Raw genomic sequence first — 576,716 nt, 5'->3', positions numbered from 1 at the left:
TGGCAACATAGGAGAAAGTAATTTAAAAAGTATGATGGGAGTAAGGTTTTATTATAGCAATTTTAATTCAAGCAGCATTTTAAGGTAGATGCTGAGCTGATATAATTTAGTCCACCTTCCGGTGATGTCAGGGGGCGTGTGGCACATGCAATTGAGTTATGCAAAGGAGTTGTGCTAATGAGCTCCGGCACCTCCTTTTCTACAAAATGACCCCTGCCCCCACCTTCAGGAGACTCTGCCCTCCAAGTGGATCTGGGATGCTTCTTGATCCAAAGACCGGTTCTTGGGCTAAGTGCCCCCAAAAGTGGGTGCCCCCAGTTCAAATCTACATGTGGAAGCTGAGGCCAAGACTGATTCCCCACTAGCCTTACCCTTCTGTCACTCTTTTCTTCTCCGCGAGGCTTCTGGCGGATTTTGCACAAGCTGCCCCAGGGCCGCAACTCGCTTTGCCTCTTTTGCGCGGCAAACAGAAACCGGTTTTTAGAGGATCTTGTTTGCTGCGCAAAAGAGGCGGAGGGAGTTGCAACCTCGGGGCACCTTGTGCGAAATCTGACAGAAGCCCCGCGGAGAAGAGGAGAGTGAGAGCAAGGTACGGCTAGCGGGAAATCGGTCCACGTTTCGCCCCAAAACACAATCTTTGGAATACCCCCAAATCACACCTTTCCACACTTTGGAGACCGTCCCCTGCAAGAATGCGTGGACTCGTGCCCAGTGGAAGAACATCAGGGCTCTGCCCTTCAGACCAACAACAATTTAATGAGATTGCTATAAATTAGTTTGCAAGTGTTTTATTTGATGAAACATTGCCCTCCCCCAATGGGATTTACACTGGTCGCTGTGTCAGCAACACCCTCTTGCCATTCGGCTTGGAATAAAATGGTATTACTCTGCTCTGATAAATATCTTAATGGGTATTTAAAAACCAACAAGGTTTAATTCTGGGAATAAGTTGTCACGTGCACACACACTTCTTTGGTCTTAAAGGCGCCGCTGGACTCAAGCTTTGTTCTGTGGTTTCAGAACAACACAGCTATTCACCTGAATCTACCTTAATGGGCATTTGACATCCCCCAAAATGGCAACATTCAGAAAACTTATCAAAATGTGCAAATCTAAGGGATCCCTCAGTTGTTCTCTGGAGAGCTGCCACTCTACAGCAAAAGGCACTTCAAAGAGAAAGTCCAAATTGCTGGATTAGAGTTCACCCCTAGGCTTGATTGTATCAAACAGGAGTTAAACAGAGACAGCACCTCTCTGAGCCAGGACAGGTGTTAAATTGCTTAACATAACTTAGTTATCGCCCGCTACAGCTATTGTGGAGAGGTCACTGCCGCTTATCTTGTATACTTTTTGCGTTTCACATACAAATGTCAAGGACTGGCTCTATTGGGTGCTGTGGCCATTTAACCCATTTTTTGCATTTTTGATTATGTTTTAGCCCTTCCTTCAGAGGAGTTCAGGACAGCAACACACATAGTTCTCACCTACTCCTCTTTATCCTGGCAGGAACAATCCTGTGAGGTAGGTTTTGCTGACAGAAGAGCTGGCCTAAAGTCACCTATAAATTTTATAGCCTGGTAAGTGGGAATCTGACCCTGTGCCTTCCCAGTTCTAATTCACCTCTCTATCCCTCATTGGATCTTCTTTGCTGTTATGTATTGCATCTCAAAGGGTTCTTGTTGCCTGAGCTTGTGACAGGCACTTCTTGCAAACCAGGATCCTGAAGCCTGCAAGAACTGTCCATTCAGGATGCTAGGCATATAACGACTTGCAACAAAGAGATGCAAATGAAGGATTCTGGAGTGAGCCAATAGGAGTAACTGTTGCCTGCTAGAGGGGCGTGGTTAACCATGGCCAGAGTGTATATAGTTGCAGTTTTGCCTGTGTTCCTCTGTGACTATTTCTTCTTGCAATATAGTGTTCTTGGTTGATTCGGAACTGGTTGAACACTTTATTTCATTTCCCTGTGCGATATGTTTCGCTAACATTTCACTTCATACTTTTAACAAAGTGGCCTGTGAAAGCAAATGCCTCAATAAATCTGCTATACTTTTAAATGTCATGACTTCTTTTACTGCCCGGTTTCCATATCTTAGAACTGTCTTGAATATTATTATTATTGATATCATTATTGTTGTTTATATGTGATTTGAACCTTCAGAACCACAAAGAAACATTTTTTAAAAAGAACAGACACTGCTTATTTTCATATCCCATTGAAAAAAGGAGATAACACCAAGGAAAGCCTTTCACAAGTAGAAATTCAGTCAGAATCATGGAAAACAGTGCTCAAATCTTAGAATAATAGAATCATAGAGTTGGAAGGGACCTCCAGAGTCATCTAGTTCAGCCCCCTGCACAATGCAGGAAACTCACAAATACTTCCCCCTAAATACACAGGATCCTCATTGATGCCAGATGGCCATCAGTGTTCCCTCTAAGCTGAGTCAGTGTGAACTAGCTTACAGATTTTTAGCCTCCAGCTCACACATTTTTGTCTTAGCTCAGGAAGGAGGACCCCAGAGCACAATAATTTATGTAGTAGCTCAGAACTTTAATGCCAGTAGCTCACAAAATACAATTTTTGCTCACAAGACTCTGCAGCTTAGAGGGAACTGATGGCCATCTAGCCTCTGCATACAAATCTCCAAGGAAGGAGAGCCCACCACCTCCTGAGGAAGCCTGTTCCACTGAGGAACCGCTTTAAAGGTCAGGAAGTTCTTCCTAACGTTGAGCCGGAAACTCTTTTGATTTAATTTCAACCCATCGGTTCTGGTCCTACCTTCTGGGGCAGAAAAAAATTCCACACCATCCTCTGTCTTTCCAGGTGCTTTCAAATATACTGTGCAAATAAACTTGCTGATTTCAAGGGAATGTTACATTTACACTACGGTTGAATAACTTATCGTTTACCATCATCCATCTGTCTGCTGTCTAGGTGCTATGCTCTGTGCTCCAGCCATTTTGCCATCAAGTAGTCATAGCTTGTGGGATCCCAAAAACTATGAGCCAGTGTGGTGTAGTGCTCAGAATATCGGACTAGGATCTGGGAGACCCAGGTTCGAATCCTCGCATTGCCATGGACATTGGCTTGGTGACTTTGGGTGAGTCACACGCTCTCAGCCTCACCTTCCTTACAGGGTTGTTGTGAGGATAAAACAGAGGAAAGGAGAAAGACGCAAGCCACTTTGGAGTCCCATTGAGGAGACAGTCAGGATATAAATGAACAAATAAGTCATGGGCAGAGTTTTTTGGCCCACTTTCTTTTCCCCTGGAAAAGCACCTTGTAGAAGAAATCAGGGTGGTATAGCAGTGACATGTGATATGTATGGTGGGGCAGGGTTTAAAAGAAATTGGAAATGCTATGAATATTATTTTCATCCATGCCAAATGTCTTGGGCCGTGGTAGGTTCCAAGTTTTGGTTTTCAGGATGGCACGGAAGCACCCAGGGCTGGTCCTAGACTGGCAAGGCTATCTTCTGGTGCCATACAGAGGAGGGTGCCCCCCTCCCCTGCACTGATAACATCACCAAGTCACATGGAGGTCACCCAATTTGGCACCCCCAGAAGGCCAGCACCTTAGGCAATTGCCTAATTTGTCTAATGGCAGAACCGGCCCTAGAAATACTGTATCCATTTAGGGGTGCATTTTTCGCCATTTAGAGGAAGAAACTCTGAATATCTCCTTTCAGCCTGGGGTGTGGGTTTGGCGTTACAGAAGCCGAGCATAAAACTCTGGACAGGTCAGCTAATGAACTAATGGTTGTGTTGCCAATGTCTAGGTGGTGACTGGAGAGCCCCTAATATTATAACTGATCTCCAGGCAATAGAGATCAGTACACCTGCAGAAAATAGCCACTTTGGGTGGTGGACTCTATGGCATTATACTTTATTGGACTCACTCCTGTCCCCACATCCTGCCTCAGGCCCATAGCCAGAAAAATTTAGATGGGGAGGCCCAGGGGATAAAAATTTAGGTGAGGGGCCACGGGGCAGGTGAGTGAGAAAGGTGGTGGGCAACCGAAGAAGGCAGGTGAGGAAGGTGGCTGAGGCGAGGAAGGCGGCGGGCAGGCAAGGAAGGTGGCGGGCAGGTAAGGAAGGCGGCGGGCAGGCGAGAAAGGCGGCAGGCAACTGAAAAGGCGGTGGGCGGGCAAGGAAGGCAGCAGGAAGGAGAGAAAGGCAGGCGGGAAAGATGGCTGGAGACTGAGAAAGGTAATGGGCAGTAGAGAAGGGCAGCAGGCAGGAGAGAAAGGCTGTGGATGAGCGAGGAAGGCAGCAGGTGAGCAGTGGAGTGGCCAGAAAGGTAAAATAAGGGGAAGATTAATGGGGTCTGGCCCCTCCCGGCCCCCCTCCCTGTAGCTACGGGCTTGTCCTGCCCTCCTCAGGCTCCACCCCCAAAATCTCCGGGTACTTCCCAACCCTGAGTGGCAAGTTCAGCTAATCGACCTCCTTTCTTGAGTGTAAAAAGTCTAAATTGTAACAAGCCTTCCATTTATGCACTTGGACTGCTAGTAAGGAAAAAGCCAAACACAGGTTTTTTGGTAGGTTTATTTGCTATATTTATAGTCTGCTGTTCTCACACAGACTCAAAAACCTTTGCCAAAGGTGCCGCTGTTGCATATTTTAAAACCAACAAAATACTGCAGGGGTTAGAAAACATCTGGGTTCAAAAGCTTGCTCTGCCATAGAAACTTGCCAGATGGAGTTGCCAGTCTCAGGGGTGGGGGTGGGAGTGGAATTACACCTCATCACTAGTCTACAGAGATCAGTTCCCCTGGAGAAAATGGCTGCTTTGGAGGGTGGACTCTGTGGCATTGTCTTATGCTGAGGCCCCTCCCCAAACCCCGCCCTCTCCCAGATCCACCCCTAAAATCTCCAAGTGTTTTCCAACACAGACCTGGCAAACCTAGCTTCCAAATCTCCAGGAATTTCCTTGCCCAGAGCTAGGTGACTTTAGGCCAGCCACATTCTCTCAGCCTATGCTATAGGGTCGCCAATTCCCCCGCAGCTGCCATGGTGCCATAGAGTTTTCCTCAAAATTGCTTGAGCATCCCTGCGTGAAACCATAGAGTTTCCAGGGAATTCCTAGAGCATCCTGCTCAACGTGCCTGGAGTGATACATCACTTCTGGGTGACATCATCATGCCATGCGGCAACAGACTTTTCGGGGGGGGGGGGAATCCCCTGGTGGCCTCCTCCCTGCTGGCTGGTTGAGGCCCGTCAAACTGGGGGATCCCCTGCCCCCGGTGGGAACTTGGGAGCCCTGCTATGCTACCTCCTAGGATTGTTGTGAGGATAAAAGTCAGGGGAGAGGAGAATTATGGCGGCTGCCCTGAGGTCTTCGAATCAAGGTTAAAAAAAAAGGTCTGATCCAGACCCCTGTGGTATAATTTTTGCAGCTTTATTAAGCAAGGCCCATTCATTGATGAAAATATATATGTAGAAAGGTCTGCAAAGTCTCACACAACAGTTGAGAGACCAACATTCATTTTAGCTGACTTGGGAAAGGAAAGAGGGATAGACACTGAAGGGGTTTTAAAAATAAATAAATAAATAGAGCCAGTTGGCATTGACTAAAAGCAGCTGTGATTTCAGGAGAGAATTAATTAAGTAAAAAAAAACCCCACCATTCTTAATAGGATTTGTGCTATCAGATGACTTAATTAGTTCTGGCTTTTAGTCATTAGTAATAAGCATCTGTGAGGGAAGGCAGAGGAATGATTGTTTATTCAAATGGTAATAATTTTTCGTTTCTTTAATTGACTCCTAGGGAGACGGAGAGAGAAACGAATTTTTGCTGTTTTTTTTTAAAAGGCGAGACCCAAAGTTCTAGCAACAGGGCAGATAACAGGATCGCTCCCTCTCCCACCGGCAACAGGCTTCTGTGAGGAGCTGGTTTCCGTTCTGGGTCAATTTTCAAGGTCTGGTGTGCGGATCTGACAGTGCTACGTGAGGGCTCAGAAATTTTTCGGGTGCCGGAGGGTTTATTAATTACAATGCAGAATTAATGAGAGTCTTATAAATTATGCTGGTTGGGTTCTGAAAAGGCATAGAGATGTTATTCTACAGTACAGGGAGAGTGAACAAATTGGACTTGGGAACTGGAGGCAGTTTTTAAACAAGAAAAATGGAGCTACTGCGTGGTCTCCAGAGACAAGGAAATCTGTGGGGCTCTGAAGGTTTGGTTTGTGAGTGGGAAGGAGGCAACTTTCAACACACCTGAAAGTACATCTCCATTTTTCAGTTGGCTCAGGGCGGGCAAAGGGCAATTAATTCTCTTTCTCCACAAGGGCTATGGCTTGTTTGAAAGTCAGGCAAGAATGGAAGAAGAAGAAGAAGAAATTGGATTTATATCCCACCCTTTTCTCTTTTGCATCTGTTGTAATTCTAGGAGATCTTCAGGCCCGACCTGGAGTCTGGCAACAGGGCTTTTTTTTGGTAGCAGGAACTCCTTTGCATATTAGGTCACACTCCCCTTGATGTAGCCAATCCTCCAAGAGCTTTCAGGGCTCTTAGTACAGGGCCTACTATAAGCTCCAGGAGGGTTGGCTACAGTAGGGGTGTGTGGCCTAATATGCAAAGGAGTTCCAGTACAAGAGGTCTCCAACACGTTTTTGGTTAAACAGTTTTGTGGTTATGTGTACCTTCACTTAAAAGGATGCTTCTGAGAGTTCACTCCAAAGGCAGATTTGAGTTTGAAAGTGTAAAGGGTATAGAATCATAGAGTTGAAAGGGACTTCCAGAGTCAACTAGTCCAACCCCTGCATTATGAAGGAAATTCACCTTCTACACACCCACACCCAGTAACCTGTATTTCATGCTCAGAAGACGGCAAAAGTGTGGAACAAGAGAAGCTGAACACTGACTTTATAAGCTTGCACTTAGAACAGAACTGCCAACTCCAGCTTGAGAAACTGCTTTTGAGGCCTGTTGAGGATATGGAATTTGGGGAGAGATTTCATCCCTAGAATCTATCTCATACTATAGAATTGACCCTCCAAAGCAGCCATTTCCTCTGGGGGAAATGATATCTGTGGAGATCAGTTACGGTTGCCAGGTCTCTGTTGGAAAATACGTGGAGACTTTGGGGGTGGATCTGGGAGAGAGTGGGATTTGGGGAGGGGAGGGGCTTCAGCATGGTGCAATGCCATAGAGTCCACCCTTCCAAGCAGCCATTTTCTCCAGGGGAGCTGATCTCTGCCAGCTGGAGATCAGTTGTCAAAGCGGGAGAGCTCCAGGCCTCACCTTGAGGCTGGCAACCCTAAGATTGGTTGTAATTCCGCCTTACAGTGGCTGACCTTTCTCCAAGATCGGGGACAAAGGGTGGTGATAGCGACAGGGGAAGAATCATCCCAAAGGCACCCACTTATATGTGGTGTGCCACAGGGAGCGGTTCTGTCCCCGATGTTATTTAACATCTATATGCACCCCCTTGCCCAGATTGTCAGGAGGTATGGGCTGGGTTGTCACCAATATGCAGACGACACCCAGCTCTATCTACTGATGGGTGGCCAATTCGACTGTACCCCGGAAAATCTAGACCTGGCTCTGCAAGCCATAGCATCTTGGCTCAGGCTGAGTCGGCTGATACTGAATCCGGCGAAGACGGAGGTTCTGTACCTGAGCCAGGGTGGTCCAGGGGGGGAGATCCTTCTGCCAGCTCTTGACGGGGTGTCACTAATACCGGCCCCTAAGTTCAAGAGCTTGGGCGTGCTCCTTGAGTACTCTCTTACAATGGAGGCCCAGGTAGCAGCCACTATCAGATCCACCTTTTTTCATCTTCGGCGGGTGCGGCAGTTGGCCCCTTTCCTGGAGCACAATGACTTAGCAATGGTGATCCATTGGCAATGGTGATCTATTGTAATGCTCTCTACATGGGGCTATCCTTGACACTGACTCGGAAACTACAGCTAGTGCAGAACGCTGTGGCACGGCTGTTAATGGGGCTCCCTCGATGGGAGCATATTCGGCCAGTGCTGAAAGAGCTGCAATGGCTACCTATTATCTTCCAAGTCCGTTTCAAGGTGTTGGTATTGACCTTTAAAGTCCTTTTTGGTCAGGGACCTATCTAGGGTTGCCAATCCCCAGGTGGGGGCAGGGGATCCCCCGGTTTGGAGACCCTCCCCCCGCTTCAGGGTCGTCAGAAAGCGGGGGGAAGGGAGGGAAATGTCTGCTGGGAACTCTGTTATTCTCTATGGAGATTTATTCCCATAGAAAATCATGGAGAATTGATCCACGGGTATCTGAGCTCTGGGGGGCCTGCTTTTTGGGATAGAGGTGCCAAATTTTCAGTATAGCATCTAGTGCCTCTCCTCAAAATACCCCCCACATTTCAAAAAGTTTGGACCAGGGGGTCCAATTTTATGAGCCCCAAAAGAAGGTGCCCCTATTATTCATTATTTCCTATAGAAGGAAGGAATTGAAAAGGTGTGCTGTCCCTTTAAATGTGATGGCCAGAACTCCCTTTGGAGTTCAATTATGCTTGTCACAGCCTTGATCTTGGCTCCACCCCAATGTCTCCTGGCTCCACCCCCAAAGTCTTCTGGCTCCACCCCCAAAGTCCCCAGATATTTCTTGAATTGGATTTGGCAACCCTAGACCTATCTGCGGGACCACCTTTCTCCACATATTCCCCAGAGAGCACTGCGTTCAGGGACAAAAAATCTATTGTCCATCCCTGGACCAAAGGAGGCTAGGTTGCGTTCGACGCGAGCTAGGGCCTTCTCGGTGGCAGCACCAGAATTGTGGAATGTTCTCCCGGAGGCCATAAGAGCCCTGCGGGATCTCTTCACTTTTCACAGGACCTGTAAGATCGAATTGTTTCGACAGGCCTTTGATATCTAACTGGGAGAGAGCTGCCACCGACATTATATAGAATACCAGGTGATCACCGTCTGAAAAGAAGAACTCACCTACATTGTATATTGTATATTATAGCAATGCAGCACCATGAAATGGTTTTTTAGAAAATTTAAAAATTGTAATTATATTTTATTGGGTTTTATTGGTTTTAACTTGTGAAAATGAATGTTGTTAGCTGCCCTGAGTCCGCTTGTGGTAAGGGCAGGATAGAAACTTAATGTGATAAATAATAAATAAATAATAGAAGATCCCCCGGTGCCACCTGGAGGTTGGCACCCCCACTTTGACACAGATTCTGTCGACAATTCAGTTTCCTTCCACCCCTGACAATGAGCCACGTTGCCAAAAGACCTGAAGGTGCCTCTTCGCTAGCTGGGATCGAATGTAGTAGAAACTCAGAATCACATCCTCTAGCAGGAAGTTTCCACACCGAGCCGCCCCGTCCTTGGCTCCTGATCCCCCCCTCCTTCCCTCGCACCCCGGGGTTGCCTCACTCATCTGGAATGTGCTGGGCTTTTTAGCGTCACATAAGTTGAGGCCAAGTGGTTAGCCTGCTCCCACCCAGTGGAAAAATAAAATGAAACCAGGGCCTATCACTTCAAAAAGCCAGGCCGACTGATGTGTGCAAAGGGAGCATTGAATTACCATGTTTATTAATGGGGGCTCTCTTTTAGACATAATACAGGAGGGATCTTTTTTAGGGCCTGCAGGCCAGAGGGCGGGGGTGGGGGGAGAAGAGCTCTTTCCCCTCAAATTCCCTGTCAACTTCTTCAAGATCTGCAAAGGCCCGGCCTTCTCTTTGTAAGCACGCCCTTGAAGTGGCTGAACAGCGAACCCTTTACTCCCATTGTTCTCTGATTCATATGTGAGGAGATTCCTCCCTCCCCCCTACCCCTTTCCCCGCTTTCCTCTTGTCAGGGGACAAGACTTCGACAATATGGATTTTATTGTACACCCCACAAGCCTCCCGCCACCCCAGACCCTCACGAGCACCAGAGAGGTTTTCTCCGCCACCCTGGCCAGAAACAGGAAATTACTATTCAGGGAAACACAAAAGGCGCATGGATTTGCACGCCACTAAAGATCATTTCTGAAGAGAATTTCTCTTTTTTTGGTTTGTTTTTTCTTCCCTCTGGGGCCCAAACATCTGCCCCCAGGAGGCCGAGACCCCCGTTTCCCAACCTGCCCCGTGCAACCAGTACGAGTGCGCGAAAGACAGCCAGGCCAGGTGCGCGACATACGATACAGGCCGAGGCCTTCCAGCTCGGCTCGCATTATTTTTCATACCAGCTGCATCTTAAACACTCGGTTAAGATGGTGATTAGGGGTGGTGGTGGGGTGTCACAGCGGGGGCCTTCTGAAGAAGAAAAGACTTTGAATGAGCCTATGAAAGCTGTTGCCAGGGAACCAGATGCTATGAACACGCCACTCCGGGAGCATAAGAATACAAACCATGGGAGTGCTTGCACAGAGCATTACATGCATGGGGGGGCAAAGGGGGGGAGATAAGACTGAGCCTGGAAACATTAACCCTCGCGGTGCCTGAGAGAAACTCCTGAGTGCATAGCCACAGGGCTTTTTTTGTAGCAGGAACTCCTTTGCATATTAGGCCACACCCTGATGTAGCCAATCCTTCAAGAGTTTACAGGGCTCTTCTTACAGGGCCTACTGTAAGCTCCAGAAGAATTGGCTACAGCAGGGCTGTATGGCCTAATATGCAAAGGAGTTCCTGCTACAAAAAAAGCCCTGCATAGCCACAACATGAAGCTGGAGTCCAAATACGGAACTGGTCTGAAATCCAAGAACCCAACAAACCATGCGTGCCTCTGTGCTCCTTACTGAATTGCATTCACACAGAGACACCCGAGATGCATACAAAACCCCCCGAATTAGCTTTGTTAATATCTGCACTCCCCGTCGCCTGATCTAGCATGGTTTTGTCCCACACTAATGCACTTCTCCAGGAGCAAGGCCAAATAGTTTGATTTCACACTAAGGCAGGAGAGGAAATTTAGCCTTCTGTTCGCAGTCATTCACGGTGAAAGGAGGAGGTCTTGAAAATCAAAGGAGCCCCCTCTGCTTGGTTTGAAGACAGTTTCTAGCTGATTTGCCGAACTCTGGCTTGGGAAATTCTTGGAAATTTGGGGGCAGTGCCTGAAGGGGGCCCGGGGGATGGATTTCATCTAGATCTTTGGGATGCCATAGAGCAAGGGTGTGAAACATGCGGCCTGGGGGATGAATTAGGCCCCCAGAAGGCTCCTATCAGGCCCCCAAGCAACTGGCTGTCATCTTCTCCCTCTCTCTTGCTTCCTTCTGCATCACAGCTTGTTTTGCAAAGCTTGCTCAGTCGCACAGCAACTACAGAGCAATGTCTCTATTTTTTCCATTGGCTGGAGCTTATTTATTTATTATTTATTTATTACTTTGCATTTATATCCCGCCCTCTCCGCAAGCTTCTTCCTTGGGGAGGAAGGAGGGAGGGAGAGCTTTCTTTGCCAGGCTCTCTCAATCGCACAGCAGAGCTACTGAGCCAAGCCCCTCTCTGTTCTATTTGCTGAGGCTCCTCCCCCTCCTGGTTCCCCGGGGAAGGAAAGAAAGAGCCAGGACTTCCTTTGCCCAGTTCCCTGGATCCCATAGGAGAGATACACAGAAAGCACTTCTAAGACCAACGAGTGCTAATGTTTTAAGCATGTTTTATTTTAAGTTTTTTTTAAAGAATCTTTAATTGTGTTTATCTGTGTCCTTTATAAAGTTTATATATCTCTGCTACCTAATCTTAAATTAGGGTTGCCAAATTCAATTCAAGAAATATTTGGGGACTTTGGGGGTGGAGCCAGGAGCAAGGTTATGACAAGCACAATGGAACTCCATCACATTTAAAGGGACAGCACGCCTTTTAAATGCCTTCCCTCCATTAGAAATAATGAAGGATAGGGGCATCTTCTTTTGGGGGTCATAAAATTGGATCCCCTGGTCCAATCCTTTTGAAACCTGGAGAGTGTTTTGAGGAGAGGTACCAGATGCTATGCGGCAAATTTGGTGCCTCTACCTCAAAAAACAGGGGCCCCCCCGGAGCCCCACATACCCGTGGATCAATTCTCCATTATTCCCTATGGGAATCGGTCTGCGTAATGGGAGTGCCCTGCAGACATTTCCCCCCTCCCCGCTTTCTGATGACCCTGAAGCGGGGGGGAGGGCCTCCAAACCGGGGGATCCCCTGCCCCCACCTGGGGATTGGCAACCCTATCTTAAATAGGTACACAGATGGCCTGGTCTGACACAGCTCAGCCCAACAAGGTCTCATTTATGTCAGATCCAGCCCTCATAAAAATGAGTTTGACACCTCTGCCATAGAGTCTGCTGATGAAGCTGCCATTTTCTCCAGGGGGAGTAATCTCTGTAGCCTGGAGGTGGTTGTAATTCTGGCCCCATCTGGAAGTTGGGAAGCCTAGTTTTCTAGCCTTCTTGCTGTGTAACAAAATTGCTGTCCTGGACGGGTAGAAGAGTTTCAGGTCCTTTCCTCAAGCCTTCATTTGCTGGGGTTGCCAACTTCTAGGTAGTAGCTGGAGATCTTCTGGGATTACAACTGATTTCCAGGTGACGGAGGAGGAGGAGGTGGAAGCAAAGAAGGAGGAAAAGATTAGATTTATACCCCGCAGAGTGTTAAAGCTGCAGTACAGCAGTCCTAAGCTCTGCTCACGACCTGAGTTCAATCCCCGGCGGAAGCTGGGTTTTCAGGTAGACGGCTCGAGGTTGACTCAGCCTTCCATCCTTCCGAGGTTGCTAAAATGAGTCCCCAGCTTGCTGGGGGGAAAGCGTAGATGACTGGGGAAGGCAATGGCAAACCACCCCGTAAAAAGTCTGCCATGAAAATGTTGTGAAAGCAGCATCACCCCAGAGTCGGGAACGACAGGAGACCTTTTCTTTTCCTTCACTCAGAGTCTCAGAGTGACTTACAATCTCTTTCCATTCCCCTCCTCACAACAAACACTCTATGAGGCATGTGGGGCTGAAAGAGCTCTGAGATAACTGCTCTTGGGAGAACAGCTTTGAGAGAACCAGTGTTCCCTCTAAGCTGAGTTAGTGTGAGCTAGCTCACAGTTCTTTAGCCTCCAGCTCACACTTTTTGTCTTCGCTCAGGAAAAATGGCCCCAGAGCAAACTAATTTATGCAATAGCTCACAGCTTTAATGCCAGTAGCTCACCAATTAGAATTTTGGCTCACAAAACTCCACAGCTTAGAGGGAGTATTGTTTGTGACTGACCCAAGGTCACGCCAGCAGCTGCATGTGGAGGAGTGGGGAGTCAAACTCGGCTCTCCAGATTACAGTCCGTTACTCTTAACCACTACAGCAACCTGGTTCTCAGTTCACCTGAAGAAAATAGTCATTTTGAATTGTCTATGACATTAGACTCCACTAAATTCTTTCCCTCCCAAAACCCCACCCTCCTCAAATCTCCAGGTCTTTCCTAACCCAAACCAGTCACAACCCAACATCCTCTGGCTGACCGCTCCTTTGCCCTCATTTACAATTACTTCAAGCCCTTTACCGAAAAAGCTGAGTCACTGCTGCTTTTCTTAAGAAAGAAGAGTCTCCCTTTTAAAACTGAAGCCAGGCAGACTGGTCAGCTCAAAAGACAGAGCAGCCAAAGTTGACTCTTTTTTTAAAGGCAAAAAGCCAGCAAGAAAAACTGGATACTTTTTTTTTTGGGGGGGGGGGAGTCTGAGACAGGAAGGGCAGTGTCACTTTCAGCATGAATATCGTTACCACCAGGGCTTTTGGGGTAGAAAAAGCCCAGCAGGAATTCATTTGCATATTAGGCCACACACCCCTGATGTCACCATTGTTTCACATAGGGCTTTTTATAGAAAAAGCCGAGCAGGAATTTATTTGCATATTAGACCACACACCCTGACACCAAGCCAGCCGGAACTGCGTTCCTGTGCATTCCTGCTTTGAAAAAAGAAAATAAAAAGCCCTGATTACCACTGTCATGGAACTGCAGAGAGCTTTTTTTAGGGGGGGGGGGGTAGGAAAACCCAGCAGGAACTCATTTGCAAATTAGGCCACACGCCCCTGACATGACCATTGTTTCACACAGGGCTTTTTTGTAGGAAAAACCCAGCAGGAACTCATTTGTATATTAGGTCACACACCCTGACACCACCAATGCTTCACACAGGGCTTTTTGGTAGAAAAAGCCTAGCAGGAATGCATTTGCATATTAGGCCACACCCCCTGACACGAAGCCATCTGGAACTGCATTCCTTTGCATTCCTGCTAAAAGAAAAAAGCCCTGATACTGCAGCAATCTCACTTATAGGTTACTTACCACATGGCAGGAAGGTGATTCCTCATTTTGCAAAAGGGAATGAGTATTTGCAGAGTAAACAGAGTCACACAGAGATCTTCATGTTTTCCCCTAGTCTGGGGGGTCCTCAACGTGGCGGTCGTCGGTGCCATGGCATCTGCTGATACCTTTTCTGGCATCTGCCAAGTGGGTGGGGCCAGGGAGGGCTTTTGCCCAACAAGGCTCCTGATTGGCTATTGGAGATTTGATTGGCTGTGAGCAGATTTGTTATATATTGTTTTGGCAGCTGCTGTCACTACAGCACAAGGATCTACACTGCTATTGAAGTTAAGCTGTGGCAATCATTTTGTGGCTGGCTCCACCCCCTGTGGCAGCTATTTTGTTGCTGTGCCCATCATGCCGTGTCAGAATTCCAAATATACCCACAGGCTCAAAAAGGTTGGGGACCCCTATTCTCCTGCTTGCCATTTCCTCAGATGGACTTTTTTGCTAAATCAGTAATAGAAATATCACTATAGTACAGGGGTGGCCAAACTTGCTTAACTAGGGTTGTCAAGTCCAATTCAAGAAATATCTGGGGACTTTGGGGCTGGAGCCAGGAGACTTTGGGGTGGAGCCAGGAGACATTGGGGGCAGAGCCAGGAACAAGGGTGTGACAAGCATGATTGAACTCCAAGAGAGTTCTGGCCATCACATTTAAAGGGACAGCACACCTTTTTAAATGTCTTCCTTCCATAGGAAATAATGAAGGATAGGGGCACTTTCTTTTGGGGCTCATAGAATTGGACCCCCTGCTATAGTATTTCAACAGTATAGCATTAAACCAAGAATTGACAATGAAAAAAAAACCTGACAAAAAGTCTGCCAAGCAGTATGTGGGGAGAGGGGGGAACGGTGGTGGGGGGGGGGTGGAATAGGTGCCTGATTGGATGTGGGCGGGGAGGTGTGGAAATCTGCACCTTCTAGCCTCACTTTCTGCAAACCAGCTTTGGGTAGGATAGGCCTGGAAAGAGTATCTACCAAAGCAGTTTTGGGGAAACCTCTAAAGGTGTGGACAAAAACTCAGAAAGCGAGTCAATGGCTCAATGCCCAACAATATCGTAATAATAAAAGCTGTAATAAAAACTGCTGCTGTTTGGGGTGGGGATGGGGAGGGAGGGAAAAGGGGCAAAGTGACCTCAGGCTAAATCCTGTGCATATTTACTTGGAAACAAATACCACTGATTTTCCTTGTGATGAAAAAGCTGGGAGACTGTGGACACTGCTCCAAAAAAGGCACAACTTTTAATTATTTTACAAATATCTGTATCAGAACTGTTACCTTGGTCTAACCATCTGGGACATCAAAATAATCTGGTCTTCCTCATCTGTCCTGAACTCCTCCCCGCACCCCGAAATTAAAAACTGTGACATGATTTTAGAGGCTCTGAATCAGTTCCCAAAATTTTACTAGTTTATTTTGATAAGATATATTGGATTTAGATATTGGGTTTATATCCCACCCTATACTCTGAATCTCAGAGTCTCAGAACAGTCAATCTCCTTTGCCTCCTCCCCCCCACCCACAACAGACACCCTTTGAGGTAGGTGGGGCTGAGAGAGCTCTTACAGCAGCTGACCTTTCAAGGACAACTCTGCCAGAGCTATGGCTGACCCAAGGCCATTCCAGCAGCTGCAAGAGGAGGAGTGGGGAATCAAACCAGGTTCTCCCAGATAAGAGTCCATGCACTTAACCTCTACACCAGAGGTTCCCAAACTTATTTGGCCTAACGGCCCCTTTTCAGAAAAAAAAATTACTCAGTGCCCCCCTGGAAATCTACCTTCAAGAAGTGGACTAAAAGATGCAGTGACATATTTGCACACAGGGTAAACAAAAATGTTGTAAAGAAGACACTTTGAAACTTGAAATTCTTAAATTATTTTATAAAATCAACCGTAGTAACATTTGCATACACAAAGAATTTTTGAAATTTCTTTATAATTATTATCCCACCCTCCCTGCAACTTGGCTCAGGGAAGGAAACAGCAGTTGAAATATAGTATACAACGCATCACTTCCATCATACAGAACAATGCAACAAAACCAATCAAGATAAAATATGCATGTAGCAGTAAACAGGAAAAGCAACAGGCTGTCTGAATTCAATTCACCAATTAGTTCTGGCTTGCAAAATGTTGTGTTCAGTTAAGTCCTACTTCTCAGTCTTGCTCATCCATTTCTCTTTCAAATAAATTCAGTTCCAACAAACTGGCAGCCCTGCAGTCTCCAAATTGAAAAGATATATACACAGAGAATTAAGATAACGAAGGATAATATTAAAATAAAAATACGGTATAATGGAGAATTGATCCATGGATATCTGGGGCTCTGGGAGGGCTGTTTTTTGAGGTAGATGCACCAAATGTTCAGCATAGCATCTGGTGCCTCTCCTCCAAACATCCTCCAAGTTTCAAAATGATTGGACCAGGGGATTCATTTCTATGAGACCCCAAAGAAGGAGCCCCTATCCTTCATTGTTTCAAATAGAAGGAAGGCATTGAAACAATGTGCAGTCACTTTAAATGTGATTGCCAGAACTCCCTTCAGAGTTCAATTGTGCTTGTCACAACCTTGCTCCTGGCTCCATCCCAAGGTCTCCTGGCTCTACCCCCAAAATTACCAGAAATTTCTTGAGTCAGATTTGGGAACCCTACCCCCACATGAATAGTTGGGAAAAGGCCACCTTTGCAATTTCTTTAATTTTGAAATCATTAATTACCATCAGCAGCGCAGAGATTAGAGTAATATCTGAAGCAGCAGTTGTTTATCTCTGTTTATCTCAGTCAGCTCCATGGGAAGTAAGGTCAGAGCATGGGAAACATAAAGTAATGAATGAAGCAGGCAGCTAGCAGGGGGCTCCTGGCTTCAGGGAATTCAGGAAACACTTAACTGCTTCCGGAATGACATGAAAGAATAAGGAAGTTTCTTTGAAGAGGCTTTACTACTATGGAGATAGAGAAAGAGAGGCTTCTTTGATGTAACGCCAGTTGGGCATTGCTTAGGTTTTTTATGACTGTGTCATAGCTACAGGATTGGGTTGGGAGGGCAGACTAGACTGCCATGGTACCCCATCCACAAGTCGCAGAAGCCTCCTGTCAAGAAATTGAGCTTTTCCTTAACCATGTGTGCATGATTACCTTGAAAATGACAATACGCAAGTTCTAGGTGTTTGTGTGGGTTGCTATCAGCTTAAGTAAGCCTAGAGACCATGTTCTTAATGTAAACACTTGTAAAATAGTAAACACATGTGAACTGTCAATTCCAACTGACAGGAGGCCATCTAGTTTAACAGGTATTTGATGGGAGAAGATCTAGATGGGCCCAGCTAAATTGGTTGTTTTGTACCAATGATTGGTTGCACAATTCTAGCACTTTGACAGCAAGTCAGGGATATAAGTGGATTAGTAAAATATCAAAACTCAAGAAGTGGAGCAGAAGATCAGTGCTGGTGCTAGGGGTTCTGCCATCCTAGGCACACTCCTCCCAGTGTGCTCCTAACTGGGGATATTCTTCACACACCGGTGATGACATCATTGTGCCAGCCAGCAGGCAAGCCAAGAGCTCCAACAGCGCACACAAATACTGCTGCACTGCCACTTTTCTTCACAGGGCAAATATTGTCTGTGCTTGTTAGAGTGTCTGAAGAGTGCCCCATTTTACTGCTGCCCACTGCTTTTGGGTTGAAAGCGGCTGGGCGGGTAGCACCTTCCCATTGCGCTCATCAGCTCTGACTAGTGCAATGGGAAGGTGCCGCCGCCCAGCCACTTTAGACCTGAAAGCAGCAGACAGCGGTAAAATGAGGCTCTCTTTGGAGGCTTCCTTGGAAGCCTCCAACAAGCACAGGCAATGTTTGCCTTGCGAAGAAAAGTGCCATATGTGAAGGCAGAGTAAGGGGGCACCCAGGAGCTACCCTGGCAGGATGGGCCCTAGGCGGTCGCCTACCCTGCCTACTCCCACACGCTGCCCCTGCAGAAGACACTCTTGCGTCTGGGGCATTGCAGTCGGCTAAAATCAACAGAAGCAACCACCTGGTAACCAGAGGACTGTAAGAAGCTTGACACTCTGCAAAAAACCTTGCGAGGAGAAAGCTGCATGTTGGAACTCTTCAGAGAAGTTTGTGCAATTGCCTCAGTGCTTCCACTGTCCTGACTTGAACTATATTGCTGAGAGAGAAACAGCAAGCAACCTTGAGAAGCTGCTAGCTGTAGCGAGTATTGGCTAGGATAGCTAGTAAGATTTTTTGTTTCTGTGTTTCTTGTTTGTCTGTAAACATCTATTTTTTATTTTCTCTTGTAAATAAACTGCATCCTTCTTATATTTTAAGTGGAAGGAGTTCTGGTTCTCATTACTAGCCTAATTGGGTGAATTTGCACTCAGTAGCAGACAAGAGAACTCTCTATTTTTGTTAATGGGAATTTTTCTCTAAATTAGAAATTCTGGATACCTCCCAAAAATGTGATATTTTTACACCTACCACCCTCTTCTCTTCTCTTCTCTTCTCTTCTCTTCTCTTCTCTTCTCTTCTCTTCTCTTCTCTTCTCTTCTCTTCTCTTCTCTTCTCTTCTCTTCTCTTCTTCCTTTATGCTTCCACCACTCCCTTATTTTTATTCATCGCCCCCCCCCCCAATTGCACCCAAGGCTACTACCGCCCCCCTGGATCGTTCCAGCGCCCCCCAGGGGGCGATATTGTCCACTTTGGGAAACACTGCTCTGCACTAAACTGGCTCTCAAGGTCTCATTGGCATAGAGTTGCCAACTTCCAGGTGATGGCTGAAAATCTCCTGCTATTACAACTGATCTCCCAGTGACAAAGATCAGTTCCCCTGGAGAAAATGGCCACTTTAGAAGATGGACTCTATGGCATTGTTCCCTGCTGAGGTCCCTCCCCTTCCCAAACCCCACCCTCCCTAGGCTCCACCCCCTCCAAATCACCAAGTGTTTCCCAGAGCTGACATATTACTTCATGTCACAAACAAGTGACCATGGAGGGGTTCTACAGGCTGCCACCACTCTGTCTGGGAGGGCCCAGAGCACCCACCCAACATCTCCGTCTTTCTTCTCAGCAAATACCTTCCTTCATGACCAAAGAGGTGGGAAGACCAGTGTTCCCTCCAAGCTACAGAGTCTTGTGAGTAAAAATTCTACTTTGTGAGCTACTGGTATTAAAGTTGTGAGCTACTGCATAAATTATTGTGCTCTGGGGTCATCCTTCCTGAGCTAAGACTAAAATGTGTGAGGTGCAGGCTTAAAATCTGTGAGCTAGCTCATGCTAACTCAGCTTAGAGGGAACACTGGTGAGGAATCAGGCAGTATAATAAGTTTATTGTGAGTGCTCAAGGACAAACAAGTGGATTTTAATGTAATTTAAACAGTGAAAAAGAGGAAACAGTAAAGGTGGTACAAAGAAAATAAAAGCCCTGACGCAATTAACTACACAGTCCCTTCTGATTTCCAACCAACTCACCCCTTTTTGGATGAGGGATCCCTCCTGCTGCAGCCTCTCTCCAACTCAGCCTTTAGAGAACACACTTCCCTCTCTAGCTAGTCCTTTTCCTTCCTGAGCCCGTTAGGGAAGGGCGGGATATAAATTTGATAAAATAATAAATAAATAAATTATTGTTTCCTCCCAGGTCTCACCCCTTTTTTCTTCACTGGGCAAATTTTCCTTACACAACATCTGCCCACCCAATCAGAGAGGAGACAGAAGGGATCCTGGGAGATATAGGCCTGGTTGCTACTCTAATACTGGCTTTCCTGGAGCCTGTATGCTGCACTAGGCCTAGGATCATGACGCCTCATATGGACAACACAGAATTCATTCATATATGTGACTGTTCACAATAGACTGCTCTAGTATTACACCCACATTACAACCTTTGGCGCATGTTAGTGCTCACATGAGGACACTGAGAATGAACACCACAAAAGACCCACATCTCTGGAAACCCTCGCCAGGGCAATTTGAAAGCCTTATATGTCTTCCAGTAATCAAAGATTAATTTTGGGATTGTCCCACAATCTCTCCACAACTGCTTCACAGTGAAGTCATTTATTCCGCCCTCAAATTTATGTGAACAAGCTGTATGCTGTGTCTCCGACCCCTTAACGGCCCCACTTAAATAAATACACTTGGTACCCATTTAGCAAGCTGCCTGGTTTATGATCTTTATCTCATTGGTAATTAATGTAATTACCCTATAAAAAAAAGAGAGCATGATTGTCCCACCCGGAATAATTTCTCCTTGATAATCGTGCCACGAGGTTCAGCCGCTTCCACAGCAAGCCACGTAAAACCACAAATCATACACATGCCTACTCACAAATAATCCCCACAGAGGACACTGAGGCTTAAAAAGTAATCAAACATCACCTCACAGCCTAAAGCGGGAATATTTTGCCTGCCGCCTCTGAAATCAGGAACAAGGATATTATTATTCATCATTTTTATAGCTCCAGTTCAGAACTCTTTCCAGTTCTTATCTCATTCATAACTTGTGTCATTATGCTTTTTAAGGGATTTTTTTTTAAGAGACAAGGAAGCTTTATAGTCGCTGTAAATCAGTTCACAGCAGCAGGGGTGACAGTGACCTGATAAATCAGCTACTTTTGGCGATATTTGTACCATTCACATTTCCCTGAAACGCACTCCAAAAGAAAGGCTGGAGCTCACCACATGCTCTGTGAAGAGAAAGTTCAGGGATAGCTGAAGTGATTTTACAAATCTGGAAAGTGGCAACACTATTTGTAAAAGATTCTGGGAACTGGAGCTCTGTAAAAGCATTTGAGGCAACAGTTGTAAGTAAGTATAAAAACAAGAAAGAAGCCATATTGGATCAAGCCAATGGCCCATCCAGTCCAATACTCTGTGTCACACAGTGGCCAAAACCCAGGTGCCATCAGGAGGTCCATCAGCAGGGCCAGAAACTCTCCCACTCTTGCCCCCCAAGCACCAAGAATACAGAGCATCACTGCTCCAGACATAAGAGCTTAAGAGAAGAAGACCGCAGATTTATATCCTGCCCTTCTCTCTGAATCAGACTCTCAGAGTGGTTTACAATCTGCTTTATATTCTTCCCCCATAACAGACACCCTGTGAGGTAGGTGGGGCTGAGAGAGCTCTCACAAAAGCTGTCCTTTTAAAAAAAACAAAACCATATGATAAGTTTATTAGAAATTCCAAGTTATACAGAACTTTGTTGGGTGAAGTAGTATCAAGTAGATTAATTCCATATATAACAAAATTTTCTTTCCCTTCCTCCCCCACAACAGACACCCTGTGATGTGGGTGGTGCTGAGAGAGCTCTCCCAGAAGCTGCCTTTTCAAGGACAACTCCCGTGAGAGCTATGGCTGACCCAAGGCCATCCCAGCAGCTGCAGGTGGAGGAGTGGAGAATCAAACCCGGTTCTCTCAGACAAGAGTCCACACACTTAACCACTACACCAAACTGGTCATGGAAAGGGTTGTTGTTGTTTTTAAAAAGTCCCCTGGTGTGTGTGCTCAAGCAGAGAAGTGCGCAAGCGCTCCTCAGAGTGGAGTTTGGGGGGGAGGACCCCGAACGGGCCCAGGTGTTCAGATGGCCAGCGAATATGTGACCTAAATGCGATTTGGGGGGAATTACCAGGAAGATCCAAATGGCTTTTTAATTCGGATCGGCGGTGTCTGGAGACTGGGTGAAAACAGGTGCGGCTTGGAGGGCAAATATACTCATGCGATCCTGCACATTTAATCCGAATGGGAGATGTGGCTAGGTCGGGGCAAGTCTCTTGTGTGGAAGCACCCTCTGTGTCACACAGTGACCAATACCCAGGTGCCATCAGGGTGTCAACCAGCAGGGCCAGAACAATTCTCATCATAACTTGTCCCACGACTACATTTCCCAGGAGGCCTTTTTGGTCAAAATCTGTCTAAAACTGGAATCTCACATAGATATGAATTCTTGGTTCAGTTCCAAGCTGGGCCATATTTGTGTGTGTTTGTGTGAGTGTGTGGCAGATCACCACCTCCGGCAATTAGGGAAAGGATGAGCCAGCTATCCGTAACTGTTTCACTGGGTAAGGAGGCGTCGCGCATCAGACACCGTGTGATGTGTCCACAGCATTAAAAACAAATGCCCCGCTTGCCCAGACTGGCGCTAATTGGTTCCCACATTGACAGCCTCAGAAGAAACATTTTTGATGTAAGCCAAAGCGATTCATCTGCCTTCTTTACCCTCGCAACAAATGCAGTTCAGAGGCAGCGTCTGGGAACACTGCTGCGCCCCGACTGCATTTTGCTAAAACTAATTTGTGTACCAAGCCAGAGCCTCCGAGGATATCCACTCAGCAACTTTCACAAGAACTAATATTCACTTGAAAGCGGAGAACTGTTGAAAGAGAAACAATTTGTGCTGCTGCGGCTCCAGGCACCGAGCCTGGAAGTTTAGAGGCGGAGTGCAGAGGCACCTTGGAAGTATTTATTTGATTGCCGCGGGGAACCATGGGTTCTCTTTTGACCTTTCACATTTGCATATGGGGTGGAAGCCATGCTGGCGTAGAGCAGCCTGCAACGGCTGCCAAGAGGAACACAGTTGCTGTTGAGACTGCTTCTCGATGTGGCACGGCCTCAGTTCGTACGCCGTGAGAACGCAGCTTCTAAAATGTGTTGGGTGGGCCTTTTGAAAAAGAAAAGCAAACCTACAGGGACAAGACCCTACTTGCTGTGGCAATTTTGGCAGTGAAATCTACCCTCAAGTCCTCAGGAGCGCACATTGTAGGGCCAGGACACCAGTCAGAGAGCTACGTTGAAATGCTCTGAAGGGATTCTGTGTGCCCAGAAGAATATTTTACTTCAGCTTTGGGGAGATTCTTAGAGATTTTGGGGCAGTGCCTGGAGTATAGTTGCCAATCTTCAGTTGGGGACAGGGGGCCCCCCAGTTTGGAGACTTTCCCCTGCTTCAGGGTCATCAGAAAGCGAGGGAGGAGGTGGGTCGACAAGAAAAGTTAATTTCTAAATAATATGCATTTCTGCTTCAAATGAAGACGCAAGATGAAGATGTAAAGGACTGTATGATTCAATGGGCAAAAAATATTGCATTAGAAGATTGGGAGAGACTTTGGAAACTTAATGTGAAATTAACTAGGTCAGCGACCTTCAAAGAAAACTTATACAAGATGTTCTATAGATGGTATCTGACACCACAGAAATTATGTAAGATTTATCCTAATATGTCCAACAAATGCTGGAAATGTACCAAACAGACCGGTTCCTTTTTCCATGTGTGGTGGACATGTGAGACAGTGAAAGGTTATTGGAATATGATCCATGAAATGTTACAGAAGATCACAAAAGCACAGATTCATTTTAAACCAGAACTATTTTTATTGAACATTTTTTCCGGGGAACTATTCCAAAGAGATGAGACATTTGTTGGCACATTTTAACACAGCAGCCAGGATTCTTCTGGAGCAAAGATGGAAGTCTCAGGAGATTCCCACAAAAAATGGATGTAGTGAGAAAGGTTTTGGAAACAGCAGAGTTGGACTTTTTATCCCAGCTGTTAACTGGGAAATCTAAAGAAGAAGCAAGAAAATATTGGATTAAATTCTATGCCTGGTTAGATAATCAAGACTTTTAAGATTCTCTGATGTGAACTTAATTTTTCTTTTTCCCCTGTACTTTATAGTATAAAATCTGTTTTTATTGCTATTGTCAAAATTATTGGTAAATTTTAACAAAAAGAATATATTATAAAATGTGAAATGGAGTTGGTGTAGTTGAGACAAAATAGTAGAGGACAAATTATGATAAGAAATTAATGTAGAATTATAAGTTTTGAAAGAATTTTTAGATAAAATAATAACGGAATGTATGGTGTTTTCTATTCCTCAATTCACAATCCCCTACCCTTATCTTTTTTTTCTTCTGAAAACTAATAAAACTTTTTGAAAATTGCAGAAAGCGAGGGGGGGAGGGAAATGTCTCCTGGGCACTCCATTATACCCTATGGAGACCAGTTCCCATAGGGTATAATGGAGAATTGATCTATGGGTATAGGGAGCTCAGGAGGGGGTTGTTTTTTGAGGTAGAGGCACAAAATTTGCAGCATAGCATCCGGTGCCTCTCCTCAAAGCACTCTCCAAGTTTCAAAAAGATTGGACCAGGGGGTCACAGCCTTGATCTTGGCTCCACCCCTAATGTCTCCTGGCTCCACCCCCAAAGTCCCCAGATATTTCTTGAATTGGACTTGGCAACCCTAATGATGTCACTCGGAAGTGATGTCATCGCACCAGTGACGTTGCGTGCCGGCTGCTCTAGGAATGTCCGAGGAAACTCTATGGTACTATAGAGTGATATTATCATGCTGCGTGCACAAAAACAGTCCGCTGCTGCAGGCTGTGGGGGACTTGGCAACTCTAGATGTAGCCAATCCCTGAATGCTCCTAGAGCAGCTGGTGTGCGACGTCACCGGTATGGTGACATCACTTCTGAGTGACATTATCGATGCGCATGCGAAAACAATCCCCTGTCGGAGGCTGCGGTGGACTTGACAACCCTAGATGTAGCCAATCCTCCAAGAGCTTACAGGGCACTCAGTACAGGGCCTACTATAAGCTCCAGGAGGATTGGCTACATCAGGGGTGTGTGGCCTAATATGCAAAGGAGCTCCTGCTACAAAAAAAGCCCTGTGATGGTGATCAATGGTTATTATTATTTTTTTCTATCAAGTCACAGCTGTTTTATGAGAACCCTTTGGCAGGGGGTGGAGTTTCAAGGCAAGATACTTCAGAAGTGGTTTATCATTGCCTGGCTCTGTGTCACGACCCGGTATTCCTTGGAGGTCACCCTTCCAAGTACCAACCAGGGCTGACTCTATCTGGGCTATCCAGGTCAGGAGATCAATAAATATAAACACTACAAAATTGTCCCTGGGTAACCCCAGATTATGCAGAAACACATGAACACACATGAATCAGACCCAGGGGTAGAATTCTAGCAGGAACTCCTTTGCATATTAGACTACACCCTCTTATGTAGCCAATCCTCCAAGAGCTTACAAAAAAGAGCCTTTTGAGCTCTTGGAGGATTGGCTACATCAGGGGTATGTGGCCTAATATGCAAAGGAGCTCCTGCTAGAATTCCACCCCTGAAGATCTTTGGCCCATCAAAGTCAGTTTTGTCTGCTCAAACTGGCAGCAGCTCTCCGGGGGTTTTAGGCTGAAGTTTTTCAAATCACCTCCTACTAGGGTTGCCGGAGCCTGACTTCTCACTGACAGGGAGTGGGAGCCTTCTGGGAGGAGATCCACCCTCAAACAGCAGCGTCACGTTGGGGATGTCATGCGGGGCATTCTGGTTTGAGGGCAAAACTCTGTGTAAAAACTGCCCTCAAGCCATAGAGTTTTGCCCTCAAACCAGACTGTCCCTGCTTGACATACCCAACGTCATCACACTGGGGACATTATGGGGGACATGGCTGCTTGTGGGCGGAGTTTGGGGTAGGATCCTCCACTTGGATCTGTGGGCTAGCAACCTGTTCTCTTACTTGATCCTTTTAAGAGAGAGCCAGTTTAGTGTGGTGGTTAAGTGCACAGACTCTTATTTGGGAGAACCGGGTTTGATTCCCCACTCCTCCACTTGCACCTGCTGGAATGGCTTGAGCCAGATACAGGCAGCTTCTGGGAGAGCTCTCTCAGCCCCACCTACCTCACAGGGGGGGAGGAAGGTAAAGGAGATTGTGAGATTCAGATTGAAGGACCGGGTATAAATCCAATATCATCATCATCATCATCATTATTTTCTTCTTCTTCTTCTTCTTCTTCTTCTTCTTCTTCTTCTTCTTCTTCTTCTTCTTCTTCTTCTTCTTCTTCTTCTTCTTCTTCTTCTTCTTCTTCATCATCATCATCATTTCCTGTGGAGCTGCCCGGAATTGAACCTGGGACCTTCTGCAAGCCAAGCAGATGCTCTACCACTGAGCCACAACCCCTCCCCAATGCAAAACCACATTAGTTACTTTTCAATTCTTACGGGTAAGAAAGCAGAGCCGTTTCGGGTCCAAACGTTTCCCACCCAGCTGGGAGTTCTAATCCGTTTCTAACGCCTGGTTTGTTCTGTCTTTTTCAAAAAGAGTCTTTTCTGCCTGCTCAGGAAAGCCCCGTCTTCTGTTCGAAGGCTTATTTGTTTCCTACCTTCTCTAGCGCTGTTTGTATTTTGTCAAGCACGTTGAGCCCATGTTGTGTGAAAGGCATGCTACAAAATCCAGCGGAAGGCAGCCTGCTGTATAACTTTGTACAAGACAGCAGGGGGGCACTTTGAGAAGATTGATAATGAAGCGCGCTTGACGTATTAGACTGGTTTCTGGAGCGAAGACACTCTCTTAGTACAAGCCCAACGATTCTTCCCCCCACAAAGCAAGATAGAACTTCTTTTCCCTACCTGCTGAATTATCAAAAGAAATTAGGTATTTTGGGGCTGTTTTTTTTTTCTATTTGAAAGTTCAGAAAGAGATCCAGTCCAAAACAAGAATTTTGAATTCTGTTGCTTTTCAGCAAGGGGGAGAGATATTAAAAACTGCATTATTACAAAGTAAAAGCAACACTTTCATTTTGTTATGTATTTCCTCGAGATTCTGAGAAGACAAAGAAGACGATGAAGATGATGATGATACTGGATTTATATCCCGCCGTATACTCTGAATCTCAGAGTCTCAGAGTGGTCACAATCTCATTTACCTCCCACCCCCCCACCCCACAACAGACACCCTGTGAGGTGGGTGGGGCTGAGAGGGCTCTCACAGCAGCTGAACATATGAACATATGAAGCTGCCTTATACTGAGCCAGACCCTTGGTCCATCAAAGTCAGTATTGTCTTCTCAGACTGGCAGCGGCTCTCCAGGGTCTCAAGGTGAGGTTTTTCACACCTATTTGCCTGGACCCTTTTTTGGAGATGCCAGGGGTTTAACCTGGCACCTTCTGCTTCCCAAGCAGATGCTCTACCACTGAGCCACTGTCCCTCCTTTCAAGGACAGCTCCTGCAAGAGCTATGACTGACCCAAGGCCATTCTGACCCAAGGCCATTCCAGCACCTGCAAGTGGAGGAGTGGGAAATCAAACCCGGTTCTCCCAGATAAGAGTCTGTGCACTTAACCACTACACCAAACTGGCTCTCCTCTCCTCCAAGGAAGGAAGGAAGGAAAATAGATGAGAGGAAGGAAGGAGTGAGGGGAGGGAAAAATAAAGCAACCTTAAGTTTAAATGTGTTCTCCAAGTTGGCTGGCTTGGCTTGGCGAAGTGATTTAAGGAGACAAATGCCTTCTCTAAGGTTGCGGGGGCTTTGAGAGCCACACGATATCTGTGAAAGAGCCACATGTGGTTCCTGAGCCACAATTTGGCCACCTCTGGCCTAGCACCTGCCCATCACCTTTGCGAGACAGGCAGGCTGAAGGGAAGAGATATTACACAGATTTCATTCTGGTTTTTGGATTTTCCATAGACAAAATCCTGCAGGACAAAGCAGGTATGCAGCCTCATCTCCCAGTTCACCTTAAGGGGGTTCTGCGTAAATGGTGGATCCACAAGCACAATTGCATGCATAAATGCAGGGTCTTAGTACTAGACGCATGGATCTCTGGCCTGCGTAGCCCTGCATATAGTTTCTATTTCTAGATGCCAAGATTTGCACACCCTTTACCAACTGCTGTTCTTACAGGCAGGAATTTGCATGCAGAAACCAGTTTCCATGCATGCATTTCCCCTTCCAGATTTGCACGGGCTCCAGTTCCTCTTACTCGGAAAAACTTGCTAGCTTCTGCTGCCTTCTAGAGTTGCCAATCCCCAGGTGGGGGAAGGGGATCCCCAGCTTGGAGGTTTTCTCCCTGCTTCAGGGTTCTCAGAAAGCAGGGTGGGGGAGGGAAATGTCTGCTGGGCACTCCATTATTCACTGTGGAGACCGGTTCTCAGAGGGTATAATGGAAAATTGATCCATGGGTATCTGGGGCTTGGGGGGGCCTATTTTTTGAGGTAGAGGCACCAAATTCTCAGCATAGCATCTGGCGCATCTCCTAAAAGAAACCCCTGATGTTTCAAAAAGATTGGACGAGGGGGTCCAATTCTATGAGCTCCCAAAGAAGGTGTCCCTATCCTCCATTATTTCCAATGAAAGGAGGGCATTTAAAAGGAGTGATGGCCAGAACTCCCTTTGGAGTTCAATTATGCTTGTCACAACCTTGCTCCTGGCTCCACCCCCAAAGTCTCCTGGCTCCACCCCCAAAGTTCCCAGATATTTCCTGAGTCAGACCTGGCAACTTTATGCCTGCCCCTGGTTAGTCTTTGACTTCTTAAAAAGCTTGTTAATGTAAGTTATTAGTGTCATTATCAGAGGTGGAATTCTAGCAGGAGCTCCTCTGCATATTAGGCCACACACCCCTGAAGTAGCCAATCCTCCAAGAGCTTACAAAAAAGAGCTACATCGGAGGGGTGTGTATGTGACCTAATATGCAAAAGAGCTCCTGCTAGAATTCCACCCCCGGTCATTATCCATGGTCTCTCCACCTCCCCAGGGCTTGGGAGTGGCTGTGGCTGAGTGGTAAAGCATCTGCTTTGCATGCAGAAGGTCCTGAGTTCAAGCCCTGGTATCGCCTGCTAAAAGGATGAGGCAGTAGGTGATGTGAAAGACCTCTGCCTGGGACCCTGGAGAGCTGCTGCCAGTCTGAGAGGGAAAAAAGGGGGAGGGGAGGTCTTTGCATAGGAGCATCAGAAGGCCTTACTGCTGATACTCCACTGCAAATGCCTCATATAATTTAGGGTTGCCAACTCTAGGTTGGGAAATTCCAGGAGATTTGGGTTGGGAAATTCCTGGAGATTTGGGGAAGGCAAGATTAAAGAAGGAGAGAGGGGTCTCAAGCAGGTTCTTAGGTCCTAGAGCGCCCCCCCCCCCACCCCTGCACCTCCAAAGCAGCCATTTTCTCCAGGGGAAATGATTCTCTGTCATCTGAAGATTAGCTAGGGCTGCCAAGTCCAATTCAAGGAATATCTAGGGACTTGGGGGGTGGAGACAGGAGACATTGAGAGTGGAACCGGGAGAAAGGATGTGGCAAGCGTAATTGAACTCCAAGCCATCACATTTAAAGGGACCGGACACTTTTCAAATGCTTTTCCTATATTGGAAATAATGAAGGATAGGGGCACCTTCTTTGGGGGCTCATAGAATTGGACCCCCTGGTCCAATCCTTTTGAAACTTGGAAGGTATTTTGGGGAGAGGCACAGGATGCTATATTGAAAATGTGGTGCCTCTAACTAAAAACACACACACACACCCAGAGTCCCAGATTCACACTGATCAATTCTCCGTTATACCCTATGGGAATTGATCTCCAGAAGGAATAATGGAGTGCCCAGCAGACATTTCTTTCCTACCCACCCACTCTGCTTGGTGACCCTTAATCGGGGGGAGGGCCTCCAAACCAGGGGATTCCCTGCCCCCACCTGGGGATTGGCAACCCTACAATTAGCTATAATTCTGAGAGATTTCCAGGCTCTCCCTTGAAGTTGTGCAAGACCTTAGAGACTGTGACTTAATTGTGTGCAAAAATGTTGGAATCAAGCTTGCCATGCTCTGATATATTGTTGAAAGCCGGTCAATGCTTCTAGGGAAACAAGGGAATATAGAAGTACTACCTCGTTGCTGTGTTTCTAGACTGCTGTGTACAAGAAACATTGGACAGAGTGGATCTTCCACCATCACGTGGATTCCTCAGGAAATCTGGATCAAGGTTTCCTTTGAAATGGAAGGACTTTTGGAAATAACTCAGGATTTTGCCTTTAAATTATTTGTGTCCTTCTGTTGCACTTGATATTGGTGCTTTGTATGTCAGGGTATGATATTGGAAATATTTGTTATGAGAGTGTCATTTAGCATTAATAACTATTTTCTATTCTTTGTTTCTGTGTGTCCTTCTTTGTGAGTCAGGTTATCACAGAACCTTTCGGTTTTCTCCAGTCTCTCTCCCTGGAAGTTGGCAGCTTTTGTTTGTGTGATCAGGGCTCAAGAAAAGCAAGACAACCAGCTTGGTGTGGTGGTTAAGTGCATGAATTCTTATCTGGGAGAACCAGGTTTGATTCCCCACTCCTCCACATGCAGCTGCTGATGTGACCTTGAATCAGTCACAAGTTTTCACAGAGGTGTTCCTCTCAAGAGCAGTTTCTGCAAGAGCTTTTTCAGCCCCACCTACCTCACAGGGTGTTTGTTGTGAGGAGGGGAAGGGAAAGGAGTCGGTAAACTGCTCTGAGGCTCCTTAGGGTAGTGGAGGGCGGGGTATAAATCCAATCTCCTCCTTCTTCTTCAACATTAGGAACAAGGATAGAACAATAGCTCAGCCCAGACACCCCTCTATGGTTGCCAGTTCTGGGTTGGGATCTGGAGATTTTGGGGCGGAGTCCGGGCAGGGCAGAGTTTGGGGAGAGACCTCAGTGGGGTCAAATACCAGAGAGTCCACCTTCCAAAGTAATCATTTTTCTCCAGGAGAACTGATCTCTGTCATCTGGGGACCAGTTGTAATTCCAGGTCTCCAGCCACCACCTGGAGACTGGCAACCATAGAATGCAAGGAATGCTGAACCCTGGGATAGGAAGTGGAAACCGCCCTTTGGACAAGAGTTCAGCTGCATTGTTGCTCTGAGCTCCTTGCGACGGAGAGAAACAGAAATGCCACGTTTGGTGTTTTCTGGGAAACGAGAGAAATAATGAGCCAAAGTTACTGCATGAAACACTCTTTTTTGGGGGTGGGGGGAGGGTGTCTTCTGGCATGATAAACCATCTTTGAAATCTGATCCTGATCCTTTTAAAATCTGGGCAGTCTCTCTCTCTCTCTCCCCCTACCTTCCCTCTCCCTGGTTTAAACAGCTTAATTCCCTTCCCGCTGCCATAGCAACGCAGAAACAACCTCAGAGACAGAGTGCAACAAAAAGGATGGCCAAACTGCACAGACGCTTGGAGCAACCGCCACAGAAGCCAGGGCCGCCCGAACAGGCGACAGAAAACTTCACTCACAGGAATGCAGCAGGCTGTTTGGTGTTTTCCCACCTAGGGCAGTTTTAGGGTTCGCTCAACAGACCCACCTTTGGCCTACATTTGTCTAGCTTTTAGGGGTCAGTTGAGGAGATCCTAAAAGGCTGGGACGCACCATGCTCTCCCAGGGCTGCTGAAGTCACCTGGGCCTTTGTTTCAAACATGCCCAAGCTGTCTCTTTTAAGTCGGGGTGCCGGGCAGGTGGTCCGGAAAACTCAAGAGAAGTTGGAGGTGCATTTGGAACCAGAGGTGAGTCCTTCTTCCCAGGATAGAACAAACAGTTGTTTTTAGGGTTGCCAAGTCCAAGAAATATCTGGGGACTTTGGGGGGTGGAGCCAGGAGACATTGGGGGTGGAGCCAGGAACAAGGTTGTGACAGGTATCATTGAACTCTAAAGGGAGTTCTGGCCATCACATTTAAAGGGGCAGAACATCTTTTAAATGCCTTTCCTTCAATTGAAGTAATGAAGGATCGGGGCACCTTCTTTGGGGGGCTCATAGAATTGGACCCCACAGTCCAATCTTTTTGAAACTTGGAGGATATTTTGAGGAGAGGCACTGGATGTTATGCTGAAAATTTGGTGCCATTACCTCAAAAAAACCCCGCCTCTCCAAAGCCCCAGATACCCACAGATCAATTATCCATTATACCCTATGGGAATCAGTCTCCACAGGGAATAATGGAGTGCCCAGCAGACATTTCCCTCCCCCACTCTGCTTTCTGATGACCCTGAAGCGGGGGGAGGGCCTCCAGACCAGGGCATCCCCTGCCCCCACCTGGGGATTGACAACCCTAAATCGACAGCCCTGCAATCTCAGTAATTTCCTAACCATTCCTATGACCCAGACCATGAGGGAGCAATCCTAAGCAGATCTACTTAGAATCCTACTCAGGTTTGTCCTATGGAGCTTACTCCTAGGAAAGTGTTCTTAGCACTACTCTGGAAATAGCCTGGTTTTGCAGAGCACTGTGGGGGTAGTTCCCTCAGTTTATGCCTTAGTTCAAAGACTTTTTTCCTTCAGCAAGTCAGTCGTTTTATTTGCCTGTTCATACAAACCTGCTTGCATTGGGTTAGCAAAGTGTGGTTGAGCCACTTTTGACGGAAACTGCTTTTTTTGCATTTTCAACCCCTTTGTTGTACTTCTGGATGTCTGTGGTGTGCTGTTCGAAGCATAGTGCTTCATACAGTGCAGCTTTTTCCGCTGCCCTTTTTTGCTGTACAATCTTCCTTGGATTTTTAAAAAAATATGCTAAGGTGAGCGCTAACTGCTAATCCGCTACAGCACTGAAGTGCTATAGCAGCACCATCGAGATGCATTGACTCTAGCAGTTTAGTGCTATAGCGCTCACCAGGGCTTTTTTGTAGCAGGAACTCCTTTGCATATTAGGCTACACACTCCTGATGTAGCCAATCTTCCAAGAGCTTACAAGGCTCTTATTACAGGGCCTACTCTAAGGTCTTGGAGGATTGGCTACATCAGTGGCGTGTGGCCTAATATGCAAAGGAGTTCTGCTACAAAAAAAAATCTGGGGCTCACCTTAGAATGTTAAAAGAAAAAGTCAGAGGAAGATTGTGTGGTGAAAACGGGTTGGGGAAAAGAGGCACTGCTTGAAATGACCATGGCGCTTCCAAGACGGCTCATTAATGGAAGGAAATTCACTGTATGAAACCCCTATCCCTGTATTGCTTTATTTGAAACTGGGCCAACAACAAATAACATCCGGTTTAGATAAGGCTGCCAACCCCCCCCCCCCCAATCCGGGTGGGGAATCTCCCGGCCTGAGGTTCTCAACCCGCCGGCCCACATTGGGCTGGTGGGGGAACCTCCCACTGCGATGATGTCACCCAGAAGTGATGTCATCTAAATGGCGGCGACTGTGCGGGGGCCGCACTAGGCGTTTCTGGGAAAACTCTATGGTTTTCCCAGAGAGTTTTAACCTCCCAAATGGCTAGATCATCCGGGAAAACCATAGAGTTTTCCTGGAAATGCCTAGAGCAGCCCCCCTGCATGGGTGCTGCCATTTTGATGACATCACTTCCAGGTGATGTCATTCATCTCGCGCACGGTGCATTGCGTGCACGAAAGTCCCCCGCCAGGGGATGAAGAGGACTTGGCAACCCTAGGTTAGATGGGTAATGTGAAAAGGGCCAGTGTGTTTGCTGTACATCTACAGTACTCAGTACCTGCACCTGCAGGTGGGAGCTTGGCAGCCCTATCCCTGCCTCGGAAGAAATGGCAGCTTCAGTGGTTGTACTTCAGTGGTTGTACTTTACAGTGGTTCAGTGGTTGTACTTCTCTGCTGAGCTTCCACCCCTGCCTGCACTCCTCCCCCTCCAAGCACTGCCTCCAAATCTCCAGCAATTTCCCAAGATAGAATCAGCAGCCCTCCAATACAGGCCTGGGGGGGAGGCACTTACTTCTTGAGAGCTCACTTCGAGCTGTGCACACATGCCTCTACCACAGGGTGAGTTGACAAAGGCAAATTCACAAAGCGGGGAAAGAGAAGTTTCAGAGGCCCCACCTGTCACGTTCTGAGGGTGCAGGCAGGCAGGAGTCCAAAGCCAGTCCAAGGTCAAAGTCCAGGAAGTCAAGCAGGAGTCAAGTCACCAATGGAGAATCACAAACCGGAATCAGAAGTCAATGTCCAAAAGCCAAAAGGTCAGGGTGCCAAAGAAATCAAACAGGTCAGGATCAGGAAGGAGCGTGGATGCAAGCCAGAGAATAGACTTGTTGCTTTCACAAGGTTACCAGGTCCTGGGTGGTAGCTATATGGGAGTCTCAATCAGCCTGCTCCCTGGGTGGCAGTGACTCTGCTAGAATTCAGGGCTGAGAGATCTGAAGCATCGGTGTGCCTCACGTCTTTGCTCTGAAAGTTCTTTCCGGAGCCTGCTTCGAACTCTTGAGATGGGAGGAGGAGAGCTTGGAGGAGATTGATCGTCAACAGCTGACACTGGTGCCTGGAGAGAGATAGATGGGCCAGCTGCTGTTTATTCAGCTGAGGAACTGGCTGGCAACTCTTCCAGGTCTGTTAACCCTTCCAGCTCCCCCTCGTCAGAGCTCATGATACCAGCAATCGCACAACTGTGCCTCAAGATTTTATCTCCTCTTCGTGTCAGTGACCAGGGAGGAGCACAGAGTCCCCTGCAGATGATGCCAAACTGAAATGCTGCTGCCGGTATGCCCGGAGGCTAGTCTTGTGACCGTCATGCAGAATTCACAAGAAGTGCTGGGTCTGGCTGGCTTCCATGAGGCCACAGCAACGGTTGCTCTCGCAGCTGCTGCCAGGTCTTTTCTGCTGCACAGTCTATTTGGCTGCAGCAAAAGGCTCTCAGTCAGACATGTGTATCAGTGTGCGCATGTATTCTTTTAAAACATCACGTGCAATGATCAAGCACCTTAGAGCAGGGGTGTCGAACTCATTTGTTATGAGGGCCGAATCTGACATAAATGAGACCTTGTCGGACTGAGCCATGTCGGCCATGTATGTACCTATTTATGATTAGGTAGCAGAGCCCTGTGGCACAGAGTGGTAAAGATGCATTACTGTAGTCCTAAACTCTGCTCATGACCTGAGTTTGATCCCGGTGAAAGCTGGGTTCAAGTAGCTGGCTCGAGGTTGACTCAGCCTTCCATCCTTCTGAGATCGGTAAAATGAGTACCCAGCTTGCTGGGGGGGAAGTGTAGATGACTGGGGAAGGCAATGGCAAACCACAACATAAATAGTCTGCCGTGAAAACGTTGAGAAAGCAACGTCACCCCAGAGTCGGAAACGACTGGTGCTTGCACAGGGGACTGCCTTTACCTTTAGCAGAGATATAAACTTTATAAAGGACACAGACAAACACAATTTTTTTAAAAAAATCTTAAAACATCCTTAAAAGATTAGCCGTCATTGGTCTTAAAGGTCCTTTCATTGTATTTCTCCCATGAGATCCAGGGAACTGGACAAAGGAAGCACTGCCTCTCTTTTTCCTTCCTCAGGGGACCAGAAGGGGGAGGAGCCTCAGCCAGTAGAAGGAAGAGAGGCTTGGCTCAGTAGCTTTGCTGTGGGATTGAGAGAGCCTGGCAAAGCAAGCTACCCCTCCTCCTCTTCCTCCCCAAGGGAGGAGCCTCAGACAATGGAGAAAAAAGAGACTTTGCTGTGTAGCTCCTGCGAGATTGAGCAAGCCTTGCAAAGCAAGCTGTGGTGCAGAAGGAAGCAAGAGAGAGGGAGAAGGAAGCAGCTGACAGCCAGTTGCTTGGGGGTCTGATAGGAGCCTTCCAGGGGCCTGATTCAGCCCGCAAACTGCATGTTTGACACCCCTGGATTAGTGCCTGTAGACAAAATGGCTGCTTTGGAGAATGGATTCTCTGGCATTGTGCCCTGCTGAGGACCCTGTCCTCTCTGGGCTCCATCCCCAAATCTCCAGGAGTTTCCCAACCTGGCAATCCTTCTCCCCTCCCCCATCCCCTGCTGGCAACCTTAGATAGGCTGCTTGATAAACTGGAAGAGAGTTGCTTCTTCTTTGTTCCCTTTCAGTCCCTGGAGATAGGACAGAATTTCCTTGTACGACTATATGCTAAACGGGGCAGATCAGTTTGTTGCGTTTCCATTCCTCTTGAGTACCGGATCCGTTTCAAGGTGTTGGTTCTCACCTTTAAGGCCCCTTACGGCCAGGGGCCTGCATATCTACGGGACTGCTTTTCCCCAGATGAGCCTCCCTGGGCTCTGAGGTCTGTCTCACAACATCTTGCAGTCCCTGGGCCTAAGGACGCCTGACTGGTTCCAACAAGGGCCAGGGCCTTTTTGTTCTACTTGGTGGAATGAGTTCCCCTTAGAGATTCGAGCCCTGCGGGACTTGTCAAAGTTCCGTAGGGCTTGCAAGATAGAGCTCTTCCACCAGGCTTTTAATTTGATCTTTGAATGTCATCACATCTCCCCACCATTTTACACCCATGGTGCTTATATAGAGCTGACAGTCGTTGGCCATAGCTGCTGTTATATGTTTGCCGCTTGTGCTTGAAATAGCGTCTGTCTCTTCTGGATATGCTGTTTTGACTATTTAAACTTTTTGTTAATTATGTTTTATGATGTTTTAATTCCGATGTTTGTTTTTACTGCTGTAAGCCTCCCTGAGCCCGCTTGCAGGATAAAGCGGGGTATAAATAAAAAATATCTTTTTCTAGCAGACGCGCCTCTGTATATTAGGCCATGCTCCCTGATGTAGCCAATCCTCCAAGAGCTTACAGTAGACCCTGTAGAAAGAGCCCTCTAAGCTCTTGGAGGATTGGCTACATCAGGGGGGCGTGGCCTAATATACAGAGGAGCTCCTGCTAGAAAAAGAGCCCTGAAATTAATGTTATTGTATTTCCCGTTCCATGTTAGGATTATTTGAACTGGAGGTCCCCCGAACGCCACTGCTATGTTACCAGGTCACTGGATGACCGTGAAGTCCTGGAGGGATCTTGGGGGCTGGACCTTCCGAAAACCTACAGCACAAAAACAGGCGCGCTCATTCTGTATTCAGAAGATCTAGCCCAACCTTCTAGGAAGCTGAGCAAGTCCTCCCAGGCCAGGTGGAGAAGCAGAAGTAGGACGCTACATGTAGAACTTCGTACCCTTCAAGATCTGGTGCGAGCCATCTTGGCATATGGAGGCAAACAGGTAAAAGGATACAGCTGATTCGTATTGAGGAATAAATAATTTACTCATTTCTAGTCACAGGGTTTCTTTGCAGTTGTTCAGTAATTCTTGTATTGTCACTAATCCATCTTCATATCTAACCATGTGAAGAGCATCTTTCGTATAGTTGCCAGCCTTCAGGTGGGCATGTTTAGCCTGGAGAGGAGTGCCTGAGAAGTGATATGATCACCATTTTCAAGTACTTGAAGGGCTGTCATATAGAGGATGGTGTGGAATTGTTTTCTGTGGCCCCAGAAGGTAGGACCAGAACCAATGGGTTGAAATTAAATCAAAAGAGTTTCCGGCTCAACATTAGGAAGAACTTCCTGACCGTTAGAGCGATTCTTTCTTGGAGGTTTTTTAAACAGAGGCTAGATGGCCATCTGACAGCAATAAATATTTGTATTTGTGAGTTTCCTGCATTGTGCAGAGGTTTGGACTAGATGACCCTGGAGATCCATTCCAACTCTTTGATTCTGTGATTCTATAACAAGCTGGGGGGGGTTGTAGCAGGAACTCCTTTGCATATTAGGCCACACACCCTTGATGTAGCCAATCCTCCTGGAGCTTGCAGAAAGCCCTGTATGAAGAGCCATGTAAGCTCTTGGAGGATTGGCTACATCAGGGGTGTTTGGCTTAATATGTAAAGGAGTTCCTGCTACAAAAAAAAGCCCTGATAACAATTATATAATTTTTAACAACTCCCAAAGAATCTTGCTAATGACAATTAGGCAAAATGTTGTGAGAGTTCTTGGCTAAAGATATCGAGCACCTTTGCATAGAACTTGAGTTCCCAGGAAAACTAAGCATGTGTCTATAGTAGAGAGAAACCCATTTATCTGATTGTTTTAATATTGCTTTTGTTTACTGTCTATTTTATGCTGTTAGCCACCTTGATATAAATATAGCATAAATAGATAAAATAAAAAGAAATGCCTTTCAGACCCTTCTAAATGAGGTCAAGTGATTGAGAAATATCGGTATGTGTTTAAAATTGCTGCTGGGAGAATCGAGTGTATAGGAAGAGTGTACCAATTGCAATAGTCTACAGAGAAATTCTATGTCACAAGCCCTGGGAAGAGAACCCGTTAATAAATCCTGGCTGACCCAACAAGAAGTCGACTCTGCACAACAGAAGATGGAACACACCTTTAAAACAACTCTCTGTGATATGAGCAACCCCCGTGTATCCAAGCATGACATCCATCAAAGATTAAAGGCACGGAAAGAAAGGCACTGCTGTGACCAAACATGTGAACTCATGTGCCGACTGCCACAGACAATTAGAATCCAGCAGAGATGTTCTCAGCTACTTACAAATCACATTGTCCGCTGAAGGAGCCGGCAGAAAATGAAGCTGGAATTAACCCATCATGTTGTCCTATCAAGCACAATGATGCATTGCTGATTTTTTGTTTTAATTTCACTTTTAAAACCACCACACAAAACATAAGAAGTCCAATTCCAATTCCAAAAACCTTTATTGGAAAATAACATAAGAAGTATTTAAATCACTTTATTTATACAGTATTAGGCCCCAGTTCCATTATGCGTAATGCTTGAAGAAGTCTATGACAATATATGTGGACTTCAGTCCAGTGAGACCAATTCCTCACTAGCAGTCGCTCCGCCCTTGGGCCTCTGGTAGGGCTGCCAAGTTCCCAGGCCGGGTGGGGTTTCCGCATCAATCCGCCGACCCACATTGGGCCGGTGGGGGGGATCCTCCCCCGACATCACCAGCACGATGATATCACTTGCAGTGATGACATCACGCTGGCAATGTCACATGCCGGCTGGTCTAGGAGCTTCTAGGAAAACTCTATGGTTTCCCCAGATGTTCTAGCAATTTGGGAGGGAAAACTCTATGGTACCTAGAGGTACCTACCTCTATGGTACCAAATTGCTAGAGCATCCTAGAGCGGCCGGCGCGCAACATCACCAGTGCGATGACGTCACTTGTGGGTGATGTCATCATGCCACACACACTCTATGCGCGTGAAAACAGTCCCCTGCCAGAGGCTGCAGGGGACGTGGCAACCCAATTTCTGCTTTCCTCACATCAAGGGGACAGTTTCTGCACGGGCACATTTTGATTCATGACTCCCTCCAATTTCCCTCACAACTTCCTGCTCTGATTTTTTGGAGATTTGGAACCTACGAGAGAAATTGGAGGGAGCTGCGAGTCAGAATGCGGCTACGCAGTGACTAGTGGGGAATCGGTCGCTTGATCCAAGGAAAGCAGAAGCCCAGAGGCAGAGCAGCTGCTAGTGTGGAATCGGTGTTGATCTTTATGAAGAAGCATAAAAGCCAGGGTATGTGGAAAATCAGTGGGGATAGAGGAGGCAAAGGCTGAAACTGCAGTTTTTGTCTTGTGTGGGCATGTATGTGCATTAAGTGCCTTCGGGTTGCTTCCAACTTATGGTGATCCTAGAATTAATGCTCACCAAAACATCCTATCATTAACAGCCTTGCTCAGGACTGGCAAAATGAGGGCCCTTGTGGCTTCCTTGACGGAGTCCATCCATCTCATGTCGGGTCTTCTTTTCCTGCTGCCTTCAACTTTTCCTAGCATGATTGTCTTTTCCAGTGACTCTTGTCTTCTCATAATGTGTCATCTCGGGTCATTATTTGGCCCTCATGCTTCCTGGTAGAACCCATAACTCACTACTCAGTCACGAGCAGGGGACTAGGGAGGGCCTTCTACTGGCTGCTACCACTCTGGTAAGGGCCTGCCTGGGAGGGCCCAGAGCACCCACCCAACCCCTGTCTTCCTTCTCAGCAAGCACCTTTTGTCTGTGACTGAAAATGCATGAAGACCCAGGCAGTATGACAACAAGTTTATTGTAAGTGCTCAAGAACAAGATGCATCTAACTATTTGTTCCCTTCCTCTAATTCCAACTGACTCACAACTCTTTGGATGAGGGAGCTCTCATGACTGCAGCCTTCCTCCAGCCCAGCCTTTTCTGAAAGAACCCTGCTTCCTCTCCAGCTAGACCTTTTATTTCCTTCCTTCCAGGTCCCACCCCTCTGGACTCCACTGGGCAAGTTTTCCCTCCAAAACTGCTGCCTACCCAATCAGAGGGACAGAAGGAATCCTGGGAAATGTAGGTCCTGTAGCTACTTTAATACAGGCTTGTCTGGAGCCTGTAGGTCTCACTAGGCCCAGGATCATGACAGGACCCCAGACCCAACCTGTATACTCTGTAATTGTGTGAACTGGTAAATCACAGTGCCAGGGTCTCCTTCCCAGTAAACCAAACCAACACTAGTTGTGCTTATTGAATACTAGCTAGTGAAATAAAAATGCTGTAATGAGGAATGCCTACACAAATAGCGTTGAGCTGAAGTGTGTAAATTGGAACCTGGGAAGAGAGTGATTAGAGAGAGTTAACTGGCTGCGGTATGACAGAAAATCGACACGTCTCAGCATGCTTTTTATTACTCAGTGCACTTCCAATGGTTTTCATAACAGGGCCCCAGAACATGTTAATAACACAATTCAACGGCACTCCGCTCAGCTAGAAACCAAGTCCAATTTAGATTCTGTCACTTCGCCTAAATTTCAATTCTTGCTTCAGTTGGAAAGTGGGGAGAGAGACTTTTCCCCGTCAGCCTCAGTAAAGTCTTTAATGAGGTGTTTTCACCATAGACTTAATCGAACATCACTCTCCTAGATAGATCTGTTTTAAAATTATGTCTTCATTTCAGTTTTGATTTCACCGTACCTTTTGCCTGACGCAGGAGGACTATTTTGGTATGCATCCATAATCAACAAAATGGAAATGCAAAAAAGGTCACAAATTTAAACCAGTGACTGTTATTTTAAATGTTTGCTCTCTGGCGATCGATTCTGAGGATACTGTTTCAAATTTTTGGACATTTAATATCAATATCTTTACCACGGCTTAGGTGTTTATATTTCAGTAAATGGCAGATTGTTTAGGGATTGTTCACTATTTTTCCTGTTCTCCTAATAGTGTTTCCTAATAGTGGGATGATTCCGATAATGGGAGGGTCTTTTCACTCCTCCGCATCACCTCAGTTTCCGGCGCACAGGGGACAAGCAAAGAAGGGAAAGATGACAGTGGCAACTAAATGGACTGAGAAATCTTCACCAACCATTGAAGGATGGTATCATAGGTTATGGGAGATATTTGCGTTAAATAAAATAGTGAATAATGTATATGACAGATTGTTAGATCAGTACGAAAAACATATTGTCTCAGTTTGGTATCCATTAGTCAGGGCTGGCGCGTGGGAGTGGGTGAAGAAGGTGGCTGCCTGGGGCGCCACCTCACTGCAGGGGTGCAAGGTGGGCGCTCACGCCAACCCTGTGAAGCCGGAGAGGGTTGGGCACGGGGCAGCCTGAGCTGCATGTTCTCGAAGTCTACTTGTGCGCACTTCGCGTGAACGCTCAGCCTGGCCCTCTCCTGCTTCAAGGGCAGCTGGGAAGAGGCCGCTTCTTTCTTTCTCGCAAAGAAAGAAGGAGGCAGCCTCTTCCCAGCTGCCTTGGAAGTGGAAGAGGGCCAGGCCGAGCGTTCACACGAAGTGGCTGCAACAAGGCTCCTGGGGGGTGGGTTCGGCCTGGGGCACCAGAACTCCTAGTGCCGGGCCTACCATTAGTAACATACCAGATAGAAAAAGATATTTTTCAAAAAAAACCCTCATTATAGAAAGTTAATATATTTTTAAATTTAATGGTCTCAAGTTGTTTTACGCAACAGCATATTGTACAAACTTTTTGTAGGTGTCTGAAAATGTATTGGTTTGTGAATGAATAATTTAAAAAAAGGAAAAGATCCGCCCCTGCCACCATAAGGTTTTTAAAGCAAGAGACATTTTCAGAGGTGGTTTTGCCTGAACTTCTGTGGTAGTCTCCCATCCGAGTAGTTAAACAGGGCCAACCCTGCTTAGCTTCTGAGATCTGATGAGATCTGGCTAGCCTGGGTTAGGCAGAGTTGGAATGGGCATGAACAGAACCACAAAGCAAAATTCATAACGAATTTTGCCCTGTTTGCGATTCACAAACAAAAGTTCGTGACGGATCTGCCATTGTGAACTTTCCACAAACTTTCAAAGCAATTCATGGTGGTTTGCAACTGTTTGCAGATAGAGCAGAAAGCAAGGGTTTAATCCCTACTTTCTGTCCCCCCCACGATAGACGCGAAAACAGCTGAGTGGTGGGGGAGTAGCTTGCTTCAGGCTATCTTGTGTAGTCCCTTTAAACTGCTGGAGTTCTAGGGGTGGGGAGAAGGCAGAGTTAAGGGAGGAGAGGGAGCTCAGTGGGGATATGCTACAATAGAGTTCACATCCCAAAGATACGGCTTCTCCCAGGAGAACTGATTTCTGTGGTATAGAGATCATTTGTAGTTCTGGGAGAACCCCAGGCCTTACATTAAGATTGATAACTGTGACTCTGTCTTTAACCGCTCTGAGTACCTCTTAATCTCAGTTAGGGTTGGCAGGTCCAATTCAGAAAATGTCTAGGGACTTCGAGTGTAGAGCCAGGAGACTTTCCCATTCCCTAAAACAAATAAATAAAAATACAGCAGTGCAGTTCTCCTGAATACAGTCTTCATTTCCTTCTCCCCCAGCAGCTACACTTCCACTAAATGAAAGTGAGCACCCCCCCACACACACACTCTCTTACAAAGCAGCCAAAATAAACAGTTAGCACACACACTTTTGTGATCTCACTAGGGTGATTTACTCAGGTTGCTGAATGGAACTATCTGCTGAATTTCAACCAGGAAATTGAGGAAAATGAAAGCACAGCCTAGGGGGTAGAGTTTTCTCCAAACAAACAGAGGGACTAAGAGCCATGTGGTTCTGTCTGCTCACCCCGCCCCCCCCGCAGCATTCCTCTGGCCAGATTTAACATTCTGAAACAAAAACAGTTGCAAGCCTCTTCTAAACCTGGTGAAGTTTAAAGGCACATGGTGGCTGTTGGTCCAGGGCTTACCCCTGCCAGCCAGCTGGCTGGCGGTGGAAAGGAACCAGGGGATACCCCTCTGGGACATGGGGACTGGCAAGCCTAACCCCAGTGATCCTGTCCTAGCTGGGTGGGCTCTGGGTCAGGGTATACCCTTGTGCTGGACCCCTTGCCAGATTTCTGCCTTCCAAGAGTGGGCAGTTCAGTTCAGCAGCCTGGTGATTCTACCCTCTTTGCCCAGTTTTTTAGAAATGCAGCTTCTGCCAATTTTGGCATATTTTTATGTTTGTTTGTATGAACTTTCCAGCTACAGACACAATTGCCACAGTTGTCATATAAAACCAACAGAGCCTTAAGGCTCATCCGTCAACTGTGCATACCATTATCTAGATCAGCGATCCCCAGCCTGTTTGGCACCAGGGACCGGTTTTGTGGAAGACAATTTTTCCACAGACCGGGGTGGGGGTATGGTTTCTGGATGATACAATTATGCACTTTATTTTGGTGCAGTGGTTAAGTGTGAGGACTCCTATCTGGGGGAATCAGGTTTGATTCCCCACTCCTCCACTTGCAGCTGCTGGAATGGCTTTGGGTCAGCCATAGCTCTCACAGAGTTGTCCTTGAAAGGGCAGCTTCTGGGGAGAGCTCTCTCAGCCACACCCACCTCACAGGGTGTCTGTTGTGGGGAGAAGAAGATAAAGGAGATTGTGAGCCACTGTGAGATTCAGAGTGGCGAGCAGGATATAAATCCAATGTTGTCTTATTATTATTACTACATTGTAATATATAATGAAATAATTATATAACTCACGACCCGGTTGCTAACAGGCCATGGACCAGTACTGGGCCATGGACCGGGGGTTGGGGACCCCTGATCTAGATAATGAAGTATATATAATAATTTTTTCCTCATTGTAGTGAAGCAATCGCACAAGCCTGATGGTGCTGGCAGTCAAGTGACAACAGTTTTGTTTTTCTGCACCAGGGTAGAAGTCATTTCATCTGTAGGGATGGTTTATATGCAATACCTATTTTGAATGACACCTTCAAACATGGTCTGAGGAGAATTGATTAGGATGTCTCTGAGATGCATCTTGCTGTATCTGTAGGCACGGAAAGATCGGAAGGCGGCGTCAGGGCAGCCGTATCTTCACTTCCGAAGGGACCCGCCTATCCAGCCCGACAGACAAATGAGACCAGGTTATTCAGCCAAGAGATACCTCCGCAAGCTCCTCACATTCGCTCAGGTCTGGGATCCAGACATTTTACAAAAACTTCAGCGCGCAGGTCAGTGTTGGTAGCGATTAAGCCAGGGCTAGTGCACATACTTCTAAATGTTGGTGCTTTGAGACCTAGAGAAGAAAATCACTGTAAATATTTACTGGAGGGGCTGTTACTTAGCTGTTCTCAACTAGGTTTACCAGGTTGCCTCCTGCGTTGCTCACCATGTCAGGCAAACTCCTCCCCTAATGGATTCCCCCCTGCTCTTGTTCACTCTTGCACCAGGACAGGGGTGGCCAAACTGCAGCTCAGGAGCCACATGTGGCTCTTTCACACGTATTGTGTGGCTCTTGAAGCCCCCACCACCCCGTCAGCCAGCTTGGAGAAGGCATTTATCTCTTTAAATCACTTATCCAAGTGAGCTGGTGGCTTGGAGAATGTATTTAAAGTTAAAGTTGCTTTCTTTCCACCTCTCTCTCCCACTCCCTTCATCTGGTTTTCTTCCATCCCTCCTTCCCTCCTTCCTTCCGGCTTTCAAACATCTGATGTTTATTCTATGTGGCAAATTTGACCACCCCTGAACCAGGAGAAAAGGAGGGGTGACTGAGACACAGCAATGTGCGACACAGTCACATGATCTGCAACACTCTGGGTATTGCCCCGTGGTCTTTATCATAGAGACTGAGGTAATTTCTGGAGCAGGAGCCTCCAATCTTTTTGAGCCAACTGGCACCTTTGGAATTCTAACACAGTGTGGTGGACACAGCCACAAAATGGCTGCCACAGGAGGTGGAGCCAGCCACAAAATGGCTGCCTTGGCTCTTTAGCCACACAGTGAAGATCTTTGTGTTGTGGTACAGCTACTGCCAAAGCAACATTCTTGAAAATCTGCACGGTCAATCAAATCTCCAATGACCAATTCGAAACCTTTATGGACTGCAGCTTCACCTGACCCCACACTTGCGACTTGCCCCTTCCCACACTGAAAGCACTTGGGGGCCACCAGGAAAGGTTGGTGGGCCTCATGGTGCCCACAGGCACCATACTGGGCTGGAGACCCCTGTACTAGAGAGTAGTGTGATGCTGCCCCTCCCTGTGCTACACTTCCCCAAAGCTCTAGGGATCACGAGGTACAGGCCTGCCTAATCTATCCTTACCTGATGAGAGAGAGAAGAATGTTGCAGGAATGTTTTCAGCATAATTAATTATATGTTGGCACCAATGTTCCCTCTAAGGTGTGGAGACCTGTGAGCAAAAATTCTGCTACGTGAGTTACTGGCATTAAAGTTGTGAGCGACTGCATCCATTAGTTTGTTCTGGGGCCATTTTTCCTGAGCTAAGACAAAAGTGTGTGAGATGGAGGCTGATAAACTGTGAGCTAGCTCACAGTAACTCAGCTTAAAGGGAACACTGTTTGGCACAATGGTAAGTTAAAATCTCTAGGATGATTTCCACCATTTTCAAGATAACTAGGTTAAGACAAATAGCCACATTTCTGGGGTGAGCTTACATACCCTTTTTTCCAACATGCCATGGCCAATTGCATCTGCTTAATATTCCCTTTGCTTAATACGACATTTGTATGGTGAGTTGTAGCTTACAATACAACCCTATTCTTGATGTAACATCTTATACTTTTCTTAAAACGCTCCTTGGGACTCTTCTTTTTTGGGTTCCCTGTACGTATGCCATATACATTCCAGGATACATCAAGGATTCTTTCGTGCTGGAGGAAAATGTCCCATACCGCAGAAGGAAGCAAGATCTGTCAGCCATTCCTCCAAAATATAAGCGCCTGCCTATTTTCTGTTTGCCTGGCTCGTATCGGTGGAATCAGATGGAGAGGGCAAATCCAGGTATGGTATGGAACGAATGCATTTTAATACGACATGCAAATATTTATTATTTGGCTTCAGTGTCTGCACAGGGAATGAGCATTATTAGAATGGGGTCCTCAAGTACTAGGGTTGCCAGCTCCAGGTTGGGAAATTCTCGAGATTTCAGGGTGGAGACGAGAGGGAAGCAGCCTTGTGGAGGTGAAGCACCCCAGCAGGGGATAATGCCATGGAGTAAGGGGGTTTTTTGTAGCAGAAACTGCTTTGCATATTGGGCCACACACCTCTGATGTACCCAATCCTCAAAGAGATTTACAGTAGGCCCTGTAAGAAGAGCCCTGTAAGCTTTTGGACGATTGGCTACATCAGGGGGATGTAGGGTTGCCAAGTCCCTCTGCCACTGCAGCAGGGGACTTGTTCCATAGAGTTTTACCATGATTCCTAGAGCTTCACACAGGAAACACTCTAGGATTCACAGCAAAACTCTATGGTATCAGTTTTAAGTGCGAGTCCTAGAGTGTCCCCAGCATGACAACCCCAGTGCAATGATGTCAGTTCTGGGTGATGTCATTGCGCCAAAGACGGCGCGCGCTGACAAGGCTCTTTGAGGGCAGAGATCCCCCTCATTGGCCTGCTCCCTGCCTGCGGGTTGGGGCCCTCCTGGGTGGGGGATCCCCCGCCCGCAGTGGGAGCTTGGCAGCCCTAGGGAGGTGTAGCCTAATACGCAAAGGAGCTCGTGCTACAAAAAAAAAGCCCTACATGGAGTCCACCCACCAAAACAGTCATTTTCTCCAGAAGAACTGACCTCTGTCGTCTGGAGATCAGTTGTAATTCCTGAAGGAATTACAGGAAGTTGGCAACCCTGTCCAGTACTGTTTAGCGCCATGGTTGGGACACAAAAGGGGGCTTTGATTCTCTCAGAAGTGAGTTGTGAGTCTCGGAGGGAGGAGGTGGAAGAGGGTGTGCTGCGAGAGGAGTAGCTGGGCGACTCGATGACACATTTGGGTTCGCTTTTGCATAATGAGTTCCATTGTCATTTCTCACCGCTTGTTACTCTGTCGTGCTGTATCGTGATAAGCTTTTTTTTAAAAAAGAAAATACTGATATTGGGATTTGGGAAATCTGGGAAAAACAGATATTTTTCAGGTTTGTTACACCTGAACCCAGAAAAATACCATGGTTTTTTTTCCGCACACCCCTAGCCATTTATCTTACACCAGCCGGGGGATGTATGGAAGAAGTGGAGGCAACTGATACCACCAACTGCAGAATAAGAGTTTGTTATATTGTTTTATTAGATGAATCTGTTTTTAACTCAGTGTTATTGATTCTTGTTAGCCGTTCAGATCCCATTTGGGAAAGGGTGGGGTATAAATCGACTATAACAAACAACCAAACATTTCCTTAAGTTTCATTGTCACTGCTTCTGCACAATGGCATGAAAATATACTTCTGATCAGGGGTGGACTTCTAGCAGGAGCTCCTTTGCATATTAGGCCACACACCCCCTGATGTAGCCAATCCAAGAAAGAGCCTTGTAAGCTCTTGGAGGATTGGCTACACCAGGGGAGTGTGGCCTAATATGCAAAGGAGCTCCTGCTAGAATTCCACCCCTGCTTCCAATGTAAGCTTCCCAATCCCTAGGTCCCAGCGGGGGGGCCTCCTGGTTTTACAGGCTTCCCCCCGCCCCCAGCCAGCTGACCGGGGGGGAAGCCCCACCCCCACAGCCACCATACAGCTCTAGATCTTTGGCAGGTTTAGAAACCTGCAAACAGGTCCGTTTCAAAATGTGTGTGTGTCTGTGTGCCTTTAAAGTTGAGCAGGAAGTACTTCATGGGAAGGGTCAGCAACACAGTCCCCCGGTTTGTTTTGCTTTCCTTTCAGAGCAACTAAATGTGTTTGTGTGTGTGTTAGGATGGCCAGACCATCCCGGGCACCCGGGAATGTCCCCGTTCTGGCCCCCTATTCCCGCCTCCCGGGCTGGCTATACCGGGACCATTAGAGGTCCCGGTTTAGCCAGCCCCGGAGGCAGTGGGCCGCGGGCGCCGGCGGGGAAGGCGGCGAGTGAGGGAGGGAGCATCCCTGCGCGTGCAGCCTGTCGGTCACTTCCGGGTTCCTGTCCTGCATCTCGACCTGTGTTATTAGTGACAGGCTGCTTCGGCATGCCACTGCGCCGGCCCCCTGGGTCCCACAATGATGGGACCGATGCCACAGGGACGAGCTCGAAACACTCTATAACTCCTCAAAAGAACAGCAGTCTAGCTCGCTTCCCCCGAGCCCTGCCGCCATAAGCCTCAAGGGGGCTCATTTTGCGGCATCTCCCGGCGGGAGGGTGGCACCCGCACGGGACACATATCAAATGAAAGAGGGGGCGCAGGGCTATCAGAAACAGCCGGCGGAGGGAGTCGGGAGACCACCCCACTGGGGGATCCACACCCCGAAAGTGATGAAGGTGGCACAGATAGAGCCAACAGAGCAAACAGGACAAAATAAATAGGCTGCATTATGCAGCACAGTCTCACTGGAATCTCACTGGAATCTGACTGGCTTCTCAGCATGGAACCCGTTCTCTCTAGTCTTCTCACTTTGAAAAAAGTAAAAAAAGAGTTTCATTTAACTTTGCTTCCCCCTTTCCCTCTCTATAAATAATCTTGGTGTTTCCGGCGGTGATATTTGGGGGATTTTTGGGGACGTCACAGGAAGTGCTGTGAAGTCACTTCCTGTTTCCGGCAGTGGCATTTGGGGGAAATGATGTCATTTGGGGGAAATGATGTCACAGGAAGTGATGTCACTTCCTGTTTCCGGCAGGTGGTGCGGGGGGGGGGGAATGATGTCACAGGAAGTGATGTCACTTCCTGTTCCGGCAGGTGGCCTGGGGGAAATGATGTCACAGGAAGTGATGTCACTTCCTGTTTCCGGCGGCGGCACGCCGTCACCGGAAGTGACGTCACTTCGTTTCCGGCGGCGCGCGCGCACCCCTGCATTCCCCCCCCCCCAAAGGTGTCCCTGGCTGACCTTCAGACATTATGGCCACCCTAGACTGTGTGTGTGTGTGTGTGTGAGAGAGAGAGAGAGAGAGAGGGAGCAGTGTAGCCCCTGTTCTTTCAAGATATCCTTGTGGAGGAAACAGATCCAGTAAGTGTTTGTGTGTGTGAGAGAGAAGGTTGCCAATCCCCAGGCTTGGAGCCCTCCCCCCCGCTTTAGGGTCATCAGAAAGCAGCGGTGGGGGGGAGGGAAATGTCTACTGGGCAATTATTCCCTATGGAGAACAATTCCCATAGGGAATAATGGGAAATTGAACTGCGGGTATCGGGGGCTCGGCGGGGGGGGGGCTGTTTTTTGAGGTAGAGGCCTCTGCCCAAAATACCCCGCAAGTTTCAAAACGATTGGACCAGGGGGTCCAATTCTATGCGCCCCAAAAGAAGGTGTCCCTATCCTTCATTATTTCCTATAGAATAAAGGCATTTAAAAAGGTGTGCTGTCCCTTTAAATGTGATGGCCAGAACTCCCTTGGAGTTCAATTATGCTTGTCACACCCTTGCTCTGGCTCTGCCCCAATGTCTCCTGGCTCCACCCCCAAATTCTCCTAGCTCCACCCCCAAAGTCCCCAGATATTTATTGAATTGGACTTGGCAACCCTATTCCAATGCAGTGGCAGCAGCAATTGGTGTGGAAGAGGTCAGCTATGGCATCCACTTCTGCTGTCATTGCTGGAACCCCTTCTGCCACCCCTCATCTTCCCTGATCTCCCTTTCCGTCCACTTCATCTTTGTGAAAGTGCCAACACCACAACAGCGGTACTGCCCCCCACATCATCTGCCAACCCGCTTTCTGATACTGGCATGTTCTCCTCTCCTGCAGGCCTCGGTCCTTCATCATCCATGGAACCTGAAAACAAATCCTGGTTGGTGGAAGGCGACCAAAGAGACAAACATGTCAAAAGGAAAACTCAGATGCTGTTCAGGTCTTCCATAAGAAAGCAGAGCTTTCACCTGAGTCCTCAGCGTTCAAAGGAGAGTGCATGGGGACAGAAGGCCAAATACAGAGGCACTGCAGAGGTATGACCATTTTTTAAATATTTCCTTGCAACCCTGCCTGTCTCAATAGCATGCAGGTCATGGGCGTTTTTTGTAGCAGGAGCTCCTTTGCATATTAGGCCACACACCCCTGGTGTAGCCAATCCTCCTGGAGCTTACAGGGCTCTTAGTACAGGGCCTGCTGTAAGCTCCAGGAGGATTGGCTACATCAGGGGGGCATGGCCAAATATGCAAAGGAGTTCCTGCTACCAAAAAAAGCCCTGTGCCTCACCTCTGCTGGGCAAATGGCAGCCAGAATTTGGCATTTGTGCTTGTGTGTAAGTTTGGGGAAAGGGCTATAGGAAAGCCCCTTGCCAGCGTTTTCCAGTGGGCCTATGAAGCCATCTTAGCCCCACACCCTTGTTGCTGCTCTCTGGCAACTGAGTGGTGCCAGGAATTCTTGAATCAGCAGGGCCTCTTCCATTTCATCTCCTGTTAGCATTTGAGCTTTGCACCCCCTGGTGAACTGGAACTGAACTGCTGGTGAGTACAGCAGATTAGGGTTGTTTTTTTTACTTTGGTTTCACCCCAGTAGCAATGTGTAGTCTCCCTGGCAGCCCAAGGTGACACACCAGAGGTGGAAATCCAGCAAGCACCTTCTTCCTCTCAATAAATATATAGGGTTGAATCCAGACTAAAGTTCCTGTTTATGGAAGGCACTTCTGCTAGCAGACCAAAACTTTGCTGGCCCTTCGTCTCCCTGAAAGGCTTCTCCTAAGGCCATGATGGCGAACCTATGACACGCGTGTCACTGGTGACATTGCGAGGTTCGCAATGCAGGAGCAAGGCAGGCGTGTTTTTTTCCGTTTGTTTGCACGGAGCGGCTGGGGGGGCGGGAGGCAGAGATGGCATTGCAGCAGTGTGTGTGGGGTGCAATGCCCGAGGGGGCGTCGCTCTTGGGCCTGTTGTGGGGCTGCCCCCCCCATCCTCCTCCTCCACCCGGTCCTGGTTTTTTTTTTTTTGCAACCAACATGATCTTTCTCACTTTGCATTTCGCTCTTTCTCATGGCCGCCTGCCGGAGGCGGGGTTTCAGATTTAAAGGACAAGCTGCCCTTTTCAGCTTGGAAGAGGAGGAAGGGGGTGGGCGATGGGGGCTGTGTGTGGGTTGCAAAAGAGCAAGGGGAGGGGAGCATTGGGTCGCCCCCCCTTGGCTTCCCTTGGCAAGCGCTGGAGGAGAAAAGGCGGGAAGAAAAAAAGATACACCCTTTCCCGCAGGGTTACAATCCCCAGGTGGGGGCAGGGGATCCCCCTCTCCCCAAAATACCCCCCCAAGTTTCAAAACGATTGGACCAGGGGGTCCAATTCTATGAGCCCCAAAAGATGGTGCCCCTATCCTTCATTATTTCCTATGGAAGAAAGGCATTTTAAAAGGTGTGCTGTCCCTTTAAATGTGATGGCCAGAACTCCCTTGGAGTTCAATTATGCTTGTCACACCCTTGTTCCTGGCTCCACCCCAATGTCTCCTGGCTCCACCCCCAAAGTCTCCTGGCTTCGCCCCCAAAGCCCCCAGATATTTCTTGAATTGGACTTGGCAACCCTCTTTCTTTATTGGGGCTGCAAATATCATCAAATTATTGATATTTCTTGAAGTGACACGGTGAAGTGACACGCGACCCGAGGAAGACTACACTTTTTCCCGATTTTCGACACACTAAGCTGAAAAGGTTAGCCATCACTGTCCTAAGGGGACAGGCAGCCATTTTGAAGAACTTATTAGGCTATGGTGGGAGGGAGGAGGCCAAAAAAATTTATTCCTCTGGTAGAAAGTGCCTTCTATCCATGGGAAATTGAGCCTGGTTCGGGGTTACCACATTTTGAAAAGCTTAAAAAGAGGACATATTTCCTGACTGACTAGTTCAAACAAGTGATCACTACTATGACAAACCTCATTTTAAATACCCCTCCTATTTATGCTAAGTCTAGAGGCACTTTTAAGCAGGGCCGGCCCTAGACCGTCTGGCACCCAAGGCAAGGCTAACTTCTGGTGCCCTTCTCCTGCGCTGATGATGTCACATGGGAGTGCCCGATTCGCTGCCCCCAGAAGGCTGGCCCCCTAGGCAATCGCCTAGTTTGCTTTCAACCAGCTTTGCTTTTAAGAGCAATCAAGTTTTATTCATGGTATAAGCTTTTCCGTGCATGAAGAAGTGGGCATGCACACAAAAGCTTGTACCTTGAATAAAAATGGTACAAAATAGTTAGAGATAAGTATATCATACCCTTTGTAGGAGATATTGTAGGCAGGTCAGATCTGGAATACTGTAATCGATTATTGGCTGATGAAAATCGGTATACTACGGAATCCATGGCAAAATTTTGGGTAGCTTGTTACAGCATCAGGAGAAGTCAGTTAATTCTTTAAAAATAACTTGGGTTATGGTTTTATCTTCTCTCTCCTATTCAATTGGATTTTTAATATAGTTTTATGTCATTGAAATCCTTACAAGAGACCTCTCTCTCTGTGTGTATAAACTTTGTACTTCATATGCTCCCAGTATTTTATATTCCTGTAAATGGCTTGATGCCACAATAAATTTTGACTATGACTATGCGTTGGTCTTGAAGGTGCCACTGGACTCAAACTTCGTTCTACTGCTTCAGACCAACATGGCTGCCCACCTGACTCTATTTAAGCTCAGCTGTGGTAATTACCACTATCAATATTTTTAAACTTCCAACCCTAAAAGAGAACATTTACATAGTTGTTGCTTTTTTTAAAAAAAGCCCAAAACAGAACAGACACCACAAAAAGAGGACATGTCCTCTAAAAAGAGGACATCTGATAACCCTCGTCTGAATCCAGCCTTCTGATGCTACCTGGCCAGGTGGGAAAAAAATGTCCCATCCCTTTAAATAGAGGCTTAATGCATAGGTATGGGCAAACGAAGGTTTTGAAGGCCCTGAGGTAAATGACGTCCCATTCAGCCTCTGAGAGACAGGACCTTTTTCCTCCTGGCTTTCAGCAGTCACAGTTAACAGAAAGGGCTCTTTAGGTTCCTTCAACCCATAATGTTTAATTAGCTAACTGAAAACATTACTGACTTTGAAAGGTCACCAGAACCGTTGTCAGAAACAGCACATCTCTTTGTTTGTAATGGTAGCGCAGGGCCTTTTTTTTAGCAGGAATTCCTTTGCATGTTAGGCCACACACCCCTGATGTAGCCAGTCCTCCTGGAGCTTACAGTAGACCCTGTACGAAGAGCCCTGTAAGCGCTTGGAGGATTGGCTACATCAGGGGGTGTGGCCTAATATGCAAAGGAGTGCCTGCTCCAAAAAAAGCCCTGATGGTAAGTTTGGCCTTTGCGGAACTTTCATAACACTGTGGGCTGTGAGACTGCTTGAATGTCCCAGCCACCAAGGGTGTTGTTAAATTCACACTGCTTTGTGTAGGATAGGGTTGCCAATCCCCAGGTGGGGGCAGGGGATCCCCCGGTTTGGAGACCCTCCCCCTGCTTCAGGGTCGCCAGAAAGTGGGGGGAGGAGAGGGAAATGTCTGCTGGGAACTCTGTTATTCCCTATGGAGATTTATTCCCATAGAAAATCATGGAGAATTGATCCGCGAGTATCTGGGGCTCCGGGGGGGGCTGTTTTTTGGGGTAGAGGCACCAAATTTTCAGTATAGCATTTAGTGCCACTCCCCAAAATACCCACCAAGTTTCAAAAAGATTGGACCAGGGGGTCCAATTCTATGAGCCCCAAAAGAAGGTGCCCCTAGCCTTCATTATTTCCTATGGAAGGAAGGAATTGAAAAGGTGTGCCGTCCCTTTAAATGTGATGGCCAGAACTCCTTTGGAGTTCAATTATGCTTGTCAAACCCTTGCTCCTGGCTCTGCCCCTAATGTCTCCTGGCTCCACCCCCAAAGTCCCCAGATATTTCTTGAATTGGAATTGGCAACCCTAGTGTAGGAAGTAGCTGTGTAAAAGAGGTAGGGTTGCCAGCTCCAGTTTAGAAAATACCTGGAGATTTGGGGGATGGGGTCTGAGGAGGGCAGGGTCTGGAGAGGGAGGGACTTCAAGGGGGCATAATGCCATAATGTCCACTTTCCAAAGCAGCCATTTTCTCTGTCATCTAGACATCAGTGTAATCCCAGGAGATCTCCAGTTACCACCTGGAGGCTGGCAACCTAAAAAGAGACATGTGACCATCTTCCGTAAGGACAAACCAAAATGTTCATAAATACAGCTTTTGAACAACTTCTCTCCTACCGTCTTCCAGCACCCAAATGTGGGAATCCACCAAAACCAGGATCTCACCAAGGAGAATCAAGGCCAAATTGAAACGGCAAACCAGTCCACCGACTGCCCAACTTTGGAGAAGGCCCTTCATGATACTTCTGAGCTTTGGTGCGAGAAATCTCATGTGACTTTCTACGGTGGTTTTTTCCGGGGAAGAAAGCTCTCAGACATTGGTAAGAAACTAAGGTTGAGAGCCGCTTAAAAGACATCAGCCGGTTATTTCCACATGTTAGATATGGTGAGATTTCTTAAATGAAATCAATAGGCCCCTCCTTCCAAACACAAGCTAACCATTTGCTGTTCAGAATGTTCTTAGAATGCATTGTCTTAAAATAGGGTTGCCAATCTCCAGGTGGGGGCAGAGGAGCCCCTGGTTTGGAGGCCCTCCCCCCACTTCAGGGTCATCAGAAAACGGGGGGAGGGGAAATGTCTGCTGGGAACTCTATTCCCATAGGAAATATAGGATAATTGATCCGCGGGTATCTGGGGCTCTAGGGGGAAGCCTGGGTTTTGAGGTAGAGGCACCAAATTTTCAGCATAGCATCCAGTGCCTCTCCCCAAAATACTCTCCAAGTTTCAAAAAGATTAGAAAATAAGAACATAAGAGAAGCAATGTTGAATCAGGCCAATGGCCCATCCAGTCCAACACTCTGTGTCACACAGTGGCCAGTGTGTGTGTGTGTGTACATATATATACACACTGTGGCTAATAGCCACTGATGGACCTCTGCTCCATATTTTTATCCAATCCCCTCTTGAGGCTGGCTATGCTTGTAGCCGCCGCCACCTCCTGTGGCAATGAATTTCACATGTTAATCACCCTTTGGTTGTAGAAGTACTTCCTTTTATCCGTTTTAACCTGACTGCTCAGCAATTTCATTGCATGCCCACGAGTTCTTGTATTGTGAGAAAGGGAGAAAAGTACTTTACCCTCTCCATCTCATGCATAATCTTGTAAACCTCTATCATGTCACCCCGCAGTCAACGTTTCTCCAAGCTAAAGAGCCCCAAGAGTTTTAACCTTTCTTCATAGGGAAAGTGTTCCAAACCTTTAATCATTCTAGTTTCCCTTTTCTGCACTTTTTCCAATGCTGTAATATCCTTTTTGAGGTGCAGTGACCAGAATTGTACACAGTATTCCAAATGAGACCACACCATCGATTTATACAGGGCATTATGATACTGGCTGATTTGTTTTCAGTTCCCTTCCTAATAATTCCCAGCAATGGTGTTGGCCTTTTTTTATTGCAATCGCATACTGTCTTGACATTTTCAGTGAGTTATCTACCACGACCCCAGGGGGTCCAATTCTATGAGCCCCAAAAGAAGGTGCCTCTATCCTTCATTATTTCCAGTGGAGGGAAAGCACTTAGAAGGTGTGCTGTCCCTTTAAATGTGATGGCCAGAACTCCCTTTGGAGTTCAATCGTGCTTGTCACACCCTTGCTCCTGACTCCACCCCCAATGTCTCCTGGCCCCACCCCCAATGTCTCTTGGCTCCACCCCCAAAGTCCCCAGATATTTCTTGAATTGGACTTGGCAACCCTAAATGTCAACCACATCTCAATGTCTCTTGTAGGGTTTCCAGGTGCCCCCTGGCCACAAGTGGGGGCTGGGGCTGCTACATTTTGCCAGCTTTGTGTTGGGAAACACTTGGGAGATTTGGGGATAAGGGGATTTGGGGATATTTAATTATTTAAAACATTTGTATGCCACTTTTCCACCTGACCAGGGTCCATATAGTGGCAAACCTAAAAAGATTAAAACCCTGGAGCAATTACAATACATTTCAAATAATAAAACAAGTCCATTAAAAATATATAAAGAGCGAAAGGAGGGCCAGAAACTGTAGTTACTTCCTTACGCAGTTGCATATTATCTGCCTTGGCACCAGGGCCCTTCTAAAACCGAAAAATGTGAAAGGATAATCTGCCAATGTGATAGACCTATGGGGTGGAGCAGGAGAAGAAATCATAGCAAGGTGCCGAAGAAGAACTTGCTCTCATCCAGAAATCCCACAGCTATGTAAAAACAAATTGGCTTCACACCTTCTGTGTCAAGGCAACTCCTAAAAAACATCAGTTTATCTGTGGGAGCTGGGATTAACCAAGTTTCCCTTGCATATTAGGCCACACACCCTTGATGTGGCCAATCCTCCAAGAGTTTACAAGGCTCTTTTTTGTAAGCTCTTGGAGGATTGGCTGCATCAAGGGGGTGTGGCCTAATATGCAAAGGAGCTCCTGCTAAAATTGCACCCCTGAAATACATACCTCCCCCTCCCCGATTTTTGGACACAGTACTTTGGATGTTTTACCAGTTTGATTTCAGTATGATGGTAAGCTGCCTCAAAGTGGTGGCGAATTCTTTTAAAAGAAATGTTTAAATGACTTTTTTAAAAAATAAGAAATGGTGAAATAAAACATACATTCCATATCTGGGAATCTCTGTCCAGATAAAATTAGCTGTGGTGAAATCCAGTTGAAATAAATGAGCTTTAAGCTATTTACCACTGGTGTGGGGCTGCTGCGGTTGAACTCACTTTTTCTCTGGCCTCCCACAGTCAACCAGAGGCATCCCAAGAACCGCAGCGACAGAGGAGGAGGGCCCTTCACCGTCTTGCCCCTTATCCAGCCTGGCGCAAGCTCGGAGCAGCAGAGCGGAGTCAGGATGCCACAGGGAAAGGCGGTGAGTTAGGGTTGCCAAGTCTAATTCAAGAAATAGCTGGGGACTTTGGGGTTGGAGCCAGGAAACTTTGGGGGTGGAGCCAGGATCAAGGGTGTGACAAGCATAATTGAACTCCAAAGGGAGTTCTGGCCATCACGTTTAAAGAGACAGCACACCTTTTTTTATTTTTTATTTATTTTATTTTATTTATTTATGATTTATATCCCGCCCTTCCTACCAAGGTGGCTCAGGGCGGCTCACAACACACGGAATCCAACATAACAAAATTAAGTTTAGGCATTTACACAATTAAGACATTTAAAATATAAAAACATTAAAACAAGGCAAAGCAAAGCATTAAAACAAAGCAGAAATCTAATAGAGCTACACTTAGTTTCCTATGCCAGATTAGTTGTAGGCCAGCCGGAAGAGGGTTGTCTTACAGGCCCTGAGGAACTGAGCAAGGTCCCGCAGGGCCCTTTTAAATGCTTTTCCTCCAGAGGAAATAATGAAGGATAGGGGCATCTTCTCTTGGGGCTCATAGAAATGGACCCCCCGCTCCAGTCTTTTTGAAACGTGGAGGTTATTTTGGGGAGAGGCAGCACCGGATGCTATGCTGAAAATGTGGCCTTTACCTCAAAAAACAGCCCCACCCCCAGAACCCCAGATAATCCTGAATCAATTCTCCATTATAACCAATGGGAATCGGTCTCCATAGGGAATAATGGAGTGCCCAGCAGACATTTCTCTCCCCCCACCGTGCTTTCTGATGACCCTGAAGCAGGGGGAGGGCCTCCAAACCGGGGGATCCCCTGCCCCCACCTGGGGACGGGCAATCCTATGGTGAGTTCGGATACATTTCAACAGAGCTGAAGCTTCATCCATAAATAAGAGTTGCCAGCCTCCAGGTGGTCAAACAGAAACACAGGGGAGAAGGCTACTTACAGAGCATGCAAAGAAATACCAAATTGGTATCGTAACCCCAAATTACTATGATAATTTGAACTACTACTGATAAATCTTTCATTATAGTTTCAGTGTTCCAAAAGTTCATTATATTTTGAAGGTTCATAGTAATTTGGGGTTACAATACTCATTTGGTATTTCTTTGTAACCTCCAGGTAGCGGCTGGCAATCTCCCACTGTTACAACCAATCTCCACGTGACAGAGGTCAGTTCCCCTGGAGAAAATGGCCACTTTGGAAGACAACATAAGAGAAGCCATGTTGGATCAGGCCAGTGGCCCATCCAGTCCAACACAGTGTCACACAGTGGCCAAAAAAACCAAGTGCCATCAGGAGGTCCACCAGTGAGTGGGGCCAGGACACTATAAGCCCTCTGATACTCCATGGAAGTCCCTCCCCTCCACAAACCCCACCCTCCACCTCCAAAATCTCTAGGTGTTTCACAGTTCAGAGGTGTCAGCCCAACCAATGAAGGAACTGAACATCATCCTCGGAGGGTGACAACTGTAGGAATGGTTCTCATGGATCAGAGCAGTAGAGTTTGCCAGTGCAGTAGAAGTTGCCAGCTTTTCAGAGGTTGCCAGCTTTACAGACAGCCTGTGGCCCAGTGGTAGAGCATCTAGGTCCTGGGTTCAATTCCCAGCATCTTCAGTTCAAAAAGTCAATTAACAGGTGATGTGAAAGACCTCTGCCTGGGGCTGGAACTCTAGAAGTCCTCCCACTGTTGCTCCCCTCAAGCACCAAGAACACAGAGCATCACTGCCCCAGACAGAGTGTTCCATTTATACCTTGTGGTTAGTAGCCACTGATGGACCTTTGTCTTCAGAACATAAGAGAAGCCATGTTGGATCAAGCCAATGGCCCATCCAGTCCAACACTCTGTATCACACAGTGTCTCAAACCCAGGTGCCATCAGGAGGTCCACCAGTGGGGCCAGAATTTCAAAAGCCCTCTCACTGTTGCCCCCCATGCACCAAGAAGACAGAGCATCACTGCCCCAGACAGAGTGTTCCATCTATATCTTGAGGCTAGTAGCCACTGATGAACCCATGCTCCATATGTTTATCCAGCCTCCTCTTATGAGCATTCCTTGCTTTGCGTTTGTAATCAGTTGTCATCTAGAGGTAATGCTACATGTGCAAACAATAGTGCTCCCCAGAATTATTTCAAAACAGGCACGATACCATGGACGAAAGTCAGTTCTGAAGCCTGATTTTAATCAGCAATCCAACTGCAGAACCAATCCCCAGCAGGGCAAAGTTTTTTTAAAAATAGGAATACATTTCTGGGAGATGAGCTATAATCCTCTTGGAGACATTTGAAATGGGTGGTGTCATAGATGTCAAAGATGGGTGTTGTCAAAATAACTCTGGTGTCCAAGATGACAAAAACAACGAAGTTTTGTTTTCCTGCAGATGCCGGAGATTTTCAGATTACCCATGATAGCTGAAGAACAACTTGGAGCTCACAGGGGAAAACTTAAATCCAGAGAGCTCCCAAAAGAACTTATGATCTTTCCTTTGCTGGTTCGGTTGGAAAGGGAGCCCCATGCCAAAAGGAAGAACCCAAGAGGTACAGCAACACACTCTGGACAAGTAATACCCACATGCTCTATAGTACTATTGCTACTAATTGTTTGCTATCAGGTTGCAGCCAATTTATGGTGACCCTATAGGGAGGGGTGAAATTCTAGCAGGAGCTCCTTTGCAGGGCCACACACCCTTGATGTAGCCAATCCTCCAAGAGATTACAAAAAACAGCCTTGTAAGCTCTTGGAGGATTGGCTACATCAGAGGGTATGTGGCCTAACATGCAAAGGAGCTCCTGCTAGAATTCCACCCCTTCCTATAGGATTTTCAAGACAAAAGTTAAAGGGAGGTGGCTCATCATCCAGCTGGTCTCCCATCCAGCTCCCATCCAGGTCTCCCATCCAGCTGCTTCCAAGGTATGACAAGATCAGACCAGGCTGGGCCATCAGGTGACAGTAGTGCGCTATAGGCAGCTATACATGCCCGATAGGGGTTTAGTAAAAGAAATTCCCTCTTCAGGATAGTAAAACATTTGCTCTCATGTCTCACTGTCCACTTGAAGCAACTTGCTTTGAGAGGAGAACCGTTTCGGCCCTTACGTGGCCCTCTTGTTCCACAGATGCATCAAAAAGCAATCTTTGTACTACTGAATTCAAACAACTGTGCTGCTACTCCATGAACTCAAACTAAGTTCTAGCACCTGACATAGGACAAAAGCAGACTTCATGTGACTGGGTTGCCAGTTTGGTGTAGTGGTTAAGTGTGCAGACTCCTATCTAGGAGAACCAGGTTTGATTCCCCGCTCCTCCACTTGCACCTGCTGGAAAGGCCTTGGGTCAGCCATAGCTCTGGCAGAAGTTATCCTTGAAAGGGCAGCTGCTGTGAGAGTTCTCTCAGCCCCACCCACCTCACAAGGTGTCTGTTGTGGTGGGGGAAGATATTGTGACCACTCTGAGATTCAGAATATAGGGCAGGATATAAATCCAATATCTTCTTTCAGTATCTTCTTGCCAATCTCCAGGTGGTGGCTGGAGATCTCTTGGGATTATAACTAATCTCCAGGAGACAGAGATGAGGGAGATCAGTTCCCCTGAAGAAGATGACCACTGTGGAAGGTGGCATTATACCACACTGAAATCCTTCCCCTCTGCAGACCCTGCCACCCTCTGACTCCACACCCAAAATCTCCAGATCTTTCCTAACTTGGAGCTAGTAACCATAAATTGCTAAATAGGGACAATGTTTGCCGTAGTCTGAATAATTGCCTTTCTTTGTCTTCTGGTTTTGACATGATTATATTCCACAGGGTTTCCCACACTCTGAATGGAGGCATGACATAAATATATAACCTCCCTCGTCCTGTCACTGCTTGCTAGGTATTCCTCTTGTGAAAGGTCTTTAAGTGAACGATTGCAGCGATTTGAGGCAGACAAGCCTCTTGTTACCTTCCTTGAATGTTTGGGGTTTCTGTTACCCCATCAGTGTGGTTCTTGTCAGCAGGGGTGGAATTCTAGCAGGAGCTCCTTTGCATATTAGGCCACACACCCCTGATGTAGCCAGTCTTCCAAGAGCTTACAAAAAAGAGCCTTGTAAGCTCTTGGAGGATTGACTACATCAGAGGGTGTGTGGCTTAATATGCAAAGGAGCTCCTTTCCACCCCTGCTTATCAGCAATAAAGCCAACACTGGTCGGGGAGGGGAGAAGGTGCAAGTACTTCTGCTAGAACAGGGGTCCTTAACCTTTTTACCTTTGGAAATTGGACACAGGGTGGTGGGTGTAACCACAAAGTGGCTGCTGCAGGAGGCGGAGCCAACCACGAAATATCAGGAAGTGAAGTTATATGTAACTCCTCAACATCTTCAGGCAGTAGCTCTGTGCTTCATAGAACCATGGAAGGGATCTCCAGGGTCATCTAGTCCAACCTCCTGCTCAATGTGGGAAATTCACAAATACTCCCACCACACACACACAACCAGTGACCCCTGCTGCATGCCCAGAAGATGGCAAAAAACAACAACAACAGGATCCTTTATTCTCATGTTAAGCAAGTTTGGCCACCCCTATAACATGAAACAAGACAATGTAGAAGTAAAGGTATTTGTTCTGGTTACACAGCAAGAAGCTCTTAATCATGTATTTGTTACATGTGGACCCCACCTTTCTTGCTTTAGGGAACGAGGGTTTTGCAGAGGATTTCTCTCCAGGTACCAACCTGACCTGTATATTTGTTTAACTTCAGCAAGGTTGCGAATTCGGTGCCCTCTGGTCACACCTTGGGACCCAGGTCTCAGATTCAGGGGGAGCTCACAACAGCACAGCTCCTGAACCTTTCTGAGAGCGCCACCTCCTCCTTCTGAGAGTTCCACCTCCTTGTCCTTTGAATAGTAGGTGCAGCTGCATAACAATCCCTGGATGAGCTCCACCACCTATTTTTCTACAAAGTGACCACCAATGTTACCATTTCCTTTTCCATTTTAACTTTGAGTGCCATCTGAAAGCCCAGAGAATGCCATAGGGAACTGACATCACTAGGATAGGAGAAACCCACCTGCAGACAGGTGACAACAGCCTCCACTCAATCATTCTAGTTCATGGGGTGTCAAACATGTGGCCCAGGGGCCGAATCAGGTCCCCGGAGGGCTCCTATCAGGCCCTTGAGCAACTGGCTGTTGTCTGCTTCCTTTTCCCTCTCTCGTGCTTCCTTCTGCATCACAGCTTGCTTTGCAAGGCTTGCTTGGTTGGGGCGCCTCCCCCTTCTGGTCCTCTGGGGAGGGAAGGAAAGAGCCAGGGCTTCCTAGTTCCCTGGATCCCACGGGAGAAATACAAAGAAAGCACCTTTAAAACCAGGTGCTAATGTTTTAAGCATGTTTTGTTTTACTTTAAAAAGAATCTTTATTCATGTTTGTCTGTGTCCTTTAAAAAGTGTATATCTCTGTTACCTAATCTTAAATGTCCTGGCCCGACAAGGTCTCCAGCCCTCATAACGAATGAGTTTGACACCCCTGATCTAGTTATTTTCTCTCTTGCTTCTCAGGAGTCATTTGTTACGCCTCCTGTTCTGAGGGCTATGTCTGCAGTAAGCTGTTGGCTCCTTTGATGCAGGATCACATTCCTGAGCCAGAGCATAGAAGTGAGATGCGCCATGTGGACAGCAGTGAAATCCTAGAGCCCCATCAGTGTAGTTTTTCCTTACCTCCGATAAGTAATGGAGAGTTTGCTGTCAGCAGGACAAAGACAAGGAAGAGAGAGGGAGGTGCTGAAATGGACGATCGGCATCGAAGAGGTTGGTTGCCTCGTGTTCTAAGACCAACAAAGTTTTATTCAAGGCATAAGCGCTTGTGTGCACTTCTTCAGCTACAGTAAAATCGAGGAAAACCAAATTTATAGACAGGGCCAAGTATTCTTTCTTCAGCTACATTGAAATGGAAGTTACCACCCCCTACATGTAGAAGAGACACAAGGACCAAACAGGAAGACTAGCTTAGTTTACAGGGTAACCATTTGTTTGGATTTAATTCTTGTGGTGGGAGGGAACATAGAAAAATAAATCAAAATTGGAGATGCATGTGTGGTGGAATGCTGAGAGTAATTAACTGAGACCCTCGTGTTCTAACCACGTAAGGGGTCACCCATGACATTCAGTAGCAACGATCGGGGCTTTTTTTTCCTGGGGGAACATGTTGGAACGGAGTTCGGGAACCTCTTTGTTGAAACAAACGTCTCAAAAAATATTTTAAAGTTCATGAGGGGCACCCGTGTGTTTCTCCTTCAATTCAGGGTCACCAGAAAGCGGGGGGAGGGGAGGGAAATGTCTGCTGGGAACTCTATTACTCCCTATGGAGACTTATTCCCATAGGGAATAATGGAGAATTGATCTGCAGGTATCTTGGGCTTGGGGGGGGGGTTGCTTTTTGAGGTAGAGGCACCAAATTTTCAGTATAGCATCCAGTGCCTCTCCCCAAAATACCCCCCTAGTTTCAAAAAGATTGGACCAGGGGGTCCAATTCTATGAACCCCAAAAGAAGGTGCCCCTATCCTTCATTATTTCCTATGGAAGGAAGGCATTTAAAAAGGTGTGTGGTCCCTTTCAATCTGATGGCCAGAACTCCCTTTGGAGTTAAATGAGGCTTGTCACACCCTTGCTCCTGGCTCCACCCCTGAAGTCCCCAGATATTTCTTGGACTTGGGAACCCTAAAAGTACTGGCAGTTCTTTTTCTCAAAAAAGGCCCTGGCAACAGTGCAGTTGAAGAATCACGGACCTGAAACCCAAGCCAGTATGCCTATGCAGTAGGAATGTGTGCTTAGTCATCAGCATAGAAAATATCTTTATTTTCCTGTGGCATTAGCCAGGAAAGCATTTGGTTCTGGAAAAAGCCCCCCCATAAATCTGGATGACGCAATAAAGCTCTCCCAAAACTTAATACCTTAGGAAAATTAAGATTCATCTGAAAAGGAGGTTGCTTTAGGGATCTCTTTTCATGATGACAGTTTCATAGTTGGGCTGTGTTGCTGTGCAGGAGAACGGCTAGATTCGGGTCCAGTGTGGTGCCGGATTAAACCCTATGGAGGCCCCTAGGCAGCCGAAATCTCAAGGGGCCCCTTGCAAATTATCTCAGAGTTGGAGCGCCCACCTCAGCCCCCGCTGCATCCTGCAGGCACCTGCTCAAAAGTCTCTTTGACAAAGCTGCAAGAGAGAGGCAGAGAGGGGCGTCGACGCCAGCAGCAGCCGCACCAGACAAATCGGGCAAAGAGCGACTCAGTTGCTGGCTGTGCATGCAGGCTGGGAGGGCTGCAAACAAGGAGAAAACGGGGGGGGGGGGGGGGGAAGCCAGCCTGGGATGGGGGGGACCTATAGGTAGGGGGACCTATAGGCCAGTGCCTACTTGGCCTAATTGTTAATCCAGCCCTGGTGCAGTAGTACTTTTAAGACCGAAAAAGTTCTGTTCTGAGTGTTGTGTATTGGTTGTTTTGATAGCTGGTTTGTTATGTCTGTTAGTTGACCTTGAAGCCTACTTCATTGCCCTGAGGATCCTGATGCCTACATTCCGATTGGCTGTTCTTTTAGAACCAGCCAATCAGGATGTGAGGCATTTCTCTCAGGAAATGCAAATGAAGGATCCTGGAGAGACCAATAGGGTGGATTGCCGCCCACATAAGGGGGTGTGGTTAACTCAGGTCAAATGGATATAAGGGAGTGGTGTGGCTTGTTTGTGTTCAGTTCAGCTCTTGTTCAATGAATGCTCTTGCTTATCTCAAGCTGGCTGAACTCTCTATATGAGGAGTGGCCAAACTTGCTTAACTTAAGAGCCACATAGAATAAAGTCAGGTGTCTGACAGCCACAATACATGAACATCAGATGGGAGGGAGGGAAGTAGGGAGGAAGGAAGGAAGACAAATAGATGGTGAAGGGACGGCGAGTTGGAAAGAAAGCATCTTGAAAGAAGGAAGGAAGGAAAACAAATAGATAGTGAAGGGAGGGAGAGGTGGAAAGAAAGCAATTTTAACCTTAAATGCATTCTCCAAGCCACTGGCTGGCTTGGAATGGAGAAGTGATTTAAAGAGACAAATGCCTTATCCAAGCTGGGTGGTGGGGCAGTGGAGGCTTCAAGATCCGCACAGTATGTGTGAAAGAGCCACAGTTTGTCCACCCCTGCTCTATATAATACTGGGTATTCCCCAAATAAAGCTTTGTTGATCTTCAAGGTGACACTGGACTCCAACTTTGTTCTGTTGCTTCAGACCAACATGGCTGCCCCACCTGAATGTAGCTAGATTGGATTTCAGTAGCACCTTAGAGACCAGCAAGATATCCAGGGTATGAGTTTCCAAGGGTCAAAACTTTCTTGGTTGAAGACTTGTTAAGTGACATCTCAGCACTTACTTGGCCATTAATAGTGTGTGCAGATGTACCTTAGCAACAGCTTGTTGCCAACAAGACTTACCATGATTTTTTCCTAAAGGTAAAGGTAGTCCCCTGTGCAAGCACCAGTCATTTCCGATTCTGGGGTGACGTTGCTTTCACGTTTTCACGGCAGACTTTTTACGGGGTGGTTTGCTATTGCCTTCCCCAGTCTTTTACACTTTCTCCTCAGTAAGCCAGGGACTCATTTGACCGACTGTGGAAAGATGGAAGGCTGAGTCAACCTGGAACCGACTACCTGAACCCAGCTTCAGCTGGGATCGAACTCAGGTCATGAGCAGAGCTTTGGACTGCAGTACTGCAGCTTTACCACTCTGCACCACGGGGCACTAATTTAATTTAATTTTGGAATTTAGGCTCAGGGCAGGCAACAACATAAAACGATGATGTCACCTGATTTCCCAGGTGACATCATCGTGCCGGCCACACTTTGCGCGCACGAGGAACAAGTCTCTCGCCGCAGTGGCGGAGCGACTTGGCAGCCCTAGCCACAGACTATTAACTTCATTCATCCCGTGCTACTTGGGTTAACTTATTTTGTAGTTAGTATCTTTTCTGTCTTTCATTTCTGTTCCCTTGCCTCCTTTTTTAGAGAGTACCCAAGATGGTGTCCCAACATTGGGTCCATTGCCAGCGATCAGCAGAAAGAAGGATCTAAGCGATCAGGATGAAAGGGTTAACTTTGAAACCTCCCCCAGAGCCAGCCCTGGGATAAATGGGGCTTGTAAAGCTCTGCCTGTTGGAATCACCAAGAGGGTTCTGCAAGAAAAATCGGGAGGTAATCACTAGTTTTGTGCTTGGAAGATCACTGAACTGCATCATATATGGAGACCAACTAGACTTCTGAAGGGCTATAAAGGTCTTCAGAATAATACACTGGTGGGGACTTGGTGACCCTATGCAGTAGCAACTGGCCAGCTTCTGGTAGCGTTTTTTAATTGGCAATGTAATATTTATTGGGTTGAATGTAAATATGTCTGCCTGTCTGCCTGCCTGCCTCTCCATCCATCCATTCATCCATCTATCTATCATATATCCATCCATCCATCATCTATCAATCTATCTGTCTATCAATCTATCATCTATCTATCCATCCATCCATCATCTATCAGTCTATCCATCTGTCCGTCCATCCATCCATCCATCCATCCATCCATCCATCCATCCATCCATCATCTATCAATTAGTCTATCAAGCTATCCATCCATCCATCATCTATCTATCTGTCCATCCATCTATCCATCTCTCTCTCTGGGTCATCAAAAAGCGGGGGGGGGGGGAATGTCTGCTAGGCACTCCATTATTCCCTATGAAGATCAATTCCCATAGGCAGGGGTGGCCAACGGTAGCTCTCCAGATGTTTTTTTGCCTACAGCTCCCATGGGGCTGATGGGAGTTGTAGGCAAAAAACATCTGGAGAGCTACCATTGGCCACCCCTGCCATAGGAGATAATGGAGAATTGATCTACGGATATCTGGGGCTCTTGGGGGCTGTTTTTTGAGGTAGAGGCACCAAATTTGCAGCATAGCATCCAGTGCCTCTCCCCAAAATAACCTCCAGATGATCTCAAAAAGATTGGACCAGGGGGTCCACTTCTGTGAACCCCAAAATAAAGTTCCCCTATCCTTCATTGTTTCTAATGGAGGGAAGGCATTTAAAAAGACCTTTAAATGTGATGGCCAGAACTCCCTGTGGAGTTCAATTATGCTTGTCCCAACCTGGCTCCACCCCCAACATCTCCTGCCTCCACCCCCAAAGCCCCCATATATTTCTTGAATTGGACTTGGCAACCCTACTTAACTTCCCCCCCTTGTTTTTTAGAGCATTATAGGGGCATTCCAGTCAGCAGCCTCCCTAAGGGTCCTCCTGATGGAGAAACAGTTTGTCCGCTGCCTTTGGGACCCACCCAAGCCCCAGGAGATTCAGAACATCTTGAATTCGCTCCAGTTGGAGAAGGTAAGAGCACAAAAGCTACAGTAGCCTCTTGTTGATAGAACACCAACTGCACGTAGACTGGAGATGCCAGATAAACGGGTTGATCTGATCGGTGTCTTCTTCAGACAATGCAGCTTGTGCTAGTTCAGACACACCGGCAAATATTTGTGTAGCCAGTTTATTTGTGTGGTGATTTGCAGAGAACAGGTGAAACGGTAACGTCCCGATCAAAAGCGAGAAGCCATACATTTAAACATTTAGAAAATGCATTAAAATATACTTCATGTGAATTTGTGTGTGCATGCTCGTCTATATAAAAAAGTCAAGGTAGCCCCCTGTGCAAGCACCAGTCGTTTCGGACTCTGGGGTGACGTCGCATCACCACCTTTTCACAGCAGACTTTTTACGGGGTGGTTTGCCGTTGCCTTTCGCAGTCAGCTACACTTGTCTATATAGACAGATATGTTTGAACATGTGTGTATGCATAAACATCAGGAGTGGCCAAACTGCGGCTCGGGAGCCACATGTGGCTCTTTCACACATATTGTGATACTCTCAAAGCTTCCACTGCCCCATCAACCAGCTTGGAGAAGGCATTTGTCTCTTTAAAACACTTCTCCAAGCCAAGCCAGCTGGTGGCTTGGAGAATGCATTTAAAGTTAAAGTTGCTTTCTTTCCACCTCTCCCTTCCCTCAGCTTCCTTCCTGCTCTCAAACATCTGATGTTCATGTTTTGCGGCTGTCAAACATCTAATGTTTATTCTATGTGGCTCTTACGTTAAGCAAGTTTGGCCACCTCTGAACATAACTGACAGTTGCATCTTGGAAGAGCAAGATTGCTACCTGTATTAGCCTGCTTGCAGCAGTAGAAAAGAGCAAAGCTCCAGGAGCATCCGAAAGATTAATAAAATTTGTGGTGGAGGATGAGCTTTCGTGAGTCACTGATATCTGAAGAAGTGAGCAGTGACTCACAAGAGCTCCTACCCAGCCACAGATGTTGTTAGTCTTTCAGATGCTCCTGGGCTCTGGCTCTTTTCTACTGTTACTTTTGTTGGAGTTGGCCAAATTCAAGCTGTGCCTTTATTAAAGCCAAGAAGGCAGCTAATTTATAATCTGCTCAGGTATTTGTACTGTGCTTCAGCCAGCTCCTGTGAATCACCAGGCTCCTGAAAAGCACGCTGAGGTAATCTTCAGAAACTGACTGGCATGTTGTTGATTTGCAATGAAAAAGACCACATGTTGTGTAATCTCTCTCTCTCTGATAAACATATGAAGCAGAGGTCCATCAGTGGCTATTAGCCACAGCCAGGGCTTTTTTTGAGTCAGAACGCACCGGAACACCGTTCCGGCTGGCCCTGGCAGCATTCCGGCTTGGTCTCATTGACTTCCCCCACTGCCTGGCGAGGCTCCGGGAGGCCAGCTGCGCTTATGCGGGGGCCTTCCAACGTCTGGGTGTCTGGCGGGGCTCGGAGATGCCATGCTATCCAGCGGGGCTCAGGAAGGCCTGCCGCGCTTGCGTGGGGGCCTCCCGATGTCATGCTGTCCGGCGGGGCTTGGAGAGGCCTGCCACGCTCGCACTGGGGCCTCCCGACGTCCAGCTGACTGGCAGGGCTCAAGGGGACAAGCTGCAGAGCCGGGGCTTTGTGGGAGTCAGCACTTTTACAGGTGAGTTGCTTGCATCCCCTTTCTTTCAGTCTCTTTATTTTTTCATTTCTTTCTTGTTTTTTCCCCTTTTCTTTCACTCCTTCCCTCCCTTTTCCTTCCTTCCTTCCTTCCTTCCTTCCTTCCTTCCTTCCTTCCTTCCTTCCTTCCTTTCTTTCTTTCTTTCTTTCTTTCTTTCTTTCTTTCCCTTTCAATCATTCATTATTTCTTTCTTTTTGGCAGTTCTTTCTCCCCCCTTTCATGCATTTTTTCTTTCTGTCAGTCTTTCTTTTTCTCTATTTGCTTTATTTTCCACTCTTTCACTCTTTCTTTCTGTCAACATTTCTTTTTCCCTGTTTGCCTTATTTCCCACTACCCCCTCCCCCTCTCTCTCCCCTTCTCTCTTTGCAACTCTCTCTCCCCCTTTCATTCATTCATTCAGTTTTTTCTCCTGTCTGTTTGCTTTATTTCTCTTTCTTTCTTTAAGGACTACATCATGCTGGCTCTATAGTAGTGTGTTGGAAATTGATTTTTTCCCCTGGGATTGCTATATATTTATGGCTTTGTATATATGTGTGGCTATATATTTCTGGACCTTTTCCAATGCTAGAATATCTTTTTTGAGGTGTGATGACCAGAATTGTTACCACACACCCCAAAAGACATTATACACATTTGGTGATGTCAGAGGTGTGGCCTAGTATGCAAATGAAGGTGATGTCAGAGGTGTAGCCTAGTATGCAAATGACAATGATGTCAGAGGTGTGGCCTAGTTTGCAAATGACAGTGATGTCAGAGGTGTGGCCTAGTATGGAAATGACAGTGATGTCAGAGGTGTGGCCTAGTGTGCAAATGATGGTGGTGTCAGAGGTGTGGCCTCACATACTAATGAGCTCCTGCTGGGCTTTTTCTACAAAAAAAAGCCCTGGCCACAGCATATTGTTGCAACTCTCTGTCTGGGGCAGTGATGCTCTGTATTCTTGGTGCTGGGGGGGACAGTGGGAGGGCTTCTAACCCCACTGATGGACCTCCTGATGGCACCTAGGTTTTGGGCCGCTGTGTGACACAGAGTGTTGGACTGGATGAGCCATTGGCCTGATCCAACATGGCTTCTCTTATGTTCTTAGGTTCTCCTGCTCTCTCTCTGTTTTTCTCCATTATGTTGCCAAACCCTAGGTGGGGCCTGGATACTTCACAGGATTGTAATCGATCTCCCAACAACAGAGATCAGTTCCCCTGTAGAAAATGGCGGTTTCTGAGGGCGGGCTCTATTGAATGACATCGCTGCTGAGTTCCCATCCCTACCCAATCCCTGCCCGCCTCAGGCTCTGGCCCAAATTTCTAGAGGTACAGCAACACACTCTGGACAAGTAATACCATGTGCTCTATAATACTACTAATCGGGTGGAATTCTAGCAGGAGCTCCTTTGCATATTAGGCCACACACCTCTGATGCAGCCAATCCAAGAGCCTACAGGGCTCATATTACAAGGCCTACTATAAACTCTTGGAGGATTGGCTACATCAGGGGGTGTGGCCTAATATGCAGAGGAGCTTCTGCTACAAAAAAGCCCTGGGAGCAGGTGCCACTGGGGGTGTGGGGGGAGGTATTTGTGACTCCAAAGCATTCATTTTCTCCAGGGGAACTGCTCTCTGTAGTCGGAAGTTGAGCTGTAATTCCAGGGGATCCCCAGGTCCCATCCCTACCTCCAAAGCAGCTGTTTTCTCCAGGGGAACTAGTGTCCGCGGCCTAGAGACCAGCTGTAATCCCAGATCTCTGGGCCCACCAGGAAGATGGCAACCCTGGTTGTGTCCAAAATGTGCCACGGAACAATTTTGAATGAAGATCTTTGCCACGGGCTGCTTCGTCCTCTCATCGTCTTTGCAGGGGCATTCCCTGTTGATCTTTCACTCGGGGGTTTTCGTTAGGGTTGCCAGGTTCAGTTCAAGAAATGTCTGGGGACTTTGGAGGTGGAGCCAGGAGACTTTGAGGGGTGGAGCCAGGAGACTTTGAGGGGTGGAGCCAGAAGACTTTGAGGGGTGGAGCCAGAAGACTGAGGGGTGGAGCCAGGAGACTTTGAGGGTGGAGCCAGGATACTTCGAGGGTTGAGCCAGGGGACTTTGGGGGTGGAGCCAGGAGCAAGATTGTAACAAGCATAATTGAACCCCAAAGGGAATTCTGGCTGGCCATCAAATTTAAAGGGACTTTGCCCATTTTAAATGCCTTCCCTCCCTTGGAAATAATGAAGGATAGGGGCACCTTCTTTTGGGGGCTCCTAGAATTGGGCCCCAGTCCAATCTTTTTGAAACTTGGAGGGTGTTTTGAGGAAAGGCACCAGCTGCTATGTTGCAAATTTGGTGCCTCTACCTCAAAAAACAGCTCTTCAGAGCTCCAGATACCCACAGACCAATTACCTCCATTATACCCTATGGGAATCGGTCTCCATAGGGAATAATGAAGTATGCAGCAAGCATCCCCCCCCCCTTCTGATGACCTTGAAGCAGGGGGGGGGAGGGCTTCCAAACCAGGAGATCCCCTGCTCCCCTGATAGTTTTTGCTCAGCTTTCTGCCTGCTATCTCACCCCATCAGCCGTGGTCTTGCTGGAGGGGACATTATCGGCAACAGGGATATCGCTAAAGTGCTAGGAACCTTTATCTTACCCCATTAAACCTGCAAAAAAAGCACTTAGGCTGAGTCACTGGAGAATGGACAGTGCCAGGCCTTTGATCGGCTGTGGCCTTAGATCTCTCCCCCTGCCTGGCTGAGTCAGAGAGATAGGCCCGGCCTGAGCAATTAACTCTAAAGAGTTTGGCTCCCTTGGATGGATTATAGGAATGGCCCGCTTCATTAACACATGCTTTGCCCTCCGACAGCTCCTTTAGATAAAGGGGGTCTCTGTCTCCACAGCTTGGCTCTTTTGCTCCCCCCCCAATAGCCCCAGCAGGGGGTGGGGTCTAGATGCCTCAGGGGGGCCTCACTCTCTAATCCCATGCTGGGCTGTAGAAACAGTTGGGTACAAATTAATATAAATGTAAAGGTAGCCCCATGGCTAGTAAAGCTACAGTACTGCAGTCTGCGCTCTCTGCTCACGACCCGAGTTCGATCCCAGCAGGTAGGAGAGCTGGTAGCAGAGACTTGAGCATGTACGCGTTGATCCGTGATTGAATTCTTTGTACTGTGGCTCCAGTTAAAACAGCATTGAGAGAAGACTGACGAAGGGTGAAACCAACGAAACCATAGGAAATCCAGGAAACGCGGTCTCTTGAACTCTTTGTGAAAAGTTGTGCAGAACGACACCCCTGTCTCCACCCAGATTCTGAACTGCAAGAAGCGGCTGAAGGCAGTGCCTCTGAGACTTTAGAAAACAGACTGGGGGAGCATCGTGTGGGTGTTCGTTCTATTCTTTTGCTGTATGGACTTATTATAAATTGTGCACTAAATGTTTGTTTGCACACTTTTTGTGTGGGAGTGATAATTCAACCGGTGAGGTTTTGAAGGCTATATTGGGTTCAGATAGCCGGCCCAAGGTTGATTCAGCCTCCCATCCTTCCGAGGTCGGTAAAATGAGCACCCAGCTTGCTGAGGGGAAAGTGGAAATGACTGGGGAAGGCAATGGCAAACCGCCCTGTAAAAAGTGCTGTGAAAATGTTGTGATGTGACGTCACCCCAGAGTCGGAAATGAGTGGTGCTTGCACAGGGGGCTACCTTTTTAAAGGCATTGCACAGTGGGCAAAGGACAGAAGCTGTGAAAACAGAGAGCTCCCCATTCAAATCCTGCCTCGGCCATGAGCTTATTAGGGAACTTTAGAGTAAGCACCATGCATCGGTAACCCATCTGTACTATAGATTCAGGTGGGTAGAAGCAATTGAACAAAGTTTGAATCCAGTGGCACTTTTAAGACCAATGAAGTTTAATTCTGGGCAAAAGCTTTTGCGTTCATGCGCACTTCTTCAGATACAGTGAAACTCACTTTGCCAACCATTGCATATTGGTAGAGAGTTAGTTAGTTGTAGGGTTGCCAAATCCAATTCAAGAAATATCTGCGGAGTTTGGGGATAGAGCCAGGAGACTTTGGGGATGGAGCCAGGAGACATTGGGGGTGGAGCCAGGAGAAAGGTTGTGACAAGCATGATTGAACTGCAAAGGAAGTTCTGGCCTTCACATTTAAATGGAACGCACACCTTTTAAATGCCTTCCCTCCATTGGAAATAATGAAGGATGGGGCACCTTCTTCGGGGGCTCACAGAATTGGACCCAGGAGTCCAATCTTTTTTTAGATTTGGAGGTTATTTTAGGGAGAGGCACTGGATGCTATGCTGTGAATTTGATGCCTCTACCTCAAAAAACAGCCCCTTCCCAGAGCCCCAGATACCCATGGATCACTTCTCCAGTATTCCCTATGGAAATCAGTCCTCATAGGGAATGGAGTGCCCAGTAGATATTTCCCTCCCCCCCTTCCACTTTCTGATGATCCTGAAGCGGAGAGAGGGCCTCCAAACCAGGGGATCTCCTGCCCCCACCTGGGGATTGGCAACCCTAGCTGAGTTGCCAGGAAGGGCTGATTAGAGTCAAGATGCGAAAGTAACAGCGATGAGTATAGCTAAGATTTGGATTAAAGCAGTTGGTAAGATGTGTGTGTAGCAGCAAATTAGCATATAAATACAAGACTGCAGCCTTTTATCGAAAGTTTTTTCTACTTGGCTATGTGGATGAAATGAGACAACCCTTACAGGAAACCCAGAATTTCTACATCACGATGCTGGTATGTCTGTGTGAAACAATGGTGATGTCAGGGGGTGTGACCTAATATTCAAATGAGTTCCCGTTGGGCTTTTTCTACAAAAAAGCCCTGCCTACCCCCTTCTAAGTTCATTAAAAGGACAACATGCCTATGACATCCCTGCAAAGTTGTTCAGTACTATTATCACTTCCATAGTACAGAGCCCACCAATGGTGTTTAAATCCAGTCTTAGCTATAACAAAACTCTGTTTAAGACTGTCCTGTTTGGTGTAGAGCCAGTTCGATGTTGTGGTTAAGTGTGCGGACTCTGGGAGAACTGGGTTTGATTCCCCACTCCTCTCCATTTATAGTTGCTGGAGTGGCCTTGGGTCAGCCATAGTTCTCTCAGGAGTTGTTCTTGAAAGGGCAGCTGCTGTGAGAGCCCTCTCAGCCCCACCCACCTCACGGGGTGTCTGTTGTGGGGGGAGAAGATACAGGAGACTGTAAGCCGCTCTGAGTCTCTGATTCAGAGAGAAGGGCGGGTATAAAGCTTCTGTCTTCTTCTTCATCAGTTTTTGATTTTATAAAAAGCCAGTTTCTTACTGAAACCATGAGACAAACATTTCCAAAAAGACTTGACTTAACTGCTTATGTGCTGGGCTTGCCATAATTCTAATAGTACTTTCTGATTGCCAGGTTGAGAAATACCTGGGGATTTGGGGGCTGGAGCCGAGGAGGGCAAGGTTCAGAGCAGGGAGAGATTTCAGTGGGATAGATTACCACAGAGTCCCTCCTCCAAAGCAGCCATTTTCTCTGTCACCTGGAGATCAGTTGTAATCTCAGGAGATCTCCAGCCACCACCTGGAGGATGGCAACCCTAATTTTCATATGGAAAATGCTCACCCTAATCTGCCGTTAGCCTGCGTTCAATTTTCATTCTCACTTCTATCAGGTTTCCTCCCCCCCTTGGCAATTGTGTAAGAATAAAAGTATAAAATAGCTGCGTTCACCACCACTAACACGTCTGTGACCGTTCGCTTTCCCATTTCCACGGTCTCTTCAGAAGGGCTGCTCTCTGTGAAAACAAAATTTCGTTATGCTTTTCCGTTCCCTCTCTCTGAGGAGACTTCAAGCGTCACATTCATGATTTTTCATGCTCCAGAGAGCCTACCTTTGAACTCCTTGACAAACAATTAACATTTAATTAAGCCGTCACAGCATGGCATTTGTTCCCCCAAATCCAGTAGTAACACGTTTCCACCAAATCCTCTTTTTCTCCGTGCTTCCTTTTGTTAAAGCATGGCTGTCTCTAGCCCCATTCCATTCAATAGGCTGAGGTGGCCAAACAATATAATCTGGAGACAGATAACAGGAACACCAAGGGGTCATTAAGGGCTTTGTTTCTCAGAGAACTTATTTGCCAGCTACGGAGACAAACGGTCGGCACTTCACAAAGAGCTGGTGTGTGTCTCTTTAATCATAACAAAATTTGAGATACGCTGTCTCTTTTTCGATAACGGTGCACCCATCGCAGGGAAGAATTTCCTCCATTCTCTGTTCAGGGAGTCACATCCTTTTCCAACTAAATCGTTTTCAGTTTTATGCTTTGCTCTGTAGCAGCAGTGAGCAGACTTGGGTGGCCAACCCCCAGGTGCGGTCTGGAGATCTCCTAGAATCACAGCTGACCTCCAGAGGATAGAGGTCAGATCCCCTGGAGAAAATGGCCATTTCAGAGGGTGGGCTGTATGGCAACACCCTACGGAGGTCCCTCCCCTCCTCAAAACCGCCCTCCCCAGGCTCCACCCCCCAAATCTCCAGGTATTTCTCACCCCGAATCTGGCAACCCTAGCTATACAGAAGAAGAAGAAGACCATAGATGTATACCCCGCCTTTCTCTATGAATCAGAGTCTCAGAGTATTTCACAATCTACTTTATCTCCTTCCCACACAACAGGCACCCTGTGAGGTAGGTGGGGCTGAGAGAGCTCTCCCCGAAGCTGCCCTTTCAAGGACAACTCTGTGAGAGCCAGATCATGGCCAACCATCTTTGAACGTCTCTTACCTTGAAAACCCTATAGGCTTAAGAAGAAGAAGATGATGATATTGGATTTATAGCCCACCTGCCCTATACTCTGAATCTCAGGCTGATAACAGACGGCCGTTTTGGGGTGGCTTACAGCTGCCCTGAATAAAGCCAGCCGGAAATAGAGCACCCCTGAACTTCTGGGTAGTGCTCGAAAAAGGGGCGGGCCATGGATGCCCGGGGAGCTCTTCAGGCGCTCCCCAGCCTTCCAGACGGCCGGGAACCGCCTCGGATTCGCCCCAGGGAAAAGGCACCACTTCTGCCGTGGTGCCTTTTTGCGGCGGATGGAGCAGCCTCGTGGACGGGATGAGTATGAGATCGGGATGGCCACCGGATGTCTGGAAGGGGTTTTTTGGGCTGACTTCAGAGGCGTCTCTGAGTCGACCCAAAGTGCTGGTCTGTAAACAGCCCCAGAGTCTCAGGGCAGTCACAATCTCCTTTACCTTCCCTTCCCCCCAACAGCTACCCTGTGAGGTAGGTGGGGCTGAGAGAGCTCTTTCAAGGACAACTCTCTCTCTCTCGGCTTGGCTTCGCGAACGAAGATTTAAGAAGGACAACTCCTAGGAGAGTTATGGCTGACGCAAAGCCATCTCAGCAGGTCCAAGTGGAGAAGTGGGGAATCAAACCCAGTTCTCCCAGATAAGAGTCTGCACACTTAACCACTACACCAAACTGGCTCTTTACCAGAAGTCACTTGTGACATGATGGCACAGGAGAAAGAAAAAGAATGCGCTGCTTAAACAATCTCTTTTTTTGCACATGAGACCACAGATTTGTAGATCTGGTTAATTGCTAAAACAAGGAAAACGTTACCTCATCTGAGTGCTCAGTGTTGTCTCTGTAATTCCTGGCACTGAAATATGATTGCCTGTCTCTGCCTAATGCCTGAAAGGTTTTGCTTATCTGACGGTTTAGGTGTTGTCAGTTTAAAGCATTAGATAGAGAGACTGCAATTTGAGGAATTAGACAGAGGATTTACTTGTTCCGTGAATACATTAAGGAGCAGCTTTTTGGGGATTTCTTGAATTAAGCAATAGTTCCTTCCTTTTATTAATCCGGCAGGTTTTAATTATTTCCATTTGGGTTTTGCATTACAGAGAATGGCACAGAAGTCCTTGCAACAAAAACCAGTGCTTTCAGAAGCCAGACAGAGACCATTTTTTCTGCTCCACAACTGGACGAGAAGGTGCCACTGATAATACTGTGTTTTAAGTTTCATGCAGAGATGTGGGTGGGAGGAAGGTATTCATATATAAAATATACTGAAAGTGGATGCTCAAATTAACAGTGACACAGGGATCTACTGTAGCACATTTGTTCCTGTTCGCATATAAAAAGTATGTGTGAGTAAAATGTATTACCATTCCCATTTTACTTCCCTGTCCTGGTGTAACGGTTTGGTGTAGTGGTGAAGTGTGCGGACTCTTATCTGGGAGAACCGGGTTTTGATTCCCCACTCCTCCACTTGCAGCTGCTGGAATGGCCTTGGGTCAGCCGTAGCTCTTGCAGTTGTCCTTGAAAGGGCAGCATCTGTGAGAGCTCTCTCAGCCCCGCCCATCTCACAGGGTGTCTGTTGTGGGGAGAAGATAAAGGAGATTGTGAACTGTTCTGAGACGCTGAGACTCAGAGTGTAGGGCGGGGTATAAATCCAATATCTTCTTCTCTATCATCTCCGGCACTTTTCTTCCTCCCTAGGGCTGTCAAATCTCTCTCTAGTGGCCCCCCAGCCCCATGCTGGTACACACCAGGAGGGAAAAAATGCAGGAAAAAACAATGTTGAATTGAAGCTGCTATGTATTATCTGGGAGAACTGGATTTGATTCTCCACTCCTCCATTTGCAGCTGCTGGAATGTCCTTGGGTCAGCCATAGCTCTCTCAGGAATTGTCCTTGAAAGGGCAGCTTCTGTGAGTGTTGGACTGGATGGGCCATTGGCCTGATCCAATATGGCTTCTCTTATGTTCTTATGTCATTTTCAGGAATGGACCTAGAAGTGACATCGTCATGCCAGGATGACACTAAAATTTATCCTACATTGTCGCCCCAACATCATGATGTCACTTCCAGCTTCACACCAGAAGTGATGTAATGGCATTAGTGTAGTACTGTCCCCAAACTCTCCCAGTTCACAGTCCTATCTGGCTGAGATGCAGGTTGTGAGGTGACAGATGCCCACTAGGAGTGGAGCAATCCCCACTCATGCTCCCAATCCCCCATCAGTGCTCAGTGGAGTGGGGGGAGGACCAGTGCCTGTGATGCTGCCATCTTACTTCCAGTGAGGAACTCAATAGTGACATCACCGCATCGCATGACAATCTGGGAATTTTCTCAATCTAAGGGGGAAATCGGAGAGTGTTGTGCAACAAGATGACATCACTTCCAGTTAGGCAGCCAGAAGTGATGTTGCAGCATCATGTGACCACATTTCATTAGGTCTCTGCCCCTTCTCAGCCTTTTGTCAGCTTCCAACACTGGGCTGGCAACCCTAATTAGTGAGGCAAGGTGATGGAACATGGCAGGAGGGTTGAAATTACCTCACCCATATACCTCTTTAACTGCAAAATTAAATATCACCCCACTGCTGGAGACACATGAACAAAGGAACATGGCAGCATCACCTGCTAAGCTTGATCTGACTCTCGGGAAATTTAATCCTGAAGTGTGGGACTATACCTTTTTTTCAGCAAGACATAAAACTTTTTCCAGAATTGACATGTTGTGGGGGACTAAAGACTTAGGCCTTATAACAAAGAAAATAGAGATTTTACCTAAAATTGGGGCTGACCATAACCCAATAATGTGGATTACAAAACTGTTTAAGAAGTTGAGAAGTTGGAGATTGAATGAAGATTTACTACAGAATAAAGAAACAGTGACATCTCTAGAAAATGAAACTAAAGCTTTCTTCCAAATAAACGATAAAGAGGATATAGAATTTCAGATGGTCTGGGATGCTTATAAAGCAGTAATGAGAGGAATACTGATTACATTGAATAACAAAGATAAGAGGGCAAAAGAAAAACAGATGTTGGACATTCAAAATGAAATAAAGAAAAAAGAAGGGGAACTGAGAAAAAGGCCAGGGAAAAAGAAAATTATAAGGGAGATTACAATATTACAAACACAAATGAGACATTTGTTAAATAAAGAACTGGAATGGAATCTGAAAAGATTGCAGCACAAATCTTTCGAGGGAGCCAACAAACCTGGAAAATATTTGGCTTGGCAACTGAAGAAAAAGAGAGAAAGTAAAATTATTAATAAAACTGAAAACTGCTAAAGAGCTGAATAATAAATATGATTGGTTTCAAATGCAACAAATAAAGAGCTTGGTGGAGAATGACATTAAAACTGAAGGACTAAGAAAAGAGCAAACAGAAATGGGAAAAGTTCTGCTTGGAGACAACAAAAATTAATTTCAAAGTTATATAAATTACTTTTAAAATGGTCTAAGGAAGATGAAGTAATGAAATCTCAAATGATTAAGTGGGCAATTAATGTAAATAAAGAAATACAGATGGAAACTTGGAAATATTTGTGGAAGAACTCTATGAAGCTTTCGACTTGTCATAGTATTAAAGAGAACTGTTTTAAAATGATGTATAGATGGTATATGACTCCTAAGAAATTGGCAAAAATGAATAATAAGATGCCAGACAGATGTTGGAAATGTTAAAAACATGAAGGATCTTTCTACCATATGTGGTGGACTTGTGAAAGAGCAAAAAAGTATTGGCAGATGATTCAACAAGTAATTTCTAGGATCTTGGGATATGAATTTAAGAAAGTTGTAGAGACTTTTCTGTTGGGATTGCAAATGGAAAAATTTTCAAAAGAAGATAGAACTATAATTTGGTACTTACTTTCAGCTGCTATGACATTATATGCGCAGTTGTGGAAGCAAGAAATAATACCAGAGAAATGGGATTGGATTGTAAAAGTTATGACATGGAGTGAAATGGACAAATTAACAAGAATTTTAAGAGACTATGATTTAGAAGTTTTTAAGATGGAGTGGAAAAAGTTCAGAAGATATGTAGAAAAAGAGTGGAAAATAAAAGGACACTGGACAATTTTTGATAATGATTAAGTCTTAGAAGAAAGAAGAATATTAATTTTTGTTTTTATTAGTTAAGGGTACCTTTAAACATTAGTACTTTAAGTAAATAACACCGGCGGGGGTCAAGTAACGGGGGGAGGGGTGGGTAGAAAGTAATATATGGGATAGATAAAAGAAGTTATTAATGATGCAAGAAATATAATTTGTTACCATACGTTACCAAATAAAATTGTTTTAACCAAGAAACTTGAAACGATTTACATTTTTAATTTATGGGGTTTTTATTTTATTTTTTTTAATGTGAGATTAAGCAATAAAAACTGTGAGAATACTACTTGATCCTTTTAGCTGGAGGTGCAAGGGACAAGACCTTCACGCGACCATTTCTACTTGATCCTTTTAGCTGGAGGTGCCAGGGATAAGACCTTCACGTGACCATTTCTACTTGATCCTTTTAGCTGGAGGTGCCAGGGACAAGACCTTTACGCAACCATTTCTACTTGATCCTTTTAGCTGGAAGTGCCAGGGACAAGACCTTCATGCAACCATTTCTACTTGATCCTTTTAGCTGGAGGTGCCAGGGACAAGACCTTCACACAACTATTTCTGCTTGATCCTTTTAGTTGGAGGTGCCAGGGACAAGACCTTGCGCGTGCGAGAAAGATGCTCTACCACTGAGCTATGGCTCTGACCCCATGGCTCTGTTAAAGTAAAGCAGGAAGGATGAGGAAGCATACAACTTCAACAGGAACCAGTTTTTAGAAACTGTAATTGGCTCTATTTCAGCTTTTACAATTGGTTAATTTATCCCTAAAGGTAAAGTCCCCTGTGCAAGCACCAGTCATTTCCAACTCTGGGGTGACGTTGCTTTCACAACCTTTTTGTGGCAGACTTTATACGGGGTGGTTTGCCATTGCCTTCCCCAGTCTACTACAACCCCATGGCGCAGAGCCCCATGGTGCAGAGTGGTATAGCTGCAGTACTTCAGTCAGAGCACTCTGCTCATGACCTGGGTTCAATCCCGGCGGAAGCTGGTTCAGGTAGCTGGCTCCAGGTTGACTCAGCCTTCCATCCTTCCGAGGTCGGTAAAATGAGTCCCCAGCTTGCTGAGGGGAAAGTGCAGATGACTGGGGAAGGCAATGGCAAACCACCCTGTAAAAAGTCTACCATGAAAATGTTGTGAAAGCAACGTCACCCCAGAGTCGGAAACGACTGGTGCTTGCACAGGGGACTACCTTTACCTTTAATTTATCCCAGCCGGGCTCCGAGGAGTGCACTATGCAGGCACTGTCGGCTTTCAGACCCAGGTAACACAAAACCGGCCGGGCAGCATCTGCGCTCCATGAAGCCTGCTTTCCATTGGGGAAGGCAGGCTCCAAGGAGCACCCACACTGCGCGTGGGGAGAGGGGGCACCTGGCAGCGAACCCTAGACCAGGCGACGCCCTAGACAGCCACCTACTTGGCCTACTCCCACGCATCGGCCCCCCCTGCTGAGTCAGGGCCCTGAACCTCCGCCCCAAAGCCTGACTTTGGCAGAACCGCTGCCCCCAGTACTGGAATCTAACGCTTTTCACATCTACCGCAGTGGAAGCACTTTCCCTTCTATTTCCATGCTGGAGATTTCCTCTGAGCGATGCTTTTTAATCTCGGCATGAAGGAGAGCACTTCTGCTCACTCCTGCTGCCAGAGATACACAGAGCCGGCGAGATGCTGTAGTCTGAAGTTATGTAGACATATTAAGATCATACCCTTCGCGGCGGTGTCTCCGTTATCCTGCTTTCCGCTGCTTGTTATATAATTGGCTGTTGAGGGGAAGGCGCATTCCTACAGCGGTGGAGGCAGAAGGAACATTTGAGAGCAGCGGGAGCTGTTGGAAAAGATATTCACCGCTTCGAGTGCAATGGTATCCTTTTCTGTCCGGGATATAGTGCAGATGTGGCCAAACTGTGGCTCTTGAAGCCCTCACCGCCCCATTGGCTGGCTTGGAGAATACATTTAAAGTTGCTTTCTTTCTATCTCTCTCTTCCCCATCTACCTACCTTCCTTCCTTCCTTTCCCTGTTTTGCGGCTCTCAAACATCTGACATTTATTCTATGTAGCTCTTACATTAAGCAAGTTTAGCCACCCCTGATGTAGTGCTTTTGAAACCCTGATTCTACAGGCTGGCCCAAAAGCTAACAACGGACAGGACAGACTGCCTAGTACCTGTTGGGTTGGATCCAAACTCAACAGACAACCGATGCCTCTCATCCTGTGGCAGATCCCGCCCCCTGTCATTCTTAGGGGTTCCCTATCCCACCCCACCCCCAAGCAACATTTTGTGGAAATCAGTGGACTGCAAAGGGGAGAAAGAAGCAGGAAAGTTCCATTCTGCCACTGGATAATTTAGTTGGGATCTACGAGGGCACACCTCATCCACCAGGCATTTGAAGACGAGTGGTGAATTAGGGTTGCCAACCCCCAGGTTTGGAGGCCCTCCCCCACTTCAGAGTCATCAGAAAGCGGGGGGGGGGGAGGGAAATGTCTGCTGGGCACTCCATTATTCCCTATGGAGACAGATTCAGATAGGGTATAATGGAGAATTGATCTGTGGGTATCTAGGGCTCTGGAGTGGGCTGGGTTTTTTTAGGTAGAGGCACCAAATTTGCAGCATAGCATCCAGTGCCTCTTCCCAAAACACTCTCCAAGTTTCGAAAAAATTCGACCAGGGGGTCCAATTCTATGAGCTCTCAAAGAAGGTGCCCCTATCCTTCATTATTTCCAGTGGAGGGAAGGCATTTAAAAGGTTTGTGGACCCTTTAAATGTGATGGCCAGAACTCCCTTTGGAGTTCAATTATGCTGGTCATAACCTTGCTCCTGGCCCCACCCCCAATGTCTCCTGGCTCCACCTCCAAAGTCCCCAGATATTTCTTGAATTGGACTTGGCGACCCTATGGACAGAATGTAGAGAAGTGTGTTTGTGCCACTGTTGTGTTTTGGAATCATGGTTTTACAAAAAGGGGTTGAGGATTTTTGTTGAGAATGTATTTTAAAAAGACAAAGACTGTCCAGGCTTTCGAAGAGAGGGGCTTCCATCGCCTCTTGTGAAGTTTGGTTTCAGTGTTTAGCAGTGATTCATAGGGGGGGGGAGGGGAGAGGGTGCAAGATTTAAAGCTGAAAAGAAAAGGAGCAAAGATAAAGGAAAAGGCTTTTTAAAAGGATGAGACAGGCAAGAAGATAAGCTCCAATATTGAATTTTTTTCTCACTCTTTTGAATGAACCAACTCCCCACTGTGAGCATTATTAATATTTATCGTTTCATTTTTTTGCATAATGATAAAAGCACAGAATATCTGCAGTTCAGGAATCTTGATATTCCAGTGGTTTTGACACTGTGGTGCTATACTGTGAGACTGGAGGACGGAGTTCAAATCCCACTTCAGCCGCCAACTCACTATGCGGTCTTAAACAAGCCGCTGTTCTCTCCACGTGCTATATGAACGACAAGATTATTATTCTCAGTATGCCTTGGATCATAGAAAAAAAGCAAGAGTCCAGCAGCACCTACAAAACTAAAAGAAAAGAAATTGTGGCCGGAAGACCAAGTGGTGCCTACTTTAGGCAGTCTGAAATGTTCTTCTTAAACCGTCTCTGTCTAATCCCATCTAAATAAATGCATCTTTTTTTAAGCTGAGAGGCTCCATTCAGATGGGCATTTTGCGCCAACACAGCCACCTCTCACCCCTGGATTTAAAAGGCATGTTTAGATGTGCACATCTGGCCCCCTAGCTGTAAGCATATGAACATATGCCTTCTACTGAATCAGACCCTCAGTGCATCAACGTCAGTATTGTCTAAGACTGGCAGCGGCTCTCCAGGGTCTCAAACTGAGGTTTTTCATGCCTATTTGCCTGGACCCCTTTTTAGTTGGAGATGCCAGGGATTGAACCTGGGGCCTTCTGCTTACCAAGCAGATGCTCTACCACTGAGCCACCGTCCCTCCCCAAAGTCAGTATTGTCTACTCAGACTGGCAGCGGCTCTCCAGGGTCTCAAGCTGAGGTTTTTCACGCCTATTTGCCTGGACCCTTTTTAGTTGGAGATGCCGGGGATTGAACCTGGGACCTTCTACTTACCAAGCAGCTGCTCTACCACTGAGCCACCATCCCTCCCCAAAACACACCCACCTCATTGTCCAATGGTTCTACTACCCCCCAACCCTGTTGAAGTGCTTCTGTGGCACATTTCTGGGCTGTCTGAACTGCTGGGGCACACCATGGAAGCGCATTGTGTGCACATGAGCAGTGTGAATGCTCCTCCAGGGCGTGAACAGCCCGTGCCTCTCTCAGCAGCCAGGCATGTGCCATCTGCTCACAGCAAGGCACCTCAAACTGGGCTGGCTGTGTGTCCAGCAGTGTGGCGGACTGTCCAGGGGTTCATCTTGCCCGATGGCAAGTCAGCCCCTGATGAAGTGGGCCCCCCTTAAACTTTAGACAATATGCTAAAAATGCTAACGACCCTTTTAGTAGCTTGAAAATATAATCGACATTGCAATATTATTACTGTAACGCAACTGAAATTTATGTTGTGTTTTAGGGTTGCCAGACTCCAGGGGGGGCCTGGGGATCTCCCGCTTTCCCAACTGATCTCCAGCTGGCAGAGATCAGCTCCCCTGGAGAAAATGGCAATCTGTATTTACATTGAGGATCTACTGTATTCTGCCAGTAATATGTACCAGATATGTACACTGTGATTGCTAAAATATATATACGTTTATTTCGCAAAAGTTTCAATCGCACCTTTTTTCCACTTAATGTATTTTTGAAATTTTTATTTATTTCTTATAAAAACCACACGATAGACTTCTAGTTGTGGGTGGGCCCCCTTGGTCTGCTGGCAACCAATGTTTTCAGACCCAGTCCGCCACTGGGGTCCAGTACAGATCTTGGAAGCTAAGCAGGGTCACCCCTGGTGAATACTTGGATGGGAACCCACCAAGGAAGTCCTGGGTTGCTACGCAGAGGCAGGCAAAGGGCAAACCACCCCCAAAGCCTCTTGCCTCAAAACCCCTACAGGGTCGCCATCGATTGGCTTCAGCTTGACGACCTTTTCCACTGCCAGCTTTAGGCGTTTTCTGCTCTTGAGTCCTGAATGTAGGAACATCCAGGGCATTTTTTGTAGCAGGAACTCCTGTGCATATTAGGCCACACATCCCTGATGTAGCCAGTCCTCCTGGAGCTTTCAGTAGGCCCTGTAAGCTCTTGGAGGATTGGCTACATCAGGGGTGCATGGCCTAATATGCAAAGGAGTTCCTGCTACAAAAAAGCCCTGGAAACATTCCCCCAGTGGCAGCCACTCCCAATCGTTCCTGTCATCACTTCTCTATGTGCCTAATCTGTCACTACCTCCCTTTCCCTCCTGCGCTTTATTACCTGAGGGAGGAAGCGTTCTGAAAGAACAAGACGGCAGAGAGAAGGAGACACTAGGGACTTGCACAGGATTGGAATCTGACAGCTCTTAAAATCTAATCTGAGACAGATCTCTCTGGGAGCAAATTTTCTTTCTTCCCAGTGGCCAAGTGTGCTTTGCAGGAGGGGGAATTTCCCTCCAGGGGAATAGTTTCTTCCACTTGCTGCAGAGCAAGGAAAATGATCGTAGGAGGTCTTCTGAAATCCCAGCAGGGTGGCCGTGTTTGCCTGTTGTAGCACAACAGAACCCCATTGGCACCATAAAAACGAGCAATGGTTATTCCAGAACAAAGTTTGAGTATGGTGGCACCTTTAAAACCAACAAAGATATAGTCTGGGTATAAACTTTTGTGTGAATGCACACTTCCTCATGCACGCAAACGCTTATACCAGGGGTGTTAAACTTGTGGCCCAGGGGCCAAATTAGGCCCCCAAAGGGCTCCTATCAGGCCCCTGAGCAACTGGCTGCCATCTGCTGCCTTCTCCCTCTCTCTTGCTTCCTTCTGCATCACAGCTTGCTTTGCCAGGCTTGCTCAATTGCAGAGGAGCTAGAGAGCAAAGCCTCTATTTTCTCCATTGGCTGAGGCTCCACCCTTGGAAAGGAAGGGGGGGAGGCAGAGCTTGCTTTACCAGGCTCTCTCAATCACACAGCAGAGCTACTGAGCCAAGTCTCTCTTCCTTCTATTCTCCTGGTCCCCTGAGGAAGGAAGGTAAGAGCCAGAACTTCCTTTGCCCATTTCCCTTGATCCAGTGGAAGAAATACAAAGAAAGTACCTTTAAGACCGAGTGCTAATGTTTTAAGTGTTTTTTTAAATCTTTGTGTTTGTCTGTGTCCTTTATAAAGTTTATATCTCTGCTGTCTAATCATAAGTAGGTACACACTTGGCCTGGCCCAACCTGACACGGCTCGGCCCGACAAGATCTCATTTATGTCAGATTCTGCCCTCATAACAAATGAGTTCGACACTCCTGGCTTATACCTTGAATAAAATTTCTTTGGTCTTAAATAGGGTTGCCAAGTCCCTTGCAGTTTTCCCTCCCAAATGGCTAGAGCATCCAGGAGAATCATAGAGTTTTCCTGGAAATACCTAGAGTGGTTGCCGGCGTGATGGCATCACTTCCGGGTGACGTCAATGCACCGGTGATGTTGGGGGGGGGGGTTCCCCTCACCGGCCCAATGTGAACCTCGTGGACGGGTGAACCCCCACCTGGACTGGGGGCTTGGTAGTCCTAGTCCTAAAGATACCACTGGACTCCAACTTTGTTCTGCTGCTTCAGACCAACATGGCTGCCCACCTGAACCAACATTTCTTCCAGTATGAGCATTCATGAGTCATAACTTGGAAGTGAGCACTGGCTCTTCAAGGTGCCACTGGGCCTCTGTTTTATTCTGCGAGAAAACCTTGTGACTTAGAAGTTTCTGGGTATGGAAATAAGGGAAGAGCAATCTTTTAACGGAGTGCTAGACACTGGAACAATCAGTCGTGATCAAGAAATCCAAGTTATACATGTCCAATGGCTTAAGTTTACTTGGCTCTGTTTTGTATTTTGACTTCTGCATATGTACCCATTTGCATTAGCATAGCTTTGTGGGTTTAAGACATTCTAAACTGCCCCTTCTGTTCAGCTTCTATCACCTGATCTATTAGTAGCTGCCAAATCCTTAAGTTGTGGTTCTGACCAGCTCTAAAATATTAAAGAAGATATTGGATTTTTATCCCACCCTCCACTCCGAATCTCAGAGTCTCAGAGCGGCTCACAATCTCCTTTGTCTTCCTCTGCCACAACAAACACCCTTTGAGAGGCAGGTGGAGGCTGAGAAAGCTCTCCCAGAAGTTGCCCTTTCAAGGACAATTCTGCAAGAGCTATGGCTGACCCAAGGCCATTCTAGCAGCTGCAATTGGAGGAGTGGGGAATAAAACTCGGTTCTCTCAGATAAGAGTCTGCACACTTAACCACTACACCAAACTGGCACTACCACAATAATAAAAAAGTCAATCTTGCTTGTTTCAATAGCAATTACAATGTTTTTTTCTAATCACTTTTATAACCCATCACTGATTAAAACAATATTTCCCTGACACAGAACCCCTTGCCTCAATGTCAACAGATAAATGGCTGTTTCACAGGGTGATCTCTGTGGGATTGCGTAGTCAGTGATTCCCAGAGAGGACTGATGTTACTTCCAGGAGAAAAGCTTTAAGTGATGTCAGGGCTCTCTAGGAATTGCCAGAGGCTCCATGGTTTTTACCATAGAGTTTCTATTGATTTTTAAAGATGGAGTCATGCCACTTCTGGATTTTTCCCTGACATGAAGTGCCACCATAGGCCTGATAACCATTTTATATTTTTCTCCAACCACCACTGTGAGCAGGGATCCCTTGCCCCTACCAAGGGACTCACAACCTTAAATCCAACTGTTGTAGGGTTGCCAAGTCCAATTAAAGAAATATCTGAGGATTTTGGGGGTGGAGCCAGAAGCAAGGTTGTGACAAGCACAATTGAACTCCAAAGGGAGTTCTGGCCATCACATTTAAAGGGACCGCACACCTTTTAAATGCCTTCCCTCCACTGGGAATAATGAAGGATAGGGGCACCTTCTTTGGTGAGTGAAACCTAAAGTCCCACAGAACAGAAATGTAATATAAAGCTACAAAAAAGCTGTGGAAAAAAATAGCTCTTCTCCAGAACTAGTGCTACGTGTAGTGCTTTCGTTGTGTATTGTGTGCTGATGAGTGGGAAACGTCTCTTAGATGAAGGAAAGTGAAACAGTATTACAGGCAGCTTTACTGTTAGATTATCACTGTGATTACCCACTGAATAAAAAATCATTCTAAAAAGATGGAAGTCCATCTAAAAAGATGGAACACCTGCAACAGAAGAAACATTTTTGAGAAACAAAATTCACCTGCACTCAAAATCCGGCCAGCCCTGGCACTCTATTCTTCCCGCGGAGCCGGGTGAATCGTCATTAAGCGCTTGAAGTCTAAAATTGACATGATGAACCAAAAGGACGGTGTAAACTTGTTCTTTTGCACATTTACCTTGTATTTTGGAATTCGTAGAGATATATTAATGAATTGTATTGCTTAATAGTTTGCTAAATAATCACATACATTTTTGAAATAATTTTCAGTTTTTTTCGTTATTTTTCCACAGCTTTTTTGCGGCTTTATATTACCCACCTGGGGATTGGCAACCCTAAACTGTTCCTAAAGAAGCTGAAGCGTGCCATAATCCATACTTGTAAAAAAGACAGATGTATCAACTAAAACTTGCTTCTTCTCATTTTTTAAAAAAAGGTAACTCCTCAAACACAGGAAGCTGAAAGAGTACCAGAAACTGAGAACAGCCTACCAAAGGAACAAAGCATCATGGGTAAATGTACAGGAGTTTTTATCAGGCAGCATCAACATTCGTTCTGTGAGCAGGAAGCTCTGTGAACAGTAACGCCTCTTTCATTTTGAGGTACTAGGAACTGGGAGCCTAGGTGTTGAATCCAGAGACGACATTCAGCAAATTCAAGATGGCTTCCAGGGAAACGACCTCCTGCTGCAAAGGAAACAGAAGGAGCACTCTGGCCTGCCAAAAACACGAGGCCTGAAGCAGAAAGGAGGTAGTGACTTTTTCTATCATGATGCAAGTTGTCTGTGGATGATTGCTTAAATTATTAGTACAGCAGAAAACCTGCTACGGCGTTGTGGATCAAATCCAAACCCACCCTCCACAAAGTGATGACATGTAGCTCCTTAGAAAGAAGTGCTAGTGTCCACACAAGGGATACCTGACACCCTGGTGCAGGTGCGGGGTCCCCCAGTTTCAGGTGCTCCTCTCTGCCCTCCTCCAATTACCCCCCAAACAGGCAAGAACATGGAAATAAACATGTGCCTATGTGATCCGGAAGTGATGTAGGCATGTCGATGATGTCGGAAGGGCGACTCTCTGTTTTTTAGGCAAAACTCTATGGTAGAAGCTAATTCTACCATAGAGTTTTGCCCAAAAACCAGAGCATCACACACACCCCGATGTCCCTGACATACCTCCATTACTTCCAGGTCATGTAAGCTAGCTCACAGTTTTTTAGCCTCCGGCTCCCACATTTTTGTCTTAGCTCAGGAAGAATGGCCCCAGAACAAACTAATGTAGGTAGTAGCCAAATCACTTGCTCACAACTTTAATGCCAGTAGCTCACAAAATAGATTTTTTTGCTCATGAGACTCCACAGCTTAGAGCAGAGGGGGCCAAACTTTCTTAACGTAAGAGCCACATAGAATAAATATCAGTTGTTTGAGGCCCAAGAAAGGAAGAAAGGCAAATAGAGGGAGGGACAGGTGGAAAGAAAGCAACTTTAAATGCATTCCCCAAGCTGCAGCTGGCTTGGCTGGGAGAAGTGATTTAAAGAGACAAATACCTTCTCTAAGCTGGCCAATAGGGCAGTGAGGGCTTCAAGAGCCACACAATATGTGCGAAAGAGCTACATGTGGCTCCCAAGCCATAGTTTGGCCAACTCTGGCTTAGAGTGAGCATTGGATGTAACCTCACTATATCACGTCAATTGGTTTGTCCTATCCGAGTTCTTGTTGCTAAGCGGGTGAAGCAGAAATACGGTGTACATTTTCTGTTATTCATTTCTAGCATGCTGCTTACATTTTTGGCCACCCAGACTGGAATTCTTTTGGCAAAGGCTGCCAAAATGAAGGACATTGCAGAGTGGGGGGTGGGGGGTTGAGCTAATGAAGGAGCGAATACTAAGGAAGCATAGGAAAATGCCTTGCATCCATAAGAGGAGAAATTTCCCTTCTGCTCTTGTAAAGATCTTTCTCCTTCCGCTGAATAGTGCTCGCAGGTCCCCAGAGATTAGAGCTACAGTGCTGGAAATCTCCCTCCCTCGTCTGGTTTTCAGATCTCGAATAGTAACACAGTAAAAAAAAAATTCTCTTTGCCGATGACCTTTGCAGGGCAGCGCCCTCTAATTCTTTACCGTATTTTCTCTCCGAGGTGTTACACTTCGCACAATCAAAATGAAAACACGGGCAGGCATCAACTAACGCAGAGCGGCTGAAGGCAGCCTTGCTCTAATTAGATTTGCTCTAATTCAGGGGTCCCCAACTTCTGGGCTGTGGACCCGTACCGGTCTGTGGCCTGTTAGCAATCGGGCCAAGTTGTATAATTATTTCACTACGTATTATAATGTAGTAGTAATAATAATAATAATATGACATTGGATTTATATCCTGCCCTCGGCTCTGAATTTCAGAATCTCAGAGCAGCTCACAGTCTCCTTTACCTTCCTCCCCCAAAACAGATACCCTGTGAGGTGGGTGGGGCTGAGAGAGCTCTCCCAGAAGCTGCCCTTTCAAGGACAGATCTGCAAGAGCTATGGCTGGCCCAGGGCTATTCCAGCAGCTGCAAAAGGAGGTGTGGGGACTCAAACTTGGTTCTCCCAGATAAGAGTCTGCACACTTAACCACCACACCAAACACTTTAGAAATAAAGGCCACAATTGTATCATCCTGAAACCATGGCCCCCACCCCACCCTGGTCCATGGAAAAATTGTCTTTCACAAAACCGGTCCCTGGTGCCAAAAAGGTTGGGGACAACTGCTCTAATTTATCTGTCCTGGATCTCTCTCCCCCACCTCCCATTTCCTCATGGTGAGATGCTTCATACTTTAATAAATTTAACACAAATGCAAAAAACAAAAGGACACAAAAACACCTGCTAACCCCACATAAAGGAGCAGCAAGTGTCAACCAGCCACAATGACAGTGGCTTAGTGGTTTATGATGCATGCGTGATGTCAGGGCTTTTTTGTGGCAAGAACTCCTTTGCATATTAGGCCACATGCCACTGATGTAGCCAATCCTCCAAGACCTTAGAGTAGGCGCTATAATAAGAGCCTTGTAAGCTCTTGGAGCATTGGCTGCATCAGGGGTGTGTGCCCTAATATGCAAAGGAGTTCCTGCTACCAAAAAAGCCCTGTGTGGTGTAAAATGTGCATTATTATGCCTGTCACGTGCAACCTGGGGAGGGGGAGAATTGGAGATGGGGAAATGGGAGGTGGAACATCAGCTGCATGATTATGTCATTGCTGGAGGAAATCAGGTAAAACCATAGGGTTTCCAGTGATTCCTTGAGCTACTGATGTCACTTCTGGGTTTCCCCAGGAAGTGATGTAGTAACATAGCCAACATCACTGTCTTTCTTCCTGCGGCTGCTCCACTCTCGGCAGCCCAATGTTCTTCATGTTTATTCTCATGAAAAAGCCAGAGAATGATACCTCTAACCAGGGATGGAATTCTAGCAGGAGCTCCTTTGCATATTACGCCACACACCCTGATGTAGCCAATCCTCCAAGAGCTTACAAGGGTCTTTTTTTGTAAGCTCTTGGAGGATTGGCTATATCAGGGGTATGTGGCCTAATAACCTTCAAATGTATGAGGTATCTGAAGAAGTGGGCAGTAACTCACAAAAGCTCCTCCCCTTCCACAAATTCTGTTAGGCTTTAATGTACTACTGGACTCTTCTTTTTTTCTTCTGCTACAGACAGACTAACACGGCCACCCATCTTGATCTGTCTTCAAATGTAGATCCAAGTGGGCAGCCGTGTTGATCTGAAGCAACAGAACAAAGTTGGAGTCCAGTACCACCTTAAAGACCAACAAAGTTTTGTTCAGAATGTCAGCTTTCGTGTGCTTGCACACTTCATCAGACAATGAAACGGGGTACAATGAGCAGTGCTACATATAGCTGGTGGGCAGTGGTTAAGTATGCAAAGTTGCACAAAGTTATCATCCCTGTACGAAGAGTTCTGTAAGCTCCAGGAGGATTGGCTACATCAGGGGTGTGTTGCCTAATATGCAAAGGAGTTCCTGCTACAAAAAAGAAGCCCTGATAGTAAGAATGTCAAAGGCAATAAATGCAGAGACTATTAATTGCTCGATGGCTTCTCGAGCCTGGGTTAAACTGAGAACATATTTTAGTGTCAGCATCCACTGAAAATCATATAGTGCCAAAAAGGATCCTCCCAAAATTAAATAAAGGAGGGATTTATTTCCCACCCTCCTCTGCTTGCATAGAGAGATTCCATTAGCTTTAAGGAAGTGCTTCTTTAAAGACCTAGCCATACGCCCTTGCTTGACAAAATTGTTAAACAGTCTGTGCAAAAGGATTGGGAGACTCATCTGTCGAAGCAGCAAATATTAACACCAGCTGTTAACACAGTCGTCTCAAGCAGAATTATCCCTCCTCTCAAGTCAATGGACGCCAATGGGCTGAGAAGAGTGGGGTTTGCTTGGGACCAGGGGTGGCCAAACTTGCTTAGCGTAAGAGCCACACAGAATAAACATCAGATGTTTGAGAGCCACAAGACACAAACATCAGATGTTTGAGAGCCGCAAGGAAGGCAGGAAGGCCAATAAGTGGGGGAGAGGGAGGCAGAAGGAAAGAAAGCAACTTTAACTTCAAATGCCTTCTCTAAGCCACCAGCTGGCTCGGCTTGGAGAATGCATTCAAAGAGACAAATGCCTTCTTCAAGCCAGCTAATGGGCAGTGGGGGCTACAAGAGTCACATGTGGCTCCTGAGCCAAATTTGGACTGTACTGTAAAATGCTTAAATATATAACATCTCATGAATATAGCCATGTGAACAAGACCCTGGAGTGATGGTTCTTGGGTACAGTTCAGTTTTTCAGTCTTTCGTGGCAATTTTATTTAGGAAATGGGGGGGGGGAGCCCAGACAAGAGGAGGCAATTGTTTCTCTGCACAGCTGTATGAATGACTGGAAGACTATGACCTCCTCTAAAAACTACAGTTCCCAGAGTAAAGTCTGTGTCCTGTGGCATTTTTAAGACTTACAAAGTTAATTCTGGGTATAAGTTTTTGGTGTGCATTCACAAGCGTGCATGCACACTTAAGCTTATACCCAGGGCTTTTTTTTGTAGAAAAAGCACAACAGGAACCTATTTGCATATTAGGCCACACATCCCTGACATCGCCATTATTTCACACAAGGTACAAGGCCTCCTGTAAGCTCCAGGAGGATTGGTTACATCAGGGGTGTGTGGCCTAATAGGCAAAGGAGTTCCTGCTACAAAAAGTGCCCTGGTTCCTGCTTTTAAAAAGCCCTGCTTATACTCAGAATTAAATTCAGCTCTCAGAGTAACATGGGACAAACCCATAGCAGTTGAATGATTCTCAGGCTCATTTGCATCACTCGAATGATGGTGTATACGACTTTGCAGTGATAGCCTTCATCTTCTGTAGCATATGAACCAGAGCATTTTTTGTAGCAGGAACTCCTTTGCTTATTAGGCCACACACCCCTGATGTAGCTAGTCCTCCTGGAGCTTCCAGTAGGTCCTGTACTAAGAACCCTGGAAGCTCTTGAAGGATTGGCTACATCAGGGGGTGTGGCCTAATATGCAAAGGAGTTCCTGCTACAAAAAAGCCCTGGTTTGAACTGATCTTACAGGATCTGAATGCCTTGACTGTGGCGTTGAATGATGAAAAAGACAATGGCAACACAATATACAAAATACAAATATGCCAAAAATATTGTGCAAATCACACTCTTAGATAGTACAAATTAAATATATTATGAAGAACATACAAAGGTTATCATAAATTCAGAACATTTTAGCCAAACAAAAGTCTCAAATGTAATATTTCAGGGAGGACCCCTCAAAGTCTCTTAATTTCACAAAGAGAGTACTAAGACTCAACAACAAAGTTCCAAAGGAGTCTGACTGTGGTGTTGGCTTGGTGACGGTTGCTGCAGATGTGCAAAGGATCATGCAGTGGGGCTGTCAGTAACTGAGGATTGTGCCTACGGGGACTTAACTGAGTCTGCAGTATATACTGTATTGCTACACATGCCCCAGCTCATTAAAATACATATCCAGGGAGAGACTGTGTGTGTTGCAAAGCTGATCATGATGGTCTGGCAACTGTGGGAATTTGGAGCAAAGCGCAGGGATTAGGAGCTTTTAGCTGCAACCAACTCCTCCCTGCCCACTTTCTCATCCTGCTTCTCTCTGTTTCAAGCCGTCATCACCTGTTATCAAAAAACTGTCAGTCACCACGATTTATTATTTTGTTTGGCAAACCAAGTCAAGAACTCTTAAGAATAGTAAAAAAAAAAAAAAGACAAAATTCAGGGCTGAGTGACGTGTTACGAAGTCTGTGTGGCAGGCACCTGGCCATCACAAAGACTTTGGATAAGAAGTTCTGTACTGGAGAATCAACTTCCAGGCAAGCAGAGTCTGCTTAGTGTTGGGACCGTGCCATGTGGAAAGAAGAGGCTTTTGCCTTCCTCCCCTCGGACCTTTTCTTTTATATCTGAAATGGCCTCCAGGTGGTGCTATTTAACCTGCTGGGGAAACACATGTACTGATGACTGCATAACAAGGCAAATTAGCGGTTCCCGGGTTCGTTTCACGTTGGGGAAGTGGTGCAACGGAGGGAAGTTCTAGGGCTGGCCCTTCATATGCTGTGGTCTCAATCCAGATTGGGTCTCTGTACACCTGGCACTTGAGTTTCCAGCATGGAACTCCAAGAGTTCATCTGATGACAGCTCACGTGTCCACTGCATCGATATTGTAACGTGTGGATTGGCTTTCAGGTGGTCAGTAGCTGCCTACCAGCAAGCAAGTGGATTTGTGATGTTGACTCTCCTGACTCAAGGAACATTCACAAAGCGACCTGAAGTCTCTGTTGAGCTGTCTGTGGTATTATGGATCACTAGTTTTCGTTCAGGGAAGAGAAATTGGATAGGTTTTCTTGCCAATGTGTGCTTTAACTTTGTGTGGTTTAAGCTTGGGTGTGAAAACATCACTTGTCAGGGCCTTTTTTGTATCAGGAGCTCCTTTGCATATTAGGCCGCACCCCCCTGATGTAGCCAATCCTCCTGGAGCTTACAGCAGGCTCTGTACTGAAAGCCATGTAAGCTCCAGGGGGGTTGGCTACATCGGGGTGTGTGGCCTAACATGCAATGGAGTTCCTGCTGCAAAAAAAGCCCTCCCTCTTGTCTTGTAAGAAGCTGGGATTAAATGGACTTTGTGGTCTGCTAAGATGTCACTTTACATCTGTGCAAAAGAGGTGAGAGAAATTGCCCCATGTGCAAATTAGACCTGAGAATGGACTGTCATTGAATGGATCAAGGGTGACCTATGTGGAGGCATTTGCTTGCATACTGTCATCGTTGTCATTGTCATTATCGTCATCATCATCATATGGCATTGTGTATAGTATCGCCAGGAGATCCTAAGACTGTCTGGCAGCCAGAAGTTCAAGCTCTTTTAGCATTATGCAACACTAAGTGGCGAGCTAGACCTTTTTTTTTAGGCAAGAGACATTTCAGAGGTGGTTTGCCATTGCCTGCCTCTGTGTCACAAGCCTGGTATTCTTGGAGGTCACCCTTCCAAATACTAGCCAAGGCTGACCCTGCTTAGCTTCTGAGATCTGGCATGAGATTAAGCTCGCCTGGGCTGTCGAAGTCAGGGCATTTGCACAGGTTGTTAACAATGGGTATTTGTTTATTTGTTTGGCGGTTGAATTGCAATATATTTGTATTGAATTAGAATATTTGTCTTCTGCTTGCCTACCAGCTGTTTTCATAAGAACATAACAGAAGCCATGTTGGATCAGGCCAAAGGCCCATCTAGTCCAACTCTCTGTGTCACACAGTGGCCAAAAAAACCAGGTGTCATCAGGAGGTCCATCAGTGGGGCCAGGACACCAGAAGCCCTCCCACTGTGCCCCCCACCCCAAGCATCAAGAATACAGAGCATCACTTGTCCCAGACAGAGAGTTCCAACAATAAGGGCCCAGATGCACCTCTGCTCCATATGCTTATCCAGTCCCCTCTTGAAGCTGTCTATGCTTGTAGCCGCCACCACCTCCTGTGGCAGTGAATTCCACGTGTTAATCACCCTTTGGGTGAAGAAGTACTTCCTTTTATCCGTTCTAACCCGACTGCTCAGCAATTTCATTGAATATCCATGAGTTCTCGTATTGTGAGAAAGGGGGAAAAACACTTCTTTCTCTCAAGGCCACTTAGAACAATACAATGTGAAGTGACATGACTCAAAATAAACTCATAACAGAATCTCCAGCAGTGATAAATCAGTGGGTGGAAATCTCCAACATTAGTAAATGCCTATGTAATTTTTTTTTTAAAAAAAAACAGCCCAGGTACCGAGTGAACGGCTGCAGGAAAGACGTTCCAAAGGCAAGGCACAGCTGGATTCCACACCACTGGCAAAAAGTTCCAGAGGTAGGATGTAACGTGGGAACTTGGTGGTCACAAAGGCAGGGTATAAAGTTTGCTAGCTACATAAAATAAACGAATAAAACTTCATTGGGAGGGGCACTTTCTAGAGCAGGGGTGTCAAATATGCAGCCCGGGGGCCAGATCAGGCCCCAGAGGGATCCTATCAGGCCCATGAGCAAGTCTGCTTTCTTCTCTCTGTCTCTCTCTCTTGCTTCCTCCTCTATCACAGCTTGCTTTGCCAGGCTTGTTTAATTGCACAGAAGCTATAGAGCCAAGCCTCTACTTTCTCCATTAGCTGAGGCTCCTCCCTTGGGGAGGAAGGGGGGGATGGGGAGCTTGCTTTGCCAGGCTCTCTCGATTGCACAGCAGAGCTACTGAGCTAAGTCTCTTTTTCTTCTGTTGGCTGAGGCTCCATTCCCTCCTCATCCCCTGGGGAGGGAGGGAAAGAGCCAGAGATTCTTTGCCCATTTCCCTCGATCACATGGGAGAGATACAATATCTTTGTGTTTCTGTGTCCTTTAGAAATTTTATATCTCCCCTACCTGGTGTTACGTTTTATATCACGTATGGCCCGACCCGGCAAGGTGTCATTTTTGTCAGATCCGACCCTCATAACAAATCAGTTCGACACCCTTGTTCTAGAGTCTGTTGTATCCCCTGTGTTGCAGACTTGTGAAATGAATACAGGGAAATTATCTTCCATTCCAAAGAAGCCACACCAAACCTCCATTGCAGCTATTCCAGGAGCTGATAAAATCTCCCAACAGCTGTTAAGGTCTCCGAGGCGGATGGGGGTGGCCAACGGAGCCAACGGCCAACGGAGCTTTCCTTTCCCTTTCTGTGCAGAGAGAAAGCCAGTGCCAGATTAAACCTTGGGGAGGCCTCTAGACAGTCAAAATTGGGGGGGGGGGGGGGCTTGCAAATCATCTCAGAGTCTGAGTTCATGCCGCACAGCCCCTGCTGCAACCTGCAGGCGCCTGCTTAAAAGCCCCTTTTACTAAGCTGTGGGGGAAAGGCAGAGCGAGGTAAACTTGGCGACAACGCCAGCAGCAGCCACACCAGGCAAGTCGGGCAAAGAAGGGCTCAGTTGCTGGCTGCTCGTGCAGGCTGGGAGGGCTACAAGTGGGGGGGGGGGAACTAGGGGGGACAGCCGCCCGGGGCCCCTAAAGGCATGGGGCCCCCTAGGCCAGTGCCTATTTGGCCTAATTGTTAATCCGGCTCTGGAGAAAGCTCAAAGCATCCTGCCCATGCACAGACAGAGGGGCTCTGAATTAGAAGCACAAGGGCAGCAGGTGGTAAAGGAAGCTGGAAAAGCAAGGCATGGCTGATGCAGACACCTGGGCAGGCTGAAAGAGCTGAGAAGAGACGCCAAGTAGTTTCCGAAGGGTCATATGACTGAAGAAAGCCCGGAAGCCTCTTCCTGAGGAAGCTCCATCATCCTCAATGCCGTCATCATCAATCCTCAATGGCGTTGCTGCAGAAGCTGAGGAACACGTCTCACTTCCGGCTGTTGTCTGTGATTGCGTTTGCCCGTAGTTAGCAGTCCATGCACTCTGTAGAGGTTCCCCACTTCTCGGGAAATGTGGGGTCGAACTCTGCCATGTGGCCTGCCGCATGGCCCCTTGGGTAGCCATGGTGGTGGCGGCAGCAGCCTCTGCCCCTCTGGACTGGGTGGCCTCTTCCCCAGCCAGGTCGACAGTTACCTGGCAGTGCAAATCTTCAGCTGGCCAGAATCCCATCCTTGTCGCCAGTGTTAAGTAGGGAGTTCAGGCAGCATGGTGATTCAGCATCTTTATTAAGTGACTACATCCTACAGCCCAGCACTCAGAACACGCAGAAATATTATAATATAGTGGGTTCAGTGCAATGAAGAGGCGAGGTGGTAGTAAATATCAGCTCTTTATTAAGTACAGCATAGCAGAGGGTTGCACTCAAAGACTGAAGAACTGGGCCAAGGAGGCCAACTATATACAACTCAGAGTTCCCGCGCTAGCATGTTATTGGATCATTCAAACCAACAGGGGGCCCGTGATTGGTGCAGGACAGCAGGGATTTGGATCCTGCTTCCCATTGTTCCCAAGTCCCCAAACTCCATTCATATGGCTCCAATAGGCCAGGCAGGAACACCCATATAAGTCTTCACTTGAGTCCTCATACACAACAAATATATACAGTTGGGGGAGGGGGAACCCAGCCCCCAGGAGGCAGAAAACACCCTGTGATTGCACCCTTTTTGGATCCTTCATTAGAATATGCATACCCATTGGCAGATCCTAGGATCCTCTGATACTGCCTCCCGATTGGCCAGTTTGAATTGTGCAGTCAATCGGGGTGCAGATCTTTGGATCCTCTCAGTCTATTGTGTTGCGCCTCAAGCTCAGGATGTAACACTCAAGTCTGAAGGCCAAATGAGGTTCAGATCCTCTACCTTGCTTTCCCAAGTTCTTCTGGCCTTTGAGCTCACTGGAAGACACTGGGCTTAGATAGCCAGAAGGTCCTAGTGCTAGAAGGATGTATTCCATGGCAAAAGACCATCCCCACAATGGAAAAGAAGAAGAGTGAAGAGTTGTTTTTTATACCCTGCTTTTCTCTACCTGAAGGAGTCTCAAAGAAGCTTAACATCAGCTTCCTTTCTTCTCCCCACAATGGGGACTTCATGAGATGGGTAGGGCTGAGAGAGTCCTGAGAGAACTGTGACTGATCAAAGGTCACCCAGCTGGCTGCACGTGGAGGAGTGGGGAATCAAACCGGTTCTCCAGATCAGTGCTCCCACTAAGCTGCAGGGTCTTGTGAGCAAAAATTCTACTTTGTGAGCTACTGGCATTAAAGTTGTGAGCTGCTGCATCAATTAGTGTGCTCTGGGGCCATTTTTTCTGAGCTAAGACAAAAATGTGTAACCCGGAGGCTACAAATCTGTGAGCTAGCTCACACTCACTCAGCTTAGAGGGAACACAGCTCCCGATTAGTCTGCCACTCTTAACCACTGCCCTAAACTGGCTCTCGGGCACTGCACATGCAGAAGGCGCATTATCCAAGCTTTTATCTAGGCATGAATGCGCACGCACAGTTGTGAACGGATACCCACTCAGCTTGTCTCCACAAACTATGTAGTAAAAGGAGGGGGGGTGTTCCTGATTCTTTCCCAATCACTGCTTCTGTGTTTACGGTAGAGAAGAGCAGCCATCTTAAAACGCACTTGTGCTTTCCACAACAGATACGCCATGTGTGCGTTTGCACAGGATATGAACTGGCCCCAAGAGAACCCGGGAGTAAAACTGAAGGGCTAGTTCTTTGGAATTGCTCATTAAAACTAGGGATGTACTTTTAAAGAGGAAAAAAAATTAGGTCTGCAATTATCGATTTCCAGCTCTCCCTAGCTATATTGAGCGGAGACATCAGACTACAGCTAAGCAAAGGCAGTTTTCTGGAGCTGCTGGCAGTGCTGAAGAAAACAGTGCGGAGCATTAGCAGGGGAGTTCCCTTCCCTTCATCTGTGATTCTCTGGCATTTGTTAGCTAAACCTCTTAACTCCCTCGGCTGCCGATTAGGCGCACCGGGGAAGTTCTTAAAGCGCACCTTTTCACACAGCGTGGGTTTTTCTCTTCCAGTTGATTTCTCTTTCTGAAGTCTGCATGCCGAGAAACTCTTACGAGCAAGTCCATAACGGCGAGACCATTTCAGCTCTGAAAACTCCCTCCAGGGTCATATCCAAAGAGCTCGTTTATGTGTTCCCTCCCCACTTGGCTTTCGCTTTTTTTCTTCCTACAACAGTTTTGCCAAAAGAAGCACAGGCAGCGTGGGAGGGGGAAATCCCAGAGCTTTACACAGTAAATTGGCCTTCCTAGTGTCATAGATGTGAAAGCAAGGGTTGAGTTTGCCAGAGGCAAGGTGAAGTTCTACGTTGGCTTGGGTCACTGTGGTAATTCACAGGAAGGGAGATAAAGATCAGTGCTTTATTAAGGACGTACAAAAAGTCCTGTCGGATCATACCAATAGTCCGTCTATTCCAGCATCCTGTCTCACACAGTGGCCAACCAGTCCCTCTGGATGGCCAACAACTGGGCAGAGAGGCCAAGGCCTTCCTAAGGACATAAGAAGAACCCTGCTGGATCAGACCAGTGATCCATCTAGTCCAGCCTCCTGTCTCACACAGTGGCCAACCAGTTCCTCTGGAAGGCAGACAACAGGGCAGAGAGGCCAAGGCCTTCCTAAGAACATAAGAAAAGTCCTACTGGATCAGACCAACAGTCTGTCTAGTCCAGTATCCTGTCTCACACAGTGGCCAATCAGTTCCTTTTGAGGTTCAACAATGGGGACCAGAGCTGCTGATTCCCCACTCCTCCACTTGCTGGAATGGCCTTGGGCCAGCAACAACTCTTGCAGAGTTGTCCTTGAAAGGGCAGCTTCTGTGAGAGCTCTCTCAGCCCCACCTACCTCTATTGTAGGGGAGGAAGGTAAAGGAGATTGTAAGCCACTCTGAGACTCTTTCAGAGTGATGGATGGGGTATGTCCAATATCTTCTGATAATGATGATGAGATTGGGCTAGTCTGGGCCATCCAGGTAAGGAGACAATGAGTTAGAAATTCTGCGGCAGCATGGATGCTTTCAGATCAGGGCTGTTTTTACACTTGATGGAAGATCCTCTCTCCGCTTGCATTTAAAATGTTCATCTACATTGCATAGATGAGAGCCAGTTTGGTGTAGTGGTTAAGTGTGCAGACTCTTATCTGGGAGAACCGGGTTTGATTCCCCACTCCCCCACTTGCAGCTGCTGGAATGGCCTTGGGTTGGCCATAGCTATTGGAGGAGTTGTCCTTGAAAAAGCAACTGCTGTGGGAGCCCTCTCAGCCCCACCCACCTCACAGGGTGTCTGTTGTGGGGGGAGAAGATATAGGAGATTGTAAACTGCTCTGAGTCTCTGATTCAGAGAGAAGGGCAGAGTATAAATCTGCAGCCTTCTTCTTCTGTCACTTCTGTCTTGCTTTGCATTATCTTAAGCCATCTACACTCGTTTTCTTGAATTGAACGTCACCTGTGTCCAAATTGTTGGACCACACAAGCGTGCAATGCTCCTGATACGAAGCCAAGCCCAACAGGCTGGGTTTATTTCTATAGACAGGTTTCAGTGCGGAATTTTTGTACTTTCTTTCCATTGTGAAACTCCAGACCATGAGTGGCCAAATCTGCTTAATGTAAGAGCCACATAGAATAAACGTCAGATGTCTGGGAGCAGCAAGGGAGGGAGGGAAGGAAGGAAGGAAGGAAGGAAAATAGATGAGCAAGAGAGAGATGGAAAGAAAGAAACTTTAACTTTAAATGCATTCTCCAAGCCACTGGCTGGCTTGGCTTAACGAATTGATTTAAAGAGAGAAATGCTTTAAATTGATTTAAAGAGAGCCAGTTTGGTGTAGTGGTTAAGTATGCAGACTCTTATCTGGGAGAACCGGGTTTGATTCCCCACTCCTCCACTTACAGCTGCTGGAATGGCCTTGCCTAGCTCTGGCGGAGGTTGTCCTTGAAAGGGCAGCTGCTGTGAGAGCCCTCTCAGCCCCACCCACCTCACAGGGTGTCTGTTGTGGGGGAGGAAGGTAAAGGAGATTGTAAGACACTCTGAGACTCTTCAGAGTGGAGGGCGGGATATAAATCCAATATCTTCTTCTTCTTCTTCTCCAAGCTGGCTGACAGGGCAGTGAGGGCTTCAAGAGCCACACTATATGTGTGAAAGAGCCACATGTGGCTCCCAAGTCACAGTCCGGCCACTCCTGCTCCAGACTATCCATCCGCCCCAAGATCACAGCATTTTATTTCTTAACAATTCTCGAGACGGTTTTGTGCCAATAAGCGCTCTTTCACTTCTGTAATGGCTCCAAAGTTGCACACCCCCATTCCCAAGGTAGAGAAGGTGCGAGAATTGAATCCTGCATTGTTAGAAGAAGAGAAGAGAGAGACGACAGGTTGAGTGTAAAGCATCTCGGAGCAAGCGGGTGAAACTGCCTTTGGAACTGGGTGTCGGAATAATGTGGGAGGTTGAGTCTGAGGTGCAAATTGATTTCCAGACCATTGAAATAAGTGTAAAATAAACTTTAAAAAGAGAGGAGCGGGGAAGCAAAGCAATGCTCGCAGGGCTTTGGTGCTTAGCGGGAGGTCAAAATGGATGAGTGCCGTGCTGAGAAGGTGGTGAGGAGATGTGTGAAGGGAAGCCAAGTGTCAGGATGTTATAAAGAGGCCAGCTTCCTTGCTTTGATTAATGACTTTCTCGTCTGTGCCATTCCTGGGAAATAATCGGCCATAGCATCGCATTTCTTTATGTGCAATGCATGTATGATGTACAGGGTAGGATGTTCTCTTTACAGCAGCAGTCCCCAACCTTTTTGGCACCAAGGACCAGTTTTGTGGAAAACAATTTTTCCACGGACCAGGGGGAGGGGGGGGTGGTTTGGGGATGATGCAATTGTGCAGTTTATTTTGGTGTGGCGGTTAAGTGTGCGGACTCTTATCTGGGAGAAACGGGTTTGATTTCCTGCTCCTCCACTTGTAACTGCTGGACAGCCATAGCTATCGCAGCAGTTGTCCTTGAAAGGGCAGCTGCTGTAAGAGCTCTCTCAGCCTCACCCGCCTCAAAGGGTGTCTGTTGTGGGGGCGGAGGATAAAAGAGATTGTGAGCCACTCTGAGATTTGAAGCGGAGGGCAGGATATAAATGCAATGTCTTCTTCTTATGATGATTATTATTATTACTACATTGTAATATATAATGAAATAATTATAGAACTCACGGACCAGTTGCTAACAGGCCACGGACCGGTACCGGTCCACGGACTGGGGATTGGGGACCCCTGTTTTACAGGGCTCTGGGGTAATGTCAGGTATGCACAGCACTTCTCCTTCGAATCCTGAGTCAGTAGACATCTAAGCTGCTGTCCATACGATCCTCAAGCTAGTGAAAACTAAGCAAGGACTCAGGCAGTTTATAGTTGGTTCACAAAACGTCTTTGGTTGACTGGGACATTCAATGGCTCCAGGCTGATTTGTACACATCATTGTGGTTGTGGTCTCTATGTGGCAGCTTCCCATGTAACCCCTGCAGTGTAGGACCACGTGGGGCAACCCTGTGACATGTAGTTACTCCCTGCAGCGGTATCGCCCTTCCCTCAGGAGTTGGTGATGCTACCAAAGGAAGTAACGTATCACATCATCACCTATCATCACCCCCATTCCCTACATTACTAGCCGTGGCTTTTTTTGTAGAAAAAGCCCAGCAGGAACCGTTTTCATATTAGGCCACATCCCCTGACGCCAAGCCAGCTGGAGCCAAGTTCCGGTGTGTTCTGGCTCAAAAAAATCCCTGTTAACAACACATCTTGGGGAACAGCCTAAACAAAGCAGAAGTCAGCCACAGCAATGAGATAACCAGCTCTCAGCAGCACTGGAAGTGACATCATCGCCACCAGGAACATCATGCAGGGACACTCTAGGACTCATGCTAAAAACTCTATGGTACCACTGCTCCCTACATCTACAATTTTAAGAACTTTTCTCTGGAAACCTTGTCAATAAAATGAGGGAGGGGGCTTGTTTCTGAGTATCTATTTAGGAATGCTCTATTAAGGTGCCAAGTTAGAACATTCACCAGTTACCATCTAGCACACTGTTAGGTTTATGCTCATTGAAATTAAAATGTGGGATTGGGGCCAGCACCCACTTGCTGCCTTGTGAAATTTTATCCAGCTGTTTCTACATAAGATACCGGAAGGCCAGTGACAACTAAGAGACAACTGGGAGGCATGATAGAGGTTTATAAAATTTTGCATGGGGTGGAGAGAGTTGACAACCTCCACGTTCAGAGGTTAAATCCCAGAGCCAGGAGGCAACATCAAGGGAAGGGAAGGCCTCGGCCTCTGTGCCCTGTTGTTGGCCCTCCAGAGGAACCAGCTGACCACTGTGTGAGACGGGATGCTGGACTAGATGGACCCCTCTGGTCTGATCCAGCAGGGCCCTTGTTACGTTCTTAGGAAGGCCTCGGCCTCTACGCTGTGTTGCTGGCTGTCCAGAAGAACTGATGACCACTGTGTGAGACGGGATGCTGGACTAGATGGCCCCTCACTGTTCTGATCCAGCAGGGTTCCTCTTTTTATTTATTGATGGGATTTATACCCTGCACATCCTGCCTAGGCAGACTCAGGGTGGGTAAATTAATTTCCTTAATTTATGGCCTAGAAACACTTCTCTTGTTCTGCTTTATTCAAAAGCTAAAGCAGAGGCTTTTGAATCTGCCTCCCCCGCCCCCCAAAAAACCCAACAACCAGTGACATAAATTGATGGATGTTGTTGGTATTGTCTGGCTAAGATTTCTCATCCAAATTTGGGACAAGAGCACCCTCCACTGGCAATGAGAAACTACTAGCATTTCAAAACTGAGGGATGTTAATTGTTGGAAATGTTTGTTTTAATCTAACTAGAAGGCTTAAAGATGGCTCTATCCTTTGTTTGCTGGATTTGAAGACATTTTTCAAAGATTTCAGGCTGGTGTACAACAATGTTGGAACAGCAGAAACATCAATAAACAGTATGGGGGGGAATCACACTAGAATAATATTAGCATTAAAATGTTTTACAGGCCGAGAGACAGGCGGGTTTGCCCATCGTTTAAGAAATTCATAGCTACCGATTAGGAGAAAATCAGGTCATGCCAGGCAATCAAGAAGCATTTGATATAAATAGAAAGGTTTTCACGCAAAGCTGAAACTGGCACCTTGAGCAGCCTAGAAACAGACAGGGCTGCTGTTTTAATGTTCGTGTCACGTTCTGCCTGCCTGCTCATATCAGATGAGATTTTGGCTACAGCATTTTGGATCGGATGAAGTCTTCCCTCTGCCTTCTTTGCAGATACAGGGAAAGCAACGGAGAACGTACCTCAGTCAGCTCGCCTCTCCCATTTGGAGCCCAGCCTAAGCCAGTGGGTGGTTCCCGAATCAGAGATGTAAGTATACAAAATAAACAGCCACTAGTTCATACGTTTCATTTTGCAGATAGAGGATGGCGGGGGGGTGTTTTGTAGAAAAAGCCCAGCAGGAACTCATAGGCCACACCCCCTGACACCAAGCCAGCCGGAACTGTGTCCCTGTGCGTTCCTGCTCAAAAAAAGCCCTGGGGGATGGTAACGTGCACATGGCAGTTAGGTACAAATCAGCAGATCAGTCAAAAGATTTTCAAATTTTGCATCTCTTGGATTTCTGTGTATTTTACTTTCTTCCCAAGGAGGCCCAACGTGGCTTACATTATACTCCTCTCCTCCATTTATTCTCACAACAACCTTGCTAGGTAGGTTAGGCTGAGATTGTGCAACTGGTGCTAAAGTCAGCCAACAAGAGGTTTGCCAGGTCCCCTCACTGTAACAGCAGCGGAGTTAGGGGGGCACTCCAGGGGTGACCACGATGTTGCACATGATGTCCCCAACACAATGTTGTCACCCAGAAGTGACATCATCACATTGGCTATGTTGTGCACAACGCTCTGGATTGGGGGCAAAACTCTATGGTTGTTTACCCTTCAAAGTCATAGAGTTTGCCCCATAAATAGAGCGTCACTTTGCGACATCCCTGGCATGATGACATCACCTGGACGTGATGTCATCACGTCGGGGACGTCGCAACCCGAAGTCCCTGTTTGAAGGTGGGGTTTCCCTCGCCGACCAGCTGGCCAGTGGCAGATCAAAGCCCCCAAAAGCGGGGGAACCCCCACTAGCATCTGGGGACTGGCGACCCTAGCCAACAAGATGCCAAGGATTTGAACCTGGGTGACACATCCTTGTCTGAAGCTGTAAAAACTATACCGCACCGGCTTTCGTAAAGTGGCTGCTATTAAATAGTAGCATCAGAAATGATCGGGACCACGGAGGTACAGAAACGTACAAACTGCATTCACCAAAACACCTTGAATAAGCAATACACTAATGCAGTTACGCAACTGAATGCTGATGGATACAAATTGGTAGAGGCATTCCATGAATAAAAATAAAAAATAAATAAGAACTTAAGGAAGCCAGGAAATTTTGTCACTTTCAAGTCTACTGTTCCAATACATAATAATAATAACAACAACAACAACTTTTTATTTGTATCCCGCCCTCCCCGCAAGCAGGCTCAGGGCGGCTCACAACATGTAAATACAGTATACAATAAAACCATGTGCAATCAATTATAAATTCATATACAATTCAATTATAAAATCATCCTTAAAATCATTAAAATTACATTAGACTTAAGATTATGGTGCTATAATTGGGAAGACAGTCTCTTGAGGAAGGATATCCCATCTGAAATGAAATTGGACCGGTTCTGTTTTTCCGTTGGATTCATCTTAAATCATTATGAATTTTGGACAGTAGCTACATGGTGCGTGGGATGGTTTTGTAACTGCATTAGTGTATTGCTTATTCAAGGTGTTTTGGTGAATGTAGTTTGTATTACACATTGCTGCTATTTTGTAAACAGAGAGAGTGTGTTTCTTTCTAAATTAAATAGCAGAAAGCAGCTAAGGCTGAGTGAGTCTTCCAAGTCACGTGGTAAACTGGTGGTTGCAAGCAGTGTTCCCTCTAAGCTGAGGTAGTGTGAGCCGGCTCATGTTTTTTTACCTCTGGCTCATACATTTCTGTCTTAGCTCAGGAAAAATGGCCTCAGAGCACACTAAATGCATGCAGTAGCTCACAACTTGAATGCCAGTAGCTCACAAAGTAGAATTTTTGCTCATAAAACACCACAGCTTAGACAGAGCATTGGTTGCAAGTGAGCCTGAATCTGATGAGTCCTCTCTCAAAGCCCAAAAAGAGCCCCAGCTTTACAGAAACAAACAAACAAACCTACCTCACAGTGTGTCTGTTGTGGGGAAATGGAAGGAAAGCAGATTATAAGCTGTTCTGAGACTCTGAGTGAAGGGCGGGGTATAAATCCAATCTTTTCTTCTCTTCTTCTAAGTCTAAACTGTAGGTATCTTATTTTGTTGTTCAGTCTCCTAAATAATCATGAAACAAGACAAATCAAACCATGAGGAATCAAAACTTGTTTTTTTCGGTCCACCCTCATTGCTGTTGGTGTCCCTTGCTCGGCACTGTCTCCCCCACACCCCAGGTGTTAGTTCCTATTTTCCCTCTTCCCCTGGCTCCAGTTTTCCTCCACACCTCATTCTGGCTTCTCTCCCCTCTCGTCCCCTGGCTCCATTGTTCTTTCTTCCTTATAAAGGTACATATTATCAGACTTTATTTTGTTGCTGTTGTTGACTTCAGTGGAAGTTGTTGGTGTCGCAGATTTTTCTAAAGTACCATAAACATTTTTTGTCAAAGACCTTGGGGCATCATGAGATGAAAGATGCTAAGAGTATTTTGGTAACTGGCCTTTTATTATTTACTACGTAGTATTGTCTTGGAATCATCATTAATACTACAGGAGAATAATCCTCACTTTTCTTGGTAATGCAGCAAGAGAAAGGCAGTTACCCGCTGGGGTCATTACAATTGCATGAGGGAGGGACGGTGGCTCAGTGGTAGATTATCTGCTTGGTAAGCAGAAGGTCCCAGGTTCAATCCCCAGAATCTCCAACTAAAAAGCGTCCAGGCAAATAGGCGTGAAAAACCTCAGCTTTAAACCTTGGAGAGCCGCTGCCAGGCTGAGTAGACAATACTGACTTTGATGGACCGAGGGTCTGATTCAGTAGAAGGCAGCTTCATATGTTCATATTAATTGTACATCTGGGGATTTCATAGCTTGCAAACAAAATCAGACATAATTAGAGGTGGGTGTCCAAAGTCTGGATTTCTTGTTGTCTTGTGCTCCTTTTCCAGCACAAACCAAAAAATGAACTAAGAGTTGTTCTTTCTTCCTTTTTTCGAAGGGACCCTGACTCAGCAATCTTGGAGTTTTCTGGCCTCAGCAAGGAGCTGAGCATGGGATTGGACTCACATTCTTCTGAAAGCCAAGTTGAAGCAGAAGAGACCGATGATGCAACTTTGTCAGAGAAACGCAGCTTACAAACTAAGGCCACGAAACACATCTCAGTAAGTTTCACAATGTGCAGTCTTGCAGCTCAGTCTTCTCGAAAGCTCGTGGGATCTGAGTCCAGAAGATCTGGGGGAGCTGGGTTCAACCCAGGGATGGAATTCTAGCAGGAGCTCCTTTGCATATTAGGCCACACACCCCTGATGTAGCCAATCCTCCAAGAGCTTACAAGGCTCTTTTTTGTAAGCTCTTGGAGGATTGGCTACATCTGCTGGAACCTACCGGAGCAGAGCTCTGTCTGGGCTGGCCAGGGCTCCAGCTGGCCTGACCTGCCATGTGGCAGCCTCATGCTCCCAGGCCAGGTGGTGTGGCCTAATATGCAAATGAGCTCCTGCAGTTTGGTGTAGTGGTTAAGTGAGCGGACTCTTATCTGGGAGAACCGGGTTTGATTCCCCACTCCTCCATTTGCACCTGCTGGAATGGCCTTGGGTCAGCCATAGCTCTGGCAGAAGTTGTCCTTGAAAGGGCAGCTGCTATGAGAGCCCTCTCAGCGCCACCCACCTCACAGGGGAGTAGGGGAGTAGATATAGGAGATTTTAAGCCGCTCTGAGTCTCTGATTCAGAGAGAAGGGCAGGGTATAAATCCGCAATTCTTCTTCCTCTACCAAAAAAAGCACTGGGGAGAACCAGTTCTGAGGTGACCAGAGGGGGCTCTCCAAGACTGTCCAAGACCACTTTTAGTCCTTTGGGGAAAAGAAATCCATCAATATGCCACGCTGATATAATTACTGAGGCGCTAACATTGCAATTTGTTTATTTACTTATTTCTAGGCTGTCGATGGTACAGAGAACAAACTGATAACCAGGCAGAAGAAACCTGAGTTGAAGAAAGCTGGGCCTGGCTCAAAAGCACAGAAAAAGAGCCTGAAGAAAGATACACGCCAAAGCCGAGCAGAGTTTGTTGTAGGTATGAACACAGCGATATTTTTATACCAATTAATGCCCCAGACAGTCTTCCTGACAACAGCTGTCAGAAGGTAAAGTTTTAAAAAGTGAAATTCAAAGATTTAGGAGGGATATTAAATAAATGGCAGAAAAAGGGCTTTTTCCTGTGTGATTCTTTTCAGTTTAGAAAAAAAAAGACAGAGGATATGATAGAAGTTTATGAAATAATAGATGAGATGGAGGAAGGGGGTTGAGCTTTTTCTCTCTCTCAGAACTAGAGCTATTCTCCACTGAAAGGCAATTCACTTTATTGCATCTCTGCAATGGGAATGATTAAAATATTCCCACGCAGAGATACAGCGTGCAACCCCACTGGGGGTACGCTGAGCTTGCAGGAGCCTTTATTTTTTTTGCTGCACCCTGGAAGTTCTGTAACAATACTCCAGGAACTATTGCTGTAGACCAGGGGCATCGAACTCATTTGTTATGAGGGTCAGATCCAAAATAAATAAGTCTTTGTCGAGCCGGGCCATGTGTGTCATAAAATGTAATTCCAGGTAGCAGACATATAAACTTTATAAAGGACACAGACAAACACAGTTAAAGGTTTTTAAAAACTTAAATAAAACATGCTTAAAACATTAGCAGTCGTCGGTCTGAAGGTGCTTTCTTTGTATCCCTCCCATGCGATCCGGGGAACTGGGCAAAGGAAGCTCTGGCTCTTTCCTTCCTTCCCCAGGGGACCAGGAGGGGGAGCAGCCACAGTCAGTAGAAGAAAGAGAGGCTTGGCTCAGTAGCTCTGCTGTGCGACTGAGAGAGCCTGGCAAAGCAAGCTCTCGCCCTCCCCTTCCTCCCCAAGGGAGGAGCCTCAGCCAATGGAGAAAATGGAGGCTTTGTTCTGTAGCTCCTGGCAAAGCAAGCTGTGATGCAGAAGGAAGCAAGATATGGAGAGAAGAAACCCGACAACAGCCAGTTGCTTGAGGGCCTCATAGGAGCCCTCTGGGGGCCGGATTCAGCCCCCTGGCATCATGTTTGACACCCCTGCTGTAGACTGTTGGTTCAATTGCATCTATAGCCCACTGGCACTGTTTAGAATGAAAAACTGGCTTGGGAGGAGAAAGTCAAGTGCAGAGAGGCAACAGAGGATGCTTAAAGCTTTCCCTACAGTTTCTCTACTTCAAATTGCCACCCCTAGGGGCTCCCTCCCCCCCCCCAGCCAGGGTTTCAAGTGCTTGTTTCTTAGATGAATCACATGTCTTAAACCTTGTGCATGGGTGTGGAAGCGGCTAGGAGAGGCTATTTGAACCTGGGAGTCAGCAAACGGGGAAAAGATTACACTATCATATTTCTATTCTTTTAATCATCCCCTGCTAGGGCCACTTTTCTTCAGCAAAAGTTTGCTAAAATTATTTATGCAAGGTTCGAGGGGGAGGGATGTTTACATCGGGGTCCCCAACACGGTGCCCATAGGAGCCATGGTGCCTGCCCACACCTTTCCTCATGCCTGCCAAGAATAATCGGAAAGTGGGTTGGGCCAGCCAGGGCTTTTGCCCAGCATGGCTTCTGATTGGCCACTGGAGATCTGATTGATTGTACCGAAGTTTTTAACAAAGTAGAGATGGTTAATAATGCCGTTTTTAAGGTTTAACATGGGTGGAATTTGAATGTGAGAATACTTTTATGCAGTCAGAAATTCTGGTCTGTGTCTGTGAGATTTTGTATATTGTTATTGCTGGTCAATTGACCGTAATAAATTGTACCGAGTTTTTGAAAATGTTGTTTTGGCAGCAGCTGCCACCATACCACAATGGTCTCCACTGTGGCTGAAGGTAAGCTGCGGCAACCATTTTGTGGCTGGCTCCACCTCCTGTGGTAGCCATTTTATAGCTGCGTCCACCCTGCTATGTCAGAATTCCAAAGGTGGCCACAGGTTGAAAAAGGTTGGAGACCTCTAGTTTAAATGCATAAAGGAATCTTGTATTTATGGTTTTGATACAGATATATGGGAGCTTTCTAATACCTGGTCAAAGGTTGTATATTATTAGAACAGAGTATATGGACAAATTCCACAACCTGTTCTCAATATTCTGTGATTAATACGTATCCGGTGTTTGTGATGCAATTATTTAAATATCGCAATAAAACCTTTTGTAAAGGTTTTTAAGAGGCTTTTAGGCTGCTGGTACAGACATTTGCATGTAATGCATAATTTGGCCCTGACAGAACAAACAAACTTACAACACCCAGAAAACTTTGAGCCACAATTGCTTGACATATTGCTGGTGTTATATTTGAAATGCATCTTTTTATAGGGAAACCTAAACAGAAAAAGGCTGTTGGAAAAGCATCTTCTTTCTCCAAGGAGAAGACTGGGGGTGCTAAAAACCCAGAGATGCCTGAGCAAACCAAGGAAGAGGAAGAGGAGGAGGAAGAGCAGAGGGAAGCAGAGGCTGAAGTTGAGGGCTTTGTTTCTGATGCTGAAGAGGACACTTTGGGAAGGACTTTGGACCAAAGTACTTCTTCCCTCAGTCTTACAGAAGAGGACCCCTTGCCTCCTGAATACGAACAGCCTTTTCCTGCAGATGTTGAGTGTCCGCCTGGGTCTCATACAAATGGGGCTCAAGAGACCCCCACTGCAACGCCCCCAGCAGTTGGTTCCCAGACCAGTGGAGTACCAGGTGGTGAGCTGCACAAGGTAAGAATTATCCTCTCCGCTTTCAGACAGAGATATGGTAAGAGAAATCAGGGCTTTTTTTTTTAAGTAGGAACGCACAGGAACGCAGTTTTGGCTGGCTCTGGCATCAGGGGGTGTGACCTAATATGCAAATGAGTTCCTGCTGGGCTTATTCTACAAAAACCCATGTGGGACAATGGTGATGTCAGGGGGTGTGGCCTAATACACAAATGAGTTCCTGCTGGACTTTTTTCAGGGTGGTGAGAACCAGAGAGGATTGCGAGGCACTCTAAAGGGATCTGTTGAGGCTGAGTGAGTGGACGTCAACGTGGCAGATGAGGTTTAATGTGGCCAAGTTGCAAAGTAATGCACATTGGGACCAAAAATCCCAGCTACAAATACAAGTTGATGGGGTGTGAACTGGCAGAGCCTGACCAAGAGAGAGATCTTGGGGTCGTGGTAGATAACCCACTGAAAATGTCAAGACTATGCAGTTGCAATGAAAAAGGCCAACGCCATGCTGGGAATTATTAGGAAGGGAATTGAAAACAAATCAGCCAGTATCATAACGCCCCTGTATAAATCGATGGTGTGGTCTCATTTGGAATACTGTGTACAATTTTGGTCACCACACCTCAAAAAGGATATTATAGCACTGGAAAAAGTCCAGAAAAGAGCAACTAGAATGATTAAAGGTTTGGAATACTTTCCCTATGAAGAAAAGTTAAAACGCTTGGGGCTCTTTAGCTTGAAGAAATGTCAACTGCGGGGTGACATGATAGAAGTTTACAAGATTATGCATGGGATGGAGAAAGTAGAGAAAGAAGTCCTTTTCTCCCTTTCTCACAATACAAGAACTCATGGGCATTCAATGAAATTGCTGAGCAGTCAGGTTAGAACGGATAAAAGGAAGTACTTCTGCACCCAAAAGGTGGTTAAGATGTGGAATTCACTGCCACAGGAGGTGGTGGCGGCTACAAGCATAGCCAGCTTCAAGAGGGGATTGGATAAACATATGGAGCAGAGGTCCATCAGTGGCTACTAGCCACAGTATATTATTGGAACTGTCCAGGGCAGTTATGCTCTGTATTCTTGGTGCTTTGGCGGGGGGGGGGGGCAAAGTGGAAGGGCTTCTAGCCCCACTTGTGGACCTCCTGATGGCACTTGGGTTTGTTTGTTTTTTGCCACTGTGTGACACAGAGTGTTGGACTGGATGGGCCATTGGCCTTTCTTCTCTTATGTTCTTATGTACCAAAAAAGCCCTGGAAGAAATGATTTGTTGCTCAGTATTTTCAGCAGACCGGAGCTGGTTCATGTTCACCTCTTCACCAGAGCTCTCTTAGCTGCTGCTAACTTCAAAGGAAGCTTCACATGCCAGAAGCAAACAAACAAAAAATGTGCTCAGGCAGGTCTTGATGGTGATATTTTCCCTCTCTCATGCCTTTGGTGAGGATACAGTTAATTAATTACCATCTTAAGTGAAGAGGGTTGATTTTCTCTCCCCATTCTCTCCTACCTGCCCAGTGTTCTTAAGTGTTTTTGTTTCGTATGTATTTTAACTCTGGTTTTAATAGTTTTAATGATGTGCTTGGGTTGGTTTTATTACCTATGTTTTCATTTCTTAGCCACCTTGGTTAAAACAGATATATAATAAGCACAAAATCTCACAGAGAAAGTGTGACAACACAATCTGAACCCTCCTAGTTGACATAAATATGGAAAATACTGGGTGGAAAATACTAATAGGGTTGCCAAGCCCCTCTACCATTCCAGCAGGGGACTCTTGCCTCCTTGCATGGCAAGACGACTTCACCTGGAAGTGACATCATCACTTTGGGCATCCCATGCTGCAGATGCTCTAGGATTCGCAGTATACCACAAATCCTAGAGTGTCCCCAAAGCGACTCTCTAGGATTCACGATAAAAACTCTATGGTACCACAGAGTTTTACCACAATCCCTCGAGTGTCTGCGGCATGGCGTGCCCAGCGCAGTGATGTCACCCAGAAGTGACATCATTGTGCAGGGCATGTCACATGGCAATGTGACATGTCACAAGTTGGGCCTCCCCCAACTGGGGGATCCTGCACCCCCGGCAGAAGGTTGGCAGCCCTAGCTACAAACTCAGCCTACCTTACCTCACAGGGTTGTTGTGAGGATAAAATCAAGGAGAGAAGAATGATGTCAGCAGCTTTGGGTCCCCACCGGGGAGAAAGGCAGGGTATCAACACATTAATTAAATAAACTAATCCTTGTTAACTGGCAATCTACAGTGATGCTTAGACATCCTTCCTGTCCAGTAGAAACCACTGTTAGCAGCTTCCTCATGGCCAAAACAATGTATAAACTAACTGGACTTCTATGTGGAAACCAATCGCTTGGGACTTTCTGGTGGAATCGGAATTGGCAGTGCTGCAAAAGATGTTTTCCTGGGCCAAAATGGCTGCCAGGGAATAGAGCTGCCAGACCCTTGCTGGGGGCGGGGGAACCCCTACCCGCAACTATCCTGAAAGGCGATGTAATGACATTGGCCGGAAGTGATATCATCACATCACGGACATTGTGCAGCAATACCCTAGTTTTTGGACAAAACTCTATGGTAAAATCAGCTATAACCATAGAGTTTTGCCCAAAAAGTAGAGCATCATCCCCCTGACGTTGGCAGCATGATGAAGTCACTTTCGTGCAATCTCATCGCACTGCACATGCAGCAGATAATCCTGGAATGGACCCAGGATCCCCCCCCCCCCTCCTGTAGCTAGGTAGGACCTGGCAACCCTACTAGGCAGGGGTGGAATTCTAGCAGGAGCTCCTTTGCATATTAGGCCACACACCCCTGATGTAGCCAATCCTCCTGGAGCTTACAAGGCTCCTTTTTGTAAGTTCTTGGAGGATTGGCTACATCAGGAGTTTGTAGCCTAATATGTAAAGAAGCTTCAGCTAGAATTCCACCCCTGCTACCAGGGAATCTGTTGGCTCCACTGTGAGGTGCCATGTGCTGTCGTGTATCCCACACATCATCTAGTTGAGTCCCAGTATCTCGAAAGTTAACAATGCCAGGGCAGACTTGTTCTGTGTTCAGTTTATACTCTGTCTCTTTTTACTATACAGGTTCTCCCTGAGACCAAGGGAGAGGAGAAATTATCACGGGACAGGATAATAGCCGAGAGGGCAGAGAAGCGGCGGCTGGCGGTAGAGAGAAAGCGAAGGGAGCAGGAGGAGTTGAAACAGAAGCAGCGGGAGGAGCAGGAACGAATGGAGAGAATGAAGGAAGAAATGGAAGCGGAAAAGCAATGGAGGATAGAGGAGATACGGTCAGTAGGAACAATAATCCTGTCAGACAAGGGAGAGAGCTCTACCTGAGGCATCAGTTTATTGGGGACTTGAACACCCATCTTCAGAAAGGGCCAAGGAAGGAAAGGTCCCCTCTGCAAGCACCAGTGGTTTCCAACTCTGGGGTGATGCTGCTTTCACAACGTTTTCACAGCAGAGCTTTTTACGGGGTGGTTTGCCATTGCCTTCCTCGGTCTTTACACTTTTCCCCCAGCAGGCTGGGTACTCATTTGACCAATCTCGGAAGGATGGAAGGCTGATCGAGCCAGCTACCTGATCCAGCTTCCGCTGAAATCGAACTCAGGTCATGAGCAGAGGGCTCCTACTGCAGTTTTACCACTCTGCACCACGGGGCTGCTAGAAAGGGCCAAACTAGATGATAAATCTGCAACAAATAGGTATGAAAAACCTCAGCTTGAGACCCTGGAGAGCCGCTGCCAGTCTGGCCGTTTTCCCACTTACCTTACCCCGGAGCGACGTCCGTCTTCACCGCGCTGCGTCTGCGCGGATTTCACACAAACTGCTGCGGAGCACCAGGAAGAGCCGCGTAGTCCCGGGGCTTTTGCGTCGCAAATGTAAACCGCCAAAAAGCAGGTTTACATTTGCGACGCAAAAGCCCCGGGACTATGCGGCTCTTCCTGGTGCTGCGCAGCAGTTTGTGCGAAATCCGCGCAGACGCAGCGCGGTGAAGAGGGACATCGCTCCAGGGTAAGGTAAGTGGGAAAACGGCCTCTGAGTAGACAATACTGACTTTGATGGACCAAGATTCAGTATAGGGCAGCTTCATATGTTCATGTTCAACAAGCTGGGTTGGAGTTTCCAGACAAATGTTCCCTGGCTCCACTGATTGACGTGATGGCACCTGGGTGGGGGGGGCGGGGTTGGCCACTGTGTGACACAGGGTGTTCGACTGGATGGGCCACTGGCCTGATCCAACATGGCTTCTCTTATATTCTTATGTTACATTGGAAAAATAACATTCCCACAAGGTATGGGGCCCAGTTTGGCATGGAAGAACAGTACAAGGGGAGGAGGGGGCTCAGCTTTCCCTTCAGTGCCATTTTTGGCACATGGAGCTCCACAATGGGGCAAGTAGGGGTTACTCCATGGTCATTTCAGCTCAGCACGGAAGGGAAAACTGAAGCTTCTCTTCCTCCTGCGCTGTGCTCCCAAGCGGAATCAGGCTCGCCACGTTGGGGGACGTTAGTTCCCTGACACATTGCTTGTCTGCATGTTGGATTCAGAAAGTTTGACCCAACTCGTGGCAGGTGTATCATCCTGTTTGGTCCTGATCTCAATGTTTATAGGAAGGCGCAGGGGTCATTTTGTAGAACAATAGGTGGTGGAGCTCATTAGCATAATTCATTAGCATATGTCCCCACAGCCAAAAGCAACCCAATGCAAGAAAGGAGAGCCCCGGGCAAGCAAGGCCTGCATGGGCTGGCTAGAGATCCAGCCAGCCCATGCAGGCTTTGCTCGCCTGGGACTCTCTTGGGCTGCCCCCCCCATCAAAAGGCCAGCAAGCCACCCGCCACCCAAAATCACATAAGAAATGGAGAAAGGGTGACACGGACTTCTCCGGGGGTTAATGAGGGCTGCTGGGGGGGTGGCAAAGCTTCTGGTGGCTGGCTGGCTGCCCGCTCTCCTAATCCAGGGATTGTTATGCAGCTGCACCTACTATTCAATGGAGAAGGTAAGTGGGGAGGAGGAGGGGAAACCCTCATAAAGGTTCAGGAGCTGTGCTCCTGTGAGCTCCTGCTGAATCTGAGGTCTGGGAAGGCAACTGTATAGATTACAGGGGTGCCCAACGGTAGCTCTCCAGATGTTTTTTGCCTACAACTCCCATCAGCCCCAGCCAGCATGGCCAATGGCTGGGGCTGATGGGAGTTGAAGGCAAAAAAACATCTGGAGAGCTACCATTTGCCACCCCTGGTATAGAAGGTTTTCTATCGCTGCTTTCAGTGAAGCCATGGAGGAGAAACAGGCATGATTGTGTGGAGTGCTTTCAAGATTCATTCTACTTAAGTGGGAAAGTGGATATGGAATTCATTAAGCCAGGTTTGTCCCTGTTTCACAGACAAGGCCTGTCAAGAAAGCTGCTTTAAATATTAGCTCACTGTGTATACACAAGGAACTTCAACAGAGGGGCATTTTTCACTGTGAAAAGCCTCAGATTATGTGTTTACGAGACGCCACATGGTAACGTCAGACTAAATCAGTCAAATTTGCATTAAGCAACTAGAAACATTACCGGCAACTAGTTCTGAAGCAGAAGAAGAAACTGTCTCTGGTACAAAGAATGCAAAATTTGTCCTTACATTTGGTAGATCAGAGAGCAGCTTCAATGTAAACAATGAGACAAATACACCAGTTGAAGGCAGGGCTGGCGCTACGGGTTCTGCTGCTCGAGGCAGACCCCTGCACCTTGCCCCCCCTCCACTGCAAGCTCCCTTAGTTTTTTTTTTGGGGGGGGGGCGCCATAATGATATCACTAGAAGTGACATCATTGCAAGGGGGACGAGAGCGCAACGGGTGGCGCACAAGAGCACAGTGTTGTAGCAGTGCCCGGCTGCTTTCAGATTGAAAGTGGCCAAGCAGACCTTCCCAGGTGCCACTAAAACACTGCTCTTTGGAGGCAACGGAGTGAGCTGCACACTGGGCAAGAGCGCCCCCAGGCGGCATAGCGCCCCAGACAGCTGCCTACCCCACCTACTCTCACGCGCCAGCCCTGCTTCAAGGGTGAGGGATTTTTGTTCCTAGTGTTATTGTGCTTAAATGTGCACCAAATTGCTTTTGAAACTTTGGAGGAGGAACGTTCAGTTGCCAACGGTCCTGGCTCCTGATGAGGCTTCTCTGCCAAAATACCAACAGTAGATCTCCGTAAAAGATTCCAGCAACCAAGGGAGCAGGGTCTCTGGGCCAAACTACTTGTTACACACGTGACCACCACAAGGACTTGGAACAATGTGACAGCTGTGTGTGCGAGCAACCCAGGAGACGTCAATTTTGCAAGGGCCTGAATGTGGTTAGAACCCTGGGCGTGTGGGCAGGAGCCTTCTACCAGACTGGAAATGGCGCAAGAGGGTGCCACCTGCCCTGTGGGACAAATAATGCCTCCCTCCGCCATTTGGAGTTCGGAAAATGGCACAGGAAAAAGCAAAAGCTCTTCTCACTCAAACTGTGTTCCCAGTCAGAACTGGGCCTCTATGGCACTTCTAAATTGAGTTCTCATAAGGAACTTTTAGCTGGCATCCTGCTGCAAGTCCTTATGGCAATCTGTGAGCAAAGAGATGTGACGACCCAGATAGATAACAACTAGGGGTGCCAAGTCTAGTTCAAGAAATATCTGGGGACTTTGGGGGTGGAGCCAGGAGACATGAGGGTGGAGCCAGGAGCAAGGTTGTGACAAGCATCAAAGAACTCCGAAGGGAGTTCTGGCCATCACATTTAAAGGGACAGCACACCTTTAAAATGCCATCTCTCCATTTGGAAATAATGAAAGATAGAGGCATCTTGTTTTGGGGCTCATAGAATTGGACCCCCTGGTCCAATCTTTTTGAAACTTGGAGAGTGTTTTGAGTAGAGGCACCAGGTGCTATGCTGCACATATGGTGCCTCTACCTCAAAAAACAGCCCCCCCCAGAGCCCCAGATACCCACATATTATTTTTCTATTATACCCTATGGGAATTGATCTCGATAGGATATAATGGTGTGTACAGCAGACATTTCCCACTCACCCCCCGCTTTCTGATGACCCTGAAGCAGGGGGGGCCCTCCAAACCAGAGGATGCCCTGCCCCCACCTGGGGATTGGCAACCCTAATAGCAACAGGTTATTATAAGTGCTCAAGAACAAGTGAATTGTAAAAACTTTTAGAACAACAGTGATTATGAAAACAACAGCAGGAAAGGTGGTGTAAAGAAATAAAGCCTTGGCGTGACTAGCAACATGTTCCCTTCTGCTTTCAACTCACTCACCCTTTCCTGGATGCGGGGACCCTCCTGCTGCAGCCTCTCTCCAGCTCAGCCTTTCCAGAGAGAACACACTTCCCTCTCTAGCTAGTCCTGTTATTGTTTCCTCCTAGGTCCCACCCCTCTGGGCTCTAAAACTGCTGCCCACCCAATCAGAGGGACAGAAGGGATTCTGGGAAAATGTAGGCCTTGTTACTACTCTAACTCAGGCTTGCCTGGAGCCTGTAGGCCTCACTAGGCCTAAGATCATGACAATAGGATCATGATATTTATATCCTATATTTTTATCCTTCTTTTCTCCCCAATGGTCCCCCAAAATGGCTTACACCTCAGTGTCCTCTTGTTTTATCCTCACAACAATCCTGTGAGGTGGGCTAGGCTGAGAGTGAGGTCACCCAGCAGGTTTCGATGGCTGAGTTCTTCCAGATTCCAACATTCCAGCCCTCCCTGGTCAGGGTCTGAGATTGTAGAAGGGCTTTTCACAGCAGCTAATAGAAAGCAACTTTTCCCTGTCTTCGATCTTTGATCTGCAGAACTGCTCTTATGGAACTTGTACCGCTTGTCCTGAGACAGGATGTTTTGTATCTGGTTATCTATTAAAACAAACAGACTCTGAGCTACACGGTACATACGGTACTCCCTTCATCTCTGCAATTCCCTTCTTTCATCATCTAGAATACCCTCTCTGGCAATTTTGGGCATTTCCCTTGTGCTCCCTTTATAACAGAAGGGTATGCAAAGTGCAAATGAAAAGCCTCCCTGTGGACATGCGGTCCCCCATTTCTTCTCTTCTGCTTGTGAATGATCTGGACATACCTGTCTGATACACCCCTTCTGAGAGCCAGTTTGGTGTAGTGGCTAAGTGTGCAGACTCTTATCTGGGAGAACCAGGTTTGATTCCCCACTCCTCCACTTGCACTTGCTGGAATGGCCTCGGGTCAGCCATAGCTCTGGGAGTTGTCCTTGAAAGGGCAGCTGCTGTGAGAGCCCTCTCAGCCCCACCCACCTCACAGGGTGTCTGTTGTGGGGGGAGAAGATAAAAGAGATTGTGACTGCTCTGAGACTTTGAGATTCAGAGAATAGGACGCAATATAAATCCAATATCATCATCATCTTCTTCTTCCTGTTTTAGTTTAAGAAAGCAGCAGCTCCAAGAAGAGCGCCAGCGCCAGGAGCAGGAAGCAGCCAGGAAGCTCCAAGCGGAAAAGGCAGCTCAAGAACGCTTCCGGCAGCAGCAGGAGGACCTCCGCAGGAAGCTTCTAGAAGCTCAGAAGAAAAAGGAAGAGGAGGAACGAGACCGCACAGGTACGCAAAGGAAGGCCTTGATGCCAGGGCCAGCCCTAGACTGTCTGGCACCCTAGGTAAGGCTAACTTCTGGGAGGCCCCCCTTAGGGTTGCCAATCCCCAGGTGGGGGCAGGGGATCCCTCGGTTTGGACACCCTCCCCCCGCTTCAGGGTCGTCAGAAAGCAGGGGGAGGGGAGGGAAATGGCTGCTGGGAACTCTATTATTCCCTATGGAGATTTATTCCCATAGAAAATCATGGAGAATTGATCCGTGGGTATCTGGGGCTCTGGGGGGCTGTTTTATGGGGTAGATGCACCAAATTTTCAGTATAGCATCTAGTGCCTCTCCCCAAAATACCCCCCAAGTTTCAAAAAGATTGGACCAGGGGGTCCAATTCTATGAGCCCCAAAAGAAGGTGCCCCTATCCTTCATTATTTCCTATGGAAAGAAGGCATTGAAAAGGTGTGCTGTCCCTTTAAATGTGATGGCCAGAACTCCCTTTGGAGTTCAATTATGCTTGTCACAGCCTTGATCTTGGCTCCACCCCTAATGTCTCCTGGCTCCACCCTCAAAGTCCCCAGATATTTCTTGAATTGAACTTGGCAACCCTAGCCCCCCTGCACTGATAACGTCACTGAGTCATATGGGGGGCACTGAATTCAGCGCTCCCGGAAAGCCAGCACCCAAGGTAATCGTCTAGTTTGCCTAATGGCAGAGCTGGAGCGGCTTGATGCTAAGGAAGAGGCTGGAGACTGTAGATCAGGACCAGCAGGATACCTCTAGGAACAAGGGGCAGATTCTTACGCATCAAGCTGGAAAAAATAATCCATTCTACATCTTGTAATTCTGGTGCTCACCTTTACTGTGAGTCTTACTGTTGCCAGGTATCTTCTGGCAATAGGGTTGCTGGTCGTCTCAGGCCCTACTCCCAGCCACTGATCAGCTGACTGATGGGGGGGGGGACTTATCAGGAGAAAGGAGAAAGTCAAGGCCTTGTGGTTGGCATCGCACAGGAAGTGACATCATCATGCCAGTGACGTTCTGGTGATGGTCTAGTAGTTGGGCAAAACTCTATGGTAGAGGTTGGTTTTACCCTTAGAGTTTTTGCCCAAATAATAAAGCATCGCTGAGATGTCACTGAGTGATGACATCACTTCCTGTGCGACACTGGCCACGAGGCATAGCCTTTCTTTTTCTCCTCGTAAGTTTCATGCACATGAAAACTTACATTCTGAATAAATCTTTGTTGGTCTTGAAGATATTACTGGACTCCAACTTTGTTCTAAGACAATTCCATGTGTCTTTTAACAATCTCTGAGCTTTAAAGTAGATAACATCAGTTAACAATTCTGTGACCATCTTCAGAAGCAGAGAAACGCAGACAGAGAGAGAGGGAAATGTGGCTAGAGGAGGAACAGCGCCGCTTAGCCGAGATGGCCGAAGAACAACGGGTGGAATATGAGAAACGGAAACGAGAGGAAGAAGAGAGAGCAAGACGGGAGGCTGAGGAGAGGAGAAAGAAAGCGGAAGAAGCGGCCAGACTTGCCTTGGAGGAAGCAAGGAGGCAAGCATTGTTACTGGCAAGGTATGCAGCCTGGTGAACAAAAATTCTTTGTGTTGGTAAATAAACCTGGCTTGTATAGATCCCCAGTTCCTCACACAGATAAAACTGAAACTCTGCCCTGGCCAGGAATACATCAAAGATTGTTTTCTCAGGGCAGCATTCTGCACCACAGTGAGCAGGCCGTGAATTCAGCAGGAGCTCACAGGACCACAGCTCCTGACCCTTTCTGAGGGTTCCCCTTCCTCCTACCCACCTACCTTGTCCATTGCAGCTGCATAACAATCCCTGGATTAGGAGAGCAGGCAGCCAGCCAGCCACCAGGAGCTTTGCCACACCCCCAGCAGCCTTCATTAACCCCTAGAGAAGCCCACACCACCCTTTCTCCACATGTGATTTTTGGTGGCAGGTAGCTTGCTGGCCTTTCGACTGTGTGGGAGAGCCCCAGGTGAGCGAAGCCTGCTTGGACTGGCTGGATTTCTAGCCAGTCCAAGCAGGCCTCGCTCACCCAGGGCTCTCCTTTCTTGTGTCAGGTTACTCTTGGCTAGGGGGGCGGTATGCTAATGAGTTATGCTAATGAACTCCACCACCTATTTTTCTACAAAACCCCTGCTTGTAAGAATTGCATTTTTACTTGCAACTCTTGATTAGCAAGGGTGGTTAAAGCAGCAGTTCCTTCACAATGGGAGTGTTCCGTTGAGTGGGTCAGAACATGGTTCTTTTGAGAAGAAGCGCCGGTCTGAAAAGGCCTGAAGCCGATGAGGCTCGGATCGGATCCCTGAGTGTCTTTTAAATGAGATTGAAAGACCTCTTGCTGGTGCTTCAAAATGAACGTTAGTTTTATCTGTTCTGCATTCTCCAAACGCCGTCGCTGTGCAAACCAGTCCCCCAGATGAGGCTGAGCATCTACACGTGTTCAGTGCAGTGCATTCACACAGAGTACAGAAAAGCGCATTGAAACTTTGCAGCGTGGCTCGAGCAGTGTTCTCTCTAAGCTGAGTTAGCATGAGCTGGCTCACAGATTTTTTTGTTTCCAGCTCACACCTTTTTGTCTTAGCTCAGGAAAAATGGCCCCAAAGCACAATAATTTATGCAGTAGCTCACAAAGTAGAATTTTTGCTCACAAGACTCTGCAGCTTAGAGGGAACACTGAGCTCGAGTCAGAGATGAATTTCAGCATTAGGACACAACATGATAATTTTGCAATGCAAGGAGCGCCAGAGCTTAATTCAAGAGGCACAATTATCTCATGGCTGTCGGTTAATCCATCTGCTTTCAGACAACAGGCAGAGCAAGAGCAGAAGCGGCAGTTCCAACACACGCTTTCTCTGGAAGCCGGCGGGCTTGAATGGCGGCAGGACATCTCGCGCCCCTGGGTTTATTCCTACTTCCAGCATCCTTTTCTAAAAGTGGGAGATGAAGATTCCTGACATCGTTTTTTTTTATTTTAAAAGTCCTTGGTGCAGAGTTCATCAGTTTGGTCTTCGCATCCAGAATGCCAGTACCGTCCCAATTGCTCTCCGTGTGGCTGTCGGGAACTGCGCTCCCACTGGACAACTCAAAAATCAAATTTCAGTGACTTCCAAGCCGTTCTGGAAATAAGCAGAAGCAGCAGCCTTACCTGGAGCTGAAAACTGTGCATATTCCAGACTAATTGTTAGAGAAATGAAACTTGCAGAAGTGTAGAGATTCCCCGTAACCTTTGCAGAAGCAATCATTTAATGAAGAAAGATGTGATTCAACTGTACTCCTTTGTTCTAGAACAGAGATAAAAGTGTGGCCCCCAGGCAAATGTGGGCTATGAATCAATTGTGTGTGACCTACCCAGCCCCTAAGGGGACGTTTTGCTAAAATTCTGTACTCAGACCAATTGTGTGACTGTGCATCAGGAATAATAGAGACACTAAAGGTAAAGGTAGTCCCCCTATGCAAGCACCAGTCGTTTCCGACTCTGGGGTGACGTTGCTTTCACAACGTTTTCACGGCAGACTTTTTACAGGGTGGTTTGCCATTGCCTTCCCCAGTCATCTACATTTCCCCCCCAGCAAGCTGGGTACTCATTTGACCAACCTTGGAAGGATGGAAGGCTGAGTCAACCTGGAGCCAGCTACCTGAACCCGGCTTCCGCTGAAATCGAACTCAGGTCGTGAGCAGAGCTTAGAACTGCAGTACTGCAGCTTTACCACTCTGTGCCACAGGGCTAATAGAGACACTAGATCACCTTATGTTATTCTGCCATCAGTGGATTGTGCCCAGATCCTTTTAGATTACTCCTCTCTCACATAAACATCAACTTCCTGTGGAATCTTGGGTGACAACCTTACTGCTGGCAGATGTGGGCCCCGAAATAACTCGGTGGCAAAACATTTGTCAATAGTGCTCTCTCTAAAACGAAGGCCTAGTTGTGCTATTAGGTACTATAATGTGGCTCTTCCACACATATTATGTGGCTCTCGAAGCTCCCACTGCCTGGCTTGGAGAATGCATTTAAAGTTGCTTTCTTTCCACCTCTACCATCTATTTTCCTTCCTGTCTTGTGGCTCTCAAACATCTGATGTTTATTCTACGTGGCTCTTACGTTAAGCAAGTTTGATCACCTCGGCATAAAGAAATAAAAACCCTGACGCATCTAACTAGACGTTCCCTTACTATAATTCCAATTGGACTCACCCTTCCTTGGTGAGGGAACCCTCCGGTTGCAGGCTTCTCTCCAGACTTTGCAGCCTCTCCAGAGAGAACCCTGTCCGTAGCTTGGACTATTTTTACGCTTTCCTTCCAGGTCCCACCCCTCTGGGCCAGTTTTCCCTCCAAAACCGCTTTCACCCAACCAGAGGGACAGAAGGGATCCTGGGAGATGTAGGCCCACTAGCAACTCCTACATAGGCTTCTCTGGAGCATGTGGGCTGCACTAGGCAAAGGATCATTACAAATGCATTTCAGGCTGTTCTAGTCCCTAAATTCCTGAACATCCAGGAACTGGAATCTTATTTATTTACTGCACATTTATCCTGCCCTTCTTTTGAGGAGTTAAAAGGTGGCATGTATGTTCACTCTCCCTTTTAACTTCACACCCCCAAGCCCTGTCCAGTTACATCTGTTTTCATAAGGGGCATTCGCTTGACAAATGAAACTAGTGCTTGGACAAATGTAGGGTTTAAAATTGCACAGCGAGACCTACTAGGGTTGCCAATCCCCGGGTGGGGCCAGGAGATCCCCCGGTTTGGAGCTCCTCCCCCTGCTTCAGGGTCATCAGAAAGCGAGGGGTGGGAGGGAAATGTCTGCTGGGCGCTCCATTATTCCCTATGGAGACTTATTCTCATAGGAAATGGAGAATTGATCTGTGGGTATCGGGGGGCAGCTGTTCTTTGTGGCAGAAGCACCAAATTTTCTGCATAGCATCCAGTACCTCTCCCCAAAAGACCCTCCAAATTTCAAAAGGATTGGGCCATGGTCAAATTCTATGAGCCCCAAAAGGTGCCCCTATCTTTCATTATTTCCAATGGAGGTTCTTTCATTATTTCCAATGGAGGGAAGGCATTTAAATGTGTGTGATCCCTTTAAATGTGATGGCCAGAACTCCCTTCGGAATTCAATGATGCTTGTTACAACCTTGCTCCTGGCTCCACCCCCAAAGTCCCCAGATATTTCTTGAATTGGCCTTGGCAACCCTAAGTCCTACATGTGTTGAATGTAGCCTAGGACTCAACAGAAGTCTAAAGAAAATCCAAGAGTTCATTGCACAAAGACGGTGTTCGACGTAACTCTTGAACTCAGTTCCTGTGAGCGGAAGCACACCAAGAATAGCTGTCCCAAGGGTGTGTCTAGGAAGGCACTTTGCAATGGATTCAAACTGGGATTTCCCAGCTTGCAGCTGGACATATTAAACTCTACAACCCTCAAAAGTTCGAGTGCATCAAGATCCCTTATCCTGTCTGTGGGTGGCTTAGCGTTTCTGCTTTCCTTGTCAACATCGGGGAGACCAAGAGATAGTTTACTATGAGATACAGCAATGGTTGTTTCAGGGTGTAGAAAGAAGGAGAGGGGGAGAGAGAGAGATGGTTTGGGAAAATGCTGGGGTGAAACGCAAGCCCCATCATCCATTTGACACACTCATTCTTACAGGTGTAGACTGCCTGGCGAACATAACAATTCACCCCGTACTTAAGATTTTTGAAAACAAATTTTAATTTTTAAAAAAAGTTTTAGCATGTGTACAAAAAGGCATCAGAAGTGGGACACGGAAGGTACAAGCGTTGCAGAAGATCCATTTAAACACCTTACAATTAAGTGCCAGCTTCAGAGGAGATTTCGGGGGGGGGGGGGACTACTCACAATTAACCGGTTTGCTATATCATGCGTAAGAACATTGTGGTTTTGCGGGGTTCCCCCCATTTCCCTGGCAAGAAAAAAAGAGAGAGAGGTAGAGCAACGTGTTTCCGTCTTGTCCTCGTTGCACGCTAAACCCGAGCGAAAGGGCTCCTCCTCGCGTGGACAGCTTCCTTCAACATCCTACAGTAGACGTCAAAGGTGCTAACACAACTCATGAGGAAAGGTTACTTTTCAAGGGAACAGTCCTCCTTTTAGGATGCTAATTCACAGAACAGATGCCACACGACTGCTGAATTTCTTACTTCAGAATGCTGCTCATCTGCTATTTACATAGAACTAGAAAGTGGTTTCAGAAGAACCTACATGCTAGCACATTTAGGTGGATGTGAACTTCCCGGAAACCAACTGGGCTTGTTTCCAGCTATACAGTTTTTTGAACCAGGAACTCCTTTGCATATGAGGCCACACCTCCCTGATGTAGCCAATCCTCCAAGAGCTTACAGGGCTCTTCTTACAAGACCTACTGCAAGTTCCAGGAGGATTGGCTACATCAGGGGTGTGTGGCCTCATATGCAAAGGAGTTCCTGCTACAAAAAAAAGCCCTGGCTATACAGCAGTGTCACCTGCTCCATTCCTGATGCAGTTCAAATCAAATGACCAACATGGCCAATGATCTTCGACCTGTGCTTTTACAAGAGCCTCTGGACTTTGTTAACGTGAACATCTGTTAAGTATAAAGTACAATTCACACAGACAGTTCCTTCTCACTTCCATCCAATACAGCATTGGTTGAACCAAACTCAAAGGTGTCCCCAGATTTTTGGGGCAACGGCAGGCATTTGGGCTGCAATTCAAAGGAAAGCTACGCTTATGTTACATTGAGACTCGATATGACAAGCTAGTAATGGCAACCACGTTTATTTGCTGCCTCTGGATCTAGGTCCTAGTTCAGCGGGAGGGGGGAATGATGTAAATCTTACAAATAAGTGGTTGACAGATTCCTTGGCATTTCCATGTCTTACAACTTGACTTTATTTTTTTCAACATTATGTTAGCATGAAGTTTCAGGATTCAAGCAGCACACACTGCATGTACAAAATACAACACAGAGTTTTAAAGGTGGACACGGATTGCTATTTAAAATTTTGGAGCAAAAGATCGTTAAGACGAACCCCATTTCTATACATTAAAGTAGCTCTGGCCAGTATACGAAACCGACGGTCCTTCATAATTTCCCCCCTGTGGTTCTGTCGAATCGTCCCTCAGCTTGGGTTATGCCAAAAGAAAATGCAGCTGTTTACATATTGGTTTGTTTTATTTATGAGAAACAGGTACAGTTGGCATCCATTAAAAACCCACATCCCAGGCCAAAAAATTATAACATACAAACAGTTACCAATTCTGATTGCATAAAAGTCACATATTAACTACTATAAATTTCAACCCCGTGTAGGCTCTTCCATCGATGAAAAATCAGCAGACTCTTTCCACATAGTTTTTAACAAAAGCATCTTGAATTTCTATTACTGGGGGGACAGGGGTGGCCTACACTTTCCCGTCAACATTTGGATACTTCTCTGTTCTAGGCTATCGGCAAAAGCTACAGAAAACAGTTCTGAATCTGAGGACACGATCTTCCTACTGTGTAGACTTCAGAAGAACTTCCATCTCCTTTAAAACCTTACTTGTGGACTTGAAATCCCCAAGTAAACAGTCGTATCGAATCTTCGGGGCAAATATGGAAGTTATGGGGAACCTTTCTGCCCATCTAGCAGCTCTGTCCACGTGCTTGAAAAACACACAAATGCCTGTGTGGGCTGGGTGCATTTCTAAAGAGGAAACGGGGAGGAACGGGGGAAGTACAACCGTGACAGGGTCACAAGAGTTCGGCACTACGAAAACAAATGACAGGTGTGTAAATGAGTACAAGGATTCAGAACAGACACTTGGAAAGAAAGCCCCAGTTAGGGGAGTGGGGGGGGGAGGGGTGTCGCTTTCAATTCAGTGTTATATACCACATTACAAAAAGAACTATTATTTAAAAATAAAAAAGGATCAAAGGGGGAAAAAAGGGGGGAGGGCGAGAGAGGAAGCAAACAGCCTAAATTGTTGAATGGCCCCCCGTCTGTTCCTGATAAACCTCGATCACGTCCTCTTCTTCCATCCCGAGCTGTGAATGAAGAAACACATTTGTTTTCTTTTTAAAAGTTCTATTTTCTGAATTCTTCGTTCATTTGGTTCTCTTCTGTGTGGCTATAGACCATTCAGCTGAGAGAGTATACTACCAGTAACAAACCAGTTATGTAACATAAATGCTAGTTATCCGGTAAACTATTCAAATCATCACTGTATAAACCTTTATATCCTGCACACTAGATCTTTATAAAGAGTAAAAATGTTAATTTATAACTATGTAAAGCTCAAATGCCACCCAGGAGAGAATACTTAAATAGTCCTTACTTAAATATATTTCTCTAGACATTTTTACTACTCTAGAAACAGTATGCAACAGCACCATTTGACAGGTACTCTTTTTCTACTGAAAAACTGAAGTTAACTAGCCATTTGTAACACCACATAAATTTTATATCAAAAAATGGACTTCCATTCTCCTCTACATCTCAAAGCATGAGCAAGAATAGTGGCCAAGACAATTACTTGCTTAGACTCACAGAGATGGAAGGGACCTCCAGGCTCATCTAGTCCAAACCCCTTGCACAATGCAAGAAAGTCACAAATACCTCCCCCCCTCGGCCACACACACACACACATCCGTGACCCCTCCTCCATGCCCAGAAGATGGCAAAAACACCTCCAGGATCCTTGGCCAAACTGCCTGGAGACAAATTGCTTCCTAACCAAAGCAGAGAACAGCATTGCCCTGGGCATGCAAGAAAACACCTGGGGGGTTTTGGCCACTGGGTGACATAGAGTGTTGGGACTGGATGGGCCATTGGCCTGATCCAACATGGCTTCTCTTATGTTCTTAAAGGGCCACAAGAACTAAGCACTGATGCAGCCCTTCCTGCCCTCCCTCTCATGATCTGCCTGAGTTCACAGAATCAGCATATTGCTGTCAGATGGCTTCTCTGTTCCTCAAGATTTTCAAAAGGCTAAAACCGGTACAGGTTAAGTGGGCAATTCTGTGTAGACACAGGATGGCATCATAATCGGAAGTCTCGCCAATTCCCTTGTTTCATAATAAGACATACAGTCCACGATTTGACATGTCCTCTGGTGGTGGTGGTGGTAAGTGCCATCTGGTCACAGCTGACTTATGGCAACTCTGCAGGGGTGTCGAACTCATTTGTTATGAGGGCTAGATCTTCACCTTGTCGGGCCGGGCCGTGTGTATCATAAAATGTAATGCCAGGCAGGGGAGATATAAACTTTATAAAAGAACACAGACAAGCACACACACACTCAGCCTAATCTACCTCACTGGCTTATTGGCTCACTCATCCAATGTAAGAAAGAGAGCCTTGGCTCAGTAGCTGTGCTGTGTGATTGAGAGAGCCTGGCAACACTAGCTCTCCTTCCCCCACTTCCTCCCCAAGAGAGGAGCTTTGCTCTGTTGCTCCTCTGCGATTGAGCAAGCCTGGCAAAGCAAGTTGTGATGCAGAAGGAAGCAAGAGAGAGAGAAGGAAGCAGACAACAGTGAGTTGCTCCTGGGCCTGATAGAAGAAGAAGACCGCAGATTTATACCCCGCCCTTCTCTCTGAATCAGAGTCTCAGAGCGACTCCTATATCTTCTCCCCCAACAACAGACACCCTGTGATTTGGGTGCGGCTGAGAGGGCTCTCCCAGCAGCTGCCCTTTCAAGGGCAACCTCTGCCAGAGCTAAGGCTGACCCAAGGCCATTCCAGCAGTTGCAAGTGGAGGAGTGGGGAATCAAACCCGGTTCTCCCAGATAAGTCCACACACTTAACCACTACACCAAACTGGCTGATAGGAGCCCTTCGGGGGCCTGATTTGGTCCCTGGGCCGCATGTTTGACACCCCTGTGTACAGTCTTCAAGAAAAGAAATGCACAGTTGTGATTTGCCATTGTCTGCTCCTCTGGAGTGACCTTGGACTTCCTTGGTGGTCTCTCATCCAAGTTCTAACCAGATCTGACATGGTAGGGCTAGCATCATCGGCCATCCAGGTCAGGGATCAGTATATGTCCGGCACTTGACCTTATTAGGAGGATATTTTTATTCCCAATTTGTTCTGTATGCAGGAACACAGTGGAAAAGAGCAAGAGTCCAGCGGCACCTTAAAGACTAACACAATTTTGTGGCAAGGGATGAGGATATAAAGGAGCGAGCGGTGACTCTGTGGCAGGGGAGGAGCTTTAGTCCTTAAGGTGCTACTAGACTCTTGCTCTTTCCTACTGCTACAGACAAACTAGCACGGCTACCCAACTTGATATCTATTTACAGGAATGCAGTTCTTAACCCCACTGTGCTCTATAGGAAATCATGGAATCCGCTCTCTTCTCTTAGTGCGTATACTAATAAACAGGGCTCTTATATCAGAAGCTCCTCTGCATATTAGGCCACTCCCCCCTGATGTAGCCAATCCTCCTGGAGCTTACAGTAGAACCTGTACTAACAGCCCTCTAAGCTCTTGGAGGATTGGCTACATCAGGGGGGAGTGGCCTAATATGCAGAGGAGCTCCTGCTAGAAAAACAGCCTTGCTAGTAAACGTAAGATGTCTTCCCTGTGCTTGTATTAAAGCAGAACAGATCTAGGCCCGATCTCCTTGCATCCACTGTCAGTACTGTCTCACACCTCTTGCCGATGACCTTTTTTTGTTGAGAACATCTCTGCAGATCTTCAAGACTACAACACCTAGCTTTATAAAAATGGTCGTATCCAGGGGTGGAATTATAGCAGGAGTTCCTTTGCATATTAGGCTACACGCCCCTGATGCAACCAATCCTCCAAGAGCTTACAAGGCTCTTTCTTGTAAGCTCTTGGAGGATTGGCTACATCAGGGATGTGTGGCCTAATATGCAAAGGAGCTCTGCTAGAATTCCACCCCAGGTCATATCCTTGCATCTTCCTTAACAGACTGTGGTCTCAGCTGACAAAGAAAAGCAGATCTTTCTGATGCCCAGACTGTCAGTTCATTAACTTATTTAAAACGTTCTTATGCCACCTTTCCATGCAAAGTTCTCAAGACGGCGGACAAGCAAAAACATCGAAACAAAACTTTTTAGAATATGTATTTATATTAAGAGAGAACAGTTAAACAAAAGGGGGGGTGGCTCAGCAGAAGAGCCTTTGCTTGGCATGCAAAAGGTCCCAATTACAATCCCTGGCATTCAAGGTGAGAACATCAGAAGAGTCCTGATGGATCAGAGCAGTAGTCCATCTAATCCAGCATCCTGTCTCACACAAGGGCCGACCAGTTCCTCTCTATAGCCATCAGGCAACAATGAGGCCTTCCTGAGAACATCAGAAGAGCCCTGCTGGATCAGACCAAAGGTCCATCTAGTCCAGCATCCTGTCTCACACACCGGCCAACCAGTTCCTTCAGAAGGCCAACAACAGCCAACAATGAGGCCTTCCTGTGGCTTCAGTCGCCATACAACAGAAAAATCACTTATTAGTTGAAGCACCAGCCCTTTCCATTTTTAAGACAAAACCGTGGAACAACGTTGACTGAAGAAGAGGAGCTTTCACTACAGCCTGCCAATAACCTAAGATATTTTGCAATTTGGATACTCTGCATTTTAAGGATTTGTGGACTTAGTATCACTTTGCAGTAATAATTCTGTATAGGAATTTCTACTGTGGAAATACTGGTAGAATGTTTAAATAACAATATAGGAATACACACACATATACAGAGAGAGAGAGAGAGAGAGAGAGAACTGCATAGTTTTCTTTGGGTTTCCTGCTAGGAACCCAGCAAGGGCACTTGGACGTTCTGGGCCTTCTTGGAGACAGCCTCCTACATTCAAAACTCTCTTCCTATCTTCCCTCTATCCACGAACAACTTGCTTTACATAGCAAGGATGCCTGTGGCTTGGACGCAGTGGCAATTTTCACCAATGTAAGGGGACTTTGTGGCAGGGAGGCTTCACAGCACAGCCCGATCTCATCAGCTCTCAGAAGCTAAGCAGGGTTAGAAGGCTCTGCAGAGGAAGGCAAGGGCCAACCACCTCTACTTCTCACTTGCCTTGAAAGCCCCTTGCTGGGGTCCCCTTAAGTCTTGGATGGGAGACCACCAAGGAAGGCTCTGTAGAGGAAGGCAATGGCCAACCACCTCTACTTCTCACTTGCCTTGAAACCCCTTGCTGGGGTCCCCTTAAGTCTTGGATGGGAGACCACCAAGGAAGGCTCTGTAGAGGAGGGCAATGGCCAACCACCTCTACTTCTCACTTGCCTTGAAAGCCCCTTGCTGGGGTCCCCTTAAGCCTTGGATGGGAGACCACCAAGGAAGGCTCTGCAGAGGAGGGCAATAGCCAACCACCTCTACTTCTCACTTGCCTTGAAGCCCTTGCTGGGGTGCCCTTAAGCCTTGGATGGGAGACCACCAAGGAAGGCTCTGCAGAGGAGGGCAATGGCCAACCACCTCACTTGCCTTGAAAGCCCCTTTCTGGGATGGCCATAAGTCAGCCGTAACTTGACCACACTTCACACGCACACACAGGGCTTTCATCAGAGGAATGGGACTTTCTTGCTTCACCACTGAACCCCCCAACACCTCCCCTGCAAAGGCCGCTCCACAGGATCGGGATGGGGGAAAAACTGGAGGACAGTGGCCAGAGGAGGAATCAGCAGAAACCATCTTCCCCGGCCACTAAGCAGAAATCTAAGCAGAGCTCTTTCACACCACACAGAAGTTGCTTCTGAAACTGTAATAAAAAGTCTAAGATTCCCATCCTATTTCCAGAAGTGTTAGCTGCCGCTTAGAATTATTAATTTAAAGACTTACCTCCTTTGGAGTATGATTATCAGTAATTCTCTGACCCTCAAAGAGGAACCTGAGTGAATTCATTGGAACTCCCTAAAAGACAGCAGGCACACACATGCACATTATAATTTACTGAGACATACAAGAGGAAACAAAAAGTATCTACAGAAAACTCTCTACTATCTAATCTTACTCCGCTGTAAAATTTATATGTATAATGTCTCTTTCATACCTAAGGGGGGGAAATAAGTGAATATTTAGTGTGGAGATATTTACCAAGATTTTGGTATTAGTGTTCCAGAGTCAGTGCTTTCTTCCATTAGATTTCTATTTTTGTTTCAAAACAATTTATTGTAATATATTGTAATAGCGTATTTTCGTTTGTCATGAAATGTTAATACCCATATATCACATTTTCGCCACCCCACTCCCCACCCTTTTGTGACCCCCAACACTGCATGTTCTCCCTTATCAAACGTCCCCATATTATTATTTAATCTAATTTGTTATAAGGTAAAAAGCTTTGTCTGTTAGCAAATCTCTCTTCCATTAGATTTCTAACGAAGGGAGGTTTGACTTTTGGAAAGTGAAACCCCTAAAATTTTGCTGGTCTTTTAAAATGCTACTGCATTAGAACAGGTGTGTCCAAACTGCAGCTCGGGAGCCACAATCAATTCCACACATATTGCGTGGCTCCCAAAGCCACCTCCCCCCCTGCAACTAGTCAGCTTGGAGAAGGCATTTGTCAGAGGCTTGGAGAAGGCATTTAAAGTTGCTTTCTTTCCACCTCTTGCTCCCTCTCCCATCTTCCTTCCTTCCTGTCCTGCAGCACTCAAACATCTGATGTTCACGTCTTGCAGCTCTCAAACATCTGACATTTATTCTATGTGGCTCTTATGTTAAGCAAGTTTGGCCACCCCTGAATTAGAATCTGTATCTTTTCCCGCAAACCAACAGGGGCTACCCTCTGAAAACATCTCCAAGGAAGCTGGATTGTTTGCAAAAAAAAAAAAACTCTCGTAGGAAATTTCACTTCCTCAGTAATGAGAATACACAGGGGTGGAATTCTAGCAGGAGCTCCTTTGCATATTGGGCCACACACCCGATGTAGCCAATCCTCCAAGAGCTTACAAAAAAGAGCCTTGTCAGCTCTTGGGAGGACTGGCTACATCAGGGGTGTGTGGCATAATATGCAAATGAGCTCCTGCTAGAATTCCACCCCTGAGAATACATAACAGCTAAGTTCACCCCTACCGGCGGCACATCCCATAGCATATTCAAACCCTATTAATCTGATGTACTGTGTTGTTCTATTTATACCGCTTCAGTCCCTTCAGCTTTTGCAGAAGAAAAAAAAAAGAATTCACATGCATTTTAGGAAAAAAGGTCAAAGTTTCCACTATTTATGACTGTAAACAACACACTACCAGAGAACCCATTATATAAAACTATGATTTATTTTTAAATACGACTGTTGGCAACTTCTGTGCTTTACAATTGAATATTACTACATAGTAATCTTAATTATTGTATTACCTATGCTCGAAACATAGCAATAATGGATGTATAATAAGCAACTGTATATCATTTATTATTTGTAATTGAACTTTAAATTCCAATAAAGTATTTTAAAAAGGGGGGTGGGGAAAGTTTCCACAATTTCACAAACCTGTCTCTGACAGTATGATTCTTTAAGTTTTTTTAGATGCGTTGTCATTTTCACCTTGAAGTGGATTTCACTGCTGTCCTACAAAGGAAAATACAAAAATATATGACCGTACAATTAAGGAGTCACTTGTTGTGTATCTGAAACAACTGTTTCACAATGGAAGATTATACATACTTATGACCATGGCTCTCTTCTCCTTTCAGTACCACAGTGAAGGCTGATTTGACACCAATCAAGCCAAACTAATTTTCACTCTTTTAAACCAGATTATATTATTATCTTTGCATTGTTGAAGTTTTAGCTTTAATTTTCAGAAGTCTGCCCCGAATACGTATCTTTGAACACACAAAGCTGCCTTGGAGAGTCAGTTTGGTGTAGTGGCTATGTTTGTAGACTCTTATCTGGGAGAATGACGTTTGATTCTCCACTCCTCCACCTGCACCTGCAGACGTAACCTTAAGTCTGTTCACAAGTTCTCACAGAGCTGTAGCTGTTTCTGTCAGAGCTCTCTCAGCCTCACCTGCCTCATAAGGTGTCTGTTGCGAGGAGGGGAGGGGAAAGGAGATTGTAAGCCACTCTGAGACTCCTTGAGGTAAAGGCATGATATAAATCCGATCTCTTCTTCTTAAAACTGAATCAGACCATTGGGCCATCAAGACAGCACTGTCTACTCAAACAAACAGCAGTTCTCCAGGATCTGTATCTTTTCCCTACTGCCTGATCCTTCTACGTGAAGATGCTGGGGATTGAACCTGGGACCTTCTACATGCCAAGCAGATGCTCTACCACTCAGCCATGGTATCTCCCCCAAATGCCATCTTTATGGAAATCTGTCATATGCTCACCAATTTTTGGTTAGTAAAAATAAAACCTTAATCCCAACAATTTAAGAGAGATGTAAACATATCCCCCAAGCCAGAATCAATATGTTCATACGCAAATAGTGCTGGGCTGTCCAATGAAGCTGTATTACATTAAGGCATGCTATCTGCTGTAAACTCCAGGACGATTGGCTACATCAGTGGGGGCATGGCCTAATATGCAAAGGAGTTCCTCTCCTGCTACAAAAAAGCCCTGCAGAACAGGCCTATCTACCCTGAATGCCAGCAGCTATCCAGTGTCTTGGTCACAAGTCTTACCCATGCCTGCATTCAAAGGAAAGTTAAGTCAAGGTGGCAAGGATTTAACTCAGGACATCCTGCATGCTCTCCTGACCGAGATGTATCCGAGGAAGCATGTGTGCGCGTGAAAGTACACAGGGGTGGAATTCTAGCGGGAGCTCCTTTGCATATTAGGCCACATCACCCTGATGTAGCCAATCCTCCCAACAGCTTACAAAAAAAGAGCCTTGTGAGCTCTTGGAGGACTGGCTGCATCAGGGGTGTGTGGCCTAATATGCAAAGGAGCTCCTGCTAGAATTCAACCCCTGAAAGTACATGCTTTGAAAAAAAACTTGGCTGGCCCTGGGTGCGCCTGGACTCTAACTTCGTCCTGCTGCTTCAGATCAACGCGGCGGCCCGCCTGGATCTACTTCCATTCCCATGTCATCCCAAAGCCTCCTGCAGGGCTCCAAAATCTTTGGGGCAATCTCCCAGGCCCTTTTTTGTAGCAGAAGCTCCTCTGCATATTAGACCACACCTCCTTGATATAGCCAATCATCCTAGAGCTTATAGTAGGCCTATAAGAAGAGCCCTGTAAGCTCTTGGAGGATTGGCTACATCAGGGTTGCCACTAAAAATTTATTTTTCATTTCCCTGACTTTTCCTGACCAACATTTGTCAGTTTCCCTAACCACCATTCCAATATAACCACAAGTTAAAAAATGAATAGGTCGTGTTGCATTAATGCACGGCTTAATGAAATGTTCCGCTTGGCAACTACACAAGCCTCAACTGCAAAAATATTTGTTAAAGTAAGAGATTTAATATCAGCTTCTTTCAACGTTAGCTGCAGCAACATCTGTTTTGCAAATGCACCAAAAATCACACCAAGATGCAAACTTCAAGTAAATGCTCTGAATGCTAACGAGCAGGAACTTTCCAAAACTGGGAAAGTTTCACTTTCACTTTCTGGTCCCAAAAAGTAGCAAGAAAGGAGATGGAGTTTCTGCAAAGAAAGTAGAGAAAGAAATACTTTTCTCCCTTTCTCACAATACAGGAACTCATGGGCATTCAATGAAATTGCTGAGCAATCGGGTTAGAAAGGATAAAAGTACTTCTTCACCCAAAGGGTGATTAACATGTGAAATTCACTGCCACAGGAGGTGGTAGCAGCTACAAGCATAGCCAGCTTCAGGAGGGGGTTAGATAAAAATATGGAGCAGAGGTCCATCAGTGGCTATTAGCCACAGTGTGTGTGTGTGTGTGTATAAATTTTTGGCCACTGTGTAACACAGAGTGTTGGACTGGATGGGCCATTGGCCTGATCCAACATGGCTTCTCTTATATTCTTATGTTCAACCTAGAGAAGCAGACAACCCTCACTTGCAACCTTTATGCATGGGAGAAGTCAGGAAAGAGGGTGAGAAAGCTGGTACTCTGTCAACTCCAGCAGGAACAAGCAATCACATTTGCAAAATTTACTTTGCATGATGCAGAGTAGAAAGCGCTAGTTGTCTGTGAAATCCAACAGCAACAAAACTCATTTGCAACTCTGTGCAGGGTTTAGCAGGAGACAAAACGTTCATTGCATGCACAAGCATGACCCAAAAACATGCTTATCTTTATATGTAAGTTAAATGCTAGTTAAACTAGCAGGTAGGGATGAAAACAATTAGATGTTTAAAGTTTGTATACCGATAAACATTTAAACTAGCCTTGCTTTGCAAATGCTACAGACAGACCTTGGAAATCATGGAGAGACAGAGCTCAACACACATATTAGACTGCTTGCTGGGGGTGGAGCTGGGAAAGGGCATCGTTAAGTTTTATTTGTATTCTGCTACTTCTCTATTTCAGTTGCCACAAGAAAAAGATCATGCTCTAGCAGCAGGTCAAAAATCCACTGTGTGAATATATTTTAATCACAATTTCCCTGACTTTCCTTGACCAATTTCCATTTCCCTGACTTTCCAGAAAGTAGCAACCCTGTGTAGCAGGAACTCCTTTGCACATTAGGCCACACCCTCCTGATGTAGTCTCCAGCTCATTTTTGTCTTAACTCAGGAAGGATGGCCCAAGAGTGCAATAATTTATGCAGTAGCTCACAACTTTAAAACCAGTAGCTCACAACTGTAATGCCAGTAGCTCACAAAGTAGAATGTTTGCTCACAAGACTCTGCAGCTTAGAGGGAACATTGGTAATAACATCATGCCAGTTCTGGATGGAATGCAGGCGATCGAAGACCTTCATTCCTTTCTCACATTTAAATGAGGATCTGCAAGGTGGAACGTTTCCAATAGCAGCCAGGGAGAAGGCATCCTCCCTTAATAAATACATGTCCATTTATTGTCGATGCCTATGCCCCCATGGGAATGCTGTTTTCGGATGTCACCTGCGCAGACGTGGCTCCTGTCTGGGGGTGCTCTTGGACCCAGGCTGAGAATGCCTTTTACCAGCTTTGATTGGTTAGCCAGCTACGGCCTCTCTGGGGCGGAAAAGATCTGGCCACTGTGGTGCGCGCCCAGGTTAGATTACTGCAATGTGTTCTATGTAGGGCTGCCCTTGAAAAGTGTTCGGAAGCTGCAACTGGTACCGAATACGCTGCAGTCGGGATGCTGACTGGAGGGGGTCATAGGGACCGGTCTTGGCCCAGCTACACTGGTTTCCAATTCATTTCTGGGCACAGTTCAAAATGCTGGCTTTGACCTTCAAAGCTCTTTATGGTTTTGGGCCAACAGATCTGAAAGACTGCCTGCTCTCTCGTGAATCTGCCCAACCATTTTGGTAATTTTGGAGGGATGTGCTTCAGGTGCCTCCACTTTCTGAGATTCGGGGACAACCCAGGACCGGGCCTTCTTGGTCCAGCCCCAAAGCTCTGGAACTCTCTTCTCCAAGGACGCTCATCTGTCCCTGTCATGATCTGTGCTGTGTTGTGAGACAGAGGCCTAGTGGGCCTAGGGAGCCTGCGAAGTCCATGTCTCAGTAGAAAGAGACAGCCTACAATCCCCAGAGTGCTTGGTGCTGGTTTCAGCCAATCAGCGTCCAAGTAGGCTCTGAGAAGAATTGTTTAATAGCTCTTTCAGGAGACAAGACACTGTTCTTTCCTCCTGAGAGGTCAAACAGGAAGGAGTGCTGCTTTTTAGGAGGAAGACCCTCACTCTGAAGGAGAGAGTGATCAGGCCGAGGCCTGGGGCCTAACAGACTAGGACAGTTAAATTTAGTCGCGTTAGGGACTTTATGTTTATATTCCTTCACCCACATTACTTATATGGTTTAAAGCACCTTACCTGTTCACTTGCCCTTTATAGATTTTCCTGTTTAAAATAAACCTTTTTGTTGTTCTTTGTTACTCTGCCTGGTCTACACGCCTAATTCCTTGGTCAAAGGAAGGAATTGGAAGGGCTTGGGAGGGGACTCTGGGCCTTCCCAGGGGACCCTCATTCCAGAGTGGTGGCAGCGTCAGGTGGCCCCCCCCCCAATCTGGGTCATGACAGTTCCTTTCTGTTGCAGCCTTCCGCCAGCAGCTGAAGGTATTAATCCTTCCTTCCTAACCAGGGATTTATGGTTTGCATGTTTATTTTAGCTATGGCCGTTTTCGCACTTAGCGTTTGCTCCCCTTATTCCGCGGCGCAATTATGTCCGGATCATTTTTCTCGTTTTCCCACTAGTGACTCTTTGCGGAGTCGCCTTCCCTGAAGCCCCGGCTCAAATCGTTTTCCCACTGGCATCGACTTGAGTTCGATGCCCTGTCAATCATTTTTTTTTTAAGCGCAAGTCTGGTTGCGTAATGACGTACTAACGTACTAACGTAACATCGAGCTGTTCCCTCCCCTTCTTTTCTTGGACAAACCGCATCACGTGTGCTGCTGCTGCTTATGGATTGGCTGCAGCTGTAGAATCCTCCACAGCCCTTTAAGTATTAACGGAAGCATTCACAGTGGAGAATCCTAGCACTAGATTCCCCCCCCAAATTCTGAAGCACTAGATCCCCCCCCCAAATTTCCTCCGCTCTCTTTCCCCTCCCCGGCTGGCGCTTGCAACGGGGACCTGACTGATTCCTGCTGCCAGAGCTCCCCCCCCCCGCTCCATTCTCTCCTTCCCCTTCTGTGCCGCGTGTGAAGAGCGAGCTCGCGTCTATTTTCTAACCGAGCGGAATGTAGCCAGGGAGAAGAATGCAGGACTCCAACTTCCCATTTTGTACATGGCGATTTTGTGCAGGTCCAGAAATCCTGGTGGCACAGCTGAGGGAGGCATTCCCTTTTTAAAACACACACACGAACGCTTTGGCCCGCACTGGCACTAGATTCCCCCCCCAACAATGGTCGTTTTCGCATTATCGAGATAACGCAACAGCGAAATAACGCAACTAAAGTCAATAATAATAAAAAAAAATACTAACGAAACCAATTGAAGTGGCAATTGAGGCTATTCCAGGAGGGTTTTTTTTTTCTATTTGTTAATTTCGAAATATCGCTATTACGCAAAACTGTGAAGTTTTTAAAAAAAAAATGGCCGTGCCGGCACTTTGGGGAAGCGCCGCGAAAGGCTGATGATTGGCCAAGCGGGTGGATGGGGTGGGAGGACGGAAAGGGAGAGGGTGACGCCCACAAAGCAGTCGATCCGGCGTGGATGGATTTCGCACAGCAAACTCCGCTGAGTGGATCCGGAGTGGATCCGGAGGTTTTCGGAAACTCCGGCAGCATGCTGAAAAACATACTCCGGCGTAAAATCCCTGAAGCGCCGGAGCAAACCGCAGCGCCGGAGCAACATGTGCGAAATCCAAGAGAAGATCCGGAGGTAAATGGGGCGCTACACCGGAGCAAACGCTAGTGTGAAAACGGCCTATGTTTTTTTTTCAAGCAGAGTTGCTTTAATGAGGAAATGTCTGTGAGGAAGATTTCTTCTAATGGTTTCTAACATATTTTATGTGTGTTTTAAATCGTTTGCACCTTGACAGCTCTTGTAAAGGGCAGAAAGGTGAGGTATAAACATTGTAAATTAACATGCGCCTGCAAGATTGCGCCCCCCCTGGACAACTGACCATAAGAGCTCACCTGTCCAATGACTTTGAGTTTAATGTATTCTCCTTCTTTCTTATCTCCCAGGTCCTCTGCTGAAGGTTTGGCTTCCTGCAAAGCAAGCAAAACAAGGATCAGAAAGAGGGATGAACTGCAACCACAGTCTCTTTTGACTGGACAGTTCTTTAGCATCTTTTTGTGCTAAAGTTGGTACCCGAGGGGACAGCTCAGTTTTCATGAGACAGAAAGCCATGAAAGACTGAGGGTGGAAGGACTGAATCGGATGTACATAAGAACATGTTAGATCAGGCCAATGGCCCATCCAGTCCAACACTCCGTGTCACACAGTGGCCAAATATATATACACACACACATATACGCACTGTGGCTAATAGCCACTGATGGACCTCTGCTCCATATTTTTATCTAACCCCCTCTTAAAGGTGGCTATGCTTGTGGCCACCACCACCTCCTGTGGCAACGAATTCCACATGTTAATCACCCTTTGGGTGAAGAAGTACTTCCTTTTATCCGTTTTAACCTGTCTGCTCAGCAATTTCATCGAATGCCCACGAGTTCTTGTATTGTGAGAAAGGGAGAAAAGTACTTCTTTCTCTACTTTCTCCATCCCATGCATTATCTTGTAAACCTCTATCATGTCACCCCGCAGTCGACGTTTCTTCAAGCTAAAGAGCCCCAAGCGTTTCAACCTTTCTTTATAGGGAAAGTGTTCCAGCCCTTTAATCGTTCTAGTTGCCCTTTTCTGGACTTTCTCCAATGCTATAATATCCTTTTTGAGGTGCGGCGACCAGAACTGCACACAGTACTCCAAATGAGACCACACCATCGATTTATACAGGGGCATTACGATACTGGCTGATTTGTTTTCACTTCCCTTCCTAATAATTCCCAGCATGGCGTTGGCCTTTTTTATTGCAATTGCACACTGTCTTGACATTTTCAGTGAGTTATCTACCACGACCCCAAGATCTCTCTCTTGGTCAGTCTCTGCCAGTTCATACCCCCATCAACTTGTATTTGTAGCTGGGATTCTTGGCCCCAATGTGCATTACTTTGCACTTGGCCACATTGAACCGCATCTGCCACATTGACACCCACTCACCCAGCCTCAACAGATCCCTTTGGAGTTCCTCACAATCCTCTCTGGTTCTCACCACCCTGAACAATTTAGTGTCATCCGCAAACTTGGCCACTTCATTGCTCACTCCCAACTCTAAATAATTTATGAACAAGTTAAAGAGCATGGGACCCAGTACCGAGCCCTGCGGCACCCCACTGCTTACCGTCCTCCACTGCGAAGACTGCCCATTTATACTCACTCTCTGCTTCCTATTACTCAGCCAGTTTTTGATCCACAAGAGGACTACCAAACAAAACAAGGACTACCAAACAAAACTCTGCTTAGGTTTGGTCTCATAAGACAAGCAATCTCTGCACGAGTTCCCAAGTGGTACAGGCTCATATGCAAGACGTACCAGAGCAACAAGTTTGGAACAGCAAACTACTAATGGAAACTGCTGCAAAAGTCCCCTGGATGTTGTCTCCTCAACCAGGAAAGTTTGCTTTCCCTTTGTTACCTGCTGAATGAAGGCCCTCCCCAAGCTGACTGTTTTCAATAGCAGTAAATACAACATCGAAACTGAAGCTCAAATACTTTGGCCACCAAATGAGAAGGGAGCACTCACTGGAGAAGACCATGATGCTGGGAAAGACTGAAGGTAAAAGAAGAAGGGGGCGGCAAGGGAGGAGATGGTTATACAGTGTTGTTGATGCAACGGACATGAATTTGAGCGGACTTAGGAAGACAGAAGGGCCTGGTGTGATGTGGTCCATTGGGTTGTGAAGAGTCGGACTCGACTGTGCGACTGAACAGCATACAACTTCACATTACTAAGGGTTACCCGGGGCTTTATTTGTAGCAGGAACTCCTTTGCATCTTAGGCCACACACCCCTGATGTAGCCAATCCTCCTGGAGTTTTCAGGGCTCTTCTTACAGGGCCTACTGTAAGCTCCAGGAGGATTGGCTACATCAGGGGTGTGTGGCCTAAGATGCAAAGGAGTTCCTGCTACAAAAAAAGCCCTGGGCTTACCTATATTAAAGATAAATAAAATTAAAAGGCAACCCCTTATTCCCAAGTTTATATTTCGCATTGCAGTCTGTTAACATCTTAATAAAGAAAGCAGGAGTCAAGTTGCACCTTTAGGACCAACCAAGTTTTATTCAGAATGTAAGCTTTCGTGTGCTCTAAGCACACTTCATCAGACAATAGTATGGAATGGCAAGCAGTCCTAAATATAGAGAAAGTGGCCAGTGAGTTAGTGTGCAGAGTCATGGAAATTTTTTTTAGCAGATTAAAAGAATCACAAGTTGGGGTCTGGTGTTTGTTAGTTAGTGTTAACTGGGCTGAAACAACAATGGAAGGTAATGTAAAGCCAACTGATGTCTATGTACTAAACCCAGAAAAAGAAATAGTCCGCTGTGAAAACGTTGTGAAAGCAACGATACCCCAGAGTCAAAAACGACTGGTGCTTGCACAGGGGACTACCTTTTATATGCTGAATCTCAGAGCAGTCACAATCTTCTTTACCTCCACCCCACCCCCCCACAGACACCCTGTGAGGTAGGTGGGGCTGAGAGAGCTCTGACAGAAGCTGCCCTTTCAAGGACAACTCCTGCAAGAGCTATAGCTGACCCAAGGACATTCCAGCAGCTGCAAGTGGAGGAGTGGGAAATCAAACCCGGCTCTCCCAGATAGGAGTCCGCACACTTCACCGCTACACCAAACTGGCTCTCTCAGTTGGGAAAAGCTGTTGAAGTGAAGTTGCTGCCTGGATTACGCTTTCTACCTGTGCTACTGATCCCACCTGGAAATCACAGTGACCCAGTGGGCCTATCTAGGTAAGGGAAAGCCCCTATAGCCCGCCATTAAACTTGTACTGAAAATTTTAACAATGAAGTACCAATGGAAAATTCTCAGCAGGTGTCAAAAAGACAAACATCTGTTTTATTTAATCAAGACAATAACGCTGTTACCCACAGAAACAGCCATGTGTTTATCTTTGGGATGAAGAGTACCTAGAAGACTGCAACATCTTCTGGAGAATTCCCAGACAATGTAACCCTCACAGAGAATTCCCTTGCAAGATGCACTTATGAAAATGTTTTGCACAACGGACAGCTTCCTCAGCATTTAATAAAACATTAAGCTTCCTGCTGAGAAGGCTTTTTTTTTTTGCTTAAACCTAAAATTCATCAATACTTCTATAAACCTGAGGCAAACCCCAGCTGTACAAAAAAAATTCTATTCACCATGCAATAGAAGTTTACAATACCTCTGAGAGGAGTCTGGCAACCAAAGACTTTAATTTAATTTTTCAATTTATACCCCGCCACCCCCCACCCCCCATCCTGCAAGCAGGCTCTGGGTGGCTTACATTAAAACCTTACAGAAACATTAAACCAGGGGTGTCGAACTCATTTGTTATGAGGGCCGGATCTAATATACATGAGACCTTGCTGCGCAGGGCCTCGTGTGTAACTATTTAAGATTAGATAGCAGAGAGATAAATTGTATAAAGAACACAAACACACACACATATATTTATGTATGTAAACTTAAAACATGCTTAAAATGTTAGCACTCATTGGTCTTAAAGATGCTTTCCTTTGTATTTCTCCCGTGGGATCCAGGGAACTGGGCAAAGGAAGGTCTGGCTCTTTCCTTCCTTCCCCAGGGGACTGGGGGGAGGGGGAGGAGGGGGAGCCTCAGCCAATAGAAGGAAGAGGCTTGGCTCAGTATGCATGTTTGACACCCCTGCATTAAACAAACCACATCCAGATCATACAATGTCATAATTACAAAATCTGTACAATTACAGCATTAGCAAAACAGTATCCAACATAACTTAAGCACCTAGATGGTAAGGTGCTGATAAGGTGCTGGGGGAAGCGATTACTTCAGGGGACACACACTGGATCAATTAAAAGCCTGGCGTAAGAGCTTTATCTTACAGGCCCTGCGAAACTTGGATAAGTCCCACAAGGCCCGGATCTCATTCCACCAGGTGGAGGTCCTGGTCCAAAAGGCCCTGGACCTTGTTGAAACCTGTCAGGCATCCATAGGACCAAGGATCACAAGAAGATGCTGTGCAGCTGACCACAGTGCCCGGGGGGGGGGGGGGGCTGTGTGGGGAGAGGCGGTCCTGGAGATATGCCCATAAAGGGCCTTAATGGTAAGAACCAACACTTTGAAACTTATGCTTTAAAAAAAAATGTTGTGGCCTGGTTTATATTATTTCAAAAAACAGAGCCTAGGGAACCTGTGAGAGTGCCCAATAAATGCAAAGATCAAGGGAATTAAGAGCAATAAAAAGGGGCATTGAAAAAAAAAAGTTAGAACTACTGCTACAGCAACGTTAAAAGAGAAGGTAGAATTTTGAACTGTTTGAAAAGCAGCACATCAGTTATAGCAGAATCAGGCCTCAGATTCAGCGAAAGCTCACAGGAGCACAGCTCCTGAACCTTTCTGAGAGTTCCCCCTCCTCCTTCCCACCTTGTCCACTGAATAGCAGGTGCAGCTGCATATCAATCTCTGGATGAGCTCCACCACCTATTTTTCTACAAAATGACCCCTGAGCAGAATCATATCATCAGTTGGGGGAAGCTGTTGAATTCCTGCCTGGATTATGCTTTCTACCTGTGCTACTGATCCCACCTGGAAATCATAGTGCAAAAGACAGCCAAAAAAAGAGAGACAGACAGACAACAGCCCTAAGAACAGAAAGCCTGTTGTGCATTAATTCTAGCACGTAGCACCAATTCCAAAGTAGAAGAAAACCCAGTTAATGCCACTTATTTTGAGAAAGCATTCAGCATTTCCTGGGGATTGTTTCCATTACACCAATGCCATTCCTTGCACAGTTTGTAGACTCAGTTCTGCCGCTGAAGATATTTTAGAAATTCTTACAGTCAGCCCAGTTATTAGATTTAACAATTATTTAGATATAACAATAACAATGTTACAGCAAATTACAACAGAACTTTTAAAAAAAAATTATCAAGTCTTCCGCACAATGTGAATTTACCAAGATTGAGCTGGTTGGTCATTTAAAAAAAAATACATCATTTAGAATTTTATATAAAGCTGAAGTGGAAAACAACAAAGTTTTGAACAAGATGACAATCAGGTATGCAATTTTACTAAAAGCGATGAGTTACCTATACTAACAGCGTAATCCTAAGGAAAGTTACACCAGCCTAAGCCCATTCACATTTCAATAGATTTAGACTGGAGTAACTCTCCTTAGGATTGCACTGTAACTATGTTATAGATTTCGCTCATCGTTTTTAAAATTTGTATTTTGAATTGTTAATCCTATTTTCATAATGCTGTGGTTGTTGTCTATATATTTTAATCTAACTGGGTCACTGAAATATCAATTTAAAAAAAAAAAAAGATGACAATCGCAGAAGAAAGGAACAGTTAACGGTTATGGGGGTAACTGAAAGACACAACGAAGGGAAAGCTGTTCTATTGAACCCCCGCCCCCCTTTTCCCTGCCCACAGGATCTCTGAGAATCGAAACAACAATACCCCCCCCCCTTCCTTATTTCTTTGGTATTCAACAGCTCTGCAGAAAAGGGTTCCCGCTTCCTGCTCCACCAAGGAGCGCAAGGGGCAACGACGCGTGTCACCAAAAGGTCGTGAGGACGCACCAAAAGAGGGCATCATCCCCCCCCCCCCCCAATGGAAAGTGGTTTCACACCCGGCCAAGCAGAAAGCCCACCTTGTGGGGACAGAAAGAGAAATCTCATCTCACCGCATAGAGACAAAAACAGGAAACCGCCCCCCCCCCAAAAAAAAGACCCACACCACCCCCCTCTCCAAAAAGCCCCTCTCTGCCGGGGCGCCTCCAGATGCGCAATGGTGCCTTTTGGGGGAGAAACTTGGGCCTTTTGTTCCCGGCCTCCTCCTCCGTGCCCGGCCGCCCATTGTGTCCCCCACGGCCAGAGCCCTCCTCGCCCCAGGCGGCCCCCAAAGCAGCCCCTGCGCGGGTCCCGAGCGAGGCCTCTCGGGGCGGGGAGGCCGGTGTGGGCAAGGCCTTCCTTCTCCTGACCTGGTCCGACATGGCTCCTTCCGTCGGCGCCGCCGAAGCGCCCAGCAAGCCCACCTCGGCCTCCCGCCGCTCGCCTAGCCGGAGCGCACCAGCCGCAGGCCCCGGAGCTCCTCGGCGCGGCCCTTGCGCACTTCCCGCGGCGACTCGCCCTCCCTGCCGCCGCTTCTCCGCCTGCCTTCCTTCCTTCCTCGGCGCGGAGCCGGGCTCCCTCCCCAGCCCTGCCCGGCCTCGCAAGCCCGGCGGAGCGTTGTCTCCTCCGCCCCGGAACGTGCGCTCTGCGCGCCCACAACGCGGAAAGATGGCTCCTGCCGCCGCCGCTGCCGGAGGGGCTGTGCTGGGCGTGAAGCGGCGCCGCTTGGAGCTGGAGCGAGTGCGGAGGGAAAACGGAGCTTGGCGCCCCCCTCTAGAGTGGCCGGGTGGGCACCGGGGGCTGCCAGATGGCAGGTGGGAAATCCCTGGAGGTTTGGGGATGCAGCCTGGGGGGGACCTCAGCGGGGTATAATACCCTAGAGTCCGCCCAACAAAACATCCATTTTTCTCCAGGGGGATCGGAGACTGTAGTCTGGAGCAATGTTCCTTCTAAGCTGAGTTGGTGTGAGCTAGCTCACATACTTTTAGCCTCCAGCTCACGCATTTTTTGTCTTAGCTGCGGAAGGGTGACCCCAGAGCACACTCATTGCAGGAGCTCACCACTTGAATGCCAGTAGCTCACAAACAGTGTTCCCTCTAAGCTGAGTTGGTGTGAGCTAGCTCACAGATTTTTAGCCTCCAGCTCACACATCTTTGTCTCAGCTCCGGAAGGAGGACCCCAGAGCACACTTATGGATGCAGGAGCTCACCGCTTGAATGCCACTAGCTCACAAAATAGAATTTTTGCTCACCAGACTCTGCAGCTTAAAGTGAACATTGGTCTGGACCTCTGATCCCACCTGGAGGCTGGCATCCTGAAGCCCCCCTCCCCAAATTAGTTGGGAGCAATGCTCCCTCTAAGCTGTGGAGTCTCGTGAACAGAAATTCTCCTTTTGCAAGCCGCTGGTTGTGAGCCACTGCATCCATTCATTTGCTCAGGGACTCTTTTCCCTGAGCTGAGACAAAAATGTGTGAGCTGGAAGCTAAAAAAACTGTGAGCCAGCTCACACTAACTCAGCTTAGAGGGAACACTGCTTGGACGGGGGAGCCCAAATGGTGCCCACCCCCTGTGATAGGGAGGGCTGTCCAACACAAAGCTTTGGTTTTGCTTAAGGTGCTGTGGAGCATCATTCTATGGACCCAGGAATGAGAGCCTGGGTGCTTCTGCACTGCCCCCCTCTCCCGCACCTTGTTTTGATGGAATCAATAACCCCCTCCAGGATGATGCATTTACTGCAATCATTGCTCACAAACAAGGGCACCCACCAGTGTTCCCTCTAAGCTGAGTTAGTGTGAGCTAGCTCCCAATTTTTTACCTTCCAACTCACACATTTTTGTCTCAGCTCAGGGAAAATGGTCCCAGAGCAAGCTAATTGATGCAGTAGCTTACCACTTGAATGCCAGTAGCTCACAAAGTAGAATTTTTGCTCACAAGACTCCACAGCTTAGAGGGAATATTGGTACCCACCATGCCATGCTAAGAGGGAGGTTGATTCAGGTGAGTAGCTGTGTTGATCTGAAGCAACAGAACAAAAGTTTGAGTCCAGTGGCACCTTGAAGACCAACTACCGGTAAGTTTTATTCAAGGTACAAGTTTTTGTGTGCACGCACATTTCTTTGTATGCACACAAAACCCTATGCCCAGAATCAGGGCTTTTTGGGAGCAGGAACGCAGTCCCGGGTGGCTTGTGTCAGGGGGTGTGGCCTAACATGCAAATTAGTTCCTGCTGGGCCTTTGAAACAATGGCACTGTCAGGGGGTGTGGCCTAATATGCACATGAGCTCCTGCTGGGCTTTTCCTACACAAATAGCCTTGCCCAGAATTAAACTGCGTTGGTCTTCAAAGTGCCACTGGACTCAAAACTTTGTTCTAAGAGCGAGTTCATCAAAATGTTTCTGTATGCCATAATATTTAGTAGTAGAGCGATTCAGGGACATCCTGACATCTGGGTGGCAGAAAACCACAGTCTTGGCCCAGCCCAGAAACCATGGAAAGAGCGAGTCAAAAGGCCACAGTGTCTGTGTTTCCTTGTGTGTGTGTCGAGTGTCACCAAGTCACTTCTGATTTATGGCGACCCTATGAATTAATGTCCACCAAAATATCATCTTTTTAAAAAAATCTTTTAAGCATGTTTTATTTTAAGTGTAAAATAATCTTTAATTGTGTTTGTCTGTGTCCTTTATAAAGTTTGTCTCAGCTACCTGGCATTACATTTTATGACACACATGGCCCAGCCCAAAAAGGTCTTGTTTACGTCAGATCCAGCCTGCAAAACAAATGAGTTTGACACTACTGCGCATTTGCTAATGAGGTTTATGTGGTCAACATATGCCTGCAATTGGGTCTACTTTGGATGCTTTATTTGGGGAGGAGGGTCTTTTTCCCCCAATAGTTTTTTATTGGTCATTTTGTTATGTAGCAATACAAACTTTTGTATTATTTAACAGTATTAATAAACAAATACTTTTCCATGACACTGTTGTCAAATAAGAACATAACATAAGAACATAAGAGAAGCCATGTTGGATCAGGCCAATGGCCCATCCAGTCCAACACTCTGTGTCACACACTGGCCAAAAAAAAATTATATATATATAAGCAGAAGGTCCCAGATTCAATCCCTGGCCTCTCCAAAAAAGGGTCCAGGCAAATAGGTGTGAAAAACCTCAGCTGGAGAGCCACGGCCAGTCTGAGTAGACAGGACTGACTTTGATGGACCAAGGGTCTGATTCAGTATAAGGCAGCGTCATATATTCTATAACAGTAGGTGTCACAGATCTTTCTTGTAGGAATTCTAAAATTGGAAACCAGACAGTCACTATATCAGAATGGTAGTTAGAGTCCCTTAATGGTTTCAGTTTGTCATTAAGTTTTCAAAATATCTTGTCTTGAACAGCCTTGCTCAGGTCTTGTGAACAGAGCCCTTGTGGCTTCTTTGAGCAACTCAATCCACCTCATGTCGGGTCTTTCCCTTTTCTTGCTGCCTCCAACTTTTCCTAGCATGATTGTCTTTGGAAAAGGCACAACCTCACTTTATTTTTAGTTTCTAGGGAGAGCTCAGGCTTGATTTGATCTAGAACTCACCTGTCTTCATCAGTCCATGTTATCAGTAAAACTCCCCTCCAACACCCCGGGTTGCTTCCACATATGCTAAATAATACAGTTTTAATCCATTCCAGCACCCACCATTTGCAAGCCGATTTTGCCATTTCATACCATGAAATCCAGTTGCAAAGCGCACTGGAAGTGGATTGTAAGTGTGTTAGTGCAGGGATGGCCAACGGTAGCTCTCCAGATGTTTTTTTTTGCCTACAACTCCCATCAGCCCCAGCCAGCATGGCCAATGGCTGAGGCTGATGGGAGTTGTAGGCAAAAAACATCTGGAGAACTACCATTGGCTACCCCTGTAGTTAGTGTGTGAGAAAGCACCCCACACTCCAAATGAATCAGCTTTCTTCCCAGCAGCTTTCTTCATTGCCCGACTTTCATGACCATACAAAGTAATGGGGAATACTATGGCATGAATTAACTTGATTCTTAGTTGTTGCAGTTTTTCTGGGCTGTGTGGCTGTGGTCTTGGCATTTCACCAGCAGCTGTGACTGGCATCCTCAGAGGTATAACGCAGAAGGCTAGAGTTCTCTTTGTGCCTTCCTTCCTTCCTACCTACTTTGACACAGAGAGAAGTCTAGCCTTCTGCGTTATACCTCTGAGGATGCCAGTTACAGCTGCTGGCGAAACGTCAGGTTCTACAATGCCAAGACCAGGGCCATAAAGCCCGGAAAATCTGCAACCACTAATAAACTCTGGCTGTGAAAGCCTTTAACAGCATATTTAACTTGATTCTGGTCACCAGCACCAGTATCACCTAGTCATCACCAACAAAGGGTGATGGGACACCACAACCCTTGTGCAACTGAAGGTTCACACCTTCTGAAGGGGAAAAACAAACCACACCTGGATCATTGCTGAGTCACCCACACTAGAAGAGGCCAGAATGCTATGGAACCATAGAGCTGGAGGGGGCCATACGAGCCATCTAGTCCAGCCCCCTGCTCAATGCAGGAACAGCCTAGAGCAGGGGTGGTTAAACTGCTGCCCGGGAGCCACATGTGGCACTTTCACACATATTGTGTGGCTCTTGAAGCCCCCACCATCCCATTGACTGACTTAGCATTTGTCTCTTTAAACCACTTCTGCAAGTGAAGCCAGCTGGTAGCTTGGAGAGTGCATTTGAAGTTAAAGATGCTTTCTTTCCACCTCTCCCTCCCCCAACTAACTCCCTCGCTCCCTTCCTTCAGTGTTCCTTCTAAGCTGCAGTCTTGTGAGCAAAAAAATCTACTTTGTGAGCTACTGATATTAAAGTTGTGAGCTGCTGCATAAATTAGTGTGCTCTGGGGTTATTTTTCCTGAGCTAAGACAAAAATGGGTGAGTTGGAGGCTTCAAATCTGTGAGCTAGCTCACACTAACTTAGCTTAGAGGGAACACTCCTTCCTTCCTTCCCTTCCTTCCTCCCTCCTGTCTTGCGGCTCTCAAACATGTGACATTTATTCTATGTGGCTCTTATGTTAAGCAAGTTTGGCCACTTGTGGTCTAGAGCATTTCTGACAAGCGTTTGTCCAGCTGTTGCTTCAAGACTGCCAGTGAGCGGGAACTCGCTACCTTCCTAGGTAGCTGACTACACTGTTGAACAACTCTGTCAAAAAAATTCTTCCTAATATCCAGCCGATACCTTCCCACCCTTAATTTAAACCTATTATTTTTTTATCCGCTGTCAAATTAAAATGCTTCATTGTATCAAAAGTTGGGGAGGTGGTGTTTATTATGTACTGAAACTTTAAATTCCAAAATGGAGTTTTACTCGTACATATTTTAACAGGCTATCTGAAATGGTTCTGAAATATTTCCGTGAATAGTTCTCTAATATTCTTATTCTGGTGGTTTCATAAAAAGGAAAAGAAAGGGTTTTCCCCCTTCATGATTATACTACACCAGTTCCCCCTCAAAAATGTAAAATCTAAAACATCTGTTTGGCTCAGGAGCTACTATGGCTGACGGGAAAGAAAAGCTTCACTGTGCGTGGAATTCCCTCCCGTCCGTGCATTCAGCTCCTTTGGACTGCAGCCAGCACCAGGAGAGACTGGGTTCACCTTATAAATCAGTGTTAGTTCCCCTAAAGTTAGGGGAGTATAAACTCAGTCAGAAGACTGCTACACATGGTGAAATCTGCTATGTAGTTCATCTCTGTCTGGACTCCTATCTTCTGACAAGGCAGCCCTTCTACCATGATAGATCTTGTGCTAGTTACTCATTGTGTTAGCTGCCCATTAGAAGGGAGTAAGTCGCATTGAAATAAGTCACGTTTTGTTCCAAATATCCATAAGACTGGGCTGGAGGGAGGACTTTCTGAGAGCCAGTATGGTGTAGTGATTAAGAGTGGCAGACTCTTATCTGAAGAACTGGGTTTGATGCTCCACATGAAGCTTCCTCATGAAGCCAGCTGGGTGACCTTGGGCCGGTCACCATTCTTCAGAGCTGTTCTGCTGAAGAGCAGTTCTTGAAAGAGCTCTCTCAGCCCCACCTAACTCACAGGGTTGTGGGGAGAGGAAGGGAAGGTGACTGCAAGCCACTCTGAGACACTTTTGGGTTATAAAAGCCAAGTCATCATCTTTGTTAAATAGTGAGTCCGTTGCAGCGGCGTTCAACACAGAACATGCTTTATTGCAGCTACATACTAAAAGACCAAATGGCGGGGCCGAGACCCCACTTATAAGCACGCAAACTAAACATATACCCCCCCAGAGTCCCATACCAAATCACAGTGGTCAAGTTTCGCGCCAAGACCGCTCATTGGCTTCTGTTCAAAGTTCAAATCCGTCCAGGTTACCCGCGGTTTCCTGAAGGTCAGAGGAAACACTTGAAGCCGCACGAAGCAATAAATTCAGTACTGTTATGTACGTGGACTCAAGAGAAGACTTTGTGTGTTCCTGCCTGGCTCACTGGAGCCACACAAACTGAGCTTGGGGACTTGGGAACAATGGACTATAGGATCCAAATATCTGCAGCCCTAAACCAATCACTAGCCCCCACTGGTTTAAATGAGCCAATAACGTGCTTGCGCGAGAACCCAGAGATGTATATAAGATGCCCCTGTGGGCCCAGTTACCAGTCTTGTAGGGTAGCCATTGACTATGTTACTTGTAATAAAGAGCTCGTTATCACTACTCCTGAGACTCATCAATGCGTAGAACCCACTATATAATAAGTACATAACAATCTTCCTCCTCCTCCTCCTCCTCCTGAGAGCATTTAGAAGGACGTTCCTGCACTATGAAGAGCCCTGTGGTGCAGAGTGGTAGAGCTGCAGTACTGCAGTTGCAGCCCTCTGCTCATGACCTGAGTTCGATCATAGTGGAAACTGACTCAGCCTTCCATCCTTCCCAGGTTGGTGAAATAAGTACCCAGCTTGCTGGGGCAGGGAAGTGTAGATGACTGGGGAAGGCAATGGCGCAACCCCCCCCCCCCCCCCAGTAAAAAGTCTGCTGTAAAAGCGTTGTGAAAGCAACGTCAGCCCAGAGTGTGATCAGATGGTAAAAAAGTGTGGCTTGACCATTTGGTCTGGATAGCCATAAAAGGTAATAAAGTTTCCTGCCAGCTGGTGTGGTAGGAACTGGCATCTTTGTTAAATAGTGAGTCTGATGCAGTGGAGTTCAGCGCTGGACATGCTTTATTGCCGCTACATACTAAAAGACAAAAACTGGCTATCCTTTTATGGCTATCCAGACCAAATGGCCAAGCCACACATATGATCGCAGTCAGTTTGCCCTCTTAATCAACAAACTGCATGTATTTCAGCCCACGATACCTGATCCCCTCGTCTGGTGAAGTGTGCTTAGAGAGCACACGAAAGCTTACGTTCTGAATAAAACTTGGTTGGTCTTAAAGGTACAACTTGACTCCTGCTTTGTTCAACTGCTTCAGACCAACACGGCTGCCTGCTTGGATCCCTCTATTGCTGTCTTCCACCAGTGAGTGAAAAACTTTTCATTCTGTTTGGTATATGCTTATGTTCTGAATAAAACTAAGTTGGTCTTAAAGGTGCTATTGACTCCTATTTTGTTCTACTACTTCAGGCCAACACGGCTGACTACTTGGATCTGTCTTGTGCAGTAATTTGAAACCTTCACAATTTCCTCCCTTAAAAGAAAAATGTGTGAGCTGGAGGCTAAAAATCTGTGCGCTAGCTCACACCAACACAGCTTAGAGGGAACACTGTTTGTGAGCTGTCTTTGTTGTGTTGCCTGCATGAGCAGGTTTTGAGGGGAAACAGGAACTCATAATTTACATAATTGTGTAAATTATGACAGGGGAGCTCATAATTTACACCGGTGGGGGGGGGGGGGGGTATTTTTTCTTCAATGTTCCTGAACAAAACCACGAAAGGCTCTTGGGAACAACAGTAGAACAGACCTCCCAACTAGCAGGGAGAGAGAGAGGCGTTTTCCTAGAGCGGCAAATCGGAAGTCCGCCTGGAGCACGCCGGAGACGGCGGCGCCCTCCTTCCTTGCCCTGTTTCCCAGCATGCCGTTCGACCTCCTGCCGGTGTGGCGCCGCGAGGTGCCTAACTTCCGGCCGCGTGGGGCCCGCGCGCGCTGCTCTTGCTTTCTCGTGTCGTCCTGCCGACGGAGGCCCCTCTTTTCCCGCCGCAGGTCCCCGCGCTGCCGCCGCCATGCTGGTCCTCTTCGAGACGGCGGCTGGATACGCCATTTTCAAGGTAGGGCAGCCGCCCGGGCTGGGCTCCCCACGTGCTTAGGCGGGCGGGCTGGGGGTTGGGACGGCGCTCCTTCTAAGCTGAGTTGGTGTGAGCTAGCTCACAGATTTTTGTCCTAGTTCAGGAAGGAGGACCACAGAGCACACTCATTGATGCAGGAGCTCGCCACTTGAATGCCAGTAGCTCACAAACAGTGTTCCCTCTAAGCTGAGTTGGTGTGAGCTAGCGCACAGATTTTTAGCCTCCAGCTCACACATTTTTGTTTTAGCTCAGGAAGGATGACCCCAGAGCATACTCATTGATGCAGGAGCTCACCACTTGAATGCCGGAAGCTCACAGTGTTCCCTCTAAGCTGAGTTGGTGTGAGCTAGCTCACAGATTTTTAGCCTCCACCTCACACATTTTTTACTTAGCTCTGGAAGGAGGACCTTAGAGCACACTCATTGATGCAGGAGCTCACATACATGATGCGAGTAGCTCACAACTTGAATGCCAGCAGCTCACAAAATAGAATTTTTGCTCACCGGACTCTGCAGCTTCGAGGGAACATTGCTTTCAGTCCACGGGCACTTTCACCCAGTCTAAATAACGCCGTTGCAATCCACTTCCGCGACGCTTTGCAAGTGGATTTTGCCATTTAGTGCAGCTAAACCCCATTGCAAAGTGCATTGTGACGTTGATTGAAAGTGCACTCTTTAAGAGTGCCTTGACAGTGCACTATTGTGTGTGTGAAAGGGTCCGATGAGATGATTGGGACCAATGTTCCCTCTAAGTTGCAGAGTCCTGTGAGCAAAAAATCTACTTTGTGAGCTCCTGGCATTAAAGTTGTGAGCTACTGCATCAATGATTGCGTTCTGGTGTCATCCTTCCTGAGCTAAGACAAAATTGTGTGAGCTGGAGGGTAAAAATCACACTAACTCAACTTAGAGGGAACGCTGGTTGTGAGCTACTGGTCATTTTTCCTGAACTAAGACAAAATATGTGAGCTGGAGGCTAAAAATCTGTGAGCCAGCTCACGCTAACTCCACTTAGGGGGAACACTGGTTGGGACCCATCTCGGGGGTCTCTCACTCCGGTCACCTAGACTGCGGGGGGGGGGGGGCGGCTTCTCTAAGGGAGGGGAGGAAGAGGGCTGCTCCAGTGCTTCAAGGCACTAATCGATTTTAGTTGCTGCATTCAATTAATTCCTTGAAGCCTTCCTGCCATGCTCTAATTGCAACTGGAAGTAGTTTTTGAAGATCAGTCTCTACTTTCCTTAGACAGGAGGATTTGGATTTGCATCCACCATTGGACTTTAACGGACTTTACTGAGAGGTGGTTTTATCCCACTTAGCTAAGTTCCCTCCCTTGTTATTGTATGAGACTTTATTTTGATGTGGTTTAATTTTCATGATCGGTGGCTTGATTCCCAATATTAATCTGTGGCTTTAGTTCTCATTATATGTGGCTTAATTTTCTACTTGGTTTAATTATATAAATTTCTATAGTTTCGGTTCTTTATTGAGGCTGGTTACACGGAACCTTTGGTTTTCCTGCTTCCACCTTTCCATGATTTCTCTTTAGTTGCCTAATCCCCAGGTGGGGGCAGGGGGTCCCCCAGTTTGGAGGCCCCACTTCAGGGTCATCAAAAGGGGGGGGGATGTCTGCTAGGCACTCCATTATTCCCTATAGAGACTGATTCCCATAGGATATAATGGAGAATTGATCTGTGGGTATCTGGGGCTCATAGCATCCAGTGCCTCTCCTCAAAACACCCTCCAAGTTTCAAAAAGATTGGACCAGGGGGTCCAATGCTGTGAGCCCCAAAAGAAGGTGCCCCTATCCTTTATTTCCAGTGGAGGGACGGCATTTAAAAGGTGTGTGGTCCCTTTAAATGTGATGGCCAGAACTCCCTTTGGAGTTCAATTGTGCTTGTCACAAGCTTTTTCCTGACTCCTCCCCCAGTGTCTCTTGGCTCCACCTACAAAGTCCCCAGATATTTCTTGAATTGGAATTGGCAAGCCTAGTTTGGACCCATCTTGGGGTCTCCCACTCTGGTCACCTAGACTGGAGGGGGGGGGCTTCTCTAGGGGAGGGGGGGAGGAAGAGGGCTGCTCAAATGCAGTAAAAAATGTAAGCATGGTGTAAAGTTAGAAATTGCTCACCCGGGCTGTGGTGCTTCCTAATGTAAAACAACCTTGCAGGGTTGGCCAAGGCTGATCTGCCCCGTTGCCGTTTTCCAACACAGCAAATGGTATCTAAACCAAACTGGTGGTTCTTTCAATTTGTTAAGTGTACTATTTTGCCATAGATTCTAACTTGGTACTATTTTGCACGCTTAACCGCTGCCCACTAACTATATGTAACTCTGCTCACTATACTCCATTTCATTGTCTGATGAAGTGTGCATGTCTGTTTCTCCAGACCAACACGGCTGCCCACCTGGACCTATCTGCCCCGTTGCAGGATCGCATGGAGGGAGGAGGCTCATAGGCAGGGCCTGGCCAGCATTGGGCACAGGGGCAGTGCCCCCTGTAGAATCTGCAAAAACCTGACACATTTCCCCCTTAATTTTTCCTTTCAGTCATAGAGATAGAGAGCAGCTTGGTTGTGAGCCATAGGGGTAGAGAGCGGCTTGGCTTAAGTCACCAAATTGAGTTAATTGGCTTGGTTCCTGTGCCACAAGAGTGGAGTGGCACTGCATAATTGGCAACTTTCCTGCTTTTAGGGTTAGAATAAAGCAGGGGTGGCCAAGCTTGCTTAACATAAGAGTCACATAGAATAAACATCAGATGTTTGAGAGCCACAAGACATGAATGTCAGATGTTTGAGAGCTACAAATAGATGGGAGAGGGAGAGGTGGAAAGAAAGCAACTTTAACTTTAAATGCATTCTCTAAGCTGCTGGCTGGCTTGGTTTGGAGAAGTGATTTAAAGAGACAAGTGCATCTTTGATTGTGGGGGCCTCAAGAGCCACACAACATGTGTGAAAGAGCCACAGTTTGGCCACCCCTGGAATAAAGTTTGAGTCCAGTGGCACCTTTAAGACCAACTAAGTTTTAGTCAGGGTATGAGCTTTCTGAACAAGAGTTCCTGCACATGAAAGCTTGTACCCAGAATTAAACTTTGTTGCTTCCCATTTCACTTAGCAACAAATTAATCTGCAGCCGTATCTTGTGTCTGTTTCTTTGCCCTAGGTTCTGAATGAGAAGAAGCTGCTTGAAGTTGATAGTTTATGGAAAGAGTTTGAAACGCCTGAAAAAGCAAATAAAATGTAAGTACAGACCTCTTAATTTTTTCTGAAATGTACAAGACACAATCAATACCCTGATCTGGCACTGCCTAAACCAACTCAGTAGAAGCCTTCATGTGTCTGTTTCTGCCTGAGTGCTGTGTTCCGCACCTTCTTTCTCGATTGGACTGGCAAGACTAAACAGCATTTTGGGTGTCTAATGCAAACCAGGAACTAGGCTGGTATACACAATACTGGAACATGGCTTGGCATTACACTTAAACCTCTGTGGCCCAGTCTTAAGAACTTAAGAAGAGCCCTGCTGGATCAGATCTGTGGTTCTATCTAGTCCAGCATCCTGTCTCACACAGTGACCAACCAGTTCCTCTGTAGGGACAACAACAGGGCATAGAGGCTGAGGCCTTCCTAAGAACACAAGAACAGCCTTGCTGGGTCAGACCAGTGGTCCATCTAGTTCAGCCTCCTGTCTCATGTAGTGGCCAACCAGTTTCTCTATAGGGACAACAACAGGGCATAGAGGCCAAGGCCTTCCTAAGAACACAAGAACAGCCTTGCTGGATCAGACCAGTGGTCCATCTAGTTCAGCCTCCTGTCTCACGTAGTGGCCAACCAGTTCCTCTGGAAGGCCAGCAACAGGGCATAGAGCCCTGAGGTCACCTCCTGGCTCCGGGATTCAGAGGATTAGTGCCTCTGAAAGTGGAGGCTACCATCAGTCACCATGGCTAGTAGTCACCTAGCTTATAAATCCAAAGGTAAGGTTCCGTTTGGCTGCAGAAGACAGCTGGAGTCTGCATAGAAAATAGGGAAGATTCAGTGAGAAATGGGACCCTGTCGCAGTTGCAAAAGGCCATATCAAATCTGCATCGGCCATAATGGAATGATAAGGAAGGAAAATACTGATTCAGGTGGGTTGCCATGTTGGTCTAAATCAGCAGAGCAAAGTTCAAGTCCAGCGGCGCTTTAAAAACCAACATAGTTTTATTCTGAGCATAAGCTTTAATGTGGAGGCGCACTTCTTCAGATACAGTGCATGTCAAACTTCATTGATCTTAAAAGGTGCCACTGGGCTCTAAGGAAAATATCGGCTATTTATAGACCACTTTAGTTGCATTCTGAAAGCAGGTCGTGTTAATCTTGAAAATCACTGCCACCAACCTGTAAAGTGGACCATTATTACACCTTTGCAGGGCTTTTTTTGTGGCAGGAACTCCTTTGCATATTAGGTCACGCACCCCTAATGTAGCCAATCCGCCAAGAGTTTACAGTAGACCCTGCAAGAAGAGCCCTGTAAACTCTTGAAGGATTGGCTACATCGAGGGTATGGCCTAATATGCAAAGGAGCTCCTAGAATTCCACCCCTTACAAGGCTCTTTTTTGTAAGCTCTTGGAGGATTGGCTACATCAGAGGGGTGTGGCCTAATATGCAAAGAAATTCCTGCTACAAAAAAAGCCCTGCACCTTCGTCATAGATGGGCTGCTGGGCATTGAGAAGGAGGTTGCCAAAGACTACGCAGCAAAGCCTGTAATTGGAAGAAGACTGCAGATTTACACCCCACCCTTCTCTCTGAATCAGAGACTCAGAGCAGTTTACAATCTCCTATATCTTCTCCCCCCACAACAGACACCCTGTGTGGTGGATGGGGCTGAGAGAGTTCTCCCAGCAGCTGCCCTTTCAAGAACAACTCCTGTGAGAGCGATGGCTAACTCAGCAGCAAGTGGAGGAGTGGGGAATCAAACCCGGTTCTCCCAGATAAAGGAACTGGTTGGCCACTGTTCTCTATACTGCTTTATCGCATTTGGATAAAAAGGGGACGTATGTTAGAAAGTTGTTTGTAGATTTTAGTTCTGCTTTTAATACGATATCACCCCATAGATTGTTGTTTAAGCTTAAAGATTTGAAGCTGTCGGACTCTATATGTGAGTGGATTTTGAATTTTTTGTCAGGTCGTTCACAAAGGGTTAAAATGGATGGATATATTTCCCCCGTGAAGATCTTAAATACTGGCACCCCTCAGGGATGTGTCTTGAGTCCACTTCTTTTCACTATTTACACGTCTGATTGTGTTTCTAGCAGTCTGAGTAACAAAATCATTAAGTACGCAGATGATACAACGTTGGTAGGGCTCATCTCTGAGGATGATGAGTCTGCGTATAGGAGGGAAGTTCAACAGCTGTCCCTTTGGTGTAAAGTAAATAATCTTATTTTTAATATAAATAAGACGAAGGAAATTATAGTGGATTACAGGAAGAGTAGTTTGGATATCCAGCCGTTGTTTATTGATGGTGTTATGGTAGAACAGGTGACAGAATGGAAGTTTCTGGGAATTACCATGAAACAAGATCTAGCATGGGGGGCAAATACTTTAGCTCTAGAGAAAAAGGCCCAGCAACGACTATACTACTTAAGACTCTTAAGATCACTACAACTGTCAGGGAGTCTGCTGGTTGCCTTTTATCGTAGTTCCATTGAGAGCATTTTATCTTATTGCCTCTGCGCGTGGTTTGGGAGCTGCACGGAAGCAGAGAGAAGGGTGCTCCAAAGAGTGACGAGAAGAGCACAAAAGATTTGCGGATGTTCTCTCCCCTCATTGGTGGATCTGTATAATATGAGATGTAAAAGGAAGATACAAATGATCCTAAGGGACCCTTCACATCTGGGCCATTTGCTATTTGAGATCTTACCGTCAGGTAGACGATATAGAGTGTTGAAGGCTAGGACAAACAGATTTAAGGACAGTTTCTATCCAAGTGCTGTGGTTAGGTTAAATGCAGGGTTATGAAGGATTATCTGTTTTAGATGTATTTAAATGGTTTTAATGGTTTTATGAATGTTTATCTGTTTTAGATGTATTTAAATGGTTTTAATGGTTTTAATGGTTTTAGATGTATGAATATGAATATGTGTGTTTGATGTGTTGGTATGTTTGTGGAAGAGCACCTCATTTCGTTGCTCTCTTTTTGTGGAGAACAATGACAATAAATTTATCTATCTATCTATCTATCTATCTATCTATCTATCTATCTATCTATCTATCTATCTATCTATCTATCTATCTATCTATCTATCTAAAGAGTCTGCTCACTTAATCACTATACCAAACTGGCACAGGAAGGCATTCCAAAGAAATCGGCTTCCTGGTTCATGTTCTTGCCTGCTGGAGCACACTAACTTGTCTTTGAATGCTCAAATCCTTGTGATTTGATAGTGAGAGGCCAAAGTCCTAAACAAACCACCCATTCACGCAGGGAGGGAGAGCTGGTTCTCCCTCCAGTGGCGTTGCCAAGTCATCGGCATGGTGCACACTTGTTGAGGGAGTGCCCACCTGGGTGCCCCCTACCCATAATCAGTGCTCCTTCCTGAACGTTGCAGATTGCAGAGCAGAGGAGGTGTGCACATGGACACTTCACGTGCACATTCGCAGGATGAGCACATGGCAGTCATGCAGAAGTGGGGACAACATGTTGTGCTCACTCTCCCCACGTGGTGAATCTGTGGATGGACAGGTCATCTTCACAGGGCTGATTTTCCCACCCAATAATAGGTACTGCCCCCTTTTCCTGTAGCAGGGCTCTTTTTGTAGCAGGAACTCCTTTGCATATTAGACCACACAACCCTGATGTAGCCAATCCTCCGAGAGCTTACAGGGGTCTAAGACAGGGGTGGCCAGCAGTAGCTCTCCAGATGTTTTTTGCCTACAACTCCCATCAGCCTCAGCCAGCATGGCCAATGGCTGGGGCTGACGGGAGTTGTAGGCAAAAAACATCTGGAGAGCTACTGTTGGCCACCCCTGCTCTAGGAGGACTGGCTACATCAGGGGTGTGTGGCTTAATATGCAAAGGAGTTCCTGCTACAAAAAAAGCCCTGCCCTGAAGCAGGCACTTTCTGCAGCTTCCTTCTGTTTCCATCACTGCGGGAGAATTGTTTTCAAGCTCTTAACTTTTTTTGCAGTCCGTAACGGGTGCTCAGACCCTCCTGACCTTTATCAAACCGTTTCTCCCTTGTTTAGAGTGAAACTGAAACACTTTGAGAAGTTTCAAGACACAACAGAAGCTCTTGCAGGTAAAATAAGAATTGGAATGGTGGTGGTGTTTTCTTAGTAGCCGTGTTGCAGGTGTTTGGAGTCCAGGACTCTGATAGGCACAGATCCTCACTCAGGTTTGTGAACAATACCACAAAAAAATAGGTGTTCAGGTTGGCAAGGCATAGCAGTGTAAGCTGATTGTGGCACATCCTGTAGGGGGATGAACTGGTTCTGAGGCCTTAATAAGAACATAAGAAGAGCCCTACTGGATCAGACCAGTGGTCCCTCTAGTCCAGCATCCTGTCTCACACAGTGGCCAACCAGTTCCTTTGGACAGCCAACAATAGGGCACAGAGGCTGAGGCCTTCCCCTGATGTTGCCTCCTGGCTCTGGGATACAGAGGATTCGTGTGTCTGTGTATGGAGGTTCCCCTGAGTCACCACAGCTAGTAGGCACTGATAGACCTCCATGAATCTTAACTAGTCCCCTTTTAAAGCTGTTTATTCCTGAGGCCATCATGACATCCTTTGGCAGCAAATTCCACTTTTTTATCACTCTCTAAAGAAGTATTTCCTGAATTTACTGGTAATCGGCTTCATTGGATGCCCTCAAGTTTTAGTATTTTGGGAAAGGGAGAAAAATTTCTGTTTCCTGCAGGTGTGCATCAGAGAAGCTTAGAACGGGACTTCAGTGATGCAGAGTGGAACTGTATCTCTGTAGCCGTAGATAGCGTTTGATCGCTGCCATTCAGAGAACAGATTGGGAAAAGAAGTCTTGGATTCCATATTTTGTTTATTTATTTGTTTCATTTATTATTGTGATGATAATAAATTGCAATATTGTGATGATGTGGAAAATTTTTCTGAGTGCTGTTGAGCTGTCTGTTTATAAAATGTTTTGTTGTATTTTATTGTTTTATCATATGTTGCACTGCACCCTAAGCCCTACGGGGAATGGGCGGAATAGAAGTATACTAAAATAAAATAAAAATAAATTTTGTTGGAACATATTTTGTTCTACAATAACCTTTCCTGACTTCAGCACGTTAGGAAAACCCTACACTTCCTCAACTTCTGCTTTCTTTTCTAAAGCATCCACAGCTCTGGTGGAAGGCAAGATCAGCAAAAATTTGAAGAAGATTTTAAAGAAGATTGTGGCTAAAGATGCCCATGAACAGTTAGCTGTAGCAGACGCCAAACTGGGAGGTGTAATAAAGGTAAAAACTGATTGCTCTGTGTCTGGGGTCTATAGGATTCTGTTGAAGCCTTTTAACACTACGTCATGCTGAAAGTCTTATTTTTTGAGCTATTTTTCCCCACTTTTCTTCCCTGTGGGTTCTCAAAGCAACTTGTGTTGTCTCCCCCCCCCCCCCCAAGCAACCCTGTGAGGTAGATAGGCCAAAGTCACCCTACAAACTTCCCAGATCCTAATCTAACACTCTAATCAGGGGTGGCCAAACTCGCTTAACGTAAGAGCCGCATAAAATAAACATCAGATGTTTGAGAGCCACAAGACGTGAACATCGGATGTTTGAGAGCCACAAGACGTGAACATCGGATGTTTGAGAGCTGGAAGGAAGGAAAATAGATTGAGGGGGAGGGAGTGGTGAAAAGAAAGCAGCTTTAAATGCATTCTCTAAATTGCCAGCTGGCTTGGAGAAGTGATTAAAGAGACAAATGCTGTCTCCAAACTGCACAACGAGGTGATGGGGGCTTTGAGAGCCACAGTATATGTGCGAAATAGCCACATCTAACCAGTAACAAGTGGATTGAAAATCTAGATATTAGTATTTTGGGAGATTAGCCAGTTGATCTGGAGACCCATTGTATCCACTTGGTTACGTATTTTATATTATATATTTCCTGCATGTAACTCTGCTATAGGATAAATCTATCCACCAGGCCACGCTGGTTCTTATCCTTCAATTGTTGCCATATTCGGGGTGTTTCTCAGGGCATTTTTATATTTCAATTTCTGTAGTCCGATAGTCAGTATCACTCTGACCTGGGCAGTCCTGGCTGGCCCAATCTGGTCCAATCTCAGAAGATAAATGGGTCAGCCCTGGTTAGTACTTGGATGGGAGACCTCCAAGGAAGTCCAGGGTCACTGCACAGAGGTGGGCAACAGCAAACCTTGCTGTCTCTTGCCTTGGAAACCCAGCGTGATCGCATTAAGACTGTGACTTGACGGTGCTTTCTGCCATTTTCAAGGGCAATTTTGCGCTCCATATCAACATGTACCTTGCAAAAAATCTTGCACCGTTTCTGTCTAAAAAGCTGAAGAGGAAGGGCGTGGTCAGAGTCCAAGAGTATCACTGTTGGGCAGTGTTAGGTTTCTGTTCAGAATCTGTTGGTGCAGAGCGGGGAGGATGTTGAATACCGTTTGTGATAATTCCACAAGCACATTGCGCCAGAACGGTTGCAGGTTTATTGGAACAAAGCAGGGCCTTTCCCGGCCTCTGCTGCACATGCTTTTCTTGGCCCTAAGGGACCAGGGGAAAATAACCATGCAGGTCAATAAGGGAATGTCACCAAATTCACAACTTCCTGTGCTGTAATGCCGTTTCCTTACCCTGGATCTTTCCAACGCCTTTTCCAGGACAAGCTGAACCTAAGTTGCATTCACAGTCCAATGGTCACCGAGCTGATGAGAGGCATCCGGTCTCAGGTGGAAGGGCTGATCACAGGCCTTCCGTCGCGGGAGATGGCAGCCATGTGCTTAGGGCTGGCACACAGGTAACGTGTTCCTTCTTCACCCATCAAGAAGAAGACCGTAGATTTATACCCCACCCTTCTCTCTGAATCAGAGTCTCAGCGCTTACAATCTCCTTTCTCCCCCCACAACAGACACCCTGTGAGGTGGGTGAGGCCGAGAGAGCTCTCCCAGAAGCTGCCCCCTCAAGGACAGCTCTGCGAGAGCTATGGCTGACCCAAGGCCGTTCCAGCAGGTGCAAGTGGAGGAGTGGGGAATCAAACCCAGTTCTCCCAGATAAGAGTCCACGCAAGGACAGCTCTGTGAGAGCTATGGCTGACTCAAGGCCAATCCAGCAGGTGCAAGTGGAGGAGTGGGGAATCAAATTCAGTTCTCCCAGATAAGAGTCCATGCAAAGACAGCTCTGCGAGAGCTGTGGCTGACCCAAGGCCATTCCAGCAGGTGCAAGTGGAGGAGTGGGGAATCAAACCCAGTTCTCCCAGATAAAGAGTCCACGCAAGGACAGCTCTGTGAGAGCTATGGCTGACTCAAGGCCATTCCAGCAGGTGCAAGTGGAGGAGTGGGGAATCAAATTCAGTTCTCCAAGATAAAGAGTCCACGCAAGGACAGCTCTGCGAGAGCTATGGCCATTCCAGCAGGTGCAAGTGGAGGAATGGGGAGTCAAACCCTGTTCTCCCAGATAAGAGTCTGTACATTTCACCACTACACCAAACTGGCTCTCCTACTTAGCTGCCAGAATCTGCCAAGACAGCTAGGAACCACGGAGGAAGTGCAGCAAAAAGACAGAAAACACCATGCACAAAAAATTATAAATCAATAAATATATTCACTCTTAAATTCTATATGTGTTTGATTCACTATAATAAATGCATAAGACACAACAAAACACCAACCATCCAGTACAAAATATACAAATCTCAAATTTTCACAGCGCCACCAATAGCGGAGGACATAAAGGATGAGACCCATAATTTCATAATTGCAATTTCATAACTCCTGACGGATAAAATTTGTTCTATATAGGCTGTTTCTGACCAATAGTCTTTTTTCAAGGGAAAATCCCCAAAGTTCTCACGATCCAGCCTCTCTCCACGTTGCTGGCTCACAAGGAACTGCGAACTCCGCCGCTTGGTTCTTTAAATGTTTTTTGTACGATGATTCAGCAACACTCTCACCAAGAAAAAATATATATTTGGCTGAATTTTAAATAACAAAATGCCAATTAGCTGGCCGGGGTTCATTTACCTGGTGGCAGAATTAAATATATTTTAACAGCAGTCTGTTTCTCTGCCGCATAGCAGAGTGCTCCCAACCATCCCATTGCTCGTTCACAAATTGCGACTGTATATTTTGTACTGGGTGGTTGGTGTTTTGTTGTGCCTTACACATTTATTATCGTGAATCAAACAAATGGAATCTAAGAGTGAATATATTTATTGGCTTAAGGACGGTTAGCTTGGGCAGTCCCAGGTCAGAGCACCATTTTTGGTTAACAGGAAGCCATTTTTGCTTAACGAGGAGACACGTGCAAGTCAGAAACAGCCTCTTGATACCGTGCTAAAGATATGTCATCCACAAAAGGAAAAGCCTGTTTGTTGCATTTCGCTCTATATGGAATCAGGCACTGTGTGCAGTATTTTTTTAATAGGAACCCCCAGTAGTCCAGTCGCTAGTGCGATGGGCTCGGATCGGGACCATTTGAGTCTCGATTCTTTTCTCTCCCCGTATTTTAACCCAGGACTCTTATCTTCCCTCACCGCGTCAGAATAGCAGTCATAATCGCCTCTCTTGTGGGCTCATGATGAAGATAGGCGGCCCTAGCGTTATTGCAAGTGTCAGCAGATAAAACAGCTATTAAGGATTGGTGTGCCGGAAGAGTTAATATCCTTTGGTTGTGTATAGAACTGCCTGCCAGCATCCCAGTAGATGAGGCGATTGTGTGCGTCTCAGAACACACATTCAGGAGGCAGCCTCTGGAAAAAGGTGTTATCTCTGTAGCTTACCCTCTAGCTGCAGCCAGAGCCTGCAACGAGCATTGAAATGCATACTAATGGGCACGCAGCTCACTAATGCATGACAAATCAATCAATGGGGCTGAGAGCCAGTTTGGTGTAGTGGTGAATTGAGCAAACTCTTATCTGGGAGAGCCGGGTTTGATTCCCCACTCCTCCACTTGCACCTGCTGGCATGGCCTTGGGTCAGCCATAGCTCTGGCAGAGGTTGTCCTTGAAAGGGCAGCTGCTGTGAGAGCCCTCTCAGCCCCACCCACCTTACAGGGTGTCTGTTGTGGGGCAGGATGGTAAAGGAGATTGTGAGCCGCTCTGAGACTCTGTCCTTGAAAGGGCAGCTGCTGTGAGAGCCCTCTCAGCCCCACCCACCTCACAGGGTGTCTGTTGTCGGGGAGGAAGTTAAAGGAGATTGTGAGCCGCTCTGAGACTCTGAGTAGAGGGTGAAATATAAATCCAATGTCATCGTCATCGTCTTCTTCTGTTGCCATCAGCAGCTGTGCCCTTGTTGATGCTGAGGAGGATACGGGAAGATAGTCTTGCTGCGTCGGTTAACCACGTCTGACAAAAGGTGTGTTTTTTTCCTACTTGTGACCTCTTTGCCTGTGTCTTTTGCTTTCAGCCTCTCGCGGTACAAGCTGAAGTTCAGCCCCGACAAAGTCGACACGATGATTGTCCAAGCGATTTGTGAGTACAACCTCCGCTGTGAGCTCTTTTCCACAGGTCTCTCATGAGCGGCGTGAGTCGTGCTCGCCCCTGCGGTTAGGAAGGGTTTCAGAGGGGTTTGGAGATCCATCCAAGACCCAGGCGATGGGGCAACGAAGCGCTTCCTCCCCTTTCCCTGGGGGCAAGGTCATTGATGCAGGTTGTGGACTTAACAGGGTGGTCACGGAAGGGTTGCAGCCCATTTATGGCAACCCCATAGGGCAGGGGTGGCCAGCGGTAGCTCTCCAGATGCTTTTTGCCTACAACTCCCACCAGCCCCTGCCAGCATGTCCAGTGGCTGGGGCTGTTGGGAGTTGTAGGCAAAAAACATCTGGAGAGCTACCGTTGGCCACCCCTGCCATAGGGTTTTCAAGGCAAGAGACCTTCAGAGGTGGTTTGCCGTGGCCTGCCTCTGTATTGCGACCCTGGACTTCTTTGGGGGCCCCGCTCAGCAGCAGTCTGGAGCCACACAGGGCTTTGTGCTGCCCGTGGCCCATTTTAAGACTAGAGCAGTGCTGTTCTGCTCAGGATGCGAACTGCTCCACTCCACTGCTTGGTGGCCTCCCATCCGCATGCTGACCAGGCCCAACTTTGCTTAGCTTTCAAGATCTGGCGAGATTGAGCTACTCCGGGCTGTCCGGGTCAGAGTGAAGCCCTGGTGCCCTGCATAATAACTTCCCCAAATGTTCAGATGCTCAGCCTGGGTGGGAGGAGCCATTGTTACTTTGCTGCATGTGATAGTTTGGTTCCTTGTAAAGCAAAAATACGCTCGGCTTTATCTGGGAGAACCAGGTTCGATTCCCTATTCTTCCCCCCCCCCACCCACCTTTAAACTTTTATTGAAAAATACTTCAAATCATACACTTTATACAACTACATCATGTACAGCATTAAAAATAGATTAAAAAAGAATAAGTAGGATTTAGCGGCAACATATTTTCCTTAGTCGGGTAAGTAATGACAGGGAACCAAGGTACAATCACCTTTTTCTCATAAGTTTAAGACTGTTGAGAAGAGTAAGCAGCTGGAATGGTCTTGGGTTAGCCATAGCTCTCGTAGGAGTTGTCCTTGAAAGGGCAGCTTCTGTGAGAGCTCTCTCAGCCCCACCCACTTCACAGGGTGTCTGTTGTGGGGAAGGAAGATAAAGGAGATTGTGAGCCACTCTGAGATTCTAAAATTTAGAGAGGAGGGCGGAATATAAATCCAATATATGATCATCTTTATCATCTCAGCTGAAAAAGCCTGGAAGATGTTTAGCCGCTCAGTGGCGACGCTAAATTGCTGCTGCTTTCATCTGGGAGGGGGGGGGGGCTGTCTTTTCAGTCACCAGAAATTCACCAAGGTGATTGAGACGCCATGATATGCTATCAGTGGAGACTTACCCGACGTTGTCAATGATGGAAATATGTTGACCTGAAAATGATGATTTGATTCAACGTTTCGTCACTACCACTGAGACAGCGTCGGGAGGAGGGGCTTGTCAGTTCATAAGACTTTAGATCAGAATCTGGTCGCAAATGGCACATCCGTTATACAAGCAATAGTATTTTGCTTAAATGGCTCTTTGTTTCTGTAAAGGCTCATCGTGGTCGTTTTCTAAGGAGAGTATATCCCAACAGATTTTTTTTGGGTGGGAGGGGAGGGGGAACGGTTGTCCTGTGGCTCCCTTAATAATTAAACTGTTCGCTAGGAAATCTGACCAGAGCAACTGCTTAAATCAAAGGTCCCCAGCATGGCACCCATTGGCATTGCGTTCGGGCTCCCACACAGTGTATTTAGAATGTGGGTGGGGCTTTTGCACAGCAGGGCTTCTGATTGGCCATTGGAGTTCTGATTGGCTGTGCAGATTCAAACAGAACTGACGTTTGAACTTGGGCCTCGTGAGCTTAACATATTCTGTGACACTGCTCTGAAGGCTTCTGTTTGTGTGTCACCTTGGTGTTACTTCTGTTCTGGTTTTAGTATGAATTTGAATTTTGATTGCCTGAATTTCAAACCTTGTCAGCTTCCCTGAGCCCGCTTCGTGGGAAGGGCAGAGTATAGATAAAATTAATTAATGTTGAGTTAGCATCCTGTTCAAGTTGTGCGTAATCTTGCTCTGCCTCTTGTGGCAACCATTTTGTGGTTGTGCTCACCACACTGACAAAACCATAAGGGTTTGCTGAGGAGCCAGGGTATATCAGTAGAGAAGGCTTTGTTGTTTGATTTCTTCTATCACAACCCGCGGTATCTGAGGTCGGGGTGAGTGGTGGGGCAGCCCCAGGAACCGCTTTCAAAGAGAAAGTACTTTAGCTCCCAGGAAAAGGCAGGACTGGGCCTCGAGGGTACCTAAAAATGCACAAAGGGCCACCAACTGCCAGTATTAGCCTTCTGGGGAATAAAGGGCTGCTCATGCATAGGCCAAGAGAGGCAGGGAGTTGGTGTGTGTCGGGAGGAAAGGGAATTAAAAGGCTAGAAAAGAAGGGAGGAAAATATAAAGCATTATGGGAGAATTCCCATAATTTTGGTTTTTGATGCTGTTTTGAATGAGGTATAATTTCGCAAGGAATACTTGGTGTGTATACCAAAGACAAATTATGTTTCCCACAGCCCTCCTTGACGACCTGGACAAAGAACTAAATAACTACATCATGCGCTGTAGAGAATGGTACGGTTGGCATTTTCCTGAACTGGGCAAAATTATCACCGATAACTTAACGTACTGTAAATGCGTAAAACAAATTGGTGAGTGAAGCTGAGTTCCTCTTGATCAACTGGAAAGTAATGGATGCCTTTCACTGTTTCTGAAATTATCCAGCCCATTCTTTTCTGGGCTGAGGTAAAAATCTGCAGGCTGCCAGAAACATCTGTTGAGGCAGTCAGCAAATCAGTTCAGCTGAGAGCCGCTGTGGTGTAGGGGTTAGAACAGGGTCCCCAACACAGGCCACTGTGTTGCCTGGTGAAACCTTTTCTGGCACCTGCCAAATGTTGCAGTTGGGGCCAGGTAAGGCTTTTCCCCAACAAGGCTTCTAATAGACTGTCAAAGAAGAGATTGTCTGCAGATTTTTAAAATGTTGCTTTGGCAATAGGTGCGGTTAGAATAACTGCTTTAGCAACCCTTTGACACCCTCATGAGAGCCAAAGCACACTCCAGGCCTTATTTATTATTTATTTACTTGTTCCTTGCTCTGCCTCTTGTGGCAGCCATTTTGTGGTTGTACCCAACACACTGACGTAAAACCATAAGAATTTGCTGAGGAGCCAGGGTTCATCGGTAGGTAAGGTCTTGCTGTTTGAACCCTTCCTGCCTTTCTTCTCAGTGGCTTACATTGTTCTCCTCATCTCTGTTTGATTCGCACAACAACCTTGTGGTAAATTAGGTTGAGAGTATGTGAGCAGCCTATTGTCACCCAGCAAACTTCCATGGCAGAGTGGGGATTCAAAACTGGGTCTCCCAGCACTTGTCTGGCATTATTGATATTACTGGAGTTACTACTGAAGTTAAGCTGTGTTCTCACAGGAGTTGTCCTTGAAAGGGCAGCTGCTGTGAGAGCCCTCTCAGCCCCACCCACCTCACAGGGTGTCTGTTATGGGGAAGGAAGGTAAAGGAGATTGTAAGCCACTCTGAGTCTCTGATTCAGAGAAGGGTGGGGTATAAATCTGCAGTCTTCTTTCTGCTCTGCACAAACCACATTGAATCGTGAAAGCTTCTGGGGGGTTTTCAGTTTGCGAACCACAAACTGGACAAAATTTGTGATGACCTTTAGTTCGTCGGGCGGTTCGTGCCCATCCCTAGTGCCAGACGAGTGCTGAGAGACCCATTTTGAACCCCCATTTTGCCATGGAAGTTTGCTGGGTGACCGTAGGCTTCTCACACACTCTCAGCCTAACCTACCTCAATGGGTTGTTCGAATCAAACAGAGGTAAGGAGAACAATGCAAGCCACTGGAGAGGAAGGCAGGGTAGAAAGGAAGTAAATAAATAATAATAAGGTTCGGGGTGTGCCATGGCTCTCATGAAGGTGCCCAAGGGTTGATCGGGGGGTGTTTCAAACACAGCTGAGGAGTGGATACGTCAAGTAAATGTCACAAGGGAGAGAAACTGTCCCAAAACTGCAGCTGGTTCTGGTTGTTCTTAGGCTTAAGTGGGTTTGATCTGCCAAAATGAGCCTACCTGTAACTTTGTGACCAAAGGGATGTTTCACTTAAAGAGAAATTTTGTTTACTTATTTAGGTAATTTATATGCCACCTCTCTAGAGATCTACTTACGACGGCTTATGGCTAGCAAAACGAAACCTTTAAAAAACAGTTGGTTAAAAACAAAAAACAGGCCAACGCCATTAAGAAGCCAGGATATAATGTGTCATCTTTAAAAAAATAATAAAATTCATGCCTTTTGCTACTTCCTACTTCTCGTTTTCCTTTCCAGGAGACCGGCGAAACTTCTCCAGTTCTGATCTGTCGGAGGTCCTTCCTGAAGACATCGAAGAGGAGGTGAAAGCTGCTGCTGAAATCTCCATGGGGACCGAAGTTTCGGAAGAAGATATAAGCAACATACAGCACCTCTGTGACCAGGTGATGACGACGTCGTGATGGGAGGCAGTTTGGACCTTTGCAGCCCCCATCAGAGGTTACAAATCCGTGTTTCGTTAAAAAAAAAGAGTAGTGTTTCCTCCTTGTTTCTACCAGCAGGCAGCCTACAACCCCTTCAGACCATTATAGTACCGTTCCTTTGCTGGAAATTAAAATCATTTTATGCCAAAAGTATTTAAAGTACCATTTTTTGAGACTGTTTCCAGTCAGCAGTTTTTGATGGCTGTGATGAACCTGCCATGTTGGCTCTCCTGACGTATAAGCCATGAAGCTGGCAAAGTCACTACCTCTTCTGATGCCATCTTGAATAACTCCTGTTTAGAAAATATTTAGGAAACGAATCTGGCTTAACTATCCACTTTATTTTTGTATCTATTTTTCCTGGGGTTCAGAGACATCTGGCTATTGCTTACGTGCAAGTCACAGTAGAGTATATTTCTTTTTATGTCTCTAAACTTTATGGAAAGGAAATGAATCTCATTTTTAGGTTCTGGAGGGAGATTCTCTCCAGAATGATTAAAAGGTCCTCATTTGTTGCTGTTTGGGTCATTAATTTTGTGAGGTCAGTTAACAGTGTTCTCCTTAGGATCTGGAAAACGCTGTCACGACTCAGGGGGGTCTTATCAAGTGCTGCCACCACTCTGGGTTAAAGGTTCTCCTTGAAAAGGCCCAGAGTTCCCTCCCAAGCCCTTCAGGCCTCCTTTAGCTTAGGCCAAATAATAGGCGTTGAGGGCGAGGCAGAGTGAACAACGGGGTGGGGGAGAGGTGTATTTAAAAGATCAGTCAGTGCAATACAACAAACAAGGTGCATTAAACAGTAAAAGGGGTGAAGGGAAAATGAACAATTGCCCTAACGCGTCTGGACTTACTGTCCCTAGACTGTCTCAGTCAGCCCTGGGCCTACTCACCCTTCCTCTAAGGGCGAGGGTCTCTTCCTTGCAGCAGCTCTTCCTCAGCTCTGCCTCCTAGGAAAAAAATACCCCCTGCCTGGGCTTGGCCTTTTTATGTTCTCCTCCAAGGCCCCATTCCTTCCCAGTTTCCCTCTAAAACTTTGCCACCCAATCAGAGGGACGGAAGGGATCCTGGGAAATGTAGGCTCTTTTATAACTCCTAGGCAGGCTTCTCTGGCCTCACTAGGCCCAGGATCATGACACACTGCTTAAACCCATACAGTTCTGTTGTGGTCCAGGGATTGTATGTTCTTATTGAGGCCTGATTCTTATCTGTGAAATTGGGGTAAATTCTTACAGGAAAACTTTGTGTTCTTAATCTTTTTCTATATAAGCTTTATTCTTGTATGTATAAGGTCTTTGATATGCTGGGAAAAGTCTTACGTTGAACTAAATGTACAGCATAGAGAGATAGATGGATGGGAATGTGAGGTTGTTTCATAAGGGAACCCAAAGGTGGTAGAAAAACCTGCCCTTCTGCTTCTTCATAATTCTTATTTCGTGTTCATTCTTGCTCAACCACCTAACTATGTATTCCCTTTAAGGGTTAACAAAACTTAAAACACTGAACTTGTACATCTGCCGTCCGGCATTTTCTTTTCACACATTCCTTTGGCAGTGTTTCCTTTGTGTGAGGACTGACCAGCCTTGTTATATCTTCTAGGTGATTGAGATCTCGGACTACCGAGCACAGCTTTACGATTATCTCAAGAACAGAATGATGGCTATCGCGCCAAACCTCACGGTCATGGTGGGAGAACTCGTTGGAGCAAGGCTTATTGCTCATGCAGGTACGATGGACCTGGAACTGCCATGTTGTGTGCTTACAGCTACCAAATTGTATCTCAGTTATGAGCTTGTGTGTGTTTACAACAGCAAAAGGCTTTTCTTCAAAGGCTAAGAGTAGCCTTCAGGCATGTTAAAATGGGGAGCTCATTGTCCTGAGTACTCACAGGAGCCCGGAAGTAGTCAGTGATGATTCCATTTTACAGTTTGCCTGATTTCGTCATAGAACATGAAGGCAACCTTTAAGTCACTACCTCTTCTGAGACACTTCTGATGCTTCACCTCATGCTCCCCTTTTTGTGTTACGGGCTTATGTTGAGGGGAGGTAACGTGGCAATTAACACTATTCTTGTAAGGGACTTATTCCGTAACTGGTAACTCTCGGACACTGATGTTCAATCTGTTTGGGCCACAGGTTCTCTATTAAATCTGGCTAAGCATCCAGCTTCAACCGTTCAGATTTTGGGAGCAGAGAAAGCGCTCTTCAGAGCACTAAAGACAAAACGCGATACCCCCAAGTTCGGTCTGATCTATCACGCTTCCATTGTGGGGCAAACGACAGCCAAGAACAAAGGAAAGGTGAGTTGCTGATGGTTTTATTACCAGTAAGTTTTCTTTTCCTCCGAGATTGCTTGAAGCTTCGTACAGCAATGTGTGTGTGAGAGACTGGTTTAATTGGCCTTGAGACCAGAAGAAAGAGTAGCTGAGGAACCATGTTCTGAAAATTCGGTGACTCCGTTTGTAAGAATAACTCATGGATCTGCTCTACTACTTTTGAACATCAGCATTTATTTACCTCATGACCTTCCAAACCAACAATCTGTTCTGCAAGTGAGCATGTAAAGCAGGGTTCCCCAATCTAGTGCCTGTGCATGCTGTGGTGTCCACCGACATATTTTTTTTTTTGCACCTGCCAAGAGTTTTTAAAAAGTGCGCAGGGCCAGGTAGAGATTTGGCCACTGAAGATTTGATTGGCTGTGGAGATTTTTAAGAATGTTGCTGTGGCGGCCATTTTGTGGCTTCCTTCACCCTGCTGTGTTGTGCTTCCAAAGGTGCCCACAGACTCAAAAAGGTTGGGGATCCCAGCACAGAGAGTCTCACACAACCTGTTATTGTCTACGAGGATCCACAGCTAGAATGTCAATCCAATATCCAATTAGGAGAATGTTTCTGATCAAGCTTTCAGTGCCACCTTAATCAGAGTTCGGATTTTTTAAAGCCCATTACAACTCTGGCTAAAGAGCAGCTGCTATTGTGTGCTCCTCGTATCAGGTTGAGGATGATGAGAGTGTGAGGCCATGGCCAGTTTGAGTTAACCATGGCCCACTCTCAGTGGGTGTTCAATCCATTTGTATGGGGAAGGTGGGAGGCCTTAATCTGACTTAGGGTCATGTCCTTCTCTAGGACTTAAAATTACAAGTGCACACTGGGTGAAGTAGTAGTAGCGTGGGTTTTTATCCTGCATTTTCTTCTACCCTAAGGATTCTCAAATTGGCATTCCCTTCCTCTCCCCACAACAGGCTCCTTGTGAGATTAGGTAGGGCTGAGAGAATTCCATGGCTGAGTAACTCACATTCCACAAGGGAAACCCTTATGGACCCGTCTTCAGAAAAGCAAATTCCACTTGCAAGGAGTAACAGGAGACGCTTGTGAAGAGTAATAGGAAAAGTGGGCCTATTTGCATTTTCAGCAGCAAAGCTACATCTTGTGTGTCACACCCACAGTCCATACAGTAAAGTGCTGCTATGGTAACTACATAACTTTTGACACTTTTTAATTTTGTTATGTAATGTAGCCAGGGTCTTCTTTTGTAGAAAAAGCCTACCAGGAATTCATTTGCATATTAGGCCACACCCCTGACATCACCATCATTTCACACAGGACTTTTTGTGGGAAAAGCCTATATTAGACCACACACCCCTGATGCCAAGCCTGCTGGAACTGTGTTCCTGCTAAAAAAACCCAACCCTGTATATAGCTTATATGATGGGATCCTGGGAATTGTGAATGCAGTCAGTTTGGGGGTGAGGCAGGGGTGGAATTCTAGTAGGAGCTCCTTTGCATAATAGACCACACCCCTGGATGTAGCCTATCCTCCCAGAGCTTACAAAAAAGAGCCTTGTAAGCTCTTGGAGGATTGGCTACATCAAGGATGTGTGACCTAATATGCAAAGGAGCTCCTGCTAGAATTCCACCCCTGGGGTGAGGACTTTACCTATGTCTCTTCTCCCTCCCACCCCCCACAGTTTCCTAGCACCTCTGAGACCAGAATGCACTGGGAGAGGTAGCTGCAAGCAACTGCCTTTTCTCATCCTGTTGCGGGAGAGTTTCAGCTGACACACAAAGCTCTGTCCGCAGAGTGCCAAACTTCCTATAACTATTTTTGAAATCGCCCAAGTTGTCGTAGCCAGAAACTCCCTTTGTTCCTCCTTCCGAGCCACGTGACCCACAACCCCGTGCCCGGAGCGAGTTCCCACTGTGGTCTCACCGCGGGCACCTCTAACCTTCTCTTCTTTAGATCTCACGGATGTTGGCTGCCAAAACCGCCTTGACCATTCGCTACGACGCCCTGGGAGAGAGCAGCAGCGCTGAGATGGGGGCCGAGAACAGGCTGAAGGTGGAGACGAGGCTGAGGCACCTGGAGGAGAAGGGGGTGAGAAGGGGATTGGGGGGCTGTCGTAATGAATGCGTGTAAAATATGCAAAGGTACAACACAAATGATCATCGTCAGCTTGATCCAAGCCACGCAGCTGCCCTCTGATCACATGCAGTGTGCCTTTTCCCAGTCTGAACTTAAGCCGGTTCTGAGGCGAGAAGGGCTGTGCTGTTTGAACCAAATTGTTGCTGATTTGTTCTTCATAGCTGTGGCTTTTTCTTCCCCCAGATAAGACGAATAAGCGGCACAGGAAAAGCCTTGGCCCGGGCGGACAAATATCAGCATAAGAGGTGAGTGGCTCAACCACTTCACTTACACCCCTGACCTGTGTTCAGAAGCTGTATGGCTCTCGTGGCTGTATGCTGAGGACAGATGGAGGTCCGGAAACATATCAAATTCGGGGCCTTCTTTCTCCCTCCATTCTAATAAGAAGAACATAAGAGAAGCCATGTTGGATCTGGCCAGTGGCCCATCCAGTCCAACACTCTGTGTCACACAGTGGCCAAAATACACACACACACACACACACTGTGGCTAATAGCCACTGATGGACATCTGCTCCGTATTTTTATCCAATCCCCTCTTGAAGCTGGCTATGCTTATAGCCGCCGCCACCTCCTGTGGCAGTGAATTCCACATGTTAATCACCCTTTGGGTGAAGAAGTACTTCCTTTTCATTCATTCTCTTCATTCTTTTCTGTAAACCTGAGGAATACCTCAAGTTTGCTGAAAAACCTGTTTAGCCTCCGAACGGCCCCCGTATGCAGATTTAGCTATCCGCAGACAGGGGCCACAGATGGCTTTTAGAATAATTTATGTTCTCATTCTCTCTCTCTCTCTCTCTCTCTCTCCCCATTTATTCCTGGACAGAAGCGTTAGTCCTTGTCTCCTATCCTCCTTCTGGCCAACACAGATTGATTTACGTGCAGGGTTTTTTTCCCCTGTTGTATTCCATGTCCTTTCCTGTCATAGGCACTGTAGATTTGTTCAATGATGGATATTGCCACGTACAAAATAAAAATAGCAGTTGTAATCTCCATTTCCACCTCTGTGTATGAGATACACAGCATCCTTCCCTCAATTTTTCTTCTTTCATCCGTCCCAGTGAGGTGAAGATGTATGACCCTTCTGGGGAATCCACACTTCCTTTGGTCCCAAAGAAGCGCAAAATTGAGGTGGGCGAGGAGGAGGAGGAGACGGAGACTCCAGTGAAAGCAAAGAAGGTTAAAGTAGTGGAAATCAAAGGTTAGTTGCTTTGGAGCTTTCATTGCCTACAAGAATTGATGGGCTCCCGGCTCCTTTGCAGTTTGTTGAATCTACAAAACTACTTTCGCTCTCTTCTGTTTGATGAGCTTTGTGTACTTGCCTGTTCGTTGCCTGTAATAACCGAAATCTGTTTCAGTTGAGTAGTTAGGTAGCTCACTCTTCTTAAGTGACAATTCTAGAAGCTGTGTAGCTGGCTGGAAATAAAGTGGAATGATGCGTGCAGAGTGGAGTCTTCCCCCTCCAGATTGGAGAACAAGTAACCCTTGGGGGGGGGCGACAAAATGGGGAGTCTGCAGTGGAAAGGAGGAATCATCAGAAATCACTGCCCCCTCTTCTGCTATTACGATGGTGTAGAGCATCTTTGGATCCAGCCCCCTGTTGTAATTCTGGTGTCCCAAGAGCCGGTTTGGTGTAGTGGATAAGTGGCAGAGTCTTATCTGGGAGAACCAGGTTTGATTCCCCACTCCTCCACTTGCAGCTGCTGGAATGGCCTTGGGTCAGCCATAGCTCTGGCAGAGGTTGTCCTTGAAACGGCAGCTTCTGGGAGAGCTCTCTCAGCCCCACCTACCTCACAGGGCGTCTGTTGTGGGGGAAGAAGATAAAGGAGATTGTGAGCTGCTCTGAGACTCTGATTCAGAGAGAAGGGTGGGGTATAAATCTATGGTCCTCATCTTCTTAAGTGGCCTCAGACCAGGGGTTCCTCTATGGCTTGACCAGCAGGGGTCGCCCTCCCGTGTTCCTCTCTGGGCACTGTTACGTGTTTCTTTTTTACACCGTTCATTTAGCCCCCGTAAGTAGACCTTCAAACCTCTGTGCTCATAGTCCCTTCCCATAATACCACTCCCTCTGGACCAGGGGTGGCCAGACTTGTTTAACGTAAGGGCCGCATAGAATAAATGTCAGACGTTTGAGAGCCTCAAGGAAGGGAGGGACGCATATAGATCAGGGGAGGGAGGGAGGGAGAGGTGGAAAGAAAGCAATTTCAACTTTAAATTTGTTTTCCAAGCTGCCGGCTGGCTTGGCTTGGCGAGGTGATTTAGAGAGAGAACTGCCTCCTCCAAGCTGGCTGACAGGGCAGTGGGGGCTGGAAGAGCCAGATGTGGCTCCTGAGCCTCAGTTTGCCCACCCCTGCGCTGGGCCATTAAGGTCCCTTGAAGTCAGCCTTGCCGTTCCCTGCTGATGACTCCTTCACCAGTCTTCAGCAATGTTCCCGCAAAGCTGCAGAGTCTTGCGAGCAAAAATTCCACTTTGTGAGGTACTGGCATTCAAGTTGCGAGCTCCTGCATCAGTCCTGGGGTCCTCCTTTCTGAGCTAAGACAAAAATCTGTGAGCTGGAGGCTGAAAATCTGTGAGCTAGCTCACGCTGACTCAGCTTAGAGGGAGCTCTGGTGCTCAGGGCAGCTCCTCATCCCCCACTGCTCCAGCCACCGTCTCCCTGGCCCTGCGGCCTTCTTGGCTGCCTCCCCCTTTGGTAAGCACCCTCTTGCTTCTGTGCTGGCCTCAGGACATGCAGGGCTTCTGCTGCCAACCCCCGTTGCCACCTCTGGCCTTGTCAGCACTGAGCTCACTTGAGGGTGTGCTGCCGTCTCCTCTGCCTTGTCTTCCCACTTCGCCGCCACTCCTTTCTCTCCTGCCTTTTCCAGCAAGCAGGGCCCCAATCCGTCAATATTTGTAATTTATCCCAGTCGAAAAACGTGTTATGAGTTTCCGGCTCAACATTAGGAAGAACTTCCTGACAGTTAGAGCGGTTCCTCAGTGGAACAGGCTCCCTCGGGAGGTGGTGGGCTCTCCTTCCTTGGAGGTTTTTCAACAGAGGCTAGATGGCTATCTGACAGCGATGAAGATCCTGTGAATTTGGGGGGAGGTGTTTGTGAGTTTTCTGCATTGTGCAGGGGGTTGGACTAGATGGCCCTGGAGGTCCTTTCCAACTCTATAATTCTATGTAGCTGTAAAATCTGGGTGTAACCTGGGGTGTACATTTTGTGGAATGCCTTCTTTGATCCGGTTGTATGCTGTGGTTCTTGCCAGCGTGGTGAAGGGAACAGAACAGAGCACTCTCAGTTGAACCATTAAATTAATCAAGGATGGTTCTTGGCTCAGTACCTTGATATGGAACACGGAATGATAGCACGTCCTTTGCATGTACCAAATACAGATGCTTGTTGATGTCACTTGTCAACGACAGTTTTTTTTGGAAGGAGAGCCTATCAAAGTGGCATGCTTGTTGGTTTCCAGATGTCGCCAAAAGAAACCGGTTTAAATTGTCACAAAGACCTTCTGTTGCCAGCTGTAGAGTGTCTGTGTGGGTGAGCTTGGATAATAACACACCGTGTAATTTGTGCCACAGATTCCTGTGTTCGGTGTCGCGATTGACTCATTCTAGAATTGTGTAGCAGTGATCCCACTGATGTGTGCAATCGGCTTTTTTTTGTAGCAGGAACTCCTTTGCATATTAGGCCACACACCCCGATTTAGCCAATCCTTCTGGAGCTTGCAGTAGGCCCTGTACTTAGAACCCTGTAAGCTCCTGGAGGATTGGCTACATCAGGGGTGTGTGGCCTAATAGGCCAAGGAGCTCCTGCTAGAATTCTACCCCTGCTTCCATATATGGCTTGCACAGAAACAGCTTTTTTTGTAGCAGGAGCTCCTTGGCCTATTAGGCCACTCCTCCCTGATGTAGCCAATCCTCCTGGAGTTTACAGTAGGCCCTGGACTAAGAATCCTGTAAGCTCCTGAAGGATTGGCTGCATCAGTGGCCTAATATGCAAAGGAGCTCCTTCTACAAAAACTCTGTGTGTGCAAGCCATATATGGAAGCAGGGATAGAATTCTAACTTGCTTGCCCCCTAGTGGATGGGGGGGGTACCATTGGAGGTAGAAAGCGTCCAATCACAACCAACTTGCCATTGCCTGCCTCTGCATAGCAAACCTGGACTTCCTTGGTGGTCTCCCATTCAAGTACTCAACAGGGCTGACGCTGCTTAGCCTCCAAGATCTGGTTCGCCTGGGTCATCTGGATCGGGGCAGTGATGAGCAGAGGTGGTTTGCCATTGCCTGCCTCTGCGTGGCAACCTTAGACTTCCTTGGTGGTCTCCCATCCAAGTGCTAACAAGGGTTGACCCTGCTTAGGTCTGCTGAGGCTGGGCGAGCCTGGTCCATCTCGGTCAGAGGTGGAGTGCCATTAAAGACTGAATCATTTACTGTCAGATTCTGGGCACTACGTACAGTTCAGAACCAGGAGTAGTATTGCGGCTCCAGGATATGATCATCTGTTTGGCTTGCAGATGGTCCCAGGCTCAGTCCCCAGCATCTCCAGTTAAAAGGACCAGGCTGAATCAGGCCCCCAAAGGGCTCCTATCAGGCCCCCGAGCAACTGACTGTTGTCTGCTTCCTTCTCCCTCTCTCTTGCTCTCTGCATCACAGCTGGCTTTGCAAGGCTTGTTCAGTTGCACAAGAGCTACAGAGCAAAGCCTCTGTCTTCTTCATCGGCTGAGGCTCCTTCCTTGGGGAGGAAGTGGGGGAGGAGGAAGAACTTGCTTTGCCAGGCTCTCAGTCATACAGCGGAGCTACTGAGCCAAGCCTCTTTTCCTTCCATTGGCTAAGACTCCTCCCCCTCCTAGTCCCCTGGGGAAGGAAGGAAAGAGCCAGAGCTTCTTTGCCCAGTTTTCTGGATCCCATGGGAGAAATGTAGAGAAAGCACCCTTAAGACCAACGAGTGCTAATGTTCTATGTTGTTTTTTAAAACATCTTTAATTTTGTTTGTATGTGTCCTTTGTAAAGTTTGTATCTCTGCTACCTAATCTTAAATAGGTACAAACATGACCCGGCCCAACATGGCCCAGCCCAACAAGGTCCCATTTATGTCTGATCTGGCTCTCGTAACAAATGAGTTTGAAACCCTGTAGAGCTTGCTGAAACCGTGATCCTACTATAGAATTTTGCACTGTTTAGGGCAGGGTGTTAATAGTTATGCTTTGCTTCAGTTCTGTTTTTAGACGTCTGGTTGGTTCTGTGACCCGAATTCTGCTGCACTGTTTATTGAACGTCCCATCTGTCAGTTGTCTTGACACGCACTCTGTACATATGAACATGTGAAGCTGCCTTCTTCTGAATCAGACCCTCAGTCCATCAAAGTCAGTATTGTCTACTCAGACTGGCAGCAGCTCTCCAGGGTCTCAAGCTGAGGTTTTTCACGCCTACTTGCCTGGACCCCTTTCAGTTGGAGATGTCTGGGATTGAACCTGGGACCTTCTGCTTACCAAGCAGATCCTCTACCACTGTCCCTCCCCTATAATCCGTTTTGAGTCCAAGTGAGAAAGGTGGACTGTAGATAACATGAATAAATAAATAAATATTTATAGCTGACCTTCCTTGCTGAGACTTCAGAAAGGCTACCGCATAAAACCAGCATACTCAGGGAGCATAAGACATCCCGAGCAAAATACAGCAGTGCAGAATGAAAAGACGATGTTGGGGAACAAACTGCCCAAGGCAAGACTTGTCAGCTCCTAGACACCAGCTGTTCCTAATCATTCACCCAGGGTGACGTTGCATCACGTTTTCACGGCAGACTTTTTACAGGATGGTTGGCCATTGCCTTCCCCAGTCATCTACACTTCCCCCCAGCAAGCTGGGTACTCATTTTACCCACCTTGGAAGGATGGAAGGCTGAGTCAATCTTGAGCCAGCTACCTGAACCCAGCTTTCACCGGGATCGAACTCAGGTCATGAGCAGAGAGCTCAGACTGCAGTACTGCAGCTTTACCGCTCTGTAGCACGAGGCTCCTCAGGGGCACACTACTTTGTGCCTAGAAACCGAAAGCAGGAAGCCACAGATGCTATGCACTGCAGCTCTCACCCCCTCACACCTCAGTTGCACTTTCTGCTAATTATTCATACTTAAGAATTCCTCACTAGTGCCTTTGCTACATTCTGCTCAGTTTTGGAGCGGAGCTCTGGGTTGCTCCTGCCATGTCTATTTTCCCCCATATGCTGTTTTATGGTGGTTGGCTTGCTTGGGACGTCTTTGTTTGATGGCCACCTAAGGCTTCATTTCTGATTATTCTCCCCCCCCCCCCCCCCCCGGTATGTAGAAGAGCCAGAAGAGTTGCCAGAAGAGGAGGAGGAACCTGTCAAGAAGAAGAAAAAGAAGAAACAAAAGGAGGTGGTGGTTTTCGTAGAAGAGGTGGAAGAAGAGGAGGAAGAACAGCCAACGACCAGCACAGCAGTGGAGGTGAGGGACCTATAGAATGGTCAGATCTTTTCGGCAGCCTCAGCTCTTCAGAGGATACCCGTTGCTGACGATCTGTTAACTGTTTGGTGGTGCATGTTTTTCTTTTTCCATTCTTGGACTCTTTTCCATCCTTTGTCTTGTTGAGTACTGCTGGAAGGCCAAGCAAGTGGTAGGGGAGTCACTAGAAATCCATAGCCATGTTGAATGGCAGGAGCTTGGACCAACCAAGCCAAAGCAGACATCACAGACAAGATCTTCACTGCTTTTCTGGTACCACCAGGGCCGGCCCTGCCACTAGGCGAACTAGGCAGTTGCCTAGGGGGCCAGCCTTTTGGGGGGGTGAAAGTGGGCACCCCCCATCATGTGACGGGGATGTTATCAGTGCAGGGGGGGGCACCAGAAGTTAGCCGTGCCTAGGGTGCCAGACAGTCTAGGGCCAGACCTGGTTGCCACCATAGGTCACTTAGTGCCCCATCTTCTTAAGCTTTTCCTATGGGTTTTGGGGGGGAGGCCTCGTGAGACCCAGAGACCCATGAACCTCTGAGAATGAGGAGGGAGGGAGGGCTGCAATAAGAAGGGGAACGCAAACATGCATAGGGCTGGATCCAAGCCTAGAATCTTACTAAATGCCCAATTTTAGAGGTCAATGCAAGAGTGACCTCTAAAAGGTGACTTTCTGCCCATTTTTTTAAAGGATCCCCCAAACCCTTGAAGACAGGAACAGTAGAAAGAAATGGCTGTGCTCTTCTATCGCTTGATGTATTTGCAAAAATTTAACTGATACTTTTTCAAAAATGCATCTTGGGTAGGTCCAGATTCAGTGAGCTGCCCCCCCTTTGGCTGTGAGCCAAGAGCCCTTCAGCTCACTTGTCTGCCCCCCCCCCCGGGCGAAATACCCGCAAGCAGACGAGAATATACTCTCAGCTCAGAGGCTGCTAACAAGCTTCTGGAACAGTAACAGTTTAGCATGATATTTTACAGGGATCGTTTTATAGAAAAATAGGTGGTGGAGCTCATCCAGGGATTGTTATGCAGCTGCACCTACTATTCGGTGGACAAGGAGGTGGAACTCTCAGGTTCAGGAGCTGCGCTCCTGTGAGCTCCCACTGAATCTGAGGCCTGATGTTTTATAATTGAGAACTCAATTTTCAAAAGGCCTTCTGAGCTGGGGGGTTTTAAAGGTGTCTTCAGCGGCTGTTGTTTCCAACCTACGAGGTGACACATAGATCTGGGGTTACATTCAGGGGTGGAATTCAGCAGGAACTCCTTTGCATATTAGGACACACCCCCTGATGTAGCTGAGGTTACAAAGGTCCTTTTTGTACGCTCTTGGAGGATTGGCTACATCAGGGGTGTGTGGTCCAATATGCAAAGGAGCTCCTGCTAGAATTCCACCCCTGGGTCACACACACCTGATGTAGCCAATCCACTAAGAGCTTACAGGGGTCTTATTACAGGGCCTACTGTAAGCTCCAGTAGGATTGGCTACATCAGAAGGGTGTGGCCTAATATGCAAAGGAGCTCCTGCTAGAATTCCACCCCTGGTTACGTTGTTATGAAAATGACCTGGAGGACTGTGCAAACAGATGGTGGGGGTCTTTCCAGTGTTTCAGCAGTGAGCCTCTCCTCACCATCTCAAGCTTCGCGTTTCACAACCCCGAGAAACCACCCTCACCTGAAGCAGATGGCCCTTCCCCAAACAGGAGGAAGGACGACTGCTCGGTTGAGGTACTCAGAGATGGGAGCTGGTCTTGTTGCCTAGTGCCGAAGACTCACTCCATTAGGGCTATGCCGGTGGTAACCATGGATTCCTGCTGTTCTTTGTGCGTCTCTTCTAAAGAGGGTTAGCTGCTAAATGCAGGTCGAACACGACTTTGCTTCTGCCATTCATTTTCCCCTACAGTAAATGAATGTTTTGCTTGCTTGCTTTTTCTTTCTTTCTTTCTTTCTTTTTTGCAAAGAGTAGCCACTAACTGTTATTTCAGGTGTAACCATAAGTCAAGCGCAGCAACACACTGCATTGTTTGTTCTTTCTAGAACACAGAGAAGAAGAAGAAGAAGAAAAAGAAGAAAATTAAAGAGGAGCCTGAAGACGACTAAAAAGAGAGAAGCCGCAATTTTTCCAAGACGGCTTTTGTCATATTTTTGTTGTTCCCCAGGACACGCGCTTACGAAGTCACTTTCTTTTAAAACATGCAATTTCCCCCATGGCTAGGCAAAGCTGATAAATTCTGTATACTTAACTCAGTGCAGTCCATCCCCCCCATCCCAGTTCTAAGTCTAATCTGCGCTGGGGAAAATTACTTTTCTACAGTAGATCCCTTCATAAGGATTCTGAATAAAAATGCTGGTTTTGCATAGCTTTTTAACGTTTCTTCTTCACCACCGAAATTGTAACTGTGTCCATTTAATTTTGTGGAATTGTGACGAGTACTTCTTAAATTGGGGGAGGGGGGATGTGGAAGAGCTTTACTCAAGATACTTTGCAAACGTGCTATGCCCAAATTAGAATCGTAGAGTTGGAAGGGACCTCCAGGGTCATCTAGTCTAACCCCTTGCACAATGCAGGAAACTCACAAACACCTCCCCCTAAATTCACGGATCTTCATTGCTGTCAGATGGCCATCTAGCCTCTGTTTAAAAACCTCCACGGAAGAAGAGCCCACCACCTCCCGAGGAAGCCTGTTCCACTGAGGAACCACTCTAACGGTCAAGAAGTTCTTCCTAATGTTGAGCTGGAAACTCTTCATTTAATTTCAACCCGTTGGTTCTGGTCCTACCTTCTGGGACCACAGAACACAATTCCACACCATCCTCTATCTGACGGCCCTTCAAGTACTTGAAGATGGTGATCATATCACCTCTCAGCCACCTCCTCTCCAGGCTAAACATGCCCAGCTTCTTCAACCTTTCCTCATAGGACTTGGTCTCTAAACCCCCCACCATCCTCATGCATAAGCTTTGATTGTTACTAGTAGAAGCAAGCAGAGGAACACAGCTGAGTTCTGTGAGTTGCCTTAAAGATCTCAAAAACTTTGTGGAGGCAAATAGGCTTTTGTTGAGAGTTGACCAGCTTGTACAGCTAGATTTTGAGTCCAGTAGCACCTCAGAGACCAAGATTTTCAGAGAACGAACTTTCAGGATTCAAAGTTCCCTTTGTCAAGATTTCTCTCAAAAGCTCATCCCCCAAGAATGTTTGTTTGTTTCATCATATTTTAGACTGCCCTCCCACTGCCAAGACAGGGCAGTGTATAACAGTAATCTCATAACACATGTAATTAAAAATACTTGGTGGGTGCCAGAAAAGGTGGTGGTGGGTGCCATGGATGGGAGAACCCCTGCAGTGCCCAAGTAACATTAGAGTGCAGATTTATACCCCGCCCTTCTCCCTGAATCAGAGTCTTAGAGCAGCTTACAATCTCCTATATTTCCCCCCCCTACAACAGACACCCTGTGAGGTAATTGGCAGTCAAAAAATGGGCAAACGTCATGCATTTCGGGTAAAGAAATTATACACTCTCAGTGCAGAAAAGGGTCATTATACGGACCTATTCGTAAAAGACTATAGCAGGGATGGCCAACGGTAGCGCTCCAGTTTTTTTTTTTTTTTTTGCCTACAACTCCCATCAGCCCCAGCCAGCATGGCCAATGTCTGGGGCTGATGGGAGTTGTAGGCAAAAACATCTGGAGAGCTACTGTTGGCCACCCCTGCTAATGTAGTATTTGCATAACAAAATAGCTACTAGTAGCTGTGACCTGGATAGCCCAGGCAAGCCGGATCTCAGAAGCTAAGCAGGGTGGATTCTGACAAGTACTTGGTTGGGAAGAAGACTGCAGATTTATACCCCGCCCTTAGAATCAGAGACTCGGAGCGGCTTACAATCTCCTATATCTTCTCCCCCCACAACAGATACCCTGTGAGGTGGGTGGGGCTGAGAGGGCTCGGACAGAAGCTGCCCTTTCAAGGACAACTACAAAAGCTATGGTTGACCCAAGGCCATTCCAGCAAGTGCAAGTGGCGGAGGGGGGAATCAAACCTGGTTCTCCCAGATAAGAGTCCACCCACTTAACCACTACACCAAACTGGTTCACCAAACTGATGATGATATTGGATTTATATCCCTCCCTCCACTCCGAATCTCAGAGCAGCTCACAATCTCCTTGACCTTCCACGCCCACAACTAACACCCTGTGAGGTGGGTGGGGCTGAGAGAGCTCTTACAGCAGCTGCCCTTTCAAGGACAACTCCTGCAAGTGCTATGACTGACCCAAGGCCATTCCAGCAGGTGCAAGTGGAGGAGTGGGGAATCAAACCTGGTTCTCCCAGATAAAAGTCTAAGTCCACAGTCTGGCCAAGTGATAAGATGTTCCTTTGTTAAGCAACTCTTTGTTAAGTCCACACACTTTGTTAAGTCCGCACACTTAACCACTACACCAAACTAGCTGGTGACTGGATCTAGATTGTGGCTAATTTAGGCATGTGTTGTATTCAGCTCACATGTTAAAGCCTAGCAGGAAAGGCTGGGTTGTACACACTAACACATTTTTAAAAGGTCATACACCACTCTGGGGAACAATAGGATATCTGTATTTTACTGAAAAGACCTGCACGGATGCATATAAGAGCTACACAGTCTGGCCAAGTGATAAGAAGTTCCTTTGTTAAGCGACCACATGACTTTATCTTGCGGCATTTCTGTTTATCGGGACATCTTTCATTTATTCCTGATGACTTGGAGCGTCAGAATTTTATTTCCTTTGGATTGTTCAGTGGAAGTGTTTTCTAGGTCACCGTTTCCTGAACTTAAAACAATTCCAAGTCACAAAAAAAGATACTTAAAACAGACTATTGAAAACAGGGCACAGCTCGATGCCAGTTACCGAAAGCCAGCAGAAGTTGCCTAGCAACAACGGTGGGCACTTGTGGATAGGGGAGAAGGAAGAGTTCTGTGGGGAACAGTTGTATGGATGCAGGGCTTTTTTTGTAGCAGGAACTCCTTCGCATATTAAGGGTGCATGCACACTTCAGATTGCAAACTGATCTCCAGATAACAGATAATTTTGCCTGGAGAAAATGGCTGCTTTGGAAGGTGGACTCTATGGCATTATGTCCCATTGAAGTCTCTCCCATCTCCAAGCCTGCCCTCCTCAAGAAAGGAAAGGTGCCCTGTGGCTGAGTTAAATACGCCTCCTTTAGCAGGCAACAGTTACTCCTATTGGCTTACTCTAGAATCCTCCATTTGCATCTCTTTTTTATAAGTTGTTACATGCCTAGCATCCTGATTGGCTCACTCCAGAATTCTTAATTTGCATCTCTTTGTCACAAGTTGTTACATGTCTAGCATCCTGATTGGCCAGTTCTTCCAGGCTTCAGGATCCTGGTTTGCAAGGAGTGCCTGTCTCAAGCTTAGGCAATAATAATTCAGTGAGTTTCAATACGTAACACAGCAAATACATAACATAGTCCTAGAAAGCACTGTGAAGACTTCACTCTTATAAGTCTGCGCTCATAGCAGTGGTCTTGGATTCCTTATGAGGCTCTGGCATCAATTATGCTAAAGTCTAGACATTGGGTACAGAGCAGCTCTGCTTAAGCAATTTTAGCTCACATTGACAAATGCGAGGCTTTTATGCCAATATTTAACTCTTCTTGTAGTCGATGAGACTTCATAAGACCATTTGCTCTCAGGTTTTGCCTCTTGTGCAATTTCAGCAATTCCTACTTAGTCAACACACATTCTCTCTCTTTTTAGTTATCAAAAAATGCACATCTTTGTGCTTAATCAGCCTGCATCGGGCAGGGCCCTGGATTATTGTGGAATAGTTTTATGACAGATCTCGAGGCGCCTGATAGCGTGAAACCTCAGAGGTTAGACCGGCAGCCTGCTTTTTATTTATACAACTCTGAGAGCGCATCACCAAAACTCAGGCAAAAGATAAGGCGGGGAAAAAGTCACCTTTGAGTCAGTCGGGGCCTTGCAACACAATACGAAGCAACCGTGGAATGTTGTGAGGCAGCTGAAACGTTTCCCTGGCTTGGTCCACCCGGTTCTGTGGTGGGTTTGGTAGCCTCTTGTGGCACCTGGAGATCTTCCACAATTAACAAGGGGAGTATACTTTGTTTACTAAGCTTACGATGTTATTTCTGATGACTCTAACTGTAAACTTCTCAGTTTTATATGGATTGTAAGCTATTTTTATGTCTTAATAAAATTGTTTAAAATTTAAAAAAAAAAACTGAGTGGACCTTGATGGCTCACCTGGATCTTGAACATGGCTGTAGATGTGCATTAATGACCTCTTCAGTCTGACAATTGTCATGTTCCAGAATTACATTATATGACATTATATGGACATTATATGGCAAAGGATTATAGAATAGAATAAAATAATTCACACAGAATATTAAAAAAAAAAAACAAGGGGAGGGACGGTGGCTCAGTGGTAGAGCATCTGCTTGGGAAGCAGAAGGTCCCAGGTTCAATCCCCGGCATCTCCAAAAAAGGGTCCAGGCAAATAGGTGTGAAAAACCTCAGCTTGAGACCCTGGAGAGCCGCTGCCAGTCTGAGAAGACAATACTGACTTTGATGGACCAAGGATCTGATTCAGTATAAGGCAGCTTCATATGTTCATAACAGCTGGTCTCTGGATGACAGAGATCAGTTCCCCTGGAGAAAATGGCTGCTTTGGAGGGTGGACTTTAAGGCATTCTACCCTGCTGAGGCCCCTCCCCTCCCCAAACCTTCAGAAATCTTCAGATATTTCCCAACTCTATTGTGGGGAGAGAGAATTGGGAAGGAAGATTCTTTGGGAGGAGGAGGAGAAGAAGAAGAAGAAGATGATGATGATGGATTTATATCCCGCCCTCCACTTCAAATGCCAGGGTCTCAGAGCGGCGATTTCCCACTCCTCCACTTGCAGCTGCTGGAATGGCCTTGGGTCAGCCACAGTTCTCACAGAGCTGTTCTTGAAAGGGGCAGCTTCTGGGAGAGGCCTCTCAGCCCCATCTACCTCTCAGGGTGTCTGTTGTGGGGGAGGAAGGTAAAGGAGATCGTAAGCTGCTCTGATACTCTGAGATTCAGAGTGAAGGGCTATGGTATAAATCTAACTACTTCTTCTCCCGGTGAACTTCCATGCAGAGAGTGGGAATAGGAAACCTTGGTCTCCCTTCTCCTATTGGGCCCTAGTTTAATCGCTTTTGTTGTTGTTGTTCAGTCCCACAGTCGAATCCGACTCTTTGCGACCCCCTGGACCAAGTCACGCCAGGCCCTCCTGTCTTCCACCATCCTCCAAAGTCTGCTCAAATTAGTGTTTGTTACATCAGTAACACTGTCCAGCCATCTCATCTTTTGCCGTCCCCTTCTTCTTTTGCCTTCTGTCTTTCCCAGCATCAGGATCTTCTCCAGTGAGTGCTCCCTTCTCATTTGGTGGCCAAAGTATTTGAGCTTCAGCTTCAGCAACAGTAACACGTTGCTGTTGCTATTGCAGTTCCATCCCTCCTGTCTGAAAAAGAAAGCAATCAAGAGGCAAACAGATATGATTGCAGGTCAAGGATTTCATAAGGTTTTAATGGTTAAAAACCAAACCAAACCTGGCTTGCAATGACCTGTACACTCTTGTGGTTAAGTTAACCAGTAGAGGGAGCCAGTTCAGAGAGTAATAGTAATAGTCTTTTAAAAAGCATTTTGAAAAATTTGAGACCAGTAATGCTGAAGAATAGCATGTTGCTTGGCAGAGAGATGTTCTTTGTGCTGGTATGTATGGCAACCATAGAGGAAAATGTAGAATTAACACCTAGGATTGCCAGATCCCCTGTGGATGCAAGTAGGGCATGCCAGATTTGGGGTGGATGTAAGAGAGGGCGGGGTTTGGGGAGGGGAGGAGCCTCCGTGTGGTACAATGCCACAGATGCCACCCTTCCAAGTAGCCATTTTCTTCAGGGGAGTTGTCCTCTGCTATCTGGAGATCAGTTGTAAAAATGGGAGATCTCCAGGCCCCACCTGGAGGATATATCAAACAACACAAAAATTGTGGCTAAATAATGAACAAAAATTTACACTATTTTTAAACAATAATTCTCAATACTTGAAAAAACACTTTATTGAAAATTATATTTAACAACAATTCATATTAAACAATAGACTAAATATTTTGTTGTTCAGTTGCACAGTTGAGTCCGACTCTTTGCGACCCCATGGACCAAGTCATGCCAGGCCCTCCTGTTTTTCACCATCCTCCAAAGTCTGCTCAAATTCATGCTAGTTACATCAGTGATGCTGTCCAGCCATCTCATCTTTTGCCGTCCCCTTCTTCTTGTGTCTTCTGTCTTTCCCAGCATCAGGATCTTCTCCAGGGAGTGCTCCCTTCTCATTTGGTGGCCAAAGTATTTGAGCTTCAGCTTCAGCATCTGACCTTCCAGGGAACAGTCACGGTTGATTTCCCTTGGGACTGACTGATTGGATCATCTTGCAGTCCAAGGGACTCTCAAGAGTCTTCTCCAGCACCACAGCTCAAAAGCATCTATTCTTCTGTGCTCGGCCTTCCTTATGGTCCAGCTCTCACAGCCATACATTACTACTGGGAATACCATCGCTTTGACTATACATACTTTTGTTGTCTCTACTTTTTATTATACTGCCCAGGTTCACCATAGCTGTCCTCTCAAGGAACAAACTTAAATATAGAAAATCCCAAAATCCATTTTCCAGTAATGTGAGATCAACGGTTGAATTTTAAAGTCTCTTTTAAACATGCACGTCAATTTCCGACTTTAGACGCTAAAGAACAATTCTGCCGCTCCCGCAGACATATTGAAGTGCCAGTGCATGCAAAAATGCTGTGTGGAGAAACTTCCTTTTTTCTTTCCATTACTGAAAAATGGATTTTGGGATTTTCTATATTTAGTGTATTGTTTCATACAAATTGTTGTTAAATATAATTTCCAATTAAGTGTTTCTTCAAGTACTGAGTTGTTGTTTAAAAATAGAGTGTGAATTTTTGTTCGTTTTTTAGCCACGATTTTTGTGGTGTTTGATATACCCCTCATTGTGGTACTCTAGGGTTTCTAACCCACCTGGAGGATGGCAACCCTCAATCTGAGGCTGAAACCTGAGGAAGACAGTGGGGTACAATGTCATAGAGTCTACCCTCTGAAGCATCCATTTTCTGCAGGAGAAGCCAGGGTTTGGAGAGGGGAGGGACTTCACTGGGGTATAAAGCCATAGAGCAACCTTCGAAAGCAGCCATTTTTATCCAGGTGAGGTGATCTCTGTCAACTGGAGATCAGTTGTAAACTCAGGAGATCTCAAACCATCACATGGAGACTGGCAACCCCATTTTAGGGGAATCTGTTTCTCTTTCATAGTTCTCCTGCTTTTACAACTGATCTGCAGCGAGCAGAGATCAGCTCCCCTGGACAAAATAGCTGCTCGGAAAGGTGGAGTCTATGGCATTGGACCATGCCGAGGCCCCTCCCCTCCCCAATCCCCTCCCTCTCCTGGATCCACCCCCAAAGTCTCCAGGTATTTTCCAATGCAGACCTGGCAACCAATGTTCCCTCTAAGCTGCAAGGTCTTGTGAGCAAAAATTCTACTTTGTGAGCTACTGGCATTAAAGTTGTGAGCTGCTGGTATTAATGTGAGCTACTGCATCAGTTATTGTGCTCTGGGGCCATCCTTCCTGAGCTAAGACAAAAATCTGTGAGTTGGAGGCTAAAAATCTGTGAGCTAGCTCACGCTAACTCAGCTTAGAGGGAACACTGCTGGCAATCCTATATTTCAGTGTCACTTCAACAAGAATACAAAATCAATAGTTATCTATTTTTCCTCTCCCCTACCAGAAGTAGCAAGAGCCCCGTGGCGCAGAGTGGTAAAGGTGCAGTACTGCAGTGGGAGCCCTCTGCTCACGACCTGAGTTCGATCCCAGCAGAAGCTGGTTCAGGTAACCAACTCCAGGTTGACTCAGTCTTCCATCCTTCCGAGGTCGGTAAAATGAGTCCCCAGCTTGCTGGGGGGAAGTGTAGTGATGACTGGGGAAGACAATGGACACCACCCTGTAAAAAGTCTGCCATGAAAACATTGTGAAAGTAACGTCACCCCAGAGTCAAAAACAACTGGTGCTTGCACAGGGGACTACCTTTACCTTAGGTTTGCCAATCCCCAGGTCCCAGCGGGGGTTCTTCTGCTTTCCCAGGCTCCTTCCCGCCCCCCGTCAGCTGGCCGGTGGGGGGAAGCCCCGCCCCCAGAGGACCATGTGCCTTTCCACCTCCAGAGGCTTCAGTCTCCGATTGAAAGGCTTCCTCTTGGGATGATGTGTCTGTGTTACTTTGAAGAAGCTGGCAACAACTCGTGAGTAGAGAGGCCAATCCCTCACTTCAGAGTTGCCAGAAACGGGGGAAGGGGGGAACGTCTGCTGAGCACTTCATTATTCCCTATGTGGAGATCGATTCTCATAGGGTATAATGGGGAATTGAGCTGGAGGTTTCGGGGGCTCTGGGGGAGCTGTTTTTTGAGGTAGAGGCACCAAAGTTTCAGTATAGTATCTAGTGCCTCTCCCCAAAGTACTCTCCAAGTTTCAGAATGGTTGGACCAGGGGGTCCAATTCTATGAGCCCCAAAAGAAGGTGCCACTATCCTTCATTATTTCCTATGGAAGGAAGACATTTTAAAAAGTGTGCTGTCCCTTTAAATGTGATGGCCATAGTGACAAGATTTATTTGGCAAAATAAAAAGCCCAGGATCAAGTTAAAAGTTCTGCAAGACAGCAAGGTAAGGGGGAATTTGCTCTACCAGATTGGCAGACTTATCATAAAGCTTGTATTCTGACCTGGGCCAAAGATTGGCTGTTATTGAAAAATAAAAGACTTTTAACATTGGAAGGTGCCAACTTGGTAAGAGGATGGCACTCGTACATATGGTACGAAGCGCCAACAAAAGGAAGTGTTTTTCTTAGACATGAAGTAAGGAAATCATTGTTTAAGACATGGTCGGAAATTAAAAGTCAAGTGTATAGATATACACCTAGATGGCTTTCCCCCGTAGAAGCATCTGTACAACCAAACCTTTTTTGTTGGGAAGATGACCATACGTATGAGTGTTTACTAGATACTAAGTATGATCTGAATATTGATGAAAATCCTAAAATAGACTGGTGGCTTAAAATGCAAATTAAGTCAAGGTATAAAGTCGATAAGGGAGTAGGCTTCTCTAAAAAATTAAATGAATTTGACCTCATTATGTTGGAATCAGATCGAAAACTGATTTCCAGAATTTATAATTGGTTACTAGAATTGAAGATGCAAGACGAAAGTGTAAAAGAAAGTTGGGTTAAATGGATGCAAGAATTTGGCTACACTATTAAATTAACCGTATGGGAAAAAATATGGAAGGATAACTTGAAATTGACAAAGTCCTCTCTTTTTAAAGAGAACTTATACAAAATGGTATACCGTTGGTATTATACCCCTGTAAAGCTTTCCAGAGCCTTTCCAAATACTTCTGATAAATGTTGGAAATGCTGCAAAGTTAAAGGCTCGTTATATCATATGTGGTGGAAATGTGATTTGGCAAAAATATTGGGTGCAAATATCGCTATGGAGCCAGAAGATATTAAAAATGCAAATCCCTCATATACCAGAGTTATACTTATTAAATATATGTAAAATGTCGATATCTAAAACAGTGAAAAAGTTACTGCTTCATATTGTTACAGGGGCATGAATTTTATACGCTAAATATTGGAAAACGTCTCAAATACCAAATAGAGAGGAATTTATGTTTAAATTGCTAGAAGCATCAGAAATGGACTTATTAACTAATAGATTGAGAGGAGGGAATATAGAGGAATGTGAGAAAACTTGGAATCCTATATATGAGTGGGCAAAACAATTGGGTTTTGAATTGACAGGATAATATATATATGTATTAGTTTTAGTTCATACGCTTCATTAGATGATATGTATTGGTTAAGTATATACGCTTTTTTATGTTTGTTGTGTATTTTGTATGTATGCTTATGTTGAAGTGTTGTCAATAAAAATTTAAAATCTTAAAAATAAATAAATAAATAAATGTGATGGCCAGAACTCTCTTGGAGTTCAATTATGCTTGTCACATTCTTGTTCCTGGCTCCGCCCCCAGTGTCTCCTGGCTCCACCCTCAAAGTCTCCAGATATTTCTTGAATTGGACTTGGCAACCCTACTTTCCCTTTTTACCAGCAGTAGCACTGGGGCTGGTGCTTTAGACTGCATCTTGAAGGGAAGTGGGAAATTACCACCGGATACAAACTGGATTTACGTTGTCTTACTATTTTAATGAAAAAAAAAATTGATAAAATTTATTTTGCAGAAGTTTTAATTGTACCCTTTTCCCACATGTATTTTTTGGAATATATTATTTATTTCTTACAAAAAATTAATTGATAGCCTCATTGTGGGTGGGCCCTCTGTTTCCTGGCAACCAATATTTTCAGACCCAGTCTGCCAGTGCCTGTTGCAGAGGGAACTTGAAGAGAGGCGGGGCAACTTGCTGGTCTGGGGCAGCTTGTGCGAAATCCAGCAGCAGCCGCGTGGAGAAGAGGAGAGTGCGAGCAGCATAAGGCTAGTGGGAAATCGGTCCTGGTTTCACACTTATCTTCTCCACGGCGCTTCCTTCTGATTGCTCACAAGCTTCCCTGGGGCAGTGGCTTGTTCCGCTTGCCGTGGGAAGCAGAAACCAATTTTTAGAGGAGCAAGTTGCAGCCCCTGGGGCAGCTTGTGTGAAATCGGAAGGAAGCCCCGTGGAGAAGAGGAGCTTGACGGGGACAAGGCTAGGTGGGAATCCGTCTCAGAGCAGCATACAGTCTCCTTTTCTTTCCTCTCCGCACAACCAGGTTTGGTGGGGCTGAGAGAGCCCTGAAAGAACTGCTCTTGAGAGAACAGCTCCAAGAAAACTGTGAATGACCCAAGGCCACCCAGGAACTGCATGTGGAAGAGTGGGGAATCAAACCCGGCTCTCGAGATTAGAATCCACGGTATTTAACCACTACACCAAACTGGCTATCTGAACAGGTACACAATGTACCTGGCACCCTCTATCAGAAAATTATTTTCCAGTGTGGTTCATTCTAGACATCACACTGCCACAGTGGACGCAGAGGCCTCTTCACTTTCTGGCCATGAATGAAACATTTATCCAGGGCTTTTTTTTTAGCAGGAACACACAGGAACACAGTTCCGGCTGGCTTGGTGTCAGGGGCTGTGGCCTAATGTGTAAATGAATTCCTGCTGGGCTTTTTCTACAAAAAGCCCTATGTGAAACAGTGGTGACATCAGGGGGTGTGGCCTAATATACAAATTAGTTCCTGCTGGGCTTTTTCTACCAAAACCTCCCTGTATTTGTCTATCTTCAGTCATTTCTGTTTCCGGTTATTTCCCAGCTATCCACATCCCATTTTCTAGCTGAAAAAGGTTTTAACTTTTTATATCATATATTTGACGGTGTATTTTTTCTTTAGCTCAGTCATTAGAGCCAGGCAATATAGGTTATTTCAGATGTACACGTCCCTTTAAAAACTGCCGATGGACCGTGTATTGCTTATAAAGCACTAGCTGGGAATGCTAATGGATGTAATAGCCCTCAAAGCAGGAACAAAAAGCATTCTCCTTGGGGGGATGGAAAAGCAATGTCAAAGCACAGTGGTGTTTCATTTGCAGGCAAAATGCTGAGTCCTGCCTGGAACCGAGTCATTTCTGTAAATGTACAGGCCTTAATTGGAAAGGAACGTGGTCTTGCAACCATGCTGTTTGCAAAGGGAGCATTGGGCAGAAGCGCATGAAAATAGGATGAAATTCTTGGGTACAATCTTGGGCAGGAAATGAAGGAACAAAACGCTTGGCCGTCTCCACACTCTGTTTCCTCAAAACAGTCTGATCCAGCCAACGCCCAAGACGTCATTTTGCATGCCACCGAAGCCAGTGACCCAGTCAAAGGTCACGAAGGAATTCAGGTGGAACTGTTTACAGCACCAGAACTTCTGGTTCTAGTGCGCAGAGTTCTGCTTTGTGGATTGTTTGGTAGACTAAGTTGTTTTGTGTGCTGGCCAGATTTTGTCAGCTATAACGATGCTGAGTTTTGTTAGGATTGGCTAATACTCTAGTAGCGAGAGATGAGGGCTGTGGGAGAGAGATCACTTCTGTTTAAAAAAAAAAAAAAACCAGAAGTGACACAGGTAGTTCTAAGGAACCACAACGTTTCCATGAGGTGATCCTGGAGCTGGTATCACAATTTTTTTAAAATCTCCCCCTGCCACTCAGAGCAGCAGGGGCAATAGGAAGTGGGGGGGGGGAGTGCAGGGGATTCCCCCACTCCCACCGGGAGAATGGGACTTCTGCTAGTGACAGTTACATTCTCACATCATGGACACAGAAGTAGTATGACTACAAGGCAGGGCATTCTTTGTAGCAGGAACTCCTCTGCATATTAGGCCACACAGCCCTGATGTAGCCAATCCTCCAATAGATTACAGGGCTTTTAGCACAGGGCCTACTGTAAGCTCTTGGAAGATTGGCCACATCAGGGCTGTGTGGCCTAATATGCAAAGGAGTTCCTTCTGGGTTCCCTGCATGAAACAATGGTGCTGTCAGGGGCTGTGACCTAATATGCAAATAAGTTCCTGCTGGGCTTTTTCTACCTAAAAAGCACTGATAACAACTATTTCCATGGTACAAGGGTCATATTAAGGAGAGGGACTGAGTGAAACAGGTGGCTGGATCCTACCCATTGCACACAAATGCATACAGGCACATGTGCACCCACAAGCACACACACACAAAAACATACACAGATATCGGGGTGGACTTCTAGCAGGAGCTCCTTTGCATATTAGGCCACACACCCCTGATGTAGCCAATCCTCCAAGAGCTCACAAGGCTCTTTTTTGTAAGCTCTTGGAAGACTGGCTACATCAGGGGGCGTGGCCTAATATGCAAAGGAGCTTCTGCTAGAATTCCACCCCTGCATAATCATTTTAATTCCCTTCTCTCTCTCTTGTTCTTCCCTATCTTTAAAAATGAAGCACATAAAACAGTTTCTTCATTTTTATTTTGTAGCCCTTCCCAGATAGGGTTGCCAAGTCCAATTTAAGAAATATCTGGGGACTTCAGGGGTGGAGCCAGGAGACTTTGGGGTGGAGCCAGGAGACATTAGGGGTGGAGCCAAGATCAAGGCTGTGACAAGCATAATTGAACTCCAAAGGGAGTTCTGGCCATCACATTTAAAGGGATGGCACACCTTTTCAATGCCTTCCTTCCATAGGAAATAATAAAGGATAGGGGCACCTTCTTTTGGGGCTCATAGAATTGGACCCCCTGGTCCAATCTTTTTGAAACTTGGGGGGTATTTTGGGGAGAGGCACTAGATGCTATACTGAAATACTGAAAATGTGGTGCCTCTGCCTCAAAAAACAGCCCCCCAGAGCCCCAGATACCCATGGATCAATTCTCCATTATTTTCTATGGGAATAAATCTCCATAGGGAATAATGGGAGTACCTAGCAGACATTCCCCTCCCCCCCCCGCTTTCTGACAACCCTAAAGCGGGGGGGGGGCCCTCCAAACTGGGGGATCCCCTGCCCCCACCTGGGGATTGGCAACCCTATTCCCAGAAGAGGAAAGCCACTGAGTTTGTGATGAACAGGGACTTTTTGGCTGGTAACAGACAACCAGTTGGGGGCGGATGGAAGACATCCCAAATCGGGCCGCCTCAAAAAGAAATGTCCCAAAGCGTTCAAATGCTCCCATACAAGCCGTTCCCATCCTGACTGCAGGGCAACTGGTGTGATCAGACGGCTGTTGCACACCGTCCTCTGTAGTATGGTTTGGGCTTCTTTAAAATAAAATTTAAAAGCCAGAAGCGGCTTGGGGTGACTTGCACATTTCTGCGTCCAGACACTGAAGAGGCGACTGGCATGCAGCTCAGAAATTTGCTACCACTTTGAATGAGACTGGGTTATTATTTGTTTATGTATTTGGGGGGGGGGGGGGGTGGAATTATGAGAAGATGGCCAGCAGCCAGATTGAGGTTGCGTTTCGATTTCCAACCTTCAGGTGGGGCCTGGAGACCTCCTGGAATCACACCCAGTCTCCAGATGACATTCTGCTTACCTGGAGAAAATGGCTGCTTGGAAGGGTGGCTTCTATTGTATTATAGTGTCACGTTCTGAGGGTGCAGGCAGGCAGGAGTCCAAAGCCAGTCCAAGGTCAAAGTCCAGGAAGTCAAGCAGGAGCCAAGTCACCAATGCAGAATCGCAAACCGGAATCAGAAGTCAATGTCCAAAAGCCAAAAGGTCAGGGTGCCAAGGAAATCAAGCAGGTCAGCATCAGGAAGGAGCGTGGATGCAAGCCAGAGAATAGACTTGTTGCTTCCACAAGGTTACCAGATCTTGGGTGGGAGCTATAAGGAAGCCTCAATTAGCCTGCTCCTTGGGTGGCAGTGACTCTGCTAGAACTCAGGGCAGAGAGATCTGAAACATTGGCGTGCTTCATGTCTTTGCTCTGAAAGTTCTTTCCAAAGCCTGCTTTGAACTCTTGAGGTGGAAGGAGGAGAGCTTGGAGGAGATTGATTGTCAACAGCTGACACTGGTGCCTAGGAGTGATTGATGGGCCAGCTGCTGTTTGTTCAGTTGAGGAACTGGCTGGCAACTCTTCGAGGTCTGTTAACCCTTCCAGCTCCTCCTCATCAGGGCTCATGACATATAGCCTGCTGAGGCTTCTCCCCTCCCCAAACCCCGCCCTCTCCTGGCTCCACCCCCAAAGTCTCCAGGTATTTCCCAACACAGATCCAGCAACCCTCAGCAACCCTGAGCCTGAGAAATGGCTGACAGCGTGCTCTGCTACCTCTCACCCTCTTCAGAGCCGTTTCTTGTGGTGAATGTTATCTCTTGCCGGCCAACCTGCCGGCTCCTCCTCATCTATAAGCCCGACATCCTTTTACCGTCCTGCTTCCAGCCTTTCATGAGGTGATTATACTACATGATTAGAGCGCCCATGCTGTGCAGGAGATAGAGGGTTGAATGCAGACTGGGGAAACCTGGATTCAAATGTACGTTCTGCTGTGAACGCTCAAACTGTTCGAGCTAATCATGCGTGAAACCCTTCTGAGGTATTTCCAGAAAACAGCATAGCAAATTATGGACCTGTGAACTGAAAGCCAATTTACAGTTCCTTTCTCCGGGTCAAGTTGTACACGCTTTGGGTGTACAACTGGTATTAACTAGATTAATACCACTTCTCCCTCCCCCCATCTACTTGTCTCCCTCCCTCCCTCTCTCCATCCCTCCCTTCCTTTCCTTTCCCCTCCCTCCCTTCCTTCCTTCCTCCCTCCCTCTCCCTCCCTTCCCCTCCTCCCTCCCTCCCTCTCCCTCCATCCCTTCCCTTCATCCTTCCCTCCTTCCTTCCTTCCTCCCTCCCTTCCTTCCCTTGTGGCTTTCAAACATCTGATGTTTATTCTATGCAACTCTTACGTTAAGCAAGTTTGACCACCCCTGCTATAGAGTCTACCTTCCAGAGCAGCCCTGTTCCCCCCCAGAAATCGATCTCTGTAGTTCAGTTGTAATTCTGGGAGATCTCTTACGTAGCAGCCTCAGGGCTTTTTTTTGAGCAGGAACGCACAAGAACGCAGTTCTAGCTGGCTTAGTGTCAGAGGGTGTGTCCTTGCATGCAAATAAGTCCATGCCTGGCCTTTTCTACAAAAAACCCCATGTGAAACATTGGTGATGTCATAGGGTGTGGCCTAACACGCAAATGAGTTCCTGCTGGGCCTTTTCCACCAAAAAAGCCCTGAGTAGTCCTATCCTAGCAGCTCAGTTGAAACATTGTTCAGTGCTTGAGAAAGAGGGGTGAGCTTCATCCGATCAAGTCTTCCTCCCACCTCCCATCAGTCCCTGCGTAGTTTATCTCCCCAAGGACGCCATTTCACAATGAATCATGAAACAATGTGAGAAATCAGCCTGGAAATAGTTCATGGAAATCTGTAGCGCCTCTGGAAAAAAGACATCAGCACGACTGGTCAGCTTCTGTCCCTGTTTAGCATATACATGGCTGCAGGGGTGGAATTCTAGCAGGAGCTCCTTTGCATATTAGGCCACACACCCCTGATGTAGCCAATCCTCCAAGAGCTTAAAAGGCGCTTTTTTTTTTGTAAGCTCTTGGAGGATTGGCTACATCAGGGGTGTGTGGCCTAATATGCAAAGGAGCTCCTGCTGGAATTCCACTCCTGTGTGGCGAGATACCATTTCCATGGCATTTGTTCATGACTAGAACCACTAATGTCATCCTCCAAAAAGTCGGTGTGCGCTAGTGGTTACAGAGCCAGACTGATGAGATCAGGGAAAACCAGGTTTCAAGTTTCCATGTGGTTGCCAATCCCCAGGTGAGGGCAGGGGATCCCTAGTTTGAGGGCTCTCCCCCCGCCTCAGGGTCATCAGAAAATGGGAGGGAAGTCTGCTTGGCACTCCATTATACCCTATGGAGACCAATTCCCATAGGCTACAATGGAGAATTGATCCATGGGTATCTGAGGTTCTAGGGGGGCTATTTTCTGAGGTAGAGGCACCAAATTTTCAACATAGCATCCAGTGCCTTTCCTCAAAACACCCTTTCAAAAAGATTGGATGAGGGGGTCCAGTACTATGAGCCCCCAAAGAAGGTGCCCCTATCCTTCTTTATTTCCTATGGAAGGCAGGCATTTAAAAGGATTGGAGTCCCTTTAAATGTGATGGCCAGAACTCCCTTTGGAATCCAATTGTGCTTTACAACCTTGCTTCTGGCTCCACCCCCCCCCCCCCAAATTCTCCTGACTCAACCCCAAAAATCCCCAGATATTTCCTGAGTCAGACCTGGCAACCCTATTACAATCTCCTTTCCCTTTCTCTTCCCGCAACAGGCATCTTGTGAGACAAGTGGGGCTGAAAGAGTCCAGAGAGAACTGCTCCGGTGAGAACAGCTCCAAGAGAACTGTGACTGGCTCAAGGTCACCCAGCAGGCTTCATGAGGAGGAGTCTGGGAATCAGCCCTGGTTGTCCAGATTAGAGTCCGCTGCTCTTAACCACTAGCTAGAGAAAAGACAGAGAGAAATCAAAGTCTTTCTCCTACAGAAGGGAGAAGCCAGGTTTTGTCCCTCTAGTAATTTAGCACAGTATCAGTGAAGCTAGGGTTGCCAAGCCCAATTCAAAAAATATCTGGGGACTTTGGGGGTGGAGCCAGGCGCAAAGGTGTGACAAGCAGAATTGAACTCCAAAGGGAGTTCCGGCCATCACATTTAAAGGGACTGCACCCCTTTTTAATACCTTCCTTCCATAGGAAATAATGAAGAATAGGGGCATTTTCTTTTGAGGCTCATAGAATTGGACCCCCTGGTTCAATCTTTTTGCATCTTGTGGGGTATTTTTGGAAGAGTCACTGGATACTATACTGAGAATTTGGTGCCTCTACCTCAAAATACAGCCCACCCCCGAGCCCTAGATACCTACGGATCAATTCTCTATTATACCCTATAGGAATCAGTCTCCATAGGGAACAATGGAGTGCCCAGCAGACATTTCCCTCCCCTCCCCCCGCTTTTTGATAGGGTTGCCAAGTCCAATTCAAGAAATATCTGGGGACTTTGGGGGTGGAGCCAGGAGACATTAGGGGTGGAGCCAAGATCAAGGCTGTGACAAGCATAATTGAACTCCAAAGAGAGTTCTGGCCATCACATTTAAAGGGACGGCACACCTTTCAATTCCTTCCTTCCATAGGAAATAATAAAGTATAGGGGCACCTTCTTTTGGGGCTCATAGAATTGGACCCCCTGATCCAATCTTTTTGAAACTTGGGGGGTATTTTGGGAAGAGGCACTAGATGCTATACTGAAAATTTGGTGCCTCTACCCCAAAAAACAGCCCCTCCAGAGCCCCAGATACCCGCGGATCAATTCTCCATGATTTTCTATGGGAATAAATCTCCATAGGGAATAATAGAGTTCCCAGCAGACATTTCCCTCCCCTCCCCCCGCTTTCTGACGACCCTGAAGCGGGGGGAGGGTCTCCAAACCGGGGGATCCCCTGCCCCCACCTGGGGATTGGCAACCCTACTTTTTGATGACCTGAAGTGGGGGGAGGGCCTCCAAACCGGGGATCCCCTGCCCCCACCTGGGGATTGGCAACCCTAAATGAAGCAGCAGGGGAGGAGGAACTCTGGCCTACAGAAATAATCCTGGGAACACAGACCAAGGAAGCGGCTCATTCCAATAACCGCTCGTATCTGTGGGAAAATACAGTAGCTGATTATTTCAACACATCTGACTTCTGAGATTCCATTGCAGCTGCCTCGGAGGTCAGGAAGACCCGATAAGAACTTGCCGCATATCGAGAAAGAGACCAAGGTTACGAGGCCTTCTGGCCGAAGACTCCAGCTGGCTTCCCCGCCCAGCCAGCTGCATGCTCTCTCCGCAGGCAGGCTGCTTTTATGGGCACTGCCAGAGGTGTGGTGGCCGTTGTTCTGTATGGTGCGGCCCAGGTTGAAAGACCCGGCGTTCTTGTGAAAATATCAAAAGACCAGAAGATTCCCCTGAAGAAGCTGCATTGCGAAACAAGGGGGGGAGGAATTTTAAAAAACCTGAATGGCAAAAGATTCTTCTTCGTTTGCATGATTGGCCTTTTGCATATCTTGTTTTTATCATTTGAGAAACTTGTTTGTTATAAAGGTTCTTTTAGGGGCTTTTGGTTTAAAGCATGATAAAACATCCAATCGGTGGGAAAGGCTTTCTTGTGAGCAGGCACTGCTGGTCTATTTAGTTTTTGTAAATTAACATTTTATTGTGTTTTAAAGGAAAAAGAAAAGAAAATGACAACACAAATCAAGACGCCATGTATCAACAGCACTTAAAGCTCCAAAGCTGAGAAATCAAATTCAATACCCATATAAATCCACAAAAGTTAGTAGAATATATTCGATCAAGTATTACAACCTGATTACCAAAGACCTAAATCATTAATATGTTTGGGTATTGATTGGGTCTCACATAAATACGTTTCTGCAACAATCGAAAGAATCTCCTTACTGCTGTATGCTGCAAAGATGTGCATTGAGTCCTATGAGGAAAGGTTGAAGGAGCTGGGGATGTTTAGCCTGGAGAGGAGACAGCTGAGAGGTGATATGATCACCATCTTCAAGTACTTGAAGGGCTGTCGTATAGAGGATGGTGTGGAATTATTTTCTGTGGCCCCAGAAGGTAGGACCAGAACCAATGGGTTGAAATTAAATCAAAAGAGTTTTCGACTCAACATCAGGAAGAACTTCCTGACTGTTAGAGCGATTCCTCAGTGGAACAGGCTTCCTCGGGAGGTGGTGGGCTCTCCTTCCTTGGAGGTTTTTAAACAGAGGCTATACGGCCACCTGACAGCAATGAAGATCCTGGGAATTTAGGGGGGAAGTGTTTGTGAGTTTCCTGCATTGTGCAGGGGGTCCCTTCCAGCTCTATGTTTTTATGATTCTATGATTGCTAAGAACTGGAAAACTGCCATCATTCCTTCAATTCAGCAATGGTCTATTTAGTTTTTTTAAAACATAGACAGGATAGATAGATTTATCCCCATTACTCTTCATGTTTAGAATGACTTACATGTTTAGAATGATTAAAATAACTATTTCTTTAAAAAAATTGGGATGCCATCTTCCAGGTGGGACCTGGGGATTCCTGGAATTACACCTCATCTTCAGACTACAGAGATCAGCTCCCCTGGAGAAAAGGGGTGCATTGGAGGGGGGACTCTAGGGCATTGTATCCCACTGAGGTCCCTGTTTCCCCAAATCTCCAGGAGTTTCCCAACCTGGATCTGGCAACTCCGTTTAAAAACCCAGACTTTACTTCAACAGGTTTAGAAGCGTGTCACCCTGTTTAGGATTGCAGTGTTAGGGATTCAAATTCCTTCATTCTAAATGGAGGTTTATTTAGGATACTATTTGACTAATTTAATTATTCTATCTATTTGGCTGTCCTGAACTGTGACCTTAAATCACAGTCTTTTATGTATCTTGATGGTGGTTCCTTATTTACATTGTAAGCCACCTTGAGTTCCGTAAGGCAGAAGGATGGCAAAAAATAATAATAATAAAGGAGACAATTTTAGGGTTGCCAATCTCCAGTTTGGAGACCCTCGCTCCGCTTCAGGGTAATCAGAAAGTGGAGGTAGGGAAGTCTGCTAGGCACTCCATTATTCCCTATAGAGACCACATTGGGCCGGCCAATTCCTATAGGGTACGATGGAGAATTTATCTGTGGGTACCTGGGGCTCTGAGGGGGCTGTTTTTTGAGGTAGAAGCACCAAATTCTCAGCATACCATCAGATGCCTCTTCTCAAAACGCCCTCCAGGTTTCAATGAGCCACAAAAGTAGGTGCCCCTATCCTTCATTACTTCCAATGGAGGGAAGGCATGGAGAAAAGGTGTGCGGTCCCTTTCAATGTGATGGCCAGAACTCCCTTTGAAGTTTAATTACGCTTGTCACAACCTTGCTCCTGGCTCCAACCGCAAAGTCCCCAGATATTTCTTGAACTGGACTTGGCAACCCTATTAGGCAGAAAGGCAGCAAAAAAAATTAATAAATGAGACAACTTCGTCGCTCAGCACAGATGCATGCTCCGCTCTCGTTTCCTGCCGTCTGCTTCCTTCCCCTATTGCTTCAGTTTCTCCTCACCAGTCCTGGTCTGTCCCCAAATGTCCCTTGCCAGTCTGCTCTTTGACTCAGATCTAAAAACGAGGAGAGATTCAGATGAAATTCAAGCATGTTGGTACAACAATAGCTCATCTGCAGTTGTTATTGAACTTGGGTGCACTGGGCTCGATTGCAACACTTGGGTTTTGGCACAGCAGCGAGATACTGCTATGTCTAAAAGTGTCTGCTCCAGACTCATCACGCGCTAGGCAATCATTCCGGAGAATATGGTAAGAATTCAACCCTTGTGCTTTGTGGCAGATTAGCCAGGGAGCTGAAGCTGCCATATCGTCTGCTCTTCCTTGGGAGAAAACCCCACAGAGTACAATGGAACTCAACTCCAAAGAAATGTGCCTAGACTCAGAGGATACGTTGCATGTGCAGGAATATTGCATATTACCAGGGGTGGAATTCTATCAGGAGCTCCTTTGCATATGAGGCCACACCCCCTGATGTAGCCAGTCCTCCAAGAGCTTACAAAAAAGAGCCTTGGATAAGGTTGTCAAGTCCCCCGCAGCCTCTGGCCATAAAGTTTTTCCTCCCAAATTGCTAGAGCCATTACAATCATAATTAAATTTGCAATATAGCACCAGAAATGTTAATTTTAAATAGAAATGTTTAAATGTTGGTTTTATAGTGTAATAACTATTGAATTGTATGATTTTATTGTATATTGGATTAATGTGTTGTGAGCCGCCCTGAGCCTGCTCCGGTGGGGAGGGAGGGATATAAATAAAATGTATTATTATTATTATTATTATTATAGCATCCGGGAAAACCATGGAGTTTCCCGGAAACGCCTAGAGCGGCTGGCACACGGCATTGCCAGTGTGATGATGTCACTTCTGGGTGACGTCACTGCAGCAGTGACGTCGGGGAAGGTTCCTCCCACCGGTTCAGTGTGGGCTGGCGGGTTGGGAACCTTAAGAGCGGGGGAACTCCCACCTGGCCTGGGGTCTTGGCAGCCCTACTTGGAGGATTGGCTACTTCAGAGGGGTGTGGCCTCATATGCAAAGGAGCTCCTGCTAGAATTCCACCCCTGCATATCACTCATTTGTTTGTCAGGGTATAATGAAAACCACAGCGTGATGATAACGCAGTGGGCTATCACAATGTATGGAGGCAGAATTGAAGAACTTCCCTCCACCCACAGTTCTTTCCAACTCTGGGAAAGCTGATTCCAGGCTCTCAGGATTGGCATGGCGTCATAGCCACATGGGCTTGGGAGGCTGGGATGAAATCTTCACTGATAGAAGAAGCAGAAAGTCTCCTTTCCTTTGCCCCATGGAACCGCTCTCCTCAATGGACCCACAAATCAGGGAATAAACTTTCCTAGGGTCAGAAAGACCCTGGTCCAGGGGTGGCCAGACTGCGTCTTGGGAGTCACATGTGGCTCTTTCACACATATTGTGTGGCTCTTGAAGTCCCCAACACCCTGTCGGCCAACTTGGAAAATGCATTTCTCTCTTTAAATCGCTTCGCCAAGCCAGCTGGCAGTCAGGAGAATGCATTAAAGTTGCTTTTTGCTCACCTCCCTCCCCCATCTTCCTTCCTTCCTTCCTTCCTTCTTCCTTCCTTCCTTCCTTCCTTCCTTCCTTCCTTCCTTCCTTCCTTCCTTCCTTCCTTCCTTCCTTCCTTCCTCTCTTCACTCCTTCCCTCCCTCCCTCCTTCCTTCCCTCCCTCCTTCTTCCTCCATCTCTCCCTTCCTCCTTCCCTCAAACATCTGATGGCCATATCTTGAGGCTCTCAGACATCTGACATTTATTCTATGCGGTTGTTACATGAAGCAAGGTTAGCCACCCCTAGGATTGCCAAGTCCCCCACAGCTGGGACTGTTTTTGCATGCGTGGCAACATGGGAGTTTTCCCTCCAGAATTGCTAGAGCATCTGGGAAAACCATAGAGTTTTCCTGGAAGCTCCTAGAAACAGCCCGGCACGCAACGTCGCTGGTGCGATGATGTCACTGTGAGTGATATCATTGCAGCGGCAACATCAGGAGAGGCTCCCCCCTGCCAGCCCAATGTGGCCTGGTGGATTGGGAACCTCTGGGGGCGGCTGAATCCCCACGCGGCCCGGAAACTTGGCAGCCCTAGCCACTTCTGCTCTGGTCCATATCCATAATGCTTTAAGTCTTTCTCTCAGACAAATTTAATTTTCCAAGGTAGTTTTGGTCCCGTTGGGGAACGCAAAGGTCTTTAAAGCACCTTGCGTACCTGTGTGCTCCTGCTAACCTGTACTGTAAACCTATGTGCACCTACTTAAGAGTAACACTCATTATGAAGACTAGCTTTTTAGAAAATGAGCAGAGGATCAGGCTATGTGGGTAACGCCTGTCAAACTCTTTCATTTCACCTTTGTCTTGGGGAGGTCTTCTACACGGTGGGAAAGTGAACCTGCTGAATTTAAGACTGTTTTTCCTTCCCCCTGGAAGGTTACATTCCACAGGTACCCTGGCACGGAGATGGAAGGGATAGAGAAAGTAGGCTCAGGTTCCCAGCCGGCAAAAGGTGGCAGCAGCCAATCCAGCTCAGTATCCTTCATACGTTGTTCAGACTAGCATCTGCACAACACAGTCACTGCAGTCTTGGAATTGTCCTCTAGATCAAGAGTGTCCAACCTTTTTGAGCCAGTGGGCACTTTTGGAAGCTGGCAGACGCGTCGGTGGTGGCGCAACTACGAAATGGCTGTTGCAGGAGGCAAAGCCAAACAGACAGAGGAAGCCTGAGTGTAGAGCAGAAAAGGGGTAACATGAAAAATACAGCGAGAAAGAGTGAGGGAGACTAAAACCAACACTGATGGCCAGGGGTCATTCTGTAGAAAAAGAGGTGCTGGAGCTCATTAGTACAACTTATTTGCATATGCCACACCCCCCCCCAACATCACTGGAAGGTGCACTAAATTATATCAGCTCAGCATCTACCTGAAAATGCTCCTGGAATCATAATTGTCATAATAAAACCTTGCTCCCATCAAACTTTAAAATTACTTTCTCCTATGTGGCCACAGTGGCATGATGAAGATTTCCATCTGTCTGCTTTGTATGTTTTGTTATTTCTCCATTTTAATCCCAAATTAAAAAGTATACGATCTGTGAACTGAAATAAAAGGGGCACAAGGGGTTAAAAAAATTAGAAGAATTTGATGTGAAACAAACGAACAATGGAATCTCCTCTCTGTAACAAAGGCTGAGATAAGGGAATTCTGTTGGGGGCAAGAATGTCTCCAGCGTGGGTAGATGAAATAAACAAGATATGCAGATGCCAGCTGCTAACCAGCTGTGCAAAACCAATGACACTAGTTAACAGATATGATAAGAAACATCAAAGATGCACAAAGGTTGGCTTCAAAGAGTATGCAGTGAAGCAAGGCTAATCTGTGGGAAGGATCTACCTCAATGGACAGGTTTCTCCGCCTGGATCAGAACAATGTGCATACGAAGGCTGATTCCAACAATCATTAATGTCACAGGGCTCCTTTGTAGACAAGAGCAGTGTTTCCATCCTTGTGAGACGTGACCCCAAAGTGGACTGGGAAACCTTTGGGAGCGGTCACAGGCCAGACTTCCCTAATGGCTACCTGCGGCTTTTGCATCATTCTCTCTCTCTCTTCATCCTCCATGCTGGCATCTCACGTACTTGCCTCCAAGTCTGTTTTCAACACTGGAGGGATAAAATCTGCCTGGCAACTAGTAACTTTACCGTAAGAGCTGGAAGGTGAGGGTGACGAAGGCTGAAGCACTGGTAAGAGCTACTCAGGGCATGGAAAAGTAAGGAGGAAGGAAAGAATTGTGAGCCAATGGGTTGGGAAACATTGGCCAAAGGTTCCAAAAACCTTGGGCTGGCCCTGAGCGAATCCACGGCTTTTTTTGTAGCAGGACCTATTTGCATATTAGGCCACAACAGGGGTCATTTAGTAGACGAGGTGCCGGAGCTCATTAGCACAACACATTTGCATATGCCACACACCCCTGATATCACTGGAAGGTGGACTAAGTTATATCAGCGCAGCACCTACCTGAAAATGCTTCTTGAATTATAAATGTCGTAATAAAACCTGACTCTCATCAAATTTTTTAGATTACTTTCTCCTACGTGGCCACAGTGGCATGAGGAAGATTTCCATCTGTCTGCTTTAGATGTTTTGATTATTTCACAATTTTAGATGGGGGGAAATATTAGAGAGTTTGTCAAACCTTAGAGTTCAGCAAACTTCTCACAGGGGTTTGAACAATGGAGCCCAAAAGCAATTATTTTTGGAGGGGGGTGGGGTTGCCAATCCCCAGGTGGGGGCAGGGGATCTCCTGGTTTGGAGGCCCTCCCCCCACTTTAATGTCATCAGAGAGGGGGAGGGGGAAGGGAAACGTTTGCTGGGCACTCCATTATTCCCTATGGAGACCAATTCCCATAGGGCAGGGGTGCCAATGGTAGCTCTCCAGATGTTTTTTGCCTACAACTCCCATCAGCCCCAGCCATTGGCCATACTGGCTGAGGCTGATGGAAGTTGTAGGCAAAAAACATCTGGAGAGCTACCATTGGCCACCCCTGCCATAGGGTATAATGGTGAATTGATCTGTAGGTATCTGGGGCTCTGGGGGGGGGGCTATTTTTTTAGGCAGAGGTACCACATTTTCAACATAGTATCTGCTGCCAGGCCCGTAGCTAACCAGGGGCCCATGGGGCCTGGCCCCCTGACAGTTTTGGGTGGCCCCTCACCTTCAGGCTGCTGCCTCTCTCCTGCGTGATTTAAATCACATGGGAGGGGCATCCGGAAGCAGCTGCTGCCCCTCCCATGCCGTTTATAGGGCCCAGAAATCAGCTGATCAGTGGGGTCTAACTTATGCAGGAGGGTTGGCAGGAGCAGTCACCAGCCTCCTGCACAATTTAAAGGGCCCCTCCTGCATGGCCCCAATGCCCCCTCCCCCTGCAGCCCCTAGCTATGGGGCTGTCTGCTGCCTCTCTTCAAATCACCTTCCAAGCCCAGCAGGAACTCATTTGCATATTAGGCCACACCCCCTGACACCAAGCCAACTGGAACTGCTTTCCTGTGCATTCCTGCTCAAAGAAAGCCCTGAAGTTGGGGGAGATCTCCAAATAACAACAAATAAGAGATTGGACAGCGCCAATTGGAGAGCCAGTTTGGTGTGGTGGACTCTTATCTGGGAGAACCGGGTTTCATTCCCCACTCCTCCACTTGCAGCTGCTGGAATGGCCTTGGGTCAGCCATAGCTCTCTTGCAGGAGTTGTCCTTGAAAGGGCAGCTGCTGTGAGAACTCTCTCAGGGAAGGAAGGTAAAGGCGATTGTAAGCTGCTTTGAGGCTCTGATTCAGAGAGAAGGGCGGGGTATAAATCTGCAATTCTTCTCCTCCTCCTCTTCCTCCTCCTCCATCATCTCTTTCCCTCCCTCCCACGTCACTTTCCTTGCACGCCACCATCCGGCAAACGCGGAATCCTCCCCAACACATCGGTGCGGCCGGCCGACCGACATTCCCTCTCCTCCCCACGCCCGCGAGTGGGCGTCGCTGGGACGGCGAGTCCGCTCTCTCCCCCTCTGCCTCTATGGTCGGAGGGCGGCCGCCCGGAGCCAGGGGGCGGGGCAGCGCTGAGGCTGGCAGTTGAACGGCAACTCCCCTTTGTTTCGGTGGTCGGAGAGCGGCTGCCCGGAGCCAGGGGGCGGGGCAGGGGGCGGGGCAGGGGCGTGGCGGCGCCCAGGGGCCGGGCGCTGAGGCTGGCAGTTGAGCGGCGACTCCCCTTTGTGTCTGGTCTGAGGGAGGAAAGGGGGCGCCGCCGCTGCTGCCGCTTCCAGCCAGCCCAGCCGCCGCCGGGGACGGGAGAGGCGGCGTGAGAGAACTCCTCGCCCTCCTTCCCGCCTCACACTTCGCCCTGAGGGCGGCGGCGGCGGCGGCGACGACGGGCCCCACCAGGCGTGTGGAGAAGCTGGGCATGACAGGCCGCCCCGCCGACGAGGCGCCGTGAGGGGAGGAGAGGCCGCGTCCCCCCTCGTTCCCGGCCCGCGAGAGAGGCTCAGGGAAGCCAAGGCCCCGCCGGGGGATGCCGAGAAGCGCCGGAGACGCCGCCGAGAAGCAGCCGCAGCAGCAGCCCTTGGCCGCCTCCTCTTCCCCCTGCTAGGTCGGGGCGGCTTTTCGGGCTCTTCAAGGGGTCCTTCACGTCCCAGTTATGGGGCAACAGGCGCTGGACATTCCTTGTCCGGGAGGCGACGCCGCCTTGTTGTTTTTAAATGTGAAGTGACTTGACTGGCGGGGGAGCCTCTCCTCTTCCCACAGGGGGAGAGATCTTTAAAAAAAAAAATATATATATATATATTTGGAGGGGTGTTTCCTCCAAACCCCACCCCCTTCCTTGGAAGCCTGGGCCTTTAAAACCCGCAATCCGGATTTGCCTTCCTTGGAAGTTTGGGCCTTTAAAACCCCAATCCGGATTTGCCTTCCTTGGAAACCTGGGCCTTTAAAACCCGCAATCCGGATTTGCCTTTTGGTGTTCTTTTTTTTTTTCAAGGGAGGGGGGAGATTTTGGAATTAGCTGCTCCTAAGTGACAATCGATTTTTTCCCCCCACTTCTCTCTTTCCCCTCTTTGGAAAAAGGATGCTTTTCAAATCGGGTTGTTTTGATAGGCCTGAGAAGTAAATCTGGGGATTTAGGGGTGTTTATGTGCAGGCCTTGAATTCAGTAGGAGCTCACAGGAGCACAGCTCCTGAACCTTTCTGACGGTTCCCTCTCCTCCCCATCTATCTTGTCCATTGAATAGGAGGTGCAGCTGCATAACAATCCCTGGATGAGTTCCACCACCTATTTTTGTACAAAACGACCTCTGTTCGTGTGTATAAGTGCTCTGTTTTTCTTTTTTCCTCAATGGTGACTTGCCCGTTTTGGGGCAACACGCTTTCCCCCCGAAGCTCCTTTTGTAGAAGAAAAGCCAAGAAGGGAAGCGAAGACGTGAAACATGAAGACGGATTGGCGTAATGGAGTGAGACCACGGGCAGCTCCGCTCCTCTGCTGTTTGCCCTTTCAGACTGGATTGTTGTAAGGCAAGAGTGGTTTTATATATAAAAAAGGACGCTTTGGAGACGGGAGGTTTCCTTCTCCTGTCTGGATCGTGGCTTTTTGAGAAATTACACTGCCTTTCTCACCCGGCTGCACCCCCCACACCTCCCAGATATGACTGCCTCGCTGCACCTTTTGCTGGCGCTGCTCTTCTCCAATGCCACCTTGCTGCTCAGCATTGCGGCTGGTAAGTAGCTAGTGGGTGTAACGTTGAAAAGTGGTCTGCGGACGAATTGAGAGGCTGGCTGACTTTGATTTTGAACCGATTTTTAAAACTTCGATTTAGCACTGTGGAAACCTGTGGGTATTAATCAGGGTCGATTCAAACGCTTTGGCTTAAGCATTCAATGGATTGCGTCCGCATTGAGCGTTTTAATGTGGCAAAAGGGGTGCGGCCGGCCAGCGTTTGGGTTTCTGGCTGAGAAAGACACCTTTTGGTTTGGGGACCTCAGTCAGGTCTCAGATGCTGAATTAAAGGAGCGGCTCTCCTTTCAAATGTTTTATTGGACATATCATCAGTTTTTGCTTAGGTTTAATTTTTTTTGTTTCGGTTATGTGATCATATTGTTCACCATTCACTTTTTAAAAAAACCCCAGCTGTGTATAAAATCAAAATGGAATACAAGTTAATGTGTGCATTGAAAACATTTTTCTTAGCACCTTGTGTAAGAGATCTTTGTTCACTGCCATCCATATGGTCAGGGTACTTCATAACTACTAAGTATGTTTTGAATGGGGATGAAACAATGTCTGATTGGGGGGATTTAAACAAATAAACTGTCAATATTTGCAGTGAAATAAGAAAACCAAGCTTGAAACAAACAAATATTGATGCATGGTTGTGCAACACATCTTCTATAAAATATATATCTTCTCTAAAAATGTGTTTCACTATTTTCGTAATGCCTTTTTTGAACTGCTGGCAGTATATTGGTCATCTTATTAAAGAATAGGAACAGTGTTCATTGGTCACTGTGTCGAAATTTGATGCTGTCAGAAACTGCCTTGGAAGATTCAGGTGCAAGAACACTGTGAAGTGTTAAGGCTTTATTATGCATTAACATTTTTTCCTGTGTATGTTTTTGTCACAACTTTCGGAAACCTAAAAGTAGTTCTGTCTTCTCTTAGATGCCAATGAGGGAGAAAATTACCTGTCTTTACATCTAATTATTCATGAATGGGGAAGAATGCTTGAGAGAGATTTTGTAGGAATTATATTGAAAGGGACTGTTTAATTACATGGATCCTTTAATGAATGCTTTGGCATACATCAGCACAATTCTGGAGATTTAAGGGAACTTCCGCCTTCCGAAGAAGAGGGTGGTGGTTTTGGTTGATTCCCCTCTCCAGATGTTGGGTGTAAGCCAATGTCTACCCACCATTTTAAATTTGAAATGCAGGTGATCCTGAAGCACCATAGGCTACGGCTTGCTGTATGCAGGATCAAAACCAATGATGAGAAGTCTAATCTATGAAGTAAGATTTCAGGATAACACAAAAATTAAAGTGAGCAATTCTTTGAAGTAAAAATGCTGCTTAGGAGTAATTGCACAGTCTGTTTCCTGGGTATGATGTAAAGACTAGTTGATTGTTTATTCATACTTAGTAATTTCTCTTGAGTAATATTGGACAGGAGTGGTTGATGAGCAGGCTGACCTTTTGGGCTGTGTCATTGATGCTTGATGGATGCCCACCATCCCTTCTTTTGATAGTTTTATGAGCTATAACTTTGAATAAAAATGAGTCTTTGAAACTCCCAAATATTCTGTGCTAAAACTGAATGAGCATAATAAAATCTTCCACACGGTAATGTAGGCTCCCAAGAATTTAGATTTCTCCCCCCCCCCCCCCCCAAATGGCCACTCGGCAAAATGTCAAATGGTTTATTTTGTGTGCACTCGAATGAACAAAAACTGTGATAGCCTTGATTATAAATAAAATGAACGTGCCTGGTAAGGGGGAGCAGAGACCAGGCCTGTTGAATTGCTGTTGCCAGTTCTTTAGTTCTTGCCATTAATCATGCCCTTTGGAGGTTCCCATGTCTACCTTTTGGACTGGAAAAATCTCTTAAAATCTTCTGGAATCTTAGACTATTTGACAGCTTTACTGAACTGACAGTCTTTGCCATTTTTCCTTTGCAAGTGCGATATCCCTTTATTGCTTCAGACCTATTACGCTGTGCATGCATTTGCTTTATCTCTAATATTTTATTAGCAGTAAAGGTCTTCAGTACATAATAAGTGAAAATAATCATGAGACAAATAGGCTCTATTTACAGTCAGCAGAATCTTTTGCTAGATGTATTGGAAAACAGTGAAAATGTTATAAGGGAAATCATTCTCAACAGAACTGAATAACTGTCATAGGAAAGCCCTCTGTGTTTCTTGTATGACTTTCCAGTTATACATACTAGCGTCTATGTGGACAAAACTATATCCAAAGCAGGAGTCAAGGTGCACCTTTAAGACCAATCAAGTTTTATTGAGAACGTGAGCTTAGTGTGCTTAGAGAGCACAAGAAAGGTTACGTTCTCAATAAAACTTGGTTGGTCTTAAAGGTGCACCTAGACTCCTGCTTTGTTCAACTGCTTCAGACCAACACGGCTGCCCTCTTGGATCTAAAACAATATCCAGTAATGCTCAAGTGGATTTTGTGGCATACCTTTTTTTGTAACATCATGGTCTTTTAAATTAATGTGTACTAAAGCAATAACCAGTAGTCTGTACTTTCTCAAAAGTGTGCTTAGGAGTGTCACTAAAGTCTTCTGAGATATTGGAGGAAGTTGAATGACCTGATCCAAGCACTCAGAATGTGGTTTGTGTGGGATCTTGCATTCAAGGACGTTTCCTGGCAGACCTCCTGAGTGTGATGGTTCTTTTCTCATCACCTCTCTCCTAGGTAACTACTAAGTAGGGGGAGGGGGGTGCTGGGTAGCCCAGATTTCTCTGAGCATGCGAATCTGCGACAAGTCAGAGTTTTAACTTTGTTTCTCAATCTCCTGTTTTATAAAGGTGAGATAAATAAAGGATTCTATTTATTTATGTCCTGCTATTCTTTCTTGGACTCAAGGTGGATGTTGTTGTCTTGTCAGTCTCATTTTTGCTTGTTTCAGTTCACTTCCATTTTCAGATCAGAAGTTTTATGTTGGTCATAGTTACGTGAATTTTGGGTTAGGTACACTAAGGAATGATTTGCCTTGATAAGAATAGAGGATGGGTGGGACTTTTGTACTCCTTTTGTACTCCTGCAGGAAAAGAATAAAGATGATGAAGGCTGTTACTGAAAGGAAATGCAAAAAAAATGGTCAGATATTGACCTTATTGATGAGATTTTTAGCCACTTTGAACTATGCAAGGTTTCATGACTAGATCATTTGTCAAGTATAGTGTTACAAAGCTGAAATATGATTATCTTGTTTATTCAGAAATGGGTTCTAGGCACAGAGGTGTTCAGGTTTTTCTCTCTTGGTCTCTGAGCGTCTAGTTGAAAACATACGATGTATGTCATATGATGATGTAATTGTCTTGAACAGCTGGAAGCAAGTTTTTGCTTTAAAGAATTTTTCATGCAAGTTTGATTTATTGCATAGTTAATCTTCAGGGGCACTATAGCTATAACGCCCTGTGATAAACTTGCTGTCTTGGGTGCTGGTAGGGATCTGCTCTAGTCCTCACAGGACTCGGGTAGGGGGAAGTCTTAAGGCAGGAGTGGGGAACAGTGGCTCTCCAGATGTTTTTTTGCCTACAACTCCCATCAGCCCCAGCCATTGGCCATGCTGGCTGGGGCTGATGGGAGCTGTAGGCAAAAAACATCTGGAGAGCCACTGTTCCCCACCCTGTCTTAAGGTGCTGTATGTTGTGGGGATAAAATGAAGGAGAGGCCAACTGTTTATTGCTGTGCTTGTGGACTTCTTAACTGACTTGGTTTCTTGAGATCTTGTAGAGTTGAAATTCTCTGTCTGTTCTTTCCGCCAGCAAAGCCCTGTAAGATCTCTGGGGACAGCCTGCTTCCTTGTTGCAGCCAAAAGGATGCTGGGGGAATCAATAGGGAGAGCTTTTCTCTATCAGCAAATGGCTTTAATGAGCCTTGCCTTCCTGTCCTTAGAGCCAGGGTCTCTGAGTCTTGATGCCCATGAGACCAAAGCAGTTAGGCTAAAGTACGATCTGGAAGTACCTGTAGTCACATCTCTGCCCCCTTATTCCAAGAAATAGTGCTGCAGAATGCTTCTCCCACCCTTCAACTTGTCTTTGCAACCTCCCTGTGAAGTAAATAAGGCTGAGAGAGTAGCTACTCCAACTCCTTAACCACGACGCACTGGTAAGTAGGGCTGGAACAGGGTGAGTTGTATCAGATGCCAAGAGAACACCCTCATTCTTCCACGGAGCCAACTCAGGGAAGGACCTTGGAAGACAGGGCAACAGAGGGGATGCAGAAAATGTCCATCACCTTTCCTCTTCCACTTTGAATCATGACAGGTCCTCGTTTGTATGTATACCAGATTGTTCTGTCTTAATTAACTGCCCAGCATTCTATACTAATTTTGTGGAATAGCAGCTTTTAAAATTTTGCGGCATCATTGGTATTTATTACTGTTTTGCCATATTAACAAATTTTGTCGGATGTTAATGGGCAGTTGATGTAAACCTGGTTCACAGAAGCTTTAGTTGTAATAGTAATTGAATTTTTGGTTGCTGACTTTCTGCAGAGCTGGGCAGAATCTTGGCTCAGCCAGCTGTAAGAGCTTGGAGTAGACACTATGAACGTTTCTTTTGCATAAAAATGACATCTTATCAAGCCAGAGGACTAAAATGAAAACAATAGCAGCCTCTTTTAAAAATGTTTCTGTATAGCATATTGGTAAGATCAGATTGTTGTTAATAAAATATAGTGTATTCTTCAGCAGAGCAATAATTTCAAACACAAATATTATGCTCTTATAATCAAAAGGAAGGGTCAGGATTTTTTCCTCAGTTGTTTAAGATTGAGTTCAGTGACATTAACAGACTGGAAAACATTAAATTAACTTATCCTGGGACCTTAAATATACTTTAATTCCTTACTGGATTCACAGCATTGTGAAAACCCACTTCTGTATCCTCTATTAGTCTCTAGGAAAGCAGGGCAGGGTCTGGAGTTCCTTTAGCTTTTGACCATATTTACATACATTTCTTTATGAAATAACCTTAATGTCAAGATGGCTATTTTGACCTGCCATCTGGAATATGTGCGCAAATTGGCTTCCTGTCATCATCCCAGCTGTTGGATAAGGTCCTGTTTGGTCAGAACCTCAGAGGGCCACCCTCCCAACCCAGATTCTTCTAGGCCCCTTCAGAAAGCCTGAAATACCTTGCCTAATCACTGGCTTTTTTTGTATCAGGTTACCATTCTGGCAATAAGGAGCCCTGTGGCACAGAGCAGTAAGCTGCAGTACTACAGTCCAAGCTCTGCTCATGACCTGAGTTCGATCCTGGCAGAAGCTGAGTTCAGGTAACTGGCTCAAGGTTGACTCAGCCTTCCATCCTTATGAGGTCGGTAAAATGAGTACCCAGCTTGCTGGGGGGAAAGTGTAGATGACTGGGGAAGGCAATGGCAAACCACCCCGTAAAAAGTCTGCCATGAAAACATTGTGATGCGACGTCACCCCAGAGTCGGAAACTACTAGTGCTTGCACAGGGGACTGCCTTTACCTTGTTACCATGTGGGCAAGAGGGGGGAAAACATCAGCCCAGCCGTTGGGAAGTTAGTATTCCAGTTACCATTTCTTAAACATTTCTTAAGCCTGCTGTGACAAGCAACTTTCCCCCTTCCTTCCATTGGAAGGTTTCAGCCTGACCACACTTGGAAACTTGGACAGAGGAGTTCTTGGCTCTGGTAGGTAAGGAAGAGGGTGCTTTCAGCGCTGCAGCCAGACTTCCTTGAGTTTTCAACATGAATTTGTTTTGTGTTGGACAAATGAATAAATCCCCCAGACCTTACAAACTGATTAACATTGTGCCCTATTCTTAGGGCTCAGAGTAGTTTGTAATCAATAATGTAGCTTTGACTTCGGCCACTTGTATAGGTGCACTTTTCTTGCAGAATCTCAAAAGTTAATTCCTTGATCACTTTGCTCTTGTAGGAAAATGGTTGCTAGTACTGTGGTGAGTGACATCCCTGACGGAAAATTACTTAGAATTCATCCTTTCCTTCCTATAAGTTAAAACAAAGTATCCAGAGTATAAATTTACATCAGAAACAATTGGATTTTCTCATTGGGGTAAGTTTGTAATTTGGCCCATGTTAAGTACTGGGGTATAAAGTTACACCAGCTAAGTTTCAGTAGCTTACCCTGGCTAAATTTCTCATTTTCTAAAACCTTAGTTGATGATTCTGTTCTTTACAACCTCTACAACTTCTTTTTGCTAGAATTGCAGTATATTTCTTCCAAGGGTGAGGTAGATGCCCAAACTATTTGGAGGGCTTATGAACCATAGATGGTCAGTGGCACTACTTCAGACATGCTAGGCATTTGTGCAGTTGTAATTTTCATAGTCTGGCTTTCCCACAATCAAATTGGGGTGAGAAAAAGTGTGTAAAAGGAGGCATTTTCTCCTGGTCCAGTCATGGTCAAGAGCTGATAGAGGGGGAAATTAGGGGGGCGGTGCCAGAGAAGTATGTCTCTTAACCCTCAAATAATCGATATCTCCTCTCAGCCACAAGCTACCATGTCTCCTCAAGCAATCCACAAACACAGACTGAGCATTGTGTAATTTGTCCATGTTCAGAGGATTGCAAATGCTGCAGGCAGTGCAAGTCTTGTTATTGATTCATTTGCCATGAGCTCCTCTGTTGTCTTATGCAGTAGCTACCCTTAGGTGCTGAAAACAGGAAAGCCCTGAAAATCCGTGGCAGTGTTTTGGACTGGTTTGTCATCTGTAAACAAGAGGGCAAAGAATTGCTTTGTGCTGCTGGAGGGGCAAAGGTGGCGTTGAATGGACTTTTTACGGGAGAGTAAATTTCAGTTGAACATTAGGAGAACCTTTTAAAGCAAAGAGCCAGTGTGACCCCGTTTCCAGGGTCAGAAGCTCTTCATCCTTCAAGGTTTTCAAGTAGAGGCTAGAATAGCCAACTGGCAAGAATGTTCTAGCTGTGAATTTCCTGAACCGAGCAGGGAGTTGGACTAGATAGTCTTAAGAAACCCTCCCAACTACAATTCCGTGTTTAGAAATACTAAAGCCTGTCTAGGAATCTTTACGAGCCATTACAAATTTTAGCCCAATTCTGTATTCAGTAGAATGTCTGCTTTTCTGAAAGCAACATGGTTGTTAGTTGCTTAATGTGCACAACATACAATCATAGGTGCATATTTTCAGGACACGGTGTGCAGCAATAACATCCTGACGTCTGTTGTCAAAACAAAACTTTGTTGGGCTTTGTTTGTAAGCACCAGTAAATTGATGGTGTCCGTGTGCAGTTTTGTAATTTTAGAGCCTGGACTGAATTGTCTTCTGCTCATGCTCCTTTAGAGGGTAAAGGGTTCTTCAGATGTAAAGCTGGCAGCCTGGTTTTTGTAGGTCTCCTGCTGGGGCAGTGAACCAAGCCCTGGTGTCTGGCCCTGTGACAGCATCACTGCCTGGAGTAGCTGATTACTTAACAAAGCCATGAACGTTTGAGTCAAGGTAAAGCAGTGGTTAGCGAATAAAAACACATCTGACAATATATTGTAATTGTCTAAAGGTAATAATGCTTTCCCCAAGCAGGAGAGTAATGCAAACACGTTTCAAACAAATTCACACACACACACAAAAGCCCTAAGCAGAATTTCTTTCAGTGTGTGTAGAAACTTTGTGAAACTGAATTGTAGGAGGATATTTCATGGGACACTGAAAACATTTCATAGTGTACACCACCAGGTCTTTGTAAAGAATTTCCAGCTGACATTGAGAATGCTGAGTATTCATGGGGGAGGTGTTCAATGTTCCCTGTAATTTCCCCCCCTACTGAGTGGAGCAGTTCACATCCTGAGCAGAATATAATTCCTGTAATCTTAAAATGACCAATGGGCATGCAAGACCCTGTGCAGCTCCAGATTGCTGTTGAATGGGGCTTCCTGTGTTAGAGAGCCAGTTTGATGTAGTGGTTAAGTGCGCAGACTCTTATCAGGGAGAACCGGGTTTGATTCCCCACTCCTCCACTTACAGCTGCTGGAGTGACCTTGGGTCAGCCATAGCTCTGGCAGAGGTTGTCCTTGAAAGGGCAGCTGCTCTGAGAGCCCTCTCAGCCCCACCCACCTCACAGGGTGTCTGTTGTCGGGGAGGAAGATAAAGGAGATTGTGAGCCGCTCTGAGACTGAAATTCAGAGTGGAGGGCGGGATATAAATCCAATATCATCATCATCTTCTTAATGAGCATCCATTCATGTGCGCAGCTTAGAGGGAACACTTGAAGTATTAACAGAAGGCCTTACCTGGATAGTCCAGGCAAGGCCAGTCTCATCAGATCTTGGAAGCTAAGCAGGGTTGACTCTGGCGAGTACTTGGAGAGGAGACCTCCTTGGAATGCCAGGAGTTGGGAGGTGGGGGCAGGCTTTATTCAGTCACCTCCATAAAAATTGTGCAGGCTCCCAGTAGCGGTCAGTCACCACAGGTTCCCATGGCTTCCAGGTACACTCACACATGCACATATAAATACCCCCCTCCCCATTTTTTAAAAAAGGCCCAGCCTCTTTTGGTTGACCTTAATCCGGATAGGCAAGGGTGCAGGTCACGCATGGTTATTTGGATCTCCAAATATGATTCAAGCAGGAGATTTCAAGTTCTGACTTGGCTCTCATCTGTGTGTCCACATGTCTCTAGGTCAGGTTAAATTTGAAAAAGTACTTTGCAAATATATATACGAGCAAGGCTGTAGATCTCTCAGACTCCAGATGGAAGTGTTGAAGGCCCAGACAGTTGATGCATGCTTGAACAGCTTTTCTGCATTCTGTTGTATTGATAAGCTTACATTTATTTTCTCTGTACAGTCCTTGAGATGCAATTAATGTTGTGATTTGTCAGATTCTGCAAGAATACAACTGCATTTGCTCAGTTTCTAAATAGTCTGAACAGGCCAACAGTACATCAAGCCAGGATTGCATCATAGTTAATCGTGTTAACTATGCTACAGCCAGTGTGGCGTAATAATCAAGACTCTAATTTGGGGAACTGGGTTTGATTCCCCACTCTTCTTCCACATGAAGCCTGCTGAGTGACCTTGGGCCAGTCCTACTTCTCTTGGAACTCTTTCCGCCCCACCTACCAACCAAAGTGCTTGCTGTGGGGAGAAAGGGTAGAGAAAAGTGGGGTAGAAAAACCTGCTCTTCTTCTTCGTTATGAATGTTAAAATGGTCCAATATTATGGTATCTCACATTGTGATCTGGCTTCACCACCATATCACACTTTGAGAAAAGACTTCAGGGTTGTTGTTGAACAAAAAAAATGAAATACAGCTCAGAAAAATGGCAGATGAATTGGAGGTTGCTGTCCTGTGTGGGAATAAGCCCTATTTATTTAATTTATATCCATTAATTTATATAACATTGAATTTAGGATGGCCTACTTCTGAATAAACTTGCATGGGATCAAGCTGCATCTAGCTGACTGCACTGTGCTCAGTAAATGTTGCTTGGACTAGATTCTTTATACAGCATACTAATGCTTCTTCTTTCAACTGAAATAAAATTATATCTAATCCAAGTTAAATTTTATTTTTCAGAGCAGCCTTGAAAATTAAAAACAGTGGTTTGCTTAATCTTTTCCAATGTCATACTGAACTCATCATGTTCACAAGTTGTCTTAGTATAAATTCTTGATCTAGGGTACCCCAGACCATTTCTACCGATGTCATGGAACCTGCTGGCAAGGAAGGGACAGTGTCCTTTCCCCTACCGTTTATGGACTGAAGGTGTGTTGAGTCAGCAGGGGGAAAGATAGCTGAGCCCAGATCTCTCATCATTTGGACCGCCAAGTGATGCAGCTTTTCTGATTTGGCTAATGGGATTTAATATATTTGGTCAAAAAGACGTGGCTTGATGAAGGGTAATTGAAACTTAGCTGCTGTACTACAGAAAATATCCATAAAATGGCACAGGCTATTTTCAGACAGCAAAGGCCCAATTGATGTTGAATTCTTCATGCCCTTCCATCTTGATAGTCCAAGGGCAATATATTTAGTGTCAGGATTTAGTATTCTCCCTCTGAGGCCGGAGAACTCCTTGTGGGTGATTCCCAACCTATCAGTAGGGAATGCACGACTAAATTTTAACTTCCTGTTTCCGTTGGGAGTCACCCTCAACTCAGTTCTTTTCCTTTCTCTGTAGGGAGAGCATCGAGTATAGGCTTTGCCCAACCTAACTCCTTTTAATTCTAACGTTCACCTACTGCTTTAAAATCTTCAGTCTATTCTAATTGTTTGTATCTTTTCTTCATCTCTTAAACCTATATTCTGCTTTTCATTCTGTCCCTTCACTGGGACTCACCTCAAGGTGTACCCTGTGCCATTTTAAGGCCCCTTAAAGGCATTCTCTGGGGCTGAAGACAGGCACTGACTCAATCGGATGAGGCACTCAGACGACGACTTCTTTTCAGGAGGAGAGTGCAAGCCTTTAAGTGCCCAACAAGAAAGCTGAGCCAGCAAGACCCAAGGGCGGCTTGCTCGGAACTCCCCATTGACGCCATCTCGTGGCTCTGAAAAAGCGCGCCAAAACAGGTCGTTTGAGTAATGACGCGCCGGCAAGGAGCAAAATGCAGCCTGCGAGCTGCAGTTCTGATTCCTGTAACAGCGGAGGTGGTGAGATATGTGAGCAGGGCGTCTTTTCGGGGGGTGGGTGGGTGGAGATCAGAGGTTGCGGGGCCCTGATCCACAGCAGATTATAGTGCCGCCTTTACACGCTCCTCACGAATAGGCCACCTAGAGGCTGCTCAAGAGAATAATCAGGGAGATCTGGTCCCTATGCTGTTTCCCAGCAATTTATTTTCTGTTACGAGAGACCAAATGAGGGAACAAATAAAACAATTTTGTAAGAAAGGTGGCAAGAGAAGGCAAAGATCCACTTCTCCCTCCCCCTCTCCAATAAGGAGGCCAAAAGGGAAAGGAAAATGGTCCACAAAAGCTGCACAAAAGCAAGTGCCAGCTGTAAATCGGGAAAGAGATTCATCTTCCTCTAGAGGGGATGGTCACTCTGAAAGGCTCAGTGATAAGGAAGAAGGGGAATTTCTGTCAGATGAGGAAGACCTAGATATAGAGATTCAGGAGCCTGCTCAGAGGTTTTTTAGAATAGAAGACCATCAATATCTGCTGGTTAGAACCCTTACTGCTCTAGACCTCCACGATGACCCTGATATCAAGGAGGAGGAGAAGGAGGAGAAATCCATAGTGAAGCACAAGGAAGGAGACACGGAATTTTTTCCTCAAAAAGCAATTTATGCAAAGGCATTCCCATTTCCAAAAGTTTTTGAGAGACAAATGCAAGCAGAGTAGAGGAAGCCATTTGCTAACAAACAGTCCCCAGGCTTCCTTAAAAAGCTTTCTCAATTATATTCTTTTACTAACAGCTTTTTACAAATCCCACTAGTTGACGCTCCTGTTGCAGCTCTTCAGAGGTATGGTCTGGTCTCAGAGGACAGACAAGGCACACTGAAGGACCACATAGATAAGAAGGCTGAATTTGCACTGAGAAAGGTTCATGAAGCATCTTCTGTGGCACTTAAGGCATCTGCAGTAGGCTCCATGGTAGCCAGAGCGTCAATAGTGTGGATGAGAAAGCTAATCTCTAAGATTCCAGAGGAAGACCACTGCACAGTGGAAGGAGCAAATCGCGTTCTGAAGGAGGTTTCCTTCTTGGCAGACTCTGCCCTGGATTCCATAGTCTTCACCTCCAGAGCCATAGCATCTACAGCAGCGGCCAGACATTCCATTTGGTTGAGAGCATGGTCGGCAGACACACACTCCCAAGAACATCGTGATGTCTTACCCATTCAATGGAGGTCAACTTTTTGGTCAAGCAGTAGACAAAATTTTAGTAGACACCAAAGATAAGAAAAAAGCGATGCCAGAATTCATACGTCGCCAGGACAGCAGACAAACATATCAGTCTTCCTTTCGTGCACAACATACATTGCCACAATATCGTTAAGAAAGCAGAAGAAGCTTGTGGAACTCCAACAAGCAATCCTTTCGTCACAACAACAATGGCAGATTCAACAAATTTGGAAGCAAGCAATCTGAAAAGCCAGAGAGAGACAATAAAGCAAACAAAGCATGACTATGCAACGCTACCAGTCGGCGGACGTCTCCTACACTTTCAATACCAATGGCAAACCTCCTCAGCAGATGCTTGGTGCAAGGAAATAGTCACCGACAGATACAAACTAGAGTTTCAAAAGCTACCACCAAATCACTTCGTTTGCTCCCCAAGTCACACAAATCCAGAGAGATCGCACACTTCAAGTCTTTCAACGTCTCTTAGAAATAAAGGCAATAGAACCCGTACCACCAGAGGAACAGAAGAGGGGAGTATACTCAATATTTTTCACAGTACCAAAACGATCCGGAGATTGGAGAGCAGAATTAGATCTAAAATTTCTGAATACCTTTATTCTTGCCAAAAAGCTCCGAATGGAAACTTTGCTCAATAACAGAAGCTCTCCAACCAAGAGAACTGCTCACTTCAGTAGACTTTACAGAAGCATATCTGCACATACCAATATTTGCAGGGCACAGAAAATACCTTTGATTCTGCTATCTCAATCAACACCTACGGTTCAGAGCACTACCATTTGGTCTTTCATTGGCCCCGAGAGTATTCACCAAGGTGTTAGTCAACAGTAGTTCTGAGAGAACAGTGAGTCCACATTCATCCCTACTTAGACGACATTCTTTTACGAGCACCTTCAGTGGAGAGAGCCCAGTTAGATACCAACAGAACCATTCAGACTTCAGAACCACGGCTTCGTGGTGAACAGACAAAGGAGTTTGTTGGAACCAACTCGTCTCCTGGAACATCTAGGGGTCATTATAGACACAATGCAGAACTGCCTTTACCTTCCACTTCAGAAAGCACAGAAGATAAAGGAACTAAGTGCATCAGTGATTCAGAGCAAGATGTCATCCCTGATGACCCTGGCAATGCTGCAAGGTTTGCTGATTGCCACGATAAATGTAATCCAATGGGGCAGATTCCATTCCAGACCACTTCAAAACTTTCTTCATCCATATCGTTTCCGCATTTCGAAGAAAATAGACTGTCCCATAAAGGTATCACTGAAGGTGATAAAGGTACAACTTTGTTAGTGGACGAAGATATCCAACTTAGGGGAAGTATTTCTGGGTCAAGGAGTGGACTCAGAGTTACACAGATGCCAGTTTTCTAGACTGGGGAGCCACATGCCACAATGTACCAATCCAAGGTACATGGAATCAGGAAGAGACCAGGCTCCCGATCAATTTGCTGGAACTGAGAGCTATCAGGCTAGCACTTATACACTTTGCTTCAAGGATTAACAATCTTCACATTCTGATCAGGACAGACAATGTCTCAGCAAAGGCATACATAAACAGACAAGGAAGCTCCAAATCCACTCTACTACTCAGGGAAGCTTCGCGTCTAATGGTGTGGGCACAAGTTCATCTAACATCGCTCAAAGCAGAACACGTGAAGGGATCTACCAGTGTTCAGGTGGATTGGCTCAGCTGGCAGCAAATCCACCAAGGGGAGATCCTTGAAGGGGGATCTGTTCCGAATGATAGTAGACCACTTTGGCCAACCAGAGCTGGATCTCTTTGCATCTCCCCACAACAACAAACTGAAAACGTTTCTTCACTCGCTTCTACCATCCGAAAGCAGAGGGCAGAGATGCATTGACGGCCCAGTGGCCACAAACCCTGCTATTTGTATTTCCACTGATACCACTCATTCCAAGGCTGATAAGGAAGATCATGCTACTCAGAGCCGAGGTCATAGTTGTAGCTCCATACTGGCCAGGACGTCCCTGGTTCGCAGACCTTCAGGAGCTGTTAACTCAACAACTCTTAGTCCTACCAATATCGCAGGACATATTAAATCAGGGACCAATTTTCCATCCTCGTCTGGAGTGGTTTTGCTTGACCGTGTGGAAATTGAAAGGCCAAAGCTGTTAAAATTAGTTTACTCAGACCAGGTAATGGAAACGGTACTAATTTCACAAAGACCATCAACGGTGCATATTTATAATGTGACATGGAAGGCATTCGTGCGTTGGTGCAGAAGAAAACAAGTCAATCCTGTGCAACCCAAGATGAAAGCAATTCTCCAGTTCCTTCAGGACGGATTGTCATTGGGCCTCAAGGCAGCCACACTTCGACGCCAGGTGGCGGCTCTATCTTCAGTGTTAGATCATGGAGACAAGATGACCCTCTCCTCACATCCTCACATTAGTAGATTTCTGAGAGGCGCCACTCTTCCTTTACCGCCTCAGATATACAGGTTCCCTACCTGGAAGCTTAACACGGTGCTCACAGCACTGATGAAGTCTCCCTAAGAACACATTAAGGAGGTATCTCTGTCATTCCTAAGGATTAAGGTTATTTTCCTGGTGGCGGTTACATTGGCTAGGAGGATATCGGAGCTGGGAGCACTGTCGGTCCATAAGGATCTCTGCATAGTTCATAAAGAGAAAGTCGTTCTCAGACCAGACCCCACATTTAGGCCTAAGGTGGACTCCAAATTTCACAGGTCGCAAGAGTTATACTTACCTTCTTTTTGCCCAAACCAATCACATCCAGAAGAAAGGTTGTGGCATAAAATGCTGCATTGAGAGAACTAGAGATTTCCGTAAGACTGATTCACTATTCATGAACATTTCCCCACCACACACTGGCAAGAAGATGTCCAACGCAGCAATCAGCAAAACCTTAAGAATGTGCATCACCGAGGCTTACAAAGCCCAAAAGATATCTCTTCCACAAGGCCTAACAGCTCACTCGGTAAGGAGTGCGGCAACTAGTGCAGCGCTGTCCAACAGGGCTTCATTAGAACAGATTTGTAAAGCAGCTACCTGGTCTTTAATTTCGACCTTCATCAAACATTACAAGATCAGTGCTTATGACTCTGCTGATGCTGCATTTGATAGGAAAGTTCTACAGCACATTCTGGAGGACACCGATGGCGAGATCCCACCCAGTCTTTAGGGACACTGCTTTAAGATGTCCCACAAGGTGTCCTCCTGCCTCAGAGGGAGAACGACCATTGGGTACTTACTGTGAGGGGTCCTTCTCCTTGAGGATCAGGAGGACACCTTGGCCTGTCCCTGCTCAGATTGCCATCGCGGTACATCAGACGTGTAAAAAAAAATTAAAGTCCTTGGAGTTTTTCAAACGTTCCTGTTTCCCTTTGCTTATCTATTTTCTCTGTACCTTCTGTCTGTTAAAGTTGTTCTAGTGCCAATGGTTTTCCAGTTATGTTTTCCAGTTTGAAGGAAGTTCCTACTGCTTACATGAGCTGCCGAACTGAGTTGAGGGTGACTCCCAATGGAAACAGAAAGTTGAAAATTTAGTCCTGCCTCCCTACTGATTGGTTGGGAATCACCCACAAGGTGTCCTCCTTATCCTCAGAGGAGAAGGACCCCTCACGGGTAAGTACCCAATGGTCGTTCTGGCCATACTGCTGGTATGGTTAAAAAGGCAGGGGAGAGCCTGTTAGGTTCCTGATTAATTATTTTTTCCAGCTCTGTTTTATTGATTTAATATAAGAGCATCCATTTCATTTTGCTGATTTGAATTTCCTAGCGTTCCCTGCTTTTTGCTTTAAAAACAACTACAGCTGATTTTGACTTATTTATATTCATGGAACTGGTGAAACAAGATTGGATGAGTCACACTGTTTTATAATATTTGAATAATAATAATAATAGATTTTACTATTTATTGTGTTATCTGAAAGTGGAGTGCAGGTTCACAAATGATTTCTTTCCTTTCTTCTGCAATCTTTTTGTATTTTAAAACACCCCATTTATTTAAAAACGCATAATTTTTTTCAGCCCAAAGAGGTTGCTAGCCCACAACGCTCTTAACCTTATATTGCTTTGCAAACCTACATAACACTTTTATGGAATAAAAATTCAACTTCTTTGTGGCTGAAGCTTCCTTATCTACTAATTTATGTTCACCTTAGGTTACTGGCAGAGTCCTGTTTTACAACCCTGATTTATTTGGATCAGTAAATACTGTGTGACAGTTAAAACAATTATATGTAGATGCAGCAATTATTCTTTAAAGTAGCCACTGCGGTTCTCCTGCAGATGTATTAAATCTATATTCTCCTCTGTATCACAGATTTAAGGCAGTTTATTCTGGTTTCAAATATTTCTCCTGCCTGGTTCTATGCAAACTAAAACCACTCACTATCATTCCTCCTTCCCTTTCATAACCTTTGCATACATTTAAAGAAGTAATTTAAACATCTGCTTGCACACACTGTTACTTCCTGGATCAAACTTCCAGGTATGATGTCTGAATTCTTACACCACTAGAATGCCAACATAAGTGCCCTGCCTTTCCTGCAAAAATAGCTTCTTTGTCTTAACACAGCATGGTCCCCAATACTATTATATAGGGTTTGAACCCAGAATTTTTTTCCTTTGGATTCATACATGAATGATCAAGGTGTTAATATACTCTACATTTTAAGACACCGACATATTAAGGGGTTGCATGCCTATAATAATATATTGAGGCTTAGACTTAAAAGCCCTTTCATAATCACACTTGGGCAAAATGGGGTGGAAGGAGCTGATTAATCTGAGGCTGCTTCTGCACTCACCTTGCTCTGGGGCAGGCTTGTGTTTCTGTGCAGAGCAAACTGGCGATTTCGCACCAGTTGTTCCACACCGCCATTTTGTGTGGTGCAAACCCATGATTTGCCACGCTGTAGTGTAAACTTGTTTTTTCAGGTTTACATTGCGGTGCAGCAAATTGTGGGTTTGCTCTATGCAAAATGGCGGCATGGAGCAATTGGTGTGAAATCGTCAGCTTGCTCCGCACAGAGATGGAAGCCTGCCCCGGAGCAAGGTGAGTGTGGAATCAGCCTCAGAAGAGATACTTGCATTGCGCTGAAATATTATTAAAACTACATTTAAAGATGCTTTCAGAGTTGTTGTTGTTCAGTCGCACAGTCGAGTCCTACTTTTTGGCGTCCCCATGGACAAAGTCATGCCAGGCCCTTCTGTCTTCCACCATCCTCCGAAGTCTGTTCAAATTAGTGTTTGTTACATCAGTAACACTGTCCAGCCATCTCATCTTTTGCCATCCCCTTCTTCTTTTGCCTTCTGTCTTCCCCAGCAGCAGGATCTTCTCCAGGCAGTGCTCCCTTCTTATTTGGTGGCCAAAGTATTTGAGCTTTCAAAGTACATCAGTTAAAATCCTCCAGCTGGGGACTGGGATAATAACAGTGGTAGCAGACTGTTATTCTGTTTGGTTCTCAGTGGCCTCTGAGTTCATTGATGTTACTCTTGGGTTCTCACTAAGAGAAAAAGCATCCTGATTGATGGATGATCCCTCCCAGGGTTTGAAGGCAGGATGATTCTCCAGTTTCCTTTTGTGGTGAAGATAGATCATTTGTCTTCTTGCTGGGTGGTCTACTCAGGCTTCCATACTGCAGTTTTTCACATGAACAGGGGAAGCACTTCCATATGAAAATACTAATATCTGTTGCAGAAGCACTTCAAAAGAACAAATTTCTGATTTCACCGGATCTCGCAGAAGCATGCCTGCATATACCAATAAACCATCAGCATCACGCAAGTACCTCAGTTCATAGAGTAGGAAAAGCACTATCAATATCAGGCCACCTTCTTCAAACTGGCATCAGTACTGAGTGTTTCAGGACCAGGAAAATATGCATCCATCCCTACCTGCAAAAACCTTCTCATCCACTCACCAACTAGGAAAAATGCCTTGAGAGACATACAGCAGCCTGCACTCTTAGTAAACATAGGTTCATCCTCAACTTAGTATAGAGTGCTGTGAATCTTTCTTAGCCCTCCTTCACCTGGGGCTGATAACAGATGCAGGGGTGCAGAACTGAAGGCATGCATCAGCCTTGCTCTTGGTGAATCAAGATGTTCTTGATGCAGTCTGTGGTCCCTTGTGTGGGAGCTGTTCTGTGGGCCAGGCTTCAGGCCAGACCACTCTACCAGTTTCTCCTTCTCTAACACAGCAACAGGCTCATGTCCATCTGCACAAATGAGAGAACTTTGTGGTGGTGGACAAAGGGTGTTCCTTCAAGGAAAATCATTTTCAAGATCATCCGAGTTCAAGAAACTGCAGATGTTCTCATTCTGGGCTGGGGAGATCATTTCCAAGAGTTCTCAGCTTGCGGCCTCTGGTTAGTAGAAGAAAGCAACCATAGCATAGACAGATAAGGGCAGTCGGGTTAGTAGGCACACCTGTTTCCCCTTGCTGTATAAAGGCCCAGTTAAGAACAAGCAGTAGCCTTGTGAAGACAGTTGTCAAACTGGATCCAGGTCCTTATAGTGGGAGGCAGCCTGCTTGAAATGGGCAGAAAATCACCAGTATCTGCAGACTTTATCAGCGTAGTGTAGTGCACATTGCTTGACTGGTTGGCAGAGTCAGCAGAATATTGACCATGAGGACCTCTCAGCAAATTGCTCACAGGTTTGGAGCTCCAAAGATTTCTTCACCACCTCAGGGGTAAAAACACACACAAAGTACAGAGGTACTTTGCTAGATGTGTGTGTGTGTGTGTATATACAGTTGAATATATATATATATATATATATATATATATATATATATATATATATATATATATATATATATTCAACATGATTTGGAAGGCACTTGTGAAAACATCTTCATACAGTCTTTTGGAGGTGCCACTGCTGTAGATGTTATCTTTCCTTTATTAGAATTGAATCAGGGTCTGCAACCAAATGTACAAGCCTAGGTAAATAGATACTCTAGAATAGGCATGTCCAACTTTGAACAGGTCGTGATCTATTTTTTCCAGACAAAAGTGCTGGTGATCTACCGCCATGAAAATTAAGTTTCAAATTAGTTTTGAATTAGATTTTAACCCACCAAAGTTGGGTTCCACCGCCCCGCCCTGATTTACAATACACCTTCTGTCATTTACTGGTAAGCAAAATAAGCAAAAACAAAACAGAGATGAAGATCCAGAAAGAATTGCGAACAGTTTTTCTTAATTTTTTATTGCTATAACTTTCTTTAACTGTCTTAATAACTTTAACATTTATTGAGTAATTTGTGTTAAATGTAGGTCAAGTATTGATCCAGGCTGATCTTGTGCAATCTTTAAAACTTCTCTCTTGCTAATTAGTGAGACGTCTGAGCCTGCATTTCATCCACCAGCTTTTTGAAGATGGGTGAATATTGCATGAGGGCCAGTCTCAGGAAATCCTGGAGATGTTCATTTGTCATGTTGGAACGCTGTGTACTCTTTGTCATTTTCAGATGGGAAAACGCAGATTCACACAAATAAGTTGAACCGAAACAGGAGTATACAGCTTCACTGCATCTTCTCAAGTTGTGAAATTTGTCTCTAGGCACTAGCTTCCAAAAAGGTTCTTGCTCAGCACAGGTCTTGAGAAAAATGTCATTTTTAAGAGTTACTATTTTTTTCAAGAGATGCCTTATTCAATGAGTAATTTTTGCTGATAGTGGCTGCAGTTTCCTTAATGTTCGTATCTGCTTTGAATGGGTATGACAAGTACTCCACAACTTTTTCAATTCTTTGGAAGTCACAGAATCTTTTTTCGAATTCCTGGATAACAGAGCAGATTTCTGTCACGTACTTCTCATTCTGAAAAACAAAATTTGGATATTGTCCCAGATGGTCCTGCGTATTAGGAAAATGATCAAAAGTGTTGTTTGCAAGGTCAGTCATCATTAGCTCAGATTTGCTCTTGTAGGATGAAACTGTACTCATCTCGCCAATGCATTTGTTTTTACCTTGTAGTTCAGTGTTCATATCACTGAGTTCGTCTTTAAAGTCAGCGAGAAATGCCAGATCACATAACCACTCCTCATCTTCCAACTCTGCTTTGTCATCTCCCCTCTCCTTCAAAAACCTTCTTATTTCATTCAGCAAATCATAAAATCTTTGCAGAAATTTGTGCCTACTTAGCCACCTTACATCTTTGTGCAAAATGATTTCCGCTGCCCCTTCATCAAGAGTAAGATTGAAAAGCCGTCTTTGAAGTGATCTTCCACGAACTGAATTTACAATTTGAAAGTGATGTCCGTGACAGTCTTTGTATTGAGTCTCTTGCTCGCCAAAACTTGCTGGTGAATGATGCAGTGGTAAGAAAGGAAATCTGGAAAGTCGTCATGCTGTCTAGAGAGACCTATGTAATCGTTCACCTCACCTGTCATTGCTCTTGCTCCATCAGTAGTGATGGAAACAAGTTTATGCAATGGAAGATTACACTTTGTCACAAAAGAATGGAAAGAGCTGAATATTTCCTGATGAGTAGTTCTCCCTTTTAAAGAAATCATTCCAATTAGTTCTTCTTTAACACTGAAGTCTTCAAAAACCATCCGGATAAAGGCTAGTAACTGGGCTATGTCTCTTATGTCTGTAGATTCATCCAGTTGGAGTGAGAAAACAAACTGAAACATCCTCCAACTATTGTTCAGTTGTGTCGCCACACATCTTTTCTATTCGCCGCACAATGGTGTTTCTTGACAATTGTACATCTTGAACAGCAGCTATGATCTCTTATTCTTCAATCCTTCAAAAAGATTGTCTGCTGCTTCAAGAAAACAATCTTTTACAAATTTTCGTTCATTGAAAGGTCTGCATTTCTTTGCGATCAGGTTGCTGACCTTGATGGATGCCATGGTTGCATTGACCGAATGTGACCTTGGCTTCGCCATCCACTGTTGCTGTGCAGCCAATTTAGATTTAAGTTCTTTGAGCTTCATTTTTGGGTGGAAAATCTATCTAAGTTAACACTGGCTGAATCTGGTCCAAAACTGTCACTGTCTCAAAGTATTAAAGATCAACAGGAACTGAAGACCTCTGGATGATGCCAAAACCACACACGCAATTCTAAAAGTAAAAATAAGAGTTCATCATACTGGCACCAATAATCAAATACCACCACACTAAAAAATCATCAAAAAAACCCAAACAGCTGTCCAGCATACCATGAGACCAAGTGGGGCTGGTGATCTACCTCTGACCCCTCCGCAATCTACTGGTAGATACTGTTGGAAATACTTGCTCTAGAACAGGGGTCCCCAACCCCCAGCCCATGGACTGGTACCGGTCCATGGCCTGTTAGCAACTGGGCCATGAGTTGTACAATTATTTCATATATCACAATGTAGTCATAAGAAGACGACGACAACAACATTGGATTTATATCCTGCCCTGCACTCCGAATTTCAGAGTCACAGAGCGGCTCACAGTCTCCTTTACCTTCCTCCCCCACAACAGACACCCTGTGAGGTGGGTGGGGCTGAGAGAGCTCTCACAGAAATTGCTCTTTCAAGGAGAACTCTGCAAGAGCTATGGCTGACCCAAGGCCATTCCAGCAGCTGCAAGTGGAGGAGTGGGGAATCAAACCCGGTTCTCCCAGATAAGGGTCTTCACCCTTAACCACCGCACCAAACTAATAGAAACAGAGTGCACCATTGTATCATCCCAAAACCATGCCCCCCCTCGGTCCGTGGAAAAATTGTCTTGCACAAAAGCGGTCCCTGGTGCCAAAAAGGTTGGAGACCACTGCTCTAGAAGCTGTGTTGGACACCAGGGATGGATTACACTCACTAGGCATCCCTACAGTATCCTCCTTCGGTCCACATTCTCAACATGGTACAGTCAGTGCTTCTGCATTTTGTGGTTTTGAGCCTCTGCAGGAAGTACTTTTAAGATATGTGATATAGATGGTACTTTTTCTGGTTAGTGGTAACATCCAATTCTGGAATGTTTGAACACGGAGATGTATTTGCATCCGGTCTGCATGTACCTCACAGACAAGTCTTGTGGACGGACCCTTTCTTCCTGCTAAAGGTGGATACTCTGTTGGGCAAATAACACATGGATACTGAAGAGCCAGTGTGGCATAGTGGTCAGAGTCAGACTTGGTTGGGGACAACCTGTCAGCCATCAAGCCCATTAGGTGATTTTGGGTCAGTCACTTTCTGCCTGTCCTACCTCACAGGATAGTTGTGAGGATAAAATGGTGGAGGGAGGAACTGTGTTTGCTGCCCCAAGTTTTTGAAGAAAGTGTTGGGATTAAAATGGAACAGTGCCCCCTCCCCATACAGCTGACTGTGGCCTGGGTGGGGAATTTAATCTGGAAACAGCAGGGGGAAGGAAGAGTTAACCATCCCCACCCCCTGGCACTGCTTCCCCCATCTTCAAAGCAGCTGTGGGAGCCTGTGAATTCGTTCTGAAGCAGAAACAATGAAGATTCTGAGATTAAAAATGACAAATAAGCCCGGAATTCTGTTTATTTTGATCATTAATTCTAGTGTTCTAAGCCAGTTGTTAGAGACACCCTTTCATTCTGTGTACGGTTGCTTGCAAGCATGGAGTATTGATCTTTGTAGGAAATTTGGTTACTGCTGGGGCAAAAACTCTCAGCACTGTTTATAGGGCTCCACAGGGCAGATGCCAGGTTGGCAGCCTGCTCTGTAAGTAATAGACTACTAGTTCAATTGCTGCTCGCATTTATTTAGAATATGTAAACCAAGCTATTTCGCAAGTAGTAGCATGCTACCGATGAACTGCAGTGCACAACGTGAGTTCAGAACGGGCTCTGAAGTTCCTCGGGATTTAAAAGCGTAACAAAACAAGGGAAGCCATTTTTTAAAAAGTACAACAAAACAAACATCGTTAGGCAGAGCTGGAACTCAAGCTGATGAAAAAAGGAAAGTCAGCGGCAGTTTTCCTGTCCTGTCATTTTGGTTTATTGAGTTTTTTCTTTGCTTTAATGACCACAGCATTGATCTGAAGCAAAATAATGACAGAAAGATAAACACAAAGGCATCAACACACACACGTGTACACAGGAGCGGCTTTGTGCATGTTGCCTGTATACCAGGATCTCTGTACCTGCCAAATGAATGGATGACATCGACATATTTGGCTACCTCAGTCATTTCGTAAAAGATTGAAGGCAGGCATGCAGTTCCCAACATTGACCAGCTCTTAAGGGTTTCTTAAGCTGGGGTGGCCTTTTCAATTGATTTGCCTCTCCCACCTTGACCCACTGAAGCCGTGTTCCATTTTGTTCCTCAAGGTCAGTAGAACATCAGGAATAGCATGATGGGGGGAAGGGAAATTAGCAGAACTTGCCCCACAGTATTTGGGACTGCATGGTTGGATACAGAATGTAGACACAGACTAAAACCTTTCCAGTCGCTCAGTGAACACAGCTGCATTTCGAGTTCACACAGTGGGAAAGGAAGGTCTAAGGTGACTTCTTGGGACAGCCATGTAAGACTCATTGGTAAAGGCCATCAGCTTCAGAGAGATACAACCACTTGCTTTGACGGTGGGTCCTTAAAGTGACCTTGTTGGATCAGACCTGTAGTCCAGCTCTCCATCAGTTTCCAGCCAGGTACTCTTGGTAGTGGGCAAACAGGGCACAGCCATGGCCACACACACACCCTCCCCAGTTGTTATCAGTGTTATCAGAAGGAATGTGTGTATTCCAGTTTTCTTGTACTTCTGGTTTGCTGATCTGGTGCTGGGTTAAAAGAATAACTGAGCCTTTCCTTTTCAATAAATATTGTTATCTTCTGAATCTGGTGGAGTTTTCTGGGCCACATAGTTCTCCAACTGCTTGGACATGGTACATTTGCCAGAGGGGGCCCCAGGTTGTGAGGGAAGTGGCGAAGGAAACTGTTGCCAGCCTCCTGGGGGGGAGAGGAGCCCCAAAGAAGGAAATTGACCTCTGTATTAACCAGGTGCTGGGCAGCAGGAGACCAGAGGAGGAGCCTCAGATAGAGAAGGAGTCAGGAGTCTGTCCCTCCTGGCAGGAAGACCCAGAAAAGACAGTGGCAGCAAAATCCCAAGCGGCAGGAAGTGGAATAGCTCCCTCCAGGAGTTGGAAAACCAACGGGGTGTGGGCAGAACTGGGTCTGCAAGAAAAAGCAGGCAGGTTCCACCACAGTGGCTAATAGTTTCTAATGGAAACATTCATGGAGTATAGGACTAATCCTGCTAATAGACTTTCTGAGCTAGTAGCTATCACTACATATCTTGTAGCTTATGTGTTGACCAATGAATACTTCTAGCATCCATAGGCAAGAGCATTGTGACTAGATTATTTATCACACGTGGCAAAGTTACACACAGGGAACAATATATATAAAATACATATCCAAATTTATACAAGTATGCAGAATGATGGCACGACCACGCTAAATACTTATATTCAGGGCTTTTTTGGTAGAAAAAGCAGGTGCTTATTTGCATATTAGGCAACACCCCTGATGCCAAGCCAGACATACTGTGTTCCTGCTCAGAAAAAGCCCTGCTAATATCTAATTTAATCCCAGCTGGGAAAAGTTCAGAGAATATCACATCTCCCTGGAAAGTGCGATGCTCATATTCCTGTGACAGGCGAAAAATAATTTGCTGGGCCACACCGCAGTCGCTCTTGGGCCCTGGTGTTTTACCCCACTTAAAACAACAGGTCTGCAGAGCTGCCCAAGCCTATTTGTATTGTTATCCGTCTTCTAATTGTGGGTCATGTGTGTCTGCCACAACTATTACTACACTGTCATCATAATTGTGTAGCAGAAGTTTCTACATGGCCCCAAACTAGGAGGGACCAAATTTTTTATCCTTGGTAGCAAGACAAATGAACTGTCTGAGAATCTTGTAATTGCATAAGAGCATGGCTGTCCATTGTGAACAGATTTAATTGATCTGATTTCCAGAATGGAATGTGAGGGTGGAAGGCTTTTCATTTATAGACTTCCGGCAGCCAGAGTGGCCTCTGTTTTTACCTCCCATGTGCTGCCTTCGCAGTTCTCTCCTGTGCTGGGAGGGAGCTCTTTGCCCTTAACTCCCTAGCATCTTTTAGTTGTAGCTGACTAGTTCAGTTTTCTGTAGTGTTCGCTTTTCCTTCCCAGGCCTTTTTGTTTCTCAATTTCAAACCTTTAATGACATAGCAGAAAATGCAGAAAAAGGTTTGGTCAGACAAGGTAAGTCAGGATTGAACTTGGGTTAGACTTAAAATCAAGCATAGCCAGAGTTGTGTCGAAGAACGGTGGCCAAAAATTTTGCAACAGCACAGATATTTTCTGAATTAGAGTCGTTCAGGAAAAATCAACACAAAGACAAATCGTTCTGATGGACCGGTAGGAGGGGAGAATCTGCGAAACGATTCCTGATGGGGTTTTTCATGTAGATGACAATTATTCAATAAGTGAAAAATTGTTATCAGGGGAGCTTGCACCACAGGAACAGAGTCTTTCATGAAAAAGAATTTGGCTTCTCCCCTGCAAGACCTTGGAAGGAAATGCATTCAATCTGGAACATTGCTGGGTGGAAGAATAAAGTGGGAGATTCTGATTTTTTAAACTTTTTGAATTCTTTGGATTGTGTCCTTTTATACCTCTTTCTTACTGGTCAAGTGTGCACTTGCTCAGAGAGGTGGGAACCAGCAGCAATTTGTAGGGTGATTGGCAGATGGGGAGAGAAGACTGAACAGCCTGAAGCGAGCCCCCGTCTCTGGAAAGTTCAGAGGCAAAAAGGCCTTGACTAAAAGACCGCTTGGGAGGTGTTCAAGAAGGAAGTGAGTCAGGATGAGAGTTTTGTTACTTGCCCCAAAGCAGTTGTTTCTTGCCAGAGGCTACCAGATGAATGGGAATTGCTCACTGGATTAAAACTTGAAAGTGACCTGAATATGTATTTATAAAGGGCACTTCCTAATGCCCTGTACATGATTGGAATATAATTTTACCCTTGAACTGAACCAGTACGTTTCAGGGCTGCCATTGGCTTGCAGGTTTTTTTCTTTTAAACCAATAATGTCAAAAAGATGTCTTTTGTCTCTTGGAAGCATAATTCTGTTGATGGACTGTAGATAGCCAGACAGGGATACTGTGCCCATCTCTCAGTACACAGCAGTACTTACTTTCTGTGATTAAAACAGCACAGTTTTCCCCACTTCTGAATCCAAACGTATCCGTTGATATTTGTGCTTGCGATGTTGCTGGCTTGGTGTTACTAGATGATGATGATGGATTTATACCCTGCCCTTCATTCTGAGTCTTAGAGTGGCTTACAATCTCCTTTACCTTCCTCCCCCACAACAGACACCCTGTGAGGTAGGTGGGGCTGAGAGAGCTCTCCCAGAAGCTGCCCTTTCAAGGATAACTCTGAGAGCTATGACTGACCCAAGACCATTCCAGCAGCTGCAAGTGGAGGAGTGGGGAATCAAACCTGGTTCTCCCAGATAAGAGTCCGTGCACTCAGCCATTACACCAAACTGGCGCTCACTGGTTCTAAGAGGGCTGGATCTGGTACCTGTTTTCCCTTCAGAGTACCTAATTCTTAAATAGGGCTGGCTAAGAGTCATGTCTGGGTGAAAAGGTGCTATGTATGGACTTGGGGCCAATGCTAGAGGTTGCAAGAGCTGGGGAATAAGCTCCCCTGACCTCCGCTGAACCTTTTTGGGGCCACTGCCAATTAACTGGCCAGGAAGCCTCGATCCAGCCTTACTGTCCAAGTCAATAACATCGCATTTAAAGAAGGATGTCTCCCCTGAAGGATGGGGTCTGGGCCAGTCATCTTTATTGGGTCTCTCCAAGGGATGGCTCTGCGTAGACATAGTCTGAGTGTTTTGGACCCTTGTCATTTTCATAACTGGTTTGAAGTCTCATGGACAGACAAGAACAGACTAACCATATTTCAAGCTAAACAGAAACCTCAGAGTCATTAGACTTTTATCTCTTATTCTCAGAAGAACAAATCTTCCTGGGGGCAGGTGAACAGAAGTAAACTGGCATAGGTGCACAAGCTGTGTTCTTATTCGGTCTCTGTCGCTCTCCAGTTGTATTCCCACTTGACCTGTCCTCTGAAATACAGCAAAAGAAATCTATTTTGTGGTTGCTGTGTGATATAATTGATGACTAACTTCAGGAATTAAACGTTTAGGAAAAACGTAGCATTACTTTCAGGTATAGAAGAAGATAACTAGAAGTCTGGCAATGTCATAGTTTGTTATTTTATCGATTTCCTTTATATCTCACTTTTTCCTCCAACAGGGACCCAGAGCAGCTTACATCATTCTCTTCTTCTCCATTTTATCTTCACAATGACCCTGTGAAGTTGTTTAGGCTAAGAATGTGTGACAGCAAACTTCCATGGCAGTGTGGGGATCTGCAGGGCTCTTTTTCTAGCAGGAGCTCCTCTGCATATTAGGCCACACACCCCTGATATAGCCAAGCCTCCTGGAGCTTACAGTAGGCCCTGTACGAAGAGCCCTGTAAGCTCTTGGAGGATTGGCTACATCAGGGGTGTGTGGCCTAATATGCAGAGGAGCTCCTGCTAGAAAAAGATCCCTGGATCAAAACTTGGGTATCTCAGACCCTAGTCCTACACTTTAACCACAACATCATGCTTGCTCTTCAGCATTAAATTATAGAGGACAAGACCTGAAAGTTCAGGGTTTACCCAGGGTATCTTTTTTATTTACAACATTTATTTTGAGAGCAAAGATCATCAGAAAGCTGGGAACATCTGGTAGGTCAGTATAGTGCAGATGTATCACTAAATTTGGATCAGAAGTGCTCTGATTAATATAGTCGCTCATGTAAGAAGAAGAGAAGTTAAGTATCAGAAGTTATACACAGAAGAGACGATTGTGGTGATGTAGCAGTACTGCTTTTGAAGGCTCAGAACGAGTCCAAAAGTTCAGGAATGCAGAGAGTTGCAAAGGGCCAGCCACCTGCTACTTATGGTCCCAGCTGTCCAAATTCTCCAACGCTGCTGTTACAAATTGCCTGGCCAAACCCAGTTGCCTTCTTCACTCACTTGCACCATTCAGGCAAGTGTTTCATGGCCACGTTCAGAATTTATCTGTGCCGAACATTGCCATTTGACCATTTGAATATAGAATGTTCAATATTTTTAAATAAGGGCATGCCCTTTATTCAGAATGTTGGATATTTTGAAATAATTACATGCCTGCCTTTTGTTTGGTAGAGTTGCCATTGTCTAAATAGGGTTACTTTGTATCCAGTGACTATTTGTTCTCCCATTGGGAGATGTTTCAAGGTTATGCGCAGGAGATTAAAAGAAATCAGTGCTGCTGCTGCTTCTGTCCTTTCATATTTTTGTTCCATAGCAACATTATATAAAAATGCTTTATGATCCTTAAGTCAAATAGACTAGTTGTGTCCATAAGAACAGATAACTTAGAATGACCACAGACGTGATTTTGGCTTTTCTGCTTCACTTCTCCGCAAGTATGCATAGATCCTGTACCACTTGTCTCTTCTGGTTTTAATGTGTGTTGTCTGTACTGATAGCCTTCAGCTTTTTAGGCCCAGGACCCTCTGACAGTGAGCCCCACTGAGAAGATATTGAAGATACTGGATTTATATCCCATCTTGTACTTTGAATCTCAGAGTCTCAGAGTGGTCACAATCTCCTCTGCCCACCCACAGACACCCTGTGAGGTAAGTGGGGCTGAGAGAGCTCTTACAGCACCTGCCCAGCACCTCTTTGGGGAGGGGCGGTGGCTCAGTGGTAGAGCATCTGCTTGGGAAGCAGAAGGTCCCAGGTTCAATCCCTGGCATCTCCAAAAAAAGGGTCCAGGCAAATAGGTGTGAAAAACCTCAGCTTGAGACCCTGGAGAGCCGCTGCCTATCTGAGAAGACAATACTGACTTTGATGGACCAAAGGTCTGATTCAGTATAAGGCAGCTTCATATGTCCATATGTCCATATGCCCTTTCAAGGACAACTCCTACAAGAGCTATGGCTGACCCAAGGCCATTCCAGCAACTGCAAGTGGAGAAGTGGGGAATCAAACCTGGTTCCCCCAGATAAGAGTCCACACACTTAACCACTATACCAAACTGGCTCTGGAAGCATCCACCCAAGAAGTCACATGATAGTGGAGTCATGTGACAAAGATGGAACCAGATCTGCAACCTCACTAGTGCCAGGGCCAGGATCATAGTAGGAAATAGGTTTTTTTCCAGTAAGTGAACAACTGTTGAACAACTCTTACGCAGGCTGAAGGGAGGTGGCAGTCTTTAAGCAGTGGCTGGGTGAACACTGGTCAGGGATGCTCTGGACCAGGGGTGTCAAACATGTGGCCCGGAGGCCAAATCAGGCCCCTGGAGGCCTCCTATCAGGCCCCCAAGAAACTGGCTGTCATCTACTTCCTTCTCTCTCTTTCTTGCTTCCTTCTGCATAACAGCTTGCTTTGCCAGGTGTGCTCAATTGCATAGAAGCGACAGTAAAACCTCTATTTTCTCCATTGACTAAGGCTCCTCCCTTGCTTTGCCAAGCTCTCTCAATTGCACAGCAGAGCTACTGAGCCAAGCCTCTCTTCCTTCTATTGGCTGAGACTCCTCCCCCTCCTGGTCCCATGAGGAAGGAAAAAAACAGAACTTTCGTTGCCCAGTTCCCTGGATCCTATGGGAGAAATACAAAGAAAGCACCTTTAAGACCAAGTGCTAATGTTTTAAGGATATTTTAAGGAGCTTTGTGTTTGTCTGTGTCCTTTATACAGTTTATACCTCTGCTACCTAATCATAAACAGGTACACAAATGGCCTGGCCCAACCCAACTTGGCTCGGCCCAACAAAATCTCATGTCATATTCGGCCTTCATAATAAATGAGTCTGATACCCCTGCTCTAGGCTGATCCTGCATTGACTTAGGGGCTGGACTAGATGGCCTGTATGGCCCCTTCATGATTCTCTGATTTTATTTTCCCCACTGGTCCTCATTGTCCCTTTATTTCAGGATAGGTTTTTAAGATTTTTCTCTATCTTTCCTCTCTTTCTCTTTTCCCCCAGTCAATTAGAACTGGCAGATTCAGGTTGAATTTTCCTGTCTTCTGTCCATATATTATTGGAGAAATAGAGGATTCTCATTCATTACTTTTTAAAATGTCACGTTCATACATCATTAGGATCACATACTTCCCCCAGATGAGAATGGGCAAAGAAAATTGATCTGACCTTCAGAAGTTTCGCTTTCCATTGGCTAATAAATATCAGAAAGTAACAACCCAGTCAGAAGCCTGTATGCCTTAGCTTGATGAAAATCCCAGGTTGCTTTTTCTAAAATCACATTTTGTTGATTATCTTTAATCTGATTGCCATGATGAAAGCTAGTCAATTGCTTTGCTGCCTCTAATGTTTATATCTTTTCTGTTTTATCCTCTTTCTGTTGTTACCAGTGGCTAGTATGGGGAGAGGAGGAGGGGAACCATGAATTTGAACTATTTTCTCCCCCTCTTCCATGCTGAACTGGCTCGTCTTCTTTTGACTTCCAGTCACTCTGCTTGATTTTTTAAAAATTATTATTGTTTGAGAGATTTTCTTGTATTTTTTGTGTGTCTGCACCTGGAAGTCATGGTGAGCTCTGGTGAGTGACCCTTACTGGGGGCCTGGACAATATTCAGGGTGGTGGCTGAATAGAGTCTGCTCCTGCCTCCCAACTGCTGGTATTCCTTGGAGGTCTCCCATCCATGTACTCGCCAGAGTTGGCCCTGTTCAGCTTCTGAGATCTGACAAGATTGGGCTTGCCTGGGCTATCCAAGTCAGGGCACTCTGCTTGGTTCTTTTAATGCCCTTACATAGGACCATTTTGCTCATTATGCAAAGGTGAACTTCCTGCTACATGAGAGCCAGTTTGGCATAGTGGACAGACTAGGATCTGGGAGACTCAGGTTCAGATTCCCATTCTACCACAGAAGTTTGATGATGATGATACTGGATTTGTATCCCGCCCTCCACTCCAAAACTCAGAGTCTCAGAGCAGCTCACAGTCTCCTTTATCTTCCTCCCCCACAACAGACACCCTGTGAGGTGGGTGGGGCTGAGAGAACTCTCCCAGAAGCTGCCCTTTCAAGGACAGCTCTGCGAGCGCTATGGCTGACCCAAGGCCATTCCAGCAACTGCAAGTGGAGGAGTGGGGAATCAAACCCGGTTCTCCCAGATAAGAGTCCACACACTTAACCACTATACCAAACACCAGACTTTGGGCCAGTCTCATGCACTCTGAGCCTAACTTTCCTCCCAGGATCGTTGCAAGAATAAAATGGAGGCGAGGAGAACCGTTGTAAGCCACTGTGGGTCCCCATTTAGGAGAAAAGCAGGATATAAATAAAATAAGTAAATAATATGTGTACAGTTGGCATGATACACCTGTTTCTTAGCTTCTTGACAAGCGTGCCTCTGAAGCACAAGTTGGTAGAGGCATCTAAATAGTGACATTCTCCCCACCCCTTTTCCTCTGACACCTTTTCTTGTGTTGTTAAGTCCTATGAGAGTGTTACAGAATAGAGCTGTTAAGTATATTTGAAAATCATTTTAAATTGACAAGCTTGGTGTTCTGATTGAATCAGTGAGTCTCTTTAGTTGAAAGGCTTTGGATCAGTTATCTCTGGAGAACAGCTTGCTTTCTTCTTGTCGTTTATAGCTGCCAGTTGTATCTGTTTATAGAGTCCAATGGCACCTTTAACACTGACAGAGTTTTATTCAGGGTGTGAGCTTTTGTGTGCACACACACACTTCCTCAGAATGGAATGGAAACAGAAATAGCAAAGTTACATATAGAAAGTGGGCAGTAAATCAGCATATACAGAATAATGAAGATTTTTTAACAGATTAAAAGAATGATAAACTTAGTTATGTGGCTATCTGATGGTGTTCTTGCAACAGAAAATGTGTATGTGTGCGTGTTTGAGGGAATGGGTCTCTGAGCAGTGAAGAAGCACTGCTTAGTGTTGTGTTTCATAGATCCCTTTGTCTTAATTTCAGTGATTGTACTAAGGAAAATTAAACATGCTAATTCCTATATCATGTGTTGGTGCAAGAACATTTCCCCTTATTTCTGCAGTTCTCAGAAGAAGTCAGGGTGGATGTAAAGTAGTCATATATGTCGATTTTCTGGACTGTGAACCTATAGGCAGGATCCTGTGCACCTTATTCATTTTCAGTGCGTTGTACATTTTAGGCATTTCTTTAAAGGTTGGTGATGTGTTACAATCAGCTGTGTATGCACAACATGTTGATTTCAGAATTGTTGAGGGGGGGACCTTCAGTTTAAGAGAAGGAAGCAGTGACAAGTTCCTGATATTTTTAAACCATAAATTAAAACCACTGTCTGAACTTCTGTGCCAGGTGAACAGTCAAGACATCATGTGATCTGAAATTTTATGTTTGCTCAGGCTCCGTGCAGTTAGCCTTTCTCTTGTATATTTCCCCGCCCACAAAAAAATACGCCATGACATCTGTTCTTCCCTTTGGGCCTTCCATGTCATTAACTTTGACATGTAACCAAACTCCTATTGAACATTTATATAATGCAGATTCCATATACAGAGCCCTCACCCCATATCAGGGTGCGTGTGTTGGTACATGGATTTCCAGTTGTAAGAAAGAACAAAATGTACACAGGATTTGTACTCTTCACAACGGCCATGTTTGTTTGGAAAATAAATGAATTTGTAAGCAACTCAACACCCCTTTTAAACGGAGGTTGACTTTAGGGTTTCCTTGGCTTAGGGTGAGAAAATTAGCTGAATTAAATATGCCTTCTGTGTTGGGTGGGATGGGCAGGAGCCTCCCCACCCTTTGCCTCTTCACAGAAGTGTAGCAGCCCAACTGTACAAAGTGTAAAAAGCTCTTTAAAATTAGCCCTCTTCTAGAGGTTTTAAAAAGATTTTTAAAAACCCCCCTCAATTTGTTATTTTGATCAACAAGGACATAACTGCATTCTTCTGCAGTTTAAAAACAGCCTTTCAAAATTAACATGTTTATTGTGTTGCTTCGTTCTGTTCTTTTTTGCGTTGTCCGTTTTAAGTTCCAAAACTGCATTGGAGGGACCCTTTCACAGAAACAAGTGAGCCTCAGGTAAAACCTGCCTGAAATTGACTATGGATTGAAAGCTGTTTAGTCCTCCTGGCTACTGGAAGCCCCAAGATCCCTGAAATGAAAATGGTGCTCGTCTTGTTCAGGAAGGGAGAGAGCAGGGGTTTGTGTGTATATGCACTGTGCATATGTCTGTGCCGCACTCACCGTCCCCTGATAATCAGCTCTGGCACTTCGTCATTCTAGGCTGTCTTCTCCATGTTTGGTTGGGCATGCTGCCAGGGCTGTGTCTTTTTGTTAGGGTGGACATTCCATGGCGAAGAATTACTATGTATGATTTTATTGTATTATATTCGTATGTTGTGAGCCGTCCTGAGCCTGCCCTTGCGGGGAGGGCGGGATACAAATAAAAAGTATTATTATTATAAATATAGTGAATAAAACAAACTTTATATCTTAGAAACATAGCACTATAAGGGATGCCAAGGGTCATTCAGTCCACACACCCCCCCTGCACAATGTAGGAAATTCACAGCTGCTTCTCCCCCAGTGATGCCTGCTCTATGCCCAGAAGAAGGCAAAAAAACCCCCAAAACCCTCCAGGATCCCTGGGCCGATCTTGGCTGGAGGAAAATTCTTTCCTGACCCCAAAGTGGTGATTGGTATTACCCTGGGCATATAAGAAAAGGCCACAAAAGCTGGGGCACTGGCTCATCTCTTCCTTCATCTGCCTAAATTCATAGTGAGTCATAGACTCAGCATTGCTGTCAGATGGCCATCTAGCTTCTGCTTGAAAACCTCCAAAGAAGGAGAGGCCACTGCCTCATGAGGAAGCCTGTTTCACTGAGGAACTGTTCTTCCTAATGTGTAGCCAAAAATTCTTTTGATTTAATTTCAACCTGTTGGTTCTTGTCTAGACTTCTGGGGCAACAGGAGACATCTCTGCTCCATCTTATTGTGGCTTGGAACCTGTGGATCATTTTCATTGATGCAGTGGATTAAATCCACTCAGAGTGGATTTTTATTGCTTTTGTCTTCTGATACAGTCTAAAATAACTCTCAGAATGCTGCCCCTGAGAGACAGGCCACTCACTTTCTGGGGTCAGCACAAGGGTGGAAGTTGTCAAAAATCACCCCGCCACACACACATACACACACTTCTGTGAGTAGAAATTTTCCACAGGATCCCTTCCAACTATCAAGATTATTATAAGCAAACTGTTTTAGAATAGCGGGTGAAAATGTTCTGGGAAACAAAGGGAAGTTGTTTACTTAGATGTACCCCCACTTTTCTCCCCAATGAAACCCAAAGCAGTTTACAGCATTCCCCTGTCCTTTTTAATTTTTGCTAACTCCAATCCCCCAGGTTAGGCTGTGAGAGAGTGAGTGGTCCAAGGTAAATCAGCAAGTTCCTGCAGTGGTGCCTTGATATGAATTAGTATGCGACACTAACCGCTCCCCCACGTAGCCTTGCATTAGTTATGCTGTATTGGGATTCCCATGATTGATAGATGGCGGCGCAAAACTTGTCTTATCAAATCCACATTTAGAACCCTTATTGGCGTGAGGGTAATTTCCTGTGCTTCTTTCACCTTATTCCTTGGACATGTTATACCCTCATATGAAGTCTTCTGTCTATCCCATCTCATCTGTGTACTGTGTACTTATATCCCATTTTGCTGAAAAAGATTCAAAGGTGTTAATTGCTCTCTGTTGAAGCAATGCCACCTAGGGCATTTCTTTGAATAGTTGCAGTGGTGGTTGAGAGTGGTGGCTGCATTTTGTGTTTTGCATGCCTGTGTTTTGTGTGTGTGTTTGCATTGCAATGTTTCTCCTCAGGCCTTGAATTCAGCAGAAGCACAGCTCCTGAACATTTCTGAGAGTTCTCCCTCCTCCTCCCCACCTACCTTGTTCATTGAATAGGAGGTGCAGCTGCATAACAATCCCTGGATTAGGAGAATGGGCAGCCAGCCAGCTACCAGGGGCTTTGCCACACCCCTAGCAGCCCTCATTAACGCCTGGAGAAGCCCATACCACCCTTTCTGCATTTCTTATGTGATTTTGGGTGGCAGGTGGCTTGCTGGCTATTTGACTATGGCGGGGAGGCAGGCAAGGAGAGCCCCAGGTGAGCAGGCCTTGCTTGCCTGGAGCTCTCCTTTCTTGCGCTGGGTTGCTGTTGGCCGGGGGGGGGGGGAGCATATGCTAATGAGTTATGCTAATGAGCTCCACCACCTATTATTCTACAAAGTGACCCCTGTTTCTCCTTATTATAATTCCTCTTGAAGATCCCAGGATATTGTAAATTGGCAGAATAGATAAAGCAGAGCTAGACTGAACCTGAAGCTGTGTGTTTTTGGGGTTGCCTTTGTGCGTAGAGTAAACCTGTCCGACTTCCTAACTCCCACAGATACCCACACATGGTAACTCTTCATCATCCTACCAGAGTGCGTATTAGCTACACTCATAGCTTTGAGAAAGAGGAGGCGGTTTTAAAGGATGGCAGAAGGGTTACACTCTGAAGAGGTCCTGAGTGTCAAGGATTGAGTGGTCAGCGAAAGAAAGGATTCTTCCCCCATGTGCACTTTGCTTGTAGGTCTGCCAGTGTCCTTTTGTGAGTGCTGGAGGAAGTTAATGGTTTTGGTGCATATGTGGGTGTCTCAGAATGTGCCTTTGTGTTCCAGCATCACTTGATTTGGCTGGCCCCAGAACAGCGTTAGATCTGCATTGCCTCCAGATAATAATACATGGGCCTTGACCTGGATAGCCCAGGATAGCCTGAACTCATCAGATCTCAGAAACTAAGCAGGGTTAGTGTTTGGGTTGGGAGACCAATGAGGAATGCCAGAGTCATGATGCGGAGGCAGGCAATGGCAAAACCACCTTTGAAAGTCTCTTGCCTCGAAAAGCAGGTGGGGTTGCTATAAGTTAGCTGTGGCTTGATGGCAAAATATTAATAATGATGATACAGACAGACAAGACAACTTTAAGACAAATAAGCTAAATTGTATCACATGTTTTGCACAGTGCATTTAGTGCAGTTGAAATGGTGTTTGGATTTAAGTAATTGCATTTTTAAAAACTGTAAATATGCACATTTCAAATTTACGTTGGTGCTGGGAAGCAGATGAAGAAACTGCAAGAAGATTAAATTAAAAGTGGCTTTCGTAATATATTTCAGCTAATGAGGAGATGGGATCTCCTGACTGAGTCTCGGCGTGCAATAACAATGTTGTGTCGGCATTCTGCCATCATAGCTGCTGTGGGGGAGGCATACATTTTATTATGTTTCCTTCTGTTATGCAACTGCTGATCCTGGGTTTTTTTTTCTTCATTAACCTAATGTAAGTATTGTTGCCAAGCTCTTTGGGCAGGTTCAAAGGCTATTTTAGTTGAAAAGCTCCTTGACTCTACAAAATATTCAACTAATTTAAGCTCGCGTTGACTGCAGAAAGAAATTTGGCCGCACAATTATCCAGTGGTGAAATTCACGTTGAAAGTTGAGTTTTCCTTGTAAAAACAAAAGGCCACATTCAGAGTTTCAATCCCAGTATGTTTACTTTGCTGCAATTAACTAACAAACATCTGGCAGACTTTTTAAAAAAAAGATTCTGAAACATTCTTTTACTTCACAACATATAACACTGCAGAAGTACAAATCGACTGAGTTGCTGGTGTTTCTGGGAAAAATAAAGCATAACATTCTCAAAATGTTAAAAATTCACAAGTTAATTGGTCACAGGCACATTGTGTGGTGGTTTATTCAAGCTGGCAAGGCTGCTAACGTGAGGTTATATGGAAAGAAGTCTTGCTTATGCCCAACAAGAATGCATTCACCAAATCCCTTGCAGCAAAAAAATAAATAAAGAAATAAAGAAATGTACTTGCGGCAAGTCTTCTAGATTGTTGTTTATTTCCCCCCTCCTGTTTTCATTTCTTGCTACCATTCAGGCCCTTTCCACCTCTTTCTTGTCTATGGCAGAACAGCCTGGTTTGATTTCTTATCGGAGTGCAAGGACATTGGTTTAAAAAGCACAGTTCTCCCTAAGAGGCGGAGGACATCTTGGGTGTTTCCCACCGTCCAATCAGGGAGGCAGGAATCTTTAAAAACTTCCCCTTCCTGTGGATGTGGGAACCACCCTCCTTCCAGTTTATTTCCTGCCTCGACAGGGAGTAGCAGCGTTTAGGCTAGGTTCCTACCCTTTCTCATTACTTGCCTATCTCTTTAAAAAAAAAAAAAAAAAAGATACTTTTTCTTTCCCCTCAGTTCCTACCTTGTTGTTCATCTCCTGATATTCTACCTCAGATCTTTTTCTGCCTTCTCAATCCGTCCTTCAGTCCCTCTCAGCTTCTCTGCCTCCTTTCCCCCCCCCACTTTCTTCAGCGCTTCAGAAGCGGCGCGGCTGTTTAAACTCAAGCCGCGGCCGAGCGCACAGCATTCAAGCCGCAGAGGAGAGGGAAAATGACGCGTCGGTCAAGAGACGCGTTCATGGACGACGACCTGGTTCCTGACGCCTGGCGCGGAACCGAGAGGCCCGCCTCCGGAGCCGGCATGTCTTCTAAGCTTGCCTCGGCTACCGGCAACGTGCCCTGTAGGGGCGAGAAAACCCAAAGGCGAACGCAGGCGGCGCTGGTCTTCCCCAGCCACGGAGGAGGCTTCCTCGTCAGGGCTCTTCCCCACTGGCAGCGGCCATCTTGGGGAGCGCAAAAAGGCGCGAAACGGGGACAGACCTCAGCCATGCAGCTTCCAGACGCAGGAACGTCCCGATGCCAACCTCCTGGCGGGAGACTCAGTTGCAGATGTGATCCAACCTGCGCTGGAAGCCACGCAGACCTGCCAGCCCCAGTCGGGCTTGGGTAACGTACCCTTTATGGGGCCCTCCTTTTTTACTGAGTTTCTTGAATCAATAAAGCAGACGGTGGGGGCAGCAGTCAGGGCATCTGGCCATAGGAGACCCAGGTCCCCCAGGTCCAGTTCCCCCTCCAGATCACCTTCTCCAAAGAGGTCCAGAGGTAGCTCCAGCCACCATAGGGCTTCAAAGAAACCTCTGCTCTGTGACCAGATGGAGAGCGAAAGATCCATTTCTGAGACCCACTCTGATGATTCCTATGGGGGAGATCGGGAGGAGGGCGAATTCTTATCTGATGAGGAGATAGAGGACGTTGCAGTTCCGGAACCCTCATCACGGTTTTTTTCAAGGCAGAAGAGTTCCAACCTCTTTTAGCCAAGGTGCTGTCTGCTCTAGACTTACAAGCATCACCCGAGGAGCAGGAGTCTCCCCACCCACTTGCCAACCCCAGAAACAAACCCAAGGGAAATACGGAGTTTTTCCCCAGATTCAGATCCTCTGAAAAGGTTTTTCCCTTCCCTGAGTTCTTTGAGCGTCAGTTGAAATCTGAGTGGGCCAAACCTAGTACCATCAGACAGGTACCCAATTCTATCAAGAAGCTCTATGAATTACCTGCCTTTGCTAACGATATGCTGCAAGTACCATTGGTGGATGCACCAATCGCAGCCTTACAGTCTGTTAGCCTAACAGCCTTACAGTCTGTTAGCTGAGGATGGCCATGGCTTGGTGCGAGACAACTGGGACAAAAAGATAGACTTGGCCTTGAAGAGGAGCCACGAAGCTACGGCTCTGGCCATCAAGGCAGCTGCGGCCACCTCTATAGTTTCCAGAGCAGCGATCGTCTGGATAAGACGGCTTACTCAGCTACTGCCGGACGTGGATAAATGGGTCCTGGAAGGTACCAGCAGACTCCTTAGGGCCTCCGAATTTTCAGCGGATGCCTCATTGGATGCCCTCACTTTCTCCGCTAGAGCAATGGCATCAAGCACTGTAGCAAGGCGGGGGTTATGGCTCCGGGCTTGGCCGGCAGACGTGCACTCAAAGTCCATCGTGTCAGCATACCCATTCCAGGGAGAAAAGCTATTTGGAGACACCCTGGATAAGATCCTGGTGGAAACACGGGATAAGAAAAAGGCCATGCCCAAGTATCTGCGCCGCTCCGATAAGAGAAGCTTCGGGTCTGGTTCCTTTCGTGCCTCCTCCAGCTTCTCCAAACCAAAACAGGACTTCAGAAGAACAACCTGGGGACAGTCCAAACAGAGTTTCCAAAAGGGCTTCTCCAATTCACGATTCCAGAGGAATCAGCCCGATAGGTCCGACAAATTTGAGAAGGGCCCCAAGCCCAACAAAGCATGACTGGAATTCTATTCCAGTGGGGGGCCGTCTACTACACTTCCAGCAGGCGTGGGTGGCCTCGAGGGTCGATGCTTGGACGTTGGAAATTGTTTCATGGGGTTACCCCATAGAATTCAAAAGGGCACCTCCTGTTCGTTAATTGGTGTCTCCTCTTCGCTCAAACCCAGAACAAAAAAGCATCACCCTCAAGCAATTCAACATTTGCTGCAAATTGCAACGATAGAACCTGTTCCTCCATTGCAGAGAGGTCAAGGCGTCTATTCCATCTTCTTCACGGTGCCCAAGAAAAACGGGGGCTGGAGAGCGATTCTAGACCTGAAATTTTTTAAACAGACATATCAACCTCCGTCACTTCAGGATGGAGTCCTTCAAATCTATAACGGAGTCCCTGCACCATCAGGACTACATGTCTTCTCTGGGCCTAACAGAGGCATATCTGCACATTCCAATCCTCCCAGCACATCGCAAGTTTCTTCGTTTTTTGCGTAAATGGGACTCACTACCAATTCAGAGCCTTACCCTTCGGCCTGGCGACGGCACCACGGGTGTTCACCAAGGTGTTGGTGAACCTGATTGCAATCCTCAGACAGAGAGGGATACATGTGCACCCCTTCCTCGACGACCTGCTGATAAGATCCTCGTCGAGGGAGAGTGCGGAGCAGGACGTTATACACACCATATCCTGTCTTCAACAACACGGGTTCATAATCAACATTCCCAAGAGTCATTTACAACCGTCCCAGAGGCTACAACATCTGGGTATGGTCATCGACACAAGGATGAATTCTGTTTTCCTCCCAGAAGACAAGATACTGAGGACCAAGGCATTGGTGCTCCAGTTAGTGCGGGAACCATTGTCATCTCTCCAGACCCTGGCACGACTTATGGGTCTTCTAGTCTCAAATCTGGAGGCGCTTCAATGGGGTCGCTTTTCACACCAGACAACTTCAGATGTTTTTGCGCCCTTATCAGATCCAGATCATGGAGAAGCGCCCTATGTCGTTGTCTGTTCCCAAGAAGGTCAAGGAGAGTCTCCTGTGGTGGACGAAGGACCACAACCTGCGTCAGGGGAGAACGTTCCTCGTAGAGAAGGAAATACAGCTCCTTTCGGACGCCAGACTTTCAGGTTGGGGGGCGACCCTCAACGAGATACCTACCCAGGGCCAGTGGACACCCGAGGAGGCGAGTCTTCCCATCAACCTTCTGGAACTCCGTGCGAACGGACAATATCGCTGCCAATGCCTATTTAAACAATCAAGGGGGGTCCAGGTCGACTTTCCTTCGCAAGGAGGCCGTGAAACTGTTCGAATGGGCGGAGAGACATCTAAAGTCCTTAAGGGCGGAGCATATCAAGGGGACTTGCAATATCAAGGCGGACTGGCTCAGCCGGGAGAGCATTCAATCGGGAGAGTGGTCTCCCAACAAGAAGCTTTTCTTAACGCTTCGGCCCGCCGGTGTTGGACCTCTTTGCGTCTTCTCAGAACCACCAGCTTCCTCGATTCTACACGAGGTACTACCACTACCAAGCGGAGGCCACGGACGCATTAACTTCTCCCTGGCCGCAAGGCCTTCTATACGCCTTTCCCCCAATCCCGATCATTCCGAGGTTGCTCAGAAGGATCAGGCTGCTAAGGGCCGACGTCATTCTGGTTGCTTCCTGGTGGCCGCGACGTCACTGGTTCTCATCAATCCAACAGATGTCAGTAGCGGAGCCGCTTCACTTACCAATCTGTCCAGACATGCTGTTACAGGGCCCGGTGTGGCATCCTCATACAGACTGGCTGAGGTTGACCGCTTGGAGGTTGAACGGCGCTCTCTCCTAGATCTTGGTTATGCAAGTGACGTGACGATCACCATCCTAGCATCCAGAAAAAGCTCCACAACGCGGATCTACGACATGTCCTGGAAAGCCTTCCACAGATGGTGTCGGAGAAAAGCCGTGGACCCGTTGCATCCTTCTGTCCCCAAGATCCTACAGTTCCTTCAGGACGGTCTCCATTCTGGATTGAAGCCAGCTACCCTCAAACGTCAGGTGGCAGCCTTATCCTCAGTTCTCCAGCAGGTGGACGGCGTGGACCTCTCATTTCACCCCCATATTCGACGCTTCCTTAGAGGAGCCTCCATGAGTTCTCCACCACAAGTACATCGGTTTCCTACCTGGAGATTGAACCTGGTACTCTCGGCCCTAACAGGTCCTCCTTTCGAGCCCTTAAGTTCTGTATTCCTAAAGTTCATGCGTATGAAGACCATCTTTCTGGTGGCAATAACATCGGCCAGAAGAGTTTCAGAGATCGGGGCCTTATCGGTTAAGAGGGAACTGTGTGTGTGTTCCACAAGGACAAGGTGGTCCTCTATCCGGACCCTACCTTCCAACCGAAGGTCTCTTCTAGATTCCATCAGAGTCAAGAGATCAACTTACCATCCTTCTGTCCGGATCCCAAGCATCCCAAGGAGCGCACATGGCATACCTTAGACGTGCGAAGAGCAATTAAGGTCTATCTTACAAAACTGAATCTATCCGAAAATTAGACTTCATGTTCATTAATATAGCGGCTCCTAGACTGGGACAGAAGATGTCCAAATCAGCAATTAGCTACGCCATCAAGCAGTGTATATCGGAGGCGTATAAGGCGTTAAACCTTCAAGTACCACCAGGGATCACTGCACACTCAACCAGGAGTGCGGCCACCAATGCTGCCTTCAACAGGAATGCCTCCATAGAGGAGGTGTGCAAGGCAGCTACGTGGGCATCTATCTCCACTTTCATCCGACACTATAAGTTGAACGCATATGTGTCGGCGGACGCAACTTTGGCAGACGAATCCTGCAACACGTGCTGCCTGAGTAGGACGATCCCACCCTGTATGACATACTGCTATGGGAGCACCCAAGATGTCCTCCGCCTCTTAGGGAGAACGACCCTTGGCACTTACCGTGAGGGGTCCTTCTCCTAAGAGGACAGGAGGACATCTTGCCCTCCCCTTCTTCTATCGTCCTACCCTGGGCAGCATCTATGTATCTGGATCTAACTTCTTCTCCTGTAGTCTCACCTACAGCTGTTGATTACTCTTTAACACAGGCTACCTGTAGTTTACATGTTTTTTCTCAGTTTCTATACGAGTTTATTTCAGTCGGTTTGGGAGGCTCATGCCAAGTTTTTGTACCGACCACCAGTTAGCTCACCTTTTTTCATAGCAGCGATGGTTGCAAGAGTTCTTTACTGCTTCTCGGAGTCACCCGAACTGGAAGGAGGGTGGTTCCCACATCCACAGGAAGGGGAAGTTTTTAAAGATTCCTGCCTCCCTGATTGGACGGTGGGAAACACCCAAGATGTCCTCCTGTCCTCTTAGGAGAAGGACCCCTCACGGTAAGTGCCAAGGGTCGTTTTCTCTCCCTCCCCTGTGAATACCAGCAAGAAGATTGTAAATGTGTTTTCACAATTATGTTGTGATGTCCGCTGACTTACTGTGCACTCCCTTCTTGGTGGGGTTAAGGCCATATCTTGTAGACTTCTGCCCGAGATGGGAGGAGGTTGTAGTCACGCTGGCCTTCCTCCTCTTCTTGAATGTCCTACTTGGCTCCCTTGGCTGTAGGATTGCCAGGTCCAACTCAGGAAATATCTGGGGACTTTGGGGGTAGAGCCAGGAGACTTTGGGGGTGGAGTCAGGAATAAGGTTGGGACAAGCAGGATTGAACTCTGAAGGGAGTGCTGGCCATCACATTTAAAGAGACTGTGCTCCTTTTAAATGCCTTCCCTTCACTGGAAGACAGCAAGGGGGGGGGCACTCGCCCAGAGCCTCTCTCTATAGCCTGTTGTATTTTTCTTAGCTACATGTAGGGCTTTTTTTGTAGCAGGAACTCCATTGCCTATTAGACCACACACCCCTGATGTAGCCAATCCTCCAAGAGTTTATAGGACTTTTATTACCGGGTCTACTGTAAGCTCTTGGAGGATTGGCTAAATCAGGGGGTGTGGCCTAATATGCAAAGAAGTTCCTGCTACGAAAAAAGCCCTGGCTACAGGCCTTATTCCTAGCTGGAAATAATGAAGGATGGGGGCACCTTCTTTTGGGGGTCATATAACTGGACATCCTGGTCCAATCTTTTTGAAACTTGGGGGAGGGAGTTTGAGGAGAGGCACTAGATACTATGCTGAAAATTTGGTGTTTCCACCCACCGCACAGGGTGTCTGTTGTGGGGAAGGAAGATAAAGGAGATTGTGAGCCACTCTGAGACGCTTGAGTGGAGGGTGGGATATAAATCCAATATCATCATCATCATCATCATCATCATCATCTTCTAGCTCCTCGAGTGCCCCAGATATCCATGGATGGATTATCCATTATACCCTATGGGGGATAATAGAGTGCTCAGCAGACATTCACTCCCCCACACTTTCTGATAACCCTAAAGTGGGGGGGAGTGCCTTCAAACCAATGCCCCAACTGGGGATTGGCAACCCTACATCAGCTGTCATGAGCAGGGTGTCCTCAGCTGGGGTAGGGGATGTGTGCAGCTTTTAAATCCTGCCAGTCAGCCTTGCCCTGTCTTGACCCTGCCTGCTTCCTGACAATACTGCTTTCTGAACCTGGCATCCTGGTCATCACGACCCTTTGTCCTACTCTCTCCCCTACTGCTTGCCTGGGGAGTCAGGTCATATGCTGGCCTGTGTTGGCCTGCAGCCATGTGGGGTGGTCTGCTTTGGTGAGGCCCCAACTCCATAATGTTTTGCCTGGCATTTCAGCCATGCCTCTCGGCTCCTGGGTATGCTGTGAGCTGTTCTCATAGCGGGGTTCCCTGCTAGATGCTTCAGACCCTCCCCCTTGACTGGTCCAGAACCTTGACATTAACATCTTGACAGGATAACCTGAGAGGACACAAGGCAGGCAGAAACCCCATTTTGCCTAGCTCCTGCTTTCTTCCCCCTTCCCAACCACCCCAGTCGCTCTCCCCCCCTCCATTCCCAAAGTGCCCAGTTGTTTCCAAGATGTCAGCTGGATTGTTTTTACAACATCTGTGCATGCACATATGCTATGGTCTACTTTGGGGAGGGAGAGGTTAAAAACTCCAGTGGGGTTAAAAACTCCAGTTTATCTTGAATCCTTTCTGCAAACCTGTGGGCCTGGCTGTACCCTTGTCCTGAATAGTCCCCCGGTGGATTTTTGACCCATGCAGTAGGACTATCTGTCTCTATTTGATGGCTAAATGAATCTCTGGGCTTAGAGTTAATATCCATGTGAAAAGTTGCTAGGGAGGGTTGTAGCCATCATGTCCTTGGTGACCCATTACTTGAAAGAGAATTATATAGACCTTTGGTCTAATCCAACAGGACTCCTGTTATGTTCTTGTGATACTAACAAGCTTTAAAAAAAAAAAAGTCCCCTATGCAAGCACCAGTCGTTTTCGACTCTGGGATGACATTGCTTTCACAACTTTTTCACAGCAGACTTTTATGGGTTGGTTTGCCATTGCCTTCCCCAGTCATCTACACTTTCCCCCCAGCAAGCTTGTTACTCATTTTACCAACCTCAGAAGGATGGAAGGCTGAGTCAACCTGGAGCCGGCTACCTGGACAAGCTTCCGCTGGGATTGAACTCAGGCCGTGAGCAGAGGGCGCCGACTGCAGTACTGCAGCTTTACCACTCTGTGCCACGGGGCTCTTAACAAGCCTTTACACCTGTTCTAATAGTTGTAATGGAAGAGAGCAACATTGAGGGGGGGTATATTTTGGACATAGCAGCAGTTTTCCCATGATTAACTACCAGAATTAGAGACCTGGAAGGACCAAAAGGCAATCAAGTTCAACGCATGTCTCTAAAGCAGGACTATTGGCCTATCAGAATATAATCTGATGGGCCATATAATCCTTTTTTTCTGTGAAGGTCAAAGTTAGAGGGCTGAATGAAGGAGAAAGGTGTAGTGGAGCTCAGAAGCAACAATAGTTATGAAGTGCAAGGACCCGGGATGGACTTCTGGATCAGGAACTGAAGGCCGAGCACATGGAGGTCAGAGACAGAGGATGAATTGATTTGCAGATAGATTTCATGAGTATGGTACTTAAACCATTGAGAAGAATAGGTAGACATTAACCGAGCTGTCCCATGATAGATATTCTCAGGGTTTGCTAAAACCAGTGGACTAGTACAAATTTCTAATCTTAATTGTATCACTACCTGAATTAGAGAGCTGGAAGGACCAAAAGGCAATATCGCTAATATTGAAGGCTAAGAATATTCTAAAGCATATGAATCTAAATGGTACTATTATAGAATCAGAGAAGTCTAAATATCTGAAGGGAGATAGAGATAGTAAATTCCTTAGATAAGAGCTCATGCTTTTAATGTCTGGTCCTTGAGACTCTGATTTGATATGTCAGGCTTGATCGAGCTGCCTCTTGGCAGAATTTTGGTTGGTTAAATACTAACTTGCAGCTAAGTTACTAGAAAAGTAGAGGTGATGTGAATGATTCTCATGGTCTTTTAACTGTTCCCTGTGTACAGCTCCATTTCCTTACTTGGCATACTGCTAAATCTAAATAAGGTCATGGCTGATATTAGATTAGAAATCCATTTTGCTGGAACCAAATTTTAGCTACTCATTCTGATTACCACTTTAGCTACTGGTCTCTAACCAATGCTAGTGTAATTTAGTGTAAGAGTCTTTGTGTAGCCCTAAAGTGACAAAGCCAGTGTTTCTGCTCCAATAATTTTTAGATGGTTCAAAGACCACATGTCGTCCATGCAGCTTTTAACTGCTGCATCTCGGGGGGAGGGGGGATATCCATACCATATTTGATATGGACAAGTAAGAAATATGATGGATGTTAGAATGCAAGAATGTGTGTTTTTGCTGCTGTTTGTTTGGTGTAATGATGTGTCATTTGCATTTGATTCAGTGTCTTTAAATTCTGTATGGGAGGCCAGGAACGCCCCAAAAGACTGATTCCCCAAATTACTATACATTTGATTCTGCTTGTAAGAATTTAATCCCATGAAGCATTATCATAAAAAGTTGAGAGTGGTTATCCAAAATGCTGACTAGGGCCTAAGAATAGGAAATATTTCCTCCCGCCTTGCTTGTGGATGAATTCTGATAGCTGAGGACTCTGTCTGCATGTCAAGATGTTCTCAGGTTTTACCAACTATTGTTAATACCTTGTTATTAACCTTACACTCAGCAGATATTTGAAAACGATTTATAAGAGCTGTAAAAGAGATCTCGAGAAGCAAATGACACAGGGAGAACTGGTCTGAGGACATTATCACCTAGCATTCATAAATACAAAAATATTGTATGAACCTATTGCTCAGGAAATTAGGAACTGTCCATTGTAAAATATTTATGTAGCCTTTATCAATTAATAGCAGCCCATTAACGGTAAATCTTGACCGCTACATAGGCCTTCTTTATAGTACGCTAAGTATTGGGGCAGTGACTGGCAGACACTTTTTTCCAGAGGTGGAATTGGCACTCTGATTTTACCTCATCTGGAGTCATGCATAATGGCAGTGACGCACAATGAGAGGGAGGGCAGGAGGAGTTGCATCGGTGCTTGGTTCTTGTGGCCCCTTCTTACATGTCCAGGGAAATGCTGATCACCTCTTTGGGGTCAGGAAGCAATATTTCTCCACGCCAGTTTGGTCAGGGATCCTGGAGGTTTTTTTGCCATCTTCTGGGGATGGAATAGGAGCCACTGATTATGTGTGCGAGAGGCGGTATTTTCCTGCATTGTGCAGGGGGTTGGACTAGATGACCCTGGAGATCCCTTCCAACTCTATGATCCTGGTTTGTTGCTAGTTTAGAGAACCTGAGTGATCCTTGGATCTCCACTCCACTTTTTTGTTCCTTGTTGCTCTTGTATGCGGTCAGCTAATGGAAGATTTCTGCTGTCACACCAAACTGGGTCTAAGCTGCAGTTTGTACTTTTCTGTCCAAACCAGGTTTCTCAACTAAGCTTAAACCAGGGGTAGAAATCAGGGAAGAACACAAGCCCTTAGGTTCAGAGGCAGCAACCAACAATCGTGTGACAAACCTGGTAGACGTGGACAGCCAATGCGGTATTCATGTCAAGCTTTGCAGGTCAGTTCCAGCAGTGGCTGTAGCACTGGCAATATTGTGTCTGCTGGGAAATTGGCTGCTCGCTGCCTTCTGCACCAGCTCAAGCTTTCTTCTTTGGTGTCTGTGTGGATGTAGCAGGTGGTTGGAGTTTGGACTTGGGTTTTCCTTGCTGAGACTGGAATAGCAAAACCCTCAGTTTTTCTGCTTCTTTTCCCTTGTCCCTTCTGGCAGCCCTCATATTTACTTTCCTTTCTTACGGTGACAGTTCCTTTCTCTCCCACTTCCTTTGCGGGGAGGCGGTGGTGGTGAAGTGGCTTCAAGCTTGCACACGAAGCTGGTGTCCAGCTGCAGCTGCTGTTCAGATTTCACAGGAGGCAAGTTGGAGCTCAGATCTCTGCATCACCACCACTACAGTCTCTTCCTCTTTAGCACACCTTTGAGCCAGCTAGAGGAGTGCCATGGGTGTGGGGTTAAGGACAGAGGGACTCAAGAGAAGAAAAAGAGGCAGAGAAAGGGGACAGCAGGAGTGTGAATAGTGGCAAAGGAAAGGGTAGACTGGGAATGGGCTGCAGGCAGGCCTTTTTTTGAGCAGGAACGCAGTTCTGGCTGGCTTGGTGTCTCGGGGTGTGGCCTAATATGCAAACGAGTCCCTGCTGGGCTTTTTCTACGAAAAAAGCCCCATGTAAAACAAGGGTAGGAAAGGATAGAATGGGAATGGACTGCAGGCAGGGCTTTTGTTTTGAGCAGGAATGCACAGGAACACAGTTCCGGCTGGCTTGGTGTCGGGGTGTGTGGCCTAATATGCAAATGAGTTGCTGCTGGGCTTATTCTACAAACAAAGCCCTGGCTGCAGGAGCTGAATAAGCAAAAGGGATTTTGAGAAGGGATAAGGAAGAAATGTGGAAGCAGGGTAACTGAAAGCAAATGAGTGCCAGGGAAAATGTTGGCAGGCACCATGGCCCCTGCTGGCCCCATGTTAGGGGTTGCAGTTGACTTTCCTTTATATGTTTGGCATACCAACGACATACAAGGCTATTTTTCCTGGGAGTTTTAAAAAGGGGCTGTAGGAGAAAGCTCTCACGACCAATATTCCCTCTAAGCTGTGGAGTCTTGTGAGCAAAAATTCTACTTTGTGAGCTACTGACATTACAGTTGTGAGCTGCTGCATAAATTAGTTTGCTTTGGGACCATTTTTCCTGAGCTAAGACAAAAATGGGTGAGCTGAAGGTTAAAAAACTGTGAGCTAGCTCACACTAGCTCAGCTTAGAGGGAACACTGCTCACGACATAAAGCAATGGTAATGTAAAGCAGTCTCTTTTTAAGGTATGGCAAGATTTGGGAGCAAAGAGTAGTAAAGATTTTACAGTGTGTATTTTTCAGCTATGTGAGTTTGGAGTCAGTATGTTTGAAAGTTATTGTGACTCCTCTGAGACCTGCAGTTCTGCCTTCCATCCTTAAATTGGCAGCCAGGGCCTACTTTGAGCAACCCACGTGTATTTTTTTCCCCTAGCACCACACCTGCAAAAAGTGGCATGAGAGAGCTCTTGAAGAAAATTGTCGTATTAGAGGTTGCTCTTTAAAACAGCTTGTAAAAGAAATGGAACAGTTATGCGTAACTAATTGCAGAATGGTTCAGGTAATTAAATAACTAATTCCCAGGAATCTGGTTAAAGGGAACTTTGACTCTTGAACGCCCCAAAAATCTTGTCCATCTCTGAGGTGCCGCTGGACTCAAATCTTATTCTTCCGATTGCAGAATGGTGAGGGCTGTTCTGCCTGTGGCCGGATCTTTGAAGGAGAGGGATACAAACTCTTAGATGGCCTCAGCAGGCCATTTTAAATACAATCCATACTTCCAATCAGCTCTTGGAAAGATTTAAATTGAAATCTGGTTTTATGTTTCTGTGAGGGCTTTTCAAAAAAATGCTTGCAGTCCTTATGTAGTTTTTCAAAGAGGAAGCAAAATGGGCGGTGCCATTTTCCCAGGTATAAAATACCAGATGCATTTTGCCATGAAGCACCATGTCCAGGTACTGATCACAGATCTCCTGCATCTCAGCTAACCACACCCTCAAAGCATCACATTTTCATTGAATGAAATCTGAATAGCAATTTTGTGCTTGTGATATGCTTGTCGCTCTCCCATGACAGCGAAAACACTAATAGCTAGCTCCTGACGTTCATTTCTAAGCAGTGTGGGGTTTTCGTCGGTATCTCGAAATGCCACGGCGCTATTACAGTGTTGAGTGTTGTCTTAATTTCTGTGTAGCTGTCGAATGTGTTAATGTCGCAACATCACAAAGGGTAGAATTAGGAGAGAGACGTTTGAAATCGCACTGAGACCATTGGAGTAAATTTATACTCCGTTATATTCTGTTTCTTGGGGGTGTTCTTGGGGGTGCTCACAGTTTTTTAACCTTCAGCTCACCCATTTTTGTCTTAGCTCAGGAAAAATGGCTACTTCTGTCCAACATAGCTTTGTGTGTGGTTCTTTTTCCGTGAGATGGGACCGTCTGTGGTTCTGTATAGGCGTCAGTCATGCAGAGGAGTTGGCAGGGCTTTATTAAGTGCTTCCTGGATTCTAGCCAGATAGAGCATTGGATGAAACCTCAGCATTTTCTCTGAGAACCAAAGGAAAAGGGAGGGGAGAGCAAGAAATTACTGTGTCTTTTGGGTTTAGCTAAGATTTTAGAAGTCGTTTTGGGATTTCAGGGTCCACCAGCTCAAACAAGTAATATTTCTGCCTTAATTGTAAATCTGTTTATTTATTAAACTGCTCCAAAAGGCAGTGGTCCAATTTTTTTTTTTGGCTTTTGATGTCTGACTAACAGTTCTAAAATGCATGCATGCCCTGAATGTAAGGTTAAAATGTGTCTGAACAGTGGTTCAGACATCATTTATTGTAAATGAAACAATTTAGTAAAAGCTATGCAGCAGGAGTTTAAAAAAAAATTAGCAGAAGACAATAGGGGGGTTTTTTTGTTTGTGTTGACTAAAAATAAGCATTTGACAGGGCAGTGTGTAATGTAAAACTTACGTTTCGGAAGCCCTGAGCAATACTGTGTCTTTTTGGTGATCTATTAAAAAAAAAGAAAATTCTCCCCACTCTCCCCCCTTATGACCTGGTTGGCCTAGACTAGCCTGATCTTGTCAGATCTCAGAAGCTAAGCATGGTCAACCAGCAGCCCCGGCTAGTATTTGGACGGGAGAACTGCACAGGAATACCAGAGTCATGAGATGGAGGCAGGCAATCAGAAACCACCTCTGAATGTTTCTTGCCTTGAAAACCATACAGGGTTGTTACAAGTCAGCTGTGACTTGATGGTAAAAAATAAGAGAAAATTGCCCTTTTTATTAGGTGATTAAGAGAAAGTAGCAAACGGTTAACTTACAGCAGTGTTAACAAAAAAATAATTATGATCTGAACGGACTCGGAAGATAATCCCAGAGTCCTTCCTTGTCTAATGCTTGGATGGAGCAACTGGGGAGTTGCAATTGTACACTAAAGCCCAGTCAACCTGAAGGTAACTAAATAGCGGCAGGAGCTGTGCGATTTTTTTTTTTTAAATGTGCATTGAGCCTGCTGAATAGCTTGAGGAGTGTGTTACTTGGATACGCCTGCCTGGCTCTCCTCTCTGACTTCTCATGCCTGCCTTTGAAAAGCTTTCAATGACTGGGGGGTGGGTGGGGAGGGGGGGGCGGAGGGGAGAGCATAATTGGCTACAGTGTGATGTTAGGCAGCTGCTAGAGATGGTATTTGTTTACCTTAGCCGATTTGTTTTGCAAATTAGCAGCCTAATTTTTTCTTAAGCTTTAAGAAGTGGTCCTTTTTTTTGTGGGGGAGGAGGGAGAAGAGTTGTGAATTGGTGTTAATAGAACATCCCCCCCCCCCAATGTTTATCTCTTCAGAACAGTTGCAACAGTGGGAGGCTCTCTTAAGATTTGGGATGGGGATTGCTAATTGTAATGCTCTTCCTGGAAAGTGCATAGTGAGTAAAGAAAACACATTGAGGGGGGGTGGAGTCATAAATGCCCAAACAAGTAATTTGCATGTTGTATTTACTGACTTTGAAATTGATTCTCACTTCCTCACTCCACTTCTATCTCTGTGGAATCTTTTTTGTTGAGACTTGGCGCACCCTAAGTTTGACAAAATGTAATTTGCGCGTTTAATGACAAATGCTAGTTCAGTTACCTTTATTGGCATTAAAAGGGGGGGAAATAGATGTACGTACATGTCCATAGAAATAGATAAAATATGCCAACATGGGTTAAGACAAAAGAATGTTCTAAAAGGGTCTAAAATTCGTACAAAAATAAGTCAAAATCCAGTCTGTCTAGTACAAATTTAAATTACAATACATGACTGCGTATAAAAAGAGCAGCCTGCAAAAACTTTGCCACAGCATCAGTTATGTTCCCGTCATTGTTGTTTAGTAGAAATGGCAGTTTATACAAATCAGGAAGCTCTAAGATACTATCAAGAATTAACGATAAAATGCTACTCTGAATATTAACATAATAGTGTTCTAATAACACATGAGGTACAGTTCAGTGGACCCACTTGCACAGGGGCATAGTCTGTTAGCAAAAGGTGTACTGTTAAATCTCCCAGTTAAAATTGCTGAAGGGAGGGCATTGAACCTAGCCAGAGAAAAGATTCTGTGTGATGCTGAAGTTGGTAAAAGTGGCTAGCAGGAAGGCCCGCGGTGGGCGAGATCCCATGACTAGGAGGGGAGCATGTCTTTTGAGCTGCATCGTACAGTTCATCAGTGATGGCAAATTATTCACTGATGAATGTATATTCGGATGCGAAGAATCACGTTGAACTGTTTTCAGTTGAGAGTTGTGTGTGACCTCTAGTAGTGTTTTGTTATTGTCTTTTTGGGGTTTGTCTTGTAACAGGTTTTCTCTGGGTATCATTCTGGCTTTGTTAATCTTTTCCTGATTTCATCAGGTGGATACTTTAGTTCCAAAAAGGTTTGTTGTAGATCAACATATCATCAACAACTTACAACCTCTATTGAATAGTGACAGGTCTCTTTCAAAAGTACTGGAAGGTAAACCTTTTCTTGAACACAGACAGCCCCCTAATCTCAAACAACTCCTCGCACGCAACAATACAACATCTCATCTGAGCATGGACACTGGTGCCAGAGCTTGCAATAAACCCAAGTGCCAACTTTGCTGCCACATACACCCAGACAACACAATCACTGGACGTAACAGCATTAACTACACCGTCTCAGGTTCAATCACTTGCTCATCTTCCAACATTATATATGCCATTAAATGCCAACAATGCCCTTCAGTTCTCTACATAGGGCAAACCGGACAAACCCTCCGCCAAAGGATAAATGGACACAAATCTGACATCAGGAATTACAGAACTGAGAAACCTGTGGGAGAACACTTTAACCTTCCAAAGCATTCAGTGGGTAACCTCAAAGTAGCTGTTTTACTGCAAAAGAACTTCAAGAACAGAATGGAGAGAGAAATTACTGAATTACAAATTATTATGAAACTTGAACAAACACCTCCCCAGACGGAACAGGGATATTGGTTTTTTATCTCATTACAGATGCTAAACCCACTCTCAGAACTTCAAGAACAGAATGGAGAGGGGAATTGCTGAATTACAAACTATGAAACTCGGAACAAATACCTCCCCAGAACTAAACAGAGATGATGTTTTTTTTAAAAAAAATCTCATTACATATACTAAACCCACTTTCCCCAAGTATGGCGATATATCCACAGTATTCCAATGTATTTCTCTTTTAGGATAGTGTATCAGAATAATGCTTTTGTATTGACATACTCAAACAAGGGATATTGACTGTTTATCTCATTACATATACTAAACCCATCTTCCACTATATTTTAATATTTTTTTCTAATGGCAAACTAGAATAATGTATATATTTATGTTACATGTTAAAAGGTAAATTAGTTGGAGAGGAAAAACTTCTGGGAAAGAAATGCCTTCTTTTTGACCCAGGTTTATTAGCAATAGAATAATTAACAGGCATTCTCACATTCTGACATGTTACTGTTTTATGGTTTCCCACGCTAAGGCAACCCAGATCAAAGGTTTTCTGAATTTGTTGATTTTACTATTCTGCTATTGGATTTTAACTTTGTACCACTTGGCATTCCAAACCCCACCAGCTATATGTAGCTCTGCTTACTGTACCTCATTCCTCGTTTGAAGAAGTGTGCATACACACGAAAGCTTACGTTCTGAATAAAACCAAGTTGGTCTTAAAGGTGCAATCGACTCCTATTTTGTTCTATTAATTCCTGTGAGCTGGGGGTTCCCCCAAGGGCAGCTGGGCAACCTATTGTTTCAGGTTCCTTTGTAATGTAAACTAGTTACAATTAATGAAGTTGGCCAGAGCATTTTGCAGAAGCTAAACCCTTTTTATCATTCTCAGGATGGTAACTAAAAAAAACCCCAATTGCTTACGGTTGCTTGACAAGCCAACTAAAAAATTTAAAAGCCTGTTTAGAAGCACTTTAGAAGAACAGCAGTCCAGTCGCTGGTGGCTTTGTTTTGGGATGTTTGTTTTTGTTTTGCTTTGGTCTCAGAGAATCAAAATTAATTCATTTACTTTTGATATAAACTGTCCCGCTCTGAGATTGGAGTGTAAGGCAATAACTAGTCAAATGTCTCATCTGTATATTTATTGGTTTATTTACATTAGTTATAGGCCTTCTTTCTTACTTGGACTCGATGGATTACATAGAGCGAGTCAACACAGTCAATGGATGGGATATTCAATAAACAAGTAGCTCCCAACCTTTTGGCACCAGGGGCCAGTTAAATGGAAGACTATTTTTGCACAAACGGGTGGGCAGGGAGCGGTGCTGGGTTTTTTGCCGCCCCAGGCTGCCCCTCTGCTTGCACCCTGCCCCATGGGGTTTTTTAAAAGGGGGGAGACTGGAGCTGTTTCTAGGTGGCCAGGCGGCAGAAGGCCAGTCTGCCTCCCCCTTCCATTTAAAGACCCCCACTGGAGGCTGCGCTGCCTCTTTCGTCTGCCCAGGTTCCAGGTGGGTAAGGGCGGTGTGGCACCTCTGCCGTGCTCCGCAGCCCAGTTGCTAGAAGGCCACAGACTGGTACCGGTCCGCCGACCAGTGGTTGGGGACCCCTGCAATAAACAATGCAATAGGATTAGGATTCTGATGGATGGGGTATATGCTTGGTTCATATCACTCTTTTCCCTCAAGGGAAGCTTTTGGAGGTGGCATGCACCGCTATGTAGGTTATAGAGTCCCTCTCAGACCTGTCAACTGAGCCAAAATTGGATCCCTAAGTTGAGACCACGTGATGGTCTCCCAGATGCGCACAGAGGGACCAGCAAGTGCTGAGCAAAGCCTAGACCTCCCATGCCACCAAAGTCCTGCCAACTGTTTCACCACAGAAAACCTCTTAGATGGTGCAGCAATATGGGAAGTGAGGCTGAGGAACCCATTTCCACAATCTTCAGACAAGTATGAGAGTGGTCCCTTAAGACAGGAGTGTTCTACAAATGCTTAGGTGCATTTTTTCCCTTCAGAACTCTTTTGACCAATCAGGTCCTACCCTGCTCGCATAGTCCTGGAACTTTGCATTTTTGAAAGTGTGCCTACACAGAATAATAGCAGAAAAATATAGAATAGAATAAGAACATAAGAGAAGCCATATTGGATCAGGCCAGTGGCCCATCCAGTCCAACACTCTGTGTCACACAGTGGCCAAAAAAACCCAGGTGCCATCTGCTCCATATGTTTATCCAGTCCCCTCTTAAAGCTGGCTATGGTTGCAGCAGCTGCCTCCTCCTGTGGCAGTGAATTCCATGTGTTAATCACCCTTTGGGTGAAGAAGTACTTCCTTTTATCAGTTCTAACCCAACTGCTCAGCAATTTCATTGAATGTCCATGAGTTCTCGTATTGTGAGAAAGGGAGAAAAGTACTTCTTTCTCTAACTTCTCTTGTCTGTTTTGCAGAAATAGGGTCTATGTAGTTAACAGATTTTTAGAAACGACCTCCATGTTTTAGAAACATATGCAATCAAACAGCTAATAGTTGTTAATAGAAAACAGGACTTTATTCCTGTAGGGGCAAGCACTGACGATTCTTAGATGTAATCTTTTAAGCGGAAGTTGAAACTATTCCATGAAAAAAAGATATGTTGGATGATTTGCACTAAATAAACAGCTATATTCATAAAGTCTATTTCTGGTTGTCTGAGCAATGTAAGAAAAATAGCTAACCAAGGGGAAAGATTTATAACAATAGTTATTGGAAGACAGCCATCACATGGATTTCCTTCAGACTGATTGCTCTGCGGAAATTGAAAATATCCATCCATTTTTTAAAAATACTCTTAATACAGATCCATCTTCAATTTAATCAGTCTACTCCATAAGAGTTTACTAAATGCTTTGCTGGAATGATGGATGTCTAAGCCTGCTGTTAATTTAAAAAAGAAAACCAACAACCCGTAGGAAGACCGGAAGGCTTGTAAATGGGGATTAATTTATTTACTTCATTTGTCTGCAATTTTTCTCCTCAGTGGGATCCAAAACCAGCTCACAACATCCTCCCCTTTTCCATTCAATCACAACAGTTCTGTGAGGTAGGTTAGAATGAGACTCTGTAACCTGCATCATCCAGCAAGCTTCTTTGGCACTGTGGGGTTTGCAAACCTGGGGATTCAGAATCCTACTCTGACACTCTAACCACGGCACCATGCATGGTCTACCAAATCACTAGGTAGCCTAGGCGTGCCACTCAGTCTGTCTTCTCTCTATCTATAAAAAGGTAAAGGTAGTCCCCTGTGCAAACACCAAGTTGTTACTGACCAATGAGGTGATGTCACATCATGATGTTTTCTTGGCAGACTTTTTACGGGGTGGTTTGCCATTGCCTTCCCCAGTCATCTATACTTTACCCCCAAGCAAGCTGGATACTCATTTTACCGACCTTGCAAGAAAGGCTGAATCAACCTTGAGCCGGCTACTTGAGCCCAGCTTCCACTGGGATCAAACTCAGGTCGTGAGCAGACGTTGGTCCGCAGTAGCATCAAAATAATGACTTGTATCCAACCACTCTGCTCAGTAAAGTTTGAGGACTTTCTTCAACTTGAGTTGCTTTCTCTCTAGTGCAAGAGCCACTCAGTGGAGGATGGCTTCACATACTTGTATCCAACCACTCTGCTCAGTAAAGTTTGAGGACTTTCTTCAACTTGAGTTGCTTTCTCTCTAGTGCAAGAGCCACTCAGTGGAGGATGGCTTCAAGACTTAGTTAAGCTACATGAAAGGAAATGTGGCAGTAATAGCGATCTGCCTTGGCAATTTGCAAATATTACAAACTAAGCCATGTGAAGCACTTCAAACATTTGAAAGCACTATAAAAATGTGTATTAATTATTGTTACTTGCTAGAAGTTCCACCTCCGGGTTTCCCATCCATCACGAAGCGGAGTGAGAAGACTCTCACTTGAAGCTGAGCATAAGAGAGGAGATCTGATTCCTCCTAAATCTGGAAGAAAATGTGGATGCAGAATTGGAATGCATCTCACTCTGTACCAGGGGTGGCCAAACTGTGGCTCTTTCACATATATTGTGTGGCTCTTGAAACCCCACCCCCACCCTACTGGATGGCAGCTTGGAGAATGCATTCAAAGTTGGTTTCTTTCCACCTCTCCCTCCCCCATCTATTTGCTTTCTTTCTACCTTCCTTCCTTCTATCTTGCAGATCTCAAACATCTGACTTTCATGTCTTGCGGCTCTCAAAACATATGATGTTTATTCTGTGTAGCTCTTATGTTAAGCAAGTTTGGCCATGCATGCTCTATAGTGTCCAGCACAAACCAAGAAGCAAAACCTTCCCTCCCTCTCCAGTGTCATGGAGACACACAGAGGGAAGGAAGGCAGAGGCAACGACAACTAATGGCTGTCCAGTAAGCCAAGCTAAAATTTAAGACCCCCTTGGTTATGCTCATGATATGGTCAATTATTTTGCTTATCTTCCCAGTCAAGCTGCCGATGGCTTGCAGAGACATCCAGCGAATTGCTGTTAGTATATATTAGCTTCGCCTGCTGTTAGCTCCGTTTATGCGAGTTGCTGTTTATTGGGACATAAGACATTGTGAAGTGTATCGGGTCGCAGCATTGTCTATGTTGTGATGTAAGCATCTTAAATAGTTCATCTGAGGATCTTCTTATCGCATACTTCCACATTCATTTGCAGTTGGTTGATGGCCTTTCATACTGTCCTAATCCTACGGTGAGACTGATATATTCATGTTTAAAGAGAACCAGTTCTGCCTGCTTGTATACTTGTGCCTAGCTGCAGTAGCATACCAAATGGCTGCAGTTCTGAAGCTATAGTGCAGGGGTGAGGAACATCAGGCCCGAGGGCTGTTTATGGCCCTCAAGATCACTTGGTTTGGCCCTCGGGGATTGCTGGACTGAGCTCCCTCCCCCCCTCTCATGGGCATTGTGAAGGACTGCTGCTGGGGTATCTGGGTGCCTTTAAAGGTCTACTGGGAGCAGCTGAAGGGAGGGAGGGCTGGCAGGGGTGGGGGGTGGGAGCCAGCTACCACCAGTTCAGTTTGCACATGATCATCCCAGATGGTGTGACCTAACATGCTAATGAGTGTGTGACCTAATGCGCTAATACTAGGGGATTTGCTTGGGTGGCAGGTCGGGGTATGTGTTTGTGTGTGTGTGTTGAATTAGGCTCTCCCCATATGACTTCAAATAGAAAAACAATTATTTGCATTAATTTTGCTGGCCTGAATCGTTCTCCCTCAGCGGAGCTCTGTTTTTTAAGTTGATAATTTTGTATGGCCGGCGAATGATATAAATATCCAAATGGCCCTTGGCAGAAAAAAGGTTCCCCACCCCTACTATAGTGTCACTCTAGGCTTGGAATGCAGGTTCTTTTTGTTGCATCTTGGGATCTGTCATGTTGAGATGTTTTCTGTGTTAAAGGACATCTAGATGTGTGTCTTCAAGGAAACACATCTGTTGCAAGGAAATTCTGTCTCCCAGGAATTAAAACACAATGTTCATATGAGTGCCTTCTTTATGGCAGTAAGTGCAGCATCGTCCATAATTGAAAGCTGTAATTTCTAGTTTGGTCCTGTGAGTCAGTGGGGAAAGCCCAACTATGCTGTCTTGAGATGACTGGAGGAATGATGCAGCATCATCAATAAATGTGCTTATTGTATAAAGAAGGCAATATTTTACTGTTCTATAGAGTCAGTCCATCTCATTTTGGATCTTCCTCTTTTCCTGTTGCATTCAACTTTTCCTAGCATAATTGTCTTTTCCAATGATTCTTGTCTTCTCATAATGTGACCAAAACAAGAGAGCCTCAGTTTAGTTATTATATCCATGTCCACATATTACATGATGGTCAAACTTTATTTTGGGGCCTTTGCATCCTAGGCCACACCTCCCTGACATAGCCAATCCTCCAAGATTGCTCTTCTTACAGGGCCTACTGCAAGCTCTTGGAGGATTGACTACATCAGGAGGGTATAGCCTATTATGGAGAGGAGTTCCTGCTACAAAAAAAGCCCTGGTTCAGTCTATTTCTAAGATCCATCTTTCACAGTATGCAAAATCACTGTACATTTCACAGAAAGTAAGTCATGTAGGTGGAAAGATGGCTCCTAAGCATCTTCATGTCATCCTTTTTAGTGGTGACCAAGGTAGTTGTGCACAATGTTCCCTCTAAGCTGCAGAGTTTTGTGAGCAAAAATTCTACCTTGTGAGCTACTGGCATTAAAATTGTGACCTACTGCATCAATTAGTTTGCTCTGGGGTTATCCTTCCTGAGCTAAGACAAAAATCTGTGAGCTGGAGGCTAAAAATCTGTGAGCTAGCTCAAGCTAACTCAGCTTAGAGGGAATGCTGGTTGTACAGTATATTTTATTTCGAGCACTGGCTGAAATGTATATTTTTTTCTCTGGAAGATTGCTGGTCTGAAACTGCTTGTCTCTGCTAATAGCCTCACAGCCCACAATTGCAAGGTTGTGCATCCGGAACACTCCTTTTCTCTTCATTAAGTATATCTTGCCCTTCATTAGATGAATGATTACATGGATTTTCTGTGTTAAACTGAATAATTACATGGATTTTCTGTGTTAGCAGGTTACATATTCTGTGAATGTTTTAGATCAGGTAAGCATGCCCAGAGTATGGTCCACCAAAGCTTTTCATCATGTGGAGGCTTTTCCTTAAGTAGGTGGCCACTGTGTGCCCACACTGGATTTTACAAGACAAGAAAAAAGTCTGGCTTTACGTTGTTTATACTTGTTCTGTTACTAACAGAATTTTGTGACTAAATAAGAAATTCTTTCTGAGAGCAAGATTTTGACACAGAATCTGTGACATCTGTCTCTCTCTTTGTGTGTGTACATGTGTATACACGTGAGTGTACAAGATATATACATAGAACAGTGTGGTCATTGCTGAAATACTTCAAAATATGTCACTTTAAATCTCTGGAGTCTTAGATACCAGTCAGCAACCGGCAGCAATGCTGTTGTTCCCATGCAGTGGAAGCTGCAGGGATATTCTTATTTGCCAGGAGCCTATGCACAGAGTCTGGGACTGGGAGTATAATAATAGAAGGAGGTGTTTGCCCTTTTTATTGGGGATCAAAGTGTCACAGTTGGTGAAGCCCATTTAAAATACCCCAGGACTAATATTTTCAAGGGGGGCAGGGAGACATCACTGAAGAGCGTCTGACTTCCTTATGGCTTCTTTAAAAGCCACATTACACATTCAGAAGTTCCAGTCATGGATCTTGTTGTATATGTGATCTGAAATGTGTATAATGTATGGTGTTCTTGCCTGGCTCGTTGGAGCCTGTAGGACTGAGCTTGGGGACTCCGGCCCACAGATCAGTGATAGAGCAGACTCTGGAGAGCCGCTGGGATTCTGGGAAGACAGTACTGACCTTGATGGTCCAGTGGGCTGATTCAATATAAGGCAACTTCAAGTGAAGGGCTATCATATAGAGTAGGAGTGGCCAACGGTAGCTCTCCAGATGTTGTTTGGCCATGCTCGCTGGGACTGATGGAAGTTGTAGGCAAAAAACATCTGGAGAGCTACCGTTGGCCACCCCTGATATAGAGGATGGTGTGGAATTGTTTTCTGTGATCTCAGAAGGTAGGACCAGAACCAGTGAGTTGAAATTAAATCAAAAGAGTTTCCAGCTCAACATTAGGAAGAACTTTCTGACCGTTAGAGCGATTCCTCAGTGGAACAGGCTTCCTCGGGAGGTGGTGGGCTCTCCTTCCTTGGAGGTTTCTAAACAGAGGCTAGATGGCCATCTGAAAGCAATGAACATCCTGTGAATTTGGGGTAGGTATTTGTGAGTTTCCTGCATTGTCCAGGGGGTTGTACTAGATGACCCTGGAGATACCTTCCAACTCTATGATTCTAAGTGTTCATACGTTAGAGATGCACTTTGAATTGACCATATATGGAAAACTTCTGATCACTGTTTTATTGGGATTAATTGACACAAACACAGCATGTTAAATGCAATATGCAAGCTACACCTCCAGTCACGAACGCTGGATGTCACAGCCTCTAACTGTACCTGCTAGCTTCTCAGCTGCATTTTCTCAGCTACTTCCTTAAGCACTTGATTGTGCTTGGAAACCAGTGACTTGTCAGCAATGGTAGTACTTACATTGATAATAGAAGAAGATATTGGATTTATATCCTGCCTGATACTCAGAGCGGTTACAATCTCCTTTACCTCCCCACCCCCCCACAACAGACACCCTGTGAGGTAGGTGGGGCTGAGAGCTCTCACAACAGCTGCCCTTTCAAGGACGATTCCTGTGAGAGCCTTGGGTGACCCAAGGCCATTCCAGCAGCTGCAAGTGGAGGAGTGGGGAATCAAACCCGGTTCTCCCAGATAAGAATCGGCGCACTTAACCACAACTCCAAACACGAAGCAACATGATGCTACGTAGCATGAGAATGTAGTCTTAATCTCTGCACAGTGTACCTGTCTTTATCGGAGGGTAGAAATTATAGCTGTCCATAGCATATGCTAGGAAATTTGAGTTTCATCCTGAAATGCCAAGTTTTTGAGGTTTTAAAAAGATGTCATATTTGGAGATGTCATATTTACGGTCTGAAAAGTGGTGTCATTTTACTTTCTCATTTTCTGCTGCTGCACTGTTTCTAGTGTATATCAGAGAAACAAATCATGAAAAAAGCCTATGAACTCCAGTCCAGGTCAAAGATAAGACATTCAGTTTCTTCCTGTTCTGATAGCTGTTTTGCAGCTATTGAATGATTCTTATTGCATGATAGTAAAACTGTAGGATCTCACCATATTTAAGTATGATATTTTAAAAGAAGGTTGTTGAAAACACTGATTAAACTTGAGCGGTTGAACTTACCCTCAGTTAGCCTTTATGATTTCAAGCGACTTTGATAAATTAAGGTTTTAGGAGCGTTAGTTACCCATTATTTAGAGAGAAATAGTGAAAAGAACTTTGAATTCCCTTGGAGAGTTCACCAGAAAGCTTACTGATACAGAAGGCTGGAAACGGTTGCTGGCTAGACCCCAAAGGCAAATCCTTGCATGGCATGTCATGAAAGATGCTGTAGAAAAATTGCCGTTATTTAGAAAATAATACATAGTTCATTGTGGCTTAGTTACTATGGTGGGCGCTGAGGTTTTATGATGCATTAAAGTAGTTTTCCTGTGTATTCAACTAAAAAATTGACCAGACCTTGGTGAGGAGTTTTATTGATATAAAGTGATTCCATAGCAACTTGAATACTCTCGGCAGAATTGTTGAAGGCGATTGGCAGTCTCTGCTCAGCTGCTCTGTTTGTGAATTCTTTCTCTGGTGGGTGGAGCATCATGAGACAGTTCTCGGTGCTAGAGAAATGCAGCCTGAATTTATCAGTCTGATATGTAACGTGCATCACAGAATGTAGAAATGAATGTCTGGAAATTTTTAAACAGGAGGCATAGTGCAGTGACCTCGAATATTGCACACAAGAACTTCTTTAATGGCTGAATGTCTTTAGCTGGAAACTGAAATTAGACAAATTCCCTTATGCAATTAGGCAAGATGTTCTAATAGCAAAAAATCCACGTTAGAAATCAGGCAGCTTTTAAAAATGAAGAGAATGGGATGCCTTTTAGAAAGAAGTCTAATTGAAGAATGCCCATGGTGATGGGATGTTATTTGTAATATTCTGATGTGGGGTGGAATTCTAGCAGGAGCTCCTTTGCATATTAGGCCACATACCCCTGGAGTAGCCAATCCTCCAAGAGCTTACAAAAAAGAGCCTTGTAGGCTCTTGGAGGATTGGCTACATCAGGGGGTGTGGCCTAATATGCAAAGGAACTCCTGCTAGAATTCCACCCCTGTTCTCCCTCTGAGTCGGAGGCCATCTTGGGTGCTTTCCACCATCTTGTCAGGGAGGCAGGAAATAGAATAATTCTTCTTCCTCTTCCTTGAGCCTGGAGCACCCAGATCTCCTCAGTTTCTTTCCTGCCTCTGAAGGGAGAGCAACTAGTTAGCTGAGCTCCTATTAAAACAGGAAGCAGCTTAGTCTTTATTCTTTATTTCCTTACTTAAGTCTTATCTGTCAACCTTTACTCCTCTTTAATTTTAAATCTGGTCTAGGCTTTACCTATTCTCCCTCTGAGTCGGAGGCCATCTTGGGTGCTTTCCACCATCTTGTCAGGGAGGCAGGAAATATAATAATTCTTCTTCTATAATTCTATAATAATTCCTTGACCCTGGAGCACCCAGATCTCAGTTTCTTTCCTGCCTCTAGAGGGAGAGCAACTAGCTAGTTTAGCTCTTAGAAGATAGGAAGCAATTTTAATCCTATTCTTTATTCCTAATCTAATTCTTCCCTTTTCCCCAACCTTACTCCTCTGTCTAACAATCTTCTTAAATTCCAGTCTGTTACACTGAGCTACTTTCACTTTCCATCTGCCTTCACACCTTCACAGTAGTTGGGAGAGCGGCGTGGCTGCTTTTAAAGCAGCTGACTTTTTTCCCCCTTGCCTTCACTTGTGGAGCGTGGCAAAGAGCGGCGGATGGAAAATTTCAGGGATGAGTTCCTAGAAGACGCGTCCTCCATAAGTCCTCGCACTGAGGCTGTGGGAGTGGACCCTGGGACCGGCATGTCTTCCCAGCTTGCTGCGGTTCCTGGCAACATTGCCCGTTTTAGTGACTTTAGTCACCGCGGGCTGAAACATCCAGGGGCTTCACGGAAGCGCTTGAAGTTCCTCCCCACCAGGGGCTCACATCTGACGGCAGCCATTTTGAAGGAGGATATTTGGCGTGCGTTTTGCCAGACAGGCGCTAGTAGCCTTATGCTTTGCCTCTTGGGACGGTTACCAATCTCCCAGCGGGAGACAATACAGGAGGCCAACCCCTATCGGATCACGCCTCCATGGTCGACCCAGCCCTAATACAACAAAGTGGTAATGTGCTGTACCCTAAAGGGCCATTTTCTGTTGAATTTATGACTATGCTCCAGCAAACAATTAGAGCAGAAATGTTTAATGCCTGTCAATCAGGGGCTATGGGCATGGGGTCAGTGTAGGCTTCCCAATCCCCAGGTCCCAGCGAGGGATCCCCCGGTTTTACAGGCTTCCCCCCTGCCCCAGCCAGCTGGCTGGCGGGGGAAGCCCCAACCCACAGCCATTATGCACCTCCATGAACAATTCCCATAGGGAATGATGGGGAATTGATCTGTTGGTATCGGGGGCTCTGGGGAGGCTGTTTTTTGAGGTAGAGGCGCCAAATTTTCCGTATAGCATCTAGTGCCTTCCCCCAAAATACCCCCCAAGTTTCAAAAGGATTGGACCAGGGGGTTCAATTCTACGAGCCCCAAAAGAAGGTGCCCCTATCTTCCATTATTTTCTATGGAAGGAAGGCATTTTAAAAGGTGTGCTGTCCCTTTAAATGTGATGGCCAGAACTCCCTTGGAGTTCAATTCTGCTTATCACACCCTTGCTCCTGGCTCCGCCCCCAATGTCTCCTGGCTCCACCCCCAAAGTCCCCAGATATTTCTTGAGTTGGACTTGGCAACCCTAGGTCAGTGGGATCCAGTTCTCCTTCCTCCTCAAGGCGCCCAGAGAAAAATCTTTCCAGAGAGCGCAACTGGGCAACTAAGGCAGCCAGAAAAGAGATCTCTAACTCTAGATTGTTAGAGGAAGATTCAGAGGAGAATCAGTTGGATGTGGAGTCACAATCCAAAGATCAAGAGAGTTTTATTTCAGATGAGGAGGTGGAGGATGCTGTGTTCCAAAGCAGTCAGTTCGCTGCTTTAAAGCTGATGACTATCAGTATTTGTTAACCAGGGTCATGGCAGCACTGGCGCTCCAAGATTATGCCTCTGGGGAGGAGAATCCCAGTACCGATATCAATCCCAGGAATAAAACTACTGGGGATAGGGAGTTTTTCCCAGGCTCACACACCACTACCAAGGTTTTTCCTTTTCCACAATTCTTTGAGAGACAATTAAAAGCTGAATGGGGAAAACCTAACTCTAATCGGCAGTTTCCTGCCTTTGTAAAAAAGTTATATGATTTGCCTGTTTTTGCAAACGAAACGTTGCAGGTTCCAGTAGTGGACGCACCAGTGACGGCTCTTTAAAATCCGGGTTTGGTGTCAGAAGACGGGCACGGTTCCATTAGAGACAATTGGGACAAGAAAATTGACCTAGCCCTAAAAAGATCACACGAGGCAGTAACTATGGCAATTAAGGCACATACTGCATCGTCTATTGTATCTAGAGCAGCCATAGTCTGGGCTAGGAGACTTTATCAATTGCTACCAGAAAATAATAAGAAATTGATGGAGGGAACCACCAGACTACTTAAAGCAGCAGAGTTCACGGCCAACACTTCTCTAGATGCCCTCACCTTCTGTTCCAGAGGTCTGGCGTCAGGGGCAGTAGCCAGAAGAGGCATCTGGCTTAGAGCAGGGCCTGCAGACAACCATTCCAAACAAATCATGATATCGTATCCATTTCAAGGAGAAAAGCTCTTTGGTAGTGCCTTAGATAAGATCTTAGTGGAAACCAAAGACAAAAAGAAAGCCATGCCACGGAACATTTGCAGAACTGACAGAAGAAGCTTCTATTCTCAGTCCTTTCGTTCCTCACACACATTGGCCAGATCAAGATCCTATGCAGATAACAAGAGATCATCCTGGAACCAACCAAGACAACCCTTCAGAAAACGGTTCAACAATCCTAGATTCAACAAGCAGAATTCAGAATGTAGAGACAAGCAGGACCGGGAGCCAAAATTCAACAAGGCGTGACTGGACTTCAACTCCGGTAGGGGGAAGACTTTAGTATTTTCAAGACGCTTGGGAGGCTTCCCAAACAGATTGTTGTACATTAGAAATCGTGTTATGCGGGTATGCAATAGAATTAAAAAGCATTCCACCGGAATGTTTTCTGGTGTCCCCGATCCGGAAGAACTCTACAAAAAGATCTATAATGAACAAGGCCATCACACATCTCTTAGAGATCAATGCCATAGAACACGTTCCAACAGATCAGAGGGGTCGAGGTGTTTATTCAGTATTCTTCACGGTTCCCAAGAAAAATGGGGACTGGAGAGCAATACTCGATCTAAAGTTTCTCAACAGATTCATTCATCTACGACACTTTCGTATGGAGACCCTGAAGTCAATCACAGACGTCTTACAACCAGGAGAGTTTCTCACCTCACTGGATCTCACGGAAGCTTATTTGCACATTCCGATCCAGCTATCTCATCGCCGGTTCCTTCGGGGAACAGACACTTTCAATTCAGAGCACTTCCCTTCGGTCTAGCCACGGCCCCCAGGGTATTCACGAAGGTGATGGTAAATGTTGTGGCACATCTCAGACAACAGGGGATACACGTTCATCCATACCTAGACGACCTTCTGATCAGATCAGCGTCCAACCGGAAAGCTCTGTCGGATGTCCAAGCAACTATGCAGTGTCTACAGGAACATGGCTTTCTTATAAATATAGCCAAGAGCTCTCTAGAACCAACGCAAAGGTTGGAACACTTGGGGATAATTATAGATACACGAAAGAACTCTATCTTTCTTCCGAATGACAAGACACAGAAAACCAAGCATCTCGTGAATTTAGTCATTTGGAACACTCACACTCCATTATTGACTTTAGCCAAATTGATGGGTTTGCTCATCTCAAACGTAGATGCAGTTCAGTGGGGCAGATTACATACGAGACTGTTACAAAGGTTAATCCGCCCTCACCAGTACCAGATCATGACAAAACAGAATCCACAGATCAAGGTCACATTAGAGGTCAAGAAATCTCTGATGTGGTGGTCCAGGGATTCCAATCTGCGACAAGGGAGAGTTTACTATCTTCCCAGAGAGATGCAGCTGTTCACAGATGCCAGTCTGTCAGGTTGGGGAGCAACTCTCGACAACATGCCAACGCAGGGTCGATGGTTACCGTCAGAAACCCAACTGCCGATCAATGTATTGGAACTACGAGCAATATGCCTAGCCCTATTATTCTTCACCGATCAGGTACAGAATGTACTAGTAAGAACAGACAATGTGGCTGCAAATCCTACCTGAACCATCAGGGGGGCTCGAGGTTGTCAGCTCTGTCCAGGGAAGCAAAGACCTTATTCAACTGGACAGAACACCACCTTCTTTCCATCAGGGCAGAACACATCAAGGGCATTGCCAATGTTCAAGCAGATTGGCTCAGCCGAACGACCATACAACCAGGGAATGGAGATTAAAGACTTCTATATTCCAGCAGATGGTCGAACAGTTTGGTCAACCCATAATGGACCTGTTTGCTTCTCACGACAACTACCAGGTAACAACCTTTTGCACCAGATTTTTTCACCCGGCTACGGCAGCGGTGGACGCACTGACAGTGAGTTGGCCTCAGGGCCTACTGTATGTCTTCCCCCCGATTCCGGTGTTATCAAGGTTTCTTCAACAGGTACAACATCAGAAAGCACGGGTCATATTAGTAGCCCCGTGGTGGCCACGACGCCCATGGTTCTCATCTATCCAAAGGCTACCAACCACTCAACCTCTCCGGCTAGAAATCATTCCAGACATGTTGACGCAGGGTCCACATCCAGATTGGCTGCAATTGACCATGTGGAAATTGAACGGTCTACATTCCTTAAGTTAGATTATTCTTCAGAGATCACTGACACATTATTGGCCTCCAGAAAGAAGTCCACCATTAGAATTTACAATACCACTTGGAAAGCTTTTCATAGGTGGTGTCGCAGAAAAGCAAAAGATCCACTAAATCCATCAATTCAAGACATATTGGAATTCTTACAAAATGGATTACAATCTGGACTGAAACCAGCCACTTTACGGAGACAGGTAGCAGCACTATCTTCCGTATTGAAACTGATACAAGGTAAAGATCCCTCCAAGCACGCACATGTACAGAGGTTCTTAAGGGGAGCCACCCTCAAGTGCCCTCCACAGACTCATAGGTTTCCAACGTGGCGTCTACACACTGTCTTGTCCGCACTCACTAAAACACCCTTTGAGCCTATTCAAGGCATTTCTCTAAGATGGTTATGCTTAAAGACAATCTTAATAGCGATCACTTCAGCAAGAAGGCTGTCGGAGATCGATGCACTGTCTGTAAAGAAAGAACTTTGTATTTTTCACAAAGACAAAGTAGTTCTTCGTACAGATCCTACTTTTCAACCCAAGGTTGTGTCAAAATTTCACAAGTCTCAAGAATTTCACTTGCCATCATTTTGTCCAGACCCTAAATATCCTAGGGAGCGAATGTGGCATAACTTAGATGTCAGACGCTGTCTAAAAACATATTTAATCAGGACTGAACCAATCCGGAAAACGGATGCCATGTTCATTAACATTGCACAGCCAAGATTGGGCCAAAAGATGTCAACTTCAGCCATCAGCTATGCTATTAAACAATGTATTGCGGAACCCTATAGAGCAATGAAATTAGTAGTACCCAGAGGTATTACAGCACATTCAGCTAGAAGTGCTGCAGCTAACGCAGCCTTTAACAATTATGCCTCGGTAGACGAGGTGTGCAGGGCCGCAACATGTTCCTCTATCTCAACATTTGTCCGACACTACAAATTAAACTCCTACAGTTCAGCAGAAGCAGCATTTGGCAGAAAGGTTTTACAACATGTGGTCCTAGAAGAGAGCGATGCCCCACCCAGTCATTAATTTACTGCTATAGGAGATCCCAAGATGGCCTCCGACTAAGAGGGAGAATGACCACTGGTACTTACTGTGAGGGGTCATTCTCCTGAGTACAGGAGGACATCTTGCCCACCATGTTGCATCGCTCATACTAGGGTCTATTCTTCTATATCTATTCCATTTTCTTCTGCTGCTCTACAGTTCTTTACAGTTCCTTATGTTATGCTTTTTGCATATTAACTGACTGTTATTACTGTTTCCTTATTGTGTGTAAGGTTGATAGTTTAGAGACTGCTTCTTGGAGTATCCCAACTGAGAGATCTGGGTGTTCCAGGGTCAAGGAAGAGGAAGAAGAATTATTCTATTTCCTGCCTCCCTGACAAGATGGTGGAAAGCACCCAAGATGTCCTCCTGTACTCAGAGGAGAATGATCCCTCACGGTAAGTACCAATGCTCGTTCCGGTAGGGGGAAGACTTCAGTATTTTCAAGATGCCTGGGAGGCTTCCCAGACAGACTGCTGGACATTAAAGATCATCTCTTGTGGTTATGCAATAGAATTCAAAAACACCCCACCGGAATGTTTCCTAGTATCTCTGATCCGAAAGAATTTGGCAAAAAAGATCAATAACAAACAAGGCCATCGCACATCTCCTAGAAATCCATGCTATAGAATATGTGCCAACAGATCAGGTGGGTCGAGGCGTATGAATATTCTTCACGGTCCCCAAGAAGAATGGGGATTGGAGAGCAATACTTGACCTAACGTTTCTCAACAGATTCATTCGACTTCAGCATTTTCACATGGAGAGCCTAAAGTCAATCACAGAGGCCCAACAACCAGGAGAGTTCCTCACATCATTGGATCTTACGGAAACTTATCTCCACATTCCAATCCTATCTCATCGGCGGTTCCTTCGATTCTGCGTGGGACACAGACATTTCCAATTCAGAGCACTTCCCTTCGGCCTAGCCACAGCCCCCAGAGTCTTCACGAAAGTGATGGTGAACGTGGTGGCTCATCTCGGGCAACAGGGGATTCATGTTCATTCATATCTAGACGACCTTTTGATCAGATCAGTGTCCAATCAGAAAGCTCTATCAGACGTCCAAACAACCATCCGGTGTCTACAGGAACATGGTTTCCTCATAAACCTAGCCAAGAGTCTAGAGCCTACACAATGGCTAGAACATCTGGGGGTGATCATAGACACACAAAAGAACTCTCTCTTTCTCCCGAGCAACAAGATCCAAAAAACCAAACAGCTCGTGAATCTGGTCATTTGAAATGCTCACACTCCATTATTGACATTAGCCAAATTAATGGGCCTACTTATTTCAAACATAGACACAGTTCAATGGGGCAGACTACATACGAGACTTTTACAAAGCTTGCTCCGTCCCCATCAGTACCAGATCATGGAAAAACAGAATCCACAGATCAAGGTCACACTAGAGGTCAAGAAGGCCTTGATGTGGTGGTCCAAGGACTCCAATCTTTGACAAGGAAAAGTTTACTACCTTCCCAGAGAAGTACAACTGTTCACGGATGCCAGTCTGTCAGGATGGGGAGCGACGCTCGACAACATCCCAACACAGGGTCGCTGGTCAATGTCAGAGGCTCAACTCCCGATCAGTGTTTTAGAGTTATGAGCAATCCGTCTAGCCCTACTATTCTTCAGCGATCTAGTGCGGAAACAACATGTTCTAATACGAACAGGCAACATGGGTGCAAAGTCCTACCTGAACCACCAGGGGGGATCGAGATCCTCAGCTCTATCCAGAGAAGCAAAGACACTATTCAACTGGGCAGAATATCACTTTCTGTCCATCAGAGCAGAACACATCAAGGGCATTGGCAGCATCCAAGCAGATTGGCTCAGTCGAATGACCATACAACTTGGAGAATGGAGATTGAAGATGTCAGTGTTCCAACAGAAAGTCGAACAGTTTGGTCAACTGGTCATGGATCTATTTGCTTCTCACATCAATTATAAAGTACCAACATTTTACACCAGGTTTTTTCATCCGGCTGCAGCGGCAGTGGATGCTCTGACAGGGATTTGGCCTCAGGGACTTCTGTATCCCTTCCCTCAGATTCCGGTGCTATCAAGATTCCTTCGTCAGGTACAATACCAGAAAGCACAAGTTATCCTGGTAGCTCCGTGGTGGCCACGACACCCATGGTTCTCTTCTATTCAAAAGTTATCGACCACTCAGCCCCTGCGGTTGGAGATCCTTCCAGACATGTTGACACAGGGCCCAATCTGATATCCACACCCAGAATGGCTGCAATTGACCGCGTGGAAATTGAACGGTCTACATTCCTGAAGTTAGGTTACTCTTCAGAGATTACTAATACATTATTGGCCTCCAGAAAGGAGTCCACCACCAGGATTTACAATGCTACTTGGAAAGCATTTCACAGGTGGTGCCGAAGGAAAGCAAGGGATCCAGTAAACCCTTTAATTCAATACATTTTGGAATTCTTGCAAGATGGGCTACAATCTGGTCTGAAACCAGCCACTTTACGTAGGCAAGTTGCAGCATTATCCTCTGTATTGGGACTGATACAGGGCAAAGATGTTTCCAGAGACGCACACGTACAAAGATTCTTATCGGGGGCCACACTCAAGTGTCCTCCACAAACACAGGTTCCCAACGTGGCGGTTACACACTATCTTGTCCGCACTCACAAAATCGCCCTTCGAGCCTTTATAAGACATTTTGCTAAGATGGCTATGTTTGAAGACCATTTTCTTGATAGCCATCACATCAGCAAGAAGGGTTTCGGAGATTAATGCTTTGTCTGTAAAGAAAGAACTCTGTATTTTTCACAAAGACAAAGTAGTTCTTTGTACAGATCCTACCTTTCAGCCCAAGGTTGTATCTAAATTTCACAAATCACAGGAACTACATTTGCCATCATTCTGTCCAGACCTAAACATCCTTGGGAATGAATGTGGCACAATTTAGATGTTAGACGCTGCCTGAAGGCATACTTAGTCAGGACAGAACCAATTCGGAAGATGGATGCCATGTTTATCAACATTACGCAACCAAGGTTGGGCCAGAAGATGTCAACCAACCTCTGCCATCAGTTATGCTATTAAGCAATGCATCACGGAAGCTTATAGAGCAATGAAATTAGAAGTACCCAAAGGGATTATAGCACATTCAGCCAGAAGCGCAGCAACTAATGCAGCCTTTAACAAATATGCCTCAGTGGACGAAGTGTGCAGGGCTGTGACATGGTCTTCCATTTCAACATTTGTTCGACATTACAAATTAAACACTTATAGTTCAGCAGAAGCAGCATTTGACAGAAAAGTGTTACAACATGTATTACTAGAAGAGAGCGATGCCCCAACCAGTCATTAATCTACTGCTATAGGAGTACCCAAGATGGCCTCCAATTCAGAGGGAGAATGACCATTGGTACTTACCGTGAGGGGTCATTCTCCTCTGAGTACAGGAGGACATCTTGCCCGCCACATCGCATCGCTCATACTAGGGGCTGTTCTGCCATTTCTATATCTATTTCACTTTTTCTTGCTGCTTCACAGTTCCTTTTCTGTTATGCCTTTAGCATATTAACTGACTGTTATTAATGTTATTACTGTTTCATTCTTCTGAGTAAGGTTGATAGTTTAGAAACTGCTTCTCGGAGTATCCCAGCTGAGGAGATCTGGGTGCTCCAGGATCAAGGAAGAGGAAGAAGAATTATTCTATTTCCTGCCTCCCTGACAAGATGGTGGAAAGCACCCAAGATGTCCTCCTGTACTTAGAGGAGAATGACCCCTCATGGTAAGTACCAATGGTTGTTCTGGTGTTAATGTGCGTGTCTATATGTACACATATGAAGCTGCCTTATAGGAATCAGACTCTTGGTTCATCACTATTGTCCACTCAGAGTGGCAGTGGCTCTCTATGGTCTTAGACTGGGGCCCTTTTACTTCACCTACTGCCTAATCCTTTCTACTGGAGATGTGAGGGACTGAACCCAGGGGCCTTCTGTATGCCAACCAGATGCTCTGCCACTGAGCCACTACCAGGGACATAGCCGGGATTTTAAAAGTTGGGGGCGCCCTTTCCCATCCACTGCAGGGTTTGCCACTTCTCAGAAGCTTTCTGGGGTAGGGGCAAAAGCTGGATGCTCTGAAAGTGGCCAAGTCGAGGCAGCCAACCCTAAAACTTTGGAGTCAAGAAGGGGCTGCACCTTGTGTGCAAGAAGGGGGGGGTTCTTCCACCTCTCTCCCCCACCCTGTCAGCTCCATTCATCCCCCCCATCCCCAGCCTATTCCTTCGCTCCCTGATGCTCCACCTCTCTTCTTTCTGCCTGCTGCTTTTGCTGCTGCAGTGCACTGTGCCCTGCACAGGTCTCCTGGCTCGCTCTGGCTGCCGCTGATGATGCTTTGGTGGCTCAGCCATGTCAAAAAAAGAAAAAAGCAGGCAGTCCCCCTGGAGGGCTCCCTGGAAGAAGAAGACTGCTGATTTATACCCCGCCCTTCTCTCTGAATCAGAGACTCAGAGCGGCTTACAATCTCCTATATCTTCTCCTCCCACAACAGACACCCCATGAGGTTGGTGGGGCTGAGAGGGCTCTCACAGCAGCTGCCCTTTCAAGGACAACTTCTAAGAGAGCTATGGCTGACCCAAGGCCATTCCAGCAGCTGCAAGTGGAGGAATGGAGAATCAAACCTGGTTCTCCCAGATAAGAGTCCACACACAACCACTACAGCAAACTGGCTCTGAAGTCAGGGGTTCCTGTTTAGAAGGTGGGGCAGTGACCCCATAGCCCCCCCTATGGCTGTGGGCCTGGCCTTGACTCCTCCCCAATATGTATGCTTTTTTGGGAACTTCATTTACTGGACAGTGATCTTTAAAGGCTTCCCCACATTCTTGCCAAGTGCAGAATTCAATGCACTTGTGAATGCAGTGAATGCTTCCAGCTTGGATTGCAGGTTGTGAAAATGATATGGATACTAACATGCTTTATTTGTTATTACTGAAAATGTGAACTTCAAAATAGAGAATTTATTTATTATTAAAGTAAATTTCTAGACCGTGATTCCCTATAAAAGAAGAAGAGTTGCAGATTTATACCTCACCTTTCTCTCTGAATCAGAGACTCAGAGCGGCTTGCAATCTCCTATATCGGGGTGGCCAATGGTAGCTCTCCAGATGTTTTTTGCCTATAACTCCCATCAGCCCCAGCCAGCATGGCCAATGGCTGGGGCTGATGGGAGTTGTAGGCAAAAAATATCTGGAGAGCTACCATTGGCCACCCCTGCTCTATATCTTCTCCCCCCACAACAGACACCCTGTGAGGTGGGTGGGGCTGAGAGGGCTCTCACAGCAGCTGCCCTTTCAAGGACAACCTCTGCCAGAGCTGTGACTAACCCAAGGCCATTCCAGCAGGTGCAAGTGGAGGAGTGGGGAATTAAACCTGGTTCTCCTGGATAAGAGTCTACACACTTAACCACTACACCAAACTGGCTCTCAGAGTTCAGGACAGTTCACATCAATAAAAACTCATTCATATATTTTAATTCACAGTTAAAACAATTGAAGTACAACAGTTGACCTAATTTTGATGGCGCTCAAAACTTCCAATTGTGCCTTGCGGGGGTGGGGGGAGGTAGGGAACAGAAGTGCAAGACAGATGGAAGCCATCATTGTCCCCAACCAAATGCCTGGTGAAACATCTCTGCCTTACAGGCCCTGTGGATCTGCATTAAGTTCTGCAGGGCACCAATGTTGTTCGGCAGAAAGTTCCACCAAGTAGGAGGCAGGGCAGAAAACGCCCTGGCTCTGGTTGAGGACAGCTGTATGTCTCCCGGGCTGGGGACCAGCAGTAAGTCCTTACCTGCTGAGTGAAGTGCTCTTCAATGGGTATGCCATGAGAGGCGATCCTGAAGATAACATGGGTCCAGCCTGTTCAGAGCCTTGAAGGTTAATATCAAAACTATGAACCTGATCCAGTACTCTGCCTGGAGCCAATGCAGCTTACACAGCACAGGTTGAATGACCTGCATTTTTTTCCTTTGGTTTCTGTAAACATTGGCTTGGATCTGGCAGTGTGCAAGTGGAAGCATGAACAGATTTAGTGCACTGCTGCTACTAACAGTCTTAGTGCAGTGATGCAACACCTAGACATTTCCTCCCTATATACTATAGTGGCTAGATGGTTGCACATGGTCTTGTGCAAACAGAAACGCAAGTGGGGATATAATAATTTTGACTTAGCGTAAGTGGCTGCCATGTCTGCTTGCAGAAATCATCTGCTGGATACAACCCACACCCCTTAGGCAAACAGTGACTTGGTATAGCTAGATTAAATTCCAGTAGCACTGTAGAGATAGGGATGCCAGCCTCCAGGTGGGACCTAGGGATCCCCAGAATTACAGCTCATCTCTAGACTGCAGGGATCCATCCCCCTGGAGAAAATGGATGCTTTAGAGGGTGAACTCTATGGCATTGTACCTCACTGAGGTCCCTGTCCTCGCCAGGCTCCGCCCCCAAATCACCAGGAGTTTCTCAACCTGGATCTGGCAAATCTGTTATCCGTCTGTGTCCAGGGGGGTCCTGGCAACCTGACTTAGAGACCAACAAGATTTTTGGGGTACGAGCTTTTGGGAGTCAAAGCTTCCTTTGTCAGATATGTGTGTGTGTGAAGTGCTGTCGAGCTGCTTCCAACATACAGCGACCCTATGAATTAATGTCCTCCAAAACATCCTATTGTTACCAGCCTTGTTCAGAACAGGTCTTGAAAACTGAGGGCCTTGGCTTCCTTTATAGAGTCAGCCCATCTCATGTTAAACCTTCCTCTTTTTCCTGGAGAACCATTCATGCTAATGAATTAGTATCTTGGGGAGCGATCTGCTTCGAGATTTCTGTTTGTGCATTTTGTGCAAGTGTCTCTTCAGCCTCTCCCTACTTATAACTGAACTGGAATAAATTGTACAATATATTACTTCACTTGGTGACACTAATTATAAATGCAGCGTCTTCGGATCTAAAAGAGCTTTGTCTTTGTTTTAACAACTGTTGTTGAAGAAGCAAACTGGTCTTATTGGTATTGTTTGAGGCGAGGGCACGTTATAGTTTCACCAAACAGGGAATATTTACATGGCGATATCTAAGCAAGCTTAAACTAAAAACTGCAAGCAAGTTCCTGACAATCTAATATTTTTGGTGCAGTAACTATTTTGATTAAATGCATGTTCCAGTCTCGTGGTGGGGGGGAGTCCCATTATTTTGTCTTTGTGGCTTCTGTGTGTACCCCCCCTCCCGTCCATAGCTTCCAGATGGTCATTGAGCTATTTTTTTGGGGTCATTGGGGCAATTTTTTCAAATTGTCAATGATCATTTGAAATGTAGATTTTTGCGAACTGTACAACCTCTACCTCAACATGGATTGACCTCATATTACTTGAACGTTTTGCCAATATTGTGGCATGTTTTTGAATATATGATGAATCCCGTGGCTTCTTGTTTCGGCTTTTTAAAATCACGTACCACAGGTTTAAAACAAAGCAGTGTCAATAATGACGTTATTGCTCCTGTGTGTTATGCTCATTCGGCACAACTAAGCAAGTTATATGTTTGTTTGTTTAGTTAATTTCATGGAATCATTACCACCATGGGGGTAGGGGGACATGTTTTCTTATTAACCTGACATCTGCATTAGATTTGCCTTAAGAAACAGGCAAGTAGTGCTATTAAAATTTCCACTGTCATTCTCTAGGAACATTGTTGTTGGGAAATGGGGTGGGCTGTGATATTTTTGCTTCCGACTTTGGCAGACAGTGGGCCAAGTCATGCAATACTGGTTAACGTAAATTGTTGATGGGCGTTTGAAAGTGCCAGTAAATGCAAGCAGAATATGGCAAGAAAAAAAATTGCTAATGCTACTAATTACAAGGACATCAGTGTAAAAGGAAATGTGCAGTCAGATTCTAGATGATTGTACCCTTGGGATGCTAAGGAAGCAAGCTAAAGGCTATTGAGGGTCTAGGAGCTCTGTGTCATGGAGCCTGGCTGGTTCTTCCAGGCAGATGGAGAACCTGTTGTAGATGCGACTGTCCATTTGTCTTTATGGCTCCACTGAGAGCTCTATGACTTGGGATTTCGGGTTGTGTACTCTTGTGAATGGTGGACCCCCTGATGGCACCTGGGTTTTCGCCACTGTGTGATACAAAGTGTTAGACTGAATTGGCCTGATCCAGCATGGCTTCTCTCATGTTCTTCTCTTCTCACTACCAATTTACTTTTGTGTAGTAGTTCCATCTAAAAACAGTCCTATCATGCTAAGTATTACAACAACAAAATAGCAACCCCCAAAATAGCATTTTAGAAGAGGAGGTTTTTATACCCTGCTTTTCTCTAGCCTGGGGAGTTTCAAAGTGTCTTACAATCTCCTTCCCTTCCCCTCCCCACAGCAGGCACCTTGTGAGGTAGGTGTGGCTGAGAGAGTTCTGAGAGAACTGAGATTGGCCCAAGGTCACCCAGCAGGCTTCACGTGGAGGAGGAGGAGTGGGGAATTGAATCTGGTGCTCCAGATTACAGTCCACTGTAATCCGCTGGCTAAAAATCTGTTGATCAGGACGTCTAAACATAAAATTCACATTCACCTTTTCTAAGGGCGTCCCTACAAAGCAATGTCCTTGGCTAGCATGCACAGTGGGGTGAATCTTGCCTATTCTACCCCTCCACTGAGCAAAGTTGGAAGATTTCCTCCAGTCTAGGGAGCCTTCATCTTAACTGGCTCTTCCCCCAATGCAACTGTTCTTAACCTGTGGTCCATGGAACTCTAGGAGGCCCAAAGATGGACTTGGGGGGTGGGGACCGGGGGGGGGGCATATCTGTGAACTAGTGCAAAAGTTATTTTTCTTCAGTTTCCTTCCTGATTCTTTGAAAATTGCCTTTGTGGGGAAAACATTAAATGTAAACTTACGTTAAGATATTATTTGACTCCAAACAAGCCCTAGAGTGGTATGGAATGCTACCATACATGGTAAAATAACATACAGTTGTCATTGTTATGACATCTACAATAGTTTTCCATGGATAGGAATGAATAAGAATGTACCCTGCCATTATGACTATGGATATCTGTCTTTGTTTACATTGGGTTATGGTGAATTTTAAGGTAACAATTCAGCCTTTTCAGGTGTTTGTTGTAATGTTTTTGTTCCAGGCTACTTATTATAATATTGTTTAATACTTGTGGATGCTCTGTGCTAGGTAGGCAAGGAAAACTGTGTGTATTTACAGTATAATATAAGGAAATTCAAGTTGGTATGTGACCAGTAGGTGATCTGGCCATTTCAGGAAGCGTCCATTAACTAAAATAAATCTTGTGCAACATTTTGTGTTTACATGCATTTTTAAGGAGAAGGGGGTCCACAGCTTTCATTAGATTCTCAGAGAGGTCCATGAGCCAAAAACTACTTCTCCAATGGAAGAGCTGCTCGCTGAATGAAGGTTTCTTGGCCAACTATTGGCTCTACCCAGGGCTTTTTTTGTTGGTTATATATATATATTATTGAAATTTTGAAAAGTGGAGGGGTAAGTGAATACATGCTGAGTAAACATTTGATGATACGTATAACGGCAACAAAACTTTTAATAGCACAACGCTGGAAACACCATGATGCTTCAAAGAAACAAGATTTGATTGATAAAATACTAGAGACAGCAGAAATGGATATACTTGCACTTCATCTTAAGGGCAGGCTACTAAAAGATGGAGAAAATCTCTGGAAACGTTTTCATGAATGACAATGCATGGACTTGATTTTGTATAATACCTGTTGCATTTTCTAATGTATTCTTCATTTTGATATGTTTGAATACTAGTAAACTATTTATTATAATCTATAGGCTATAAATGTGTTAAAACTAAGAGTACTATTATGTATTTTAGTGATGCAGAGAAAAAAATAACGATTCTATTTTTTTGTAGCAGGAACTCTTGCATATTAGGCTACATCTCCCTGTTGTAGCCAGTCCTCCAAGAGCTTACAGTAGGCCCTGTAAGAAGAGTCTTATAAGCTCCAGAAGGATAGGCTACATCAGGGGTGTGTGGCCTAATATGCAAAGGAGTTCCTGCTACAAAAAAAGCCCTGGCTCTGCCCCAGCATAAATGGATTTTTTTTGTTTGTACAGCCGTTTATAAAAATGTATATCCAAGTACAACAAACTGAATGAATTCTCAGTGCGAGGAGGTAACTTCTGAGTTTTAGAAGTGCCAGGCACTCTCACCCTAAACACTTTTCTGATTGCTGTCCTTGAAATCAAAGTGATTTATTTATGCATATGTTGGTGCGGTGCTGTGTCTGTCTTTCACCAGTGCTCTTTATGAAACCAAGATATTATATGTGAAAATAATTTTGCCTTACATTTGGCTTGTACGTCTGTCATGGCTGTTTGGATGCTGTGCTTGAGGCTTACGCTAATAGTTCGATAGGCAGTCTGATACCTTCCTGGAACAAGGCGCTTGCAATGAAATCCTGCAACATGCTGTTTCCTGTAAGCATGAAGACAGGGAACGGCAGTTGCAATATTAATGAATAATCTATGAAACACAGTGCAGTCATCTGGTTTAAATTCAAAAGCTGCAGTTCTCAAGCCACTTCCTTGTCAGTAGTTCGTGAAGTAATGTGGGGTTTCAGAGCACCTAACCCAGAGATGGCCAAACTGTGGCTCAGGAGCCACATGTGGCTCTTTCACACATATTGTGTGGCTCTCAAAGCCCCCACGACCCCATTGGCTGGCTTGGAGAAGGCATTTAAAGTTAAACTTGCTTTCTTTCCACCTCTCCCTCTCCCCTTCCCCATCTATTTTCCTTCCTTCTGTCCATCCGTCCGTCTGTCTTGTGGCTCTCAAACATCTGGTGTTCATGTTCGGCAGCTCTAGAACATCTGATGTTTACTGCATGCGGCTCTTATGTTAAGCAAGTTTGGGCACCCCAGACCTAACCTGTTGTAAGCTACCTTGCCTTTGGGGTCTAATAAACAGGGAGAATAAATAAATAATAAATGGCTGCTTCTAACTGTTATGGCCAACAAGCAGGGCTTTTTGGGTAGCAGGAGCTGCTTTGCATATTAGGCCACACCCCTCTGAGGTAGCCAATCCTCCTGGAGCTTACAGTAGGCCCTGTGCTAAGAGCCCTGTAAGCTCTTGGAGGATTGGCTACATCGGGGTGTGTGACCTATTATGCAAAGGAGTTCCTGCTACAAAAAAAGCCCTGCCAACAAGTATAATTCTTTTCCTCAGAAATCCAACCAGGTGGCAAAACATGTCTACTTGGAAGCAAGTCCCATTTTATATTCAGTAGGGCTTACTTATAGTGTTCTTAGGACTGCACTCGAAATCTGTTTAAAATACAGATCGTGAGTACAATTTCTTCTCCTTTTAGATGAGGCACAGGAGTATATTTCACTTTTCATTTTACAAGTTGCATAAAAGCAATCAGTTACTTCTTATTATGCAGAAAAGAGCACTATAATAATCTCTTCGCTCAGGCTTCCCAATGAAGTGCAGTCACAGTACTCCGCTGGGTTTGTATCGTGGTTGACACAGGCAGGCTGTCCCCTTCCAGACAAGCAGTAAAACCAAAGGCATTGTAGCATACCCCTGATGCGACTGCTATTCTTTTGGCTTTGCTTGGTATGCATTTGGCTTGGAGAGTTCTGTACAGGCCAGCCTAACAGCCAAACTTCCGGATTGTGAAAATGGAGGACTTTGACACCTAAGAACACTTTTCTGTGAGCAAGATTGTTGAATAAAATGGGACAACCTTCTGAGTATACGTGCTTGGGATTTCTCCCTTTAGCTTGTAATTCCTTAAACAAACCTTGCATTCCAAATACTGCTGTCTGGGACTGCACACAGAGGGCTGGAAGGTTGTCAAGCCCCTGGCAGGCCGCAATACATGATTGGCATGCTATTCCAGGTTGCACAGACTTTGGGATATAGTGTAGGGCTGCCAGGTCCTAGCCTGCATCTTGCAAGGGGATTGTTGGTCCTGTCTAGGAGCTTTGCACATGGAGGGTGATCACACTGGGGGGTGATGCTCTAGTTTTTGGGCAAAACTCTAAGGTTTGTAGCCAGGACTTTTTTTGAGCAGGAATGCAGTTCTGGCTGGCTTGATGTCAGGGGGTGTGGCCTAATATGCAAATGAGTCCATGCTGGGCTTTTTCTACCAAAAAAAGCCCTGTTTGTAGCCAATTTTACCATAGAGTTTTGCCCAGAAACTAAAGCATTGCCGTACGATGTCAGCCACATGATGATGTCTCTTCCAGGTGATATCACATTGCCTTCGGGCCTGTTGGGGTGGGATTTCCCCCCACTTGGCAGTTGACCAGCAGTGGGAAAGCACCCCCCAAAAGCATGGTTTTCCCCACCCCTGGAGGGAGTCTGGCAACCCTTAATATAGTGTCCATAGAAATGGAAACTACAGCTGTGCAAAGAACTATAAACTTTTTTTTTGCTTAACCATATATTTTGGAAGATATTACTAAAAGAAAAAAAGAGCAGTTAATTTGTAAGTGCCTGAAGCACTAACCATCATTTGCTGTTTGTTAAGAGCACTTCAATCCACGCTAATCAAAGGAGTAATCGTAATTGTTTTGGTTAAAAATGTGGAATGCAGTGATATGTCTAGAGTCGACAAGAACTCTGGCCTAGATTTTGCATTGCATCTTCCACATTTCTTTTTTAGAATTAGAGGAAGTTTTAAAATGGGTGTATAGCTGAATATAAAAACCACATTTGGAAGGCAGGAATGGTTTGGTTTGAGGCTGGGAACAGGAAAGAAATAGCTAGTGGCATTTTAGGATTCTGTGCTGCCTTGATATTTTTATCAGCTGTTCAATTTAAAAAATCCTTGTGTTAACTAAATTGGAATGATTTGTAGAGTATACAACAAGAGTAGGTTTCTAAGATCTGGAAAGTTATGATTGTTGAGGCACCATCTGTCTTAACATCTGATTGTAAATGTTTCTTTCCTTTTCGCTACCATTGAAGCCTGTAGCCTTTTGTTATCCTTTTCCAAAGAGTATTTGAAGAAAACTTGATTTTTATACCCCACTTTTCTCTACCTTAAGGAGTCTCAGAGAGTGGCTTACAATTGTCTTCCCTTCCTCTCCCCACAACAGGCACCTTGTGAGGTAGGTAGGGCTGAGAGAGTGACTCAGAGAATAGTGACTGGCTCAAGGTCACCCAGCAGACTTCACGTGGAGGAGGAGTGAGGAATCATAGCCGGCTCTCCGGAGTTGAGTCTGCTGCTCTTAATTGCTACGCCACTCTAGCTCTGTTCTTTAAAGTAGCCTTTTATCACACTAGTAAGCATGCTCTCCCTAAAGTTGGCTGGGCAGTGTGGAGATTCAGGAATAACTGTGTAACTTTTCTGTGCTTCTAAGGCAAATGATTTCTTTTGTACATTTAATCCAATAAATCTTGGACAAACTGCTAAAAAAACTGGATCACAGAGTAAAATTCAACACGATCCTGATGAACCGGTGAGCTGACAGGTAGTAACAAAACTAAGTTCAACATGGAAACCAGTAAATATTTGATGTCAAAAGTTTAGAATCCCATATATGAACTGAATAAATTAGGCCAAACAGAATGCCTTCTTAGCAATTTGTGCCAGGCGTAGAGGGAAGGAAACTGTGCCTGAATCAAGAATGTCGAGCTGTGCCCCTCCCCTTCCAAAATTCGCCTGGAAGCAGCTCCCATAATTGCAGCGGCTGTGAAATCTGCTGCTACTATGCAGGTTGTCTCCAGAAGCCTGCAGCTGTTTTGTGGATGATGCAAGTCACACAGGAGGCTTTGCACACAACTCTTCTCCCAAGGATGGTCAGAAGATATCACGTGGTGAACGTTTTAGACGTCTATACCAACCCCATAAATAACAAGCAGATTAGGCATACTTATTCTGACTTCCCCTATCTTTGTGTTGCATTTTAGAACCATCAGGGGGTTACGAGGAACGAATAATTTGCATTTCAGGCAATGTATGATTATTTTTCTCCCTTGAAAGTTGCAGCGGCAGTCCTTGCATTTGGATTCTGAACTGAATCATTCTTTGTTTCTCAAGATAGAAACAACATCCTCTCTTCGTTTCTTTGGCAGTCCTGTGCCAAGGATCAGAAAATTCAGGACAGCTGAGCGTTCCAGCCGCAAAGCATCTGTTCCTGAGAATAAAATTATGTGCATGCAACACGCAATTATTGTTCAGTCAAACACATGCTGATAGATGATTCCTTTTGTCCTTGGGGATGCCTGAGAAAAAGGGGGAAAGTAGGTAACGTTAATAAGCCAAGAAAAATTTCTTCCTAATGTTTAAACATAAATCACGGCAAAGTCAGAAGAGCTTTTGCAGAATTATTTAATCTTTTGTAAAGTAATTGAGAGGATTACGTGGCATGAAGAGATGGCAGATTATATAGCTCCGGAGCTATCAAATATTACTATTGTTATTTCTTACAGAATGTGTGTCTTGGGCACAGCATCTTTTGCGGTGAATGTACTGTTTGAGAAACATAGCGAAGTTTATTGTATCATTGAGCTGAACGGGATGTCACAAATAACGGGTGATTTCTCAAGCCTGTCGGCCCTGCAGGAGAGATCATGGCTTTTGAGAGACTTGCCTTGGAGAGCATCTATTGCTGTACTGTGGTCTCCGGGCAAAATGTTTTCGCGGTTGCTTGTAACATGCAGTATGATAACCCCCATTTGTGGCTCATGGTGGTGCAACAGGGTGCACAACAATTAGTCTGATGGCAGTGGTCATCTGCTGGTTTGCTTTGGCCCTGAGGAGTAATGCTGTCCCCTGCTCTCCAACCTGCAGGAATTTTTAAAGTACTGTTTTAGCGTTTTCTTTAGTACGTCAAGTAGTAATGCTTGTCCATATCAGCACTCATAAAGCCCTTTAGGAAAGGGAATCTCCCTATCCCATCACAGTCGTATTCTACAATATCAGTAACATCAGCTTGCCTTTAAAAAGGTTTTGCCTTTTGAACAGTGTGTGCTGCCTCTCTCAAGCATTAGTGAGCATCTACCTTTCTTCTAAAGCAGTGTTTCCCAACCTGTGGGTCAGGACCCAAAAGTGGCCTCTGAAAGTGAGTGGTGGACCAGGCTTCCTTCATGGCCATCCTTGCTTTTTCCATAGCTCTCTTTTGTCTTTTGAAAACCAAGATCTGAAGCTGGAAACAGTATCTTCTGTGTCATACATGATTTTTTCTTCTTCTTCAGTGCACATGTATGTTGATCAAGGAAAATATGTCCTGATGGTTACTTGAGTGAATGTCTTAGAATCTTAGGAGAGATTGGAGGGTGTAATGGAGAAGGAGAGAGTGGTTAAAGGCTGTGCATGTTGCTTGGGGTTTATGGGGGGGGGGCAGCTGCACCCTTTGTGCAGTGTCTGTTGGTTTCTGAGGAACACTTGGTTAGCCACTGTAGAAAATGGAAAGCTGAACTAGGTAGGTGCCAGGGTCATAGTTTGCCAAGGGTGCCTTGGATGACATGGGTGACAGCCTTGGCAACATCAGGGGAAGACCTTGGCCTCCATGCTTCATAAGAACATAAGAACATAAGAGAAGCCATGTTAGATCAGGCCAATGGCCCATCCAGTCCAACATTCTGTGTCACACAGCGGCCAAATATATATATATATATACACACACACACACACACACAGAGTGGCTAATAGCCACTGATGGACCTCTGCTCCATATTTTTATCTAACCCCTTCTTGAAGGTGGCTATGCTTGTGGACGCCACCACCTCCTGTGGCAGTGAATTCCACATGTTAATCACCCTTTGGGTGAAGAAGTACTTCCTTTTATCCGTTTTAACCTGAGAAGTACTTCCTTTTATCCGTTTTAACCAACAACCTTCGTTGTTGGTCCTCCAGAGGAACTGGTTGGCTACTGTGTGAGATGGGATGCTGAATTAGATGGACCCCTGGTCTGATCCAGCAGGGCTCTTCTGATGTTCTTAGGAAGACCTTGGCTAGTATTTCCTGTTGTTGGCCCTCCAGAGGAGCTGGTTGGCCACTGTGTGAGACAGGATGCTGGAGCAGATAGACTAGTGGTCTGATCCAGAAGGGCTTCTCTTTTATGGTCTTAGGAAGGCTTTTGCCTCTGGGCCCTCCAAAGGAATTGGCTGGCCATTGTGTGAGACAGGATGCTGGACTAGATGAACTGCTGGTCTCAGGGCTCTTTTGTTCCGATGATAAGACCCCACACCAAGTAAATTTGGATTTGTGGGTTACCATAACAAAAAAACATTGGTAGCTGCTATTCTAAATGACCAAACTGGTTGATTCTGTCCCCACCCCACATAGTGGTTCAGGGCAGGGCTTTTTTTTGTAGAAAAAGCCCAGCAGGAACTCATGTGCCTATTAGGCCACACCTCCTGATGTCACCATTGTTTCACATAGGACTTTTTGTAGAAAAAGCCCAGCAGAAATTCATTTGCATATTAGGCCACACCCCCTGCCACCAAGCCAGCCAGAATTGCATTCCTGCTCAAAAAATGCCCTGGTTCAGGGTATTAAGCCAGTAATCCCGCCCCCCCCCTTGAAGCAAGACTTTCATTTCAGTATGTTTGATAGGGTATCACTACTGATGCAGGATCAGGCCCCGTGTCTCTAGCAGTAAGAAACAAGGCTCTATAGAAATCATTGTCCGTACAGAAGATAAATTTTGAACTTGAACAAGTTGGCTAACACTCACATTTTTGGGATAGTTGGGTATTGTGGGTTCAGAGACTAAATGGATAATGGAACAAAATCAGAACGATGGAGTGACCTAGTTTTCGGGCACAAAACAGGTAAAGCTTTAAGAAATGAGGTCACTGGCTATTAGATGTAAAGGAGGAAATAGAGCAGAGGAATGTAAGAAATGGCAGGTTGCTTTGCTAATGCCGGCAGAGCAGTAAGTCCCCTTCAAACTGCAGTCTGGTGTATTTACTCTGGGTTAATAAATGTCAAGGAGCAGTTTCAAGTTGTTGAAAGAGGATGCTTGAGAAACTCAAGACAAATAGTAACAGTAGACTTTGGAAATGTTAAGCATCCTGGAATGTTAGTATTTACTGATTGCCCATCCATTGTCTGCCTGATACTAGAAAGTAGCGCAAAATTTGGATATAGGGCAAAACATTATTAAGTATTTGTACATTTCTCCTTTGACCGTTTAATAGGACAATAAGGTGTCTGGTTTCTGTCTTGTTACTGAGCCCTGAAATCAAACAAGACCCCAGGATTTGTATCTTTGAAAAAACTGAGAATGCTCCAAAAAAGGGCTTGTTCTGATAGATGCGATCAATTTAAAGTCTGTGTGCTTTCAGTAGAATTATTTAATAAAGTGATCTCCCCCTCCCCCCGATGACATTATGAGAGGTGCTTTTGTAGGCTATGCCCCAATTTCTAATGTATATCAAAAAGGGGAAAAAAATGTACTCAGATTCCTTTGAATTTGCGGGATCTTAAGATATTTTGATCTTTTAATGTTATAGCTCAGGGGAGATGTATGCTCACTGGGAAGACTAATTATGATGATCTAAGATTTACAGATAATGTGGCCTGGGACTGCATGTATTCCGGTTCATCCGGTCTTGCTTACTGAATTTTTAAAGCATCTTTGTTGTGAATATCATAAAAGAAACTCCAAAGCTTGTGGTTGTGCTGAAGTTCACCTTAAGTTCTTTTTCTTGTTAATATTTCTCTGCGTCACTCAAATGTTAATGGTTCTGAAAAAGGGGGCTTGTGGTAAATTCTCATTCCAGTGGGCCATATGTATAAATCTTGGGATGCTTTCAGAATTTTTAAAAGGATTTTAGGTAGCTCCTTCTGCCCACTTGCAACAAAAAGCACAGAGCAGCTATTAAATATTGTGGGCTTAAAAATCCCAAATTTCTCTTAAAGTGGAATACGGCAATTAGGAATCATACCTGGTGTCTTGGGGCTGACAGAGCAGCTGTGGAGAGAGAGGTGCTGCTTGACAGGAGATATGAGCACTGGTTTCTATCACCCCCCCTGCTGCCCGCCACACAGTGGTACCTCCCATTCCCTCAACAGGAATGCAGAGGTGGTGAGTGGTCCTACCTGGTCCCCGGGTCCGGTGGCACCGCTTTGGGGGGGACCCCATTTAAGGCATTGGTGGCTGATGGGAGCTGCCAGAGGAATGGTGGAGAAATTGGCATGATGAAGGGAAAGGGGAACTATTCTGTGGATAGCAAATTGATTTAAAAAAAAAAAACTGGGGCAGAAATTGCAGAGGAAAGTATTTCTGTGGTCGCATAAGAGAAGCCATGTTGGATCAGGCCAATGGCCCATCCAGTCCAACACTCTGTGTCACACAGAGGCCAAAAAACCCATGTGCCATCAGGAGGTCCACCAGTGGGGCTAGAAGCCCTTCCACTGTGCCCCCCACAAGCACAAAAATACAGAGAATCACTGCCCCAGACAGAGAGTTCCAACAATAAGCTGTGGCTAATAGCCACTGATGGACCTCTGCTCCATATGCTTTTCCATTCCTCTCTTTAAGCTGTCTATGCTTGTAGCTGCCACCACCTCCTGTGGCAGTGAATTCCACATGTTAATCACCCTTTGGGTGAAGAAGTACTTCCTTTTATCAGTTCTAACCCGACTGCTCAGCGATTTCATTGAATGCCCACGAGTTCTTGTATTGTGAGAAAGGGAGAAAAGTACTTCTTTCTCTACCTTCTTGCATAAACAGAGTGCACTCACTTCAGGCAGAAGTCTTGAATGGACAGTTGGATATAGCTTTGAAAGAGGAGAAATTCTGAAAGTCCAAATTCTCTATTACAGCTTGGTAATTATGTCTAGATTTATATTGTTGCAATCTTAAATTGAGAACTTTTTTTCTTCTTTAGCTGCCCAGAGTGAAGAGACAACGTGCGCTTTTAGGGATCCATATCAAAATGATCATGGAATTATTGAAAGTCGAATTTCTCAAGAGAATGGTACAGTTCTGTGTATGAAAGGCAGCACTTGCTATGGTCTCTGGGAGAAAACACGAGAAGGAGAAATACATCTTGTGAAACAAGGTAATGTTCAACACTGCCTACTTGGCTAATTTTTCTGTTGTCGTTAGAAGATCTGTTTGGCAGCATGAAGGTCTGAATGTATAGAGCCAGGTATTAATTTTCTTGTGGCTGTTACTCTATGTTTTGTTTGCCTCACTGAAGTGTAGTGGCATAACTGAACTTAAGTTTGAACAAAATCTTTCTTTTGGTTCAGGGAACCTGTTATGCCAGGGGTGGCCAAACTTGCTTAACGTAAGAACCAGGGGTCATTTCGTAGAAAAAATAGTTGGTGGAGTTCATCCAGGGATTGTTATGCAGCTGCACCTACTATTCAATGGACAAGGAGGTGGAACTCTCAGAAAGGTTCAGGAGCTGTGCTCCTGTGAGCTCCCACTGAATCTGAGGCCTGGTAAGAGCCACATAGAATAAACACCAGATGTTTGAGAGCCATAAGACAGGGAGGGATGGAAAGAAAGCAACTTTAAATGCATTCATCGAGCTTCTGGCTGCCTTGGCTCGGAGAAGTGATTTAAGGAGACAACTGTATGATGGGGGCTCCAAGAGCCACACAATATGTATGAAAAAGCCACATATGGTTCCCGAGCCAGAGTTTGGCCACTCCTGATATACAGAATCAGCTGAAACAATCTCAGTGTCTGTTTAAAATCAAGAAGGGTAGGTTTTTATACCCTTCTTTTCTCTACCATAAGGAATCTCAAAGCAGCTTACAATCCCCTTCCCTTCCTCTCCTCACCAACAGACACTTTGTGAGGCGAGTAGGGCTGAGACAGTTCCAAGAGAATGGTGAATGGCCAAAGGTCTCTCAGCAAACTTCACATGGAGGAATCAACTCCATGTGGGGAATCAACTGTGTTTCTACAAATAAGAGTCTGCCAGTCATAATGGCTTCACCACGCTGGCTCTCAAAATTAAACTGAGCATTTTGGTACATTAAAGGCACTGCTCTGTGAATGAACATAAGAGAAGCCGTGTTGGATCAGGCCAGTGGCCCATCCAGTCCAACACTCTGTGTCACACAGTAGCCAAAAAAACCCAGGTGCCATCATGAGGTCCATCAGTGGGGCCAGGACATTAGAAGCCCTCCCACTGTGCCCCTCACACCCGCAAGCACCAAGAATACAGAGCATCACTGCCCCAGACAGAGAGTTCCAACAATAAGCTGTGGCTAATAGCCATTGATGGACCTCTGCTCCTTATGCTTATCCAATCCCCTCTTGAAGCTATCTATGCTTGTAGCCGCCACCACCTCCTGTGGCAGTGAATTCCACGTGTTAATCACCCTTTGACTGAAGAAGTACTTCGTTTCATTAGTTCTAACCCAACTGCTCAGCAATTTCATTGAATGTCCACAAGTTCTCGTATTGTGAGATAGGGAGAAAAGGACTTCTTTCTCTATCTTCTCTATCCCATGGATAATCTTGTCATGGATTTGCAGGTGATCATCAGCCCTTTGATTCATTCACACGAACTGTCTGGGTTGGCACAGAAGATAAAGCTTTCACTGTGTCACAGCCATATGGCAGCCTTAGAACCCTTGCTACGGAGAGTGTCTTCCGTGTAGTTGCGTTAGCACTGCCATGCCTTTGTCTGTGCCTGTTTTAATTCCTTGCTGAAAAGATATATAGCAAAAAGGAGAATGAGAAGCCCCGCACACAAAAATATTCTCAGATTAGTATATTGAAGAAGATATTGGTTTTATATCCCACCCTATCCTCTGAATCTCAGAGCGGTCACAATCTCCCTTACCTTCCCCCCTCCCCTCCACAACAGACATCCTGTGAGGTGGGTGGGGCTGAGAGAGCTCTCCCAGAAGCTGCCCTTTCAAGGACAACTCCTACGAGAGCTATGACTGACCCAAGGCCATTCCAGCAGCTGCAGGTGGAGAAGTGGGGAATCAAACCCGGTTCTCCCAGGTAAGAGTCTGTGCACTTAACCACTACACCAAGCTGGCTCCCTCCCAAAGGTTATACGTATATTACCTTTGATTGGCTCTGAATATCCAGTTTTCTCGACCAATGAGATCATGCATTTTTTACTGTTTTGCAAGAGGCGCAGTAAAAAAAACCTGATGAGAAGTACGCATTTGAGGAGAAAACTGAAGAGAAAGGTTGAGGAGCTGTATATGATAGTGGTGTCTGAAACTCACGTTGATCTGTTTGATGCGCTTCTCTTTTTCAGGATGCTGGTCTCACATAGGAGATCCCCACGACTGTCACTCAGAAGAGTGCATAGTAACCACCCCTCCATCTTTAGTTCAGAATGGGACATATCGATTTTGCTGCTGCAGCACCGACTTGTGCAATGTCAACTTCACAGAGAACTTCCCACCGGATCCCACCGACGCAATGCCTTTCAGTGAGTTGGACTTTCGCAGCTTGTGTCATAATCCTGCTTGAAGTTTAATTTTGAGAAAACATGGATTCGTACCAATACAACTTATAACTCATGCACTGAGTTTTAGATGAGAAATCAAAGGACTGTAGTGTCCTATTGATCTGTAAATTCTGTTAGAATCATAGAATCATAAAGTTGGAAGGGACCTCCAGGGTTGAGCCAAAAACTCTTTTGATTTAATTTCAGCCCACTGGTTCTGGTCCTACCTTCTGGGGCCAGAGAAAACAATTCCACACCATCCTCTATATGACAGGTCATGTACTTTTTCCCTTGTCCTGCAAAGAATGTTGGTATCGTTTGTTGATCCAGTGTCATATTTGAACAGTATTGTTTGGCTGTACTCAGGTGAGGCTGATTCTTTAAACATTGCACAAGGAAGCTCAAATTGTAATTGCATCCCTGCATCCATATGGAATTGTCCAAGACACCAAGAGACTGTTTTATATTTCCAGAGCACTTTGAATTTTTAGTGTATTCTGCCCGCTCTTGATGAACTTTAATTACACGGGCTGTTTGCAACGTGTAGTGACCTGATACAAGGTTACACAGAAAATCTGTTCTAAAACTAAGAACAGAGAATTTGTTGAACTAAGAAGAGATAATTTGCCTTGTTGGCTCTTAGTTTTACAGGTGGCTCTAGAGTCAGTCAGTCAGTCTATTTATACGGCACCAAGCCCACAAGAAGGCTAATAATTAAACAAATTTAAACATCGAATGGCAAAATTATCCATGACTAAAATAGAATAGTAAAATTAATAAAAGTGTCAATAAAATCAAGAGATATGTGCATTTTAAATACAGAGACAAGCATTACAGAACTCAGCTACCTGTTTTGTGATATTCTGCTTGGCATCTGAGAGGAGATAGATTACCTGAGCAGACTCTGTTAGCCCTGGCTTAGCCTTAACCCAAGGGAGAATATATTTAGCGCAGGCTAAACTATACTGACATTTTAGAAACACATGGCTCTAGAGGCTGTTTTACATTGGTTTAATTTCCCATAGTAGGGTTGGCAAAGTAATGTGGTACAGACTCCAGATTTTAGAAATCAAATTCAAAGAGACCTGTCTGTCTCTGAAGAAATGAGAAAACATGTTTAAGGATCACAAAACTGAACCTAAAAGTGCCATGATGAATGCAATTTTTATTGTAAACTTTTAGTATTAGGCATAAATTATTTTAATGAGAGAACTTTGGGACAGCATATGAGAAAACATGCTTAAAGATCTCACAACCGAACCAAAATGTACCATAATAAATACAGTTTTTATATAAACATTTAGTATTAGGTGTAAATTATTTTAATGAGAAATCTTTGGAATAGCATAGGAGAAGATTAAGTCTTTGTGGTATTCTGGTAATGTCAAGTCAGTCTCATGTTTCAAATGTAATGTTAAACTACACCATGGTTTAGTCATGATGACAGAAAGCCTTGCGAGTCTTCTCTCTTGCCCTATTCATGCCGATCCAGTTCAATATTTAAGAAGAAGAAGAAGAAGACTGCAGATTTATACCCCGCCCTTCTCTCTGAATCAGAGACTCAGAGCGGCTTACAATCTCCTATATCTTCTCCCCCCACAACAGACACCCTGTAAGGTGGGTGAGGCTAAGAGAGGTCTTACATCTGCTGTCCTTTCAAGGACAATTCCTGTGATAGCTATGGCTAACCCAAGCCCATTCCAGCAGTTGCAAGTGGAGGAGTGGGGAATCAAACCCGGTTCTCCCAGATAAGAGTCCGCACACTTAACCACTACACCAAACTTTACTTATTTTAGATAACTTGCCACTCCTTAGTCATCAGCTTCCCAGGATGGAGAGCAAGAAATGTAAAATCCAACCATAACATCATCAGTTTCAAAACTTTTGTCAAGTCCCAGCTGATTTATGGCAACCCCCTTGATTTTTCAAGGCAAGAGACATTCAAAGGTGGTTTGCCGTTGCCTGCCTCTGCATAGTGACCCTGGATGTCCTTGGTGATCTCATCCAAATACTACTCAGAGGCCAACTGTGCTTAGCTTCCGAGATCTGACAAGATCAGGCCAGCCTGGACTAACTAAGTCAGGGCAAAACACAGCAGATTAAGAAACCACAAACAATAAAACCAGTAAAAACAGAATTCAGATTTGTTAAACCATTATCCAGGGAAGAGAGGGGGAAACTGCTTAGGTAACTGGGTTTGTAACAAGTCCATTCTGAGAAGGCAAGAGTTCAGTGGAACATTCAGAAAGCCATACTCAGATGCATTGATCAACCAATGTTTGTGAACGTTGCTTTGATTCTAAAGTAACTAACAGTGGCTATGGGCCATGGGTTTCTGGCAGAACCTTCCCCTTCAAAAGCAGGATCTAGTTTCAGTCATCCAGACCTGCTAATAAACTCTGTATGGGGCTGTTTTTTGAAGATGCTTCACTGGTACAGAATTCTACTGGTTGGCGACACTCAGGTGCTGGGTGTTGAGAACATGCTGCTCTCATTGTGAAATAGCTGCATGGCCTATCCATCAGCTTCTGGTCCAAATTCAGTGCTGATTTTTTCGTAGAAAGCGCTACAAAAATCTGACTCCAGTTTTGCTCAGAGAGCTGCTCCGTCTACGCGAATCCATTGTATCCTCATGTAACCATTTGAAGTTTTCTTTCATGCCCCCTGTATTCAAGAAAAATGATGTAGCACAGTGGCTAAGAGGCTGAGGCTGCATTCAGACATCACGTTAAGCTGTACTTCGACTTTAGTTTAGTGCGGTGGGCACAAACACAGCTTATTTGCCATGCCTGCCTGGTTTCTTTGACCTTCCTCCCCTTTCTTCTCATACAGAGTGCTTGAATCCAAATGACTGTGATGTCCAATACAGGCTCAGGAGGATTGGTTGGCCCCCATTGGCTAGGATTCTAAACCAGTTAGAATTCTGGCATGTGGGAACTTAACCTAGGTTCCTACTGCACCCATACTACAGGGAATTTGGTTTTTTCCCACGCTGCAGAAGATGGGAGACAGGAGGAGTGTGCAGGTTGAAGGGAAAATTATGTTTGTGTCCACTGCAGCAATTTGGAGTCTGATTACAATTTGGTATGATGCCACAGTGCCACCTGAGCTATAGATTAGGAAATCCTTAGATTAAATCTTGCCTCTGTCATGAATTCACTAAGAGGCCTTCGACAAGTCATTCCATCCTACTCAGGGGTGGAATTCTAGCAGGAGCTCCTTTGCATATTAGGCCACACCCACCTGATGTAGCCAATCCTCCCAAGAGCTTACAAGGCTCTTTTTTTTGTACGCTCTTGGAGGATTGGCTAAGTCAGGGGGCTGGAGCTTAATATGCTAAGGAATTTCTGCTGGAATTCCACCCGTGGTCATACTCATCAGCAGTTAGGCATAGCATTTGCCCACTTTGGACAAGCAGTCTCTTGGCAGTCTGGCCCTCCCACTTGTGTTTGGAGCAGGGCCAGTGAAAGAAACGGGGAGGGAAATGATGATGTGCCGCATATCGACATCACTTCCCAGTGAAAACCCAGAATGATATCAGCACATCAGATGACGCTCAGTGATAGTATCATAGAGTTGGGGCGGAGTGTCTAGACCAGTGGTGGCCAAACTTGCTTAACATAAGAGCCACATAGAATAAACGTCAGATATCTGAGAGCTGCAAGACGTGAATGTAGTGTATCAAGAAATGTCATGCGACCCGACGGGGGGGGGGGGGCAACTGGGCAGTCCCAGGAGCCCCAGCGCCGGGAGCCAGTCCCCGCCTATCTCCAGCTGTGGCGGGAAGTTCAACGGGGCTGGATTGGCCCGACCAACCCAGTAGGCTGTACCCGGGATTGTACATAAGCGGGACCCGGCCCGCGTGTTCGCTCTCTTGCAACGTGCTCCTAATAAACCATGTCGCCCTACTCTCGTCTCCGCTTCGAGTACGTTACACTGGCGACGAGGATGGGATACTAGCCTCAGCGGCTACGACGGAGATCTGGGCAACAAGCGACTGCCGCCGCCATCATGGCCAACCAAGGCGGAATCACCGGCTACCTCGAGCCCTTCGACCCAACCAATCCAGAGGGATGGGAGTCCTACGCGGAGCGGGTCGAGTTCTACCTCCGGGCCAACAAGATCACTGACGCCGGAGCAAAGAGGGACGTTCTCATGAGCGTCTGCGGGCCTGCCACGTTCGAGATCGCCAAGGGTCTCTCGGCACCCGCCCGTCTGGCAGAGAAATCCTACGACGAGATCATCCGACTCCTCACGGGACACTTCTCACCACAGCCTTCGCGGGTGGCTCGCAGGTTCCTGTTCCACAAACGGGACCAGATCGCGGGCGAGTCCGCCGCGGACTACCTGGCGGCCCTCCGCAAACTCGCCGGGAACTGCAACCTCCCCCAACTGGAGGAAGCCCTGGCGGACAGATTCACGTGGGGCCTCCGCGACGAGAGGCTCCAGCAGAAGCTCTTCGCCAAAGAAGAGCTTACTCTCCAGGCCGCCTTCAGCGAAGCGGTGGCATGGGAACGAACCGCACGAACGTTTCCCCGGGCCAAGATGGAAGCTGCCCACCACGGAGAGCTGGACCACGACGGCCCCGAGGAGGAGGAAGCCCATCAGCTACGCCGCCCAGCCGGGCCACCCAACAGAGCGACCCAACGCCCCCGAGCGACCGACCGACCACCAGCGTCGGAGAGAGCCCCGGCCACCAAGTGCGCCAGCTGCGGCGGCCCCCACGAGCGGAGAGACTGCCAGTACCGGACCTGGGACTGCAGGAGCTGCGGAAAGACCGGCCACATTGCCAGGGCTTGCCGAGCCAAGCCCAACCGCAGGAAGCCGACCACGTACCACGAGTCCGCGGAGTCCCACGCGGTAGACTCTACGTCCCTACAGGTACTGAACTTGCCCCACGATTCCCCCGATAAAATCAAAGTGGCGGTCCTTATAGAGGGGAACCCCTGCCAAATGGAGGTGGACTCAGGGTCCTCCATTTCCCTCATTGCGGAAGAAACCCTAAGAGAACTGTGTCCCCGCCAGCGGCTGCAACTTCGGCCGGCAGACTTCATACTCCGGGACTTCCAGAAGAACCCGGTGCAAATTGCGGGGTGGGCGCGGGTACAAGTCGAGCGGGGGTCCTTCCACGGCCCGCTGGACATCCTGGTGGTTAAGCGCCAGCTGGCCACCCTGCTAGGTCTGGCCTGGTTCAAACCCTTGGGAATCCGCGTGGAGGGGGTGGGCCAGACCATAACGCCCCGGGGGCTCGGGGAGATTTGCAAGGAATTCCCCGAGGTATTTGATGGGTCCCTAGGGAGCTACCGGGGGCCGCCCATCTCCCTGCCCCTAGACCCCACGGTCAGACCGATTCGGCTCAAGGCCAGGAGGGTTCCGTTCGCCTTGAAACCTAAGATTGAGGCAGAGTTAGACCGCCTCACGGCACAAGGCGTCCTCGAGCCGGTGGACTACGCCACCTGGGAAACCCCCATCGTTACCCCCATCAAGCCAAACGGGGAGGTGCGGATCTGTGCCGATTATAAATGCACCATAAACAAGGCACTACAGGACAACCCCTATCCAGTGCCGGTGGTGAGCCATGTCCTGGCCGCCCTAGCGGGGGCTAGGATATTTGGGAAGCTAGACCTGGCCCAGGCCTACCAGCAGCTCCCAGTAGACAATAAGACGGCGGAGGCCCAAACGATCGTGACCCACAGGGGGGCTTTCCGGGTAAAGAGGCTTCAGTTTGGGGTCAGCGTCGCTCCGGGGATTTTCCAGAGCCTAATGGACGCTCTCCTTAAAGGGATCCCAGGAGTCCAGCCGTTTTTCGACGACGTTTTAGTCGCCGCTCCGGACCCCGAAGAATTCGGCAACCGCCTTCGAGAGGTGCTCCGCCGGTTCCAGGCAGCGGGGCTCAAGGTCAAGAGAGAGAAATGCTTGCTGGGGGTTCCACGGGTGGAGTTTCTGGGGTTCGCCGTTGACGCAGCAGGAATCCACCCCACGGAAGAAAAGACCCGAGCCATCGTGCAAGCCCCGGCTCCCACTTGTAAAGCGGAGCTCCAAAGCTTCTTGGGGGTGCTCAACTTTTACCACTCCTTCCTCCCCCACAAGGCAGCCCTGGCGGAGCCCCTCCACCGGCTGCTGGACAAAAAAGCCCCTTGGGTCTGGGGCAAACGACAGGCCGCGGCGTTTCAGGCGGTCAAGGACGTCCTGGTGTCCAATGCGGTGCTCCACCATTTTGACGAGGCCCTCCCCGTCATCCTGGCCTGCGATGCGTCGCCGTATGGGGTGGGAGCAGTCCTGGGGCACCAGCTTCCGGACGGGAGGGAGGTACCGGTCGCATATTACTCCCGCACGCTCACTTCAGCCGAGCGCAACTACGCGCAGATAGATAAAGAGGCCCTGGCAATCGTGGCAGGGGTCCGAAAGTTCCATGAGTATCTATATGGGAGAAGGTTCACCATTGCCACGGACCACAAGCCCCTCTTAGGTCTACTGGCCCCAGACCGACAAACCCCCCAAATACTCTCACAGCGCGTGTTGAGGTGGAACCAATTCCTCAACTCATACACGTACACACTGGTTCATAGGGCCGGCAAGGCTATGGGACACGCGGATGCGCTTAGCCGTTTGCCGCTTCCGGAGACGGGTCCGGACCCCGCACCCGCACACCAGGTCATGATGATAGAGAGCCTCCCAGAGCCGCCCCTCCACGCAACGGAGGTGGCCAAGGCCACCCAGAAACACAAGACACTGGCACGGGTGCTCGACTGGGTGGTGAGGGGGTGGCCAGAGGGAAACATGGGGGAAGAATTCAAGCCTTACAAGGCGAGGAGGGAGGAATTAGCCGCACACAAGGGCTGCATACTTTGGGGCAGTAGGGTAGTGATTCCACCCCCGCTCCAAAGCCGTGTTCTAGAATCCCTACACGAGACTCATCCCGGCATAGTGCGAATGAAGGCTCTGGCCAGGAGCTACGTCTGGTGGCCGGGAATGGACGGGGAGATCGAGGGCTGGGTCCGCGGGTGCCAGACCTGCCAGGAATCACGGCCCGAGCCGCCCAGCGCCCCCGTCACTAGGTGGGAGTCCACCCGGAAACCATGGTCGAGACTCCATATCGACTTTGCGGGCCCATTCCAGGGGCAAACCTTCATCATAATGGTGGACTCCTACACCAAATGGCTGGAGGTCATACCCGTAGGGTCCACCTCGTCCACAGCCGCAATCAGAGCTCTGCGCAGGGTCCTATGCACACATGGCATCCTGGACACCATAGTCTCTGATAACGGGGCCGCCTTCACCTCAGCCGACTTCCAGGCGTTCCTGCAAAGATATCTGATCAGGCACATAAGGTCGGCTCCCTTCCATCCGGCCACCAACGGCCAGGCGGAGCGGATGGTCCGCACAACAAAGGAGGCCCTCGGCCGAATTGTACAGGGGGACTGGGACCACAGGCTGGCCGCGTTCCTCTTCGATAATCGGATCACCCCTAACCCGGTCACAGGAGTCAGCCCGGCTGAGCTCCTCATGGGACGCAAACTCATAACCCGGCTGGACCGGCTGCATCCCGACCGAGCTTCAGACACCCGCGGGAGCCCCGAAGTCCGTGACGCCGCCCGGGGCTTCTTCGCGGGCGACCCAGTTTTCGCCCGAAACTATGCAAGGGGCCCCGATTGGGTGGCGGGGCGGGTACTGAGGGTAACCGGGTCCCGCCACTACGACATATCAACGGAGGGGGGCCAGGTACTACGGCGGCACATTGACCAGTTGAGGCGCCGCACCCTTCCGGAGGCCCCCACAGACACGGACGAGGCTATATCCAGCGAGGAGCCTAACGGAGACCGCCTAGAGGACGCGATCCCAACATCCGTGATGTGGGCGCCAGAGGTACCGGAACCGACCGAGCCCGAGGGATCCGCTGAACCGGACGGGCCGCCCCCGTCCACTCCAGGACCCACCGAGGCACCATCCTCGGCGGCCGCGCCGCCGCCACCGGGACCCCCCAGACGGTCCACTCGGGAGCGCCGGCCCCCCGCATACTTACAGGACTTTGTACATTAACCAGGGGGGGAGGGGTGTAGTGTATCAAGAAATGTCATGCGACCCGACGGGGGGGGCAACTGGGCAGTCCCAGGAGCCCCAGCGCCGGGAGCCAGTCCCCGCCTATCTCCAGCTGTGGCGGGAAGTTCAACGGGGCTGGATTGGCCCGACCAACCCAGTAGGCTGTACCCGGGATTGTACATAAGCGGGACCCGGCCCGCGTGTTCGCTCTCTTGCAACGTGCTCCTAATAAACCATGTTGCCCTACTCTCGTCTCCGCTTCGAGTACGTTACAGTGAACGTCGGATCTCTGAGAGCTGCAAGGCATGAATATCAGATTTGAGAGGGGAAGGCAGGAAGGATGGAAGGAAGGAAATAGATGGGGGAGGGAGAGGTGGGAAAAATCAACTTTAACTTTAAATGCATTCTCCAAGCTACCAGCTGGCTTGGCTTGGAAAAGAGATAAATGCCTTCTCCAAGTCGGCAAGTGGGGCAATGGAGGCTTCAAGAGCCGCACAGTATGTGTGAAAGAGCCACATGTTGCTTCCGAGCCACAGTTTGTCCACCCCTGGTCTAGACCATCTCCTGCTGATGTCGTGACTGGGTCTTCACCCAGCAGTGACATCAACACATGGTGTAGTGTCATTTTTGCCCCTCGCCTTGTCTCCAAAGCTCTTGGGGGGGGGGGCAACAATGGCCTGGCATCCCGACCAGCAAGTTGGGAATACTATGATTCTGCCATACCAAGCTGTTGTAGGCTTACCAAATAATGTACTCAAAGCTTTTTCTGCTCTGAAAATGCTGCATGATCCACCAAGAAGTATAAGCTTTTCAGCAAGTGGTGCCTGTTTAATGGAACCATCATCTAACAGAAGCTCACCGAGATTGTCTGTCAAAACATTAAGGCTTTCAGCTGGTTTTCTTCTGGCTTCCATTGTGTTCACTGTTTTTGTATTTGTGCTGTACTGTTTTGCTGTTTGTTTTTTATATTTAGCTATTTATTGAGCACACCACCTTGGGCAGCTTCGCTTAGAAAGGGAGCGTAGAAATCCTGAATTATTGATTAGGTTTACTCACCTGTTCATTGCCTCTTTCCCCTCCAGCAGTACACAAACTCTTCTAATCTGAACCCTGTTATGCCAGGCAATTAGAATATTCATGAACATTCCATGACATCTCAGTGCCTCTGTTAGTTGCAGCTGGGGAAAATCTTATTTCAGTAATGTGAAGTCATATTTCTCAGTAAGATGGACTTTCTCCTCTAAAATCAAAGCAGCTTCCTGGTTAGGCTCTGCTTTTCCTTCACATTTTGCATTTTCTGGTTTTGCTGATCTACCTTGATGTTCCCCGTGGTACAGATCCGCCAGACTATTGTGTGTGTTTCTCCTGTGTATTCCAGTTTTTAATTTGCAAAGTTGTTGGGTAGCTAAAATGGAAGTCCAAAAACAAACTCTATGTGACCTCTTTTATTAGGACCAGCCAAAATATCACAAAAACCAATTCAGTTAGTTCAAATTGAAAGGATTGCATGAATTTCAGGTTTTATTTTTGGATTTCCCATTGACAGCTATGACTGTGATCGGCTGTGTGCCATTTCTCAAGAGTGGAACTCGACTATATTTGGAAAGCTTTTCTCAGAATTTGCAATGGCAATTGGTGCTTTCAGTGTTAGCCTCTGGATCCGTCATTGCTTGATAAGGATCTTCTCAATGAAAGAAATCAAAGTTCAAAGATCATTACAACATTTGAAATGGTTTGATTTTTATGTTTTTATGTCTTAATGTGGTTTTAAGAAAGGAGAAGGCCTAGGCCTCTGCCGATCAGCACATGTCAGTGATGTCTGGGTGACGCTCTGGTAATTGGGCAAAAACTCTATGGTGAAACGAGCTCCTACCATAGAGTTTTTATCCAAATACATGGGCATTGCCCAGATGCTGCTGGTGTGATGAAGTCATTTGCTGTGTGATGCCACAAGGCCTAGGCTTTCTCCTGGTAAGTACCCCTCACTGGCCAGCTGATCAGCAACTGGGGAGGACCTGGCGGTGGGGCACCCCCACCTCCACCCGGGAGTCTGGCAACCCTAACCAGAAGAGCTTTATCCCAGCCCAGCCTAATGGAGAGGAATGAGATAGGTATGAATATAGTAGCTTAAAATAAGTAAAAAAATTTGAAAGTAACGTGGACAAGAAATTGAACACCAGTGTCACAGAGCAGAGAGGAGCCTGCCTTATGAGCAGTCTCGTGATTTAATTGTTTGGCGTAGGTAGCATTCATTCTTAATTGAAAAAGAAAGTAACCTGTTGGCAGGGCCGGTGCTAGGCTTTCTGGCACCCTAGGCAAATCACCCACTAGTGCCCCCCCCCCCCAATTATTAAAATATATATGGAAATTGAAGAGCGCCAAACTTGAAACTTTTCACATTGTTAATTTACTGATTTTTAATTTTAATTTAAAAAAATGTGATGTTAAAAAAAATTGTGAGAATAAGTGTGTGCCAGCCATGTCAGGAAGGAGGGAGTCAGGATAGGATGAGGTGGGAGGCCAAGTCACACATCAGGGTGAGGGGGGTGGCTTGGCTTTGTTGAGGGCAGCTTGGTGATGGGAGAGGACAAGGTGACAGCGGTCAGGAGCCAAAGTCACGCGTCAGGGAGGGGGCGCACAGTGGTGCCCCATAGGCCAAGTGGCACCCTAGGCGACTGCCTACTTTGCCTACTCCCACGCACTGGCCCTGCCTATTGGCTTGAGGAAGGGGCCATAGCTCAGAGATGGAGCATCCGTTTGGCATTCAGAAAGTTTCAGGTTCAGTTCCCAGCATCTCCAGTGGAAAGGATCAGGTGACAGGTGTTGTGAAGGACCTCTACCTGAGATCTTGGAGATCTAGTCTGGTCTGAATAGACAGCACTGACCTTGATGGAACAGTGATCTGATTTCAGTATACAGCAGCTTTTTGTGTCCAAGGAAAATATTGGTGCTTATCGCTAATCATGCCATAGGCACTTCCCCCTTCTGCCTGTTCATAGCAAGTAACCCTGTTTTCAACACAGCTGTCACAACTGCAGTTGGTGAGCCAGCTTGGGGAGGGGGGGAGGTATTGTTTCCACTAATTACATATTGGGCTTAGATTTCTTTCTTCTCTATTACTGTTTGTTCTAATGCAGGGGAAATACAATATTGCTGAAAAGATGAGCCTTACGCTGACTTCTTATGCTTCTACAGTAATAGAGTAAATTGTTTATTGTGTACAAAAATATATATATAATCATCTCAAAAGGTCCCAGGGGCTTCACTTACAAGGCTTCACCTACTGCATTAATTTTCCATAGCGTTTCAATACTTAACCTCCACAGTTTCAAACAAAATTTTGTCCCCCAGAGATCTCCATAACTAAAGTTGTGCTGTGCTCTTCTGGGTATGTATCTTCCTTGTATATCTGCAAGTAACATTTTAAACGTATAAATAAAAGGAACATTGCTCAGTTGCTATAGAAACTGAGACATTCAGTAGGCCGTGAGCCCTTTTGCTCACTGAGTTTTCCGTTGGAACTGGCTTAGTGATGAGCTTAGTGCTGTTTGATTAACGCTGCTTTGTTTATTTGTTTTTTTCTAGGAAAGACGGTGTCTATTATTAGAACGCATGGAAATACATTTCTTGATGTAGAAGTGGTGCACATTTGCATCTGATGTTCTTAGAAGTCCCTTAATTTGATCCCCCGCATTGCATTCCTGTATTTAACCCTCAGGGACGGAATTCTAGCAGGAGCTCCTTTACATATTAGGCCACACATCCCTGATGTAGCCAACCCTCCAAAAGCTTACAAAAAAGAGCCTTGTAAGCTCTTGGAGGATTGGCTACCCCAGGGGTATGTGGCCTAATATGCAAAGGAGCTCCTGCTAGAATTCCACCCCTGTTAACCCTAAAGCATACAGAAGCCTTTCAGGGTCCAGCTGAGATGACAGAGATGAATTATGAACAAAGCAGGAGTCAAGTGGCACCTTTAAGACCAACCAAGCTTTATTCAGAACGTAAGCTTTCGTGTGCTCTCTAAGCACACTTCACCAGACGAGGGGATCAGGTATAGTGGGCTGAAATACATGCAGTTTGTTGATTAAGAGGGCAAACTGACTGTGATCAGATGGTAAAACAGTGTGGCGTGGCCATTTGGTCTGGATAGCCATAAAAGGTAATAAAGTTTCCTGCCAGTTGGTGTTTCTGCAAATCTAGGTAAATCACAAAAGATGATTTATGTGATCTTGCCAATCTGTTCACGTTTTGCAGATCCATAAAACTGGCGCCTTGTGCAAATGACTTAAGGAGACTATTTAGGCAGCGCGATGTCGTTTCTTGAAAGTTTCTTTTTAAAAGGAAAAGGAGGGACATTTGTAACTAATTACATCTCTTGGAAGCCTCGGTGGGCTGGGTGCTTAACCCCGGTTCCCGCCCGCATCAGCGATGTACTCGAGAGGTGTACCAAAAATAAATTATGCCTGGAGACAGTAGCAAGCATTTAAAGCCTGATTGCATGCAGTTTCAGTGCACAGGACAGCTTGAAGGCTAGAGCATATTGGTGTGTTTTAATTCTACATGAATGTGCTCCCATCTGTGAGTTAAGGCAAGTGGGCACTGTGGGGGCAGTTCGGCAGAGGGTGCCGCTCATGCGGAAGAAATTTTGCAGCCGTCTGGATTTTTAAAATTAAATTTTGACAAAATTCTAGAGGGCATCCGTGTCCAATCCATCTGTTCACCCCCAAACAACTCAAAGAACCCTGGGGCACCTTTCTCTCATCAATTCACAGCTGACTTATAGTGACCCTGTAGGTTTTTCAAGGCAAGAGACATTCAGAGGTGGTTTGCCATTACCTGCCTCTACATCAAAAACCCCATGGCGCAGAGTGGTAAAGCTGTGGTACTGCAGTCCAAGCTCTGCTCATGATCTGAGCTCGATCCCAGTGGAAGCTGGGTTCAGGTAGCCAGCTCAAGGTTGGCTCAGCCTTCCATCCTTCCGAGGTCGGTAAAATGAGTACCCAGCTTGCTGGGGGGAAAGCGTAGATGACTGGGGAAGGCAATGGCAAACCACCCCGTAAAAAGTCTGCCATGAAAACGTCGTGAAAACAATGTCACCCCAGAGTCGGAAACGACTGGTGCTTGCACAGGGGACTACCTTTACCTTTACCTGCCTCTGCATCTCGATCCTGGTACTCCTTGGTAGTCATCCCTACTTAGCTTCTGAGATCTGTTGAGATCAGGCTGGGCACCTTTAGTGCCGAACAAATGGCTGTTGTTTTGTGAAGCAGAGCACCGGGCGACTTATCTGGACTGTATACGAGCTGCAGAAAACTGGAAGGTGCTACGTAAGTCTGGGGCCTGATAATCCAGTGCCCTTTCGCCGCACTTAGATTTCAAGCCCACATGTTTTGTTCTGGAATTCCAAGGCCACAGCTATGAGAGATCAAAACATCTGTTTCTGTTTTCAGTCCTCCACCGGATTGCCAAACCGCCGTGTAAATGGCAGCGCAGGCTACATCTCTTTGAATAAAGCAGAAAATGTGCAGCCATGGAACAAAGCATGAATGGGGGTTACTGTTAAACTGGAAAGAGGTTTTTTCAAAAAAAGAAAAAGAAAAAATTCTTTAAGAAGATGGATTTAATTAAAAATTGAAAGGTTGAAATGCAATTGCAGCTTTTATCGTATCCACTAGTTGGAAACTTTTGAACTTGGCATGTGCAGGCATATGTTAAAACAATTGGCTTTTTAATCATTGAGAGCACATGCGGGGAGGATTTGATATAGGTGGGATTCCTTTCTCTTTATGCAAATGTGAACATGAATGTTACCTGGATTCATTTTAGGAGTCCTTGTGGACTAGAAGCCAGTTCTCCCCTCCCCCACTCCATTTCTCTTGGAAAAATATATTCTGTGTGTGTGTGTTTAAATCCAGTAATCCTTAAATTACCTTTCTGAACAAGGCTGTAAAAAGAGAGGGGGTGGGGGGGAGACAGAGGGAAGGGAGCCGGGCCTGCTGCATTGTACCGAGCCCTTCCTTCGGCTAGCAGCGTGGCAGGGTTTCTTTCTTTGACGCAGACCCAGACAAAGGCTGAGTGTCGCGGGGAAGCAGACGGCACGCCTCCAGTCAGTGCCCCAGCCTGGCTCCAGGATTTGTAAACAGACACATCCCAGGCTCCAATGAGGCAGACGGCGGCTCTCAGCTCCCCGCTCTGATCCGCATGCAGGAAGCGCCTGCTCCAACAAGCCTGGCCGTCCCGTAGAAACACACATGAGCCGTTTAAATTTTCCAGGCCTGCCTCACTGTGAATTCTGGAGCAGGTTTAGCTGCTTAGAGGAGCACAGTGTGTGCTTTATGTACCTAGTCAAGCTAAACGTGAAAGACCGGGCAGTCACATTAAACACACACAGGTTTGATTTTGGTTTTTAAATTCTTATAGATTATAAAAATGCATATGTTCTTAGGAAGGTTAATGGTGGCTAACGTGATCAGGGAAAGCAGATTCCAATCTTAAACGTTTCAGATCTGTATCCCCTTGTCTGAAGAAGTAAGCAGGCATATGAAAGCTGACATTCTGAATAAAACTTGGTTGGTCTTAAAGGTGTAACTTGACTCCTGCTTTGTTCTGCTTCAGACCAACACAGCTGCGCACTTGGATCTATATACAAGGGACACCATGTTATATGCCACTTTGGTGTAGTGGTGCGTGGACTTTAATCTGGGAGAACCAGGTTTGATGCCCCATTCTTCCACATGTAGCTGCTGGTGTGACCTTGGGTCAGCCACAAGCAGGTCTTGAATTCAGCAGGAACTCACAGGAGCACAGCTCCCGAGCCTTTTTGAGGGTTCCCCCTCTTCTTCCCCACCTGTCTACCTTGTCCATTGACTAGTAAGTGCAGCTGCATAACAATTCCTGGATTAGGAGAGCGGGCAGCAAGCCAGCCACCAGGAGCTTTGCCACACCCTCAGCAGCCCTCATTAACCCCTGGAGAAGTCCACGTCACCCTTTCTCCACTTCTTATGTGATTTTGGGCAGAGAGTGGCTTGCTGGCCTTTTGAATGCGGAGGGGGAGCGGCCAAGGAGAGCCCCAGGTGTGCAAGGCCTGCTTGAGCTGGCTCAGTCCTTAGCCATCCCAAGCAGGCCTCACTTGCCTGGGATTCTCCTTTCTTGCATCTGGTTGCTTTTGGCTGGTGGAGGGGGGGCAGCATATGCTAATGAGTTATGCTGATGAGCTCCACCACCTATTTTTCTTCAAAATGGCCCCTGGCCACAAGTGCTCAGAAGAGCTGTTCTCTCAGCTTTCTGAGAGCTCTCTCAGCCACGCCTACCTTGCAGGGCGTCTGTTGTGGGGAAAGGAAGGGGAAGGAGATAGTTAGCAGCTCTGAGACTCCAAGTGAAGGGCAGGGTATAAATTCAGTCTCTTCTTCTCTTCTTACAACATATATCCAAAGCATGAAACTGTGTCTCCCGTCTTACATAGCTGCGACATTATTAAAATAGAGAAGGACATAAGCCTCTTGGGAGTCAGTGTTGGGGAGTAAATAGATCCTTGTTAGAAAAGTTCAAAGATGTTCCCAGGATGGTGCCTTGATGTGCAGATCCCCCCGCCCCGGTAGTGTCAGTGATCATTCACAATAGGGCCGTGGCAAAAATTGAAGCAAGACAACTTGTGTGAAATGCCTTCTCAGGTTTGAAGTCCCGTGTGGCTTGGCTTTCCTCTTCTCTCTAGCTATGAGGTAGAAATGGAGGATCTTCTTCATGGTCTCTGTGCAGTCCCACACATGGGTCTTGCCGCAGGCAACGGATCCATACCTCGGAGTCTCCAATAGCTCGCCTAGAGCGTTTTTTGGCGCACTTCCCGCTCGCTCTGGGGAGACTGCGCATGCCTGGAGCAAGCAGGAGGCGCCATTCCCACTCAGTTTCTTCCTTTCCGCCGCCCGGACAACACCTACCTTGTTGCGTTCCTCTCTCCTCAGCTCGTCTTCCCTCCACCTTGTTTCCACTTGGTATCGTATTTTCTCTTTTTCTTTCTCTACATTTTGTCTATTTTTCGTCCTTATAAAATTTTAAAAAAAGAAAAGAAAGCCCTTGTTTCTGCGCTTTCCTTTCCCTATTTCTTTCCCTCCCTCCCTCCCCTCCCCTGTCGAGCGTATGGAAGGGAAAATCACTTTTAAAAGTGTCGGCGGTGTGGAGCTAAGATCCCCATCTCAAACGGTCATAGCTACTGTCTTTTTTGCCTGGGAGAAGCTCATCGGGTAGATACTTGCCCGCATTGCGCCAACTTCGGCAAACAGGCATGGAAAAGATCAAGCGGCTAGACTTCAGAGTTTCCTGATTGAAAAGTCTCTCCGGCCGATGCCCGCCTCCGATTCGCCGCCTCCCCCATACTGAGCGGGAGATTCAGCTTCGTCAGCTGCTGTTCATCTTAAAAAGCATAAGTCCGACAAAAGACCATCGAAGCACGCCGACTCCAGCCATAAGGCTTCAAAGAAGTCTCACCATACCGAACTGTCAACCTCAGCTCCGAAAAAATCCCGCAAGCCCGCGCGGTCGACTCCAACGACTTCTCTGAGGGCTTCGGCTTTGGCACCGATGGCGTCAGATTCCACTGACTTGGCTCCGATCCAACCGCTTATTCCACCAGAGTTTTCGGCACCCTCCGACGTCATCTCCGAGATGCCTCAACTCACACCTCACTCCCCCGGTGCTGTTGAGGTAATGCCGATTCGATCACGCTCGCCCTTGGTTCATAGTGTGGTGCCTTTCGACATCCTTGAACCCGACCCTCGTTCGGATCCAACCTTCACTCAGGAACATCTCCGACCTTCGCTGCAGGCTGGATCCTTTCGAGACATCGGAGTTTCTCCTCTCTACCGAGAGTCGTCGACACAGGTCTCCACACAGCATGCTCGATCCCGCTCACCAGTCAGACATCGTGATGCCCGCTCACGCTCTCCTGCCTACTATGGATACGACTACAACCAGAGAGGTCGATATGACTACTCGTCCCTCTCCAGGTCACCATCTCCCAGACGCCGGGGTTACCACCACTACTCACGTTCCCCCTCCAATGAGGGTGCCCGTCGCTCTCGGTACCGTGAATTCGAAGCCGCATCACTTAGCAGAGATGTATCTACACCTCGCATCCGTGACTTCGAATCTCCTCGGTACCATGACTCCTCTTGAACCTGAGACCCTGAGTATCTCTCTTCTCGACACCACGAAGCCTTTCGAGTCCATGAACCTCTTTGGTACCGAGAATCAGCGATGCCTCGCACTGCCTCTGCTACTATTTCTGTTGCTCCAGCTACATCACCCAGAGCTTCGACTGCTTCCCAACGGGCCAAACCCTCCACACCTGCACCTACCAAGCCTCCAATTTCTCCTGCAACCGAGGAATGTCCACTCCGATAGAGACAGTTCAGCCTCTTCCGACTCCAAGGATCATCCTGGCTCTCCCACCTCGGATTCCACCCACCCAGTCCGTCTCTCTTCATCCGACAGTTCAAAAACTTACCTCAATCTCATCACTACCATGGCTGAGGCTTTGAACGTCACACTTCCATCCGACTCACCCAAGGTGTCTGATATCGTCCATGACCTGGTCCAGGCGGACTTCCCGGTGGGTTCACTCCTCCCGATGTTGCCAGTTCACTTGGAGGGGCTGCGTGAGGCCTGGGACAAACCTGCTTCGATCCCTCCTACTTTGAAGCGCTTTGACTCCCTTTATAGAGTACACGCTCCTGACACTAAATTTTTAGCCTCTCATCCGGCTCCTAACTCCATTATAGTGCACTCAGCAACCAAGACCAAACCATCTAGACATCCTACTCCTCCTGATCGTGAGGGCCAGAAGTTGGATGCCTTGGCTCGCAAGATCTTCAGCCTTGCCTCCACCAATTCTAGGCTGAATAATTATTTGGCTTATTTTGCAGCATATATTTTCAATTTGGCCAACCAATTCACCCCTCTTAGTCCTTCTCTGCCTGAGACTTCTCAGAAGACGGCATCTAATTTAGTTTCAGAACTCTCACGAGTTTCGAAACAGCAAATCAACACCATCCGGCATGCTGTTTCCTGCTCTTCCAGAGTATTTGCTTCATCTGTGGCACTGCGTCGTCACGCCTGGCTGAGGTCTACCAACCTGCAACCTGACATCAAGCAGAAGGTCGAAGACTTACCCTTTGATGGCTTGGGCCTCTTTCATTTCTCGAGGTCCTTACTTCGGTGGATGATGGCCGCAAGCGGGCAAAGCGCCTTGGAGTTTCTCAGCCAGCCTCCCAGCAGTTTTCTCAGCCTAAGCCTTGGAGACCATCTTCCAGAGACGTCCACGCTTTTCTAAGCAATCCACTTACTGGAAAGGGAAGCCCACCCAACAAAAGCCACCCCTTCAACAGAGGCCACAATCCCAGCAGACAAAGAAGTCCTCTCAGCCTGCCAAGCAGTCTCTTTGACTCCCCTCTACAGCTCACACAACAGGTGGATCCCTGTTACCAAACACGTCTTTTCCCCTTCTATCACACCTGGAGCTCAATCACCACCGACTCCTGGGTGTTCACCATAATCCGCCTAGGTTACACAATCGAGTTCGTTTTGCCACCTCACCACCACTACTTCACTCTTACTCCTCCTTCCCCTCATCTCTGACAGGAGATTCTGGATCTCCTCCAAAAAAATGCCATAGAACCTGTTCCTTCTCAACATCGGGGGACAGGCTTCTACTCATGATATTTCCTGGTACCCAAGAGGGACGGGGGCAAGCGATCCATTTTGGATCTCAGGAGGCTAAACAAGCGGATAGCCTACAAGAAATTCAGAATGATCTCCGTCCAATCCATCCTTCCTCTGATTCCGTAGGACTCCTGAATGGCATCTCTAGATCTCTAGGACGCTTATTTCCATGTGACCATCAGACCTCAGCACCACAAATATCTTCGTTTCACCACGGGGCATCATCATTTTCAGTATCAGTCTCTCCCGTTCGAGCTCTCCACAGCACCCAGAGTATTTACGAAGTGCATGGCAGTAGTCACAGCGGCCCTGCGTCTCTGCAACATCCCAGTGTTCCTGTACATAGACGACTGGTTGTCATCGCTCACACAGCGCATGAACTGGTGAAGAATCTCAAAACAACACTCTCTCTTCTCGCCTCCCTGGGCCTATGTGTGAATGTCAACAAATTGCATCTCAATCCAACTCAGGACCTGCAGTTCATAGGTGCTCGTCTTTGCACATCTCCTCATCTTATTTTCCTCCCCGAGGACCGTGCTCACACCATTATGTCCCTGGCCCAGGAGGTCATCCGTACCCCAACGCAACCTGCTATCACCATTCAACGTCTTTTGGGCCTCATGGCCACAACAACCTCAGTCCTTCAGTTTGCAAGGCTGCATATGCGACATCTCCAGCGTTGGTTTGTTTGTGCCTACCATCCGCATCTGCAACCACAGAATACCGTTCTCACTGTACCTCAGAGGGTTCGGCGCTCTCTCGTTTGGTGGACAGTACCGGTCAATTTACTTTGCGGCATGCCCTTTGTTCTTCCTCCTCCGTCTGTCATCGTGACTACAGATGCCTCCAAGTGGGGATGGGGAGCCCACTTAGAGGACAAGACTGTCAGGGGTCTCTGGACTGCGCCCGAGAGGGCTATACATATAAACTGCCTAGAACTCATAGCCGTTCACAGGGCCCTTCAATCATTCCTTCTGTCTGTGATCAACCGATATGTCCAGATCACAACCAACAATATGGCCACAGTGTTCTATGTGAACAAGCAAGGCAGTACCAGATCTCTCCGTCTGTGCCGCATAGCCATACTTCTCTGGGAATGGTGCATCAAAAACAGCATCTACCTGACTGCCATTCACCTCCCAGGGATAGAGAACGTCCTGGCCGACTCTCTTAGCAGGATTCGCATAGACGACCACAAATGGTCCCTCAATCTACTCTACCTGCATCGCATTTTTGCATGCTTTGGGACTCCAAAAATAGATGTCTTTGCTACGAAGGACAACTCGAAATGCCATCTCTTTTATACCAGGAGAGGCAACGATGCCTTCCTCCACAATTGGAGGGGTCCTCTTCATTATCTCTTTCCACCGACCCCTCTAATTACCCGATCTCTACTCAAAATTGCTCGGGATGGTACAGACTGCATACTGATAGCTCCATGGTGGCCACGGCAACCGTGGTTCACGAGGCTCCTTCAAATGTCCCATCACACTTATCGCCGCCTTCCCCTGGTAGATGATCTCCTCACCCAAGATCACGGCCAGATATGGCACCACAACCCTCAAATTCTGGGACTTACGGCTTGGAGAATTCGGCTACGTCCTTACCACCAAGAGTAGCTGAAGTTATCCTGAATGCTAGAAAACCTTCTACCAGGCATTCATACCAGTGCAAGTGGAAGCGCTTCTGCTCCTTTGCATCCTCTCAACATCTCCATCCAGAGTCGGCACCTCTTCCTTCCATCCTGGAATACCTCCTGTCTCTGCAGGTGTCGGGACTCAGCTATTCTTCTCTAAGGGTTCACCTTTCAGCCATTTCTGCTTTCCACGATCCTATTGACGGTCAGACTGTTTTTTCTCATAGACTGTCCAAATCATTCCTAAAGGGCACGTTGCACCTTCACCCTCCTATCAAACTGATTGTACCAGTTTGGAGTTTGTCGTTAGTGCTTTCTCAGCTTATGAGACCCCCGTTTGAACCCTTGGCCACTGTGGACCTTAACCTTCTTGCGTGGAAGACTGCTTTGTTAGTTGCTCTTACTTCCGGCAAGCGGGCCAGTGACTTGTGTGCCTTCCGTTCATACTCCAAGGTATGGATCCGTTGCCTGCAGCAAGACCCATGTGTGTGACTGCACAGATGACCACTCGAAGATCATCAGTTACAGGTAAGCAACCTGTTTTTCTTATGTTCTTTACAGTCACGGCAGGGGTGATGATAGGGTTGCCAGGTCTGTGTCAGGTAATACCTGGAAACTTTGGGGGTGGGTCCAAGAGAGGGCAGGGTTTGGGGAGGGGCCTTAGCATGGTACAGTGCCTTAGAGCCAGTTTGGTGTAGTGGTTAAGTGTGCGGACTCTTATCTGGGAGAACTGGGTTTGATTCCCCACTCATCCATTTGCACCTGCTGAAATGGCCTTGGGTCAGCCATAGCTCTGGCAGAGGTTGTCCTTGAAAGGGCAGCTGCTGTGAGAGTCCTCTCAGCCCCACCCATCTCACAGGGTGTCTGTTGTGGGGGAGGAAGATAAAGGAGATTGTGAGCCACTCTGAGTGGAGGGCGGGATATAAATCCAATGTCTTCTTCTGGAGTCCATCCTTACAAGCAGCCATTTTCTCCAGGGGAACCGATCTCTGCCAGCTGGAGATCAGTTGTAAAAGCGGGAGATCTCCAGGCCCCTCCTGGAGGCCAGCAACCCTAGGATTGCTTCTGTTACTGACTTGCCCCAATGCACCTTTGGGTATGAGATTCCAGGAGATTATTGGAAAGCACATGGGACAACAATCTTGCCTGAAGCTGAGTAAGTCAGGGCGTTGGTTGGGAGACCTCTGGGGAAGCTATTTAAGCAACTTTTGAGTTTCATAATGGGAGGAGAACAGGGTATAAGGATAAATACTACATCGTCATCGTCATCATCGTCCTTCAAGCATGTATCAGATGCTCTTCCATTTAGGACAGGCTTCTTCCCCTCCCCCCCCCCCAAGCAAAAGGTAGTAACTTTGGATTTGTGAGAGGCAGCTGGGGAACTTCTCTGTAGGAAGCAATATGTGTGGATTTTATGTCACATTTGGGGCATACAGTAGCTCCTGGGCCTTGGGCTGGTCAGTTATTTTCCAATGTCAGTGTTCCTCATATGAATGTTGTGTTTGGCTTGCTTTTGTGAGCTGTGCCTCCTATGCTGTTGTAATCTGGAGCTATGTGTTCTTAATGTGCAATATTAATGATCACTTTCTGCCCTTGGTACACTTAAAACCTGTTTCCTTTCGCCCTGACCCAGCCTAGACCACACCCTGTCTAAGGGTACCTATTTTAATCTGCAAAACCTTGAGAGGATGTCTTGTTAACACGCCATCGTAGAGCAATGTACCATTCTCCCCCAACAGTTGCATCAGCAGGAAATTCCATTACTCAGACCTGGTGGGGCTAGGAAAAGGGCGCTCAGATAAGAAATCGTACCCGACAGCCTTCTGAAATTGTCCAGCGATGGGCAGATTCCGCAATGACGAGATTCTCGTGTTCCAGTCATTGCCACATTTTACAGAACAGTGTTCAAGACATTTTGAACCAAGGGACTTTTGGGGTTGATTCCAGCGTAGCACTTTCCTTCCTTGTAAGAATATCTCAGAATGCAAAATCCACATGGATTTTACAGGAAACATCTGTGAACAGGAATTTAGCATCCTGCTTGCAAGACCTCGTTGAGGAACCCATTTATAGGTGCTGCATTGTGACTGTAAGTTTTTTTAATGAGTGCTTTTTCATAGTTTTTCTGTGATGAGAAAAGTTACAATGGACCAGGCCTATTATCATTCAGGCAACACTTGGTTAAATTATAGAAAGCAAAGGGTAGGAGTAAATGGATTATTCTCACAGCGGAGAGAAAATAGAAGGGTGCCCCCAGGGATCTGTATGAGGCACTGGTGCTATTTAATTTGTTCATTAGTTATCTGGAATTGGGGGTGGGCAGTAAAGTGGCCAGATTTATACCAAGTCTAGTTTAGCTCTCAGGTGCAGAACATTAGAATAGATAAAGAAAGATACCTGTTGAAAAAGCACTACTCATACGAAGAAGAAGAAGAAGGCTGTAGATTTATATCCCGCCCTTCTCTCTGAATCAGAGACTCAGAGTGGCTTACAATCTTCTATATCTTCTCCCCCCACAACAGACACACTGTGAAGAAGGTGGAGCTGAGAGAGCTCTGACAGAAGCTGCCCTTTCAAGGACAACTCCTGCGATAGCTATGGCTAACTCAAGGCCATTCCAGCAGCTGTAAGTGGAAGAGTGGGGAATCAAACCCGATTCTCCCAGATAAGAGTCCACACGCTTAATCACTACACCAAACTGGCTCAGAGATGTCACTCAAGCCTGTATGGGAAATGAGGATGGAGTGTGGCTTTCAGGAAATGCAAAAGGGGGAAACGCCAGCAGAGACCACCCCATACATTGTGTAATTAATCTGCATCATAGAGCTTACTGTTGACAATGGCTGTCAATATAATAGCAGGTATAACTCTACTCACTTTCGTAAGTGAACTTTGCCTATCTGGTATGATACTATTATGATACATACAATATCATATTAGCAAGGATTTATGGAAGGTATCAAATTATTCATCAGTCTATTCACAAGAATCCCAAGAGTTTGGTGTAGTGGTTAAACGTGTGGATTCTTATCTGGGAGAACCGGGTTTGATTCCCCACTCCTCCACTTGCACCTGCTGGAATTGCCTCGGGTCAGCCCATAGCTCTGGTAGAGTTGTCCTTGAAAGGGCAGTTTCTGTGAGAGCCCTCTCAGCCCCACGCACCTCACAGGGTGTCTGTTGTGGGGGAAGAAGATAAAGGAGATTGTAAGCCGTTCTGAGACTCTTGATTCAGAGAGAAGGGTGGGGTATAAATCTGCGGACTTCTTCTTCTTCTCTCTTCAGACTGGCTAAGTGTACAAGAAAGTAGCAAGCTAGAGCTTCTGTAAGTAACTGTAAGGTGGGGCACTCCTCCCCACAAACACACACTGTACATATGCAGTGATAGTTAGAGGTGGCAGTGACTGACCAAGAAAGGGATCTCTGTGTCATGGTGGACAGCTCAATGAAAATGTCAGCTGAGTGTGTAACAGTGGTGAGAAAGTGCTTCTTCACAGGAATGTGTGATTAAAAGTCAGAAAGAGCCCAACAGGAACTTATTTGCATATTAGGCCACACACTCCGACATCACCGTTGTTTCCCACCAGGCTTTTTTTGTAGAAAGAACCCAGCAGGAACTCATTTGCCTATTAGGCCACACCCCTTGATGCCAAGCCACTCGGGGACTGAATTCCTGTGCATTCCTGCTCAAAAAGAGCCCTGGCATTAAAAGGGAATATATAAAAGGCCCATCACTGGTGATTAGCCATGATGCCTGAATGGGCCCCTACGTTTATCTTTGGTCTTCTGTCCATTCCCTCACTTGGGACTGCGCGTGAGCAGGCCTGCAGTGGAGAGATTCTGTTCCTAGCTTTAGAAATTCCACTAGGGGGTGATGAACCCTCTTTCAGAGCTACTGCAATGTTTTCCTGCCCAAATGGTCGCGTGGTCTGAGTGTGGGCTGGCCTTCCCTCAGTTCCTTCTTTGTCCCTGAGGGAATAGGAACTTCCTAGGATCTCCCATTGTATGTTTGACTCTTTCTTCAGAGCAGACCCTTGTTTGCCTTTCTTCCTTATCTTCATTCCTAGGAAACACAAATATAGAATTTTCTTATATCCAGCCTTGCTTTGGTTGCACAAAATGCTGCCCGCCAGTCCTTCTCCCCCCTCCATCTGGTCTGCTGTTGAGGGAAACGGGATGCTGCACTAGATGGATTGGTACTCTCGGGTGGAATTTTAGCAGCAGCTCCTTTGCATATTAGACCACACACCCCTGATGTAGCCAATCCTCCTGGAGCTTACAAAAAAGTGCCTTGTAAGCTCTGGGAGGATTGACTGCATCAGGGGTGTGTGGCCTAATATGCAAAGGAGCTAGAATTCTACCCCTGGGCACTCTAATCCATGAAGGTGCTTCTTGTGTTCAGAACTTTTTTTACTCTACATGAAACACGTTGCTCCTTTCTTAACACATGCATTAGAATAATACTTTATTTTAATAATATATTCCATACCATTGATTTTAAAAACCCAGGTAACCATTCTGTATAAAAATAAAAACGCTCGCAATACATTCTACGGTTGCATTTTAGTAGAGCTCCAGTTTTGCTACCTTATCTCTGGTAAGCACAGTTCATTACAAACACTTGGCATGTCTTCAGTTCTGGTTTTATATCTGATAAAATTGTAAAAAGATCTGTTTCTAAGCATCAAGGCTGTCTTGTGTCTTTTAAGACACTGGAAATTAATGCTTTTAAATTGGTGAATATAACGCTTCTTGATTTTCTTCTTTGGCCGGGGAAGCAAGAATGAAGTGCTAATGCATCAGCTTCATCCAACACCCACTCAGATGGTATGATAAAGGGGTCGTCTGCTCTGAATCAGCATCTGCTTACAGTAACATTACAGAGGGTCATTGCTAAAACAGTTTGTATAATGAGTCTTCCCAAGCATGCTGATATCAACAGAGTTAATATCTTTCTGTGCTTTGGAGCACATTATGGCTGATTTAATGGATAATTATAGTTTGTTGGTTGGTTTGTTTAGTCAGTCATTCAGTTTAATAGATCCCCCATCCTGGCCAGTGCAACCTCTGGGCGTTGTAAAAGTAAAGGTAGTCCCCTGTACAAACACCAGTCGTTTCCAGCTCTGGGGTGACATTGCATCACAACATTTTCATGGCAGACTTTTTACGGGGTGGTTTGTCAATGCCTTCCCCGGTCACCTACACTTTCCCCCCTTGCAAGCCGGGTACTCATTTTACCAACCTTGGAAGGATGGAAGGCTGAGTCAACCTAGAGCCAGCTACCTGAACCCAGTTTCCGCTGGGATCGAACTCAGGTCGTGAGCAGAGAGCTCGGACTGCAGTACTGCAGCTTTACCACTCTGCACCATGGGGCTCTGTTTTCCGGGCATTGTACAACCCAAGAATAAAACACGTACGTTTGAATCGATAAGACCAGTTACATTGAAAACATTACAAATCCCAATGGTGTCTCATTTAAAGTGCTAATGTTCAGATTTGTGGTTGTTACATTGGGGGCTGGGGGTTCCCCGAACAGGGGGCGCGGAAAATCTGACCCGGCACTCAACCAGAAGCCAGTGTAGCTGGCGTGCAGCACAAGTAGAATGTGTGCTATCCATAGCATTCCCGTCAGGACTCACGCCACCGCATTTTGGACCTGCTGAAGCTTCCGGGTCAGACTCCAAGGGTAGGTTGGCAAAGAGCGAGTTACAGTAATCTAATCTGGAGGTGATTAGTGATCTGGAGGTGATCAGTAGTCTCATCCGGAGTCCTAGAACCGTAGTTCTAATTGTAGTTCTAGAACTGTTTTTTAGTTTTTAGGGTTACTAGTCTCCAGATAGTGACTGAAGATCTCCCAGAATTACAGCAGGTGTCCAGGTTAACAGAGATCAGTTCCCGTGGAGAAAATGGCTGCCTTAGAAGGTGAACACTATATGGACGCTATACCCTACTGAGGTCCCCCCCCCCCCAATCCCGTCCCTCCCCAATCATACTGAGCCTGCAGGCACTTCAGAATTTTTGAGAAAAGGGCTATGGGGGCAGGTCTGGTCACAAAATGGGGTGGGGGGGAGGGAGTAGGGTTGCCAAGTCCAAGAAATATCTGGGGACTTCAGGGGTGGAGCCAGGAGACTTTGGGGGTGGAGCCAGGAGACATTAGGGGTGGAGCCAAGATCAGGCTGTGACAAGCATAATTGAACTCCAAAGGGAGTTCTGGCCATCACATTTAAAGGGACGGCACACGTTTTCAATGCCTTCCTTCCATAGGAAATAATGAAGGATAGGGGCACCTTCTTTTGGGGCTCATAGAGTTGGACCCCCTGGTTCAATCTTTTTGAAACTTGGGGGGTACTTTGGGGAGAGGCACTAGATGCTATGCTGAAAATTTAGTGCCTCTACCCCAAAAAACAGCCCCCCAGAGCCCCAGATACCCGCGGATCAATCAAACTGGGCCATGTAAAAGGGGCTTGAACAAAGTGCAGAGAGGACTGTACCTAAAAGGCAACAGGGCACAGCACAAAGAAGAAGGGGAACTCACAAGCAAGGACAGGGAAACACGCACAAGGGAGAAAACTGAACGAAGGCGTCAAGTAGCACCTTTAAGACCAACGAATGTAAGCTTAAAGCACCTGAAAGCTTATATTCTCAATAACATTTTGTTGGTCTTAAAGGTGCTACTTGACTCTGCTTTGTTCTACTGCTTCAGACCAACAAGGCTGCTCTCCTGGATTTATCTACAAGGGAGGAAATAGTAAGAGCTCTCTATAGGGGAGCAGTATTAGCAGTTTCCAACCACGACTCGAGTTGAAGCATGCTGGGGTGTCCTTTGGATCATGCTGGTAGGAAAAAGCACGGGGAGATGCCCCCGTACCCTGCGCACAAGTTCTCAATATACGCTTGGGAAAAATGAGCGAAGCAGATAATGACAGGGAATATTTAGCGGTTTCAGGGCAGGCTGTCCATACACATTTGGCGGTGAAGCCAAAGCAGTAGGGAAGAATCTAGGACACCGAGTACAGTGCGAGGGACTTTCCCTCCCCTCTTTCCCCCCGACTCACTGAGCATGAGGACAGGGCGTGGGCCCATCATCTTCGCGACGAGGCGAGCGAAGAAACCGGCACGGAACCTTCTGGAGGAGGAAAGAGAGGGAGGGAGGAAAAAGCGCCTCTTCGCCGCGCCCGGACAACCTAACACTCTCGAGGCAGGAATCACCTGGGCTACTGCTCTCCCCACTGGTACAAGGCCAGCTAGACTGTGGAGATCCTAATGTTACAGGGCGAGGGTTTGGTTAGTTCTGGCATCCTTGCAGGTCGGCTCTTTGGTGCTTCTTCTGGCCCCATTGTTTGTGCAAGGCTGGTTTCCCAGAGCTGCTGTTAAAAATTGCAGAGCTTCTGAACTACCAGGGAAAACTGAGTGTGAGTGATCAGGATATAGAGAAGTAACGTGGCTCACAGCTTATTGGTTGATCCTGGTCCTGCATGCTACTCTTGATGTCTCTGCCTGTAGCAGTCAGGCACATGAAGCTTCACATCACCAGCAGCAAGCGGCACAGAACAGTCTGCTGCCTCTCTTGAGCTCTGCTGTTGAGCCCCCCGATCAGAAGCCGATTTTACCTTTACCGATAACTCAGAAACCTCAGCCTCCACCAGAAACACTCTCGGGGGCGCTCCTCCAAGCCCACCTCCGCGTCCTCTCAAGTGCACATGCGCTCGCAGCACCCGCCTCCGTATCGGCAGAGGCTGTTCCATCGTCCACTTTAAGGGAAAGGGGGGAAATGGAGAGGCAGAAAAACGGAACTAGACAACTTTCCGTTTCCCGCGCGCCGCCGGAGTATGCAAAGGGAGCAGCGGTGCTTGAAATCTGTATGGTTTCGGCCCCCTTTCATCCTGTCATTCCTCCTGGGTTCAGCCACTTGGCGCCGTTTCCCCCCTCCCCCCGCTTCCGTTTTTTTGGGGAGCAGGGGAAGAGGCTGGAAATCCTGGGGTCCCCCGCCAGGGCGGGAGGGTTGGGAAGCCTAGGAGGGAGAGACAGAATTGGCCCGTGACTTTGGGTAGGAGATTGTGTTTTAGTTTCAGTTATCCAGGGGTCATTTTGTAGAAAAATAGGTGGTGGAGCTCATCTAGGGATTGTTATGCAGCTGCACCTACTATTCAATGCACAAGGTGGGAAGGAGGAGGTGAAACTCTCAAAAAAGGTTCAGGAGCTGTGCTCCTGTGAGCTCCCGCTGAATCCGAGGCCTGCAGTTGTCTATGAAAGAGGAAGGCTTGTTCCCAGTGTGGCCTTAGAGGAAAAGTTTCAGGTGCAAAAATATAAGGAAGTCTGTGCAGATGGCCAAGCCTAGGGCATGCAGCTGGAATTTCCCTGCTTGGGATAAACTAATTGTTTTGGTAATCAGTCAGCTGGTAAGAAGCGAATAGAAGCTACCTGTGGGTTTTTCTGTTCCATTCAAGATACTTTGGATTTTATCCTCCCAAGAATCAAGGAGCAAATGAGTACCAGGAAACAGCGCCATTGCTAAGCTGTAAATCATTGTTTTATGGTACATCTTTTTATTTATTCATTTAAACCATTTATTAGCCACCTTTTATCTTGTCTTATAGGACCTCAAGGTGGCTGACAATGCAGACAATAAAAACACATTAAAACCACTAATTTAAAAATCAGTGATTTAAAACTGTTAGTAGGCAAAAGAACTCAAAACTAATAGAATGCCACTGTGAATCCAACTGGCTTCAGCTACCTCCTATAGGTTGAGAGTGAGGGAGCCAGGCATGCCACTCTTGGGAGGTTGTTCCATAATTGTGGGGCTGCCACTTATACTACTGCTACTAATTATTATTATTACTATTATGAATTGTCACAGACAGTTTTTGACTGGTAGGTAGTGTTCCGCAACTTGAGATCTAGCCAAGTTCTTGGGAATTGCAGAGGTATCTTTTCAGGATTCCTGTTGTTCCCAGCAACACTGTCTTCTGGAGGTGAACTGGTGATTTGCTTAACACCCAGAGTAGTCTTGTGTTTCTTGAGACTTAATGGTGCTTCTCCAAGGGCTCCAGTGACAACTGGCATGATGGTAACCTTCTTCTCCCAGAGGCACTCCAAACTCTGTTCGTAGTTCTTGGTATTCTGCGATCTTCTCCTGTTCTTTCTGTTCTGCTGTCTTTTGGAATTGCAGTTTCAGTGATCCAAGCCCTATTTCTCATTTCCCACCTACAGCTGGGATATCAGAGGTGTAATGCACCATATGCATATCTGTTTGCAGGGTTTTTTTTGAGCAGGAGCACAGTTCTGGCTGGCTTGGCATCAGGGGGGTATGATCTAATATTCTCTTAGAAGATAGTAATTAATGCTGTAAGGTGGTTACATTTGAAGATATTTGCAGGGGTAGCACTATGGCTAATTAATTAAGTGAACAGTTCCCAACCTTTTTGAGTTTGCATGCCCACACTTTTGTGATCTCCTGGGGGCAATGGTATCGATAGCTTTATTCACTGGACTTGCTGAATGTAACAATCTGCTGTATTTCAACCAATTTATGGGGAGAGAGGTCTAGGAGGTTTAGTTTCCCTCTATCCCATACTCAGGTTCTAGTTAACTCTTTACTATGTACCCTTTTACTATGCAAACAGCTTATGAAAGGAATGCAAAATGAGCAGAGGGATTGGGCTCTCTCTCTCTCTCACACTCACTCACTCACTCACTCACACACACACACCAGGCTCTTCCTGCTCACTCCTCCACCTGGTAGCTTCAGTCTTGCTGAGATTTAAAGGCACACACAGAGCTTCCGAAACAAGCAGTTGCAAGCTTCTGAACCTGCCTGAGATCTGAAAGCACATTGTGGCTGTTGGGGCAGGGCTCCCCCTGCTGGTCATCTGGCAGATGGCTGGGAGGAGCCTGCAAAACCAGGGAATCCCCCCCCCCCCCGGGTCTGGGGACTGGCAAGCCTAACACTTTAGCATATCAGGCAGAAGTTATATTTACGATGCCTTTTAAGAAAACATTGAATTGAGGATTGGAGGGTGCCAAGTGGTCTGGAAGGGTTGGATTGAAAAAGGGATAACATCTCTTGATCATCTACGAGACCCAAACAGAGAAGAATTCTGGACATTTAAGGAGCTTCAAGACAAGTATAATCTTGAATCTAACCAATGGCTACATTATTACCAAATAAAGACGGCGCTGACGCAGTTGCTGGGTCCGGATGCCTTGGCTGCCCCTGATCCACCATCCCTTTTAGCTGTATTAAGGCGGACATGGCAACAAGATAATCCAGTGCAAGCCCTGTACACGCACTTTCGATATGGGACGCAACAACAACAGCTAATTGAAGAATTACGGGTAAAATGGGCAGATGAACTGAACCTTAATATTTTACCATTCCAATGGTTCACAATCAACAGGGCGATCCGAAAAGTTTCTAAAGATCAACGCTTGATATTAATTCAGCAAAAAATTAATTTCCGTATTTACTGGACACCTGTTCGACTACACAAATTTAACCTCTTGACTTCACCAGCATGTTGGCGATGCCAGGGAAGTGAAGCGGGGCTAAGCCACATGATCTGGGCATGTCCGGTGCTGCTTGATTTCTGGGGCGATATACTCAGGTGGATAAACCGCGTATTGGGAGGTCAGCACAGATTTACAGCCATGCAAGTTCTTTTAAACCACTTCCCGTCAACATGGGTGTTGTCTCGCCCACAGCGATATTGGGGATTTCGGGCACTGATGACGGCAAAGAGGATAATCATGCAGACGTGGAGAACAGATTTTTCAGGAACCGTAGCGCAATGGTTAGAGGACATGCTGCGATTGGCGGTGGATGAAAGGCTGGTCTACCGACGAATGATGCAACAACAACAATTCGAGGACATTTGGGCACCATTTTTGGCGGCTGTCAATAATTTACAGGGTCCGGGATGTGATCTTGAACATAGTTCCCTCTAGGCTGTGGGGGCCAAGGTGGTCCAGAGAGCTATATCAAGTATTAGGCATACAATAGGCAGTGATAGATAAGTATGGGCAACAAGGGTGATGGGTCACAGGGTGTTGGATGAGTGGATAATTATGAACGATGCAATTTTTGTTTGTTTAATTGTTAAATACTTATTATTACTATGGATCTGTTATATATACTAATCTCAATAAATGATGAATATTGAAAAAAAAAAAAAGAAAACATTGCTTAAAAAACAAATTTCCATACACACAGCTTGCCTTCAGTCATGCAGTAAAAAGATCCTTGCACGGGGCATTTTGTGTTGAATAAGCCCAGCAGGAATTCATTTGCCTATTAGGTCGCACTCCCTGACACCAAGCCAGCCAGAACTGCATTCCTGCTCCAAAAAAAGCCCTGCTAAAAACACTTGGCAGGCACCAGGAAAGTTGTCAGCGGGCATGAGGGCACCCTTTGGCACCACCTTGGGGGACCCCTGCTTAAGGGAGCCCATTGGAATGAAAGTGCAAGAAATGAGATAACATTTGTAACGTGCATTTGTTTTAATGTGATTTGGCCGGTATTTTTTTTCAGCGACTCCATTTAACTTGCAGCCAGTTCAGCTCTTCTTTTCTTGACCTTCTGCTTAATAATAAGCTGCGCGTAATTAAAGATAGCTCAAATTAGCTTGCATGATTAAATCAAAGGGAAATGCTATCAAGCGCCCCAGTATGTAACCATAATCTGACCTTAGAGGAAGCTGAGTCATAAGCATAGGACAATGATTTGAGAACCCGATTTAATTAAATCAGATGCTCTGCCGGTTAACGTTATTAAATCCCTGAATCAGGTTTTGTTAAATTGGTACCTTTTCATATTTGGGCATTCAAGTTTTTTTAAAATGTTAGTCGCAGAACGCAGTGCATAAACAAACTGCTATTAAGATGTGTGTTATGAGATTCAAGATACTCCAGATGAAAGTACTCTTGTTAATTTTATCAAAGTGATTAGACTGTCTATGGCCAAATGAAGTTTGCTCCAGGACAGCTGTTCTCCCACTCGCACATTTCTCTTGCATAACAGTGTTGTGGGATCTCTGTCCTTTGGGGGGCGGCTGTCCCTGGAACAGATGTTGATAGGACAATAATTGCTGTATTGCACATCAGTGTTCCCTCGAAGCCATGGAATCTTGTGAGCAAAAAATCTAGCCCCACTCCACATCAGACTCTCTGAACTGAAGCAGGCTACTTGATCACAGATATGTCAGTCTCAGCTGGGTAGGATGTCCACGTGTCCCAATCAATAGATGCCCTATCATAATTTTTCTCAGCACTGTAGGCTTGCCAGGCCCCCCTGGAGGGGGCGATCCCCCACTCTGGGCCTCTCCAGCACTGAGTAGTTGGATGTTGGGGGACTTACCAAGAGCAAAAGGAGGCCTGGGTCTGCGTTGACAGCAGCACAGCAATATCACTTCCTGCGCATACAAGAAGTGATGTCATCATGTTGCCGGTGACACAGGGATGCTGCAGTATTTGGGCAAAAACTATGACAAGAATTATTTCTACCCTAGAATTTTACCCGAACACCAGATTGTCCCTGCACCACTGGTGACACAATTACGTCATTTTTAATGTGCACCAGAAGTGGTGTTATCACATCACTGGCAAACACCAGCCTAGGTCTCTCTTTGTTCCTGATAAATCCCACCCCTTGCCAGCTGTACCTGGCAATCATAAATATGTACGTCCATTCAGTGCTGTCAAAATCAGTTCACTTATTAAAAATTAAGACATTTTTCTTGCTTTTCAATATGATACTGGTATCCAGCATTTGAATGGCTATATCAAGTGCTGCTCCTTTCTTCAGCTTCCTGAGGGTAGCCTCTTTTGTCTGCCTTGGTTATATGCCTAAAAGGATCTTTACATCCTCTGTAATAATAGTATAAATCCCGTTGATACTGTGGATTTGCTTTCGGCGTTAGATATTGCCCAGCATTATGTTTTCTTACATGGTAATTCTTTCGTTGTAGAAAGTACATGACCTTTAAAATGGCCTCTGGGGCCTCTCTTTCAGACTGAAAGGGCAAGTGCGAATACTTAAACGCTAGCAATGACTGGTCATACCGAGTCTTGGATTGTATCAAGGAATCAAGTCTGGGATTTTAAGTTGGGACAACAGCATTTTGTAACTGTTCCTGCATCCCTTGGTTATAAAGACATGAAAAGCTCTGTGCAGTAAACATGCTAAATAATATTTGGAAGGCTGTGTGCCCCACTGAGTCTATCATGGAATGCAGCAGGGGTGGCCAAACTGTTGCTCTTTCACAGATGCTGTGTGGCTCTTGAAGCCTCCATTGCCCCACTCACTGACTTGGAGAAGGCATATGCCTCTTTTCCAAGCCAAGCCAGCTGGCAGCTTGGAGAATGCATTTAAAGTTAAAGTTGCTTTCTTTCCCCTTCTCTCTCCCTATCTATTTCCTTCATTCCTTCCTCAAACTTCTGATGTTCATGCCTTGCAGCTCTCAGACATCTGGCGTTCATGTCTTGCATCTCTCAGACATCTGACGTTTATTCTATGTAGCTCTTACGTTAAGCAAGTTTGGCCACCCCTAGCCATACAAGTTTCTGAAAATGAGGTGTCAGATAGAATCATAGAATCATAGAGTTGGAAGGGACCTCTAGGGATATCTAATCCAACCCCCTGCACAATGCAGGAAACTCACAAACACCTCCCCCTAAATTCACAGGATCTTCATTGCTGTCAGATGGCCATCTAGCCTCTGTTTAAAACCTCCAAGGAAGGAGAGCCCACCACCTCCTGAGAAAGCCTGTTCCACTGAGGAATTGCTCTAACGGTCAGGAAGTTCTTCCTAATGTTGAGCTGGAAACTCTTTGGCTTTAATTTCAACCCAGTGGTTCTGATCCTAGCTTCCAGGGCCACAGAAAACAATTCCACACCAACCTCTATAGGACAGCCCTTCAAGTCCTTGAAGATGGTGATCCTATCACCTCTCAGCTGCCTCCTCTCCAGGCTAAACATCCCCAGCTCCTTCAACCTTTCCTCATAGGACTTGGTCTCCAGACCCCTCACCATCTTCGTTGCCCTCCTCTGGACCCGCTCCAGCTTGTCTATATCCTTCTTAAAATGTGGTGCCCAAAACTGAACACAATACTTCAGATGAGGTCTTACCAGAGCAGAGTAAAGCGATACCATCACATCATGTGATCTGGACACTAATGTGAGATGTGAGCAGACCTCTTGGCTGAATGTGAATCGTTAGGTTAATAAAGAATTCTGTAAATTAAAGTGTGCTGTCAGGTCACAGTTGTCTCATGGTGACCCCATGAAGTTCCAGGGAAGCTCTTGGGAGTTTTCAAGGCAAGAAACAAGCAGTTTGCTGTTGCCTTCCTAAGCATAACAGCCTCAAGTCTTCCCTGGTGGTCTCCAAACCATTCTCTAATGCAGTCATCTGAGATGTATGTCAGAATTAGAAACATCATGGAGTTTACATTTAAAGGCACTTGCAACCTCTGTGTAATCCAGCGCCATTAAGAGAGGAAGAATCCACTTAGGTTGCTATGCAACTCTCTTCTGCTGTAAAAATACACAAAATCAGTTTCCTTTATCCCACACACACCCTTTTGTCTTATAATCTCAATAGCATTCCAGAGGCCGGCAATTGCATCCTGCCTGATAACTGTCTTCTTTTTGTTGTAGTACTTCCGCTGTATTAAATATTAGATTCAGTTCCTGCATACAGAGACACCAGTTCCTGGAAAGTCTTTTTTTGCTTGTGCATATAGATATGATATAAATGTGTGTTCCAGGCAGCTGTTAATAACTGCCGTGCCTCGGACTTTCTACTTCCCTGATTTCATGATGTTAATTTAAAATCTCATATCCTTTTAGATCAAGGATTCTCAGGAGAAGCGATGTTTCCCATCCAGTTTCTCCAGTTTATTTCAGGCCCATCATAGCTTTGTATTCTGCCGGAGGTTGCACTCTCTCCTTTATCTTTCCCCTTCTTCTCCTGGTGTCAAGTAAAACTAGCAGCAAGTACATGCCTCCTCCTTGGCTTTTATTATCCGTAAATCATTCATTTATTAGATTTGTATTCCTGTCAACCTATAAGCTAAGATTAGCTATCAGTATTTTAATATCCTCCTTGGTTCGTCTCCTGGCCCCACCCACAGACCAGCTCTGGTAGAATAATAAAATAAATATGCCCAACCAAACGTCGTCCCGCTCGGGTTTTTTTCTCCTACTCCACAATAACAAAAAGTCTCCCAGAAACCAAGTTCTGTCTCCTGATTTTTATCTCTTAGTTTTCTAGCTCTTTTCACACCAATTCCATGCCCAGCTGATCTGAGATTAAGTCTGGGAGCGTGTCGTTCGCCTTAATCTGGATGGCCCAGGCTAGCTTGATTACATCAGATCTTGGAAGCAAAAAAGGGTCAGCCCCGGTTAGTAGTTGGATGGGAGACCACCAAAGAAGTCCAGGATTGCTACATGGGGCAGGCACTGGCAAGCCACCCCTGTTCATCTCTTACCTTGAAAACTCTATGGGGTCATGCATGCCATAAATCAGCTGCGACTTGATGGCACTTTCCCTCCATGTGACATTTCTCTGAAGCAATCTGAAGATGCTGGTTTGAGGGAGATTAGCCCTGCTTTCCCAGTATCAATCAAGCATTTTGGGTTGACAGGATAGCATTAATCTGTGTTGATCAATGTTTGTGTCACTTAGAAGAAGATGATACTGGATTTATATCAGTATCTGAATTTCAGAGTCTCAGAGCGGTCACAATCTCCTCTACCTCCCCCCCCCCCACACACACACAACAGTTGCCTTGTGAGGTAGGTGGAGCTGAAAGAGCATTTTACAGCAACTCCTGTGAAAGCTATGGCTGACTCAAGGCCATTCCAGCAGGTTCAAGTGGAGGAGTGGGAAATCAAACCCGGTTCTCCCAGATAAGAGTCAGTGCACTTGATCACTGCACTAAACTTGGCAAGATGATGAGACTGGGCTTCAGCAGTGTGGGAGTATCCACTGTGCGGTAGAGCAGATGGGTGTCCAGCTATTGCTGCTTCTCCTTCATGGGACCTTCCGCGATGGGGAATAGATGGACTCTTAGGGGCAGACAGGTGCAGACCTGGATATTGTCACCTGAGCTACCCACTCAGGGACTCATGCTGAGAGTTCCTTTACCCATAAAACGGTAAGGAGTCAAGCAAGGTAGGTGAAGAACAATGCAGAATAAGTACGAAATGAGCAGCATTAGCAATTCAGCCAGCTGATTAACTTCCTTCTTGACATTTTTGAAACACTTATCAATAATTCGTTCTTGTAGAGGACCATAATTAATTTAATTGCTTATTGCAACATCAGAAGGAAATTAATGTTTAGAATATTATTGGAATGATTGCAAATCGCTGTGTGTGCAGGTATAAAGCTACATTTTAGAAGGGTGGGGTGCTCTGCCCCCCTGGTTCCACGTGAGACAAAAAATGGTGTCAAGAGGGAATAGCATCTGTGGAATCCCCCCGCCCCCGCCAAAATTGATTCTTGATAGAATTTTTGATCAATCAATCATTCTGCTTTATGGCAATATTATCACAAGTGAAGCACTGATTCACAACACCCAATGTGTATTTATAGTATCGTAGAGTGAGAGATTGTGCTGTTATATTCCTCTATCCCCTCCCCACATTTAATGTAGTAGTCTTTCCTGTTCTTCCAGAGAAAGATGCTTCTTTATCTACCTTTTGGGGTAGATACTGTTAAAATTGGGAGTGTGGTGCGTCATACTTATCTTAAATTTGTGGTTTCATGTAACTGTGGTCAAAGAGGTGTTAATGCATTGCTAGTGGCTTTTCAGGGCATCTGCCCCATGGAAATGACATAGAAGAGAAAGATGGTAGTATGTGAGAAGAAAGAAAGTTGCCTACAGCTTGTCTGGAGTATGCCAGAGCTAAATGTATATTCTTAGTTTGGTGTAGTGGTTAAGTGTGTGGACTCTTATCTGGGAGAACTGGGTTTGATTCCCCACTCTTCCATTTACAGCTGCTGTGAGAGCCCTCTCAGCCCTACCCACCTCACAAAGTGTCTGTTGTGGGGGGAGAAGATATAGGAAATTGTAAACCACTCTGAGTCTCTGATTCAGAGAGAAGGTGGGGTATAAATCTGCAGTCTTCTTCATTAAGACTATGAAAGGGGAAGTTAATAGGGTGTATATGTATACAACAGTGATCAAGTCAGTGGGAAATCACAATTCAAGACATGTTAGTTTACCTCTGTTATGGTTCAAATGGTGAACCTGATTCAATATAACCCATTGTTTCTACCTAGAGTTGCCAAGCTCCAGGCAGTGGATGAAGAGCTCTGGGGATTATAGCTGACAGAGATCAGTTCACCTGGAGGAAATGGCCAGTTTGGAAGGTGGACACTATAGTATATGCCATTGAAGTCTTTCCTCTCCCAAGCCCCATCCTCCTCAGGCTCCACCCCCAAAATCTCCAGGTATTTCGCAACCCAGAGTTGGCAACCCTATACCTACTGCTATCACAGTGTAGCTAACCCTCTTGCAGAGAGGAAACTGCCTAAAATGGCTGCCGTTGAATAATTGTTGGATCAGTCTGACAACTGTGGAAGAATACAAAAAATCCTCCCACTGCCCATGAAAATGCTACATCTTGCCATCTTTTGAAGATGCGTTTAAACTAATAATCGTAAATAGCAATCTAGGGCATGCTGTAAGTAAAATGAAGCGGCTTCAGTTTAATTAAAGTCAGAATAATCCTTTGATCCACAGAAGAGAGCATCCGAATAATAAAGATTTCCCAACATTGCTGCTTCAGAGAATATCTAAGCTGGGAGGAAAATTTGGATTAGGGACTTTAGCTTGCTGACTTATTCTTTTGTTGAACCTCTTTACCCGCATTTAGCAAAACGTACGGCATTTCTAGCATAAAACCAATTAGAATTAAACCTGCTAAAGTTGGGGCTTCTAGCAGTTACGAAGACTGGAACGGCTTTTAATGGTCGCTATAATTTTCTCAAGCTAGTTGATTAGCTATATATTGAACATAAAGTCGTCACAGTGGGGGTGGGGGGTGGGGATCATTTTTCTCTATACCCAGAAAATCTGCTTACTGCTGTCGAGCGTTAGACAACAACAGGATTGGGGATAAATTTAAGCTACATTTTCTTTTTTTCTTCTTCAGATCATAAACCCTCTCACAAACATTTATTAGAGCCCGAGAGTTATTCTAATTTTGTTTTCTTTGAGATTCTCATTAATAATGGGTCTCATAATCTCAAAGTATAATAATCCTTTGGAATCTACAAGCCTTGTTCTGTAGAGAAGCTAACTGTAAAGCGTTGTTAGTTTCAGGAAGGTAGCCATGATGGTCTGCAGGAGAAGTAGTAGATTGGGAGACTGGCAGTACCTTTAGAGACAACAGCAGTTCCTGGATATAAGCTTTCAAGAGTCCAAAACCCCTTGATCAGCTATAAGACCAGGCCTCGGATTCAGCGGAAGCTCACAGGGATGCAGCTCCTGAGCCTTTCTTAGAGTCCCACCTCTTCCCCCCAACTATCTTGTCCATTGAATAGCAGGTGCAACTGCATAACCATCCCTGGATTAGGAGAGAGGGCAGCCAGCCAGCCACCAGGGGCTTTGCCACGCCCCCAGCAGCCCTCATTAACTCCTGGAGAAGCCTGTGCCACCCTGTCTCCACTTCTTATGTGATTTTGGGTGGTGGGTAACTTTCTGGCCTTTAGATGGGGGGGGGGGCGGCCCAGAAGAGCCCCAGGCGAGCAAGGCCTGCTTGGGCTGGCTGGCTGGATCTTTAGCCAGCCCAAGGATGCCTCGCTTTGCCCAAGGCTCTCTTTTCTTGCATCGGTTTGCTTTTGGCTGGTGGCGGGGGGTGGGGGGGGTGGCATATACTGATGAGTTATACTAATGAGCTCCACCACCTATGTTTCTACAAAACGACCCCATATAAGACCTTCTAGTTGTTGTAGATTTTCTGGGCTTTATGGCCGTGGTCTTGGGATCATAGAACCGGACATTTCGCCAGCAGCTGTGACTGGCATCCTCAGATATATAACACAGAAGGCTAGAGTTCTCTCTGTGTTATACCTAGCCTTCTGTGTTATACCTTTGAGGGTGTCAGTCACAGCTGCTGGCGAAACATCAGGTTCTACGATGCCAAGACCACGGCCATAAAGCCTGGAAAATCTACAACCACTAATGAACTCCGGCTGTGAAAGCTTTACACAAAGGCCAGTTAGAGGCGGGCTGCACTCCTGGAGTAACTTAATATAGCCCAAACTTCTTTCTTAAAATAAAATATGAATAATCAAACATTTATTTAGAGAATTGTGTGAAAGAGCTGCAGTCTGATTAGGATGAGATTTGCAGTTGTTGCTGAAGTGTACCCATGAGGAAGTGATACGAATGGAAGGACGCTGGAATATATTACCGTAAAGGTGAATAGGGGTGGGTGGGGAGCAGGTTAGAGAGTCTGGTAGAAACTAGCAAAGCCCATTTGGAGGAGAGGCAAAGCGGGAGTTGTTTTGGTCCCAAGGGGACAAATTCCTTCTCTTGGGATGTCTTGCTCTCTGAGGCCAGGGCCAGTCTGGCTTCCTACAAATTGGGGCCTGGGCTGATAAGGCCTGAAACATAGGCTGGAGCTTGGGGCTAGAGGCCAGGGAGCTGCAGCTTGGAACACAGGGCCTGCAAACTGATTAATCCAGCAAGGCTGTCCTCCCAGGCCTGAGCCTAAATAGGCTGGGAGGTCATTGACCCCAGCTGCACCACAGGCAGGTGCTGGTGCCCCCTGAGGGCTGTATTGTGCTCTGGCCAGGATTCCGGAAAGGAGCAGCACTATCACTGCTTTCTTCTGTTTCTCCAGTTGGGGGGACATGCAGCCAGTCTGGTGCTTGGCCTCCTTCACAGCTTCTGTTGCTGCTGTCTGTGGAGCGGGAGAAAGTCCAGGGGATGGGGTGACGGCATTATAAGCCTGGACTTGAGTCCTGCCTGGTGAAGGCTTGGCAGCTGTCTCCAGGGCTGGTGACAAAGTTTCCTTTGCAGGTTCTGGCAGGGTGGCCTTGGCTGCTGACAGTAGCTTGTCAGTGGGCACCTCCATGGATTTGGTCCTTCCCTGGTCCCTCTGGTCCTCCCCAGTTTGCCTACCTTGGCTTCCCAGTCTGCTCCTTGGAGGACTCCGAGTTGGAATCACTGAGCTGGCCGGAGGGTGTCATGAGTCATGACATGGGGGAACAATTCCCCTGAGCAAACAGGTGATGTGTCCTTCTGCACGTAACTGGTGGAGGAGATTGCTTAATATCACAGGAGCCGTACTCTGTAAAAGAGCCCACAGGAAGACAGCCGGTAATGCGCAACAGCTCGTGGGGATGTTGGGGAGAGAAGGGGTGCTGCTCTCTCACTCATTCCCCCTTCTCTTGCTGGTGGGCAGAAAGCAAGCTCCACCTGTGCTGAGTGGTGCTAAAGTCGACTGTGTGGGGAAGGTGCAAGGTGTAGACTGTCTGGAGACAGGCATGTGTGTGAGAGAGCAAGACATTTGCGCTGGGAGGGGAGGGATTAGATATGTCCCTCCTTATGCCCTGACCTGATCTCAACAGATCTCTAGAAGCCAAGCAGGGTCGGCCCTGGCTAGCGTTTGGATGGGAGACTGCCAAGGAATACCCAGGTCACTACACAAAAGCAGGCAATGGCAAACCACCTCTGTTTGTCTCATGCCTTGAAAACCTAACTAGAGGCTGCCATAAATCCGTTGCAACTTGATGGCACTTTTCACCACCACCACCACTACTTCCTTTGTGAGCAGGGGATTGTATAATTTGGGATGCATAGATTAGAGGTTGCATCCACTAGAATAGCTTTCCCTTAGACCAGGGGTGTCAAACATGGAGCCCGGGGGCCGAATCAGACCCCCAGAGGGCTCCTGTCAGGCCCATGAGCAACTCACTGTTATCTGTTTCCTTCTCTCTCTTGCTTCCTTCTGCATCACAACTCACTTTGCCATGCTTGTTCAATTGCACAGGAGGAACAGAGCAAAGCTCCTCCCATGGGGAAGAAATGGGGGAAGGAGAGAGAGCTTTGTCAGGCTCTCTCAGTTGCACAGCAGAGCTACTGAGCCAAGTCTCTATTCCTTCTGTTGGCTGAGGCTCAGCAAGCCAGTGAGGTGGAATTAGGTTGAGTGTGTGCGTTTGTCTGTGTCCATTCTAAAGTTTATATCTCCCCTACCTGGTGTTACATTTTATGACACACAGGGTCACTTGAGGACCCGACAAGGTCACTTGAGGACCTTGCTTTCACTCTACTGGGTATGCCGGAGGGGAGAAAAGCCACCTTCTTTTTTAGAAAGATGCTGAAATACTTTCCCAGATGCTCCCTGGAAGCATTAGAAAAAGAGTAAGCTGATAATTGAGATGTGAGTATGATTTCTGAATTGCGCTATTAGAACTGGCTAGCAATTTAAACAACTTCGAAATATTCTTTTATAGTCCGCAAATCCATTGTGTTCAGCTTTTAAAAAGTAATAAGTAGGACTAACTCTGCAGTCCTAAGAACACCTTCTTGGGAATAACTTGGGACTTGATTCTTAGTAGACCTGGTTAGGGGGTAGCTCCCTTCATGTACCGTGAGTGAGGAGAATTTTTTATTTAACTTTTTAAAGTTAGCCAGTATCCTGGCAAATGTGGAAGGCCACACACAGTCCTTGTTCTCCTTGGCTGAGTTGCGTTTGCATCGGCACATCTGCTATTAAATTCTTCCACAATCATTGGTTTTCATTGCTGTTCCTTGTGGGCTGTGTCTTCAGCTGAGTAATGTGCTAGATATTTGAAAAGGAGCACAATACTCTGAAACTTTGCCCAAACGAAATGATCTTTGCTTTGGTCCCATCAACCAATCTAGAGGAACACTGACCTGGGCTATCCAGATTTCGTCACATCTGGGAAGCTAAACAGGGTCAGTCACAATGTTCCCTCTAAGCTGCAGAGTCTTGTGAGCAAAAATTCTACTTTGTGAGCTACTGGCATAAAAGTTGTGAGCTACTGCATAAATTATTGTGCTCTGGGGTCATCCTTCCTGAGCTAAGACAAAAATCTGTGAGCTGGAAGCTAAAAATCTGTGAGCTAGCTCATGCTAACTCTGCTTAGAGGGAACACTGGTCAGCCCCAACTAATATTTGGATGGGAAACCCCAGGGCTTTTTTTGAACAGGAACGCACAGGGACGCAGTTCCGACTGGCTTGGTGTCAGGGAGTGCAGCCTAATATGCATATGAGCTCCTGCTGGGCTTTTTCTACACAAAAAGCCCTGTGTGAAACAATGGTGCCTTCAAGGTGTGTGGTCTTATCTGCAAATGAGTCCTTGCTGGGCTTTTTCTACAAAAAAAAAAAAAGCCCTGTGCAAAACAATGGTGATGTCGGGGTGTGTGACCTAATATGCAAATGAGTTCCTGCTGGGCTTTTTCTGTAGAAACCCCCAAGGAATGCCAAGATTGCTACGAAGAGGCAGGCAATGGCAAACCACCTCTGAATGCCTCTTGCCTTGAAAACCCCACTAGGGGTCACTGTGAGTCTGCTTGACGACAGAACAACAGCAACAAAGGCTGGACCATCAGTTAACCATACTAGTTAAAATGGCATTTGATTCACAGATTTTGGAGTCCGATCAAGGACAATTTATTAGACTGGTAACGACATAGGTATATTCTCACCTGTAACTGAAATGGTAGATTTTGAGATAAGCTTGTAATAAAAACAGCTACACTAACATATCACTCTCATTGGTATCGGACCCCTCCTGAAAAACTTGATGAGGTCCTCACAGACCGTTTCCTTTTTTTCTTTCAGACTCATCCCATTCATTTCACCGAGATGAAACCATTGTCATCGCTCTGGCGTCAGTATCCGTACTGGCTGTTTTGGTGGTCGCTCTTTTCTTTGGATACAGGATGTTCGCAGGTGAGTTTCGATGAGTTTTTTTAAAAAATTAAAGCGACGTTTTTATTCTCGGTTTCCTTATTTTTTTGATAACGATAGGTGCTTCTGTCAGTAGAATGAAACTTTCCTGCCTCCCTACTCCTGCTGCCCATACGTGGATCCCGCCTGTCTTGTAGGGAGAGTCCGTGCCAGGAATGAATCCTACTGGTGGCATCTGAAGCTAGTAAAGAAACTCTGTGTGATAGATGGGATCTGTGAGCTAAGCTGCTGCAGGCGTGTCAATTAAGACACTGCCGGCTGTTTCAGATTACCTCTGCCATAGCCTACACCTGTCGTTCTGTGTTGATGTTCCCAGTCTACCATTTCTGCAATTCTTAACAAAGACATTTGAAAAGCATATCACGGCCAAGCGAGTCCGTTGTTGCAACATGTACTGCTACTATCGGGACTTGGTGGAAGATGCTTGGGATTGTGAATTTCCCCTACCTGTGCCTTCTCCGGCAGTCTTGGGAGACATCCAGAAAGTGAACAGTTAGAGTCATGACTTAGAGTCATCATTGCCCTTGTGGTGGTCCAGGTGGGGGGGGGTCTTGTTTGGGTGGAAAGAGGGCACAGAAATGTTTTGCATAAATAAATAAACCCCACAAACAAAATGCTACAGGGTACGGGTGGGTGCATCTTTTCACTTCATTCTCATATCTGCAGACACTCTGCTGGCAGAAGACCGAGGACAGGGACCCCATGCCCCACGGCATTTTGTTCATAGGACTCCCCTAAATCTGAGCATTGGCCTTTCAGAGATTTCAGGAGGCTTCTGGAGGAAGACAGCGATGGGAAGGAGCTGCATCCCTGAGTGTCCTTGATAGGCTCCAACCTGGCTGTTTTGGTGTGTGATACTAACCAGGTCATTTAACATCTGGAATGTCTGGCTCTTCTTTATAGGGGACCGTAAGCAGGGCCTGCACAGTATGAACATGATGGAAGCTGCAACGTCAGAACCCTCATTAGACTTAGATAATCTAAAGATGCTGGAGGTAACTACGCCTTTTGGGGTTTGGGGATCTCTGCACTTCAGTGTATAAATTGTCTGATCTGTTTGCTACCAGAGGGTCATGAAGCCCCAGGGCGAGTGACTGCTGGACCTCTTCCTTCATCAGGCAGGCAGGCAGGCTGATAATAATTTAGGAGATTGTTCTAGAAATAAGCACTCCCTCTTCTGTACTATTATTACTGGGGTTTACTTTCAAAGAGAGAAGCTGGCTTAGGTTTGCAGCATGCTGTTAGAAAGAGCAAATGTCAGTGTATCCACAAGTCTTTTTACTTAGCATTAAAGGCCTCAGTAGCTTCAGGTATATATTGCAACAGGAGATGTGTATGAAAGCATTTATATCTACTTCTTTTTTTTTTTGAGCTGAGGAAATAGAAGTTTCCCATGCCAAGTTGTGACTGAAGGTAACACCTAAATATTTAAAGTGAACCACTTATTATATTTCTGTTCCATTTACGGTCCAAGATGGGTTTACCAAGATCCTAGTACTGTGGTAAAGCTGCAGTCTGAGCTCTCTGCTCATGACCTGAGTTTGATCTTGGTGGAAGCTGGGTTCACTCAAGGTTCGCTCAGCCTTCCATTCTTCCGAGTTCGGTCAAATGAGCACCCAGCTTGCTGGCGGGAAAGTGTAGATGACTGGAGAAGGCAATGGCAAACCACCCTGTAAAAAGTCTGCCAAGAAAATGTCATGATGCGATGTCTAAAATGACTGGTGCTGAGAGTCTGAAATGACTGGTGCTTGCATAGGGGACTACCGTTACCTTTTTACTACTGTAGTAGAACATTTAACCACTACATCCAAGGGCATGGCCCCTTGCATTTTTTGATTTTGTCTACAAAGCAATGTGTCATTTCATGGAGATCCAAAGCAGCATTCATCTAATCATGCAATATACAGCCATTCCCACCCACCCCCCAAAATCATTTGTGTCTTCCGCTTTGCATACGCAGCACTTGGATTCTAGCCATCGAATTCAGAAATAAATCCTGTGTATGCAACAGCGAAATGCTGTACTTTATAACTGAAGGTTCAGCACTGGCGTACATGTGTTTAAGCTCACTGAAACCAAATACACTTAACACCGTCTTGGATTGTGGCCAAGATGTATACTGCACATGGCTTTGAAGCGCAGCCAACAATTATTTTATATTTTTCTTCTCAGCTGATTGGTCGAGGGCGATACGGAGCCGTTTACAAAGGCTCTTTAGACGAGCGCCCGGTGGCCGTGAAAGTCTTTTCCTTCACAAACCGCCAGAACTTCATCAACGAGAGGAACATCTACAGAATCCCACTGATGGACCACGAGAACATTGCCCGCTTCATTGTCGGGGATGAAAGGTTCACTACAGAAGGGCGGATAGAATATTTATTAGTCATGGAATATTATCCCAATGTAAGTAATAGTTCAAAGAGAGCTGTGTCAGATTACCTAAGGAGAACTGACTTTTATCATGGTTAATGTGAAAACACTGCATGAGTATTTGCAATTTCAAAAATGCCCAGCAATATTCTTACAGATATTGTTACACATTCAGAATAATAATAGGCCCGCAGTGGGGCTTTAAATGTCACAGTGTGCTTGATTTTCAGTGGCCGGATCCATGGGGGAAATGAAGTACGGAGAGCCATATGCCATGGTCTTTCTAGCCTCCTGCTCTGCGCTATTGTACTGACCTCCAAAGGGTTTTAAACCTCTCAAACGGGTGTCGAACTCATTTATTATTAGGGCCGAATATGACATAAATGAGACCTAGCCGAGCTGTGTCGGGTTGGGCCGGGCCACGTGTGTACCTATTTATGATTAGGTAGCAGAGATATAAACATTATAAAGGACACGGACAAACACAAAGATTTTTTTAAAACCTGAAAACATTAGCACTTGGTCTTAAAGGTACTTTCTTTGTATTTCTCCCATGGGATCCAGGGAACTGGGCAAAGGAAGCTGTGGATCTTCCCTTCCTTCCCCAGGGGACCAGGAGAGGGAGAAGCCTCAGCCAATAGAAGGAAGAGAGGCTTGGCTCAGTAGCTCTGCTGTGAAATTGAGAAAGCCTGGCAAAACAAGCTATCCCTCCCCCACTTCCTCCCCAAGGGAGAAACCTCAGCCAATGGAGACAATAGAGACTTCGCTCTGTAGCTCCTGTGCGATTGAGCAAGCCTTGCAAAGCAAGCTGTGATGAAGAAGGAAGCAAGAGAGAGGGAGAAGGAAGCAGATGACAACCAGTTGCTCGGGGGCCTGATTTGGCCCATGGGCCGCATTTTTTACACCCTGCTCTAAACATATGAAAAAGTTGCAGGCCTCTGGATGAGATTGAGAATTGGTATGTAGCCTGGATAGTGCAGGCTAGCCTGATCTCATCAGATCTCGGAAGCTAAGCAGGGTCGGCCCTGGCTAATATTTGGGTGGGAGACCACCAAGGAATATCAGGGTCATGACACAGAGGCAGGTGAAACAAACCGCCTCTGAACGTCTCTTGCCTTGAAAACTGAGGCGAGGGGGTTGTAAGTGCACAATATCAGTGCTTTGAGCAGCTCCCCCCCCCCCCCCGGTGATTTATACAGTGCCATACCACATAAAAGGCTAGAGATAACAGTGCATCGATTTCGTTGATGTGAATTTTAACAATTTTTGCAAGGATCACCTTGCTAAAGTGCTTGTATTACATAGGAGTATTCATGCTCTGAATACCATATCGTTTAATGCCATTTCTGCTCCCCCTCCCCAGGATTTCAACAATGACATGCTCAACAATAGTTAGGCATTTGAAAAATGGAAACATTTATTTGTGCAGGAGTAGTGAAGGGAAGAATACTGGCCCAGATTTGAGCTGTCATGGTGGCGAAATAGTCTCTCAGATAGCTGTGCAATCAGACGTTGAGGTCCCTTCCTTCCTGCAGCGCTCAGCAGAGAGTTTTAGAGCCTAGCAGTGAATGCAGAGCCCCGTGGCGCAGAGTGGTAAAGCTGCAGTACTGCAGTCCAAGCTTTGCTCACGACCTGAGTTCGATCCCAGTGGAAGCTGGGTTCAGGTCGCTGGCTTGAGGTTGACTCAGCCTTCCATCCTTCTGAGTTTGGTAAAATGAGTACCCAGCTTGCTTGGAGGGAAAGTGTAGATGACTGGAGAAGGCAATGGCAAACCACCGTGTAAAAAGTCTGCAAAAACGTTGTGATGCGACGTCACCCTAGAGTCGGAAACAACTGATGCTTCCATAGGGGACTAGCTTTACCTTTACCTTTAGCAGATGCAGAAGAGCATTCCCTCCTATTTAGCTGCACTTTGTTCCGTTATTAGTGTGCAGTTATTTGGGGACAGAAGTTCTGCACTAAGAACCAAGAATCCAGTAATAATTCTGCAGAAAGGAACATTTACCTAGCCGAAGTTTGGAGGCAGACTGTCTCTCAGGCTGTGGTTAGGATCTGGCACCTTAACTAGGCATCCCAAGCCTTTATCGTCAGGAAGGTATTCTGCCATGCTGCCTTCACCAGGGGGAGAAGGCAGGTGTCTGAAAACTCAGTTTTCATTATTCCTTCCCATTATAAGATTATAAGGACTGCATGAGTTTTTACATAGCCCTGACAACCAATGTGTATGTCTGGCCGTATGTCTTCGCCAGTCTCCTCTGTTTCCAAGAACCAAACTGAGCCTATGACACCTAACAAAAGGCGTATCCTTATTCTCCTTCCAGGGTTCTCTATGCAGATACTTGGGCCTCCACTCCAGCGACTGGGTGAGCTCTTGTCGCTTGGCGCACTCCATCACTCGAGGCGTGGCCTATCTTCACACAGAGTTACCTCGCGGAGGTAAGGTCACAATGGGGAAGCTTGCGTAGAGATTAAGTTGCCTATTAGGCAGTGAGATTGTGGGATTTTGCCAGACTCGTATTTTAAAATGGCATGGATATTTTCTGTTACTCTCCTGTTCATATGTCTGGTTTTTATTGTTTATTCCTCCTTGGACTTCTACGCGTTTGTTGTTTGGCTTTAGGCTGAAACGCAGGGCAGATTTATGCATAAGAGGTCCACTGTAGCCTCAATCGGTGTTGGTGGAGCTGTTGGAACAGATCTTTCCCCACCTTTATGTTTCCTGGTCAGTCCAGGGCTCACTCGAACAATCTCCTCGAAGGTCGGGGAAGGCTTGTAAACAAAAGGTATCATGAGTTGGGGGCTGCAGCCCCAAAGGGGAATCAGGTCAAATTCCTTCAGGGGAAAAGAAGGGAGGAGGCGACTGTCCCCGAGTCTCCCTTTGTCAGTCGCATGCACAATCTTGTAAACCTCTTGAGAGCCAGTTTGGTGTAGTGGTTAAGTGCACGGACTCCTGTCTGGGAGAACTGGGTTTGATTCCCCACTTCTCCACTTGCAGCTGCTGGAATGGCCTTGGGTCAGCTGTAGCTATTGCAGGACTTGTCCTTGAAAGGGCAGCTGCTGGGAGAGCCCTCTCAGCCACACCCACCTCACAGGGTGACTGTTGTGGGGGGAGAAGATATAGGAGATTATAAGCCGCTTTGAGTCTCTGATTCAGAGAGAAGGGCGGGGTATAAATCTGCAATTCTTCTTCTTCTATCATGTCACCTCTGGTCTAAGAATAAACAAGGCAACGTAGCTGTGGTGCACTGGCGTGAATGGCCCAGGCTACTGCAGTCTGGTCAGATTTTGGCTGCTAAGCAGGGTGGCTTTGGTTAGTACTTGGATGGGAGACCAAGGAAACCCAGGGTCGCTATGTGGAGGCAGGCAATGGGAAACTACCTCTGTTCGCCTCTTGCCTTGAAAACCTTGTGGGGTCACTGTAAGTCAACTGCGACTTGCTCGCCCTTTGCACGTGCACGGTAGTGGCAGTGTTAGAAAGTTATCAGTGTCTCAGCCAAACAGGGTGAGCTGACTGAGCAATTCTGCCCATTGCCCAGATGTTTTCAAATGATGGGGACAGAGCACCAAATCACCAGATTGTCTCATGAAGCTCAGCAGCTCCTGCAGCTGAACTTCTGCAGTTCTTTGGCTGCTGATCTCTGTTGACATGAATGGCTGCTTCCTGGGCTGATAACTTTACCTGACTCTAGCTCTGTTTCCGTCCTCTTAGCAAGCAGACTGTGAGGGAAATGCTCCTCTTTGTGAGGCTTAGTCCTGCTTCTCTTTTTTGGATAATATGTGGCATCCTGTGTGCATCCACAAGACACAAGTGAGATCTTCCTGAGGAATCCAGGCAGGGGTACCAAATGCTGCTTGCCTCTCTCTGAGAGCCAGTTTGGTGTAGTGGTGAAGTGCACGGACTCTTATCTGGGAGAGCCGATTTGATTCCCCACTCCTCCACTTGCAGCGGCTGGAATGGCCTTGGGTCAGCCATAGCACTTGTAGGAGTTGTCCTTGAAAGGGCAGCTGCTGTAAAAAGCTCTCTTAGCCCCACCTACCTCACAGGGTGTCTGGTGGGGGCGGGGGGGGGAGAGGTAGAGGAGATTGTGACCACTCTTGAGATTCAGAGTATAGGACGGGATATAAATCCAGTATCTTCTTCTTTTGTGCTATAACTGGCCAGGTGAAATGGCTAGTGGTTGCAGAAGGCTTCCTGTGGGGGGAAACCTCTTTGATTCCTTGTTTAAAAAATGAAATATAGAATCAGTACGTCAGTGTATATCCTGCCCTCCCCCAAAATTAAAACATAAAACGGCTCTTTGTCTTGGACAGGGCAACATTTTTCCCCTTTGAAGGGGCTAGCATGACCACTTTTGCAGTAGGATAGCAGGAAAACGTTCTCATTATAGGCACAAAGTCATTTTTTTTTTTGCTCTCTTCTTGATGTTTGACTGGTTTTTATAGCTGAAACTCCGTGTAAATTTGCTATGCTGTACTTTTTATTTCTATGCCAATAAAGGTATTTGGAATTGGAATTGCTCTCTTGGTGCCCGTATTAGGCTTTATGGTACAGCGAGAGAGACAGTCGCAGTCCTGAAATAGTATTTCCCTATCTGCCCGACAGACCATTACAAACCTGCCATCTCCCATCGAGATCTGAACAGCCGCAACGTGCTGGTGAAGAATGATGGGACCTGCGTCATCAGCGATTTCGGCCTCTCCATGAAACTGACGGGGAATCGGCTGGTGCGGCCCGGCGAGGAGGACAATGCGGCAATTAGCGAGGTGAGCATGGACGGAGGTTGCAATGATGAACAGGTCTGAAGGACGTGCCTCCTTTAAACCTGTCCTCTGCCACCTCAACAAGAACCTCGGTAACTGAATGACTCCTCTAAGAGCATGTAATCAATGGAGAACTTGATAGGTCTTTCTGGAGGCAGAGGTTGCCTGAGAAGAGGACAGGGAGCACAAGCAGATGTGCCAAGGGCAGGTCAGTCACCAGAATTTGCAGAGGAAGGACTTCAGCCCTTTCTCAGTTGTTCTTTGCAGGTAGAAAAGAGCAAGAACTCAGGAGACTAACACAATTTGTGGCAGGTGTGAGCTTTTGTGAGTCACTGCTCATTTCCAAGCTGGGTAGTAGTGTCAGTCTATCTGTAGCAGTAGAGTCATAGAAGCATAGAGTTGGAAGGGACTTCCAGGGTCATCTAGTCCAACCCCCTGCACAGTGCAGGAAACCCACAAATACCTACCCCAAATTCACAGGATCTTCATCGCTGTCAGATGGCCATCTGGCCTCCATTTAAAAACCTCCAAGGAAGGAGAGCCCACCACCTCCTGAGGAAGCCTGTTCCACTGAGGAATCACTCTAATGGTCAGGAAGTCCTTTCTAATGTTGAGCCGGAAACTCTTTTAATTTAATTTCAACCCATTGGTTCTGGTCCTACCTTCCGGGGCCACAGAAAACGATTCCACCCCATCCTCTATATGACAGCCTTTCAAGTACTCGAAAATGGTGATCATATCACCTCTCAGCTGCCTCCTCTCCAGGCTAAACATCCCCAGCTCCTTCAGCTTTTCCTCATAGAACTTGGTCTCCTGACCCCTGGAGAAAAGAGCAGGACCAATTTCGCACTCACCTTACGCCGCTCTCACGTTCGTCTTCTCAGCGCGGCTTCCTTCCGATTTCCCAGTATCTGCCCCGGGGCTGCAGCAAGCATCGGCGTTTTCGCACAGCAAACGGAAACCGCTAAAAACCGGTTTCTGTTTGCTGTGTGAAAACGCCGACGCTTGCTGCAGCCCCGGGGAGATAGTGGCAAATCGGAAGGAAGCCGCGCTGAGAAGACGAACGTGAAAGCGGTGTAAGGTGAGTGCGAAATCGATCCAGGAGCACCTTAAAGACTAACAAATTTGTGGCAAGGAGAAGCTTTCATGAGTCACTCACGAAAGCTCCTCCCTGTCACACATTCTGTTTGTCTCAAAGGTGCTCCTGGACCATTGTTCATTTCTACTGCTGCAGATAGACTATCCCGCCTACCCGTCTTGATCTGTCTCATTGCGAATATTTTGGGTAAGGGAAGCCACACTTGAAACGCTTAATGTGTCCCTATTCGCATGCATCTCATATTTGGGTTATCAGTAACTGCAGTTTGGTGTAGTGGTTAAGTGTGCGGACTCTTATCTGGGAGAACCGGGTTTGATTCCCCACTCCTCCACTTGCACCTGCTGGAATGGCCTTGGGTCAGCCATAGCTCTGGCAGAGGTTGTCCTTGAAAAGGCAGCTGCTGTGAGAGCCCTTTCCAGCCCCACCCACCTCACAGGGTGTCTGTTGTGGGGAAGGAAGGTAAAGGAGATTGTGAGACGCTCTGAGAGACTTCGGAGTGGAGGGCGGGATATAAATCCAATATCTTCTTCTTCTACCAGAGCTTAGTGATTTGGATGCATCACTGGAGATGCATGTCATTTATTAGTTCCCCATTCATATGATTGTTAAAAAAGAATGCTAATAATGATAAACTGACCTTCCAGCTCTCTACCCCAGTTACTTGCTTCCGGAAGTCAGCAGCTACTGCAATAACTACTGTGTGTTTAACCTGAGAGTTGAAGAGAGGGAGAGCATCTGGTTTTTGGAAACTGCAATTTGTGACCAAATTGGAAAGAAGAAAACTGAGAAAGGAATTGATCTCAATTTCTGTTTTTGTTTTCGTTCAAGATAAAAGAAAACTCCCAAGGGGCTTGGTAGTAACCGAGTGCTCTTGTTTCATGAGAACGGGGCAATACAAATTGCATTCTTCTATTGTAATCTCGAGGTTGGCAGTTTCCAAAAATACCAGATGGACCACTTGGCTTTTTACAAAGCTTGGCAGAATGGCACAAAATGCTGTACTATCCCATTATCCAAAAAAAGATGAGAAATGGCTCCTGTTATTTGTTATTACTGTTGGCAAAGAGAGGGGAATTATCTGATCCTATCCCCTCACTCAGTATGCAGAATTTACTCCTTTACGGATCTCCGCCGTGCATGCAGCCCTCTCCCCTCTCTGCACCTGCTGGAAATCAGAGAGGCTCCGCCGTTAATTCTGAAGTCAAGGAAATATCAGATATTTTAGCTCAGCATTCCTCTCTTGGCTTCCCGTATTTCACTATGATTTCAGAAAAGCAGTATTTGAATCTTAGAAGTTGCCACCTGAGACCCTTCTGATAATGACAGTACATTAAAAGGAGGCTATAGCTGTTATATTTTAAATGTAATTAAACAGGGCCAGAACGAAGCCAGCAGGCGCATAAAGAGCTTTCTGTTCAAGTGATCGCTGAGGGTTGAGAATGAATGCAAACCCGATCGGGGGACGGGGGATGTGTCTACTGACTTCTTCGGAAGGATTTGAGTATTAAGGAGAATTTTCTAGGCCCCGAATTAATGCAAGGATGGCGCAATGTGCATTACAGGTTGGTACGATCCGCTACATGGCCCCCGAAGTCCTCGAAGGAGCCGTGAACCTGAGGGACTGCGAATCCGCTCTGAAACAAGTCGATATGTATGCACTAGGCTTGATCTACTGGGAGATTTTTATGAGATGCAATGATCTGTTCCCAGGTAAGGGAAGAATTCCTGAAATTCTCCTGTCCTGATTGTATTTGGTGCTAGCTGTTGGATTTTAAATACTTAGAACACAGTTCTTGCTATAAATCCCCAATTCTGTGGTAGGTTTATCACAGCGAACCCGGCGCCATCTAGTGTTGGAGGTTGGTATTGGGTTTTTTGTTTGCCTTGTGCCGAAATAACGTGGCCTTGTACTTAATAAATTAATCCCGTCAATAAGCTCTAGGCATTAAGAAAAGCTTACATGCTTAGTGGCAGTACGGTTGAATGGATACCAAGGGCATCTCCACAAGAGGCTTACTGGGAGGCTCTGTGATTCCATATATATTCCACCACCACCCCCAAAACACAACTGCACTGTGGGGTGCATGGTAGATTGGGTAAAGGCTCTGTATGGGCCATGCACCGATTTCACCCGTCATCTCGCTGTTCGGGGTGCTGTCCCCGGACAAAACAGGAACACAGGAAGCTGTCATTTGGATCTGTCCAAACTCCTCCATGCTGAAGAGTGAAATGCCAGGTTGTGTAGGCAGAGAGGAGCTTTCAGTCATCAGTGTCCTGAGCAGAACAAAGCTGGATTCCAGTAGCACCTTTAAGGCCAACAAAGTTTTACTGAGAATGTAAGCTTTCATGTGCTAGAAGCCCACTTCATCAGACGATTAAATGGGATACAGTTGGCAGTGCTACATATAGCTTGTGGGTAGGGTTAAGCATGCAAAATGGTACAAAGTTAGAATCCAGTAGCAAAATAGCGACATTAACAAATTAAAAGAATAGCAGTTTGTTCTGGATAGTATAAGTTGTGTAGGAAAACAGCAAAAGCTAATAAACATATCGGAATTGGAGAATGATTTTGCTGGAGAATGATATCTAGGATTGTGGGACAAGCAGGGCTTTTTTTGTAGAAAAAGCCCAGCAGGGACTCATTTGCATATCAGGCCACACCCCCTGGCATCACCATTGTTTTACATAGTGCTTTTTTGTAGGAAAAGCCCAACAGGAACTCATTTGCATATTAGGCCACACCGCTGGTGCCAAGCCAGCTGGAACCGCGTTTCTGCTCAACCCCCCCCCCCCCCCAGGGACACAAGTCTTGGTTCAGAAGCAGGAGGAGAATACAATAAAGCACCTATTTTCTACCCTAGAAGAGCCCCGTGGTGCAGAGTGTTAAAGCTGCAGTACTGCAGTCTTAAGCTCTGCTCACAACCTGAGTTCAATCCCCGGTGGAAGCTGGGTTTTCAGGTAGCCGGCTCAAGGTTGACTCAGCCTTCCATCCTTCCGAGGTCGGTAAAATGAGTACCCAGCTTGCTGGGGGGAAAGTCTGGATGACTGGGGAAGGCAATGGTAAACCACCCCGTAAAAAAGTCTGCCGTGAAAACGTTGTGAAAGCAACATCACCCCAGAATTGGAAATGACTGGTGCTTGCACAGGGGACCTTTCCTTTTCTTGCTACCCTACCTTGCCATTTCAGGGCCTAGATAATTTGATCATGTCTCATTTTTCATTCTTCATTCTAATATATTTAAATGACTTTCTCTGCAAACAGGGGAGGCTGTGCCAGATTTCCAGACAGCGTTCCAAGCCGAAGTTGGAAACCATCCCACTTTTGAAGATATGCAAGTCCTTGTTTCCAGGGAAAAGCAACGACCAAAATTCCCAGAGGCCTGGAAAGAGAACAGCTTGGTGAGAGATGCAGTGCAGCGCTCCCCTTTTTGTTCTTTGGATGATAATATACAGGCTTCTGCAATATGGATTCTAAGGGGAGAAAGCAACAGCACCAGTTTGGGTTTCCAAAAAAAAAGTAATTGCTGCTATAGGATTAAAAAAATATATGAACATATGAAGCTGCCTTCTACTGAACCAGACCCTCGGTCCATCAAAGTCAGTATTGTCTTCTCAGACTGGCAGCGGCTCTCCAGGGTCTCAAGCTGAGGTTTTTCACACCTATTTGCCTGGACCCTTTTTTGGAGATGCCAGGGATTGAACCTGGGACCTTCTGCTTACCAAGCAGATGCTCTACCACTGAGCCACCGTCCCTCCCATATGTGATGTTAAAGTGAAAAATATGAGGATGATCTAAGGATTATATATTTGGAAGCAGTGCATATCATGTTAAATTTTGTACTTGTTACCAAGGCCTTTTTTGGAGCAGGAACACCTTTGCGTATTGGACTACACCCCCCTGATGTAGCCAATCCTCCAAGACCTTACAGGGCTGTTCTTACAGGGCCTACTGTAAACTCTTGGAGGATTGGCTACATTAGGGGGTGTGGCCTAATATGCAAAGGAGTTCCTGCTGCAAAAAAAGCCCAGCTTGCTGCTGTGACTCGTTCAGTCCGCAAACTAGTTATCCATAGCTAGGCATGAGTATGCAGTGAAATAGGTGGGACTGTAATTTTAAAATGTTGTTATTGTATTGGCCCAACCCAATGAAGCACGCAGCACTTGGCCATGCTGTTTTTCTTGATGAAATCCTCTTTGGGCTCTCTGCCTCTGAAATCAGTAACATTTACTGTAGAAGCAAACATGCAGAAGCATCTTCCTTCTGGATAATCCATTTCCTCCCTTGAAGGATTTTTTGTACATCAGATCATACATTGAATGATCACTATCGCTCCTCCCTGCTGATGTAGTAATGGTCTTGAACAGGGGTGGAATTCTAGCAGGAGCTCCTTTGCATATTAGGCCACACACCCTTGATGTAGCCAATCCTCCAACAGTTTACCAAAAAGAGCCTTGTAAGCTCTTGGAGAATTGGCTTACATCAGGGGGCATGGCCTAATATGCAAAGGAGCTCCTGCTAGAATTCCACCCCTGGTCTTGAAGAATACCCCAGAAAGTTCTCTCTCAGTCTCAACACACATTAAGAAACGTTTCCAATTTCCTAGCAGTGAAGGAAATCATACTGTAGTCAAATGCCATGTGGCAGAACTGCTTCTAGAGAGAGAGAGAGAGAGAGAGAGTTTTCACACACCCTGGGGTGAGTCATTTTAACAGGCCAGTTGTAGACAGGAGTAGAGATGTAAACTTTTTTGAAATTTCAAAGCCACGGAAAACGAGTTTGGATTTCAAACATTTTACTGTCTGTACTTTAATAGTATAAATTTTTACTGCTTTAATGACGGTTTAATTTTACTATTCTAATAACATGAAGATAAGGTACCCTTCTAGATGCAGAAATGTATCTTGGATTTAAAAGCTGTAGATCAGGGGTGGCCAATGTTAACTCTCCAGATGTTTTTTGCCTACAACTCCCATCAGCCCCAGCCATTGGCCATGCTTGCTGGGGCTGATGGGAGTTGTAGGCAAAAAACATCTGGAGAGTTACTGTTGGCCACCCCTGCTGTAGATGTTTACAGCTTGCCCTCCTTGTCTTTAAAAACATTTTGCTCATTCTAAAAGAGCAAATATTTCATGGTTGTTTTTTTCCAGTACTCCCCAGAATTTCCAATTTTTCCATCAGAAAAAAAAACAGAAAAGTCTTCAGGGGAGGAAAAAATGTGTGTGTGTGTGAATTCCGTTCTCCCCCCAATTTTTTTTCCATTCCACCCCCCCCCCCCCCCGGCCTTCACATCTCTAGACAGGAATGCTCACTGCGATGTCATTTAAATGAATGCAAAACTATTAATTATGCAGTATTGCCTAACCTTCCAAAATACAGATTCAAGCGGCTAGCCGTGTTGGTGTGAAGCAGCAGAACGAAGTTCGAGTCTGTTGGCACCTTTAAGGCCAACCAAGTTTTATTCAAGGTGTGAGCTTTCGGGTGCAGGCACAATGCAAGCTTATACCGTATGCCTTGAATGAAACTTGGTTAGTCTTAAAGGTGCAGCTGAGCTCAGGCTTTGTTCTTCCAAAGTATAGGATACTTAAATGGACTTTCAGAATTAACCACCCAGTAACCCAAGTTTTAGCAGGCGCATTGCCGATCAGCAGGTTGAACGAAGGGGCAGGAAACATGACACCGTTGTGTTTTCCAGGCTGTGAGGTCGCTGAAAGAGACAATCGAAGACTGTTGGGATCAGGATGCTGAGGCTCGGCTGACGGCCCAGTGCGCCGAAGAGCGGATGGCCGAGCTCATGATGATTTGGGAGAGGAACAAATCCGTCAGCCCAACCGTGAACCCCACGTCTACAGCTATGCAGAATGAGCGGTAGAGTCCCCTTAATATGTTCAGGGTTCAGTCCATCAGTGGCTATTAGCCACAGCGTACTGTTGGAACTTGGGGCAGTGATGCTCTGTGTTCTTCGTGCTTTTGGAGGGGCACAGTGGGAGGGCTTCTAGTGTCCTGGCCCCACTTTCTCCCCAGAGAGGATCCAAAGTGACTTCACATTGTTTTCTTCTCCTCCGTTTTATCCTCACAACAGCTCTGCAAGGTTGGCCAGGTGCCTGGCCTGAGGCCACCCAGCAAGCTCCCATGTCAGAATGAGGATTAGAACCTGGGTCCCCCAGATCCTAGTTGGTCTCTGTAACCACCGCACCACTCCGGACTTGAAGGTTTTTGCCCCTGTGCCTTTCCCCACAGTGTGCTTTGCTTGCAAGCATCGCCTTTCCTCAACCCCCAGTCCTGTGGGTCTTGTACTTTGGCAAACACAGTTCCTCCTCCAGTTAACATCTCCAGCTGTGTTACGATTACTCTGTGGAGTGTGGCTGTACAGGCGCCCCGGGATCTACGCAGTATTGTTTGTGGTGTGGTTTGCGCCACAGCACCCTGTTATCCCTGCTCCCCGTCCAGTACGCTTGCACTTTTAATCAGATAATAAGACAGATGAAGTGAGCAGCGGTATAGTTGTCACACTGCAGCAAGAACTTCTATGGTTCATTTTTAAAAAATAAAATAAAAATGGCCCCCATTCTTTCCCATGGGCTCTAGGCCAGGGGTCCCCAACCCCCAGGCTGGGGACCAGTACCGGGCCACAGCCTGTTTGCAACGGACTGCGCAGCCTCGCCGCGCCCCCCCCGGCAGCCTCGCCGCCCCCCCCGGCAGCCTTGCTGCTCTGCCCCCCTGCAGCCTCGCTGCCCCCCCCTGCGGTGCCTCCCCCCATGTTACCATTTTAAGGCCAGGGAAGGGGCAGTGAAGCCCCTCCCAGGCCAGCCTCCCCCCCCCACCAATCAGCTGATCGGCTGGAAAAACCGCTACAGTAGCTGCGAGAGATGCTGCCCTTGCCTCCTTCCCGGGGGGGGGGCAGGATCGGCTTGGGAGAAGCTTCATGGTCCCTTCCCCGGCCTTAAAATGGTGAAAAGGGGGGGGGGGTGGAGGCTGTGCGGGGGGGCGAAGGAGGGAGGGGAAAACGGGGAGGAGGATAGATCCAAGTGGGCAGCCGTGTTGGTCTGAAGCAGTAGAACAAAGTAGGAGTGGGGGCAGGTGGAGGCCAAATTGGGTGCCCCCACCCTGCCAGCCCTGGGGCAAAAAAGGTTGGGGACCACTGCTCTAGCCCAAAAAGATGCTGCAGTGTGGAGGCTGAAAAGGGGGGTTGCAAAAGTAGTGCGCGCACAGATGCAGCAGCACACTGTGAATAAAGACCCTTTGTCCCCACTCCTCCCCAAGAGCTGAAATGGTTAGACATTCTGACATACGTGTCAAAGCCGTTTGTTAGGAGGGCTGGATCCAACGTGAATGCCACTTAGTTGAGCCAGGCCATGTGTGGCATAAAATGTGATGCCAGGTACCCGAGGTATTTTACCACTGAGCATGCCCCATACTCCGCTCCTCGGCAGAGCTCAAGGCCAAAGCAGCCCTCCTCACTCCTTATGGTTGACAACTCTGGGTTGGGCAATCCCTGGCAATCTGGGGGAAGACCCTGGAGGAGGGCCTTGCATTTGGGAACAGGAGGGACCTCAGTGAGGGATATAACACCCTAATATAGGCCCTTCTGGTCTACATTTGGATGGGTCCCCCTCCCAATTTGTTCAAGGGCCAGATTAGAGTCCTGTACAGGCTAGTTCTCTCCCCCCACCACCACCCCGGGCCATGAGTTTGACATATCTGTTCTATAGCTAGGCGTAGGACAGCATTGTTGAAATTGCTTCTTTGCTTACTGTAGGACTGAGCAAAGTGGGTCCTTTGTTATAGCACCGTTTGAAGGTGCCTGTTGTTCGAACTGGCTTTGGTCCCAGGTAACAGCTGAAGTTGCCCTGGTTAAGCCCTGCAAAGTTCTGTCTCCAAAAGAAAAATGATCCAGAACGCAGATCCCATCCCTTTCAAGATCATCTGAAGGCCATCCCTCGCTTTCGAGATCATCCAATTTTTTTTTTAAATGCAAAATAACTGCAGCTGTCACATGCCGTTATCACTCCTTTAGGGCTTTTCCAAACCGAGGTCCGTGCTAACAATCTAAACTTTATTGAGTGATGTCCTTTTCCCCATTGAACGAAAGGGGGTGAGACGGGCGGTGCTATTAATAGGATAGCCGTGATTAAAAATTATCGTAGAGGTATGCCTGTGCTCCTGCAGCCTCCCAGCAAGACAAGGGGGGGAGTGTCCTTGGATGTCACATGGGGACCGGTGCCTCTAGCATCATTGCTGTCCTCACAGCAGGACACTCGGGTTCATGATGCTTGCGGAAGGAACTCTGGGGGAGGCCGTAGATCGGCAGTAGAGTGTCAGCTTGGCATGCAGAATGTCCCAGGTTCAATCCCTGGCATCTCCAGCTACAAACTCCAGTTGGCAGGTGATGTGAAAGACCTCAGCCTGAACATATATGAACATATGAAGCTGCCTTATACTGAATCAGACCCTTGGTCCATCAAAGTCAGTATTGTCTACTCAGACTGGCAGTGGCTCTCCAGGGTCTCAAGCTGAGGTTTTTCACACCTGTTTGCCTGGATCCTTTTAGTTGGAGATGCCGGGGATTGAACCTGGGACCTTCCGCTTACCAAGCAGATGCTCTACCACTGAGCCACCATCCCTCCCTGAGACCCTGGAGAGCCACTACCAGTCTGTGTAGACAGGGTGGACTTCAATGGACCAAAGGTCTGATTTTATTTATTAGTTGTTTTTTTACTCACCGCTCACCTAAAGGGTCTTGTGGTGACTTACAGTATTAGAACAACATAAAACAGATAACAAATATAAAATAATAACATTAAAATATTTAACTATTAAAATACGTAGCTGGCACCATATCACTAACAAAAACAATCGAAGCGTGTGGATTACACTCCAAAGGCCATCCTATACGATTCGGCTTTGCATGTCCTGTGGAAACTAGACAAGTCTGGTGGGGCATAGCACAGGGAGTGCATTCCACGGGGCAGGGGCCACAGCTGAGAAGGCCCTTCCTCCGGTGACAGCTAGCCGAGCCATCCTGGAGCTGAGTGCCTGCAAGAGGCCCCTAGGTGATGACCGAAGGGAGCACGGGGCGGGGGGAGGTTTGTAAACGGAGTGGAAGTCCTGTAGGTACGAGGGTCCCAAACTGTCAAGGGCTTTAAAGGCTAAAACCAACACCTTGAATTGGTTCTGGGAACTAATCAGTAGCCAGTGCAGCTGCTGCACAATTGGAGTAACACAAGCTGGCTGTGGTGTTCTGGTCAGCAACCTGGCAGCTCCATTCTGGACCACTTGCAGTCTTTTCAAGGGTAAGCCCTACATAGGGAGTCCAACAAATAGAAAATTCACCGAAATAAACACTATTTTAAACGATAAACATGTTATCTTAATGTAATTTATATAAATGCCCTTTCACGCAATAAGTAATACAATGAATACAGCTTTTAAAAGTCTGTGGCAAATAGCTTCCGTAGTCCTGTGGTATACTGAGATGTATTGTCTCTTTAAACTGAAAAGTTTCTAGGCAATTCCATGCTTGTAGTGAAGAAAGAAGTTCCGATATTCTGCTAATGGTCACTGAAGATTCCAAGCCACTATAGGAAAAACAGTAATTTCCACAGGAGAAAATAATTCACAGGAGAGGATGAGAGAACATGCCAAATCTAGACCTTTGTGGCAGTTTCGCAAGCTTCGTGTGCTCTCTCTTCCCCATACAAAATTCCTTTCACAGAGCCGTAGTGTACAATATTCTTACATAGGATCAACACATTCCTCTTAACATTCTGTTCTCAGCTGAACTGCAACAAAGGTCTAGATTTGGCAAGTTCTCTCATCCTCTCCTGTGAATTATTTTCTCCTGTTTTTCTTCTACTGGTTTGGAATCTTCAGGGATCACCAGCAGAATATCGGAACTTCTTTCTTCACTACAAGCATGGAATTGCCTAGAAACTTTTCAGTTAAAAAGACAGTGTATCTCAGTATACCACAGGACTACGGAAGCTATTTGCCACGGACTTTTAAAAGCGGTACTCATTGTATTACTTATTGTGTGAAAAGGTGGTTATATAAACTACATTAAGATAACATGTTTATCATGTAAAATATTGTTTATTTTTGGTGAATTTTCTATTTGTTGTACTGAAGAGCACCATGAGTGTTAAAACTGCAGTCCTAAGCTCTGCTCACGACCTGAGTTCGATCCCTGGCAGAAGCTGGGTTTTCAGGTAGCCAGCTCGAGGTTGACTCAGCCTTCCATCCTTCCAAGGTCAGTAAAAGGAGTCCCCAGCTTGCTGGGGGGAAAGTGTAGATGATTGGGGAAGGCAATGACAAGGAAAGGAAAGGTCCCCTGTGCAAGCACCAGTCGTTTCCGACTCTTTCACAACATTTCATGGCAGACTTTTTTACGGGGTGGTTTACCATTGCCTTCCCCAGTCTTTTACACTTTCCCCCCAGCAAGCTGGGGACTCATTTTACCGATCTCGGAAGGATGAAAGGCTGAGTCAACCTTAGGCTGGCTATCTGAATCCAGCTTCCACCGGAATCGAACTCAGGTCGTGAGTAGAGAGTTCAGACCACAGTACTGCTGCTTTACCACTCTGCACCACGGGGCAAACCACCCTGCAAAAAGTCTGCCGTGAAAACGTTGTGAAAGCAACATCACCCCAGAGTTGGAAATGTCTGGTGCTTGCACAGGGGACCTTTCCTTTCCTATACACCGAAACTGTTGTTGTACTACATAGGGAGTCCTCTAGTGAGCTGGGTGAACAGTACACCAGCAGGACTCCCACTCTTTCCCCAACGCAGTCAAGGCCAGTGATATTTGGCACAGGAATCCTCTGGAAGCAAAAACAGCCTCGGATGAGGATCATTACTTCTGTCTCACACACACACACAATTCCTCAGTTTGATGCTGATGGACGATCAAGTATCCCAGGGGAGTAAGCTGCAGGAGGGGTGGGAGGTCCATTCATCCTCATCCACCCAGCTCTTGGCCAAGCACGCCACGTCAAAGGGTATCTCCAAGGTAGTCTCCTGGAGAATTGTGGTCTTATTGTACAGCATCAACATTGAAGAGAGGGGAATTCACTATATATAAGGCAGCTTCCTGTGTGTTTTGCATTTGAGTGAGAGACTTAAATTGAAATAATGGTTTTGCCTACATAACAGTACTCTCCTTTCTGTTTATTTTTAAAGAAACCTGTCACACCACAGACGTGTGCCAAAGATCAGACCATATCAAGATTACTCTTCCTCGTCGTATATCGAGGACTCGGTTCATCACACCGACAGCATAGTGAAGAATATTTCCTCCGAGCTTTCGGTGACCCCCACGCCCCTGACGCTGGGGGAGAAGAACCGGAACTCCATTAACTACGAAAGGCAGCAAGCACAAACTCGTATCCCAAGCCCCGAGACCAGTGTCACAAGCTTGTCTACCAACACGACCACCAGCAACACAGCGGGCCTGACTCCAAGCGCTGCCATGACCACCATATCCAAGTTGCCTTACTCAGGCGAAACAAACCCCGGCGCTGCAAACGGCATGCAACCGCTCGGGCCCACTCCGGTTTGCCTGCAGTTGACAGAGGAAGACTTGGAGACCAACAAGCTGGATCCAAAGGAAGTGGACAAGAACTTAAAGGAAAGCTCGGACGAGAACCTGATGGAGCATTCCCTGAAGCAGTTCAGCGGTCCAGATCCCCTCAGCAGCACTAGCTCCAGTTTGCTGTACCCGTTGATAAAACTAGCGGTCGAAGCGACAGGGCAACAAGACTTCGCACAAGCTGGAAATGGTCAAGCCTGTCTGATTCCAGATGTCCGGCCTGCTCAGGTCTACCCTCTCCCCAAGCAGCAGAACCTCCCAAAGAGGCCTACTACCCTACCCCTAAACACCAAAAACTCCACGAAGGAGCCTCGGCTGAAATTCGGAGGGAAGCACAAATCAAACTTGAAGCAAGTAGAAACCGGAGTTGCCAAGATGAACACTATCAACGCTGCAGAACCTCACGTGGTCACTGTGACCACTAACGAAGTTGCGGGGAGGAGCCATACCATGAACTCTCACGCCATGCCAACCCAGTACGTCAACGGCACAGTGCCCTCTGGCCAAGCAACCGGCTCGGTGGCGCACAGGACCCAGGAGATGCTGCAGAACCAGTTTGGTGGAGAGGACAGCCGCTTGAATATCAACTCGAGCCCCGACGAGCACGAGCCCTTGCTGAGAAGAGAGCAGCAGGTGAGCCACGACGAGGGCGTTCTGGATCGTCTGGTTGATAGGAGAGACCGATCCCTGGATAATGGCCGACCTAACGCCAACAACAACAACAGCAACCCGTGCCCCACGCAAGGCGCAGCTGTCCCCACCGACCAGAGCGTGGCAACGAATCCTGTACAGACCCACACTAGAAGAGCACAGAGGCCGAACTCTCTGGATCTGTCGGCCACGAATATTTTGGACGGCTTTAGTACGCAGTGTGAGTCTTCCAGTCTTGAATCCATGGTAAACAGTGGGCTTAAACTTGGGTATTGGAATCTACTGTGATATTTCATACAAAATACAAGCTAGCCGTGTTTATTCAGTTTGTGATTCTTGGATGATTACTAGAGACCAGAAACAGCTCAGTGCTGGACTCTGTTCCCAGCATGGCCTGTGGGTGCCTCGGTGCCCACCTGGGGCCTACCAAGTGTTTTTAGAAAGTGGGAGGGGCCAGTGGGGAAGCGGGGCTTCCGGTCGGCTGCTGGAGATCAGATGGGATGTGTAGATTTCAAAAAACTGCCTTGGCAGTGACTGTCACCACAGCACAGGGGTCATCTGTCTGAAGGTAAAGAAAAAACAGAGAGGAAAGAGACTTAACCCAAAAACTGGAGTAAGACACCGAAAAGGTTAATATGCAATTAAAGGGCCAAACATTAAAAGCAAACTGTATAATAAATCATAAGCAAACATACATGTATTTATTATAGAAAGCTAAAACCATTTAGGGGCCCATCATTAGCCTCTCTCCTTTGTGCAGTCACAAAACCACAATGGGGACCTGCTTAACTTAACTTGACCTGATGTGTTTCAACCCAGACTGGTCTTCTTCAGAGGTCAGAAAAGTAAGTACGCATATTGGCTCGTAATACAGAATGAAACAATAGGTCAATGCTGGACCACAAGGTGAAGTGACAACGGCTTGAAGATATCCTTGAGGCCTCTTATTCTACAGCCTTATGTCCTAATCAAGGGCATACACATTGCATCCAGTGTCTTATTGTATGCCTCACCACATGGTCCAGAATTGATCCAGGTAGGTGTCAAGTCAGAGCCTATGTGCCAAGATTTTTCTGTAACCTCACCCCCTGACCTTTTGAGGTTGCTCTCCCCATCTTCTATCGCAAACCCAAAGTTGATTTTAAAAATAATGTCAAGGCCAATGGTGCAGAATCAGGCAAAATATATATTTTGTTACTCCATTAAAATTAAAAAAAAAAAATTCCCTATGCGTTCGCCAACAGGCCTTGTCAGGGGAATTTCCTGTGATGGGCATGGCCCTCGTATTTTCCTCTTGTAACAAATCCAAAGGTGCCCACGTGCTGAAAAAGACCCCAGCTGGGGGTCCAGCGTTCCCTCTAAGCTGTGGAGTCTTGTGAGCAAACATTCTAATTTGTGAGCTACTGGCAGTCAAGTTGTGAGCTGCCGCATCAATTAGCATGCTCTGGGGCCTGAGCGAAGACAAAAATGTGTGAGCTGAAGGCTAAAAAGTTGTGAGCTAGCTCACACTCATTCAGCTTAGAGGGAACACTGGACCCCCAGATCTCCCTCATCAGTTATTTCCTCCGACCGAGTTTTGTCTTTTTCTTCTGGTGCCTGTCTTCCCTTCTGCATGACACTTTATATGTTCTTCCCCCCCCCCCCCCCCAATTTAGTGAGCGAGTCATCCCTAGATGGCAAACCCGGCTCAGGCGAAAAGATCAAGAAACGTGTGAAAACCCCGTATTCTCTGAAGCGGTGGCGCCCTTCAACATGGGTCATCTCCACCGAACCCCTGGACTGTGAGGTCAACAACAATGGTCGCGATAGGGTGGTCAGTTCAAAGTCCAGCACCGCTGTCTATCTCATAGAAGGAGGTACGGCCACCACCATGGTATCTAAAGATGCAGGAGTGAACTGTCTGTGAATTGTTTGGAAGCTGACAAAAAAAAAAGTGACATTTTTGCATTCTGTTAAACACGCAGAAGACTTTGTTTTTTTTCCAAAACAAACTGCTTTCTCCTGTCAGCGCCCCTTCGCCAAGGACTCGCTTTAAATAGATTTCAGCTATGCAGACAATTTTTAGCTTATGCTTCCATATTTTTTAATTTTGTTTTAAGTTTTGTTTTTAACTTCTGTTTTTGCACTTTTATTTAGTATTGCAAAAAAAATTACATCTGTCCGTTCCGACCGCAGAATTATATATATGCGTATCAAATGCTGCGGTCTCAAAATATTTTTTTTAAAAAACGAAAACAAAAAAATATGTATTGCTGATAATCAGTTTGGACCGGTTTCTAAAGGTCACTAAACGTGTAAGCCAATTAATGGGATGAGTTTGGCTGCAGTGGTGTCTGCCTTTCACGTTTTTGAGTTCTGTGGAAAAGCTCGTTTGTATGCTTCTGTGTGACAGAGTGTGTTACCTTTTGAACGCCCCCCTTTTCACTCGTGTTACGTTAAAATGTGCAATAGTCTGTAGTTTGCAGTAGGCTTTGTGTTTCCGACTCTTCTAAATATTTTTTTCCCCTTTTCAAATTAATTTTTTTTTTAAAGTCCAACAATTCAGCCACCGGTGGTCCTCAACTGTGAACTTTGCACAGCGTAATCGGTTTGAAGCGACTGCTTGTACCCATCTGTGTGTGTGAGTGTGTGTGTGTGTGTGCTCTGAGATCACAGTTAGTGCATGATTTTCCCTGCCTTGAAAGGGCTTTTTTACAAAATGAACATTTTTTGTTTCTCCTTTCATCCTTCCAACTTAGGAAATTTCCATTTTTCTCCATAGTAGATCATGCAAAACTCTTAAAGAAAGACAGTGTTGAACAACTATATCAAAGGTCAATTTGTACAACCCATAGAGATCTGCCCAATAAACTCTTTACTCAATAAACTTGCCTCCTGTTGGCAGGTTCACAATACATCAAAGCTTTACCTGGACTTTTTTGTTTTTGCCATCAAGTCACAGCTGACTTCTGACCACCCAACAGATTTTCAAGGCAAGAGAGATTTTGCAGTGGTTTGCCATCACCTGCCTCCACATCACGACCCCGGTATTCCTTGGTGGTGTCCCATCTGGGGTGGAATTGTAGCAGGAGCGCCTTTCCACACACACCTTGATGTAGCCAATCCTCCGAGAGCTTACAAAAAAGAGCTTTGTAAGCTCTCGGAGGATTGGCTACATCGGGGTGTGTGGCCTAATATGCAAAGGAGCTCCTGCTAGAATTCCATCCCTGGTCCAACCCTGCTTAGTTTCTGAGATCTGCTGAGATTGGGCTAGCCTGGGTTGACCAGGTCAGGGCCCTGAGGTAGCCAGCCTGTGGTAATCTGTTTCCCAAAATTAAGATCTTTGTGAGCTTTGCAACTGTTTCTCATGTGAAATTGGGCTCAACGTCTTACCTTTCTTTTTTTTTTCCCCATTTGATCTTTTATGCAATTTTCACGGTTTAAATACGGTTTAATGCTTTCAGTGTATATTGAAAAGTACATTTTTTAACCTAATCTGGATATAAGTTATCTTGAAAAATGTTTACTGTTAGGTAGATTTTTTTTTTACATAGATGAGCTAAAACATGGACTCGCAGGTATAATAGTCACGTGATGAATTAATACGCTTCTGTTATCCTTCTTTGCTGCCTAAAGCTGAATATTGGTGGGGGGTCCAGAGCTATATGGCTTCAGATGACTTCTATGCACTATAATTGGTTGGTTGGAGAGTGTTGTGAAAAGAGTCGCATTCCTCCAGATCCTCTCCCCCTCCGTGTTCATTGTGTCTTCAGAGCACTACTTCAGCCTATTACAAGAGCATATCAAGATTTTTTTTCTAGCAGAGATATTCAAGATACGTATAACACTGCATACAAAGGCTCCATTGGTGCATGGCCATTTAAAATGTCTATCCCCCATTGAAGTATCAGTTTTGAAAACCAGTAGACAGAAACCTGTCAAGGCTTGCACACTGGTCTTCGTCCTATTCTGAAGGTCTTGTCTGTTCATCAGACCTTAGAAAAGACAGAGATGGCTAGGTCATCTTAGTGATATAGTTCTAAAGGAGAGGTTGAGCTGTGTTTTTTGTCACAGCCTTAGACTTCTGCAAAGATTGTTCTCTCCCAATTACCTATAACCAGTTCCCTGTAGCCAGTTGTCCCCATGCTAGCTTCTGATAGGCCGCTCAACAATATTCCCTCTAAACTGCAGAGTCTTTGTGAGAAAAAATTCTACTTTGTGAGCTACCGGCATTCAAGCGGTGAAAGGAAAGGAAAGGTCCCCTGTGCAAGCACCAGTCGTTTCCGACTCTGGGGTGATGCTGCTTTCACAACGTTTTTACGGCAAACCTTTTTGCAGGCTGGTTTGCCATTGCCTTCCCCATCTACACTTTCCCCCTAGCAAGCTGGGTACTCATTTTACCGACCTCAGAAGGATGGAAAGTTGAGTCAACCTGGAGCCAGCTACCTGAACCAGCTTTTGCTGGGATCGAACTCAGGTTGTGAGCAGAGGGCTCCAACTGAGGTGCTGCAGCTTTACCACTCTGCGCCACAGGGCTCATTCTCAAGTTGTGAGCTTCTGCATGTATGAGTGTTCTCTGGAGTCATCCTTGCTGAGCTAAGACAAAAATGCGCGAGCCGGAGGCTAAAAATCTGTGAGCTAGCTCATGGTAATTCAGCTTAGAGGGAACACTGCCACACAGTATGGCTTTCAGTCACTTAAGGATCAGGCCATTTTCTTGATTCTTCTCTTGCCCATGTTTCTACACTCTTAAGACCCCCTCGGCATTTGTAACCTGCATCCAGCTACATGGAGCTGGGTTGGTTTTTGCTTCCATTCAGTGTCAGAAGAAGTTTCTCTTTCAGGCCCATTTGAATCAGGCCCATAGCTACAGGGGGGCCCAGGGCCATCCTTTCAGCCCCCCCCCCTTCCAACTGTATGACCCTTCCATTGGAGGGCCCCCAGTCTATCCCCTTTGCTCACTGCCACTCTGAACAAGTAGCAGCATTGCGGCTTGTCTTTTCACTTTCTTCTCTTCCCTTCCCTAACACAGTGTGCAGAGCAAAGGGCGAGGGGAGAGAATCTTCTTGTAGCCAGCCTTCCAAGTGCCCAACTGGAGAGCCAGTTTGGTGTAGTGGTTAAGTGTGCGGACTCTTATCTGGGAGAACCGGGTTTGATTCCCCACTCCTCCACTTGCACCTGCTGGAAGACCTTGGGTCAGCCATAGCTCTGGCAGAGGTTGTCCTTGAAAGGGCAGCTGCTGTGAGAGCCCTCTCAGCCCCGCCCACCTCACAGGGTGTCTGTTGTGGGGGGAGAAGATATAGGAGATTGTAAGCCACTCTGAATCTCTGATTCAGGGAGAAGGGCGGGGTATAAATCTGCAATTCTTCTTCTTCAAGAGGTCTCTGTCTCTCTGAGAGGGGGGCAGGGGTACATAAGAAAGGTGTGACTGCCCAGATGAAGTGTGATTCACTTGTGACGCTCGAGGCAGCTTACAGTGCCGAGATCTCAGGGCTGCCAAACCAGGTGGCCCCTTAGCCCCTCCAAACAACAAATCCTGCTGTGGGCCCCACCAAATATGAAATATTGGCTGCAGCCCTGATTTGAATAGTCTTAAATAGGTTGCAGTAAGAAGAAACTCCAGGCTCAGTGACTCAGCACCGTAAATAAGGGTAGAATTTAGACTCTGTCACGCTTTGGGTGAAACTGTCTTGGTCATAGACCACTGTTTGCATCATGTGCAGAAAACCCACAAATAACACACACAAACACACCCCAACTCGGGATCCACTTTTACATGATTTTCACCACCTTTCCGTTTCCTGCTCGCATTTTTCTGTAGCAGGCTCATTTCCTAGTTACATACTACTATGGTAACTTCCCACCCCCGTTCTTGAGGTCGTAGGAAGCTACCCGTTCTTTCAGGTCCTTCAAGCTAAATCCACATGAGCTGCAATTTACTGGCGTTCATGTCTCTGTGGCCCTTTGTCAGAGCTGAGCAGAATAGCTGTGAACCTTCAGTTTCCATGTGAAATGTTGCCCTTTCGACAGCATACGTTTCTTGAAGGAAGAGCGCAGCACTCAGCTCTGAGGCTGTTTCATGGGGACCAACTTTGTGGCCTTGCATCCATGAAGTCCTGAAGGGCAAAATCCTTGTAGATAAAACTCTAGGAAAAATTCCATGGCATCCGTTAAAATAGCTTTGCCATCCCTGATGGCAAATTTAGGGAAATAATTTTTTGCGGTGGCGGGGGGGTGGGGTGGGAAGGGGTGAGATCTGTGCAGGGACATGCTGGTGGGGAGAAAGCTATCCAGTCTTTGAAGGAGGAACTACAGTTTCCAAACTATCCCCAAAGAGCCCCATCTTCCCAGCCTGACTAATCCAGAATTCAGAGGGCATCCTTATTATGCCCCCATGGGAGGACTTGCATGAAGATATAGAAGTAGGCTGCCTGAATAAGCTATGTCGGGCCAAGACTTTCCCTGAACTGGGCCTCATTGATTCTATTCAGTGATTGCACGAGCTCTGCTCGAAGGGAGTGGGTCCTCAGCTGAGATGGAAAAATAAGAACAGTGTTGCTTAGGGTTGTTGTTGGTAGGATCCTTGAAGAACAGAGGGGTGTGTGTTGCTGAGTGAGAAGATAAACGTCTGAGTGATTTTTTACTCAGCTTTTCTTTAGGCCTCTGGGTGTGTTTTACGTGTAGAGATCTTGTTGAGAACGATTCCTTTGTCAGATTGTAAAACCAAGGACATCTACACACCTGCACAGTTGGCTGTATCGGGTCTCAAACTTTGCTCAAGTGGATGAGTTAAACTAGGGGGTCCCCGGCCTTTTTGAACCCACAGGCGCCTCTGGAATTTTGACAGTGTGGTCGGTACAGCCACAAAGTGGCTGCCTCAGGAGGTGGAGCCAGCCACAAACTGGCTGCCTCAGGAGGTGGAGCCAGCCACAAAATGGCTGCTGCAACTTACCTTCAGTCACACAGTGAAGATCCTTGTGCTGTGGTGGCAGATGCCGCCAAGGCATTAATTTTTTAAAAAATCTTCAGAGCCAATCAAATCTCCTGTGGCCACACCTGGCCCCTGCCATGTTTAAAAACATTTGTGGGCTTGATGGCACCCACGAGCACCATGCTGGGGACCCCTGAGTTAAATCATCTCTTTCCCTCCTCTGAAAATTACATTTAGCTGCAGGGTAATCTTGGCATAGTCTCTCCCCCCTCCCCCCCAAAAAGTCTACCCTCTCCCTTAAAATGAAATGAAAGCAATCTCCCTAAAAACGAAAGCAATCAGGAAAGAAGCATGCTTATAGAAAAAGAGCTTCTATTTTGAATGCAGAGAAGATGTCATGGCTGGGTGCTGACAAATTTGGACAAATGGATAGCCATGTTGTGTCAAAGTTCCATTACTAAGTAAGTCAGAGATTTATTTTTCTAATGTGGCAGACTCATCACTTTCCCCCTGTAAATTTCCTGACAAAACCTATTTAGCTGTACTGTAATTTAGGGGGAGGGAAATGGTGCACAAGTTGTTGTTTTTTTTAAATTGCACTGTCTTAGTTGTGCTTAAGTTGTAGAAGTATTAGAACATTTTTCTCCAAAAAAAAAATGACAACACTATGATAATCAAGTTTTTAATTCACAGAGAAGTTAGTGTAAAAAGCATGCATTTTGTGTTAGATTTTGCAAATGTATTCATTCTCGCTGCCTTTTGTCACTTTCTCATTTGCGTCTGGAAAGTGTTTCACTGTCAACACTTCACATTTCTTTTTCCGGGGACAGCGGCCACAGAAGTGACAAGCCTGAATGGCCTTCTTCATTGCCATCGGCATTTCCCAAAAGCGTTTTAAAATCTTGGAGTGCTGTAGGTTACATAAATCTGAAAATAGATTTCAGGTGGGCAGCCGTGTTGGTCCGAAGCAACAGAACAAAGTTTGAGTTCAGTGGCTCCTTTAAGACCAACAAAGTTTGATTCTGGGTATACAACAAAGTGGGCATGCACACAAAAGCCTATACCCAGACTTAAACCTTTGTTGGTCTTTTTTTTTGGTGGGGGGGGGGGCGGTGTCAACTTATTTCTCTCTATTTCAACAAAACAGATCTTTACAGAGAGAGAAAATTTACATCTATAATTTCCAAGGCAAAATGCAGATAAGATTCTACTCAGGGAAGGAAGAAATCTATGACAAGTGTGAAGACTTGTGAAAACTGGAGTCTGGATTGTGGTCTTGGCTGGACCCAGAAGTGGCTCCCATGAGACAGATGTCTCTGGTGTCCCCACTAGGCTCTAGCTGTGAAATACGCTCTTCTTGGTATCACCCTTCCTTCCAGCAGCCATTCTCCTCCTCAGACCCTCAGTGTGGAGTTTCTCACCTCGCTAAACTGACTTTTCATTCCTTATGCAGACATTACAGCCTTCCCTTTCTGCTGATAACACAGCCAGCCCGAACACTAAGATTCTTGGGAATATTCTATGCAGGGCTTTTTTTGTAGCAGGAGCTCCTTTGCATATTAGGCCACACACCCTGATGTAGCCAATTCTCCAAGAGCTTACAGGGCTCTCTTGTGTAAGCTCTTGGAGGATTGGCTACATCAGGGGTGTGTGGCCTAATATGCAAAGGAGTTCCTTCTACAAAAAACACCCTGATTTTATGACATCACAGCAGCTCAACCAAAGCTTTTAGGAGGTAGCCCAAACTCTGGCCTATTTTATTTCATGTAGGTACAACATTTCATGCCCATATATTACTTTAAAGTGGAGGGGGAAGGGACACAGCAATGCCAGTGCCCTGGGCAGCATCAAAATGATTGCCATTGGAGCCCTTCTTATATGCCACACTCACCGTTGGCTGCTCTGTCCTCTACAGGGTCTCCTTGCCGTAGTCCAGGTACCTCTGCAGCCACGGCACACAGAGCTTCTCCACCTAGGATTTCTGGCTCTGGATTTTATGGTTTGTGCTTCAGAACAGGGTCTGCCAGATACAGGTTCTTGCTGTGGAAGCTGACTGGGTGATTTCAGACCAGTCTCAGACTTCCAGCCTAACCTGCCTCACAGGGTTGTTGTTCAGAACAAAGCAGGGAGTAAGCTGCTTTGGTTCTCCCCCCCCCCCCACTGTAGAGAAAGACTGTCCTTTTCCTATGTAGAGGCTGCAAGGAGGGGGAAGGTAATGGAAAGCTGAAGTCAGAGGGGCAGATAAAGGAAAGGATGTAAGGTTTCCAAGTCCAGGTTAGGAAATTCCTGGAGATTTAAGGGGTGGGTTTTGGAGACGGTGTAATTTGAGGGGAGGGGTGAGGGCTGGAGATCACTCAGAATTACAACTGATCTCCAGATGACAGAGATCAGCTTCCCTTGAGGGGGGGTGGGGATTAATATCTTCACTTGGGTGGATGGGAAGACAGTTTGATTGTTGTTTCCCTGTTCCCACATACATATTGTAAAGTCTTTCCATAAAACTGTAATTTAAATGAGAAGCAGACAGTCATAGAAATAAAAGCTTGACAAAGCCTTCCATTCCATGCCGTTGTGTTTTAATCAAAATGCAAAGCGGTTCTGAAGAGCCACATGAAATAGCTTTCTCATGTTTCCTGCTTCTGTAATAGCCAGCGAAATTGAAGATTTGGAGCGGCAGTAGTTGGCCCTGCGAAAGAGGATCAGTTTCATACAGTCTGAGCAACATTTTTATGAAATGTTTTGACAGACATCAGATCCCAGCCTTCAGTATTCTGCTGACGCATACCCTTTTCGATTTTCTTCACTGTAGTGCAGACTCGCTTTGAAAAACCACCTAAGAATCTGCTTTTGAGTCATTAAGCTGGAGCACAACAGGAAACCGCCCTAAGGTACTTAAAAATAAATATGTCTTGGCAGGAACTATTATAGGTAGCGTTGCCAACCTCCGGGTGGTCGCTGGAGATCTCCTGCTAGTACAACTGATCTCCAGGTGAGAGATCAGGGGGTTTCCCCCCCAAAAAAAACAAAGTTTTTTTTTTAATTGAATATTAAACAAGATACAAATTAGGACCTTAAATATAACATAAGCCACATTAAAAGTTCACAGTTCACCACTTGCATAAAGTACATAATCTAAAACACAAAGCAAAATTAATTTAAATAGTAGTAATCAGAAATATAACATTTTTTAAAATACATATGATTATTTGGAATAACCTCATTTTCTGTAAGGTAAGTAATAACAGGATACCAAATTGCAATCAATATAGCTTCTTGAGGGATTGATATAGCAAATTCAATATAGGATGTGATTTTATACATAATGAAATAGTCCCATAGTTTGCATTGCCAAGTCCTAAAAGAAGGTCTGGTCTCAGAAATCCAGAGTGAAGCTATCACTAATCGTGCAATGGACAATAATAAGTGAATGCACTCAGTTTTAATTCAGTCACCAGTAGGATCAGACCATCTGCCCAATAATAAGATTCACCTGGATCAGTTCACCTGGATAAAATAGCCACTTTGGAAGGGGGACTCTATGGCACTATACCCACTGAGACCCCTCCCTTCTCGGCCCCGCCCTCCTCGGGCTCCACCCCCAAAATCTCCAGGTATTTCCCAACCTGGAGCTGGCAACACTATTTAGAAGGCAGAGCTAGAGATAAATGAAGGCGTGAAAAGTTGATGGGCCCTGTGTTCAGCAGAGGAGAAATCCATTTTTCACAATTAGGGCCAAAAGACAAAATAGGATTTACGGAATGTGATTCTTGAATACAACAGAGCTGGACCCAAACCTAAGAGTACCCAGTCCAGTCAGCTGTGCCATCCTAAGCAGAGTTACACCCTACTATACCCGTTGACCTCAGTGGATTTAGCAGGTTATAACTCTGTTGAGGACCACAATGTGAATATTTCCACTTCCTGTATTTTGCTTCCATGTCACAGCATTTGTATTCAATAGTTTTATGCTAATTATGTAAAGGTATCTGCCTTCAATATATGAAACATTAGTTTCCACCTCAGTATATCTAAGGACGTGTGCCTCACACATAAGCTCATACCTTGAATAAACTTTAGTTGGGCTTCAAGATGCCACCTGACTCGAAATCTGTTCTATTGCTTCAGACCAACACTGTTGTCCACCTGGAAGCATATTCTAGATCTGGGGTGTCAAACATGCGGCCCGAGGGCCGAATCTGCCCCACAAGCAACTCTTTGTTGTCTGCTTCCTTCTCTTTCTCCCTTCTGCATCACAACTTGCTTTGCCAGGCTTGCTCAATTGCACAGGAGCAACAGAGCAAAGCTCCTCCTTGGGGAGGAAGTGGGGGAAGGAGAGCTAGCTTTGCCAGGCTCTCTTGTTGCACAGCAGAGCTACTGAGCCAAGCCTCTCTTCCTTCTGTTGGCTGAGGCTCAACAAGCCAGTGAGGTGGATTAGGCTGAGTGTGTGTGTGTCTGTGTTCTTTATAAAGTTTATATCTCCCCTACCTGGCATATTTTATAACACTCGTGGCCTGGCCCGACAAGGTGAAGATCTGGCCCTCATAACAAATAAGTTTGACACCCATGAGAAGGTTTTAAAGCACTTGATTCAGATTTGGTCACCTATAGCCGTCATGTCTGTCAGCGAAAGCTATCAAACACCAATAGTCGGCATGCGCAGCGGCACCTTTGTTGGTGGTTTGCAAACCAGATCTCAGTACCCACGGCACTTAACAGTTTCACCCGCTTAGGCAGTCACGTTTTAATTGCAAATGAATCTGACAAAAACAAATGGCAATCCCATCTTTTCACATGTGTTGTGTTGCTGAAACAATATTAGACATGTTTTGCTTTTTTTCCCAGACTGGAGGAAATGTATTGTATTGGCATGTTCATAAGGTCGAAACTCAGCTTTTCAGCGGCGGTTGAATTAGGGGGTTCTCTCTGTTCCAAGTAAGCTGGAATTAGGGCAAGGAGCAAATGTTAGATTTGTTTTTTTAAAAAAAGATTTTGATGTTTGTAGAAGGTGGAATATGATGCCTTGTATCTCTTCTAATTGTGAGAAATGTGAAGCTACGTACCAGTCCCACGTCCGCAGGAAGATGTCCAGAGGATAGGAAGACCGCCACACACACAAAGATGTTCGTCTCTTTGGAGATCTCTCTATCACTGATATGGTAGCCTCATTCATGTTACTGCTGGAATATTAAATTTATCAATAGTTTTACTACTTTTGCATAAGCTGCCCGGTACTTTGCTAGGCTGTTTTAATTTGTGTATTCGAGAATAGCGTGACTTCGAATGAAACTTAACCGCCTTTTTTGTTTAATCGTCTGTGGATGCCACTATGGAAGCTGACATTGTTTTAAAAGCCACTACAGAGTTTTCTATGAATACTTGTAACAAAACGCTTTGGGTATATATTGAACCTATATAAAAAGACTGTATTGACACAAAAGAGATTGGATCAGAACATTATTAAAAAAAACCCTATTCTTTAGGTTTTGGTGGGGGGGGGAGGCTTGCTGTAAAATGACGCATTAATCCATTTATTAAAAATCACCTTCATGAAACTGTGCTTGTGTTTCTGTTTTGTTTTGGGGGCACCGCTTATAAGTCTGTCCAGAAGATGTCGCTGTTTCCTATTCAAAATACTGGTGCCGTCATTTCTTTGTTTATAGTAGGGGCTCCAAACTTGCTTAACGGAAGAGCCACATAGAATAACCGTCAGATGTTTGAGAGCCCTAAGTCAGGCATGCAGGCATAGGGTTGCCAGCCTCCAGGTGGGGCCTGGAGATTTCCTACTTTTACAGCTGATCTCCAGCTGGCAGAGGTCAGCTCCCCTGGAGAAAATGGAAATAACAGAAAAACCACCAGAAGCAATGAAATTTACACAGAAATGTGTATAAATAGTTTTAGTGCAAGCTGAAATGAAACTGAAAACAAAACAAAACTGAGGCGCACTGAGCTTTCAACAGACTGTGGGAAAATTCATATGTGGAAAGCTCAGTGTTCCTTAGTTTTGTTTTGTTTTAAGTTTCATTTCAGCTTGCACTAAAACTATGTATACACATTTCTGTGTAAATTTCATTGCTTCCGGTGGTTTTCTGTTATTTTCATTCTAGTTCCAGTTTTCTGGTTTTCTGTTATTTCCATTCCAACCGGTTCCAGTTGTTTTGATCATCCCCTGGAGAAAATGGCTGCTATGAAGGGTGGAGTCTATGTTATTGTTCCATGCTGAGGTTCCTCGATTTCCCAAACCCTGCCAGCTCCCAGATCCATCCCCAAAGTCTCCTGGTATTTCCTGACACAGGCCTGGCAACCCTCGGAAGTCAAGCAAGAAGGCAGGAAATGTAATGTATTGCAGGAAATATATTGCAGGAAAATAGGAGGATGGAGGGAGAGGTGGCAACTTTAAATGTGCTCTCCAAGCGGCAATTAGTTAGCAAAATGTGGCCAAGTGGCCAAATGTGTCTATGGCACCCACATGCAGCGGCTGCCAGCCAGCCCTAGCATATTTACCAAGCTTGTAAACATCCAGCCACCTGTGGTGAGATTTGCCGCTAGGTGAGTACGCAGGACATTTTTTTTTTCAATTGGAAGGAAGGTGGGTCCCCCCCCCCAATTTTAAAAACATCAGGGCACCACAAGTGGCATTTTTGTAGGCCTCCCCACATTTTGTAGATGGGGCCGCTTGCAAAGCCATGAGCATAATATTTATATAATGGAGTTGGGGTCAGATTTCATGTCGCACCATTTCTGACTGATGTCACGGCCCAGGTGCTTTTTGAAATCAACAAGGAATGGCTTGCGAAGATGCCATCTTGAGTGAAATATTCAGAAGAACTCTTGCATTTTATTGCAGCTGGATCCTGGAAGTTACACTGTACAGTCATTTAATGCGCAAGCAACAGACAGACAGCCTGGCAGAGCTCATTCTGGTGGACAGCAGAGCAGAGTCGAGTACGACAGAACTCCTTTAATCTAACAGCTGAAGATTCATTGTGGAAGGGAAGCTGGCTGCCCTCTGAATTAGAACGTGAAACAGGCAGGGCTTTTTTTTAGCAGGAACATAGTTCCGGCTGGCTTGGTGGCAGGAGGTGTGGCCTAATATGCAGATGAGTTCCTGCTGAGCCATTTCTACCAAAAAAGCCCTGGAAACAGGCATCTTTTAATATATTTTTTTTACTTCATTCATAGTCCCATCTTTTCCCCATTGAGGACTCCCAAGTGGCTTTCATCCTTCACTTCTCTTTTTTAAACCTCCCAACAACATCCCAGTAAGGTAGGCGAGGCTGAGAGAGTGTGACTGGCCCAGCTTTCCCCAGCAAGCATCCTGTGGGGGAAGGGGATCTGAACTTTGGGTCTCCCAGATCTTAGTCCGCACTATCACTGCTACCTGTGGTCCGGCCAGTCAAGCATCCTGTCTCGCACAGCAGAACCAGCTGCTTCGACAGGACAAACAGGCAAGGACTAGAAGCCAGGGCCTTCCTCTGGGGCCGCCTCATAGGGCTGGTTCTCGGAAGAAGGCGACAACTTTGGATATATATTCCGCCCTCCACTCAAGAGTCTCAGAGCAGATTACAATCTCCTTTATCACCCTCCCTCACAACAAACACCCTGTGAGGTGGGTGGGGCTGAGAGAGCTCTCCCAGAAGCTGCCCTTTCAATAACAGCTCTGCGAGAGCTCTGGCTGGCCCAAGGTCATTCCAGCAGCTCCAAGTGGAGGAGTGGGGAATCGAAGCCGGTTCTCCCTGATAAGAATCTGCACACTTAACCACTACACCAAAGTGGCTCTCTGGTTTGCTGCCTCTGTGTAGGGAGATCCCCTTTTCTCACCAGTGATGGACCGAACACACACAGATGTATTAAGCACCGTGGGAGACAAAACAGAACCTCCTGGGCTCCATAACCAGCATTATTTCCTAGAAGAAGCATGCAGGTAAGAAAAGAGCCACCAGACCATGGCGCTTCTAGGGCCTGTCTTAGATGACTTGTCCAGAAGGGCAAGAAAGCCACAAAGAAATCAAGGATCTCCCCCCACCCCCGTTAAGTTGCAACCATCTTATGGCGACCCTATCAGGTTTCCAAGGCAAAAGGCATTCAGAAGTAGTTCCAGGGCTTTTTTTGAGCAGGAATGCAGTTCCAGCTTAGTGCCAGGGTGTGTGGCCTAATATGCAAATGAGTTCCTGCTGGGCTTTTCTACAAAATAAGCCGTGTGAAACAATGGTGGTGCCAGGGGGTGTGACCTAATATGCAGATGAGCTTTGCTGGGCTTTTTCTACCAAAAAAAGCCCTGGGTAGTTCACTGTTGTCCGCCTCTCTGTAGCAACCCTGGTTTCCTTGGTGGTCTCCCATCCAAATACTGACCGGAGCCAAACCTGCTTAACTGCTGAGAACTGACAAGCTGGCCTGTGCTATCCAGGCCAGGGAAAGGGATTGTATTGCCTCTAGTTGCATGAAAGAATACTCTTGGGAGACGAGACCCTCCAGAACACCGTCAGGCTGGGGGGGTGGGAAGCAGTGTTCCCGCTAAGCTGAGTCAGTGTGAGTTAGCTCACAGTTTTTTTAGCCTCTGGCTCACACACTTTTGTCTAAGCTCAGGAAAAGGGGCCCCAGAGCAAACTCATTGATGCAGGAGCTCACCACTTGAATGCCAGGAGCTCACAAAGCAGAATTTTTGCTCACAGGACTCCACAGCTTAGAGGGAGTATTGGTGGGAAGGGGAACCCGTAACAGCCAAAGAGCATGAATCTGTAAGCTACGGATCCCCGGTGTGGCACCCATAGTGCCCACCAACACCGTTCCTGGGGCCCCTGAAGTGTTCTTAGAAAATGGGCAGAGCCGGGAGGGGCTTTTGTCCAGCAGATCTTCTCATTGGCCCCTAGAAATCCGATTGGCTGAGCAGATTTTTTAAAAATGGATTCAGCAGCAGTAGCTACCACTGCCAGGGGGAGTGCTGGATTCTTGCCACCCCAGGCTGCCCCCCATGGGGGGGTCTTTAAAAGAGGCAAGGTGGGCCTGCTTCTGTCGCCTCCCACTAGGCATAGAAGCAGCAGACACAGCTGATCTGCTTCCCCCTCCCATTTAAAGACCCCCACTGATCAGCTGATGAATGGTGAATGAAGGGGGTCACCTTGTGCTGTCTCTCTACAGCCCGAATCTTAGGCAGGAGAAAGAAGTGTCATGGGGCCTCTGTCTCACTCTCAGGCTGCCTTCCCTCGCAGGGAGTGAGGCCGAGCCACCTCTTTCCCCAGCCCGAGTCTTGGGTGGGGGAAAGAGGCAGTGCACTTCCAGCTCGCATGTAGGGAGGGGGCATCTTGCGGCGCCCGATAGCCCATGCAGTGCCCTAGGCAGCCTCCCACACGCTGGCCATGACCACCGCAGCACAAGGATCTTTACTGCATGGCTGACGGTAAGCTGTGTGTTAAGTAAGAAAATTTTTTTAAACAATATGTTCCATGTATTCATGCATTCAAAGGCATCATGTAAAGCAGGGGTGGCCAACGGTAGCTCTCCAGATGTTGTTTTGCCTACAACTCCCATCAGCCCCAGCCATTGGCCATGCTGGCTGGGGCTGATGGGAGTTGTAGGCAAAAAAAACATCTGGAGAGCTACCATTGGCCACCTGTGATGTAAAGCAAAGTTTCTGCCTGATGTGCTGAAGTGCTACTATCAGAGTCACGCATAGCCTCACTTCTTCACATTTTAGTGGTTGGCTCTGCTTTGTGTGGCAGCCATTTTGTGACTGGCCCTGCCTTCTGCGGCAACCATTTTGTGATTGTCCTCACCAACCAATGTCAAAATTCCAAAGTTGCCAGCAGGCTCAAAAAAGTTGGCGCCCTCTTGCTGCAAGCAGAACACAAATGTATTATACTGATGTTCGTGATCCTGTGTCCATCTAAAAGAGATTTTCCTGTTTGTAGAAAACGCCCTCATGGCAGCAACCGCTAGCCAGCCCTCATGCTTAGACTTTGCCATGAATATTTTATTTATGCAGGAAATGAATATGCCGCATCTCCAGAAGAACTGCTCGAATTGGCATGCAGCACGAAACCAAGTAAAACAAAATTAAAACCACTCCAATGAAACTAACCTAGTCAGCAGTTTATAAAAACATCCCAGTCCTACTGATCACAGCCCGCTGTTGTGCTCCCCCTTCCCAAGGCAAGCTGTTCCTCCCCATCAGAGAAGAAGGTAAGAAGAAGACGACGATTTATACCCCACCCTTCACTCTGAATCTCAGAGTGGCTAACAATCTCCTATCTCCCTCCCCCACAATAGACACCCTGTGAGGCAGGTGGGGCCAAGAGAGCTCTCCCAGAAGCTGCCCTTTAAAGGACAACTCCTGCAAGTGCTATGGCTGACCCAAGGCCATTCCAGCAGGTGCAAATGGAGGAGTGGGGAATCAAACCCAGTTCTCCCAGATAAGAGTCTGCACACTTAACCACTACTCCAAACTAGGAGGGGAAGAGGAGCTGCATCTGTGCCCCCTTGCTGTTGGGGAAGCCCGTTGTGATGGACTCAGCCTGAGAACTGGGGAACAGGCTTGCAGCTATTGGCTGGAACGTTGCCCTAGCAACGAAAAAGTAACAATATGAGGTTTGCTTAGCAGTAAAACACGTCAGGATTTGAGTCTTAGCTGAGGAGTCTTCGAGTTAGGTCTTCAGAGAAGGAGTCTGAAGGGAAGACTGTGGGCTTAGGCCGGTCAGTTGTAAAGGCAATGGGACAAGGGGCCTGAGATCAGCCAGTGAGGCTGGGCTCCTTGTGGGAGACAGAGCTGTGTAGTCTGTGTCTGGAAGAGAGAGTTTTAAGGCAGTTTGAAACTCTCTGAGGGAGATCTGCCAGCACATCAGGCAGTCTCCTGTGTACAAACTAAGATCACTAAAAGACACACTAAAGGGGGAACTGGATTCTGGTGGTCAGCAGGGTTACCCAAGACTCAGACGAGGAAACTAGTTAGGGCTGAGATGCACGATGTGCAAGTCCTGGGAGCTAGTGTGAGAGGGTCTGTGAGGGAGAATATACTGACACCAGTCAGGAGTTCTATGTGTGTGTGTAAAGAGTGATTGTCAGTTTGTTGTTTTTATAATTTTAAGTAGCCAAAGCCAGGGCTAAACAACTGAGCTGTATAGCATCCTGAGTGACCAGAAGGCATAGCCTGCCTGAAGTAGAATCTAGTAGGATTCTGAAGCCTGCCTGTTTGGCAGATTTAAAGATCTTCTGCCAGATATTTATTTTACCTCAGCCTGATAAAATCTCTGCATTCAGTATTTGATTATTTGCCGTCCCTCTGCCTGCCAACTGATTCTTTATTATTGATTAGTTCTAATCAGTATTATTTTTATCCCTCTCCCTTGCCTTTTGTTAGCTAATAAATATTTTTGTGGTTTTGAATTCTAAAATCACCTGGTGCCTATTATTTTGGGAGTCTGACAGGATTTCTGTGAGTGTGACTGAGGGAAGGTGACTTGGAAGAAATTTAAAGTGGTCGCCCTCTCAAGTAGGCTCTGACTGGCTCCCTCACACCCGTCTTGATCAGGTGTCCCCAGTACGGCCCATATGAGGCCTAGGGTTGCCAAGTCCAATTAAAGAAAAATCTGGGGACTTTGGGGGTGGAGCCAGGAGACATTGGGGGTGGAGCCAGGAACAAGGTTGTGACAAGCATAATTGAACTCCAAGGGAGTTCTGGCCATCACATTTAAAGGGACAGCACGCCTTTTTAAATGCCTTTCTTCCATAGGAAATAATTAAGGATAGGGGCACCATCTTTTGGGGCTCATAGAATTGGACCCTCTGGTCCAATATTTTTGAAACTTGGGGGGTATTTTGGGGAGAGGCACTAGCTGCTATACTAAAAATCTGGTGCCTCTACCTCAAAAAATAGCCCCCCCAGAGCCCCCAATACCCATGGATCAATTCCCTATTATTCTCTATGGGAATCGTTCTCCATAGGGAATAATAGAGTGCCTAGTAGACATTTCCCTTCCCCCCCACACTTTCTAAAGGGGGGGAGGGCCTCCATACCAGGGAATCCCCCCTCCCTGCCCCCTCCCTCTCTCTCTCACACACACACAAATACTTAACGTACTTGGTCTTCTTCTAGCAGAATTTGCTCGTTGTGAAAACGAAAGTAAGGCTGCACAGGAAAAGAAAGGGAGGGGCCCTTCCTGTTTCCTGTGCAGCCTTAAAGGGACACATTTTAAAAACGGATCCCAAGCTGTAAAACAACATGATGCCTACAGATATGTTCTCTCTCCCCCCGCCCCCAGATTTTTTAAGAGCGGGGGAGGAGGCTGAAAATTCGGGGGTCCCCCGCCAGGGCGGCAGGGTTGGGAAGCCTAATGAGGCCTGCTGACACCTTTCCTTGTGCCCACCAAGTATTGTTTAAAAGTGGGTGGATCCAGGTCAGGCACTCGCCCAACAGGGCTGCTGATTGGCCACGGAAGGTCTAACTGGCCGGGTAGATTAGTGAAATGTTTCAGTGGGAGCTGCCCTCACATGATTGTTTTTCTTCTCTCTCACTCTTCATTTTCAGTGTATTTTTAAATCACACTCCTCCTTTTCCCGTGCACTCTGTGTGTGTGGCTCTGCCTCCTGCAGCAGCCATTTTGTGGTTCACTCCACCTGTGGCAGCCATTTTGTGGTTGCGCCCACCAGCCTCTGTCAGAATTCCAAAGGTGCCAGCTCAGAAAGTTTAGGGAACCCTGGTCTTGATTCTCAATGCTCTCCAATGATGCCACTTACCCACCTATCCACCTCTTGATCAGGCGCTGTGGTTGCGAGCTATGGGCCTGAGTGCATGTGTTTGCTTTCATGTGAGACACTTCTTGTCTGTGAGCAGAAGGTTTTCCCCCATTCTTCTGCCCATCCTGCACTGCCCTCTGTCCAGGATCTTGAGCAGTAGGTGAGAAGTGAGACTTCCGGAATCCTATCTGTGTGGTAGCTATATAGAACTCAGAGCCAGTGGCAAGGGAGAAAACTGATTAGAACACCAGATCTCACAAAATGGCTGCCTTATGGCATCTATTGCAAGAAGGGCAGGGTGGAGCTGACTTCAATGGCCTGTCCCCAAACCCTGGAGATTTGAGGTGATTGCTTGTCTGTGGGCAAGGGGAGTGGGGCATGGCAGACCCACCTTTCACTTTGCAGAGTGGTGGACCAGCAGGAACCACAGGGTAGAAAAGCTAGGCTTGCCAAGCCCCCAGCCTGGGGTGGGGTTCCCCTGCCTGGAAGGTTCACAACCCACCAGCCCAGATTGGGCTGGCAGGGGGAAACTCCCCCTACGTTGCCAGCACGATGACGTCACCGAAAGTGATGTCATCATGGTGGCAATGTCAAACAGCAGCCACTCTAGGCATTTCCAGGAAAACTATATTGTTTTCTTGGATGCTCTAGCCATTTGGGAGGGGAAACTCTATGGTACAATAGATACCATAGAGTTTTTCCCTCCCAAATGACTAGAGAGTCTGAGAAAACCAAAGAGTTTTCCTGGAAACAGAGTGGCCGTGTGTGATGTTGCCGGTGCAATGACACTTCCGGATGATGTCATAGCATCGCGCAGGGAACTTGGCAACCCTAAGAAAAACCCATCTGGGGCACATTGGCTGGGCAGCTACATTCCAGTGCCCCGATAAGTTTGCCCTTTCCCCAGAGTTCTGTAACATGGCAGGCATTTGAGCTATCCTGCAAGACTCTCAATAAAGCTGTAGCTTTTGCCCTGACCTGGACAGCCCAGGTAAGCCCAGTCTCAGAAGCTAAGCAAGTGCTTAGATGGGAGACTGCCAAGGAATACCAGGATCAGGACTCAGAGGCAGGCAATAGCAAATCACCTCTCTGAATGTCCAAGCCCCACTGGGGGTCGCCAGAAGTCAACCATGACTTCCAGACACACACAGACGCATAACACACATACACATGTACACACAAAATACAAAAAAAAAAGTCCCAGTTTGTGGCTTTACTAAACCCAAACTCTGGTATCATGTAACCCCTCTGGGATCCAGTGGCAGACGATCTCCAAGGCAACATGCAAACTGCCATAAAATAACAGGTCTGTGGCAAGCATATGGAAAATCTCCTAAACAGCATGATATGGTGGTTTGAAAATTACTGACTCCTAAAATCATTAGAATGAACTGGAAGTAAGTACTATTAAACCCCGACTTAGATGGCCCAGGCTAGCATGGCCCTGGGTTAGTACTTGGATGGGAGACCTCCAAGGGATACCTGGCTCATGTCACGGAGGCAGGCAATGGCAAGCCACCTCTGAACGTCTCCTGCCTTGAAAACCCCACTAATAATAATAATAATAATAAATTTATTTTTATATCCCGCCCTCCCCCGCCAAAGGCGGGCTCAGGGCGGCTTACAGACATGGCATTCCATGATTCAGATAAAACAATATACACAACAATTTAAATATAATCAGTTACATAAATAATTAAATAAAATAGATAAAATAGGTGCTATAAATACTATAAGTTATGATGTCCACAAGATGGCTAGGTAACTACACGTCAGTTTAGCCGGGTTCTATTTCAAAGGCAAGCTGGAAAAGAAATGTTTTGCAAGCCCTGCGGAATTGAGGTTGCCCTAAGTTGGCTGTGATTTGATAGCACTTTGCACCACCAAGTGCTGTTAAAATCCACACCTGTTTATGACTAGGCTTCCCAAATCCCCCGCCTTGCCTGGGGACCCCCGATTTGGAGCCTTCTCCCCCTGCTAGCCAAAAATCTGGAAAGCGGGGGGGAATGGCGGCCCTTCCCACCCAGCCCCGATCTCAGCAGCTTCTCCTTGCCCTGCCCTTCCCTTCCCACCCAGCCTCCATCGCAGCAGCCTTTCTTCAGTTTTCCCAGGCTGCTTCTCGCCCTAATCAGCTGGCTGGTGGGGGGAGGAGAGGGAGCCCCACCCGCCCGCAAAGGACCATGTGCCTTTGGACCTCCAGAGGCTTGACTTGAAAGGCTTCAATTTAGGATGGTGTGTCTCTGTTTCTGTGAAGAAGCTGGCAGCAAATGGTGAGTAGAGAGGCTGATCCGCTACTTCAGACTGGCCAGAAAGGGGGGGGGGAGAGGGGGAAACGTCTTCATTATTCTCTATGTGATCAATTCTCATAGGGTATAATGGGGAATTTTTCTGGAGGTTTCGGGGGCTCTGGGGGAGCTGTTTTTTGAGTTAGAGGCACCAAATTTTCAATATAGTATCTAGTGCCTCTCCCCAAAGTACCCCCCAAGTTTCAAAACGATTGGACCAGGGGGTCCAATTCTGTGAGCCCCAAAAGAAGGTGCCCCTATCCATTATTTCCTATGGAAGGAAGACATTTAAAAAGGTGTGCTGTCCCTTTAAATGTGATGGCCAGAACTCTCTTGGAGTTCAATTATGCTTGTCACACCCTTGTTCCTGTCTCCGCCCCCAGTGTTTCCTGGCTCCACCCCCAAAGTCTCTTGGCTCCACCTCCAAAGTCCCCAGATATTTCTTGAATTGGACTTGGCAACCCTATTTATGACAGTGATAAAAAAATCACCCTGATCCTCTGAGCCAGGGCCGGACTAACAATTAGGCCAAGGAGGCACTGGTTTATGGGCCCCCATGCCTTTATGGGATCCGGGCCGGCTTATCCCCCTGGTTTCCCCATGTTTTCAACCCTCCCAGCCTGCGCGCACAGCCAGCAACTGAACTGCTCTTTGCCTGACTTGTCTGGTGTGTCTGATGCTGGTGTCATCGCCAGGTTTGCCTCTCTCTGCCTCTCCCCCACAGCTTCGTCAAAGGGGCTTTTGAGAAGGTGTCTGCAGGCTGCAGCAGGGGCCACAGGTGGTAGGGCGGGGGCTCCAGCTCTGAGGTAATTTGTGCCCCCCCCTGAGATTTTGACTGCCTATGGGCTTCCACAGGGTTTAATGCGGCCCTGCTCTGAGCAATGTAAGTTTACAAGACAAAGTGTTGTTCCTTGGCACATCTTGGAGCTGGCGGAAGGAGTGGGTTAGAGAAGAAGCTTCCTGTTCTGAAAAGCTGTGCCAGATTTCCCACTGAAAGTGGGCTTGCTTTGGTGCCAGCCAGCCCCAGTGATCAGTTTCCCTCTCTCCCTCACAACTTTCCCCAAACTTGTGGATGGGGAGAAGGTTGAAAAATGGGCAGGAGGTTGAAAAATGGCTTAAAGCTTCCAGATGGCCTTTCCAGTCTTCCTGAGAATCCCTCCCCAGCCCTGAAACACTAAAACAAACCTGGTTCATATCAGATCAAAGATTGGGGAGGGAAAAGATGTTGCCCATCTAAACCAACAATCTTCCACTTTGAAGGCCCGAACCACAACTGATAAATAGAAGCTTAGCTACCCAGAGAAATCCTGCCACAAATTACCGGGTTCAAAGTTGCACTTTAAAATATGAAGCTGTTTTAAATCCTAACCGGAATACAAATGAAGGCAATTACATTTTCTTCGACTCTTCCAAGAATCTGCAAAGTATCAAAACCTTTGATTGGGATCACCGTCAAGGGAAATGGGTGGGTACTTGATGAAGAAAATCAAAACCGGCCAGTTGAGTATTTCTGTCTTTTTTCTGCTTCCCGCCCTGCTTGGGGAAGAGCTGGCAGCTACAGCTCTGCCGAATTTTCACTTGCAAATGCTCTGCTGAAGTTTTGCTCACAGATGCTCTGCTGAATTTCCATTTGGAGATGTGTGACAGCACCATTCAAATTACTGCTGCTATTCCTCCCTTCTTTGCCATTTGCTCTTCCATGAGCACTTTCGCCAAAGGACCTTTGATGCTGTTACCCGGCACGTCCACACACTCAGGAACCACCCAACAAATACAGTGTCATAAAACCAGCGGGATTTGGCTATGCAGCGATGTCATCTAGGCAAATGAAACCACAGTGAGGATCCATGCTGGCTCATGTGTTTTGGAATTCACATGTGGATGCTCAGGACTTTTTTTGAGCAGGAACGCACAGGAATGCAATTCTGGCTGGCTTGGTGTCAGGGGTGTGGCCTGATATGCAAATGAGTTCCTATTGGGCTTTTTCTACAAAAACCCTATGCGAAACAATGGTGGTGTCAGGGTGTGGCCTAATATGCAAATGAGTTCCTGCCCCATCAGCACAATGCACTGCAGACAGATAACTCCCACATGCAGATAAGTCTGTGGGCTAATTGTTCACTTTTTTTTGGTCACATAGCAACAAAACAGGAAGCATCTGTCCTACCTGGTTGCTGAGGTAACGGGGACTTCTTCCCTTTCTCTTATGCCTCTATAAAGTTTCAACGCGGCAGCTGCTCGTATTGAATCTGAACAGGCCATGTGGTTGCAAAGTTACATAGTGCCACAGTTTCTAGTTGAAACGAAACAATTACTTGTCTGATAGTCAAGAATAAGAGATAGAGAAAGATCGTATACTATCTACCTCTACCTGGAAGATGGGGATGGATGCAGAGAGGAGGATCCTACAGCCCCATCTTGTGTAGGTAGAGGTAGAGGAAGGAGGAAGAGAGAGAGATAGACAGGTAGATATAAAGTTGCTTTTCCCTAGGAGAGTTTATTTGCACTTCAAAGGGAGACTGTGACCATAAAGAGTAAACAGGAAGGATCTTAGTGGGTGACTGCCTACCCTGCCTACTCTGTGGTCACTTGCTTCTGGAGGTCTGAGGCACAGGGACTTTGCACCATCAGTCCAAATTGAGCTGGGAAGAAGAAGAAACTGGATTTATATCCTGCCCTATACTCTGAATCTCAGAGTGGTCACAATTTCCTTTACCTTCCTCCCCACACACAACAGACACCTAGTGAGGTAGGTGGGGCTGAGAGAGCTCTTACAGCAGCTGCCCTTTTCAAGGACAACTCCTATGAGAGGTATGGCTGACCCAAGGCCATTCCAGCAGCTGCAAGTGGAGGAGTGAGGAATCAAACCCAGTTCTCCCAGATAAGAGTCCGCACACAACCACTACACCAAACTGGCTCTTGATCAATGCTCAAACACATGGAGGAATATAAATATTAACAACCAGAAACAGACATTCTTTAAAGTCAAAAAGCAAGCCCTTGACAAAGATCTTAAAGAGAGCTAACAACGTTACAGTACATTTCACTGAAGTGGATATCTCACATGTCAGCACTCGACCCCACTTGGTTGAAGGGTCAGATAAGGCATGTGAAAGAGAAATACATTTAAGACCACATCCGATGACAGCCAGGTCTATAGAAACAAAAGTATAGCATGGGAACCTATGAACTGTTAAAAAAAAAACCCACAACCCTCCCTGCCCCCAGAATCCTGAATTGTGTTTAACCGTTATCCCCCCACATTTCCTGAGATTCCTTGGATCTTTTGCTGTTTATCAGTCTAGATAGTGGAAGAAAAGCACCCCATGAGGCATCTAGGAAATTCCACCATTATGCCTTATCTCAATTTAGTGCTTCTAACATTATTTTGGGATGATCAGGATGCACTAGCCTGTAACACTGGGCTTCCTTCCAAATTCCTCTCCATAGAGGCCTCATGAATGAAGGTGCAGATCACCTTTTGTGTTTTCCTACAATTCATACAAGTGAGGGAAAGGGAAAGCTATCAATCTTGCAGTGCAATCCTAAGCATAGGCACTTCTTTGTAAGCAGATTGATTCCAGTAGGGTAACTCTGCTTATGATAGAAACAGACATTACAAACTCAGGACTTTTTTTGTAGCAGGAACTCCTCTGCATATTAGGCCACACCCCTCTTATGTAGCCAATCCTCTAAGAGCTTACAGGTCTCTTCTTACAGGGCCTGTTGTAAGTTCCAGGAGGATTGGCTACATCAGAAGGGTGTGGCCTAATATGCAAAGGAGTTCCTACTACAAAAAAAGCCCGGTGCAAACTGATTGTTCCCAGGAAGGGCTAATTGGCAGCTATCCCATCTTCTTAACCATTTCCCTGTAACCAGTTTGGTGTAGTGGTTAAGTGTGTGGACTCTAATCTGGGAGAATTGGGTTTGATTCCCCACTCCTCCACTTGCACCTGCTGGAATGGCCTTGGTTTAGCCATAGCTCTCCCAGAGGTTGTCCTTGAAAGGGCAGCTGCTGTGAGAGTCCTCTTAGCCCCACCCACCTCACAGGGTGTCTGTTGTGGGGGAGGAAGAGAAAGGAGATTGTGAGCCGCTCTGAGACTCTGAAATTGGGAGTGGCGGGCGGGATATAAATCCAAAATCATCATCATCTTACCTATATGGTTGATGAAGTCTGATTCAACACATCTGAAGAAGTGTGCATGCACACAAAACCTCGTGCGAAGAATTAAACTTTGTTGGTCTTAAAGATTCCCCTGGACTCAAACTTTGTTCTCTTGCTTCAGACCAACACACCCATCCACCTGAATCCGCTTATGATGACAACGTTACCACCTACTGCAGAATACAAGGGAAAGGTTAAATGTTACCAATCCCAGTTCCTAAGAAGTTGAGAGGCTAGAATAGCAGTGGTCAGATCAATAAAATTTGAAGGAAGGGCGAAACTGTTCTATTCCTAACTATAAATATATGGGGCTGACAGACTGGACGGCCTATAGGCTTGGTCCAGCATAGTTTCTCTTAAGAGAACATAAGAGAAGCCCTGTTGGATCAGGCCAATGGCCCATCCAGTACAATACTCTGTGTCACACAGTGGCCAAAAAAACCAGGTGCCATCAGGAGGTCCATCAGTGGGTCCAGGACACCAGAAGTCCTCACCCTGTTGCCCCCACAAACACCAAGAATGCAGAGCATCACTTGACCCAGACAGAGAGTTCCAACAATACACTGTGGCTAATAGCCACTGATGGACCTCTGCTCCATAGGATTATCCAAAACACATGAACATAAGATATGTTCATATACAGAACAAAAGATAAGAGCATAAGATACAGAACATAAGATACATTTACCTTACATTCTTCTCCCTCCTATCTTGACTAATAGAAGAGAGCACCATATAATTCACTACTTCTGCTACCACGTCAGAGCTCAATTATCGAATCCTGTATCATGCTGTTCTTATTAGAATCCTTAGTTTGCAGCGGCAGGATATTAGGCGTCCCCTTAACATCAACTTGTTTACCAGCTACTCTGAGATGACCCACATCCAACAGTGAGGTTAGAACTATATTCTCAAAACATCTGAGTAACGCGCATATGTCTTCTTGACAGTAGTTCCTTGAAAACTGGCACGGTCTGAACATAAGAGAAGCCATGTTGGATCAGGCCAATGGCCCATCCAGTCCAACACTCTGTGTCACACAGGGGCCAAAAACAAAAAAAAAAACCCCAAGTGCCATCAGGAGGTTCACAAGTGGGGCTAGAAGTCCTTCCACTTTGCCCCCCCCCAAAAAAAACCAAGGATACAGAGCATCACTGCCCCAGACAGAGAGTTCCAACAATACGCTGTGGCTAATAGCCACTGATGGACCTCTGCTCCATATGTTTATCCAATCCCCGCTTGAAGCTGGCTTTGCTTGTAGCCGCCACCACCTCCTGTGGCAGTGAATTCCACATAGACTCATAGAGTTGGAAGGGACCTCCAGGGTCATCTAGTCCAACCCTGCACAATGCAGGAAACCCACAAATACCTTCCCCAAAATCACAGGATCGTCATCACTGTCAGATGGCCGTCTAGCCTCTGTTTAAAAACCTCCAAGGAAGGAGAGCTCACCACCTCCCAAGGAAGTCTGTTCCATTGAGGAATCGCTCTAACTGTCAGGAAGTTCTTCCTAATGTTGAGTCGGAAACTCTTCTGATTTAATTTCAACCCATTGGTTCTGGTCCTACCTTCCAGGGCCACAGAAAACAATTCAATACCATCCTCTATATGACAGCCCTTCAGAATCAAATCCAAGATAGCAGATTCCCTTGTTTCCTTCCTCACTTTTTGGAAAAGGAAGTTGTCAGCAAGACAAGTCAGGAATTTGACTTTTCATTTTTAGCAGAGTTGGACTTCCAACAGATGTCTGGGTAATTGAAATCTCCCATGATCACTGTATCCTTTCTCTTGGAAAACTTTGCAATCTGTTGTAGGAATATCTCATCCAAGTCCTCTGCTTGGTTTGGTGGTCTATAGCAGACCCCCACAATAATATCACTGTTTTTTCTTACTCCTTTTATTTTTACCCAGAGACTCTCAACTGAGCTGTCATGTTCAGATTCACATATTTCCTCACAAGTATATACCTCCTTCACGTATACTGCTACGCCTCTGCCCTTTCTCATCTGCCTGTCCCTTTTAAATAAATTGTAACCCTGAATCCTAATATTCCAGTTGTGAGTATCAGCCCACCAAGTTTCAGTAAGGCCTATTATGTCATAGTCTCCTTCCCGTATTAGGACTTCCAGTTCCTCCTGTTTGTTTTCCATACTCTGTGCATTAGAATAGAGAGATCGGAATCCACGTTTTGTGCATCCCGAGGGTTAAGTTTCTGTACAAACCTGCAAGTTCACATTACGTAGCATATGCGCCACATGTTAATCACCCTTTGGGTAAAGAAGTACTTCCTTTTATCCGTTCTAACCCGACTGCTCAGCAATTTCATTGAATGCCCATGAGTTCTTGTATTGTGAGAAAGGGAGAAAAGTACTTCTTTTTCTACTTTCTCCATCTCATGCATAATCTTGTAAACTTCTATCATGTCACCCTGCAGTTGACGTTTCTCCAAGCTAAAGAGCCCCAAGCGTTTTAACCTTTCTTCATAGGGAAAGTGTTCCAAACCTTTAATCATTCTAGTAGCCCTTTTCTGGACTTTTTCCAATGCTATAATATCCTTTTTGAGGTCTGGTGACCAGAATTATACACAATATTCCAAATGAGACCGCACCATTGATTTATACAGGGGCATTATGATATTTCCTAATAATTCCCAGCATGGCATTTGGCCTTTTTTATTGCAATCACACACTGTCTTGACATTTTCAGTGAGTTATCTACCATGACCCCAAGGTCTCTCTCTTGGTCAGTCTCTGCCAGTTCACACCCCATCAATTTGTATTTGTAGCTGGGATTCTTGGCCCCATTGTGCATTACTTTGCATTTGGCCACATTGAATCTGATCTGCCAGGCAGGGACTTGGTCTTTTAGCAGAACTGGTAAAAGAACAGATGGGAAAATTCCTGGAGAACTGTAAAGAAATGGAAAATATGGAAAATATACAAGAACAGAAGTATCAAGGAGCACAAAATGTAAACTGAGAAGCAGGCAAAAGTGAAACGACAACTGCCTGAGATTGCCTTGCCTGATTTTAAAATGAATGAAGTTTATGCACTTATGCAGGAGAAACGAAACCTACAATTCACTGAGACCAAGAAAGAGGGGAATAACATCAATTCGGCTCCAAAGCTCTTTGTAAAAATGCTCAGCAATGAAAGGGAAAAATCTGTTGACTCAATTAAAATCTACAGCCTCAGAGCAAGTCCAACAACAAGGATTATGACTTGGAAGGCTTTTAGGAAGAAGAGAATATAAACTCTTACCATACAGTGGCTTGACATGAGCATAATATTATGGATCTGACATAACATCTTGGAATGGATATTCTGATTTTCGAACTAGGGGATTTTCATTTTTATTCAAACTATAAGAGATTATAAAACTATTCTCTAACAGGCACAATATTATGGGACTTAATTTTGAATCCCCCCCCCTTTTTTTGAGGGATTGTTCAAACCTAAAGCAGGATTATTTGGTTTTTTATTTTTCAAATTGAATGGGCAGCTTGTTTTGGTTTGGTGTGATTTTCTGCAAAGCTCAAAATCATAATGAAGTTTAATAATCTGTTGCTAAAAAAGAGGGGTTTTAATGACTCTAACAACTTGTAAAACTTTTTAAAATTTAAATATATGCTAACGTAAGGCTAAAAATTAATCTGTTTAATTAGAATTTGGACGATTGTAGCTAGAATTACATACATACATACATATATATAAGGAAAGTGTGTACATACCTTTAATATTTTTGCTTTTTCTTGAATGGTTGGTGAGGAGGTGCCCTTTGTCCATTCCCATGCATGGAGATGCCTGCCAATGAATTAACCTTTTTTCTTTGCTTTTCAGGGAAGAGCTTTTTTCTTTGCTTTTCAGGGAAGTAAATGAATACAATTTGATGGGAGATGAATTTTCCCTATAGATCAAGGTTTCCCTTTCTGTTTAGTGTGAAGTTGTGAGAGCAATTGGGAATGGCTAGCGCCTTCTGAGATGAGGGCTGTTGTAAAAACAGCATTCCATGGGTTTGTGCTGTTTTTCTTCTTCTCTCTTGCCTACTTTTTCTCTTTTCTTTTTGAAAACCCATCCTTTTTGTTTATTAAAGAGAGCTAACTGTTCAAGTAGATACCTAAAGTTATCAACATTTGCTAATAAGACATGAGTATCGTAACTGTACCCATCTAACTCAAAAGCCTTTCATGGTTAATGAGAAGCTTGTTTTATTTTTATTTAGCCTTGAGATTCCTTTGTAAATTAGATAGAGATGCAGCTGCTGTTGCTATATATTGAAACCTCTTGGTTAATATGCTAGTACTGAAGACCAGAATTTGAACCTTTCTTTCTCTTCTTTTTTTCTTCCTTCTGTTGCTTTATGTAGATTAAAGAAACATAGATTTGGTTTTGTATGATCACAGATATGATAGATAAGAATCCGGAATCTGCCACTAAATAGGTGGTAAAACAGGAGGATTTTACAGTAATATCAAAAGATCATAAATATTTGTAGACTTTAAAGGTAATTATGTATTACCTTTGGGTACTTGCAGGTATAATGAATTATATTTTTTCTTGTTTTTTTTATGTAGCAATAACTGTAATTTATTCTTTTATTTTCTGTATCCTATCCCTGATTCTTTCCCCAATTCCCTAATTTTCCCTGTTAAATTTAATAAAATTTATTATCCAGAAATGTTCGTAGCAATCTTGCATCTGCACAGAGTTGTGTGCAGATGTTCTCCAGGCTACTGTTGAAGATAACCCTAAACCCAGGTGATGTATCTGATGAAGTTGTCTAGGGTAGAAATCATCACAAACAGTGGCTGGACTTCAGAGCCAACTAATGTTCCCTCTAAGCTGTGGAGTCTTGTGAGCAAAAATTCTACTTTGTGAGCTACTGGAATAAAGTTGTGAGTTACTGGCAATAAAATTGTGAGCTACTGCATAAATTACTTTGCTCTGGGGCCATTTTTTCTGAGCTAAGACAAAAATGTGTGAGCCACAGGCTAAAAAACTGTGAGCTAGCTCACACTTAACTCAGCTTAGAGGGAACACTGGAGCCAACCATTCTTTTCTGCTAGCCACCACAATATTATTTGTGGCCATACAAATAAACTAATTGGCTTTGCCTTGATCTAGATTGTCCAAGCAAACCTGACCTCGTTAGATCCCAGATTAAACTAAAGCAGGGTTGGCCTTGGTTAGTATTTGGATGGGAGACCACCAAGGAAGTCCAGGGTTATGACACAGAGACCAATTTCTAAGTAGCAGTTGCTCCGCCCCCGGGCTTCCGCTTTCCCCGGCTCAAACAATAAATTCACCATCAGTTTTTGCGCAGCTGCATTTTGATCTGCGGCTCCCTCCCATTTTCCTCGCAGCTTTCAGTTCTTGTTTTTGGGAGATCCAGAAGCTGTGGGGGGAATTGGAAGGATCTGTGGATCAAAATGGGCCCACATGGCAACTGGTGGGGAATTGATTACTTGAGCCAAGAAAAGCAGAAGCCGGAGGCAGAGCAACTGCTAGTGAGGAATCGGTCAGAGGCAGGCAATGGCAAATCTGAATGTCTTTTGCCTTGAAACCGCTATGGGGTTCAACAGAAGTTGACCTTTCCACTAGGGGTGTGCATTCGGTTCGGCCGAACCGCATAGAGCACCGAATCACCCCTGATTCGGTAGCATATGGCACCGTATACTACTGATCCCATTTTCAGGCCATTAAACGGGAGCCGTATATGGCTCCCCGTATACTTCCGTATAGATATTCGGAAGTATACAGAAGTCAATGGAAAAGGCAGGAAAGGGGCTTCTGCAGCCTCAGGGGAGCTGCTTGCCTCCTTTCCCGCCTTTGGAAGCCTTTTCCTGCCTCTCCCATAGCCTCCCTGGGATCAGGGAGGGAGGGGGAGAGGGATAGGGATAGGAGCCCCAGCAGCCAATCCAAAGCATACATTTGCAAAATGTATTGCAAATGCATGCTTTGCAGGGCTGTTGTGTAGCTGATGGCTGAGCTAATCCCTCAGCCATCAGCAACATTGTTGTTCTTTTGTTCTTTTATTTACTTGGGTATCCAAGTAAACAGTGTTCTCTGGCCAATCACAGAGCAGTGCTATTTTTTGAAACTGCTCTGTGGGTCAGATAACCTTTTTAAGGAGTCTGCCAGGGTCATCTAGTCCAACCCCCTGCACAATGCAGAAAACTCACAGATCCTGCCCCTAAATTCACAGGATCCTCATTGCTGTCAGGTGGCCATCTAGCCTCTGCTTAAAAACCTCCAAGGAAGGAGAGCCCATCATCTCCCGAGGAAGCCTGTTCCACTGAGGAATCGTTTTAACAGTCAGGAAGTTCTTCCTAATGTTGAGCCGGAAATTCTTTTGATTTAATTTCAACCCGTTGGTTCTGGTCCTACCTTTCGGGACCACAGAAAACAATTCCACACCTTCCTCTATATGACAGCTCTTCAAGTACTTGAAGATGGTGATCATATCACCTCTCAGCCGCCCCTTCTCCGGGCTAAACATCCCCAGCTCCTTCAACCTTTCCTCATAGGACTTGGTCTCCAGACCCCTCACCATCTTTGTCGCCCTCCTCTGGACCCGTTCCAGCTTGTCTATATCCTTCTTAAAATGTGGTGCCCAAAACTGAACAGAATACTCCAGGTGAGGTCTTACCAGAGCAGAGTAAAGCGATACCATCACATCACGTGATCTGGACACTATACTTCTGTTGATACAGCCCAAAATTGCATTTGCCTTTTTAGCCACCGCATCACACTGTTGACTCATGTTCAGTGTATGATCCACTAAGACCCCTAGATCCTTTTTGCACATACTACTGTTAGGACAAGTCTCTCCCATTCTATAATTATGCATGGTATTATGCAGAACTTTACATTTATCCCTCTTAAAATTCATTTTATTGGTTTTAGGCCAGTTTTCCAGCCTGTCAAGGTCATCCTGTATCCTGTTTTTGTCTTCTTCTGTGTTTGCAACCCCTCCCAATTTAGTATAATCTGCAAATTTAATAAGCATTCCCTCTATTCCTTCATCCAAATCATTTATAAAGATGTTGAACAATACAGGTCCCAGGACAGATCCTTGAGGCACTCCACTTGTCACTCCTCTCCAAGAGGATGAGGAACCATTCACAAGCACTCTTTGGGTGCAATCTGTCAACCAGTTACAGATCCACCTAACGGTAACAGGATCCAAACCACATTTTACCAACTTGTCAACAAGGACAGTATGTGGAACCTTATCAAAAGCCTTACTGAAATCAAGATAAACGATGTCTACATCATTCCCCTGATCCAGCAAGGTAGTCACTTTCTCAAAAAAAAGAGATCAGGTTTGTCTGACGTGATTTGTTCTTGAGAAACCCATGCTGGCTCTTAATAACCACATCCATTCTTTCTAAATGTTCCAGGACCAACTGTTTGATGATTTGTTCTAAAACTTTTCCAGGTATAGATGTCAAGCTGACAGGTCTGTAGTTATCCAGATCATCTTTTTCCCCCTTCCTGAAGATAGGGACAACATTCGCCAACCTCTAGTCTTCCGGAACCTCTCTTGTTCTCCAAGAATTCTCAAAAATAATAGCTAGAGGCTCAGAAATTGCATCCGCAATCTCTTTTAGAACCCTTGGATGCAATTCATCTAGCCCTGAGGACTTAGTTTCATTTAAAGAAACTAGGTGTTTATGTACTACCCCTATGCTGATCCTAGGTTGGAACTTCATACCCTCCTTATATGTTCTGTTTTTGCCCTGTTGAGCATGATACTAAATTGGGAGTCATTTCCGACTCTGGGGTGACGTTGCTTTCACATTTTCACAGCAGACTTTTTACAGGGTGGTTTGCCACCGCCTTCCCCAGTCATCTACGCTTTCCCCCCAGCAAGCTGGGTACTCATTTTACTGACCTTGGAAGGATGGAAGGCTGAGTCAACCTGAGCCGGCTACCTGAACCCAGCTTCCGCCGGGATCAAACTCAGGTCATGAGCAGAGAGCTTGGACTGCAGTACTGCAGCTTTACCACTCTGCACCATGGGGCTGCTGAGGTATCTTGTAGATCCACACAAATGCTTCATGCTTCCCTTACCTCTCTTCAGTTTAAGAAAAAATTACCAGGGTCAAGGGATGTGGGGTTTTTTTTAAAGGAAGGTTGGATCCTGGAGCGTGATGAGGGCATTGGTGGTCAGACCCAGACTGATCTGCCTCCTACCAGCCTTCATGGCCCACCCATACAAGGAAAAGTAGCATTCACTCCCAGAATGCAAACATAAAGAGGAATAGCTGGAGGCTCTCTTAGAACAGAGGCCTGCGTTGCAGTGCCTGGATTCAGACTCTCAGCTTACTTGTTTTGTTTGGGATGGGTCGGCAGAGGGGTGTGGAGGGAATCTAACTCCCTGCCAGAAGAAGTCAAGCTCAGACCTGACCGACATTTATTTAAGGGTTTCCTCTTGTTCCCTTTTCCAGGGTGTGAGCTCATCAAGAAAGGAGCTATATTTATATAAACGGCTCGGCACAATGGCGTAATGATGTAATGCGATTCTCATTTCTCAATAGCTTAACTTTCTTGAACTGGATAGAGGATGGTGTGGGATTGTTTTCTGTGGCCCCAGAAGGTTGGACCAGAACCAACGGGTTGAAATTAAATCAAAAGAATTTCCGGCTCAACATTAGGAAGAACTTCCTGACTGTTAAAGCGATTCCTCAGTGGAACAGGCTTCCTCGGGAGGTGGTGGGCTCTCCTTCCTTGGAGGTTTTTAAGCAGAGGCTAGATGGCCACCTGACAGCAATGAGGATCCTGTGAATTTAGGGGCAGGATCTGTGAGTTTTCTGCATTGTGCAGGGGGTTGGACTAGATGACCCTGGCAGACTCCTTAAAAAGGTTATCTGACCCACAGAGCAGTTTCAAAAAATAGCACTGCTCTGTGATTGGCCAGAGAACACTGTTTACTTGGATACCCAAGTAAATAAAAGAACAACAATGTTGCTGATGGCTGAGGGATTAGCTCAGCCATCAGCTACACAACAGCCCTGCAAAGCATGCATTTGCAATGCATTTTGCAAATGTATGCTTTGGATTGGCTGCTGGGGCTCCTATCCCTATCCCTCTCCCCCTCCCTCCCTGATCCCAGGGAGGCTATGGGAGAGGCAGGAAAAGGCTTCCAAAGGCGGGAAAGGAAGCAAGCAGCTCCCCTGAGGCTGCAGAAGCCCCTTTCCTGCCTTTTCCATTGACTTCTGTATACTTCCAAATATCTATACGGAAGTATACGGGGAGCCATATACGGCTCCCGTTTAATGGCCTGAAAATGGGATCGGTAGTATACGGTGCCATATGCTACCGAATCAGGGGCCGAACCGAATGCACACCCCTAGTGGAAAGGTCACCTTCTGGTGATCCCCATAGCGGTTTCAAGGCAAAAGACATTCAGATTTCATCTGACAGCAATGAAGATCCTGTGAATTTAGGGGGAAGTGTTTGTGAGTTTCCTGCATTGTGCAGGGGGTTGGACTAGATGACCCTAGAGGTCCCTTCCAACTCTATGATTCTATGACTGGTGCTTGCACAGGGGATTACCTTTAACTTTTTTGCACCTTTTAAATGCTTTCTCTCCATTGAAAATAATGGACTGGGGGACCTTCTTTGGGGGCTCATAGAATTGGACCCCCTAGTCCAATCTTTTTGAAACTTGGAGGGTGTTTTGAAGACAGGCTCTGGATACTATGCTGCAAATTTGGTGTCTCTACATCACAAAACGCCCCCACAAGAGCCCCAGATACCCATGGGTCAATTCTCCATTATACCCTATGGGAATCAGTCTCCATAGGGAATCATGGAGTGCCCAGCAGACATTTCCCTCCCCTCTCCCCGCTTTCTGATGACCCTGAAGCGGGGGGAGGGCCTCCAAACCGGGGAATCCCCTGCTTTCACCTGGGGATTGGCAAGCACAAGTTAGGAAAATCTTGGCAAGTTGCCTGAAGTGAGCTAGTCATGTGGCTTGTTGGGCTTCGTGGGAGAAAACATCTTGGCAGCTGTGGTGCTGCATCTGGGAACGCCCTGCTCTGGATCCTGGACAACTTCAACTCCTGGGCGGGCAGGGTTCAGGCATAGGGCTGCCAACTTCCAGGTAGCACCTTGAGATCTCCCACTATTACAATTAATCTCCAGACAACCAAGATCAGTTCCCCTGGAGAAAATGACTGGTTTCGAGGGTGGGCTGTACGGCATTGTACCCCGACCAACCCCAAGCTCTTTGTGGAAATCTTATCAAGACTTCCTCCACCAACGATCGTAATCCAGCTTCTCTGATATAGTTTGTCTATTGCAAACTAATCTTCTTTTGCTGTTACGCAACTGTTAAAGGGAGCATTGCATGTGACCAAAAGCACACTGTCAGTTTCCGCAGAATGACAACAGAATTAGCTAGCTGCCTTTTGTGAACTATGTGCGCACCTTAGAATAATTCATCAACAACATCCATGAATGTCCATCCCCTCCATAAATCCCACCCTCTTCAGGCCCTATCTCCAAAATCTCCAGGTACCGGTATTTCCCAACCTGTAGCTGGAAACCTTAACAGATCTCCAGGCCCCTATGTAAGTTGGAAGCCCTATTTGAGAGACTCCTGACTAGAGGTGGGTGGCTCCAGATTGGGTTTGAGCAGCAAGTTTTCATTCCCATTGAGCCAGGTCAGTGGAAGGAAGTGCTGACACCATTCAACTAGGCAAAGCCTTCTAAAACTCAAGCGAAGCCCAAACGCCACCCTGTCCAGGCTCCACCCAAAAAAATCCAAGCTGGAGTTTCCCCAGAATTATAAGCAGGGCCTTTTTTTGAGCAGGGACACACAGGAATGCAGTTCTGGCTGGCTTGGCATCAGGGGGCATGGCCTAATATGCAAATTAGTTCTGGTTGGGCTTTTTCTACACACACACAAAAATCCTTAACCTTTCCCCATGCTGGTCTTATGGGGACTGTTATTCCCAGCTTCTGCTTTTAAAAAAAGTCTAATTCTAGCATGGTCCTGTTGTAAAGCACATACATATGTATTTTATCTTTCTGTACTAAGTAAGTATTAAGAGTTTTAATAAAGTCACGTGTGTAATATTTGTTCATTTGTGGCTCTCAAAAATCCGAAGTTTATTCTATGTGGCTCTTACATTAAGCAAGTTTGGCCATCCCTGCTCTAACCACTATATTTCATTGTTTCTCCTTCCTGTCTTATCTTGACCAATCAACAGCCAACACTATCTCTACATTCCTGTAGAGCAGGGATGTCAAACTCATTTGTTACGAGGGCCTGATAGGAGCCCTCCGGGGGCTTGATTCGGCCCCTAAACTGCATGTTTGGCACCCCTGCTAGAAAATGGTATGCATCGGAGTATTTCTCCATGTTCTCAGAATATGCTCTCACATGGTATTTAGGACAGTGGTTTTCAAATTCCACCCGTGCTCTTTGTGGCAACCTTATCAGGATTTCCTTCATCAACGATTGCGATCCAGCTACTCTGAGATAGTTTGCCCATCGCTAACTGACCTTCTCTTGCTGTGCACAGCTGTTAAAGGAAGCATCGCATGTGACCGAAAGCACACAGTCAGTTCCCACGGGATGGTGACTGCCCCAACAGAACCAGCAAGCTGCCTTTTGTGAACTGCGTGCGCACCTTAGAATAATTCCCAGTCTTCATCAACATCCACGGATGTTTTGGCAGATGAGTCACAGCAGAATGGGATTCCTGGCAGGCAGAAAATCTGAACAGTTCTAGGTAATGGGATGTACGCTGCTTGTGATGTCTAGCCAATCGACGCTAGGAGCTGGCCTCTGTTTTGCCCTGCCAGCCAATCTCAACCAGGGCTGCCTCCATGTGTAAGAAAGACAAGCTGTTATTCATTCATAATGTAAATGCATTCACACTCCAGGGCACATCTGGCGCTCACCAGAGAGAGGAGCCTCTCTAGGCATTGCTCCAAACAAAATGTTGTTTTGGAAAGAGCGGATCTTCAATGAAAAGCTCGGAACTGTTGGTCTAGCAGGCTGTGAAACAATTTCCAAAATAAATTAAGACAGAACAGGAAGGAGGATAAAAATGACACGGATTTAAAAAAAAACACACAGGTATTTAACCACAAGGCTTGCTACTGAGAGCCAAATGACCCTCCCCTTCTTGGTGAAAGAGATAGGAGACAGCTGGCTTGCTTAATGCCTTGAAAATGCGAAGCCTGTCATAAAGTTTTCAAAAAATTGGAGCCTGGTTAATAAGTTAGGCTCATACTGTGACAGTGGAATTTTACAAACAGCCATCATTTCCGAATAAAATCTAAGGCACAGTTCAAATGCTTGGATTTACATAAACAGAAGAAAAAGCCAGTGTATCAAAAATAACAAAAAATAATGTACAAAAAACAGTGGTTCTATGTTTCAGTGTTTATTAACAATCAGAGACACCACAAAACACAGTAGAAAATAATTTCATTCATTAGGGAGAGTCCCACTGCAGAAACAACGGAATCCAGTCCAAGCTCCTATATCAAAGTTCATACAAAACATTCAGTCTTATAGAAATTCTTCGAAATTTTCTGCATGGAATCTAATCCCCCCCAAAATTCCGGTTCATTGAGCTTCTGCCTGATGAATATTTTGCTTGACATCAATTTGAGAATTTTTCAGAACAGATTGGCTCTAGAAAAGGCATTTTTATGCAAAACGTGGTTCTAAGTCGACTGACACATAAAGGAGAACCTTGCCTTTGGAGCCAGAACACTGATACATAGAACCACCTTTTTTTGTACATTATTTATTGTTATTTTTGTTTGGCTTTTTCTTCTGTTCTGTACTGTGTAGCCACTTGCTTTTCCTACTCTGGATTTACATAAAAGCACAAATCCCAATATTCTAAGAATTACAAATAAAACCGCTGTCAATTTTATATGCTGTTTAGGACTGGACTGTTAGTTATCCCTTTGAGTATTTTCTTCAGCTATCTTTTCCGATATGGCAGGGGTGGCCAACGGTAGCTCTCCAGATGTTTTTTGCCTACAACTCCCATCAGCCCCAGCCATTGGCCATGCTGGCTGGGGCTGATGGGAGCTGTAGGCAAAAAACATCTGGAGAGCTACTGTTGGCCACCCCTGCGATATAGAATGATGAGACCATAGAGTTGTCAGCTCCAGGTGGGGAAATATTGGAGATTTGGGGGGTGTAGCCTGAGGAGGATGGAACTTGGAGAGGGGAGGGACTGCAGCACGTAGCCAGGAAATTTCCAGTGGGGGGGCACTGGGGAAAGTGGTCCCCCCAAAAGCCCCCGGTTTCAGCAACCCCTTGCCCCCCCCCCCCCCGCGGCAGCCTTCTGTGGGTGCTTTGGTGAGAGCCAGTTTAGTGCAGTGGTTAAGTGTGCAGACTCTTTTCTGGGAGAACACGGTTTGATTCTCCACTCCTCCACTTGCAGCTGCTGGAATGGCCTTGGGTTAGTAATAGCTCTAGCAGAGGTTGTCCTTGAAAGGGCAGCTGCTGGGACAGCCCTCTCAGCCTCACCCACCTCACAGGGTGTCTGTTGTGGGGGAGGAAGGGAAAGGAGATTGTGAGCTGCTCGGAGACTCTGAGTGGAAGGTGGGATATAAATCCCCTATCTTCTTCTTCTCTCCTCTTTGTCACTTCAGAATTGCCCTGCCTAAGCTGCTTTTCTCTGCAAAGTTGCAAGGAGCTTCCCCTTCCTTGCTGCTACTCCACTTCGCAATCGCAGCCTCCAAGCCTACTTTTCAGTTCAAAAACAAGCGTCACTGGGAGCCTGCCTCTCCCAGGTACCGTCTACTTTGTCTCGGAGTGCAGTCTATTATTATCTTTGTCAGTCAACTCATTTGGAGAGAGCTCTTGGCAGCTGCATGTGACCTGCTTTGGAGTTTGCCAACCTCAATAATTTTCTGTCCTCAGTCAAACGAACTACCTGACAATCCACCACTGATGACAGATCATGATTCCAGAGCAGCTGATTTCATATGGTAGAAAACTGTTGATTCCCACCTTCTGCTTCTTATATTTCTACAGACAAAACCCACATGCCCAGTCCTTTACAACTAATGGGAGCGAGGGGGTGATTAAAGGAGCCCTGGGGTGGAATTCTAGCAGGATCCCCTTTGCATATTAGGCCATACACCCCTTATGTAGCCAGTCCTCCAAGAGCTTACAAAAAAGAGCCTTGTAAGCTCTTGGAGGATTGGCTACATAAGGGGTGTGTGGCCTAATATGCAAAGGAGCTACTGCTAGAATTCCACCCCTGAAGGAGCCTCTTCCCCACCACATGAACAGCAAACCCACTGCTATAGGGAAACCTATGGGTATCTCTATAGTTGAAAGCAACTACTTCTTCTTCTTCGAAGTTGACTTATGGCAACCTCATAAAGCTTTCAAGGCAAGAGACATTCAGAGATGGTTTGCCATTGCCTGCCTCTGCTTAGCGACCCTGGCATTTCTTGGTGGTCTCCCATCCAAGCACTGACTGGGGCCAAACCTGTTTAGTTTCTGAGATCTGAGGAGATCCAGCTGGCCTGGGCCATCCAGAGCAAGTCGAGGAACACCCAAAAACACTTTTGGGGCTATTTCAGGTTAGGAAAACAGCACAGGGCAAGGCTAAAGCCCTTCATATACGCCAGGATCTTGATTCTAATAGAGCACTGCCACGTGTATGGATATTGAAGAAAATCTATAACTAAGGTGTGATTGTGTTCTCTCTGACAAAAGATGGGGACCTCAGACCCAGCCATGTATACTCCATACTTCATATAATATATGAAGAGGTCTTCCTGAAAGCAACTGGACAAAAGTTTGTATTTGAGCTGGCATCAAGAATTGTCCTTATCAGGAGTGAAATTCTAGCAGAAACTGCTTTGCATATTAGGCTACTCGCCTCCCCCCCCCCCCCGATGTATCCAATTCTCCGAGAGCTTACAAGGCTCTTTTTTATAAGCTCTTGGAGGATTGGCTACTTCAGGGGTGTGTTGCCTAATTTGCAGAGGAGCTCCTGCTAGAATTCCACCCCCCTGGTCCTCATGTCAGGTTGGTGGTAGCACCTATCTTTCCCCCTAGTACTGTAATTTCACATTCGCAAAATACTTAAGTTTGACCAGTTTTTTTTTTTTTTTTATCTTTCCATGTTTTCTGACCTCCAGGGCAGAAGGTGCCTCTGATCTTTTCTATTTCTGTGCATGATAGGGTTGCCAGCTCTGGATAGGGAAATACCTGGAGATTTTGGGGATAGAACCTGAGGAGGGCAGGTTTTGGGGACGGGGAGACTTCAATGGGGTATAACACCATAGAATTCCACTTTCTAAAGTGGCCATTTTCTCCAGGTGAACTGATCTGTCACCTGGAAATCTGTTGCGATCCCGGAAGCTCTCCAGCCACCACCCGGAGGTTGGGCAAACCGGAAACCACTGAGTACAGGTTAACAAAACAAAAAACAACACGGTGTGATTACACACTGCAAATAAATGCTTTACATGTATCTCTTATGCGTTTCTCATTATAATTCACACCAGTCACTCTTGACAACATTTCTATAATTACAGTAAGCTCAAAGTCCATAAACTGAAACAATATTCCAAATGAGATCCAACACTGGATGCTGCAAATAATAGGTACCGAATCCTACTGTCTTTACATCTCTTTTGTTGGCAGACGCAGACAGTACCAGATATTAGAATCAATCCTGAGGTAGCAGTCCTCTATTCAACAGGTGCAGCTACACAAGTCCCAGGTTTAATTTGTGTTTCATTTGCCACTTCCACTGGCCGCATCTTCGTGCAAATTGGAAAGACTAACGGGTTCCTGATTAAACAATACGCAGCCAGTGGACGTGGCAAATGAAACACGAATTAAACCTGGGACTCGTGTAGCCGCACCTGTTGAATAGAGGACTGCAACCTCAGGACTGATTCCCAAATTCGGTACTGTCTGCGTCTGCCAGCAAGCGGGATGTAAAGGCAGCAGGATTCACTACCTATTATTTGCAGCATCCAGTGTTGGATCTCATTTGGAATATTGTTTCAGTTTATGGACTTTGAGCTTACTGTAATTATAGAAATTTTGTTAAGAGCAACTGGTGTGAATTATAATGAGAAATGCATAAGAGATATGTGTAAAGCATTTATTTGCAGCGTATAATTACACAGTGTTGTTTTTTGTCTTACCGCCTGGTGATTGGCCACCCTATGACCAGTTTTTGTGGAGGGCATCAGCTGCTGAGGTACAAAATCGGTGGCTTCTTGGATTGGAAGCTGCTTGTTACAAACAGGAAACTTTCCCGGTCTGAAGTCAAGCAGGGGAGAAGAGCCGTGACTGAAAGCCCAGCTGTTGTGAGAACTTGCTTGGAAAGACCAAGCTGATCTGGGATTTTGAGGCCCAAGTTAAACACTAAACCACATTGGACTGATGCTGACTTTCCCTCTCTCATTTGTCATGTAAGAATGAAACAAAAGAAATATTGGCGTGGTGCCCTAAACAATGTTTTGATGTTCTTCCAGTCTCCGTGTCATGCAAAGATTATTATTGCTCTGGGACAGTCACTGAACTGTCTTGGCAGTGTAAACTGAACTATAGACTAAATCGTTCATCATTAATTGCTTCTGTTTCTTCTTTCCCACGTTCCTTTGTAAAAAAAAACACAAAACAGTTGTGCTTGAACTACTGTAGTCAGGAAACACTCCTTGGGTGGATTTCCCACCCACCTTCAGCATCCAATACCGGATCAAACAGATCTATAAATTTAGGGCAGAGTAGCTGCCCGATTAACAATTTGAGATAAGTGGATGACACACTCCGCATTACTGGCGAAGACATGAAAGGACTACTGATGCAGGCTGAAGCAGGATTACAGCTGAACATCAAGAAGACAAAGATATTCCCCGTTACTGTGGATGGGTGTGAAAGTTAGAGAACAAAGAAAGCTGGCAAAGAAAAAAAATTGATTCATTTCAAACGTGGCATTGGAGGAGAGTTTTATGGATTCCGTGGACCGGGGAAAAGACAAATCAGTGGGTTCGAGACCAAATCAAACCAGAACTCTCCCCAGTGGCTAAAATGACTAAACTGAGGCTATTGTACTTTGGTCACATTATGAGAAGACAAGAGCCACTGAAACAGATATAAATGCTGGGGAAAGCGGAAGGCAGCAGGAAAAAAGTAAGACCCAACATAGGGTTGCCAAGTCCAATTCAAGAAATATCTGGGGACTTTTGGGGTGGAGCCAGGAAACTTTGGGGGTAGAGCCAGGAGCAAGGTTGTGACAAGCATAATTGAACTCCAAAGGAAGTTCTGGCCATCATGTTTAAAGGGACCACACCCCTTTTAAATGCCTTCCCTCCATTGGAAATAACGAAGGATGGGGGCACCTTCTCTTGGGACTCATAGAATTAGGACTCCCTGGTCCAATCCTTTTGAAACTTGGAGGGTATTTTGAGGAGCGGCACTGGATGCTTTGCTGCAAATTTGGTACTTCCACCTCAAAACACAGCCCCCTCCCCGAAGCCCCAGATAACCGCAGATCAATTCTCCATTATACTCTGTGGGACTCGGTCTCCATATGGAATAATGGAGTGCCCAGCAGACATTTCCCTCCCCCTCCCTCCGCTTTCTGATGACCCTGAAGTGGGGGGAGAACCTCCAAACTGGGGGATCCCCTGCCCCCACCTGAGGATTGGCAACCCTAATCCAACATGAGAACTTAAGCTCTGGCCTTCAGTTTGCCAAACTGGAGAAAGGCTGATAATCAGGGCTTTTTTTGTAGCAGGAACTCCTTTGCATATTAGGCCACACACCGCCTGATGTAGCCAAACCTCCTGGAGCTTACAGTGGGCCCTGTACTAAGAGCCCTGTAAGCTCTTGGAGGATTGGCTACATCAGGGAGGTGCGGCCTAATATGCAAAGGAGTTTCTGCTACAAAAAAAGCCCTGGTCATAATAATAGGACGTTTTAGAGGACATTGATTCACAGAGCTGCCATAAGTTGGAAGCAACAAGATGGCACCGCACGCACACACACACACCCACACACACAGAGCTGCCCAATTATCCCCTATAAGTTAGAAGAATAATGGCTTTGCTGTTAAACAGCTGTTGAGGGATAAAGTTTGGCAAGGAACTTGTCCTCATTGAGTAGGCTTCTCCCAAAATCCCAACAATAATTTGGAATGACAAGGCCATCGTACAGGGCCATTTTCAAAGAGTTTTCCCCCCCAGCATTTCTCCATTATACAGCCTTAAAATCAAGGTTTATCCCAGGAGTATGAAATCTGGCATGAAGAATCTTATCTGGTAAGTGGTATGATCTGACAAAATCTGATGAAGGATGACTGGGTTGCAACAGCTGACAAGACTGGCTTTTATATCCATACTGCCATATTAGTCTGTCCCAAGCATAATAAAGCCATGGGTTGAAGGTGGATAAAGAGAATTGCCAGACTCCCATAATACTCTGTCACACAGTGTCATCCAATTAAGTTAATGGAGTGAGTATTCGGGGCACGAGGAAGCCCTCCGTCACACAAGGTGTATTTAACGTATGGAATTCATTGCCACGAAGTGTCACAGAGGTCACAAGCTTCGACAGGTTTTTTTAAAACAACCTGAAGACTGGACAACAGCCAAGAAGTTTTATAATGCCTCCCGAGGTCTCTGTTTCCTGTTAATCTTCTCATTTTTGTTTCCCCCCCCTCTAAATGCCAGGGGTTGGAAATGTCATTTCTTCCTAAGAAAACCAGCCGAGTTTAACCTCATTTAATTAGGTGAGCCTGCGTACATAGTAACGTCAACACAGCTCAAAACACAGTTTGCAATGTGTTGCAGAGGTGCGGTAGGTGAAGTGGGCATGAGTATTGCCATCCATGGAAACGAGTCCTGGAGAGCTCGGTCGTAAGGTCCTGCCTTGTGCCATCAGAGAGGACCAGCGCAGCACTGCTAGTGCAGGGATCCACAACGTGGTGCCCACCGAATGCTTTTAGAAAGTGGGTGTGGCCTAGTGATTCATTTGCCCGGCAAGGATTCTGATGGACCACTGGAGATTCGATTGGCTGTACAGATTTTTTTTAATGTTAATTTGGAAGCAGCTCCCCCCACATCTTTACTGTGGAACTGAAGGGCAACTCCAGCAGCCTCCTGGCTCCGCCTCCTGTGGCAGCCATTTTGTGGCAGCGCCCATCACACTGGGTCAGAAATCCAAAAGTGCCTGCAGGCCCAAAAAAGTCAGAGACATCTGCGCTGGTGGGTACTCCAGATCCACTCTGCAGAGGGGAATGTGACCCAGAAGCACCAAGAAGGTGCAGAGAGCATAGCAGCTGCAGCCTCCATACAACCCCATTGCAGCACACCTATTATGGGGTACCAGGCTGTTGAGACAAGTCAACCAGAACATGCTGATGTTGCCATGTACACACCAGGACCGATTTCCCACTAGCCTTATGCGCTCTCATGCTCCTCCATGGGGCTTCCGTCGGATTTCACACTAGCTGCCCCGGGGCTGCAGCTAGCTTTGCCTCTTTTGTGCAGCAAACAAGATCCTCAAAAAACCAGTTTCTGCTTGCTTCGCGAAAAAGGCAAAGTAGTTGCAGCCCCGGGACAAATAGTGTGAAATCCGACGGAAGCCCTGCAGAGAAGAGGAGCGTGAGAGCGGCGTAAGGCTAGTGGGGAATCGGTCCAGATGTCAGGCCATCGTTGCTCATGCACGGAGAGCACTAAGAAAGGTCAGAAAGGAAATGCGACATCCTCTACTGAAAGGAGCACCCCAGTATGGCTGGAAGGGGCCCTTGGTCAGTGTCGTATCTGAGGATCTCTGCAGACATAGATTTGACTCTTCTCTTGAAGTCCTTCCTTGGAGTCCCTTTTGGTAGGTGCACACAGTGGGAAGGAAATGTGGCCACTCCAACTGTGGGATTCACATGGTACTGTAGTTCTCTCAGCACAGGCACCCCTGATAAAACAGCCCAGACATTTCCAGAACAAAAGTTTGGGTTCATAGGCTCAGCAGGGCGGTTAAAGTGCTGCAGAATTATGAGTGAGACAGCAACAAGTTGCAGTCAACTGAAGGTGACCCTGTAGGATTTTCAAGCTAAGAGACATTTAGGGTGACCCTGGGTGTCCTGGATGGTTTCTCATCCAAATAGTAGCCAGGGCTGACCTTGCTTAGCTTCTGAGATCTGAGAAGAGGCTAGCTTAGGCTAGCCAAGTCAGGGTGAACACACCACTGCAGTTTCCCAAAAGGTATTCCTGCCAGCTTTCCAACAGTTCACTCAGAAAATGCATCCCTCTCTCAAACTGGGGCCATGGGTTTGGATCGCACTAAAGGCAAAGCTGACAAGAAGGCAATGCTCATCTTCCGGTTACCAACAGACCAAGGAACCAGATGAGAGTCCAGCACACTTTGCTGTCCTTCTGGCCCTACCTCTTCCCCACCCCTGCAAGATGAACGGCTTATCGGATACCTGCTGCAATCTGGAAGAGTGTGCGATCTCAGGCCCCTTTCCCCCTGCAAGAGCACACCCGTGCCACACTGCACCATCCCTTCAGCCCCTCCCAGTGCAAGCAGCTTGTTGAGGTCAGTATCATGTAGAAGGTGGGAATCAATCCCCATCACTCTATCTCTGATTGAAGAGAAACACAGCTGTAGAATACACTGTACATTTCTTGAACATCACCAGGAATGCAGAAAGCAAGTCAAGTGAATAGGGTCGCCTGCATTCTTGTTCCAGCAAGGGTCCTGTGCTAGCTGCGTGGACAGAGCAGATAGGGCCGCTGCATGCTCACCAAAAGAATGGGAGTGCTGGACAGTCCGTTGTGCAGCTTCCAGTGCTGCAGGATCAAGGCTAGAGTAAGAAGGTTGGCAACCCCACAGCACAGGGCTGTGGCTCAGTGGTAGAGTATCTGCTCAGCATGCAGAAGGTCCCAGGTTCAATCCCTGGCATCTCCAGTTGAACGGAATAGGTCAGGGGTGTCAAACATGCAGCCTGAGGGCTCCTGTCAGGCCCACAAGCAACTCACTGTCACTCACTTCCTTCTGTATCAGTTTGCTTTGCCAGCCTCATGCAACCACACAGGAGCTACAGAGCAAAGCCTCTATTTTCTCCATTGGCTGACCAGCACACAAAGGAACTTATGTAGTAAATCTCACAATGTCCAACCATTTCATGTTTTTCCCTGGGACTTAGGCTTGAAGCATTGACCATGAGATTTCTGTAATGAATGCCAATAAATCAAAAGTAGGTTTGCAACTTACAGACACACACCTGAACAGCATACTCAAGATTGCTACAGCACAGACACTGTCTCCAGATTTTGATGCAATAATTCAGAGCAAGAGGTGTCAGTTAGCAGAAACTGTTAAACAAAATATTGCAAGAGTGCTCATCTTTCCAGCATATTTTAAGTTTTTAAAAAATCTTTAATTGCGTTATGTCTGTGTCCTTTATAAATTGTATATCTCCGCTTCTTGGCATTACATTTTATGACACACATGGCCTGACCCAGCAAGGGCTCAATGATATCAGGTCTGGCCCTCACTGCAAATGAGTTTGACACCCCTGGACTAGGTGATGATAAGCAATGTGAAAGACTTCTGCCTGAAACCCTGGAGAGCTGCTGCAAGTCTGAGTAGATGACACTGACCTTGATGGACCAAAGGTCTGATACAGTATAAGGCATAGGTTTGCCAGCTCTTGGTTGGGAAATACCTGGAGATTTGGGGGTGGAGTCCGAGGAAGGCGGGGCTTGGCGAAGTATAATTCCATAGAGCCCACCTTCCAAAGTGACCATTTGCTAATGTTTTACATTTGGAAATTAAGGAGATTGAGGAAATAAAAATATACTGCAAATTGCTTAGTCTCCCCCCACTCTTGTCCCTGGTATCTTATTCCTGCATTTGTCTGGATCCCGATTACTTCCCACGCTTGCCAGTCCAAGGTTTGTGTGGGAAGCCGACAGAATGCATACCTCTGGAGCTCAGATGTATGGCTCATGTTAAGGCATGCCATCTAAACAGCCAAGAACAAGCTGGAGACAGGCACAAAATGGCAGCCTGTGTGGAAGGTGGGAATCAGGTGGGGTGATCAGACTGGCTTTGCATCATTGCAGAAAAGGAGGAGACGGCAGGGATCCAGGAAAAGTTGTACTGAAAGGAAAGCACATGGGATTGATGGATAGGAAAGAAGAAGCTGTTTTGGACAAGGAAGACTTCACCGGTGGATAATATAAAGGGGCAGTAGTGATTCAAGTACTGTTGACTTTCGATGTAGAAGACATAGGATAAAACCTCTGAGCAGCTATTTATACTACCCTTGTCTGTGCAAAGAGGGCAGCTAAAGCAGCTTACAAATTCATGAAAGGAATGTGAAACAACATTAACTCTATTGCTGGACTTGGCCACATCCAGGGCCTTAGGCCACACTCTCCTGATGGAGACAATCTTCCTGGAGCTTACATTTGGCCCTGTACTAAGAGCCCTGCAAGATCTTGGAGGATTGGCTACATCAGAGGGGAGTGGCTTAGTATGCAAAGGAGTTCCTGCTACAAAAAAGCCCTGCCCGCATCCCTTAGCCACACTGCCACCAGGAGGTGAGAGGGGTCTCATATTTCTCTCAGCTCTCTTGCTTTCCACACCTCCTTTTATCCTTGAAGGTAAAATACAAGACACAAATATAAAAGTGTGAATTAAGTATCTGAAAGGAAGATATGAACATTGAACTGGACATTTGTTGTGCAGGAGTGCTTTATTGTTTTCTTCAGTGTGACTGTAACTCAGGGAGATAGAACAGCTAGATTCGAGTCCAGTAGCACCTTTGAAACCAACAGGATTGGGGAGGGGGGGGTAATAAGTTTCCACAGGGGTGGAATTCTAGCAGGAGCTCCTTTGCATATTAGGCCACACACCCCCTGATGTAGCCGATCCTCCAAGAGCTCACAAGGCTCTTTTTTGTAAGCTCTTGGAGGATTGGCTACATCAAAGGTGTGTGGCCTAATATGCAAAGGAGCTCGTGCTAGAATTCTACCTCTGAGTTTTCAAGAGTCAAAACTCACTTTATCAGATACCAGATGTGAATTGAGCTGTTCGACTGAAGGCCAACATGGCTGCCTTCTGAAACTAGCTTTGTGGAGGTAGCAATACTTATGCTACTTCTCTTCCCCCTCCACACAACAGAATTCAAACGGCTACATTATCTTGGCTCTCCCCCAAGCTAGTGATTGGTGGCAGAAAGTGCCGTCAACTCACAGCTGACATTTATGGCGACCCATAGGGTTTTCAAGAAGAGAGACATTCAGAAGTGGTTTGCCATTGCTTGCCTTGGCATCATGACCCTGGTATTCCTTGGAGGTCTCCCATCCAGGGCTTTTTTTGAGCAGAAACACACGGGAACAGTTTCGGCTGGCTTGGTGTCATGGGTGTGGCCTAATACGCAAATGAGTTCCCACTGGGCTTGTTCTACAAAAAAAGTCCTGCGTGAAGCAATGGTGATGTCAGGGGGTGTGGCCTAATATTCAAATTAGTTCCTGCTGGGATTTTTTCTACAGAAAAAAAGCCCTTCTCCCATCCAAATATTAACCAGAGCCAACCCTGCTAAGCTTCTGAGACAAGATCAGGCTAGCCTAGGCTATCCAGGTCAGGGCAAGCTAGTAATTACAGAATTATGTCTTTATTGAAACATTTCTATCCCACCTTCCCCCACAACATAAGGCAGCTTACAATATATGATTAAGAACATCATATAGCAAAATAGCAAATCCCCACCCTTCCCTGGCCTAATGAGATCTAATGCACTTGCTGACATTTCTCTAAAACCTTCCTAGTCAAGACTGTTCCTAAGGCTTATTCTATACCTTGACATCACTAGCAGACACATGAAAGTTGTCTGAAGATGCTGCGATAAGGACACCAAGGCATTCACTGATCCTAGAAAACTCTTCTTACTAAAACCACCATTTTCCTCTCAGTTTCGCCTCTGCCAGATAAGCCTTTTCCTTCAGAAGCCACTGCCACCACTAGCGACTGCTGAATCTTCACTCACTGTCACCGGGCTGAGGCTATTATCTTCTGCCAAACGATTCAACCAATTAAGGCTCACTATATCTCAGACCCTTGTTTCATTGGCTCAAAGCTAATGGCCAATGGAAGTGGCTCAATTGTCCACTAAGTAACCAAACATGGTTTTGGCCAGTCGGAAGCGATAGATGTAGAATGCTTCCGGCCCATATAAATGTGAGAGAGGCTCACTGAAAACTTCAGAGAGAAAAACCACTCCTTTAGCCATATTGCCTCAACATTGATTCCAGAGGCCTACATAATGTATAGTTGTACTTCTACAATCAAAATGAAAATAGCTCATATTTACCTCATCACTTTGTATTTGCTCAATATTAAACATTATACTATAAACGTTATATTAAACATTATACTTGTCCTATGGAACCATAATTTATACTCTTTATAAGTATTGGCAACATTCTGCATAGGATTTTTAGTGTTCCTCCCCACACTGCAAAGAAAAAAAAGAAAAGGAGTTAAAACAAAAGCAAGAAAATTCAAGGTCTAAAACACCCAAAGTCAAAGAACTGAACTTGAGTCCAGTGGCACCTTTAAGAACAACAAAGTTTAATTCTGGATATAGGCTTCTGTCTGCATGCATACCTCTTCGGACAGTTGGTCTTAAAGGTGCCACTAGGCTCAAATTTTGCTCTGTTGCTTCAGACCAACATGGCTGCCCACCTGCAGTTTAGGTTATCTCACACAAACACGAAAGTATCAGTATAACAGAATAAGGAGAAGAAGAACTTGGCCACCAAAGGCAGGACAAATTCAGGTTTGCCAGCCTCCAGGTGGGGCCTGGAGTTCTCCCAGAATTCCAGGTGCTCTCCAGGCTACAGTTCTCCTAATGGCAGCTTTGGACTCTGGACTCTATGGCAACAAATCCCTGCTCACCTCCCATCCATCTCCCGAACCCAAGTCCCACCCCTAAACCTCCAGGAATGTCCCAACACAGATCTGGCAACTTGACTACTTTCTCAGATATGTCTCCCCCTCCCCTTAAGGTCTATATGGGGAGCCATTTGTGAAACCTTCCTGAAGGTGGGGAAGGGTAAAATCCTTTTTACTTTTTCTATGCACTCACATTCTGAATCATGGGCACACACAGGGCTTTAGAAGTAGAAAAAGCCCAGCAGGAACTCATTTGCATATTAGGCCACATCCGTGACTCTTCTTACTAAAACCACCATTTTCCTCTCACTTTCGCCTCTGCCAGATAAGCCTTTTCCTTCAGAAGCCACTGCCACCACTAGCAACTGCTGAATCTTCACTCACTGTCACCGGGTTGAGGGTATTATCTTCTGCCACTAAGCCAGCCAGAACTGCGTTCCTGTGCATTCTTACTAAAAAAAAAGCCCGGCCATGTGTGGCTGTAATTTAACTTTAAAAAACAACCAAGAGTTCATAATCTCAGTTACACCAAGGTTGTCCCTCTGTTTCTACCTATGCCACTTTATAGGGTTATTGTGAGCAGTGTTCCCTCTAAGCTGAGTTAGCATGAGCTTGCTCACAGTTTTTTAGCCTCTGGCTCACACATTTTTGTCTTAGCTCAGAAAGGATGGCCCCAGAGCATACTCATTGATGCAGGAGCTCACAACTTTAATGCCAGTAGCTTTCAAAGTAGAATTTTTGCTCACAAGTCTCCACAGCTTAGAGGGACTATTGATTGTGAGTCTCAAACAGAGTGAGACTCTGAACTTCTTGAACCGGTAGGGTGTTCCCTTCTTGGTGTTGCTGTAGGGAAGTATCCAGTGGGCCTGTACTTGAGTGTGAGAAATCACCGGGGTTGTTATTTGGTCAGGTTCGAACCTGCTGCTTTTTATGCTTTCTGCGTTTCCCAGCCCCACACCCCTTCCTTAGCCTCAGGGCTCATCTCTAGGCAAATGTCTAATGTGGGAAAGGTCTATAGCACCGAGCAGGGGGAGTTGGTACGCTACAAGGAGGGGATCCGTTTCTGTGTTCAGGCACAGGTGCCAAAATGTACAGGTACATTCCTAATCCCCAGGATAGGGAGTAGCATGAGAATTGAAGAAACAAAGAAGGAGGTCCCCCCCTCCAGCGAGTGAGCTTGCAGGGAGCCAAGAGGCCAAAAATAGAAAATGGGGGTAGATTTGAAAAAAAGGTGATGGGATAACAAGTTGGAGACCCTGAAACGTGATCCTACTCAGCAGACCGGCTTTGTTCATAATGAAGACTTGGGGAACCAAGCCCACCTAGAGAGATGCCAGCCTCCAGGTGGGCCCTGGGGATCCCCTGGAATTGCAGCCCATCGCCAGACTAGAGAGATTGGTTCCGCTGGAGAAAAGGGATGCTTTGGAGGAGGGTGGACTCTACGACATTGTACCCCACTGAGGTCCCTGTCCTCCCTCCAGGATCCACTCCAAATCTCCAGGAGTCTCCCAACCTGTAGCTGGCAACTCTACTTCTCCATCCCCCGCCAGTGGCCAGGGGGGACCTGGCAACCCGACCCCCCTCCGCCCTGTAACCCAGGGGTGTCAAACATGTGGCCCTGGGGGCCAAATCAGGCCCCTGGAAGGCTCCCATTAGGCCCCCGAGCAACTGGCTGTCATCTGCTTCCTGCTCCCTCTCTCTTGCTTCCTTCTGCATCACAGCTTGCTTTGCCAGGCTTGCTCAATAGCTCAGGAGTTAAAGAGCAAAGCCTCTTTTTTCCATTGGCTGAGGCTCCTCCCTTGGGAAGGAAGCAGGGGAGGGAGAGCTTGCTTTGCCAAACTCTCTCAGTTGCATAGCAGACTACTGAGGCAAGCCTCTCTTCCTTCTATTGGCTGAGACTCCTCCCTCTCCTCGTCCCCTGGGGAAGGAAGGAAAGAGCCAGCGTTTCCTTTGCCCAGTTCCCTCAATCATACAGGAGAGATACAAAGAAAGCACCTTTAAGACCAATGAGTACTAATATTTTAAACATGTTTTATTTTAAGGGTTTAAAAAATCTTTAACTGTGTTTGTCCACATCCTTTATAAAGTTTATATTTCTGCTATCTGGCATAACATTTTATGACACACATTGCCCGTCCAACAAGTTCTCATTTATGTTGGATCCTGCCCTAATAACAAATGAGTTCGACACCCCTGCTCTAACCTGCTGTTGAGTCCCATTGTACAGAAGCTGTTCGACCCCCACGCCACCTTCGCTTCTTGAACTGGCAATTGGGGTGAACCAGATGGTATCTGCAGGCGCAATCTGGCCCAGGGCCGTGAGGTGCTGATTCCTAGACTAGACAATCAGGTGTGCGTAAAGACTGACAGGGGGTGAGTAGAGAATACCACAGAGAGCCAGGATGTTTGCTGAGGAAAATTCCCCCCGCCCCAGTCTGCTGAGCCTTGAGGGCAAGGCTGTTGCAAAACTGAAAAGTCATTAAAAACTTGATTTTTGCTGCAGCTTATCTAAAGCCCGTTAAACCTAGGAGAAATGAATAGGGAGGGTATGGCTGCTTAAAGAGCTCAATCTGAAAGCCTGAGGGTGCAAGATGAACTAGGTCTGCTTAGACGTAAGCAGGGGTGGAATTCTAGCAGGAGCTCCTTTGCATATTGGGCCACACCCCCTGATGTAGCCAATCCTCTAAGAGCTCACAAGGCTCTTTTTTGTAAGCTCTTGGAGGATTGGCTACATCAGGGGTGTGTGGCCTAATATGCAAAGGAGCTCCTGCTAGAATTCCACCCCTGGACGTAAAACTCATGTTATCATGTTGGGTTTAATCCCAATCCCAGGAAAGAGTTTTTAGGACTGCAGTTTAAATGGAGGAGGAGATTGGATGTATACCCTGCCCTTCACTCAAAACGTTTTACAAACTCCTTCCTCTTCCCCTCCCTTCCTCTTCCCCTCCCTACGTCCTGTGAGGTAGGTGAGGCTGAGAGAGCTGTGACAGAAACTGCTCTTGAGAGGAACAGCTCTGTGAGAACTTGTGACTGACTCAACGTCACTCAGCAGGTGCATGTGAAGGAGTGGGGAATCAAAGCCGGTTCTCCCAGTTTAGAGTCTGTGAACATATATATGAACATATATGAAGCTCCCTTCTACTGAATCAGACCCTCGGTCCATCAAAGTCAGTATTGTCTTCTCAGACAGGCAGTGGCTCTCCAGGGTCTCAAGCTGAGGTTTTTCACACCTATTTGCCTGGACCCTTTTTAGTTGGAGATGCCGGGGATTGAACCTGGGACCTTCTGCTTACCAAGCAGATGCTCTACCACTGAGCCACAGTCCCTCCCCTCCCTGTGTTTCAACCACTACGCCAAACTGGCACTACACCAAACTGGCTCTCTCTAGAGATATGAGGCACTGTACAAAAAGTAACTGTATATCTCTGGGCCTTGTCTACAGGATTGTAAACTCATGTCTGTGAGTAGATGTGCACACATTCGCCTCCACACTGGCCCAGCATGCCTTGCTTGTTCTTTGGTGCTATGGAGTATGGGAAATAGGCCTTGATTCTCAAAGGTGGCACAGAGCTTTTGGAGGCCCAAAAAGGGCAGAGGGTTCACACCACAGAATCACTATTAGCAAAGAGTAATCCTGCCATTGGAATAGCTTTATTATGGCCTAAACTGGAGTGGTTAAACTGCAGTTTAGGAGCCACATGTGGCTCTTTCACACTTATGGTTGTGTGGGTCTCAAAGCCCCCCACTGCCCTGTTGATCAACTTGGAGAAGGTATTTGTCTCTTTAAATCCCTTCTCCAAGGCAAGCCAGCCAGTGGCTTGGAGAATACATTTAAAGTTGCTTTCTTTCCACCTATCCCTCCCCCTATTTTTTCATTCCTTCCTTCCTCCAGCATCTGACATTCATGTCTTGCAGCTCTCAAACATCTGAGGTTTATTCTATGTGGCTTTTACCCCTGGCCTAAACTGTTGCATTTGTGAGAGGTGTTTGTGTGTGTGTGTCTCAGAACAGTGAGTCCAAAAGACCATGGAAATACAGAAGGGTGCAAGCTCTGGGTGAGACAGTTCCTGGAGACTGGAGGTGAAATTTGGGGTCAGCAGGGTCTGTGGAGAGGAGGAAGCTCTGTGGAGTATAATGCCATAAAGTCCACCTAGGATTGGCAGTTCTGGGCTGGGAAATTCCTGGAGATTTTGGGGGAAGGGTGGAGTCTGGGGGTGGGGTTTGGCAAGGAGAGGGGTTTCAGCCATAGAGACCAACATCCAGGGCAGCCATTTTCTTCAGGGGTGCTAATCTCTGTCACCTGGAGATCAGCTGTAAATCTGGGAGATCTTTGGCCATCATCTGAAGACTGGCAACTTCAGGTCCACCCTGCAAAGTAGCCATTTTTGTTCACAGACCTCTGTAGCCTGGAGACCAGTTGCAATACCAAGAGATCTCCATGCTTAATCTGCAGTTCATATTGAACAGTGCTACATTTTTAGCCATAGCTCATAAAATTTGCAAAGATAAAGTCCAGATGTAATTTTGTGATATTTAGGTTTTATACAAGTATTTTTAGAATTGCGTTCTTAAGTGTTCTAGATATAAACATCGCAGATAAGTTAACCGAATTTCTAACGCTATGTACTGTGATGGTACCCACAAATTGTCATTGTGGTTTTAACATAGAGATTATGCTGGTTATATACCAAATAAACTTTTGGTACTAATCTCTATGCTCCACTTGGAAATTGGGAACAAAAAAATACAACGGACTTTTTTTGAAAATGGAATTGGAATCCAGGTCTTTTTTTAAAAAAATGGCAGAATCGGAATCCAGGCCTTTAAAAAAAAATGGCAGAACTGGAATCCAGGACTTTAAAAAACAAACAAACGGCAGAAACGGAATCCAGTTTTTTTTTTTTTTTTTTAAATGGCAGAACTGGAATCCAGGCCTTTTTAAAAAATGACAGTATCGGAATCCAGGCCTTTAAAAAATGGCAGAATTGGAATCCAGCCCTTTTTTTAAAAAGAAGGTACAAGAACCACACTGCATCACAACAGGTTCCACGCTCTCTTCGCCTTAGCGACTGCCGCAACAGCACGGAAGACGCGGGTGTGCAGGTCGCGCGTGGAGGGTGCAGCCCCCTTCCTTCCACTCCCCCCTCCCTTGCCCCGCCTTCTCTTACTTCATCCTCTTCGGCGAGGCACGCGCTGTCCCTTTAAGCCTCCCCTCCCCGGCCCCGCCCCTCAGCCAATCAGAGCTCTGTAGCGGCCGGACCGGAGCGGCTGCGCCTCCAATGGGAGAGGCCGGTGCGGGCCCTATTGTTGATGAGGCGGCCGGAGCGGTAGCATCTCGGCGAGAGGAGCGTTGTCTCCATGAGGGCGAGCCGCTGAGAGAGGGGAGCCGAGGAAGCGAGCGCGGGGGACTCCGTTTTGCCCCTCCGGGGCACCCGTCGCGAGGACGGCGATGGCGTCCCAACCGCCGCCGCCGCCGCGCGTGAGGCGCAACGGCTCCCCAACGGCCGCAAGCGCCGCCGCCTCCCTGGGGGGAGGGGGAGCCGCGGCGGCTGTGGCGACGCCGACGCCCGGCGGGGCGGCCGGGACGACGGCGGGGGGAGTGGGCAACAGCAGCAGCCGCCTCCAGCCTATGCGGGCCACGGTGCCTTTCCAGCTCAAGCAGCACGGCAGCCCCACCAGGAACGGAGGCGGCGTCCCGCGGGCCCCGCAGCCGCCGCCTCCCTCGCGCACCGCCAGCCCGACGCGCCCGGGGAACGGCAGCGGCCCCGCCGTAGCCACGCAGACGCCCGCGGGGGTGGCCGCCACCAGCGCCGCCTCCTCAGCCGCCGCCTCCTCCTCCTCCTCCTCAGCGGCGCGCGGCAGCCCCACGGGCGCGGGAGGGTCGCGCGGGAGCCCGCCTCGCGCCCACCACCACCAACTGCCGCCGCCCCCCGCCTCCTCCTCCTCCCTGGCGGCGGCCTCGAGCCCCTCGCCCTGCTCCTCGCCGGTCTCGCCGCCCCTGCCCGAGAGCAGCGCCTGCGCCGCCGCCTCCTCGGGGGGAAGGATCCGGCATCGCCAGCGCCGCCGCTCCCCGGAGCAGCAGAACAGCAGGGCCTCCCCGGAGAGGAAGAGCCCCGGCTCCCCCGGCTGCAAAGGTGAGAGAGAAGGGGAGGGGAGGGGAGCCCTTACAACCCCTCCTCCCCGCATTCGACTCATTGTGCTGAAAATGGGACATCGACGCTACCACTCACAAGACTCTGCAGCTTAGAGGGAACATTGATCTCGAGTTACACTCAATACTGCCAACAGTGTTCCCTCTAAGCTGAATTAGTGTGAGCTAGCTCACAGATTTTTAGCCTCCAGCTCGCACATTTTTGTCTTAGCTCAGGAGTGTTCCCTCTAAGCTGCAGAGTCCGGTGAGCGAAAATTCTATTACGTGAGCTCCTGGCATTCAAGTGGTGAGCTTGTGGCGTTAAAGTTGTGAGCTGCTGCATAAATGATTGTGCTCTAGGGTCCTTCCTGAGCTAAGACAAAAATGTGTGAGCTGGAGGCTCAAAATCTGTGAGTTAGCTCACACTAATTCAGCTTAGAGGGAACACTGCTCGCAGCATTGAGTGTACTCGAGATCAATGTTCCTTCTAAGCTGCAGAGTCTGGTGAGCAAAAATTCTACTTTGTGAGCTCCTGGCATTCAAGTTGTGAGCTCCTGCGTCAATTAGTGTGCTCTGGGGTCATCCTTCCTGAGCTAAGACAAAAAGGTGTGAGCTGGAGGCTAAAAATCCGTAAGCTAGCTCATGCTAACTCAGCTTAGAGGGAACACTGGTCTAGAATGAGGCCTGGGAAGGGCTTGAGGGAGTTAGGAAGGGGCTACTGGCATTAAAGTTGTGAGCTACTGCATCAGTTATTGTGCTCTGGGGTCAGCCTTCCTGAGCTAGGACAAAAAGGTGTGAGCTGGAGACAAAAAAGCTGTGAGCTAGCTCATGTTAACTCAGCTTAGAGGGAACACTGCTGGAGATGTGCAGGAGGCTGCTTTGATTGGGCTTCCATATGAGGCTGGCTTTAATTTGGGGGGGGGGGGGGAGGTGAGGGGGAATTCTTCAGGTGGTTAGGGAAGAAGCTGTTCTGCCCCAGGAACAATGACCGAGGCTGTGGTCACACACGCTGAATAATGCACTTTCAATGCATTTTTCCAACTGGATTTTGCAAGTTCACACAGTAAAATACAGCTGGAAAGTGCATTGAAAGTGCATTATTTAGTGTATGTGATCCCAGCTTCAGAGCCTGTTTAGGTTTTGCATCCTGAGAGTGGCATGTCTCGCTGCTCCAGTAACCCGAGCCTGGCCACAAGGGGGGGGGGGGGAGGGCTTTTCCCGGCACTTGGTGTACTTTTTTCAGCCAGGCCCCTTCCCATTGTTTGAGAAATTGGGGTGTTGTGTGTGTGACTGTGTGGCACCTCATCCTACTTGTTTGCATCTCTCTTATGCAGGTTTTTTTTTTTTTTGTGGTTTGGGGAGAAGAGGTGGCTTCTCTTTTGGGCTGGCCTCCCATAACTTGAAGACTAGTGGGTTTCTCCATACCTTTGGAGGAATTTTGTTGGATGGTGTGTGTTGAGTCTGCCTTGAAACTTTGCAAAGTAACCACCTTTATAGCCTGGAAAGTGTAAAATGGAAATAGAGGTGTGAAAGGACATGACTAGACATGTCTGTCTGGTTACCATGCAGCGTGAAGAAGTGTGCATGCACATGAAAGCTTATACCCAGAATTAAACTTTGTTGGCTTTAAAGGTGCTACTGAACTCAAACTTTGTTATGATTTCCATGCAGTTTTTGCGGGCGGCTCTGAAAAACTTGCCAAAATGCTAAGGAATAGATGTCAGCTTTTCTTTGCTCGGCATCACTAAAGAAAGGAAGGAAGTGTAACTGTGTGACTCTTGGTTTTGGATTCCCCTTGTCTGTGGCAATTAAAAATTACTACAAATTACTATGTAGCAGGGGAAATAATATAAGACATTTTGGGAGGTATCATAGAGTGTGCCTTGCTGATTAGTTAGAATCATAGAGTTGGAAGGGATTTCCAGGGTCATCTAGTGTGACCCCCCTGCACAACGCAGGAAATTCACAGATCCCTCCCCCCTCACACACATACCCAGTGACCCTTGTTCCATGCCTAAAAGATGGCAAAAACCCTCTAGGATCCCTGGCCAAACTAGCCTGGAGAAAAATTGTTTCCTGACCTCAAAGTGGTGATTGGTATTTCCACTTGCCTAATCACCTGTGGTGAGTAACATATGTTACATCTGATAAACCCCTGTAACATATTCTCTCATAAACAATTCAGAATGTATATCAGCCTGGCGGAAGTCCTAGTGACTTACCTGGCATATATGCAGTGTGTGCAGGATGTACATCAATACAGAAGTATTCCATATTATAAAAATCCTAAATGGGGAGGGGGAAAACATCTTTTAAGCCTTTCTGAAGGTAGCAAATGCAAAAGTAGTATAATACGGTTAGAGCAGGGGTGTCAGACATGCGACCCAGGGGCTGAATAAGGCCCTTGAGCAACTGGTTCTTGTCTGCTTCATTCTTCCCCTCTCTTGCTTCCTTCTGCATCTCAGCTTGCTTTGCAAGGCTTGCTCAATCGCACAGGAACTACAGAGCAAAACCTCAATTTTCTCCATTGGTCGAGGCTCCTCTCCCTCCTGATCCCCTGGGGAGGGAGGGAAAGAGCCATCGCTTCCTTTACCCTGTTACCTGGATCCCATGAGAGAAATACAAAGAAAGCACCTTTACGACCAAGAAGTGCTAATGTTGAGCATGTTTTAAAAAAAGAATCTTTAGTTGTGTTTGTGTCCTTTAAAAAGTTTATATCTCTGCTAACTAATGTTAAATAGATACACACATGGCCCGGCCTGGCCTGGCCCGACAAGATCTCATTTATGTCAGATCTGGCCCTCATAACAAATGAGGTCGACACCCCTGGGTTAGAGTATTGTACAGGACCGGAGTGACCTGTGTTCAAATCCCCATTTGACCCTGAACTTTCCTGGGTGTCCAAGGGCTAGCTGTGCTCCCTCAGCCTAACTTCCCTCATTGCTTGTTGTGTGGTTAAGGTAAGAGCCGTAAGTTGCCTTGAGTTTCTTGAAGGAAGGAAGGATAAAAATATGATAAAAAACAAAATGAGGATAGTGATGGTGGAAAGTGTGGTCAAGTTGCTGAGGACTTCTGAGGACTTGTAAGAGACAATCCGGCCTCTGCAAAGCAATCTTGGACTTCTTTGGTAGTCTTTCATCGCTGTACTTCCCAGGGCCACAACGCAGCTTAGTTTACAAGATCTGACAAGATCAAGCTATCATAGAAAGTAAAATTGCCCAGTTGCCTTTACTTGATCTGTAAAACAGAGAAGGTAGTAATACAAAGGTGTACTGTTTTCTTGGCCAGTAAAGATGCCTAGTGTTGGAGTATTGGGCTGGAAAGACCTGGGTTCAGATCCCCAAAGTGCCATAAAACATCACAAGTTGACCTTTGGCCGTTCACTGTGGTGACTAACATTGGGGAATGGAAATGAATAGCATTTGTGTGCTGCCTCACACTCTAGGATGGAAGAATGAGATAAAAATCTAATACAGTAAGTTGGATGAAATTATGAATACCTTAGGGATTTTCCATTTCTCTATAGAGACTTGACCTACACCTCAGGGATGCTCTGCAAGTGGCCCGCGAATTCGAAGAATTGGTAGCCTTCTGTATGAAACAAGCCGTATGTAGAGGCATAATAGCCTTGTGTGTAATCCACTTGCCTAGTCACCTGTGGTGAGTAATGAGTGCTTCCAAGCAAGGAATATCTTGTGAAATGGGAAGAAATAGGCTGCTTTCTTTTTTCAGTTCCCTCCCCTTTCCGTGCCTTGTCATTAGTCTACAATTATCCAAAATAGGTATGTGCTGGCTGTTAAGGCTGACTTATTTATCAGGGTGTGCTGATACATTTTGAAACAATGTTAAGTGCCTTCCCTCTGATCACTAATACTGAAAGATTTAGAAGTGTCATATTAACTGCCCAATTCCAGCTTTCTTTGGAGAAGAGGTGGTTGGGATTCTTCCAGTTTTTTATTTTTGCTCATTTGGGACCACTTGGACTATTTTCCCCAGGAAGTTCATGTTGCATGGCTATAAATAGTAGGTTTGATTTCCTTAATTTATGCATTTGAGAAAAACTATGAGTCAAGGGGGTCTTTCTTGAAACTGCTTGTGCAGATTTTCTTATGTCTGGAACCATCTCTTTAATTATACCAGTTCATACTGGTGACTTTTACTGGTTAGCGTATGTGGTTTAAATCTTATTGACTGATCATCATGGTCAATTTTAATGGATTTTTTAAAGCCATGTTTTCCAACTTTCTCCATCCTTCCAGAAGACACAAAAAAGAGTAATTATTCTGGAGTCTGCCATTCAGAAAGTTCGTGTCCTTAGGACTTCTATTCATCAGTATGTATATTTGATAATGTTGAATCAGAATTTGTTGGAATATGAGTAATGTTGCCCCACCTAGCACTTTAACTGAATTTCATGAATGGAAGCTGATCATTAACTGTTATGTGGCCATGGGGATTTTCCATGTAAAGTGGTTGGTTAATTTGTCAGAATGAGAATGCCCTTGTTTTACTTGAAATATGATGGAGGAAAGATGGCAGTTATAGGTTTGAAGGTTGGAAGATCTTTTTTTGGTCAAGTTAAGGAGAATGGAATCCGTCATCAGGCAAGTGTTGTATATGTGATGGTTGGGTTACAAACGAACTCTGCGAATCTGAGAAAGGATGGTTTATGAAGAATGAGTATAAAATATTTTAACTCATCTATTGTACTGTTTAAACCTATTTACATTTTGGATTTGCTTTCATGTTTGAACATATATGAACATATGAAGCTGCTTTCTACTGAATCAGACCCTCGTTCTATCAAAGTCAGTATTGTCTACTCAGACTGGCAGCAGCTCTCCAGGGTCTCAAGCTGAGGTTTTCCACACCTATTTGCCTGAACCCTTTTTTAGTGGAGATGCCGGGGATTGAACCTGGGACCTTCTGCTTACCAAGCAGATGCTCTACCACTGAGCCAATGTCCATCCCCATTTTAGATGTTTGATCTATAACTACAAATGTGAGCGGGACCCTAGATGTCAGTAGGATTTCAGCGTTATGTATTAAATACAGTTCCCCAGCCATGGATATTCTTTCTAGCAGTTAGCTGTTTGGACTTTGGCAAACTAGTATGCGTGCAGTTCCTTAGGGCTTCTTCCCTCTACTTAGACTTTCTCTAAAAGGGCCAAAATGCATATGTTCCAGATAACTTTTTCTTTCTTTTTTCACCTTTCCTTTTCTTTTTTTGCTTCTGGTTTGTACTTAGTGAAAAAGGGGTTGGCCTTGGTTTTATCGATTAATTGGAATGTTACATTTCCTTATATGTAAGCTAAGTATCTTACTACTTGAAAATGGAAGCTGTTAATTCTGTGTTGAGGAAAAGAGAATGGTCTTACAGGCACATAAACCAGTTTTAGAAAGACTATAAGTGAATCTGGATTGGAGAGAATTCTGTGCCATGTGTCAGTTACTTTCTTTGGAGGGTGAATTAGATGAAAATATAATGGGGACTGTTCATGTTAAACTAGGTAATTTTACTTTGGGTTTTTTGCATCAGTGTATCTTCTCTAATTGCCATAGCATTTCTCCTTTCTTGCCAAGTTTGAAACTGTCCACAAAAAGTTGCCTGGAAGGAAAAGAAACAAGACAAACCAGAAAATATAAGGCTGTGGATTACAGAGGAGTGGATAAATTGGAATGTTCCATGTATAGATTAGTTCTCAGCATACAGTTACAAGAACTTGCTGTAAGTTGCAGATCGCCTTTCTAAAACCACTAGCAGCCCTCTTTATTCAATTTTCAGGGTATAAATTTTCATACTTCTTGTCTCTAAGGGCTAGATCATTTAGACTGATAGCTTCTCATGCTTGAATTTTATTTTTTAAACCCTTTTGAGAGAAGTATATTTTCCACACACAAAGGTTTTTGGTGGTGAATGCAATACAAAGAATCTGTTCTTTGAGCCTGAAATACAGGAAGAACTTGAATGTGTGTAGTAACCTTTTCTCTTCCTCCCCCCCCGCCTGCCCCCCCAAGAGAGAGGTAATTTAGGGAGCACCTCAGCGATTAGATAAACTATTTATGTGACGAGCCTGTCTGCTTTTTAAAAAATAAAATAAAAAGCTTTTGGATGTGATTGAGTAGTGTACAAAAATAAGGGATTGAATTCAGAGGTCCCTCATTCTTTCTTTCACCCCCGCCTCTCCTTTTGCAGTGACTGTGCTTCACCCTAAAATGGGCTGTAGAACAGGGATGTCAAACTCATTTGTTACGAGGGTTGGATCTGACCTAAGTGTCACTTTGTAGGGCTAGGCCATGTGGGCCATAAAATGTAATGCCAGGTGCAGGAGTTATAAATGTTATAAAGGACACAGGCAAACCCAATTAACAATATTATTTTTTACTCAAAATATAAACTTGCTTTAAGCATTAACACTCTTACAGTATTTCCTCACAGTATCTCCCTGCTGCCCACCCTCCCACTTCCACTGCTGTCGCATTACCACTGGGACATACTGCACAGCTGTTGTCATCTGGAAACAAAAGTAATGACCAGTTGCTTGCAGGCCAGATAAGAGCCCTGGATGGGCTGGTTCCATCCCATGAGCCATATGCTTTACACCCCTGCTCTAGAGAGTCTGGGGGACGGATCTTCCAGAGCAGATATGGGGAGAACTGCAGGAGAGGAAAGGCTGTGGCTCAGCAGAAGAGCCTTTGCTTTGCATGTAGAAGATGCCAAATGCTATCCTCATCATTGCCCATTAAAAGGACCTGGCGGTTGGTGATGTGAAAGACTTCTGCCTGAAACCCTGGAGAGAGCTGCCAGTCTGAGTGCACAATACTGATGGACTGGTGGTTTGACCCAGTATAAGGCAGCTTCTTGTGTGTTTGTGCGTGCGTGTGTGCACAGAAAGTGAGGAGAGTCAGCAACTGCTTCTCAATTGTGCAGCAGGATTTCTGGATCCAAGCCATGGCCTATCAAATAAGAGGGCCTTACAAAGTAGTATTTAGGGGTGCACAGTTTACATTACTAAATTTCCAGCCGGAACTCAATTCTCGCTGGCCCCTCAGAGGGTGTGGCCTAATATGCAAATGAGTTCCTGCTGGGCCTCTTCTACAAAAAGACCTGTGTGAAACAGTGGTGATGTCAGGGGGTGTGGCCTAATATGCAAACGAGTTCCTGCTGGGCTTTTTCCTAAAAAAAAAAAAAAAGCCCTGCACAGAATTAAAGGTATTATTACAGTTCTGTACACTAGGTTCTTCTCCCCCTTCTGTAAAGCATAGGGAAGGAGAAGTAAAAAGATACTCTTCCCCGGAGTATTGCCAGGGCTAGAGCCAGTGTGTTGTAATGGATAGTGTTGGGCTATGGCCAGGGGAGAGCCAGGTTCAAATCTACCCCGAGGCTAACTTGATTACCTTGTGCCAGGCGCACCATTCGTTCAACCCACCTCTTAGACTGGCTTGTGAGAATAAATGGGAAGACGAGAACCACATATGCTCTACTGGGCTCCTGGGCTAAAAATGGAAGAGACAGTGAACAAGCTGGGCCCAAAGCAGGGAAGAGCTTGCTGCTGCTCTGCCTCAGATATGTTAATTGTCAAAATGCTAAGGTGGCTGTGTTCCTGTCATGTGCTAGGAGAGCCGGCAAGGTATAGCAGTTAAGATTGTCAGACTGGGATGTGGGAGACCCTGCTTCTGGTTCCCACTTTGCAATGGAAGCTTCATGGGGGACTTTGAGCCAATCGTGTACTCCACCTACCTTGTAGGGCTGTTGTGAGGATAAAACGGAGAAAGGGAGATGGTTGGGAGCCACTCAGGGGAGAAGAGTGGGGTATAATTGAAGTAAAATGCTTTCAGCTCAGTATTCCTGAGGCTTTCTTTCCTTTTACTTGCTTACAGAACACCTTGCCTGTGTTCTCATGGAGGCCCCCTCCCCTGAAACTCCTGTTTCATCTCTGGATTTCTTTCCTTCTCCCCCCCCCCTTTCATGTTCTCTGCCTCTTGGGGGAATAGTGTCTGAGGTGGGTTTGTCAAATGAATAATTTTTCTGCTGGTTGGACCCAGAATAACAGCACCGTGTTCTAGTTTCTGATCTGTATATTGCAAGAGGAGGAACAGCAAGGGCACACAGGGGAGGAGAAATGTCACTTCCACCTTGGCTTGATCTCTGCTTTCTCCTTCCCTCTCCCTTTGCCCAACTGGGTGGTTTTTTATGCCTACAGCTGTGTGCCCCACTGTTTTTTCCCCTTTCCCACTCCCTATTTTCTCACAACTATGCTTTCCTATATTATCCGCTACACCACTCCCCTTACTTTCTGATTTGGGGTAATTCTGGGTTGCTGTAGCAACCCAGTATGCAACCCAAAGGTTTTTTGTTTCCCCCACATTATACATAATGCACTATTCTGGGGGGAGTTAGATGCCCAATTTTTTAAAAAGCCATTGTATTTTTCTGCAGGTCTGGAGTTTCCAGAAGTATATCCTGTGTGCCTCTATGGGGGAATACTTTGATCAGCATACAGGCCATTCTTGGCTATTAGATACACAGTAACAGTCTTATCTTTAGATGTGAAAAATTGTACTGTTTGAAAAAGCTTAATTTGCAGATGTAAAAAACGCAGTTAATTTGGCCTGCCTGTTTCCACTTTAATCTCGTTTAAAGCAGTGAAAATAATAGTAATCTCTGTATCTGTACGTTGGAGGGGGAAAACCTTTTAAAATGAGCGGATGGTGGTTGTAGGAAGCTAGCTCGGCTCTATCTGAAGGCCAGATTTCTGCATGCAGGCAGTGGAGGTGGCAAAGCCCTGAGGTGGCAGTGTGGACTGTCCCAGTTGAGATTACAGGGGGCAAATTGCTGCCTTGAGTGCTCCTTTGCATACTGAATCACAAGCAAACAGGAAAAAAAAAGCACAGCAAACAAAGAACGGGAGAGAACATTTCTCTGGTTTTCTGTTTGCACCAAACCTTTAACAGAAGGTAGCATTTCAAAATGTGACCCAGCGCCTGTATCATCCGGAGTCCAATCCGCCTGCTGCCTCAGGGCTCCAGTGCCTCCCTTGTCATTCCTCCGCCTGTGCCTTAATATTGTTATTTCGCTTGTACCTGTGAACCAGCCCTTCCTCGAACTGTCCCAGTTTCAGAGACTGGTGTTCACTCCGCAGATCTCAGAGAGCCACATTTAGTTATCATCATTCCGTCTTCTGTGTGAGGCTTGCACCTCAGGCAGGCTTGCTACTTACCCCTTCCTCCGCCAGTGGCTGTTCCTTGCCAGCCACAAGCCCCACCATACAAAGGCCTTGCCACTCTCCCAAAAGATTGGGGGAGGGGCAGGAACCACACTGTGGAATGGTGCTCAGGAGCAGGGCCGGATCTAAGGGGGGCAGAGGGGGGTGCTTGCCCCTGGTGCTGATTGGGGTGTGTGTGCCAAATTGGATATGGAGTCTATTGTATTCTATGGGACCATAAGATAGAATGGCCCATAAGGAGGCATCATTTTTTAATTTTTTAAAAAAACATGTAGATCCGGTCCTGCTCAGGAGAGCCACTGATGGCTCCCGAGTCACTAAGTGTCTCTCCTGTTTTATACTGAAAGATTTTTTGTTTTGATTTTTTCCAGGGTTTTCTTTAAAGAAAAGGTCCAGCAGGAACTCATTTGCATGTTAGGCCACACCCCCTGATGTCCCCATTATTCCCACACAGGAGTTTTTGGCAGAAAAAGCCCAGCAGCTACTCATTTGCATAGTAGGCCTCACCCCCTGACACCAAGCCAGCTGGAGCTGCATTCCTCTGTGTTCTTGTTCAAAAGAAGCCCTGGGTTTTTAAAGGGTGATGATGGCTTTACAGTGTTATCTTTTAAATCACTAAGAGAAAAATGTGGAGAAGAAAACAACTTAATAGAGCAATCCTACATCGGGCTAAGCCCATTGATTTCACTTCAGTTAGACCAAAGTAGTTCTGCAGAGGACTGTGAAGAACTCTGCCTTACAATATCCAGGATCGCTTAAAGAGGTCTTTATCTAGACTGGTGCCCGATCACACTTAGGATGACTCTAAATGATGAATTTGCAAAGTTGGAAACGGCAGCATAGTGCCTTGTGCTCTTCTGAGAAGCTGAACATAACACAAAGAATTGGTCAAAATAGTCTTATATTTAATTATTTAGCTTGTATGATTGAGTAATCTTTTGCAGTGAGTAGCTTGACTTGATGCAAGTACATTGCAGCATGATAACAAGGGCATGTTTGTTGAAGCCTGGCAGTGGGGTGGAAGGAGATGGCCCTGTGCACAGATCTGCATTTACTCCCCCCCCCACCTCTTGTGTGGTTCGCGGTGTGGGTGAAGCGTGTGTTCTTGTTTGCACATGTGGTGTTGTGTTGCAGTAGGGTGAGCATTCTTCCTAACTGAAAGTGCATGGGCGCTGTGCAGCCTGTACACTACGGGTATTCCATGTGTGCCTGGACAAACATTAAATATACCTAAAGTTAACTTATACTGAATCACACCATCAGTCCGTCAACATCAGTATTGTCTGCTCAGACAGGCAGCAGCTCTCTGGGGTCTCAGGCTGAGATCTTCCACGTCATCTACTGCCTGGTCCTTTTTAAAAATGGAGATGCCAGGGATTGAACCCAGGACCTTCTGCATGCCGAGCACCCAATCACAGAGCCACGGCCAAAGTATGTCCTTGTTGTAGACTTCAGAATGCTCCTGTGTGGTGACTGGGAGTGGGCAAGAACCAAGGTTCGCAAACCACGAATCGGGCTGGGTTTGCAGCGAGCTTCATTTTAGAATTTGGTTCATGCCCATCCCTAGTGGTGTCCTAGGAGGAGCTCCCCTATAGTTGGGGCGTAGAGACAAAGCCAGGGAACAGATTTTTATGTAGAATGTTGCAAAATGTACCTGTATTAGAAGAGAAGACAGCAGATTTATACCCTGTCCTTCTCTCTGAATCAGAGACTCAGAGTGGCTTACGATTTCCTATATCTTCTCCCCCCACAACAGACACCCTATGAGGTGGGTGGGGCTGAGAGGGCTGTCACAGCAGCTGCGCTTTCAGGGACAACTCCTGCGAGAGCTATGGCTGACCCAAGGCCATTCCAGCAGCTGTAAATGGAGGAGTGGGGAATCAATTCCAGCTCTCCCAGATAAGATTATGCACACTTAACCACTACACCAAACTGGCTCTCTTAGCCGAGAACAAACTTTGAATGCATCTACCCGGTTCTCCTATTCTAATCTTATCTCCATGACATCTCTGGGATAGGTTAGGCTGAAAGACAGTGACTGGCCCAAGATGACTGTCAGGTAGAGCTGCTGCTCATGAGAAAGTAGCAGAACTCAAGCCATTCTGTGTTATGATAGCTCATGCAGCTGTTGTGAAGAATATGGCTGGATAAAGTGGGGCTTTGTCTGTCCTCTGGCATCCTTGCTGTCCAACTCCCTGTCTGAAGGAGGCGCCTCTCCAGTCTGTTCTTTCATAGCCCCTCAGAGGCAGCCGGAATATCTTTAACTGACAGGCTTCTGAAAGAGGTGGTTAGTACAGTTGGCACTGTTGATGCTTTGTCTTATGGAGTATAGTTTTATTTAGCATAAAGAAATTTGTGGAAGTTGCACACAAACCTTTATTAGCTGTCTTGTCTCCGGGCTGTTTTTGTAGTAGAAACTCCTTTGAATATTAGGCCATGTCCCCCTGAGGTAGCCAACCCTCCTGGAGCTTGCAATAGGCCCTGTACTAAGAACCCTGTAAGCTCTTGGAGGATTGGCTACATCAGGGGGTGTGGCCTAATATGCAAAGGAGTTCCTGCTACAAAAAAGCCTTGCCTGTCTCTATATACAGAACAGTGGTTCAATAATAGAATACATGTTTTACACCCAAAAGGTTCCAGGTTCTTTAACTTGGAGATTCCAAGGACTATATCTCAGGTAGCAGGTGTCGGGGGAGGCCTTCCTCTGACAGAGATTGTGGAGATTGTCTGCCAGGTAGTGTACGGTTCTAAGGGAACCAATGGCTTGACTTGGTATAATCTAGCTTCCAGTGCTCATGCGTTGGCTATTAAAAATGTTAGTCATTTGTAGCTGTAAAAAACCAAGCATCTTCTTTAAAACATTTTCTTCCTTCCTGGTTATCTACCACAGAAAGTGAGTGCCAGTTTTGGATTTAACGGTACCTTTCCTGTCCTAACTTTCTTGATGGCACATATATTAATTTTAAAAAACCCAGAGCTAAGCTGCATTCTATATTTACTGTTTCTATAGAGTACCAGCATTGGTAACCTCAGAATGAGGTTTTCAAGGCTTATTAATACCTTAGGACAGAGGGCAAGATGACAATTTGATATTGATGTGTGATTTTTTTAATTCATGCAGTGCCTGAATGAAACCGTGTGTGTATTTTTGTGCAGAAGTTATTACTTTGAAAAGGTGGACCCTATAGCAAAAAACCCCTATTTTTTTAGAATCTTTATTAGCACTACGACTTTTATCTTTATGACTGGGTTCTTTATTACCCTCAAATGTGTACATATGAAAGCATTCCCTTAGTGTTGTACCCTGGCGCTTGCGTATATTGAAATAAGTACAGTTTTCTGTAATAGCCCGAGGTTGTACAGGAAAACTGAATAGGATTGCATCCATTGGCTATAGTGTAATTAAGTCTAATAAAATTAAGGCGCTGCTGAAATAGTGCTATTGTTCAGGAGCCCAGCTGTTGTAACTGCTATCTTGAAGCCAGTGCATCTCTTGTTATGTAGGTCACATCATGCGAAACTAGCAGCTGAACAGTTGTGGTGGTGGAGAAACGTAGGCACGTAAGAGCAGAAGAATAACAATGAAAAGACCACACAGTCTGTTGAGGCTGCATATAGTATTTTTAATGAAAGATTCTGAAGCAGCATTGGCAGCTAAGAGGATGCCTATTTGGATTCTACATTATTGTCTGAATAAAGCCACAGAGTTAAAAGGGGGTAAGAGTGCAGTGCTTGTGCAGGGAAACGTCTGCATGTTTCTCAGCATTGCTCCAATAAATTGTGTCTGTTTGTCCATTATACAGTTGTTCGTACATTTGTGTACAGTAAGCTTTGTGGTGTGTAAGCAGTTAAGTCTGCTATTATAATTATGGGACATGGTCATTTTTTTTAAAAAAAATCAATATTTATTGAAAGAAATATAAGTACAAATATACATACATAAAGAAGTCAGATAAAATTGAAAATAACCAGGAATTGAAGACAAATACATAGAGATAGGATCAAATTATTTGGGAAAAAATAAAATACTGGCAAATTTAAAACTTCACCTATAGGATTTTAAATATTTAAGAAGGGACATTGTCATTTTGACTGCAGTTTAAAGAACTGTGTACCATATTCTGTGTCTTCCATCTTTATGAGAGAGAGAATGGTAGCCCCCCTCTCTCCCTCCCTCCCTCTCCCTCCCTCTCCCCCTCCCTCCCCCTCTCTCTCTTTATATATATACACACACACACATATACACAGTGACAATTAGATGGGAGGAGTTACTCTGTGGGCCTGGTTTTACTGCATATGGAGCTGGCAAGCTGACATTTTTATTTTCAGGCAAGGTTGCTTTGATGTTGATACCACTTTAACACATTATAGCTATCACTTTATCAGGCAGCTGATTCCATCTGCATTTGAGTTTTCCAAAATGCTCTTAAGAGAATTTTGCTTAAGGTGGGGAGTAACCCCCCCCCCCAAACGTTATGAATGATTTGAGTTTTTTCAGTATTTACATTAATTAGTGAATTTTAATTGATTATTCAATGAGCCTGTGAGCTAAGGATGCTGCATGAGTTAGCAGAGGGAACTGATTTTAAATCAAGGCAACTTAGCATAGTTATTTAAATTTACCGTTCTCCCTCTGAGGCGTAGGACACCTTGTGGGTGATTCCCAACCTATTAGTAGGGAGGCAGGACTAAATTTTCAACTTCCTGTTTCGGTTGGGAGTCACCCTCAACTCAGTTCTTTTCCTGCCTTTGTAGGGAGAGCATTGAATATAGGATCATCTGCTACTATTATTCTCTTCATCTAGATACTTTTACTTTTACTCAATTTCTTGATCCTTTGCTACCTATCATACTGTTCTATTGTCTAACCCTCTCTCTTATCTTTTCCTCTGACAAACTTTCAATATTTCCTTTCCCTGGCTGGGAGTCACCTTCGGGCGTCCCAACTGCTATTTTGTGCCCAGTACTTACTTCTAACGGGCCTTGAGATCGTCGTGGGCTCCTGTAAATGAGGCACTCTGAGGACGACGGCTTCCTCTCCTGCGGGGAGTGCGAGCCCTTGAGTGAACAGAGGGTTAGTGGAGCCAACAAGACCCAAGAGAGGCTTGTGCGGATCTTTCCATTGTTGCCGCATTCACACGGCGCATTCAGAAAGGCGCACCAAAACGGGCCGCAAAGAGAAAGACGCTCCGGTGAAAGGCAGAATGCAGGCCTCGGGCCGTCCAGATCTTTCCCAGTCCGGCAGAGATGGTGAGGCATGGGAGCAGGGCTGTTCAACAGGCGGTAGAGCACTAATTTCAGGGCCCCGATCCACGGCCGAGTCTAGTGCAGCCTTTACACATTACTCTAATAGACCGACTAGAGGCTACTCCAGGTACTGAACAAGAGGATTTGGTTCCTGTGCTGCTCCATAGCTATTTCTTCTCTGTACTTAGAGGTCAAATGAGAGAGGAAATGCTGGCCTTTTGTAAGCATCGCAGTACAAAGAGACGCAGATCTCACTCCCATTCATCATCATCACCTTCCCCTATTAGAAGACCAAAAGGGAAGGGTAAGTGGCCTTCCAAGGCAGCACAAAAACAGGTTTCTTCTCCAAATAGAGGCAGAGATGCCTATCCCTCTAGAGGAGATGACCATTCTGATAGAACCAGTGACAAAGAAGGGGAATTCCTCTCAGATGAGGAAGATTTAAATATTGAGGTCTCGAAGTCTGCCCAACGATTCTTTAAAATGGAGGACTATCAATATTTACTCATTAGAACCCTCACAGCATTAGATCTTCACAATGATCCTGATGTTGAGGATGAGGAGGAGGAAGCTGGAAAATCAATAGTAGGGGATATGGAATTTTTTCCACAATGGGCATCCTATGCCAAGGCTTTCCATTTCCAAAGTATTTTGAAAGGCAGATCAGAGCAGAATGAAGAAAACTATTTGCTAATAAACAGTACCCAGGATTTCTAAAAAAGCTCTACCAGTTAATTCCTTTACTAACAATTTCTTGCAGATTCCTTTAATTGATGCTCCAATTGCATTTCTTCAGGGATACAGTCTGGTGTCGGAAGATGGCCAAGGCACACTAAAAGATCATATTGACAAGAAGACAAAGTTTACTTTACGAAGGGCACATGAAGCCTCTGCTATGGCGCTTAAGGCATCGGCAGTAGGGTCCATGGTGGCAAGAGCTTCAATTGTATGGATGAAGAAAATTATCTCAAGGATCCCAGAGGAAGACTATCGCCTGGTGGAAGGGACCAATCGGGTCTTAAAGGCTGTATCCTTCCTGGCAGACTCCTCCCTGGACTCCATGATCTTTGCTGCCAGAGCTATTGCTTCATCAACAGCAGCCAGATGTTCTGTTTGGTTGAGAGCATGGTCGGCAGACACACATTCTAAAAATATTGTGATGTCTTATCCGGTTCACGGAGGGCACCTCTTCGACCAAGACTTAGATAAAACGCTAGTAGATACTAAAGACAAGAAGAAGGCTATGCCCAGGTTTCTCCGTCGTCAAGACAACAGGCAGGGGTTTCAATCTTCCTTTCGTGCGCAACACACGTTACCCTGGTTTAGACAAGACAATAGAAGAGGAGCCTGGAATTCCAATAAACAGCCCTTTCATCGCAACACCTCGAACAGATTCAACAAGTTTGGAGGCAAACAGACAGAAAGATCGGACAGAGACAACAAACCAAAGCGTGACTACGGTATAATTCCAGTTGGAGCACGCCTCTTCCATTTTCAACATCAGTGGCAGAATTCAACAATGGACGCTTGGGGCAAAGAAGTAGTCTCCGATGGTTACAAAACAGAATTCAGTCAAATACCATGCAACCACTTTGTCTGCTCACCAAGTCATACAAATCCAGTAAAAAGATCGCACAATTCAAGCAATTCAGCATCTTTTAGAAATAAGGGCAATAGAACCCGTTCCTCCAGAAGAACAGAAGAAAGGAGTTTATGCGATATTTTTCACAGTGCCGAAAAGATCAGGCGACTGGAGAGCAGTGTTAGATCTAAAATATCTGAATACATTCATCCTGTCAAAGATATATTTCAAACGGAAACACTGCGTTCGGTAACAGAAGCCCTACAACTACGAGAACTATTAACTTCAATAGAACTCACGGAGGCGTACCTACATATACCAATCTTTGTGGGTCACAGAAGGTTCCTTCGATTTTGCTATCTCAACCATCATATGCAGTTGGTGTCAAACGTCGTATGCAGAGTGTCAAGCGTCGATATTTCTCAATAAGCAGTCTTTTGTTTTTAAATCAAAGCTGTTTTATTAAAGAAACTCAGAAGCTGTACCAAGGACACAAGCCTTGGGAGTAATGGCGTATACAGAGTTACACAGTTGCTATATAGGATAACTTCAAAGGTTACATTACAGATGCATACTTGAGTCACGGGTTCAAAGGTTGCTAACACTATCTCTTTTCTCACTAAGGAGTTTAGGCTACTAAAAACATCTCCCATTCTCACACTTCTCTAGCAGAAGATAAGGACTGTCTGTGTGAACATGTGGGAGAGATGACTTGAAAGTGGTACCAGCTAGGCTGTAGCATAAACATCCTTGGGCTAGATGGATTTATTACTTGCCCCACGGTCGTAAGGAGAGGGGGGAGCAGTAAAGAGCGGGAGATCTGCTCATTGTCTAAGAACCCATTATGTTACAGAAATAAGCACACTTGACACAGAGCACTACCGTTTGGCTTATCAGCGGCTCCAAGGGTGTTCACCAAAGTATTGGTCACTTAGTCGTCCTGCTGAGGGAACAGGGTATTTACATTCACTCTTACTTAGACGACAGCCTTATAAGAGCACCAACATTGGAAAGAGCACAGTTGGACACCAACAAGACCATCCAGATTCTGCAGAGCCAAGGAGTCAAAATCAACCATCACAAGAATTCACTGGAGCCAATGCATCACCTAGAACACCTGGGAGTTATAATAGACACATTACAGAATTGCCTAGTTCTACCACTTCACAAGATGCAAAAGAAAAGGGAAGCGACCGCAGCAGTGATTCAGAGCAAGAACTCATCTCTAATGTCGTTAGCAGCACTACAAGGCTTAATGATTGCAACAACAGATGTCATCCAATGGGGCAGGTTCTATTCCAGACCACTCCAGAACTTCTTACGACCCTACCAATACCGCATCTCAAAGAAAATGGACTGTTCATTGACGGTTCCACTGAAACTAAAGATGGACCTACGCTGGTGGACAAAAACTTCCAACCTGACTCAGGGAAAACAGTTTTGGATCGGAGAATGGATTCAAATATATGGGTGCCAGTCTATCAGGCTGGGGAGCCACATGCTTCAACATTCCAGTCCAGGGCTCCTGGAACCAGGAGGAGTCCAAGCTTCCGATCAATGTTTTGGAACTGAGGGCAGTCAGACTAGCGTTGATCCATTTTGCCGCAAGGATCAACAACTGCCACGTATTAGTCAGAACAGACAATGTTTCTGCGAAAGCATACATAAACGGACAAAGAGGATACAAGTCTACTCTTCTTCTCAAGGAAGCAACTCATCTGTTAAATTGGGCACAATTTCACATAGCTTCGATAAGAGCGGAACATGTGAAGGGCTCTACCAGTATTCAAGCAGATTGGCTCAGTCGTCAGCAAATACGTCAGGGAGAATGGGCATTGAAGCACAGCGTATTCCAGATGATAGTGGATCACTTTGGCCAACCAGAAGTGGATCTATTTGCATCCCCGTACAACAACAAACTTGAAGCGCTTCTTCACACACTTTTTTCATCCGAAAGCGGAGGCCACAGACGCATTAACAGCCAAGTGGTGGCAGACCTTACTATTTGCTTTTCCACCAATTCCACTCTTACCAAGGCTGATAAGGAGAATCAGACTACTTCAAGCTGAGATAATACTGGTAGCTTCATACTGGCCAAGACGTCCCTGGCTTGCGGATCTTCAAGAGTTATCAACAGATCTTCTGCTAACTTTGCCAGTATCAGAAGACATGCTGTATCAAGGGCCGATATGTCATCCATGCCTGGAGTGGTTTCATTTGACCACGTGGAAATTCAGAGATTGAAGTTGCTAAATCTGGGATACTCGGATCAGATTACACGAACGTTGTTAGCTTCTCGGAGACCTTCTCTGGTCCGTATATTTAATGTGATCTGGAAAGCGTTTGTCTGCTGGGGCAGAAGGAAAAAGATTAACCTTTTGAAACCTAGGGTGAAAGAAATTCTACAATTTCTTCAGGACAGCTTAAATTCAGGGCTCAAAGCAGCCACACTTCATTGTCAAGTGGCAGCACTTGCTTCTGTATTAAATTTAGATGGCAAAAATGGGCTGAATAGACATCCTCATATCACTAGGCTTTTGAGAGGTGCTACACTTTCTCTCCCTCCCCAGTCGCATAGATTTCCTACTTGGAAATTAAACACGGTGCTCACTGCATTAAGAAAATTGCCTTTTGAGCCTGTAAAAGAGATTTCCTTGTCATTCCTTAGAATTAAGGTTATATTTCTGGTGGCCATAACTTCTGTCAGAAGAGTATCTGAATTGGGAGCGCTTTCAGTCCACAAGGATTTATGTATCTTCCACATGGACAAGGTGGTCCTCAGAACGGATCCCACATTTAGACCAAAGGTGGACTCTAGTTTTCATAGGGTTCAAGAGATCTACTTACCCTCATTTTGTCCACATCCAGTACATTCCAAGGAGAAGTTGTGGCATAAACTGGACGTCAGACAGGCTCTAAGATTCTTTATTGAGAGAACCAAGGTCTGCCACAAAACAGATTCTCTGTTCATAAATATATTTCCACCCCACACAGGCAAAAGATTGTCTAATGCTGCCATTAGCAAATCACTACGTTTATGTATTACTGAGGCCTATAAAGCTCAAAAATTTCTGCCGCCACAAGGTTTTACAGCTCACTTGGTGAGAAGCGCAGCAGCAAATGCAGCCTTATTTAACAGGGCATCTGTAGAGGAAATTTGCAGAGTGGCTACGTGGTCATCAATCTCAACCTTTATCAGGCATTACAGAATTAATGCATATGATTCTGCTGATGCCGCATTTGGAAGAAAAGTGCTGCAACATATTCTGAGGGACGCCAGTGGTGAGATCCCTCCCACTATCTAGGGACACTGCTTTTAAGATGTCCCACAAGGTGTCCTATGCCTCAGAGGGAGAACGACCATACTTACTGTGAGGGGTCCTTCTCTTCTGAGGATAGTAGGACACCTTGGCCCTACCCTTTAATTCTCGCCATCAACGTGCATCAGATATCTAAAAATATTTATATGAAGCAGAAACAGAGAGAAAAACTCAAGTTATAGGTTCTCAAGAAAGTGTGAATACTCCTGTTACCCTGTTTTTTCAACTATGCTATCTGTTTCTGGCCTGTTTTTGTTGCCTTATTCTAGTTCCAGTGGTTATATCAGTTATATTTTTTTGAGTTAGAAGGAAGGTTTCTTCTGCTTGCAGGAGTTGCCGAACTGAGTTGAGGGTGACTCCCAACGGAAACAGAAAGTTGAAAATTTAGTCCTGCGTCCCTACTGATGGGTTGGGAATCACCCACAAGGTGTCCTGTCCTCAGAGAAGGACCCTTCACGGTAAGTACTCAATGGTCGATCTCATTAAAAAAACCATGTAGTTTAACAACTGATTGAAATGAAGTCTCCCATTTGCACATCAGGTATTTTCTCAATACAAGGAAGATGCTTCCTTAAACAAAAGTGCATAGCTATTGATATAATCCTTAAAACAGGGACTTGTAACTAAACGGTTCTCTTGACCAAAGTGGTGTAGACTGTTTTGGGTTCCTGTTGCAAAGAAAGGCATGGTATAAATTAAAAAAATCAGGAGTGTCAAACATGCAGTTCGGGGGCCAAATCAGGCTCCCGGAGGGCTCCTATCAGGCTCCCGGAGGGCTCCTATCAGGCCCTCGAGCAACTGGCTGCCATCTGCTTCCTTCTCCCTCTCTCTTGCTTTCTTCTGCATAACAGCTTGCTTTGGAAGGCTTACTCAATTGCACAGGAGCTACAGAGCAAAACCTGTTTTCTCCATTGGCTGAAGCTACTCCCTTGGGGAGGAATAGCTTGCTTTGCCAGGCTCTCTCAATCACACAGCAGAGCTATTGAGCCAAGCCTCTCTCCCTTCTATTGGCTGAGGCTCCTCCACCTCCCAGTCCCCTGGGGAAAAAAGGAAAGAGCCAGAGCTTCCTTTGCCCAGTTCCCATGGGAGAAATACAAAGAAAGCATCTTTAAGACCAATGAGTGCTAATGTTTTAAGCATGTTTTAAGTCTTTTTTTTAAAAAATGTGTGTGTGTTTGTGTTTTTTATAAAATTTATATCTCTGCTACCAAATCTTAAATAAGTACACACATGGCCCAGCCTGACATGGCCTGTCCCAGCAAGGTCTCATTTATGTCAGATCTGGCCCTCATAACAAATGAGTTTGACACCCCTGAATAATAAATGTAGCTGATGCTTGGGGGCAGGATAATAGAGATTGTTTGATGGGTGGGAAGCAGAGAAAGATGCAGGAAAAGTTGAGTTGCCAGGAGTAGGGAAAGAGGGGCAATGGTGTGGCAAAGGGAATATGATGGAAAATGAGGTTTCCCTCTCCCCCCCCCCCCATCATTCTCCATGTTGCAGCTGGGTCCCAGAAGAGTTTTCCTGAGTAGAGGCTGCCAGGGAGAGGGAAGGAGGGAAAGCTGAAGACAGTGGGGCAGGTAAAGGTAGGTTGGCTAGAAGAGTGGGAAGGAGAGAAGGGATCAGGAAAGGGGGAAGATGCTGTGGGGGCTTTCACAGAAGGGAAAAGGAAATAGGTAGTGCACTGTTTCCTTCCCTTGTGGTCTTCTTTCTCTCTCTCTCTGGCATGAGGCTTGAAGTTCAGGTGAAAGCAAGTTGGTCAAGCTCTGCTTCATTCTAGGGAGAGGATGAGAAGTCTGCTTCGCCCAGTAGGAGCCTGCTCCGAGCCAGTTAGTAGAACTGTGAATCTTTTCTTTGGAAGAAGCCCTGTTTTTCTCTCTCTGCTTTCCTGCAGTTGCCACAGCAGCTCAGGTGAGAACATGAGATTGCCCAGGTACCTGCAGGAGAGCAAGCTGGCTGTGGAGAAGGGGGAGTAAAGACACTACCACCTCACCATGGCTGGCTTGCTCTTTTGCTGGATGGCTGCTGTGGAGGTCTTTCTGCTTAGTGGTGAGCTTGTTCTCTTCCTCAAATCTGCCTGGGTGCCGGGATGAAATTGCAGAACGTGAACAGAAGAGGTTTTCTGGAGAAGATGGACTTGCATCCCTGGCTCGTGGTCTGCATCGGGTGGGGTGGTGGTGTCATAGCTTCCTCATCCTCCAGGCCTGTCTGGAGGCAGCTATGTCAAGGTGGAAACCAACTGCCAACCACAGGTCTGACTAGGCAATGAACTCACTCACTTTGAAACACTGGCTCTTGCAGAATTGAAGGAGATGCATATTTTCCATAAGGACATTGGATTATTACCAATATTAATACATTTAGCAGTTGATGAAAGGATCTTGAACTTAGAGGCCATAAAATGGGGGAACAGACAATACTAGGGAGAATGTTGGCTATATCAGAATTTCCAGGATGACTTGCCAGCTTCTGAGCCCTAATAATAGCATTAGTAAATGCAGTACCTGTGCCCAGTTTATAATCCTTAACACCCCAAGGTGGACATTTTACCTGTGGTTCATTCTTTTTGAAATCTTCAATGTACTTGCTATCTGGCAAATGGATTCCATTTTTCAAGATAACAAAAGTTTTGGTTTAATGAGTTTGTTACGTTGATGTATATTGAAATATCAGGTGATGACCTGAAAGATGATTTTAACAATTTAATCAATCCTATTTTTAACTGCAGTATTTTCTGTTAACACCGAGAGTGGTGTGCCTGATTCTTTGATCCCAGTGCAATATAAAGCTGAAGTTGGCTTTTTTAACCAGCCACCTCCCTCCCCCCTCAATTCTTCCATCTCTTATTGGAGGCAGCACATTAAAACAGTTTTGCTAGTACAATTCCACCATGCACTCTACATGGCACCCTGTGTGCCAAGATAAAAACCCTCATCGAAAGGGTTCTCGTCCCTTGAGTGCTAACGCCGTGATGCTCTGCCAAGCGACATTAAGAACAGCCGTGATGAAAACGTGTTTTGAACAGTGGGAGTGATCGTGTGTTCCTGAAGGGGACTTATTTTACTTGACACTTTTGGCTTGAGTGGTGCCACATACTGGTTCGCATATACATTTCTTCTCATGTGGTGTGTGATGGTGAATTGGCTAGATTCAAAGCAGGTTTGAACACAGTCGCCTTGCGTAGAGAGGTCTTTTGGAATCTTCAGTAAACCAAATAATACACCAGATATGTGGGGGGAGGCACACCAAGCAAGTAGTGCTTCATAGCATAATGGCCTGCTTTTTCTTTTTGTCTGTCTGCAGCTGGTTGCTCTTGCTGGCCTCCATTTCCCCCCCCCCCTCACTTGGTTCAACAGTTGAAGCCTAGTGAGCGTAATCTTTCCCATCCGTAGAACAGCTGATGTCATTTAAACTGTGTTGCAGCTAACCCAGTCTTCTTTCCTGCTGAGCAATGACGCATTTTAAAATATTATACTTCAGACACATTTGGCAAGAATATATACACTACTGCAGTAAAATGTGCACTGCTATAATGGGCAGATTTATTAGTACTGGCCGTTGTTTCAGGTGCTCTTAAAGTTTTATAGGGAAAGGGCGGGAGGGTGTTCATCCTACACACTAGTGCTGCACTGAATTTGTGCCACTGCAATTATTGCTTTCTGGGGTGGGAGTGACTGCAGAGTCTGAAATGCTCGGTTCTTGGAAATGGGCCCGTTGGCCTTTTGGTGGCTGCTTTGCCAACACCATGGTCATTATATCCCCCCCAGATATTATATTTCTCCTGCCAGCTGTGTGACTCCCCCAGAAAGCAGCCAAAAGGAAGGATTCCTGCTGAAGGCAAAAGCATAAGCAATTGGGACGTTCTCCTACTTTGACTTGGCTTTATTAAATTCTGATTGTGGCCGTGAGTTTCAAAATATGACTGTGTTTAAAACAATGTATCAGAGCTGTAATGTAGAGTGAAAGTTGTAATTTACCCTTCTGACCCCCCCCCCCCAAAAGACCAATTCAAAGCTATTCAAAATGGATTCAAAACCATTCAGTCTTCAGAAAGTAGCCCCAAGGTACTTCCTGCTTGTGGGTCAAACTCAAGAGCAGCTGTGCCAGATCGGCCCATCCAGTCCAAAATCCTGGTTCCCGCTGTGGCCAACCAGAAGATACCTTCAGAAGGCTGCAGGCAAGGCACAGAAGCCAAAGCCGCCTCCTGTTGCCACCCAACACTGGGGTTCAGAGTTCTATTATTGTGAAAATGGGTGTCCCATGTATTCATTGTTGCTAATTGCCATGGATGGATGGATTGTCCATCCATTAGTCTAATCCCCTTTTAAAGCTAGTTAAACTAATGGCGATTGCTGTATCAGGTGGCAGTGAATTCCATAAGTTAATCTTTGCATGATAGAGTACATATGTGTCTGCTGCCCATCAGCTTTACAGGGTATCTTGAGTTATAGCATTTGAACTCTAGGAAGTTTTCCTCCACCTCATGCATAATTTTATAAACCTCCATTGTATTCCTCCAGTAGGTTGAATCTAGCAAACGTAATCACAAGCTCTATTCAGACCGATTCCCCACTAGCCTTATGCCGCTCTCACTCTCCTCTTCTCTGCAGGACTTCCATCGGATTTCACACTAGCTGCCCTGGGGCTGCAACTCACTCTGCCTCTTTCACGCAGCAAACAACATCCTCTAAAAACCGGTTTCTGTTTGCTGCAGGAAAGAGGTGAAGTGAGTTGCAGCCCCAGGGCAGCTTGTTCAAAATCCAATGGAAGTCCTGTGGTGAAGATGAGCTTGAGACCAGCAAGGCTGGTAGGGAGTCAGTCTCAGACCAGTTTCGCACTAGAGCTTTAATCCTGGTTTAACTCTATCCCCAAACTGACTTTCTGCACTAGAATCAGAGAATCAGAGAGACCAACTTCATGACTCTATGATTCTATGGTTTTAGTGCAGAAAATCGGTTTGGGAACAGAGTTAAACCAGGATTAAAGCTCTAGTGCGAAATTGGTCTCAGAGTAAATCTTTCCTGCCCTCCTTTCTGCTGCAGCTCCTCCTGAGGGCTGGAGGTAGTGATGGCCATGAACTGCATTTTTGTGGTTTGGTTCATGGCTGAAATACAAACTGATACAAACTGGGAGGTTGGTTTGCAAATGGAACCAGTTCATTTTGGTTTGTGAACCATTTAAAGCTTGGTTTGTGAGCCCTCTGCTTTCTGCTCCTAGCTGCTTTTCACAGGGAGCAGAAAGCAGTGGTTCAAGCGGCTCCCAGCCCTTGAAACCCAACAGCTGACCAACAGGGAACTCAACTGTTTTTTGTGAGAAGCAGAAAGCAGGAGTTTAAACCTCTTGCTTTCTGCTCTTCACAGACTGCATCAAAAATTGTGAAAGTCTGTGGTGGTTCTCCAGTTCGCAAACATTGATTTGTGAACCATGAATTGGTGAAAATTTGTGATGAACTTTTGTTAGCTGATTCATGCCCATCCCTGATTGGAGGAAACAATGGGGCAGTATGGGGTGTGTTCTGTGAGCTTGAGTTGAAAATTGTGGATGCACACTGCCCTCCACAAGCAGACATACTTCCCAGGTACACAATGATACCATTGAATCTAAAAGTGTGCCTGGTGAAATGTTGGTGCTTGGTATTTGCTACCCTTAAGTGTAAGTAGTTAAACTTTATTTTCAATAGTTAATACTATGTTCCTTAAATGAAAAGCTCTCACAGCTAACTACAGAATTGTTAATTTCTCAGATTTCATTAATAACTTTGTAATTATGTTATGAGAGCATCACTTATTCTACTTTGAATCTGCAGTTGAATTTAGTCTTTTAGTATTCAGTGGAGAGCCAGTTTGGTGTAGTGGTTAAGAGCTGCAGACTCTATTCTGGAGAACTGGGTTCAATTCCCCATCCATTAAGTGTACTGGGCAAAGATATAAGTGGCACTCAAAGGGTTTACAAGTGAAGTCGTAAGCCAGACCGGGGCTTACTGTGCATGATCTGTGTGTGTGTTTTATGTTCACTCATGGAGATGCGTTTCCTTTTAGTTGATAAACAACGGCCACCGTCGTCAAGCCCTTCCAGTGTTTCTCGCCGCACGCCTTCTCTAGACATCCTAGCTGCTCCGTACCTTGCTGGACAATGGCCTCGTGAGAATCATGGACAGGCAGCACCTTGCATGAGAGACAAGTCGACACAGGTAAGCTGCAAATGAAATTCTATCCAGCATTCTGAAGAACTCGTTTATTGTATATCTTGCATACTTTCCATGCTGGATGCATGGGCATGAGGGGCTGTTCAGTTCCTGGATCAGGAGGTGGTCTCTGTTGAATGTGTCACGGTGGATGAATGGGCAGACAAATGCTGCTGGGATGGGTCCAGGTTTAAGAACTGGGCCCTGAAATAATGGAGGGGGCAGGAGAGAACGGGGACTGCTGTGTTGGAGTGTCCATCTCCAGTTGCCTTCGCGGTTCATTGTAGTTTCAGCTGCTGAAAGTGCTCCTGTGTATTGAGGGCCAGGACCATATGTGCTGCTAGTTGTGGCTGCTCCGGCACAGATTTCGCGAGAAACCCTGTCTGCGCATTAGGGGGGGTGGAGGTTACTCACCGTTCAAGGGGAGGGAAAAGGGGACGTTGGAGTGGCAGATGGCTGTCAAAGCAAGGGGAAAGTGGGTGACATTGGGGACATTCATGAGATAAACAGCTGAAGAAGCGCTCCTTGTCTGAGTTTCCCGTACTCTGGACTGGGTTCGGTTGGCCTCCAGCACCTGCAGATCCCTAGCAGAACAGTTGGGATGAGCTACTGTGCTGCCCCCCCTCTGCTGCTTATTCTTTTTCACTGCAGCTCAGAAGTTGGTTCATTCAGTGCTATGAACAGTTTTCTGACATTTCTAAAAATTAGCTTCATCTTTCTGCTGTTTGTAAGCAGTTGACCCACATCCAGCAGTTTGCAAGTGGCTGGTCAATTCCTATCGTCGCTGTTGACAGATTTGGAGGACTATGAACAGCGCAAGTAAATGCAAAGAAATGACTTCTAGACCAGAAACGAGCAGGCAGAGCATGTTCTAAGCAAAACTACTAATGGAAGTCCTGTTGATAAACAATTTAGGAAAGTGCAAATTATTTATTATTTATTAATTCAGCTTATATCCTGCCCTCCCCGCCGAAGCAGACTCATTATGGGCATGATTTAACTTTGGGATGAGATATTGCCACCACCAGAGGCAAAGTGTATTGTTCTAGTGCAGTTATGGCACTTGATTCCCAAAAGGCAAATTTTGAGGAAGTTGCGTTACAGTGTTTTTAAAAAAAATTGCTAATGTGGAGAGGTGTTGGACGACTGAAGAATAACCTATATTGCTAATATAAGGCTGTAAAAGCACATGTATTGCAGTATGACTGTTATGTACTCACTTGGTCTGCTTTTAAGGGAAACTGCATATTCTGTACGTAAGACTTGGCCTCAGTCAATGCAGGCCCACTGTTGCGGCCCATAATTGTGCCTGTGGTTCCACCATATCAGGGTGGATGCTCTGCCCGTTTGAGGCAAAGCTTGAGGAAGGAAAGCAGTATAAATAATCAAAATATCAGTTGGCTGAAAATGCTTGTTTCTTCCCAGGAATACTGTACATAACCAGGTACCGAACAGCCTTTTCTCTTCCTCTGCTTATGTACTAAGCTAGATTCACAACTTCCTGGTCTGATCAACCTCCAGTTTGCTGTGATGTTCAAATGCAGGTGCCTCAGCCTGTTGAAGTTTGTTTACTCCTGCAAACTGGGATTTTAAAATCTCAGTTTAATCCCATGTGTAGATCAATAAACTCCAGGTTTGTGAGGTGCCCACATACAGCTACCAGAGGGCCTTGGAACTTGATCAAACAAGGAAGCTTTGTTGCAACATTTGGAGGGGTTCATACCGGGGTCTGCATGCATTGTTGTATGCAAAATGGAAGCGCGCACACATTGCCTGCATCGAGTAGCAAGTTCCACAAACATACTATCCCTTTCAGACATTTAAATGCAGCTGCAGCAACTATGAGTAGGTTTGCACGTCTTCCTTCCCCTCAGACTGGGCCAAGACTGGGCCAAGCTTGTTTGTGTGGAGGATGTGTGTCGGGATACCACAAGTGCTATTTTGCATATCTTGCAAGTGGAACTTGGGAGTCAGTTTGGATAACATGTTTAATTTCAGGAACTGGCAACTGCCTTGGCTAACGGTTTACTTTTGTGAGACATGCAGCAGTCACGATGGATTGATTTAGATGCAGTTGACTTTGGTCATTGAGTCAAAGATTCCAGTTTTTGTTCACCTCCTGATAAGCATGTTTAAGAATTTGTGACAGCAACAGAAACATATGTTTGCAACCAAAAAGGCCCATTATATGATATTTGCAAGCACAATCCCAAAACCTTTGCTCACGTAGCTTGCTTGGATTTGTGTTGTGGATATAGAAGGAAGAATCTGTAATTTTAATAATGTGTCTCTGGTAAATGCTTGTTCAGGGACACTGAATGAAAGCCCTTGCTAAAGATTGAGCACTGAGGATATTCCAGGACTGATATTGTTTAGAACAGGAAATCTCCATGAGGTAGAGAGAAAATGGCGATAACTCTGGGCTATCAGACTGTTCTGTAAGCTCTGAATTAGCCAGCAAAATATGGCCAATGTATTTAAAACATTGGGTATGCTGCCTTTCCACCTGATCAGGGTGCCCAAGAGTGATGCATATAAAAATATTAAAACATTTGAAAAACATTAAAATGATAAGTATAATTCAATAAAACACAAACAAGCCTCCGCTATTAGTTTGTCTCCATGCTGGATACATCTGCTGCCATTATATACATAGAAAGATGGGTTCTAGTGTGTAGTGCTTATAGGTTCATGGTTTTAAGAGTGACTAGACCTCAAATACCTTAGTATCAAACATGAGGGCATTTTAAATGTTTTTAACCTGATTCTGATTTTAACCATTGCTTTGTGTTTACCCACCTTCTATTGAGGTTATGTTTTTTTTTAATTGCCTGTATGGTTTTATTTGTTTTTTTGTAGACTGAGAGTGCTTGGGCCGAAGAGTATTTGGAAAAGAAGAAAGGCTCTCATAAGCGTTCAGCATCCTGGGGCAGCACAGACCAACTCAAGGAGGTTAGGAAATCCATTGTGTTTGTGTTCAGCTTTGCCAAAGCCCCATGCACGTGCCTGCACTCTGCTTCCATGTGCCCCAGAGTGACTGCATTGCTACTAATGTTCCCTCTAAACTGTGAGCAAAAATTGTACTTCGTAAGCTACTGGTGTTAAAGTTGTGAGCAAGCGATTTGGCTACCGCATAAATTACTTTGCTCTGCGGCCATTTTTCCTGAGCGAAGACAAAAATGTGTGAGGCGAAGGCTGAAAAACTGTGAGCTGCCTCATGCTAACTCAGCTTAGAGGGAGCACTGCATGCTACCTGTAAATGAGAAAACAGCAATACAGTTCAAAGGAATAACAAGCTACCTGCTTGGCTTAAAGACAGGAAGCAGTGCAGAAAAGAAAGCTCAAATGGGGAACTGAATGCCACTGTGGAGAAATTAGTCCACTGGGCAAATAATTAATGTGACTTTAATGCTAGGAGATAATGCTAGGAAAGTAATACCCAATGTAAGTAGGACAGTAAGTTACTGTTACTAAAAGGTGACAAAAACTCTCTATGGTGTTACCTTTTTAGTGTTTTTTATAATTGTCAGAATCATCATGTATATGAGGTAATGAATTTCTTCAGTTCGGTTACAGTGCACTTAGGATAGTTTCACACTACAGTGCCTGATGTGACTAAGCAACAAGCAACTGGGCAACTTAGATTTAGATTTCTACCCCGCCCTATCCCGCAAGTGGGCTCGGGGCTGCTTACAACAATAAAAAACAGTTAAAATAATATAAAAACAGACATTACAAAACCGGAGCAGCACAGTAAACAATCTTACAGACGTATGCGGTAAACAGCATCCTAACAGCATAGCAAAACACCATAATGGTGAAATGCTGGGGGAAGTGATGACTTTCAAGGACACCAGCTGGATTAATTAAAAGCCTGGCGGAAGAGCTCCGTCTTGCAGGCCCTGCGAAACCGTGATAAGTCCCGTATTCATTGAAGTCAACTTCATTTGAGACAGCTGCCAATAGGTGGGAAGTTACATACCCAGCAGAGGTTCAGCTTGGTCACAGGTTCTCATTGAGGTGGGAGAATCTCTCCAGGCCCTGATGAAGATGCTGATATTAATTTGAGTATCATTCTTCCTGCTACTCCATCCCGTGTTGAGTGGGGGGTGGGCAGGCACGTGATAATGTGAGAACTGCAGAACAAGAGTGGGGTGGCCATGCCCAGCTGGACACCATGTTTTTTTCTTTCCCCCAATAGAGATGGAGGCAGACCAAAGTTGCCACCGGCCTGAGTTTTTGGGGGCAGGGTGTGCACGTGTGCCTTGTTGATCTGTCAGCACGTTGTGGGCAGGAGAGAATAAGCCTTTTAATTTTTAGCAAGCTGGCCGCTGTTCCAAAATAAAGCATCTGGTAGAGTAAGAATACTTGATGTACATTTTGACAGGGTAGGTGTGGAGAAATGTCCGTGCTGTAAAATGCAGGAAATCTAAAATGCTTGATTGTCCCATCAGATTGCCAAGCTACGACAACAGCTGCAGAGGAGCAAACACAGCAGCAGGCACCATCGCGAGAAGGAGCGGCAGTCTCCATTCCATGGCAATCATGCAGCCATTAACCAATGCCAGGTGAGATTGTGCTACTTAACATAAAGTGCAAATCACTTTTCAGAGTGAGTGCTGAGGATTTTCTGTGTCATCTTCATTGTCTGTACAACGCTCATTTGAGTTTGGTGTAGTGGTTAAGTGCGCCAACTCTTATCTGGGAGAACTGGGTTTGATTCCCCACTCCTCCACTTGCACCTGCTGGAGTGGGCTTGGGTCAGCCAGAGCTATCACAGGAGTTGTCCTTGAAAGGGCAGCTGCTGTAAGAGCTCTCTCAGTCCCACCTACTTCACAGGGTGTCTGTGTGGGGGGGAGGTGAAGGAGATTGTGATCACTCTGAGATTCAGAGTAAAGGGCAGGATATAAATCCAATATCATCATCTTCTTCATTTCACACTATTTAATAACAACTACGCACACATTTATCTATCTTTGTGCCAATAGTCACAGTTTCTGGATGATTTTCAGTGTCCTCTTAATAGCACATGAATGAGTTATGTTCTAGTTTTCCTGTTTCAAGCTAGAGAAGTGTAATCTTGGTTGTCCTCGTTTGGGGTTTCAGGCTCCTGTCCCAAAGAGTGTGCTCGTCCCCGTGATGCCAATCGCCAAGTCAACAGGCTCGCGTTTCCGCAACAGCATAGAGGGACTGAATCAGGAGATTGAAATAATCATAAAGGAGACGGGAGAGAAGGAGGAACAATTAATTGTGAGTATTCTGGCCACTGAATGCGTAACCTTAGTCAGGTGTGGTATTTAACACTTTTAAACTAATAACTGGGATGAGCCTATTGTAGAGGGCAAAAGAGAAGCAAGCAAATTAGAAAACTGGCACTGCAGTGTGAAAGTCAGGGATTTTCTGTGGAGCAGTATTTTGACATGGAATCTATGCTGGAAAGACTCAACTAGTCAGTCACAAGGACCACTAACCATTATTCCTAAAAGCAGGGCTCTTCCTGTAGCAGGATCTCCTTTGCGTATTAGGCTACACCCCCTGATGTAGCCAATCCTCCTGGAGCTTACAGTAGGCCCTGTACTGAGAACCCTGTAAGCTCTTGGAGGATTGGCTACATCAGGGGTGTGTGGCCTAATATGCAAAGGAGTTCCTGCTACAAAGTTCCTGACTGTGTGTTAAAACATTTCCAAGACTAGATGTGTGTTGGAGTATCTGGAAGCACTTTTTCAAGGAGAAGCTAAGGTGTTTCCACAGGAGTGATGTGGAACCTTGCTACGGGCAACGGAATTGCCTTTGTGTGTGACATCATCCCTTCAGAATCCTCTTAAGTAGATATATTGTGCACTTCCTTGGAATGCCTCCCCAGACCCTAAATCTCCTTAAGATTGGCTTCCATTCTTGCTGTTGTTCGAGTCTGAAGAATAACTAATCTTGTGCTAAAGAGCTTTATGGAAGGAGAGGCCCAAAATAGTCTATTAATGTGTAAAGTAATTCCTAACCAGACAAGATTAGTAGTCTCTTACATGGCAAAGAGTATATAATGTACATTCCCTTCCAACAGCCTCAGGATATTCCAGATGGGCATCGAGCTCCGCCTCCCCTGGTGCAGCGCAGCAGCAGCACTCGCAGCATCGATACGCAGACTCCCGGCGGAGCAGAGAAGGGCAGCAACAACAGCAGCCGGTCCCAGTCCGTGTCCCCCAGTTCTTTTCTTGCCATCTCCAATGAGGGCAGCGAGGAGAGCCCATGCTCTGCTGATGACCTGCTGGGGGATTCCAGGGATAAAGGTACTGCCTGGAAAAGTGCTGGGGCTGCAACTTGAAGTGCATCTCCTCTTTTTGCCCTATAACCAGGGCTTTTTCTGTAGCAGGAACTCCTTTGCTTATTAGGCCACACCCCCTGATATAGGCAATCCTCCAAGAGCTTACAGGGCTCCTAGTACTCTAGGGTCTAGAGTAAGCTCTTGGAGGATTGGCTACATCGGGGGGTGCGGCCTAATATACGAAGGAGTTCCTGCTACAAAAAAAGCCCTGCCTATAACAATCCTTTGGCCTAGGCCTTGGTCCATGAAACATTAGGTGCCTTGGTTTTGCTCTTTTCAAACATGGGGAGGTGGCATTTATGATATATGAGAGCCAGTTTGGTGTAGTGGTTAAGTGTGCGGACTCTTATCTTGGGAGTACTGGGTTTGAGTCTCCACTCCTCCACTTGCAGCTGCTGGAATGGCCTTGGGTCAGCCATAGCTCTGGCAGAGTTGTCCTTGAAAGGGCAGCTTCTGGGAGAGCTCTTTCAGCCCCACCTACCTCACAGGATGCCTGTTACAGAGGAGGAAGGTAAAGAAGATTGTGAGCCGCTCTGAGACTCTGATTCAGAGAGAAGGGTGGAGTATAAATCCAGTGTCATCATTTGTAGGCAGAAGATTCTAACTTCCAGAAGAAAGGGTTGAGTATTCTTTCACTCCAAAAAGAGAGGAGCTGTAGAACAGCTTTCCCTGGTGCTCTAAAGATAAGTAGCCGCTTACCTGGCAGGTATGATCCTAAGCCTCAAAAACTAGACTAGGGTGTTGGTGCACCTTCCCTATGAGGAAAGGCTGAAGAGACTGAGATTTTTCAGTTTACAAAAGAGATAAATAAGGGACATGATAGAGGCTGTAAAATTAGGCATGGGGTGGAGAGAGTTGACAGAAATTTTTCTCCCTTTCCCAAAATTCTGGAACTTAAGAGCATCCAATGAAGCTGATTAGCAGTAGATTCAAGGCAGACAAAAGGAAACACTACTTTACACAGAGAGTGATTAAAGTGTGGAATTTGTTGCCGGAGGATGTAGTGATGGCCATACAAATAAACAGCTTTAAAGGGTGATTAAAGGGAGAGCCAGTTTGGTGCAGTAAGTGTGAGGACTCTTACCTTGGCGAACCGGGTTTAATTCTCCATTCCTCCACTTGCAGCTGCTGTAATGGTCTTGGGTTAGCTATTACTCTCGCAGCAGTTGTGTATGTTGTGGGTGGAGAAGATATAGGAGATTGTAAGGCGCTCTGAGTCTCTGATTCAGAGAGAAGGGCGGGGTATAAATCTGCAGTCGTCTTCTAAATAGATTCATGAATTAAATAGTCTGTCAAATGGCTCCTAGTCATGGTGACTGAGGGGGACCTCCACTTTTGGAGGCACTAATCCTCTGGATCCCAGAGCAAGGAGGCAACATCAGGAGAAGCCCTTGGCCTCTATGTCCTCTGGTTGGCCCTCCAGAGGAATTGGTTGGCCACTGTGTGAGACAAGATGCGGGACTGATCCAGCAGGGCTCTTCTTGTCCTCTAGTACTAGAGATCTTCTGTAGGTCTAACGTGCTGGTACAAGAAACCGTCTTCATACACAGAGGAAAGATGTTCACAGAACTTCAGTAAGAGAGGGTGCTTTGTAATTAGAACACTTTTTCATCTAGCTTGGTATGTGAGGCAGAGGATGAGAGAAGCGAGGGAAGTGATTTATTGTAAGTTTTGGGTATGTTTAATTAATTGATGCTCTGCTCACTTCAGAGAACGGAAACAACTCTCCGCTCCCTAAATACGCCACCTCACCAAAACCCAACAACAGCTACATGTTCAAACGCGAACCTCCTGAAGGCTGTGAGAAGGTGAAAGTGTTTGAGGAAAGCTTGTAAGTAGCTCTGCACGTCAAAGAACTAAAACTTAACCACTTGTGTTAATAGATATTTGCATAAGCGATTGGTATTGCATATGTCTGCATAACTGGGGCAGTGATGCTCTGTGTTCTTGGTGCTTGGGGAGGCACAGTGGGAGGGCTTGTGTCCTGGCCCCACTGGTGGACCTCCTGATGGCACTTGGATTTTTTGGCCACTGTATGACACTGTGGACTGGGTGGGCCGTTGGCCTGATTCAACATGGCTTCTCTCATGTTCTTATAACTTGGGGCCTTAAAATTGGGCACCCAATTCTGCTGCTTCGACAGCTTGTAATTCAGCAATTACTGAAAGCCAAGAGAAATCTGTTTTTCAGAGTCTGTTACAGATTGTGGGGGGTGGGGGGAGAATACTGAACAGCTCCATCAGTGCAGGCTGATGGATGGGTTACAACACGGAACCAACATGGTGCCCTTTGGCCAAAGAGTTCAGATTGTGAATCTCTTCCGTTTGCAACTTCTGGCTGCTCTTGGGAGCCAGGCACAGTCTGCACTGAAGGACCATTTCTGTTCTGCTGTTCAGTGCCTCCAAAGTCCACCACACCTGTGGGGTGAGGCCTCAGCTTTTCCCACCAGTCCCACACTGGAGTGTGGAAAGGAGACTGATAGTCCTCACCCTTCAGGAAGGAGGTGAATGTCTGGAGTGTCTCCAAAGCTCAGTGCAAGACTAGGGATAACCACCCCTTTATTTAGGCCATGGGTGTTGAATTCATTTGTTATGAGGACCGGATCTGACATAAATGAGACCTTGTTGATCCAAGCCATGTTGGGCTGCGCCATGTGTGTATCTATTTATGATTAGGTAGCAGAGATATAAACTTTATAAAGGACACAGACAAACACAGAATTTTTTTTAAAACTTAAAATAAAACATTCTTAAAACATTAGCACTCGTTGGTCTTAAAGGTGCTTTCTTTGTATTTCTCCCTGATATCCAAGGAACTGGGCAAAGGAAGCTCTGGCTCTTTCCTTCCTTCCCAAGGAGATCAGGAGAGGGGAGGAGCCTCAGCTAATAGAAGGAAGAGAGGCTTGGCTCAGTAGCTCTGCTGTGCAACTGAGAGAGCCTGGCAAAGCCAAGCTCTGTCTCCCCCCTCTTCCTCCCCAAGGGAGGAGGATCAGCCAATGGAGAAAATACAGGCTTTGTTCTGTAGCTCCTGTGCAGTTGAGCAAGCCTTGCAAAGCAAGCTGTGATGCTGAAGGAAGCAAGAGAGAGGGAGAAGGAAGCAGATGACAGCCAGTTGCTCGGGGGGCCTGATAGGAGCCTTCAGAGGGCCTGATTTGGCCCCCAGGCCGCATGTTTGACATCTATGATCTAGGCTGTGGGAGAAGAGGAAGTTTTCACCCAGCCTAAGTGGGACCTACTGTTTGTTCCCTGGCAAGCACATCTGACTGATGAAACTGGCTTTATAGCTGGGTTTAGTTTGGCTTGCAGGCTGTCAGTTATCCCTGATAGAAGCAATAGTAATATATAAAAAAAACTGAACTTAACACAAATGCTCTTTGTGCTAGAAACTAAATAAAATGTGTCACAATGACATTGACCCACGTGATTGGCATGGAAGCCTGGCACAGAACCCAAGATTCCCTATATTTCGAAAGGAAATAATTACTCATTTAACAAGAATGTTAATTTTTGCTGGAATTGCAAAGTGCAGTTTACATTATAACTAGGATCCTCAGAAGGATTTCTGTGGAGAGAAGTGAGAAACAGGTTTTGCTGATGGCTGCATCCTGTAGACCTCCAGCTCCTCTGATGTCCATGTGGGGTTTCCCCAATCCCCCCACCCCATGGTGAAGAGTGATGCTTTACGGATGGGAAGGTGACAAGTCATGCTCAGCAAATGGAAATCTCTTCTATCTGCAGTAATCCTAGAGCTCTAATCCTATAGTGCCTTATGTACACATTTCTGAAGATTGTAAAACTATATCCATCTTATATATTGTGCTTGTTTGGGAGATTTGGGGTTCGACAGGACTCTTTGTCAGATTATTAATGACGGTACTAAGCCTAACTAGAAGCAAATTTATTGAAATCTTGACTGAATTCTGGCATTCTTCCCTGCTATACAGTGCAGGGGGAGCTGGTGGTGACTGTAAAGCTTTTGTGCTTCTATAAATCAGACTCTTGGTCTTCAGTGGAACACCATTGGTTCCAACACCAAAGGTGAGGAGTCTCGGTGTGATGCTGGACTCCTCGCTTTCTACATAGATCCATGCAATGGTCACTTCCAGGTTGGATTGCTGTAATTTGCTCCAAGTAAAGCTACCCTTGGGGCTGATCCAGAAATTGCAGCTAATGCAGACTACAGCAGCGTACCTGCTGATGGCGACGCCTTTGCAGCATGCATTCTGCTGGTGCTGCACCATCTGCACTGGCTGCTGCTTGAATACCAGATCCAGTTCAAAGTCACAGTCTTGACCTTTAAAGCCCTTTGCAGCCTGAGACCATCATACGTGCGGGATGGCCTCTTCCCATATGAGAGCTTTACACTCTTCTGACCAACACCTCCTGATGATCCCTGGCCTAAGGGATGTCTGCTTAGCCTCAGCCAGGGCAAGGGCCTGGTGAAACACGCTCCCACCTGAGACCAGAGCCCTGCGGGACTTACTACTGTAGTTCCCCAGATGTTTGGCTGAGGTGATGGACATTCAGTCATTCTGGCCTCCCTTGACTATGGTCCCTCTTCCAGTGCTCTGCTCTAGATATTATTTGGACTCTGAAGTCTCCTGGGGTACCCATATCCACCTGACAGGAGGCACGGGTTTTCCGTTATCATTTATTGTTACCATCCGTTGTTTTATTCTGTGAATTTTATGATGTAAGCCACCCAGAGCCCATTATTATTATTAGCTATAAAATAAAAGCATCGATACACAATGATGTTATCTCTTTCACACATCTTAATCTTGGACTGCTGTGGTGGCAGCCACTCGCTGTATAACAAGTCAAAAGGGAGCAACTGAAGCTGTGGTGCTCCCTTGCGTAGTGTGGTTGCAAATGCTTGTGTAATTTCCAGTGCACATAATCCTTGGAGGACTTCATATTTCACCCTCAAAAATAGAAAAGACTCTCGTTGCCATAGGTTAAAACCTGATTTTCTCTTTTTTGTCTTTTTTTCTTCTGTTTGTAGGCCAAAACCCTTACATGAAATCCCGCCTTTTTACTGTCCTGACAAGAACAAAGTAAACTTCATTCCCAAAAGCGGCTCTGCTTTCTGCCTTGTCAGCATCCTCAAGCCCCTTCTCCCCACCCAAGATCTTACCCTCAAGGGTGCTAGTCACAATCTGACCGTCACGTCTGGGATGACCCCCGCTTTGCTGCAGCCAATTGCCATGGCATCCCTGTCTGCAGGCGCCGACCAGGATCGGCTCTCTCGCGGCTCAAGTAAAGTCATACCACAGATGTCTGTGTTCCAGCCATCAGGACATAGTGAAGAAGCCGAAGGATAACCTCCATGATGTTACCTTCTGGGGGCAGCCTTTTTTTGAAGTTAATTGTGATTTAAGCCTTCCTAATCGCATCTGTTTTGCGTCATAATTGCTGGCAATTCCATAAACTGCTAAACGGGTCATGCTAGTATCTTGATCTCCATGACTGATCGCCTGGGCATGAGATCTAGAAAAGAGAGATGGCCACATTTGTCTTGCGAAGGCTCAAGATCAGTCTGTGGTCTGCACTTTTCAAAAGCTTTGATACTATAAGGAATGAAGACATCCATAATTCTATACGATTGGAAGGACCAATTTTTCTGATGCATAGGGTCCCAATTTGAACGCTTCCTTTTTTCCTTTAAAAAATCAAGAAATCTGACATACCAGCTATTCCCAGCAAAATATCTGCAAAGGGAAAACAAGCAAATGAATGCTGTAAGATCATTGGTTTGTACAAAAATACTTTATTTTCCAATCTCGTGTTTTCTGATGCGCACAGAGAACAGGCCATCCTGTAACTTTGGGCCACATCATTCCCACCGTTGGGACCAAAGGATTGAGACTTTTCCGCAGTCTTGTCATGTCACCATGTTTTGATTCCTGCTCCCAAATAAGCCTAATATTCTTCAGACTAAAAAAAAGGAAAGCAATATCGATGCATTGTGTGCATTTGATGGGGGGTGGGGTGGGGCAGCGGAAGGTGGATTAGCACTCGCATAGAACTGTTTGTCCGGGAATAGCGTTTTAGAGCACTTCGGCCAGTCGTGTAACGGGTTGTTCCTTGTGTTGTGATTCAGAACGGTTTGCCCTGCCCTCTCTCCCCTCTGAAATGCCAGTTGACTGTCACATCAGTGCCTCTTGGGATGTCATGGTTTCCTGTGTTGCTGTCGGAGTCTTGCCTCGCCTTTGGCCCATACCCAACCTGATCATGTCTTGCCACTGTACTTTATAGGCTCTAGTCATATGACCTTGAAACGGCCGTGCATGTTTCTTCCCGCTTGTCCAAGTACTGTTTTGTGGGTCTGTTGAGGGTAATAGTTCGCCAGGCATGGTATGTGTTAAAAGCAGTTTATCTTCAGTGGACATAGTCTCCTTTCGGACTAGCAATATTGTTAGTGTTAAGCTAAGAACTTTTTGATTCTTAGTATTTGTCTGGATATTTCCCACTTCATTTCTTTTGTGTGTGTGTGCGTTTTTTTAAAAATTGTATTATATTCAAGAAACAGGAAGGAGTTTCTGTTGCTAGACTGGCCTGCAAATGGCACTGAACTTCTCTGGATACAAAATTGTATAGCCCCACCTGAGCTAGTGGAACTCTAGCCGGCTAGTTCCGAAACCTCTCTGAGGTTGCCTAACGCTTGTGAGGTGGGTGCCGTCATTCAGAAGGAATTTTTGATCTATAATTGATCGGAATTAATTGGAGCCAACTATGCAGTTACAGGAAAGCAACCTTGGAGAAGTAACAACGTCTTGAGGCACATTAGCTGGTGCGGCGTAGCGTTTAAATGGAGCGGAGTCTAATCTTGAGAACTGGGTTTGCTTCCCCGCTCCTCCTCCACATAAAGCCTTGAGCCAGTCACAGTTCTCTCAGAACTCTCTCAGTCCCACCTACCTCACAAAGGTGACTGTTGCGGGGTGAGGAAGGGAAGGCGATGGTAAGCCACTGAGACTCCTTTGGGTAGAGGAAAGTGGGCTGTAGAAACCAACTCTTCGTTAAAGACTGGCATCAGTTTATGGCATTAATGTGGCTCATTCTGGATTAGCAGCCATTTCTGATGAATCCAGCGTGGTGAATGGTGGGGAAGTGTCGTTTTGCTTATGGTGTGGAGTAAGTCGTGCTCAGGCGGATTGGATCGTACATTCATCTGTGGTGTTGCAGTACTGTGGCATACCAGCTGCTGTCTCCTGCATTGGTTGGTCTTTTGGCTTCACTTTATGTGAAATCCTTTCCCCCCACCTCTTGTGTTCTCGTGGTATATATCTATCCCCTTAACTGACAGTTTCACATGGCTGCTCTGGAATTCATTTCTTTAAACGAAGCTGTGTTGTTCCCTGCTTCAAACATTGGCATATCTTTTTAGTTGTGCCCTGCTCTTCTATATTCAGGTGTTATATTAGCAAAGCAAGATAGGCCACCCTGTTCTGGAGATAGATCTACTGGCATATCAAATCCCTAAGATCCTTTACTTTGCTACCCAAAAAATAAAAAATTGTGAGGACCAAATTCTTACTTTCGGAGTGTTGGATCCTCACTGATATTTTGCACTCCAATTTTAAGTACATTATGTCCTGCATGAGGAGACAGTAAAAAAGGAAAAATAAGATTGACCTTAATGTTGCTTATCTGATACAGTTACTGTGGGTGCATGTAAGCTTTCTGATGAAACTTAATCTTGGCTTTATAAAGTGGAAAGATGGACTACTGTTGTGCAGAATGGGTATTTGTATTTTGTTAAAACCCACTTTGACTCCTTTGGTTATCAGCTTACTGGTTCCAGATTGTAGAGTGGTTTTCAGGAGATCTGTTTTTGGAATCACATTTACAATGTAGGTCTTAGGAGAACCCTTCAACCTAAGATTGTTTTAATTAATCACTGCAAGATGTAGTAAAACATCTTTCATGCAGAACCACTTTGACGTCCAATTGTCCTGGCCTCTTTTTATGCTTGGAGCCACTCCCTGGTATGCTTTTGTGGTGCCTCCTTGTGCTTTGAACCTTGGCGATAAAATGTAATGGGCTTTGCACGGAACAGGGTAAAAACAGGGTGCTTTGAACCACTCGACTGACTTCCAGGTTCACACATCAGAAGCTGTGTTCTTGACTTGGCCAGAGATACAGCATTTCTTGGGATTCTGTTCCTGTAGCTGTGCAGGGGGCAAACTCCCTCCTCTCTGTGGAAGCTGAAACCCAACAATCTCTTGCTAAAAGCAACGAGCTGATCCCAGCTTTCCCTCACCTTTAGAAGAGTCCGGGAAGTGTTGCCTTTGCATCTTCTCCAAGAGCCTGTTCAGAAGTAGCTGCCTCCATCATAGGACACTTGATGGGCAACTTCCCAACATTTTATAATCGGCAGCCCTGCTGTTTTAGTGCTCTCTACCCTTTTGCATTCAAGAGTGCCCAAAGTCTTAATAAGTTGGAGACCCCTGCACTAGAATGAGGGTGCGGCAGATATTTCAGGCTGGTCTCTAGGTGTATTTTAAAAATGAAACACCCTACCTAAGTTAACAATATGTAGTCTTCTTGGTTTTAGTAATTTGACAGTGTTAAGGAATGGTGGGCAGCTACTGTCTCATCATTACATTTCCTCTTGAAGACTTGCACCTATAAGATGGTGGTAGCCCATGGAAATACCCAATTCTTAAATGGTTTATAAGATTCCCCCAGGTCTTTCTTTCTACTTAGCTGCTTGGTTCTGCATTGGTTTTGTCCCTCTCTGACATGGGAGCAGCTGATATGGAGGCATTTACAGTGGAAGGACAGAAAGAAACGTGAAAGTGCAGCTAGCCTATGAGGATACCTTCCCCTCTCATTGCTAAGTTTGTTACCCTGTGCATGATGAAGAATGAGTTAGAAGCTGGGCATGGTGAAGAGAGTGCAGATGTGTAAAGGGGTGTGTATGTGTTGTGTATTTTCTGTCTTGGATAAAGGCAGTGACTTCCCCAGTCCCTGAGCCACAAGTTGCACTTGAACATGTGGACAGCCAAATCTGTTCCAATTTCCCAGCTTTAGAGCTGCTTACAGGTGATGGGAAAGGAAGACCAACGGATGCATTGCCGCCTTCCTTGCTCTCGCAGTGCAGCTCCTGGGTTAGGGAGGAAGGGGATTTGTGTTCAGCATCTGACCTTCTAGGAGCTGAGGGACAGAGAAAAGAGAATATCACTGAGCAGCCTGAAAGGGGAAGGAAGCAAATACAGAGTTGTATGTCTGCCGACCTCAAGGAGATGTTCCCTACTCTGCCGCACCCAGCCTTTCTGACTTTTTCCTGCTGTGGAGGGCAATCAAAGTGAAGGCAGTAGAGACTGTAAAGGCACCCGGCAGTGAGTTAGTTCAGAGTACGAGGGTAGTGAATGTTAGGGGTTGGGCTGAAGAGAGTGGATCACTTCTGCTATCACTTGGCCTTTTCTCTGATAACAGAATGAGTGTTCCAAGAGGAGTGTAAAAGACCTGAGACAGACGTTGTCCTCTGCAGGAGGAGAAAAGCCTCCATCCATGTGGAGCAAGTTGCTCATCTTCATCTAGAAGTCATCTTCCTAAGTAGAGCTGTTTCTTAAGAATGGGATCTTTGAAGGACAAATGTTTTCTCTTTTGAGCCCATTGTTAAAGATAATGCCACTAGCAGGGGTGGAATTCTAGCAGGAGCCCCTTTGCATATTAGGTCACACACCCCTGATGTAGCCAATCCTCCAAGAGCATACAAAAAAAGAGCCTTGTAAGCTCTTGGAGGATTGGCTACATCAGGGGTGTGTGACCTAATATGCAAAGGAGCTTCTGCTAGAATTCCATCCCTGGGCACTAGACAGTTTTTAATCTGGGCAAGCTACTGCATTGGCCTCTCCTGACTTTCTGTGGCTCCACTGAGTTTTGACAGTATCTAGTGGAAAGGCCAGTGAAATGCTAGGCTAAGTTAGGCAGCAAGCATTGGCAAATGAAATGGAGGGCCCAAAAATCCTTAGAGTGGCACTATAGGATTGGTAATTAGGCCTGTGGAAGTTGCTACTTTTTAAAAATTGGACGGTTAATGAAAACAGGAGTTCTTATAGTTTATTTTTCCGTGTGAAGACATCACTGCTGCTTTACAGATTCTCAAGAGACAATTTTCAGAATTGGATATAAGTTAATGACTGAGTTGTGTCATTTGATACATACAAGGGTTATTAGTATGGTTTTAGTTAGGTGCTGGTGTGGTTCCATCACAATTTTGGAGGAAGTTGTGAAATGTTGTTGGCCAACATGTGCCAAAAACTGCTCTAACAATACAATTCCTAGGCTTTTGAAGCATCTGAAGGCCAAGTTGTGGAGGTCACATTTCCTTAACCAGTGCATATCAAAAGCCCAGGAGAGGAACAAGGCAAATGATTCTTGGTGAAAAGTTAGTTGCTACACATCGATCCTATCCTTGGTTTCTTGTGTCACCATCTTGTCTGACTGTGTCCTATATAGACCTGTTCCAATGGAAATAATGTACCTTAAGATGTAACTTTCCTTTCTACCTTAACTGTCTTGATATTGTGTTGTGTGACTTGATCACAGCATCTCACTGCCAGTGGCATGTGATGTCTTTTTCCTTCCTGGTTCACTCTCTCTGGCTCAAGACTGGCTATCCTGTTTTCTGCCAGTACTAGTGATTAAAGACATTCTGGAGAAATCCACACATAATTTGGTAAATTGTATTTGCAAAGGCCAATGATGTTTGACTATGTAAGATTTTTTTAAAAGCCTTTTCCCCCTCAATGCACACCAGTGTGTTTGGGCATTTCTTGTTTTTCTATTGTTTTTATTTTAACGACAGATGTAAGACCTATGTCTGCGAGAAATTTTATTGAATTTTTTTACGAAAAATGTTTTACTCACCTTTATGGGACTCGCACACTTTCAATAAATATTTCAAGTTAAGATTCGTCTGTTGTGTCAGTTCTTTGCTGGTCGCCAGGATGATAAAATATGGTGCTAGGCTAATCAGCAGTAACTCCGGCGTTTAGCTTGTGCCCTTATCATATTGTAAAGCTCCCCACCCCGAAACTTTCACAGTGGCTTCATCGACTTTCCTTACAAAACCACCACAATTCAGATCATAGCCCTGTGAGAAACCCTGGATTGCCTTGAGTCTGATACCTTTTCTGGGCCTCATTTCCCATTTTGAAAATGAAAAGAGAACCAAGCTGTTTTAAAGGAGAGCTGTGAGGATTGCAGTTGTGGCAGGTATAAACCGCCGTTCATTTGTACAGTGATCAGGAACTCCAAAAAAAGCACTGAAAGGTCTAAGAGTAACTTCCCTCATATAGCCGGTGTACTTAAGAGTCTTAGTTCTCCCTTTGAGGCGAAGGACATCTTGGAGTCATTTATAAATTCCAGGGAATCAACTTCCTGCACATTGTTCATGAGTAGGCCAGTCTCACCCAATGCCTAAACAGGACCCAGTTGATGCTGCAGCTTGTTCATCTGGAAGGCAGCTTTGATGGCTCTCACTGTGCCCTGCAGTGTTTGTATGGCTTATGGAAGTGAGAAACGACTCCTCAGCCTCCTCCCAACCAGTTGGCCAGGTGGTCAGCCGTGGCAGGGCTCAGACATGGTGCTGCAATATCTGGTAACTGGGAAGAATGATGACTCTTTCTGGCACTCTTTTGGTTCTCCATTTTCTTTGATCCTGGAGCTGTCATAAAATAGTTTCTATACAGTCTGTGTACAGCGTTTAAGCCAGGATCAGTGGTGAGGGGGGGCTTCTAGCTCCTTCACAGAGAAAAACCACTGCTGCCCTCACAAGCCATCATTTATTTTTTTTAGTGGCTGAAGGACCCGCTTGGTGGGACTGTCAGTTGAAGGAAAAGAAAATGGCTGCCATTGCTGACAGTGACTCTCCCCAACTGTCCAACTTCTTTGCTCATATCTCCTCGTAGAGGCACGAGAGAGAAAAATAGTAAGGGAACTGGAGGGAAATAAGAAAAGGCAGGCAAGATAAGGATTTAGGGTGAGAAGAAGCCAAAAGTAAAGAGGAAAAGAATAGGTGAGCTGCTCTCTTTGCTGAGGCAGGAAAAGAAGTGAGGAGACGGGTGACTCCCACTCAAGGAGACAGGAAGTGGAAAGACTTTGTTCCTGCATCCCTAAATGGAGGTTGGGAATCACCCACCAAAATGTTCTTCTTTCCTCCGTGGAGAAGGACCCTTCATGGTAAGTATCCAGTAGCCCATTTCCCTATGTGTACACAATTCAGATGTCTGCATCAGTCCTACTTGGGACCGTGCTTCTCCCACGGTATTGCAAAGCCATGAAGACTTCATGGGACAGTCTACCAGTCTCTGCTTGTGTTGTCAGGCAGCTCCAAGTTTCTCTCTTCCTCTCAGCTACTAAGCCTAAGTAGCACAGTGCTGGACAGGAGTGTTTAGTATGCAAGGCTGAGGAGGGGGAATCAGAATTGGTACGTACCTCCAATCCAACAGGGTAAGCTTTGGTACCACACATTCTGTAAGACAGAGTGCCCAGGTAGTGAAGTGAAGATAAAGATAAGAGGAAGCGTATGTCCTTCAGTCCTAATCTGCCCAACCTCCAGACTTTTAATTAAAAGTAGCCTGATATCTTTAATTTATAGCATCTTGAGGGGGGGGGGGAATTGGAGCGGGGGAGGGGTGCCTCATAGTATCCATGCTCAAATTTTCCTCCTCTAGGCTATTAAAAGCCACTAAAGACTTGAGCAGGTCAACTTCCTCTCTACTGTTCATCATTTCCCAATGCAGAGATCTCCTGCTCAGCAAGCAGCTCACTTCAGGCAGCTAACAGCCTCAAGAGGAGCTCTGTGGGCAACTGAGACCAGAACTGTACTGCTGTGCATGGAATTTTTAAAAAGCAGTTTTACAGCTACCAAACTGCTGAATAAGGTTAAGTTTAGTAGAAGAGAACTAAAAAATTTCAGGGTTGGGGTAGCCTGACATCCTTTTAGGCCTCTGTAACTTCAACTGGAGTTAAATGTATTGTTTGGCTACAGACTTAAAAGAACAGTAAAGTTTTAAACACAGCTATACTTTACATTTTATTTGAAGCATATTTTCTGTTATAAATAGCCAGTTGCACGAGCTCCTTTTTTAAAAAAAATGACTAAGGATAACATGCAGAAGAAAAAAACAGACACAATGTTCTCTCATCTGTACTTGACAAAGGAGAAAGCATACAAAATCAGCCTCCAGTCTCTGGATTTCTTTGGAATATGGAGAAAATGGAGTATACACCATTGTTTTGCTCTTAAGGGTCTGGTCCTATGGCTTGGATTTCTAATAAATGTTGAATTGCTGCCAGTGTCCTGGCCTGTTTTTCTGGGGTTTTGTAACATGGGGACTTTTATGAAGCGAGGAGAAAAACTTTGAAACTCTTATCTTGTAACTGTCAGTGGCTATTTCTTTCGACCAGGTGTCTACTTGGGAGCTTGCCCAATGTTGTTGGAAGTGAAGCAGACGGGTAGACTGAGATAGTCATGCTTTGTTGGCTTTTGCTTCCCTTTCCAATCATTCAGATCTATTGCCGGACCTGTTGAAGCGGTTGCTGAACCTGCCTTTATGAAAGGACTGTCTGTTGGATGGCCATGAGTTCTTTCAGTTGTCTTGCCGGAATCTGTGTAAGGTATGCTGTGTTCGAAAGGAGGGATAAAAAGGTTTTTTGCACAATGGAGGGTCTTGGGTAGGGCCTTTTTCTTATCTCTTGTTTCAATGAAAATTTTTTCTAAAGACTCAGTTTTCCACTGTGAAAAGGGTAAGCAGCAATGGCTTTGGAATGGGAGTCTGCCGGCCAGGCCCTCAACCATAGGGTGTGTCGAGTTGCTCCTGCTGAGAAGACCACTCTGGCAGAAAAAACCATGGTATCCAGAGCAATGTTCCATCTAAGCTGCAGAATCTTGTGAGCAAAAATTCTACTTTGTGAGCTACTGACATTAAAATTGTGAGCTGCTGGGGTCATCCTTCCTAAGACAAAGAAGTGTGAGCTGGAGACATAAAATCTGTGAGCTAGCTCACACTAACTCAGCTAGAACACTAATCCAGAGTAGTGTTGCCCTTTAGGGCCCTATTGGATATGGCCTTTAGCACCTATTGGCCTCTTCTTGCAAATGTTGGTTGTTATCAGGTAGCATTTGAATAATTTTTCTCATCCACACTATGGCTGCTTGTGACACTATGGATGCAGCCTTGATACTTCTCGGAGCAGACTCAGCTTTCTTATCTGTGTTATCTCTAACACTGACGTGCCCATCTTCAGAGAGTGGCCCACAGGACTGGAGCACTGTAACTGGTGCGTCTACTAAGGGAATCTGAAGAAATCTGTTGGTAAAGGAAGACAGGTTATATAATTTCTTAACAAACCCCGGATATTGCTTATCTGACATGGGCTTAGTCCATTCAGCCCTTATCTGCCTCTCAAAGAAATCTGGAAATAGGAAGGCTTTTTCAGATACAGCCTTCCTTGGAAAAAATTAACTATCTCCCTTTTTTCTAATTTTTTTCCCTTTTTGTTTGTTCTCTCAGTCATCTTCCACATCTTCCTCAACTAAGCCAAGGACTGAGAGTGTTGTGGATGACAATTACTGGTAATCCTCAGTATTAAAAAAAACCCTAAGGGATGGTTCTGGCACTTCAAAGTCAGTGATTTCCTCTTTTGACAAGAACCCTTTCCTCTTTTTCACTGTGCCTATCTGAAGAGATATCCTCCCTGTCTAGTGAAGGATTGTGCCCCCTCTTGTCATTAATAGACTATTTTATGGCTGCCTTGATGGGCTGTGAGGGGCATTTATATCTGGAAGATCCCTTGGATGAAGAGGAATCTGGGGAGGGGGAGTGACCTCTATCCATCCCTCTCCCCCCCGCTCCTGCAGAAAGGAAAGATCTGCTCTGATAAAGTCTTGCTTAGGAAGGAAATGAAATTGGAGACAGGGAGAGGGACTCAAGGGTGCAGGGTTTACCTCCCTCTGGTTGCATTCCATGGCTGTCTCTGATGGCGTCTGGTGCAGCTGAAGTTCCCTCCAGCATGAAGGCTTTGCTGCCATCCCTTGCGCTCCCTTCAAAATGCCTAGTCGGGGCATCAGATGGACCACTGGCATGCGCTTGCCCACCTCTGCTGTGGCTGTAATGTGCCTTGCTTGTCTTCTCTGAATACACAGCTCCTGCACCACCATGGTGAGTTCTGGCACGGTTTTCCCAGCCACATAATGGCAGGACCATTGGGGAATCCATAACAAGCTACTGCTGGGTCTTGTCATCTCCACTGCATTTTTGCAGCCTCGCATCTCTGCATCTTCTGACTCGCTGGCCAGAAGAAGCCATCATCCTCTCTCTCTCGCCCCTTTTGTGGGCTCTGAAATGCCTCTCCATCAAATAGCCCAGGAAGCTAGTCAGCAGCTTGCTGAGAGGGCTATTAAAATGGCTGCTGTGAGACTGAGGAAAGGGGCAAAGAAAAAGAACCGGCTTGGTCAGTAAGGAAGGGGGGGGGGAACAAAAGTGAAAGTAAAAAGGGTAAGTAGAAAATAGAATGTAAAGGAGGGATAAAAGAAAAGTCTGAACTCTAACACAGAAAGCAGAAAAGATAGGGATTGGCAGAGAGAGTCCAACCTAGCTGCTCTCCCTAATGAGGCAGGAAAAGGACTGAAGCTGAGGGTGACTCCCACCAGAGGAACAGGAAGTAAAAGAAGTTAGTTCCTGCCTTGTAGGATGGGAATCACCCACAAGATGGCCTCCACCTCAGAGGGAGAAGGGGTTACAAATGTTTTAAATAACTACAAGCATGATTGGTCTTCTAAAGCTACTTCTGAGGAATGGCGTGGGGCTGAGCATTAACCAGAATAGAGAAAGCATTGCACTTTGGACCCTTCCGCTTCACTCCAATATTAAGGCCTGCAGCAATGAAATAATTATTTACAGACTGGATTCTTTAAAGTCATGTCAAACCTTTTAAGGCGGTAGAGGGTATATTTTCACCAATTATCCTGAACGTTTACTTTGAGATTTTAATTGGTCACCGGGGGGCATGGGAGAGATTAAATTCAAACAGGGCTGCTTTGCAAACAATTGTTAATTCTGTAGCTCTCAGTTCCATTGATTTTAAGTTGGTGAAATTAACAGGATCACCTGCTTTAATGTTGGCTGGACCATGTCTAGGTGTAGCATCATTTCTTTTGGGTTCCCCTGTGCTAAAAACAATTACGTGTTACATTTTCTTGAGTTCATTTTACTTTGTTAGTACTTTTAAGCCTCAGCCTTGGGCAAAGGTCCTTGCAGACAAAATGCTCAGGTTATTAAATGGGGTTCTATTGAGGACATTCAGGGTTGGGATACAAGCAGTGTTCCATCTAAACTGAGTTAATGGGAGCTAGCTCCGATTTTTAGCCTCCAGCTCACACATTTTTGTCTTAGCTCAGGAAAAATGGCCCCAGAGCAAACAGATTTATGCAATAGCTCACAACGTTAATGCCAGTAGCTCACAAAGTAGAATTTTTGCTCACGAGACTCTGCAGTTTAGAGGGAACATTGGATACAAGTATTTCTTTTTTTTTTGCGAGGGTGTACTTATCACATAAAGGAAGATAGAAAAAGAAGCCAGACACCAAAACAACAGAAGCGAGACTGATGCCATGTTGCCAGCCTGTTTACTGTCTGCATGTAAGAGATTTGATATAATGCTGCCGTAGATTAAGAGAAGGGGAGGCTTAAGCCAGCACTAAGAGTAGTCAACTATAACAACATGCCTATGCCATAATTCTTCAAATCCTCTCTAATCCTGTCTGTGTGTGGAAGGAATCTGACAAACAAATGATTGCACCCTATTTAAATAGAAAGTAGTCTCTTGTATCTGAGAAATTGGTTTCTAGTAGAAATCTATGAATTATAACTCACTTGATTGTTGTTCAGAAAAGGTGAGCTGAATCTACGAAAATGCTAATAAAGCAAACAGCTCACTTGAATAAAATTGGCCTTCAGAGTGATAATGCACTTGTTCTAAAAGGTCTGTAGTACTGGCTTTTAAATACTTCAATGTCAGTTGAAAAGACGGTAGTGGTTTTTAAACTGCTTTGCCTCCTACTTTCCAAAAATATAAATGAAGTGAATTTGTTTGTAATGTGCTGAAGATATACAGTATAACCTGGGACCTGGATTCTTGTAGAATGGTGTGAACTGGAAAAAAAGTAGTATCAAAATGTGTTACGGGTTTTACCTCCTCGTTTAGCTGGATTGCACTTGCTAAATAATGAGGCTCAAAGAAATTAACTGTGTGGATTGCCAAAGCCAGTTCGCTGCAGGTTTCAGCTACCAAACAAATTCCTATCCAGGGCAACCAGCTCTTCCTTTTTTGAGCTCCACTTGTCAGTTACAATGGAACTACTACTCCTGAAATTTTGTTTAATAAAGCCATAAACTCTTTGACAGTTATCCAATCCAAACATCTCAGTGCAGGTACTCAGTTTGTAAGACAGAACATGAATGTAAAACACATGGATGCAGACTGAAAAAAGACATAAGCATAGGAAAAGGGGCATTTCCTTTCCTGAGGACTGCAAGTAGGTATCCTGTGAATTTAGGGGGAGGTATTTGTGAGTTTCCTTTATTGTGCAGGGGGCTGGACTAGATGACCCTGGAGGTGCCTTCCAACTCTATGATTTTATCCTCTGAAGCAAGACCCAGCTAAGCAGCAGTGGCATGGACCTCAACCATTAGAGAGGCAGCAGTACTTCCAGTGGAATCCTCCCACCAGAAGGCACTCCCACCTCAAAAACAGGACCCGTTCATAGGTGCAGCCAGTAACACTAATCCCATCTCAGGCAGCTCTGGAAGATTAAAGGTGACCAAGAATGAGGACTCAAGATCATGCAAAAACGGATTATATTAAATGTGTAATTCAGTGGGGGAAGTGTGCATCAGTCAAGACAATCCTTTAAAAAACACACACACACACACAAAATTCCAGTACTGTTAGCGAGAGTATCCCTTTCTCCATAAGTGACAAAAATCCTCAAATAGAATGGTTGTGGTATTAGATCTCAATGTGATAATGTAAAATTGCTGACTGCTATTTATCTTTCTATGTCTTCAGGAAACGGTTACACCTGCTGCTGCTCTCTGCAGGAGGTGGCAGCCAGAATAACGTCTCCCGATTTTATCTGCTTGCCCACAAAAGTTCACACCTTGAATAAAACTTGGTTGGTCTTAAAGGTGCCACTTGATTCCGACTTCATTCTCCTGATCCATTCACCTGCTGCTCAATTTACAACCCTCCCAAAAAACAGTGTTAAGGTCAGGCCTGCAGTTAACCAGGGGCCCATAAGGCTTGGCCCCCTGACGGGGTTTTTTGGGGGGGCCACCCCCATCCCAGGGCCACTCCTTTCCCTCTCTCTCCTGCACAACTGAAATCATGCATGAGGGGTGGTGGGCGCTTCTGCAAGCCCATCCCATGTTACTTAAACCACACAAGAGGGAAAGGGACAGCCCTGGATTCTCCAGCTTCCTACTCTCACCCCATGGCCCCCTCCCCCTGTGGCCCTTAGTTATGGGGCTGGTTAGGGTCCTATCATAAAATCTGATGGCCTGGTAGCTTCCATCAGGTTTGCCTCAAAGATAGCAGGCAGGCAAATTACAGTAGCTAGCAACCAAGCCAGGCTCTGTCCAAGGATGTGATCTGTGTCCCCAAATCTGAAAAGAGCACTACTTCCTAAGTCTTCCAGAAAGAAAGCATAATGGCTGTAGAGGGGCAACTATACAAATTCTGAATTTATTAAGGATCCAAAGCCTAGAGCTCCATGAGAAAGACATACATATGAATGACAAATACAAGTATTAGGAGTCAGCACAGTAAAGACAGCAAAGGACGATAATGAAACTAAACAAAATGCAACAAAAATGGTATTCTAAATATACACTTAAACTTGATTTCTAAGAAAAAAGAGAACTATTTTATATGATCAAATCCTTGAGACCGAAAGGAAACAGAGTGATGTAAGATGACAAGTTTCAGTCCCTGTGGTTAGGAGTTCAAGAAGGCACCGCTGTCTTCAGATAGCAGCAAACGCTTCTATTTCTCACCTGTCCTCAGGAAGATATGGAGAAGAAATTTCAGAACATACTGGATCACTTGGAACTGTACAACAGATGGATGATTATACTTGTTTGAATCTTTCCTTCTTCACACCTCTTTCTATATTCTATAGTTTTTAAGAAGTTGTATCAGTGGGGAAATACCAATTTTTATATTAAAACTTAGATCATTTTCTTGCAAGCGTGAAAACTGAGGAAATACTAGCAGAAGAATAGGTGGACCTTGGATGATTTGTCCCCAATCCATTTTGGATTTGCAAAGTGGGGATCTGTAAGGACTTGCAGGCAGGGCATATCTTTCCCTTGTATCCCTCCTCCCGTAGCCTCCCCTGTTCCTGCTTCCTTCTCACCCCGTGCCTTTATTTGCCCCCCTTCAGTTTTCCCCTAGTACTCTCCTGAGTTGTGTGGTGGCCACTGCTGTTAGCACAGGGGAGTTGTGTGGTTATCTGGTGGTTGTTTCTGGGCCTGTCCCTGCTGATTCTTCCTCTGTCAGAGGACATGACGGGGGAAGGAGCTGTGACATTTTTCAAGGCTGTTTTGGCCTCCTAGTACACTTCTGAAGTCTAAACATTATTGTCATCGTTGCCTAACAACCCCCAGCATGGTCACTGAAATCTCGAAACATAGCCTCAGTGGGCATTCTTTTCTCACAGACAGAGGTGTTGTTTGTTATTTGGGGGATTTCATTCCCCCTTGAACTTTATTGCAATTTCAGATTTTTCTGCATAGATAAGGATTCATTCAGGTTTCTAGTGAAGCCCTTCTTCTGGCCCTGGTTCCATTATGTGGATTTTTAAAATTCACACTCTAGGGCAGGGATGTTGAACTTATGAGGGCCGGATCTGACATAAATGAGACCTTGTTGGGCTGGGCCAGGCCAGGCCATGTGTGTTAGCAGAGAGATAAATTTTATAAAGAACACAAACACAAACTGCATGATTTGGCCCCCAAACTACATGTTTGACACCCCTGCTCTAGGGCGTGGTTCAGAATTAGACACTTGATAAGTAATAATCAGCACTTTGTATTGTGCCCAGAAACAAATTATCGGCACTTGTAGTTCTGTTAAGTTTGGTGATATGCCTGTAACAAATAGATTGGGGTTTTCTAGTTCTGTATATTTTGTCAAGGCAGTTAAGCAGCCCCAGTTATTTACTAAAAAAAAAAGGTAAAGGTAGTCCTCTGTGCAAACACCAGTCATCTGTCTCTGGGGTGGTGTTGCTTTCACAACGTTTTCACGGCAGACTTTTTACAGGGTGGTTTGCCGTTGCCTTCCCCAGTTATCTACACTTTCCCCCCAGCAACCTGGGTACTCATTTCACCGACCTTGGAAGGAGGGAAGGCTGAGTCAACCTGAGCCAGTTACCTGAAACCAGCTTCCGCTGAGATCAAACTCAGGTTGTGAGCTGAGAGTTCAGATTGCAGTACTGCAGCTTTACCACTCTGTGCCACAGGGCTCTATATTTATTTACTTTAGTTACTTACTACTCTGTGTTAAAAGCCTTTCCCTTTCTAGAGATGCTTCCATTTTTTTCCTGTGTGAACCAGTCTAGAATAAGTGGGGGTTTTGTGCAATTGCTTCATAAGTCAAATAATTGAATACGTAACAGTAAGGTGACCAATTGCACTTACATAACTTTCATTTTGTGAAATTATGGATGAAATCATGATTTATCGTTCCACTCAACATAAATTAACAGTGTTGTATACTTCACAGCAATGAATATCTAAATACTCAATGGATTCAAATTAGGCGTCTCTTTTTGAATGACAATTTTGATTGAAAAACTTGTACACACTTACTCTTCATCATGCAGTGAGGAGTTCATCATCTGACCAGCCAATAGCATCTGGATTTGAAAGAGGATCCAGGTCTGCAAGAGCACTAAACCATGCTGGCATGTCTTGGCTACTAGACTCCACTGAAGCAAAACATGTAAAAATGAAATACTCTGGTTGACATAACATGCTCTTTACAAATATGTTTAGCAACAAAATTTGTCTTAATACTTTGGCCACCCAATGAGAAACATCAGGGTCTTCTCCCTGGAGAAGACCCTGATGCTGGGAAAGACGGAAGGCAAAAGAAGAAGGGAATGGCAAAAGATGAGATGGCTGGACAGTGTTACTGATGTAAGTAACACAAATTTGAGCAGACTTCGGATGATGATGGAAGACAGTAGGGCCTGGCGTGACTTTGTCCAAGGGGTCACAAAGAGTCAGACTCAGCTGTGCGACTGAACAACAACAACTACCTGGTTCGTTTTTTACCTGGAGATGCCGGGAATTGAACCTGGGGCCTTCTGTATGCAAAGCAGAGTCTGAGATGCATCTTCTGTTTACAAGCTTATTGCTGAAACTTGTTTTATATGTTGAATGAATGGGAATGGGAAAATATCTACAACTGCATAAAATCATAGTACAGATCCTGTGCAGAGTGTTGAAGGCATACAAAGTACTGCTTAAATTGACATAGCCTTGCCCCATAGCTTGCATGGAGGGGAACCTACTTTTAAGATCCGATGCAAGTCCATTTTGAAAGATGCAAGTAACAAATACTCCCAATAATTATTTTCAATATAATTTTTTCAAAATCCGATTTCCTTATGCTGGAACTCAGTTAAAGCTATCCAATTTACTTCAAAAAGATCTTTTGCCTTGAATGATTAACAAGAACAACTTGTCACCCTGGTACCTACTATTTAATCCCCCAGCAGCATGAAGGCCTAGATCAAAGAGTTGTGAAGGTAGGAATCCAGATGAATTTGCTAAGGAGTCGTCTTCTGCAGTAGGTGCCTCAACAGAGGTAGCCCTACAAGGGTTCTCAAACACATTTTGGCATTCCTGTGCTTTATTTCCAGTGCTTGAAGAAGGTGAGCTTGTTAAGTTCTCCAGAAAATCAAAGTCTCTCTCAAAAAATTCTTCGACAGACTCTGTTGGCAGGAATTCTTCTGGAAATGATGTAAAACAAAAATACAAGGATTTATAAGATCTTTTCCTTGTGACTACTAAAACCTCTGCAATTCAACATTTATTTAAAATTTAATATTCATGCTCTGCTTTAGAGGAAGAGAACAAATTATGAGGGCAGGATGTGTAAGCTGGCAGCTAAAAAACTGCAAGCTAGCTCACATTAGCTGAGAGGGAACTCTGGTCCCAATTTGTTCATGAGCCTAAACCTCAGCAGTTGCTATGCTGGAAACTGGGTTGTGTGGCACGGTCGGGGGCGGGGGGGGATGGCACCAAGTGCTTTGTGCTACAAATGTAAAGACACCAATGGAAACTGAGGCAAAGTTTAAGCAAGATAAATAGTTACAAGGACAGCAGGACGAAAAGCAGATTGCAGGAAAAGCAGATGTGCTAAAAGAATGGCCACAGAACAGATAAACTGAAGATGGAAAGCTGACAACTGCAGCTAGAAAATACAAATAGATTCTGATGGCTGAATTAGCAAATTATTGTTAAAACAAGGAGACATATAATGTGGCTTATATATTCTATTTGGGTCGTGTTGAAAGACTAAATCATTGCATGTTACATATGAAATGTGTTTGTACAGATGTCAGGGAAAAGCCATTCATAACTGCCCTTCAGTACATTCCATTTTGTATGTGCAGAATCCCATTGTTTAGGAGGCAAGTATAAAGGGGGAATGTATAAAGCAGGCCTATGCAGATTTGCTGAATTCTCACCTTTCTCAGGGACGCATAGTTGGGCATCTCCAAACTTACTACTCTGCCAAAGATCATCTTTTGCATCTTCTGTTCTGGTAATACCAGAACAAAATGTGGCATAGGAAATACCTGCAGTCACAAATAAAGTCACAAATAAATTTTGGGTTTTGGCCACTGTGTGATGCATAGTGTTGGACTAGATAGGCAATTGGCCTGATCCAACATGGCTTCTCTTATGTACACTCACATAATGCTTAGTTTTTTCTACTATTCCAGTGCAATATTCAAAACTGGCCCCAGTCACATAATCATATAGCAGCCAAGCTTAGTATGAATGTAACATTTAAAGGATTTATTTTGTATGCTCTTTCATTTTGCCTTGTTGGAGAAATTGGTTTTTTTTGTCCTGATGTCTCTCATTGTGCAGACTATATGATATCAGCTCCTAATATAAGCTGCCCTGAGCCTGCTTTGGTGAGGAGGGCTGGGTTTAAACTAAATAAATATCCTTATATGGGTGTCCATTCTGTTTTCTTTTTTTGCCACATGCGGCTTAGTGAAGCCAGAAAGAATATCCCATGCTATCTCAAGACCATCTTCCTTGACTGTTTTGAATAGTGCATTCCTAAACAGAATTATGTCTTCCTAAGCCTAATGACTCTGCTTATGATGGCTCTGTTAAGCTTTTTCTAATGGAAGTGGTTAATGCTTTTGACACCTACCATTAAAACAAAGAACACACTGCTGATCCCAGTATTTGTGTGGCTTTCACATGCATTGTTGAAATTGAACCTCAGGGAAAGATCCTGTGTTCAGACTTTATGGAACCACTGTACGTCAAAATTTTATTGCCATTCTTTGTTTTTGTTGTTGTGTGTTCTCTATTATTCAAACCATTCTATTGGGTTCAGTTGGAAACCCACTGTACCTGTTATCTTTCCCTCTGCTCAACTGGAATGAAAAGTAGTAGATAGCGGAAGGCATCCATTTTATAATCAGTTAAAAGCAAAATGCCTTGAGAGCCAGTTTGATGTAGTGGTTGTGCGTGGACTCTTATCTGGGAGAACTGGGTTTGATTCCCTACTCCTCCACTTGCACCTGCTGGAATGGCCTTGGGTCAGCCATAGCTTTCACAGGAGTTGTCATTGAAAGGGCAGCTGCTGTAAGAGTTCTCTCAGCCCCACCTACCTCACAGGGTGTCTGTTGTGGGGGGGAAGAGAGATTGTGAGCGCTGTGAGACTCTGAGATTAAGAGTATAGGGTGAGTTATAAATCCAATATCCTCATCTTCTTTCAGAACATAACAGAATGCTCCACTCCTTCCACTTGCTTTATGAATCTTTAGCTTAGCCAACAGAAAAAGTACCACCCCAGTTCGGGAAAACAGCCAAGCAGGGTGTGACATTTCCTCCAAGGCATAACAAGTATAACACGTTAGAGTAAGGAGAACCATGACCTTGGCAACAAAAATAATAATGAAAGCAAGAATAATAATTGTGAAGCCTTGAACGCAGGAGGGCACTGAACTCTAAGAACAAACTATATCAAGTGAGTCTGGATTCCACTGACTAGGAAGACCCTCATGATCAGTTCTTTTGTTCTATTCTCTGTTGGTGGAGAAGGGAATCCAAGTTGGAATAGAATCAGAGTTGGAAGGGGCCATACAGACCATCTAGTCTAACACCCTACTCCATGCAGGATCAGCCTAAAGCCTAAAGCATCGCCGACAAATAATCATTCAGCTGCGTTTTGAAGAATGCCAATGAAGGGGAGCTCACCACCTTCCTAGACAGCTGATTCCACCTCTGAACCACTTTGACCATAAAAAATTTTTTCCTAATATCCAGCTGGTACTTTTCTGCTTCTGATTTGAGCCCATTGCTTTGGGTCCTGTTCTTGGCTGTTAAATGGAACAACTCCTTGCCTTCCTCCAAATGACAGCCTTTGAAATATTTAAAGAGAGCAATCATGTCCCCCCCTCAGTCTCCTCTTCACTGAATATTCCTAAGGCCCTCAGTCTTCCCTCATAGGATTCTTCCTCCAGGCCCTTGATCATCCTCGTTGCTCTCTTCTGCACCTGCTTGATTTTGTCCACATCTCTTTTGAAGTGAGGCCTCCAGAACTGCACACGGTATTCCAGGTGTGGCCTGACCAAGGCAGTATGAAAGCCAGTATGTGCATCTGCGTGGGCGGCTAAATTGCTGTCATATACTTTTATGTGGATAGGATTTACTGGAACGCTCTCTGGGCAAAGGCTGATGTTTGTTTGCTGGCTTGTAATGCCAAAGAAAATAAGAGCTTGAGATCCATGTGATGCCTTTACCAATTTCCTCAAGGAATGCCTGAGTACTAAAGGCTGTTGATGTAATGGGGACTGTGGGAATAGTTGCTTGGTGCAGGCAAAAGTTGGACTTGGATAGGGAGATACAGGCTGCCTCATTAGGGGTGTTTGAGACCTTGGTTACTATTATGCATGGGGGTGGAAGGATAAGAGTCTAGGATAGTACTGGTAATTAGATCAAAGTATCAAGAAGTTTATGCTTAATGTCTAGGCAAAGAGAATGGACCTGGGGGAACAGAGAGGCCTTGGTAAAACAGATCAAAGCTGTAGGGATCAGCCATGGAGGCTGAGTGGCCAGCTTAACCAGGTCTGAAAGGTCACTGTGGGACTAGCCGAACAGCCTCCACTTCTGTGGTTTTGACTTCCCAGAGGATCCTTGCAAACAGTGGTGTTGGGAGGAGAGCCAGTTTGGTGTAGTGGTTAAGTGTGCGGACTCTTATCTGGGAGAACCGGGTTTGATTCCCCACTCCTCCACTTGCACCTGCTAACATGGCCTTGGGTCAGCCATAGCTCTGGCAGAGGTTGTCCTTGAAAGGGCAGCTGCTGTGAGAGCCCTCTCCAGCCCCACCCACCTCACAGGGTGTCTGTTGTGGGGGAGGAAGGTAAAGGAGATTGTGAGCCACTCTGAGACTCTTCGGAGTGGAGGGCAGGATAGAAATCCAATATCATCATCTTCTTCTTCTTCAGACCAGATGCTAATCTTGAGCAAGGGCATGCGTTCCCTCTGCTCCTTCAAAGGGAAGGTTGGAAAAGAACTTGAAAAGTTTGCAGCATGGAATACGAACAATCTGTTCTGGATCGTTAGAAAAATTTGGCAGAGTGCACCCATTTTGTAAGATTGAGGTCTTGGTGGCTGAGCCACTTTGCCCTGGGGCAATGGATGCTGCTGCTGCGTAGTGACGTAAGGGACATCAAGTTACTGAGGAAATCAACCCAGCTGAGGAAAGCTCCAGTGGAGGCGACAGGACCACATTTCTCCTTGACAGTTAATGTGTGCTTTCATAGACATGTTCTTTGTCTAGACTAGGAAGTGTCTACCTGACAGGTGGCGATGGGAACTTTTCACACATACATGAACACACTTGAAGCTACTTTATACTGAATTGGTATTGTCTACTCAGACTAACAGCAGCTCTTCAGAGTCTCAGGCTGAGTTCTTTCACATCATTTACTACCTGCTCTTCTTAACTGGAGATGCAAGGGGCTGAACTAGAGATTTTCTTTATGCCAAGCTGAGCCATGTCCTACTGCTGAGAAGTGTCCCCTCCCCAGTCTTTCAGAGCAAGGTTTACTGCATGGATGAGAGGGCGATCTGGCTACGACATCTGTCACCCCATTGATTGCCAGGGTTGATTCAGCTGATCTTGCTGGCTAGGTGGGTGTCGCCTCGCACCCTCACCGCTCCATATGCGTCCCTCCCGAAGCTGTGCGCTCGGTGGAGAACGGTGACCATCCCAGATAGAAGGAGCAAAGTTTACTGCATTGAGCTCCAGCCAATTTATGTTGCAGGAGGCTTAAATGTGTTCAAGGATGCTTAGATTTGTTCACTGCCCTTGAACTGACCTATCTTTCAAGTATACTGCTCACTCGGGCAAGTTGGCATCGGGGGCACTGGAAGGATTAATCAAGCCTGAACTCTCCCTAGAAGCTAAAATGATTGAACTGCAGCTATAGTACTTTTGTCCCATTTTGAGAAGAGTCACTGGGAAAGACAATCATGCTAGGAAAAGAGGAAGACCCAACATGAGATGGATTAACTGTATGTATAGTTTGCAAGACCTGAACAAAGCTGTTAATGATAGGATGTTCTGGAGGACATTTAATTCCTATGTTCATTGTATGTTGGAAGCAACTTGATGGTACTTAACACACATACACAATTTTACATTTTGAATTCAAATGTGGTATAGCTGTACCGAAGAAAAAGTTATTTTGTTCAAGATTTGAATGGTTACCATCAACTGTTATATCCCTAAGTGCAATTACTATCAGGCACTTGACCACCCACATACCAGCCTGTATCTATATATGACTTCCTTAATGTATATTAACAATAAACTGTGTCTAATGAAGTTAGTAAGGATAGCAAGTGGTCATGTTAGGTATACTTTTACAGGGAAATCTCCAGTAAAACAGAATTTAGCATCTTACCTGAAGGAGCAAGAGAAGCATCTTCATTCAATAAAACCAGCCTTGAGATTAAAAATAGTCATATTGAGTTTGCAGCATCAGTTCTGATACATTAAGATCATTTAAGTCTACTTTTTCTTACAAAATATACTATGGCAAGTTTAGTCCAGTCATTTCAACGTGATTACACTAGTAAAAATTAGATGCCTCTAATCTCTGGGTTTAAAGTCTAGAGTTAAGAATTCTTATTTCTTTCAATAAAGCCTTTTTAGATACCTTATTTCTGGCCACAGTACGTAAAATTGATCTACATGAATTTGTAACAATCTTTGAATTAATTTCTTTGGAAAATTTCTACTTCAGTCTTGGAGATACATTTGTTTGCAAACAAATCCCATTAGTCACAGTGTCTATTCTGATACATATTTAAGATCTGAATAAACAACAAAAACAGTCTGATGTCTAGCTACTGAAAGGGGTCTGAATAACATAGCCAAACCTTTACCTAAACGGCTTTAAAAGGGGATTAGATTCATGGAGGATAAGTTTATCAATTGCTACTAGCCCTGATGACGGAGGGGAACCTCCACATTCAGAGGCACTAAGCCTCTGAATACCAGAGCCAGAAGGCAACATCAGGGGAAGGCCTTGGCCTCTATGCCCTGATGTTGTTTGCCCAGAAAAACTGGTTGGCCACTGAGTGAGACAGGATGCTGGACTAGATGGACCACTGGTCTGATCCATCAGGGCTTGTCTTATGTTTTTAAACTAATCATTCTAGCCGTGATACAGCTTCTGCCCAGAACACAAGGGCAATATTGTGTCCATATGTACATAAAACCCATAAGAAGCAAGAAGGAGGACCAACAATGTAAATGGCCCCTCCTTGAAATTTGTCATTCTGTATGCAGTAGTGTGGCAGTGTTACAATCCTGCCTATGTCAAGCTGCCTGGTCTTGCTACTTCCAATTAGGATTGGGCATGAACTGAAGTACAAACCAATCTGTCATGAACCAAGCCCAGTTGGTGGTTTGCAAACCTCTATTCATGCCCATCCTGCCCTCACAAGTCCCATGGATCTCCCAGGTGGGTTTGTGTCAGCAGAGGCGCTGGTGCTGGCAGCAGCGCTTGGAGAATGTCTTCTCCAAGCTGTATGGCTTACAAAGCACAATTTAAAGGGAATGTTCTTTTTAAATAGGTTTTGACAGGGGGAGCCATACAGGACTGGAGTGCAAGCAGCAAATCCACCCAGAAGTGGACTGAATTATGTAATCAAGTTTTTTTTGGGGGGGGGGGCGGGTTTACCTGCCGTATTTTCTATTGCACTTACCTTTCAAGGTCTGCAGAAGTTGCATCTTCCTTATTTTCTGCAGTAGATTGGCTAGGTGTCTGCAACTGCATAAACAAGTCATTTTTAAAAAATAAAGATTTCATCTCCAGTGAGACTTCTCTAAAAAGATACATATCCTAACTAATCATTTTGTTATCTTTTCTGCACAGATCAGATGACAAAACTCTGCACAAAGTAATTTATTTTGTATCTGGGAGAGGTTACTAAAATCTTTTAGAACACCACTGTTCCAGAATAAGCAAGACAAACATTCTGGACAGAGAAGACTATATGCCCTATTAATCCTATGTTTTAAGGATAGACTTAATGAATCACTGGAGAATTCATGAGAAAGACAAACTGAATTGACTAGCCATATCTCAGATTCTTCAAACCTTACTGTGTTTTATCATTGTCACACCCCAGCCAGGTTGCTCCCTTTCTTCCTTCTTCAGTAAAATACTCATAAAGCACAGAGGTTCTTTATGTTGTGATTTTCTGCAGAGATGTTACTGTTCTAGCAAGGTGTTAATCAGTAATGATAAAGTCTCTGCACATCGGATGAGATTCTTGCAGACATCAGAAAGCATTCCAACTCAAAAGTTATGAAAGAAGAGAATACTACAGCAGTTAGTGTCTCAATAAGCCAGGATGATTTGATACTTTCCCAAGATTGGAAAATAAGCAACAAGGGACGGATGGTGGCTCAGTGGTAGAGCAGCAGAAGGTCCCAGATTCAATTCCCCGGCATCTCCAACTAAAAAGCATCCGGGCAAATAGGTGTGAAAAACCTCAGCTTGAGACCCTGGAGAGCTGCTGCCAGTCTGAGTAGACAATACTGACTTTGATGGACCAAGGGTCTGATTCAGTAGAAGGCAGCTTCATATGTTCAGCAACTTAAGTGAATGTAAGATGGCTTTGCACATTGCAATGATTTTTTGGAGATATACACATATATACACCACATTTTATGGGTAGACATGTGGGCACCCATCTAGCATGTCTTTGAAAAAGAAAACATGATAAGATTATGTGTTTATGCTGCACCCCCTCCAAAGTAGGGACAGGGAAATACTTTTGTGATAGCATCATGTAAACTCTGACATTACTGAGGAGACGCAGGTGGGTAGTGCCTTCTCATCCCCAACTTATAGGTGAGGCCTATGCCTGGGTATAGGTTTAAGTTTACACTTGAAAATATAAGGTGTGTACTTAAACTCAATGCGGCATCATGGCTGGGCTTTGGCATCCTGTTAAGTGCTTTTTCGATGGCCATACTGTGTGCAATGTCTGAAACAGCCCTTACCTATATGCATATTATTGTGTGCCAATGAGGTCAAATCAAAAGAAAGAGAGGCTAAGCAATCATTCACTAGCCATAATGCCTCTTCTATCTTTCTCACAACTTTGGATGATACAGCACAACCATTACTTGTTAAATGTATTTAACATCTTTTATTTCGTGTTTCATTATGTTCCTTTTTTCCCTCATTTGGCCAGGTTTCTGAGATTAAAAATAAACCAATTTATAGTACATCTGGAAGTAGAATGTGCTATGATACTATGTACTTTTAGACCCAGCAAATTCCAGCATGCTTTTCTTTCTAGAGCCGGTACTTTTCTGTATTAGTTAAAATATACAACATACCTCAGATGCCACAGGATAGTTTGAGTGAGAACATACAAAGCACGCATGAATTTCAGTCATCTTTTGAGCGAACTTTTCACAGAAATGCAAAAAAGCTGTCTAAAGCAAAATAAAAATACGAATATTAATGGACATATATGACTATTTTCATACATGGTGGTGCTGCAGTAGGCAAGCTATACATGCAAGAAATATTATGGGGCAACATTTGACCCTCAGAGCACTTCCTTTGTAGAGCAAGACTCCAATGATCAATGGTAGCAGTCAAGTTTCTTTAAATGGTCATGAAAGGGGGCTAGCTAAATATTATACACAAATATGAGTAATGATGCCCCAAACAATTTTTTTTTGGGGGGGGGGATGTTATGGAATGAGAAATTTTGAGTTAAAAAAATGATGACAAGAAAGTGTAATTATCCTTTTCTGGCCCAACATCTCTTATGCTTAAACAGCAAATTTCAGAGCAAACAAACAGATACGGAAAGGATTAAGCATTCCCTAGCTGCTTCTCAGAGCCCCATGGTGCAGAGTGGTAAAGCTGCAGTACTGCAGTCGGAGCCCTCTGCTCATGACCTGAGTTCGATCCCAGCGGAAGCTGGTTCAGGTAGCCGGCTTGAGGTTGACTCAGCCTTCCATCTATTCATACACACTCTCTCCTTGAATCCAGTGACCCAGGCACTAAGCTTCTGTAATCTCCAGACTGGACTACAGTGCATGCTATACATGGGGCTGCCATAGAAGGCGACTCAGACTTCAGCTAATGAAAACTGCAGCTGCCAGTCAACTAGCAGGTGTTGGACACCAGATGCATATAACCTCAACTTTGCATGTTACATTGGCTTTCTAAAATCCCAGTGTGGTTGAACCCCTCTTTTCAGGAGGTGCATTTGGCCTCCACAATAGAACTGGCCTGGTGGTGACACCAACTCTATGGAATGGCTGATCTAAGGAGGTACATGGAACAACTCTTGGTATATTTAGGAAACTATGCAAGGCAGGTCTATTCCAGTGGGCTTTTGACAGCTATTATCTTTCTCTTTTTTTGCTTTTTATTCTATTTTTAATTGGTTGCTTTGCTTACTGATGCATTTGTTCATTTACTGATTTGGAGTGTGTGCAGTTTTATTTTATTAGAATTATGTCTTGGGTAGTCTGCACGCTGTTCTGATTGCTATAAAAGCATCAGTAATGGCAGAAACCTCAAACAACAATATAGTATCAGAACAGCCCATAAAATATTCAGTGTATAAATCTCTGACTTCAATACTTCTGCTCTTAATTCATTGCCATCACACTGAAGAAAAAACAGAGTAGAAATTAGTAGATTAATAAACAGAATATAAATAAATAGATGGTATAGGGGTACCACTTCTGCCTCAAACTGGAACAGATACCTGGTAGATAGCAAGGAAGTGTGACAGTACGTTACAGCGGCTGGCTCCAAGAAGGTCTACCTTCTGACATACATCCATCTTCAGTTTATCAAACTGAGTTTTAGCATTTCTTACTTGCATCTGAACCTACAATGGCAAACAATTATACCAGCTTAGGAATCTATCTTTCACATTCGGACTCAACAAAATATTACTTTCATGCCTGACCATGTAATCTTCTACAAAAGTACAGCAGCCAACAAAATCATGCTGAGGACACAACTGATATATTTGCACCAATGTTAAAACCCTAAGCCAGCACCAATGGCCTCTTAGCATATGACCCTCACTATGAAGAACTGACTGATTCCATCTCATTCTTGCCTAGTTTCATATAACCATAGGTTAAAAAAAAGGGGTTAATTGTAGCTATTTCTGATGGAGTTGTTTGTTCCCCCCCAGACATACCCCAGTACCCAATTTGGCTTTCATCATTAATTTTCTCTACAGCATAAGAAATTCTTTAAACTGTTAGTTTTAAGTAATATTGCATTTTCCCTCTACTTTCAGACTTGTGTTACACTTGAAACTGAAAAGGCATTTTATTAATCATTGGTTTTAGGATTTGAATTTGGAGGTATTAGAAGAGACTCAAATAATTGTGGGATCTCTCAGCTGATCTCTCCCTTCTTGTTGTAAGGAAGGATTGGGAAGAGGTACAAGAAGCTGCTCATATACTCAAGGCCAACACCTGATCTCACATATAAACCCTAGAAGGAAAATGACATCTGAACAAGGTATAGAACAACTTTGTGTTGAGGATTTATACTTTTTTGAACTTCTCCATTTGATTGTGGGTGTCTGGATCCAATTCCTGGGAAGCATCCTTCATCCACAGCAAAGCCCCTCGATACTCTGTGCGGGCCTGTTCCATTCGATTGATTGTTAACAAGGTATCAGATACAGCCCTCTGACTAAACGTTGCAAGTTCTTTTCCAAGGCGAGACAAAGGGATGCAGAGAGCCAGCCTGAATATAAAGAGAAATATACAGTGGATTGCTGGACTGAATCAAGGCAGTATTGCAAAAGTTTAGCATAGACAGGAGAATCCAGCAATGTGTCAGCAGAGGGCACTGGTGGCTAGAGACCTTTGCCATGTTCCCCCCCATCCAGCAGTCCATCCCAGAAAAATTAGTGTTCACATGACTTGTGTATGTTGGGAAGCTGCTGTTAGTGCAGATGGGTCCTGTGACTCTAGGGAATCAGCTTTCCTAGGCTCATAAAGGACTGCAGGGGAGAGAGAAACATGGCAAAAATCCATGCTCCTTGTCATGACAGGTTGCTGGCTCTAGCCTCCTATTACTAGAGCTCTAAGCATGCAAAAGCCCACAGAACAGTACTTACAGTACAGATTAGTTGCACCGCAGTGGAACATATTATAGGAACTGCTGATTCTCCCCTCCCCCCATCATTTTTCTTTCTTTAGACTTGCAGTGGCAAATTACAACCTGAACACATATTTAATGCATCTTGAATTACAAATGTGGATCTTTGGTTGATGTGGGCTTAATTTTTTTTTATGCTGTAATTTCCAAAGAATGGCCACTGTTTGCTAAACGTGATGCAGGTTAGCAAAGTTTCTTCTCTCCCTTCCCCAGCAGAAGAAAGAAAATTCACTTTGAAGAAGGGAGTGATGAAGGGGAGGAAGCGTATGATCCAACAGCCTGCACCTTCACCACATCTGCACAGATTGTGCAAGTGTTCATATAAAAGACTTGAATTGATTAAGGATTGTTTGAACAGTTACAGTAAGAGTTGGGGGGAAAATGATGTGCAAAAGAAAAAGAAAGTAAGAATAATATAAAAATAATTATAACACAAAGGCAGTATAAAAATGTATACTAATCCTAAGTAGAAGACTATTTTTAATGAAAACTAAATACTGGTGGATCAGACCTGTGGTCTATCTAGTCCAGCATCCTGTCTCACACAGTGGCCAACCAGTTCCTCTGGAGGCCCAACAACAGGGAACAGTATTTAGTTTTCATCGGTTAAGTGACCAAAGATTAATGCCCCCTTTCAGATTTTATTGGATTAAAGCCAATGTAAATCGATGAATCAATTATTTATTTTTTCCAACAGCTAGCTGTGAAATCCTAAACAGTTATTCCTTCTAACCCTTTTGAAGTCAGTGGCCTTAGGGTGTACCTCTGCTAGGGATTATATTTTTAGGATGATTAATATTTCAAGAGAGATGGTGAAGCAATAAAAAAGTGAACACTTGCAGTTTCACTTACTTTTATGAACTGCTTAGATTTTATATTTAATATCCTGATGCACTCTATTTCTATACAGCCTCCTTGTACTCTGGAGTACCGAATAAGAATTGCATGTACTCCGTATATTATTTTTATAGCACTGGTACCAAATTAAATTTTGAGCAAATGGGATAATAAAAAACATAAACCTTTGCTGGGAAGATGAACAGAGGGCCTTGCCAGTAGCATCGATCATTCTGCCAATCTGAGCTTCGCCTTGGTCTGCTTGGACCTTTAAGAAGAGCCCCAGCTCATTTTCTTGCTCAGAAATAGCTAGGAGAGAAAGAATGGACATATAAGTGGCTTTATATCTCTTATAGTCACCTGGTATTTAAACAAAATTGTTTCCAGGAGATGGAAAACATTTATAAAGACCAATGGCAGAGGGATACCTATGTTAACTGTGTTGTAAAACTGACAAAAGAGGTATGAGGGCACCTTCAAGACTTAAAACTGTATTGTGGCATAATGTTTTCATGGGCTGCATCCCTATTTTGCAGATGCAAAGAAAGCCTAAATTACAGTAAATCTGTTAAGTCTTTTAGGTACCAAGAGACTCTTTGTATTCAGAGAGATTACATGATAAACTAGCCTTACTAAAGAAATTTGGGCTTATTTTGACCTTGGAAGTTATGGAGGGGAATTACCCATTTAATGCTTTCTACAGACACCAAACCCCTATTATGCTTTCTCCTAAATGAACTGCAGTGCCCTGAAGTCCCTCTCTTCCCTCCCACTACCCTTCTATTTTAAGTTTGAGGTTTATCATCATTCTGGCCCCCAATAGACTTGACTTGAAAGTGATAGCACTATGCATAATTGTATTTGGGATTTCTTGTGTCCTCAACAAACATTGAAACATTATTTTTGCACTCTTTCCATGCAAAAAGGTGGAGCAAATTTTATAGGAAGGTGGAGCAAATAGTGAAAATAAAGTTTTACAGATTCCCAGCTGTATTTTATGCTTGGTCTTGTCAGCCACCAGCGAGCCTGCAGCAAACGTGGACTATTGCACCCTTCTTAAATCTTCGTTCGCGAAGCCAAGCCGAGAGAGAGAGAGAGAGAGAGAGAGAGAGAGAGAGAGAGAGTAGGATCACAATATCCAGGGCAGGAGGTGGTGACAGAGCTGCATAATAGACTGATACAAGCCTCACAGTCAGTGTTCCCTCTAAGTTGAGTCAGTGTGAGCTAGCTCACAGTTTTTTAGCCTCTGGTTTACACATTTTTGTCTTAGATCAGGAAGGATGGCCCCAGAGCAATCTAATTTATGCAATTGCCAAATCACTCACTCACAACTTTAATGCCAATAGCTCACAAAGAATTTTTGCTCACAAGCCTCTGCAGTTTAGAGGAAGCATTGCTCACAGCTGGATTTGACTTGTGTCTTAGAGCAGGGGTGGCCAACGGTAGCTCTCCAGATGTTTTTGCCTACAACTCCCATCAGCCCCAGCCAGCATGGCCAATGGCTGAGGCTGATGGGAGTTGTAGGCAAAAAAACATCTGGAGAGCTACCATTGGCCACCCCTGCCTTAGAGTATGAGGGAGGCACACTTAGCCACCATGGCACTAGATAGGCAATGAATATATAAAATAAGTGCAGTAATGCACAATGTCTCCTGCCACAGAATAAATAAATCTTTTACACAAATGTTTCGGATAGAAAAGAAAGTAACTGTGACTTGAATGAAGAACCTTTTCCCTTGTCGACATCATTGTGAATACAGACACATTCGTCGCACTAGTAAAAAAGTATCCACACAGGAATTCTGAGAGTGTACCTTCCTCTGCCAGCTTTCATTTCTCCTGTCATGCCACTAGATGGCTTTTTCAAGTTTAATTGCTAGATTTAAAAAGTAAATGTAGTCTCCTGTGCAAGCAGCAGTCATTTCCGACTCTGGGGTGATGCTGCATCATGGGGTGGTTTGTCACTGCCTTCTCCAGTCATCTACACTTTACCCCCAGCAAGCTAGATTACAATAGTATTATAGCATTCTAATAATGTACTGTTGCGATCCACTAGTTCCGATGAATGCCTAGCTTTCTTTTTTAAAAAGTTAATCTCTAACCATTTTGGTTGTGCAGATATAAGAGAAAAGGACTTGCTTTTTCCCTCTAATGAAACCTGGAGACTCAGAGGATGTGGTAGATCTTGCCAATAGATAGTTATCATTATAACATTGCAGTGCTATTATGTTCTAGCAAGCACCAGTCTTTAAACAAACTGAAAAGGTCCTCTGGTGGTACAGAGGATAATGGTGGCTATGGGGCAGGGTAAGGCAAAGAAACAGGACTTTCAAAATGTGCACCTCTCATCCACACAGTGTGCAAATGTACTCTGACTGCAATCCAAAAAGACTGTATAAATCCAGATTTGGGAAACGCTGAAACAAAGTGGGGGTAGGGGGTGGAGAGAGGCAATGAAAAGGGGACAATTAGGGGACAAACCCCACTTCTGTTCAAAAGTTAACCTGGGCAAAACCTCCCTGTTGAAGCAATTTTTACTGTTATGAAGAAAAGGTCAATTAATGATTTACCTTGACCCTACACTGTGCACAAGTTCTGATTCTAGAGTATCTCGATATGTATCTATGTTGTATTTACTAGGCTAAAATTTTAATAATTCCATTTCCCTGCATCAGGTATCATACTAATAAAATGCATGAATTTAAATTCTGTGAATTGGACACTCTATTGTCTGAAGGTGTCTTTGTACCCTATACTCTGGCTGGCTGGTAAGTTTTCCTCTTGCTTATTTTTGCATGTGCACTGTTACGGCATCACACAGGGATGTAATAATACATATACTGAACAACTGAAAGTGTGCCTGAGTATCAGGATTAAAATTGTTTTGATGCTATTGTAGTTCAGCGGGATTAAGTCCCATTCAATGGAATTAAATTGTAATTTTATTCAGATATAAGAATTAAGATGCAAGACTAGTACAAGCAGGAAGTTCAGTTATTTGTCAAATACAATTAATCATCTGTGCCTACAAACACCATTACTGTAAACTGATGTATGTACACTTCTTGATGCAAAGTACTAATAATGGCTGACAAAATTCAACACCTGAAAACCTTCTGTCTCCATCTAATCTAATCTGAAAATGTTTTAAGGAATTGTATATGAATACTGCCGAATTTAAATAACTACTTCATAACAAAACGAATTAAGATACGCTTCTGGCAATTTACCATTAAGTCTTTGCTGGTATTTTTCAATTGTCTTTAGAAGATCTGTACAAGTCATCTGAATGGTCTGGAAAACCTTTAAAATAAAAAGAGTTTACTGGTATATTAATTTGGCCAAGCTCATACAAGCAATAAAATTATGATCAACTTTCATGAACTGGACTGGCAAATCTCCAGCACCGGTTTAAACTCAGAGATGCTTGATCAGTCAACTATTCAGTCCACAAGAAGCCATCCATACAGGCTAATGTTCAACAGATTGTTCATATTCTAACATTGCATATGTTTTTGACACAAAAAAGTTGCTTATGCATGTGTGTTCTCATACTGTTTTCCCGCAGCGGCATCCGCTTCCTCCTCCTTGCCAGCTGTTGACCACTTTCTCAATGTACATAAAATATTTACCCTTCACAGTGAAGGATGCACATGCATAAGGCTTCTCCCTCTGTCCCTTTCAGCTGTCTTACCCAGTGTTCATTAACAGGAAAGGCAGATGAACAATCTTGATCTGGAGTAATTTGTTCATGTACATTCTTGCAATGGTCTGCCTTCACCGTCCCCTCCTGAAAACCAGTTTCTGTATTCCCTGAAGGTCTGTACCTCTATGGCTAAGGAAACTTTTGTCAATCTCATGTCAGGTTTAGACACTCAAAGTTCTGCTTCTCCTTACTCCTTAGCAGGTCTACTCAGAAATAGGTATCATATTATTCAGTGAGGCTTAATCCCATGAAGTGCCCTTGCTGCAGAGAGAGCTCACCAATTGTACCGAAAATAAAACAGACAGACTTTCAATTGTTGAGAAAGTCATGTCAATCTCACTTCCAGTTCCTGAGTTCAGAGCTATGGTCCTCCAAACTAAAATGCAGAAGGCCAAGACCAATATGAGGAAGATCACAGACCTCCATCAGTCCGTAAAATTGTGAGCAGATACAACCACAAATCAGATTGAACCATATGAGAAAGGGGAAGATTTGACACCTCATGTCCCGCTTGCTTCAAGAACTGAGACAGCTTCACCTGCTGTTATTAATATTATTAAGAGGGAAATACAAGGTATAAAAAGACAGGACTTTCCCCCATTAAAATGGCTAACAACTGTGTGGGCAGCCTGATTTTTGATTATTTATGTCAGGGGTCCCCAACCTCTGGGCTGTGGACCAGTACTGGTCGGTGGCCTGTTAGCAACCGGGTTGTGAGTTGTATAAATATTTCATTATATATTACAATGTAGTAGTAGTAATAATAATAATAATAATAACAACAGCAGCACATTGGATTTATACCCTGCCCTCCACTCCAAATCTCAGAGTGGTTCACAATTTCCTTTATCTTCCTCCCCCACAAGAGACACCCTGTGAGGTGGGTGGGGCTCAGAGAGCTCTCCCCAGAAGCTGCCCTTTCAAGGACAACTCTGTGAGAGCTATGGCGGACCCAAGGGCCTTCCAGCAGCTGCAAGTGGAGGAGTGGGAAATCAAACCTGGTTCTTCCACTTAACTACCACACCAAAATAAAGTGCAAAATTGTATCATCCCAAAACCATCACCGCTGCCCCCCGCCCCCTCCAGTCCGTGGAAAAATTGTCTTCCACAAAACCAGTCCCTGGTGCCACAAAGGTTGGGGACCACTGATTTATGTTACAGTCCACTCTATTCAGAGCATCTAACAGAAGTTTTTTCCAGAGGCATTTCAGTCCCTAAAGGGCCCACTATCTGATTTATAAATCTGGGTACCAGTCCCAGTCATGGTGGAGATGGAGTCTTTGTAGCTCTGCCCAGGAGCTAGAATAGCGAAAAGAACTAACACATATAACTTATTCCAAGTCACACCATTGGTCTATTGAGGTCAATTCTATTTACTATGACATCAGCTCTCCAGGATCTCTGGTAGTAGTCTTTCATATTGCCTGCTACTGGATTATTTTCACTGGAGATGCTATAAAATCAAACTTAGAGCCACCAGTGGGGCATGAAGGGCTAAATCTCCTTTTCCTATCCTGCACAACCCTAATCTAAAAATATGCAAGTAATTTACTATTTATAGACTGATGGAATTCCATAATGCTGATTACATCTGTTTTGACTAGGATAGAGCTCACCTTTTATGCTGAAGGTGAGACTGACCAAGGCTTTTGGTTGCTAAGAAAGTCTTAGTTAATTTAATGTCATGTACCTAGACTCCTAGCTGAACAGTGGCCAAACACACTGCATGGTATATTGAAATTGATGAAGGTTTTCTTAGCAATTGAAAATCTTGGTAAATTTTATCTTCAATAATGGGGAGAATACACTTTAGCAATTTGAAGAACGGCAGCCCTGACCACAGCAACTTGAAAAGAAACTGACAGAGGGCCTCTTAGCCATAAATGTATACATCATCAGATGACATAGAATTTTTAAAAGGAACAGGTCCTGGCTATGAAGATGTAAAAGGAGGAATGTTACTAAACATGCAGGTAGTTGTGCAGGTGTAAAACTGCTCACAGTACTGTCTGCAAACAAATATTGGAGCTACCGTAATCGAATAAAAAGCCAAACTATTTTAACTCAATTTTGTGAATCTGTACAAGAAGTTAAATGAATATAAACCAACTTCTCAAGAACTCAACTGCTTTAGTTTAGTTCAGATGTTTCCATACACCAATAGCACTAGAAATTAAATTAACTGCCACTATGATAATGAGATGGGAATTATATAAATAGTTCATGAATGTTATTGCAACTTTGGCCAATACAACTGAAACTTCACTGACAGCCAACATTGTTCATGTTGCAGCTGGCAAAATGCTAGAACTTCCTCTAGGTATTGTTTTGGAGAATACAAAGGAGCAATAGTATTAAGTTCTCCTGGAGCTTACTATAGGCCCTGTTCTAAGGGCCCTCTAAACTCTTGGAGGATTGGCTACATCAGCACTGTATGGCCTAATATGCAAAGGAGTTCCTGCTACAAAAAAAGCCCTGCTGCTACCTGCCTGAAATTCTATGTGAAACTCTACCAAAAAAACCACCAAGTATAGAACAAAGGTAGATATTAAAATGGTTTAATTTGAATTCTATTTAAGACAGATGCGACAGTCACAAAATCAGTTTTCTCAGCATTCATTTTAAAAATGGTGGTTACCTCTAGCTTGGCATCTAACTCTGCATCAGAGGCTACCACATGTTCATCTTCTTTCTTTCCTGTGACTTTAATTAGGACTTGTTTTGTTTTCCAGTATTTCTTCTGCATTTTGCTAACTACTGACTGCTCTCCTGGATTGTTCTGCTTGTAGGTGTCCATGAAGCTACTAAAACATGGGAGAAAGGATGAAGGGAAAAAAATCAATAAAAAAGCATCCTAGGAAGAGTTACATCAAAGTTCATTGATATCATCAAACTTAGAAGGAAATTGCTCTGCTTAGCAGGGCATCGTTGTATTTTTATACTGATGTTATGTTCTATTTTTTCTCTTTTAATGTCAAAAGTTGCTTTGGATATGTTTGCTTTTACAAAAAGTGACATCCAAGTTTTTAGATAATATTTTGCTCATCTAAATCTATACCTTTGCACATCTGAAAGAGCTTAACAGCGACAGAATGGTTATGTTTTGTTTATTTAAAATATGTACCTTCCCATTAAGGCAGGACACAAAATAAACAAACAAAAATAAAATGAACTCTAAAAACCCTAAAGAGCTAAAATAAGCTGGCAGTAAAACTACTATCTAGCTATAAATTTTAAAGTGTGTTCTTCACTTCCCAAATGCTTAACCAAATGAAACTGTTTCAACCAACAGAATAAAGGGGGAAAGTGCCAAGCAAATGTGTCAAGGACAGGTAGATCCATAGTCTGGGCAATTCTATTTTTAAAAAGTTCTTATGACCTGATGAACAGACTTCTGGTGAAAACCTCAGCAAGGAAGGAGAGTTATATGAGAGGTTCAGTCTTTCAGGCATGTTGATTGATGACCACTTGGGATAAGAATGATGATAGCATTTTGAAACTGTGCCTGAAACCCAGTGTGAGGTGAGGCACTGACAGCAACATTAATGTTTCATTTACAATACAGTAAAATATTTTTCACAGATTAACAAATTAATTGAATAATGGTTCATATTCAAGAAAACCTTTATACTGTTAGATCTTAAAAAAGTAAAGGTTACGTCTCCTGTGTAAGCACCAGTCATTTTTGACTCTGGAGTGATGTTGCTTTCACAACGTTTTCACGGCAGACTTTTTATGGCGTGGTTTGCCATTGCCTTCCCCAGACATCTACGCTTCCCCCCCCAGCAAGCTGGGTACTCATTTTACTGACCTTGGAAGGATGGAAGTCTGAGTCAACCTGGAGCCGGCTACCTGAACCCAGCTTCTGCTGGGATTGAACTCAGGTTGTGAGCAGAGGGCTCCAACTGCAGTACTGCAGCTTTACCACTCTGCGCTACGGGGCTCACTGTTAGATCTACCTCAAAATAAATCCTCTGGGACCACATGCTGCTGTTAATTCATTGGAGTTCTGACAAGCTTTAAAACTTCTCTCATGTTTTAAATTTAGATGACTGTATGCTTAGAGTTGCAATATTTTTCTGTTTTATTGGTTTCTATGCATAGATATTTTGTGAGAGCACCTGTCTTAATTATTCCTCGTTTCTTTGGTCTGGAAAAGTCATTTCCCCCCTTCAAATCAACTCTTTCCAGCTTTTCTAAAAAAATAATTAAACATCAGTGTCCAAAACCAGTAAGCCCCTTAGCAAGGCCAAGTATTATACTGGATCATATACTGACTTACACTGACAAGGAATTGTGGTCATATATATCCTTACAACAACCCTTTGAGGCAGGATAGTCTTAAAATAGCATCCATTAAGCAAAATTTGAACCCTTCCTTCAGCTAAGGGAGCCTTCTTCCCTAAGTGGCTCTTTGTCCAACAGAAGAATCACATCACATAATTGAGATAATTTGGCTAAAAATAAATATTGTTTTCTTGTTAATACAAAATCTTCCCACTTACATTGTTCTATCAGATATAGCTTTCTGATACTATGTCGTCTTCTTCAGTATATTTCTCAGTGTTAAAATACCATAAATGAAATATTATTTTATACTTTTTCACATGAGCAGAAAAGGAAACACAGTTTACAAACTGCAATCCTAGATTGCCATATGATGCAGTGCTCAGCAATTCGATATCCAAGCTTGGTTTAGCCTGGACAGGTAAGTTTTATATTTCAAGGCGATGCTATCATTTACCACAATAGTCTCTCAAATTAAATTAGCAATTTCAGAATAACATCCTTAACATTCTTGGGGAGGGTCCTGCCTTATTAAGAAAATTATATGCCTGTCTTTGGCAAATGCATGAAGCCCATTTGCACTAAGTAATTAGAAGTGTACATTACAGAAGCAGGAAAAGCTAAAAGACTGTATAGGTGAGCCTCTATCAGGAAACACCATCATTAAACCTTCCATCATATCTCCCCCTTCCAACAGTCAACTAAATTAATTTGTGAATGTCTCAAACTTTAGTCACCCATCTCTGTTCATAGCAAGGTAATGCTCTGGATCCTAATCCAACACACACCTTGCTGTAAACAAAGATGGACGAATACAGGTTGGGTCACACAAAGTAATTTCTAACTTCCCTTTATATTGAACTTGTTAGAAAGAAGCACAAACCACCTCACTTTCCCATTCATTGGCCTGTAACATTATTCTCCTTCACAAACGCAAGCAGGGGTGGGAGGCAGGAAAGAAAGACTAGTATTAAAAAAAAAAGGTAATTTTTAAAAATTACATCTCAGCAGCATTTGTCTAAGCATACCTTTATTGCAGCCGACTCAACTTCCTCTGGACTTTTTAGCTAGTAAAGATACGGAGATCCTGTTACAGCGGGGAGGGGGGGGATGTGGCTGAAAGAATGACAGGCTCAGGTTACCATATTTTGAAAAGCAAAAAAGGGGACATATTTCCCGACTGACTACTACAAACAAGTGATCACTATGACAGATCTCATTTTAAATACCCCGTCTCCTACTATATAACTTGTGATCATTGCTACTGACTAGGAATATTCCTAACCTTCAAACCCTAAAAGAGAGAATTTGCATCCATCCGTTTTTTAACACAAATATTTTTGCACTTAAAGCCAATAGGCTATTTGACCAGAAAAAGACAGCAATATAACAAAAACAGTTATTGCTGTTCAATATTCATTAAAAACAAATGTTTATTTTTTTTTTATAAAAGAGCCCCAAAAGAGGACAGACACCGAAAAGAGAAGTCACGTCCTCTAAAAAGGGGACATCTGATAACCCTACAGGAACCCCAAACCAACCCAAGTGGGAATAGGGCTGTCAAATCCAATTCAAGAAATATCTGGGGACTTTGGAGGTAGAGCCAGGAAACATTGGGAATGGAGCCAGGAGCAAGGTTGTGACAAGCATCATTGAACTCCAAAGGGAGTTCTGGCCACATTTAAATGGACCACACACCTTTTAAATGCCTTCCCTTCACTGGAAATAATGAAGGATTTTGGGGCTCATAGAATTGGACCCCCGGTCCAATATTTTTGAAACTTGGAGGGTATTTTGAAGAGAGGCACTGGACGCTATGCTGAAAATTTGGTGGCTCTACCTCAAAAAACAGCCTTCCCAGAGCCCCAGATACCCACGGATCAATTCTCCATTATTCCCTATGGGAATCGGTCTCCATAAGGAATAATGGAGTGTCCTGCAGACATTTCCCTCCCCCCCCCCCACTTTCTAATGACTCTGAAGTGGGGGGGAGGGCCTCCAAATCCAGGATCCCCTGCCTCCACCTGGGGATTGAATAGAATACAAACTGAGAGATAATGGATAACACAACAAAAAATGCAAACTAGTGACCAATTTACTTAGAAATATATAGAAACCAGTCCAGATGTCCAAAACATGTACATTCAAGTCCCAAAGTAGTGTGGTGACAAGCCAATCAATTAAGTACTTGTTTCTTTCCAGAAGAAGCCTCATACTGAGTTGTAGCCGATGTGCAATTGCTGTTGGAGATGCTCTGCGTTCCCTTTTTAAAAAAATTATGTAAAGAATCTATATAATTGAATCAATATTGGTCCCAGGTCTGATGAAGACTGGAAAGAAACAAGTACTTAATCGATTGACTTGTCACCACACTACTTTGGGACTCAAATGTACATGTTTTGGACATTTGGACTGGTTTCTATATATTTCTTAGTAAATTGGTCACTAGTTTGCATTTTTTGTTGTGTTATCCACCTGGGGATTGGCAACCCTAAGTGGGAAGAATCTTAAGGGGGGGGGGGGAAGCTTTTAGGTAAGTCAAATTGTACCCACTATTAATGGAGCCAGCCCCCAAATCCAGTCATGCCTGAGGACAGCCCAAGCGGGCATAGAAGAAGCACACCTTATAGGCAGGTGATGCCAAAGTGGGCGAGGGTCCCCCAAGCCCCGTCACACAGAGCTGCACCCTTCCTAGAGCGCCTCTATAAAATGGGGGGTCCCCCCCTTTTCTCTCCCCACATGTCAATTAAAAAAACCCACTTTTTTAAAAAAAGGGGGGGAGACTTGTGAAGCAATGGACGAGGGAAGAGAGAGGCGGGGAAGGAACTCCAGAGGCTTCAGGGACCCCACCTGCCTTTCCCTTCTGCCCACCCAACCGCCCCCGTCCCGTCCGTTAGACGCCCAACTGTCAAAAAGAAACCGTCGCGCGCCGGATTTCCCCCCCCCCCCTCACGCCTTTGAGGCAGAGGCGGGCGGAGGCGGTGAGGAGTTCCGAAGGATCAGCCACGCCCCCTCCCCTCCCGCCCTCCGGGTTGGCCTGCTCGGGAGTCGCCACAGGAGGCCAACGCCCGGGGCTCGACAGGGCGGGAGGAATTCCCTCAGACAAGCACTTTGGCTGGGACTGGAGTCGGAGCGCAGCGAGGCGCGCATGCGTCGTGCCGGCTCTTGCGAAGCCTCGCCTGGCAAGTTGCCCAGGCGGTAGGGTTGCCAATCTCCAGGTGGGGGCAGGGAATCCCCCAGTTTGGAGTCCCTCTCCCCCCCTTCAGGGTCATCAGAAAGCGAGGGGGGGAAATGTCTGTTGGGCACTCCGTTATTCCCTATGGAGACCAATTCCCATAGGGAATAATGGAGAATTGATTCATAGGTATCTGGAGCTCTGTGGGAGGGGCTGTTTTTTGAAGTAGATGCACCACATTTTCAGCATAGCATCCAGTATCTCCCCTCAAAACACCCTCCAAGTTTCAAAAAGTTTGGACCACGAGGTCCAATTCTGTGAGCCTCCCCAAAAAGGTGCCCCTATCTACTTCATTATTTCCAATGGAGGGAAGGCATTTAAAAGGTGTACGTTCTCTTTGAATGTGAAGGCCAGAACTCCCTTTGGAGTTGTTATGCTTGTCATAACCTTTCTCCTGGCTCCACCCCCAAAGTCCCCAGATATTTCTTGAATTGGACTTGGCAACCCTACCAGGCAGACAGTAACGTTTTCTGTTCTAGGCAGAAAAGACAGTGATGCCATCTTTGAGGGGGGCACTCAAATCCCCCCTCTGGAATATAAAAGGGTATGCAGGTGCAGGGCTGCCCTAGACTGTCTGGCACCCTGGGAAGGCTATCTTCTAGTGCCCCCCATTCAGCGCACCCAGACCAACGCCCTAGGCAATTGTCTAGTTTGCCTAGCGGCAGGACTGGCCTTGTCCAGGTGGTATCTTACCCTGGTGTGCCTGTCCCAGCTCCTTCCCTCTATTACCCCCCACCCCTTTGCTGGAAAGGGTGTGGTAGCCGTGGCACATAGCTTCACTGCTGGTGGTCGTGCCCATCTGTTAAACCATTCTGCTCGCTAGTTCTGTCAAAAAGTTATGCTACTGACAGGTCTTTTAATTCCTTTTGAGCCTAAGATGATTCTTCTAAATATTCGGGGTGACCTGCGAATTGCCAAGCCTCAGCGTGAATTCATCTTTTTAACATTCACTGCTGCTTAAGATGCTATTGCGTTAAATCGGAGAAAGTCTGATCCCCCTTCTACTCAGATTTGGGTGTCCAAACTATGGGAATATTTTATCCTAGATATGCTGGTTAGTTCTCAGCCCTCCCTTTCATTGTCAAAGCCGGGTTCTTCCCTCCTTGGGAAATGGGAACCACTACTGCGTTGGAATTTTGATTCTTCTCTCCATTCCTCTACTCTCCAGCAGGAGGAATTTATTAGCTGTACATGGATTATTTTCACCTGCTTGATCTCTTTGTCTCTCCTTAGTCTGTTAAGATATTCCTTTTGTTTTGTTCTATTCTTTGTACTCGTTTGGTTATAGATTGTTCATGTTTACTTCATGGCAGCATGCTCTGACTTTTAAAAATATACATATACCTGTATTCATAGCAGCAAGATATTTCATAATTGCATCTGTTAGCTTTCATTGTTAGCCTTGTATTTATGTGACTCAAGTGGCAGCTATTTGTTTAATTCTTATAATAAAAAAAACCCTGAAGTTCCTTCCATGGAGACAGATCAAGATGGGGAGCCGTGTTAGTTTGTCTGTAGCAGTAGAGCCCCATGGTGCAGAGTGGTAAAGGTGCAATACTGCAGTCCAAGTTCTCTGCTCATGACCTGAGTTCGATCCTGGCGGAAGCTGGGTTTGCATAGCAGGCTCAAGGTTGACTTCCATCCTTCCGAAGTCGGTAAAATGCATACCCAGCTTGCTGGGGGGAAAGTGTAGATGACTGGGGAAGACAATGGCAAACCACCCCGTGAAAAGGCCGCCATGAAAACGTTGTGATGCGACGTCACCCCGGAGTCAGAAATGACTGGTACTTGCATAGGTGTGCTTGCACCTTTACCTTTTAGCAGTAGAAAAGGGTAAGACCCCGGTAGCACCTTGAAGACTAAAAATTGTGGCAGAGAATGAGCTTTTGCGAGTCTTCTGAAGAAGTAAGCAGTGACTCATGAAAGCTCAGCCCCCACCACAAATCGTGTTAGTCTTCAAGGGGCTCCTGGATTCTTACTCTTTTTTTTTTACCTGAAGTTCCTACTAAAACCTAATAGAAGCCTGATATGAGGGCAGCATCATAATAAACTTTTTAAAAAAATGTGTGAAATTTTTGTTGTTCAGTCGCACAGTCGAACCTGACTCTTTGTGACCCCCATGGACAAACTTACGCCAGGCCCTCCTCTCCCCCACCATCCTCCGATGTGTGAAATTACATAAAATAAATCTCTCACTACCGTGCAGGTACATTTAGCCCAGGCAATAGTTAGGCATGTTGTTTTATTAGAATAGCTTTAAATACAAAAGCATGCCATTGTCAACTGCTTCCCCCCAACAAGCCAACCAAAGACACAAAGCATAAGTTATAAACAAGTCCTAACCACATTTTCTACAGATATTTCAAAACAGGCAACCAAAAGAAGCAGCAGAAACTATAAAACAAACATCTGGTGGGAAAACCAGAGATTTTTTTTTCATGCTCCAACATCTGACGTGTTTGTTCGACATCTGTACGAATACAGCTTGTTGTCAGCTCCGCCGCTCAGCAACAACTAGGGGGAAAAAAACAAAATCTAAATGAGGTAAGGTCCTAAATACCAGCAAAGGTAATTCCGGCTCAATACTTACAAGAAGGGAAATAAAAATCCATCTTTAGAAGGGGAAAGTTAATATGAGAATCTCCACAGTGGGTAGTAGGTTTTATTGTACACTGTATTTATGTGTTGTGAGCCGCCCTGAGCCTGCTTGCGGGGAGGGCGGGGTACAAATAAAAAGTATTATTATTATTATTAGGGAGAAATCTGTGGAAGATGCAGTTAATTTTTTTTTGGGGGGGGGGGTGGAATGGAGATGGCAGACTCTTGCAGTTACAAACTAGCTCTCTGAACACTACCTGAAGATCTCTCTTCCCACAACTCAATAAACGTAGCAAAATCAGTCACTGCCTTGCTACTTGGGGAGGGACAATGGCTCAGTGGTAAAGCATCTGCTTGGTAAGCAGAAGGACCCAGGTTCAATCCCCGGCATCTCCAACTAGAAAAGGTCCAGGCAATAGGCATGAAAAACCTCAGTTTGAGACCCTGGAGAGCCGTTGCCAGTCTGAGTAGACAATATTGACTTTGATGGACTGAAGGTCTGATTCAGTATAAGGCAGCTTCATATGTACTCTTTGCTTGCTGCTCACAATCAGCTGGTTCAGATGCAAACACCAAATTGTCAGTACATGGCTTCCAATTCTGAGTTCCTCCCCCCAGGAGGGGGGACAGGGTATCATGAAGCATAGCTTGATGAGAATGAGGAAATGGCAATGCATGAGGTGAGAAGTGAGGGAAAGGGTCTTTGGAGGCAGAGGTCTGCTTGTGGAAGGCCAAGCCTTCATTTGGCTGGGTCAACATTTCAAAGACTCAGAAAAAAAAGTTTGTATAAACACAACTTTGCTTTTTATCCAGCATTGGGAAGCAAGAACTTCATGTATACCAAAGGAGATAACTTGAGTTCATTATATGGGGAGAGGCAGGACAGGCAGAAATCAAACAGGGATATGAAACAGTTAAAAAACACAGAAACAACCTTTGTACTGTTCTGTATAAACCAGGACCGGATCTACATATTTTTGGAGCGGGCAAAATTAAAAAATAACATCCCCTTATGGGCCATTCTATCTTATGGTCCCATAGAATACAATGGACTCCATATCCAATTTGGCACGCCCCCCCCCCCCGTTGGCGCCTGGGGTAAGCACCCCCCCCCCCCCCCCAAATCCAGCCTTGGTATAAACGCATTATACCAGAGTCCTTTTCAGCATCTGCTCTCAAGCTAAGCATTACAGTTGCGCTTGGCGGTCACTCCCACCTGTACCCCAAGATGAAGTTCTTACCCCGGCTTCCGTCCACTCCACACACAACACCTTGTCTTCGTGAGCAGCCAGGTCATACAGGGGAGCCTTGTAGCTGCAGAGACACAGATAGGAGAGTTCCATTCCTCTTTTTTTCCTTTCAGGTCTATCTTGAAGGCTAATTACTCAAATCGGCCAAAACGTTCCTGGGGAGGGCCTGTGTGGCTCAGCGATAGGCCCTCTGTCCCAGGTTCAGTCCTCCAGTTAGAAGGACCAGGCAGTAGGTGGTGAGAAAGACATCAGTTGGAGACCCCTGGGGAACCACTGCTAGTCTGAGCAGGCAATATTGGCCCCGATGGATCAAAGGTCTGGTTCAGTATAAGACTGTAGATTTATACCCCGCCCTTGTCTCTGAATCAGAGACACAAAGCGGCTTACAATCTCCTATATCTTCTCCCCCCACAACAGACACCCTATGAGGTGGGTGGGGTTGAGAGGGCTCTCACAGCAGCTGCCCTTTCAAGGACAAGTCCTGCGATAGCTATGGCTGACCCAAGGCCATTCCAGCAGCTGCAAGCGGAGAAGTGGGAAATCAAACCCGGTTCTCCCAGATAAGAGTCAGCACACTTAACCACTACACCAAACTTGCTCTCAGATTCATGTGTTACTTATGGACAAGCCATTCCCTCCCCATCTCATTTTTCCTAGACAGAGAGCCTGAAGGTATGTTTTTTGTTTCTTATGTATTTATACCCTGATTCTCTCCCCAATGATGGTCCAAAGCGGCTTACGTTGTTCTCCCTTCCCCTGCATCCCACCAACAATGCTGTGAGGCAGGCAAGCAAGACTGAGAGAGTGATTGGCTCAAGCACACCCAACAAGCTTCTATGGCAAAGTGGAGATTTGAACCCTGGGGGCTGCCAGAGCCTAATCTGACACTCTGCTGTCTCAGTTTAATTATGTACAACACCTATCCGTGTAGGGTTTTTTTTTTTTAACAAAATATCATGAAAAGCTTACTTCACTTTAATAAGGAGGATTTTTCTACGTTACGTGTAGGTGATACATTGCTGTTCCCAAATGAAACTTTAAGGTAAATTTGCTTCTGCAGGCTCAGCTTGGTAAACCAGGTTGAAGAGATACGGCTAAAAATGGCCTGCAGTTATTTATTTATTAATTATATTACGAATCGCCTGATCCTTGCTATTGCAGGGCTCCGGGTGATATATAACATACTAAAAGCATTAAAAAAATTAAAAAACAAATACATAATAATGTTACTACAGCAATCTAAACGATCAAGTGGTGAGAACAGCAATTACAATTACCCCCTAATTCTGGACTGTGACTGCCTCATGGGCGTTGGGAGGAGGGAAAAAGCAACTGGAGGGGAAAGGAAAATATTGGATTTATATCCCACCCTCCACTCCGAATCTCAGAGTAGCTCACAATCTCCTATATCTTCTCCCCCAACAGACACCCTGTGAGGTGGGGTGGGACTGAAAGGACTCTCACAGCAGCTGCCCTTTCAAGGACAGCTCTGCCAGAGCTATGGCTGATCCAAGGCCATTCCAGCAGCTGCAAGTGGAGGAGTGGGGAATCAAACCTTGTTCTCCCAGATAAGAGTCTGCACACTTAACCACTATACCAAAGTGGCTCTAGAGAATAGGGGAGAGGCTAAAGAGAATAGAGGAGAATAGGGGAGGGAACCAGCCAGTGTGGAAGCTGTCGCTGCCCTCAACAGAAGGCCTGGTGGAACATCCGGTGGATGTAACAGGTTGTGGATTTCCCCCGTTAACCCAGAAAGTTGTTTCTTCATTCTTACTTGAACCCACATGCCAAGCCCTTCAAGTATTTACCTCCTTGTGTCCCAAATTTTAACTAGATTGTCTAGAGAACCAGAGATCAGCTGTTGTTCATGGGTGGGTGACCACTTGACTGATGTCACCCAGCCAGTATGCGAGGTGAGTGAAAGCAGCACTAGGGAACCATCTGAAATAAGCAAGAAAAGATTCCTTAGATGTAGGTGCCATAGTATTTACAAGATGACATAGTTGAGGATCCTGTCAAAATTTCAGGGGTGACCTGTCCACTAGGCAGCCCTAGTGGGAAATGAGGGAAACAGCCGGGCCCAGCCACAGCACAGCAGGGCGCCTGTGCTTCAGAGTACTCCGCCAGGCTGCCATTGCTTTACCGTGTGCGTCAGATATGGGAGGCGGAGCTACGGCAGCCTGGCGGTGCATGTTCTAAGGTGCAGCCATAGTGCCATGCAGCTGCTGCACTTGCCCTTGCCAGGGGCGGGGCACCTTGCCTAGGGCACTGGCCATGTGTCGGCACCCTAGAGTCGCCACTGAGCATTCTGGTAACAAAGGGGGGCGGGAGACAGACTTCACAGGTCTCCTACAACTGCGTAAGGCACAACATAGGCTGTTCTTGGAACAGGAGAAGCAAAATAAGGGACAAAATGGCACCCAGCAATTTCACTGAGGAAACAGTCATTCTAATAGCGAACATCATCCAGAATTTTTAAAGAGATTAAAAATTAAGTGAATGTTAGCCACAAGGCTTTTTCTAACTTTAGGTCATTAATGAAATACGAATTGAGGAATTCATGCAGTTTCCTGACCCCTTAGGTCTTCTCAGGTAATAACCCCCCACTTTGAACCTCCCCTCATATCTAATGCCACAATCCTAAGTAAGCCCCACTAAATAGAAGGCGCTTAGTTTTGAGTAGATCTGCTTAGGACCAATACTCACTCTAAGCCATGGAGTCTTGTGAGCAAAAATCCAACTTTGTGAGCTACTGCCATTAAAGTTGTGAGCTACTGCATAAATTACTTTGCTCTGGAGCCATTTTTCCTGACAAAAATGAGTGAGCCAGAGGCTAAAAAAAACACTAACTTAGCTTAGAGGGAACACCACTTAGGACCGCTCCCCCAGCCTCCTTACATCTTCTAGCCACAGGTGTACTTTGATATTAGGCAGACTGACTGTCCTAACTGTAGAGCTCAGGGGATGCTTCACCAAAACTCCACATTCTGACCACTACTGCTGCTGTACATCTGGAGTAATAGAGACCACACATCACCTGATCTTATTCTGTGACTGATAGATGCTACTCAGAGACCTCTAGATTACACCCATCCTGAGTAAATATCAGCTGCCTGTCAAATCTTGCATGATCTCTCTCTTGCTGGCAGACACCAATCTTCAGGGCTTTTTTTGTAGCAGGAACTCCTTTGCATATTAGGCTACACCCCTCGGATGTAGCCAATCCTCCAAGAGCTTGCAGGGCTCTTCTTGCAGGACCTACTGTAAGCTCTTGGAGGACTGGCTACATCCGAGGGGTGTAGCCTAATATGCAAAGGAGTTCCTGCTACAAAAAAAGCCCTGCTGGAAAGAATGCATTCTATTGCCAAATTCTTAGTACTCATGGTTCCTCTGTGCCATTCCAGAGAGGGAGTTTAATTTATACTATATGTTAACGTTTACTGCTTTGTATTTTATCTTGCATTTGTATTGACTTCTCTCAAGACCTTTCTCCAGGAGTGTAATAACAAAGGAAAGGAAAAATTATAAAATCACATCTTGGATGGAAAAAAAATCTTGCCAATATGCCAGAGTGTATATATTGAATAGTTAACTAGAGTCAGCTAGTTAAATACAGTTTCTTGCATGCTGTAAAATCCTCTTACTTGCTTTCGCTCACCTTTGGTGCGAGGATCCCATAACCTGATGTGTCTGTCTGTGCTTCCAGAGGCTAGACGCCGACACAGCGGTGAGTAGGAAATGGAGTTGAACACTTTGCTTCCGGTCTACATAAGAAACAAGGGAATCATAAGGAGTTAGCAGTCACTTAGACATAGCAGAAGTTGCATGTGGAAGCTGTTCAACTACCCCTCTGGCAAAAAGTGAACCGAGATTGCAAATGTTCTCACCAATGTTGACTTGTGGCCACCTGTTTCAACATCCCACATCTTGATGGTGTGGTCCCAAGAAGCGCTGCATATTTCATCTGTATCTGACCAGAGTAAAGAGGAGACTGCACCTGTATGACCTGACAGCGTGGTAAGAGGAGTCTGGGTAGGTCAAGCAGAGATTGGGAGACTCGAGTTAACATTTTTATCATATAATATATTTTCATCCACCACGACTGCAATCCCACGATTCCTTACTTGGGATTCGGCCTCACTGAATACAAGGGGATATATTTCCAGTTCGATGTACAAAGTGTTAGGCTACAGCCTTCAAATATCCTCCCCTTTAAACTGGAAACTATTTTTATTGAACATATTACCAACGGACCTTCCAAGGCAGAGTAAACATTTGATGATACACATTATAACGGCAGCAAGACTTTTGATAGCACAACGTCAGAAACATCGTGAAGCTTCAAAGAAACAAGATTTGGTTGACAAAATACTAGAAACAGCAGAAATGGATATACTTGCTCTTTGTCTTAAAGGCAAACTACTAAAAGATGGAGAAAATCTTTCGAAACTTTTTAATGAATGGTTTAATGTATGAACTTGACTCTGTAAATTATCTGATGCACTATCTAATGTTCTCCTTTTTAAACCCCTTTCCCCTTTCCACTTTGTATGCCTTCATCTCCCCCCCTTTTCAAAATTTCAATAAAACATATATAAATCGTAAAATATATATAACCAAATATCCTCTCCCCTCTCATACTCAACACCTCTATACAACTCAGTTTTGTCTTACTCTTGTTAGTCCCAAGTGTTCAATTTTCTGCTTTTTCCTCGGCCTGTCAGCTACGTCCTCCGTTTCCATTTCATCTTCTTCATCTGTAGGCACTGGAGTTTAAAAAAAATCAAATTGGTCAGCTCTTCATTACTACAAACCTAAAATTTACTATCTAAATTTTTCTTAATGAATCCATGACATTATAGTCAGCTTAAATATATAATCTGCATCAAATGTCAGAGATGTGTAAAGCTTATAGCAGTGAATAGTAACTTTTTCATGAAAGCAAGTTGCACATGTTTTAGGATCAAAGTGTTTGTTCTCTAGGGGGCATTCAAAACAGACAAAACCCAATTAAATGTATTTTTCAAGTGCAATCAAACCTGGATATTCGGCTTTAGGAATTAAGCTGCAGCTTTGACCATTATCCATAAACTCGCTTATTTGGAGGTTTGGTGCCACTTGAAGACAGCATGACTAATTTCCAACTAAATATTAATCCCACTGGCAATAAAGAGACCATTTACTTTAAGGTGCCACAGGAATCCAAAACTAAACATTTTATTGTGCCATAAACATTTATGGATTACAACCCATTTCTCTCAGGGGAAGGGAATTTGTAGACTATGTAAATGGAGGGGACTAAAAGAGGATGAAATGCCACGTGCAGTAGCTGACCTCTTATTTCAGTACAGACCCAAATGGATTGGATCCTCAGATCCAGCAGAACACAAAGGTTTTTGCAGACACCAGTCTTTCCTGCCATCCCACCCCCATGACTTCCGAAACACTGATTGGTCCCAAAGACCTCCAGCTGTCCTGGTGGAACTCTCTGCTGAATACCATCAGGGCAATTTCACAGGGCCTGTAAGGCAGAGAGGTTCCGCCAGGCTTTTGATAGAGGGTAGTGACAGTTTTCAAACTGGCCGGCACCCCCCACCACACCTTACTTTCCAAGCTTACTCTGTTCCTCTTTCCCCTCACCAGCAAGAAAGTCAGCAGTCCGGAATGGGAACGAACTATAGAGCTTGCCATCTGACTTTTTTAGACTTGTTGTATTGTTCTATTTATATACTCGTTTTATTATTTTGATTTTTTTATATGTTGCACTCTGCCCACAGCCCTGCAGTAGCAGGGATTAGATAATAGCATAATAAGATGTGCAGCTTAAAGGGCTGTAGTAAGGTGGGGGGATCTGATGAAATTACTCCTTTGTTCTACCAGAGAAGCCGCCAAGGGTACAAGATATTCTGTGTGTGTGTGTATTATGTGCTGTGAAGTTGCTTCCAACTTATGGCAACCCTATGAATTAATGTCCTCCAAAACATCCTATCATTAACAATCTTGTTCATGTCTTGCAAACTGAGGGTCCTCGTGACTTCCTTTATTAAGTCCATCCATCTCATGTTGGGTCTTCCTCTCCTGCTGCCTTCAACTTTCCCTAGCAATTACTGTCTTTTCCAGTGACCCATGTTTTTTCAAAGTAACTTCAGGTTAGCCATTTAACTTCTAGGGAGAGTTCAGGGTGGATTTGTTATATTGGTCTTTTTGGCCATCCACGGTATTCATAAAACTCTCCTCCAACACCACATGTCAAAGGAATCTTCTTTCTTCCTGCTAGCTTTCTTCATCGTCCAGCTTTCACACACATCCACAGTAATGGGAAATACTATGGCATGAATTAACTCGACCTTGGTTTTATTTATCCAGGTGGGCAGCCATGGTGGTCTGAAGCGGCAGAACGAAGTCTGAGTCCCATGGCACCTTACGACCAAACAAATATTCAAGCTACGAGCTTTCTTGTGCACGCGCACTTTCTCAGATACATTGAAATGGAAGTTAGCAGTTCACATCTCTAGACAGAAGCCTCTACATAGGTGCAAATTAACATCCAACTTCTATGTGCACGTGAAAGCTCATACCTTGAATAAAACTTTCTTGGTCTTAAAGGTGCCACTGGACTCTAAAACTAGGTTTTATTTATATTCTGCATTTCTATCTATAAATCAGTGAAGGTGGTTTCACAAAATAATTACCTAAACTCCCACTGGTTTCCAGGGCCGGATCTAGGGGGGGCAGAGGGGAGGGCTTGCTCCAGGCATCAATGGAGGGGGGGGGGCACCAAATTGGGTATGAAGTCCATTGTACTCTATGGGACCATAAGATAGAATGGCCCATAAGGGGGCGCCATTTTTTAATTTTGGCCCCCCTCAAAAAACATCCAGTAGATCCAGTCCTGCTGGTTTCAAGAATTGCCGCAGAAATCAGAGGAACCTAATTATACTGTAACTCAGCAAATGTAAGTAGTTTTAATATGTAACATTTAGAACACTGTTGGGCGTGTGGCACTCTGGGTCAGATTATAGTCAAAGGATGCATGAAACTGCAGTCTGACTCAAGATGCTGCCTGGATAGGAGATCTGTGAATCCCGCGCAAAACACTTTGTACTCCAGCATGAAGCAAAGGCAAACCACCGAAACAAAACCAAAGACAACGTGAGAGAGACAGATCTTACCTGCAGACCAGATCTTTAACATTGTATCCCAGGATCCACTGCAAAACTAAGAAAGAACACAAAAGAGAAAAAACCCCACAAACTTTTAACAAAAAAGCAGTCAAGTTTAAAGTAAGGCTCCCTTCTACCAGCTCTCTCCATCCCCCCCCCCAAACACCTTTCCCCTGAACACTTATCATGGCAAGAGACAATCTTGGGTTTATGGTCCAGACCATCCTATGCATGCAGTGATTTTCTCTGGAACTAGGTGCTTTTTGACGCACTAGTCTTGCATTAAACGAGGAATGCACTCCACAGTAGTGGACCACTCTGTGGCAGAAAAGGGTGACCCATGAGCTGAAGCAAGGCTTTAGATCCAAGCAGGGGTGGTTTTGTAGAAAAATAGGTGGTGGAGCTCACTAGCATAACTCATTAGCATATGCTGCCCCCCCCCAGCCAAAAGCAACCTGATACAAGGAGGGAGACCCTTGGGCGAGTGAGGCATGCTTCGGCTAGCTAGAGATCTAGCCAGCCCAAGCAGACCTCGCTCCCCTGGGGCTCCCCTGGGCCACACCCCCCCAGTCAAAAGGCCAGCAAGCCACCCGCTGCCCAAAATTACATAAGTGGAGAAAGAGTGGTGCAGGCTTCTCCGGGGTTAATGAGGGCTGCTGGGCGTGTGGCAAAGCCCCTGGGGGCTGGCTGACTGCCCGCTCTCCTAATCCAGGCATTGCTATGCAGCTGCACCTACTATTCAATGGACAAGGTAGATAGGTGGGGAGGAAGAGGGGGAACCCTCAGAATGGTTCAGGAGCTGTGCTCTTGTGAGCTCCTGCTGACTCTGAGGCCTGGATCCAAGCCCCAGTAAATCAGGAGATGGCAGAAAGGAGCAGCGGTCATTTATGCAAAGACACACTTCTGCCTGCTTGCCTTTGGGAGCTTGGAAAATAAAACGAATCCTACCTCCTGAAAGGTAGTCCTCAAACACATCCATGAGTAAAGCTGGAGAAACTTACTTTTGTTCTTGAGCCATCGACCGCCAGGGATTCCACGCTTCCTGCATGCCCCCGGCAACGGTGAAGCACTTTCACGGTGTTCTTTTCCACATTCCACTCCCAGAGCAGAACCGTCTGATCCAAAGAAGCGCTCAGCAGCAGACATGACAAGCTATCTGAAGGCACAGAAGCAGAGAAAGTAGAGCCTCTTCTAGTCCACCATCTAGTTCAGGGGTTTGAACTTATTTGTTATGAGGGCTGGATCTGACATAAATGAGACCTCGACGGGCCGGGCCCTGTGTGTCATAAAATGTAATGCCAGGTAGCGGAGATATAAACTTTATAAAGGACACAGACATACACAATTAAAGATTTTGTATTTCTCCCGTGTGATCAAGGGAACTGGACAAAGGAAGCTCTGGCTCTTTCCCTCCCTCTTCAGGGAATGAGGAGGGGGCAGAGCCTTAGCCAATAGAAGGAAAAGAGGCTTGGCTCAGTAGCTCTGCTGTGTGATTGAGAGAGCCTGGCAAAGCAAGCTCTCCCTTCTCCCCTTCCTCCCCAAGGGAAGTGCCTCAGCCAATGGAAAAAAATAGAGGCTTTCCTCTCTAGCTGCTGTGCGAGTGAACAAGCCTGGCAAAGCAAGCTGTGACACAGAAGGAAGCAAGAGACGGGGAGAAGAAAGCAAACTGGCTCGTGGGCCTGATCATAGTAACCCTCCGGGGGCCTCATCTGGCCCCTGGGCCACACATTTGACACCCCTAATCTAGTTACCTCCACTCCACGGATAACAAAGTGAAGTTTTAAAAAAAGAAACCCACACACAGATACATACACACCCTACACATCAGCAAGCTATAAACAGGCATAGCATATTAACAGCATACAGGATGGTAGAACAAAGTCAATGGAATTCTACAATATGAAAATCACTTATACATTTCCCCACCACCACCATGTAATCACACTTATCGCTAACACAGCTCAAAAAAACACATGATCTTCGCCTCTCAGAAGCCACAGATCAAATTTCAGTGGGTGGCTCAAATTTCTAGCTGGAAATGTTAAGCATTGGAAGTGCTACGTAAGAGCCAGGGTGGTGTAGCAGTTAGGGAGCAGGAGGGAGACCAGGTCTGAGTCTCTGCCCAGACTGAAAAGCCCACTGAGACCCACATTGTTCCATCTCACCTTAACCCACCGCAGAGGGTTACTGTGAGGATCAAAGGGAAGAAAAAAGACCAATGCCCACTGCCTTGAGGTTTTTGGAAGAAGAGAAAGAGAAATGGCAACAATCAAAACAACTGTTGAATTAAGTCTTGAAGCATTCAAGGTTGGCGTATTTTCTGGCGAATGAAACTGAAGTCTGCTCACCTTTCTTCACCCAGGCCACATCTTTTACCACATCGACGTGCCCAGCAAGAGTTGTTATGGGTTTGCCTTCTACTGTCCAGATTCGGGAAGTCTGATCATAAGAGCCTGTTAAAATCCTACAGAATTCAAAAACAAGAAAACATCTTATAGCTTTTTTTCTTCAGGCACATTACCCAGAACATCTGAAACACTCTGCAGGTCATGTCTATGTTCAGTTTAACGCCTAAATGCTTTTGTTAATGAAGGACGCTTTTCTGGAAAAATACCCAGTATTAAAATTGGGTTTATTACTGGATTTACCAGCAGCTTTTGGTATGATGGAACAGGGCATCCTATTCAGATGTTTGGAAGTAGCAGTACATGCCAAGCAATGTGCTCTGGAATGGGTTAAATAGTTTCTCATGATTCAAACTGAGGGTTTGCTATAGTCCTTAGTCTAGATCAGAACATGGTGCTTGTGGGAGCCATGATGCTCACTGACACCCTTCCTGACACCCTTCCGCCAAGTGTTTTAGAAAGTGGGTGGGGCTTAACCCTGCAAGGCTTCTGATTGGCCACTGGAGATTTAATTGTGTGTGCTGACTTTTGAAAACATTACTTTGGCAGAAGCTGCTACCACCACAGGAGGATTTTCATTGTGTGACCAAAAGTAAGCTCCAGCGGCCTTTTTGTGGCTGGTTCAGCAGCAGTCATCTTGTGACACCATGGCCTCCTCTGGCAGCCATTTTGTGCCAGCTCCACAATGCTGTGCCAAAATTCCAAAGGTGCCCGCAGGCTCAGAGGACCTCTGGCCTAGATCATGTAAGACTGCTGTAGCTGTCCTGAACCACTGTCTCGCCCCTGTGGCCAAGCGGCTAAGAGTGAGCAAGCTGAACTTGAGTCCTGCCAAAATGGAGGTGATGCTGCTGATAAGGCTGAAGTCTAAGTACTGAGCTTCCCATATTTGATGAGGTTCAGCAGATTCTACTTGCTTAAGAGTCTGGGGGTTATATCTGACACATTACTACTGGAAAGCAGGTTAATTCAGTCGTGGACAATGCTTTCTTCCATCTCCATTTAATGTAAAGCAGGGGTGTCAAACTCATTTGTTATGAGGGATGAATCTGACACAAATGAGACCTTGCCGGGCCAGGCATGTTCCTATTTAAGATTATAAACTTTATAAAGGACACAGACAAACACAATTTAACTTTTTTTTAAAAAAAACACCTTAAAATAAAATGCTTAAAACATTAGCACTCGTCGGTCTTAAAGGTGCTTTCTTTATATTTCTCCTACGAGATCCACGGAACTGGGCAAAGGAAGCTCTGGCTCTTTCCTTCCTTCCCCAGGGGACCAGGAGGGGGAGGAGCCTCAGCCAACAGAAGGAAGAGAGGCTTGGCTCAGTAGCTCTGCTGTGCAATTGAGAGTTTGGCAAAGCAAGCTCTCCCTCCCCCCTTCCTCCCCAAGGGAGGAGCTTCAGCTAAGGGAGAAAACAGAGGTTTTGCTTTGTAGCTCCTTGTGTGATTGAGAAAGCCTTGCAAAACAAGTTGTGATGCAGAAGGGAGCAAGGAAAAATGAAGCAGATGACAGCCAGTTGCCCATGGGCGTGATAGGAACCCTCCAGGGGCCTGATTCGGCCCCCGGGCTGCATGTTCAACGCCCCTGATGTAGAGGATAGCTCCCTATGCCAACCCAGTCATGTGCATCAATACCCAAAATCCTGATTAGCCCAGATTTGCCTGATCTCGTCAGACCTTGGAAGCTAAGCAGGGTCAGCCCTGGTTAGTACTGGGATGAGAAACCACCAAGGAAATGCAGGGCTGAGGCACAGAGCCAGGCAATGGCAAACCACCTCTTGCCTTGAAAACCCTATGGGGTTGCCATAAGTCAGCTGCAACCTGATGACCCTTTCCACCACTGCCAAAAAGAACCATAGAGGAAATCTGCACCCTTTTAGAGCCTGAGACTGCCAGGCATTTGTTGGGTCAGTGAGAGAATGACATCTCCCATTTTGAATTCTACCCATTTTCAGAAATAAAAGATTAATAAATAATTCCAATAAAAATTAATTTTAGTGGGTAGTAGAAAGAACGGGGCTTTTTTTGCAGCAGGAATTCCTTTGCATATTGGGCCACACACCCCTGATGTAGCCAATCCTCCAAGAGCTTACAGGGATTTTAGTACAGGGTCTACTGTAAGCTCCAGGAGGATTGGCTACATCTGGGGGACGTGGCCTAATAGGCAGCTCCTGCTACAAAAAAACCTCTGTGTCTGTGCAAGCCATATATGGAAGCAGGAGTAGAATTCTAGCAGGAGCTCCTTTGCATATTAGGCCACACATCCCTGATGTAGCCAATCCTCCAGGAGCTTACAGGGCTCTTCGTACAGGGCCTACTATAAACTCCAGGAGGATTGGTGACATCAGGGTGTGTGGCCTAATATGCAAAGGAGTTCCTGCTACAAAAAATGCTCTGAAAAAGAGGAATGAATAAACTCTTCCTATAACAAACAACAAAAGTGGTTTAAGGAGAAGTGTGGACAAAACAATACAGCTGCTTCTGAGCAGAACCATGTAATATGTGAAGTACACTTACATTCAGCAAAAAGTGGGAAAACCAGAACAATTTCAATACTTCTCTTACCATTCTTCTGTAGCTGCAATTGAACTGATCCAGTCGTCATGAAACATACACTGTTCTGGCTGAGGAGCCATATACTTCTCTACATACTCTATTTCCACTACTTCTTCCTGCAGGTAGAAATTCCAAGAAAGTGGTCAGCCAGCTATTTTTGAATCAATAACCACCATTTCCCTTGCAGCACAACAGCCTGAAAATCTGTCAGAAAGTGGGGCATCCATAGTTATTCAGCTGTTTTGATCTATGATGACCCTTCTGAATGCAGTATATTTGGCTGGTAGGGCTTCTTTAGGATCTCTAGAGATGTGATGACCCCAAAAATATCAGAGACAAAAAAGCCTCAGGATTCCCCTCCCCCATTTTTTTCCAGCAGAAAAATTACTAAATTTGGGGACATTGGAAAAAAATTCTGATGTTTTTTTTTCAGTAATGCTTCCTAATGTGCATTGTTAAAGGCACCAAATGTATAGCATGAAAATGTCCAAGAATTTCAGTTTTTTTCAATACAAAAATTGGGATTTCCCCTTGTCTTCAGTTTCCAGTCTCTCCCACTTCTTGCTACTGCAAAGAACTCTATACATGTTCTGGGGAAACTGTTACAGCTTAAGCAATGTGTGCTTAGCTTAGTCAGTTCAACTGTGTTGCTTTTAATTTGCACATTTTTGTGTGGTGCTGCTGTATGCCTTTTCTTTGTGTTTTGTTGCGCCCTTTTCCATCACTCTTTAAAATCCAATCAACCTTTTCCTCCCCCTGCTTTAATAATAAACCTTTTACATAAAGATATGTTTTAGCTTTGCTTAATGCAACTTATTTCTCTAGGATATTTCTCAGAATCTCTTTTTTACATGCTAGACTGCATGGACACTACACAGCTGGGAGAGTTAAGTGCGTGGACTCTTATCTGGGAGAACCGGGTTTGATTCCCCACTCCTCCACTTGCAGCTGCCGGAATGGCCTTGGGTCAGCCATAGCTCTCGCAGAGGATGTCCTTGAAAGGGCAGCTGCTGTAAGAGCTCTCTCAGTCCCACCCACCTCACAGGGTGTCTGTTGTGTGTGTGTGTGGGGGGGGAAGATATAGGAGATTGTAAGCTGCTCTGAGTCTCTAATTCAGAGAGAAGGGTGGGGGTATAAATCTGCAATTCTTCTTCTTATAAGGTATTTTCTAGCCTTTTTACCCTGTTACTTATTGTTCTAGTACTGGGCTTGAAGGACACCTTCTCAGCAGGTCAGACTACACCTTCTCAGGAGGTCCTGAGTGACAATGGCTGGTTATCAGAGTTCTTTCCAGGGAACCCTTGATCTAGGAGAGTCCCAGCAAGGAAGAAGAAAAAAGGTGGTTTTATACTCTGCCCTTCACTACCCGAAGGAGTCTTGGAGCAGCTTACAATCACTTTCCCTTCCTATCCTCGCAACAGACACCTTATGAAGTCAGTGAGGCTGGGAGAACTCTTGAGAGAATTGTGATTGACCCAAGGTCACCCAACTGACTACATGTGTAGGAGTGGGGAATCAAACCCAGTTCTCCAGATAAGGGTCCCTCGCTTTTAACCACTACACCACGCTGGCTCATCATCATTACACACACACACCCTGTGCTGCTACCCTACCACCACTGTCAAAAACTTTAATATTAAATCATTTTTAAAAATCCACCCAAATAGCTTACCGTAGAGATATTTTCTGTTTCCATGTGTTTGACCAAGGCCGTTCGCAAGAACTGACCTTTGACAAGGAAGTCAAATTCCACATATTTGTGGCTCCCTAGAGACAAATAATTGAAAGATATCAGATGCATACCTTAATCATACAGCCAGAAAATACAATTTCCATTTGAACCAGAATGGAAAACAAATCCAAATAAGTCTGAAACCCATTTTTTTGCCCGCACAACACACATAATACCAGTAGCATAGCTTATTGAAGGACAAAACTTCACTTGGCAGGTAAGAATCGTGCATTCTTTGCAGGACACAGTAATCATTACTGCTGAAACAAACCACATAGCCAGCAAGCTGAATCCAAGAATACATTGGTGTTCCCACCTGAATGATGCTTTCAAACAATATACGTCTTGCTCATATAGCTATCCAACACTTCCTCAGGAAGCTCAGACATGTTATATGAGGAAAACCCTATGAAGGAAAATCCAAAGGCCTGATTTCAAGTACTGGCCAGACAAGAAAACCATTAGTAATTTCCTGCTGTTGTGGAACACAAGAAAGAACCACAAAAGCAACTACAGAACTCATTCCTGGTTCTATCAGCAATAATATGATATTATCTGCAATTATCTGCTTTCCTATACTTAGGAAAGCTGCTAGAACGAGCAAATAACTGATCGCATGAACCTGGCATGTGATCGTGATGTGACTGAACTGGGAGCTTTTCTACTCTGAGGCAGATACAACTTCAGCTCCAAACAGCAGCAATCTGGGCTTAGCATGCAGATTTAGACAAGGAGATGTGGGTTGACTTTTTTTCACTGCTAGGAGGATCACTGCAGGCTTTCAGTCAACTCAAGGGGCTGGACTCTGCGGCTGCATGAGCAGAAGGTGCTCATGTCGATACGTTTCCCCACATTCAACGTCGACTGAGGGGTGACATGATAGAGGTTTACAAGATTATGCATGAGATGGAGAAAGTATAGAAAGAAGTACTTTTCTCCCTTTCTCACAATACAAGAACTCATGGGCATTCAATGAAATTGCTGAGCAGTCAGGTTAAAACAGATAAATGGAAGTACTTCTTCACCCAAAGGGTGATTAAAATGTGGAATTCACTGCCACAGGGGGTGGTTGCGGCTATAAGCATAGCCAGCTTCAAGAGGGGATTGGATAAAAATACAGAGCATAAATCCATCAGTGGCTATTAGCCACAGTGTGTGTGTGTGTGTGTGTGTGTGTATATATATATATATATATCACACAGTAGCCAATATACATACATATATATATATGTGTGTGTGTGTGTGTGTATATATATATATACACACACACACATATATATATATTGGCTACTGTGTGACACAGAGTGTTGGACTGGATTGGCCATTGGCCTGATCCAACATGGCTTCTCTTATGTTCTTATGAGAAAGACAATCAAACAAAAATTGTCTCCCCCACCTCAATCCTGGAACGATGAAAAGTTTGTGTGTGCGCGAGTGCAGGGGTGAGCCAGTGACTTTTTGTTAGTGTATTTGATTTATATCTTGCCTTCCCCGCCAAAGCAGGCTGAGGGAAGCTCACAATTCATGATAAAACAACAATATAAAAACATTAGTTAAAATAACATTTAGGTGCTGTTTCAGTACTATAATAAAGACTCTGAGATTCAGAGTATAGGGCAGGATATAAATCCAATATCTTAAATAAATAAATATGCAGCACTCAAGTACTCTTAACAGGCACCAGCCACATCTATTTTTGTCCACAGACATCCCTGGACCCTCAGCACTGGGTGCACAGTCAGCTGCTGTGGGAAGGGGAAGATGTGCCACCACAAGCATCTTCCAGTGACATAACCAGAGAATCCAACCCACCATCACCTACTGTACAAAGCTGTTATAAGAACAACACCTGGAGCCTGTAGGATGAAGGTTACGATACAATTGTGCCTTTTTAAAAAACATTAAAGACAAGACAAAATCTTTCTCAAAACCACTTTCTGAATATTTACATACCATTTTTAGCTTCCAGTAGTTTGTTAATAACGTCACTGAGGTCAGCTGTTTCAGAAACGGCTGGGACGGAAAAAGGAACATCATCTATCGTGTATCTACGGAGAGAAAAGAAGTGCCACTTGGTTAGGATGGCGTGAAATCTCACTGTCTTAGCGCTGTTTAATGGAGGCTAGGAGGCGATGGAAGAAATATTTAATTTAGTAATTGCAATTATTAAATAAAAACTATGAAGGCAACGGTGGCATAAGTCAGCCACAGCTAATGAATCAGGAGGCCTTCTTGACAGAGGTAGCATTTACTTTTAAAAACTGCAGTCATTCAAATAACACATCTAATGAGCTTGGTTTCCAACAAGCCTGTAATAGTTCAACCAGATTTCGTACTGTAACAGATAACTACAAAAGAGCAACAGTTCAGGAGCACCTTAAAGACTAACAAAATTTGTGGCAGGCGAGGAGCTGGAGTGAGTCACTGCTCACTTATCCATTATTCACTTAATTATGGGAGTCTTTCCTTTTAGACAAAGTGGCGGGCTCTCATGGCTCTACATTGCATCTTGGCAGCAAGAAAAAAATATTACGTAAATGGGAACCCTTCTTAAATTGGAAATTTGGGCCCACCTGTGCTTCATCAACATTGACTCACGAAGATTACATCTCATGCTTAACTTTGTGTTAAATAGCTAAACATTAGGTTAGTACAATTTGTATTGTATTTGACAGCATACCTTCTACAGCATGGTTTCCCACTGAATCTGTTTACTTTTTTTTGCCAAGCGGCTTTAATAACATATTATGTACCATCATCATCCGTGCTTTGCTAGGGCAGCCTATTGTGTGTAAGTGAATATTGATATTCTATTTCACGTTATTTTGTAGCTCAGTTATTTCTCAATAAACTATTATCTTGGAGGGGGAAATAAACAGATCTAGGAGGTTTCAAAAAAAGGAGTGAGCAATGGCTCATGCAAGCTCCTACCCTGCTACAAATTTTGTTGATATTTACGGTGTTGGTGATCTCTTGCTCTTTTCTACTGTGGCAGAGAGACTAACGCAGTTACCCCATCTTGCAGTATCATATAAAGTTTCTGGTCAGTGCTTTATCGCATGAATATATTTCAAACACCCATCCGTATTGCAATGTCAGCATCATAACCAAACAAGCCTTTACCTGTAAAACAACAATGAATACCAACATCTCTCACATAAATGTCATTTGCTGCCTGATTCCTATAGACAAGTTGCAAATCACATCCAAATAAACAATAGTTTGGGGGTGGGGAGGAGGAAGAAAAGTATCTTACACTAGGGTTCCAACTATATGCAAATATCCATGGATTTAAACAAACCACAGAGTTTGGGTCCCTTGAAATCAATTGACAAATATATTTAAACTAGGGACATGTGACTTCTATGCACACCTCAGTTCCCCAATAATATTCTGATCTAGTGCCTATATATGTGTCTCTAAAAGGAGAGGGTAAGGAGGGTCACCTTATGTCTTGTGATAACTGCACTTTTATGGGGAAGGTGCCAGCCTAAAGCACAGGTCTCACTGATTTTCCTCTTTGCACATGGATTCACTTGTCATGAATGAAAATGAATTCCGGCTCTGTTTGCACAGCGTGTTGAGTCCGTGTTAAACTGACCCGGTTCTGTTCCGAATATCTTTGTTCCGGATATTATCAATCAGACTGCCATACTGCAATTCGAATCACTCTGTGGTGAAACCGTCTTCTGCCGTCCACATGACGGCACCATGCAGTTCTTTTTTTCCTCGACTATTATGCGCGCGTGCACATTATGCGGCACACACATATGCGCATGCACATAGGTTAAAACATCATGTGGTTATGCGCATATTGTTAAGTAGTAAAAAAATGGCGACCGTAAACCGGATGTCTGAGGCTCCTTTTGCTCTGGAACAGCCTTCAGACATCCGGAACTTGGTTAATATCGCAGCAGAAAACTATGAGGTGAAACCGGAGAACTCAAAAAACACCGCAAAGGAGTAGGTAACAAAATAATCCGGTTCTGAGAAGGATTGGGGGGGCGGGGCGGGCTACCACAAGTTAATACCGGGAGGCAAATGTTGCTGCCTGATCAGCCACTTTAACAGCAGCGACATCTCATTATACTGTGTGTCTGAACAGGGCCTCTATCTCTTTTAATCCCTCAGTGCTATTTGAAGTCCATGCCCTGACCCAGAGAGCCAAGGCTAACTCAATCTCATCAGATCTCAGAAGCTAAGCAGGGATGACCCTGGCTAGTATTGGGATGGGAGTCCAGCAAGGAATACCAGGCTCATGACATGGAGGCAGCCCATGGCAAACCACCTCAGAAGAATGTCTCTTGCCTTGAAAACCCTATGGCGTCACCATAAATCAGTTGTGACTTGAGGGCAACAACAACAAACAATCTGTAGTCCAGTTTTTTGAGAATTAAATCCCATTGAGTTTAATGGGACTTAGTTCTGGTAAGTATACATAGGATTATAGATTTATTTACATACTTATTTTTTCTATCTATTAGCCACCTGGGGTTCTATACAAACTAAAAGACAGCATCATATCAGGGGCTCAGTTAATTACTCCCAGCATTCTACACTCAAGAAAGTTACATCTGCCCATCAATCTCCAATTCTGATATATTTCCATCACCATGTCTCCCCCTCGCCCTAAATGGTAACTTCCATTCCAATGTATCTGAAGAAGTGCGCATACACATGAAAGCTTACACCTTGAATAAAACTTTGTTGGTCTTAACGGTGCCACTGGACTCAAACTTTGTTCAACAAAGAATTGCATCGAGGTATGATCAGAGAGCTCGTTGCAATAGCTGAGCAAACAAACGTCCACCATCCAAATAGCCATCAACAGTATTAAAAGATATTTCCAGCAGCCACTGCCTTCATAACAAAATGTTTCAACACAAAAAGGCAAGCAAGGAAGGATATCAAAGATTTCAGGTTTTCACGGCTGGTAACATCATTAGGGTTTGTAGAATCTTTCGGGCTCAAGTGCCGTGTTCTACTGCAGAAAGTTTTTCTTCCAGACGTTTCGTGCTCAGCTGCGGAGAACATCCTCAGTGGCGTTGCAGCCGAAGCAGGCGCTCTGACCTTCTTGGCTGCTGTGCATTGAGTGAGGCCAGGGCTGCTGGAGAGCTGCTATTTCTAGGCTGGAGGGGGTGTGGTGAAAGGGCAATTGGTTTGTGGATGTGCCCATTGTTTGGTGGGGCTTCGCCACTGAGGATGTTCTCCGCAGCTGAGAACGAAACGTCTGGAAGAAAAACTTTCTCCAGTAGAACACGGCACTTGAGCCCGAAAGATTCTACAAACCCAAGGAAAGATACCTTCTTCCTCCAATCTCTGAGTGACTGAACAGAACAAGGTGACAGAAGATCATATAGATGGGGACAGATCTTTAGTCCCCACCCCTCAGTGTTTAGCAGCACTTTGAATAGGCTTGGAAGCAAACTAGAAAGCACTTCAGCTGGCAGAACATTACAGAGTAGTGTGCACCACAACAGTGAATATTCATAGGCTATTTACAAAGTATTAGCACTCATAAGGCAGTCTCAGACAACACCCCTCAAGTTAGTCTACATATATAGCTCCTTTTATACAGTGTGATGTTTTCAGCCCCACTGTGGATGTTACACATAAATTAAGCCTCTCATCCCATCCAAGTTACCCCAAATTATAAAAGTTAGTAAGAAAAAAAAAGCCAGCCATAGCAAATGGAGAGTTTTAGACAAAAACTAAGTGCTACCTCCACAGGGAGGTTTTCCTCTGGTTTGGCCTGCTGTGGGGCTTTTTTTTTTTGCGGGGGGGGGGGGGGCTTTAAAGATCAGCAACAGGCATACTGCTGTAGCAATCTATTAGGTCCCAGCTTTCATTTTTAAAGATACCAACATCTATGTCTTTCCACTGCAGAGAGAGTGTCTTTCCTTCTACGTTCCCGCAATGAAAGGAGTTAGAGAATTGTGAATGCTGTGAATTCAGAGCCCCTAGTAGAAAGATAATTTATGGTGCAACAGCAAAGTGTCACTTGTTGATGTTTCTAAATAGCTCTCAATAGGAGCTAGTGCAAGAAGTTGAGAGTGAAACTGCTATGCGGACACTCCACTGCTACAGTGAATCCCTCTTGTTCACAGCAGCACTGACGATAGGACGCAGAGAATCACCACTTCATGGAAGCAGTCGAACAGCTGAATAACATCTGAGAGATGTGTGGCATAAGGGTCTGCAGACTGCAGCACACTTTATCGTACGCATAAAGTGCTACTCTCAGCAGACTGCACATAACACAAACAAGAACATAATATAACCAGTGAGGCCACAAGGTTTGGTTGCCAACTCCATATTGGGCCATTCCTGGAGATTTGGGGTTGGAACCTGGGGAGTGGGCAGGATTTAGGGAAGGGAGTGACCTCAGTAGGGGACAATACCACTGAGTTCACCTACCAAAGTTGGCAGTTTTTTCAGGGGATCTGATCTCTGTTGTCTGGAGATCAGATGTAACTAGGGTTGCCTGTTCCGGGTTAGGAAATTCCTGGGGCTTTGGGGGAGAGTGCAGGGTTTGGGGAAGAGAGGGACAGGGTATAATGCCATTGAACTCACCCTCCAAAGCAGCTATTTTCTTCGGAAGGGGGAGGCAGATCTTAGTCTGGATCAGTTGTAACCAAGATTGCCAATTCTGGTCTGGGAAATTCCTGGAGATTTTCGGGATGGACCCTGCAGAAGGCAGGGTTTGGAGTCTAATGCCATGGAGTCTACCTCCAAATTAGCCACGTTCTCCAGGGTAACTGATCTCTATTGCCTGCAGATCAGGAGAGCTCCAGGTCCGAAGGCTGGCAAGTTGGCAACAGCACAGAGGATGCATACAGCCCAAGCGTACACAAGACAAGAACAGCGACCTATTTCCACGTGCAATTTCACTATCCAAATATATTATGGCACACTCTGATTTAACATCAGAAGTGCGAGAGAGAAAAATACACGCTCCATATGAAATGCTGATTTTACTCCAGCAATTGTACTGTGCGTTGCAGTTCCCTCTTTAGGAGACGGTTAAGACCCGGGGAGGCCAACTTGCTTAGTTTAAGAGCCACATAGAATAAGCATCAGATGTTTGGGAGCCTCAAGACATATACGTCAGAGGAAGGAAGGAACTTTAAGTGAACTCACCAAGTCACTGGGAAAGTGAAGTTGAGAGACAGATGCCTTCTTCAAGGTGACCGATGAGGTGGTGGGAGTTTTGAGGGCGCACAACATAAGCAGTTTCACACATACTATATAATGCACTTGCAATACATTTTCAATGCACTTTGCAATGGGATTTTGCTGTGTGAAATGGCAAAATTCTCTTGCAAATAGTCATTAAAGTGGGTTGAAACTACATTATTTGGCATGCGTGAAAGCACCCAAAATAAGAAAGAGCCATATGTGGCTCCCGAGCCACAGTTTGGCCACCCCTGGTTAAGACGAAACGGTAACCGCCGCCCCCGCCAGAACGCAGCCTTGCCGCTACTTCAGTCCTCGTTGCTGCTTACCTCGTATCCTCAGTAAAGAAGCGAGCCTGAAGCTGCGCCATAGCTACGGCCTGAACCGGCGATCCAAGCGCCGGGCTCCCAACTCTCCGCCTCTAGCAATGCCCTCCCCACGTGGCCGAGAGTCACCCTGGGTCGCAGGCCCCATCGATCGCTCGGCGAATGATTAGTGACGCCTGACGGCAAAGCCAACGGAGAAGACGGCTCGAGATCTGATTGGCTGCCTCCTGGACGAATCCCAGCTTTCCTTTTTTCTCTTCTCTTTCCCCCCCCTCTTCCCTGCACGTGAAGCTTTTTGCTGTGATAAAATAAACGTGTGTCTTGCGGCTAGTTTAAGGCAGGATTTGAAAACTGTAATTCTCTTTTAGCTTATAATTGGAAAAATCCTAACGTTACTGTCATTACGTAGTTGGAGAAACAACATTTGGGAGTATTTTATTTTTTAGTAAACTCTAGGGTTGCCAATCCCCAGGTAGGGGCAGGGGATTCCCCCGGTTTGGAGGCCCTCCCCCTGCTTCAGGGTCATCAGAAAGCGGGGGGACGTCTGCTGGACGCTCCATTATTCCCTAGAGAGACTGATTCCTATAGGGTATAATGGAGAATTGATCTGCGGATAACTGGGGCTCTGAGGGGGGCTGTTTTTTATGTAGAGGCACCAAATTTGCAGCATAGCATCAGGTGCCTCTCTGCAAAACATCCTCCAAGTTTCAAAAAGATTGGACCAGGTGGTCCAATTCTATGTGCTCTAAAAGAAGGTGCCCCTTATTCATTATTTCCAATGGAGGGACGGCATTTAAAACGTGTGCTGTCTCTTTAAATGTGATTGCTAGAACTCCCTTTGGAGTTCAATTATGCTTGTCACAACCTTCTGGTTCCACCCCCAAAGTCTCCTGGCTCCACCCCCAAAGATCCCAGATATTTCTTGAATTGAACCTAGTAAACGCGCATATTCGACTGCTAATGTTTCATCTTTACTGTATGAGATGAAAGTTATAGAACAATGGTAACCAGTAATTACATATTTAATAGAGCATGCCATGACACAATACCTATCAACTCTGTTTACCATGATTTGATTTATTTTTGAACCCTTGTAACAAAATATGGTGTTGACTTATGCAGACTTCTATTAATGCTTGTAAACTTGTAGAAATATCAACAAAGTATTTGAATATTAAAAAAAAAACACTAATTCTGGCAGATGGTTTTAATGGAGTGTCCTTTGTTGGTGCACTGAGTAGAGCATTTACAATGTAGATCTTTTATGTATGGAGATGGACAAGGAAAATAAAAAGGCACGCTATGGGGGGCATGAAAATATGAGAAGTACAAAGTCAAATGCAATTATGTGGAATTAAGCTGTGGAGAAAGAGAAAAGCTTCCACGAGAAACATTCATCTGTAATGTCTGGACCGTCCCATTTTGCTAGGGTAGTTTACTTACCGATAAGTGAACTATTCAAACTTCAGAACAAACTCTGAGTCCAGTGGCACCTTTAAAATCAATACAGTTTTATTCTGGGTATAAGCTTTCGTGTGCATGCCCAAAGTTTATACTCAGAATAAAGCTTTTAATGCACAAAGTTATACCCAGAATTGGACTTTGTTGATCTTAAAGGTGCCACTGGACTCAAAAACTTGGTTTTCATATCTGTTGTTAACTTTTTAAATTGTCTTATACATTGCTTTGCTGCTATTCACAGGTGTTACCAACTGCATTAGTCCAATCTTACCTATGTTTGTATCAATTACTTATGCATTTGGACTCTAATTAGCCTTTCCTGCCAGTGAAGCCCCCCAACTATATGTAATAGTTGGAAAAGTCTACTTCAATGTAGCTGAAGAAGTGTGCATGCTCACGAAAGCTTACACTTAGAATTAAACTTGGTTGGTCTTAAAGGTGCCACTGGACTCAAACTTTGTTCTAGCACAATTTGAACGCAATTCAAAACAACAGCTTGAAAACCAGCATTCTGCCTGCCTTTAACAAGTCCAGTGGCATCTTTAAGACCAACAAATTTTTATTCAAATTATGAATTTTTGTGTGCACACATGTATCTAAGGAAGTGTGCTTGCACATGAAAACTCACACTTTGAATAAACCTTTGCTGGTCTTAAAGGTGCCCTGTCTCACTAAACATAATATTCTCCCCAAAATTTTTTTTTATCATGATATGCTCTATTTCTAATATGTTCTGGGCTCACTTTCCTCTGGTCTGACTACAAAAAATTGTGAGCTCTAAATAGTTGAATTTGATTAACTGGATTTCTTAATACAGTATTGGGCAGTTCTTTGTACATTCCTACAGTAGAAGCAGTCAATATAATGTTTTCTTCACAGGATGCTCTTGAGTATAATTGTATGACTGCTCCTTGGTTCTCTTTTTTATGAATTACTTTTTCTTGGGTTTTTTTTTAAAATTGTTAATTATATCCTTACTAAGGCTGCATTATTGAGGTGATAGATTACAGTGTTCTTTACTGAAAACTTAATATCTGTTTAAAAATAAAAAAAAATTAAAGGTGCCCCTGGACTCAAACCTTGTTCTAACTCAATTCAAAACAACAGCTTGAAAGCTGGCAGTCTGCCTGCCTTTAACGAATCCAGGAGCATCTTTAAGGCCAACAAAACTTCATTCAAGGTATGAGCTTTCGTGTGCACTGCATGCACACTTCTTCAGGCCAACACAGCTGCCCGCCCTAGGGTTGCAGGGGATCCCCCGGTTTGGAGGCCCTCCCTCTGCTTCAGGATCATCAGAAAGTGGGGGGGGGGGAGAATGTTTGCTGGGCATTCCACCCCCAAAGTCCCCAGCCCGACCGCATCTGCCATTAACGAGGTCCCTGTGCGAAAAAAAATCCTCTTGACATCTCCAGCACTTCCGGGTTCTACGGTGCCCCGCGGGGGCCCAAAACCATCCGGGGAAAAGCCCCTTCGCGTTGCAGCTCCGGAGCGCTCAAAGGCCGCGCCTGCGCATTACCGCCGGCCTCGCGGTCTCCGCCGTGGAGCGTGCCAGCGCCAAGACGAGGTTGAGTAGACTCGTTCTGAATTTCCTCCTCCCTCTCCCCTCCCCCCCCCACACCCTTCGACTTTCCCTGGCAGGGCGCGGGCGCGCGGCGGTGGCGGTGGAGAGAGGCCGTTGGCGGCGGCGCGCGCATGGGCTGCTCCCCTCCCCCCGGGAGGGACCCGCCTTGGCCAGACCTGAGGGAGGGAGGGCGGGCGGGCTTGGGTGCGAAATCCTCTCACTTTCCCAACAGGGTTGTGTTGCCCGCTTTGGGCGAGGGTGGAGGAGAGCTGTGGTGGAGACGGGGCATGTCGAAATCCCCCAGCCCAGCGCTGCGTGTGAGGGAAGGCCGGTCAGTGGCCGTTCCCCTCACCTCGGGCTACTCTTATTTCGAAAAGCTGGAAAGAAAGACCTGTTTCCCTACCGATTGATCGTTGTGGACAGTTCTCATTTTAAATATCCCTCCTGTTGAAGCTGAAGCTCGCCTCCATAAGTTTTTAAAGAACCCAAAAGAAGATGAACACAGGCTCAGCCTCCCAACTCAAAAAGGGGACATTTTCATAGGTTTTTAAAGAAGAACCCAAAAGAAGATGAACACAGGCTCAGCCTCCCAAACCCCAAAAGAAGAAATTTCATACATTTTTAAAGAAGAGCCCAGAAGAAGATGAACACAGGAAAAAAAGAGGACGTGTCTTCTCAAAAGAGGGCAGTCTGGTAATGCTACGTTCATCCTGGGAAGGGAGACCTGTCTCCCTCAGGAGGTGTTAAAAACAGCCACCCAAATCACTGTTCTTTTCCAGGTTGATGATTCCTGACAGGAATTAGCTGTCAGTGCTACAATGAAACAGGAGCTCTGTTGGCATCTCGCACCCCCCCCCTTTCTGTTTTAATTTTGATTTTACAACATTCTTAAAGTATTATAGCAATTAATCACATGTTTCAATCCGCAATTAAACTCCCAACTAAAATTGAAAATTGATAAGTAACCTTGCTAGGATCAGTATATATTATACCTGTTACTTAATCTTATAGCTAACATAGTAACTAACTACACTCTGTTGGCAACTTAAGAGAATGACTAATTTTTTGTTCCCATGTAAAAACTAAACATTGCACTGTAAAGGTTTACTACATTTCAGTGAGAGTTTTTGTGACTCGCAGCTCTCTTCTTCAGATAAGTAAAGAAAATCATCCTGGGAGATCTTACAGGGAATGTATTGGGTTAAATGTAAAAAATATTATTTGCCTTGAAAGCACAAGCTTTTTTTCAATATCCCCTATTCTTCATGTTTCCCAGTTAAGGGGAAAATGCTGTTCAAACAAATTGTAAACTGACTCCAATGGTAACGAGAAATAAATTTTGCTTACAAAAGGAGAAGCATATCTTACATGACATCTCCATGTAGGTACATTTAGCTTATTGTGAACAAACAGAGGTTAACTTCTTACAGCTCCAAGCCCAGGCAAGAGAGAGAGAAAGGAGGTACTATATAAGATGAAACAGAAGGCAATCAAGGGCTAAAGAGGCTCAGCACCTAACTGTTGAGAGGCTGAGGCCAAGTGTAGCCCAATGAGGGAATTTTCTCCAAGGTCCTATTTCGTGCACTTACAGTATCCAACACCCTTTCTTAAAGTCACATGGCAGAGTTTGATGTGGTAGTTAAGTGTGCAGACTCTTATCTGGGAGAACCAGGTTTTATTTCCTACTCCACATGCACCTGCTGATGCTATCTTAAGTCAGTCACAAGTTCTCACAGAGCTGTTCCTCTTGAGCAGTTGCTTTCAGAGCTCTCTCAGCTCCATCTATCTCACAGGGTGTCTGTTGTGGAGAGGGGAAGGGAAAGGAGGTTGTAAGCTGCTCTGAGACTCTTTCGGGTAGTGAAGGGCCGAGTGTAAATCTAATCTTTCTCTTCTTCCCAAGTTTCTTCCCAAACCTTGCACCAGTGTGCTTAGTGCGTGCAACCATTTTTTCTGAAAAATCTTAATGCAGCTCTGGTTATCTTCTTTAAACTGAATTTTCTTCATCAACTCCAAAGTCTGGTCTGGTGACGGTCTCCAAAGTAACTGGCCTAGCTACAACAGTTCTCTGCATGCTCCAGCAGACAGTATATATTCAGATTGTGGAAGGTTAAACTGTAGCTTGCTTTCTACTGGCCTAAGAGATTGGTCCGCCTCCATAAAGGAACAAGTAACCAATTGTGGATATATAGTTTAAGCTGTCTCCTGCCCAGTTTGCAGTACCATCCAGGTTATATGCACTTGATTAGGACACAAGGTGATATTGTGTGAGGCCTCTATTGTACAACCTCACAAGGATGCTCTTCCATGGGTTGGAAGTTTTCCCATAATTCTGTGGTTTTTCTTCTCTCAGCCCTTGGGGCTTCCAACAGGCAATCCAGTGATGTAACTGTGGAGGTAGGATCTGCAGCAGTTGCTCCACCATGATTTGCTCTATGATACAATGTCTGTCGGCTGACACAGGCTGCAGCCAACATTGCAGTGTCTTTGAGAGCAGGAATCAACACCCTCAGTCTGCCAGTTGACTGAAGTGTCAGGGATCGAATTCTGGTGGTGCATTTCAGGTGTGACTTCCTACCAATCCAAGAAGTCCACCTTCAGTTTTGTATAGTCCATTGTTTCTGCTTTCTTGAGTGCCTTGAGAACCACCTGGGTCTTTAAAAAAAGCATCCTTTGCACCATTAGGCGCATACAATCCCAATAACAACTTTTTTTTCCATTTAGTCAAGTAATGGGGGGGGGGTAGGTAGAAAGTAATATATGGGATAGAGAAAAACAAGTAGTTATTAATGATATAAGAAATTGAATATATTGCCATATGTTACTAACAAAATTGTTTGAAAACTGAGAACCACCTGGGCCTCAGCGACAAGGTAAAGGTCCATTGGGACCAAGGCCATTGTGGGCTTCAGCTGTGTGTTCAAATATCTCCAAGAACACCTTTTCATCATCATAATGCCCCATCTTTGTAAACAGGAAACAGGTTCCTTGGCCAGGGATTCCAGTGAGTCCAGCTCCTCCACCTCCCCCAGGACTGGAATCTGCTGCAGGCCAAGAGGCATCCAATACTTGTCAGAGGTCCTATACCAAGGCAGCCTAGGCTGTGTGCTGCTGCTAGATTACCTCCCATAACAGGTGGACCTGGTGTTCTGATTCCAATTGCCTGAGTTCAATTCCTTGATTTTCTCTGTTGGTTTTTCTTCCTCTAGGATTCTGGCAGCTCCTTTTGCTTCAAGGAGTGTACAAAAACTTTTAAGCCTGCTTCTGTAGTTTTCAGTGTTAGGTTTTGGGATCTTCAGATATATGGTTTCTTGATTCAGTCATCCTTATCACAGTTAAGTGGAGAAGAGCAATGAAGAATTTTTAAAGATTAAAAAAATAACAAGGGGATATGCTAATCAAAGACTTTAAGTCTTTTTTGAATATTAAGGTTAATTTAAGCTTCTGATAGACCCATGATCTCTTGGGTTAAATGTAGACTCTGGGCCCATAACCTATTGGGTTAAATGTAAAAAATATAATTTACCATGGAAGCATAGAAGCTGGGGTTTTTTTTTTTTTACAATATCCCCAATATCTTTAGATTTTCCCCCAATATTTATTTTAGTTTATTATGAACAAATACATAAAAGGGAAGGGAAGGTGATGATATTGGCAACATAACCAGTAACTCAAAAAACAGATGTATGCATTTTCAGCAAATATTTCCAACTTCATATTCACTCAGCTCACATCCAGTGCATTGGCCTTCTAAAGTGTTTATGCCTTGGGGTTTTTGTAACCATTAATAAAGATTAGACCAGTTATCTATAGCTTTCCAATTCTCTAGATTTTCCTCTCAGATCTTGCATGCAGAGTTACAATATCCAACAGGAGGTTGAGGGGGGGGAAGTCTCCTTCATTCCCTGTCTGGCATAGTAGATTGCAGTTCATGAAAGTTCTTGTTGAAATAAATGTTGTTTATTAACCCTAAATATATACCACAATTTGTTAATCTTTAAAGTGTCTTTGTTTACATCATTTATACCCCACTTTTCTCCCCATTGGGGACCCAAAGTGGCTAATAATGTTCTCCCCTTCTCCATTTTATCCTCCCAACTACACTGTGAGGTAGATTAGGCTGAGAGTATTCAAGTAGCCCAAGGCCACCTATCCATTTGTTGCTGTAGATTGCTATCTCCTAGAAAGTACTGCTGATGGCATTTCTTCAAAATGAGAGATTCTACCGAAGTTCTAAACTCATTTCACAGTTTACTTCTGCATCCTCTAGCTTGACAAGATGTATTTCATCGGCCTCTTCTTTTCTATGTAAATACAAATTATTTATCTTTCAGATCTGTATTCTGATAATACTGGTCAGCTCTGCAATGCACTAAACAGAATGTGCATATTTATAAAATAAGTCTGGGATACCACTGCATGAAACACTCTTCTGTGGAAATATATATATGTAATTTATTACCTTAAATAGATTACATTTGCTTTATAAACAGAACTGTTCCTAATAAACTAATCCATAATGGGCAACATTTTATTTGATATTTGCATATAAATTTTATTAGCACAAATGATAACAATGTGTTGTTTGTGGAGCTTTAAAATCTTTTTGAAATGAATGTGATTTGACTCAGTGGAAAAGAATAAGAAGTAAAAGGTTTAAAATGAGTGATCAGCAATTGGAGAGGACCTGCTCATCAACATATGTACTAATCTTTGTAATGAAAAAAATATATTATTGGGCTTCTTACTTTCCTGTTTCTTTCTGATCTATTAGTATTTTTACCATAAATGCTTCAAATGTGTGCCAGCTATTTCAAGCACTGGAAACTTTAAAATTACAACTGCATTTCTTTCTGATAATTACTTGGTAGCAATTGAGTTGGTTTTGGTTTAACTGACGTTCTATTTAAATAGGAATTGAGTAATAATGTAGGAACATTTTATTTTTTTTCTAAGGGAAGAACAGAGCCGTCAGAAATCCTAGGAGCATTTAAGCACTACTTCCAAACAGGAACAGGCTTTGGTCTCTAAAATGTGAGAAATCTACTTGGGAAATATGAAAAAAAGGAAATACAGGAATCTGCTTAAACACATTTTTATAGGTATGAGGTTTCAAGTACTGAAGAATGTTTCTTTTCTAGCCTGCACTGCAATGGAAAAAAATGGAGTTGACTGTGATAATGTGGAAAGAGACAGTGACTACTTGGTAGTCAACTCTAATAACGCAGACGAATTGGAAAGTGGAGGCCAGGTATTCCAGGTAAGAGCACAGTTGTGACATTTCTTTTCAGCCATCCAAGGATTAACCTACTTTCCAAAGTATTGTTTTTTTAGATTCCCTGCGTTTAAAAATCACATAACTGAAGAAGTCAGAATTAATGTTTTATTGGCAAGTTCGCAAATAAATTTCTGGTAGGGTTGCTAGCTCTGGGTTGGGAAATACCTGGGGATTTTGGAGGTGGAGCCTGAGGTTTGGAGAGAGGAGGGATTTCAGTGGGATATAATGCCAGTGAGTCCACCCTTCAAGGTAGCCATTTTCTCCAGGTGTCACCTGGAAGTCAGTTGTACTAGTGGGAGATCTCCAGGCACCAACCAGAGGTCAGTGACCCCACTTTCTGCTTTGGATCCAACCAGCTTTTACACTGGTGAAAAGGGCAGGGAAAGGAACATCAAAAAGCTATACTGGGGATCATGAGATTGACATGGACAAAAGACATATTGGACAGGGGCTATAGTAAGGAGGGGAATTAGATAAGATTAGGCAGAATCCAGCTTTCTATTCTCTAGTAAAAATATTCATTATTTTGCATGCTTATTTAACCCAAATATGTTTCCCATTCAGTCAGTCTCTGACTGACACCTGTTTCAGTAAAATTGGAATGTACAACCACATGCAGAAACTGTGAAAAATACAAAAGCAGCACACACACATTCTGCAAAAAAGGTAAAGGTATTCTCCTGTGCAAGCACCAGTCGTTTCCGACTCTGGGGTGACGTTGCATCAAGATGTTTTCACAGACTTTTTACGGGGTGGTTTGCCATTGCCTTCCCCAGTCATCTACACTCCCCCCACCCCAGCAAGTTGGGTACTCATTTTACCATCCTCGGAAGGATGGAAGACTGAGTCAACCTCGAACCGACTACCTGAACCCAGTTTCCGCCGGGATCGAACTCAGGTTGTGAGCAGAGAGCTCGGAGTACAAAACAGCATAAGGCCCACACAAATAAAGGATTTTGTGTCTTTTATCTGTTTCATGCACCTTTAAAGGAAATGACTGCTTACATTGTTGAAGCCATACCCCTGTTACTCTGGTGCAGGATCCCTCTTGCTTTATGTACACCTGCGCTATCTGTTTCAATAAAAGTTCACTTGTACACTCGATTAGCGGACAATTTCAGTTTATATTATATTCAGTTTAACTAATCAGAGTTACGCCCTCCAAAGCTCATTACTCTGTTTTAGATTGTGCTGTAACAGGCTCTTTAGATGCAGAAGCAGAGGGAAAGATATTCCGTTCTCTCATGGGTTTCTTTACAAACAATCTTGCGCAGAATATTTATAAGCATGAACTCTTTGGGGAGCAATGTGTGACTGTCCTATGCTTGGGACTCTAGTGCTAGACAAGCTACAAGCTATTGCATCTTTTGCTATTTTTTAAAAATCATAGTTGTATTTTATTTACTGGTGGGTCACTATAGCTCAAATGCACATATTGGGGGTAAAAAGTAGAGCTTCCAGGCAGCTTTGATGCTTGGTGGCATTTTGTGTAGAAATCATCCACTAGCATTCATTGTCTGCAAAAGTGGAAATACAAACTGAAATTGTCTTTGAGCAAGCAGGATCTTAATACAGTGCAGTTGCTTCATGCAAGAATTTTTTGGGGGTGGGCAGGAGGACTGATGGAAATTTTGGTTCTCTTTGTCAGCATCTAACATGTCTGGAAAGCAAGAACGCGTCATTTGGACAGAACGTGTCACATGGCGTCCTGCAAACAATAGACGATGCATCTCCCTCACCGAATGCACAAATACAGCTATGCCAGGCACCCCCTGTGGAAGATTTTCAACTTGTAGACCAAAACTGCCATTCCCTTTATGAAGTATCATCCTTAGAGGGGTCCAGTACTCACATGGTAAGCACATCTTGACACATGTGCCTGTTAGATGTGTTTTGAGTCTTAGAGTGGAAGGGTTAGCCCCACTGAACAGACCAGAATAGGATTCTGAGTAGACCTGTTTAGGATTGTGGAGAAACGCCATCGTAGTTAATGTTGGTGCTTGGTTGGAGGGGAACATGAAACTACTAAAGCAGGCTTTGTGGCCTAGCCTTCATCCCCCCCTCCCTTCCAGAGTTAAACCAGCGCCGCTAGGGGGAAAGCCTCCTAGAGCGGCAGGAAGTTCTTTAGCCTGCTCCTCATTCCCTCCTCCCTTCTGGAGTTAAACCAGCAACTCTAGGGGGAAAGCCTCCTAGAGGGGCAGGAAGTTCTTTTGTTTTTTTATTTGAGTTAGGCGGGAAAAGGGCAGTTCTCGGCTGGCGCTCAGGAAGAGAAGTTGCCAGCCAGTGGGCTCCTGCCTGTGGGACCCCAGGCAGTCATTCACAAGGTGGGGCAAGTTTACACCAGGGACGAGAGGATGCGTTTAAATCTACCTTTTATTTGTCCTGCTTGTTGCTGTTCAGGTACTGTGCTAAACTTTTACATGTAACTGTTTTTGTTTTTATTGTTTTTATTTTTTGTTTTATTTGTTTTTGTTGTTTTTATTTTTTCTTTCTCTTCTTATTAAACATTTTTACTGTTTTGAATGCTGGCAGTCAAACCCTGTAACACATAGATCCCCAACCGCATTAGACCAGGGACGAGAGGATGCGTTTAAATCTACCTTTTATTTGTCCTGCTTGTTGCTGTTCAGGTGCTGTGCTAAACTTTTACATGTAACTGGTTTTGTTTTTATTTTTTCTTTCTCTTCTTATTAAACATTTTTACTGTTTTGAATGCTGGCAGTCAAACCCTGTAACACATAGATCCCCAACCGCATTAGACCATGCTGCTTTATGAAGGGGGCCCCGGGGAAGGCATGCAGTTGGATAAGGTGCCAATCCTCCAGGGGTTCCCCGAAGAAGTGCTGTGGTCTCTGTGATATCCAAGTACAGGGTGGCAGAGGACCTTGAGGCCTGGCCTCAGAGCTGGAGAGGGGGATTGGGAGTCCTGTTCCTCTCAATCTGAACCCCTAGACTGAGCAGGTGGTGGCAGTGAGCCCAAGTGGCGGGCGGAGAAATAGCTCCCTCCAGGAGTTGGCGACTCAATAGGGAGTTGACGGGACCGGGTCTGAAGGCAGAATCGGGCCGGTTCCATCACAAGGATTGTTCTCTTACTAGCTTTCATACAGTTGAGAGATTGGTGCAGGTGTTTTCCATCAACAAATCTATCTCAGTAGGCTTTTGTTTCACTTTTGTATTCAGAGCAAGAGTTTAGCGGTTCCCAATCATTTTATAAAATATAAATGAACCTGTCATTTCAAACAAAGTTGTAGCCCTTCTTTCAGCTGAAATGAAGCTTTGCTCTGAATTTTCTTTATTTGTCCCTTCTCTCCATTCCATTTTAATCTACAGTTCTCTGATGAATTGTCATTGACATGCGATTAAGAAAGCAGGTCTACTAATTGGGGCTTATTCCCAGGAAAATGTTTTTTGGATTGTGGTGTAACTAGCTAATAATCTGACAATTTCCTTCTACCCTTTGGTAATTTGCATACAGCCACATCTTTATATCAGTGTTCCAAACAAAGTTTCAGGTCATTCTCTGTAATTTCGTATTGCTAAATGTTTTACAATGATTTGATACGACGTTATCACACATGCCTTAAATTCTGTTCAAGCAGAATAATTTCTAATTTTAATCAATTAACACATGAAGGCTAACAAGCATAAACACTTTCATACCTTCAAAGAAGTTATTGTGATAGCTGTGCCAAACAGTCAGTTAAATCCTACTAATGCATAATTCCCATGAACCTTCTTCTTTGTTTGCTTCAAAGATGATTGTGGCCAGCCATTCCGAGAACGGGCAAGTGCTCCATGTCGTTCCTTCTGCTCAGCCAGGAATTGCACAAGTGATTATTCCTCAAGGCCAGCTTTTGGATGTCAGTAGCTCGGGAGGTAAGGGAATTGTACTTGAGAGATGTAAACCCCATTCTCAGCATCTCTGTGCATTACGTGGAAGCAAGTTCAGGCTGGCATAAGTAAAGAATATTACTATGTCAACACAGTGAGTTGAATCCTAAAAGGAGGTTTTGTTATGCATGTTTTAATTTGTTAGCCACCTTGGGGGCCTTATCAGGGCAGAAAGGTGGAGTACAAATTTTGCTACATAAAACCCCCCCATCTCCCTCAGCTTCAGCGTGCAGTCTTCTCTGGTGGAACAGGCTGGTCCTCCAGTAGAAAGTCCTTGCATTAGAAGAACGCCCCATCCTTACTTGAGTGGCATGGTAAGAATCCAGCCCATTAACATTAGGTTTGTGCTGGTTCATGAAAGTATACTTTCAGTATATAATTGTATTTACAGGCTTTAAGAACTTAATTATAGGTTTGCATTGAAATTGGGACTTTGGTTGATTGGTCACCACTATTTAAAATTGGAAAAGTGATTCTGCCGTGGGGTGCAGTGGAAGAAATGTGTCTCAGTAGTTTAGTTCAGTCACATCTGCCACTCACCTGCAGTGAATAACAGTTTGTCCCAGGCAGGCAGCTGAGTGCTTGCCCACTCTTCTTACTACTGACTACTTACCTGCACTGCTCTTACTTGAGGCCAGTAACCACCTTAGCACTGTACTGTATTTTCTCAGTTCTAGAAACAGGCTATCATTACAGGTGTTGCACATGCATCCTTTTTTCCTCTCTCTCTTCCACAGAGGCAGGCAGTGGCAAACCGTCTCTGTGGGGTTGCCATAAGTCAACTATGACTCGACAGCACTTTCCACCACCACCACCATACTCTCAGTGCGACTTTCAAGGAAATGCATGTTATGCTTGGTGCTGTACCATTGTACATTATTACAAACTGTGACCTAGCACATTAATTCTGACAGTACATATATCTAGCACATCTGTAAATACAAAGAATAATAATAATAATTATTATTATTATAATCTTTAATTTGTATCCCGCCGAAGCAGGCTGGCGGCTTTCAAAAAAAGCCTTTGAAAGAAAAAAAGGCTTTGAAAGAAAGCCTTTCAAACAACTTTTTAGGATAAATCATGTTTTGCAATAATTTGGTGTGCAAGTTTTTGACAACAGTGGTTGGGCTCTAGACAGATCTACATGTACTTCAGGGTTCCCTGTAGTGGTGGTGACCATGGGTGATATGGTGCCTGCCAGTTCTTCCCCTGGCACCCACCAAGCTTTTCAGAAAGTGAGCAGGACCATTTTAAGGCAGGGCTTGTTATTGGCTTCCCTCATTCAAATGAAAAGGTTTGCCACTGGAGGATGAAGAGAACTAGTAAGCATCTGGACTTTCCTTAGCCAGTATGTGCTTCCATTCTCCTTCAAGATCTCCTTCTTGGGAGAAGGAAGGAAAAGATGATCATGAAGATGATGATGATATTGGATTTATATCCTGCCCTATACTCTGAATCTCAGAGTCTCAAAGCAAATCTCCTTTACCTTTCCCCTCCCCCCCCCACAACAGACACCCAGTGAGGTAGGTGGGGCTGAGAGAGCTCTTACAGCAGCTGCCCTTTCAAGGACAACTCCTACGAGAGCTATGGCTAACCTAAGGCCATTCCAGCAGCTGCAAGTGGAGGAGTGGGGAATCAAACCCGGTTCTCCCAGATAAGAGTCTGCACACTTAACCACTACACCAAACTGGCTCTGGAGGTATTCCATTCGGCTCAGCCTTCTGAAGCAACCATTTTGGTATAGCTCAACCTCCTGTGGCAGACATGTCGAGGGGCCTCTCGTTTCCCACTCTTAAAATTCCAGCAGCACCCGCAGGCTCAAAATGGTTGAGGACTCCAATCTACTACTACTGTTAGGCGTCTCTTCCCTCTTCCATTCATTATGATTGATTGTCTAGCTGTATCTATGGAATGACAGCAACAAAGAAGGAACTCTAGGAGATCCCTTTCTCAATAGGCACTGCAACATATGCCTCCGTAACAGGCCTTTTATTTCTTTTCTGTATTTACTGAGCTTATTGGCTTTTTCTCTGAGACTCAAAGTGGAATACACAAACTCAAGAAATCCTTAACCACCACCCCCAAACAAGATATTTCTGCTCGTATACAGTGTGTATGACCCATCTTTTTGTGCTTCCATGAGGCTATCTTCTTATAACTTACTTGGTGAAGGTTGGCCTGAGAGAGAGATTGCTTCCCTTTCTCTCACCAGAGACATGGCTCTGTGCTTATGGCTGTACAGAAGTTGTTATTGCAAGGCGGGAAGTGTGAGTGGTGAATTGTGCTTGGCACAAACTGGAACAAGGTCTTGTTCTTGTCCCCCTGTAACTTGAGATTTCTGCCTATCCCTTGTAACACACTATAGAAACAGGCACAGAATTGTGTGCCAGTCTTGCAAAGCCTGTACTGTACGATAAGAAGGAGTTTGTAGTTGTGAAGTGGTTAGGGCTAGAGAGCCAGTTTGGTGCAGTGGTTAAGTGCTTGGACTCTTATCTGGGAGACCCGAGTTTGATTCCTCACTCCTCCACTTGCAGCTGCTGGAGTGGCCTTGGGTCAGCCATAGCTATCACAGAAGTTGTCCTTGAAAGGGCAGCTTCTGGGAGAGCTCTCTCAGCCCCACCCACCTCACAGGGTGTCTGTTGTGGGGGCAGAAGATATAGACGATTGTAAGCCGCTCTGAGTCTCTGATTCAGAGAGAAGGGTGGGGTATAAATCTGCAGTCATCTTCTTCGTATTTCCCTGACCAAAGTCCCAGAGCTCTGTCCTCTGTCATTTGATTTGATTAGAGAAAAATTCATGACAGGAGGCTGTCTACAATTAACACCCCTGTGTTCCTGAAGGTCTGGCAAATTGTATCCATGCTTCAGATAGAAAAAGCAGTCCACCATCGTTCTGAAATACGATTCATCACAAGCGTCCCTGAGTCATTGTATACTTATTAAAGAGGAATATTTGTTCCATTTTTTAAAAAAGATGTTTCACAGGAGACAAACTGTGATGGGAATTTGCAAACCGTGGCAGTGGCTGCTATAGCTGACAATACAAGGAGTTACATCTTTCATCCTGAAGCATCTCTCACGGTATCGAAAAAGACAACAGCCAGGTAGGTCATTATTGTTAGGTGTGGGGAAGTGGTACTACTGAACTGCAGTCCCTGTCCCAGTTCACCCTCCAAATGGTCTGAGCACTCAACAGCTGTCCCAGGTCTCCCATAGGCAACCCAGCTGCTCTTCAAATCCTCCTTGATTCACAGAGGGTTGGTAGGCTCACCACCACCTAGTCAATAATACCTGCAGCAAGGGGAACCTCTGTCTGACTAGTCCACTCAAGTTCTGATCCTGCTCAGTTTCAAGCCCAAGCTAGTTAATTTCACACTCCAGCTAGAGCACCCATTTCCTGCAGCTGCCTGGCACGCTTGAGTTCTCCTGGGCAATAGTAATATATTGAACTACCGTCAGCCTTTCTCCTGACACCCTTTCCAGATAATATGTTTGCACATGGGGAGTCTATGTGATACTTGCATTTACAACAGAAATATTTTAAAATGAAAAAAATGTCCACACACATACTCCACAGAGCAACGGAGCAAGGAATACAAAGAAAAAGTGTAAATGCTGTCCTCTGACCCTTTCCCTCACATGCCCTAGCTTATGATATTCTAGGGCAGGCTATTTAGCTTAGACTTATTTTAATTCATAACCTACCCTTTCCCAAAGGCTCATAACTTTTGAAATGGCATTTATAAAATAAATACAACAGAATAACCCCCTGCCTGTTTGAGACCATTTTAAACCATCATTGCATTATCACAATCATGTTCTTTTTCTCTCTCATTAGAATGTGTATATTTGTTTGATTGTTTTTACTATTCAAACCTCATACATGAAACTCCTTCAATAAATTGTTTTTGAGAAGCAATCCACTGTAACCTCTTGCAATATTATTCATCCTTCTCCCATTCTATCATTTTCTTTAATCTCATCCTCACCCCCATCTCAGTAATTTGAGCAAAATAGAATCATAGAGTTGAAAGCGACCTCCAGGGTTATTTCGTCCAACCCCCTGCACAATGCAGGAAACTCACAAATACCTCCCCCTAAATTTACAGGATCCTCATTGCTGTCAGATGGCCATCTAGCCTCTGTTTAAAAATCTCCAAGGAAGGAGAACCCACCACCTCCTGAGGAAGCCTGTTCCACTGAGGAACCGCTCTAACGGTCAGGAAGTTCTTCCTAATGTTGAACCGGAAAATAGACAAGGTAGTCTTTTGATATGATAGCACCTTTAGCCTTGGAGTTGGTGGTCTCCTTCTTTATAAAAAGATCTGCCTTGCAAATATCTGTCCCAAGCATTGAAACACTATAAATCAGCAGTATTGCCCATATGTGTGTTTAGGCTGACTATCCAGGTTTTGCTTGGTTGTCTATCCATTTTTGTATCATTTTTCAGGGTACTGGAAGACCATTTTGCTGTTTCTCCTCAGCCATTGCCCCCAAATGCACCTGCTTGGGCTCGCCGTCTCAGGAACTGTGAGGTAAGCTAAAAATAACCATTGATTTCATGAGCCAGAATAAAATAGGAGGAAGTGATTAATCTTATTTTTTATGAATTCTGTCTAATTTTGATTACTTTGATCCAAGGTGAGAATATGAAAGGGGTTTGTGTAGATATCATGAAATGTGAATAACCTTTCACAACTCAGTTCCCTCTCCCCTACTATCTTTGGACTGTTTTGGAAAATAACAGATTATAAGCTTTTTCAAAGGTAGGTAGATTGCGGAACTGACAGTTTGCATTGCTGAATATACCTCCTGAACAAGGGGACTTGGGGATAAAGACTTCTTGTGACTAGATGTGCACTCAGCATAAAACAAGGACGTGCTTAATGAAAAAGATAATAATAATAATAATAATAATAATAATAATAACAATAATAACAATAACAATAATAATAATAATAATAATAATAATAATAATAATAATAATAATAATAATAATAATAATAATAATAATAATAATCTTTTATTTATATCCCGCCCTTCCCGCCGGAGCAGGCTCAGGGCGGCTAACATGACATGCAGCTAACATGATAAGGGAAATCTTCTAGTAGTTTACCATTTAAGTGTGAGACTTTTTAAAAGTAGGGATGCTGTTTTGGCTCATAGAAAAATAGAGGCCACATTTCTTCTCGTGTATATTTATTTTATCTACAAAAATGTATATCCCACCTCTCAGCCCAAACAGGGCCACCAAGGCAGCTAGCACTTAAAATCAGAACATTTTAAAACATTATATGAAATCAGTAAAGAAATAAAGATTTGTGCATTATAAAAGCAATTATGACGTAGGGCAGATCCAGGTGGGTAGCCATGTTGGTCTGAAGCAGCAGAACAAAGTTTGAGCCCAGTGGCACCTTTAAGACCAGCAAAGTTTTACTCAAGGTATAAGCTTTCACGTGCACACATGCCTCTTCAGATACATTGAAATGGAAGTTACCATTCCATACATACAGGTAGAGGGTGAGCAGCAAATTAGCATACATCATAATAAGGGGAAGGAGAGGTCATTGAGGGAACAAGAATCGAAGAAGTCTTCACCAGCTGATTGAAGTGGGGGGCTCGTGAATATCTTGGAAGAGGGAGAGCCAAGTTTTGGTGCAGAACTGAGGAGGCCCTCTCTTGCATTGCCCCCCACCTGAACTCTGAAACTGGACCCCATAAGGTGATCATAGCACTTGGGTAAGTTTGTACAGGAGTAAGTGGTTGGTCTTCAAGGTACGCTGGGCCAAAGCCATATTGGGCTTTAAAGGGCTTTGTAATACATTCTGCTGGGAAGCAAATTGTGAGCCAGCGTAGACAGGCCAAGATGGAAGTGATGGGGTGACATTATTGCATGGGTACAGCTGAGGGAGGATATCCATGTCTACTTCAAAGAAACTGTAGAGAGCTTACTAGCGCCAATTAATAAAAGGGTGGAAGAAGTTGCAAATGACTTATAAATAACTGCTAAAATTGCAGAACACACCGCTGAAGTTTTGCTGGCTTTACAATCAGAATTAAAACAGCTAAAGGCTAAAGAGTCCCTACTTAACACCAGGGTGATAGCTCTGAAAAATCGTTGGAGGGCTCTAAACTTAAAATTTCGGGGGATCAAAGAAGGAGTGGAGGAAAATATTGACACAGCTACATTCCTATCTAAATGGCTAGCCAGGGTGTTTGCACAAGAAAACAGTGCAGCCCCTGCCATTGCTAAGGCAATGCGTTTGGGGCCGTTAGTGATGGCGTGAAATGGAAGACCAAGGGGTATACTAGCCCAATTCATATATCCTAAGACAAGAGAAAAGATCCTTCAGGAGGCTAGAAGACAAGGTGCACAAGGTGGGCAAAAAAGTGCTGGTGCTGCTGGATTTGCCAGCCGAGGCACTGGAGAAAAGAAAAAAACTAAAATTCTTTGCCACTAAGCTCTACAATGAAAACATAAGGTTTTCCAATCACCCTAGCATCAATTTACGCATCTAATTCAGCACAGACAGACTTTATTAAGGATATGCTAGAAGAGCTAAACGCTTTCAAAAAGGGGGAAGTAATCATTGGAGGAGATTTTAATTTAATTTCAGACCCACTTTATGATAAAACATACAAGCAAGGGAAACCTGCCCCGTCTCTATTACACACATCTGTTTTGCAAAGTACTATGGATAGGTACAATTTGGTAGATGTGTGGCGTACGCTAAATCCCAGTGCCAGGGAATATACTTTTTTTCCTCCGGTACACGAGACTTATTCAAGGATTGATTTTATTTTTGTTTCAAAATCTTATATGAATAACTTTTCTAATGCCTCCATTGGGTTGCGAAACATTTCTGACCATGCTTGGGTCTCATGTGATGTAACCTCACAAGACTCAGACGATAAAGAGCCTAGATGGACTCTAAACAAATTATTACTAACCAACTCAGCAATTTCTGAAGAAATTGAACAACAAATTAAAGAAAACTTTTCATTTAATGCGAACTGTGGAGTTTCTCAGGAATGTGTCTGGGATGCTTTTAAAGCAGTTCTTTTTTCTTTCTTTCTTTTTTTTTTGGAGTTTAAACTTTTTATTAATTAAAAACAAAAATACATTCCAACAAACATCAACTATAATACTAATAACCATAGAATCTACCTTACAAGCCATCCTGTTATGAATACAATATGCAGAGTGTATTTCTAATATAAAGCAAAAGTTAAATACTTATCCGGTAATTTACACAATGTTTTTTGTTCAGATTGTACATAAGCAAAAAAGTGAAACCATTTCTCTACAAACATGTTTTTATCTAGACCTTTATCTGATGCTTCAGAATTTTTTATGGTAGTAGCCAGCTTATCCATTACTACTAGGTCCCAAATTTTTAGAAACCAATTACGTTTAGAAGGCAAGACAGGGGCTTTCCAATGGTGAGCTATTAATAATTTTGCGGCTAAAATAAGCATTGAAGCCAATTCATGTTTATGCTTAGGCATTTCCCCATTTTTCCAAAGGTTAAGCAAAATGGAGTCGGGGGTGAAGGGCACTTTGTGATCAATTATACGTTCAACAGTGGGCAAAATTTTCCTCCAGAATTCCATCACAACAGGGCATTCCCACCAGCAATGAATAAATGAGCCCTGGAAGCCACACCCTCTCCAGCATTTGGCATCTTTTGATCTTTTGGCGTAGAAAATCTGTAGCGGTGTCAGGTACCATCTGGAGAAAATTTTAAAGTTTTGTAGCCTCAAATTCAATATGGGGTTATGAAATAAATAAGATGACCAGAGTTTAGACCAACATTCTAAACTGATAGTAGTCCCACAATCCTTGTTCCAAGCCTTCATAATTGAGCTGTCTAAAGGCATGTTTAAATTACTTAGTTCTTTATAGATAACAGCAGTCTTTCCTTTCATTTTGGGTATTGGGTCCATTATGGCTTCTTCAAATGCTTTCAAAGGTCTATTTAATTGAGACAAAATATTTGGGTTGTGCAATAAATGATGTAACTGATTGTATTGCAACCAGTCGGCCCGAAAGAGATATTTTCTTTCCAGGTTCTTTAATGGTCTCATTGAATTATTTATAATTAGGTGTTTAAATCTGAGTATACCTGCCACTCTCCAGTTCTTAAAACTTGAATTGTCTTTTGCTGCAGGGAACCAGTCCTGCCCCAAGAAAACTGTTGCTGGAGAGGGATGGGGTGCTAATAAATTTCTATATCTGTCCCAAATATTCAGGGTTAATTTCAGAAAAGGATTCAATTGAAGACTAGAATTACGTGGATTAGGCTTGTTCCAAATTATTTCATACAATAAATTTGGTTCAATAAAGGATTGCTCTATACGTACCCAATCCTTATCAATTTGAGGAACAGTGTATAGCAAAACATATTTTAGTTGAGCCGCCAAATAATATTTCTCTAAATCTGGAAGTGCTAGCCCACCTTGTGACAAAGGTTTCACTAAGGTTGAGTAGGCTATCCTATGTTTTTTCTTTGCCCATATAAAATCCAAAAATAATGATTTCCATTTTTGAAAAATCTCTGGTTTAATGACAATGGGGAGGTTCTGAAATAAGAATAAAAATTTTGGTAGGACAAAAACCTTAATTTGTTCTATTTTTTCTAATAAACTCAATGAAAGTTTCTCACAATCTTTAAAAGTTGTTGTTATAGATTTTAACAGAGGATCGAAATTATCTCTAAAAAGATTTTGCAGGTCCAGAGGAATTAAAATACCTAGGTGTCTAAAGTGAGATTTCACCCATTTAAAGTGAAATTCGCGTTTTAACTTAGATTCTAGGTCAGGACCTAGCCAAATAGGGTATATTTCTGATTTCTGAAAATTTATTGTGAAACCTGCAACTCTTCCAAAGTCTTTAATTAAGGCTATTAGTTTATTTAAAGAAAGCAGAGGATTTGTACAGTAAAAAATTGCGTCGTCAGCAAACAGACTTAATTTGTAGGAAGTTTTTTGAGAGCCAATAAGCACTCCCGTTATATCGGGGTCAGATCTTATTGCCATGGCTAGGGGTTCTAAAGACAAGGCGAACAAAATTGGGGATAGGGGGCATCCTTGTCTAGTTCCTCTGGAAAGTGTCCAGCTCTGGGAATTATGATTGTTGATGGACAAAAAAGCTTTGGGTTCTTCATAAATAGCCTGTATTGAGCGTAAAAAATTGGGGCCAAATCCCATTTTCTTTAGGACCTCTTTCAGAAAAGGAATTTCCACCTTGTCAAAGGCTTTTTCGGCGTCAAGAGAAAGCATGACTGCCTCTGTTTTAGTGTTCCTACAAAAATTTATAATATTCAGACTTTTTCTTATGTTGTCTGTTATTGATCTTTCCGGGATAAACCCAGCTTGATCTTTATCAATATAGTTAGGAATGATTTTATTTAGTCTGGCAGCTAGAGTAGAGGAAAAAATTTTAAAGTCATGATTGAGTATAGAGATTGGTCTGTAAGAACTTACATTTAGTCTATCCTTATCTGGTTTAGGGAGAACTATCACTTTTGCTTCTTTCCATGAATCAGGCATAGAACCTCTGGCAAGCACCGAATTGCATGTATCTAGGAGAGGAACCAAAATATTAGGTAAAATTTTTTTATAGAATTCCGATGTCAAGCCATCATTTCCTGGGGCCTTATTATTTTTCATAGTCTTTATGATTTTTTGCAGTTCTGTACTCTCAATAGGCTTTTCCATAAGACTTAAGTGTTCTTCTGATATTTTGGTTTTAAAATTAATTTTATTAAGGAAGTCATCAATGTTACTCATCTGTGGATTATTAGAGTTGTATAGCTCTTTATAGTATTCTAGGAATTGTGCCGTTATTTCTTTTGTTTTCAAATGCATCTCGCCTTTTGAGGATTTTACAGCATGGATCAACGAAGAATTCTGTTTTTTGACTATCCTATTTTTTAGTAGTTTTAGATATTTGGGAGATTTGGTAATATACCTCTGCTTTAAATACATTAATTGTTTTTGGATTTGGGAAGTTTCCAATACAGCTAATTTTTTGCGTTCAAATTCTAGCTTTTTAAAGGTTTTTTCCCCACCAAATCGCATATGCCTCAGCTCTAAGGTTTTAATCTTGTTTTGTAGTTCACTTATAGTTTTTTGTTTTTCCCTTTTATAGTGAGTCGCCAGAGAGAGGAGGTTACCCCTCATGACTGCTTTAAATGCATCCCACACAAGTTCCTGTTTTACCCCACATGATGTATTAAAACGAAAATATTCTTCTATCTGCTTAATAACCAATTCACAAAAACTTTGGTCGTTTAATAATAAAGAATTTAAGGTCCATGAGTGGCTAGTGTCTTCTCTGTTATGTAAGTCAATGGACGCTGAAATAGTTGCGTGATCTGACAAAGTTTGGGAGCCAATTTCAGCCTCGGTTGTATGCCTCAGCAAACCAACAGACATGAGTATGTAGTCAATACGAGAATAGATGTTGTGGACTGGAGAGAAAAAAGAATATTGTTTTACACCTGGATTCAGTGTTCTCCACACATCATTCAAGTCATATTTTAAGAACAAAGATTGCAGTTTAGGTTTGCTTTGTACCCTTGTCGCCTCAAATCTGTTTTTGTAGGTTTTATCTAGCTTAGGATCATCTATTTGATTAAAGTCACCTCCAATCACTACTTCTCCTTTCTTGAACTCATTTAATTTTGAAAAAACAGTTTCCAGAAATTCCATTTGGTTATTATTTGGGGCATAAACTGACGCTATAGTTAAAGGTGAGCCATCAAGAATACCATTAAGGAACAGAAATCTACCATGGGGGTCAACTAAAGTTTTTTCACAATGGAAGGGGATATTTTTAGATATCAGTATGGCAACTCCTCTCGCCTTGGATGAGCCTGGTGCTTGAAAGCTTTGCGAGAACCATTTCGATTTTAGGATGGGATCACTCACTTTCTTGCAATGAGTTTCTTGTAGACACAAAATGTTAGCTTTCTTTTTATACATAAGATTTGAAATTCTTTTAACCTTGATACAATTTCCTAGACCTCTGCAGTTCCAAGATACTATTTTTATGTGGTTAGACATTTTTGTACTCAATATTATTTCAACTTTCTTAAATATAGTTCAACTTGACAGCTTGTCCGAGTAGATTCATATACAACCAGAATAAACAAAATTTTAAACCTTTACTATGTCCTCTAGTAAAAAGAAAAAGAAAAAACTATTTAACAATTTACAAAATCCTCAAATAATGGGATTCAGTTCCACCCCTCTACCTATGGAGAGGGTTAAGAGAGCCTTTAAACATAAAGCTCACACGAAGGAACTGAGAGTATAATTGCACCAAACCTTAGGCCAAGTACAATTACACTTGAATACGAGGAGGGCACTATAAATCTGTTGGAATTCAAAATAAGTGCTCTCTCCCCTCCCTTTACTGTTTTACAAAATTCTATGGACTACTCTTTGGCTTGTCAGAGTTCAGTAGGTTCAGTAAGATTTACTTAATATAATTAATTAATAAAATTATTACAGCAACCTATTTGTTATCCCCTCCATCTATAAAAAAAAATATTTGCTCCAATTATAAACACAGTAGAAACAGGAATAACCCTGTCATTAAATAATAATAATTCACTTCTAGAATACATGCATTACTAGTAGAGTAGGATATCACTATTTCCTGGAGGTTTTAAACCGAACTATGTGTTTTAAACAATGAGAATATTATAATTAACAACCTGTGCTATCTTCAAAAATCAAGCCTACAGAACTTAACTTGCTGAAATAGAGAACTCAGTGCCCAAGAAGAGCTACTGCACAGATCTGATTTAAGTGAACCAGCAAACCTGAGACTTAAAAAAGAGATAAGTAAAATTAAAGCAATGTAATAGCAGTACTTCGAAGGCTTAACGACTGTAGTCAGTGGTAGGTAAAGTCCTGCAATTACCCGTAATGGCGATGCCCGAAGAGCCGCTTCTGCACAGAGCGGTTTAAAGTGAATCAGCATACTTAAGACATAGAAATAACATATATAAAGTTAAAGAAATATAATGACAGAACTTATAGGTCTTGGCAGCTTTGGTCAGTAGCAGATATTGTCTTTCGGCTCCTCATACCTCGACATCCTAAAAAAAAAAAAAAAAAAAAAAAAAACAACAACTGGCAATTGCCGGCACCAAAGCGAATTGATGGGGACCGCACCAGTTCTTGAAAACAGCATACAGTCAGGTTATGTCTATCTACTGCAAGCAGTTGTTCCTCCTCTTCTTGGTTGAGTGCGATGTTCATAGCTGCTAGTAAAGCCTTCCCCGTAATGCCATCAGACGCTTGGAAAAGCGCGCCATTTTTGAAGATCATTATGTCAGAGGCTGGACTCCAGCGGAACTTAATCTTTTTTTCAAACAGCTTCGTAGACACCATTCTCAGTTGTCTTCTTTTTTTTATAGCTTCTGGAGAAAGGTCCATGAGGAAAAGGATTTTTTCCCCCTTAAATTTGAAGTCAGCTTTACGTGCCTCTTGGAGTATAACGTCTCGATCCTCCAGGGAACTAAATTGCACGAGGATGTCCCTCGGTCTGTTTCTCCCCAATGCTTTTGAGCCCAGTCTATATGTTTTAGATATGTTATTAGGCGAAATGCCATCATTTTTCATGCATTTGTTAAGCCATTCCACCACCAGTTTGGTTAGGGAAGTATTATCTTCCGCGCCCTCCTCCACCCCCCTAATTTTGAGGTTCCTTTCTCTCCAGCGATTTTCCAGCATCATGATTTTTTCTGACGCCCTCATTTCAAACTGTTGCAGTGATTTTATTTCATCTTGTGCAGTATAGAGCATTTCAGTGGCATTTTCTGCCACTTTAGAAGTTTCCTTTAATTCAGCTGCTAGTGAGTCTAGTTTTAAATTAACTGGCTGGAGCAAGCTTGTCATTGAGCTTGTAAAGAAATTACATATCTCCTCTTTGAAAACAAACAGATCTTTCTTTGTTATTGGGCCTCCATTCTTGTCAGAGTCATTTTCTGTTTGGGAAGAGTTAGTAACGGGGGCCATTTTAGCTGGTGTTAAGGGCCCTGTCTCTCCCACAATGGTTTTAGAAGATAAGGAAGGAAAAAAGTTTTCAACTGACTTAACTGGTTGTTTTGATGGTTTAGGCGTCTTCCGGGTACTTTTCTTCATCGTTTGTGCCTTTTGGTGATGTCCATAGCGATTTTTATTGAAGGAAAGGAGGCAAAGAGAGCAGAGCTAACTCAAAGCACGTCTGCCATCTTAGAGCGACGTCCCGCCCCCCTTTAAAGCAGTTCTAAGGGGTAAACTGATTTCTATTGCTTCTAAATGTAAAAAAGAAAGACAACAAAATATTCTTGATTTGCAGTCAAAAATAGCTTTATTAGAAAAAAGACACATGAAATATGGAGGCAAGAAAATGCTCAAAAAATTAAATTTGGAAAGGAAAAAATTAGAATTAGTTGAAACTTTTGCTATTCAAAAAGAATTATTATACAAGACAAAAATACATTACTAGATCATCCAGATCTCTTAAACTTTTGAAAAATAGGATTGCACATCAGAAATCAAACTCTTTGATCCATGCTATTAAAAAACCTTCTGGTCAGATTGTATCCAACTCAAAGGATATAGTTGATTCTTTTCTTCATTTCTATAAAAACCTGTATGCCACATCTAACCCCAATCCTAAAGCAGCAGTCAAATATTTGAATTCTATTAAGTTCAATAAAGTCCTATCTCAGGACCATGCTTCATTTTTAGACAGGCCAATTAATTAGATAGAACTGAATGCAGCTTTAACAAAAATTAAAAATAATAAAGCTGTAGGAAAAGACAGCTTCCCAATAGAATTTTACAAGCATTTTAAAGACCAGATTTCGGAACATCTTCTAAACACCTGTAACACTATAATGACTTCTGGTAAATTACCTAACTCTTGGAAAGAGGCTAGGGTCATTGTTTTACATAAGGCAGGGAAGGATAAATTGAATCCTTCTTCATATCGCCCTATATCAATTTTAAATCATGATTTTAAAATTTTTTCTACTGTTCTTGTGGAAAGGCTGGATAAAGTTATAGCACATTACATTAACAATGATCAATCTGGTTTCATACCAGGGCGATCTATAACTGATAACATTCGCAGAACACTCAATGTAATACAGTACAGTAGAACAACTAAAATCCCCTCCTTGATACTATCCCTAGATGCCGGAAAAGCATTCAATAAATTGGAAATTCCGTTTTTAAAGTCTGTCTTAACTACTATGCAATTTGGCCTTAATTTTGTACGTTCAATAGGCACGATTTATGACTCACCGAATGCACAACTAGTAATCAGTTTAGTTCTGATAATTTCATTTTAAACAGAGGAACTCGACAGGGATGCCCGTTGTCCCTGATATTATTTGCACTGTCTCTAGAACCATTGGCTCATGCTGTGAGGAAAGACCCAGAAATAGAGGGCATTTTGCTGAATGGTACATCTCACAAAGTTAGCATGTTTGCTGATGATCCGTTATTTTATCTCAGTAACTCCTTGAATTCTTTACAAAAATTTTTAAAAGTCATTGATTTATTTAGTTTATACTCTGGTTTCACAGTTAACTTTTTGAAATCATAAATTTACCCTATGGTGATATCTCCTACTTTGAAACAAAACATTTTGAGCAAATTCACCTATAAATGGGTAGAAAAATCTTGGAGATATTTGGGGATTAACTTCCCAGTAAACCTTAAAGATTTATTTCAGGCTAATTATTCCCCTATTATTCTCTCAGTTAAAAGGTCAATAGCAGAATGGTCAAAATGCAACTTTTCAATTTTTGAAAAGGTAGATCTCTTTAAATCCTTTTTGCTTCCAAAATTTCTTTATTTATTCCAAAATCTACCTATCCCAGTAAGTAAGCAAGATTTAAGAAATTGGCAAAATACCTTTCTGGATTTTGTATGGAATTCAAGGCACCGCAGAATTGCATTGTCTCTTAATTTCCAAACTGACAGTGCTTGGAGATTTGGGAGTTCCGCTCCTTGAGAAGTACTGTTTAGCATCCCAGTTAAAATGTATTCTTTTTTATGCGTTACCAGAGAGTGATACCTCTTGGCTTAGTATAGAAAAGTCTGCATTAAAAGATTCTTTACTACATGAGAATATCTGGCTTGGGAAATTTGAAAGACCAAGGTTAATTTTGGACAACCCATTTCTAGAACAGACACTTAAAATTTGGGATCAATACAGAGAAATTCTAACTCCGGCAACGTCACCATTCATGTCTTTTCTTGGTCAATCATGATTTCTTCCGGGGAAAGCATTAGGTGATTATAAAATTTGGAGAGATAAAAACATATTTAGGCTGGTAGATATTACAACGAATGGCAAACTAAGCACAAAATTACAATTAGAATCAAATTACAAAATAACAATCCCCTGGATGCAGTATCACCAGCTGTTTGATGCTCTACACAAGGTTATACCGCATACTGGTGTAGATAGAACTATAAATGCATTTTAATCTCATTTAAAGGCTGGATCCTCCTCGGTTAGAGAAGCAGTTTCCTGTATCTATAGAGTACTTAATGGAAAAGATTGGGACCAAGGTTCTTCACAACAGAATCAATGGCATAAAGACTGTGGGAAAATATTTTCAGAAGAGCAATGGAAATCCTTATGGAAAAGTTCTTTTTTTAAATCCAGATCTACATATATTAGAATATAAAATTTTAAGGTATGGTCTCGTTGGTACTTTACTCCATATAAATTGTTCCGAAGTAACTTGATCCCATCTTCAAGTTGTTGGAAAAGATGTGGGGGTACGGGTACTCTGAAACATTGCTGGTGGGACTGTCCACAAATTAAAGATTTTTGGAAATCAGTGATTAAATTAACAGGGGAAATAATAGATTTCGACATCCCATTTTTGCCAGAATCTGTCCTGCTAAATATTTGGCACCAAAACCCTTGCTCTAATTTAAAACTAGAACTTCTCTCATTATTGCTGCTAGCAGCCAAAATCATTATAGCCCTTTGTTGGAAATTGGATAGATGCCCTACTATGCGTCAATAGTATGATAAAGTCTGGGATTTAATGATCCAGGATAAACTATCTGCAAGTATTTTAAGATATGAAAATCCAATGTTAGCTGATAATTTTGTTGAAAAATGGTTTTTCTTCCTTTCTTATATTAACAAGAAATCTTCAACTAGTCCATCTGTACCAAAAAAATATCTAGACTTCATTCTGTACTAAGTACATATTTATGCCTTACCGGTGATGTATTCCATGTGATCTTTAAAGTATATACATATGGATATATGGGTGTGTACATGTATGTATGTAGGTGTTTATTTATTTTCTTGCTCTTCTTTTTTGTGTGTGTGGGTTATTGTAAAGAAAAAAATTTGTTTATAGCTCGTATTATATAATTTATACATTGATGTAAATTGATAACTGCCATTTTGCTGATATACCAAAGAGCTCGGTTATGTTGTACTGAATTATTAAAAATAAAAATTGTTAGTTATTTAAAAAAAAAAGTACTCATTTCATGCTTGCAGACTTCATTTAAAACCTGGGGAGACTGAAAAGATGCTTTCAGGATTCTGCAAAGCGGGGGATTCTGTCATATGTTGTTGTGTCCATGCAGCCTTCGAACTACAGTGACCATCCTCACCTCTGTTACTAGACAGCATTGAACTTTTGACCCCCAAAGCATTCCATTTTGGTGAATAATCCCCTTTTTTTTGCTTCCTGTCCATGCAGAAAATTGGGGACTCCTATCGTGGCTATTGCTCAAGTGAGATGGAATTGGACAGTGTTCTAATCCTGCACAAACAGCAAACACAGAGCGTGTGGGGAACCCGGCAGTCTCCAAGCCCAGCAAAGCCTGCCACAAGGTTGATGTGGAAATCACAGTACGTCCCATATGATGGGATTCCGTTTGTCAATGCTGGTAACTATCTTCTAAACTGATCACCTTTGCTTAAGAGACATGACCTTAGTTTCCTTGGGGCATAGTTATTTTGAAAGGTCAGAAATGGACAAGGTAAGCCTTGGCTTCTGCAGACCTAAATTTATGCCAATTGTATTCCTTTGAGCCTGAATTTTCCAGCGTTCTGCCCTGTGTTGCTGAAGTTTCCTGCTCTTATGGCAGAGAAGAGCTTGAATATATAGTGGCAATATTTGTATTTTTTGCTTTCCACCCACTCACCCTTTTCAAAAACGGGTTTTGCTCAACTTGCTTGTGTCAGTTTTCCATTCTTACCACATAAGTTGGCTTTTAATAATGCTTCACACAATATTTGTTATAGTCAGAGAGCGAGCCCTGTGTAAACCTGTGCAGTCAGATATTTCAGTAGCCTCTGTAAAGCAAAATAAACAGATGTGCCACCTTCAAATACGATGGTGTATTGTATAATTGGCAACCATTCTGTTTTCATACGGATAAATCATTCCTGTGAAGGTAAATATGTCTTCTGTGAATAGGGTTGCTAAGCCCCCTGTCCAGGCAGGGGTTCCCATGCCCGGGAGGTTCCCAACCCGCCAGCCCACATTGAGCAGGCGGGAGGAACCTCCCTCTACGTCGCCGGCATGATGACGTCACCTGAAAGTGACGTCATCGTGCTGGCAATGTCATGCAGTGGCCACTCTAGGCGTTTTTGGGAAAACTCTGGTTTTCCTGGATGCTCTAGCCTTTTGAGTACCCACAACAGGTACCATAGAGTTTTCCCCTCCCAAATGGCTAGAGCATCCAGGAAAACCATAGAGTTTTCCCTGAAATGCCTAGAGCAGCCGTGCACAATGTCGCTGGCGCAATGGCATCACTTCTGGGTGATGACAAGCGTGCAAAAATCCCCTGCTCCAGAACGCAGGGGACTTGGCAACCTTATCTGTGAAACAATCCTTAGTCTCTTGAGCTTTGGTTTATGAAAATGTATCTTTAGAGCATGTTCATATAACAGTATTTAAGTAGCAATCGGACCAATGCAGACATAATGCGGGACCATGGTTTATGGATCACAGCATAGGATCCTTTGGTTTATGAAAATGTATCTTTAGAGCATGTTCATATAACAGTATTTAAGTAGCAATCGGACCAATGCAGACATAATGCGGGACCATGGTTTATGGATCACAGCATAGGATCCTGTGCTTCCTCCCCAGTTTCTTACTGCCTGTTTTACCTTTACATTTGGTATTTCTAAACTTCATTAAGGGCATTCCTATATTTTATCTGGTTGTATCAAGTTGAATAACTTGCACTGACCTAAACTGGCCCTATGTAGCAAACCTACAAGTACTCTCTCCATAAGTCAAACAGTGACTTTCTAACATTAGGAAAACAGAACAAGGTGGGGGGGAAGCTGAAACCCCTTCTCCTTTGCACTGTGGTTCTGATGGAAAATACCCACCTGTACATCTGGCAATTGCATTTTTAAAAAACATTGGGAGTTCTGGCTAATGGAGCCCCTAATGTATCATTTGATCCCACCATTAAACACACCACTGCAGCGCCAGCAGTTCACACATTTCAGTTGCAAGACATAAAGTGAATTGGGTACACATGTGGAACAGCCCATAGTTAAGCCCTATGAGGAAAGGCTGAAGGACTTGGGAATGTTTAGTCTGGAGAAGAGGAGGTGGAGGGGGGATATGACTGCTCTCTTTAAGTATTTAAAGGGCCTATTAGTTAGAGGAAGGCAGGGAGCTGTTCCTGTTGGCAGCAGAGAAGAGGACTCACAATAATGGGTTTGAATTAAAGGTGGGAAGGTGCCACCTGGATATCAGGAAAAAATTTTTTACAGTGAGAATTGTTCAACAGTAGAATCAGCTACCTAAGGAGGTGGTGAGCTCCCCTCACTGGCAGTCTTTAAGCAGCAGCTGGACAAACACTTGTCAGGGATGCTTAGGAACACTTGTCAGGGATGCTCTCAGCTGATCTTGCATTGAGCTGGAGGCTGGACTAGATGGGCTGTATGGCCCCTTCCACCTCTATGATTCTAATAACTGAACGTGAGTGGAATAAATGACCCAGACTGGTTCAGGAAGGAATGTGTAACGTTGGCCTTATGGACCCAGTCCTGTTTTTCTCGTATGATCAGGGCTTGAATTCAGCAGGAGCTCACAGAAGCGCAGCCCCTGAACCTCCAGCCAGGGTCTGCATGCAGTGGGGAGTTCTCTCCCCGTTGCACACAAAACTCCAGGGCATATGCAAATGAATATGCTACTGAGCTCCTTCACCTTTTTTTCTACAAAATGACCCCTGCGTATGATTCACATTTTCCATGGAGAGAATTGATGAAGGGTTGTAAGTATTTTATGTGCTAGCAAATAATTTAAGTCACTGGAAAAAATGATGTATTAATCAGTGAATGCTCTGAAAGAGACTGGGAATGCAGGATCCTGGTTCGTGCATTTTTTTTAATGAATAGCTATTTAAAGCAATAAAATGACCATTTTTTTGTTCTTGATGCTTGCAGGGAAATTTCTGATAGTTCCACCTCTTGGATAATAAAATGAAAAGAGCATGAAGGTGCAATATAACATAGAGCAGGGGTGTCAAACATGCAGTTCGGGGGCCGACTCAGGCCACCGGATGGCTTCTATCAAACTCCCGAGCAACTGGGTGTCGTTTGCTTCCTTCTCCCTTGGTTCCTTCTGCATAACAGCTTGCTTTGTCAGGCTTGCTCAATTGCACAGGAGCTACAGAGCAAAACCTCTGTTTTCTCTATTGGCTGAGGCTCCTCCCTTGGGGAGGAAGCGGGGGGGAGGGGAGGAATCGCTTGCTTTGCCAGGCTCTCTCAATCACACAGCAGAGTTACTGAGCCAAACCTCTCTTCCTTCTATTGACTGAGGCTTCCCCCCCATCCCCCAGTCCCTGGAGAAGGAAGAAAAGAGCCGGAGCTTCCTTTGCCCAGTTCCCTGGGAGAAATACAAAGAAAGCACCTTTAAGACCAATGTTTTAAGCATGTTTTAAGCTTTTTAAAAATACATATTTGTGTTTGTCTGTGTTCTTTATAAAATGTATATCTCTGTTAACTTATCTTAAATAGGTACACACATGGCCCGACATGTCTTGGCCCAACCTGACATGGCCTGGCCCCCCAAGGTCTCATTTATGTCAGATCTGGCCCTCATAACAAATGAGTTCGACACCCCTGATATAGAGTATAGTATATTGAGCTTGGTATGGAAGATCCTAGCTTTTAAAATCTAGTTGCAAGTTATGTAGAAAGTTTGTAGCACCTCGGTAACCAAACTTCAGTCAGAGTTTTATCTTTTTTCCCCCTGTACATCAGCTTTCCTTTTGAGCAGTTCCGATAGCAGTGTCAGGCAATTGTTAGAAATCATTTGGAATCAGCTTTGAAAGTTTTAAATCTCTAGGGCCATCAATCTTTAGATGCACCAATCAGACAAACTCATGTCTTCTTATACATGCTCTGTAATAACTGGTCTCTGTTGATAAATGTTTTTTTCTGTCCTTCAAATCTATAAACATATCCCCCCATCAGGGAGCAGAGCCATAGTGATGGAGTGTCAATATGGACCCCGAAGGAAGGGCTTTCAGCCCAGAAAAAGTAGTGAGCAAGAGAACGTTTCCTGCCAGCTATACAAAGCCACCTGTCCTGCACGGTAAGCAAAGGCTGGCTGAAAAGGAATAATTTTTTGACTTAACCTGAAGAATTACCACATCTTTTGAAACATGACAGGTGGTTGTGTGCTCTTACTTAAACTGTGAATGCTGAGTTGCGGTAGAGGATAAGGAATGGAAAATTGGCTACTTAAACTTTGTTTGGGGGGGCGTGTTTGAAATAGCATACGGATCACCACCTCACTTAGATAGAGTCATAGATACAGTCATACTAAAGGAAATAATCCTGAGATGCATTTGCATTTTATCTCCGTCTGCCAACCTGGTGAGACAGCTTGGCAAAGCTACATTTCATTTCAGTAGCACATTAGAGACCAAGAAGATTTTCAGGATATAAGATTCTGAGAGTCAAAGTATTTATCTAACTTATATCCCTCACTTTTCCCTGTCAAGCAGGGCTCAGGGCAGCTGTCAAGCATGCGGGTTCAATAACGAGTCGAAGTTGATACAAAGACTACGTTTATTGATAGACTGATACTTTGGTATAACAGGTTCTTGAGCATAATGCTGCCAATACATTGATACAATACTTTTAAGGCTTACTTCAAAAGGATTCCAAGGGATGGGGTTGCGGGGTAGCATTCACACATAAACTATCATAAATGTCTACGTTCCCATAGTGTTATCAGGACTGCGTCCTTGCTTTCCCCAGATGGCTCGTACTCCCTTACAGGAATGTATGGGAAGATGCTGATTACTTGGTTTCAGTTCTACTTCTAATTATAAGCCATAAAGCAAGACGGGGGGAAGGGAAAGAATAACAAGCTAGCAAAGTTGGATCCTCCATGATACTTCACAGACCAGGTTAGGCAGGACCCTAAAACAATCAATATCAATGGAATTTCACCATGCTTGACAGCAGCTTCCAACAGTTATATGTACAGTAAAATCAACATAGTACAATTTAAAATCCACATACTGCAAATTAAAACCTAACAATTGGGCCACTGTATCACCCAAAGAGTGATTAACATGTGGAATTCACTGCCACAGGAGGTGGTAGCAGCTACAAGCATAGCCAGCTTCAAGAGGGAGTTAGATAAAAATATGGAGCAGAGGTCCATCAGTGGCTATTAACCACAGTGTGTGTGTGTATGTGTGTATGTGTGTGTGTGTGTGTGTGTATATATATATATATATATAAATTTGGCCACTGTGTGACACAGAGTGTTGGACTGGATGGGCCATTGGCCTGATCCAACATGGCTTCTCTTATGTTCTTATGGTGCCTACCAATTAGTCTACTATGTCAGGTGGCATCAGATATAAGAAAGAGAGTGCTTTCTTTATGGCCATCCAGACCACTTCATGTCTGAGGGACAGTGGCTCAGTGGTAGAGCATCTGCTTGGGAAGCAGAAGGTCCCAGGTTCAATCCCTGGCATCTCCAAAAAAGGGTCCAGGCAAATAGGTGTGGAAAACCTCAGCTTGAGACCCTGGAGAGCTGCTGCCAGTCTGAGAAGACAATACTGACTTTGATGGACCAAGGATCTGATTCAGTATAAGGCAGCTTCATATGTTCATATGTTTGAGCTGCAGACAACGGATAGAGAAGAAATCATTCCAGGCTGGTGGTGAGAGTGAAGATACCACAAGTGTGCCCAATTATGGACTTCTATAATATATTTTTCAACATATTGATGTACTGCTGTTTTATCTGACTGCATTTAGAAAAGTAGATCTGCTGCAACTACATGATAGTTACTGGTATTTCTTCTCCAAAACAACACCATGCGCAGGTTACTGCTTAACTTGAAGGGATATTTTAATTCTAGTTTCCATACTGTTTGTTCTTGGGTTGGGTAGTATGTAAGCATACGTGACATCTTGCACAGGTGTAACTGTTTAAGAGCTTGTGCAAATCGTCTTTGCATGTTTCTGTTTAGAATTTATGTAAAATTCTTTCCTAGTGTTGGGTTTTTTGCTGCCGCATATCAGTGTCTGGCTTTCCTAAGCAAAGTCCCCCCCCCCCCCCACCCCGTTGGCATCCCCATTTGCTGCTCAAAATAGATTCAGGTGTTAGCCATGTTAGTCTGAAGCAGCAGAACAAGGTTTGTGTCCAGTAACTCCTTTAAGAAATACACAGTTTAATTCTGGGTATATGAGCTTCCGTGTGCATTCAGAAGAAGCGTGCATGAACATGAAAGCTTATACCCGGAATAAAACTTTGTTGGCCTTAAAGGTGCCACTGAACTCAGATTTTGTTCTACTGCTTAAAATAGTTATTTCTCATTAGAAAAGAATGCTTTAATAGACAGAGACATGTTTTTAATTGGTCCAGTCATTATGTTTCTGTCACTTTTTCCTTCTCCCTGGGCCTCTGGTAGGATCTACATTAAGAAGGTGCAGAAGTTTCCTGAATATAGAGTTCCCACAGATCCCAAAATCGACAAGAAGATCATACGAATGGAGCAGGAAAAAGCTTTCAACATACTGAAGAAAAACTTGATTGAAGTTGGAGGGGTGCTCAGGTAATGTCGCTGCTGCTGCAGGCAGGCATGTCCACTCTTTCTTTATCAGAAACTAAATACATAAGTTCTTGTCAAGGAATTTTGAGAGTTTGCTGCCAGTGCTGGCATGAAGTCATCTAGCAAATAATGAACAATGGCTGCGTTTCCATGCTTATTGAATAAATAGGAATCATTCACTAAACTTTCATTCCTGGTGGGAAATAATTTAACTCCTTTTTGCTGCCTTGCTTAGAAACTGTACCTGCCAGTTTTTCTTATCAGGTGGTACGTGCAGTTACCCACCCAGCAGGCTCACCAGTATCATGAAATGGAGGAGGTGTGCCTCCCACCTTCGCCTTTCTCCATGCCATCTCCCGAGGAAGATGATGAGGCAATCAGAGACGAGAACTGCGTTTTGCCATCACGCCTCCATCCGCAAGTCGCAGATAAGATCAGAGAACTTGTGTCTCAAGGGATACAGCAAGTCTATGCAGTGAGGAAACAGTTACGGTAAGGCTTTGTAATCTCCATTCATTTGGTTTCAAGCTGGAGAGCTGTGAATACCGGCATTTCAGGAGGAAGCTCCATCCCCACTCTTAATCACTAGGGCTTCTACTTTTGGGGCTCTTTTTTGTATTGAAGTATATCTGCAATGCAGTAAGTCAGTTTCATGCAGTTTGCAGTTTTTCCCTCTCTTCTGCAATATCAGTGCAACATGTCTTTCTCAAACCGATTTCCCACTCATCTTACACCGCTCTCACGTTCCTCTTCTCAGCAAGGCTTCCTGCTGATTTCATACTATCTGCCCCGGGGCTGCAGCTAGCATCGGCTTTTTCGCGGGGCAAACCGAGATCTCTAAAAACCAGTTTCTGTTTACAATGCGCGAAAACGCCAACGTTGCTTGTAGCCCCAGAGCAGATAGTGTGAAATCGGAAGGAAGCCGCGCTGAGAAGGAGAACATGAGAGCGGCGTAAGGTGAGTGGAAAATCAGTCTCAGTGTTTGCTGTAGATTAGTATTGCTTGACATCCTATTTGAAGTCTTCTCTGCATAGTTCCTGTTTATGTCCATGCATCTCATTACCATCAGATTTGGGAACCTTATTATAACAATATGAGCTAACAACATTGCCCAAATGTAAAGTGCAGGTGAGCATGGCCAAATGCAACTTGCCACAGTTCCGCAGGGCCTACAAGACAGAACTGTTTAAACAGGCTTTTAACATCTAATGGAGGCGTCCAGTACTTCACCACCCTACAGCATTAATATCTTAACCCGATCCAAACAGAAATGCAAGGAGCTCAATAACATCCAATAACATCACAGTGAATAGTGCTAATCAAGAAGTAATCATAACACCATCTAGGGATCAAAATTGTATATGTTTGAGATGTTTTAATAACTTCTTATGATTTTATTTGTAATAATGTAATTTTATGTAGTTTTAATTGATGTTAGCAGCCCTGAGCCCGTCAGGGGAGTGTGAGATACAAATATAACAAGCAATGGCTGTGGTTCCATGCTTATTGAATAAACAGGAATCATGAATTAAACCTTCTATACAGCAAGCCTACGCAGTGCCAGTTTGGTGTAATAGTTAAGTGCGCGGACTCTTATCTGGGAGAACCGGGTTTGATTCCCCACTCCTCCACTTGCACCTGCTGGCATGGCCTTGGGTCAGCCGTAGCTTTCGTAGGAGTTGTCCTTGACAGAGCAGCTGCTGTGAGAGTCCTCTCAGCCCCACCCACCTCACACGGTGTCTGTTGTGGGGGAGGAAGATAAAGGAGATTGTGAGCCACTCTGAGATTCGGAGTGGAGGGCGGGATATAAATCCATTATCATGATCATGATGATGATCATCATCATCATCATCATCAAATAAATAAAATAAAATAAATAACTGGATTGAACAATAGGCAAGGTGAGTTCTGTGCCCAAGCCCAGCCAAGCAGCTGCTGGGAATGGTTCAATTATTAACAGTGGGGATGCACTCTTGGCACTTGGCTTGCTCCTGACTGCTGATGGTATAGGAGGTGACAGCTATCGTAGTCTGTGCCCATCACTGACTCCCAGACTCAGCCTTTGGCAGGTGAGAGCCAACCAGAGATGACACAGGAGAAGGCAGTGAGTGGTATAGATGCTTGGAATGATGGAGGCTATATATAGAAGGGTGAAATTATTATTCTTATTATTTGTTTATTTATATACCGCCCATTCCCCCGTAGGGTTTCAGAGCAGAGCACAACATAAATAATAAAATCACAATAAAATCACAGCAGCATGACAATAAAAACCAATTATAATATTCAGTACAACAGAGTGGTCCAGCAGGACAATATGGTAGGATGGTATAGCCGTATTGTTGGTAAGGTGGGAGATTGGTTGGCAATTGTTGGTAAAGTGGGAAAGGGAAATTGTTGTTAAGGTGGGAGAGGGCTGGAAAAGAAAAATCTCACTAGAAATATTTTGTAACCTTCTCTCTCCTGTTGTAATATTCAACAGAAAATTTGTGGAACAAGAATTGTTTAAACCCGATGAAGTGCCAGAAAGGCATAATTTGTCATTCTTCCCCACCGTAAATGATATTAAGAACCACATTCATGAAGTGCAAAAGACCCTAAAGAATGGGAAGGTGGTGTACAGCTCAGAAAGTGTTCCAGCCATGGTAATACTGGCCTCTTCCCTTTTCTGTCTCTTTCCTTTTGAACTCAGTTCTGTGACCATTCTTCCAGGCTTCCCTTCTCTTTCCTGATTCACCGTCTGTTTACTTCAGATGCACATCTAGTAATGAAAACTTCTGCTGGTGTTTGACATCAGTAAGGTTAATTGTAAACATTTTAAAATGGTCTCTGCACTTTAATGCTTTTTATCACACTGTTAGTAAGTTGTGAATACTCAGACACCATTGGTTGAAGGCAGAATTTTGCACAGAAAGCACTAGATCAGGAGGTCGTAAATGTAGCATGCATTGAAGCATGCTATGTCTTCTGAGTTGCATTCCTTCTGCACGTTGGAGGTATTTTTCTGATTATCTCGTTTTGATGAGTTCTGTACAGTGTATAAACAGTATCTCAGAGGACCACTTTCTCCCAGGTGAATCGTAGATCTGTAGCATCCATTTAACAGTTTCAGCTTTTTAAAAAGTGATATTGAAGCGGAAATAAAGTGAAGTAATGGCAACAATTTTTTAAAAAGCTGGTTTCTAAAGGCTGTTGTGCTAAGAACCAGCAGACCTTGTTTTGAAGATGCCTGCAGTTAATATAGGAGGTAGCTAGTAGGAAAAGCTTTACAGAACTGTAAAGACCCGGAAGCAAGCAACTTTTAGTTCTGCCCTTTCTAACAAATTAATTATCATAATAAAATTCAGAAAGGTGAACATCCACCTCAGCGACAGTATTTGTGTCTTCAAGGCATAATTGATTAATATAAAGTAGTGTTGGCATGGGTTAGAAAGCAGTTATTAAAAGTCAGATTTTGGAAGTACAAATCTGCAAGCAAGAAGGGTGTGTTCACACATTAGAAGCTCTGGTAACCCTTCCAGCAATTAATTAATTATTGTATGGCAATGTGTGTAGAGTAGCCAGGAAGTCCTAAGATTGTCTGGCAGCCAGAAGTTCTAGCTCTTTTGGCATTATGCACCACTAGGTGGCAAGCTAGACTTGTTTTTAAGGCAAGAGATGTTTCAGAGGTGGTTTGCTATTGCCTGCCTCTGGATCACAACCCTGGTATTCCTTGGAAGTTGTCTTTCCAAATACTAGCCAAGGCCAACCCTGCTTAGCTTCCAAGATCTGACGAGATTGCACTAGCTTGGGCTATCCAGATCAGGGCAACCCTTCCAGCATATTGAAAACCTTTGACTATTCCCAGATACTGGGACTGCCAGATTAAACGCCATACCATCTACTGAATTAAAAAGCCAATTTGCAGGCGTCCCCTTTTCAGAATGTTGGTGCTTTTGTAACACGGGGAAGACAGGTAGCCCACTGAGTCCTTGAATGCCCTTTGTTTAGTGAAGACAGGGAGAGATGGAGAACCTCCTTATTAGAGAAGGACGAGTCTAGGAACGAGTTTTTCCTTTCTTCTGCGGGGAAACATCAGAATATTACTAAGTCCTTAGCCACTTATCTTTTACTAATTCATCAGGGCTCTTTTTCTAGCAGGAGCTCCTCTGCATATTAGGCCACACCCCCTGTTGTAGCCAGTCCTCCTGGAGCTTACAGTAGGCCCTGTACTAAGAGCCTCTAAGCTCTTGGAGGATTGGCTACATCAGGAGGGCGTGGCCTAATATGCAGAGGAGCTCCTGCTAGAAAAAGAGCCCTGAATTCAGTATTAAATAATTTTTTAAAAACAAACTTATAATTAGGCTGGATTTAGAAGGCTTAAGGCTGTGGCCAATAAAGCCATACCATTGAAGGAAGAACACACTCATGAAACAGCTAATCTGTTGACTAGTTCAATAAAAAATATTTGCTCAGTGGCTCTAAAGTGTCTTCTGAGGTTTCTTCTGATGCATTTTTTAGTGCTGTAGTAGGTTTGCACAAGAAAACCGGTAAATCCTGAACAGGGTAAAGTATTTTCAGTTAGTTTTACTTTTAAAAATAAATTCCATGTAATCTGCCTCAAGTTTCATATTGGAAGAAAGGTGAGATATACTTGAACAAGAATAAAATATGGGCCCATTCAACTCTAATATCAGAATATAGAAGTGCTTTTTACCAGAATAATAAGATCAAGAATTTTAGAAGAAGAATCAGAGGCCAGAAAAACTAAGAATGAATAAGTAAATTTTACTTCAGTGTTACATTTTGCTGTAGTTCGGATGCGTGGGAGAGTTTCAGGGTGCTGGGTCCAATTTCTGAGGTCTACTGTTGCTCCTCTTTCAGCTGCAATGGACCACAGACGGCGGGAACATTCTCACTGAAACAGTGACAGTCACATTTGCATCACCACCGACTGAGGGTAAGAGCAATCCAAATTACAATTAAGATTGCTTTTGCTGAGTTTGTGATAGTCACTTTCGATCCTAGATGGAATTACCCTCGCCTGGCTCAATATGCTGATTTCAGTGGAGGTTTCAGGGCAGACTCCAGCCTATTCCTTTGCCAAATGCATATGCCTGAAGCCTGTTAACCTGTTTTGCCAACTGTGAAGGCTTCCTCTGGAGGAAGGCCATTCACTAGCAGAATGGAATCACAGGATCCAATTTTTGGATTATTTTTGGATTATTTCCCCACTACCACCACCATGTCTTTAAAATTCAGATACCTGGTAGCCATCATGAATACTTGGAAATATTGCCTATGAGTGTTTTGTTGTATGATAGTATTCATTCTTTTTCTTCTGGTACAATGAGCACATTGGGATGGGGGTGTTTGGATGGGACTGTGTTGGTAATTGCTTAGTAAATTTAAAGGAAGGGACTGGATTTTGTGTCAGGTGACTGACTGTAAAGAATGAATTCCATTCTTAAACTACAGAGGTAATTTCTTGCGTGCTTAAATAAGTATAGGAACTTTCCATGTTAGGGAGACTTCCAGGTGGTCCCCTTCTTTCCTTTTGCTTAACTCATTCCCAGCGATGAAGTTAATTTCTCCTGTGTAAGTTCTTCACTTGCTTCGTGGAGATTCAGACTGGACTGCTAACATCTGGTACTGAATAGTAATTTCAGTAGTACAGAACTCAGTCTTTCATTCTAAGTAAATTAAAAAGAAAGAGAAAAGAAAATTCTTGTGTTTATTTGAATTGTTGAATTTATTATTTATTTTAGTATATTTCTATTCTGCCCATTCCCCGTAGGGCTCAGGGCAGAGCACAACATATAATAAAACAATAAAATACAATAAAAACATTTTATGAACAAACAACTCAACAGCACTCAGAAAATTTCCAGCGTCAAAGTATTGCCCAGCCTGGCTGTCTCACATCGTGACAAGATGTTATTCCATAAAAATGGCAGATATTATTCCATTTTATAGCACAGATGACAATGCCAGCAGGGGAGGCCAACCAGGTCAAGAAATAGACACCCGCAGCCTCAACTAAAAGCCTGGCAGAACAGCTCCATTTTACAGGCCCTACGGAAGGCTAATAAGCCAGGTGGGGCCCGGATCTCTGATTCCACCAGGTCGGGGCCAGGACTGAAAAAGCCCTGGCCCCAGTTGAGGAAAGGCAGGTGTCCCTTGGGCCAGGGCTGGCCAACAGATGTTGGGAGGCCGAATGTATTTACCTCTCGGGCATATATTGGAGGAGACGGTCCCAGAGGTATGTTGGTCTATTGAGCCTTCCCCCCTTCCCCTCACCTTTAAATACATTTGAGGTTCAAAATGCCCTGACCTGCCCTGGCTTGGATAGTCCAGGCAAGCCCAATCTTGTCAGATCTCGGAAGCTAAGCAGGGTTGACCCTGGTCAGCATTTGGATGGGAGACCACCACTTCTAAACATCTCTTGTCTTGAAACCCCTGTGCTGCTGAATGCTTGTGAGACTGAGATCTCAGTGGCCGTTTTGTAGGCAGCTCGGTAACCTGCAGCCACCATTGCTGAGGATCCCAAACCTCTGCTTGTGTCAGTGCAGGGAAAAGACAGACTTTAAAAAGATAAAAAAGACAGGAGAGCAGAAAGATAAAGCTAGATGCGGGAAGGAGCAGAAAGTTAAAAAGGGAAAACTAAAGATGAGGGAGGGGAGAGGGAGCAATGATAGGGTGCTGGGGAAGAAACAGAAAAGAGATTGCAGAGTTGGTGGGTAAGGCTGGAGGCATTGCCAGATGAAGGCAAAGAAAGAGAGAGAGAAGAGGCAAAGTGTCACCCTATGATTGGGATGCTTCCCACCCCCCAGCACTGCATTTGTTGAGATATGCACTAAGCCAGGTGCAGAGGAAACACCCTTCACTCAGTATTTCCCTTTGGCAGTTACCCAAGATTTTTGTTATGGCTGTCATCAGGTTGTGCTTTAGGTTTTTCTGATTATTGCTCTCTTCTCTGACAACGTTGAAATTCTTATTTCATGGTTAGCATGTTACTGTATTTACCAAAATGGAGAGTGACACTGAATGTCACTGAAGAATACAGCTGACCAGAAAAACACATGATCCTGAATTTAAGATTGACCTCACCTTCCTTTCTTTGCCTCCATGCCTCTGGCACCTGCCAGAACATGCAGGGGCAGAGGGCAGATCCCACCAGCCTGCTTGCTGGCTGATTTTGAGCCCACAGAGTCAAACAGTTGGCTTTCATCTCTCTGGGCCTTCTGACACTAACTTGGGCAGTGGGGGAGAGCAGCACCCACTAACTGGCATGCTGGCCTGACTGGAGAGGTGGTGGCATGGCTGTATCAGTTTTCTGGGTCGCAATGACAGCTTTCCGTTACTCAGCCGGAGCCTTATACCCAAATGAATGACTGTACCCCGCACGTGCGAAATGGAAAAAGATGACAAATACCTCTCCTCTGGGTCTAGATTGAAAGGCCATTAACTGTTTGCAGAGAATAGTTGAATTAGACACATTTCCCCCCTCAAAGGCAAAGGTTGTTTTCCCTTCCTAAATATTACTTTGTTTTTGGTTGTGCTTGTAGGATGCTCAGCAGAGAAAACCATTATCAAGGTGGAATCTAATCAGACAAGGGAGCTCTTAGGTCCAGAGATGACTCAACTCCTTTCTTCACTTCAACCCAGAGTGTTTGCCCAGCTCAAGGTACCACCACCCCTTTTTTCCCCCCACAAGCTGTGCAGAATTGCTAAAATGGCAATTCTGCAATTCTGTTGTTTTGTATAATAGGAAACTGGCTAATGAGAAATATGGCTTTGTAAAGTAAACTGGAAAAGAAAAATCCCCTCAAAAACTGATCAGATGACTACTGAAGTAACAAAAAAATGTACGTTGTATGGGAGAGGGAGAGATCAGCCTTCTCAAGCACCAAGAGTTTAGGGCAGGAGTGGCCAAACTGTGGCTCAGGAGCCACATGTGGCTCTTTCACACATATGGTGTGGCTCTCAAAGCCCCCACCACCCCATCGGCTGGCTTAGAAAAGGCATTTGTCTCTGTAAACAACTTCTTCAAGCCAAGGCAGCCAGCAGCTTTGGAGAATGCATTTAAAGAAGGTTGCTTTCTTTCTACCTCTTTCTCCTCCCTGTCTATGTTTTTTTCCTTCCTTACCTCCCTCCTTCCTTGTCTTGTGGCTCTCAAACATCTGCCATTTATTCTATGTGGCTCTTATGTTAAGCAAGTTTGGCCAGCTCTGGTTTAGGGCTTTGCAAGGGAAGTGGGGGATGAGAGTTAATTCTCCCTGCCCTGCAATTTCTCACAGGCCTTTCACTTGCTTTTCTCTACTGATATTGATTTGAAAGCCTGATTTGAAACCAACTGAAAACCAATTGCTTTTGTTGTTGTTTATTTTTGTTTTGTAGTTGTTTGCCTCATTCATACACCTGCCTTTAGTGGGGAACTAAAGTAGCTTTCATCATTCTTCTCTCCTCCATTTTTCATCCTCCCAACAACCCTGTGAGTTAGCTGAGAGTGTGTGACTGCCCCAAGGTCACCAAGCAGGCTTCCCTGGGAGAGCAGGGATTAAAAGCCTGCATCTCCCAGATCCTAGACGGGCCCTGTAACCATTTCACCATGTTGACCCTATAGGAGTGGCAAAGTGTGCATATGTGTTCAGTTCTAAATAATATTTTTCAAAAATTTTAAAAGTTTTGCAGTGTTGGTTTTGTCACTTGGTGATGTCACATGCTATCCAGCAAGTGACACATGCACAATGATATGCCACATGCTATTTCAATCAATGCACTAGTTAGTGGCAGAATTGTATGGTTTGACTTAGCTGTAATACTGGTTGAGTAAAGACAGCTCGGTCTTCTTCAACAGATGCTTAGTGGCATCCTTACTGCATGATACGTTGTCTTTCCCCCTTACTCTTGGACTGCCTTCTCAGGAGCTAGAATTCCGAATCTCAAAAATTTGTCCATCTTTAGTCCTACACAGAAATCAGTGTGTTATCCTCTTTGTTTAGAAAACAGCAACAGTCTGGAATTCTTTCTGTAAGCCAGTTAAGTGGTCAGAACCTACCCATCTTAAATACAAAAACTGATCTTGGTGCAGTGGTACATTAGAGACAGCCTGTAGATGGATGTATAGGTAGACTTAAAAATATTTCTTTGGTGTTACAGGGGTTGCAACTGCAGCCAACAATTACATCCACTGATGGAACAGCAACACTCATAACAATGGGTAGCTGCTCTCCTCCCAGCTCTTCAAGCTTTCTACATCCCACAGAGAGGCTAATGACCAGCAAATCTATAATTGATCACAGCCATACTCTTCAAGATAGTTCCTGTCAAACACAGAAGAATACTGCTGTATCACAGCTGGGAGAGCAGCATCTGCCAGATCAAAGGGACTGTGTTGTAACTGCTGGAAGTAGCGAAGATGCTAAGGCCATACAGCCAGAAGTCCATCAGATCCTTTCAGGAGATGTATGCACCATTCCTACACATACTGTAGACAACGATCCAGCTCTTAGCAGTAAGTACAAATCTCTAGAGTCTCCTAAGACTTCTCAGAGTTGTATGTTCTATGGTGATAGCATCACTGTTAATTGGATATTCCAAATAGATGTGGAAAGTGTGGTGTATGTACCCATGCCAGAGCCCCTATTTTCAGGAAGAAAGTCTGAAGAACTGAGCCAAATTGAGATGAAGTTCTAAATAGACAGACAGATAGATAGATATTTTCTCCTCCCCAGGCTATATGTTCAGATTGGCACACTCTGGCTGAATAGAAGCTAGCAAAGATATGCTTATCCCTGTGGCATTTGTAGATCAATAGTAAAGATGAGCTATGTGGGCAGAAAGATGTGTAGGCCATATGCCTTATCAAGAGGGGCTTACATTAAATGTAAAGAGACTGTGTAAATGTAGAGACAGTGAAGTCATTGTGAAAAAAAATTTCAAATGGAACCCTGGGGCCAATCTAATATAGCTAGGGTTGCCAAGCCCAATTCAAGAAATATCTGGGGACTTTGGGGGTGGAGCCAGGAGACATTGGGGGCGGAGCCAGGAACAAGGGTGTGACAAGCATAATTGAACTCAAGAGAGTTCTGGCCATCACATTTAAAGGGACAGCACACCTTTTTTAATGTCTTCCTTCCATAGGAAATAATGAAGGATAGGGGCACCTTCTTTTGGGGCTCATAGAATTGGACCCCCTGGTCCAATCGTTTTGAGACTTGGGGAGTACTTTGGGGAGAGGCACTAGATACTATACTGAAAATTTGGTGCCTCTACCTCAAAAAACAGCTCCCCCAGAGCCCCCGAAACCTCCAGATCTATTCCCCATTATACCCTATGAGAATCGATCTCCATATAGGGAATAATGAAGTGCTCAGCAGACATTTCCCTCCCCTTTCCCTCCCCCCCCTCCCATTTCTGACAACTCTGAAGGGGGACTGGCCTCTCTACTCACGAGTTGCTGCCAACTTCTTCACAGCAACACAGACACACCATCCCAAGAGGAACCTTTCAATCGGAGACTGAAGCCTCCGGAGGTGCAAAGGCACATAGTCCTCTGGGGGCGCCCCCCCCCCCCGCTGGCCAGCTGACTGGGGGCGGGAAGGAGTCTGGGAAAGCGGAAGAACCCCTGCTGGGACTTGGGGATTGTCAAGCCTAAATATAGCCCATCCTTCTTTTTATCCATCTGAAAAGGAACTTATTTTCATGTTTTCAGTTCAGATATCCTAAAATAGCACTCATGAGGAGCAAACTTTCTGACAATTTTTAGGAAACATCATTTAAGAAAAAGATTTTATTATAATTTTAGTACACAAATGAAAAGAATATGAAATGAATGTCCCATATATAATATCAAATTCAGTTCAAAATAGAAAAACAAAAGATTACTATATTCCTATAATCTGTAATGTCTACCACTCATAATTGTGTGCCTGCTCCTATCCCATTTTTTGTCTAATAATCTTTTGTTCATATATATCTCAAAATATTCTCATTAGGCTTGTTTCTGTTCCAGTAAAGAAAAGAACAGGTTCCATGTATCAATAAAGGTCTCTTGGACCTTATGTTTACTTTCCCTCATTTGTTTATATACTGCAATTTTGTCCATTACTACAATATGCTGTATTTCACAAGCCTATTCATCAATACCCAGTAGGCTTGGCTGTTTCTAAGCTTGGACTTGTACAAAGATAATAATTTTTGAGATTTCACTTGCCCAGTGTTTTCTTTTTTTAAGGTTAGTGCCAGTATAAGATTGAGTACATGCGCTGAAGGGAGAAAGGGGGAAAACATAACTTGCTATTCTCTTGCCTTCTTACTACCGCAAAGGGGTGTAATTCTAGCAGGAGCTCCTTTGCATATTAGGCCACACACCCCTGATGTAGTCAATCCTCCAAGAGTTTACAAAAAAGAGACTTGTAAACTCCAAGAGGATTGGCTACATCAGAGGTTTGTGGCCTAATTTGCAAAGGAGCTCCTGCTAGAATTGCACCCCTGCTGTCACATATACAAGGTCTTCCTTTCTGCAGCTGCTGGTTTAAATTGTATGCAGTAACCGTTGTTAGAATAATATTTCTTAACAACAAAAGTCATATGCAATGGGATTGAATGCTATTTTGTCATCTTGTTTCTAAAGACAATCCAGAGAGTGCTGCCAGTACAGGCCACCTTGGCCCCGAAACCAAAGACCCAGCCGTATCTTCAGAGGCGGAAGAATCCAGAGACTTCCAGGCTTCATCCGTTACTTGAGACTATGAAGGCGGCAAAGACCTTGCAATGAAGAAAGGGCAGTACGGTATTTAATGCAGGCTGTCACCACTGTTCTGTGACAAACAACTGTTTTGAGTTGGTTCTCTGCCAAGTCCAAGCCAAGCAACTTGCACAAAAGTGCTGCCACTCCTCCTCCTCCCTACTGTGGTTTAGGTAATACCCAAATAGCGTTTTGTGGTCTGTGTTCATACCTGTCTTCCAAAATCAAATCGATGGTTTTTTTTATTTTTCATCTGCTCCATATAAGGCCTGTTCAGACTGACTTTTCTGAAAACTTGTTCTGGAAACTTGAAGTTGAATGAAATTTGTCCAGACGATAGTAGTGATGGATTTGGGAAAAATGAGACTGAAGATAAAGCTTTGGGTTTTCAGAGGAAGCTGAGTGAAGACTGAAAAGGAAAAGACCATAATCCTACCAACAGGAAAAGTTGCCAGCAAAATGGTTAGCATGGACAATAAGTTGCAATATACATGATGTTGCAGAGGAGAAATCTTGCAACACATATGCTTTCAAGCCAATTTGTTTCTGATTCTGTGCCCTTTGTCCTGAAGGCAGAGCAACCAGTAGATCACAGTGGTGAAGAGTAGCTATTATGGAAGAGTAGCTATTATGGTGACTTTTCAGCAGCAGACCTTTTTATTTTGTGCACTTTACCCTTCACATTTATTGAAGCATATTGGATGAAAAGCTTACCGACCGCTGAGTTGTGTGTATTGATATTACGATGCTGTAGAACAAAACTTGAAAATCTGCAATGCTTCTGACAATGCAAGAAATATATACAGTGGTCCCATCCATGATCTGGGGGATAAATTGAGTCTCCTGTGGATTTTCATGGAATCGGGCTTCAGAAATGCAAGACAGTGTGAAACATCAGATGTGAAGTTTCTTATTCGAGCAATGAGAAAGATTTTCCCTGATGTCATCACTCAAAACTGTGGACCCAGATTATAACCTGTGCGCCAAACAATATTCTGAAGATGATACTCTTATTTGAATGACTGTGCGTGACAGGAATATAATGTTTAATGTAACTAAAATTGGATTCTCCTCAACAGTATACAGAAAAGACTAAAATGAGGACGTTGCAGTCTTTACAGTTGCTTACTCAGTGATAACCTGGTTGAGATCATTGGGACTTCTAGTTATGGGTAGGGTTGATTGATGTAGTGGGTGGGGACCACTGATACGGAGATGCAAGAATTGTAGCTCTCTTCTTCATCCCCTTCCTCCTGTCACCTGCAGTGCTTTCTGATTCCTGGAAATTGTATTTGAATCAAGTTTCCTGTGGCCAAAATAGGCTGCTGGGAGGATGAGAATGCGAGGAAGATCTGGGTCCATCAACACATCGCACTGGCAGACTGCTGGGTATATCCTAGCATTTTGTGTACCCTGCACATGCAGAGTTCCTCTGAACACAGAAGTCCCATTGACTTCAGTGGAATAAACCGGATCGCCAATCAGTGCCCTGCACTGAAATGAACAGAGACAGCAATCCAGGTGTGGAAGGCCTATGTACTCAGAGTTCCCATCCCTGAAACAGATTTATGAATCAGGTTGCCCACTTAAAGCAGTGCCAAAATGTTAGAATGGTGCTTTTTGCCTCTGAAGTTGTGTGTCGGTCATTCTTTTTGTGGGGTTTTTTTGCAATTATAATTTAAATTGGAGGGATGCAATGAGGATATGCTTGTCACCTGGCAAGCACCATTGGTCTCCGTGAATACCTAAGTCTCTCCACTCATTCACAGTCTTGTTAATATTTGACAGTTTGAGAAACCTGTTGAGACTCAACACATGAAAGAAATAGGCTTAAATTGATTCACTCTTCTTGCCATGCCGATCATCTCCACATCTTCTGAAATAAGAGGACGATCAGAATTCTGAACATACAGTTCTTCAACGTACAGAAGCTTATTCAGCATGCACCAGAATTCTGGGGAAATGCAAATAAACCCGCATGGTATCTGTTTAACTTAAATGAAAATCTCCAATAACTTGCAACTGCCCTGCTTGCAGAGGAACTTTTGAATATATCTGAAATGAGTAGAACTGTATATGGAGATGCCTTTTATTCTGATTAAAGGCTACTGGGTCTAGATCCTAAGTGTTGTGTAACTTGATGAACCACAGCAAGGCTGAATTTTACTCAGTACAGCTTTCTTAATAAGAATGCTGCAGCTTTGGACGGAGCCACACTTTGGTGGAAGTATCATTTAGTGAGCCTCTTGGGGTAACAGAATTCTTTTCAAGTCTGGTCCTGGGAAGTCTTGTGATAATCAGCATTTGTGGTGAGGGGGCCTAGCACAGACCTTGCATTCCTTCCTTGTTAGTTTTGTTGTGGCAAGAATCAGCTTAAGGATCTTCCATGATCTTTTTATGTTGGAAAATTCTGAGGCATCTGGGTGTGTTTACTCCTATATTTATATGGTGGTTAACAGGACAAAGACATCTTTGGACAGGACAGGACAGGACAGGACATCTTTTGGTTAAATGTTTTTCCTTGTTGTCTGTGAGGAGAAAGTACTACAGTAGGTAGAAGGCTGCCATCAGTACACTGTTTGGAGGTTTTCTAAAGCATTTCATGTGTCCAGAATTGTGGCTATGGCTTTTGTTCGGTTTAAGGAAATGCTTTGAAAGTTGGTGCAAAAGTAAATAACTTACATCTATCTAAGACTGCAATTTAACCTTGAAAACAATAGAAACTAAAACTTACTTGATGGAATTTCAAGAAGCTTTCATCCAAATTTGTATCATACTCCTTCCTGTTTGCTGATGCCTGTAATTTTGATGTTTTGTTTTGAATCTTTGTTGCTAATATTGTGGTTTTCAAATATAAATTCTTTGAAATCATGTCCTAATTCCTAGGGCGCACAATCTCTGGGGTATGGCCAGAGTTCTGACCTCGTCGCCTGTGTACTATCAGCCTTACTTCTGAAATTATGGATTGGTCATACAGAAGAGAAAAGTTGCTTAAGTCTCGACTGGATTCATTACATTCATAAAGAAAGGCAGACTGTGTTCTCTCATGGTCTCATGAAAAACCAGCTCTGCCTCCCATTGAAATCAGTGTAAGTTCACACATATTTTGCTCCAGATTCAGCTATGTAGTCTTGGGTTTGCTTCTAAAACAGTTTTGTTTGCAGCAGGGATTCAGATGACTACCCCTTGTTTCCAATTATAGGGCATTATTGTTGTCAGAAGGGGCAATTTCTGCCAATTTACCAACTACGTTATTTGAAAGGAACTGCTGATCCTCCCTCATCCAAAATTTTGAGGGGCCAAATAAGAGGCAGCAAGAGGGTGGAGCAGGAAGTCCCCTTCTGTGTTTATGCAAGTGAGTCTTTTGGGG

The 576,716-nt window shown here is 45.3% G+C and overlaps 8 protein-coding genes and 4 non-coding genes across 16 annotated transcripts; 9 read left to right on the top strand and 3 right to left on the bottom strand.

Annotated features, from left to right (window-relative positions):
• The first annotated feature begins 112,003 nt into the window (after window positions 1-112,003).
• Window positions 112,004-124,021, top strand: KIAA2012 (KIAA2012 ortholog). Its single transcript, XM_060257036.1, has 5 exons — window positions 112,004-112,072; window positions 115,176-115,378; window positions 120,503-120,675; window positions 122,021-122,240; window positions 123,496-124,021. Exons 1-5 carry the CDS (start codon window positions 112,004-112,006, stop codon window positions 123,644-123,646), a joined length of 816 nt encoding a protein of 271 aa, XP_060113019.1. The 3' UTR covers window positions 123,647-124,021.
• A 3,820-nt stretch (window positions 124,022-127,841) lies between these two features.
• Window positions 127,842-147,487, bottom strand: SUMO1 (small ubiquitin like modifier 1). Its single transcript, XM_060256944.1, has 5 exons — window positions 147,383-147,487; window positions 141,280-141,354; window positions 135,125-135,202; window positions 133,477-133,548; window positions 127,842-128,715 (listed from the first exon to the last, which is right to left on the bottom strand). The coding sequence occupies exons 1-5, from the start codon at window positions 147,392-147,394 to the stop codon at window positions 128,647-128,649; spliced, it is 306 nt and encodes a 101-aa protein (XP_060112927.1). The 5' UTR covers window positions 147,395-147,487; the 3' UTR covers window positions 127,842-128,646.
• A 7,591-nt stretch (window positions 147,488-155,078) lies between these two features.
• On the top strand, window positions 155,079-185,780 carry NOP58 (NOP58 ribonucleoprotein). Of its 2 annotated transcripts, none has more exons than XM_060257090.1 (15): window positions 155,079-155,285; window positions 158,458-158,534; window positions 162,521-162,573; window positions 163,627-163,751; window positions 165,134-165,270; window positions 167,876-167,940; window positions 170,548-170,682; window positions 172,367-172,512; window positions 174,145-174,271; window positions 174,682-174,845; window positions 176,785-176,919; window positions 177,151-177,212; window positions 178,028-178,167; window positions 183,281-183,420; window positions 185,458-185,780. In XM_060257090.1, the coding sequence occupies exons 1-15, from the start codon at window positions 155,241-155,243 to the stop codon at window positions 185,518-185,520; spliced, it is 1,614 nt and encodes a 537-aa protein (XP_060113073.1). In that variant the 5' UTR covers window positions 155,079-155,240; the 3' UTR covers window positions 185,521-185,780. The 2 variants fall into 2 exon arrangements, with proteins under 2 accessions (XP_060113073.1, XP_060113074.1); XM_060257091.1 differs by having other exon boundaries at window positions 155,101-155,285; window positions 183,284-183,420.
• On the top strand, window positions 169,340-169,426 carry LOC132585541 (small nucleolar RNA SNORD70). The gene has a single exon (XR_009556326.1). It is a non-coding gene; the product is annotated as a small nucleolar RNA SNORD70 (small nucleolar RNA).
• On the top strand, window positions 172,748-172,834 carry LOC132585543 (small nucleolar RNA SNORD11B). Its single transcript, XR_009556328.1, has one exon. It is a non-coding gene; the product is annotated as a small nucleolar RNA SNORD11B (small nucleolar RNA).
• Window positions 174,446-174,534, top strand: LOC132585542 (small nucleolar RNA SNORD11). The gene has a single exon (XR_009556327.1). It is a non-coding gene; the product is annotated as a small nucleolar RNA SNORD11 (small nucleolar RNA).
• Window positions 182,245-526,547, bottom strand: WDR12 (WD repeat domain 12). 2 transcript variants are annotated; one of them, XM_060257094.1, is made up of 14 exons: window positions 526,323-526,439; window positions 520,771-520,865; window positions 518,758-518,852; window positions 517,095-517,201; window positions 514,471-514,586; window positions 513,124-513,278; window positions 512,132-512,177; window positions 509,634-509,725; window positions 508,847-508,987; window positions 508,618-508,723; window positions 506,768-506,900; window positions 504,951-505,023; window positions 503,534-503,625; window positions 182,245-182,260 (listed from the first exon to the last, which is right to left on the bottom strand). In XM_060257094.1, exons 1-13 carry the CDS (start codon window positions 526,361-526,363, stop codon window positions 503,548-503,550), a joined length of 1,278 nt encoding a protein of 425 aa, XP_060113077.1. In that variant the 5' UTR covers window positions 526,364-526,439; the 3' UTR covers window positions 182,245-182,260; window positions 503,534-503,547. The 2 variants fall into 2 exon arrangements, with proteins under 2 accessions (XP_060113077.1, XP_060113076.1); XM_060257093.1 differs by lacking the exon at window positions 182,245-182,260 and having other exon boundaries at window positions 503,319-503,625; window positions 526,323-526,547.
• On the top strand, window positions 213,288-369,329 carry BMPR2 (bone morphogenetic protein receptor type 2). Of its 2 annotated transcripts, none has more exons than XM_060256930.1 (13): window positions 213,288-213,392; window positions 300,651-300,824; window positions 303,003-303,179; window positions 346,409-346,519; window positions 347,441-347,532; window positions 348,710-348,940; window positions 351,229-351,343; window positions 353,511-353,671; window positions 356,330-356,477; window positions 358,030-358,166; window positions 360,461-360,633; window positions 365,944-367,223; window positions 368,659-369,329. In XM_060256930.1, exons 1-13 carry the CDS (start codon window positions 213,320-213,322, stop codon window positions 368,907-368,909), a joined length of 3,123 nt encoding a protein of 1,040 aa, XP_060112913.1. In that variant the 5' UTR covers window positions 213,288-213,319; the 3' UTR covers window positions 368,910-369,329. The 2 variants fall into 2 exon arrangements, with proteins under 2 accessions (XP_060112913.1, XP_060112914.1); XM_060256931.1 differs by having other exon boundaries at window positions 365,944-367,249; window positions 368,659-368,857.
• Window positions 413,952-414,020, top strand: TRNAA-AGC (transfer RNA alanine (anticodon AGC)). Its single transcript has one exon. It is a non-coding gene; the product is annotated as a tRNA-Ala (tRNA).
• FAM117B (family with sequence similarity 117 member B) lies at window positions 423,466-461,980 on the top strand. The gene is made up of 8 exons (XM_060257034.1): window positions 423,466-424,150; window positions 449,561-449,712; window positions 452,566-452,658; window positions 454,161-454,274; window positions 454,813-454,956; window positions 455,765-455,990; window positions 457,736-457,856; window positions 461,030-461,980. The coding sequence occupies exons 1-8, from the start codon at window positions 423,466-423,468 to the stop codon at window positions 461,346-461,348; spliced, it is 1,854 nt and encodes a 617-aa protein (XP_060113017.1). The 3' UTR covers window positions 461,349-461,980.
• On the bottom strand, window positions 474,757-498,992 carry ICA1L (islet cell autoantigen 1 like). Of its 2 annotated transcripts, XM_060256991.1 has the most exons (13): window positions 498,905-498,992; window positions 496,228-496,393; window positions 493,114-493,186; window positions 490,069-490,192; window positions 488,431-488,629; window positions 487,623-487,748; window positions 486,229-486,327; window positions 484,581-484,645; window positions 483,272-483,312; window positions 478,799-478,909; window positions 477,806-478,057; window positions 476,910-477,028; window positions 474,757-475,094 (listed from the first exon to the last, which is right to left on the bottom strand). In XM_060256991.1, the coding sequence occupies exons 2-12, from the start codon at window positions 496,384-496,386 to the stop codon at window positions 476,916-476,918; spliced, it is 1,362 nt and encodes a 453-aa protein (XP_060112974.1). In that variant the 5' UTR covers window positions 496,387-496,393; window positions 498,905-498,992; the 3' UTR covers window positions 474,757-475,094; window positions 476,910-476,915. The 2 variants fall into 2 exon arrangements, with proteins under 2 accessions (XP_060112974.1, XP_060112975.1); XM_060256992.1 differs by lacking the exons at window positions 474,757-475,094; window positions 476,910-477,028; window positions 477,806-478,057; ... (3 more) ...; window positions 486,229-486,327; window positions 487,623-487,748 and having other exon boundaries at window positions 488,340-488,629.
• A 2,738-nt stretch (window positions 526,548-529,285) lies between the features above and the next one.
• On the top strand, window positions 529,286-573,432 carry CARF (calcium responsive transcription factor). Its single transcript, XM_060257089.1, has 15 exons — window positions 529,286-529,344; window positions 534,480-534,598; window positions 536,265-536,471; window positions 538,372-538,492; window positions 541,484-541,613; window positions 542,960-543,044; window positions 555,261-555,450; window positions 559,010-559,130; window positions 561,475-561,618; window positions 561,880-562,107; window positions 564,098-564,260; window positions 566,479-566,554; window positions 569,163-569,281; window positions 570,757-571,111; window positions 573,233-573,432. The coding sequence occupies exons 2-15, from the start codon at window positions 534,491-534,493 to the stop codon at window positions 573,343-573,345; spliced, it is 2,160 nt and encodes a 719-aa protein (XP_060113072.1). The 5' UTR covers window positions 529,286-529,344; window positions 534,480-534,490; the 3' UTR covers window positions 573,346-573,432.
• The last annotated feature ends 3,284 nt before the right edge of the window (window positions 573,433-576,716 follow it).

This window comes from Heteronotia binoei, chromosome 16 (genome assembly GCF_032191835.1).
Source record: "Heteronotia binoei isolate CCM8104 ecotype False Entrance Well chromosome 16, APGP_CSIRO_Hbin_v1, whole genome shotgun sequence".
Lineage (NCBI taxonomy): Eukaryota > Metazoa > Chordata > Lepidosauria > Squamata > Gekkonidae > Heteronotia > Heteronotia binoei.
Note: the sequence above shows the minus strand (reverse complement) of the source record. Positions and strands in the feature narration are given on the sequence as shown.

Excerpts from the sequence above, each read along its gene's own strand:
- KIAA2012 (XM_060257036.1), top strand. The coding sequence starts at position 112,004 with ATGGGGCTCAAGAGACCCCCACTGCAACGCCCCCAGCAGTTGGTTCCC. Across the intron at positions 115,379-120,502 it reads TGGAGGATAGAGGAGATACG|TTTAAGAAAGCAGCAGCTCC; the intron begins GTCAGTAGGAAC and ends TTCCTGTTTTAG. Across the intron at positions 120,676-122,020 it reads GGAGGAACGAGACCGCACAG|AAGCAGAGAAACGCAGACAG; the intron begins GTACGCAAAGGA and ends GACCATCTTCAG.
- SUMO1 (XM_060256944.1), bottom strand. Across the intron at positions 135,203-141,279 it reads AACTCAAAGTCATTGGACAG|GACAGCAGTGAAATCCACTT; the intron begins GTGAGCTCTTAT and ends TTTCCTTTGTAG. Across the intron at positions 133,549-135,124 it reads AATCATACTGTCAGAGACAG|GGAGTTCCAATGAATTCACT; the intron begins GTTTGTGAAATT and ends GCTGTCTTTTAG.
- NOP58 (XM_060257090.1), top strand. The coding sequence starts at position 155,241 with ATGCTGGTCCTCTTCGAGACGGCGGCTGGATACGCCATTTTCAAG. Across the intron at positions 172,513-174,144 it reads TACAGCACCTCTGTGACCAG|GTGATTGAGATCTCGGACTA; the intron begins GTGATGACGACG and ends TATATCTTCTAG. Across the intron at positions 183,421-185,457 it reads CGACCAGCACAGCAGTGGAG|AACACAGAGAAGAAGAAGAA; the intron begins GTGAGGGACCTA and ends TGTTCTTTCTAG.
- BMPR2 (XM_060256930.1), top strand. The coding sequence starts at position 213,320 with ATGACTGCCTCGCTGCACCTTTTGCTGGCGCTGCTCTTCTCCAATGCC. Across the intron at positions 353,672-356,329 it reads ACAATGCGGCAATTAGCGAG|GTTGGTACGATCCGCTACAT; the intron begins GTGAGCATGGAC and ends TGTGCATTACAG. Across the intron at positions 356,478-358,029 it reads ATGCAATGATCTGTTCCCAG|GGGAGGCTGTGCCAGATTTC; the intron begins GTAAGGGAAGAA and ends CTCTGCAAACAG.
- FAM117B (XM_060257034.1), top strand. The coding sequence starts at position 423,466 with ATGGCGTCCCAACCGCCGCCGCCGCCGCGCGTGAGGCGCAACGGCTCC. Across the intron at positions 454,957-455,764 it reads AGAAGGAGGAACAATTAATT|CCTCAGGATATTCCAGATGG; the intron begins GTGAGTATTCTG and ends CCCTTCCAACAG. Across the intron at positions 455,991-457,735 it reads GGGGGATTCCAGGGATAAAG|AGAACGGAAACAACTCTCCG; the intron begins GTACTGCCTGGA and ends TGCTCACTTCAG.
- ICA1L (XM_060256991.1), bottom strand. The coding sequence starts at position 496,386 with ATGGACACCTACAAGCAGAACAATCCAGGAGAGCAGTCAGTAGTTAGC. Across the intron at positions 487,749-488,430 it reads AAATGGAGAAGTTCAAAAAA|GTTCAGATGCAAGTAAGAAA; the intron begins GTATAAATCCTC and ends TTGCCATTGTAG. Across the intron at positions 477,029-477,805 it reads TGCTGCTGGGGGATTAAATA|TGGAGTCTAGTAGCCAAGAC; the intron begins GTAGGTACCAGG and ends GTTTTGCTTCAG.
- WDR12 (XM_060257093.1), bottom strand. The coding sequence starts at position 526,363 with ATGGCGCAGCTTCAGGCTCGCTTCTTTACTGAGGATACGAG. Across the intron at positions 514,587-517,094 it reads ATTGCAGCTACAGAAGAATG|GATTTTAACAGGCTCTTATG; the intron begins GTAAGAGAAGTA and ends TGAATTCTGTAG. Across the intron at positions 508,724-508,846 it reads GTGGCCACAAGTCAACATTG|ACCGGAAGCAAAGTGTTCAA; the intron begins GTGAGAACATTT and ends TTTCTTATGTAG.
- CARF (XM_060257089.1), top strand. The coding sequence starts at position 534,491 with ATGGAAAAAAATGGAGTTGACTGTGATAATGTGGAAAGAGACAGTGAC. Across the intron at positions 561,619-561,879 it reads GAAGTTGGAGGGGTGCTCAG|GTGGTACGTGCAGTTACCCA; the intron begins GTAATGTCGCTG and ends TTTTCTTATCAG. Across the intron at positions 564,261-566,478 it reads CAGAAAGTGTTCCAGCCATG|CTGCAATGGACCACAGACGG; the intron begins GTAATACTGGCC and ends CTCCTCTTTCAG.